Raw genomic sequence first — 434,494 nt, forward strand, 5'->3', positions numbered from 1 at the left:
GCCTACCCTCTTCATGAAAGCTTTCACGGGGAAAGCCGAAGGGTCACTTTGAGAGACGATAAATTCCCTCTTCTGCATCGGATCGGCCAGGGCGCGGCACTAGGTGATAATTTGTTTTGCTAACTAAATTAAAAGTGGAATGTAGATTTATTCGAGACGCTATTAAATTATGACGGCACCGACGGTGGAGCTTTTGTTCTAGCTACTGTGCTTGAACAGACAGACTCTGCTCTCTCCCTCGGGTCCCATTAATTGGACAAAGAATTATACTTTCTTTTGAGGCAATTTGTTGGGCGTTCATTGGATTGATTAAGAAGGGACTGCATTATTTGTTCCTTAGTTCGCTCAAAAATTGTCCATGAAATATTCACGGTTAACTTTTATAGCCGCAAAACCCTTCCTTCACACAATGTATCCCCCTTGAAACTGAACATTCTTTTCAATGTCCTCTTTTTACGATTTCCATTTTCCGCATTAATGCTGCACTAAAGTTTGCTCTCTGTTTTGTCACCGATACGGTTACGGGGTGTGTGTGTGTGCAACAGCTCATCGGATTTGCACTCCTTTGTCCCATCAGCTCGAGACAATGAAGTGCAACAAACTTTCCTGCAGGTGTAGCTTCTGCTCCTGGGATATGTGCCATCGCTAGGAAAACATCCTAACATTTTAGCATCAACTTCATTTGACTTTTTCGAAACAAAGTTGCTGCATTTTGCTCGGTTTTCGCAAAAGTTTTCGTTCCAATTTCGGTTTAACTCTTCGCCTGTTTGCTTTTTTTGGTGTATTTGCACTACATTTATGGACAAGAGACGCTAACAATGGTGCTTTCTACACTGTAATCCAAACCTGCAAACCTCCAATGCCGATCGATCGACTTACACTTACAGCTTAACGGTTGATCTCTAACCTACAGTGATTTTTATATTTACCAGCTCGTCTCTACCTCGACTTACCTCACAAAAAACGGTCCCAAAACCCGTAAAAACCATTCGACGGGTTCTATCGTCACACTAAAATGACCGACCGTTCCCCTGCAGTAGGTTCAATTCACTGATCCCAGCTCCGTGTTTGCCAGTTCGTTATCCTTTTGCGTCGAACTGATTTGGCCTCATTCGTTTTTTTTTCTTTTCTTGGTGCACTGAACCGATTCGAACAACAACAATGTTGATGATGTGGAAAGCTCGTGCAAATACTCGTGTTGGTAGAGCGTAAATGGTGCGCGTAGATGGAGATCGAAATCCATTTTGAGTTCTTTATTACAAATTCTTCTCGGAATGCTCGGACCAACCCAGAGTGCGACGGTGAAGAGGTAAACAAACACAAGAACAAGAAGAAAACACACACAAGCAGCATGAAGCTCGAGGATTATCGGGACAGAAGGTGGATATTTTCAGCTGTCCCCGAATGGAACGGAGAATGGTGCAGAGGAAGTGTGAGGGGGGGGGGAGTAAATAAATATTCAAATAACCTCAGCCACCACCTTGCCATACCATTGTCAGGGTGTGCTTCTTTCTCCGAGACCGAGACCGAGGATTCGGTACCGAAGGTGATTGTGTCAATAATCATTGGCAGGTTCAAGCTGCTGCTGGCTGTTGGCTGTTGGTGTGGCTTAGGAAAATCAGCATACCAATTTGTCACCTGGCCGCATGCCTCCGTGGCCTAATTTAATTTCAACTTTCGCATTCTAAAACGAAACCAATGCGATGCTTGAACGAACGAAGTGTTGCATATTGTGGTGTTTTTTTGTAAAAGAAAATAGTCTTTGTTAGGGGATTTATGTTCAAATTAAAGCTGATATAACCTAAATGATCGAACGCTTTTGCTCGTCGCAAGCTTGACCAAATATAATGATTATTAAAACCATTCCCTTCTCTTTTCCAGCACTTCAGCAGGATGTTTACAGCGCGAATTAACATGTAAATCTAATAAAGCTCCCTATTGCACATCACTGTGCTATGCTTGTCAATAATACACCCGCTTCATGTTCTGCTCGACCATGCTACTGCTACTGAGGAAAGCGTGGGTCCCCTTTTCTCCACTTCAGCTTTGCCAACACTGCCACAAAGCACCAAGTTTGAGAACAACATGTAACACAATAATCCCAATCAGACACGGCCACAGTGTCAACTTTGACTCAAATTGACTTCGAAGCTGTCGAAGAAGTCACAGCAGTCGCCGTACAACGCCGCCATTGTAATAGACCGTCTTGCATTGCAGTGTGACGCTGCCCCCTTCTTCCTCCTTAGTTCAAGGATAATGTCCCGTTCGCCGAAAGCAAACCATTACGCCGAAAAGTTCACCGTCCAGCCGGAGAAGAGTGTAGGAATTTGCTAGACGCAGGGCGATTCTGCGAATCTTGCAACAAAGAGAAAAACGAAGCACGAAAAGGCAAGGGGCGCAAAACCCTCCCCAAATACTTAAATTGTGCTTTGACACGGATGACCTGCCCCCCCCCATAACACGAAGGCACACCCCAAAAGCGAAAACCAAACATCAAAACCCGATCGAAGCCGTGCTTTCTGCACGATTGCACCCCCAAAAGGAAGCTTCAATCATCCCTGACCGACGGATCCCGAAGATCTTTCGGAGTGTAAAAAAACACACACATATAAAAATAAGAAATAAAGTGTCTACAGTGTCTACAGAGCAACTTCAAAGGCAAGATTACAAGATCTGAGATCGTTGCTGGAAGCAGAAGCAAAGGTAGAGGAAACTTTCCTTTATAAACCATTCACGTTTATGATTAAACTAATTTCCCTACCGTTACCCGGTGCGCCGGTTCGAGTGCTCTGCATACAAGATTTTGCCTTGTTTCTTCTCCTTTTTTTGTTTTTTTTTTTTTCTACTGCTCTCCAAACACTTGAGACATCCCTGCTCAGACCTCAAAACCATCCACTGCGGGGAAACAACGAAGCTGTGTAAAGACATTTACTTGTGCGCCAAAGCATAACGCCCGTCTGGATGATCCAGTTTGGTAGTTGTTGCTGTTGCTGCTGTAGTGTTAGAGAGGAAAATTTTACAAAATGCCCCCCTCTTCCCCTCTCCCAGCATTATGGGAGAAGGGGGGAAGAGGAAACTTTTACCTTCCAGCCATCGTTTTTCATCGCTCAATCTCCCATCTTTGCCGAGTTGTGCCACCCGGGAATGGTTCCGGCTGGACCAAAGTTCTAGCCGCTTCTTTCAGCCGCTCGGAAGTTCTGTTCTGTTTTGTTTTTATCTGTTTTTTTTTTTTTTTGTTGCAAAAATTTGAACTTCGGTAATATCGTCGATTAAGAGTGGGCCAACTTGTGTCCATCTCATTTGCATGCTTCGCAGTACGCCGCCGCAACCCGCCGTGCGAAGGTCAGGAAGCGGTAAAGCTCAACATGCCGTGCCGTACCGGCCGAGCTTTTTCACCCAAACGCCACCTTAACACTCGGTTGTGAAGGGGAAAGTGGTTGAGGGAAAGTGTATTGATAGTTTGGTCCTCCCAAGAAAGTCTTGTACGAGGCAGATTAAGCGGCGAGAGGCAAAACCGTTCCCTGTATACCTGCGCACTCGGCACCGCCACCGGCACAGGGCAAACAATTTGCATAGATTTTCCCCGTTTTCCTGCCACTTTGCTGCGCTTGTTGTGTAGAATAGTTAGTTTGGCGTAAAACACTAACCGCTATCGTGCTTTGGCCACGCAGCAAAACTAAACGAAAGCAATTTGTTTCGCCAGAGTGTTGCTTTGGATTAGGTTCATTATGCAAGAAGGGGGAAAAAGATAAACTTTAATAATCTTACGATCGTTTTTAGAACACAGTGAGTTTCACAGAGAATAAATTAAGAAAAAAACAGGTCTATTTTTGTCCTACGTGAATGATGGCTTCATTAGAGGCACCTCCACAGTGCCTAGCCAAGTGCCGGCAAAGGAGTGCTGACTTGACAAACTAATCTTTCCCCCCTCCGGCTGCGTGCTGAGACACCGAAATACTCCGCAACCATTAGGAAGTTGGGTGCAAATTCGGTAACTAAGTACACAGTACCGGAAAAAGACTTTTGACGTAATCATACAGATAAATTCGAATTAATTAAAACTTTTCCCTATGCCCTATCGCCCGGCTGCGTAGTGCGGAATAAGCATCCACTGTGCATAATGAGAGGCGTCCTTCACCCCCCGACCATCACCATTTCCACCGTGTTCCGAGTCATTCAGATGGAAAACTTCTCATTCGCTTCAAATCTCAAGCATTTCAACATACGCACACACACACACACCCATATGTGCGGATGGTTGAACAAACTTCCAAATAAAACGCAATAGATCTTCCCACACCATCCTCATGCGCTGTACGAACCTTGAGGACGATCTCCTGATCTCTCTCTCTCTCTCTCTCTCTCTCTCTCTCTCTCTCTCTCTCTCTCTCTCTCTCTCTCTCTCTCTCTCTCTCTCTCTCTCCCAGCTACTAATCTCGGCTACAAAGCTTACCATCCTCCCATACACAGTCTTCCATTAGCGCAGCGTTTTCTGCCCACGTGGCCCACACCCAGAAGGGGAACGGAGGCGTGCGGAGACAGCGAAAACTTCCTAATAAGCATTTACAAATGTAGAAATAACTAGAAAAGGCAGGTGAAAATTATGTGGCGAATGGATTGAGTGCATAAATCACTGCCTGGCTGCAGAACGGAAGAGGGCCGCACACCACGCGTCGGCAAGCAATACCGCCCCCCCCCCCCCCCGCCCCATCTCGAGGTCCCAAACCTGGCGCATGATGGCGTGGCCAAAGTTTCCTGCTCCTGCACCGGGAAAGCATGGCAAAAGTGGGACAAATGGGAAGTTTTTGCTTCGCTTTTGCGAATGATAAATTGGAGTTTGAGGAGTTATTAGATGGAAGCATACACGTGCACACACGCACTCACGCACGCATGATGATGATAATGATGGTACCATGGTTTGTGTAGCGCTTTATGGAGTGAGGAAATGAATGCGCGACATTCGAGATGCTGCAATAGAAGCCGAAAAGACGTGTTATTTGTCAATTTATTTATATCACATCCCATTGTTGAAGGAAGGGATTGTTTTTTGACATTGCTTTGCAGTTTTGATTTACTAAGAATAGCTGCTTATTGACCTCGTTTTCTAATCAATTGCAAACTGCCATATCCTGTAATGCTCTTATGCTACTCTAAATAGGTTTCATATCTACTGTTACTTATTACTTCCTGGAAATTAATCTCAACAGTCAATTATGCTGACTCGGCGCAAATTTCATCTTCATACAAACACACACACCTATATCCACCAAAGGCGGACTATCCCATTATTTGCACCCTACCTTCGAACGCGCTTCGACTAATAAGCGCAACACACTGCGCATTTATCCATCCCCCGGTTGTGTAGCAACCAAACATCTCGTCCTGTAATTGCGATAATATATCACAATACCCACTGCACATCATAGCAAGCCTCGATCTTACAGTAATAGCACACGGTACAACGGGGTATGTCTGTGTCTGTGTCTGTGTGTGATAAACATGTGTTGTGTTCGCGCGACACAACGGACACATCGGTGTCGGTGGTAAATTGCCGTACACGTGCGACACACAATTTCCACAATTTCCCCCGTTGCAGTTGCAGATTAAGGATGCAAGGAGTTGCATTTCGCAGGAAGCGGAGCGAAATGAGACAAGTGGAATTTCAGCTATGCACGATATAAAGCAACACAATTGCATACAAGAAACTGCACTTTCATCATTTATTTCTGACGGGACGGTTGTTTGGATGGCAAAATGTGGCCGTGTATTTGCGCTCAATGCCTGTGCCAGGAGTATTGATGCTAATTGAATCACATGGCACATGAAAAGGTGTGTGTGTGTGTGCACTAGAGGATACGACACGAAAGTGGAGAGAATGAAGTTGTGCATTGTATGGCATTGTAACGCAGCCGGTTCGAACAACGAGCAAAACTGCAGAGGAAACGGAGCATGAAACAATATTATAATGAGATTCATTTCCCTCGGTAATCGTTCTCAATTCTCACCCGCAGCTTTTGAGCAAGCCGAGCGAGGCATGCAAAGTGGATTAAACATTTACATCACAAAGCTTGCGGAACTAATCCAAAACCGAACGACAGGGCGCATTAGAAGAAGCCGAAACTGAAGAAGAACGGCAAAAGAAGCCGAGCTACAATATCAAATCACACCATTAATCTCATTCATTACCGCCATAAATCTGATTTGCGAGCGCGAAGAACTGTAAGCTCCAGGCGTACTGGAGGCTCCCGGCTCCCTGGTTCGGGCTTACTGGGTGGCTCACCCGCTGACTGACTGACTGATGCCCTTCAGTTAGTAAATGTGAAATTTCAAACGACCATTCCCGCGTACAGCTTCAACCACGCTACATTATTTCACAGCCTAATGAATATCTAATGCCCAGCCGCGTATCACCACAACGTCACGCAAGTTGTCAGGAGCTTTGCGAATGTGTCGGTACCGCCTCCGTGCACCCGGCGATGGCCCAGCGCATCGTGTCCACTGCCCAACATCACTTCCGGTAACTGGTTGGTCACCATCGCGAATTGAAAGCATTTCAAGTGCACACACACACACACTTTGACTTCGATAATACCTCCCGTGTCCCTTCCCCCCTGAAACCCCTATGGCGTGCATTGCGGTCAGTAGTGTGGTTCGTGGTGCGCGCAGGATGCCGCGAGCCCCATGACGAATGGTGCATTATTTATTATTCATCAAACTGGCTGAATGATGCAGATGCAAACCCATTTTACGGGGTCATAGGGAATCGGGGGATAAATCCAAAAGGCGAACATGCCGCTGCATCGTGCGCACATCGTCCGTATCATTTCAGCGTGATCTCATGTCGATTTTACCAAGGCCCCAGCCTGCCTCACTCTCCCACACCCGACGACGACGGCTTCCCTGTTGGCCGACGAGTCCTAATTATAAACTTTCTCTTGCACGCCTTCGGGCAATGGTTGCCCTTGCTCGTTCCCTTCATTACTGTGTGAAATATTCAAATTAGACGGCGATGGCGGCAGTAACATCAGGAACGGATTATCGATTATCGTACGGTTGTGGCAATCCGATTGCATTCGAAACGGCACCGATCAATATTTACTTTTCCATCAGTTTAATCGCACCAACCACGACGGTCAGCTCGACGAGCGGAAGTCATAGCCGTTGCATTGCATACCACTGTATGGAAGGCGGAAATAGAGCCACTTCTATTATGCTACAGTCCCTATATCGAATCTAAATGAACCTGACTTGTTTTTGAATAGTCTGGTGCCATTCTAACGACAAAATCTGCCAATTGTATAGGTTTGTCTACTTTGGCAAGGAGGCAAATGAACGTTTTTGGACCTTTTTTCCACGTGGAGCCGCCTGGTGGTCCATTCAAGAACGCAGTGGTGCGTTCTTCGTCTCTGCGTATGCGTCGTTCCCGGTCTCTATTGGTGTACAGTGCACGCTTGATTGAGATCGGATTATCGAATGACGTTTTGATGTGTGTTTTTTCCAATGTGGATCATGAGTTGATTATTTTATCTCCCGTTTTGTGGAGAATTAAAATATTTTTTTTAAATAAAGAGGTATTTATCATTTAAAACACTTTTCGCTTCTTTTCATCGTACACTGTCTCATCACTGTGCGAATTATTGAGCGTGCACTGTACCTGTGTTGCTAACTCTGCTCTGTGAGACGCTCTATTTTAACAACCTTTTTTCCATCATTCTATAGCATTCATAAACTAACAATAAATTGCAAACCATTTATGCAGCAGTCCAAATTTTGTTGCTTGGGTTTCTAGCACCTGCGCAAATGTCAAAGCAGCAATTTGACAACTCATCCCGACAACAATCACAACAACAACAACAGCAGACCATTTGTTTACATTCCTGCCCTCCCTTCCGTTCACGTGTGGCTCCTATTCTACTTTTTTCGTGATAATCCAAAGCGAGCTAATCTGTTCCAAACTTCCCGCAAGTAAGTAACGTTAGCTGGCCCTTTATCAGCCACCAGACACCAATAAAGCCACATTAAGTAGATAAGAATAACTTGATTAGCCATGAATAGAGAGTGCCGATGGGTACAAAGAGGACGTATTTGTTACGAAGATTTATTAGTGTCTCGTGTGTGTCGTCTTGCTTCGTGTGAATACGGTTGAGGAATATTGAACATGGTTCCTTCACTGTTGCTCTGTTCACTTTTGGGTAAGCAAATGTTCTAGCTAGCTTCTATGCGGGCACTTGTAGGCTGATCATGGGTGAACGATGGATTGGAATTTCGTTTGCTAAACAACTGTTTCTACTTTCAGTGCTATCCACCGCAAGCTCTGTGGCCGATGCCAAAGCCAATCTAACAAAGATAACATGGGCCCATGCAGTGAACGATGCCGAGTTTTTAACTCGCGTTCTGGCAAGTAAGTAACGTTCGGAGGCACCACGAATATTGGAGTAACAATCACGATACATTACAGGTGATGTTCAGTTCATCGAAGCGGACATTTCGCTCGGTTATCTGAAGGATGATGTGAACAAAGAGCGTGAAATTCCCATCATGGCTCACCCACCTGCCACTGAGTCGGACATTTCCCTCGAAACGTTCCTGCAGCGTATTCTACAGTTCAATCGCGAGGCGAGCGACCCCACGAAGGTGAAGGGAGTTAAGCTGGACTTCAAATCTATCGGTGCCTTCGAACGATCGATCGACATTATTCGAGCTAGCTACGATATGACTGCATTCGACACGTGGATTAACGCGGACATTCTACCCGGACCGGTCGATAACACTGCCACCGTCCCGGTTGATCCGACGCGGTTCTTTACCGCAGCTCGACGTCTCGGCAAAGCAACGCTCTCGATCGGTTGGACCACTCGTTGGGGACCCGATTTTAGCGAAGGCTTGTACACCGAGGCGCAAGTAGACGCGATGATTGATGCGATTCGTGCGAATGGAATCGACAAGGTTGGCAACGCCATTACGTTCCCGGTTAGAGGCGGAATCGTGGCAAATAGCGTGAACAACATGATCCGTTTGTTCTGTGCTTTGAAGGACACAAACAACGTGACGTTCACGATCTGGTCCAGCGCGAATGATGCCGTGAATGTAGAGAAGCTACGCGAATTTATCTTCACCACGGGACTGGACCGTACGTATGTTGATGTGCCGGACGATCTGCATAAAAAGCTGCATCTGGACGAAAATGCTTTCAGCAATACATGCAAAAAAACGCTTCAGGCTAGGTGTTTTGACTAGGTCAAATGTATTAACTTTGTTACAATAAATCGGCTCTGTACTGGTCATACCGTACAATTATTTTAAAAATCATTCTTTATTGCCCTTCAGTTTCCTGCCCTTGTACTTCAAGGGTTAACAGCTTCACTGCGCAACTGTCATTCGGCTTGCATCAAACGAAACGTCAAAAGGCCAGCTGTTTTCCGTACCAGTGCTTTGTTTATTTTCAATTTGGAAGAAAATACACCAATCGTTTATCGCTCACATCCGAGGTAATTCCCCAAAACTCCTACTCGTATCTTCTCTGTTTCAGTATCTGGGCGCAGTTTTTCGTCCCACCGTACATCGAACTTTCAGTGACCGTTTCTGTGTGATCGGTTGGATCCAGTACAATCGGACGCGTGATCGTGGGATCCAGTCGAAACTCCAGCTCGACAGGTTTCACATAATTTGCCTTCATCTCACTGGTAAAACCATGGTTCAGTTTCCGCTTATGCACTGGAACCACCAGTCGTGGCTGCAGAGCTTCCGGTTTCTTGGGCGCCCTTTTGCGCTCCTCCCGTTCCGTCCAGTTCCAAAACGTGACCGTATCGTGCTGATGTCTTACATGCGGTACAATATCTTTCATCGTTGTGGTCACGTATGGATCGACTAATCTGGCAAAGCCTTTCTCATTTGTGTAGATAACGGCTTTCGGACGCTCGACCGGTTTGTTGCAAACTTGCCCGAAACGAAACGACTCCGCTGGCTCCGGGATGCAGCGTGTTTCGACGGACGAACCGTATCGCTTCAACGGTACTCGCACTTCCTGGGCCAGTTTGGGCTGGGACGATTTGATGTAGTTCAGACGCTCCGTGCGATGAATGAGCCCCGCCTTCTCGTCGTACTGAAGGGGAAACTTTTCCCTAAACTTTTCAAACGTCTCCGACATTGGCTTCCAATTGTACTGAGACTGTAGCGTCCGGTAGTTGCGCTCAATGTTTGATAGCTGCACCTGTATAACTAAAAAGGGGAAAAATCATCTTTCCTTTAACCAATTTTCACTTATTTTGAAATACTTACTTTTCTTGCTATCGGACGACATGTTGAGAAAGCCTTTCAAGCGTCGACTGTTTAATGGTACCATCGAACGGTTCCCTTCAAGCACTCACCATGGCAACCGGGTTGCTATGCTTGCTGCGGAGGAGAAATCGCACAATGCAAAGCACAGCAACAAATTCTCGGTGGTTTTAACTCATTCGTTTATTTTGCATTTTTAGAGGTTCGCTTTGGCGTCGATCCGCCGGAAAAAGTTCGCCTCTTGGCACGGCCCCTCGAAACCGTTTCGTCCAGATTAATCTTTTTCTTTTTCGGCGTCGGTGTACGCTCATCGTCCGTATCGTAAGCGGCCTCGTCGCCAAACTCCGTACTGTCATCGCTGATGTCCGACTGGAAAAGGTGCTCCTTGTTGCAAAGAATTTTGTTCAGCCCGTATTGGGCTATGTCGTCGCTCAGCATCTGCAGCTTGTTGTTGAAGTGATAGTTTTCGAAGCGAAAATAGTTGACACCGAGCTTAAACGTTCGGCGCCGGTTATCGCCCACGATGAAACCGAACTCGATACCCTGGTCCAGCGCGCTAAAGATTGCTCCGGACCGCGAACAATCGTCCTTAGACTTCCATTTTGCTGTGCCAAGCTCGTCCAGCCGGGTGCAAATATCCTGCAGGGAAACTGCAATGCGATAGGGTGGATGATTTGATGGGTTTCTAACAAACAAAACGTTCGCACACTTACCGGGTCTGCCCACTTCCTGTAGTATGTACATTATTTCCGGTAGCATTATGTTCGGACACAGAAATCGTGCTTTCCTTCCTGCTTTCTGATCCGCCAACAGACAAATGAACCTTGATGAAGGCAGCCCAAAGCCAACTAGATGGTGCAACTTACAGGAAAACGATTTCACTGTTTACTGTTGTTTTCGTTTGCAGAAAATGGGACTTCCTGATTTACCGGGCCAGCCGGAAGACGATAGCGCCTTTACGATGGACGAAAACAATACCGTACACCTGGAACCCTTGAGCGAAGATGAAAGTGACAACGAATCCATGGATGCGAACGGCTATGCCGGCTATCAACCATTGAACATGGACGAACTAAATCACCCAAATCGGAGGCCGTCCCTAATGGAGGATGAAGCGGAGTCGGGTGTCGGGGAGGGAGAATCAGTCGGGTTGGATGTAGCGAATAACAGCATCAATGCAGATTTTCTCAACGTAGACGTCTGGAATGCACCACGGCCCAATGAGTTAAACATCGAGCTGGATTCTTCTAAAGCCGCTGAGGTAAGACACAGCGTTAATATTCGATTGAGTTTGGCTGAATTCGAGAGGGAGTAATTTCGTGAGAAATAATTGGATTTTGGGCTATCAAAATCAATCAATAGTTATGCATATGGTGGATGATTACATGAGCGACATTGAAGGCACGTCCTCCAAAGGTCTGTTACGTGCTCCCCGAAAGAGGACGAAAGTGATTTGAAGCAAAGTTAAATGTATTACACAACCCAGCGTTTCGGTTGACACCGATTTAATTGTAATTAAAACGGCCACCAAACCTACCTCAGGACGTGGTTTATTGATTATCTCAAAACATACATGTGTCAAGAAAGGACGTGCCTCGTGAAGGTTGCAGGTTTCTTACATTGTTGTTTCGCTCCTTTGCTTTCAAATGTGTATTTCAAGACCAATCCCACGAGAAAGGCGGGTGTGTATTATTCATTTTCATTTCCATCAACCCATGGGACACTTGGTCGTCGTCCCGTACGGACCGGACTGTGTTTTAGTTTCCTTTACTTTTCTTTTTTCTCGTCCACTGGCGATGGTTTCGGGACAAGAATTTATTGCATCCCACCCAAAACAAAACATTACCCTTCCGGTTCCGGCACACAAGGCCAAAGTGCTCCCGCAGGAATGGTCATCAAATAGCTCGAACCGCCAACGCCGTCTTTCATTGCACTGTTTTCTGTGTAGCGATGAGCGTGTGTTTTTATACATACCTGATTTGTACTTCTCCACACACACCCCGTCTCTTTGCAGATAGTGAACGTGATGGCCGGCATAAAACTGCCCACCACAGCCGTGCCGGAGTGGGCCCGCGGAGTGCCGGAAGAAGAATGGAAGGAAAATTTACTACAGCGAATTCGCCAACGACAGCAAACGGATGTTGACGATGGATGTAGCACCTCCTTCACGGTGGGAAGCAGTTGCCCGACGATACCCAATAGCAGTAGTAGTAGTAGTAGCGCTGGTGGTGATGGTAGTAGTTCAAGTACTAGGACGTGATTTATACGCCATACATACGATTCATGCCAATAATAGCGTCAGCTTTCATTCCCACGTTCCTCCTCACCCCCCAATTCCATGCCACGGATCTCACACAGCAACGGCATTGATGCTTGATGGTAATGTTTAAAAAAATGGTGAATTGAATTGGCTCAACCACCTTCTTCTATTTCCACGTTGCATCCTCGAATCCTTCTTTGAATACAATAAAGCGCACAGCGGGTTCACATTGGCCCGGCAAGCCGGCAAAGGAGTTGTTGTTCTATTTAACGATTTATTTTATGCGAAACATGAATGCCACAAACTTCCAATTCCAGGAGAGGCGGAACGTACAGTGTAGCATAATGGCACGCGGTTCACTGCGCGCTGGAACTCGGCATATGCGCCCGTGCGATCACCAGGCCAGACCTTTGCCACATTTGTACCGTTTAGTCGGCAGGCATGCCGTGCATTTGCATTTCCGTTGCACTTCCGCCTTGCGCGTGTCCGCTACTGGGAAGGGGGTAAAAGCAAATTCCATTCACACGAATCCCAAAGGAAAAAGGTGAATGTCGTCGTACAGTGCGAGCACGTTTCATAAAGTCTGACCCGACCCGAGTGGCCAAATTTTCCCTAATGCTAACGCTTTATCCGGCATGCATGCAAGGGAAAATGAACTTTTAAAATAACACAAAAATGTTCACACGTAATTTAACATATCCGCGCGCGTGCCCGCCGTTGGAATTCGCCCGCCGCCGTATGCCGGCTCTATATGTGCAAGTCACTCGAAGGGAGGGGGGGGGGAGGACTGGGATTAAGTGCGACCGCGCTGATTGCTATGCTCGATAGAGTGTAATCGTCCGGTACCGGTGTAGTGCCGGACCAGGACCGTACCGTAGGCGCATGCATGCAATGTGTGGCGGCGCTAATTGAATACACGTTGATACACCCGGCAAACATGGCATGCCATGACAATGTGTTTTTGTGATGATGGGAGGCTTTATCAAGAGTATCGTGCGGAAAATGATTGAGAAATAAAACACACGACAACACCAACCATTGGGACACGGGAGAGAGCAGGAGGAAGTGGTGGTTTGTTTTGTGTAGAAGAATGTGCCAAAGCATTTCCTTCACGGCGACGTACGGAAATCCCCGAATGATGGAAGGATTGGGCCAATCAAGGGCCAAGTTTTGCTTCACAGCCCCGGGATTTGATGCATTGTCCGCGTGCACGAAACCCCTGTGAGGACTTCAATTTTTGATTGCTATGGAAAATTGAGATTCCTTTCCAAGCTGGAGCTGGATGGACCGGAGAGACCAGGCTGCGACTCTCCGCTTCAGTATCATCAACATCAACCGAAGCGGTCGTTTATCAGCTGCAGCAGGGGGTTGGAGAAAGAGGTTTAAAGGGAGGGGAGTGCTCGTGTATTAGCAAAAACCAACCGGCCGGAAGATGTTGGAAACCGGCCCTCCCGATTGCAACAACCCTGCAAAGAGAACAAAGCAGCGAGAGAGAGCATAATTCAGAGATTTTCACCCCAAAACAGAGAGATCGAGCGCGGTTCGCGAGAGACAAACCAGCGCCTGCCCACTATGGGCGGATCACTGAAATTGCAACGTCTAATCAAAATATGATCCGAACGACTCAACAACACTATGTTTGAACACGTTAAAAAGAAAGTGTAATAGAACAGTTTTCAAATTTCTATTGAAAAATATCAGATTTCTCTAAATTTTCTCTAAAAAACAAACAATCTTTTCATAATAATTTCATGATTTGCACAATTCGTATAGCTGTAGCATCTGCAACCTTTGAAATCCTGCGTTGCCAATGGCGACCGTGTCCAAATTCCGTATTTGCTACGAAATTTTGGACACTTTCACCCGCTCGATCGGCCCATCGTGCAGCAGCCCAACGGGGTGGATGCAGCGCGATTACAATTCGGCAAGCAAAGGGACCGACGCGACCCCGACGTTCTCGCGACTCCGTCAGTTCACTTCGGATCGTATCGCCGGGTCCGTCTCGCGTGTGCCGCGGTCTGCTCGCGGTCAGTCTCATCTCATCCACGGCAACGTTTCGGTGCTGCTAGGGGATCGTCACGGGAATTTGGTGAAAAGTGAAGGTGTGTGTGTGTGTGTGTGTGTGGCGCGGGCGAGGAAGAGCATTTGATTATGGGTGTTCCTTTCTTTTTGTTTCCTTTTTGCCGACTTCCTATTTGGGGACAGTGTGGAGATCGTGCCACCATCGTCAACCACCAGAAAGAAGAATGATGTTCATTGTGCCAACAAAAAGTGCTCTTGTGTGTGTGTCTTTGTGGGGGGAAAGGGAGAGTTTTGCCTGGCACAGCACATCCCGCGACGTTAAGCCATCCTCATCCCGGGGCCCCCCTTGATAACCGGGCCGGGTGCGAGATCACCCAAGGCACACTGAAACCTCGCGCTGATGTTTGTGTTGATAAGCAAATGCTCCCAGCCACGAGGTCTGTAGGTGGACGAGGTGGAGAGGTAGGAGAGTGTGTCCGGGGGAGGAGAATTTTGCGTACTTCTCGCGATAGTAGCAACTGAACTGCGGTGGGATTCGCGCTGTAATTCGATGTAATTCTAACACAACTCGAGCGCGGTAATTTAATATCGCCGTCCGCCCCTCCTTCCCCCTGATCTTCAATCGACCGGCAAGATGTTGACACCGGATGAAGATGATCCAGTTTGTCAATCTACCCTAACCATCCCCCGGTGCACCCACACACCCTCTTTCGCAGCTCATCTCAAACAAACACCGCAGCATCTTGTCTCTTCTAGCTAACACACTCTCTCTCTTTCACTCTCATTCTCATTAGTTTCGACGGGTTTTGCATTAGAACATCCAAGTCCCATCGTGCTGCTTGCGCTCACTCTCCGTTCACAGTTGGCCGCGACCACTTGCGATTTTTGGTGGGAAAATTCGTTTCCGTCAATCGCCCGAATTTGCCATATTGGCAGGCAGAAAGGTCGGGCCTCCGCTTTTGTTTCGCTCTCCGATTTGTTTTGGCTTTGTTGCAAAGCCCCGGGAGAAGCAAGATGCACCGAGAGAGAGAGCAAGATATGCACCGCGTCTCTCCTCAGGTGGATGATGCGGGTCGGTGTCGTCCGTGTCCGACTTACCACCTATACCCGACTGCCCGCTGCTGCTGCTGCTGCTAGTGGGTAGTGGGCGAACCGATGTGCTCTCCGGATGTTACAGATAGATTGCGTGCCGCAGCCCAAAGCGAACAGTTTTCCCATCACCCTGACAATGGTTTTTTTTACATCATCATCTGTGTGTCTCTGTGTTTTCGTACACTCTGGGGACATCTCTCGTGTGCTTTCCGTTGTGCTTGTGTGTGTCTGCTCGCTCTAGTATGCTGTGACTTTCCAATCATTGTTTCGTTTGTTGTTGATTGCAGAAAACGCAACAGCAGCGACATTGAGCTGAAAATAAGTGAACCAGCAAGCTGTTTCTGAGTGTGTACGTGTGTGTGTGTTTTTTTCAATTTTGAATCATTGTTGGGATATTTGGTGTGTTGTGTTGCAAGTGAAAACATTGATTTAACCCCCCCCCCTTCCCCCCCCCCAAATAATTCCACGAGGAAAACAAACGATCGGAACATTGCGGCAGTGGGTGGGATGTATTAGGGAAATCAACAGTACACGGGAAGTGGTGTAAGGGGGGTGAAGAGTGCATCCGTCCAACGCGCACACACCTTGCAAAAAAAAAAACCAACAACAAAAAATGGAGCAAAACGCACAATACGGTGCGCGACGAAAAGTGAAACGAATGTTAACAAAAGAGCATTCACCAACCATCGGCTCAGAGAGGATTCGCCGGATCCGGATTCGTTCTGGTCGTAACACTCTTCACCCATTCCCTGCTGCTGTTGCTGCTGCACCGCCCCACCCCACGCCAAGAAACACTATTTTGCCCGCCCATTGCGTACCTGTCGCGCGACCTTGCAAACAACACACCACTCACCACAACCCCACCGTGGCATTTACCTTTTTTTGTTCGTGTTGCCCCCTCCGTTTGGTGATTTTGTTTTCCCTGCCTGCGGCTGACATGAATTTGTTGAGTGTGCGAGATTTTGTTGACAAAAGTGCAAGAATGCTGATGCAGCAGCAGCAGCAGCAGCAGTGCTTGTTTGTGTGCGTTTTGAGCTAAAATAATCGCGCGAATTGATCTTGTTTTGCTGGGAGGATCGTGCCTGTGTGTGTGTAAACATTGAGATCGCAGGGTAATAGTAAACATAAACTTTTACATATTTTGCAGTTCACAATAAGCGTATTGAACCGGTGTCGACCCGTCCTTGAAGTGTACACAAATATTATAGAATTAAACTTATAGCAAAGTGTTGACATCAGACCAGGAGGAAACCAGGCCCGAATGAGAGTTTAACCAACCAAAGGGTAGGATGAAGTCATCATTTTGTTTTATACATTTACTACCTTTTTTTACAAACTCATAGCAAACTTCAAAATCCACCATACAAATGAACAGAGCTTTTAAAAAGAGATAAGGGACATAACGACCATGTCTCCAACCGTGGCCAGGGTCCAAAAAAGGGACTCCCTCAGCATGCTCCTTGTGTGCCCAACTGCACGGCTTTCCACATGATTACATATTTATACAGCAATCGTCTACGATTTCGACCGAGAAGAGCAAGAAAAGGCACCGATTGGTTTAAATTACACAAATTTGCATACCCGATGATGTGCCGTCGGATCCGCGCCCGTGTTTTCCTGGATAGGGAAGAAGGGCACTCACTGTCTGTCTGTCCTCCAGCCGGCGATTTGCTCCGCGTCATTGTACATCGTCATTATTATTTGCTATCCATGTTGAAATGATAAAGCACCTAAACTTGGTACCCATGCTTGCTGGAATCTTTTATTCCCGGTGCGGAAGAATTGCTGCGCAAGACGACGGCATGAGCGCCACATTTCGATATGGTGCAATAGCAAACCCAGATGAGCTAGCTGTCCGCGGGGAAAAAAAACCCCCCACAGCTGCGTTGTGGGTTGGGTAGCATATGTTTTGAATTCAGTGCTCTTGTCCACATTGTTTTTTGTGCTTTTCCAAACATGCGACAATCACTCGGGGCACAGAGAGCGAGAACAATCTGCCCTTTTATGATTGTAATTTACACAAGCATTCCGTGCAGACCGAACTGACCACACGGTGGGCAGCACCGGTATTCGTGCTAGTGGACCATTTTGTCAATGCGAGGCGAGCATGAGCCAACAACCACCAACGAGCACAGGACGACGACAGTCCTTGACCACGCCAACCTGCGCAAAGGGTTCCAGTGCCCGCCGGGAGAAAGATTGTGAACTTTTCCTTCGGACCAATGTCACGACCAGCAGTCGTCGTTCAGATCTGGACCATTGGACTTTGAGTGGGGACGACCTGCAGCAACATTGCCAATTTGTATGCCACTGTTTCTGTGTGTGGGAGCATCTTGTATATCGGTAGATACCGTGCAATGGCATAAACACTTTTGCATAACATAATAACACTCTTTGCCAAGGTCATTTGGAATCATTGGAGTGTGATGGGACTGCTTCTTCTTCTTCTTTTTGCACTGACAATTGATTTTAATTGCACAAATCTTCCACCTCATTCCGGCCGGCAAGCCCCCAGCAGAGCAAAGTAAGGCGGTATGATAATAATAGCTGTTGGATGACGATGGTAATGCAAATACGCCCGTAGCCAATGCAGCTAAAGTGGTCCGGCATGATTATGATAATTTCCACGATTCGTGGGCCTATGGTGTGCGCAAAAAAAAAGCAGTATCTATCCGGACGTTTAACGCTCCAACGGCAACTGGCAGTTTACTGCTGTTGCACGTAGTTTTATGGTTTCTCCGAGTTTTCTGCCTGACAACGCCGCGCCATCAACGTCCTCGAGCTCGCGGGAAAGCTATTAGATTTTTATTTGAAAAACAACTCCTTTCAGCTGTCTCTGGAGCTGATGATGCTCTGGCTCTGGCACAACACCATAAGAGGGAAGATGTCGATAACAAAAGCGCTTCTCGCTGCCTTGCGACGATGATGGGACGATGATGACGATGATCGCCTAAGGCGATTAAATCCATCCTTCCTTCCCATTCATGCACCCGGTTTTATCCATCGCTCGCCATACCCTTAGCAAAACAAATCGCTCATCAACGAGTACTACAACCTACCTCCGCTGCCCAACAACACCATCGACATATCCAAACGCCCTTTAGCAAAGCATGGGGAGCAAGAAGACTGTACACAAGGCATCGCGCCGCGTACAGCAGGCAGCATCGCATCGCATCGCATCATTCGTGTAAACAAACACGGCAACGGGATGCTGTTGGATTTTCCATACACAACATCACATTTCTCCCAGCGATATCCCAGCCCATCGATCGAAGTCGGCGTGCCCGCCCAGCTCTTGGATGAAATGTAATACGAAAGGGCGAAACAAGAAGAAGCACAACAGGGCGCCCGCGCGCGCGCTATTTTCATCTAAATCACTTTCGCGTCCTTTCAGCTCTCTCGCGGTGCGCGGGCCCGGGCGCGCGTTCTTGGGTCTTGGGCCCGACTCCCGAGAATTAGTGACATTTTAGTTAAATTTCTGCTCCACTTCCCCTCAAGCGCGCCAAACTAATGCGAACAGCCAGCCAGTCTGTCTCTTATGTGCCAATTCCTCCCACCATCATCATCATCAAGCCGTCGGTACGGAATGAAAACTATTTATAACAACATTAGGAGAGCATCAAGTGTCGCATCAATTCCCGCGGCGCGGTCCCCGTACCACGAAGAACAGTGGCGGCGAAGGGAAATTAACTCAAGCAAGAAAGGAAGGATCCACGCGCCCGGTGCTGGTGGCAAACTTGTAAAGACTTTCTGCAAACTTGTTAAAGCGAATTATAGGGAAACGTTTAACTTGTTTGGAGGAGAGTTTCGTCCAAGCTTGGCAAACGCAAGCGGCTATTGATATCGGGTCCACCGAGCCAACTGTTTACCGATTGTTTAATGGCGTTTATTGCTTTACAGCCCCGTTGGTTTAGATTGTTTGAAAACTTATCATAGATGGCCGTACACTATGCCGCAGACAGGCCGACCAGCCAGCCAGTCTCCTACAGTCTGTTGTGTTGTTGCACACCAAAACCAACGCGGATCGATACTGGACACATTAATTGATCGATAATTTATAGCCCAACCACCCCTCCAAACGCAGACAAACATCCTGAAAACTTTCAATTCCACGCGATACATGCAATAAAATGGACGACTTCTGCTGCTACTGCTACTACTACCGTGCTGCGCCGTGGCAAGGTTGCTTTAGATTGCATCAAACTCCGCAATTGCACTCAAGCGTTGGTCCTCAAACAGGGGACCATGGAAGAGGAGGGGAGACAGGGGCGAAAGAGAAGAGGAGACACATGGCACATAGATAAGGCGGACGCATTTTTTAATTCAATTGTACCAACAACGTCTCAATTGCTGACATTGAGCTGTGCTGTGGGGACAATGTTGGTGTGGTGGAAGTAGCAGTAATCGTTGCCCAGGGAATTCCTGCCAGGCTGTTGTGTACACGGGCCACCGCACGGATTTTGCCGCATTGTGAAGTGTGTGCTTCCACCATCCTAACCAGGAGCGGTCAATGGGGAAAGAAAATGAAACAATTTTCAGACCAGAACAACAACCATACATATCATATCATGCGTACTTGGCTTAAATCAGAACGTCCTCTAGACATTAACAACTTCTTCCCTAACGGTTTGCTGTGTGCTGTGTGTGTTGGGCACAAACCTAAACACACCTTGGTTGGGGGGGGGTTTGTGTGAAGAATAAGAGGAGTAAAAAATCAACGCCAACGGGCGCCGGAATTGGTGCTGTCCGCAACACTTCGCAGCAAAACTGCCGCGCGAGGACTGACCTCGTCCGGAAGCCAAGTCACCAACACCGTCACGCATTATGCTCTGCGGTATTGTTGCCGAAACACTCGTAAATCTTGATTCCGGACTTGTCACACACGTCACCCGGTGTGGTTGTGTGCGACGTCCGGTTCAAAGCCTGGTACTTTGCTTTCCATTTGTGTTGTTGTTGTGCCGTCTTCTTATCTTACTCGGGCGGTCACTTACTCACTTACCTTACCCTTGCAGGCCGACCCCTGCTTGCTTGGGAACTTTGCCGGTCGTCAAATCAACTCCTCGACCCATTGAATGAGGGGGGGGGGGAGAAGGAGCGTCACAACGAGGTATTGATTCTAATTTGAAGGCATGCCCTTTCTCCTCGCCGGCCACGACGAACCTTTTCGCTATCTTGTGCTACAGCTATGCGACAGTGTGTCAGTAAGCCTTGCCTTATCGCGTACTCGCGACCTCTCCGGGGGTATCGTATCGCCTACTTTGCCGAGGCAGTTTTGGGCAAATGAAACATTAAAAAGACAGCAGGCACGCGCGCTCGCCTACTGGATGTGCTAAAAATATATTAAAAACACATCCATCTTGATTGAGACGTCCAGTTCCTGGGCTGCAGGACTTACATAAGCCTCGCAGGGTATGGACATTGCTTTGCTGGTTATGTTTACGACAGCTGTCTACACCCGGGGCCCCGGGAGGACACCGCTGTGCCATCCTGTGGGATTTAAAGTTCCTTGTACATTACGCAAAAAGCTTGTTTCTCCAAATGGATTTTCCATTTTCATCGCAGGTTAGGCGGCTTTTCGTCAATGGCGAAAAAGGACATCGCCCGACACACATACTACACACACACACACACCCGCACACACACCTGGCACCCCGGGAGCGCCTTCTCTTCACCTGGCTCTCGTTGAATATCGATTTCAAATAAAACCAATTTTATACCCACTACAGAGCCAGCAACCCGCCGGAGCATATTGCTGTTGTGAACCCCCTCCCCACATCTCTCGTCGCAAGCCCGTGTTTTCCATTGCGTTTCCGTAAACCTTCCTGGACCGCGCCCTATCCCCCGGGGTTGTTGGGTGTAAAGCATGAAGGTCCGATGAAGTTTTGTTTGTAGCCCACCACAGCCAGCACGGTCGTTCGCTCGTAACCTCTCCACTCAGCACAACGAAAGCAAATGAGCCGCTGCTATGAGTGTTGTTACATGTATTCTATGGCGCGATAGTGGGAAAACTTGCATAGGAACGAAGCGGGAAAAGAGGTGAAGAGAAAGGCTTTCACCCACAGCAGCAATCAAAGTGTGATTGAATCGCAATTGATTTTAATCAAGGTTGTTTAATTAAGCATATTATTTGATGGTTGCAGGAGCGAGCTTTGCCGCAGCGTGTTGGAGGCGGTTGGGTTTTTGGGAGATTTGTAAAAATATTTACGTGTAATTAGAAAAGGTTGGGAAAAGCTGTGTCCTAAAGGGTGCCGAATAAGCTGTTAAATATGTATGAACATATTTAACAGCTTATTCCTGGTAAAGGCACCGCCATTACCCATGGCACACAGCACATACAGAGCACAACTTCAACTTTTCTGCTTCACCAAATAAACAATACCACTGCACACACACACACATACATACATACCTTCCCATCCACCTTCTCGGGACGGAAGAAGAATCAATACGCCCCAGTCTTGAACTTCCTTGCTCGATTCCAACGACCGACAAAACAAACTTTGCGGCCCGTATTGTCTTGAACTCGAACAACCTTGAACCTTGGGATTATGTTATGGACGATTAGCGACACTGGAGCGACACCGAGGCAGTGCGGTTGGGAGTTGGGAGGTTGGGATTGGGTTGCATGTTGGGAAAACTGCCAATCCACTCCTCTATCCATCCTTTCGGAACGTTGCTATTTGTTATTGAAAATCGACCATTTTTCCATTAACTAATCAATCATTTACGGTGTGTAATAGGATAGGGCCATGAAAGTATCACTTTCCAGTGCCATCATAATCGATCAGGATACTCCAAAAGCCCTTATGAGCTCGTTCGTCCGGTGTACGGTGTGATCCTCTTGAAGAACCCTTTATTCGGTGCTTCCCTTTTCGGCACAAGGACCTCAAAGACCCCATAGGGAGATAGAGAGCGAAGAAGAGAGAGAGAGGGATAATGCTCAACAAAGAAACCTGAGGGTCTTTCGGGGGCTTTGGGACCACCATCGACGGTCTAATGGATTCATTTCTGGAAGCGGGACGAATCAATAAAAATGTGAAATTATTTAGCACCCTATTCTCTGAGGCGGCTGACGGGGGCGAGCAGACACACACGCGGGCTGAGAACATGATAATTGACTTAATTCGCGCCCCAACTCACCCCTCTCAGGGTGCTCCATAGTGGGCGCGTGATGGCATGGAAAGATTGAATGTAAAGCTAACTACTTGGGAAACACAGAGTCTTCCGCAAGTTCTTCACAACTATGGCGTGATAAAACGTAGCTTTATACCAACTCCACGTGCGAATGGGAGTTAAACTGTTTTCGCTCCACGGGTCCACCGCTCTACCGCTCTACTCCACTACTCTGACCCATTGATGATCCAAGCCCAGCCGAGCGTCAGCGTCATCCGTCCTCGGGTTCGTTTGATCGATTAAACGCCAAAGCCCACCCAACACGGATATGCGTCCGGGGAGGATATCGGTGTCCTTTCGAGGTTTGATACACTCTACTCCGGTGTAAGGAAATTTCATTAAAAGAAACACGCAAACTTAGTAGGCCTCTTGTCTCTTGTCGTCTGCATTCCAGTTGGAACGGAAAACGGAAACAAAGCAACGCACAGCCCAAAACGTGATCACGGCCCCCATCGGAGGGGTAACTAATCCGCGACGAAGTAGCTTAAATTAACACTTTTTGCTCGCTTTGACTCGCGCCTTCGCCTTCCAGCACAGAGTGCTGGAGCTATTTATATCCTTTGTCAAATATTAAATGCACAAACATGAACCTGCCAATCAAGGAGGCGAGGAGGAGGCTAGCTTTGGATTAGAATGCACACGCTTTGTGTGCCCTTGTTTCCATAGCACTTACGCACACACACACACTATCGTTCCGGGGTTAACAAAGCAATTCACCCTGCGTGGATAGTGTTGTGTTGTCTACCGCGAACGAGTTGGCGGGCGATATTTATAAAGCACATAATTGATTTATAATCTTAGCACTGTGCTAATCTGCACGATCCCATTCCGCCCATGTCCATGTCGATGTCAATCACGTTCCGATGATGTTGGCTGGATCACAAGATCGTCGAGGAATTTTCCATTTACTTTAAAGTTCCCGTTTTTCCCTTTCTTCCTTTTCTTGCAGATAGATTGAGACAAATGGAGCAATAAGCTCTGGGAGTCGGAAAGGCATCATGTTCTGCTGCAACACGCTTCTCGCACCGGTCAGCATAATATCCGTGCTCAGCAGCGATCTTCCAAATTAAAAGATGTATAAGTAAGTATTAATTAGTTTGCCCCATCCTGCTCGCTTGCTGTGTGTGTTTCCATGGAAACGATAAAAACGGCACTCGACCCTCGGGGAGATGAGCAATGATTTGATTCGAATTTTGATTGGCTAACGGCGCTTCACGGGCGACTGCTACGGGACGCTCGTATAATGGGCCTTTGTGCGTCCTGGCTAATTAGTGCTGCTGCTGCTGCTGCTTCTTCTTCCTATCGAAATGATGGACAATTCCGGCCGCTGGATCAAATATTTATCCTGCGCTTAATTACATGGAGTGACCGAACCCACGCAGACACGAATCCTAATAAAACACGCGCCTCCATTTTTTTCCTCTTATTCCATTTTCTTGCAGTGGAACAAGGCATTCTAGCATCAGCTGTACCGACGCCAAAGACTCCAATCTACCAGCGCTACACAACCGCCCTCCAGAATGACCCCCGGTGTTCGCAAGAGGTAAGCTCCCCGGCCAGACATAGCGACGACACCCAAACCTTCCCCCGAAAACCGCCATACCGCCACTTTTGTGCATTGTGTGCTTGTGTCCGTGAACGACATCCATCAATCATTCGGGGGCGCGTGCCACGAGTCATCCACATCTTGACACACCATCACACACCTACCCTCGCATCGAGATTGAGGGGGGGTTGATTATTAATTTCCAAACAAAGCGCCACTAACGGGCAACCGTCCGGTGTGGTGATACGATCGCCACCCGGTGTCCAGAGTCGAATGGTGGCGTTAACTGCGCTCATCAAGGGCCCTTCTCGAGAAAGGGGGGGGGGGTCCTCTGCTCACCATCACACCACCACGCGAGACAAACGCAAAAAGGAAGAGAGCAGCTACTTATCGGATCAAATAATGTCTAACGAGTTACTTCCGCTAGGGTGCTCTGCTCGCCATCACGTACAGTGATGAGGTATTGCTTCCGGAAGCGTGCCGCCAGCGCGATGCTTTTGCACAGAGTGCCAGCACCCTTAATTTCCCAACACCTTGCAGGCCATTAGGCTTACGCGACGCACCTCACGGCACGCCAAGATTGTGTGACTGCATTGCGTAATGTGTGTGTGTGTGTGCGGTCGGTGAGTGCGTTTATCATCGGCCCACTTTACTCAAGCCGCCAGCCACACTAGCCAGTTTGGAAAAAGAAAGGAAGAAAAGTCATCGCGAGTGCAGAACCCGCTGTTGAAGGTGCCATTAGTTTTACATGGGTTTTTCCACTCCTTGCACAGAGTCATCAACTGTACGGAATGGTGAGGTCTGGAAGAAAGCTCCTAAGTAGAAGTAATGGCGTTACCATACATGCCGGTTTGCCGGTGTATTTACAACACCCCGGGTAAGCAAAGCAGCAATGTAAGGAGTACAGAAAACCATGAAAGTGTAAGCCGAGACATGAAGAAAAGACCCCAACCATAATTCTTACGCGGTGACCTCAACTGAGAGAGCTGATCTGCCTGTTTTCAGCTCATATTTATTCCTCACTAGCAGCAGGCATAAAATATCGTAAAACCCGAGCGCCGCCCACGTTAACAGCAACCTCTTCGCCCCACAATACTCCACACAAAAGTTGATTGGCCTGAATCCAGTATGAGCTCCAGCGTCTGGCGGCGGTGGTGACTTTTGTTGTCAGGAGGTCCCCCCAAGGTTTTTACTACTTGCGGTGCTCTTTTTGGAGCTTTGGATTAAAGCATTCTTTCTTTCTTTTTGCTGTCACCTTCCTCAACGTGCCTCGTGCCTTTTTGGGGGCATTTTTGGGGTGAATTTGAGCTCATGCTATGAATATTTACAACGCCCCCTTGCTGCGCGCAATGAGAGAAAGTGGTATAATGCCAACACAACTGCTAGCATTCTTGCTGCATAATTACCCAGCGGCTCCCGGTCCCGTGTTTGCCGAACGATTAGGAATGTAAACGCGTTCGTAAATTTCTGGAACGGAGCAATTCTAGCAGAGGGGATGTAGGGGAATTTTGTTTTCGTTTGAATAAGCTTGTTATCATTTCAGCTGATGGAAGCTGTTCAACTCTACCCAATTGTGAACATCAAATAGGTTCACATTGGTAAAATTCCTCTTCAACCATTCAATTACTGCGCCGTCAAAATCACAAACACACACACACATTAAATATTCCTTTTTCTGCCACCAATTCCAACACCTTCAGTCATCAATCAGTCATCGATAAACACATGGTTCCCTTCCTCTCATTCCACCGTTAGTAAGGATACTAACCCATGTCCATGATCCTGGGCCCAAACAAGAAGAACGATAGGATGTGTATTAATGTCGTTTAAAAATTTACCCTTCATTCGCTCTTTCTCTTTCTCTCTTCCCCATTTCCTAATTGATCCGTCCACCGGATGTGTGCTACCGGCTTGTTGGGGTTGTGCTGCATAAATGGCTGCTTTCCCTCTGCCCCCATCCGCTGGGTAGGTAGCGCTGGGCAGACGCATCGGCCTGTACCGGTTCTGTGGCGATATCGGACGAGGCAACTTCTCGCGTGTCAAGCTCGCCGTTCATCAATTAACCAAAGGTGATTATTTCATTTGTAGTTTTCTTCCCCGCCTCTTCGCGACTTCCCCCGGACGGTCGGGCGCGATGAAGCGCCCCGATATGGGCGTTCTTCCATTCCAATACAGTACCTTCCTTCCATCACACACACACATAATATAACGAGGATCATTAACTCCCGCCATGGAAAGGGAAGATGGGATGGAAGGACGTTTGAAAGCAAAAAAGAGGGGAAAGAATAATGAAAACGTCCCGGGAAGAGCGCCATAATTGAGATATAACATGAAAGGAACGGATTTCCCGAGCGCTCTTTTCACGTGTGGTTTCTTTCTCTTCCCACTTTCTTTAACATGCCGGAACATGTCTCAATTTGCGCGTGCACGGTGACACTGCAGATAAAGTCGCTATCAAGGTAGTGGACACCAGTCGTTTAGATGCTAAGGCGCTGCGCATGTTGTCGCGCGAAGTCAGCACGCTCGAGTGTGTCTATCATCCATTTATTCTAAGGTAAGTCCTTCCTTCCTTCCTTCCTTCCTTCCTTCCTTCCTGCCGCAGTCCTAGTGGAGTAGGGTGGTTTACTGATGTGCATTTCGCTTTTCTGCTCTGCTCCCCCCAAAGACTGTTTGAAGTGATAGAAACATTGGGAAAGATTCATCTCATCAGCGAATGGGTACAAGGCGGCGAACTGTACAATCGCATCACGGAGGTTGGCCCGCTCAAGGAACCACACGCTGCACTGCTTTTCCAACAACTGCTACTGGCTGTGAAGCATCTGGTAGGATTCAGCGAAGGATGCAGAGTCCCGCGTTGCACGGTGATCGTTGAGTCCGAAATTAACGGGTGCTCTTGTCTCTTTACAGCATAGTTTAGGTTTTGTGCATCGTGATATCAAGGCGGAGAATGTGCTGCTCGTGAGCGAAGAGCGCATCAAGCTGGCGGACTTTGGCTTTAGCACGCAGCTGGTAAACGGTCCCTGGCAGCATTTGGACACGTTCTGCGGTTCGCCCCCGTACGCCGCACCGGAGCTGTTCAGTGACGACCACTACATTGGCGGTCCGGTCGATATCTGGGCGCTCGGCATACTGCTCTACTTTATGCTGGAGGGCAGCATGCCCTTCAAGGCACCGACCGTTCCACTGCTGCGGACGGCCGTGCTCAAGGGCGAGTTTGTCATCTCGACCAGCCTGAGTGTACCGTGCTGTCGCGTTATTCGTAAGTATCTTGGGCAAGAGTGTCCTACCGGTAGCTAATAGCCGTGTGCTTTGCATTTCCAGAGCGCATCCTAGTGCATACACCATCCCGAAGGCCTACGATCGAACAGCTGCTCGACTGCCAATGGTTCCGGTACGCGCAGGATCATGCCGGTCGTCTGGGACGATCGTCGAACCAACCCCAAACCACCGTCGGCCAAACTCGTAACCCCAACAATGTTCCTAGACGGAGGCGAAAAAAGTTGTTCTGGTTTTTCCCCTCGCCTCGCGATCGCCTTTCCTCGCCCGACTCCACAACCTCCAGTCGTGATAACAACCTTAGTGCTGCCAACAACAATCAGCATCACCGTCATCATCACCATCACCACCAGCACAACTCCCAACGGCACCAGCCCATGTCCTCGTCCACCAAGTCATCGTCCTCGCGGGACGAGCGGCTGGTGGCCAACCCGCCGGAGATTCCCAACCTGCGCACGATCGCTTGCAGCACCAAGCGGGCCGCCAGCGTGCTGGAGGAAAACTATCTCCATCCGCTCAAGCCGGACCCGGCGGCTGGTGCGCCCGGCGAGGGGGCGGACACCGGCACGCTCGTTACCGAGCACCACCTGCATCATTCCCATTTTATCAAGGATCTATCCAACGATGTGTCAAATAATAATATTGTTAACAGTAACGCTAATGGTACGAATAACTATACGAATCAGCTCACCAACGATGCGACCGGCGGAGCTAACGGGAGCCGTAAGGAGAGCTCGGCTGCTAGCCAGGAGCGGAAGCCGCGTCGCTTTTCCTTCGGCCGCTCGCTCAAGAAGCGCATCGGACCGATGGAGTTAGTGTCGGCGGAAAGCCTCACCGGGCCGGACGGTGGGGTGCGGCCTCCGCGTGCAGTGGATCTGCGCGAAAAGCTACATCGAACGATCGACGAGGAGCACGGCCGGTTCGTGATGTACCCGACGACGGCCGTTTCGTCCGAGGGCAATCGGCATCTGCACCCGCTCGAGACGGAAACGCGCCGGCTTATGAAAGTGCTCGGCATTACCGGCGACATGATAGCGCGTGCGGTGACGAACGGACCGCGCAGTGACATTATCGGCGTGTACCGGATCGTCATGCACCGGTTGCAGCGTGAGCAAACCAACGCTCGGCTAGCGTCGACCAATGGGGGCGCGTACGAGTTTCTCGAGCTGAAATCAATCAACGGCACGACGACGTCCGGCTGCAGCTCGGGACGGAGCGGACCGAACAATGGCGCAGGGCGCAGCACTGCCAACAGTCGGCGACATATCGATCAGAACCGGGGAAGAATCTGTGCCATTCTTTAAACACACAAAGCGCTACGGGGCGAAAGGGGGACCTCATGTCCGGGGTCTAACGTGCACGCGTTACCACACTTTCCTCCATCATGTGATAATCCTCGTGGGATTAATTGGAAGCGGGAAGTTCGAACACTGACCACTGATGTTACTAACCTAATCGCCGTGTCTAATGTGTGTGTGTGCCCTTCCCTGCCGTGGAATGTGGAGGAACACGTGCTCGGTGTGTGTGCCCCTGCAGCGGTGACTACCGCACTAGACCACAAACCGTAGAAGATAGAAGTCATATTTTTAGAAGAAAATAACGTTGTTAACTGTTAGTTCTAGTGTACGTCCTGTGGTAGCTTAACCGGCGGTCAGAAGACCGCCCCTCCGCCCCGCTTCAAAGATTACCCGTCGCAGCCAAACCGCGGTAAACGATCTCGGTGTCTCTCTTTCTCCCACCCCGAGATGTGTATGTGCGGCGGGAGAGTGTAAGGGAAGCAGCTTAAAAGTTTTATAAAAAACCCCCAAACAAACAAAATACCAAATCAAACAACATCTTTGCAAAGACAACAAACCAACCTTACCTATATGCAAACTCGATGTGCCGAGAACCGACCTCAGGTCTCGGTGGAGCATGGCCAATCGCACGGACTGTGCCCTTGTGTAGCTTTAATATATTTATTTGTGTTCCCAAAACCCCGATCTAAACCTTCGCGGCATGTTTTTAGGTAAACACAGAAAAGACATCGTGCTATTGTTCCGAAAAATCTAAACGCAAAATGCGCTGACGGGGCGCGCGTTTTGCGTATTAAGTTACTTGTGTCTGTTGATTTTATTTCTACAAACGGATGATCAAATCATACTAAAGCTGTACCATTATGCAACATTGAACGTGGTAAAATAAGGTCAAACCAGAAACAAATATACATCTATTACAAACATTACAAGCGGCATTTGTCTTTTATTTTTTTGTGATATATTTGTATGAAAACGTGGAATTTAGACGGGCGGCCATGCTGTGGATAAAAAAATCATTCTGCAGAGGTATTAGATTATTGCATACCTTGAAAACCCATATTGTTTAACGCAAATTGTCCATAGAAAGCCGTTTTAGCATCTTCCTACGAAGTTGGTGGAAAATTCGGAAAATTATTTATTAAAAATAACTTTTGGCCAATTCGAGCTGACGTCTTGCCCATTGTACTGTTGTTTTCGCCAGCTTGACGTTATGGCGAGCTGTCAGTACGCTGTCAAAGATCGGAGCTGCTTGTTCGGGCAAAAACTTGTAATTTTCCTAGTTGTAATAAGCAAAGTGTAACATTTTGGTACAATTTTTAGAATTTTACAAGCCTTTAAAGTGTTCTGCATTTGTTAGGAACGATTGGCATCAAATGCGAAAAGGCAGAAACGTCTCGACTGCGAACCATAATCGTCAGTGGTCATCGTCATCGTAGTCGTTGTTGCCTTCGCAATCATTAGTCACGTCAAAATATTTCCTTATTTTCATTTTTTTCCTTTTATCGTGCTTTACTTTCTCTGGGGTCGGGTGCTTTATCGGAACTGCACCAGAAAGTGTAGCGAAATACGCGGCGGACCAGTGTCGGAGAGTGAGAAGCAAAAGCTGAGCTAAAAGAGGGTCCCTGGTCACGCATAATCCCGTCGTACGGAAGAATTCGTGATATCATCGTCATCGAGTGAATCTTGGTGGTGAACGTCTCACATCACACACCAGATACACCCCAGAACCTGTACCAGAAACCGTACCTGTCGCCGAGTTTTCTGTTGCGTGTGCGTGCGTGTGTGTGTGCCTCGATTAGTGTGTGTGTTGAGCTAATCATCGGTCTGCAGGTCGAAAGAGTCTGTGATACGGAAGTGACGCATACAGTATGGTGAGTACCTCGTACGGGCAGGGCGGGGCGCAACTCACCCAAAGTCACCCCGTAGCTGCACCTGACTCCGATATCGCAGCTGCACTTGCATGTTGCCCGCAGCGCAGTATCTGTTTTCCATTTGCCGATCCGTGAACGGCTACGGGGTGCCGAAAAACACTTATCTGATTATGATCTTTGCAGTCGGAACAACAAATGGATTGCGCGCTCGACTTGATGCGGCGTCTTCCACCCCAACAGATCGAGAAGAACCTGATCGATCTGATCGACCTGGCGCCGGACCTGTGCGAGGATCTGCTGACATCCGTCGACCAGCCGCTGAAGATCGCAAAGGACAAGGAAACGGGCAAGGACTATCTGCTGTGCGACTACAACCGTGACGGCGACTCGTACCGTTCGCCCTGGTCCAACACGTACGACCCGCCGCTGGAGGATGGTTCGATGCCGTCCGAGCGGCTACGCAAGCTGGAGGTCGAGGCTAACCATGCCTTCGATCAGTACCGCGAGATGTACTACGAAGGAGGCGTCTCGTCCGCGTACCTGTGGGACCTGGAACACGGCTTCGCTGGCGTCATTCTGATCAAGAAGGCCGGCGAGGGCAACCAGAAGACGAAGGGCTGCTGGGACTCGATCCACGTGGTGGAGGTGCAGGAGAAGAGCTCCGGTCGGACGGCGCATTACAAGCTCACATCGACCGCGATGCTGTGGCTGCAGACCAACAAACAGGGTTCCGGTACGATCAACCTTGGCGGCAGCCTCACCAGACAGGTAAGCGACGTCATTCGGATTAAAAACAACAAGTGAATTGCGCGCGCTCTCTCCCTCTCGTTTAGCTTGTCGCCAAAGCGCAGAAGCTAATTTTAAACCACGGCCTGCGAGTGAACGAACCTTAAGTGTGATAGGCGCCTAACAGCGATGAAATCATTAACACCAATGATCGTCGGTCCATTTGGGTGACCCATTGTGTCGCACGACGAGGGGAGTAGAGCACGAGACGCAAAGACAAAAGGAGGGATGGAGAGAGAGAGTGAATCGTTTCGTCAGTTTCGTCGCTCGCTGCAGCGCAAAGTGCGTACAGTGTTGTGCCACTGATAATACCATTGTCATTACACGCATTCGTAGAGTTTGTTTATTCATGAAAAAGCACGAGTTAGCTTTCACTTTTGATGGTGCCGATGCGTTGTGGTGTGTCGATTATGGTGCTCGAGAGTGAAGCATTTTTCATTTTTCCTTCAACAAACACGACGATGCGGGCACGGCGTCTTCCACTAGCGTTGTGCTGTTGCGTATGCTGCAATGCATTAATCATGATTTACCCTCCCGTTTTGCAGATCGAACAGGATGCGCCGGTGAGCGAAACGAGCCCCCATATTGCAAACATTGGGCGCATCGTCGAAGACATGGAGAACAAAATCCGTAACACGCTAAACGAGATTTACTTCGGCAAGACGAAGGACATCGTCAACGGGCTGCGAAGTATTCAGTCGCTGGCCGACACGAACCAGCAGGCGACGATGAAGAAGGATCTAGCGGCGGCGCTGCTACGACGAACTGGCAAGAGCGAGAACTGAGCAGCCAATGGCCAGCCGGTCGTCCTCTGCCCCCTCCCCTGCCGACTTCCGTTCGACGAACACCACCATCATCGGTATCCGCAGCCACCACCACCACCACCACCAACAGCATCATCATCATCACTAGTAGCGTTGTTGTCGTCATCATCGTTTTCATCGAGATTCAACACTTTCGTCATGCATAGTGTCGTTTTTGTCCGATATTTTCGCCAAACGGTGATATGAGTAGGCAGAAATCACCGTTCTAGGATAGAAAGATATGAGAACACAAAAGTTGCACAATCCAGCATAGTATTCGAGGCAATAGGGAGATCTTTCGTACGCGAGTGACATTCGCGATAAGCCCCGGCAGGTGGCAATAAGGGCAATCGAACAACATATGGCACGGGCTGAGTACGATCCAAAACAGAGAGAAAAAGAGAGGACATAACTAGCATAGAGCCAACGAAAATCACTGCATTTGCTTTGCGAAACAGGATAAGAAAGCTAGCAGGGAGGAAGAGGATGAGCAAACGTTGGGGCAGAAATTCGTACCGAGCGAACCCTTACCGGCGTCGCCGTCTTGCCTGCCCTATTTACCGCAATTAACGTAGGTTAATAAAAGCTTAAATCAAACAAAGGATCGTCTACTACCATCCGGTGGAACGTGTGGTGTCGTACGTAATGGATTTTTCAAAGTTTTGAAATAGGAAACAGTAGGACATACGCCTGGCACCCCGAAACTACTAGGCGGTTATTCCACCTTTCCGTTCATCTCGATGAATGGGGCTCAACACATCTGCAAGCAGAGGAGAATGCTTAGCGATCGGGTAGTGTTCACGTTTTAGCCACACCACGCTGTTCAACCATGCTTATTATTTACGCGTTTTGTCAGTTTTTGTTCGCAAATCACCGTACAAAGGTGCGCGGCGCACGCTCCCCATCTTCGTATTTCATTACTTTGGCGTTCGCGACGGGCAGGGTTTACACAATAATCGATTACATTTCCTATTATCTTTAATCAATATCCGTTCGTCTGAGTGTTCTCTATGGGGAAAAAAGAAGTTAGAAAAAACAATTCACACACACACACACACACACACACACACTACTGAACCGTGAACGTCTTGGCGTCCGTGGAATGAGGACTAGAACACAGGATAAGGGTGTCCGATAGCTGCGAAGTAGGGGGTATGTGGGAAAATAATTTTTATATTTAAACGAAATGTGCAAATGTACGAAATAGAAAGGTTCATGCGACAAAACAAATATATAATTAAATTCAAAACTAACTGAACAACCTGCCTGAAATCGTCGTTTTCCGTGCTCTCCGGTGCTGGTTCAAATCTCCCAAGGGCAAGTGGTTTGTGTTAGTGGTGGGAGTTCGGAATCGCACCTACCTGATTCCGATTCCGTGTTCGTAATCAATTCCAGAGCCGATTCCGGAGTTGAATTAGGTTCCTGAATCATAATTGGCTCCGGAATCGGAATCGACCTCTGTGAGTCGCAATTTCTTCCGGTAACCGAATCAGAATTGGCTCCAGAATTGGAATTAGCTCCGGAATGAAAATCGGTTCTTGAATTTAAATAAGAAGTTACAGAAGAGAAATCACTCCGGGCATCTACATGAGAATGGATCGTTTACAAGTAAATTTTGATTCTTTGCTGTTATCAATACGTAGCATCATTGGATCCAAACGTCTCTTCTTATGGAGATGCCGAAACTGATTCGGATTTCGAAGCCGATTCTAATTATGGAGCCAATTCCGATTCCGGAGCCGATTTTGGAAACCGAATTCGGACCAACTATCCGGAATCGATTCCAGAAAACTTCCGAGCTAGCCGGAACCGATTCCGACGAAAACTTCATTTTTCCCATCACTAGTTTGTATGCAATTTCGTATTTCGCCCTGGTATGTCATTCTGGTAACCGTTGATGAAACTTTTCCTCTGGGAAAAGCCATTTTCCTTCTTGTTGACCACAATTGCAGGGTTTTCTATGTTCGGTCATAACATTATACGAACTACTATTACAGTGTTGTAGCACCGATGTAATTGATAAAACACTAAAATTTCAATTTAAAACGCTTTTCTACACACAAAACACTCCCACCGTAAACAAACGCGAGTTAACAACTGTCATTCGCGTGGACCGTGACTGTGCGCCCAGTGTGCACGGTGCAGTCATTCTGCCCAGCAGGGAAATCTGGGCTTTTTCCGCTGCTTTTCGCGACTGTGTTGTTTTGCTGTGCGTCTGTTGCTCGCCTCGATTGTGTTGCTTTTTTGTGTGTAAAATGGTGTGCTCGTGGTGTGCAGCGAATGCCCACCAATAGTTTCGTTGCAGTTGCTCGCAAACCGATTGCCAGCTAGGCAATTGCATTCTTCGGTGCGTGCCGTGATCCCCGAAGGGGGCCCGAAAGAAAGTACGTACACGGCAATGGTTGCTAGTGTGCGGATTGTGTTCGATCCGCTAGATGTAAGTACGTGCACTTCCGCCCTGCTGGCAAGTTTCCATTTCGCTGGTTGGCCAGCTCCAGAAACGGATCTGTCGGGGGGGGTGAGTGGATGAGCATCCCACGATCGCAATTCTTCCCCACTGTGTTTACCCGTGTTTGGAGGAGGGCGGCGGTCGGGGCCAGGGCGCATCCGAGCAATGTTCAGCTTGTTCACTGAAGCAGAATGACATTTCATCCGTCATCAGTCGGTGTAGCAAGTGGTGGAGCTTCAGATAAAAATTACCATCCGGCCAACACTTTCTCGGCCCATTTCACCTACATAAATCGCGGGTGTCCGCTTACGCCCAATGGCATTTGGTACACTTTCAACCTTTTTGGTGCAAAATGTGACCTCCGTTACGGTGCGATTTTCCATCCCAACCCAGCAAACGGAACTAGTCCAATTGTTGTTGTTTGGTTGCCTGAAGTTTCCATGTCGTATGATATTTTTGTCTACCTGGCTTCGTATCGGATGTCGTGGCCTATGGACCATTTCGGGAATTTAGCAGCCGCTTTAGCCAGAGCAACATTTTCTCGAAGAAATATGTTTATTACAAGTTCTTGTGCTCTATCAGCGTTTTGATCATTGCAAAGGACGGAAGCATACCGAATCCAACATTCCCTACAGATTTCACTACACTTTCCCTAAAGTGGATAGAAATGGTGTGCCGCCCATTCATTGAAACGCTCATTGCTCGATCGTGCATTTAAACGCCTTCCGAGCGATTCGATCCTATCTCGCCCACAACACCTTCCATGCGCAAAGCGCAGTGCAGAAGTGATCAGTTGTGTGCGGAACCGCTTTCTATGCTGTTAATTGAAGAACGATCATTTTCGCACCCCAGCAGGCTGCGAAACTTTCCGCAATCCGTCCGCAGCGCCTCATCTGCTGCCTTCCCAGCCTTTCAGCACAGAGCCCCTATTTTTGGATATTTAAAATTATTTTCTTTTTTTTCTTTTAGGATCATCCATGAAAAGTGACAGTGTTGAAGGTTGAAGAGGCAACAACAAAAAAGTATGACGAACTAATTAGAAGAAAAGAATTGACTACGAAATCGCTTGTGGAACGCTTGTGAAAATGGCCTCTAGCGAAAACAACAGCGACGATGGAGGTAGGTTGTGATGGTAGCTCACTGTTTGCATGAAATCTGCTCTGAAAAAACACCGGCTTCCATTTCTTCAGGACACAATGTCTTTTCAGGGTTCTCGAGCTCGAACGGTAGCGCCCCGGAGTACGAACATCTGATGCAGTTCGAGTATCTCAAGACCAAGTACCGCGATGTGGTGTCCCAGCTGAAGACGGTTTCGAACGAAAAGCAACGGCTGGAGCACGATTTCCAGCTGCTCAAGAAGGAGCTGGAAGGCAAGGGCGACTTCTTCAACAGCACCTACCACGAGTACAGCGGGCTGAAGCAGAAGTACGACACGCTGCGCCACCGGTATGAGGAAATGACGAAAGACCCATCGCACTACATCAAAGTGTGCGAGGAGCTCAAAAAGGAGCGCAACAAGTACAAGGAGCTGCTGAAGGCGACGGAACTCGAGCTCGAGACGGTGCTGTCGGAGCGGGGCAGTGTGCTGAAGGAGAACCAGAAGCTGTACGACAAGAACGAAGCACTCGAGCGGGAGGTGCAGGGTAAGGTGAAGGAGTGCGGAGCGTTGAAGGAAAAGATTGAGCTGCTAAAGACGCGCCAAGAGTACCAGCAGCTGTCGAACGAGAGCAGCTGGAGCAAGGAGCTGTCGGACAGCAAGGATAAGTTCAGTATTGTGTCGGAAAATTTGGAATCGGCCAACCAGGAGATTGAGCGGCTGAAGAAAGCGCTCGACAAAGCGAAGGCGGAGATAGCGAAAGCCGTCCACGACACCGAGGTCGCCAAACAGCGCCGGGACTGGGCGATATCGGAGAGGGAAAAGATTGTCCAGGAGCGGGACAGTGTGCGGAACTTGTGCGACGAAATACGCAAAGAGCGCGACACGGCCACGTCGAAGCTGCTGGCAGCGATACGGGACAAGGACGATGCGCACAAGAAGATCGAGCTGCTAACCGATCAGTTGGAGCAGGTGACACGCGACAGTATTAACAACAATGCCACTGCGGGAGGCCAAAACGCGTCCAATTTGCCGGGGGGCGGTGGACCCCAGTCGCAACCGAACGGTCCCGGGACTGGTACGCCAACCACGCCGAACGCCTCGTTGGTGTCGATGAACAACAGCAACAGTCATCGGAATTCGCACTACAGCAGCTTCAGCTCGATCTACAACCTGGAATCGCTGCAGCAGTACGACGTGGAGATGGTGGAAATCGACACCTCGCCCCTGCTGAGCAATTCCTCCGACTGGGGGCTCACGATCAGCGGCGATCTCGATCACAGCTACGGCAGCGATCACAGCAACACGAAGAATCTCTGCGGCCCGTACGTGGCTGCCGTGGAGCACGACTCAATCTTTGCCGGCAAGCTCAAGCCGAACGATATCATCTGCCAGATAAACAACCACGACTGCAGCACGTTCTCGCGGCGCATGATCTATCGCACGATCCGCAACAGTGTGCCGCAGTGCATCATTACGGTGAAGCGACCGACGAAGCGCTTGCTGCCGGTGCAGATCCCATTCACCAGCACGAACCGCAACCACGGTCTTTGCCTCGAGCTCGGGCTGTACATCGCGAAGCTGGAGCCGAACTCGATCGCGGCCAAGGACGGCCGGCTGGCGGTCGGGGATCGGATTTTGTCCATCAACAACAAACCGATGGAAAGCATCAAGAACATCAACGATGTGCACGCGTACATTAACGATATGCGCAACAGCAGCCTCAATCTGATCGTCATCAAGGAGATGCCCGAAAGCCATCCGAGCTACGCCAGCTTCTACCAGCCCCGGTTGAAGCACATCCGCAACACTACCAGCTGCACGCAGACGGACAACTCGCTCTCGACGTTCGGCAGCCAGCACACCACGAACACGAGCAGCGTGAACACGAGTGCCAACGCAATGACCATGATGAACCATCGGTTGAGCCTGGAGTTTGACAATAACAATCACTTCCTGCCGTCGGTGATGCCTTCCTCGGCGTACCAGCCTTCATCGAGCACGCCCAACTCGGTCGCGGCTAGTACCCCCTCGTCGACCAAATCGGCCTCCAAGCTGACGGAGTTTATTCAGAAGATTAAGGACAAGATGGCGATAAGCAATCACAGCAAGGAGGCGGGCGGTCCGGGCGGTAGTCAGGAGCACGATGCGATCGCGGCCCTCGATTCCGTGCTGGACAGCGATGAGCAGTCGCGGGATGGGAAACGCTCGAAGCGTCGCAGCAAGAACGACCCGCACCACCAGTCGGAGGTGCCGCGTGGGACGTGGCCCAGGGTTAACATGGCAATGCACATTAACGAGACGCATCCCGGAACGATAGTGCAGAAGAAGAAGATCAGACCCCAGCTAACCATCCCGCGAGGAGGTGGTGATCTGGACAATAACAACTACTTCGCCGCTGTGCTGAATGAAGCCCATACGATTCCGACCACTTTCCAACCGAACACGGTGCCTGGTGGATCGCTGTCTCCCGGAGGGATTACCAGCGGTGGTGTTGGTGGTGGTGGTGGTGGAGGAGCAAATGCGTCAGGACCGGGCGGAAATGGTGGTATCGTTGGATCCGGCCCATCTTCCGGACAGGGAACGCTGCCGAGCTCAAGCAAACGCAACTCGAACCCCGTTATGCCGATGGATTTAAACCGTCTGCTTGCCGCAAAGTATGGAGAAGCGACTGCCGGGATGGCTGGTGGCCCTATCACTGGAGGGGTGCCGACAGGGGTGCCTACGATGGGCAAATCCAACACTATTGTGCCGTTTCCGCGATCTTCGACGTACGATGATCGGCACCATGACGGTGGCGGGTTGAATCTAAACAAGCATCGCTTCAGTCTGAACTTTCCACCGACGAGCAAGCAACAAATGCAGCAGCAGCAGCAGCAGCAACTGATGCTTGCGCCACACCAGCAGCAAAACTCGCTCGATTTCATTCCAATTCCAACCTCTTCGTCGCAGAAGAGCAATCACTCGATCGATTCGGCCAGTGCACCCCACTCACTGTCCAAAAGCCCACCGACTTACTATTCCGGAACGGGGGCGGCCTCGCTCGGTATTCCTACGTCGAAAACGACGGAATTCTTCATGACGTCCAAGATCACCAAATCGTTGTCGAAGTACTCGAGCGACAACGAGAGTATCGATACGGAAACGCTTTCCCTCGGCGGTGGAATGGGCGGTATGCATGGGACGGGGACGCCCATGAGTGGCATGTCGGCGAACATGGGCGCAACGGGTGGCGGTGGTGGCAACCAGGGCATCGCAGGCACGATGGTTGGTCCGGGAAATACCAACACACTTCCACTGACCCACATGCGTAAACATTTGATGGGCAACAGCGGTTCGGGAGGTGGAGGAGGTTCGTCCTCCAACCGGAGCGGCAGCACAGTACACCCAGCAGCGACGGCTGGTTACGGAGCAACCATATTTCCCGGTTCCTATCCCCATCCGTTCATGCGCAATCACCACCAACCGGGCAGTGGCCAGGGCGGTGGCGGTGGAGCTAGTGCCAGCATTGCAAACGATGCCTTGCTGAGCTATCCGGCGACTGCCAGCGGTGGAGGAGGTGGCGGAGGCACTGGGCCAGCAGCAATGGGACATCATTCGCACGGTGCTTCCATGGACTATTCTGCGTATCGGTACAGTCAGATTCAATCGTCGAAGGAAGACGTTCCTATATCCGGTTATACGGGCGGCTATGAGGGCGGTACGTTTCCTCGGAACAAAAGCCACCTAACGAGCAATAGCAACCATCATCACCATCATCACCATCACCACCATCAGGGAGGCTTTCGCATTCCCTCGAACCAGAGTGTAACGAGCCGGGGCAGTGGCATCAAGATCAGCAACGGTTCGATCGATTGCAGCAGCTCCGAACGTGCCTCGCCAATACCAACGTTCGAGGTGCAGGTGCTGAAACCAGGGCACGCTCCACCCGGGGGCGGCGGGCCCGGCTCCAACAAACGCAGCTCCCTGCAGGACTATGGCCACTCGAAGCCGAACGTAGGCGAGCTGCGGCTGGTGCAGATCGACAAGAGTGAAATGTCGCTCGGAATCAAAATTTTCTGCCGACGCAATGGAGGGGGCGTGTTCGTGTCGAATGTGGGAGAAAACAGCCTAGCCAGCAAGGTCGGTTTGCACATAGGCGATCAGCTGCTGGAGGTGTGCGGGATAAACCTACGCAAAGCGACGTACGAACTGGCCGCGCATGTGTTGCGCCAGTGCGGCAACTCCATTACCATGCTCGTGCTCTACAATCCGGTGGTGTACAGCAACCTCACTACCAGCGAGGACAATCTTGCTCGTTCGGGGTCGCCCACACCGCAGAACTCGCCGCGCTCGATGGGTCGCTCGCTCATATCGGCCGTAAACACCACGGCCGTTAACGCTATGACCGGCACAATGACCGCCCCTAAAACGTCGTCCCTGGTGAAGGCACAAGAGTTCAGCGACAGTCTGGAGCACCAAACGCAGCTGCACGATGACGAGGAGGACGGTTCCGTGGCTGTCGGTAGCTCCGGCGTCGGCGGCGGTCAAAGCAACATGTACAAAGAGCAGCCGCGCGAGATCTACATTGAGACGCGTAAAACGTCCAACCTGGGCATAACGTTGGTCGGTGGTAATGCTTACGGCATCTTTGTGCATGGTGTACAGAAGGATTCGATCGCGGATCAGGCCGGACTGCTGGTGGGCGATCAGATACTGGAGTTTAACGGTACAGATATGCGTCGCTCGACGGCGGAGCACGCAGCGCTCGAGATTGCAAAGCCCGCCGACCATGTGAAGGTGCTCGTGTTGTACAACATTCAAAGTATGTTCCCCAATGCCGGAGGCCCCTTTGCACTCCGTTGTAAGAACTGCTCATCATCGCTTGATACTTTTTCGTGTTTTTCTCCGTTTGCAGAGTTCAATCAAATCAAAGATAAACCTGGAGATGCACTGTACATCCGCGTCGGGTTCGATCGTAACTGCGATCAGGGTGACTCGGAGCTATCGTTTACGAAGGACGAGGTGCTGTTCGTCGACAACACCATGTTCGGTGGAATTCCCGGTAAATGGCGTGCTTGGAAGCTGGACGAATATGGCCACAAGAGGCAATGCGGCATCATTCCCAACAAGCTAAAGTGAGTGACCGATTGATGTAGAGTTGGGTTCGAAGTCCTTTTCTAATGCTTACCTTTTCCAACCCGTTTTGCAGAGTGGAGGAAGAGCTACGATTGCTCGGAGATCCGGGTGACGTTGATACAACGGCGCGCCGAGGATCAACTTCGGCCCGGAGATCGTTCTTCAAGCGCATCAAACCGCAAAGAAGCTCATCGCGCGATTCTAAAGAATTGGCCAGCTTTAGCAACACGCACCTGAGCCTGTACCTTGATTCGGGATCACTGAGCGACGATGGGTTGAGCAGCTACCAACGCGTTGAACGGCTGGAATGTGGGTATCCAGAGATTGTGTTCCCAAAACACGGCGCGAAATGTATTGATATGTTTTTTCTTTGCTCTTCCACCAGACACCTATCGGCCAGTGATCATTTTGGGACCGCTGTACGAGTTTGTCATCGATAAGCTGTGCGTAGATTTCCCGGAGGACTTTGCCGTCCTGCAGGAGAGTCAGAAGAAATGTACCAAGGACGAGATGGAGCTTGCAATACAGAACAATACAATCGCTGACTATAAGATGCGTAGCAATGGCATATTCGAGTACACCAGCATGCAAGCCGTGCGTGACAATAAGGTAGAATCGATGCGGTAGCGGCGTCTAAAAATGATGGATCATTGTCAATCGCATCTTATTAACGATTTGTTACGTGGTTTCTTTTCTGCAGCAATGTCATTGCATATTGAACGTGGGCATGGCGGCAGTAGAACGATTGCAGCGCGCACAAATCTACCCGATCGTGTTGCTGTTGCGCTTCAAATCGGCCAAGCAAATCAAGGAGATCAAAGACTCGCGCTACTCGACTGACAAAATCTCGGCAAAGGCAGCCAAGGAAATGTATGAGCATACGCTGAAGCTGGAGTCGGAATATCGACAGTTTATCTCCGGTAAGTGCGAAATGCGGTTTCCAGTGAGTGTAGGTAACTAACCCAGCGTAACTAACCGCGACTACTTTCCCCAGGAGTGATTTCGGGCGTCAATATTACACACATGTGTACACAGATTAAAGCGGCTGTGGATTGCGAACAGAAGAAGATCTTGTGGGTTTCGATCCCATCGCCGTTGTGACCATCCATGAACTATCTTCGTCCCGATGAAGATGAACGATTGGCCTAATCGATACGCAAGCTGCGTATCAACCAACGAACAAACAAGTTGTTAAGGTAAAGTATTCAAAAACACCACTAAACCCCCTCTTTCGAGTTTTAGACCCCAAGACGAAGGAAAAAAAAGAAGTTATCATACAACTACTGCAGAAACAGAACAGTTAGCATAAGTACTGTGCAATATACATTATGAATGGAATGTCTTGGACAGGAATGAGTACAGTGCAAGTAGTTGTGTAGGTACATCCACTTTCGAAAGCGATAGCCGTACCGTAGATATTTAATGCAAACACTTCATCACAAGTTTTAGGCAGTTGTGGCGTGATGTAAGCGATTGTGTCCGCGATTACATTTTGTTAGACAAAGGCTTGCTAATCATGTTGAATGATACTTAAACGACACGGGGTGATAGGATATAGCAGCTCTCATTACATTGCATCCCTATTTCGGCATTTTTATCAATGAAAAACAAAAACAATCTTATACAGAATCTCACAGATTTCCATGCAAATTAATACAGCAGACACGTCTGTATGTTAATAACGAACGGACGGGTGCATTTATGTAGATCAACAAATGTCCTCCGGGTAGTAGAAGACTCGGCGCACTAGACGAATTCATATATTCTCTACCGAATTCGATAGCACACAATCGAACAAACAGCTTCTTCCGCTCGCTCAATCACACCCACCTGTCGTTGTCGCTATGATCGTGCTTTACGGAATGTTGTTTTCACGTTTACAGTCAGTAAATTTGAGTTGTTCTTTTACGCATTGAACGTTAAAACCTATGAAAGTATAAATAAGTCTTCCAAACTATCTATTGTTAGTATAGAGCAATTTAAAATGCATTACAATTGTTACGTTCCGGGAAAGTGAACGCATTTATTGATACGAGCCGAGGAGGAGGAGGGATTGAACATTTAAATATCGCTGTACCCTGAAACCAAGCGCTTAATGAAGTTACATTTAACTAACCCCTTTGCCAGGGGGGAGTGATGCTGTTATGATTGATAAATCGTTCTATTATACGAAGAGTACCGATTGAATTGGAACTGTTTGATCGATCGTTTATACTCGTCCGTTATGTCTTCCAGTCATCAAAATTATTGATAGGAATATTTGTTACAAGACAAAGAAAGTACGACAGTGTACCATCTGTAAGAACAGAAAAGCATAACTTCTATATACACCGGTTCTTCGTACTGTTTTAGTTCACTCACAAGTAACACGTTGTTTAGCGATCTCCTTGTTTTATTATCTTTGTGTTTTATTTTTTGCTCTGTGCTAAACGTATTCAAAATGCACAATATTTTACTACCTCAACCATTCAATCACAAACGAATGCGATTGTTTGTTTGCCAAGCAGCAGCAGCAGCAGCAAGCGAGCATCTGATTGTTTTCATTTCATTGTTTTTTGCGTGTTGTGTGCTATTTACAAATGTGGTGTTGGCAGCAACAGCAGCAGCTAGTATTTACATCATTTTGTTGTTTATCCATTCATTCAGTTTCGTGCATCACAAATGTTCAATCGAAGTATAATTTATGTTACTTGTTTGTTTTGTTTGACTGTAAACCCGGCGCCAGTCACAGCGCAAAGAAGGAAGGTAATCAAAATCAGTACGACAGTTAGATTAGAACGGTCGAAGATGCAAAGGGAAATGATGTGAGCGATACAAGCAATATAGGGAGAAAGTAACACCATTAGCTCTACTGCAAATGATAGGAACAAACAAAGAGTCGGTTCGTTTATCTTCTGTAGAGTGCGTAATGTAATCAAACGCGGAACAGAATCAATCAATGACCTAGTATCTTTTGAAATTTGGTAGAGTATACAAATCCTGATATACAACTATACATATATCTTTATACGATTAACAATTGTTTATTAAACATATTATTATAAATATTATTATTAATATTATTATTGCTATTATTATTACTATTATTATTATATTAAATTCATAAAACTTTTGAAACAAAACAATGACGCATTCAATCATTACATTTATTATACGTTTTAATACGTTTCCTTCCCGTCGCGTATGAGTTACAGTACGATGTAACAAAAACAAAACAGTCCGAACGTAGCCCTACCAGCTCCTCCTCCACCTCCTTTGAACCGCACGATACAACAGTAAAAAAAAAGTTTCACATTTTCATCACTAGCCTTTGGACGCAACATGGTGGTGTGGGAAGTGTGCAACGCGCGTGTACGCGCCCTTGCCATTCCCCACACTTGCAACTTACTCAACGTCATGTTCCTTCGGTCGGTACCACTCGTCGGCCGCATGCTCGTAGATGGCATTCTGCAGTTCATCCTCCACCAGCTCGATCGACTCCTTGGTCAACGACCGAGGGCTGCGCGAGGTGACGCGGAAATCGAACGGCATATCGTAACACTTGCAGATGCAGCAGGACGGAAACCGGAACCAGTCGGAAAAGATGCCACGGCACTCGTTGTGCGGGTCGTAGGCGAGCAGCCGGTGCAATCGGTACTGCTGCTCGCAGCGACAGCCCTCGCGGCAGTACATCTGCTTCAGCTCGTGCGTGCACTTCTCCCAGTGCACGTACTGCTCGAAGGGATACAGGTTCAGCAGTGCGAGCACCTCCCCCCGGGTATTGTTGGCCCAGAACGGTGCGACTACCTCCTCCTTCACTGGGCAAGCGTTACTAGAAAGCAGAAACAAAATGAAATCCATCAATTAAAAGCTAGACATGACGCAAATCGCTAGTTGGTTGCTACAAGATCACTTACACTCCGCGCCCATTAACGACGGGCGGTTCTTTCTGCGCCGCATCTTGGAACAGTTGCCCCTCGGGGTTGGACGTCTTCTTTACCGACGTCGAACTGCCCGTCGCCGTTCCCGAGTGTGGTTTAATGCTCTCAAATCGTATCTTTTGCTGCTGCTGCTGCTGTACATTGCTGGTCGTCTGAATCGGCTGATGTTGTATCAACGATTCCGCCACAGTTTTACTGCTGCTGCTCAGTGAATCGTGGTCGTCAGCAGCAATATCGTCGGATACTGCCTCTTCAGTATCTTGCCGATCATTGGGATAGCTACCGATCGTGGACTCGATCTCGCCGGCCTTAGCGCCACTCTCTGTAACAGAGTCCAGAGGTTCTTTCCGATCATCTACCTTCTCGAGTGTACTGGACGAGGTGAGCTTCAGAGTGGAGGATATCTTTACAACCGTCTCTTCCACGTCTTTGTCGCCAGATGCGAAGGACGCCTGTAACGATTCATTCGTTTCCAGCTTAGCTAGCGATGACAGTGCGTCCATATCAATAGCTTCCGTATCCGCAGCTTGAATGGAGTTCTTGTTGGTTGGAACAACACTGGACCCACCTACTGGTGAGATCTTGTCGGCGGTAGACGGCGTACTGGTAGTAGTTGCATGCTGCTGCTCCACTTTGCTCTCGACTGATGGGTTTGCTTCCTGCAGCTCCAATGTGGTCTGCGTGGAGGACGGCACTGTTTGCCCTACCGATGCTGGACTACCATTTATCGGCGGAGGTGACTCAACGGTCGTACTCGTGCTGGTACTGCTCGCAGTCGTCGTTGAAGGGCTTTTACCCGTGGTAGAGATATCACTCGACTCTACGGTTGGAGTCGTCGTGGTAGCGCTGGTTGTGGTGGTGCTACTGCTGTCAGTTGACGTGGTACTAATACTACTACTTCTGGGCGTCGTTGTGGATGTCGTCGTTACCGTCGTCTTCGTCTGGGTCGGTCGGAAGTGAGGCTCATTCAGGGGGATCTCATTGCTCTTATCCCGCGGATAGTGTCCCGGCCCTCCATCGTAGTGGGGCGAGGAGGGCCGCAAATACTTCATCCGCTTGCCATCCCGTCCGCCGGCCGACCCAACATGGCCGGAGGGCCTCGTGTATCGCTCCGTCGCACGATCGATATCGTCAATGTCGATCTCGTTGTTTTCAAACTCCTCTTTCAGCACCGATATGTGCCGCACGTCGCCGTACATCCGGCGCATCAGGCCCTGGTTTTCGTGCACAAACCGACGCACGGCATGCCAGGGATATGCGGAACCGGGCAGATTGCAGTACGCCTGCACGCTCAGATCGCAGGGAATGGTTTTGAGGAGCTGCGAACGTCCCCGGCGGGAGGCTCTCGTTGGGTCGCAGGATGACGCCGAATCGTATCCATAGCTCTCGGCTGTCGATACGATCGGAACTAGCAGAAGCAACAGCAGCATGGTTGAAATAATGCACCAGCCCAGCAAACCACGCGTCGTTTGCCACTGGAAAGAGAAAATGGGAGAAATGAACTGTAGTGAACTAGTTCGATGGGTGGAGAATTGAATTTTCATGTTTGTTTTAACCATACATCTTTAAAGCCGATCGAAAGGGCCTCTCATTTGAAGTTTCCCTCCCTTACTTTATAATGTCTTGTTATCGGGGATTGGGGAAGGCTTTGTTATGGTCACTTTCACCTCGCCCATGCCCACACCGTGTCGCGATCACGTGATCATCCAACACAGTTTTGGTGACGGCGCGTGACATACGCGAACCGCCTTTGAACACACGCCATGGACCTGTTGCACACTCGCAGTGTCTAATGAAAGCAAACAAAAAACTGGGACCCTGCTCTGTCCCAGTTGTCGTTGGGGTACTTTTACTTTTCTGACCATTTCTGCGAAGCCCCATATCACACCATGACAAGGTGTTAATGCCAGCGATACGGTGTGGGGATGATATGGCGATGTTTAAGCTAACAGGGGAGAAAAGTGAAAGGTTAAACTGAGTCATCTGCTCTGTTTGGGACGATTCCATTTCGTGTGCCTGCAAAGAGACAGTGTTATTGATCCTGCGCCAACAACGACACGGATATGTGTTAATCTATCTTTTGCATAACTTGTGTGAGTGTGTGTGTGTGTGTGGGGCAATGTAAACATATCCTAACAGGGAACGACCCAACATTTGCGCATCATTTATGTAATGCTGGCAATCAACACTCCTCCTGTGACTACTGTGTGACTCAATTCCATAAAGAAAATGAACAAATATCATAAACTATAAGCGTCCCGAGCCCGTCTAGCAATGCTCCACTTTCCCACAATTATGTAAACAAACCCGCCCGGCGCGCTCTTTCCATTATTCTACATTATACATTCTAAGCAACAACAGAACGGTTCATGCGCACTCTGCTCTATATACGCGCCAGATGGCTTGTTGCACGAGACACTGCCGCGGGATTAAGGTCAGGCTTTGCATTGTTTCCCGGCAAAAGACAGTGCCGGAAGGCTGGGGATGCACCACCTTGCCTTCCAGCGCCATTGCTATGCAAGTCACGTGGGGGACGTGAGGTGTGTAACCCACATCTCTGCGCCCAGTGGCAGGCAGGCCCAGTCGCTCCTTACCGTTCGCTTCTCACCCGGTAGCAACATCACAACGCGCTGTAAGGAAGTTGTCGTCCAGTGGTTAATATATTTTCCAAAACACGTACTCCGTGTGATCCAAATGCATGAGTTCCCAGTGACACCGGCCGTACCGTACAATCACAAACACTCCACAAACAAGTGTGTGGCAACGATGTGTTTCTTTTAATTGATTGAAGTGCCGGTGTTTCGCCCGATGCTTCGCTAGACATGCATGAAACGAACGGGATTTTGGATGTGCGCAAAAACTTTCACGATTTCCGATACGACTTCCCAGTGGGTGAGCCTCTCAGGGAGGGGAGGGGGCGGGATTTTGGGTTCGTGCTCGGAATGGTGGCTTTACACTTTCACGATATTCACGATCTTCGGAAGCGCTCTCCGAATTCCCTATGTGACCTTGTGTGCAAATGCGCTTTCACATCCTCGCCCCCCATCGGGGTGACCAGAGCTCATTGAGATCTGCTTCATGTGTCTATGTGTGAATGTGTGTGTGTGTGTGTGTGTGAGAGTATGTTGCGGTCAACCTCATCATAATTATCATCCGCGGATCGCGACCCCAAGCGCAGGATGGATGAGAACGACATACCGTTGTGCGCGCATCCGGAGGATGGTTGTACCGCCAAAGAAAGCGAAAGTCGATTTTCATGTATGTATGCACCTCCCCGGCCCGGGCCAGCCGTCTAATCGACCACCATCGGGACCAACGAGAGTAAAAGTAGAAATCGAATCTGATGGCAACGGAATGGAAAATCAAAAACGACATCGAACAACTGGGTGTGTGTGTGTGCTGTGGCTGTGGATTCGATGCGAAGCGAGCAGGTGCGGAAGGTCAATAAAACCTGAATAAAATCAACCACACCCCCCCCCCCCTCCAACCAGCTTTTGAACCTTTCTCAATGACATGTCTCGGCCGCCCTTTGGCTTGCTTCTGTCCCTCATTTCCTTCATTATGCGGCCAATGGCCTCTGGAGAACTGAAGGGAAAAGCCGCGGTGGGGTTGTATTTCATTTAATTCCCTTTTTTATTGGTCGTTCAGATTTTCGGACAACATAACTGTTGTCGGTCGGTAGTTATTTCAACGGTTAAACCGGTTTGTATACCCATACACGGCCCTTCCCCGTACCGGAACAACCGGTGCACAAGGAACCGAAAGGAGAGACACAAAAGGGATACAGTTAAACAAAATAAAGCGACCGCAACGACAACGACGCAGACACTCAAAATCACTTTCTCTCCTGGTCGGGATTAAAATGGTTTGGTATGAGGAAGAAGAAGAAGCAGAAGAGTGATATCGCCCAAAACACTGGACTGCACTATACGGCGATAGGAATGGCAAGCGGTGCATCCGCAAAGCGATTGGCGACGATCATTTCTCTCCTGATCGAGCTCGGGCGCTCGGAAAGAGTTCAACGCGTGGGATTGAAACTAGGCCACGAACCTTTTACTGCTTCTGTCCTATGCAGAAGGGGCGTCGGGCGCGAACTTCTTCTCTCGTTGCACTCGCCAATAAATGCTGATCATGTTTGCATGTTTTGAGCGAACGGGCTGGATGTACAGGTGTAACCGATCGCGGCTTATCTTGCCACTGGGCACGAAGTAGTACAATCGGATTATCGTACACAAGTGCAGATTGCATAAGTAAGTAAGTCGTTGTAGCTAATCTATAAGAAGCTCCCTTTTCCCTGCATACTTACACTAGGTACACGATCGCTATGAAACGCCATCATCCGTTGAGTGATGAGTCGGGATTTAAGTGTCACCTTAGTAATACAAATGTTTTGCAACTGCCCGACTGCACTGCACTACACGTACACTACGGCTAACTTCACGTTTCCGTATGTTATGATCAGTCCGGACCGATCGCACGGCTGCATCCGATCCCGTTCGAGTTTCCAGTTTCCAACACACACCAACCGACTGACCAACAAAACCGGCCAGAATTGTCCCGATGTGTGTCTGTGGTACTTGTTTCTACCTCCGCCGCACCACGGCCGATAATCTGCCTCGAATGCTTCGGCGCACCAAGCTCCCCGGTTATTTTCCGTTGCTTGTTTGTCGAACCCCTTAAGATGGGCACGCCGCAACCTGTCCAACTGTGTGCACTTGCTCTACCACACAGGGGCTGGGCTTATACAGACGGACGCTTTTCTCGGCTCGGCTTTTCGTCACCATAAATGGCCACAATTAGTGTAATTATTCATTAACACTCCGCGCGCCCACTTTATAGGGAAGAAAATTCGCAACAGCGCCGCACAGCGCGACAACACACAACACTCGATCTTGGGCTGCTTCACTCATCCGGCCGGTTCAGTTTCCACCGGTAGCAGTAGCACGACGGCACGTTGCCACCCATGCTGGCAATCATGGTCCCGCGGGATGGTCCCTGTTTGGTGCTCGCTCACTTCGGACACGCACTCGATCGAACTTATTTAATCATCGCGCGAAGCAAAAGGTTTAAAACAAATATAAAGCGGCAGACCGAACAGCACACACACACAAACACCGGGCACTTGCTCAACTTTCTCCTTTTCCTTTCTTTTGCTTTCTACACCGGGTGTGCGATTTTGTGCGACCCGCGACGGTTGCGGTGGTTTCTAGCGTTTTAAACAAAATTTTATTCTATTTTTGTATTTTTTTATCGTGGCACTTTTGGCACTAGAAACACTGTTGTCGTACGACGACTGTTGGGAGACAATCGGTTAATTAATGTAGTTGCACACTTCATTTGTCACATGCTGTTCGCTTGCAGGGTTTCGCTTGAAAATGATCCACTAAACAACGCCCAAACCAAACGGTCACGCACGGTCAAGATGACGATGACACACACCTGCTTAACGGATGGAGTACTGCTCCGGAACTGCAACGAGTGCGACGAGAAAGCCTTTCGCCTGGCGGCTCAAACCGTTGCCTGAATAGGACTGGTCTAGCGTAGGTTCGCACCGTCCGGGAAACCGTCGTCGGTCGTCGGTAAACCGAATCCGCCACACACGTTCCTCTCACGAACACAGCAGCAGCAGCAGCAGCAGCGGCAGCAGCCCAATCTCCGGACACATGGCCAAGGTGCATTGCCACCACCCCTAGCGCGCACGCACGGAACGAGAGAGAAAGCAGAGCAAACATACACACATACTGCTGCGCCGTGCGGGTTTAAACCAGCGCGACTCGCGAACACGGGAACCGGAACACACTGTCAAGACCGCCCTCAACCTGACAGCTGTGTGCGGGGTGTTCGCGCGTGTGTGTGTGTGAGGACATGATCGCCGATCGGTAGAGAAGCTTTCCTTTTAGTAGGTCAGTAGTATTTCGAGTCACATGCGCGCTCTCTCAGCTGCACCGAGAGGATGAAGACGAGGGTGAAAATAGGGGTGGTGGTGGATGGGGTTAGAGAGAAGAAGGGTATGTTGGGGAGAGCTTTTTTCTCATGTTTGCAAAAAGCAAAAACTCGCGCAAAGAGCGCCCGGGTGCAGAGAAAGTATTGGCGCGGGTGTTTGTTGAAAAAGGGCACAATGATCGATTCCAATTATCACACGCTTAAATGCGTGTGAATGTACCATCTTCCTAGAGCCCTTTCCCATCCTCAAATACTCCTTTGTTCGCACTGAATGAGATGTTTTGTTTTCCAAAACACTCCGCCAATAGTTTCGAGGAAAAAATCCCACGCGTTTTTTGTTTTATTAAAAACTTCCAATTAAATAATTGTTATAAATTTGTTAGGAAGTTTACGCAAAATGACATGCTGTTGCAAAGTCTAACGGTTTGTGCTTTTCCTTTGCTTTTCAAATAGCCGCAAAGCTTTACGCTTAAAGCTACATAGCTTGCGATAACTTTCGCTAGAGGGCGCCAGCAGCGAAAGCTTTGCAAACAGTTCCTTGAATTCGTGAGCATTTTGAATTGCTTTTTTGGTTTGTAAATTTGCATTACAACTGTTTCGGTCCCTATGTTAGCTAAGCTCATACTGGCATAAGAAACCAAACGGTAATTTTATTTGTAAACGCTCATGTTTGTTGAGTTTACAACGTTTCATCAAGCTAGAGCCACAAAAGACACGAAAAAGGTCATCTTTACGCTGGACTGGATGTTTTGCCCATCTGTACCCGTTGCAAACTGTACCTTGCTTTATTGAAGCAGTAACTTGATACTACCTGCATGAAAAAGGAACGAGTCTTCGCAGGAATTTGTGCCATTTCCTCATGTCCTTGTAGCTTCGTCTGGTTTCGCTTCGGTTTTGGCTAGAGGTACACACCTACAGTAAGGGAATTGAGCATCCACCCGTGAGGTGGTGTTCATGTTGATAACACCGCTGACCATAATCCAGCGCCAAACATGCACTGTATCAATTATTGCCCAGCTTTATCGGTTTCAAACAACAACAGCAGCCCCCGCGTAGGTTTCCCATACAATCTCTGCTAGACTGCGCGATGCTTCGTTGCTTGCCGATGTGTGCAGATTGGTGTTGCCGATCTGCTAGATTACGAAAGCATAATAACAACATTTTCATATACAGCACCGCCGGACAATGCCGTCCCTCTGTAGCGTCGACTTTGGGCAGCTTAAAATGATGCATTTCATAAAAAAGCAATGCTCACACAACATTACAGCGGCAGCAGGCGTTCGTTAATGTGCGACCAATTCATTTACATCCCACGGCAGTGCCTTTGCTCAGCGCGTCATGCGTTCCACGAATGATTCCTAGCCATGCATTTCGAGACAATGCCGCCTGCCGCACGCTTTCCATTGATTAGCACAACGTCATCCGTTCCGTTTTGAAGAGGGGGGGAATTTTTGAATTTACGCACACCCCGATCGAATACTGTCCACCGTGCCGGCGGGATGTCTTTGCACGATTTCCACCCGCGAGCATTTGTGTGCGCCCAACCACGCGCAACGCTCGCGCCCTGCAGCGCAACGCTCACGAACGACACACGTGCACCCGCCGCAAGTACTGAGCCAGCCGCTGTAGACGCATAAATCAAATCCGGCGTCCACCGCGTGCTTCGGCCGAAGCTTTGGTAGCTTTGCTTCTCATGACGGCAAGGCAAATTTCGCCTACATCCTACTCATGCATCCCTCCGGCGGGTAAAAAGAAATTGATGACTTCCCCCGCAGCCCCCCGGCAGGGGTGTCGTTCGATGGGGAACTGTGCCAATTAGCTCGCACGGAGCCTTTTGCACCGGCCGGTGGCTTCCCGGGCAGCTAAAAGGGCGTCAGGAAAAATCGTCCCCACGCCCAGGGAAAGCCCCAAGCGCGCGGAGCGGCCGTACTGTCATTGCTTGTCATTCGCAGCATCACAGTCGAATTTTAACGGTCAGTGCGTAAGCATCGGCGTGTTCTGAGTGTGTCTCTCTCTCCACGAGCAGCAAAAAAAGCACAAACATACACGCACACACACGTACACAGACACACACACACACACACACACATCTTGCCACAGTACAGTACACAGCCCAGCGCAGCAACCGCAGCGGGCAACGAGAGAGAAAGAGAGAGAGAGGAAACGAGAAGACCGCAGCAGGAAAGGGCAGAGCGGGACAGCAACAGCGAGGAACGCACATCATTCCGCGTGCAGGCAACGGACTCCTTGACAGCGGCAGTCAGTTTGCAAGCGCCAGTGAACCCGATCAGACCAGACCCAGTCGAGACCAGGCCCAGTCAGTCGTCGTCGTTGTCGTCGTCAGTAACGCTCTCCCGGTCCCGGAACAAGTTACAAGCTTTGCCAGAGAAGAGCCCCCAGAGCATTCCGTCTCTGTGTGTGTGTGATTGTGTGTTTGTGTGTCCCCCAAAAGGAGAAGAAGCCAACGCACGACGCCCCAGCGACTACTACTACTACGACCACAGCGCAGCATCCATCTACTAGCTCCCGCCTCGCGCAAACAGGAAAAAAAACAACCAAAAGCAAGCAAAAATGAGTTCCGCAGACAAAAACAGTGAAGTTGAGGTGGAGAATGTTGCCGCCGCCGAGGAGAAGGCAGAGACCAAGGAGGTGAAAGGAGTCAAGCGGCCCGCCGACGTGAGTACTACTACTACTACTACCCCACCCCCATCCAGGTTCCATCCGTTGGAGCCTCTTCCAACACCTTCCTCGCCCCCCCCCCCTTACCCCTCTCCTTCCCTTCACTTCACCGCCCGTTGCTGCTGATACTGTTCCACTTCCATAAATCGAATCGCGCGCGACCACGCCACCGCCTGCCCGCCTGTTCCACTTCATCCTTCATCATGTCCTCGTGTGATTTTAGTGCGAATTCAACCGAAGCACAGTAATTCACCACCACCACCTACCTCCCTCACCCACCACCATCGTCCACCGCACGTCACCTTGTGTCCGTTCACCGGTGTGTGGTCCGGTCGCTTGGAAATACCTTCAACGCCATGTGCATGTGCCGCGCGTTACGTGTGTACGAGTGCGTGTGTGTGTGTGACTGTATGTATGTATGTGCGACTGTACGTGTGCACGCGCGCGCACACACTACGATGCGATGTGGTATTTGTGAATTGATGTGATCATGGGGGGCAATGCTTTTGATGTGGCGGTGGCGTGCGGTGACTGCCGAGTAGCGTTCCTTGGCTGCGTACAGTGTGTGTACATCACTACCACTACATCACCCTCCCCTTCCGCTCCACACACCCATTTGTACCAGGCACACACGCGATGGTCAGCCATTGATAAAGCAGAGTTCAATGCAAGCTGCTTGTTGGATGGGAGACGACTTGTAAATTGTAAACTTCGATCGATCGGTTAGTGTGCGCGTCGCACGCTCCTCCGCGCGTTCCTTTTGGTTTGGCATTTTTGGAATGAGTTTTCACAACAAACTCTCTCCCTTTCTCACTCGCAAGCTATGATGAAAAGGAGCGCTCATCGCCTACCTGGGTTTTGCCAAACGAAAATAGTTGTAATTTCCCACTCGAAGGCCATTTTGGAATAGTGCGAAAACAATTGTATTGTAGGAAGGAAAATGCAACAGCAACTATAATACAAACGCGCGCGGGTAATGCTCTCTTCATTGCGAATGTGTGTACCGGCCGGCATTTTAATGCACACACACACACACACACATCCACGCACGCATGCACACTGCCGCACGCTCTCTCCACTCGCAAGCGCGCGCGTGTAGCAACGGCACACACAACACACGCATACAGCTAAGCAGGCGTGCTCAAGCGAACCACCACGTACACACACACACACACACACACACACGCATACGGAGAGCACACAAAAATCCAATTTGAAAAGCGGGCCCAATGTGTAGTCTCCTCGTCCAAAACTGCTATGGCGCCTTTTACAACTCACTCACCTTAGGCGGGCAGCGGTGGCGGCGGCGTGTTGCGTACCGCATGGATTTGAAATATGAATGGAAATGGGCTATAATTGTCGCTTTGTTTTCGTTCGATTCTATTGCGAACCGATCTGACCGCTTAAAGTTGATAGTTTAGAGGGTGGGAAGGAGAAGGAGAGGGGTTTTTGCTTGTGCATGATCATGATGATGATGAGAATCGTGTCGAAGGTGGTAACACAGGCCATTCTTTTCGCTGATACGAATAAGCGCATCCATTAATAATTAAATGTCATCCTGTGTTGCGCGTGGGGTCGGTAGAAGGAGGAGAGGCGACGTGTGTGGAGGCAACATACTTGCAGTTTTGTGCGAAGAGTGGTGGTGGTCGGTGTGGCCACTACTATTAAAACGTGGTGCTCTAGTAGCGCGGCGGCGGCGCACCACTCAAGCCACGGAGAGAGAAATATAGTGAATTTGAAATAATCTATTTTTGACACGATGAACCAGAAGTAGTCTCGCGTCCAACGGGGGTTTCCCTCTTGCCTGTCTGCCGGATGACGCTTTTCTTCTACCCTCAGAACATAATTTAGCGTCGAATTAGAGGAAAGTCAGGAGAGGTGGAATGTGTATTAATTGTCGTTCATGCCTTGCGGGAACAATACTTCACATGCTTTTCCAACGTGTACTAGGGACTACTTTTGATTAACCTAGATTCGTTGAATATAATTGTCCGAATGGTGGATACAACACCCCTCCCTCCCCACAGCAGGTTACAGGTGCACACGGCGTTGAAAATGACCTTGCAAAAGATGGATGTCGGCAAGGTGTGCTCTCCCGTGTGTTCTTTTCCATCGGTGTAGGCTGTGTAGAACGCGCGCAAACATGGCTGCTGCTTGTTCATCGATACGCCGGCATTTCTTGATGCCGAGAGAGTGTATCTTTTTCTTCCGCCCGGCTGATGGTCGTACACGCACACATTTCGCTCCCTATCTCTCGCTCTCTTTTGCTAGCGGTTTTCATTGAGTGGAAGAAACGGGAAATGATGGAATATATAGTGTTTCTATTTTCACGTGCCAATTTTAATCGAAGAAATGGCGATGGGTACGAATTGCATTTTTGTGAAATGATTTTTTTTTATAAAATTGTTTAAGTACGTTGTGTTTTCCATTCCATCTACATCTCTTCCTGTTTCTGTGCCCTCAACGTCAAGCGGGATTTTTGCTCGGTGTCTCTCTCCAAGATGACGCCGTCATCGAACAGCGCGTTATGTGCTCTTGCTTGATCGAAAAAAGCCGCTTCCATGAAAGCCACACGGGAACCCCAGAGAAAGAGAGAGAGAGAGGAGCAGATGACGACGACCGGGCGATGATGGTGATGATGGTTACGCTAAGCGAGCCCGGCAACGGCGTCGCCTACTGAGAGCGAAAATATGCCCTACACTGTATGTACGTGCTGCGCGCTTGCTCTGCGCCCCTTGTATGCGTTACACACAGTACGTACTCTACGGCCGGTTGTACGATAGCGTTCAATGGGCTTCACCAACACACCGTTGCGAGCGGACGCCCGCCGGTAAGCACACACAGGCACAAACGGCGTGGAAGGAGAGGAGGGATTTCGCCAGCAGCGCACAGCTTATCTCACCTATATGTACAGCGTTGCGTTCAAGCATCCAACGGTTGGCATAAAAATGCCGCTTGGTTATGGTTCCCCCAGCACAGAGAAAAACATTTACATATGCTCTTTTCTAACAATTTCAAAGAGAAAAAAAACGCGTCGAACGATTGGCATCACCTTTTGGGAGAATAATCAATGGCGGAATAATGTATTTTATTTTGTACGTTAGCTTATAATGAAATTTGTATGGCGCGCGCGTCGTACCCTCGTAGCCTGTTTTTCATTGACCGGGTAGCCGTTAATTAGTGTTGGTGTGTTCGATCGACGCAACACCACTACACACGCGCCTCTGTGCCGCCTTTGACCATTTGGCGTTAGTGTGTGTTAGTGGGAAAGGTAAACAAACTTTTTCTCGCGCGGAAACGCGTCCTACACACAGGCACACCCGCGCACACCAATGAGTGTGTGGTTATAGAGAGATAGCAGCCGCCGAGTAGAAGAAGAACGACCGGTTTGTCCAGAAGGGCGGACATACGAAAAAAAAAAACACATTGGAATGGCTGTCTAAAGGGGAAGTACGTGCTATTGTGTCACTAGTGGGGCCAGTGCGCGTCCATACGCACCCATTTATACCGCTGTGCTAAACGTGTGCGCGGCTGTACGAGTGTGTGCGAGAGAGGGAAATTAGGGGAAGAAAATATGACGGGTTCTCCTTGTAGAATGGGGTCTTCCGTTTTTCATATTCTCACCCCCAGGTTCCTTACTCGCTCCACGTTGGGGGTCCCCCTCCTGTTGGCGTACTAAAATTCTGAACAAGAGGTTGTCCTGTGAAATATTACACAATCCATGGCGATGCTCATTACATCTGTTCGTAAACTTTTATTTAAATTGATAAATATTCTAATTTGAACAGTTCGAAGATGAGTTATTGCCGGAATTCTGGGTTTCTTCATCGTCACTGTCACTGAAAGCATTTTTATCAGACAATGTACCATTTCTTCACCACCCGAGCTCCAAATGGCCATAGTTTGGGCAAAGGCAGGGAGTGTCTAGTGGATGTAGGGGAGGGAAATGTGAGCGAGTTTGCGCGTGGGTGCGCCGCCGCTGCCCTATATGTGGGTAAGGATGATAATAGCAGGAAAGATTTGTTTTCCCCAACAACACTCCCAATGTCCCCAGCTCCACCGCGCCCAGTAGTAGTGTGCCCTCTAGAAGTCCTTCCTTGCCCTTGGGATAACCGCTAGAGAAGGAAGAACATCGATACGAATTTTAGTGCTCGGGGGGAGGAAGTGTAGGTGGAGCAGGAAGGGGGGAGGATACGATTTGTATTCTGATATGTGGGGTATGTGGGGGCGGTATCCCATTTTGATTTTAGCATACGATAAGAATGTTGCCTAATTAAAGCACAACTGAAGATTGTTACCAATAACTGACGTTTTTTCTTTCTGTTCTCCACCCCGCTTTTTACAGGAAAAAACCGCCGAAACGAAAAAAGTAAAGAAGGACGAAAACGGTGCCGGCGAGGAAGAGGAAGAAGTGGAAGACGAGGGAGAGGAGCTGGAGGGTGAGGATGAGGAGTACGACCTTCCATACGGCGATGAGGAAGACATCGAAGCAGAAGGTAAGTTAGCGAGCTCCAAAAATCAATCGCTATAAAATTGCTCTCAAGCACTCAGCCGCTTCGGTGGGAGTAGTGGAGGGGATTATTTTATGATAAAGAAGAAGAGGTGCAGTAGTGATGGTAAAAAGGAATCACATTCGAAGCGAACCGGAGGACTCGAAGATTCGGAACAATTGTGCAGGATTAAAATATTCTTTGAGCGCGCTCGAGTAGCCCACATCATTCTCTCCCTCTCTCTTTTGAGCTGAAACCTCATATGAGAACGAGAAACGAGATGAGAGAAAGAGAAACGATCCTTCCCTGATCTGTGTGCGTACGATTACTTCTTGCCCACGTTGCCTTTCCGATGGAAACTGCTCGACGTTTCGCGCCAAATGTGTACGGTAGAGGGGAAAAAATGTGTCGTCCTAGCAAGCGGCGTGACGCTCTGATTTCCTCGATACAAACCTCACACACACAGACAGGAGACTCGCAGAGGGGTTGCGTTGGAAACTGTGCGTGTGTGTGTGTGTGAGTAAGTAACGGGGAATGAATACCGAGCGGCACTGTACTTTGTCTAGTTGGAGCACATTTTTTGCTTTTCTACTTTCCTTTCGCTTTTAGCATCATCTCCTGCACACCATCTAGAATAGTCTATGTATAAAAATGTAGAAAAATCTTACCGCGCCCCCCTGATGTTTATTGCATACCCGTGTCTAATACCTTTTTGGTGGTGTTTTTGCACCATTTCTTTCTTTCTTTTTCGTTCGGTCTCTCTACACAGATGAGGAAGAGGAGGAGGGCGATGATGTCGAGGGAGAGGAGGAGGACGAGGACGCGTAATGAATGAAAGTGCATATGTGAGAGTGAGACTAACAAAAAACAAAAAAACAAAATAACTCTAGTAATAGGTGATTTATTATTTTGAATTTGCGTTAGTGGAGCTGCAAGGTAGAAGAAGAAGAAGAAGAAGTATATGCATCGATGAAAACGATTGTAAAGTTTGTTTGTGTATATATTTTATAAAAAATGAAGAAGAAGAAAACCAACTAAAAACGCGAACTCACACACATATACAGTACCCACACACATACTACAAGGACGACACACACTATGGACAGATATATTGGATAGAGAGTAAAAGGGAGGAAAGGAGGAGGCCCGTAGCTACTGAAAAGGCAGGCGGCGCAAACAGAGACCTACAAAGAGATAGCGAGCGATAGAGAGAGAGAGCGTTAGAAATAACACAATAATACTACTATCGGTGGGGTGGTAGGCGAAAAACACCTCCCGCGCAGATCCCAACACCCACCCACCACCACCGAACTTTCCATCCTTCGTGTAGTAGTCAAGCACACTCGCGCGAAGCACAGTGGTAAGTGGAGGAGAGATAGAGAAAACGCATTACAAATCAACCACTACTCACTCACAAATCAATAGAGAGAAGTCAGATCGAAAATATCTCGTCGTTGCAAAATGTGCATGATGAAGTTATGCGTACGCGCCGCCATTCACTCAGAAGACGACGACACGCCGCCTCTGGTTGTGTCCTCCTTCCGGACCCGCTCGCTCACGCCGTCCCAGCGCCACACGGGAAAAAGGATCCGTATTCGAGCTGCTGAAATTTCGCAACGAGCATCCGCTGCCGCCGCCGCCGCCGCTACAATCGCCTAAGAGAGAAAGAGAGTTTGCTTCCTTCAAGCGGCAAACACACGCGCGCACACCTGCAGCATGAAAGGGCTCCGGCAATGGCGGCAGGCGGTGGTGTGTAGTACAGCCGACAGTAGCAGCAGCATAACCAACGAGGATATAAGTAGCCGACGACGAGAGCGAGAGAGAGAGAGAGAGAGAGAGAGAGAGAGAGAGCGCGCGCGTGCATTCAACATGTGCGAGACAGAGAGGTCAGATCATCTTAAGATTTTCACGGTTCGTAGCAATTTTGTGTCGTCTAAGCGCAATCCAAGCAAGCCGCCGCCGCCGCCGCCGCCAACCTATTACACCTACTACAAAGCGCGCGCAGGTCACATGCACCCAACCGAGAAGGTCACTTCGGCTCATCCTCCACCACCAGCACGGTATGAGAGGAGAGGGGAGGCGGTGCATGCACCGACTCCACTACTGTGCGTGTGTGTATGTGTGTGTGTTCTAGCAAAACATACATGCATAGATAGACACGCGGTGTGTGTGTGTCTGTGTCTCGTTAAGATACGCGAGGGCGGAAAGAGGGGGTGTACAACATTAGTCATTAATGAAATGGGTTAAAAAGTACATTTAACGTTGCATAAGACAGCCGCCGACAACCACCACCACCACAATCCATCACCCCCACGATTGTTGGCGTGGGGGTGTGAAGGGAAGTGGCGCGCGTAGTAAGGAAGAAGCTGCTGTGTGTAGTGGGTCACGAAGAGAGGAAGAGGAGCAACATAGAACCAGCATAACAACAGCATTATTACTATGATGAGACACATGCACACAAACACACACACACATAACAAGACTAGGCAAACAAACAAACAGCCAAACAAGAGTTATAAGAAAAAGGTGCATGCAAGACGCGCGATGGTGGTGGTATGTAAGACTTGTGATGGATCTCATCTCAATTAAGATTCGTGTAATCGGACAATTCGCAGGGAAGTAGAGAGAGAAGGAGAGAAAGGTGTGTAAGTGTAGCGGCGGGAGCCTTCGGTACCGTGCAATCGCCGCTCACACGCCCACCACCACCTACTCTACCACACCATCCACAGAACTCCATTTCTCACAAGTGTCTACCCTTGCACACACACACGCATCCTAGGGACGTATATTACGACAAGAAGCATAAGGTACCGCGACTAATAAAATGACTAAAGGGGGGAGACAGAGTTAATGATAATAAAACAAAACAAACCAAGGATCTAACCTCTGATCCCTGACCGCGTGGACTACTCATTCACTTTAGCAGCAGAACGACCGACCAGTAAGGGGAAGGACAAACGCGGACCGGTAGACTCAGACGGGGGACGGACGGACGGACTAACGAGGACGAGTGGACAATCAGACGAACGGAGCTCTAAACGGTAGAAGGAAAAGGAAAACCGACGTTATAATTGCAAATAGAGAAAGTAAATAGAAGGAAAGGTAGTAGTTCTTTTTGCATGCGGCAACACCATGCAAACACACACAATAAACCGGAAACAGAATGTAGATCGCATTGAGCAACAGTTATTAACCGGAAAGGAAGAGAGATAGAGGGTGAGAGGGAGGGAGGGAGCAAGACAGGAGAACTCTAGTAATAGCCAGGAGAAATGAGTCACAAACCGTGTTTCAACGGAAACTCATACACCTACACAACCACACATACACACACACACACCCATAAACAAGCGCGTTCTTAACGCGGTGGGAATATGATGAAGTTCTTTTTGGTTATTTTAGGTTTTTTTTTAACATTTGTTTTCCTTTTACAAATGATAATAGTAGAAGAAGAAAGTAACAAAGAAGAAGTGTATCCCCTTCATTTCCAAAAAGCAAACACAAGAAAGTAATATTTCCTCTAAGTGTGGTTGAAAGTGGGTTGAAAGGAGAGTGGTGTGGTGGTGATGATGCGGTGCAGCAGCATGTTGAACGTACGCGAATAGTTTTAGCGCGGTGACCAGCAGCATCCGCCTACTGCTTTTCTGTTTCCCAAGCCCTGCTACGCTACACCATCACCACACACACACACACATACACATACCACCCGAACGCCTGATTGTGACCACAAAAGCAACTACAGCAAACAAAAAAGAAAGGATTATACCCCTCCAGCAAAAAACGCAAAAACAAAACAAAAAACAAAACTAAACAACTATCTTTTAATTAAATGTTTTCGGACAGAAAATACTATGATTATGGTAAATAACGTTTAAGGTCGTTTCGTGGCGAAATTCGTCATGGGAGATGCGAAAAATAAAGAAAAACAAAAAACACTGACACACATATGATGGTACCAGATAAATATATATGGATTGTGGGTCTCACTGGGATGAAAAGCGTTGCAGCAGGAATCAACTTTTTTGGAAAAAGCTGGGAAGCTGAGGGAAGAGAGAGTGAGAGAGGGGCAACAACTTTCCTTCTCAAACCTGTGGACGCCCAGATGAGACGAAAGAGACAGATGGTAGCTGTGTGTGTGTGTGTGTTTGTATGTTTTCCTTCCTCGAAGTGTGTGTGTCTGACGACGGGGACTTTTAATTTGCAGTAGGCCATGCTACTTTGCATGCCATCGTTGTTGGAGAGGAAAGGAAATGGAAATATTGATTACGAATTAGCCTTAAAAGTATTATCAGGGAGTGAATGAAGGGGGCAGAAGTCCGGTGAATGGTTCTCTCCCCTGTCTCTTTGGGAGGGAATGTTCGGGACGCGCGCTGCGTTAATCAATCCCGTTTCCATAGCAACACACTTTTCCATTTTCTACATACCAGACACAAAGCTACACACTCGCGCACACCACCACCACCACCACCAGCAGGATGAGAGCTCACGGAGGAGAGAGACCACTTGTAAGAGGCACAGAGTACAATAAAGAGAATTTCAGTGAAGTGTGTACCTTAAAGTTAGCACTACTCTCTAAACCCAATAACTAAACTACGATATAAGGCATTGGCAGTCGCTCGGTGGAGTTGTCTGGACAAAAGCATTAAAAGGCAGCCGAAACCGTATTAGTGATGGGGAAAGTTGGCGAAAATCCGGAGCCGACTCTGGGAGTGTAGGTCCGCCCAGCATTATCTGGAGTCGTTCGGAATCGTCTGGTGCCGTCTGGAGTCGTGTCCGGGGTCGGCCTTCGTTTCATTGGCCTGTATGCAAAGTGAAAAACAAAAAAACATCACGAAATGAAATGCCTGATCACGAGCACCTTGCTCCGGACGGCTCCAGACTCTGGATCTTGGACGACTTTGAGTCCAACGCGACTCTGGACAACTACGAACGACTCCGGCCAACTCTGAATGCGGACGGAACTAGTGGTTCCCATTTTGTTCGAGTCGTGGGTGCCCTCCAGAGAGCACATCACTAATCCGTATCCTTTATCCGCATGTAACAGGGTTGCTAATCATCTTAAGTTCCCTAGACACCTCAACATTATTTGCTGAAATCCCAAGTCAACTGTCAATTGTGTGTTTCATTTACTCAATGCCAACTGTTTCATCTCCCATTTGTATCGCGAGTAGCCGAGTAGATTTGTGTTGAGTAGACGAACCCTGTAAACCATTGGGGGGAATCAGCGTCGATCTAATGGCACAGTCGCAACAGACATTATGCCATGCTGTCTATGGAAAACACGCCAAGGTGTGAGTTCAAATCTCGATTCCCACAGTTTGCAGGGTAGAAGGATCAGATTCTCCGTTTTATTATTACAAACATGTTCTGTCTATAACTGGTTCAAATGGTCCCAGCCACACACAAACCGTATATTTCGAGCGTGCAAAATCTAGGAAACCACGAAAGAGGAGGTAATAGAATAAAAAGATTAAAAGTCTGCCTCTCCCTATGTGCATGCGTGTGCGGTGTTGTGTGTGCGATATTATTGTAGAAAATGTTGCAAAATATATTGTAAACCATCTCTAGAACACCCTGTTGTTGCCTGTTTATGAAACAAAAATCATAATTTCGTGCGTTTGGCTCTACACGACTCTGTTGGGGGGAAGGGTACCATCAGATAATGTGGGCCACTGTCTATTATTTATACATGCATGTGTATGTGTGGGAGGGGGAGGGTTGTTAGGATGGGGCTAATTAAGGAAAGCGACGAAGAGTTATCGTTATCGATTCGGAAAAAGAAAAGAAGCAAAACCACAATTTGTGTTACCATAGCAACAGCAACACACGAGCCATGATGGACAAGCATTGCTTACTGCTCTGCTGCAGCTTGTTTGGTTGCGTTGAAGGACGAAGGGGGGTGGGTAGTAGAGAGCAGTACCTCGGCCGGGAAAGGAAGGAAGAACAAATCGGATGCGCACACAGACACACATACGCGTTCCCTAAACAACAGGCACGGGGAGATGTGCATGTTTTGAGGTCCTAGAGTTGCATGTTCGGGCTGGTTGGGAATATCTTTTTTATGTGTGTCGTCATACTCCCCCCGGTGCAGGATGCGATGCGTGTGCGTGTGTACTTCCGATGCAGCACTGCAGCTGTTTGTAAAGCCGTTACCAAAAAAAAAAAAAGGTTGGAAAGGTTCAAAGCGCAGCGCGCGTGGCTTGCAGCTGGCGCAAAAGATGGAAGCGGCGCGACGCTACGAACACCCCGTAAGCAGCGCCGCCAACTAAGACCGGCTGAATAAGGTTGATCGGAATGATTTTTCCCGGCCCCTTAGTAAAGTAACGACACACAAGCCCCAGGGTCTGATGCGTGATTCGTATGCGTTATCTCCACGCTCTGGGTCAGTATCAATTTTTACATTCGGTCAGCATAAATGCACCGTAACGCAGTGACGAAACCATCATCAGAGTATCATTTTCACAAGGGGTTTTGGGTAGAGAGCGCTACATACCGAGCAAAAAGCCGGCTACCGCTACTACACAACACATCGAGCAATCTTTTTTCCCTCTGCCCAAGTGTGTGGAACGCTCTCTGTGCCATCGTCATCGTCATCGTACAACCGTTACCGCATATGCTGATTCGTCATCAGCATCATCAGCATCATCATCATCATCGACCCGGGGCGGAATTCTCACGAAGAGAGAGTGTTTCGGTCTGGTTGGAGGGAGAGAAAGCATATTTTTCATATCGAGCCTAAAACACGCACACAAGCAACCGTACGGGCACAGACAGGCCGCAAAAAGAGTGGGAAGGAAATGTGTGAGTGTATGTGTGTGTGTGTGTGTGAGAGAGAGAGAAAGAGAGTGAGCGAACGCTCCCTTGCGATGTGGTACAGAGGGTTGCTTGTTTTACCAAGTCCCAACACATGCGCAGATGGCCATGGAACAGCATGGAAATACATAGCAGCGCGTTTGTGTGACTGTACATAGGCGCAGCGCTACACAACCGTGCGCACTGAAAAGAATGAATTCTCACCAGCAACGGAAGGGAAAAGCGGGTGCAAAAAAAAACACAGCCCGTACCTCTCGGTAAGTGCAATATAAGTCGATCCAAGGGTGAAGGGAAGGGGGACTTATTTTTCCCCGGGTGTACACAGGCCGGGTTTTATCCCGCAACATTTGGCCTGACGACATGAGCCTAGGTGCCCTTGCGTTAAATACGTTCCCCGGTTTGCACGCTCTCTCCCCTGTGTTGATGCTTTCTTCTTTCTTCCCACTGGATGGCCCATCCTTCCCACCGGCCAAACCACCAGGAGGGGTGGGGGGGTGGGGATCGCTCACACACAGGAAGCCTAAATCGATCGACATTAGCAGAAGCGAAGCCAAGCCAAGCCAAGCCTGCTTTACCCTCAAACACACACACACGCGCAAGAAGAAAAATTCCAAGCCACGCCGTCGTGCCTCTGCCATGTGTTGCCGGTCGCGCACATTCTGGGCAGAGAAGAAAAGTAGGCAATGCCGTGTTGAGGCAAAGGTGTTAATAAAATTGTCATCACCCTGCCCGCGGTTTTCGTCTGGGATTTTCCTGCTAGAGGAGATGGATTTTATTATGAATTTGGCGCGTTCATTTGCTAGTCTTGCAATTTTAACTGCAATAATTCAAAATAAACGCAACACATTTCACAGGCAGCAACTCCCTCGAAGCATATCTCGCTCCCCACCGTGCCCGTTCGGCGTGGAGTGTGACAGGTGCAGTTTCAAAAGATAGTCTTTCCCTCTAGCTTACGGCGCATGCTTCGGAAAGTTTCAATTGAGGAAAAAAAAATACATGCTATCGAGATTGAAGCAACATAGTTTTGAAATTCCAAATTCCTGCGCGCCTGTTGCGAGTTGAAAGTATGCTGGTTGAGAAAAAGTGAAATAGAAAGCGCAAGGGGGGTGGGGGGCACCTTTTCTTTAAAACCGCCGGTCGGCATTGGCTCCGGAAGTTGACGAAATGTGCCAAAAGAGTCCAGTTTCCTGTGTCAGCCACACCAACACACACACACACACACAAGCGCCTGTACACATCGTTACGATGACCGAGTACCTTGGCGTGGCATACGAACGTAACCTTTCTTTCTTTCTTTCTTTTTTTTTTGCCAATCGCCCGGCTCGAACGAAGTAGGCTCTTTTACCTTCTTGACGCAAACCCTACAGGCGCGTCGTGCGACCCCTCCTCGCCACAAGCATAAAAGAATGTATATGCGATGCGATGAAGGGGCGAGCGTGTAGCGTGAAGCGGTGCTACATCTCTCCAGCCGGTACTATGTACATATTTCCGTAGGTTCGCTTGTACGCGTCCACACTTCCGCGCACATTTTCGTATTTTCGATTATCAACCTGCGCACACTCGAGCGAATGTGTTATGTAACGGCGGAGATTTTGTGAACGATGCCACCACCCTGCCAACGAGGTGTGTCCGCTATGAAATTTGTGGAATTTAAATTCCATGCCCGTTCGTATGAAAATTCGTTGAAAGCGCTTATTTACAGCGCCCCTAGCGGCAAACGGGGAAAGCTCGGAGCTTCGAAGCTTACTGGGAACGATGGAAGCTTTCATTGATAACGGTTGCGAATCTGTCACAACCGCCTTAAGCACCCCCGGCCACGAGTGTTCTTAGGTGTGTCGGTGTGTTGTTTTCACATTTTATAACCTTAAATTTCTCGTTAACAGAATCCTATTGGATATAACAACGTTTTCATTCGCGATAAATTGAATGTTAAATGTACGATCACTAGCATCATACTCTGTAGTCGATAATTTGGAAAAAATCGATTAAAAATCCTGCTCTGTTACCCATCCTCATCAATCGAATAAAGACCACGTGTACCGACCACCTTAAGAAGTATTTCGCAAATGAAAACAATGTCAACAACAAGGTCATTCATCCGTCTGCTCTTCACGCACAGCCGAGCGGTGGCGATTCCGGTTAAGAAGGGTTTTATTTTAAGTCCTCGATCCACACCGTGCGGTGGCGGTTGTAGCAGCATTTCGTGCGTTCGTGTGTGTACGTGTGTGTAGTGTGTAGTGTGCAAAGTTCGTTCACCACAAACATGCTGCTGTCCAGGAAAATCGTACCGCGAACGTTAGCGGGCATCGCCAGCCGCGCTTACTCCGCCGACGGTAATAGGTGTGTAGAAAAGTTCGACCCGCTTCGCCCGATGAGTTGATCGATTCCGACTGTTCCCGTTTCCCGTTTCCATAGAAACTACGACATTGTGGTAGTTGGCGGTGGTATCGTCGGTACGGCCTCGGCACGCGAGATTTTGCTACGCCACCCGGCACTGCGGATTGCGATCGTGGAGAAGGAGCCCAAGCTGGCCTTCCACCAGAGTGGCCACAACAGTGGGGTCATCCACGCGGGCATCTACTACAAGCCGGGCTCGCTCAAGGCGAAACTGTGCGTCGAGGGACTGCACTTAAGCTACAAGTATTTGGACGAGAAGAGCATTCCCTACAAGAAGGTTGGCAAGCTGATCGTGGCCACCAATGCGGTGGAAGTGGAACGATTAAACGTAAGTAAAAGTGCACGGAGAATGGTGGGGTTCGATGCTTTTGGGGATTGCCTCCCGTATAGCAACAACGTTAAAACCGTGTTATCGTAGCAAGCCGTTCTGTGGCTATCTGATGCGATGCGTATGTGTACGTAGAAGCCATTGCTTTGTACGAGGGGTGGGAGTTAATGCACCAACACTTTTGGTGTGTGTGTGTGTGTCATTGGCATAAAGTAGGACAACACAGCGCAATCGGGGATGCAACCCATTAACAGGTTGTTAACGAGCGACGCACTTAACTAGTTTTTATTGACCTTTAACGATCCCTCCCGCAGGACTTGTATCAACGATCGCTGGCCAACAACGTGCCGGATGTGCAGGTAGTGGATCAGGCCAAAATCAAAGAGATCGAACCGTACTGCCAGGGGCTGAAAGCGATCTGGTCGCCCCATACGGGCATCGTCGACTGGGGCCTGGTGACGCAGTACTACGGGCGCGATTTCAAGGCCGCCGGGGGCGATGTGTACATCAACTTTAAGGTGGCCAAGTTCAGCGAAGCACCGGACAACCTCGACTACCCGATCGTGGTGCGCAGCGAGAAGGGCGATGAGATACGGGCCCGCCACATACTGACCTGCGGCGGACTGCAGTCGGACAAGATCGCGGAGATGACGGGCTGCTCGGCGGTGCCGAAAATTGTCCCCTTCCGGGGCGAGTACCTGCTGCTCAACCCGGACAAGTGCCACATGGTGCGGGGCAACATTTACCCCGTGCCCGACCCGCGGTTCCCCTTCCTAGGCGTACACTTTACGCCCCGCATGGACGGCAGCGTGTGGTTGGGCCCGAACGCGGTGCTGGCGTTCCGCCGCGAGGGCTACAAGTGGTCCGACATCAACGTGCCGGAGCTGATCGATGCGCTGCGCTTCCCGGGATTCATCAAGATGGCTTCCAAGTTTGTCGGTGCGGGCATGATGGAGATTGCCCGGTCCGCGCTGATTCCGCTGCAAGTGCGCGAGCTGCAAAAGTTCATCCCCGACATCCACGAGTACGATGTGGCGCGTGGCCCGGCCGGCGTCCGGGCGCAGGCACTCGACAACGACGGCAACCTGGTGGACGATTTTGTGTTCGATCACGGGACGGGCGAGTCGGTGCTGTCGAAAAATATTCTGCACTGCCGCAATGCTCCCTCGCCCGGGGCTACGAGTTCGCTGTCGATCGCTAAAATGATTGCGGACAAGATCGAGCATGAGTTCCATATCGGAAAGTGAGTGAAGCACGCGCTTGAACGACGGTTGTTACTATTATGCGGGACCCTATTGCGGGGTGGAATCATATTCCACCGCAAACCCGCGCTTCGTTGCAATTTATTTTTACGAAACTTGTTAGAGTGTACATTATTTTCTCTTGTTTAACGGTTATCGACACGCTGGTTCGTTGCATTTTACCTCGTCCCTTACAAAAGTAAGCAACAGCAAACAGACGAAAAAAGTTAAAGCGAATAAAAAAAAAACAAACGGAATAAGAACAAACCGGAAGCGTCGTAAACGTTATGGAGCGGAGCTATATATACATACACAAGCGTATTGCTGCTATCTTATCTTCTAAGATCCAAGTATGCGCGTCTAGGCGTCGTCGTGGCAGCCAGCGTCCTTTGGCGAGATCACACCATCTCCACAAACCCACCCCCCTCTCCTCTCTCAGACGGCGCTGAAGTGAATGCCGGTGCGCCAGTGGAAGTACACGTGTGCGTTGATAAAGTCCCAGTAGGCCGTCATGTGGAAGCCGATGTTGGAGTACACGAACACGTACTCGCTGAGCGCAAACAGCGAGTAGATGCCCGGCTCGCAGTGGTTGTTGTGGCGCACGAAGAAGTACACCGCGAACATAATCGAGGCCACGTTCACCAGCAGCAGGCGGCGCTTGTAGCGCAGCGATTTACGCTCCGCCAGCGTCAGCAGCTCCTCGGTGCGCGTGAGCCGATTGATCAGCACCACAAGATACATGTAGATGATGGAACATATCACAAAGGCACTGAAACAAATTTTGTGAATTTCTGGGACCGAGGGAGAAAAGGTTGCGTTACTCTAGGGTCACACCAACACACTAAATTTGATCGATTGATTGGGGTCAATTGGGAGGGGTCAGGCTGTGGCTTACCGTAGTTATTGCTGGATGTCCATAAACTCAACCCAACAAGCGAGCTTAGCTCCACGATGTTCAGTATGCACGCTAGGTAGGCCCATTCTTTGCGGTGCTTGCGGGACAGCAGCGTCAGGTGATGGTTTTTGTACAGAAAGGCAATCGCGTACCGGAACGGGGCATGGAACAGGACCGAAAACTGCCACACGAATCGCTGCGGCTGGTAGTTGCCGATGGCGGCCGACAGCGAGGGCAGAAAATTGTACACCAGACAGTGTGTCGCGTTCGCCTGCTCGAAGTTGTACAGCAGCGACCAGATGACGCAAAACAGAAACCCTGCCACCGGGAGCATCACCGTCGCCACGGCCAGCCGGCCAAAGCGGACGCGGAATTTGCTTCTCCGCAGACTGCCTACACCACCACCACCGCCACCAGCCGCATATCCGCCCGGGCCAGTATCGCTCGTCGCGCCATCCACGAGTCGTTCGTACTGGGGCAACATTTCTACTGGCCCAAATACTAAAGCACGGATCTTTTCGAGTGGCTCGTGGGCCAACTGTTTACACAAAACATTGCATTTCTTGTTTGCCGCAAATGGGGAATTCAACCGTAGCACAAAATTGCCTATATCACAGACTCATGCGGCGTGTCAGACTGGTTGCGTCGATGTAAACAAACATAGGTTGGTGGAACAAGAAAAAAGTGAGGGGGTGGTGAAGTGGTGGGGCTGGATGCTGTCAAAATAGGGGTGTGCTAAATGACAGTCGAATTCCGACACCGTGACAGATTGTGCGACATTCAAATTTGACTGCATTTTGTCCGTTACAACTATGAAAGCGAAAACGCATCAGTCGGGAATCTTTCGGAAAGTAAATCTTCTCAGTTGTGGGAGTCCATTTTTGATTTAAATTTCCTTTAATCACGCACGCAATACATCAACATTAGCGATTGAGAATCTTTGCATCAGCAAAATAGGTTAATTTTTCCTTGCTGGGGTTTTGTTTTGTTTTTTTTTTTGTTTGTTTCCATTACACCAATTTTCAAAAAAAAATCTATCGTCGTTGGCGGCTTTTTAGGCAGACAGAGTAGGCGACACTACACGGAAAGGGGAAGAAGTAGAAGAAGAAGAAGGTTGCAAGGAGACTTGCCCACGATTATCCAAGGAGGAATAGAAGCGAATTTAGCTGGACTTCTTCTGAGCTCGATATTCTTTGATCCACTGCTGGATGCGTTCCTTCAGTTCGGTGGCTGCAAAAGAGAGATGCAAAACGGTGGTTAGATAAGTGATACCGATGCTCCGTTGTATGCCGCCCCCCCAGAAAGCATACTGACCCGGTTTAAGCATATCTTCCGTAAGGGGCTGACGGTTGAACGGATCGGTGCTGCTGTTCAACAGATGCCGCGTGATGATCGCCCGGTCCATGATGGTGCCGGACGGCAGGATGACCGGATCCGTCATCAGTGTGTCCATCAGCGGGTCCTTGAAATCGTCCGGTGCCTCCGCAAACTCGTCCGCGTTCTCCTGATTCTTCACGTAGATCTCCGCCGCCTTGTGGATCAGCTTGCGGAACTCGTCCACATCGCGGTGCGAGCGGATGCCGATCCGCTCCACACGATTCGCCGCATCCTCGAAGAACTGCTTCTCGAACGAACGCTCGTCGGCGGCCAGTGCGTTGGCAAACTCATCACAGCTCAGATGCAGATAGATATCGACCAGCTGGCCCAGCAGGCGCCTCGGCTCCCAGCCGTACTTGTGCGGGTGGCGGACGCGCAGATCGTTACACTTCGGGCCGCACAGCTGGTGCATGTTGTAGTTGAGCATCGAGCTCAGCCGATCGATCAGCTCGGGGCGCAGGAACGGCTCCTTGATGTCGATCGTCATGTAGTGGAACATGTCGACGGTTTCGCGCGCCAGCGTCAGGTACGACCGGCACTGGCGCTCGTCCTGCACCAGCTGCCGCTGGCGGCTCTGCTGCGCCTCCTGCGTTAGCGCATTCCAGCCCGAATCGTCCATCATCAGCACCTGCGTCTCGTGGATGCGCTTCAGATACTCCAAACACTCGTCCAGCAGGTAGGTGGTGTCGTTGAGGAAAAAGTTTACAAACTTTACAAACTGCTTGCCACTCTTTGATTCGTTTACAAACGCCTGTCGATGCAGTGCGCTTTCCCAGAGACCCTTAAACAGATGACTTATATGATATCTGAAAAAAGGGAGAATAAAAACATTAAGACACACGCCGGACGGACCGTTTTTTGACCCGGAACACCATTTACCTTATCGTAAATTTGTCATAAAACTCAGTACTTTGTCCCGTCGTTTCGATATCAGTATAAAACTTCATAAGTGCACTTACTAACGCAGTCTGAGCAAGTTCGTGATTGATAATCTGTTACGAAAAAGGAAGGAAAGAAACGGAAATAGTTACTATCTCCGTGTGGCCGTATGCGACCCGTCTTTCACCCGACTTACCTGCAGATATAGCCGTTGCGAGGTGGTCTGGATGGTTGGAGACGTTACGAACAGGACCTCGATCAGTTTGGCAGTGATGTAGGGATTCTTGATCAGATGCGGTGCACATACCAGCGTCAGGATCCAGGTGATGATGGAATTATCCACATAATCGATCACACTGGAGCTGTGTCTGTGTGTAGCGAAAGGGAAAAAGAAAAAAAAAACGTTTAAAAGGGAATGAAATACCCCTGCCCCAGTGCTCCCCGCATACGTACTGCATACAGAAGAGTATAAAATCAGCAATATCCTCGATGTACCATTCGGGCAGGGCGCAAAAGTTTTCGCTCGCCACCAGCGTCGACGGGTGCTGCTGGTTCGTGAACGGTCCATCGATCGGCCGATTCTCGATCTGGTACAGCATGTACTCGCACACGGTCGAGTAGAACTGCATGCAAGCGCTCAGCACATTCGGGTCGATGATGGCAATGTCGCAGCTCAGCTTCGCCTTCGACAGCTTGTTCATCTGGCTGACGCACCGGTCGCGTATCTGCTTGTTGCGGCGAGCGAGCGGCGTGTTTTCCCACTGCGTCTTGGTCGCGTTCAGCTCGTCCACCATGCGCTGCAGCTCCTTCGTCGCCCGGAGCAGCTTGTTGTAGCGCTGGATCGCCGGGATAATGCCGAGATGGTGCGCGTGCAGCGTCAGGAACCAGCAGTGCGTGACAAACTTGTGCTGCTCCCAGTCCTTCACGTCCTTCAGCGTGCCCAGCCAGTCCGCGTACTCTTGCGAGGAGAACTTTAGCTTCGTCTCGTCCTCGATCTCGACCAAGCTTTCCGGATGGTGCGGATAGAGCGGATCGATGCGCGACAGATTGATCTTGACCGACAGCAGCTGCAGCACGGACATGAAGTTGAGCATGAACCCGTCCTTCGCCAGAAAGCGATCGTCGGCATTGTACTGGATGCGCTTGGCGTTCGATTTGAGAATGGCCGCGATGTAGTTCAGCATCTCGTACCGGCTGTACTGATTGGACAGCAGCACCAGAAAGATAGAATGCAGCACTTTGCGCGTGTTGCTCAGGATCGCGTGAAACGAGCTGGCGAGCGTACGATCGCACACGTTGTCGGAGAAGTGGTGGCTGGCAAACTTGGGATTCTCGTCCAGCATCACGGACAGCGACAGGAACGGGGCCAGATACGACACCTTCGATATCTCGCGCGCAAAGTACTTGTCCGGCGTGAAGGCCGTCAGGAAGATCCGGTGCTCCACGATCAGCAAACAGATCGGGTGCGTATTGTCCACGCGCGTTTCGATCAGCTCCTTCAGCCGGTTCAGCGGGTCCGCCACGATGTTTTCGTTGCAGATTGCATTCTGCATGTCGATGAACAGATCGTCCAGCACCGCATTGAAGATGACGCGGAAATCCTCCTCGCCGTCCGATTTGCGGCTTTCCGCCATCAGGTTGGACATAAAGTCGGCTGACACTTTGTTCTCGTACATCAGCGTCAGCAGGGGCGACTTTTCCAACGCGGTACTACCGGCTGTTGTTTTGCTGGTGCTGCTGCTGGTGCTGCCGCTATTAATTGCACCGCCACTGCTGCCACTGCTCTCCACACTGCCACCGTCCGGCTGGCAGAAGCTCTGGAAGGTATTCTTCAGCACGAGTATTGCGTACTTGAGCGTCTGCTGACGTATCACCGACACCACGCTGGGCAGCGTCTCGGCCAGATACATCTTTTTGCTTTTCTTCACCTTCGTGTAGCTGTACAGCTCTTCGTTCGAGCGCAGGTAGCAGCCGATAAGGTACTCCAGCGCGGCCACACGATTGTTGGCGAACGCTTTCATCGACGGCTTCGACGAGCAGTAGCCCGGTGCGTCCTCCTCCGGCTGCATCTCGATGTCGATGTCCATCGGGGTGGCGGTACTGCCTGCAGCCATGCCACTGCTGCCGCTGCGACCACTGCGCCCAATCACCACCTCGTCCAGCATGATCGGTTTCACCTTTTTGCTCGGAATCGTACTCCAGCTATCCGACAGACGGCCCGCATCGCTGTCCTCGCCGTGTGCCTCAATCAGCTTGCCATAGTAGATGCCTTTAATGACCTCCACAATTACCTCCGCGCAGAACTCGTCGTAGCGCTGACGGTCCAGCATTTCGAGCGCATTTTCCAACACATTGGCCTCGATCGTGAAGCGGGAATTGGAGTAACGCGCCTTGCTGTTGATCTTCATGATTCGCAGCATAATCTGCAGCAGTTCGTCCTGCGCCGACACGCGGCTGTCCTGTTCGCAGTGCGTCTTCGGGTCAAGCGTGTTGCCCTCCGTGCTGTTGGGATGATGATCCGCTCCATCCGGTTTCGTGGCGCAGTGGTCGGAAGAGGACCGTTTCTTCACTGCCCACGTGTTGACTGGTGCTGTCGTCGAGGGGGCCACCACCCCCGACGGGATTGGCTTTTTTCGCAGTGCCGCACTCGCTGTTGACGCCGGCACGGACGCTACTAGCACGGAGCGTGCTTTTTGCTGCTGCTGCTGCTGCTGTTGAGATTGTTCCGCCACCTCGAGGCCCAGCATGAGTGAGGCTTCAATTTTATCAGGCAGAATCAGATCCGTCGTGGGATCGGCGGTGTTACTCCCGGCGAGACTACTGCTACTCCCGACAGTGTCGCTGTTGCTGCTCTCCATCGGCACCGTGTCCGCTTTGGCCGGACCGATCGGCGCTACTGTCGTTGGCATTTGTTGAGAATCTGCTACTTTTTCTAGTTCCACAGAGGTAGTAGTAGTGGTGCTGCTGCTGCCACTATTGCTACTAGTGGCTTGCGATGTGGAATTGCCGTCCTCAGCTGACGGAGCATTACTGTTGGCCACATTTTTAGTAGTTTTTGCTCCCAACTTTCTTAATCTTCGTGCCCGAATCTGCAGGAGAAAAAAAGAAAAAGAAAAAATATTAAAATTGGGCTACTTTCAGGCCATTCGAGATAGCTTCCTTCAGTCCTCAATCGCACGCCTTTTGCATGGACCATGATAATAGCCATTGAATTGCTTTTTCCGTTTCTTCTCGAAGTAAACATCTCTGTTACAACGACGAAAAACAGTCTGTAAACAATTTCATTTGGGTTTGCCACTTCAATACACCTCAGCGTTTGCGTCGTTTGCCTCTGTACGCATCGGATATAAGCGCGACACAGATGCGTGAATAATCTTTCGTCGCAATAAGAATTACCCGTAAGAAACACAACAAGCACCCTCTTTCGGTTTCGCTACGTCACATGAGCATCACCATCACATGCACATGCGTTCGCGAGGAAAAGCAAGAACGGGCCAATTTTCCCGGACTCTTTTTCCAACCCGATCTTTGTTCCGGGTGCGCTACGTAGCCTTGGTAGCCGTGAGGCCACCGCATCCACTAACCGCCTACTGCTTTGTTCAATCGGTCCGGCATGGAAGAAAATGCTTTTTTTGTGCTTAATTCAACTACCATTTCACGATTCGTAATGAGCAGGCGGTAAAGTTGGCACAAATGGATCACGGGGTGTAAGAGATCGGTGTAACTAGCGACCGCCGCCGCGTTTCTCCTCCCCTTCCTTCTCCTCCTCTTGCTCCTCCTGCTGATCGCTGCTTGTGGCTTGTGTTTTCTTTTGTATTTTTGGATCATTTTGTCTCAACATCGCCACCAAGCGTACATCAGTGTGCGGCGGTAGCAACGAGGCAGCGAGTCAGCAGTTGTACTGACGGCGGCGGTGGTGGTAGTGGTAGCATAAAAGTAAATCATCATCATCACCATCATCAAAGATCGATGGTAATGTGATCCGATTCTTTGTTTCATGCTGGGGGGAGGTTTTCCAATGCGCTGTCCACAAAATAGTAGCCACCAATGATTGAACTAAAGCGTGCGTGAAAAGAAGGACTGTGAACTTGTGTCAAGCAATATCTTCAAGAAAATGTGGCTATTTTCTGTGTGTTTTTTTTTCTTTCTCCCTCTCTTCGTATCATCTTAGTAGCGCAAGGACAATGGATGACCCCGTACCCCGCAGGGGACCCAGCCCTGTAGGATGGAGAGAGAGATCGACGGAGAAGCCTTCAATGACACTCGTCGCAGACTGGGGCGGATGATTGGGGCAAAGGTGTGCACACCACCAATGATTTACCTCTTCCGGCGTTAGCTCCATTGCGTTACTGGCAGTGTGCTGGTCGGCAGCTTTTCACAACACTTCCGCTGTCTGCTCCACTGTCTTTGCGATTTCACTGCCACTTCTTGCACCAATTGTGGGAATATTCGCGTTTCTCCCCTAGCGCAGCAAACTGAGGTTCCACCTTTGTCGTTCTGCGTGGGATCACACACACTTACACGCACACACACACACACACCCGCGAACCTTCTGCTGCTGAGGTTGGAAAGTTTGTTATTTTCTTTCTACCTTCACAACACAGAAAACCACCCTCTGCTCTTTGTCGTCTGGTGGAGGAAGGTCGTCGCTTCCTTCCGCTGTCTCTTATTTCGTCAACGATTTCGATCGATTTGATGACACACGCACAAACACACTTACACGCGCGCACACACACGTGAATGATGAGACACGGAGCGCACGGGGTGGTGTGACGCGTCAACAATGCATCGAGGTAAGGTGCAATTGACCGTCCCTCACAGAACTTCAATAATTTTAGCACGCAGAGGCTCTCGGGTTCATCGCTGCTCAAGCAAAGCCCAAAGTTGCACTTGCTTTGCACAATCGAGGCGAATGGAGACGATCGTTTGTGTACGGGGAACGGCACGTGTCTACGGCACTGGCAGTGCTGATTCGCTTCGAGGATGATTTGGACTGAGAAATGATATTCACGACCAATGAGTTACGGACATCACCCCGAGGCGAGTCGTAGTCGGTGTTGCGTTGGTATCTTCCTTCCACGGAGTGGGTTTACATTGGACAGAGCAAGAGTGATACGTCAAAGTGTCTATCATCATTCTCAGGGTGTCCTTACACGTGCAGAGTTTGCGCAGGCAAAAAATGTCATGCCATGGGTAGCAATTTCGCTGAGAAATATTGCGTAGCTTTGTGTGAAATCACACGAGTAATGCCAATTCACACTTTATTTCAATTTTAAAGTGGTCTATAACGGAAATATAATTTCAAACCGTTGAAATGTTGGCTCATTCTGTGAACTGCTTTGTCATGACGGTGACAGCGCTGGTGGTGTAATTCAAGTGCGGTGTAATTTCGGTCCGCTGTTGTCAAAAGCAGTTTGACATTTCAGCATACGTCAAAAACCAACGCAAGAAAAGAACACACGAGTTCTCACGCACGAAAACCGCACGAGAAATCGGCAGAAAATCGTGAAGCCGTGCGAAGGAGTTGTCCCGTGTTCCTCGGCGCGTTCGACCTCGTACCCAACCCATCCCCTCAAAAGACAGCGGCAACAGTCATCACTACCGTGCAGCAATGGGTAACGTGTTGGCTTCCTCGAAACCGATCGCTGGCCCCGGTGGTCTGCCTCCACCGATGCCCACAGAAGCGCTCCCCGCTGTTGGAGCCGATGGGGCCGGCTCACCGGATAAGCCATCCGGCGAAGCTAAACCACTGGAAAACCCGGGCACCATGGAAGAGCTACACAGGAAATGCAAAGGTACGTCCGGCCGTTCCTCTCGGAGCAGCCCATCGCCCACCCGGAGGGCTTAACAGCAAGAACCATGCTGTGTGCATTGCATAACCACCACCGAATATTGACAGTTGCGTTTACATGGTTTATGTTGTTTTTTTTTCCTTTCTCTTATGTTCATGTATGCGCCTGCTCCGCCATGGCCATGTTTTTGCTGGCCGTGGGCAATGAAATCCAGATGTGATGCCAGTAAACTTTGAAGGAGCGAAACTGATGATCAACAAGGGCTTGAGCAACCATTTTCAGGTATCGCACACGATTAATCTGAATTCCTCGAATACTAGCGGCTACCGGTTCGGCGCGATGTACGTCGGCACGAAGCAGCTGTCCCCGACCGAAGCATTCCCCGTCGTACTGGGTGACATTGATCCGTCGGGAAATCTGAATGCAAACATCATTCACCAGGTGACACCGAAGGTTCGGTGTAAATTCGCATCACAGGTACGCATCACCCCAACCCTTCGAACCCGCGGCGAATGTCTGTTGAAAACGAACGCTTTGCTCTGTTTTTAGATCCAAAGCAGTAAGGTAACGGCGGCACAGCTTACGACAGATTACAAGGGCCCGAACTACACAACCTCGCTCACCATCGGCAACCCGAACATTATCAACAATTCCGGCGTCGTGGTGGCACATTACCTGCAGGCGGTCACGAACAAATTGGCCATGGGCGGAGAGTTTGCGTACCAGTACGGACCGGCGGTACCTGGTGGACAGATTGCTCTCATGTCGGCTGCTGCCAGGTAAAAGAGTGTGTTGCCCAGGAGCGATGCATGGTTGTTCTAATGGCACCAATCTCTCATCGTTTGCAGATACGCCACCGATTTGTACACGTGGTCCGGCACGGTAGGGGCGGCCGGTGTGCACCTTTGCTACTATCAGCGGGCCAGCGAGCAGCTGCAGATTGGCGCCGAGGTGGAAACTAGCTTCCGGATGCAGGAATCCGTCGCTACCATCGGCTATCAAGTGGACCTGCCCAAGTCGGATCTGGTGTTCCGCGGCATGCTGGACAGCAACTGGACGGTGGGAGCCGTGCTGGAGAAGAAGCTACAGCCGCTACCTTTCACCTTTGCGCTCAGCGGCATGTTGAATCACACTAAAAATCAGTTCCGGCTCGGGTGTGGGTTGATCGTCGGTTAAGCACCGTCGGTTCAGGATTCAGTAAACGCCGATAGAAGAGTCATATATAAAGGCGATCAAAAAGCAAGCATTTCCTTTAACAAAAATTCCGACACATTCTTTGAACTGGACTGGAAAAGCCGACACCCTGTGCTCTGCAACAAGAGGAATAGCCGAAAACAACACTGTGCGCATCAAATAGAGAGAAGAACTAGGAAGAGAAATATAAAGGAACAGAACTATATAAAAGCTGCTACACCATGAAACATCTACAATAGAGCAACAAGGGTGGACGAACAACCGTCGTGGTACACACCGAGCGCTGTACAGGAAGGTTCACACAGAGTTTAGACAGTCCCCTGGCTTTTCCCCAGATGTCCAGTTGTTTGGTCCCAGAATTTAAACGATTAGTGGCGAAAGTGCCCGTGTCCCGTTTCACATCCCACATTGCAAGCGTTGGTAGTATTGCGTCTTCTTTGACTGCCCGTGCGCCATAGTGTGTCATCAAGAAATAAAACGTTTCGCGCAGGCGAGCCACCAAACTCCCCAGGAACACAAACTGAATGCTACAAAGCTGTCCTCTCTAAAACTTTTTTCATTCTGCCGTTTTGTTCATTTTGCATTTCGCGCCCTACTGTAGCCGATTAAGACAGAAGATAGTGGGGGGAGGAGGAGGAGAAGGAGGAGTGCTTTTACAGATACTTTACAGTCATTGATTTTTATTAAAATCTGTTAAAACCTTTACCAATTATTGTTTGTAGCTTCTTCTTGTTTGCACTTTATTTCCTTGCTTGATGATGAGGCTTTGCATAACTCGTGAGTTTCGCGGTCACCCCGTGTTCTCCCTTCCATTCCGCGTTTTCAACACGTCGCGGCCTCTTTTGTTTGTTTGCAAAGCATAGCGCGCCGATTTGTTTGTTTACTTGCCATTCGTCACTTGAGCATGCTGGTGGTGCGGGCCGTATCTTATCGAGTGGCACGTGTTTGTTTAACCGTTGTTGAAAACATGCTTGTATGTTCTCCTTACCTGTATCGTGCGCGCTCCGTTTAGTCTTTACACATTTGCGAGGTCATCACCGCGAGTGGCTCGAGTTCTTTCGCTGACATCAGATCGAACTCGGTCACGAAGTAGTAGAAATGTTTGTAGCAGGTGTTAACGTGCGCTTCCTACGGCAGGAAAGATACGTGGGGCATATACGGGTGGGTAGAACGATATTTATAAGCATTACATCATGTGGCATTGCACCCTCCACACTACCTAGGCAGCGTACTTACCGCGCCAATACTGAAAATCCTATCGAAATGATGAATGTATACGTGCACAAACACCCGGAACAGGCGGGTCAGGATCTTTTTGCACAAGCTCGGAAACGTCTTCGGAAATGGCACGTCGGTCGAGACGGGAAAGAGCGTCTCGTTGTTGATCTGGTTCTCTACCCAATCCATCAGCAGCTCGATGTAGCGCGGGGCGGGCAGCTGAATCGGCTTCTTGTACGTTTCTCCGTCCGCCCACAGGTATTCGTATTTGGCGCCGCCGCTCATCGTCGGGCAGGTGGTTTCGTTGCAGTACTCCGAGATGGTGCCGTAGATGAGGTTGATTCGGTTGAAAAAGTCCACCACATGCACCGCTAGCCAGTCGTTCATGTTCTCGCCGGCCGGAAGTTTGACCACCTCCTTCAGGTTAATCCCGGACTGAAGGCTGGCGTTGGCCTGCTTGTGCAGCGAGTAGCGTATCGTGCCCTGGGTGAAGCGTTTCTTCGGTCGAAACGTTTTCTCCCGCTGGAAGAATTCCAAAAATCCGTTCAGCGCCATTCTCGACGGTCGTAGTTTCGCCACAATTGAGCTGTTCCGTCCACTTGCTCGCGAGATGTATTCGCCGTCGCTTCACGATCAATAGTATTTGCGTTCGTTGCACCTGGGGCCTGTCGCACTGCGTCGTGGTTGCATGTGTCCGTTTAAACGGCGAAGACAATTCCTTTTTTGGGTTCCATTCTGTCTGTCTGTACCTCTTTACGGCTGCACACAGCTTCTCCAACTCCTGTCCCTTGTGCCTTGAGCGGGCCAACCAGCACTCAACCAACCAGACTGTGTCCTCTGGGTCAAGCGCGATAATCCATCGTTTTGCACGCAAACACACTCGGGGAAGCCTTACCAAAACCGCGCTATTCTAAAGTTGGAGTTTAATCGGATCTTCTCAACACACAGTTTCTATTGCACAGTGCGGCACGCCAAAGTGGTCGCAGGAAATTGGCGAGCCCCCAAACACCGACCGACTACTTGCTTGCTCGCGTTTGCGACGATGTTTGTGCTTCGCCCGAATGCGAGCCCTTCTGTCAAGCGCGGTGAGCTGTCAGCGGGGGCCATTTTGACAGGCCGTCGTCGGAAAATTTTGCACGTCGGTGCTGTAGCGGAGGAAATTTTTTTGGGTAAATTGGACTGCAGGCCGCCGTTTCCGGGCCGTAAGTATGGATCAGCGCAGAGATTAGCCGCACCCGCCGCGGTTCCCGATGGAGGACGCAGGTTCCAGGCAGTTCCGGTCGTTAAAATTAACCTTTTTCGGTAGCAATTTGGCAGTGTTGGGTTGCGTGACTGCGGCCGACGAGCGAAGGTGGCGCTGACAAATTGATCTGCGCCTGTGTGTGTGTGAGTGTGTGTGCCCGCCGTGTGAATGCGTACGAGTGTGACGGCGGTGCGATAGTGTGCGTGTGTTGAGTAGCTTGTTTTGTTATGATGCGGATAAAAACATAAACATTGGCCCCACCTTAGCATAAGCTTCAGAAGTAGGATCCGGAAAGGTGGATCAGTGCTCGGAAGATTTGGCTACTGCGTCGCAAGGAACAGCAAAGCAAAAGATAAGAATATTTAAACAAGGTACAAGTACGCGGGGCATCGTTTGTCGAACGTAATCGCGTTCCGGGAAAGGTTGCAATCATGTCGATGGTAAAAGTGCTGCAGTTCGTGAACGGGCTCAAGTCCCGCAACAAGGATGTGCAGAACAAGGCCATCAAGGACCTGTCGCTGTACGTCAAGACGGAGCTGCGCGAAACTCCGGACGACATGTTTTTCGAAGACTTTAACCACCACATCTTCGAGATGCTCACCAGTACAGACAATAACGAGAAAAAGGGCGGAATACTGGCCATCGGTAAGTGTTGCTAAATGATACTCAAAACTGTACACGGCTATTGCTAATCCCCATGCTTGTCTGCTGCGCTTGTAGATTGTCTCATCAACGGCGATGTCGTGAACACGACCAACAAGATTTCCCGCTACTCGAACAATCTGCGAAATTTGTTGCCGATGAGCGACGTTTGTGTGATGCAGCTGGCCGCCAACGTGTTGGTCAAGCTGGCGCTGCTGCCCGGCTCGAACGGTGCCAGCTCGTTCGAGTTCGACATCAAACGTGCCTTCGAGTGGCTGTCGGAGGACCGGGTCGAGAACAAGCGGCACGCTGCCGTGCTGGTACTGCGCGAGCTGGCCGTCGCAATGCCCACGTTTTTCTACCAGCAGGTCGGAAGCTTCTTCGATCACATATTTGTCGCGATCAAGGACCCGAAGGCGGCCATCCGGGAGGGTGCCGGGCAGGCGCTGCGGGCCGTACTGATCGTGACGTCGCAGCGCGAAGGCACCAAGCAAAACAATAACACCCAGTGGCACATGAACTGCTACGATCAGGCATTCGAGTGCTTGCGAGATACGGTGGGGCGCGAGAAGAATTTAAATCGCGACGATCGCGTCCACGGTGCGCTGATCGTGTTCAACGAAATACTGCGCTGTTCGCACGCAGCGTGGGAGAAGAAGTACATGCAGCTGGACAGTTTGCCGGTGGACCAGAAACGATCGTTGCGTTCGCAGCGGGAAGAGGAAGGGCGGGGATTCTTCCCACGCATCCGTGTGCCTTTTATGGAGAAGTTTGGAAACCATTCGGGACAAAGTTCGGTCAGCTACAGCTCGCGCTACTACGACGTCGTAACGGATATGAAGTTCTTCCGCCAGAACAGCAGCGTGCAGGAGTCGGCACTGTACCGAGCGCTGGTGAAGGAGAAGTACGACACCATCTGCCAGGCGGTGCTGGATCAGCGCAGCTCCAAGTCACCGTACGTTAGCCAGACGCTGTTGGCGATCTTTCCGCGACTGGCAGCCTTCAATAGGGAGGAGTTTGTGCGGCTGCATCTGCGCACGGTCGCCAACTACCTGCTGACGCTGCTACGAAGCAAAGAGAAGGAACGCAATGCCGCCTTTGTTTCGCTCGGCTATATTGCGGTCGCGGTGGAAAAGGAAATTGAACCGTACACCAAACGCATCATGGAGCTGATCGGAAGTGCACTGCCGCTGAAGGATACGCCCAGCAAGCGGAAAGCACCGGTGGATCCTTCCGTGTTCATGTGCGTCATGCTGCTGGGGCATGCGCTGAAAGGTGGCATAACTCACGAGATCAAGGAGATAATAGCACCGATGCTATCGACCGGCCTTAGCCCGGCACTGATCGTTTGCTTGCGGGAGCTCTGCGAAACGGTGCCCCAGGCGCAACAGGAGATAACGGCGGGGCTGCTGAAGATACTGTCGTACGTGCTGATGAACCGACCTTTGCCACAATTTATTGTGCCAAAGTCACACTCGGTCGTATCGCCGGCGTTCTTGAGCAGTCTGGAGCAGCAGCCACAGTCGCAACCGCCGCAGCAGCAGGTCCACGATACAGCCACGATTGTGCTGGCGCTACAAACGCTTGGCAAGTTTAGCTTCGAAGGATGCAGCTTGCTCCAGTTTGTGCAGCGCTGTGCCGATCACTTTCTCAACAGCGAGCAGCAGGAGATTCGCATAGAAGCAGTTCATACCTGTACGTTTTTGCTAAAGCTAGCGCTCCAGGCGGCGGAAAGTAACGGGAACGATGTGTCGGAAACGCTTACGCAAACGCTCAGCTCGGTGCTGGAGAAAATCCTCGTCGTTGGCATCACGGACGTTGATCCGGCGGTGCGCTTGCGAGTGCTGAAATCGCTGGACGAAAGCTTCGATACGCAGCTAGCGCAGCCGTGGTTTCTCAGCTCGCTGCTAGTGACGATCCACGACGAGGTGTTTGAGATACGCGAGCTGGCGATCATCATCATTGGCCGGCTGTCGACGATCAATCCGGCCTATGTAATGCCAAGCTTGCGCAAAACGATGGTTCAGTTGCTGACCGAGCTGGAGCATTCGGGCGTCAGCCGCAACAAGGAGCAAAGTGCGAGAATGCTGGATCATCTGATCGTCAGCACGCCCCGGCTGGTGGCGTCGTACATGCGCCCGATACTGACCATTCTCGTGCCAAAGCTGAAGGAACCGGATCAGAACCCGAGTGTGGTGCTGAACGTGCTCCGTGCGATCGGCGATCTGGCGGAGGTGATTGGCGGCCACCATGTGCTGCAGAAGTGGTCCGACGAGCTGCTACAGCTGCTGCTGGACATGCTCAGTGACGCTGGCAGCACGGAAAAGCGAGCTGTGGCACTGTGGACCTTTGGGCAGCTGGTCAGCGCGACCGGGCAGGTAGTGGTACCGTACAATAAGTACCCGAATCTGATCGATATACTGATAAACTTTCTGAAAACGGAGCAGCAACTGTACGTCCGTCGGGAAACGATCCGAGTGCTGGGTTTGTTGGGAGCGCTCGACCCGTACAAACACAAGATGAATCGCGGGCTGATCGACAGCCAGACGAGTGCAAACATTCTTATTTCTGTCGACACGAAAACCGACGAACATACGGACCTGTCCACGTCGGAAATGCTGATCAACATGAGCACCCAGCTGGACGAGTACTATCCGGCGGTGGTCATATCGACGTTGATGAAAATTTTGCGCGATCCTACCCTGTCCAATCATCATCTCAGCGTGGTGCAGGCCATCACGTTCACCTTCACCAGCCTGGGCATCAAAGGGGTCCCGTACCTCTCGCAGGTGTTGCCCTGTCTGCTGCGGAACATCGTCACAGCCGAGATGAGCCTTAAGGAGTACCTGTTTCAGCAGCTGTCCACGCTGATATCGATCGTGAAGCAGCACATTATCGGGTTCATGGACGACATTTTCGAGCTGATCAAGACGTTCTGGACGACCGGTGGGGGAGGTGTTCCGGGCGGCGGTGGGTCGTCGAGCTCGACCGCATCGGCCGCCTCGCTGCAACCGACCATCATCAATCTGGTGGAGAAGATTGCGATTGCGCTCGGTTGCGAGTTCAAAGTATATCTACCTCAGCTGATGCCGCAAATATTGCGCGTGCTGCTGCACGACACGTCGAAGGACCGGGCGGTGACGGTGAAGCTACTCGGCGCGATGCGCAACTTCGGCAACAATTTAGACGACTATCTGCACCTGATTATACCGGCGATCGTGAAGCTGTTCGAGCCGCTCGACATACCGCTGAACGTTTCCATTACCGCACTGCAAACGATCAACTATCTCGCCGAGGTGCTAGATTTCACTGATTTTTCTTCGCGCATCGTACACCCGCTGGTGCGCGTGCTCGATTTTTATCCCGAGCTGCGTCCCGTAGCACTCACGACGCTCTGCTCGATCATGATCCAGCTCGGTCGGAAGTACCTCGTGTTTGTGCCGCTTGTGAATCGGGTGATGATCAAGCACAAGATCCCGTCGGTGGAGTACACGAAGCTGCTGACGAAGCTGCAGAACAACAGCACACTGGCGATGGATGACGAGTTTCGCTTACGACAGGCGCGGAATCGGAATCGCGAAATCTCCCTCCCGAGCGACAGCACGATCAAGAAGTTCCCCGTGTCGATGTCCGATCTGGAGGCAATGTTTAAGGCGAATCGACGCGTCTCCAAGGACGATTGGTTGGAGTGGTTGCGCCGGTTGAGCATCATTCTGCTGAAGGAGTCCAAAAATCCTGCCCTTCGATCGTGCGCCACACTGGCCCAAAACTACCCACAGCTACTGAAAGACCTGTTCAACGCTGCGTTCGTATCGTGCTGGTCGGATTTGTCGGAAAAGCTGAAGCAGGATCTTGCTCACAGCCTCACGCAGGCCCTGACGGTGCAGGATCTGCCCGAAATTACCCAAACGGTGTTGAATTTGGCGGAATTTATGGAGCACTGCGAAAGCTACCCGCTGAAGATCGACTCGAAGATACTGGGCGAACGAGCCATGGAGTGCCGTGCTTACGCGAAAGCGCTGCACTACAAAGAGGACGAATTTCACCGGACAGACGATCCGCCCCAGTCGCTGTTCGAGTCACTGATCCTGATCAACAACAAGCTGCAGCAGAAGGAAGCGGCTGAAGGGCTGCTGGAGTATGCGGGCCGCCATCGGTCCAGCGCCGAGGAGATGAAGGTGCAAGTGCGCTGGTACGAAAAGCTGCACAGCTGGGAACAGGCACGGTCACTGTACTCGGAAAAGCTGAAGAGCAATCCGAACGATTTGGAGTCACGGCTCGGTGAGATGCGCTGCCTGGAAGCGTTGGGCGAGTGGTCGGCATTGAATGCTGTCACCACGCAGAACTGGGATGCGCTCGGCTCGGAGGGACAGAGCAAGGCGGGTCGGCTGGCAGCAGCCGCCGCCTGGGGTCTGCAGGACTGGGATGGGATGCATCGGTTCGTGCGCTGCATTCCGGAGGACACGCAGGACGGAGCATTCTACCGCGCCGTGCTGGCCGTACATAATGAGCAATACGCGTTGGCGCAAAGTTTGATCGATTCGACGCGTGATCTGCTCGACACGGAGCTGACAGCGATGGCGGGCGAGTCGTACGAGCGTGCGTACGGTGCGATGGTATGCGTGCAGATGCTTGCCGAGCTGGAGGAAGTGATCCAGTACAAGCTGATCCCGGAACGGCGCGAGACGATCAAATCGATGTGGTGGGACCGCCTGCTCGGTGGCCAGCGGCTGGTCGAGGACTGGCAGCGCGTCATACAGGTGCACTCGCTGGTGCTGTCGCCCAAGGAGGACATTCGTACGTGGCTGAAGTTTGCGTCGCTCTGTCGCAAGAATGGATCCTTGAAGTTGTCCGAGAAGACACTCACCATGCTGCTCGAGTACGATCCGATGGAGAATCTGAGCGAACCGCTTCCAATTGACAAACCGCACGTCACCTTCGCCTACACGAAGCACCTGCATATGGCGGGGTACACGAAAGAGGCTTACGACCACCTGAACCGGTTTGTCGCGTCGTTCAGTCCGCAGGCGTTTACCGCCAGCAGTGGTGCGGGCGGGCAGGATGACTTGAAGGATGAAAATAGACGCCTGTTGGCGCGATGCTTCCTGAAGCTGGGCATGTGGCAGAGTAGTTCCACCGGCGGAAACCTGGTAAAGGACCACCTCATCCATGGCATCCTGGTGTGCTACAGCCGGGCAACGAAGCACGATCCAAACTGGTACAAAGCGTGGCACAACTGGGCGTATATGAACTTTGAAGTGGTGCAGGCGAAGAAGCAGCAGGAAGAATACACCAAAAATCCTGGCAGCGCGGCGGAGCGAAACTTGATAAAGCATTACGCCGTGCCGGCCGTCCGGGGCTTCTTCCAGTCGATCAACCTCTCGCAGGGCAATTCGCTGCAGGACACGCTGCGCCTGCTAACGCTCTGGTTCGATCATGCCCAGTACGAGGAGGTGTACGAAGCGCTCGTCGAAGGAATGCGTGTGATCGACAAAAACACGTGGCTGCAGGTGATCCCGCAGCTGATCGCACGCATCGATACGCCGCGCAATCTTGTCGGCCAGCTGATCAACTATCTGCTGACGGAGATCGGTAAAACTCACCCGCAAGCGCTCGTGTATCCGCTTACGGTGGCGTCGAAGTCGGCGCCGGGCACGCGTAAGCAGGCGGCGCACAAAATCCTCAACAACATGTGCGAACATTCGAACACGCTGGTCAATCAGGTACTGCTGATCAGTGAGGAGCTGATTCGGGTGGCCATCCTTTGGCACGAGCAGTGGCACGAGGGCTTGGAGGAAGCGTCCCGGCTGTACTTTGGCGAGCAGAATGTGGAAGGCATGTTTGCGACGCTGGAACCGTTGCACGCCATGCTGCAGCGGGGACCGCAAACGTTGAAGGAATCATCCTTCAACCAGGCGTACGGACGTGACTTGACCGAGGCACAGGAATGGTGCAAACATTATAAGGTAAATTTGTTCGATCTCTTTCGTCATTCGTGTCTTTTACAATGTTTGGCATGTTTCTTCTTTGCAGAACTCTAAAAATACGCGAGATTTGAATCAAGCATGGGACCTGTACTACCACGTGTTCCGGCGCATTTCGCGCCAGCTCGTACAGCTCACTTCCCTGGAGCTGCAGTATGTCAGTCCGAAGCTGCTGGCATGTCGCAACCTTGAGCTGGCAGTCCCAGGCAGCTACACGCCCGGTCAACAGCTGATCTGCATCGCCAGCATCGAGACGAACCTTACGATCATCAGCTCGAAGCAGCGTCCTAGGAAGCTGTGCATCCGCGGGTCGAATGGTAAAAACTACATGTTCCTGCTGAAAGGCCACGAAGATTTGCGCCAAGATGAGCGAGTGATGCAGCTGTTCGGGCTGGTCAACACACTGCTGCTGAATGATCGTGACACGTTCCGGCGCAATCTAACCATTCAACGGTATGCGGTGATCCCGCTGAGCACCAACTCGGGTCTGATCGGTTGGGTGCCCCACTGTGACACGCTGCACAAGCTGATCCGGGACTATCGCGATTCGAAGAAAACGATGCTAAACATCGAGCATAGGATCATGCTGCGAATGGCACCGGACTACGACCATCTCACGGTGATGCAGAAGGTGGAGGTGTTTGAGCATGCGCTTGACCAAACGAAAGGAGACGATCTGGCGAAGCTGCTCTGGCTGAAAAGCCCTTCGTCGGAGCAGTGGTTTGATCGGCGCACGAACTACATCCGCTCCCTTGCGGTCATGTCGATGGTGGGCTACATCTTGGGTCTCGGTGATCGCCATCCTTCCAATCTGATGCTGGATAGGTTGAGTGGAAAAATTCTTCACATCGATTTCGGCGATTGTTTCGAGGTAGGAAGAATTGGGTCGGGGATCATTTTTAGAGTGCTGAACATACCGATTCCTTCCTCTTTCGCAGGTGGCAATGACGCGAGAAAAGTTCCCGGAGAAAATACCCTTCCGCTTGACGCGCATGCTGATCAACGCGATGGAGGTGACCGGCATCGAAGGAACGTATCGCCGCACGTGCGAGAGCGTAATGAACGTGCTGCGCCGTAACAAGGACAGTCTTATGGCGGTACTGGAAGCGTTCGTGTACGATCCGCTGCTCAACTGGCGCCTGCTAGATTCGGACCGATTGCGTCGTTCAAAGAACGCCGGTGACATGGACAGCGTGTCGGGCAGCATGCACGAAGACTCTCTGCTGAGCTACAATGCCAGACGCGATGCTCGGTTGAATGAGCTGAATGCAACGACGGGACCGGCCGCCGGAGGTCAACCGTCGGCTACCGTGAATGTTCCTTCCGGTGGGACGACGGCCGCCATTCCCGTACCGAGCGCTTCCGGTGCTGCTGTACCGCCAGGAGGTGATGCGCCCGATGGTAACTACCCGGCGATGCAGAATCCCGTCGACGTAACCAATAAGAAGGCACGTGCAATTGTCGATCGAGTGAAGGACAAGCTGACCGGTAAAGATTTCGGCAAAGCAGAACCAGTGGCCGTCAACAGACAGATCGACCTGCTGATCCAGCAGGCAACTAGTAACGAAAATCTGTGCCAGTGCTATATCGGCTGGTGTCCGTTTTGGTAAAGGAGTTTTGGTTGGTGTGTGGGCTTGAACATGTTGTTGCCTGCTTGCAATGCTTTTCTACACGTGTGCGCGCCTACGCTGCTGCACCATCGTCATAAATATGTCGTTCCTGTATTGTCCTTTGAATTGTAAATATTGGTGTCCCATGGGATTATGTTTAATGTGTATGCCCCGTATATAATGATTAATTAACCTTCTGTTTAAGCGTTCGCGTCATACGCTTCTGGTTTCAGTGATGTCGACACTACTACTTACTTTTGCTTACCCTTTCTTATCGGATTAATTATGTACAATGATGCAAAAACATGGATGAAAAACAGCAAATAAAAACTAAATCCGGTGATCGTTAAAGTCGTCACACAACACAGGCGCATCACTCGTGAAAAAGAAAAGAAAATGTATTTCGGGATACCATAATTAGGATGCATTTATACAACCGGGTGCGGTTTTAACGACGCTCTTGTCGACGTTCGCGGTGGTCACGTTCACGACGATCATACTCTCGATCATGATCCTTATACTGCTCACGATTTCGGTTCGGAACGCGTTCGCGGTCGCGGTCGCGGTCGCGCTCGCGTTCTCTCTCGCGCTCTCTGTCTTGACCACGATCACGCTCACGGTCACGGTCACGTTCACGGTCAAGGCCACGATCACGGCCACGTTGGTCTCGTTCTTGATCACGGTCCCGCTCACGACGATTATACACATCCTGTTCGGGGGGTTCTTCACGGTGTTGCCGAGCGTGTTTCGCTCGACTACGATCATAATCTGTATCCTCATCTCGACGCCGCTGGGGACGATCTTCATGCTCGTTAGGATATCTTCCGGCGGTGTATTTTTCATGTCGTCTTGAACCCTTTTCTTTTCGATTATCTTCCTCCTCTTCCTCTTCCTCCTGCGCTCTCTTTCTATGCTTTTCTTTCTTATCTGCGCGATCATCCCGTTTGTGTTTTGTCTTTTTGTCGGATTGCTTCTGCTTTTCCGACTTCTTTTTCTTGGACAAACTCTCCTTTTCCTTGTTCTTCCTTCTTTTCCGTTTGCTTGCTTCCTTTTCCGATTCTGAGCTGCTGCTATCCGAGTCAGAATCACTGGACGAAGAAGAGGACGAGTCCGACGATGTGCTATCGGAATCGGAATCCGAGCTGCTGGAATCCGAATCACTCGAGCCGCTTGACGCGACCGGTGCCGGCAGCGGCTGAACGACGGGTTTCGGGGCGTGCTTCAAAAACTCGCGCAACTCATCCGTCAGCCCACCGAGCCCGATCGAGGTGAAGTAATTGATCGCAAAGCGCGTATTTTTCGGATTGTCTCTTGGAAACAGGCCCGAAAATGGTTCCTGCAGCGTTGGATCTTTCAGCCGAGCGTTCAGCTTGAACAGGCCCATGTACTCGGCGAGCTCTTGGAACAGAATCTTGATGAATATGCGGCTCGAGCTGGTGGTGTCCTCTTCGTTCAGACGAATGCACTGCAGCACATCCCAGCCGATGGAGTCGGTAAACAGCAGGTGTGCGAAGAATTTACTCACATTGCGCAGCCTGTTCGTATCCAATCGATGCGTCGTGGTGTACGTGTCGTGAAAGATCTGCTCGAACGGGGCGATGTAGATCTTGTTTATCATGCAGAATCTTTGCGCCAGCAGACCGTAAAACTTTTCGTACGTCCGTTGCTCGGCACAGCAGTCGAGGAACATGTGGCACAGCTCCTGTTCCTGTCCTGGCTTCAGCTCCATCTTCATCAGCTTGTGTGCGCACTCCTCGTAATCGAGACTGGAGTGAATCGTCAGGTAGATGGTTCGTCGCAAAGCGATCAGATTGGTTTCCGTGTTGTCGATGATGGTATCCTGCTTCTGTTTGGCATTATCCCCGTCGTCCGAGTCACTGTCGGCTTCGTCGTCGTCGGAATCATCGCTATCGCCGCTCGACGAGTCGCCACTCTTATCGCCATCCTCGTCGTCCTCTGCGTCACTGCCAAGAATTTCCCTGCTGATTTCTTTATACTTCGTTTCGTTGACCTCATACTCCGGATCCACCTTGAACACGTCTGCAAAGAAAAAATAAATAATAAGACAATGCAGCAGTAAGAAGAACAGATTGCTTACTCAGTATGTCCTGCGTGTCGGTTGCTTCGTCCAGCATGATCAGATGAGTGAACTGATCGTCTTCCTCCACCAGTTCCAGCGCATCGATGACAGCGACGTGGTCTTTGAACCCATCCTTACGAATTTGAAACACCACTTCGATCATGTACTGCACGCGTTTGTCCAGTTTGCCCTCGTGCAGGATGTTTTTGAGCATTTCGAAAATCGCATTGATGCCTTTCCCCGACACTTCCGTCAGCTTTTGGCCAACCTCCTTCAGGAACGCGATCGCAACCTCCACCGAATCGTCGGTAGGATTTTCCACCAGCAGCGTTAAAATCTCGAGCGCCAGAATCTCGTGAGCCACGCGCTGGTTGACCAGGTGCGCCACAAAGCGCGATGCCGACAGACAGATGGACTTGTCGTTGCGCCGGAAGCCACGCTTGAACTGGATGACCAGTCGATGCAGCAGCAGCTCGCCGATGTTTGGAAACTTGGAGTTTATGATGGCTACCAGTGCAGCGTACACGTGCGTGAAGGTCGGCGAAGCAGCTTGCGCTTGGACGATCGAGCGACACAGCAACCCGCGGCCACGGATTATGTTTTCGCGCAGCAGCTCGCGCGTGATCACGCCAATGTTGTCCACGTTCACCTTGTTGATGAAGCCGTGGATGGACTTTTTCAACGCTTCCCACGAGATGCGCTGATAGGCTGCCGATGATTTGTCCGTGATTTCTGCCTGCATCATACGCAGCTTCGCCGGTGGAATGTACGCTCCTCCCGTTTTGGAGGTGAGCAAATCAACCGTTTTGCGGATGGCAGGTTTCTCATTCCGCAGCAGCGATTCATCGCCCTCCTCCTTGCGTTCGGGTTTGTTGCGATTTTCATTGTCTCTGCCAGCATCCTCCCGCCGCCTGTGTGCGTCGTTGTCTCTGCGGCTACTGCGGTGGCGATCACGCGAACGAGATCTTGACCGGGAGCGGGAATAGGATCGGCCACGTGAATCGGAACGAGACCGTCCACGTCGTCGGTTTCCTCTACGGCGCCGGGATCGACTGCGGGACCGAGACCTGGAACGGGATCGGGACCGTGACGGCGTTCGCCGTCGGGAACGGCTGCGGTGATGCCGCTCATGCCTTCTGCTGCGGGAGTCTTGCTTTCTGTCCACATCCGAGTACGAGCGGGAACGTGACCGAGAGCAGGACCGATCAGAGGGCAGTTCGCCTTCCTCTATCGGGTCTTTCCGCCGGGTGACGACCGATTTCAAGCGATTTGCTGGCGGGCTAGCGCTTCTTGACGCACGCACTTCGTCCGCTTTGGTTGGCGGTGCTTCATCATCCTTTTCCTTCGCCGGTTCGTCCGCTGGTTTCGTCGCGGGGTTTTCTTCAATATCGGGCATTGCAAGATGAATCACTTTTAACACTCGTACAGCTTAAAATCGGTGATAAATACAGAACTTTTCACTTTTTCACAGTAAAATCACGCGTAAACAAACCGATTGCCGTCCTTTTCCTCGCGCTTCTTCTTCTTCCAGTCACGAGTGCTGTCAAATATCTCTGACAGTTGGAAAATGTCATGGTTTCACTCTATTTCAGCGCGAAATTAACAGCAAATAAGATGAATAAATTGATTTAAGTGTGTTTTTTAAGTCGAGTAATATTTTACCGAATTGTGTATTACGCTAAATAAACCAAAATGTAATTTGTCTTATTTGCAAAAAAAAAAAAATGGAAAGCAAGGGATATTTGTTATCGCTACTGGCAACACTGCACGGCACGACAGAACGCAGTTAATTTGTAAACAATCTTCGGTGCATACAGGCAAAACGTGCTCCACCGTACATTGCGATGGCTGAGGAAAAGTTTGTTTTACCATCACCCAGGTTTCAGGACGAGGTGAAAAAGGGTCTGGACAGCTTCAGCCGGCATTTGAATCCACATTTCTCCACGCCCAATGGAATGTTGCTACCGAGTAACAAACAACCGCCTCCGATGTTCGGACCACGTGGTTCCACCGTTCCGCCACAGTTTCTGAACAATCCGCGAAAACGGCCTGCGTCCGGTCCGCACAGGTATCCCGGTCCGGGTACCTATCGCCAGAACCAACCAGGGGGAACCAACCAGAACCAACGAAACAATCAGGGGGCAGGGTTCAAAAACAAAGCTGGAGGGCCAAACCATCGATCGCCTCGACCGCCGAACAATGGGCTGGAGAAGGACGTGAAACCCGAACTGTTAGTTTTAGATTGGAGGTTGTGGTGTGAAGGGTGCGACGTGAACTGCCGATCAGAGGAAGAGTTTGAGCAACACAAGGCCAGCCATGCACCGTGCACCGTGCCCGGGTGTACGTTTGTCGGCCATCCGATGATCATGAAGCGACACGGTCGACAAGTGCACAGCGATGGCGGTTGTACGAAGGACACCATCGGACCGTCAGCGGAGGAGATAGAGCAGTGGAAGGAGGAGCGTCGGAAACGGTATCCCACGAAGCAGAACGTGATCTTACGCCAGCAGGCACAGGAAGCCCGGTTTAATCGGGGTGAACGTATCGAGGAAAAGAAGGACCGTTTTCCCAAGCGACATGCGCCGGTGGTTGACGACTCTCGCATGAATGGTCCAAACACGACACCGAACGGACGGAATGCGAATCGTTCAAAGCGCAAAAGACGCGCAAAGAAACCTGCCTTCGTTGCACCGGTAGAAGAAAAAACATTAGACAGAATACCATTCAAGGGCACTTCGTCGTTGAAGGATTATAAAGATCCACCCAAAAACGCACTGTCAATGCTGGGAGACTATGGCACAGATACAGAATCTTCCTGCGACGAAGAAGAGCAAGCAAGTCCGGTAGTTGCGCAAAATAAGTCGCCAGAAAAATCGTCCATCGAGGAACCCACTCAGAAGCCGGAATGTAAACTCAGTGAGGGGGAAATTGAAGACGATGGTGATGATGCACCCAGCACAAGTTCGACCCCAGCCGCGCAACCAGTGCTTGCTTCTAATGAATTACAAAGCAAAGGTGCAGTAATGCAGTCGACTACCACAACTTCAAAAAGTGTCGACTGCGCCGTTCCGGGTGGGAGCTCTTCAACCGTTGTGAAGCATCCGCCCAAACAGCAGAACAAACCGACAAGACAAAACAACTTCAAAGACAAACGAGCTAGGAACCCGAACAGAGGATTGCTAGACTATTCGAAGCTCCGACGGTCCAATCAGAATACCATGTTGGAGAAGCTGCTCGATGCCGACATACGCCACGAGCGGAATGTGCTGCTGCAGTGCGTGAGGCACGTGCTGGTGAACAAATTTTTCGGCATTGGACAGCCGAAAGAAGCAAAGGAACCCGTTGCAATTGTGACAGAAGAAGCAAATGTACCAGTTGTAGAAGTCATCGAAAAAACGACTGCTCCAGCTGTAGCATTGAACGAAGAAGCAAATCCTCCAGTTGTAACAATGACGGAAGAAGTGAATGTGCCAGTTGCTGCAGTAACTGACGAAGCAAATGCTCCAGTTGTAGGATTGAACGAAGAAACAAATCCTCCAGCTGTAGCAGTCACCCAAACCGCGAATGCTCCAGGTGTAGCAGTGACCGTAGAACCAATTGATCCAGTTGTAACAATGACCGAAGAAGCAAATCCTTCAGTTGTAAAAGTGACTGAAGAAACGACTGCTCCAGTTGCACCAATGACCGAAGCAGCGAATGCTCCTGTTTGCACAGCGACCGAAGAAACGACTGCTCCTGTTTGCACAGTGACCGAAGAAGCAAAGGAATGAAATAAAAGTGTTTTTAATGCACACGATTTATTCAGAAAATGTCTTACTCTCTAGCATCTATAGCATAACTCCAGCCGTGCTCGATGACGCGTTCTGTCCGACACGATTACTTTGCATCCGGTTCGCCTGAATGTAGCGCATTTTGCACTCCTCCAGATCCTTGATGCGCGATTTGACGTGCTGAATGCGGTGCCACGCCATCTGCAGCACTTTGGCGGAGGCGTACCCGGAACCTTCGTGCGGCTGCCCGGTGGACACTTGCGTGAGATAGTTGATCTGTTCCGACAGCTTCGTCTCGACGTTGTTGAGCGACTTCAGGAACTGGTTCACGTTTGTTTCCGTCGCCTTTTGGCTTGTTTTTTCCTTGCTCAGCTCCATCAGTGCCGCTCCTGTAATGGAGAGCGCGGTGGGGTGGTGTCAACAACCTTTAGCTAAAAATGCTGGCATCCTTGGCGCTGTATTGCCTTTGGCGCTACTTACCAGCACTTTGCAAGCACATGATCAGCTCTTTTTCGATAAGATCCAGCGCCTGTATTTTGTCGATCGCGGTCATCGTGAATTTCACACAAGAACCTTTCTGCGAGCAAGAATGTAAACAATCTGTGTCGGCAGCGGCGTCGTTGCCAGATCTGTCAACAATGTCTCCGAATGCTTGCCGGTGATGGCAGCACTGGCACCATCTGACAGGCAGCTGAGCAGAAATTAATCACAAAGCAAAGCAAAGCAAAGCAAAGCAAAAGAATTTCTGTCGCTCGTCGTTTGCGGTACGGCGCGCTGCTGTACTTTTGTTGGTTCGTGTCGGACCCCGTGTAAAATGTCGTCCTTTACGGGAAGATGAAAAACTGTGCCTAGCCGACGCGAGAAGTGCTTTCTTTCGGTTTTCGTTTTCGTTTGTCCATTTTGCCCGTCCCGAATACACCAGCGAGAGCAGTGAAGGTTATCGGCGACCAGCTTCCCGGGTGGGCGTTTTTTCCCTGCTCTCCGTTTGTCCCGTTTTTGGATGTACTCGGGGATGAAGATAGAATTGTTGGGCCTGTGATACGCGTGAGTGCAAAGTTCTGTCCAAGTGTCCACCCCTTGCCCCCGTGCAAAAGTTTGTTTGTGCCGTGCGACATTTGTAGGGCGGAAGGAAAAAAGAGATCCGACTCTGCGCTTCGGAACCAGATCGGAACCAAACCCATCCATCGCCGGATCGTCGTTTTCGGCCCAAGAACGCAACGGAATTAACGGGTTAAGAAAGAAAGCAGCAGCAGACACGCCGACGAAGCAGGCACTGCGGGCTGGCATGGTCGGATGTCGGTACGTGTGAGGTGCAGCAAAACGGGGAAAGTAAATATTTTTGGGTGCCAGTGATCTTGTCCTTTTGGTTTGGCGGAAGCGACGGCGGCAGAAGGTGACGAAAGCGGCAGCGGCGGCGGCTGCGGCGGTGGCGACGGTGGCGGTGCTAAGGCCTGTGGCAAAGCGTGTATCGACCGAAGGAGATTTTTTCACTTTTCCTCTTCCCATGTAAGTGATGCTAATTATAAATCCTGGGTATGGGAATATTTTATGCTCTTGCTTTGCTATATTTGAGAAGGGTCCACCTAAATGTCTAAGGCCAAGCGAATGTGTCCCCTGCTGGTTGGAAAAACGGTTCGATTGGACTGTTTGGATTGTTGATGCTGATCAATCAGTGTTGGAGCGTTATTTGATAAGGCGACACAACCGGTGACTGGCCAAGCAAGCAAGCTCAAAAAAAGGCCACAGATAATAATAAGTACAAACAAGATTCCATTGATCGGTGAACCGACACAAAGCACCCATGCGAAGCGAAAATGACGACGACCAAGATGCTGGCACGATGCTCATTCTAGGTGAAGATCAGAGCAAGCAGTGATCGCACCACCATCAAAACGGTTGTTGTTTCTTGGTTGTCGTCGCCGGATGGCATTGGACATTTGCTGTGTCGCCATGAAATTTATTTTTCTATTTATAGTAACGATCGAGAGCCGAATGAATCTTTCGAGCATCACTACCACCATCACCACCACCAGCAGCAGCAGCAGCAGTAGTGGCGGTGCGATATATCTTTGCTCGATCTGTAGCAGGGGCGAATGGGGGAACATTCATAATCGGGCCTGCGTGCGTTGAGTGGAAATAGTAAAATCCCTCGCCGAGTCTCGATGTCTACGGCATGCACAGCGCGAGCGTCCCCGCACGAAATGGGGGAAATGCACGTGAATCCACAGCCCGACCCGAACCTGAGTGCTGGTTTATTGCCCTTTCGAGGGATCATACGGGGGCAATAATAATCCGGCGCTGTTATGTTGTAAAATCATCAATCCCACCGTCAATCTGTTTCAAACGGGCATGAGCGATATAAACACTTTCCTGCTTCAAATTTGGATGGGGTTTTCAAAAATAAGGACACGTTCCTCGACCCCCTCCCTTCGCATCTCACGAATGCGGATCGTAATTCATCTGTAAAAGTGTTTAGTTTGTTAAGACAGAATGCAAATGCTTGTTCTCTAAATTTAACCAAGGGTGGCCAGTATTTAATTTGTTCTACAATCCTCGCGCATTTCGGTTTGCTGCGGGACACCAGTAAAACGAAAACACCTGTTGTAAACGACATGTCACATTCCGCACACAAGCGACGTGCGGCCACACGCAGATCGGAAAGGAGGAAAAAACGGCAAAGCTTTAACTTTGTCTAAATACGCCGATCTGTTTCAGCCAAAGAAACACATTCTTGTCCAACCCGGCTGCTTTGGAGCGTTGCTGGAACCAGAGCTATCCATCAACAAGGACGCACCAAAGTGTCTGAAATAGGATACGCGTCAAAGTCTGTTTGCTGTTTTAACAAACGGCGGCAAACGCAACTACCCCACGTGTGTGTTAGCAAATGCGCGCGAACAATCACTGTACATCGCCATGTCCTATCGCAGTAGCCCGGGGGTTTGCGGGTGAATTGTTTATGGGTCTAATTTTCAAAACCCGTTTCCATTGGCTGTTGGACTGTTGCCAGGGCCAACCCCTCATGGTGATCGGAGTGAGTTATTTCGCTCTTTAGATGTGATTTTCGCGCAATTCTCAGTCGGTAATGCAATCGATTTGGGGTCATTTAGAGTCGTCTTAACGTTCAACGTAACGTGTAGGGGTGCAAATTACAAATGTACGCTAGATGAGGCCTTTACAAACTGTGTTCACATCAGCGTTGGTGTATTCATATGACTTGGTATGCATGCATAGAAGTATTGTTGCAAATGTGTCGACAAATCCGAAGATTTGCATAATGTGTAGCTGAGTGGCGTCACGTTGGCTTTAGTTGTGGATGTTTTGGCGTACCCAACGTGCCAGCATCCTGCCATTATGGAAGCGACGGGTGCTGTCACTTGTGTGTCAGCCAGGGCGTGCGGCGACCAAAGGGAACTATTTTCTCGAATATGTTTTGCCAAATAAATTTCCTCGAAAATAACGCATCTCTTCGTCGTGCCGTGTACCCGGTGGGAGGACCTTTGGTGAGGTGTGGCCGAGTGGTTCATCGCGAAAAACGGTTTTTGGCAGTTCTCGTTATGTCCTATCACTGGCGAGCAGTGAGACGAATCGGTTGTGCTGTGCTTAGGACGGCGTTAGAACCAGTATTGTGTTGAGATTTTCAAGGGAAAGAATAACCTTTTCCGTGGTCCTGTGTGGACATTATTTTCTTCCAATCGTGCAACGTCTCCAAACGAACCAAACCGATTCCGATTAGAGTTCGAGGCGGTGCCCCCACAAATCTTGTTTCGTCATGGCATTTTGGTGATTCATTGGACGCAACATATGCGTAGCTCTACAGCCGAGAGCGTAAGTAAACGATGTTCGAAATGGCAATAGAGCTGGTAGGAGGAAAAAGGGTAAATATATGGAATATCAATTTTATTCCTTTTATTTTAGACAACCCACCAGGGAAGAGAATGTATTCGTCGGTCGACGGTTCGCCTCATAGCAGCCCAGCCAGTGCATAATATCTCTCCTGGGAGAAGTCATGTGATCGTGCGCCAAGTGACGAAGAATAATTATAGAAATTCTGCAAGCTGCAAGCAACTTTGATAGCGCGCAGGGACCCGGCGGCCAAATGAGTAATGCAATTTGGCATTCCGTGCAGGCTAAGACGATTAATCCAGTCCAGTGACTTTTGGTCACGCGATTGATACAAAAAAAAAGAAGTTATTTCTTGTAATCCATACCTTATTCAATCGAAGCATTACGAGACACTTATCATGACGATGCATCAAAATTACGTTGTGTTGATATGGTACATCATAATGGTGGTGATACTGATATACCTGTTTGTGTTCTCCCAATAACAGCGGCCACATTATCATAACAAGATCGAAACATACCTAAGCATACACACTTACACACACACACATACACACATTCATGAACTCGCATAATCATATGAATCATTTCCATTTTATTTATACCAACACGTTTTGGAACTACGCTACAAAATGTATGTGTTTAATGTAGAACTATGTGCGAAACTAATTCGAAACGGCCTTCGAACCACCTGGTATAAGCAGCAGCGATTGACGAAAGCTAGGGATAATGAGCCTGGTTAATAGTTACGATTTGTTATCAATAAACTGAACAGGATAAACGATAGTGAAAATAACTAACTGCAGCGTCTATTTTTTGTATTTTGAATCTTTCTGAAAATCAATCAACCTGAAAATCTCTTGGAAAATTAAAACATTTCAATTTTGTTCCTTGTTTGATTGGTTCGCTTAGCGTCCGTTTGTGTCTAAATCCAATTGGATCAAAGTATTTGAAACCATTCGTGTTTTATGTGCGTCAAATTGCAACGATTCTTAACGGCAGTGTCGAATGTTCATCCACTAAAACACGTGCGTGCGTCATACTGTCTGTTGGTGCGAAACGGAAAACGGGGTAGATGCTTGCGCTTGTCATCGTTTTGGGTGAACATTTTTCAAATATTGAGGCGTAAGACATACAAGGGACTATTTATAAGTTTGTGGAATTCGATCTGTCTTTCTACATATGCATGATTTATCTGTAACGGAACGGGTTGGTATACTTGCACATATGGCCGAAATATGAGGCACGTTTTTTGCTTCGCGTTATGGCAATACCCCAGAATTGGTAGCTGAGAACATGTTCAGAACAGGCGTTTTCATGTAATGCGTTTGATTTTATTTGCAGAACAAACCGCCTTTTTCGCCATGGACTCTTCGATAATTACTGTACAGGCACAGTATTCGTTCAAGGGTTCCAACAACGATGAGCTGTGTTTCAAAAAGGGCGATATCATAACGCTTACCCAGCGTGAAGAGGGTGGTTGGTGGGAGGGAACGTTGGGCGACAAGACAGGCTGGTTTCCTAGCAATTACGTGAAGGAATATGTCGGTAAGTTCAATGTAAAATGTTTCAAAATATGTGACATGTTTGTTAACCTAAAGTATTTTTTTTATAATTTCTCAGGACCGTTGCCCTTATCCGAAACAATACGACCGCCCGAGGAAATACAGGCCTTTCGATCGGTGGTGTTTCGTGATTTGTTAGAAAGCGAGAAAGCACATGTTGCTGAGTTGCGCGGACTATCCGAAAACTTCCTGGAACCGCTGGAAGGCAGCCAAATGTACGTAGAGCTTAGCATGATGTGAATGTCTCCTGGTATTGCGCACTGTTAACGTTTTCCATCCTTATTGCAGACTTTCTTCTAACGAATATACGCAATTAATGTGCAACTTTCTCGAAGTGGTGGAAATGCACGAAGAGTTCTTACAGTCTCTGGAGGATTGCAATGATCGTGTTGGCAAGGTGTTTCTATCGAATGCTCCAACGATGAAGAAAATACACCAATTCTACTGTGCAGCGCATCCCCGTGCCATAGTGATAGTGGATAAGTTTCGGTAATGAAATCAATAACTCCCTAGCCGTTGTTGAATGTTGTTAATTAATTGTTGAAATGTTCTATTCCCACAGTGATGAGCTGAATGTGTTCATGGAAAAACAGGGTGCAGCTAAGCCGGGTCTGCTTGTGCTTACTACCGGTCTTTCGAAGCCGTTTCGGCGTCTTGATAAGTATGCCGCCATACTGCAGGAACTCGAACGCCACATGGAAAGCGGACATCCGGACAGAGGCGATACTCAACGCAGTATCGCCGTGTACAAGGATATTGCTTCCTCTTGCTCGGCTACTCGACGGCAGAAGGAACTAGAGCTGCAGATACTAACCGGACCAGTGCGCGGATGGCAGGGTGCTGAGCTGAGCACGCTCGGTGACATCATCCACATGGGCAGTGTGGCTGTTGGGCCAGAGCATAAGGACCGCTACCTGGTGCTATTTCCCCAGACGTTGCTGATATTGAGCGTCAGCCAGCGAATGAGCGCTTTCAAGTACGAAGGAAAGCTTCCCTTGACGGGCATCACGGTGAACCGTTTGGAAGATACGGATCAGCTAAAAAATGCGTTTGAAATCAGTGGCACACTGATCGATCGCATCGTAGCAGTGTGTCAAGGACCGAATGAGGCCAATCGCTGGGTGGAATTGCTGAGTCCCAAGTCCGGAACAGCTGAGCAGGGCAACACAGGAGCCGTGGACATGAAGCGCAACGTTAGCAGCTCGGCCGTTAATATTCCACAACCTCCACCGCATGTAAGTATGCTGATGTGTGTGTGAGCGTGTGTGTGTTAATGGTCGGGTATGAATGTTGGGGATAGGGTGTTCTGGTAGGCAATGTTTAAAGACAGTTTTTACTAGACAATATTCGTGAATGTATGAGTGGAGCACGAATCTTCAAGTGTAATGTGGGTTGTATTATTTAAATTTTATTTTCTCTTTTTTCTCTCTTGTTCAATTATTCTTAAAAACAATTAACTAAATCCCATATTATGTCCGGTGGCGTGTGGCATCTTCTTTGGTGTGTATGATTGAATTTTCTTTGTGAAAATCCCGGTTTGCAACATGTACATTATTACGCATTACATGCGCAAATAGTGCAGCAAACAATTAGCACTCGATTCTCGTGGCTACAGTACTCGTGTATCCGTGTGTGCATATGACGACAATGGTGGTCGGGGGTGCGGAATGTACGGTGCTGACTTTGAAGCAACGCTTCCGCCACCGAATTACCCACCTACGGCACCTTATGCCGAGTTGACCAGTTATTTTCGTCGCCTTTTCCGAGCGGGCGAACTGTCCCGATATGTCGTGCAAGCTTTACTATATCCCCAAGTAACTCAAAAATATGACAGACGCTTGGTAGTGATGAGACGGCGGCGACATAAAACTACTGTGCGGATGCAACGACGCGACAAGGAAGCGGCAGCACGGGCAGTGCCCTCAGAACATAGCAAACATGATGCAAACTCGACCGAGCAGCAGACCAGTAAGGAAGGTGGCGCAGAAAGCAGTGTAAGAAAAGAGTGTCGTTCACGCGAGAGAAGCTACAACTCCAGCGACTCTGAGTCGTCATCGTGCGCTTCATCCTCTTGCTCGAGAAGTCGATCAAACCTTGAACGCCAGAATGCAGTGGATTATGTGGAGGAAGACGACGATGCATACGAAACGATAACATTTTTTGCTGGTAAAAGTAAGCCCAATCCCGAAAGCAGTTGTGAAGGCAGCACAGTGTATGAAAGTTACGATGATCCACATTCTACCGAGGGTGGTTCTTTTACGTATAAAATTGGTGCCCGAAAAACTTCCTCGTGTTCCACAGACGAAGCGGACAGTGCATCAGAAGATGGTGACTACGATAACGATGATAATCGTAGCTCAGAAATGATTGGTTCGGCAGCGATTCCGTTTCTACGCCTTAACGATCGTGAATCGCTCAACAGTGGCGGGGCGCATGGCAGTGCTCGATCAAACGCTGGACGGTCGTCGGGAATCCATACGTCTACGGCACGTCTGCTGCTAGGCGAATTGAAACTGCAGTGCTCGGAACAGTCGCAAGTGTCCAGCTTCGAGCATAGGGATCCCCACGGACGAATGGCTTGCGAAAATCTGCTTAATCTGGACGAGTCCATGCAGATAAAACACTCCCTGCAGCAAAAAACGATCACCGAGGAGCGCCACAGCATGCCGACGTACTTCGTGGGCAACCGTTTCAACAACTCGTCGGTAACAGAAATATACATTCCTTCGTGGAAAGAAGACTGCCAGGTCGCGGATGCACAGGGAACTACGGCAGGGACCTCAAACGGGGCGGGCAACACCGATCGCAACAGTGTACATTCCAGTTCGCTAGACATACCCGCCATCGTGCCCGCGCCCGATCCGGTGACGGCGGAGTTGCTGTACAACTTTCCAACGAGCACAGCATCCGGACACGACGGTGCCGATGATCGTCAGATTCTCGACAACATTGTGCTTGGATGTTTATCTCGCGAGCAGTCACCATTCCGTAAGCATTCAATAAATTCCGATAAAAAACTTGTGCTAAATCCGAATCATCATAGAAAAGACAAGGACGATTCGCAGGATGCGAGCAGAACGCCGGAGACGAGGCTAGATAAAAAAGCAACGGAACCCTCAACCTCAACTGCCAGGCGATGTCTCAGCTATCAGTACGTGCAACTGTCCAGTAATCCATTATCGCCTGCCGCAGCGAAGAACCTTGATTCGAACAACAATTTGTCGGGTGAGGATCGTGGAAGGTACGACAAGAGTGCCACTCGTGGACAGGACGATGGATACCGTGCGACTGGCCCAGGGGGCTCGGATCACAAATGCCGGTTCTGTAGTTTCTATTCCCGGGGCCACAGTCCCCATTCGAGCGATTCAGGTATGGCCGGTAGTTGTACAATCTCGTCGCCAGATGGACCCGCTAAATTTTCCGGTGATTTTCTTCTTTGTGATTATCCAGAACAGCGTACACTTCTGGACGAGAACGTCCCCAGTGCGCACAGCAACATTGCTCACGGGATGCTGCACGATCGTGAGCCTCCGGAAGATGTTGTCGATGGCGTTCCTTCACGTTCGTTTTCGTTGAGACAATCTCGCTCAAGTCACAATTTGGGTCGATTTGCGCTCGTTGGTGAGAGTGAGTTCGATTTCACCGATAGTGGACAGTACGATCACCATAATGATCAGCATGCTCATGATACTTCTCAGCCTCGTGGTGAGACGCGGCAAGACTTGGAGAAGAACAGTGCCACTGTCGCGGGAGGCGATGGGGCATCGGTAGAAGTGGAACAGTCTGCGGCTGCGCTGTCCGAACCAAGAAGGCTTTCGGCGCTACATGATCATTCGGGACATGATCGGGTAGTGCGTAGCAGAAGTGAAGATCGAGTGTTCTCGTTATTCTCCTCGATGGACAGAGAAGGCGATGCTGCCGCCGAACCACGGCTCTATTCTGGCCGAAGTCGCATTGTAGTGAATCTGTACGATCGCTCTTCCGCTGCCATGCAGCGTGGATTGATGCAATCGGCGGTTCCGCCCTCCGGCGGCGAGTCAGCGCAGGACCGGATCACCTACAAAACTGGGCTTTATGCACACTGGTGGAAGAAGGAAAAGTTACCGATATTTGTCGCCACGAGCAACGAGTCGCTGAAGTTGCCACCGGCCTCGGGGCCACTATCACGGCCCATGGCGCCACGATCTCCATGCATTGGTGATAGTAGCAATAGTAGCAGTACTAATAGTAGCAAACCCACGACCAGTCAGGCGAGCGTCTTTCCTTCTGGTGGTGATGGTCTATCGCATCGTCCGAACATTTCCTCTAATGGTGCAGCCGCTCGGGGTTCAGGCAAGCGTGTTTTTCTGTTTTGTTTGAGTTAGCTTTATGTTTTCGATTTCCTTTATTGTTGTTATTGATTTTTTTTACTATAATTTTCTCCCAGTTTTCTTTACCTTATCATCTTGTGTTGCTTTTATTATTCTCGATGAGTATTGTTATTAATTTTCGATGTTCCTATGTTGTGTGATATTTTAGGTGTTCTTGCGACTGCACCCGAAAACTAATTGTGATTAGTACAGTCGAATAAACGTGCTCTACAAGTGTCCTTCCGTAACCCGTGGCCCAATCATCAGAATGCAACTTTGCTTTGTGTTTGTGTGTGTGTGTGTTTGTGTGTGTGTGTGTTTGATTACAATCATTGCTGTTGTACATAAAGTAAAGCCAAGTCGCACCCTGCCTGAGCCCTGTGAGCGAGCATTCCTATCAGTAAAGTCATGTTTCCACAGGAATAGCGAAGTTTTGCCGAATGCATTAATAATGCGCACTTCGCTTTCGCTTTTCGGGCGCTGTTTCACCCAACCGTACACCCATTGCTTGTTAATAAACCATCTCTGTGCATCACTGGCGCTCTGTTCATTAGCGTAGTAAGTTTCCCGGCGTGTCACCTTATCATTTCCATGTGCTGTGGGCAATTCGGTGTGTATGATGAATGGATTTGTGGTTGGTTGCTTAGAGCAAAGCTGGAAACAATAAGATCGGTATTAGCCTGTTAATGAGTGTCTGCCTGTTTTATCTCACAGATGTCACCGCCGTCAGCAACCGGAAACAGCCATCCATCGCGCAGCGGCACGTCCAGCATCGTGCAGCACATGTCGCAACACAAACGCAGCCAGTCGTTCAATCACCATCTGAGCTACAATCAAGTACAGCAGCAGCAGCAGCAGCAGCAACAGCAGCTCCAACAACAGCAACTAAAGCAACATCAACAGAATCCAAATCTGTCAGCTTCCCCGAACTCCCTGAACCTAAATCGTCTCGAGGCAAACCAAGCGGCTCTAAATCAAAAAGGTTTTTCGGAAAAAGGTATGCGGAATAATGCTACTCTGCTACTGCTTTCCCTTCGTCAATCGCTTCATCTTACATGTTGTCTCTGTTTTTCTCCCCTGTTCTAGCTAATTGGAACATCACTAACCTAAGACCGGCACCTCCATTGCGTCCAGCGTTTCTAAGCTCGGTTGCCGTCAGCGGCACGGGCAGTGCTGGAGGTGGAACAGGCGGTGGGCGAAGTGCAACGGCAAGCATTACCGGAAGCATTGGAGGAGCGGCGGCCAGCTGTGTCGGCGGTGGCAGCAGTGGAGGAGGTAGCACCATTTTAAACACCTCCGATAGCGTGCATCACAGTTTGAGTTTCAGCTCGAGCTCGAAGGTGTCACCGACCTACGAGGAGGATGCACTAGTTCTGCGCGTCATCGAAGCGTACTGTGCCGCCTACCAGAGCACTTCGCGCCACACTATGCATTCAGGTAAGCGTGTGTAGTGTTTTTGACTTATGTAGCTTGTTATTTTATTCTGTTCCTATAATATTTGTGTTTTATTTTCGTTTGTTTCCGTCACAACGTGTTTATTATTAATTTATAATTTATTATTAATCGCACTTGTTGTTGTGTTGTGGGATTGGGGGCATCTTCAAAGGTTATCGTATAACAGTTGCTAATGAAGTTTTATCATTTAATTGAACTGTTTTGAGATTATAAAACGTTAGGATAGGTTCTGCTCGCACAACAATAATGGGATCATGGGTTAATGATTAACGCAACGTCTCAATTCAAACAAGAAACGATTCGATTCTTGTTTGGCACAGAAGGGTATTAATTTTGGTTGCTTATTTATCATTGCACGCATTTCTGATTATATGTTGCGTTATAAAATGGGGTGGTGCTAAGCGGTAAGATGGAAAGGAGCGTTTTTGTTGGATACATCAATAGTGTGTATTTAATTTGCACCAGATTAATTTAATTGTTTTATAATTTCATCATCTCACTGTACAGTGCTGGTTGAGCATGTTTTATTTCTCGTTATACTTTGCATAATTTGTGTTGTGTTTAATTGTCTGTCAAAGCTTGGCAAGAAATGTGATAATGATTTTCATCGCTGTATTTTTCTTACAAAATCTAATGCGAGAATGCAAAACGAACAAACACTTACAGAAGGCTAAACTGTTTCATTGTATTATGTCTTCTCTCTTTTCCCTTTTGTCCATTTGCTTCCTAACTCCACCGTCCTATCGTAACGTAACGACGTGCGGTAAATATTTGGCCATCGTTTGTGTTTTGTGCCATTTAATTGATGCAAAATATCCGCAACGCAAACCAACCAATAAATATGCGCCTTTGTAACCGTACATAGCGCTGCTTCCCTGGACACCGTGTTTGCCAATCCGCGGTGGAAAGTTGAAAACCAGCAAACACTTTTCCTCGTCCAATCCGCAGCTACCCTTCACTTGCTCCTCGCTGTCGTCCTACCTCCCGAGCGGTGGCGGTATCAAGAACAGCCGGACACACACCTCCACAAACAGCATTAACTCGTCGCACATTTGGCGGGAAGCTAGTCCGAACAGTTTCAATCTGTACGCGGCCTCGATTGCGACACTCAGCATGCCGAGCGGTGTGCAGCAGCCCCAGTCCCAGCAGCACCTGCAGCAACAGCAGCCGAAACAACAGCAACACCATCAACGAGCTCGATATTCGATCGGTGGCTACGGCAGTACCGAGTGGCGATCGCACTCGGAAGAATCGGGCCGCAATGCAAACGGTGGGCCGCGTTCTATTAACACGTTAAAGACAGGACCGCAGGCAGCCACAGGATACCATAATCCGATCGCTCGATCCGGCTCAAACTATGATAATATTTTCATGAACACAAACACCAACACACCACTGTTATCGCGCGTTTCTAAGCAGCAGACCGTGTGGATGAATGCGAATCAGCTGCCAGGCGGTGGAAGTTTAAACCTCGCCACGTATCAACACCAACACCACCACCACCAATCACCACCACAGCACCATCATCGGCATCGGCACCGGACGACGAGCCGCGAGCTAGATGCGGTCATTCCCGACCGGGACACAAGTCCGCCACCGCCGGCACCGGAAGGTGGCGGTTACATCGGTGGGGAGTATCTGCCCTTAGGGCACCCGTCCACCGGTACCAGTGGGTCGCTGTACGATCGTCGCTTGAATCGGTCGTTCGAGACGGCGCAGGGTTTGAAGCGAAACTCAAAAATATCGCAACTCCGCCGTTCGACCCCGCAGCTGAACGGCGACGATGGAGGAGAGCACGAGGACGCGGAGGCGCGAGGTTCGCTGCTGCAGGAAGACAACCTGCGCGACGATATGTCCCGCAACTCGGTGTCATGCTGCAACAAGCTGTGGATGTTCTACTGGCAGCACCATCGATAGGGTCGACAGGTTTCGTAGGCTCGTGCTGTGCTGCCACACTAGCGGTAGTAGCTTTTTGTTTGTGCCATTTCAACGCGTTGCCCAATGCAACCGGACTCTATAGAGATATACCGTACCGTAGGCTGTTGTCCTAACGCATAGCGAAGGATGTTCCTTAACTGGGTTCACAAACTAGTTCACTGTTTAAACGTGTAAACGACCAACAACACTATCCGTCGGTAATGCTACCCTCACCGTCTCAAGGACCTTCGATCGATGCGATATGCAAAGCAAACGCCATACTTTATACACCAATTACTAACCGAATGTTGTACACAGGGTAACCATATTCACACAATGTAGTGGTGTGACGCGTATAATCGATCTAGGATCGTTTGTTTGTTGATCAGTTGTATTGCCGTCGTAGCTTGATGCTAGCTGGATGTGTTTCTCTTCATATATCTACTGTGGGCTTGCTTTATTAATCTGCCGGCTTGGAAAGAAGGCACCAATTTGGAAATGATATACTCGCATATACCACCCCACCCGCACACGATCAAACATCGAAATTGGCCTACCGTGTATTTTGCAGTCTGCTAGTTTTTGGTTGTTTATTATCGCTTGAAGCGAACGAATGTCGTGTCGGCCCGGTATTTGGCCATTTAGTACATGGTGCACTTAGTGGTACTCTGAGCGGTCAAACTGCATATACATATATACTCCGTGTTGCTTGTTGTGGATATACAATGTAGTGTAGTAGGAAGGAAGGGATCTACGTGGACGAGAAATGATGGGATGATAATAAATAAAAAAAAACATACACACTATTCTACACAATTCGGCTAGCAAGAAGTATCTGATCGTTAGACGTCTACCAGAGTGATCTTTCACTTTTCACTATTTATCCAGCCGCGTAGCACCTCTCGAAGAGTGGCCAAAAACCATTATGTGATATTAGACGAAGTAGTAAAGAATCGTGTTTCTGTGTAACCTCTTCCTGTGCGTCCTGTTCGGAACTGTGTCTTTGTAGTAGTGCCGTAGCTGCTTTATGCTTTATGTGCTGAGAAATGTAGTTAGAATCGAAAGAATCACTATTTTCTTATTTTCCTTGCGTGGTAAATATGTTGCCTGAATAAGCAACGCTCACATAATCGCCAAGATGATGTGTTTATGCAATTCATCGCCAAACGCTTGTTTGGGATCTGTTTTTCCCCCTTACCAAAAGAGTAATAAAAGTTTTCGGCTGTTTAAAAAAGAGGTAGATAAATAAAAACAATCCCCCTTGCTGAGGGTGACAGCAGCAGCAGCAGCAGCAGCGATGAAAGCGAGTGTCAAGCACGGGGAGAGATATCGACCTAGAAAACCGAGAGACCCGTGCCTCGAAAGAAATGCAGAAATGCATGAAGGAAAACGCGTTCACAGAAGATTAAGTTGGGGCTTGGGTTTCGGTTTTTATGGCGGAGCAGACGAAAATAAATTACTTTTTTTGTACCTCGCGACGCCAGCAAAACAAATGAGCATCATCTCGGAGGGGATGGTGTGGTGTGTGTGAGTGTGTAAAAGTCGTATTGTTTTTACTTGCCGGCGGCTGCTTCCGCGATCTTAGTCAAACCGTCGCCGCCACGCTTGAGCGAGCCGTCGTCATTTGTGTTGTCCAAAAACGGTAACGAAACGGCTCGATGGCGGAAGTGTTTGTGGTTCAAAATGCAGATTGATCCCTTTTTTCATTGCAATCCTATGCAGATGCTTGAGTTCATTTGTGTTGCATTTAAACCGTGACGCTTCGTTACGTCAGATACTCACACACGCACATCAAACCGATCGATTTATTGATGCGATCTACGTTGCGATCTCGAAGGGAAAGTGTTAGATTTTTATTCCGATTATTGATTTTATGTAATGTATTAAACGAAGGGACTGCCTACGGCGCTATGATGGATCGCTAATTTTTGTGTGTTGCTCAGCATCGAGCATAATTAGTGTGGTTTATGGTCTGAACGAAGTAGCGTCTTGTTTTATCTGCCAAGATTGGTCATGAAAAGGGTAATTTTGTTTCGAGGCCGAAAAGAACGTGGTTTCCCATGGTAAGCGCGGTTCATCTTTCACTCTTTCTCCTTACAACACTCAACCTACACCTCCCCTCCCCGGAAGACTCCACCGAACAGTAAAACAATGGCAGTGGGGCAAAGCTAACTGCTGCTGCTATTGCTCTACGGACACTTCTGTCGTCGCAACCGTAATAAGGGCTGATCTAAATCTAAAAGTGTGAATAATTACGCCGCCGCCACCTTCAAAAGAAGTGCATCCATCGTGCGCTTTTGAACAAATTAAACATAAAACCCCTACCGCAGGCGGGAGGACCTCTTCTTACGGAGGGAGGGCTGACCCGATTTTGTCCTCCTTTGGCCGGTGCGGTGCGGCGTATTTCGGTTTCGGACAGTAATGGGGTCAGTTTGGTGGAGATTTTGGGCTGCTGGCGTTTTTGATTATGTTGTGCTTCTTGTCCCGTTACGCTGATGTTTTGTAGTTTGTTATAGTTTCTACCGTGCGGTGGATATTTATGCCTTCTTTTTCTGTAATATGAGTGCCGCTCGTGGTGTGGTGGAAGGTGAACATTGATTTGTGGTTTGTTTTATCGTTTCATATTTGTTCCTTCTTTTTTTCTTCCTTTCTTTCTCTTTTTATTTATCTTTAATCCGGTTCGATCATGCATTGGTTTTCTCCGCCGCTCGGTTTGCCCTTCTTCTTCCTCCCTCCCCGTGGGACCCTCCCGCTTCGGTCGCTCTATCAGGTGTAGAGTACGACGAAATGACCCCCACCTTACGACAGCTATTCATCAGCGTGCGCCAGCTGCAGCAAGACATGGCGCAGGTTAAGCTGCAGATCGCCGAGGAGCGTAGCCAGCGGGGTCACCTGCAGCAAGTGCTCATGGGTCATCTGGAAACGTACGGGGCGGCCAACACGACCTGCTGATGGAACCAAAAAAACAGAAAACAATCAACCAACTTTAACCGTTTGAGCATGTCACCCTTTAGTGCACTAACACTTTATTAACGATATTCCAGTGGACGGCACCACACCACGGGAAGACGGGAATTGTGCGAGTATTTTCAACGAAAACAAGAGACAGATACGTTTAGTGGAGTGTGGCCGGATCGGCTTATATTATTAACACATCTATTTACAATTAGTTTAATTATTGTGTCGGATGCGATTATGGGCAATTCCGCTCCGTCGTCTGTCGTCAACTAATCTGATTGAAAGTGAGAATGCTTTCATGATAACAAAATAACAAAGAAACCCGAAATGAAACAGAAGAAACGAAAACAAAAAGAAAGGTGTGTGTATCGTGCGTATCGTGGAATGTTGGCATCCGAAAGGATTTTTCGTTTTTTTCGAACTGCTGCTGCCGCCAAAGCTCCCAAAGAAAAATTGGGTCCACAAACAGCACCGCAAAGCCGTGTGGCCGTGAAAGTGATAACACATCCGAACAATTGCCTGTCGAGAGGCCCAGTATTTGAATCTGACCAGTTCCCACAAACCAATCGCCCGAACAGTCAGCAGTTGGTTGCTTCTGTGCCTTGCGATCGCGTTTCGTTGATAGAGTTTTTCCGACCGACTCTTTCCAAGGTGGTGAAGGTGGTCGCGGGGAAACGATCAATTTCGGCAATTCGGAGCGGTCCCCGGGAGGTACCGTGGTACGATGGCGGGCTTCGATGGCGAGGTGGTAAAAGTGAATGAGAGGGTTTGTCGAAAGTGAAAATCGATCAAACCGCCGCCGCTGCCCGAAACGCTGGGATCGTGTTGGCGTAGCACCGCGTTGGGCATACATAATGCCTAAATTACGCTGAAAATTGACCGTGGCAGTGGTGGTGGGGAGTTGACCATGTGAGAACAATTTTCCGCCGCACCACCGCCACTTTTGCAAATGACCTGCAAATGGCTCGCCTCTGTGGCTTGGGAGATTCGATTTCCAATATTTTGTGTCCTTCAGCGATGGGGAAAGAAAAGATACATATTTTGTGTCGTAAAAATAACGATGTATGCGTACGGTGGAGCAAGTGAAAATACTCACGATCAGTACAAAACCAATAAAAGGCATGATCGTGTGGATAATTATGACATCACTTCATGAAGTGGGTCAGAAGTGTGTTTATTCTCTGTCTAAAACGACAAGGACGGGACAGCATTTTTATTGCTTTTGAAAGAAGATGCAATATTAATTGAAATATTCGCGCTTTACCATAAGCAAAAGGAGAGGAAATATGTTTCCGGATATTGTCCGGAGTGGTGTTGTGTTGTTTTCTCCTTTTTTTGTATCGCGCGAGATAAATGAAAACAAATACTAAATATACTCGTGTGCACCGGAGCAATCTAGCGTGAAAAATGTCTAATAGTATGGCGTCTGTTAAACGGGCGCTGGTGTGTAGTGGAAAACGCTTACTCCCTTGGGGTGTTTACTTTCCTTACTATCATCCGTCCTGGGTTTGCATTGAACACTATCGTCGAGTGGGGCGGGTGGGTGTTCGAATCACTGCTAAGGGAAAGCTTCCAAGCTCCAAGCATTGGCGAGGGTGGTTGCCGCAGATAGGGCTGCAGAAAATTGCAATATGATGGATTAATTAAATTTTACGTTCTATTTAATGTTACGCTTGTGCCTTTGATGCTTCTCCGGTGTGGTGTGGGGGAGCTCTGCCATCGGATTGGTGGTGAATGCAATATTTATTGGTATCGCAAAAGGAGGAAAAAATGAAAGTTTCACCTTCACTTGGTGCTGTTTTTTTAGGCAACACATTTTTGTAAATATCCCTCAAAAGTTGACAAAACGATGTATAATGTAGCTCTCTGTGTGATAAATAATACACCTTTCTTTGCTTGTCGCTGGAAAGTATTCATACAACATTTATTAAAACATTTTCTCCCGCGGATTTATACAAGCGATGACTCGTGAGTGATTTTGTTTTGAAGAAAATTGCTCGCATTGTAAATACCTTGACCCATCGTTTGCGCTTCTTTATTGTATCTTTCTCTCCGTACCGCCAACAGTTGACTGGGTGCACTTAGGGCACAAAGAATATCTTACAGCAATCACGCTGTAATCGATCCGCCCGATCGCCCGAGCTGAAGTTGATACGATGAAGGCGGGCAGAGGGCACCAGGGTTAATATCATATCAATCAAAGCATACAGACACTGGACAGAGCAACAAGAATAACATTGACCACCGCAGCAGGGAATGGACGCCCATCAGCTTAGAAGCGTATCTTCTATGATGGTTGGAGGATCAATTCCGCGCTCCTCCCGCCGTTGCTGATCCGCCACGAGTGAGTGAGCCCGATTGCGTAAAAGGAAACAGAAAACCCATTCTGCCATTAAGCACGGGGTGGAAAGATGCCTTTGTGATTGGCTGTGATTTGAGAGCGATTGTTTGTCAATAAGGTGGTCATATTTAATGGAGGAAGTGCGTAATGCTTTTTCAATTAGTAACTGTTTCAATTAATATAACTTACTGCAGTAGAGCCAAGAGCGCCGTGCACTTTTGGGGCAGAAAAACTTTCAATAACGCCAAATGGAAGTGTTTAACATGAAAGCAGAGATGAAAACAAACTTTGAAAAACATGCAGCAAAAGGTACAAACGATGCAAACGTATGAGATATGAGAGAAAACTGAACGGAAAGCGGAGAGAAGCGAATGAAAGAACAAAAAAGATTTGAGCAAGAGCGGGAGAAAATGGCCCCGCACTGGCGACTGGGAAAAGTGAGAAAACGGAGAAAAACGCGCACGCAACTCTCGACGGTAGTGAACATGATGGGTGCGCTCGCGCGCGCGCGCGCGCACTCACGCCCGTGGTCTACACGCGAGGTCTGCGCAGCTGCGCGAGTTAGTTGCAATATGAGCGTTCGTTCGAACGGTTCCCGTACAGTTCGCTTCGATCGCTGAAAACTGCTGCCGGACTACACAGCCCCAACGGCTCTCGTGCTGCTTCTCGTCGTCGTCGTCCTCCTAGGTCGTCTCGTGTTCGGTCGCGTTTGTTCACCGGGCAAGTCAAAGTCACGCGCTACACAGGCCAGGCGACAGCGACCAGGAGAGAACGCCAACCACCAACACAGCGCATCAGCAGCATCGGGCGAACGAACGACGGGAGCAATTTGTTTGCTGACAGCCTTCCTGGCCAGTGTTCTTGGTTGGAGTGGCGCGGTGTATCAGTTGTGCCACCCCGAAGATCCCGATACACCCCCGGGGCCGATTGGAGCAGCAGAAGAGGTGCTTCTTGATCCATGGAAATCGTCTCCCTTTCGCTGGGTTGGTTTTCTTTCTTTACGGTCAATTCTGCACCGCGAGGCAGTGCTTGAACGTTAGAGGTACGCGAAGACGCGAAGCGCAGCGGGCGAAGAAGTGGAACAGTTCGATTACTGATTACCGGTCGCTTGTTCTGTTTCCCATCTTTGGGGTTCGTTGCGTATACCACCGTTGAAGTCGTTTGTGTTCTGTTCGTTCGGACGCCCGCGTGGAAGCAGTTCGTTTGGGAGCGCAAAACGGAAGCCAGCGTGCGGTGGCTTCAGTGTATGTGTCGTGTGATTATGTGTGAAGCGCTAGAATAGAAAAGTCCTCCCCCCCCCCTCTTGTGTGTGTGTTGATTCGTTCTTTTGTTTTGTGGCATCGAGATCGCAAAGAAAAGGTATGAGAATCGGTGTGTCCAGTCGATGCGGATCATAATCGAGTCCATTGAACTAGATCGAGTGCAGTGTGTGTGTGTGTGTTTGTGTGTGGTTTGTTGACTCGTTGCGTGTTTGTGAAGTTGCGGCCGGTATATCTGCACTTGACCCGTTAGACAAGAATCTCGTCACGTTGCGACCACATGGCGATGGGCAGCATCAGTACAGCATCAACGGCAGCGATCTAAACAGGACCAGCTAGACAAGAAAGTGTGTGTGTCCCGCTGGGGGAGTTAAAGTGCAATCACTTCTCAAAACACGACGCCCCCTCTACCGCCAGTCGTCCATTGACACAGATCGCTCGGGAGTACAGAGAAGTATTTTGTTAGTCAAGTTGTGAGTGTGTGTGTTGAGCCCCAAAATGTTGTTCTACGCGGAGTGGCAGAGCATCGACAGGAAGCAGCGGAGCTCGCATCGACGCAGCAGCACCACGGCGAGTTCGGGGGCAGTCAGCCTACTGCTGGCCGCTCTGGCATTGCTAGCAACTCGGGCAACAGTTTCCGGTCAAGAGGACTCTCAAGGTTTCGGTAAGTACCTAACCTCAATTTAGCTCTTCAGCAGATCAGTACGGTTTCTCTTTATATTATGGGTGCTCCATTGTGTCAGAGGGGGAAACCCTTGAAAATGTTGGAGTTCATATGAAGCATTATTTTTTCGATTAGCGCCCAAAAACCTTGTTGTGTGGAATGAATCTACGGTGCATCATTAGCTACCTTGCCGTATTATGATCGAGGGCAAACACGAAAGGGGTGTGGGGGTATGGAGAATGGAAATGCAAAGCTTTTAATTTTGGGGCTCGAGGTAAAAGCCAAACTATCCATATGAGGCAAGTAATTCGCTGCCCGATACGCTATAATCATGTCCGAACCAAATAAAAAAGGGATCTAATGATTGTGATTTCCCATTAAGCTCATCTTTCGGATGATGATTAAGGGAAGATCGGGCAAATGTAATGGGAAATGGTTATTACGTATCAAACAGATTCATTTTCCAATTTTCCCAGCCAAAAAGGGATCTTAAATAACGGATTGTGACAGAGGTTTGGGGCGTTTGAGGAGAATGTTTCGCTTAACTTTTAAATAAATTTCGAACCTATCTCTCACTTTAATCGCCCGCACGGAGGATCGCGGTGTCATTTACGGAACGATTCTTTCTGGCCGTTGCGAATGACCTCAAAAGCGGAGCATGCCGCTTCCTAGCCAACTCATTACATAAAATTCTGACCATTGCCATTGTGTGTCTCGTTGTCGCTCAGTGTCACAATTAGCGGACAACAATGCGCTAATGCACACGTAGCCCGGGGGCAGGGGGGAGAGTAGAGAATCGTTCTTCTTTCCTTCCGGTCCGGTCGGTTTTTTGGGGGTGCGTGGTGCGTGGAATTAATCGGATCGGGCGGACCTCTTTCGGTGGGGGGTTTGTTGTTGGTGCCATTATTCTCGGACGACCTTTGCCTCTTCCCTTTGTGTTTCCGCTTTTTTCCCAGCTGCGTCCGGGTGAAATGTTCTCAGCCTTTTGTGCTGGCCTTCCCGGCCTGGGGCTGATGGGTTGGAATGCATCGTCATTAGTCTTTCACAATGGCGATGGCCGTTTGCTTCGGGGGAAAATTCTACTCGCTTGAAGCATCGCCAGCAACCTCCGTTAGATGGCGGACACGGAAAACGGAACTGTGTGCCTTTTCCACCCGCACCACCCGTGCCACACCATGGTGTGCATGAATTACGCCCGCTGGGATTGGTTTTAAGCAAGCGGCAATTATGATAGGAAAAATTAATTCAAATTAGATATTCTCTCTATAGCTTTAAGAGCGACAGAGTGTGTGAGCGAGTGGGAATAGGAATAGGGAGTGGGTGCATTGAGGGTTGCTTTTCCACTTGATTCACGCAAAATTCTTACCGAAGCGTGTCGGTGCGTATGTGTAACATCAAAAAGTGTAAATGCTAATCGGAAGAAAGTCCACCAAGATGTACCAAAGCACCGAGGAAAAGTCTTCCGGAATGAAATGCAAATCGATGATTTGGGGTATGGAAATTTACCATCTTCAGCGCTCCGACCGATCGTCCCAAGACGGGTGTTGTTCATTCGACTGTGCATCTGCCTACAGAGAGAGAGGGGGAGAAAGGGTGAGGGAGGAAAATGAATCAATCAAAACTTCACACCTGACTGCATTAAAATCTCCTCCCATGAGGTGGAATGGTAATGCTCTGTGCGTAGAAAAGCAGGACGGAAAGGGGTTGGGGATGGCGAAAAGATTTCATTTGCTTAAAAAATCGACGCTCTATCCGGCTTTTGCTGTTTTACATTTTGTAGGCATTTTTTCCTCGCCCTATCTCGGTGTTGCATCGACGCACCGCAAAAGCTCTAAATTCATTGCTCACGTAATGTGCGCTGCCAAAAAAAAAAAAGAACCGACCTCGTTGTGAACGGGCTGTGGATGATCCACCAATGAATCCCCAAAACAAGCCGTGAAGCCCACACACTCCCCATTTAATCTGGAATGCGGTACGCTGGCGCGTATTACGTGTCCATTCCCTTCCGTTCTCGGTTCACAGTTAGTTAGATCGGCGCGCATCTCGGGTGGCGTTCGCGCTCTGGTGCTGTGGTAGGAAGAAATAATTTGTCGTAATTATACACACCTTCTCACATCAACACCCCCCCCGCCCCCGCCTCGGTCGCTAACGGATTGCACTAGTTGTGGGATGCTTTTGGGCCCATGCCCAGGTTTGGTTTTGTTTCCCAAATTCAATTTTCATCAGTGCTCCAGCGCGCTCCGGTGTTTGAAGCCGAGTGTAAAAGAAAAGAAAACCTCCAAATTGGGAGGCTGGCGAACGACGGGCAAAGAAGCACATTGTTGCAGCAACAAAAGGGCGGCAGGTTTGGTGGCGTGTTTTAATACCAACGGGACTAAAGGGGAACTGTTTCACACGCCGTTTAATTACCGAAAACCCGAGCACAGATAAACAATCACGATCAAGCGGAGAACAGAACACTGTAGCTGTGGGGTTGTGTGGCTCTCGATCTTCTTCTAACGGTTCGCCGATCAAGCGACCCGAGCGCACGGATGGTGCTCAGAACGATTCTTGCCATTCTACGAAACGTTTCCGAAGGGTTGTTGTTCATTTAAATGAACACTTTATGCTGATTTTTTATGCCCACTCAAGACACCACCCGTGATCGATCGATCGGTAGCTATTCCAGCTCAATCAAAAGCTCCCTTTGGCTCCATCTCTCTCTCTCTCACATCACAGCTGGTCAAAAAGGCAATTCGCGCGTGCGTCTGATTTTGTAATTTTCTTTTCGCTATACCCGCTCCCTGCCAACAGGGAATGATCGTTTCCTACTCTGTTCCAACTGTGTATTTTCCAGCCTCCGATTGCTGCTGATGATTGCACATGCTCCTCTCGCGTGCGCGTTGTGGAAATACGCAATCGGGAAGAGCAACGGCGGCGGCTAGATTTGGGTTAGTAATTACGCAAAATAGGTCTTGTTTGGTAGGGAATAATAGAAGCGTACACGTACAGCAACAGAAGCTTGTACGTGTTTGCGTTTGCGTTTGTGTGTACCCTTTTACCCTGCCGGGCCGGTCTAATGAAAACTCGTGCAGATTCCGCCCGCCAGCCCGCCGTCCCCAAAAAACTGAGGCAAAAGGGTGCAATTGGGAAAGGGGCATTGTAGTAGAGCATTGTGCTGTGTTCATTAGCTTCCCGGCGCTGTAAAGAGAGTGAAAGAGAGATAGGAGAGTAGGGCTGGTACGGTAGCGTGCTGCTGGGATGATGATTTGTGCTTGCCAAATTTGCCGTAAATTGCAAGTGCCGTAACCAAACAACGTGTGGCGGTGGCAAAGATGTCTTGTTTTTCTCCTACCGCCGCTTGCGTTGCTTTAAAGTGGTCATTCCGGTTCGGTGTTCGGGGCGGCAAGGGTTGGGATGGGTTACGCAAATTAGCTTTCGTTACGTTGCGGAGTCTCATTCTGACAGTTCCCTTTTTGCACAAATTCCCCGTTGTGTCGTGACCTGCGGGACGGTGTCGCGCCGCACCGTGCACGTTATTATTACTTCCGAGAGCTTTGCGGTACTGTTGCGCGAACGGCTGCGCAAGCGAGAGAACGTTTCATCCGACGCTCGGCCGCCATGCTGGTGATGGTGGTTGATGATGCATTTACATGCCGTTTGCGGTTGCGTAACCGCAATTATGCGCAAGTTGCTCTCTACCGTGCGCAGCACACACATGTCCCGTACGCACCGGGCTAATGATGGTGTGATTGTGCATGGCAGGTACATGTTTGCTTATGGGCACATGGTTCTGATTCAGTCAACGAACTCGAGGGGTTGGTGATGGTGGTGGCTCGGCACGCAGAACACAAAAGCCACCCCACCCGTTAGTAGCTGTGTAGTTGTGGTTTGAGACGGGTGGAGGACAGAACAATAATGATTACCATCGCACAGCGCAGCAACACAAAGCTTTGCACTTGGCACTCTTGGTACTTCTGGTGGCTTCTGCTGAAGGGCCTTTCGCCTGAAATCTGTGCCTAATTGCCCGATGAACATTTACATTTGGAAAAAGAGCATCGTTATGCATTTGAAATCAAACCGTGCGTGCCGATGTGGCGTTTCTCGCGAGAGAAATGGTTCCTTTGCCCTAAAGCTGCCAGTGGCAAAAGAACGGTTATGGTTGAGATAGAATGGGGGCGGCCTCGCCTCGTCTAACTCATAAACATCATGCCCGTTGTGGGGGAGTGGTGACCGTCATCTGCAGAAACTTGTTCCATTGCCTGCAGAGTGAAGGGGAAGGCTCACAGATTAGCAACGGAACCGAGACCGAGAAGCGGTCACCATCTCTGGACCTTTTGGCTGATGGCAATTTAACACGGACGCTCCCAATCGCTGCTCCCACCCGGCACAGTTTGGTGCCCTTTTTTGCATGCTGTCTGTACTGTGTCTGTGTGTGTGTGGTTGTGTGTGGGACAGGTAGTTTGAAAAGCCCAACTCGCGTGGTGTTATCTTGCCGCGAAAGCATGCGCGTGTTTTATCTTTTTAAGTACTTCGTTCTTTGCCACCAAACTACGGACACACACACCCTTCAACCGGAGTGGGATGGATGACTCCTGGCATGCAACGGTATTCGAGTTACCCCCACACACACACACACATACACACACCGTATGGCATTCGACACGCATGAGGCAAATTGAATTCTTCGCCCTTTCCATCGCCCGCGAGAAAGGGCGGAAGAAAAGCAGCACACACAAGATCACGATCGTGTAACCACACTTGAGAAGGCTGGCTTCACCACGGTGGTTCCCTTTTTGTCGTGCGATCTCGCCGGGCATCTACGACGGGGCGGAAAATGGGAAATCTTTGGTGGTGGTGCTGTTGGTGGCGCTGGTTGTGATTCGAACTATTTGTGGCACACAATGGGATGTTAAGGAAGCAGAGGGAGGGAGTTGTGCGAGGAAGGGGAAAGTATGTTACAATAGCGCCATTGCGCAACGCACCAATGTTTCCAACCCCGTCCCGGCTGGAACAAACTCAATTATCCGCAATTAGCCGGTGCACGACGTCACCTGATGTGCAGTGGTGCGTCTTTCGTGCGTTTCTTTCCGCATTGGAGAAGAGGCCCCAGGGCCAAGTCTTGTTTGGTGTGTTGGGCGGACAAGTGGACGAAGGCGACAAACTGCACAAACACTCTCATGCGGGGGTAAGTGTGACAGATTACAGTTATTAGTCCACCGGCCGTCACTCGGTGGGTGTTGTCTCTAATTGCAAACCTGTGTGTGGATTGTCCGGCCCCTCCACATTCGCAGTCCGTCTGTTTGGTTTCATGATGGATGGCAGCTGCATTTGCTGAAACCGATGCAACAGGGCCGTGTGTGTTTGCCCTGTTTACTTTACCCGTAATGATGTTTGATTTATCTGGTACTTCTTGGGAAGCTGTCGTCTTAGTTCGTTGTAGCAAACACGATCCAGGTCAGGGAAGTCTTGCGCTCGTCGTCGTGTTTATTGAACTGACGAATTGGTTCTCATCTGGACAAATGGCAAACTAAATTTGCACCGAAACTCCCCAAACGCGACACACACACACACACTAATGGTCGTTGAGCTTAGTGAAAATGACAACCCCTTTCGCTGTGGTTTTAAGGTGACCCACAAAGAAAGCAATCAGTAGTACACAAAGCAGTACTCTCTCGCGGTAATCGTAATGGCGTGAAAGGTGTGTGTGTGTGTGCGACACAATGAGCTCATCATGTGACGGTTCTGTACCGCCACCATTCGAGGGGGTTTGTTTTCAACCCCAAAGTGTAAGAAAGCAAGGATAAACACTGTGGAGAAAGGCGTGACGGTAAAAGCATTCCCTTCTGCAGCACGAATTGTAGTACAATTTTTCGGTTAATCAACGTCCTTCATGGCCACCGTGTACCACCTATCCCTCCTCTGTGCGGGACACGACTGGACACGCCTGTGGAAGACCTCGTGACCAATTCGGCGATTCACTTCCTCCGACGCGATACAAAGCGGGCGGAGGAATCATCTAATCGTTCACCTTCCCGCAGCAGACAGGAGTCGTTAAGCGTAAACGTCGTACAGATATCGATCTTTAATGTCGCAGCCTGGTTTCTTTTTTCGACTACACGGTTCTACTACCGATCATTGCCCCCCTGGTACGTTAAATGGTGCAATTTTCGTTGCTCGGTACCTTTTTGCTTGGGGGCCGAAGTACTTGCCGCCCATGAGTCGTTTCCTTTTCATGCCCGATCGCACATCGGCACCCTCTCCGCCTCGGTTCTTTATTGATGGGCTCGATCGACCGTCCGATGAGAATGGTATTTTGCTGTTATAATTAAAACCAATACCAAAAACCACCCCTCGAGGGGGGCCCAGGCAATACCAACTCTAAAATTTGGACGGGAGTGTGTGGTGTAGTACCGGTTCTCTGAAGACGGTGATCGTGAGTTCGGGCAAACACTTCTTTCCCTACCAGACCGGACCGGTATTCGCTTCCTTCGCACACACTGTTTTTGGCACGTTTTGATCGAAAATCTCCACTAATGGGGCCTCATTTTCTCATCTTTTGAAATCGTTTACCTGCTCCCGAGTCCGCTGCTCCCGAAGCCGCAGTCAGCCAGTGATGGGAAATGGGAGTCCACATGTGAGTGACGAACCTGTCCCAATCGATGCGAGTTGGGTGGGAAGCTGGTGGAGCCAAAGATGATTGGTTCGAGATGGGTTTCTGTGTGGTTGTTTGCTGACGAAGACCTATTTCCTGGCGGTGGCCGCGTTTAAGCCTTTAAAAGCGACGCGCGATTTATGTTCTCCACTCCCAGGCTGCCGTTTTGTGCGAAAGACACCACCACCACGCCGTCGAAACGTTTATCTAGCGACCCGCATTCTGTGCGCTTCTGTGCGGACCATTGGAAGATATGCAAATGCGTGGTGACCACACACAAGAGAGAGGTAGTTAAACACCGCAGAGATAGAGAGAGGCTGTAAGATATGGAAATTGTGTTGGTTATTGGTTTCGGGCAATTATTTCGGGGCAGTTCAACAACTTGTGGCATATATTTTCGCGTGTTTGGGTCAACGAACGTGCGAAGAACTTGGGGAGAGTTGTGTGGTGTGAAATGGTGAGAGAACCGCCCAGTGGAAATGAAACGATATGGCCTCCGCCTTCCAGTAATTGATGCCAGGCGTTTGCTGCTTGCGCCATGTGCCGGAAGTTGCTGTATCTTGCGTGTACTTTTCTTGTGTCTGTTTCGTCCGATCCGCTTCTAAACGAGCAAAAGATCACATCGGATCGGATCAATCCCAACGTCCAGGGTAGCGTACGTGATCGTTTGCTGTTCTTCATTTCCGCAGAACGATTGGCGATCTTGGCGGACGGCGGTGATGAAGTGCTCATGATGGCGCACCGGCGATCACGTTTAACCGATCATAAAACGAGCAAGACGAGCCACTGCCGCCGCCGCCGCCGCGTCCCGGGAAAACCTGCGCTACCCGCGGGGACTCATTACCGGCGTCGGTTGCCCGCGCAGCAGCTATTCTGTGCTAGGTTTCGCTTTTCATCGTGTAATTTGAAGCGATACGATCACTTCACCGATCTCCATGGTCGGTAAATCCTCGGTGAGCACATAAAGCAGAACAACAGCCGCGGCAGCAGCCCCCAACAGCTGGAGTGGAGTAGGTGCTGAAGCATGCTCTCGAAAGCACTCGACCACAGCAGATGGCAATGGCACTGACTGACGGACTGACTGAATGCCGAGGGGATGGAGGGGGTGCTGGAAAAACACGGCTGAATCGGGTGTGAAAATCTTGCCAACAAACACACACAGACAGACAGAGACATGTCAAACAAAGCGCACACAACTCTTTGGGAAATGCATAAACCCTCGTGCAATTCAATGAACTCTCTTCTATTCCTCTGTTTCCCCGCTGCGTTCTTTTTTCTTATTATACTGGCAAAGGTGGGTGGTTTTTGGCGCAAGCAGAACAACCTCCACAAACACCTCCCCTCACCAAATGCTACGGATCATGCACGGTCAGTCGCGATGCTCACGCGCGCCACACGCCGCTCTGCTGCGGTGAAGCAATAAACTTTGGCGAGCATAATTGTGTTACGCCACAGCCGCCATCATCCACCACATATGGCCGTGAGCGGGAGGATTGCGTTCTTTGATTGAAGGTTTGGTGTTCTCCTCAATCGTTGGCATGTTGATGTTTTTCCAGTTTTCCCGCGAGCCCAACCAACCGAGCTCGACGGGGCCGACATCCGAAGAACATTTGTTACGTTTGAAGGAGAAGCGCGATCAGCAAGCAGAAGGTTAAGAACACGCTGCACACGGCGGAGGTGTTCTAGCCATCGACCGGAACTGAAAAAACTCAACATCGTGTTTCGATGTGAGGCCGTTTCAAATTTGCTCCTTCTCCGCTCCTCGGTCCGTGTGAAGCTTGGGTAAGGTTTCGGATTAATGCTTCAACCTCAACGGCTCATGCTGTCTGACTATTTTCTCCCATCGTTTGAGAAAGCACTGAGGGCCACTGAGTGAGAACATTCGAGCGATCGTTCAAGGTGTATGCGGTTGAGTAATGGCTTGATACGGCCTGAATATCTCATGTTCCGAATCTGACAGCTGGAAAGACAGTTTGACAGAGGGCTAGATTTGTAACCGACACTCCCAGTCGTGCACTGTGTGAATTTGTGTCCCAAAAAGAAAGAATAGATCTGCTCCAACCGGGTTTGAAAGCGAGATTGTTGTCGGGAATTAGAACTGATCAGTGCGACATAATTTTAAAAATGGTAGAAAGTATATCGGATCCCCCCTTTCCCCCAAACGTCCCATCCCAACGTTACGGAGTTAGCGTGCGCTGTCCGAAAACCAGCAGAGCGAGTCCCACTGTCGTGTGTGGCGGTCATGATTTACAGGAAACCTCGTTTCTACAGAACCGGAAAAATAGAGATATCATCCGGGCGAGCGGTTGTCCGAGCGAGCGGTTTCAAAGCTGCAGCCAGCAGCAGCAGCAGCAAAGGAGTGTCCGGGGAGTGTGTCATCCTGATCGTATCACTCGCGAGTAACCGTTTCGTAAAATACCACGAACGTATGCCAGGTCCCAGGGTTCCTCCCTTCCACACGCGCACGGGCATTGCCTGATTCGATTACGGGCACGGGAATACGCATCCATTACCATCCATTATGCTGTCCGGTGACGTTTGGCGCGGCTGGCTGTGCACGGCAGATATCGGGGTGATCGCATGCATGATGATGGGGGGGGGGGAAGCATGCGTTTGTTTTTCCGCCCATAAAGATCGCAAAGTCTCAAAGGGAAGGAGGAGGGGAATTGGCTTTCTTACTCCCCATTCCGCTTAAAAGAATGAAGTTTAATTAAAATTCAACAGAGAAACAGCCAGCAGGCGAAAAAAGACGAGATCGAGGATTATAGTCCTGGAAAGTCTGGAACTGGTTGTCTGCCAACTGGAAAGCAGCTCCACACACAAACACACACGTACACTTCCAGTACTGCACTCTGTGGTCTGTAGATCTACGATCGTATTGGCCCATTGGCGCGCGATGCACACATGCAAAGTCTGTTGTGACTTGTGACAAACGCGTCGTTCTTCCAATCGGAAAACCGATCGGCTCTAATCGTATTGGCGCGGTTGGCCATTACTTGCGCTCTCGCGGGTCTGTCACGAGCTGGATGTGACATGCAAACTCGGCGAAAAGGGCCGAGAGCGGCCGACGCGGTCCGTCCAAAAAGCTCCAGCAAACGCGCCTTCGTGTGGTTGGTAAAACATGGGTTGGCATAAAATAATAATTTACACGCCATCGCATATCGGATTGCTGCAGCGTCGTCGCCGTGTAAGGTTGGTTGGTCCACCATTTCCATCAAACCAGTTTTTGCTTCGGTGCTCCACTCGAGCGCGGGAGAAAGAGAGTGAAAAGGGTCTCGTCGTCGCTGTGTGTGATTGACCTGCTTGAAGCAATGGTTTATCCTTCGGGTGGGGAGGTGCACGAGGCTCTGTGGCCCTGACCGTGGCTAAGGCAAAGGCGTGTACGACACGGCCACGGCCATACATAATACATCAATTAATTATAGCAGTCGCAGCAAGGCAACAACAGTCCACCACACGCCGCGCCTTTCGCTTCGTTTTCACGCACGTGTTGCAGGGGCCAGCAGGGTGCGCTCGACTGGACATTGTAGAAGGGGCATAGGGAAAGTGTGTGTGTGTGATGGGATACTGGGAAATTGGAACAGTGGTCGTTAAAATTGAGATCAGTTCAGGCGGGGAGTCTCCAGAACTGGGGCCAAGGTGGTAAAAGTGTATTCTGTGCGACAGAGTGGCCTCCGCTCTAGACTTAACCGAGAAAGAGCGAGCTTGATGACAACTCTTGGGTGGAAAGTGGAAACAAACAAAAAAGTATGAATAAATGAGAGCTGTGCATTAGCGGCATTATAGCCCCCCAAAAACAAAACAAAAAAACAAGCCAACGCCGTGTTTGTTGGTTTTGGAGCCATCATCCATCCTACGCGCACAGTAAATGAGGTTGACGCGTCGTTTACCCAGATCTGTTGAGAATGATCTTTCCACAGCGATGATGATCGCGTCACAGACTGTTGGATGGATGGATGGTAATCTCTGCATGTAATTGTATTATCGCGAGCACTCTGCACTCCCTCGTAGGTAGTCATCGTCTGCTGATTCTGTGCGCGAGAGATCTCCATCCGTTCGTCGCTTATCATATCGCAGAGCTCAGAGATCGCACAGTAAACGACGCGAAACGGCACGCCAGGCACACGGTGCACGAGGAGGCGGGTGGGAGTAATTGTGCATGCTAAAACTATGCTCTGCAACGGGTGGAAAGGGCAGAACAGAACATCCTCCTGTTGGGCTCGCGCAACGTTAATGACCCTACCTACCACCCTGGAGGTCTGCTGCAAGCACACGGGAGATGCACACTTACAGTTTGTTGCCCATCGGTTCAAACGTAATGCAGTGCAGAGGGGTGTCCGCTTTGTTAGACGAATTGGGTCGGATGCTACCACCTTCCCGCAGGAATACCTCGCGGTGGTTGGGTTGAAGACAAAGTGATGACGATAGAAAGCGAATCAGGTAACAACAAGCACGCTGTTTAGGGTCCGGGTCCGGGTTCCCCGGAGTGTTCTGGTGTATCAAAATGGTCGTTATTATCGTCATTAGAGTCACGGTAGCCTGGCGGCGACGATCGGACCCAGTTCGTTGACGTAAGCCACTGTTGGACGCGCGTAAGGCGCGCGCGTTGACGTGTCGGAGGCTGAACTCGTTGCATTATGTATAAACCTTGCGTGGCTTCCGCTTTTCGGGGTTTATAATTAAATCACACAGCCCGGTACCGCACACGTCTTTGGTGGCCTTCTTCAGCTCGTTTGCGCGCTGGAAGCGGGTTTCGCCTTCCAATCTCCGGCCTCCATGTCCAATCTCCATTGACAGCCGAATTTTATAAATTTGGCAGTTTTACACGCTTGCCCTGCTCGGGGGGGTTGATTTACGAGAGCTTTTTGCCGAGTCCAGCGCCAGGTCAAAGCCTTGTCTTGGTTGCTTACTCACGGGGTTATAATAAACTAGCTACACGTAACAAACGCTGGTCCAAGATCCATTCATGGCGTTGTTATGTGCTTTATTTACGGCTTTGTTTTTTGCTACTGTTGGTACATCTTTTCTTTTTTATGCACTTCTCCTCCCTTGTTGATGTTGCTTCATCGACGAGAAAGTCGTTAAAACAGACATCATTTAGCATACAGCCTACGACGGCTGAGTGCAATGATCCATCCGTACGTACGATCGCCCAAAAGACTCCACCAACCACGGCGCATGGCGATGGTTCAATAAATCTACGCAACACACTCACAAACAATCGTTCCACTCTCACAAACTCCAACCAACAACTGGTTCTCCAAACTGCTGCTGCTGCTGCTGCTGGTGTGAAGTTAGTCCACAAGTTAGACAAACGGTAGCATTCTCTCGAAGGGCGGCCGCCGCGATCGGGCATAATTAGCATTCGATTGTTACAGCGCCAGAAGGGACCTCCCACGAACGTGCTGGGGCGACTAAAATATACATCCAGCAGAACAATGCATCGAAAAGAAAGGCGGAGAGAAGCGCTAAACAATGCAGCAGGCGTCGGGAAAGTGCATAAAGTAGATGCCACCGAACGGAGGTAGAGATGCAACCATTGCAATTGCAGATACCACGTTTCCAGATGCAATATCTCTAGGATGGCGCATTCAGTTGCTAAGAATGATGGACAGCACGACAGGCCCTCCCGCTCCGCACTCGCCCCCCCCCCCAAGAATGCATTCCGAAATGGACCAATTTCGGTGTGCCCTTAGGGGATCCTTTCCCAGAGCGAGCGACTGGATTGCATTGAAATCTCTCCCACAATGGGAATATAAATAATGTACTACGACGACACGATCCACGACCACTTCCAGTGGGCTTTTGCGACGGCACAATACCGAATTCGTGGTGTGGGCGCTTTGATCTTTTTGGAGCGAATTGTTCCCCGTGGACATGGGTACCCAATTCCCTCTGCGACGACGAGCCTTCAGGCGGGAAGCATCTTCGTGTGTGACGTGGGGGAGGGGGGGGGGGGACGTTCAAAACGTCGATTTTCAAACGACGAGGCTGGGAAAATGTTCACTCTGCTTCACCCTCTGCTCGGCTGCTTGTTGCTCTAGACACGTTGATTAATGGTTTCGTCACTAGAGCACGGAGGGAAGGCAAGGGGAAAGGCCACCCCAAGACGGTGCTGGTCGACGGGTAGTCTAATGAGATGCACTCTCAACCTCAATTTCCACGTCGGAGCTGTGTACTGCCTACGGTTTGGGTGCTAATGCCCGTCCCGAGCCGGGTGAACCTTTAACCTGTGGCCACCGAGGAGCTTTGCTGCATCTTCTGGAAACGCGCTGGAGCAACTCACACGAACGCAACTACCATTGCATTGGACGGGAAGGAAATGAATAGCATCTTTTTGGTGTTGCCGGTGTTGCTCCTGCTACGCTTCTCTAAGACAGAGAAGCGAGATGAGATGTTCGAGGGAGTCGGTCCACGCTCTTGCCCAGTTTTGCTTGCCACCGCCGTTCGCAAATGCACACGCGCACACACCGCACAGCTGCAGATATAGGTTAATGTTACTAATTGAGTCGTTCCTGCCCTGGCATATGTACCGACCGGTAGCTATAGTAGTGGTGGTGGCCCACCACGTGCGGCGGGCGGCCAACTAACCCCGCCGTGGGTCGAGCCTGCAACGTGCCCTGAATAATCTTCCAAGCTGAGCTGATCTGGTTGGCTGGATAGGCCTGGCTGGCTGGTACCGGTCGGAAGCCAGTTCTCTCGTCCACGGAAACGGGTCAACCGGAGTCCAACCGGAGCCGCGTTTTGGCTCGTCAGAAAGGAAATGTCAAAGTGCTCGAACGATCACCGACACGTTTGAACCGTTCATAATGAGGTAAATAGGTTCGCGCTGGTTTTTTTTGCGCCTGGTCTGGCAGGATTTGCACGTCTACCTCATCGGGCGTCATCCTTTAGGGGTTGGTGGGAACAGTTTCCAATAATTCCTGCCCTCTTTAAACCGCTCGACAATGAATCAGTGCTCTATATGCTGTGAAGTTTGAGAAAAAAAACACGATTCGCGCAAATCATCATCACGATCGACCATCCTCTTGCGGCGCCTAGATTCGGTGAAAGTGTTCCAAGGGCAGGGGCCGTCTTATCAAAAGATCAGCCTGTACTTTACCTCTTCAGCCGCCTAAATTTCCACCCAACCAACGATTGTGTCGGACGGGGCGGGCACATCTTGTTTGCAAACGACGGGGTAGGCGGGGTGGGCGCAATCATCTTTTTGTATCTCGGTGGGCCTCCTCGCGCCTCCTATTGGCAGCGGCGCCTCTGTTTGTTCTTTTTCGGTAAGGTTTCTCCTGCGAGCGTCTTCCCCGAAGTAGGAGAAGTAGGTCGCAGTAGGCCTGTGTTGTTTTTCCTCGCTTGCCTTTATCGAGTAGCCATTTTTGTTTCGGATCAGCTCGCGAAATCGAGTCGCCTATCGCATCCTTCCTCCCAGCCCTAAATCCGAACAGGCCCAATCAATCTCGTTGTGGGAAAAGGTGATCTCGCGGTGAAGACAGGCCGTCGTCGCCATCGTTTTGCAGTAAAAAAAGGTGGTTATGAATCGCGTGGCGGCTCTTTTGTTGGTTGCGACGAAAAGGTTGCGTTTAACCTCTTTCTAATGAATCACTTCCGCGGAGGACGCCCGATAATGGTCACCCCGAAAAAGGCCGCTGACATCGATCTCCGGGCTAACTGGGGAGATGAGTTTGGGTTCTCTCCGCTAATAAGCGGAAACGATATCGGTTACAGAAGATGGATGGCGGTGGCCGCTAAACTAAGACCGCGCATCGTGGCGACACGAGCGCTGCTGACCAGGTGAGTTTTAGGTGACTGACACACTAAAAGCAGAATTGATGATGATGATGATGATGATGATGATGAAAAAAATGGCAATCAACACCTCCCACCACCCGGAGGAAAGAGGAACATGCGTGTGTGAGTGTGTGGATATTACTACTAATGGGAAATTGGCACTTTGTGGCCGGTAAAGCACGTGGGAATCTATGGAAAAGGGCGTACCCCCGGGGGGTCCAGTAGATCGATCCAACGAAAGTGAGGAAATTTGATGGTTAATTGAAGTGCGTCTATTTGTGTGAGTAGATGGAGGCTTTCTTTTGGGAGCATTGGAACAGCTCGCCACGCCACCGTCTACCGGCCTACTGCCCTCCGTGAGCGCTACTTCTAAGCAGTGAAACCTGCGCAGGAGATGCTATGTCTGTCGGTTTGCCTCGGAATTCGGAAGCTAAAGTATGTTTCACGGTCTCTGGGGATTTCGGTTGTATTACACACACACACACACACACACACTTCTCGGGCCGCGACTCGTCCGCCAAGAGACGCATGTGGTGTGGTGGATGTTTTCTCCAAACCTCCCCAAACACCGTTTCAGACCTTTTTCGTTGTTAACTAATAAGGGCGAAATGTTACATTGTTGTGTGTACGCGTGCTATCGTAATGCATGATCGTGTGATCTTTTCTGGAGCTCACGGGCAATCGGGTTGCCTGTGCTTTTAAGGGCACAAAGTGGAATATAATGCGCCTTCGTCTCGCGAACACGAACACGGAACATTATCCACCTGTCGACGTCCTCCCACGACGGGATGATGCCACCAGTCACGGGATTCTATTGTTGTGGTTTGCTTCTGCGATCAAGCTCTAACGGGTGTACGCTGTGCCCAAGGTCATTATGCCATTGAAGCCGCCATTAGGGTCTGCTGAGAAGTATGTAAAGCCCGGACCAAAAGTGTGTCAGTATGCTAAGCAGACGCACTAAGGCTGCTGGGGCGGGAGTTCCCCAGGGATTGAAACAACGGCTGCATGAGTGATGAGCAGCAGCGTGTGTTTGTTCTTTGTTAGATCATAAAGAAGATGAATGTGTTTTCCCTCGCGCTTTTCAGTGAGTGGCAGTGAGCCCTGTAATTAGATGGGCACATAGAATCACAAACGATCTGGATCATTTGCCTGGGCCACTCACACACACACACCAAACACACGAGCGACAATGGCTTTGTGAAAAGGCCACACTGCAATTGACCTCAACCTCAATGCTTGATGTTATTCCCTGATCGATCGATAACGAACCTCCTGTGTATCGGCTGTGGGGGTTGGATGGCTGTTCGTAGATCTTAATTTTCTCCCAGCTGTACCGGTGAGGCCAAAACCGGTTGTCGATTTATCGTCAGCGAATAAGTTGGGTCAATCCGCTGCAACAACAGCAACATACACTGTATGACCCTGTCTGTATATGCATCGCCATAGAAGATATCTCCCGATGGATATCTCTTGAAGATGGAGTAGAGAAGATCTTTGGAGCCTGATTTGATCCGATCGTTAGATTTGATCGGTAATTTGCAGTCGATCCTGTGTCCTGTGTTTCTTCGTCGATCGTCTCGTTTGCATATTCGTTTTGTTGCTTTACGGTTCCCCTTGGGACAACTATTCCGTCCGAGTTTGTGTCCAGAGTAAGACATGCTGTTGTTCCTCTTGTAAATCTCGTGTTTTGCGCGCTTCGATCGATCGCCTACAGTTCGAGCGTGGGGAGCGGGTCGTAATCATAATGCTTTATTGGTTGGGTCGTGGAAATTGAACGGGATGGTGGGCTGTTTTGTTTGTTTGGGGTGTGTTCCCCTACACTTCCCTAACACACGCACTTAGTTTGAGTGCCATAAACCCAGTTTTTGCCGTTGTCATAAAGTTCACAAATGGGTCAGTGCCGGATTTGAGGCCCGAGGCACGTGTGTGTTCGTGTGTAATAAATGGAACGCAAAATGTGTGTGTGTGTGTGTCCGTCCAAAATCATTCTCTTGTTGATGCTTTATTGTCCGCCAGATTTCACACCTGTCCACCAAAACCAAATGGTGCCGTAACTAATGCCCCCTTCCTTCGTTGTGTTTCTTCCAGAGATTCGATCACTGTCCGGCGAACCGGACTACAAATCGGTGAACCTTACCTGGGAGGTGGAAAGCGTACACGGCACGGATGACGCAGCGGACGGACGTCGGCCGGCAGGGTATAAGGGACGCTCGGCAAAGCTGACCTCCTCCCCAACGGGCGTGGCGCGTGCTCCCCGATCGTTCAATGTGTTCTACTGCGAGCTGCAAAACTGGGGACCGCATCGCTGCAGGTCGAAGATCGTGAAGGATGAGTCGGGTGATAGTGGGTAAGTGGGAAGGAATAGTATACTTGCAGGAGAGAGGATGCTGACCACGACGTTGTTCGATGTGTGTTACTTTTAGGAATAGCAAGCAGTACTCACTGTTGGTGAAAAACCTCCGCATGGCGACGAAGTACTCGTTCCACGTGAAACCGCAGACGAAAAAGAGCGACCAGCGTGCCAGTGGACGGGCGGACGAGGGCGGGCAGGAGCCGGAGGAGCAAAACGCTTCCTCCACCGCTGCCGGACACAATCAAGGCCAAACGATCATCATACCAACGAAGGGCTGTAAGTGTTGTATTTCGCATACGTTTCTCGCTTCAGCGATCATTTCGCTAATCGCTCCGTTCCGCGTCCTTTTGCTTTCAGTCTCTGCCCACGCGACACAGTGTTTGCCGCACGCGTCCGAAATTGAGGTGGAAACGGGCCCATACTTTGGTGGCCGCATCGCCGCGGAGAATGGCAACTGTGGCATACAGGGGGACGCATCCAGCCCGCAGGAATCGTACACGATGCGCATCGACCATGAGCAGTGCGGCAGCAAGGTGAGCACGAGGGATCTGACCGTCGAGACGTACATCACGGTGCAGGAGAATCTGGGCATACTGACGCACAGTACGCGTCGGTTCGTCGTTGTGTGCACCTTCCAGCCGGACACACTGACGGTCCGTGCCCGGCTGGCCCTCCCGGGGAAGGGTGGTGCGGCGCCGGTGCCATCCTCCGAATGGTGGCCCGCCCAGGGACGCAATGCCCGTGTGCGCCAGTTCAACATGGTGGACAAAAGTGGGCTGGTGCTGAAGGGAGCCGGAACAACGGGGTCGGAGGATGAGCGGAACGACGTGGCCGAGCAGCTGGAGGAGGACTCGGGTGTTCCGGCAGAGGTGCGAGAGTTGCCCGCGGTTGAAGCCGACAGTCAGAAGAAAGCAGGCAGCGACGAGGAACAGCTGCTGCACGACGTCAAGTCGTCACCGTCGAACTCGCGCGGTACGAAAAGCGCTGGAAACTATGCCCGTTTGCTGAACGAGCAGCAACAGGACGAAGGAACGGGGCTGGTCGACGAGCTGGACGAGTATGGACAGGAGCTGGCAGAGAATGAAACGGCCGGTGAGGAGGCAGCCGACGAGGAACGTGTGGTTGGTGTCGCTGGATCCCGAACGGTCCCTAGCTCCCAGCGGCGATCGTCGGGAGGCAGTTCCGACTCCTCCGGCGGACCGTTCGATGCAACCGGGCTGCTCATATCCGCCTGCCTTGCTGTGATACTGATCGGAGCGCTCGTGTATCTGCTCCAGCGAGAGTTCAAGAAGCAGCGCATGATCCACCAGCATCAGCAGATGGAACGGACAGCGTCCGAGCGTCGGGGAGCGGCAGTGGGAGGCGTCACGATGCAGTAGTAGCGGGGAGGCATCACGATCTTTGACTGAGCTGTAGCAAAAGCAGCGCTCTCTTCCTCTCTTCCTTCTCACACTCTACATTCCTTACGGTTGTGGTTGTCATCTCAACCTTCCCCACTTGCCAACTATGATTTGAGCATAATTATTTATAGTTCGATGTGTCTGTATCAGTGACTGGAATTTAGCGATGTAAGCAATAACAAAAGAAAAACGATACAATTTTAACGAAAACCCAACGACGAATCGAAACGCGGGAAAAACACACACACACACAGACACATACACTCACAAATGAATCGAGCAATCGAAAAGGAAAATGCACGTGCACACAAACACACACAGAGAATGAATGCAGCAGCATGAAGAAGAGAAGCCCTAGCAAATAAGGATCGTTTAGTATTAAGAGCAATCAAACACAGAGACACGTAAACAAAACGTCCCCAAATGCATCCAATTTCCAGCTGTTTTTTTTTGCCATCCAACCTACTCTGCCCTACATGTGCGCTATCTTATGCTTACTCGTTTCCTTTGAAACGCGCGCTGCGTGCGTCTTAAAGGGGGATGCGAACGAGCAATCGACACTGCATCGCCCCTTAGGCTCGACAGACAGCTTACAAACGTTTCAGCGTACGAAAATGACTGAGCATAGAATTAAGCTAACCCAGCTAACCCTTCCCCCCCCCCCCCCTTAGAATGTTTCCCAATCGTTTCCGCAAACGAAGAAAAGGCAGCGGCCAACTGCTGCTGGAGAGGATTTACTTTAATTATTTTGCTTCTTCACCCACATCTAGCGCGTAAGTGTATCCGGTACGGAATGGAAAGGAAAAGTAACAGAAACAACAAGCAACAACTGTGTCTTTAATAAAGATTTTAACTTACAACGAGCGAAAGGTGGAACGTTTTTTTTTTGGTGATGGAGAAAGAAATGAGGAGAGACTTGAGAGCAACAGCATTGCGCAGACGAGATTGCCTTTCCTTTGCGCGAAACGTGAAAGTGACGAGAAACTTGCACGTGTAGCATAATAGCACGGTTCGGGGGTGTCAAACCCACTTTGTTGTAGCTCTTTATTTTTGTACTCTTAAAAAATCTTATTGGAACAAAAGTAACAGATCAAGCAGAGTAAAACTAAATATCTTTCTTTAATCATAATTATCTTAACGAAAAAAACGATACCAATAGTTCCCACTTTGATTGAGTTTGACAGCCCTGCACATACAGCAACTGTCCCTCACTCCCTTCGAACTCTTATCGTATGAAATGAGCACTCTCATCGTGAATCGTTATCAGTGTGAATTTACCGAAACGTGAAGTTAAGCTAAACCTGTTTGAAATGCTGCCTTGGCTGATGCTACATGCACCATTTGTTTGGTCACCTTTCGCCCCGCACTATTCGTTTATGTCATTCTGATTAGACGTCGTTTATCACGATATGCTGCGCATTCATTCACTGTGCCACTGTGCACTGTGCGGTCAAACGTCATTCGCTCTTTCTCGGCCGTAAAGTAGAGTACATTGAGCCGATAAATTGCTCCCGCAGTGTAGTAAGTGGCGATTATTGAAACCGGCAACATGTTCTGCACGTTAGCTGCCTGTCTCGGGGTTTACGTGGCGGCCGTATGGTTGTACGAAAACTTCCGCACTCCTGTGCTGCTGGTGCTACAGACCCTCAAGCAGCTGGTGTTCCGACAGAAGCTCTCCCAACGATATGGCCAATGGGCCGGTGAGTGTCGACCGCTTGCCTATGCGTTGGTTTTAAAACAGTGACTCAATCTTCGACTCAATTTCAGTCATCACCGGTGCATCGGACGGCATTGGCAAGGGATACGCACACTACCTCGCGGCGAAAGGTATGGCGATCGTGCTGGTAGCGCGCAATGCAGCCAAGCTAAACAAGGTAGCCGACGAAATAAAGGCCAAGCACGGTGTGGAGACCAAGGTTCTGGTGGCAGATTTCTCCAAAGGCGCTGAGATCTATCCCCAGCTCGAGAAAGCACTCGTTCCGCTGGATGTTGGCATTTTGGGTAAGTGTCGGCTGCACGCCTCCTTTCCCTCCCCTCCGCACTGTAACACTCTAATTGGGGTTTGGTTTTGCACAGTCAATAATGTTGGCGTCTCGCACGACACACCGATGTACGTTGACGAGGTGCCCCAGCAGACGCTTTGGGACTTGATCCACGTGAATGTGGGCGCTGCGACGCTGCTCTGCAACATCCTTGCGCCCTCCATGAAACGGCGGCAGCGGGGTCTCATCATAAACGTGTCCTCGGTTGCCTCGGTCGGCCCTTCGCCCTGTATGGCCACGTACGCCGCCTCGAAAGCGTACATGACCAGCTTCTCGATTGCGCTGCGCGACGAGCTGCGACCGTTCGGGGTAGAGGTGCAAACCGTCCGTCCCTCGTTCGTGCACACCAACATGACCGACTTCTTGGTCACGGGCAAGGAGAAATGGAGCAAAAATATGATGGTCCGGGTGGACAACTTTATGGCGTACGCTGGCTGCACGATCGGCAAGGTCGACATGACCAGCGGTCACTGGTCACACGGGCTGCAGCTGGCCGCCCTCAGCTTGGTGCCGGAGGTTGTGCGCGTCTACATCTTTGGGCTGATCAACAAGAAGCTGCGCGAACAATTTCATGTAAAAAATAAGAATAAAAAGCGTTAGAAATGGTTTGTAAATACAAAGCAATCATCAACACCAAATGATTGTGCTTACCTCATTTGCATCGCGTGTACAGGGTGCTCCAACCATCCATCGCGATGTCCTTCACTAGACTGAACTGTGTGGAGGCGGCACTGCATTTCCTGCATCCCGGCCAGGTCAAACGCACTGTGAGTGCATCTCAGCGACTGCACCACAAACACCCGCCGCCCGGCCCGGTAGTAGTGTAATTATATTTAATTCCCACGCGTGTCGCCGCGGTGTGCTCGATGTGCTATGCTATCAGCGTGCACCGGCGGCGTGATGTGAAACACGATACTCGCGCGCAGGTAGTTAGAATGATCTCTATCTAATAATAGTCGTTAGGTATCGATTCCACGCGTTAGGGAAGCCTCCGAATCTGGTAATGTTTAGTTATTCGTCAGCACTCTCCAGGAGCACAAGCGTCCGGGGGCGTCTGCTTTGCAAAATGTGGCCATTTGTTTGTGCAATTTTGGCGCTCATAGGAGCGTACTGCTCGATCTGCTGGTTGTACGAAAATCTCCGCACACCCGTTTCGCTGGTTCTGCACGGCATCGCGCAGCTCCTTTTGCCCCAGAAACCGTTTTCTGAAAAATATGGAGAATGGGCAGGTAAGTTGATGCGTAACCAATGGCGATGTCATTCATACAAGCGTGCTGTGCTGTCTACCTTGCAGTGATCACCGGAGCCTCGGATGGCATCGGAAAGGGTTACGCTGAATATCTGGCCGGTAGGCGCATGAACATTGTGCTGGTTGCCCGCAACGAGAATAAGCTGAACCGGGTGGCCGAAGAAATCCAGCGCAAGTACTCCGTGCGCACGAAGGTGGTAGTGGCGGACTTTGCCAACGGTGAGGCCGTTTACGAGCATCTGGCCCGCGACTTGCTTCCACTGGACGTGGGCATACTGGTGAACAACGTGGGCCTTTCCTATGACCGGGGCATGTGTATGGAGGAGTTGCCGAAGAAGCTGGTATGGGATCTACTCACCGTCAATGTGGCCTCGGTGACCATGCTCTGCCATCTGTTGGTGCCGGCGATGAAGCAACGTGGCCGCGGGTTGATCATCAACATTTCATCCCTTTCGGCTGCCGCTCCCGCCCCCTACCTGTCCGTGTATGCGGCCGCCAAGGTGTACGTGCGGAACTTTTCCATGGCACTGCGCGAAGAGCTGCGACCGCATCGGGTCGAGGTGCAGACCGTGCTGCCCGGCTTTGTACGTACGAACATGACCGCGTTCGTGGCCAGCGAGTACGACGGGAAGGCCGCCTCGAAGCAGCTCGTGCGGGTGGACGATTACGTGCGGTACGCAGGATTCACGATTGGGAAGACGGATCGCACGTGCGGTTACTGGTGGCACGGGCTGCAGTATGCCGGGCTGAAGCTTGTGCCGGAATTTGTGCGCGTGTTTGTGCTGCAGACGATTTACAGCCATTTGAGAGGTGCCAAAAAGAACGTTTAAACGCAGAGGACGGTTGGTGGAGCAGCCTACTACGATCCTACGGTAGGGTTTCAATTGAAAGAAACTTTTTGCTTCTATTTCGACACCATTACGGCAATAAAAACTCCATTACAAAAGCACAAACACAAAAAAAAAAACGTTTTCTTTCCGTGTCTGAAGATAGTTTAAACCAGCACAACCTCAGCTCTGCCGCTCCAATACATCACCGACTTGTTACCGTTACAATGAAGCATCAGACAGATAGTTTCCTACGGTTGCTGTGCTTAGCAGCGTTCTGGTCGAGCATCTAACGACCGACGCACACAAACACACTGCGCCGAGAACCTGAGATAACGTCGTGCGCCGGCCCTGTATGTGTGAAAAGCCCTAATCCCTTCGGAAACCGGATTTCTATAGCAGCGCGGCACGGCACGACTTCCACCGTGTGCGTCATTATTAACGAAGCTAACGATTCGTGTAGATCTACGAAACCGAAAACCGTTTATCGTGCGTTCCACCAGCCCATCCATCCATTACGTCAGCATTGCACAGCACATTGCTGGCCGCGATTCCCCGACAGATTGCCATCGCCCCATCAGTTGTGCTTTGAATGTAGAATAGGTAGGCCGCACTCACGGCCGCACACACACACACGTACGCTAGGCGATATGTTTATGCAGCTGGTCACCGTAGTCGGAGTGTACGCCACACTCTGCTGGCTGTACGAGAATCTCCGGACACCGGTGCTGCTTCTGGTGCAAGGCTTCCAACAGCTGTTCCTGGGTGGACAAACATCGTTGCCACAAAAGTACGGCCCCTGGGCTGGTGAGTAGACGAATCCCCCCCACCGAATGTGTTTTGTAGATGTTTGCAATTAACAGGCCGCTCTCGGTGTTCCTCCTGTTCTTCCACAGTAATTACGGGCGGTTCGGATGGAATAGGCAAAGGCTACGCACACTACCTAGCCAGCCAAGGCATGAAGGTGTTGCTTATCGCTCGCAACGAAGCAAAGTTGAAGCGCGTGGCCGACGAAATTATGGCCAAGCATCAGGGCGCGGAGGTCAAAGTGTTGGTAGCAGATTTCTCCAAAGGCGAACAAATCTATGAACGGCTTGAGCATGAGCTGGCCGCGTTCGATATCGGTATCTTAGGTAAGGGCGGTGGTTTTGCGTGCGCGGCGGTCGCAATCTCACGCTCACGGGGCAATTTTTTTGTTTGCTTTCGCCGCAGTGAACAATGTGGGCGTTATCAACGAAAAGCCCATCCAGGTGGACCGGATGGAGAAGCGTATGCTGTGGGATCTAATCAACATCAACTGCGGGGCGGCCACCAACCTGTGCAACATTGCAGTTCCAGCGATGAAAAGGCGGCACCGTGGGCTTATCATAAACATTTCCTCCCTGGCGTCGGTCGCCCCCACGCCTTATCTGGCCATTTATGCAGCGACCAAGGCTTACATGACAAGCTTTTCCCTGGCCCTGCGGCAAGAGGTGGCTCCGTACGGCATCGAATGCCAAACCGTTGCCCCGGGATACGTGCACACGAGCATGACCGAGTACCTAAATCCAACCGACGGTCAGAAAAACGCATTCTCAATACGGCTCGTCAAGGTGGCCGATATGATACGGTATGCCGGGTACTGTATAGGGAAAGTGGACCAAACCACCGGCCACTGGTCACATGGTATACAGGTGAGTGTCACGGCGTTACAAAAACATGAATCCATCCATTCTAACCAGTCACCTTCTTTCTAGACCGCCACACTCAACATGTTGCCCGCTTCGCTAAAACTTCGCGTATTCACCAGACTCTACACACAGCTGCTGCACGAATACTCCAACACGGACAAAAAAACTACGTGATCTTTTAATGGACACTAAAACGGAGCCACCAACACCAATCCTACACCAACCGAAACCCATGCAAACGAACCAAACTTAAGTATTGAGGCATTTGAACGCTTACCTTATCGCAGCTTCTTCGCGGGCTTTCGGAGCTTTAAAGTGACTCCGATTCGTTTTAATCCATGTGTCGTTAGTTCGCATGCGAATTTTCCATTTATTTAAAAATATATAACACGAATTATATCCAACGGTTGCATCGATTTGTAGTCACTGGGGGGCGGTTTACAACAGAAGCAGCTCATTCCAGCACCTCTTCGCCTTCTTTGATTTCCTTCAGGTTCAACACTTCCAGCGCGCCGGCACCCTTCGTTTCGGTGCGTATGATTTCGTCCATCTCCCGAAAGTGTCCCGGATCGATCAGGCACGTCAGCATCAGCCGCTCGCCTTCCCACTCCTCGCCCTCGGTCACGGTGGAGCTGAGCTTGGCTATTCGCTCCTTCAACCGCTTGGCCTCCTTTGCCGGCAGCGCCAGCTTCAGCCGCATCTTGGCGCGCTCGAGCGGAATCGTGTCCCTGAGCAACCGTATCACATCCAGCGCCTGCTGTTTGGCGTTACGGTGCGGCTTGATGGAGTAGTGGATGTCTTTCATCGATTTCTCTATGATCGACACCGGGTAGGGTCGCTTCGTTTCCGGATTCACGCACTTGTCGGCTACGGTTGTGGCAATCTCCTTGAACATGGAATCGAGCTGATCCTGGCGCTCCTTTTCCGACACCTGCAGCTCCCCTTTGGCCAGAATCTCCTTGCAAATCTCGGTCACATCGTCCTTGCCGAACGCTTTCTGAAGCTCCTCCTTTTTCGCCACCTCTCCCTTCGATACGTTGTTAAACACGGCGATCGTTTGCAGCACCTCGTCCAGATCCTTCTCGGCGCCGGATCGCCACGAGAGCACTTTGTTTTTGTAGCACGCAATCTCGAACCGCTTGCCGCCCTTCTTCATGCGAACCACGGCCACATTCGTGAGCCGGATCTGGTTCGTGGGGGTGAATATTTTCGGCATACTTGCTGTGTTTGCTGTTCTCCGCAGTACCTGCGGCTGGGTTTCTTTCCGAACTGTATCGCACAGCAAACAGCAAAACGCAGCACGTTTGTTTACGTCCCATTGACAGCTGTCAGACTGCACTTTCGATGTGGCTGCGTACTTTTCGCCGCACGCGTGCATATTTGAATTTGAATTTTATGCACCCTGTTGCACATTTTCGTACGGTTCGTTTGCAGTTTCCAACGACCCAGGCACTTGCTTGTGAATGTTGATCATGTGATTTCGTAGACCGGAATGTTGCTTGAAGGATTGACCACACAGATCACATGCAAACCGGTACACTTCCTCGTGAATGTACGCATGCGCTTTCAGGTTACTTTTCCGGATAAATTCTCTCCCGCAGTGCTCACAGCTGTAGATGGGTTTCACCTTCCCCAACGCCTGGTGGGCGGAATGTTCCTTGCTTTGGTGTATCTGGAGATCAACCTTTTTGTAAAACACTGCCCCGCATACTCCGCAAGCCAACTCCCTGCCAGCATCGTGCACCTTCATGTGTCGTAACAGTGGCGCTTTTGTGGCAAACTCTCGATCACAAACCTCACACATGAATTGTTTAACGCCACTGTGCAGACGTTTGTGCACCCGCAGACTGTTGGCGAACCGGAAATATTTCGCACAAATATCGCATCGGAACGGCAGGTCTTTCTGGTGCAGCAGTTTGTGCGACCTCAATGCACCGCGAAACCGAAAGGCGGAAGAGCACTGGTCGCATTTGTACGGTTTGGGATCCTCGTGTTGCAGCATGTGTACCTTCAAATCTTGTCCGTATTTGAACGCTTTGCCGCAAAGCTCACACGATACGCGCTCGTTTTGATGATCGGTTTTGATGTGCTTCTCAAGGAAGCACCGAAAAACGAACGTTTTGGGACACTGGTCGCATTGGAAGCGAGCAGCATGATGGTGTTTGGCACGATGTATGGCAAGGGTTGATGCGGATGCGTACCAGTTTCCGCACAGTTCGCAGATTAACGCCTGTGGGAGAGTGAAGAATGAACATTTTATATGAATTGAATTCCACAGCAATAATTAATCGAAGTAAGTACTAACCTTTGAGCCTTTGTTTTCCTCTCCAGAAGTAGTCGTACATTGACTATTGTTTAAAATTTCCAACGGTTCAGTAAGGTTGTTAGAAGAGTTCTAAAAAATTTAAAATTTTAAAACAATTTTTAAATTATTTTACAGGCCAACACTTACCATGAGTAGCATCTCTTCTTCGTGTATCGTCATATCATCGGTTCTATTTTCCGATGGTTGTATCTGGGGATCAAAAGATCCATCCTCGCATTGTATGCTCTTAATCACAGTCTCATGTGTGCCGGTTTCCGGCTTGTTTGGAAGTTGATCGATCACTGTAGATTGCGTTCCATTATTCTCGTTCGGAAGACATTCCGGTTCATGCGATTCCGCAAGTTTCTTTCTACGCTTTGGCTTTGGAATTCCCTTCCGATTCCACCCATTCTGTGGTTCAGCCACTTTCAACCGCTCCAGTCCCATCTCCTGCCAGTGAGCACGCCGCTGGTGGTTTGTTAGGTAGTGTTGCTTGTTAAAGCTATGGCAGCATAGCTCACACTGGAACGGTCGGCCTCGCAGCTTTTCGTGGGAAGCAAGTTTGGCACGTTGCTCAAACGCTCGATCGCAGTGATCGCATCTGAATGGAAGGTTCTCTTTGACATGCGCGTGCTTGCGGTGCTTCAGCATAGAATGCACGTTGTCAAATCCCACGCCACACTCGGGACACATCCGCTTCTGGTGGTTGCGTAGATGCAGCCTCAAGCTCTTCAGATGCTTGTAAGTTACACCGCAAAGATTGCACACATTTTGCCGCTCGTCGGTGTGCACCTGCTTCAGATGCTGTTTCACAACCGAACCGGTGGCAAAGACTTTGGAGCATACGGGACATTTGGCACCCTCGTTCGTGTGCCGGAAGACGTGACAGTTGAGTGCCGTTTGGCCACGGAATGTTTTCGGACAGTGCGGACACTTGTACGGCTTTTCGCCCGTGTGCAGCCGCATGTGGCACGTTAGGGTGCTTTTGTGCAGAAAACGGCGATGGCACACCTCGCATTCATGCTGCTTGATGCCGTAGTGAATCTTTTCGTGCTGTCGCAACATCGTGGGGTATTTGAACGTCTTATCGCAAAAACTACAGATAATGGGAGCTTTGCTTTCGCTCTGGAGCAGGGCAGATTAGAAAGGGAGCGGATTAGTGAAGGATCGACCAGAGTGGAAGAAATACAAACCTCGGCTGGGTGTTCCGTCGCTGTTGGTTGAATTCCTTCCCCATTTTCTTCGGTGGGTTGCATTTTTCATATAATTCTGCACAGAAGGAATGGTTGTTTTGCTTTGTTAGGAACTTCCCCCCTTTGGTTGTTTACAATCGCGTCCGTTGACATCGCAGCAAACATCGCTGCTGTCAATAAAACATCGCCTTCCGGGGTCTGTCAAAATCCTTCGTCATTTGCGGGCGCTAAACAGAATTTCGATTTCGTAAACAAACTCCGCACGAACGCCTCGAAGCCAAAGATAGAAAAGCGTCCAGAAACGGCCTCCCAGCAGCCAGAGGACACAGCGTACTGCAATGGAAAAGGAAAACAAAAGCTCAGCCACGGATAATGGGCGAAAACCGGCTGGAAACAACTTGCAATCGCTACCCACCCGCCAGTATTTGGACCAAACGGTGAATCCCATCCTGCTGCAGGGCCTGAAAGTGTTGGCCAAAGAAAGACCCCAGGATCCGGTGCAGTATTTGGCCAACTTTTTGCTGCAAAACAAGAACCGCGTTGAGGAAAGCAACGGAGCCAGTACGGAAGATACGCAATAAATAGCATGCGATAAGTAATGGAGGAATGGCTTCGGTGTTCTGTGAGTGGAAATTCCGAAGGGAACGAAGCGAAAGAAATAGGGGGAAAGAGAAGCTCGATTAAACTGGATGACATTCGACGAATCGAGCAACAACGACTGGGTGGGTTGGGGTGGGGGGAGGGGACTGTCAGATGGGCAATTCTGTCAGACTGTAGTTGGGAAAACTTGGTGCAAAGTTGTGTTCTTCTGTTGGTGGTTGTTGGAAATTTTTCTCCTCCTATCAAAAGAGCCGTGCAAATCCGCTGGTTGTTCTGCACGCGATGGCCGAACTACTGATTGACCCCAACATCCGGGGATGGGTGTTTTTGCCCATCGTTGTGATCACGTTTCTGGTAGGAATCATCCGGCACTACTTCTCCATCCTGATATCGTCGCAGAAAAAGGCGGAACTTACCCAGATCCAGGACAGCCAGGCAATGATCCGTGCGCGGTTACTGCGCGAAAACGGCAAGTACCTGTCGCAGCAGTCGTTCGCGATGCGCAGACACTACTTCAACAACGAGGATACGGGCTACTTCAAGACCCAGAAGCGAGCGCCACCCAGCCCGAACTCGACGGCAATGCTGTCGGATCTGGTGAAGGGGAACTTCATCAACGTACTGCCCATGATTGTGATCGGCGGATGGATCAATTGGATGTTTTCGGGCTTCGTAACCACGAAGGTGCCGTTCCCGCTGACCCTTCGCTTCAAGCCGATGTTGCAGCGAGGCATCGAACTCGCCTCCCTTGATGCTGCCTGGGTGTCGTCCGCCTCGTGGTACTTCCTGAACGTGTTCGGCCTGCGGAGTATCTACACACTCGTGCTGGGTGAAAATAATGGTAAGTGGGCAATTGGACCATTTGGATGAACAATTCTAACATTCCTTCGTTTTTTCTTTAACTTGTAGCGGCCGATCAAACACAATCGATGCAGGATCAGATGTCGGGCGCTGCTGTAGCCATGCCACAAGACCCGAAAGCAGCCTTCAAGGCGGAATGGGAGGCACTGCAGATCACGGAGTATCAAAATGTTCTAGCCAACGTGGAAAGCGAGCTACTGGCCAGCAGTGGTTTGGCCGGCGACCAAACAGGCGCACCTTCATTGCTTCAGTCCAGTCGAGGCGAGGACAGTTCCGCCCTTCGGAATTAGTGTGAAGGTCTGTAGCAAATACATTTACCGACTATTTGTTTTAGAGCGCGTGGCAAGTCAAAGACAGTGGAAAGGCGGGTGTGGGGAGGGGGGCGATTTTAGAAGAGTTCCCTTTTGTTTCACTCTTAGACCAAGGTTTTCCTTATAGAACAGCTGGAATAAGGCTCTAGTGCAGACAGTTTAACAAAATGGCATTGAGTCATTCGTAAGGAGTTGGTAGTTAAATGAATTATTTAAGTCAACTGTAAAGCGAACGGCTTTGCCAAGTACTAACTACTTCGTTAATACGATGCAAAGCGATACGAGGAAATAAAAAGAAAGAACACAAACCATGCGTAAATTACCGCAATCTTTTTCCGTTAATGTTACCTATGAAATCAAACCAAGAGCATCGTTTCGGATATTCGGACAGCGATTTCCCGTAGCAAGCAACGTTTGTGTAAATGTTTATTACATGTTCTGTGTTCCTTATCTAGGCGCATCGTCCGTACATGTGTGTGAGTGGTTAGGATGTATATTTGCTGTTGGACATACCTCTAACTCTCCTAATCTAACTAAATTGGCTGTCTTTCCTAGGATCTTTCCATTGACCAGTCGTAGCACAAACATCCAAAACATCGGAAGATGGTGCGTTAATGTGTTTAGTGTTAGGATTGCAACTTGTCGGACTCTCAGCATGGAAGCATTTACGATACGAGCGACGAACGGCACACGCACGCAGAGACACAGACACACAATATGTTTCTACACAACCTTTTCTCATGCGGAGACGGCATCACACATGTAGGAGCTTAAAGCATATGATGTGGCGCCCTTTTTCGCTAACACGGTTTAGTTGCTAACTGCAACTAATGATGATGCACGATGATCTTTATTCGTCAAATAGGGTCGGCTTGGCTGGCTACCGTGTTTCAGAAGAAACTATAGAATAATCCACTGAGATAATAGAAGTTGAAACGAAAAGGAATGCAACACATCCGAAGACAGTGCACGAGTACGAGTTCGTAAAAGTGTCCGTTTGCTACAAGATCGTTCCTTCCATTATGGAAACATAATGGCACAATTTGGCAACTGTGCCTGTGTCGTTAATGCTTGCCACACACACACACACTGGGATGAATCGGATGTGGCAAACTTGGTGCAATTAAATTCCGTTTTCCTTTTAGTTACACTGTCTCACAAAATCACAACTACCACGGCCTCAAACATAGAGACGACACGACGTTCGGTTCAGGAAGTTAAGTTCACGTTGAGTTTGGCGGTTTTATGGTGTGATCGTCTAATAATGGTCGTTCCTACTGGGCAAACACATAGTTTCGGCACTAGTTAGCTAGCGTGATATACCTTACAGAAGGAAAATTATTCTAGGAAACAACACACACACACACACACGTATGATTAATTCGTAAGATTCTGTCTACGTTTAGTTAAGATTGCGAAAAAGGAATAGCTATGCTCAGCTGCACAGGCTTTAACAGTCGAATACGCGAACGAATAGTTATAGTACAACAGCTTGTTTTAAGATATGATGTGATATGAGGATGAGAGTATGTGACGTTGTGTTTGTTGAATTGAGTAATATAAGATCCACACGGTTAGCGCCCAATCCGGTGTCAACGATGGTCAACCTAACCGGCTGCCTGTCACGTGTTTCGCAAGATTCGAACCAAACACAAACCTCTAAACCAACGCTAAAGCAGTATATTGGTGCGATATTAAAGCAATGCGGCGCTCTACATAAAAACGTGCCAGAGCAAGAACAACTGCCGCCCATCAATGCTGTCCTTCAACAGCCTGGCACAGCGATCCTCCCTACTAATTTAGTGTTATGTGTTGAATAGTTTGTTTTCGCTCAAAATGGTAGCTACTTTTGTCTAAGTGTTATCCACTATCACTTGAAAGCATGGGCGACAACGTTGTCTACACAATTCTTTCCTACTTCTGCTATCGTTCTGGCGTCCGCTGTATCACTGTCTTTTAAGATCTTTACTCTACTTCGCTCTCCGCTACTCGCAACCTCGAAGCAACAATCAACCAAATTTCGCTTGTATAATCAACACTTTTTACATCCTTGAAGTGTAATACTTTCATAGTTTCTTTGTTGATTGAGCAATTGTTCTATTTGCAAAATACAAGCGTCAGATAGTATTGCGTGTGCTGTGGGTGATACGACAGAGTTTGCATGGGATAGAGAGTGTTTTGCGCTGTTCATAGACGCCGTGTGCTTGTGTGAAGTACGTAATTCAAAGTCAACTAAAAAGCTTCAACCGCTTGCCACTTTTGAATGAGAAGAGTTAGTGTTACAAAACAACCAATATGACGACATTGATATTGTTCAGCTTTTTGTTGTTGTTGTTGTTTGTAGGATGATCTTGAGTTTGTTGTGGCTTCTGAAGGTCTTATAATTGGCAGTGTAACATTAAAAATTGTCGGATCGTTTGCATTTTTTTTGCCGTTGTGGTTGTTATTGTTGTTGTTTGCTTTGAAGGTTTAAAACTCGAGTGAGATAATCTTATAGTAAAAAAAAAGTTTTCCTTAACAACCTTTGTGAACTAAATGCTAGATTTAAACTTAAACCAAATACAAAAACGAATTACGGTTATAATTTCTATGTTTAAACTTACATCATAATTTGTATTCTGTTCCTACTGCTTCTGATTCATTCTTCGTCTATGATCATTATTATTGTTTGTTTTTTTTTATCGTTATGGTTGTCTCAATTGTCCATGTTTTTATCATATTTATCGACCGAGCATGGGATTCCTCTTCCGCCGCTTCTTCCAAACGGGGTTTCTCTGCGATTACATCTATGTTGCTTGTTTTAAAGTATTCTTTGGAGAAAAATTAAATCTTTCTCTTCGTCCATGCTATTATCCTACCATATTTCTTTTTTTGTTTTGTTTTGTTTTCCTTTCGCCCACCCTCTCTACTAAACTGTTTTGGCTGCGCGCATGAAGCTGTACCGTTTTATTTTTTGCTCTATCTCCTATTGTTTGTTCCTAAGCTGGGTTGGCGTGTTGTAAAACGAAAGACTTTTTCCGTGCACTTTTTGTCTCACACCACCGGCTGGTCTGGTGTAATGCATGGCGCATTTTCCCAAACGGTGAATTCGGTTGCGGTGTGCCAAATTATAGGGTTTTGGGGGAGAAAGGCTAGGATGGCGGAGGGGGGGGGGGGACGGGGGTTGTTTTTTTCCATTCTCTGACTTACACAATGCTAATGAGCAAGTAATGCTCCCAATCATGCAACTTGGGCTAAAAGCGCCCACGGCTAATAAAGCTTAGATCAATCGGACCAACAGCCCCCGTCCGTCCCGCCGTTGGTTTAGTTTTGTCGGAATCACAGGATCGTCTGCCAGTTGGGAGTCCTTGTTGTTGTGCCTCGGTAGCAGCTGTAGCAGCAGCGGCAGCAGCAGCAGTACGGGTAGGGTGGTGGTGGTGGTGTCGTTAAATGATAATACATTAAATTAATTAATTAAACGCTACATTTAAACTGAAATGACCAGTCCAGCTCAGAGTGTTTTGGCCCTATCCAAAAGATCGCTAATGAATTTCTGTAACGAAATGTTTGAAGGTAAAAAAACAAGAGTGAGTTAATGAAAAAGTGTGTACGATGCTCTCTAAAGTGTAATTTCAAATAATAATTGCACAACGAAGCAGAAAACCATAAAGACCGGTTAATTCTGAACCGAAGAGTAGAGCGCGCCTAACAAGCGCCATCTAAATTGGAAACTAACCCCATCCAGCATTGCATGGGCTGAGGATCGTTTAACTAAAATGGAAACCGAACGAAAGAAGCACGAAAAACAACTTACCGATATGTCTTGCGGTGGTCGTTTGCATGCGGAAAGCAGGCTCTGCAAGATAGAAAGGCAGAAACGGATATGTAAATTAATTATAAGGTGAAATCACGCCGGTGTAACGCTGGGGCGGCGTGTGTCTGGCCTGGGCCGCCCGCTTTCGGTTATGGAATGGAAGGTAGATTGTGCAATTAATTAGTTCACTGAATTAGTGAATCTGTTACGATACGATCAGCGACTCGAACCCCTCCCATCAGCCGGCCTTCACACAAGCCCATACTGGTCTGGCAAAATTTATTGGAGCTCATTTTTTTCTTTGGCCGATACCGCTATCTCACCCCCGCGGGCGTGGAGTGCAAACGAACGAACGCAATACAGTCATCAAGCGGTTATTCTAGATGCATTTCCGATCCGTTCATTGTAGGAGCCAACCAATAGGACAGGAAATGGGGAGCCGTTTCATTCATTTTTCACACACCTTCCCCGTGTCTCATAGGAAGGACAAATATGTGTAAATTGTATTCCAAATTAGACAGTCACTGTGGGCCGCCGCTGATCTGTGGCACTTCCTGAAGCTGCCTTCCTACAGCCAGTGCCTTTTTTTGTGCAGGTCCCCTTTAATGCGATATGTCGTGGGTTGGAGGTGTCTCAGCGGTTTACTACCGCATCTACACCCATTGGCAGCAATAGTAAAGCAAGAAGAAGTATAAACCGCCAGCCCAGCCCGCCCGACACGGGACTATCGAATCCGATTTTGCGATTGTGCGCGCTGGCGACGGTTGGAATGTTGCTTATTTATTTCACGCCAGTTGCCAGATTTTATGTGGTTTTCCTCGGTCTTTACTGCCGATGATCAACGCTGCCGCGCCAGCGGCTGCCCGTGTCATGAACATTTTTAACCGGTAGCACAAAATCCGATTGTTACGATATGGGATTTAAAAATATAATCTTCGTTGGGCCTGAGACCAGCGACGATCGTTCGATTGTTGCTTTTCCAATCAAACGAAGAATTATTTTTGGACCACCATTCCACATTCCCGGACCCGGCCGTCGTGCGTGTGTCGACCCAGCACCGTTTTATGCCGCCGCACGCCATTATACTTACGAACAAATGCGATCTTCTTATGTCATCGGTGTCCATGTCTAGAATCTCGTCGATGTCCACGTCAATAGCTTCTGTCTGCGCTCGGGCAACATGGGCAAAACAGGGCCGCAATGAAGAAGAAGAAAAAAGGGATCGAACAAAAAAAAAAAACACGTTAAACGTATTAATTAACCGTGGTTCCCTGTAGACTGCCGGCTGGCTGGATCGTAATGGATCGTCACTACTTACGGGTGGGTCGAACAGTTTCTGCAGCTCGTCGTACAGCCACATCTCCACCGCTAGCCGCTTCCGGATCAGGCTCATCTGGTGCGAACCGTACTTGGCTGTGAGGAACTTCTCGCGGCGCTCCTTGACCTCGCCCTTCTCGGTGAAGTTGACGCGCAGACCGGTGCGGCCGGGGGATCGCTCGCAATCGTTCATGGTTTCAACGCCGCACTGCATGATCTTCTCGCGCTGCTCTGCTGATCTTCGCTTTACGCTTTACGGACGTCTCTCCTGGGGCTTTAAGCTGGACACACACACGCACCACGCCTTCTGCTATCTTCCGTGCTTCGCTCGTCTCTAATCACCCAAGGTGATGAGGTCGCGTCCGCCACGAAATTGACGAACTTTGAAAGGCTTTCTTTTCCTCTCCTGTCCTCTCACACACAGGTTCAGACAATCTGCAAGAGTCGGAACGGACGGGAAAGAAAACGTGGGATTTAATAAATTAATAACACTAAGCGTTAAATTGATAGCTCAGCGCGTGATGCGCATCGTTGTCACGATCTTTAGTCCGGTCCTTCCTCTGTCGTCTTCTACACACACACACACGCGCACGTCTCGGCTAATGTAATTAAGCCTTATTTATCATGTTCCTACTTAAGTCGGCATCGTTTTGGCGGCAGATTTTTCAAACGATTTCACCGAAATTGACCACCAACGGCCAGTCGGCATGAGTATTTCGACTGCCGCTGCCGAGCGGCGGAATCTCCATCTGTGGGTTGTTGTTTTTTTTTCGTGCATCAATATTAGAATACCACGAACGTAATGGAGAGTTGGCAATTGACTGATCGAAACGACTCGTGAAGGTGTGAAACAACGGATCACTGTTCCGCCTTTTCAGATTATATCCGTCACCAGAGTCTAGAGAGTGCCGTTTGCGCCCAATTTGGGGAACATTTCAGGGATTTTAACATTCCAGGTGAACCAGGCACACAGACACCAATGCTGAGCGATAACACCGGTTGTCCATTACGGTCAGCGTGTGATGCGGGTATGCTCTCGCGCACCGTATGAATCAGCCAGTGCAGTTGAACAAACAAGGGGACAGATATGCTATTAATAGGACAAACAAGAGTTTCCATTACGCATTGATTGATACACTTCCCTTATCAATTTCGGCTTGTTAGGCTGTTTTGGCTACGTTGGTACTTTGCCGAGCGTTAAGAAAAGTCTGGTTTTCATCGTTATCGAAGCACGCGTCGCTCATGATCATGATGATACAGGGGTTTTCTGGAAGATGCCTATTTATTTATTTGTCGCTTCGCCAGGAAGTGCGTCGTTGGAATGTGCAATGACATGGCAACATTTTTGGATGGGGAAGCTTCCTGAATCATTCAAGAAATTTAACGAAACAATCGAATGGCCTTACGATGTCAAAAACAAGGCGATTAGAGAGCAAGAACTTATCAACGTACTTTTCTGAATTCAAGATCCAAATATTAGTATCATAATTACGAACCATTTGCAAGCAAAAGCCGTTATTCCAATGCTCTTCAGTTATAGCTCTAAAGAATAAAAAAAGATCCAGAGCATCAATCCAGACAGAAACAATTGGATAACAAGTGCATTGTAATTCAATTTAAAACAGTTCCCTTTGGCTTTGTCCATGACCTACGGAATTCGTGCCAGCAATTCATCTCTTTGCTCACTCTGTATGCGTTGCAATTTGGTTGGCAATAGGACGACCAAAACGACCTGATTTTGGACGGACTAAAAATCCCCCAACTACAATTCAGCAACAATAGCAAAAAACGGGCATTTATGCATTGAACTTGCTAATTAAAATAAAATTATATGCCTTTGTGCCTTGGTGACCCACGGCAACAAATTTAGAACGTAGTTGTACACAATGCACGGTGGACTACACCACCTGTAGGTCAATGAAAATCAATGGTTGGGTGAGAATGCACACGCATCCAAGCACCGGTTTTCTACTACTGCTGCAACTCATCATCATCACCATCACCATCGTGTACCGAACCATACCGGGAAGCAATATTTTATGTCTGTCCCTAATGCACCGTGTCTTGTGTCCCTTCCGCGTGCCGGAAGTATGCTTTGAAGCCCATTTCGCTCTCGTTTTGCACAATCAACATGTAATCACGTATGTGTTGGAACTGGTGCTGTTACCGGCCTGAGTGCATGAATCCATCATCACAACAATGAGCCCTATGTCAAAGCCACCTTCCACCGTCACCCGACCACTTCCTAGGACCCCGTCATTATGACGCGACATTTGGACGAGACCTAGCCCGTTGGAAAGAAACCGGGCTAATAGTTTCTGTGTCGCATTGAAGGTGTGCTGCTTTATTTTGCAATCATTACCTTCATCTCTTCCTTGTGCCCCATGCTCCGGAAAAGCTTGATTGTTTGCTGTCTCCTTACTGTAAGACATTCTCTATCGGGAGTCGTCTGTGTCGGACTAACTGACTGGCTGACTGATGGGACGATAGCGGCGGATGTCATCGTTCCATCTTTTGCTGCTTGCCGTTTTGCCTGCCTCGCAGATGGCACACATTGTCGCTCTTGGGACTTGTATATATGTGTCATCCCCTTATTGCAGGTCTCCATGGGCATGGGAGTTTTTCTATTCACCATAATAATAATCGATATTTTATTATAATCAAACCGCCGTGACACACACACACCTCGCTCCTGTACTGTTGCTGGCATGCAAATAGCGCCTGGTTTAGAATCAGGTTCGCAATTCATCATAGCAAAGTCTTGGGTTGGGTGCTCTACTTTTCCCCTTCAGTGCATCTCCATTTAGCTTCTTTGTATCGTTTCTTCATGTTGTTCAAAAACAGGGATTTCTATTCTTCTGTTCTCTACACAACCCTCCACACACAAACACCTGTACTCGACGATCAGGTAATAGATTGGATGGGGACCGAAACAAAGCACAGGCAGCTATAGCGGAAGCTTGACACTGATGTTTTCTTGTACATTGCTCTATTTTCATTAGTAAAGCGTCCTCCCCACTCGGAACCCTACTGTCGCAGTTATGACCAGTAACAGAAGAGTGCGTCCCCCCACAGACTGTCGGTGGAGTGAACTGTGCTTGGTAATTTCACTGCCTCCATTGTATGCAAAAGCGGCGACTTCTTTGATATGATGATGAACTCACGTGCACGGCACACATTCGCATTGTCCTGCTGGTACAAAGTAATATAACTGTACTCGCCATCTGCCGCTTTAATGCCCATGAAGTGCATTTATTTTCTAACAACAGTAACAGCGGATGTAATAAACACAGCTCCGACAGTTCCCATTCCACAGAGTGTCATCTTACCGGTTGTCGTACCTACTGCAACGTATTACAGCGTAGCTGGAAAAATGTGGAAAAAAAACTAAACGTGTATCCTTTACATCCAACGTCCAACGCAAATGCGCATTCGTTAATCGTGCCCAGATTGACGTAAACGGCGGCTGAAGGGCAAGCAAAGTGAATGTGCAACCCATTTGGCAGTTTCTTCGCTTCTAAACATTTGTTTTCCATCAACGTCAGCAACAACGTGACACGGCCCCTCCAGAGCGCAGGACAGCGATGCCCCCAATGACATCAGATTAATTATTTTGATTCACTCACATCGCCGATCTATAGTGAGCACCAATTTACAGCGTTGAATCGAAACCAGACCCCAAGATGACTTTGTACGCTGGTGTCACAGAAAAACACTCCCTCCGAATGGCTCCACCTTTCGCTGTACTAGATGTAAGTATAGCTGCATGCATTCATAACCATAAAGATACATAAGCACAACATTTGCCAGCATTAACTGTCAGTGTTTTTGCGTATGCTCATCGCTCGCTCCATTCCATCCCACCCTGCCGGGGGTCTATTCCCGCATAATTCGATCAGCATAACCAGCTCCGTTGGCTGCAACACCGGGCTTCAGTGTACTGTGCTGCACAACCAAGGGGGCATTCGTGCGTAACGACCGTCGAGTTAATTGAATGTGAAATGAGTACCCATTTGCCGGCAAACCAACCATGATGGACACTGAGCTGCACTACAGAAGGGCTCCACTACTGCAGCGGAAAGGGTCTTTTTTCCTTCTTGAAAGGCCTGAGACTGTGCAGAGAATAAACTGCATTGCGTTGCTTGGTTCTGTTTGGGGGGTTTTGAAATTCATATTCCAATATGCGCCAGTGTAAACAGATAAAGTGTCATGAATGCACGAGAGGTTCGCCAACTTGCGAGGTTTCAGCCCAGAAGGTTGGTTATTAACATAATACCTTCTCCACGCACTCGGGCTAGGTGCGGCCACACCACCACCGTCAGTCGCAAACAAATTTCTGATCCAATTAAGATTTTGAGCTTCACCTGAAACATAATGCGACGTTCTAACGACACGAGATGTAAACAAGATGCCTCAGCTTGGTTGATGGTGCTGCCATAATTCAATATTCTGGTGCATGCATTCTTATTTGCAGCGCCGCTAGCTAGGCGGGTATAGGACGTGTCGAAGAATCGCTTCTAGGCAATGGACATTCATTTGTCAGCATTTTTGGTGCTCCTTATCTCCTCTTTCCCGCGTTGGACTCGCGTGCAGGCAGTAAAAGTTGTGAGAATGTAATTAAAAAAACATCATTGATATGGTGGTTTGTGCAACTGACACTCGGCTGGAAAGCTATTATGTTCTTGTCCGTGGGGATATATCACGCTCAAATTTGAGCTGCCAGTCCCAGCGATTGGCCAATGCCATTGAAACTCCCTACAGGAAGTTTTGCTGAAAACGATTTTCGAGCGTTCGCGTGTTGGCAACGTTAATTGAAACGAATTATTGCAGACGTTTCGTAAAGTTTTGCACCCCAAACCACCACCACCTGCGTCTGTGATTTGATAAATCGCTCTTCAAATTGCAGACTGAGGCTACACACACACACAAACAGGCAGACATCATTATAATGTTATACCTTTCGATTAAATTTTGTTTTGTAAAGCTAAGCCAAACAAACGGGGCAAAAAAACAATCGACACACACACTCAGCCAGGAAAAAAGACCCTTTCCCAGCCGGGAAAGCAAATAAAAATTCTACAACCAGCGGGAATAAAAATCTGAAAGTAGTGCAGCTACTACTAGCACGCAACATCCCCCCCCCCCCCCCCTCTAGAGATATAGGGTGTGTAATGTGGAATCTACATATGGAAGAAAGCGAAACGGTGGAGCAATAACTCGAGGGTTGTCATGCCAAAGGGTTGTGCATACTTAACAGAACTGCTGCAGACACATTCACTGCCTATAAAACCTTCAGCGAAAGCACCCCGGAACCTGCTCTACCGGAAGCGCTTTATGCTGGCGTTCTAGGAAGGGCCATTGTGTGGCCAAATGCGTGGCGGAGTATGCGGTATAGCGTGTGTACCAAAGAGCAGGCGCTTCCAACGCAGACCATTTTTTTTTGAAATCAAGTATAATTAGACGAGATTTAATGCTGCCTCTCTTCACGTTTGGTTCCGGTTCGTGGTCGCTTGACAATGTTTAATTGGATCATAATGCAAATCGTAAAAAAGTGTCATGAACACAGCAAAGTAGACCAAGATATGGGAGAACTTTATCCCCGACCCCGTACTATGTGTGCTCAGTGTGCAGAACACATTTTTGATTACAAAATTGACGCAGGTTTGTGTGTGTGTTCCAGAGATGCGTCGATAATGAATAATAAATTACTTGGTAGGCTTCATGAAAACAGGATAAACAGCCGCTGATTTGTAAGGACAAAGGCTCAAGAAGAAGAAAAAAGTCCATTATGCGGGAAGTACCGTTGCTGGGCGGGAAGAATCCAATCGCATTATGTTCTGCTGCTGGACCGAACTCGTTCAACAGCTGACGCAGGTTTGCGTGCCCCACGACGTGCCAGTATGCTGTGTTAGCGGTGTTAGCAAAACTGGACAGAGAATGATGTCACCTACAAACGACTCGACACTCGCGTGACGACCTGAAACGTGAAACCCTGGCCCCTGGGATGGGGCCACATCGAAGGAGCCTTCCCGTCTGCCGTGCGTGCTCTCTCTCTCTCTCTCGCTCTGTATCTCACGTTCTTTTTGGGCTCCGCGCATTACTTTTTATCCCGCCACCGATCAATGGGCTCTTGCGATCGTGCCGATGAAACCGGTTATTGCCCGTCGCATCAGATCTTTGTGCTGGCGATCACCGATTGGTGAACTCCTCCAGGGCAACGCCGAGGCCCTCAACGAGATTCGCGAGCTGCTGAGCCCCCTGGTTGACGGTGGTTGGACGCGACTTGCGTCCTAATTGTGGCAACAAGAGGGAAAAAAGCACCGCAATGTCCGGTTACGTCATTCGTCGTGCATTCCTTCGTGCTGTCTATGTGCATGTAGCACCAATAACACGCGTTGTACTTGAACTACATTTCGCCAAAGGAGAAGAGGGCCCACACTACAAGACACTAACATCTTCAGCCAACGCCGATTAACCGGAGCAGCGGGTAAGCAGGCTCTTCACCAACATCCCAAAATTTCGTACTCTTAGCAACACAGATCGTTGTAATAGCACAATTGCGTGTGGCAAAGTTTATTGCATCATCTGGAGCTGTGTAAGCGGTAAAAGAGGTATGAAATAAATCGTAACATGCTACCTTACTTTCAAACGACGTGGTCTTGATTCCTGCAGCGGGGTTTTCTGTTCACTGTTCATGCTAACCATGTCAGTTCCTTGTCGCAGTTTCTCCCCCCTTTTTTTTTTGGCTTCGCGTACGACTCCCGCAAACCAGTAACGTGTAAATATTTAACGTGTCAGCGGTCAGTGGTAATTAATGTTACAAAAGCTCGCTCGATTTTGGCGCACTTATCGTTCGAGCGGGTGTCACGAGAATGTCTGCGACGTTTCACTCAGCAGCGTACACTTTGCTAAAAGTCGGACAAAGTTCCCTTCGTGCCAGTCGTGTGGATTTACTTTCCCAATAAGCATGAAATCGTCGTTGAGTTCATGGTAACGAGCAGATACAATATTGACATTTTTGCTGGAGGTGAACCTTGAACGATTCCCCAAAATTTTGCGTCGTACAATTACACTATATTTAAATGCTGCCAGCTAATTCAGTAGCGCAGCAATACGAGAAGATGATAAATGGTTATATCCACTAGCCATTGTCTTCTAATCGGGCTGCTCTCATCTATTACTTCCACTTTTGGCGCTATGACTGATGGGATGCCGCAAGCGAAACAATACATCCGGATGTAATGGTTGATGTATTATGTAGGAAAAAATCACTCCGATTTGTAGCAGCTTAGGCTCGTGGGCGTCATATATGATGAGCTATAAATAATTCGTATAAATCTCCAATGCCCTTTCGCACGATTGTACCCTCACTCTTTGCTAGTAGTTATCCTTCCTTACACAGTGTCATAGATATAAATAACCTCACAGTAGCTCGTAGTGCCACAAAGATCATGGACGTTGCTTTATTCCACACCCAACGTGGGGTCAGCCATGGAAAAGAGCATTGGTCATATCTTACGACAAAACGATTGACCCTTGATTTTGGACTTGTTGTGTGGCTACCCAGTGGAATCCAATATCAATATCGGTTAAATATGCAAATTAAACACACATTATTGTGACAAGCGGTTATCACTTTCGCAGTCACACTCGGGACGGTTAATCTCCAGAGAGCAGGATCTCCCCATCGCATAAGCGAACAAAGACGATTTACAGCATGAAAACCCGTACGAAACGTAAATATCCCACCGCGCTATGGCTGAAGCTGCTTTAAACAAAACATAAACAATCATAACGGTTTCTTGCGCCCTTACCAGTGCCAGTTGCCGCAGTTCGCTTTTCTTTCACTTTTCGAAGCCCACCCATTGCAGAGGGCGCGATTCGGTGCGATTGTAAACAAACTCTCAGGCCAAAGCAAATGAAACGTGTTCGCATTCGTTTCTCACCAAAACAAACAAAGTCTGCAAGTCAACGACTTGCACGGGCAATCTTTGTTTTTCCTCCGCCCTCCAGTTCAAAGGTGTTCCCGCGGAGCCACGGTGCATACGAGTGCACTGTACACCCATTGTAACTGCACCGGTTTCCCATCCTACATGACCTCCACGGGATGACCTTTTTAGCAAGTGCGTTGCAATATTGCTTTCACGTCTTACACATTCGCAATAGCAAGCACAATAATCTCAGTCATTCATCACTTTTGCTTATGTTTACAGTGCAGATAAGGTGATCTTTTAGAGGAAAACAAAAGCACAATCCCACAGCAATTGCTGCACTGTTGTAATGAGTGAGATTGGGATGTGGCGTGGAATGACCTCAAGATCTTGAACAAGTTTGCTCCTTCGGTGCATCACGGTGAGAACCATTCCCTGAGCTGGTTTAAGGGTGATTTCTTGGTTAAAGCAATGCGCTATAATTACGATGCGCTACTAACTATAATGACAGTACGGCAAGCTTATTGAGCATTGAAGGGATCAAAGAAAACAGATTCATCTTCAAGTGAAACTTTACCGAGCACTCAACTTCTAAGGAAACAACTTTAAAATCCCATTATCGTGAGAGCGTTTTAGCGTTAATTGGCTACAATCATCTAATGGCAGCTTATCAGCCCAACTTGGCTTATCTAAATTCTTCCTTATCGATTTATTAAAGAATCACTCGTAAAAGGGCAGCTTGGCAGCTTTAGTGGCAGAGGGCCAAAGCGAGATACAAACAATCGTAAAGTCTTGTTCGGGTCCCGCTGTTGGCACCATTTATGGTATGCCGCATGACCCAGTTCTGAGTAGCAACTGAATATCTGCAAATTTAGCTCACAAAAATATTTATTTTGTTTATCACACAGGACAGAGTTTTTGGGACATGCTTTTATAAGCTTTCGCGTGCACACATCTGCAGCATTCGATATACTTGGGTCAACTGACCAATATCCTGCCGAACAGGTGAACCACGATTTATGGTACTTCCGTCCACGTATGCCCCTTCTCCCACGTAAACGGCGTTGATAAGATAGATGAGCGAATTAATAATCGAGCAATACCCCTCACACGCTGTTGCTGACGTTATCAGAAGCATGCGAAAGTAATACTGCCTATAACCACGCTTGTGACGTACGCGAATGCTCTGCAAACGATGATATTCTTCTCCACTTGTCCTCCCTTCGACGTTTATGCTTTCCCAAGCTAACCGCAATCTTATCTTAACATCCCCCAAATATGCGATCTTATCGTTGGCGGAACTAAGGGCATTACATTGATTCGAATAGCCTTAGCCATGCTTTAATCAACAATAGAAACAGTTATGTAGTTGCTTACCGTCTAATGTTCTATATGTTCTATAATCTTCACGGAACTTCGACAATGCGTACCTGCTGAGAGAGAAAAGAAAACATTTTTATTAGATAAACGTTTCATGTAGTATATATTAGCTTTGATAGATGATTATTACAAAACTGTGTACATTATGTGCATTTTGGAACGCTTCTTGCACAATCACTCTTAAAACGAGTTACATTCGATTCGATTCAATCTGACCACGATTAACTTCCTATTTTTTCCACCAAACTGAGAAGATGATGAAGGTACGTACTGTCAAAACCTTGAACATTAATCAAACGTAAACAAAAGAAAAACAATTATCAACGCAACCTGTGCCTGACGAATCGGGTTAAATGAAAATGACTCCAACAAGATCCGCCCAGTGAGGAAGCAGAGGAAGGATTCTGATTTACTTTTTTTCTCCCGTCATTCAATATCGGCAAAACAAGGGCAAATCCGTATGAAATCCAACGTTAACGATTGAAAAAAAGGGAAGTTTTAGTTCAAATGTTTCAATTTCGATTCCATCTTTTTGTATTTTTCCATCACCATAAAAGGTATTTTATTTGGGCTAATGGACTGCGTAAACCAAAACTGCCGCAGGAATTTGAAGGGTTTCCATAAAAACAAATTTTTACTACAATGCTCGAGTGCTCATTCTCCACCGTAAGACACACACCGCACGCGCAGTGCCCTTTCCTCCTCGACTTCCTCCAGCCGGGCAAGTAACGCACCGAAGAAAGCAGCAGCAGCAGTCTTCTCCATCGTGAGCTTCATCATGCAGGCATAATGATTTCTTACCAAAATTGTCGAGATGCCTTATACGGGTGGCACAGAAAGAAGCCCAACCCTCTGGCTGTCGTCACACCACACACTGCCGTGCCATCGAACGAGTCATTTGCAACAAAGGCAGCTTATCGAAACTTATGCCGTCCTTAATTATGGCTTCGTAAGGGTAATTTACTTAAAAAATCATCATCCAACACGCGGCACACCATCACATCGGAACGGTATTGGGCAGGAGAAAGAAGCGCCCAAGGGCAGCATGTGTGCGCGTGGTGTGTGGTGTGTGGGGACCGGAGATGGTAGCAAAGTGCGAGAAGTCGCCACGCATCGTGATTTTGAGATCGATTCGACAAGATTACGTTACAGCATGGCCACGGGAGCTTGTCGTGCGGCCGCCCATCCTTTGTACTCATCCGGCGACAACATCGAAAGCACTCAGGGACGGTTTAAATGGTCAGATGCGTCGCCAGTCGGTGGAAAAGCATTTCGCTTTCCGCGTACACTTGACGCAACCTCTATCTCTCTGCCTGTTCGTTCCATCTCAGTGCCACTTCCGTCAACCACGGAAAACGATCGAGTGATTGTCGATTAGCTCTCGCAAGGGGCCGCCCTTGCTATTGCACAATATGGTCTTAAAACACTCCGCGAGAAGAAGCTTCGATGCTGCATCTTGATACATGCAACCTCACTGAGCGTATGCAAATATTTTGAAAATACCGATTGAACCTTCACTGCGACCATCAAATGCACCTCAATTGCAATCCATCGTTTTTAACGTTGTTGATGACCATTCCAAACCTACACAACCATACTGTGGCAGTGTCCAATACTTACGAATGCAACACACACACACACACACACACAGTGCAACCACCGAGCAGATGCGCAAGAAATAATGAAGGAATTTGAAATTCGGTTCTAAAAATACAACGACCAACACTTCAGCTTCAGAGCAGTAGAGCTGAGCTGTTGGTCATTTTCAACCACTGCATAGTATGCGAATGGTTCTGAGTGACGGTTTCAGTATGCTGGCAGATTTTTCATGAAAACCGATAACATCTGTGAGAATTTGTGGTACGGCAGTTCTGTACTTGTATCGGTTTATCGCGATCGGAAAGAACACCAGCCGGATGATGCCAGTTTTCACCAGCTTTAATGACGAAAAGTGGAAAGGTACGTGATGTTTCCATGAGTCACGTTTTATTTTGGCTGCAGCGGAACGAGAACCAACAACTTTCGGCCACACTCTTGCCATTTGTGCGAGCGAGCTGTCCGAGAAGACACCAAACCGCACATTGCCAGGAATTGCTCACATCTGTCTCTGGCAGCGGAAGTGGCAGCTGGTCAGTGTTGAAAAATTGCTGCGAAATTATTAGATACATTACAGTAACGATTTCAACATTTTAGTGTGATTGCAACGAAATTGAATGTCAAGCTCATTAACAATGCAATGCGCCTTTGAATGTTCTTCAGCTCTATGTTGTGCACGTGCACGCAAGGAACAATCACAAAAACATACAGACAGTTTCATTAAATGTTGTTATACTTTAATGAAATGTCACAAATAGCCCTTTCTTTGTGCGATTTGCATTCCTAGTTCCTAGTCCGCGTTAGGTGATTCTGGGATGCAGTCAGAAAGTGTTGATTCACCATCATGTCTCATTCACATATACTACTAATAGTGACTGTTATCACACTTTCTTACACTTGGCCTGTCTGTGGAAATCTAACAAACTCATTTGCATTGCTATCTCCTCCACATTCCGATATAACCTTCATTGTGAAAGCATTTGTGGAACTCCAAAAGCAGTGGTGTCCACCATGGCGCTACAAAAAGTTTTTCATCCTCAACTACGCCAATGATGCTCTCTCGGAAGACATTTTAATGGCCATTTTGAAGCTAAATGAACCACCAAAAATCATATCCAACCAGCGTAACGGTTTGACCTACTGGACATACGAGACTCGCCGTTGTGCTGTTCTGATGGCTCGAGGACATGAAAGGTTAAACGTATGTTACTACTTCCACTAAACTAATACCATCTCTGCCAACAAATGTCCGGATTTCTTCCACAGCCTTACACGGCACGTCATTACGGCAGCCGTTACTTCATATTTCACCCCAAGCTGAAGGAAAACATTTTTATGAACGAACTGGACAGTGGAAAACTATTCATTCTCGACCGAGCGTACCACATTTTGTACAACCGATCCAGCGTAGAGATTCATCACAAGAATTTCTTCACGAATCAATCCATACAGCTCGATCCGTCCGACATACGTGTCCCGAACGACCTGAAGAACCTGTACGGACGAAAGCTTCGCTTGGTGTTGCCAGCTGGCAATCTTGAGATAGCCACCTTCGACGCATATCTCGGAGAAACCATAGCGCGGCAACGGAATGGAACGTTTGAGGCTACAACGAGCACGGATGGCCCTGCCGACTACGGTGTATTGAACATGGGCGTATCGTTCCTCGGCACGGACAAGATTCTGGCCCTTGGCAGTACATTCATCAGTGTTCTAGTTCCACACAGCAAACCGAAACCGATCATCTGGGTACTAGTAGATCCGTTCGATTACAATAGTTGGATCGCACTGTTCTCCTTGATCTCTGTACTGGCTGTGGTACTGTCATTGTTTGGAGATGTTCTTAACAAGAGTAGCGTGGTGGATAACGCTCTAGAGATGATCATGTGCCTGCTAGGCGGACCGTCCAGAACGTATGGCGGTTGGTTCGAGCAACAGATCATTACCAACTACTGTTTACTGTCCATTGTGATCGTATCCTGCTACCAGTCATTGATCATCTCGTACCTTTCCTATACGCGCTTCTTCCCGGAGATCAACTCAGCGGATGAAATACGCAACAATTGCATTTTTCCACCCAGCACCAAATTTTCCAACCATTTGAATCTGCCACTAAGCAAGCCGGGTGACTCGCTGGACAACATGTGCTATCTGTTCAACAGTCGCGATAATACGCACATCACTACGCTGTTGATAGAAAATATGCGCAACATCGACAAAGCGGCTCACGCTGCATTCAAACATAATTTGCGAGTGGCCAACACGGTGTTTTTGAAGTATCATTTGTTGTATTACTTCTTCGACAAATCTCTCATACGTGAGCTGTTCCCGTTCTATATACACGCATTCTTCGAGTCGGGCTTGTTTGATCAGTACTACAAAAACAAAAGCAGCTTCGCACTGCTCTACAGGCAGGACGTTTTAGCGGTACGTGCATTCAATGTTGTGGATCTGTCTATTATTTGGTATCTGTATATGGGTGGAGTGATCGTTAGCTTTGTTTGGTTTTTGCTTGAGATTACTTTACACTATTCCCAGCCCTTTGCTAGAGTTCTGACAGAGCGTTTGCGGAAGTGCTTGTGCAACAAACAGATCTTAAAAATAATATTCGTTCGGAAATAAAATACACCCCCCAGCACCATTGCCGACATCGTGTCCATTGTTCATGTTCAATTGTACGTGAGACGGAGAGAGAGCATTGTTGAAGATATAAACAAATGCTTATGTAAACATAAGCAAACAATACAGGAACCAGTCTGGGGTTTAATGAAGAAACGGACGGAGTTCTATCGGTTGAAAGTGCCGCCGATTCATTTCAAATGAGGCCATCGCTCCGCAGATGCATTTGATCATAAACGCCAATTCCAGTACCCTTAGGTCCACCACGTTCAATGTTTAATTCGAAATTTCAGCCTATTAGTGAATAATTATTCAGATTCATAAAACCGAAATGATTGCTATTATTGGATTTACTTCTGAGCAAGACTCGTCAAAGAAATGGTGCAAGCAGCAACTCCTAACAATTTCCTACATTTGGACCCGAACGAAATCAATTACAGCATGCAAGAAAGCATAACAATTTCACCAATTCGCGCGACGCTTTTCCCATTCGATCGACTTTCGTCGTTGTCCACTGGTGCGCGATTGATTTTGTTCTTCGTCTTTTCTACTTGCTGGCTTCTCTCTACCCCCCCCCCCCCGTCCTCCCCTCTCAATCGAAAAGTTTGATTGCTTTCGATTGCAATTTTCCCCTTGTATTTCGTTCCCAAATGCTCCCAAGCCGCCACGCGGGCAAGAAAATCCGGCACGCGGAAAGTGTTCGATTGCCTTTAATTATTTGCCCCGTCATTTGCACCATTTTCCAAAGGGAATGGTCCGCGACTTGACGCACCGCCCGAAAGCAAACTGGCCCGCCACTAAATCGGCCCCATTCGGTGCGCTTTTACCCGGTCCTTCTCGGCTCGGCTCCGGCCAATGGGCGCAACAGTGGTAGATTGTCACAAACGGCCAATCTCAGGAGGACACAGTGCTGTAAAGTTTTATGCTGGTCGTTCGTCGGTGCTGCTACGGTCGCCCAGATAAAGCAAAAGTCGAACCGAAAACAAACAAAGCAAACGAAATCGTGCACCCCACAGAACCAACCCAGCAATACAGTGGACGGAGCCGTGGAGTCAAAAGTCGCGTCGAATGACCCAGTTTCTGGGACGGCGTGTCGTACACAAGATACGAAACTTCGTTCCTCTAGCACTACTGTTGTTTGGTGATGATAAACTCTAGTGAACTTCAGGACAAACGTGTCTCACAACATGTTGTAGTCTAGAGAAGAAGTATTCATTTTGCTCAATTTTATGCAAATGGTTCATTATGTATTAAGGAGTCTAGGACAAAGCAGAGATGCCAAAGAAAGGACTTCATGGCGTTGCAGACCTTTGGCCATCAAAGACTCGGCTCAGCAAAAAGTACGGGCGTCAAATCATAATAAATCATGCATCCACCAGAAAAAAAGCCACAGCAGGCCAAACACCAAAATAGATTGTCCGAGGACAGCGCGAGGGAAGAGAGAAACAGCTGAAATGACAGGAGAGCTTTTTAGCGTACGGCTGTCCTTGGGATGGCATCATTTGACAGCAAAGCCAAGACGAAAAAAGCCTCCCATCGAGAGAAGGGCGCGCAAAGAAAACCAAAAATACTGCCCAAACATTCAGGTCAGGCAGCTGCAAAAACCCAACCCTTAATCAACCTGAATTCGCATCTCGAGCGGACGTCGAGTATCTCCTTTCCATTCCGCCGAAACGAGGGCGTCTCGAAAGATTAATGTTGACTTTCCGCGACTGCATGTGCCGAAATCGAGCTATTAGATTACTGCTTAGCCTAGCCTTCGCTTTAGCGTGTCTCGGCATTTGAGGAGCTGCATTTTGCAGAAACGTTGTCACCATTTCGTTCTTGTCTGTTGAAAATTGCCCTTCTTTCCTTTCTACCTAGGTCAGAGGAAAGCTGTTTAGCCACGATCAACGCCACGCTAGGAGCGGAAACGACACTGTGCTCAGCCTACTTATTTCCTGCCAGCAAGTTTCCACCACTTTGCGGGATGAGCCCGCTGGTTCCTGTTTTCGTACGATGAAAGGACGGGAGGGGGGGGGGGGAAGCACAGAGAACCGGAATTCTCGACAGCTCGATTTGCCGTGTAGCATCACCGGTGGGGCTCGACAGTGCAAGGGCAACGAAAACTGGTAAGAAAAAGCTACGAAATCTCGATTCTGGGCGCTACGTATAACGCTTGGGGAGGGTGGCCAGAAGGCCCCAATCAAACAACAGCCCAACAGCGGGTGGATGGTGCAAAGAAACAACTCCGTGTCCGCGGGGGGGAGTGTGTGCGGTGCTGCAGACAGAGATGCAAGACGAAAAGCATCGAGCCACGAAGATCTTTTCACCATGCGCTTGGCGTGTTTCGCGATCGCACCCCCCATTCAAGCACACACACACACAAACATGGGGAGAAACCCTCTACACACACACACACACACACCGACACACATGAAGTTCGAAAATCTCTTGTTCCTCCACTGTTTTCCGCTCGTCACCATCGCAACGCTCTTACATGGGGGTAACACAACACAACAAAACACACTACACAATAACACGATCCCGTCCCCCGGGCCATCCAACTAGCCGACCGCGCCAGCCCCGGCTACCTTTCCCCTTGTCCTGCTTTGCCCTGTAGCCATCTGATGCGGCCCACCGAATGGACAAGCTTCGCTGCTTTCTCCTCCGCTGTGAGTGTTTGTGTGTGTGTGTGTGGAACGGCCAGTTTGGGCGTATATTATCGTATAGCGCTGACCGATGGGTTCTTTGATCACCGAAGAGCACAGCACCAATAACCACAACAACGCGCAACTTCAACCAAACGGCGGCCAGCGAACAATCGGAAAGGGGAGGGAGTGGGGACAGTTGGTGGTGGGTCACCGTGGTCCTTTTGTCGTCTTGTTCGCGCACCAGTGTGACAGCTGATTTTCTTCTCCAAAGCAAAGGCCCTTAGGGTTTTTGGGACGTAAACGGCACACCTTGCGTCACATTCTCTGGCGACAGCTGTGGGGTGAGGGGGACCCTGCAGGAGCTACGAATTTGGAAGGCTCACGGGCACACACACACGCACACACGCACATGCACAAATGGGGACGATAGAGTGAGAGAGAGAGAGAGAGAGAGAGAGAGAGAGAGAGAGAGAGAGAGCGAGATAGAGAGCAGCAGGCGTCGGCCCTTAAGCATATTCACACAGCGAAATTCTTGTGTGCCTTTTGCACTTCCATCTTTGAGGCACCACTACCACCAGCACCACCATCACCACTGGAAGGAAAGTTAGCGCTTTCGCCCCCCCCCTCCCCCTGCCCCCCACGCATCACACTAGCTCTCCGTCTTGAAGTGTACATATTATTTCTCGCTTAGTTTCAAGCTCGCATGGGGTGTTGATGCTGCCGACGGATGTTGTTACCGTGGTCTGCACGGGGCTCCAGCTCGCCCAGCGGTACAATGTAAGAAGGCCGAGTGTTTTACTTCTTCTTCTTCGTCTCTTCTTTTTTATGCGTACATATCTCTTCCGCGGTGCGTTGGGAGGGCGCTTTTTTATCAAGATACATCCCCCTCGGGGGGGAGCTGGCCAAGAAAGGGAGGGATGAAGAAAGGGTTGTACACAAGGCAAACATGGGAAGAGCGCACCGATAATAGTTGTGTTCACACACGCACGTCTGGAGCATAATCATCATTGTTGCATACAAACACAAACACACACAAGATCACACAATATCTTTAATAGACCGTCTGCGATCTCTGGGGTCGGAAGGGTCAGACCGCACCGTACTGGTTTAACATTGCTGCACCACACAGTTAAAAGCTCTCACTCACACTGACACGGACACACTCGCAGACGAGAAAGGACACGGTCAAGGGAGGAAGGCACGCAGGAGGCGACGGGACGGGACGCACTTTTCACTGCAGGATATCTCATGCGTGTGTGTGTGTGTGTGTGCTCTTGGGGAAGATTGGATTCTGCTCACCTTTCGCACACACCTAACACCACACCTCACACAGCACTCAGCTCGGGGCTCGGGACCCGGGTGTGATAGCGGGATATAGTGGACACGCACGCAGACGATGGTACAGCAGCCGTTCGCTTCTCTCGCTACTGCACACTGAACAGAACTTCACTGAACCGAACCAACCAACCAACGACCAACAACAAAAACACACCACCGACCGGATAAAGAAAGAGGTGAAGAGAACACACTTACACACACTTACACACACGCACGCACAGAGGGTGCGAAAAAAAAAACTAATAGAACCGGACCTGGATAGAGGCTTGTAGCCACGAATAACGATGCCGAGAGATCCGATGGACGTGAGATGGCGTCGGGTGCGCTACTAAATCTCGCGAACAGCGGAAAACAAATGAACGAACCGGGAGCTGCCGAGATCCAACCAAGTCACCCCCAGAAAACCAGTCGTGTGGAGAGAAATCGCGCACGCGAGTGAGAGAGAGAGAGATCTATTAAAAGCTCTCTCCCACCCACTCGGAAAACAAAAGAGAGAATAGCTATAGAGAAAAAGAGAGAGAGGGAGAGAAAGAGTACGAGCGAGAGAGATGACGTTCTCTGGGGGTGCGTTTCGAGGGGTGCGTTGCTAATGTGATAGAAAGGGAGGAGGGAGAAGGTGATATAGGGGGGACTCAAGCGGAGCAAGGAAAGCAGCTTCGGCCTAGTGTGGGGAGTAAATTAGAGAGCATTTCCATTCTCTCCCATATTTGCACAATGGCTGAGAGACATTGCGCCCGCCTGCATCCCTCCAATTTTGGGGATGAAGAAATGGGGAGAAGTGCAAAGGTGCTATAAACATAAAGGTAAGCACATCCACAGTGTATGCCGGGTGGTCCAGAACCCACGATGAATAAAGGGGGAAAACCCCGAAGCTAGAAGGATTATTTGTGTGTCAAAAATAAGCATTTTTTCTGAGAGGGAAAACGTGCAATGCCGGAAACACCGCCAACAAATGCTGCTGCAACCGCTTATCCCATCGCTTTTGTTTCCTTTCTCGCCCACCGTCGTCGTCGTCGTCGATGACACAACCGCTGGATGGATGCACCGATAACGAGAGCCAGCCAGTCGCCGCAACCAACCGCACAAGGCCTGCTCCACACACCGTCCCGTCATAGTGAAGCAATCCAAAATTACACAAACACCGAAGCGAACGCCAAGAAGCTAGAATGAAGAAAACGCGGCGGCTGCACACAAACCTTCGGCCACATGCAACCGAAACGCTCGAATGTGCGTGCATGGCCCGTTGTTATGTGGCCGCTGGAATTGTGTGGTGTGTGCGATGCTTGCCGGAAAATGTCCCAGGGGTTGCCACCGAACCAACCTCGGCAGCACCACCGCGTGAAGATATGCAACAGCAGCAGCAGCACCATACGACTCCAACTCGATATCGAACCGCGCCTGCTGCTAGCTACGGCGCTTGCAACAGCGGGCTCGTTTCACATCAGTGCGTTCGCGCAAGTGAGAAAGCTCCAAACTCTGGCCAAGGCCGTGGTTGCTTTGTCTACCTTGTCGATAACATTCTTTATAAGCGCATCAGACGCCGTAAAGTGAATGCACTTCAGACTATATGCCACAACGGTTCTGAATGCGTCAACGACCCAGAGCGAAGGTGGGATCGGATCAATCAACAAGGTGGCCTTTGCACAGAACTTGCAATTCGCTGTCAACGGTACATCAGCAACGGCACGTGCCATGTTGCAGGGAGCAATGCACCAAGAGCCAATGGACAAAGCTGTACCAAAAAACAACATTTCTGACGAACTTTTGATAACTTTCCGACCACGAGACCGCTGGCCACTGTTCCATCGCTGTGGCAACATTTGATAAGAATGCTGGAGTAGAACGAATTGGAACGTTCCCGAAACACTGATTGCAGTCGGGGGCAGTTGCATTGCTCTCTCTCTTCCTCTGGCAGGCGCATTCTATCATTGTATTGTGGATTTTTTTTACCTCACCTTTGCTGCCCAACTTCAACCGAGAGTGCGAATAAGATACTTGAGTAATGTGAAAAAACACATACACACGAACACTCGACACCACAAAGAACCTGCTCAACAAGCACATTCTGCCGAATCCCACAGCAGCTTTGGGATTGGAATTTCATGCGCACAGAGAGCGTGAAGTTGAAGGTGCCAACACACAAAACAACCCTTTTAGATGGGATCGCCATCGTGTGCGTAGAGAGGCGCCGCACTGGGGTGTCATGGTTCCGTGAGCGCTTGGAATGGCGGCCCTAGCAGCGGTTCGTCGTCGTCGTGGTCGTAGTCGTCGTCTGCCGGCAAAAAAAAGGCTTATGTGTGTGGCATTCTGCAGTCGTAACACCTAACTTTTCGTGCCGCCGTATCGTCACCATTTCACCAGGCGCTTCACGGGGGGAAAAAAGGGCGAAGGAGGCTGGCCAGTGGATGCCATTCTTTGGCTATCGTAGCATTTCGTAGCCCGGTTGTGGTTGATGTTGGTTGGGGGCATTTCCTTCCATTTCTGGGATGATCTTTCTGGGCAACCTTCCCGGGGAACGGAACGATGCAAAGAGGCGCGCATTTGGAGCACTTTATCTAACAGCTGTATTTATTCAACAGTTCACATGAACCTACGGGCTAGGCGAGCAATAAACACGACATTGTTCGTCATCATGAAGCGATAATACGAATCATGCATCCATCCATCTTCCATCCTAGCGAGAAAGACACACCGAGCTTACACACGAAATGGCTTGGCATTACCATTTTACGATTGCAAAATTTACCACACAATTTCACCGTCACAAAGGCCCGGGCGGGGCAATTAATCTCAATGTATCACGATGACCGATGACTCATAAACAGTGCCAAGCCGGGTCGTGGGTTTTGCACAGCCACCAACCAACCAACCAAACAGGGAAGACACAGCAGCAGTTGCTTCTCAGCGGTGAAGCGAGATCGAGACGACCTGCAGAAGAGGCGTCGTGCATCGTTTCCTCGCGCGCTATGCTCGGTCATTCCCAGTCCACCCTCCACCTTCCTCGTTCCCAAAGACCCTGCTGCTCCATCTCTCGTTAATTACATCTTTATGCAAGTGGAGCAACAAACAACTCGCGACTACCGCTAAGCGGGTAGTAGTAAAACTGAAAAAGCGCCTCTACTGCTGCGGAAGAACTAGTTAAAGATTGTGTTTTCCCACACCGCACGCCGGTTCTAGCGGCTCCGGCGAAAGGAAACAGCGGATCAGCAGGGTCTCAGCAGGGTCGGTCCAGAGACGGATGCGGCGGAATGGGGCCGACACAGGCCCAGGTGGTTTGTTGGGCTTTAAATGATTCGGAACTGAGGAGCGCGCAGCGAGCAACCAGCAATCACGGAGTGCACAGAGCCGTGGCGGATCGCGATCACGATGACGATGGGAGTTTGATGGAGCCCTTCGCGGAGGGAACGGAATCAATTCTTCCTCCCTTCATTTCACCTTCCTTTCAGAGATCCGAGGTGTGCAAGACATTAACAGCTTTGCTCTCTTTCCCATATTCCGCCCAACGTGTAACAGCACCGTCGTGTCGTGTAATAAAAGGAGAGAGATACCAGTAAAGAGGAGGGAGAAAAATACGGAATCGTTTATTAACCCTAACTTGATCTTCCGGGAGGCCAAACACGGGTACGATGTGCGGGATCCCGCAGTGATGAGTTCTTTAACACACGCACCACAACAGGGCAAGCCTGTACGCACAAACCCGACGAGGGCAACACAGCCCTCCCGACACAACCATTAGCGAACGGCGCGGTGCAGATCGGTGCCCTGCCATTCCCGAGCCCTGTGCTGCCCGCGTGCTGTTGCTGATATGATAATAACTTCAATTATACCATTAAGCAGCCCGCTGCTCCAAAGCGTTAGAGAGGAAATGGAGGCCGTGATTGGTGTGGTACCGTGCCTATCAACGATCAACACAGTCCACTGATAGTGGACTGCTGGAGGGGAAGAACAGGTCTTTGTTTGTTTAACGATTTTCTCGCCCAGCGGGGAAATGGGATCTTGTTATCTTGTTTTTCACCTCGATTTGCGATGGCTAATGAAAATCGGGTGCGGAAAAATTGTCGCCCCATTTGTGGTGGACGCGTGACCGAACTCAAACCGACCGGCTGCAGAAACATTGGTCATTGGTCAGAATGCCAGTCGAAACGAAAATGAATACAACCTCCAATTGCGTCACCAAACGGTGGTACAAGCGTCAAGAAATCAGCGTCACGAGCTCTGTCATCTGTTTGGCCCGATTCCCGCGGATCATTATTGCGATCTAAGGACCGATCGGGTGCATGATTGATGGCTTAGCCGGCTAATGAGGCTCGCGGCTCTGTTTTTTTTGTGTCTATTTTCAGAGCCTTTCACACGGCACACCAACACACATACACATATCCAGAGCGCGTCTCAGTTTGTTGTGTGAATTACGCTGGAGGCTGGTTCCCGTCTCGGGATAGTCCCAGTCGCCAGTCGGTCATTCATTTTTGACGGCGTGGGCCCAATTCTCCTGCGTGATCCCGCTGGACTCCAGCAACTTGTCATCCCGCCCAGGGAGGACAGCAGCAACGCTTTGAACGTAACCACCAAAGTCGTGTACCACGGGTGCCAGGTCCGTCGCGCAATCGTACCACGCGCTGGTCGGAAAGAGTGAAGCCATCGATAACCTTTCCAATTCGTTGCCTTCCACCGAGGGCTTCCACGCCACGACCGAATGACGAAAGGCGTACACACACCACCGTGCGGCTCGTGATGGAAAATCGGCGAAGCGTGCACGCGACGGGCGCGCTCTTGTGATGCAATTTCCACCCCTCTCGAGAGGCTTCATCGGTCCAAAGGAGCCATCATCGCAATATAGAAAACAAGCAAACCCAAACACACAACACAGATCTACCAGCCACGATTTTCATAAACCGATCGAAACCTTGAAGTCGCGCGTCTTCAGTAGGCCACGTGGGGGATTGGATTGCTTGCGGCTACGTCGTCGTAGCAACCGTTTTGCCAAGAAAGCGCACCGTCGGTTTGCGATCACTGCGATTGGGAGGCAGCAGTTAATGGTTCTTTGCCATTTGGTGTATCAATTGTTGCTTCCCTGGCGCACTCGACCTTCTTTGGCATTTCGAGCCGCAACAAAGCTCGAATTGCATCATGGCAAAACACAAAAAAAGGATGAGCCAATACACGAACTGGCTGGCTGCGTTTGGTGGCTTACACCAGCAAGAAAGCAATCATTAGCAACCAAAAAGAAAACTAGCTCAATGTCGTGCTAGCTCAAAGTGGAGAAGAAGTGCTTTGTGGTGGAACATTTGCTTTGCATTGCTCTTTTTTTCCTTTTCTCTGTTTTTTTTTTTTTTGTAGCTTTGGACCACTTCCGTCACTTGGTCATTTGGGGAGTGAGAAATGATGCAAAATATTCTTGCCATAAATAACAAACTCGACATTCACCAGAGCTTAGGCCACTCAGGAGAACCTCGCTGCTTTAACCTCACAAAAAGTGCCCCGATGGTTCTTTCTTCCGCCACTCGGAATGACTAATAAGTGGAGACACTCGGGGTGAAAATTCGTAAATGGAACACAGATTGGCATTGCGCAACACACCCGAGGGAGCTTGGGAAAAGAAATAAAACCCCCGCCACACAGCGCTGTCACGACCGAAAGTCGGACGAATCCTTCCAGGAAGAAGCAAGCAAGAATCTAATAAGCGAGTCAGCAGCTGAAAAATTGGCAAAACCACCATCGGAAGAAAAAGGGCGGGCCACACACAACTGGCCAAACACAGCAGCGCCACCGGCAGCACTGTTGAGGCAGCAAATGTTGAAAATCACATCACGTCGTTCCGGAGCACGCGAGAGGCAGCATTCTGGAGGACGATTTATTTGTCACTCGGTGTGCCTGGCGGTGGCGCCAGAATCCCAACACTCGATTCTCGAGCAAATGTGTGACGACAAACCTCATTCACTCGTCTACTTTTTCTTCTGCTCCAACGCAAGATAAATATTTGTCCACCTTCCCCCGTCTGTCGGTCATCGCAGCAGCAGCAACAGCAGCAGATACAATGCAGACAAGTTTTATCCGGGTCTCCGGGTGTCGTTGGCAGGGCATTCTCCACTCCGCCAACCCTGGTGCAAGCAGGTTTGTGGCGTTTGTGTGTGTATGTTTTTCGTCCGCCTTATCCATATTTACAGCTCCGACAAGTTCTGCTCCACCACCATAGGAGATACCGACGAAAGGATGGAACCACTTTACGCGCGGTTCGCCGGTCGACTCGGAGAGACGTCTTTACCGTACAGCCACCAGCATATTGAACGGATGATGTCCGCGCCTGCTCTGCCTGCTCTCCCTGGTCGTGTCCACAGCTTCCTGAAGTAGATTATAAATTCTAATTTGCATCGTAAATTGATCGGCACCGGCGCGAACATTAGATGCAATTTGCATAGGGTGCAACGGCCCTTAAATTGATCTTATTACGGGTGAACACGCTCACCACCAACGTCACCATCACAGCCCAGTAAAAGTGGGCGAGCGAGCGAAATGACACAAGTGAAAATAACGATGCATTTTTTTTTACAAAACCATCGGCAACAGTTGCAAACATGCGTGCATTTGTTGCAGTTTAAATAAAAACATATAAAATTCCTTTCAAACAGTATTTCTCTTGCACCTTCGTAATGCGATCTTTTAAGCGATGTGTATTTGCCGCCTTCATTCGCCTCATCCGCCTACACGCTATGACCACCAATCACCTCCCCATCCCTGCAGGCTGAAAATACGCGTGCGGTAAGGCGATTAGCACGGAAATACCCGGATCCATCCAAACCGCCACATAACCGCACCGCCCCAACGACGGTCGCATCTTTTCCAAACGTCGCATACGCAAGCAAACAATCGGCTTTCGGCTTGCCCGTTTATCGCACCCCCGGCCGCGACCTTTCCTTGCGTAATACTCTCTTCGGTTGGGTGCGGTGTGCGATTGGGAGGATTCCCTCTGCGTCTGTGCCATGTGCCACCCACCCAGCGAAAGGATTTGGAAGATGGGTCCGTGGTCCGGCTTTTGCTTAACATTCCACACCTTCTTAAGCACTGCTCGCTCCGTCAGTCCGTGTCAGCACGATCAGAGCCTACTTATGGAGGCCTTGTGTCAGCGGCAGCAGCGACAGCAGCGGCGTCGGCACATAACAGACAACTCATTTCGAGGATTCAAACCGATCAAACCGACAAATCATCGGGCGCCTCCATTATCCCTATCCCGTCTCCTGTGCAGTGCTGTGCCCTTCCCTTCCACCGCGCTGAGTCGCTACTCTTTCTGTGGCACAACTGCAGCAGCATCGGAAGACTAAAACGCCATGTGTTTCTGCCATTTCTGCAACATTAAATTATTGATTTTTGTGTGTGATTGTTGGGTTCGAATCGTTCCTATCCATTGTGACACATCATGGTCACATTAGTGTCCGCTGTCAGCAACAGCAATGTGAGACATGGTGCTGTCCTTCAACAATTAACCATAATTCAAATTAGGCACATTGAAATCTACACCGGGTGGTATAAATTACGCAAGTTTAGTAATATGTTTCGTTTAAGTTGAAACTTATGGACCATGCTTCCCATACCTTTCTTCGCTTGCCCAAGGCCCAAGGCTACACTAAACATCGCTGTGACCAATTAACCACCAACACTTCCACCCCAATATGTCGATCTGATTAATAGACCACCGCGCCCCGTGTATCAATGAAAAAGACATAAAGCTGCCGTTTAAATTGTATCTCCGAAAAAAGGTGTCCGCAACAGCCACAGCCTTTCAAACGCCACGGTGCCGCGTGTTCGTGTTATGGCAAATTAAAATGTAACGCACCTTAACTAACGTGCCCACCACCGAACGCAAATGTCATGTCGAAGAAGCAGTAGCAGTTGATGGCCATCCGATTGGACGTAGGAATGGAACTCTGCCGTTCGAGAAAAACGAAAGCTCCGCGTACGTTAAGCAAAAACACACAGAACGGTAAAGCATCGGAACGGCCTCGCTGAAAATGTTTCGACGTTACCACACACAAATGCCACAAATGGATTTCAAAGTTCACCATCAGCGAACGAGCAAGCAACAGTAGACAGGCAGTATCTTTCATTCGTTTCCTCCTTTGGTGTGGCTGTTTGAAGCAACATTATTTATGCTTCGTCGAGGCAGATGGTACACCCTCCTCCCCTTTGGTTGGTTATGCTTCGAAGAATTTCCCTCCCAGCGGGGGGAGGGGGGGGGGTGTAGGTCGGGGCAGTTTTGTTTTGCTTAATTCTCAGTCGGTACACAATTTTCCGTTCCGACACCGTACCGGGTGTACCGGGTAATGCTTTGCAAGCTGCCTTCGTCGGCTAGAAAAGTTCCAGCAGGGCTTACAATCCTCCATTCTAATTACCATACGTGAGGCAAGGACTGAGGGGTATCCTCGTTCCTATTCTTAGCTAGAGAACCGGGCATTGGAGCTAGCAGAGCCGTTGCGTGCCGAAACAAAGCCTCCTTCGATAACGTCCGGTTTGTGATAGACCTTTCACCACAACACTTGCACGCTTGCCTGGTGCGACTGTTTGCCAAGAGCAGAGACTGCTACCAACACTTCCCGAGGGAAATAAAAGAAGTTACAAACAGTTTTGCATTGATATTCGACAATTCGGGGCTGTTTTACACCTTTTGTTACTGCCGGTGTGGAACGTTGCCAGCTTCAAAAACCTCCCCAGACACTTTCAATTTGTCCGAATGTTTTAATCATCAAACTTGTGCTGCAAATTGCGTTCCATTTGAATGCAACTACCGGTGCGAGTTTCACACGGACACGGACACACAGGACAAGGGAAAATATTTGATCACTGAATCATCGTTACCATCGACGATCCAGCAGCAACGTTGTCACGCCAAGACTGGAACAGGAATGCCTTTGTTCGATTGCGAATGGAGAAACTTACAGCCAAAGTGGGTAAAGATACCGAAGGGGCCGATTCTGAAGAGCATGATAAGGCGCATTTGTGCATTCATAAGGCCGAAATGGTTCTGTAAATGAGGTTTAAATAGTCTGGAACAACTAAAAAACTCGTGCTGAGATATTCAACATACAGCAAATGCTTGTCATGATGCTTATTCACTGCACAATCTGGGGAAGCCCCCCAAAGAATATGTATCTGGTTGTAGATTACGGTTATCAGCCAGAAAACTGTTGGGTCTCAGTGATGACCATAACCTAGCAACCACTGGAGCAAAATCCAAGTTATAGCTGACACTCACACTCAACTGTTTTGTTCGCAACCCTTGCTTTTACTTCCAACACAGTATCATAGATTACACTCGTTCTTGTATGCTTCCTTTCTAACTCTTTTTTCCCCGTTTATTCCAGCAATCAAGCAGAACATGCTGACTACAGCGCCCAACTGGTGCCCTCTCCTAGGGAGCGTTTGCATATTTATTTATTTTCCAACTTATCGTACACCCGCGCGCGGGGTATGTCTGCCATCGTCCACCAGACCCGACACAGACCAATCTGTTAGCTCATGCTGATTCATCGCCCCGACAAGCGCCCCAACGCGGAGAAACGGACGGACGGACCCCTTGATTGCAACTTCTGCAGTGATCGCGGGTGCACCACCACTATGCTGTAGCGTCGTGTAGCGCAACCAAGGCAAAAGAATATTTACAATCAAGTCTTCTCCCACCACCGGCCACCAGTAGCCACCGTTCTATGGTGCTGTTTTGCCTACAAATTGATACCGCGTGTTCCCCGGACGGACACTTGTGTCTGTCGTACAGCCCTCAAGTGGATAGGCGTTAGCAAATCGTGCGAATATGTGTGTCTCTTCCCTGCGCTCTTCCTGATACGTATGGAGCACATGCAGCTTGAGAACCGCTTTTTTCTAGCCCTTGAAATTGGATGCACGTCTAAAAGGGACTCCATATAGGAGGGACGGAACTCCAAGGGAGGTTGCATGTCTCATTAAAAAATACGCCATATCATTCACCAAATGGAAATGGAACGAAAATGTAAATTCAACTCGAGACCCAGCGTCGGGGCGATTTGTTTTAAGGTTCTTATTTCGTTTCTCGCTTTGTTTATGGAGGACATATTTTTTATCTGTTGCAATGCAACTTCAGTTCAGACCTCTTCAGACGAGTAGTGAGAACACTCCATTTTGAGGCAATATGTGTGAATATTTAATACAGCAAATATAATTATAATTCTCTTAACCCGGCGCTCCGTACAGCCACCTTTTCCAGGTTAATTGCAAATCTCATTGGAATATCACACATCTAGAATTGAATTTGTGCGTGCTGCGTGCTGCCGATCGATCGAAGAAGCAGGGCTCCGTTAACGAAACGAACTTGGTGCAAAATTCCAGAACATTCCTTGACGTAAATCGACAACTCCGGAACTTTTGGAAAACTCGATTAAGCTATCACCGTTCCAAAAGGGCACCCACTCTGGTAGATTGAATGGCACCGGCATCCAGCATACAGCACCTGACGCACGACGTAAACGACACGCCACGCAGGTGGGGGGTTGTGTTCGGCATCCCACGTCACAGAACCATCGTTCCACGTCGAGTGAGCAAATTCCACGACAAAACACAACATTGGTTAAATTTAAGCGTTGTTAAATTGCTAGGTTATCAAACCATATATAATCAAACAATGATTCCGATTCCGATGTTTGCCTGAAAGGGGTTTCGGTAAAAAACACCCCAAACGAATCCAATTAAACAAGCGCAGCTTTGCCAAACACCACGACGACCATCATCGTCCCCGCCGCGGTGGTGATGGTGGTGCCTTAAAATGTTCTAATTAATTAAACCAAAGCGTGTGGCCCACAATCTGCCACACTCTGCATGATGGTTTTGCGTAATGAACTGTGAAATGTTTCGCAAGATTGATCGATAAAATGGGACAAAATGGAGCAAATAAGCGAGACCCGTTCCAGCGCCTAATTGTATAAATTAGGCTTCCGGTGACATTGCCAATATGATGAGGCCGGAAGTGTCACCATGTACGGAGGCATTCGCACTGACACGATCGGTAGTAAAGTGGTCGTTATGAAGTACATGAGCTTATTGGTAGTTGTATTACTAGAAACGGTCGCATCACTAACTTGTTTAATATTATATAGGAAGGATGCTCTCTAATGGTCTGGAGTTTGGCTCCAATGAGTAATCATATTTCAAAGTGTGTTCAACAATTATTGGAACTGCTTAGATTAAATTAAAATAGCAATATCTACAATATTTGCAAACAAAGAGAGAGAGAGAGAGAGAGAGAGAGAGAGAGAGCGAAGAACTCGCATATGAATGATGACAAATTCACACTCTCCGCATACTATGTTCGACTCAATGGCTGTAAACAATTCTTCGATGCAACGAGATTTCCTCCCCGTCGCTATCGTCCTCTTGTTCTTCCTCAACCTCACCCTTGCTCTGTTGCATAAAGCTTACCCAGATACCAATCTCTTCTCCATTTTCTCTCTCCCGTTCTCTCGCTTTGTTCTCGATAGCCTTGCAGACCACTTGACGCCACGCGGATGTAAACATGACGCAAAATGTCTACAGTACCGCACACTACTGCAGCAAGCAAGTGGAGTTTCTATATTTTCTCTTTGAGCTTCTATAATAATCTATCCGATCCGAACACGTCAAAACGCCCCCTGGGAGAAGAGATGCTACTCGTTTCGTCGCAAACTGTTGCAAAGGGAAGGTGTGATTTTATCGCCATTTTGTACCTGCGCCGTTTAGCACGTGCTTCTTTTGTGCAAGACGTACAAGTGGAAAAGCTGTTTCTCCATCCACCCATTAAACAAAGCTCTTTTATACATTATTGGATAGCAGACATCGCAAGTGAACAGGTTTCTTTGTAACTTGTTCTATTACTGTTGCAGCTTTTACCAGTTCAAAGATCTATTGTGAGAATCGCTTTGTTCCCCAGAAAGTGACTAAATCTTACCTCTTTAACTGCAACTTTTTTTTTCGTCTTATCTGCTTAAAGTGGTTATGATTTTCCGCTTTTTGTTTATCTTTTAAACACCTGCACTTTCGTCAAATGGCTCCTTTCATACGCACGCTCACACAAAACACACTTCTTTATCAGCAGTACCAGCTGCAGAGATTCTTCACAGTGCTGTTGGTTTTTTTTTATCACACTATTACCAAATCCTTGCACCAGAACACTGCCTCACACTGCCAGGAAAGTGATGCACAGAGAGAGTATAGCAAAGGAAGAAAGAGCTGCACTGTCCCCAAACAAGCACTAACGCGTAGCTCTTACCGACGCGGCGACCGACTGGAAACTGAATCGAACGAATCAAACAAATGGAGGCGTGTGTGACCACCGAAGCTGCTCCGTTCTCTCTACAACGTGCCGCTCAAGAATCATCTAGCAATCACAGATCGTGCAACTGTCGCTCGCGGCAACACCCGGATGACAGCCGCCTAGCAATGGAGAGAAGAACACTACCCCAGGCTCTCCGCATGCTGTTTACTACAATACTCTCCCCTCTATCTCTCTCGCTCTGTATACTATTACCTTTTGTTTTGTCTGCCGTCCTGAATCGTCGGCGCGCATTTTTTCCCCTCTTCAACGGACGAGTTGTTGTTACGTCAAAAATGGCGCATGCGTGTCCTGCCAGCGTGCGAAAGCTTTGCCAAGTTACGAACATGGAGCTTTTCCACGAAAATGGGAAATGTGTTTTCCAACCTACTACTTGACGAATGTTTTGTATTTTCCAACCAGTCACCACGTGAAGGGTGACGGGGACTGGTATGGGGATGGGGGAGGCCTGATTGTGTGCGTAAAGCCCCCCCCCCCAACGATAGCTATTGATTTTTCCTCCAAAGCACAGTGCAGGACTGTCACTTGCAGATAATACTCCTGGGGTGGAAAGCCTTTCCTTCTGCGTTGCTCTAATTCGTCATTTCCATTCTGATTGGTGTTCTGTTTCGATTCGCAACGGTATCCTGCAGTGAAATTCAGTGAAAGAGCGTGTTACTACTGTTACAGTGGTTTGAAAACGATCGCCACATTCGTTCCTTATGCTAGAGGTCCTCCACAACACCAGGTATAAACATTGTATAATAGTAGCAGGAAGGGGAAAAAGAATACCATACGTAAAGCGATGGTCATAAGATTCGCTGTCTCTCTTCAGGAAAGGAGTCGCGAACAACGCACGGCGGCGTATATTATCTCACTAATATACATATAGCAAAGGAACTACGATGGAGCTGTTAACCCGGAGGCAATTTAACTTAATTACTAGCGCCGGAAATAGTGCCACCCTGTCCGCAGCAACCCCTTTACTACTGCTCTTACTGCTAGCCACCGTTGTTCCGTACCATGGCACGATTGCACTACCCGAGGGAACGTTCCCGGTTGCGAAGCGTATGAATATCGAAACATGTTTAGGTAAGTGAGCGTGGGGATCTCCTCCCAAAGCCAAACTTCATGGCCTGCTAACTGCTAACATCCATCCATCTTGCCAGCAGTTCGGTTCGATGTGCATCTCAACACCATCATACGCACGGAAGAGTCACGATCGATGGGTGCCCGCTTCCTGGACGATGCGGATCTTAATTCGCGCGAACAGTGCCTGCGACTCTGCTGCGAAACAGAAAACTGCGATGTGTTCGTGTTCGAGGAGAAGGTAAGTCGTGTGCCAAAGGGCAGGCTTTCAGGTCACGACGAGGGGAATTCCCTGCGAATGGGGCGTACATCGTAAAACGTCGGTAAACATCCGTTATCCGTGGCACAATGGGTAGTAACATGAGTCTCCAAAAAAAGGCGGGGAAGTACCTTGACCAGTGATTGTTCGGTTGAGAGGTGAGAAAACGACGTTCCAGGTTAAAGCGCCCCAACTTTAGGGCGACGATTCTAAACAAGTTTTATTATGTGTAAATATGAAACATCCTCTTTCTTTCGCCTCTCAAACGTATTATGCTGAAGCTCGGGTTTTGTCCAAAAAACCATCGCCCCAACTCGTTACCGTTACGCTTCTAAATGTACCTTTGTTCTAAAATCCCTTCCCATGCATTTCTGTTCGGTTCACACCTGCCGGCTCGCAGAGTCCAGGAACGTGTTTCCTCTTCCAGTGTGGTCCACCGGAGAACTTTCGCTGTAAGTTTACGCGCCACTCGAACTACACCAGCGCGGTTCTGTCCATCCCACCGCCCCCTATGGAGCAACCACCGCCACCACCACCGCTGGCGGCGCAGATACAATCGTTAGCTGGTCAGCCGGCCACCACCAGCAGTAACGGTGCGACCAAGCCGCTCTCCCAGCACGAGCTAGAGCTGGTCAGCTTGAAGGACGGTGGTGGCACCAACGGCAAACAGATTGGATCAAATCTAGCGTCCGCTTCCTCGACAACGCCCCTGCCACCGTTGGGTGTTCGACTCGGCGAATTACCAACCACCCCTAGCGCCAGCACACCGAAACAGACGGCGGTGGCGACGCAACAGTGTGGCCATTTCGAGTTTCCGTGTCACTCGGGCGAATGCATTGCCGTGTACAACGTGTGCGATGGCATCCCACAGTGCGAGGACGGCAGTGACGAAGGTGCCGAATGTCCGCAAAAGAACGATCGCGCACCGCTCGTTTCGTCGCCGGGCGTGCTGCAGCAGGGCAGAGAGCAGGGCGCCGGCCTAGGAAATGCCAACGGTGGTGGTTCGGTCAATCAGCCCATCATGATGATTCCCTCGGTGCGTGGTGGTGCAGGCGGGAACAATCCGCTAGGGATGCCCTCACAGGGAATGATCGGGCAGGGAATGTATCAACCGTTGGATTTTCAGCAACCGCCGAATCGCTTCAGCTTGTCGTTGGAGCAGCAACAACAGCAGCAACAACAACAACAGCTTACCAAATCGATTATGCACCGCAACCGGGAAGATCCGATGACAGCGCCCAAACCCTGGCCCCGTCCAGCTATCAACGAACCCAACTACGTTGGTATGTCCTTTACACCTTTTGGCTTTCTTTGTGATCGATTGACCATATTTCCAATCTCTGCACCTTTTAGATACCTCTGATAGTCACATCTTCAATCACAAGGGTGGTCTGCAGCTTTCGCCGATTAACGGCCTGGGCCCAGCATCGCAGCAATATCAGGAATCATTACCAGAGCCCAACTACATGCCATCGTCCTCCGTTATACGGGGTGGCGGTGGTGGCAAATCGTATCTGACCCTGCCAGGGAGCAACGGCTATCCGCAGCAACCGTTGCAACAATTTCCACCGGAACAGCCCCAACAACTCCCGCCATCATCTTACAAATCCATCCTTCCTTCGCAGTGGATGGGAAGCAACAGCGTGCGATCCAATTGGCCAATGCAACCGGGAGATGGTTTGCCTAGCGGCGGTGGAAGCGATGGAGCTCTTGTTCCTCAAGAACAGTACATACAGCCACCAGTCCAACAGCACCGTCCTGTGATGCAAGAGCTGCAGTCAACTTCCAATGGGGCGGACGCAGCGTCCTCGATTACAATGCAACAACAGTCGGTGATCAATCAACCCGCCGCTCATCCTTCCGGTGCACAGTGGGGACTGGGATCGCAGACAGCAGGGAGTGGAGCAACTCCCACACCGAACGCTGTTGTTCCTGGTGCACCTGCTGCACCTGGAGCTGCTGGAGAGGAATCGAACAATCGCGCCGGGTCTGATACTCCAGCGGCAAACAACAATCCTGCGACAGGGCACGAATCGTTGCCTTCGTCTGGTGCCACCGCTCCAGACAGCGCTAAACATAAACCCCCGGTAAGCAATCCTTCTGGCGGTGGGGCAGAATATGAGGAAGATGCTTACGAAGACACTTACCCGGAGTCGACGAATGCGGCCGGCGGTGAAGAGCAATCGCAGCCGCCCACCCAAACGGAGCCACCGAAGAAAAAGCTTCGAAAGCATCACAAACACGGCAAGCAGGGTGGTGGTGCTGCCTCGGACTCGGAGCTGGACACTGCAAATGAACAGCAGACGGAACAACAGCAGAAAAAGAAGAAGAAAACTAAAACCATCAAAAAAGATAAGGCAGCGGATCATGCGGCGGGCAGCGGGCATCACGCTGGCACCGATCCGATCGTGCACGAGCATCTGAAGGCGCTGCACAAGGATCTGGAGATCGAGTTTGCGGACCACGACGGGTATGCGGACCGTCCCGGTGGTGCCATGCTCTCACTTACCCTCGGCGTGCTGCTAACGGCGGCCATGGGCATTCTGCTCAGCTGCCGGATGCGTGTCGCCCGTCGAAGAATTCGCCGTCCGGGGAAATCGTCCTACGCGCACGATGCCGACTTTCTCGTGAACGGCATGTATCTGTAGTGGTGTCGCGTGTGTAGCTGCTGAACACAGGGACGCTTTGGGGGCAGGAGGGTCAGTTTACGATTTGGCTGGGCCATACACTAAATGAACCCACGTTTGTTGTTCCGTTGTTTCATCCCTTTTCCGTTGCCGTTTGCTGGATGATGTTGTGGTTTCTTGCTTTCTTTCCAGCCAAGAACGATTCTTGAAAAGTGCGGTTTAAAATCAAGTATTACGTTTATTCCCTAGAGCTGTAATTAGTGAAAAAATATTACCATTAACACAGGAATGAAACATATACAGTGTGTGTGAAATAAAATAAACCCACAACAAAACAATCGAATGTGTGTTTGTGTGTTGTTGCCGATATTCAATTCTTTCGTATGGGTATAAAACATTGTAATAAACAATTTCACTAAACGTTAGTTTTAATATCTTCATATCATCTTGTTTTCTTCTTCGAATGAAGAACATTTTACTTTTAGTTTAACATTTGACCTTTTCTCTTGCCCGATTGCTATCTCTTCTCGATATAAATTTGAACGTTAATAAAAACAATGGTTCCTTGGTTCCCCGCTAACCGAAGACGAAACATGATAAACCGCTTTCTGTGCTGTAAGAAGTGAATGTTCCCAATGCTGCTTAGGCTAAGCACTTACATAGATGTGTTTCCTTCCGTCTCGACGTCTTTCTGGCTCAATAATAAATAGTTCAGAGGATTTGCAGTTTTAACCATCTGTAGTAGCACAATGTCTGTCTTTTACAAGTTAACTTAATTCAGTATGCAATATATCGTGGTAATCGATCCTACGCACTACAGACACGTATATTTTACCGTGCAAATATGCCTTCAATTGTGCCACATTCCTTCTTCTAGTACTGCCCCCCTCCCTCCTCGTTTTAGAATTACAGAATTTATAGTTTTAGCACTGCTGGATAGCTTTTGCTAACATACATAATTCAATGTGTGTCCTGAGCGTCTGTGGCGGTATTCATTCGTATGCTCGATAGGACACAATGTGATGTGCAATACCGCATCCGTTTTTCGTTTTTATCCTTACCACTCCCCTACACTAAAATCAGCCTATTATTCCTTTACTCGTGTTATCCACTGTCTTTTCGTTAGAAACATTGCTAGTTTGGTAGTTTGTTCGTAATCTAACATGAAATTGATATTACATCCCGTAAGCTCATATGCTAACAATAGTTCACCTGGTTTGTAGTGTTTAGTCTTAAGCGATCGTGATCGTGTTCTGAGTAGAAAATGAAAATCGGTATCGATGCCTTATTGCGGTGAATGTTTACAGTAGGTGCAAAAGCAAAATTTACAATGCAAAATATAAGGCAACATTTCTCCTCGCTCACATAGACACACACACACAGAGTCGCAAACGAATCAGGAGTGTTGGAACGAAACATCTAGCATTATACAATTCCTGATGAACAATAGAATATTCGTGCCACAAACACAAAGTCTCGTTCGCTGTGTGTGTTTCCTGCTGGTTTTGCTTTCCACTACAAATCACAGATCTTTAGTAACAATTACGTCTTGTTGCACAATATCTTTCCATACCCGATAGTGTACGGAGTTAGTATTATTAGTTGTAGCTGCAGTAACGCCGTTTCCTGTTTTCCAGATAGAATGGGCTCAAGTTTCGACTGTTGAGCAGTAGTAGTACTCTTACAATAAAATTGCAGCCCAGCAATTATCTTAACACGTGTTCAATAAATAGAAATCACTCGAATTTAAATATCATAAAGCGTACAAACGTGAGGGACAAAAATGGAACCTATGTACGTTCTTATAAGCTCTTATCCTTACACAACAGTTAAAACAGAGAACTTCTCTAAGCGGTACAATTAACCAGTTCGCAAATGGCATACACATGATCTTCATACTTTCCTCTATACACCCTCACACACATGCATACATGTACGGTAAACGTTTAAAATTGAAACACTAACCAATACCACAAGTCTTCTGTCTTTGCTGCACGCTGCACTACAAACTAAACGGCGAGAAAACAGTATTCACATAGAAGGCGTTAGAGGAAATATTGGGGGACACATTTCAGAGAAGAGTGTGTGTGTGTAAAAGAACTAGCTTCGATCGTATTTATAGAAACAACCGTATAAACATGATGAGGCTACCGATACGCATTAAACCTTCCCATTACATTAGGCCGTGTACATGAGGATCTCTTCAGGCTCAGTAAACAAAACATTGAAAGAAATGGCAATATTTCAGACCGACAAACGTAACGACCGAATGACAAGGGAACACCACAAAACACTCCCATCATTCCTTCCTTACTGCTCCTGCTGCTGATTGCCGGACGCAGTCAGGACGCAGCAGCGGCGCTACGGCAGCCCAGGCATGATGCCGCTCAAACCGTGGTGGCTCCCGGAAGATGAGTTGGATTGGTTGTACTGTTGCATCCAGTTGGCACGATTGCACTGATGCTCCAGCCGCTGCACCTGCAACATAAGCTGCGAGTTCTCCGCGTACATGTCTTTGACTAGTATGTCGTTGTTGGCTAGCCGTGCCGCCTGATCCGATATCACAACGCACTGTGCCTCCAGCCGGTTGCGCAGATCATTAATTTCACTGCGCTGCTGTTGCCAAATTTCTAGAACAGTAAACCATACATAAAGCACATGCCTCAGCGTTCGTCGTACGGGGCAGAATCATGATCAAAGACGGACAAAGATACTTACGATGCAAGATGGATTCGGTATACTGCTGCTGTTGCTTCACCATCAGCTGTAGATGGCGATTCTTTTGCTCTAGGTTCTGTATTTTTTGCATCTGGTTAGGATGTGAAGCCGTCTTGGCGTAGGATCTGGCCAATACCGACTTGGCTTCTTTCAGCTGCTGCAGCTCCATCATTAGACAATCACGCTCATGCGTAAGGTCTTTAATTTCATCCTGCAGCTGTAGCTGCATCAATCGCAGATGTTTCGTTTGCACCCCGCTCGTACTTCCCTCGGAATTGGCAATCGAATGTTGGCTACAAGTGAAGAGTATGAATGATTTGAATAAAAAAATCGACATCTGTCGAGGCAAAAAAAAACAAACACCCTTTGCTGCATAGTGTACTTACATGCTGTGCGTCGAAGCGAGACTGTGAGTGCTGCGCGCTGATTTAACTGAACATGCGTCCGACGCATCAACCTGATCCAACACGGCCACAGTAGTACAATGTTGACTTTCGTCTTCTTTCGCACCGGAGGAGCTTTCCCCATCGAAGCTGCCAACAACGGTGGTTGGTTTCTGAATCGGTGAAATAATGCGATCGAAGCTTGACGGCACAGCAGCTACATCGTCGACCTCGGTAGACGAACCCATAAACTCGCTTCTTTTGTTTTCAGTCACCCCCTCAGCGTTCAACGGCGTCGCCACCGCAATCGAACACTTTTCTTCAACCAGAATCGATTCAGAAATTGCATTCGACACGGTAGGAGGACGCCAGTTCGGGTTTTGATAATCCCGCACTGGCCGCTGGATTGTACTTTGATTCCACAAGTAGCTGATCGGGGAACTGGCTGGACGATCCTCTACATCCGGTGTTTCTACACGCGGTGATGGGGAACTAATGAACGGGGAGATGTAAAAGTTAATTAAGGCTCGTATTATCTTCCTCCCCACCACACTGTATGTACTTACAGTAGCATCTCCGAAGGATATTTGTGCATCTGTTCCATTTCCTGTATCCTGCGGCGCAACTTCTCCACCTCAGACGTCCTCTCTTCCAGTGCCAGCTGCGCCTGCTCGAAGTCCGCTTCCAGCTCGAGATACTGCTGCTCCAACCCATCCTTTTCGTCGATAGGCGACAAACGACCATCCTTTTCCATCTTGGAATTACCGGCAAACTGTTCCTCGTATTCGGCCACCTTCTTGAGCAGCTCCGTGAACTTTTCATCGCTCATACGTTGCTCCTCTTCGTACAGCAGCCGCTCGTCGTTCACCTTCGTCTGCCAGTAATCCTCACAGTCTTCGTACTCCTTGCGCATTTGCTCCAAACTCGATTCGAGCTCTTCGCACCGTGCCTTCAGCTTTTTGCATTCCTCCTCCTTCGTCGGCGTGGAGTTCTCGGCCGGTGTTGGTACTGCTACCTCGCTGGACGTAACTGCGACATTGGCCGACACTTCTGCGGCCGGCACCTGTTCCGGAAGTGCGATTTCTTTTTTCGCTTCCTTTAGCTGCACCTCGAGCTCTTCAATTCTCGCACGCAGCGTTTTGATTTCATCGTCACGGCTCAATGATGATTCGTTCATGCTTGAAATTCCGGACGATGCACCGGTCAGCTCCGCACAACCAGCTACCTCAGCGCCCCGCAGACTCTGCCCCAGCTCCGAATGCAGTGCCATCCAATCGCCCGATGAGGAGTCCGATTCGATGTCATTCTCGTTGCTGCATCGGCGGAATTTGCCCAACCGATGGCTTTCGTCCGCCAATCGCGTTTTGCTCGGTGAATCTCCCCGTCGCTTGATAGCTGCTGAGCTAGCCGGGCCATCTGCACTTCCCGTTGCACTTAAGTCCTCCGCCGCCGTTGTGCAGCGTTTCAGCTTGAACTTGCTCAGCTCAACGTTGAGCGTCTCTATCTCGGCACTCAGCTCGTCGTTCTTATCGCGCAGACCCGTATTTTCGCTCTGCAGCAACGATATCCGATCGATCAAATCTAGCACCTCTTCGCTGTCCTTGCGCACAAAGCCACACTCGTCGTCGTCTGCATAATCGTTGCGGTTGTTTTCCTCCAGCTCCGCTATGTCCCGATTGAGTTTGATGTTTTTCTCCAGCAGGTCGGTAATCTCCTTCGTCAGATTCTCCTGATCTTGGCGCAGCTCGTCGTTTTCCTCCGCCAGGCGAGAGATTTCCGTTTTCAGCTTTCCCTCCTCGCCCTCCAGCGTTTGGATGCGCTTTTCCAGCATTGCATTCGCGTGTGACAATTGCTCCCGCTCGAAGGCTAGCTGCGACGAGAGCTCTTTAACCGTTTCGTGGTGGCGCTGCTCCAGATGCCGTATCTTCGTGCGGGTCGAGTTTTCCAGCGAGTTGTGTCGCTCATCCACTTCCTGCGCGAGCAGCACTGCCCGGTGGTTAACTTCCTTGTTGTCCGCGTACAGCTTCTTGTTCTCCTCCACCAACTGATGGAACGCCTGGCGCAGTGCGGTCACCTCTGCCTTGTGCAGTGCCAGCGACGCCTACAGTACAGAAAGTTAAATAAAAATAAAGGAGAAATCGTTATCAATCGATGACGACGGTAAAAGCGATTACGAACAATGATCATCATTGCGTGTCTCTCTTTACAAGCGCTCATAAAATCCCGCACACATTCGTTGCGCCCCATCATCGCCTATGCTCGTAATCGCACTTTACTTCCAATCTTAAGCGAGTGTTTCTTCTTCATACTTTACTCGAAAATCGAACTCAAACCAAGCCAGCCGGCTGATTTCGTTTAAAAGATAAATTGCATCCCATGGACCCATGAACCTTTTCTTATCTTTCCCTAACTACAATTATCATGAATCATACCAAATAAAAAAAAGTTTACAATATTAAGAGAAGTTTCTATTCATTATCAACTAAAGTCATGACTTCTGGAATAACGTTCATTTTGTTGATACCTACTGCTTGTCCCCTTAGGTGCAACAAATACGGTTAATGTTCCTCCTACAATAAACTTCCTCATTTGCGATAAGAAGCAGCTAACTGTAAGCAGCATTTATTACCTTTCGGCATAACACAAGACCATGCCATGTCCATTCATGTTTCTTGCTGTGAACCATTTTGCTTCAAACAGTCGTTCAACTAAGGCTAACTGGGTGATGAATATTCATAACTTCCAACACACACCGGATGCCAACAACGGCAACTGCTAACACTCCCCACGGGTTATGACCAATTAGCAGCAGAGACGAAGATGTGTGGGTCAGACAGATGCAATGGTGCGAATGTTTGACATCGTTCACCTACGCGCCGGTTCGTCATCCGGTTTGCACAAGAGCACCAACAACCAAACATCAAACAATGTGGTATGACAAACTCTGTCTGTTTACACGCCCCAAAACCCCACCCGGGTATGTTAGTGTGTGTTGTTGAGTAATGAATTTGTACGGTATAAACATATGACCTTCTGTCACTTGAATTTGCTGCTTGGGAATTGTATTGAGGTGACGAATGAAGGAAACAAGGAATAAAGAAGGAGTCTAGCGCAAGCGTTCAATCAGTACAGACGTTCCTCTCTCTACCAGTTGAGAAATTCAATAACTAAAACATTATGGTCCTTCGTAGAACCGGATAGAATTGGCTATCGAGATAACGACAATTCGTTGCACACGGGTGCATTAGTGGCAGTGTATTGTGCGTTTGCTGTTTCGATACTCGTAGAGAGATTGAGGAAGTGTGCATAACGGCAGTGTATTGTTCGCGCGAGTGTCACAGTGTGAGTTGGACACTAGGACATTCAGTGTGCGTGTAAAATAGCTGTGCGCGTTCGGACAGGCTCATACTTGGGCATACGCATGCGTTAGATCGTGCACTTCACAAGTGGCTTAATTGTGAAGTCCAGATACGCACCATTTGGTGCATCGAGCGTTCAAAGTGTAGAACGTTTTCGGTGAGAAGTGTTGTGTAGCTTCAGTGCGGGAGTGCAAGTGTCCCCACAAACCGAGTACCTGACTTCCAATTCGTGGAACGTCGTTGGTGGTATCGTTTGTTCCAGTGTAGGTGCGCAAGTTACCTACACACGCACATCGAGCGTTTTCAATCTGTGGAAACGTGGTCGGTGCGATACATTATTGTGTGTCGTCGAACCGCTGCCGTTCGAATTCACAAGAAATTACCAGTGCAGGTTTGCAAGTTCCTGTACAAAGCATATCGAACGTTTTCAATACGTGGAAACGTGGTCGGTGCCAGTTATTGTTTCTGACGGTCAAGCCTCAGTCTTTTGGACGCTTGTTGAACAATACATTGTTCAAGTGTTAGTGAACATTGAATTCAAAATTGTATGTTTCAAGTGTAGGTGAGCAAGTTCCCTATACACGTACATCGAACGTTTTCAATCTGTGGAAACGCGGTCGGTACGGTATCTTTTTGCTTGTGATCGATCATCAGTCGTTCGAATACGCAAGAAGTGTTTTCAGTGCAAGGAGGCAAGTTCCCTGCTTAAGGCATATCGAACGTTTTAATTCGTGGAAAACGTGGTCGGTTCTAACAAACGTATTGTGAACAATACGGTTCGCGCGCGTTATTCAAACGGAGTGAGCGTGTGCGCGAGTGAACAATTCTCTCTTTTCGGGTTAAGATAAAGGTTCGCGCGCGTTATTCAAACGGAGTGAGCGTGTGCGCGAGTGAACAATTCTCTATTCTCGGGTAAAGCAAAGTTCCGCGTGTGTTAATCCGGGTGTGTGCGTGAGTGTGCGAACAATAAAACCGCGTGGTTTGAACTAATTCTACGGGTAGAGTACGGGACAAATTGAACTATTTTACGAACATTCAGTGTTGTGAAAAGTGTTTTTTGTTACAAGTGAAAATGCCTGGTTCACCAGTTCCAACGACGTCGGCGGCGTTTAAGGAACAAGACGCATCGCATCGTGTATCACATGTGCAAGCTGCATCAGACAGCGATCATGTCCAAGCCAATCCAATACTGAGGGCAGCCGTGGCAAGAGAAGCTTCGGAGAGTGAGTTTGCAGGTTTTGAATCAGTAAATTCAAGTCCTACTTTTCCAACAGCAGCAATGCTGGCGGAGAAAAGAAAGCGAATGCGTCAGCATTTCGACCAAAGGCTGGACCGCATTGATCAAGCACTACAGCATGCAACAAGAGCGGATGCCGCTTTTCTGAAAGGATGTGCGTCACGCTTGTCGATGCTATCCACGGAATATGAAACATGGCACACCAACAATTTGGTTTCTTCTTCCAATGCACAGTTCGAACAAGAAGAAGAAGAGTACGCCTCTTTCGAGAACCGCCATTTTGAGCTTTCATTGGCAATTGAAAGAAACTTGTCATCAAGTGTAGTTTCCACACCAACACGCGATACCATGCCACACACAAAACTTCCCGAAATGCGCTTGCCAACTTTTGATGGAAAGATGGAAGATTGGTTACCGTTTCGAGATGCCTTTCTCAGTCTTATTGATCGCAATAAGAATTTAGCCGACGTAGACAAGCTACGATACTTAAAAGGCTCTCTTCAAAAGGATGCTCTTAACGTAGTAGGAGACATCGAAATCACCGACGCAAATTATTCTGTTGCCTGGGAAGTATTGAAATCGCGATTCGAAAACAAAAAGCTAGTGGTGAAACGATATCTTGATGGATTATTTGCGATACCACACATGAAAAAGGAATCATACGAATCACTGATTTCTTTAATTGACAGTTTTGAGCGTGGTGTTAAAATGACGACTAGAATGGGAGTGGCCACGGAAGGATGGAGCGTGCTCTTAGCTCACATGGTCTGCTCTAAATTAGACCTGGCCACACTTAAACAATGGGAAATACATCATAGCTCAACCAATGTTCCCACGTATGACGAGATCATGAAATTCCTTCGCAGCCAAGCAACTGTTTTGCAAGCCATGGCTCCAGACAGGAATCGAACAAGTGAAGCAACAACAGCTGGAGGCAGAATGAAAACCCGCAACGAAGTGTACAGCGTGGTTAAGCCGGCCACAAAGGTTTGTTCATTCTGCAAAAGGGCTTCACATGCTGCGTACCTGTGCGAAGTGTTTCGAAATGCATCTGTGGAAAAGCGACACGAGCTAGTGAGGAACGGACAGTTGTGTTTTAACTGTTTGTCGGCGGGTCATCAGCGAAAGGATTGTTCGTCCGGATCTTGCCGTGTATGTCAGCGAAATCATCATACGATGCTTCACAAACCGAATTCTCCAATTGATCAGTCGTCATTAGCATCAGCGTCATCACTGCCGTCTACATCAAATGCAGAAGCAGCTACACCGGCTTCTATTGTTCAACATTGTGCGCGCAACAATTTCGAAAAAATAATCCTGTTACCAACAGCAATGGTACAAGTAGTGAATGTTGACGGAACACGTATCTGGGCTCGAGCTTTACTGGATGGAGGTTCACAGATCAACATTGTTACGGAACGATTGGTACAGAAGAGGAACGAGCATCATCTGCTGGGTGGAATAGGGAAGGCACAGCATTCGTCTCATCATTCTGTGAGCCTTGCTATCCACTCTCACTGCTCTACCTTCAAGGCAAGCTGGAAGTTCCATGTGCTGCGAGAAGTGACGTGGGACCAGCCAGCACATGCAGTCAATCCGGAAAGATTGAACCTACCGAAGGGAGTGACGTTGGCGGATCCTCATTTCTATGAGCCAGGGCCAATTGATCTACTTATTGGGCGAGAAGGTTACAACGATCTACTTTTGGGTAACATTCTTCGGTTGAATAGCCCAAAACTACTACTGCAAAACACGGAGCTGGGTTGGATTGTCTCAGGTCAGGTAAGCCAAGGTCTAACACACTCTTCCTTAGTGCTCAACGTCATGACGCTGAATGACCAACTAAGCCGGTTTTGGGAACTGGAAGGCTGCTACTCCCCTGCGATGTTATCCGTCGAGGAAGCTGAGTGTGAGGCAGCATTTGTACAAACAACTTCACGAGACCACGAAGGCCGTTTCGTGGTAGCCTTACCAACGCGTACTGAAAGGCTTAATCAACTAGGTGACTCTTATGAAGCTGCATCACGGCGGCTACAATCGCTCTGTAGGCGATTAAATATCGACTCGAAATTGAAGCAGGAATATTCTAAATTCCTACAGGAGTATCTCGATCTAGGACACATGGAAGAAATTCCATCTGACCGCCATGACATTGGAAAGACATATTACATGCCGCATCATTGTGTAGTAGGACCCGACAGCCTCACGACTAAGCTAAGAGTCGTATTTGATGCATCCAGTTCTACTGATACAGGGGTATCCCTCAACGATGCACTGATGGTGGGACCTTCAGTGCAAGATGATCTTTTGTCGTTGTTACTCCGATTTAGAGTACCCAGATTTGCGATTTTGGCTGACATTGAAAAAATGTATCGCCAAATTTGGGTGAAGGAGTCCGATCGTCCACTTCAACGCATCCTGTGGAAAGAATCTGCTGATGATAGAATTCGCATCTATCAGCTGAAAACCGTTACGTACGGCACAGCCTGCGCACCTTACTTGGCCACCCGTTGTCTGCAAGCGTTGGCTAAGGAAGGAGAAACAAGATATCCCAGGGCATCCAAGGTCCTCGAGCAAGATTTTTACATGGATGACATGATCACCGGTGTGGAATCTGTTGAAGATGGCCGGATTATTTGCAGCGAAATAAATCAGCTTCTACAATCGGCAGGATTTCACCTGCGCAAATGGGCTTCAAACTCGTCTGAGTTACTGGAGCAAATACCAGCTGAACTACAAATCGAGGGAGATGTTTTGAACATCGATCGCAGCACATCCATCAAGGCTTTGGGTTTAAGATGGATGCCATCATCGGACCAGCTAGGGTTTAGTGTGCCTGGTTGGAAGGAATCAGAAATCATCACCAAACGCATTGCGTTATCAGACTCAGCTAAGTTGTTCGATCCTCTTGGACTGTTAGGACCAGTCATTGTAGTAGCAAAGTGTTTCATGCAGGAGCTCTGGAAGAACGAAAATACCTGGGATGAACCTTTGGAGTCTGAACGGCAACAATTCTGGTTGCGCTTCAGAGAACAACTCGCTGATCTGACTAGCTTGACAATTCCACGACGAGCAATTGGTGGAACAGTGCGAATTGAAGCTCACGGATTTAGTGATGCTTCCCTACGGGCTTATGGCGCCTGTATCTACATACGAGCAGAATCGTCCGATGGCCAAGTCTCAGTACGGTTGTTATGTGCTAAGTCAAAGGTGGCACCGATACCTAATACCAAACGGAAGAAAAACGTGTCCCTTCCACGGCTCGAGTTGTCGGGAGCGTTGTTACTATCACACTTATGGCAGAAGGTGAAGCAAGGGGTGAAATTGGAGCTTAAAATCAACTTCTGGGTTGATTCAACGATAGTTCTTCATTGGCTTTCAAGCAGTCCTTCCCGTTGGAAACAGTTCGTTGCGAACCGAGTTGCGGAAATCCAGCACCAAACCTACAAGATGCCTTGGAGTTATGTGGCCAGCGAGCACAATCCAGCTGACATTATTTCCAGGGGAATGATGCCTTTGCAGCTCATGGATTCCCAACTTTGGTGGCAAGGGCCCTCATGGTTGCATCTTCCAAGTCAAGCTTGGCCTACGAACAAACCCAATACTGAAATTTCCTCGGAAGATTTGGAAGAGCGATCGATTGTAGCCACATCTCAACAGGTACCGCCAAATTTTCTATTCGATCTTTCTTCATCTTACGAAAAATTGGTGCGACTTACGGCATATCTGCTGCGATTCATGTACAATTGTCAACCGACACACCGCGGAAATCTACGAAAGGGGTTTCTAAAAATAGATGAATTAGTGTCAGCGTCTCTAACGCTCGTTCGTCTGGCCCAACAAGAATCCTTTGCTGAGGAGCTTCGGGATGTTCGTCAAACTGGAGCGGTCAAGCCGAACTCAAAACTGAAAACGCTAACACCTATTCTGAAAGAGGGTATCCTACGTGTGGGTGGTCGTTTGCGAAACGCGCCTGTTTCGTATGAACGCAAACATCCGATAATTTTAGCGTTTTCTCACCCATTGACCCTACTGATTGCGCGTTCTTATCATCGACAATATCTGCATGCGGGACAACAAGAGCTCATATCTAGCCTGCGTGAGAGATTCTGGCCCCTTCGCGTACGCAACCTGGCACGAAAGGTCGTATATGAGTGTGTAAGTTGTTTCCGATCCAAACCAACAACGGCAGAGCAAATCATGGGAGATTTGCCCAGCGAACGCGTAAACCCAGTTCTCCCATTCTACAACACTGGTGTGGATCTGTGTGGTCCATTATTCTATAGACAAACCAACAAGAAGGCTGCTCCAATCAAATGCTATGTTGCTGTTTTCGTCTGTCTTGTGATCAAGGCAGTACATGTGGAGCTTATTGCCGATTTGTCTACTCCAGCCTTCATTTCTACATTGAAGCGTTTCATAGCTCGTCGCGGTAAACCATCCGTAATCCAGTGCGACAACGCCAAAAATTTCCGGGGAGCTGATCGAGCGCTCAAGGAGATGTATGAGCTGTTCCAGAAACAACAACATCAGGATGCTGTTACAACTTACTGCGGAACGGAAGGGATCACCTTCAACTTCATCCCTCCGCGGTCACCCCATTTCGGTGGGATCTGGGAGGCCGCAGTGAAAGTCGCTTAAACGGCATCTCAAGGCGACGATAGGATCCAGTATCTTGCGGCGAGACGACCTGGAAACTATCTTAGTTCAAGTGGAGGCTTGTTTGAACTCGCGACCGTTAACTGCACTTTCCAACGATCCAGAGGACCTGGAAATTCTGACACCGGGTCATTTTTTGATTCAACGGGCGCTTACATCGGTCCCTGAGCCATCTTATGCTGAGATTCCAGGCAACCGCCTGGACCGCTATCAACAATTGCAGGAGTATGTTCGGCGGATTTGGAAGCGATGGAATCGAGACTACTTGTCTGGTTTGCATCCGCGTACCCGGTGGACTTCAAGGCGAGACAACGTTCGGGAGGGCACTATGGTCCTGCTGAAGGAGGACAACCTTCCCCCTCTCAAATGGCGCTTCGGCCGAGTGCTGAAGATTTATCCTGGTGATGACGGCTTGGTTCGAGTGGTTGATGTGAAAACGAAGGATGGAATTTACAGAAGAGCCATCACCAAGATCTGCATACTGCCCGGACAGAAGGAAGAAAGAGAGGTTTCGTAATAAGGGTTGAAAGCTACCTTTCAACGGGGGGCGGCTATGTTGAGTAATGAATTTGTACGGTATAAACATATGACCTTCTGTCACTTGAATTTGCTGCTTGGGAATTGTATTGAGGGGACGAATGAAGGAAACAAGGAATAAAGAAGGAGTCTAGCGCAAGCGTTCAATCAGTACAGACGTTCCTCTCTCTACCAGTTGAGAAATTCACTAACTAAAACATGTGTTTTTCCCCATTTTCAAATATCGTTGCAGTGTGTGTATACTTACTCGTACGATGAGTGCAGCATCGTCGAACGGATTGCTGCTAATGTTACTGATCGTGCTGCTGTTCATGTGACCGCTCACAAGCCGCTGGTGTTCCTCCTCGAGCGCCTGCACCAAATCGGCCACCTGTATTACGTCTCGATCGAATCCAAGATCGTGCAGCAAATTGGCCGGCGCATCAATGCCCGCCGATTCCCACATGTCGATGATGATGGAAGCAGCCAGCGATCCGATTTCCGACGTCCAATCTGAAACGCAACAAAAAAAAAAAGATTGGAAATGACATTTCCTGGATCGACTGGAACAAAGCCGGAAGAGCCGGAACACAGGCATTACAACCTACCTGGCGGCATTGCAAGCGTGAAAGCACTTTCTTCCGGCGAAACGACGGACGGGGTGACCGTGGGACTGCCGCCGGTACCGCAATCACCTAGCTGCAGTTCCTTGGTTTCACTCATCGGCAGCAGATCGGTGTTGCTTTCGAGCAGGGCAATAAATTCCTCAAACCCGATACCCTCGATCGGTTGCAGCGACAGCTTGTTAAACACTTCCTGGGCGGCCAACCGGGCGGGCACTTTCTGCAGCCCTACCCGCTCGCACACCTCCTCCAGCTGGGCCTGGTTCAGCAGATCGCCATGCCGGCGGTCGGAGTCGAGCAGCAGCGAGTCCCAGATTTCGCGCAGATTCTCGGACAGATTCATGAAGTAGATCTTTTGATCGATCCGATCGTCGTCCATGTGCAGCTGCTCGCGTATCGTGACCGTGGTAGTGTTGCGTTTGCTTTCCACCACCGTTGGACGCTGCCGGTGCGTCGGCAGGGAGGCACACCGTTTTAACCGATTCACACCCGTCCCACCAGCCATTACCGGTCGGCGTCGTTTCGAGCCGTGTATGTCGCTCTGCGATGCCGACCGTTGCACCTTGGACGAGGCAACAGTCCCCGTGCCGGTGATGAAGCTTTGGCGCGTCCTGCCAGGAACATGATGCACGGAAATCGGCTCCTCTTCCTCGGCGGCGGCTGCTGCTGCTGCTGCTGTCTTCCTTGCCGCCGATTTCACGGTGACCGATTCATTATCCGAGTTGGACGAAAGCGAAGACGAGTCGAGCCCGTTCACGTCCTCCCGTGGCCTTGACCGGCGACCGTACTTCTTCGTGCCGACGACAAACTTCGGCGATACTTCCCGATCCGACGTTTCATCCACCTCGGCCACACGATTCGGCGTAAGATTGACGATGGGCTGACTCATGAATTCGTTATCATCCACCGGAACGCCATCAACGCTCGTCTTCTGCTTGTCGTGCGGTAGTGTCTTCGCATGACCGATTACCGTCGAAAGGCTAACGTTCTTCTTCACCTTCTCATCCACCACCTCCTCCTCCTCCTCCTCGTGGGGTAGCTTGTGGCCCGAAGTTTCTGTCTTGCCGTGGAAGGGTTTCGGAGCTGAACTACTGCGATGTTGCGTCGGCGATCGGTGCTTATGTGTGCTGCCACTATTGCTACTGCTACCGCCGTTCGAAAACTTGCCTCCAGCACTGTGGAATGACGGCGAACCGGATGTAGACGAATTGCTCGATGTACTACTAATAGTGCTGCTGTTGCTGCCCGCGTTTCCACCTATGTGGTTGGCTTTGCCAGAGGTCGTAAGGCAAACTGGCGAGGCATAGGAAGCCATTTGTTGATCCAGTACTTCCTGCTTTTGCTGCTGCTGCTGCGACTGCTGATCTGGATGATCGGAGTCTGCGAACGGGAGACAAAAACAAAAAACCAAACATATTGAATGAAAACAGTTCACACACAAAAAACACAACGTGATCAGTGTATTACATAGTATGATAATCATGGTTACAGCTCGACTAGAAAATTCTCTCCTCTCAAACCAGCACAACTGCTGCCACAAACAACTGCTGATGACGAAATCCAACACGAATCGTGGCGGTGTGGTTGGTGTGTTTTCTTGTTAACAAAAACCCACGTTTACAACCCTACCACCACCCCACAATAACACCTGCACGCGCGCGCATATCTTAATTTTTCGCCCCTCTAGCACTCGCACACGCACGGGCCTCGTCTCTCCTTTCCCTCTCTTTCTCACTCTATCGAAACATCCCCGGAAGGTCGAATGGATTACGCGCGGTGGCGGTTCGCGTTCACGCATCAGCCTAAACCTCCGGCGCGGCGGATTCGACTCCTCATCGCGTGTGCGCCACTGCTGCTGTTGCTTATGGCAACTCTCACTCTTCACGCCGTACTGGCCCCGCCTGCTGTGATGGTGCGGATATCAACAACAGCAAACCTGCCACACACTACTGCTGAAGGAGTATCCCTCCTTCAACACTGCAACGAACCACAAACATCCACCACCGTCATGTGCACTACTACTGCCTGACTGACTGACTGACTGACGGTCGGTCGGACGGACGGACGGACTGGTCTTGCTGGTTGTCTGTCTAGTACACACCAACACTGGCTCTCTTCGGTTCATGCGATTCGGCTCGGGCTTCGGTTCGGCTCGCTGTGGCGGCGCCCCGTCTTCTCTTTTGCCACGGGGTTTTGCCATGGTGTGTGGTGCATTCGGATCCCCACGGACTGAGCCTTTTGGTGCGTCACATTCAACGTGATGCCACTAATAATAAACATCAGCGATATCTCACCCTCCTGTTGTAGAGGGCGCACACTATGGCTGCAGTAGTATCGACAAACTTATAGTGTGTTTGTGTGGGTGTATGTGTAGTAGCTGCAGTCGGCCGAAGAAAACACAACAAAACCAACCCGTGTACAAAACAAACGAATCGATCGTAAAAAATCAACTCACTACAATCATATTTTGTTGCGGTGCGATGGTCAGGGTAGGCTATGGGTTGAGCGGGGCAACAATATTGCACGCTGTTAGACAGTAGTGGCGCGCAATAGAGCTCACACAAACACACATGCACACAGACGGACGAGGTGTTGATTGGGTTAATGAAAGAGTTGTTTCCCCTTATTTTTTTATGCGAGCGTTCAAACACTGCCTTACTTTTTTAATAACAGACTAAATTTATTGACCATTCAGTGGTAACGCTGTAATTAATTCAACGTTGCTCATTGGTGTGCCAGTTCGAACCCGCCTAGAATGTTGCCTTTTCTCAGGGGAGACGAAAACAAAACACCGAATTTGGCAATAGAAGCACGGTACCATACGATCAATTGCGTTTAATTGTAGTTCCAACCACAAATTGTTTCCAGCTCAACAAATTTGAGTGTTGAGGTTGAAAAAACGGATCCGATTTATTGTACTGTTAGGTTTGTAAGAATGAAAAAAAGACTTTCCATTATTATAACAAAGGAATTGCTAGGAATAGGAACAAAGCGTTAGAGTTTGGAAACAAAAAAAGCTTTTTTGAATTCACGTCTTTAGATGAAGATACACCATCATTTAAAAAAGAGCTCCCTTTCATTACATGAATGTTATATCATCTGCTAAATGCTTACCTTTTCCCAAAACTCGGACCTGCTCTTACTCCACCCACTATCACCTGTTACTCAATGTTACAATCAAGACCCTAAGGCGGACGGATTTACACCATTTACTCAAACAATTAATTTCCACACGAAACAAACGCCCAGCCCAGCCCAAACGCTAAACCAGGGAGAAGAGGAGGATGGCGCGCAAAAGGCGGAACATTATTTTACATTTTTAATTCACATTATTGTACACTCGCCATTCCCATCAACGCCGTTTTGTGTGCGCACGAAGAAACCCCAGCAAGGTACTATGTACACACATAATGCACTTATGGGAAAATCGCTTGTCCCACCTTTAAAGCCGCGTTTCGTTGTCGTTGACCCACCTGTACCTGTCCCCGATGTGAGTGTGTTTTGCTCCTTCTTCGGAGTATTGTAAAAATAAAACTCACCCTGAAGGTCGTAGGAAAGTTTGTCTTGTGTGTGATGCAGCAGTGTGATCCCTCCGAATAATAATAACACAATATAATACCGCAACAACAAAAAAACCTTCTAGTGCCGAACACTCCCGCCACGAGACAAACATGCGCACCCTCCCCGCGAGTGTCTTTGACGGAGGTCACAGGACACGCTCAGTTCATAGACATTCCACCGCCGCCGCCGCTACTGCTGCTGCTGCTGGTGGAGCGAGTTTCAATTTTTCACAGTTATCACCATCGATCAAACAGTCAGAAGCGACAGAGTGGCAGATTTTTGGTCGGGGAGGGACAGAGAGCTAAGAACAGCTGTGGAAGAGTGGAAGCAACTAAATCCCTTAGCCCAAAATACGCACGGCACGGCTACCACCGGGTGAGCAGAATGTGAGAAAATTGCGTTCAGTTTCGCTCGAAAAGAAGACGAGAGATGACTTCTTTAAGTGTAGCAGCAAACTGTCAACCAAATTTATTATCTTAACCTTACACGTCCACTTAACGTTACCCACTGCTCTCCTTTCACCGAAAACATTGGAAAGCAACGGCTTTGTGCGCCAAGGTGTGTGTGTGTGTGTTTTCGTTCGTGCAGCGTAAAGCATTTATAGCGTTCACATGTCTTTACGCTATACTGTTGTTTGGCTGTTCCCACCATTCATCCGCACACTCACTCTCGTTGTTTTTGCTTATTGATTATTACGCTACTTGTTGCGCATATAAATTGGATCAGGTTCAGCACATGCATACGCTGTTGATCTGCACTGATCACCACCACCCACGCCACGCCACAAACGCCAAATGGGATAAGCAAGAAGAACCACCTCACGGATTAATTGGCCGGAGCTTATTCTGCCACACAAGGTGAGGAATTTGTGAAATGCTGTGTTCCTTTTGCAGCATAGACCACCGTTACACAACATTACCGTTGACAACTTTCTAGCAACTTTCATCCCTCCTAATGACCTTCCATTTACAACTTTTTATTCTTCTCTACTTCTGCCTCTCTTACCAGGCCCCCAACGTCCGGAACAGCAAAGAGCATTCAAGTCAGATTGTTGAAATCGCTTTTCTTGTACTATTTTTCCACCTTTTATATTTTCGAACTGCAACAACAGCGGAACAATCAACACATGGCACACAAACCAAACGGGCCTCCCCCACCCCCAGTAATGGTAGGAAAGTGGATTGTAGACTTATTTGTACAATGCGCCATGCATGACATCAGAGTAGGCGACACTCCGTTGCTGCTGCGTGATTTCGTTGTGTTAGTGCATTTGTCACCCGACGTTAGTGTAATCATTAACACATAAAAGGTGCAAATGCAAGGATTGTACTGTCATGTGACTCAATCTTTTTTGGAAGAGGACAAGAAATCGCTCGATCGAATAGAGATGCATTGCAAACATGGTCGTTATGTGTTTCTTACCACATTCTTTTTTTTACGGTTTAAAACCGTAGAAGCCCCATTCAGCTGGCTATCAATCATCAATCAATCATTGGTGTAACGGGTCATTTTTTTTTTGTCATCAGCAAAGGCATTTTCGTTTCCCACCTTACAAAGCAGCAAAATATGAGGGAAATGTAGCACAACCACATCGAATACCCCAACGTAATGATCAGAGTCTTGGTGTAACAAAGCGGCAAAACGAACGATGTTGGATAGGAGAGTAAATGTGTTCACGTGTTTTAGGATAATAAACAGTAAGATGGTCCACAGTGAAAGTTCAACATTATTATGAACCATTATTGGAAAACCCTTTATCGTCTACCAATACTACCCTAAAAACAATGTGAATATCCTTGAGCTCGGTTAACGTTTCTTCCACCACAATGAATTCAATGCAGGGTGGAAGATGACAGAATTGGAATGACGCTGAATGTGTGTTGACCTAATGCTCAACTTCAACCCACCACCGAATCGAAACCGCTCGAGGGCAGGGTGCTACAAAAGGTGCAATCGATCGATAGTCGTCGGAGGTTCAGCGCGAAGAAAAACTAGGCGGCGTAACGCCAAGCGATAACGATTCGTCGTCTTCCGCCCTCTTCTACACACGCAGCCCTTCAACATCACCGAATAATCTTTCACCCGGTGGTCGGTTGGTTTCAGTTCCGTGTGCGCGCTGCCTTTTTAGTTAAATTAGTTCCCTTTTCCCTCGCTTTTGGAACAACGGGTGTGAACACCGACCCCACCCCACCCCACCCGCACCGTTCAACGAAATTCCCCAAAGTCAGCCCCCGATTCCCCGAAGCCATAAGTCGTAGCCCAGCCGAGCCGAAGCCACAGCAAGAGTTGGCGGGCACACCTGCGACACTGACGATGGGGCGGAAGTGGTCGAACGGCTGCACGGCCGTAGTAAAAACGTGATAAGAATCTACTATTCGAACCACGCGCACAACAACATTGCCAAAGGCTACTACGATGATCATTACAGTGTTTCCCACACCTGCATTCTAGTTGGGCGGCGGGAGAAGGTGGCTAGCAGTGTTCTAGCAGGCACAGAAATTGGGTGCCCATGAATCGGAAAGCCACGACCACGAGCATATTTGTTAGTAGTGATGTTCTCTCTGGAGCGCACTCACGACTACGATCCTACTCCGACTTTTGTTAGTTCGATTCCGACTCCACCAAAATGGGAACCCCTAGTTCCGCCCGGAATCGGAGTCGTATGGAGTCGGCTGGAGGCGTTCCGAGTTGACCGGAGTCGTTCGGAGTCGGAGTCGTCCGGAGTCGTCCGGAGTCGTTCAGAGTCGTCCGGAGTCAGCCGGAATCATCCGGAGTCGTTCGGATTCGGAGTCTTCTAGAGTCGATCGGAGTCAACTGGAGCCGTCTAGTGAAATGTGCTTGTGATCAAGCATATAATTTCGCCTCGTTTTTTGTCTTTCACTTTGTGCGTGCACTTTGTATACAGGCCATTGTTTCAACTCTGGTCGATTCCGGATGGCTCCAGACGATTTTCGGAAACTCCGTATAATGCTGGGAGGACCTTCCTTCATTCGGAACCGACCGAAATTATCCGAGTCGGGTCGGATTCGACTCCGGATTTTTGCCAACTTTACCCATCACTATTTGTTAGCTTGATATGTGTGTGTTTTTGTTACATTCCATTTTAACACTCCCAAGAACAGTGTAATTTGCGGCGTGGGGCGTAGTGTGGGACATTTGCAGTGATTGTTTTGTGCAGATTAAGCCAATTTCCCATACTGCACCGTTGTTTCCATGTTCAGAGTATGACATCAGCATGATGAATTGCGCATCGGACGACATACGCCACTTTTATCTTATCTCGAGTGCATTATCGGCTTTCGGCAAGACAAATCAATGGACGCTGGCAAGACAAAAGCTACCGAGGTACAGCACTAAAGATACAGGCTTTAAATCAAGCAACCTTTGCTATGCAAAACCTTCCAAAGATTAGCGCTCTCTCCCTCTCTTTCTCTCTTTTCGGAAGAAGAAAAGTTACATCTTCCGGAGAGGAGGGAAAGCCATCCCGGGCTTTACCAAACCATCTAAAGCTATCTCCGAAAAGGTCAACGATCTTTCCCTTTTAATAGAGCTCCCACATCGCCATTTCAGGAAGCAATAGGCACCGGAGAGGTGGCAGTGAAGCCGGACCGGGGTTAGGGAGCTTAAGCGATATAATTATGGCCGCTTGGTAATTAGATCTCTTCCCTCCCCACGATTCGTGTTTTTGTTTTCCTGCTCCCGCGCGGACAGCCTACTACAATGCAACGCGATTCCCGCCAGCGAAGCGACGCTTCGCGAATTCAGGGTAAGCCCGAGGTTACAACCTACGAGAGATGGTAATTTGATAGAAAATCCCGGTTTGGAATGGCGCGTTGCCTCACCTGATTCTTCGTACGTTTCCCTCGACCGCGTGGACGGTGACGTAGCAGCAGCGTCCAGGTCGCCGGTGCCGGCGGGCTGGGTGCTCGATCCATCGTTCCCGCCAAGGATGTGCAGTAGGCCTTCGCGGAATTCCCGGAAGCTGACGTGCGTCTTCGACCCGGTCATCAAACATTTGACCAGCAGATGGCCCCGCTCCTTCAGCTCCAGCGTGTGGCACAGCTTGACCAGCGCGTCTCGATCGAGCGCACCATTGCCTGGGCTGCTGTGCGCCTGGAACATGTGATACAGCTTCTGTTCGTATGGATCGGAGGAGAGCGCCATGTTGCTCTTCTTTACGGCCGACGAGCACCAACACCACCAGCACCACCACCAGTTGATGAGAAATCAGACTAGCAGCAAACAACCGATACACTATTTCGCATTCACACACAACAGTGGACAGCGGACACAGACAAACGCACACATACACACACACTCACACACACGTATACACTCGCGCGTGACAACACTATACCCCGTGCAACTGTGCTGCACACCACTGCCCTTAATGCGTACGGGGGGAAATGAAACAAGGGCCACTTTCCAACACTAGACACGAACGCAAACTAGCTTAACTTTCTCACACCGAACAACACACTTTGGATGTTGCCTTTTTTGCGTCTTCTGCGTCCCCCTCTCGAGCGATCAGAGATGGCGGCGCCTGAAGCGCTACTTTCGATGCACGTCGACAGTAATCCGAGCAGCAGCAGTAGCAGCCTCTGAGCAATATGAATGATTTGCCTGCCTTATCCGATGACACCACAAGCCAGGGCGGCGACGACGACGGCGGCGATGGTCGACATTCTTCACGATACACTCTACAGACTAACAATATAAAACCAGCACACAGCACACTACACACTCACAAAAGTGGTCACTTGTCCTTCAACCCTTTCCGCTTCACAAATGACCACCACCACACAGGAACGTTAAGTAGGACAGGAACGCGGTTGTTCTGACACACAACCCTGCAGAGCACAGCACACAAGACGCTTCACAGCACCGTCGGTCGCCGAACCGTCCAGAAATGATCCGCCGTAAGGGGTTTCAGCAGTAGCACAAGCAGCAGCGGCAGCTTGGTTCCCGAATTCATTAGCTGAGCACCGTCACCACTACCACGGAACCGCATCGCACCTTCTGGGAGGGGGAGAAGGGAGAAAATCAATTGAATTTTTCTTCCTCGCTTCCCTGCGCGTGTTTGTGTATGGTTGCGCGCTCACACAGCCCTTTTGCGTTTGTTTGTGACCCGTACGTTTCACTGTGTATCCTCCCGTCCGCTTATCGCGTGCTGCACTCACTCACTGCTCGCAATCGTACTTACTGAAACACATACCCACTAACCCCCATGTATCGTGACGTGCATATCATCAAACACTTCAGAACCCCGAAAAATCACTCAATTATGTAAAAAAAACCTGTACGCCGTAACGAAACATTCACGGTTTAGATGCACAGGGGAAGATTCTTCGTTTTGGGACAGGTGCACAAAACAGCCAACTGGGGGAACATCTGTGTAGGGCACGGCGTTGCGAATCGATGGGGAAGTACGATTGTATTGAACCTTCTGTTGTCTTTGGCCCTTGCTGTGGATATCGTCTTTCACTTCACTTCTCCCAATCGGTCGTGTGATTTTTCGTTGCACACACACCCTCTCTCTCGCTCTCACCAACACACTGTCGGCCAGCTCTCGCACACAAGCACGCGCCACTTTGACAGTCCTTCGAACAGAGACGTCAAAATGTACGCTTACGTCGTGTTTATCGGGTGGCTGTTAACATGATTTTAAAATTTTACATACATTTTCATGAACAAGAGGTTTATTGAAATTAAATAGAAATATTTATTGGCTTTTCAGTTTTCTTAATCGCTATCACTTGACCCAGAGCCATAATTGCACAGCAACAGTTGCGGACGCGTTTCGGTCCCAGCTTTTGATGTTGTCGTAGCTTCCACCTGTTTTTCAGGCGCAGTCTCTACTAGCTTTGGCCTTTTTTCCTGCTCCGTTTGCTCAGATGAGCTGTCTGGCTTTCCAATACTTGAAGCGGGTCGTTTAACTATGCCTAGGGATTTGCATTCTAGCTTGGCATTAGACTGCTTGGAACCTATCGACTGTTTGCCGGAACACGTCGAGGGCAATACGGGTCGGTTAAGGATTGCGTTTCGCCGTTCTTTATCCTTCTCGTGTACGGTTTTCGACGAATGCAGTCGCATCAGTTGTGCCATACGACGGTCGTTATCGCTTTCGGGAAGCAAGGCCACGGCAAGGCTGGATCTGGCAAGCAACGCATTGTCCTTCTCCTCCTGCAGTTTCAATTCTTTCTTGCGGGTCTACAGTGATAAATTAAAGCATTATTACAACCATTACGAATGGCGATTTTAGCTTCATTCCTGCTTACCCGAAACTGTGCTCTCAGCCGACTGTTGGCCTCGAAATCGTCCCGCCAAACGGAATCGTTGCGTTGAAATAATCGCCCCAGCACGGGCTTTGCCTCCTCGGCCGCCTTTGTGTCTTTGGCACCGTGTTCCAGCTTGTACATAGCATCGTCAAACAGCTTTCGCTGCACTTCCTTCGTTTCCGGTACAATTTGCTCGTTCTGTGTCGGATCCCAGCGGTTCTCCTGCCGCCTGGCCCCGGACACAATCTCATAGTCGAGATTCTGTGGATCGGTTTTGATCTCGAAGTGATTGTCACACAGGTGGCATTTCATCCGGAACTGGTACACGGGCGTGGAGTAGTACATGCCCACCTTCTTCTTTTCCGCGTTGTACCGCACGCCCATGCCGATGTGGTTCTTGCATCCATCGCACCAGATGTTGTACGGCATCTCGAACCGTATGATCAGGATGCCGAGATGAATTTTGCGGGCCCGCTCCCGCAACGCGTGCGTACCCTGCCATTTGTTTAGTCCACCGGCCTTCGGATCGTAATCCGGTGGATAGTACAGGTTTTGCCCTTTACGTTCACCCATTGCGCCAGCGAAGTTGTGCGAAGGCGAAGCGAACGAGAGTCAATACGTGTAATACCTCGCGCGTTATCTGCTTGTTTCCTTTTGTTTCTTCCAGATTCTGTACAAAACCTTTCCTTTGCGAACTGATTAAAGCAACTTAGCGCGCTGTAATTTATCTAAATTTCGAGATTTTCGCCTTCCGTTTTGCTTCCATGGCTGTACGGAGATGTTTGTTATTGTTGTGCACTCTTTTGTCAACACAAGCTTCTGACATTTCGCTTGGGCAAGTAAACTCATGTAAGCGATAATTTTTCAAGCAAACTGTAAGCGTAATGCTCTTGACAGGTGCGATTTTGCTACGAAGCGTTACATTAATCAACCGACAGTACAAATTAATTTAATTGAGCCAAATATCAATAGGATAACATGGAATTTACAACACGATATACATTACCTATTTTGCACTGGTGCAATTGCTCTCGAGAAAATGGACATTCCCCTCAATATTTTCATCCACCACCAGGGGAACGTGTCGTATTCTGCTCATTGGGAATGCGCCGGCGTACCGCAGCTGCCTCGTGTTATGACAGCTAAGTATCCCTCTCCCGCTCTCCGCATCATCATCCACAACCAAATCAGTTGGATTTTCTTGGCTGGGATTTTCTATTTCATTTTCGGAATTCCCTATACAAACGGACACTTCACGTGGATAAATCCTCTGCTTCAGCTTTGTTCCAAGAATAGTGCATTTGCGACATGATTATCTACACCAACACCGGAAACCCTTTCGGGTTGAAGCTGCTGATTTGCGCAAATTTGGCGAAAACCAACGTGGAGGTTAAGCATGTTACGCTAAATGGTAGGTGGCAGCAGCTTCCTCCGAGCTCGTGGTTTCGTTCGACAATGGTTAACGGCTCTTTCTTTTGCAATTTCTTACTCTACCCTCTCTAGATCCCGCCCTCGGTGATATGAAGCATCTTCCCGTACTTCAGCTGAACAGTGGCGTGCAGCTGTTTTCCACCGATGTGGCCGCCAAGTATCTCCTGCCGGGTGACGATGCGTCCAAAGTGGTGCAGAGAGACGAGTGGCTCGAATGGTCCTCGAAACGGCTTGCGCCCGCACTGACCCACAACATGGCCGTTGGTTCGCGGGCCGATCCCAACACGAAGCCCATCCTGAACACTCTGGTAAAGATGTTGGACGATTGTCTGAGCAATAGTACGTTCTTGACGGGCGATAAAATCAGCAGCGCCGATGTGGCCGTATGGAGCTTGCTTGCCCCCGACGGCACACTGAAGGGCGCGGTCAACATTGACAATGTGCTTCGCTGGTACCGTCAGATTACGGCCCTTCCCGAGGTACAGTCGGCCCTGGCCGCCCTTCCGCTGAAGGAGCTCAGCTTCGCATCGCTGCAGCATAGCAATCGGTTCGGTGGATTGCATCACATTGTCCTCAACCCGGAGATTGCCGATTTCGAGGGAGAACTGCTGGCGGACACGTCCGCCAACATTGCCGAAACGGTGCAGCGGGAAGAGATTGAGGCGGCCCGAGCAGCGTTCGGCGAGACGGACGATCGGGCCGTGCGCGATGAGCCGCGAATCGTGCTGCCAAAGCCGGGCCAGAAGAACAATCTCATCACGTCCGCCCTACCGTACGTGAACAATGTGCCGCATCTGGGCAACATCGTGGGCTGCGTACTGTCGGCTGACATTTTCGCCCGCTACTCGCGTCTGTGCGGGTACAACACGCTGTACATCGGCGGTACGGACGAGTACGGCACGGCCACGGAAACGAAGGCGCTGGCCGAGAATATGACTCCCCGCCAGATCTGTGACAAGTATTTCGATATTCACAATTCCATCTATCGGTGGTTCGGCATCGGGTTCGACTACTTTGGCCGCACGACCACGGCCGAGCAGACGCGCATCGTGCAGGAAATCTTCAAGGAGCTGTACGCGAGCGGATACATCGAAACGCGCTCGGTCGAGCAGCTGCTCTGCCAGAAGTGTGATCGCTATCTGGCGGATCGGTTCGTGGAAGGCACCTGCCCGCATCCGGGCTGCGGATATGAGGACGCACGCGGCGACCAGTGCGACGGGTGCGGCAAGCTGGTGAATGCGGTGGAGCTGCTACGACCACGGTGCAAGATGTGCAACACGTCGCCGGTAATGCGCGAATCGAGCCAATTCTTCCTCGATCTGCCCAAGATTGAGCCGACGCTGCGGGAGTGGGTGGACCGATCGGAGGGCGGCTGGACGCACAATGCGCGGGTGATAACGCGAGCCTGGCTGAAGGAGGGCCTCAAATCGCGCTGCATTACGCGTGACCTCAAGTGGGGCATTCCGGTGCCGCTCGAGGGGTACGAGAAGAAGGTGTTTTACGTGTGGTTCGATGCCCCGATCGGCTACATCTCCATCACGAGCCGGTACTGCAAGGAGTGGAAACAGTGGTGGCAGCCGGACACCGCCAACACGGGCGTGAAGGTCGACCTGTACCAGTTCATGGCCAAGGACAACGTGCCGTTCCACTCGGTCATGTTCCCGGCCTCGCTGCTGGCCGTCGACAAGGGCTACACGCTCGTGTCGCACGTCATGGCCACCGAGTACCTGAACTACGAGGACGGCAAGTTTAGCAAGAGCCGCGGCATTGGCGTGTTTGGCAACGATGCGCAGGACACGGGCATTCCGGCCGACGTGTGGCGCTTCTATCTCGGGGCAGCGCGGCCCGAGGGCCAGGATTCGTCGTTCAGCTGGAGCGATCTGCAGGCGCGCAACAACAGTGAGCTGCTGAAGAACCTGGGCAACTTCTTCAACCGAGCGCTCGTGTTTTGCGAAAAGTTCTTCGACTCTACCATCCCGCCGATGACGCTGCTCGAGGAGGACTACACGCTGCTGGCGCTCATCAACCGCGAGCTGAAGGGGTACGTGAACCAGATGGAGAAGGCACGTATGCGCGACGGCATCCGGCATCTGTTGCAGATTTCACGCTACGGCAACCAGCTCATGCAGTCGGAAGAACCGTGGGTGAAGGTGAAGGGAACGGACGATCAAAAGGCCCGCGCTGGCACCGTGATTGGGTTGTGCTGCAATTTCGCATGTGAGTAGAGCGCGCGCGTAGTGCCGACAAGGTACAGCATGATGAGCAATGTTTTGATATTTTCGATCCCATTGATCGTTTCAGGTTTATTGGCAACGCTTATCTTCCCGTTCATGCCAACGACGGCGAGAAACATGTACAGCCAGCTGAATGTCCGCGGCGGATTCATCAATTCCGAGTACGTTTGGAGTGTGGCTGTGTGTGTCTAAACCTAACTAACTAACGAGTTCACTATCTCTCTCTCTGACTTTGCAGCAAACCGTTAATTCGAACGCTGCTGCCAACGGGTCATCGCATTGGCAAACCGGCTGTTCTGTTTACCAAAATCGAGGACGCCCGCATCGAGGAACTGAAGCAAAAGTACGGCGGAGTGCAGCAAGACAAGGATAAGAGTCCAGCCCCGGTGAAGGCGCCGCAGGGCTTTACCTCGCTGAAGGACGCCCAGAAGGCGGTGGACGAGCAGGCGGCCAAAGTGCGCAAAATCAAATCGAGCGGCGCAGATCGGACCGTTTGGCAACCGGAAGTAAACATTTTGCTGGAGCTCAAGAAGCAGCTGCAAACGCTCAGTCAACCTCGTACCTCCGAAAGTGCCGCTACGGCCGCTACGGGCGAGAAACCTGCCAAACAGGCACCGAAACAGGCACCGAAACAGGCGACGGGTGGTGCTGCCGTCTCTACGCCACCGGCAACCAACACAACGGCGGCCGATCCGTCGGATGTGAAAGCGCTAGAAGAGGAGATTGCGCAGCAAGGCAACAAGGTGCGCAAGCTGAAAGAAGCCAACTCGGACAAGTCGGTCTGGCAGCCGGAGGTTTCGCTGCTGCTCTCGCTCAAGCAAAAGCTGGCCAGTCTAACTGGCATTCCCGTGGCAGCACCTGCCGGCGGTGGAAAGAAGAAGGGCAACAAGAAGTAAAGTGGCGTCAAGAAGGGTTCGCCGTTCGCCGAGCGCCACGTGCCCGAGGCATCCAGTTTAAAGCTGGCATTCTGATGAAAAGTCATACTACAGAACAGTTTGAATCATCGATCATTACACACCTTTTGGCAATAAACGTTATTTAATAGCAACTTAAAAGGGAAGCGTGAATGTTGTTCGAAAGAATGCAATTTCCATTTGAAGTGGAATAGATTGTACCACTGCCACCATTGGTCGGCCACCGGGTCGGTCCGCCAATAGAACCGCCTATAAATAGACGCTCCAACAAAGCGGCAAACATGCGTAGAACCGTTGAGGAAGCTTTTTTCCGTAGCCTACTGTGTTGGGCGAGCTGTAGCTGTCAAAACCCTTATCAATTACGCTACTGTCAAAAACGTGTTGGTAAACGTGTCTCATTCCATGATACAAAAGAAACAGTATTGTAAATTCATAGTTCACGATGAGTGTGTTGCTGCCAAGTGTATGCGTATCCCGAAACTAGCGCATTGTCTCCCGCCCCACCCGGTCGACCTTTCGCTAAACTGGACCACAAACAAGAGAGACGGTTGTGCAATCCAGGGGGCGACGAAAATTGGGAGTGAAACGCGATTCGACCGAAAACTTGTTTACATCCACAGCCACCCCCTACCAGCGCGCGCGCTGCAAAGGGCTCGTCTTACGCCTGCTGTCTGCTGGCGGGAGTGAAACGGAGTGCGCCGGTCATGTTGAGATAGCAACAAACGACGAGGCTCGTCATCATTGCTTCCGTGTTGCCCTGCTTTGTGCCGTGCCGTGCGTGCACCCACACCGCTCGAGCGCCGTGTGTTCACGCGAACCACCCAACCCAAACTGGTTGGCTCGAAAAGAGAGACAGAAAACGAGGCGAAACGGACACGCCTCGGCATCGGCAGGCTTCGCGGCGGTGGTTTCACTGGTAGTGTGGCATTCATTGTGCAACGGAACGGTCGCAACAGACTTAAGTGTGTGCGCGCGCGCCTCCAGAGGAAAAAAGTAAAAGGGAAACATTCAACCCAGCGCAGAGTACGCGATGAGTGAAAGGTATGCCACGATTGCAGAGCAGCTGGGCAAATGGCAGCAGGGCCATTTGCTGACGTTCTGGGACGAGCTGGCGGAACCGCAGCGGGCCGCCCTGCTCGATTCGCTGGCCGACAGCGTCGACTGTGCCGCGCTCGATGAAGCCTTCCGCCGTGCCATGGCAACCGCCACGTCGACGAAGGAGGACTTGAACGAGCTGCTGAAACCGCTGGCGAGAGAAAGGTACCTCTCCGTTGCCGAGGCTACCGAGGTGGAGCTGGAAGACCTGCGGCAGGCGGGGCTGGAGCAGATCCGCCAAGGGCGGGTCGGTGTAATACTGCTGGCCGGTGGGCAGGGCACACGGCTCGGTTCCACCGCCCCGAAGGGCACGTACAATGTGAACCTGCCGTCCGGCAAGTCGCTGTTTCAGCTGCAGGCCGAGCGGATTCGGAAGCTGCAGCAGTTGGCGGGTGGCGAGGGCCGCATCCGCTGGTACATCATGACCAGCGAGCACACGCACACGGAAACGCTCGACTACTTCAGGCAGCACCAGTACTTTGGCCTGCCGCCCGACCAGGTTCGCATGTTCCGGCAGCGCAGCGTACCGTGCGTCGACTTCGAGGGTCGCATTCTGCTGGACGAAAAGTGGAAGGTGGCCACCGCCCCGGACGGCAACGGGGGCATCTATCGGGCGCTCAAGGACGAAGGCATCCTGGACGAGCTGGAGCGGGAGGGCGTCCTGTACCTGCACGCCCACAGCGTGGACAACATTCTCATCAAGGTGGCCGATCCGGTTTTCGTCGGCTACTGCGTGCGCAAGGGGGCCGACTGCGGGGTGAAGGTGATCGAGAAGGTGCAGCCGGACGAGGCGGTCGGCGTGGTGTGCGAAGTGAAAGGCAAGTATCAAGTGGTCGAGTACAGCGAGCTGTCGAGCGAAACGGCCAACCGCCGCAATCCGACCGACGGCAAGCTCACATTCAACGCGGGCAACATTTGCAACCACTTCTTCACCAGCGCGTTTCTGCGGCGAATCGCCGAAACGACAATGCCACTGCACGTGGCCAAAAAGAAGATCCCGTACGTGGACGTGGCGACTGGCGCGCGGCTCAAGCCGACCGCGCCGAACGGCATCAAGATGGAAAAGTTCATCTTTGACGTGTTTCCGCTGGCGGAACGGTTCGTGGCGCTCGAGGGCCGGCGCGAGGAAGAGTTCAGTGCCCTCAAGAACGCCGACACGGCCGGCATCGACTGTCCGTCCAGCGTGCGGGGCGATATCTACCGACTGCACCGGAAGTGGCTTATCAAGGCGGGCGCTACCGAGGTGCTTGATGCTGCCGATGCATCGTTCGATTGCGAAATTTCTCCGCTCTTATCGTACGCGGGCGAAGGTCTGGAGACGGCGGCCGCCGGTCAAAGCTTTCGCTGCCCGGTCCATCTGACCGGTGCCGATGAGCGAGAACAGCACTAGACAAGAGACGAGCTAAAAATAATGCCCCGATGCAATTGGCTCACAACAGATTAGAAGACGAGAGACACGATCGACAATGATGCTGCTGCGCCCCCCGCGCTTGGCCTGCTGCGATGGCGATAATCAATCGAAGTTGTTCCCGCCCCGCCGCTCGCGTGCAATATAACCGAAGGAGCAGACATTATCAATCGCCTTTCCATCTCGAATTATCTCTTTGCTTTGCGGGGGGTCATTAAACGTGTTTTGTTCGGGGCACAGTCGGAAGATGCAGTCGAACAGAGCAGCGTGTAATTGCGTTTCTTGGCATCATCATAGCAGCGCTACACTTTTGCTCAAACGTCCCGAGGCTTGTTGTTTTGGAGGAGCTTTGCCTCCAAGTGGTAGGAGTTTAGGCTGATCTGTAAAAAAAAACACATTATGAATCTTTTTGGTAGTACCAATTCGTCAAAAGTCCCCTCTTTCGAACGTCGTTTGAAGCGTCCAATTTACAACGTATCTCAGTTAACTCGATTATTTTCAATGTTCGCGGCACCATTGCGTGTTTGTGTGTGTCGAGGAGTTATTATTTGCCTAGCAAAGTAAGCGTCGTACGGAAGATAATGAAGACGGGTGGGGTGGAGCTCGGTTCTTGACTACCCATCGCCGTAGCGAGAACAGGGTGACCCGGCCACCAAAACATTCCGTATGGCTGTTTAAAAACCAACCTTTCCGGGGATGAAAAAGACACACATTCTACACATGGCCCTTCCCTTTCCCTGGTTAGAAATGGAATATGTGGATGAAGTGTCTATGTGTGTGTGTGTGACCAATGATCCCCCGTGTCTGAAGAGCATCACGCGTTTAACGTTAATCATCACAAGTAATTGTTTACCCGCTGTTTGTGTAGTAGGCTTATCTTTTACCATTTCTACGCCGCAATGTGTAATCCCTACTTGTTATCTTATTTAGTTATCAATGCTGTAGCTGCGTGCGCGGATATGTGTTTTAGCCGCCGCTTTCCTTAGCGCGAAGGATGATCGAATGAGATTTCATTTAAAATTTTAGTCCACATTCTATTGTAGCGCAACGCTACATACTTAAGCAACGTGTTATATTTTCGTTTAAGTTGTGTATTAGGTCAATTGTATGATTTTAAAAAGCAATATAATATATACGAATAAACCATTCTTTCAAGCAAATCGTAAGCATCCTTTTCTCATGATAGGGTTTTACAGGAGTTCTCATAGTTGTGGGACACTGCCTTGACTCTTATAGGAAACGAACTTCATAACTGTTGTTATGAGAAGGCTCCTTGGAAATTGCTGATAGATTTGTCAAACAAGGGTGTTATAGCATCCAATTCCCATTGCAATAAGTTCGTTTTACTTCAGAAAGAATCAAAAAAGTGTGCCACAGCTATGAGAACTCCTGCAAAACCCTTTATGTTGTGATATTAATTAAATGAACTCACCACCCATTTGGGAAACTTGGGGCAATGTTTTTCGCGGTTCATCGATTTTCACACATCAACCGTTGGTAATTTTCTGAATATTTCGAATGTTTTCGGCGCAAAAAGTTCAATCTATTCCTTTCATTTGTTAAATTTTCAATGCTGTTGTTTTGATTTTTCCAGCATCACGACTTACATTTATTTTCATGTTGTTCATTTGCACCTTGGTTGTCCAAGCCAGTGACATGTTTTTTTTCTAGCTAGACTGGCGGCTTCTTTTTGACCACCTTTTTGTTACCTTTTAACACTCACATTTTGCAGAACAGTGCTGCGTTGTTGAATCCACATTTGGTCGGTTGATTGCATGTTAAATGGTTGATGTAATGGACGGAAAGATTGCTCTTTTTATGAATCCTCGGTAACACACCTTCCGAGATCCACACTATCCTCCCGATCTCGCGCACTATTGTATCATCAATTTGACTTTCTCACACAAAGTAAAACGTTCTTATTTACACACACTCTCTTCTAGTAGCTCCATCTCGCATGCACCTCTTCTTAGCTAACTTATTTTTGTACGCAGTAAAAATATAAAAAAATAAAAGTTCTCTTCCCTCAACTCAACTCATCAACTTATCCTACTGATCAATCGCGCTCTCTTGTGAGCTGATGGGAGCTTATGTGCTATTTTGAAAACGTTTTTTCCTTAAATTGCCCTTTTAAAGGTATGCCCAACAGTACCTCTACGCGTACTGCCATACATTTCACGGATATTATTCAGCAAAGTACAACAATTGAATAACATTGAAAGAAAATCGAAGTTAAATAAAACATTATCATTGTGTAGTGATTCTCTTCGTACAATGATATTCTTTCCTTAATCTTAGTCTCGAATGAATAGGCACATGTCATACTTATTAGACGCGCACGAGTGTTTCTGGCTCATGCTTGAAAGTAAAAGTAATTATAGTACATTATGGTATTTTAGCAGAACACGGCTAAAAATGTGCTTCTTCGCTTGACATACCTTACACCTTTATACAGAATGAATATTTCATTCCATAAGGTATAGCGTCTGCCCACAGCACGGTGCATTCGTTTCGGTTTTCGCTATTTACCTACTCCATCATCATCTCTATTTGATCTACCTTATACCTATTGTAAGGCGCGTACGGAGTACGGCTCAATCCATTGTCTTGAACGATAACGGAGGTTGTGTTCTTCATGAGGTCCTGCCGCTTACCGAGCAACCAATCGACGCACATTGCCCGTTGGGAAGCGGTTACATGCTGATCCAGCCACGTATCCACCACCTTCTTAAACCTTTGGTTCATCCGTGTAGTAACGCGACAGTGGCTCTATAAATGGAATGGACGAAAAACAATGAACCCAATTATTGACTCATCTCCACACCCATTTGCGTGTAACTTTCTCTCTCACGGCATCAACTCCGCCTGTTCGCCCTCCTGCCGCCGGCCCCCACCTACCTTTCTTGAGCGTGTCAGTGCTCCAGGCCGATACATCGTGAAGTTCTTCTTCTGCACCTGGTTCGTCTTGAAGGTACGGCTCACTTTCATCTGCTCGCTATCATCGATGTAGAGCAGATTGCGATCCGCACCATTCATACACGGCAGCCGTTCGGGTGGTGGTGGTGGAGCCTTCTTCACGCCACTACCACCGAACCAGAGCGGATTGTCTAGCTGTTTGTTGGTGCTGCAAATGCTGTTATTGTTATTGATGTTGTTTAGATTGTTATTGTTGCCACTGCTAGCAGCTTTTCCGCCATTTCCACAGCTATCCCTCGTTGCCGAAGCAGCAGCAGCAGCAGCAGCAGGAGAAGATGAAGGATTCGTTTCTCCTTTCCCAGTAGTCGCACCACTTCCCTCTTCCTGGGAGGACTTGACTTTTCCGGTAGCACCGGTAGCTTCACTGGTTGAATCGTTTAGGGCACGTTGTTTTTCACCCTCCGTGCCGCCAACATTCGAATGTGAAAGCTGCTGCTTCGACCCATTACTCGTCGAGGAAGAGGAGAAGGAGGAGGAGGAGGAAGAATTTGCATCAGAAGCTTTCGCGTTTTTGCTACTGTTGGGGGAATTTTCTTCTCCAGCATCGCCCGCCTGCAGCTCCTTCAGCGTTGCCGGATTTCCCTCGATGTTGACCGAAATTTTCCCCACTGTGTGCCTTCGGCTGTGCCTTGCATTGCGGGACAGAAATACGGGCATACGCGTAGAGCCCACTAATTGCTGCGGTTTCTGAGTGGTCGAGAAGAGAGTGCAAATAACGCAACGAAACAAAAAAGCGTCACGGAAGTAGCGAAATGAAAATAGAAAAAGGAAAGAACAAAGAAAACGAGACACATACATTAATTGGTTTGCTGTCTATGATGGATCTTGCTTTCCTAGCAGCAAAATGATCATTTCGAGTGGTGGTCCCGCCGTTCGGGAAGGAGGGGCAATTTATCGATAACAATCGACGACACACGAACGGTCGAAAAGGAAGCGAGATACACTATCTGCACTAACAGGGTAAAAAGCGTCATAGATCAAACAGGATAACAGGTAGAAACACAAAAGAGGGGACAGAAGTTACATCAACAAATCAAGCGAAACGAAAGGAGCGCGACGAGACAAGGTAGGTGTACACACATTTTCCCCGAAAGATCACATTAAAAAGATCGCGTTAGTGTGATACAAATCAGAAAAATGCACCGACCCGACGATACATGCATGCATTAATAAAATACCGACACAACCAAATTACTATGCAAACACAAAAAGTAGTACACCAGTTTCATACCCAACCACCATTGTGCGTCATAGGAAGGAGACGATGATACTGGCTTGAACAAGCGCGCACAACACAACGCCTTGCAAAGTACGATTAGATGAAGTTAAAAACCATCTTCCCAAACAACACCCGGATTAGGAATGGATTACGTCTTGAAGAGTAGTAGTAGTGGATGAAGCATGAAGACAAATGGCAATTCGTTTGTAGTTTCTATAGCTCAATAGCATGTTCTTCTTTGCTGTACCAGGTCAAACGCATCAAACTCAACGAAATAATCAATACGAACAAAATGTCCCCTGTACTGACAAAAACTATGCTCTTCTTCAATGTTTTATTACTATCAAGACTGTTCTATTGTTCCACAGTAAAATTATAGTACACTATCGCATTTAGAACCCCTTTTGAATGTAGTAGTGTATATCACCACTGTGCAAGATAATGTAATTAAAATATTATTTTAAAACTCTAATTCAAACGCAACAAAGCTTCTACAATTTAATTCATGTAAACGAAAACAACACACATCGAATAAGGTAAAGAAAACTGCATCTCACTACCAACAACAATTACGCGCCTTGGAGAGTATAAATATAGTAGGTCAATAAAATAGTACGTAGGTTTGTGGCAAAAAGCTAGCTAAACTAGACATACAAGATTAAGAAACGTTAATTTAGTATAACTAAAATGATAAAAGAAATAACGGAATGCGCAACTTCTACTTCTTTTGGAAAGATTCGCCCATTAAGAGAATAAGAAAAGGCAAATAAATTTAAAAGTATATAAGTAGCAAACAAAATAGTAGTGCAAGCAGCAGTAATGAAAATAGAATAATGTAGAGAAAAAGAATGTAACGATTTCGAAGACAAATCTACTGGAAATGAAGAAAAAAAAAACACTAAAACGATTGTATTTTGATATTTTTTGTTTCAACATACCTATTTCGATAACAAACAAACGTGGTTCCCCCATTTATCAAGTCGCATTATCCCTCTGTTCTCCTCTGTTTTGCCTTTCTTATACTTGTATTATCGCTTAGTGCGAGCAACACCTTTCATGTAATCAAAGCATCACGCTGTGACCAGTCCACACTTCCATACGAAATGTTTAATCCATAATAAATGATAACATAAGCAAACTAATTGAAAACTAATATCATCAAATCAAACAAGCAGAATTATCTTTTCGTGAGCAATAACAAAAATAAAGAGAAAAATAATATATTTAGTGCACCACCAACACACTTACGATGAAGAAAACTTACTAAAACACAACAAATAATTGTGGCAACTCAAAACTACATTGGTTTCGGGTGTTTTTTTAATGTTTTGGTTTGAAGAAATACATGCAAAGGAAGACGCATGTGCAAGAAATAAACGAAATATTTTAGTATTTGCAGGTTTTGTTTTCTTATTGTTCATCTTTTGTGTTGAAACATTCAATCAGACAAGACAACGCACTGTTTTGCCCGCGTACGCACAGCAGCAGTTGACGATTCTGAGCGATTGGATTTGCATTATTTCCTCTAATTTTACTGATTCCTCCTTTTTACACTGCGTCGCCTTTACACCTCTCTGCTGTGAGCCGACATTAAAATTGCGGAAGAAATGTACGTTTTCGTGTGAGTCGTTTTGAGACGAATTATTACTCAAACATGATTTCGGAATTACTACTACATCAATTATCACCCATCATCATCTCTCTTACTACTCCTCCTTCTGTATAAAAACGGCATCCGCTTCGGTGCAAATAAGATACAATAATAATCTCTTCTTTCAATCTAATATTGCGAGTCAAGAAAGTGTACGTACGTACATATTTATGTAAAATACTGCTAATAACCACCACGCACACGCATTTCGCTTCCCCCGCGCAAGGTGTTTATATCTCGATCTCCAATATACTCTCATCATCTCAGCTAGAGGAAAGTTGAGAGAGTAAAACAAACTGGCGATATTTACACAAAGGACACATGAAGTTTTATGCCATTTCTCTCAGTCTCCTGTCAATATAGATAAAAATAATGCCTGCTTCACATATTTTTCGGAGATTGTGTCTTACGATTGTTATCATTCTACTTATTCACAAAGTTCTCGCCGCCTATACATCATCATTCATCATCGCTAATAGCGTTTTTTACTTTCTTTTTACACACACAATTAATTTACACACTGCGGCGCTGGGAGCAACACCCCGTGAGCTTTAATTACACACGGCTTTTCCATAAAATTATGCATGCGCATCCATACTAGCGCTGACCATTTCTAGTAGTTACACAATATTTGTTTTCTTGCAGTAGCAATTTCTCCTCCTCTCCATCTCGCCCCTAGACCGTGTTCTTCGGAGGAACATAACGTTTCTAATATGGCAAATTAACTAAATAATCGCACCACATTTCTCTCTGTACACTTATTTCTGGTTTTACTTGACCTTTTCTATTTTGAGACTTCCCCGTCCAACTTTATCACCTACTATTTACTGACTGTTACATTTCCCTCGTTAGGCAACGAAGTCTACCACCTCCACGGATTGATCCAATCACTACCACTGCTCCACAACCTCTGATGTGTTTGAATTAACATATTACTCCTCCCTCCACGTCACAACATCACAGTCCTCTGCGGCATTGCTGGATATGAGAACAAGAGCCTTCCTGCTTTTATCACCTGCTGCCCGAAGAAACCGAACTTCGAACGCAACAGAAAGAAGCGAACGATTGACACAGATCGTTCAACAATTCCAGGGAGTTTAGAATTACTGCTGTTTAGTTATTAAAATGACTCGAATAGGTCTCGTTTGTCTGAATGTATTTGATGGTGCTTCTGCCGAACAGACAGACAGGAAGAGAGGAAGGAACTCTTTTGGCAATAGATAGAGATTTCGAACTTTTTAAAACAACCACAGCACAATGCTTTCTGATCCAAAAATAAATAAAACTTTACCACGAGGAATGATAGTTTAAATGGAAAACAGGGTAAAAGAAACGGAAATCACATCGATCCCGAGCACTGCTCGATCTTTTCGAGGATCAGTATTATTTTAACAAACGTCCACACTAGTGAAATTGCTTTAAATTTCCTGTTCTGCTCACCTACGCCTATCTTTTGGAGTTGATTTAATCAAGTTGAATGTGTTAGGTTGCGAAAGGTTGCGAATAGAGCAGCGCAATCTGGACTCGAAACGATTGAAACTGTTGCATCAATCAATTGACACGCAAATTTAACCGACTAGCCCCAGTTCAAACCCTCACAATAGTCAGTTTCCTGCTGCACATCTATTTTACATTCCTTACTCCCACATGAATGTAAAGATCTGGACTGATGCGGTATGCTCACTAGTAGTAGTAGGGATAGCACGAGTAGTGGGGAGTAGGGTACAAGATGCTGAGGGTGGTGTCACGTTCGTCTCCTGTGTTAAGTTCGTTTTGATTCGCAACTATTAACGCAACTCATTGTGTGTGTGTGTGTGTAGTAAGCTTTGCTCAATTGTTTACATTAAACGTTTTGTTTGACCTGGCACAGAAAAAAAAGATTGTTAAAAGAGAAGAAGAGGTACGAAGAAAAAAAGCTTAAATTAGTCAAACGTATTTGGAAGAGAGCGAGAGAGAGAGCACTTTCGATTGTTGGTGTACGATGGAAGTAGTGAATGAATGGTAGGTAATTCGAAGTTGCGCTTTTAGTTGATGGCAAATTGGTGGATCGCGCTTTAACATCGGCTGCAAAGGTCGACAACTCTTCTGTCGATTGTTACTAACAGTACAACATATATTACACGAATGAACACAACAGAAGAACCAAGGAAAATAACTCAATTACTATGAACCCTCGCAGTGCTAGTTGTAGTAGTAGTAGTAGTTGGTGTTTGTAACAAATGATTCCCGCCCTATTCGCCTCTGGCTTACCATGACGAAAACTAAAACATTAAACCCAAATGTAAAGGAAAAAAAAAACAGAATCAACAACGATAACAAAAACACAGTAAAAGTAAAGCGTGTATCCAACCGGCACGTGCAGGGGGAGTTGTTATTGCAGCAATATTTACACAACAAGCGCAACTGGCGTCTTTCTGACTATAACGAAATAGTGCGTCGTTCCCACCAATCCGCCATCCAATGTCCAGGAAATGGGCTAGCCTTCACACACCACTTAAATTAGTTTTTAAAAGTGCAACAAACAAATTTTCCAGCTGTCACGCACACACATACGCACACACACACGCACAATCGGGATAGGAAAACAGACGTCCTAACCACACACAGGCCTCTCTTCAATCGATTTGCGCTCACACACATGTTTTTTTTTCTGAAGCTGTGTGTTGAGGTTTTACAATCGTTAGTTTTTGCTACTACTACTACCACTACTACTTACCAGCTCGACGTCGGGAGTTTCCGTTTTCACCTCAGCATTTCCAGTGTTTCCACCAGTGGCACTGTTGCTGCTGCTGCTACTGTTTGTTGTTCCGGCGGGTGTGCTGTTGTTGTGATTATTGTTTCCACCACTACTACTGCCGCTACTCGAGTTCACCGATGCACCAGTTTCCACCACACCACTTCCACCACCACTACTACCAACACCACCCGCACCACCGGCGACACTACTTCCACTAGCTGCGGCGTTTGCAGCAGCAACACTTCCACCACCACTACCTACGCCACCACCACCTCCACCACTGCCACCACCACCACCACCACCGCCTCCACCACTATCACTTCCGGTACCAGTGGCGGCTGGGTTTGAGAGACGATTGACGTAGGAGCCGTAGGCTTGCGTGCTGGCGAAGTTGTTAGCCGTGTCGTCCGACTCAGTGTCCAGCAGCTCGATCGTTACCCGGCAATCGATTTTGTACTGTTAGGAAAAGAACATAGATGCAAAATTAAAATCGGAAATTTCGGCGCCTGGCATCAGCCGCACGAGTCCCTCTCCACCGACACTTACAATGTAGATTTTGAAACAGTTTTCATCTTGCAGTGCAGCTTCCGCCTTGCGCTGATATGCCAGCTCGGCCGCGATCCGCCGGTTAGCTGTCCGGCACAGGCCACCGGCACCACCCCTTCTTTGCTCGGCCTGGAACAATTCTACACACTCCAGTGCTCCCCGTTCCGTGACGCAGTGTTGTAACTGTCGTACCGCGTTTTGTACAACCTAGTAATTGAAACAATACATTTAGCTGCCGTCGTAAACTGTGTGTTCGTGAGCATCATCTAAGCTCTACTTACCCGATCGAGTGTAAATGCAATATAGGCGTGAATGCCAAACATCTCCCGCAGCGTGTCTTCGTAGCTGCTCGATTCCATATTGCCATCGAGCAGGTTTTTCAACATGTCCAGGAAAATGTTGTAGTACTCCTCGATACGGATTTCACTCTTCGGCTTTAACCGTAACGCGGTAGCGGTACTGTTGTTCCGGGTGCTCTCGTATGCACGCTCCTCTGCCGCGATTATCTGAGCGCGCTCGTAGATCGAACGCAAACGCTCGCACAGTATCGCGTGCAACCGCAGGAACAGGTACCAACTGTTGTTAGTGAAAAATAGCGTATATGCTTCTTCCTGTGAATGAAACGAGAAAAAAACACACATACAAACTAGTACGTTGGTACGCGCAACAAAAGCAATGCTCCTCGCCTCTACGTACGATATGTTTGCTGATGGCGTGCGGTGGTAACGGAGGGCTCATCGGCTGCTGCCCAGTGGTTCCAGAGCTCGCGGAAGCCGGATCCTGCATCATAGATGCATCGCTTTCCTCTTTAATTTCTATCTTTATTGTCGTCGACTTATCCGTGGAGCTGTCGTCGTTTCCGCTTGCGGTATTGCTGCTTCCATTGCCGTCTTCCTTCGTTCGGGAGGCTTCGGCGCCCGATGAAGACACCGTCGCGGATGAGGAAGTAGCCGATTGCAGATCAGCGGAAGTTGAAGACATTGAGACTGTTTTCGTGCCACCGTTGCCACCTTCCCCATCCTTGCCGGTTACTTCCGATACACTCGTGCTGGTCGCTGACGTATCGGTGGAGGTAGCCGCGCCCGAAGCATTACTGGATGGATTGCAATTGCTAGTTGAATTGCTACCAGAAAAGCTCGGGACATTGCTGGACGATTTTTTACCGCTGCTAGACGATTTGCCTGCGCTGCTAACCTCCTCATCTTGTTCCATCTCCGTATCTTTATCATCTAAAAGGTAAGAGAGCAAGACACAGAGCAACAATTATAGAATGTGGTGAAATGGAGAAGAGCTGAGATTGGCCAAAAAATGAAAGAATAAAAACGCACTCTTACCCTCTTCTCGCTCGTCTTCACTGAGCTGCTGACGAGGAGCGAAAAATAGATCCGGCACAAACTGCCGCAGGATGTGCTTTATCCGTGCCTTCTCCTGCTTTTGGATGCCCGTCTGCCGTTTCACGTGGTGTATCAGCAGGTTTGCAGCATCTTCCAGTATTGTCTTGTCTTTGTATGGTATGGTCATATGAGGCCCACTGGCCTGCGGGACGGCCGCTGCATCGTCGTTCTGCTCATGGCGCTACGTAGAGAGGTAATTGGTAAGTGTATAACAAAATTAGCTTCCGTTCAAATTGTTCACAGAAAGTTCATTTAATGCACTATATGTCACCCGCCGTTTCTACAAATACACACGAACACAAACTTAAAGACACACACGCGCGCAAAAGACTAATTATTACCGAACGAAATTCAACTGTTACTCTACTTTTCTAAGTGTGTGTACTTTTCAACGTCATAAACGACAAAGATGACATGAATCAAACCATTATATTAAACTGGGGACGATCGTGTTTACCTTCATGTAACTCACCTCATCAAAAAGTGTCTCAATTTCATTGAACAAACTTTTCGATCGGAGGGCTTTAATGTCGGTCTGCTTGAAGTTGATACCCTGGTGGTCCAAGGATTTCAGGTAGTACTTTTCGTTTTGCTCTCGCCATTGCTTGTTGAAACTCTGCGGAAGGAAAGGACCATGAAACAAATGTAAATATTCAACCATAGTAATTCCGGTGTTTCATCTGCAAAATCTTGCTTTTAGTGTCTCTTCTTACCTTCTGTGCTTCTCGCCATTCTTCCTCCTTGGCTTTCATGCGTCGCAACACGACCGGTACGGCCACCGATGGGTTCTTCTTCAGCCCCTGTATGATGTCGGCGGCTTTATCGCCATAGATGCGCCTCAGAGCGCGCTGGTGTATCGTGGTTGACGTTCCGCCCAGACAGTCGTCCAATCGGAACCGGCTCACTTCATCCTGCGACATGCGCGTCAGCTTCTTCTGCACGCCTTCCAGCACTCGAATGGTGGCACTGTTCGTCTCGATGACCACATCCAGCTCGAAGCGCTCATCCTCACACCGGTAAATGAACTCCTCGTACTGCGTCTTGCGCGACGTCACGAACGTGGAGTCTTCGGCCCAGGTCGGGAAGGACACCCACGTGTCGTTTAGCACGTCCCGGCAGAGGTTCGTTCGGCCGGAGCACTTCACACCTTCGTGAGATTTGGGCAGCGCGCAGTAGCTCGCACCGAGCCGCTTGCACGTCGACAAATCGACATCCGCGGCCAGCTCGCTCTGCGTGCGATCGCGATCCTGGCGGGCGGCGGCCGCAGCCGCTGCCGTGAGCGGTATGCAATCGTTCGCCGCCCCACCACCGACCCCGGTGGACGGGCCGAGGAAGTCCTGGAACCACTTTAGCAGATCGGGAAACCGGTTCAGGAACGGCGAAACCAGCGTCTGTAGCTCCATCTTGGACACGATCTCCTGATTGTAGAGCGTCAGGCAGCGTAGGAAGTCTTCGTACACGTCCGGACTGCGCAGCGCTTTGCGGACCTTGTCGAAGAACGCATAATCGTTCAGCGTACCGTACTTGGACGCTTCTGCCAGCGACACGTCCCTGCAGATGGGCTTGTGCCGCTTGATCGGCGGCGGGCCGCTGCCGTCGCCACGATCGCGCGACGAGCTCATGTTGTTACTGTGGCCAGCCGGGCCGCCCGGACCCACCAGCCCGATCTGGCCCGATGCGTAGGAAGGCGATCGTTTGATCGCGTTTATACCGCCGCCGCTACCACCTCCTCCAACATTCGCCGACACCAGATTTGCCATCACGCTCGGCACTACGTTGGGGCCCGCTCCGGGTGGAAGTACGCTTCCGCCTACCATGGCACCAGTGGCATTCATCGTGGCGATCGATGCACCATGAATGTACTTCGCATTCATTCCACCTCCGCCGACACCTCCCACCCCACCACTGCCGGGTCCACTGCCGACGCCGCCCATGTGATTGCGATCCTTTTCCAACATGACCGCGGCGGTACCGACAATGTTGCCGCCGGCAGTCCGAATGGCACCACTGCTCACAGAGATGGTGCTGCCCGGCGGCATACCTCCACCGACTCCCGACCCATGGATGCTGATGCCATCGGTGCCCATCGTCGAAAAGTCGCGCTCTTGCTGCAGACGACCCATGTTGGCCGGCTGCATACTGTTGTACACCTTCAAGTTGGCTATTCCTGCACCACTTCCCACGCCTGCCAAGTTGGAATTGCCCAGCTTTTTGCCACCGCCGCCACCGCCGTGCACCGCTGGCCCGGAAGCACCGCTCCCTAGACCAACAATACCCGCCGTGCCGGCTGGCACTCCCAACTGCTGCTGCTGAGGCTGCTGCTGTTGTTGCTGCTGCTGTTGCTGTTGCTGCTGCTGCTGTTGCTGCTGCTGTTGATGCTGGTGGTCGTGCATCGAGGCGTTCACCACCAAATTATGCGAATTGTTCTTGCCCGAGGCCAGGTGGTGCTGCTGCATGGCCGCCTGGTTGTGGTGGCTGGTCGCGTCGGGCAGGAATTGCCCAAACTCTCGCAGCAGATCCTCCTGATTGTCGAACAGCTGCGCCACCTGCGTGTACACCTCCGCCTCGGTCAGCTGCTTCGCGCTCGTCATGCAACCGCTCTGGGCTCCCTCCTTGTACGTTTTCTGCTCCTTCTGGTAGGTGTGCAGAATCTCGAGGAAGCGTTTGTACTTTTCTGGCTGCGTGTGGAATCGGTTTTTGATTTTGTTCACGTACGTAATGGCATGATTGAACTCGACTGGCTGGTTAGCGGTGGCCGTGGGCGTCGGCACCACCGTCGTCGTGACGGTCGCCGTCTGCGCCTCCGGCGGCGGCTGCACCTGCTGCATCGTCGTCTGCTGGTGGTGCTGCACCTGTGTCGGTGCGGTCACCATGCCCGCCGGCACCATCCCTGTCCCGGCAGCTCCCGTTCCCTGCTGCTGCTGTTGCGAGATAATCTGCTGCGTTAATATCCGATGTATGTTGGACGGCGTTGCCTGGCCCGTCACAACCGTTGCGCCGGCTGTTCCTCCGCCGGTCGTAGCGTCTACCGCCGACACCACTGTAGTGGACGACGCCGTAGAGGCGGTAACGCCCGTCGGCAGGCTGGCATTGCTGGCGACCGAACCGGTGGATATCGTCCGTTCGCGGTGATGGTCACTGCGCGAGGAGAAATTCTGCGCCACTTGCGGCCCGGATGCTCCCCCGGTCGTTGTCGTGGTGGCCGTTAACGTTTGCGCGTTCTGTGCCGTCGCCGGGCTAGCGTTACCTCCCGCCGTGCCACCCGTCGGTTGCTGCAACGGTGTGCCGCCGTGAATGGGAACGCTAGCGCCTGGCGCTGCGGTGGCCGCATGCCCACCGCCGTAGGCCATGAGATTTACGGCTCCGGTCGTGCCGGAAGCGTTCCCGACTGAGCTCGCGGTTACAACGGTCGTTCCGCCCGCCCCACTTCCGGGCCCACCGGTCGCTATCTGACCGCCGCCCTGAAAGATCGTGTTGTACTTGTGCGGTGAGGGTTGCGGCGCTACGGACGCACCGGACGATGCCGTCGGCGGCACCGACACGGACACCTGGAACAGGTAGCAGCCTTGGTCGTTCGCCTGCACCTCGATCTTGTATCCCGGCGGCAGGAACGTGTTGAATCCAACGATCAGCTCCGGATGGCCCCGGAACAGGTTGGACACTCGCTGGATGACGCCGGGCGTGTCGATACTTTGCGATTTGAACTCTTTCATGATGTCGAGGAAATCATTGTACACCTGGGGCTGATTGCCAAAGCGGAACTTCACCTGGTCGAGATAGCTGAGCGCGTCCTCCACCTTCAACCGCTGCAGCTGGGCCTGCCCCTGGGGCGGAGGAGGCGGCGGGCCCTGTGCCGCACCACCGCCTCCTCCTGGCAGGACGCCCGGCGACATGCTGGTCGTTATAACCTGCTGTCCTCCTCCTCCTCCTGCGGTTACACCGCCGCTGCTTACTACGGAACTGTTACTGTTTGCCGTTCCCGCGTTCGTCGCGACGGCCGTGGCATTAACCACGGTGCTTTTGTGGGTTGGGCCGCGCACTTGACTCGACGCGTTCACCACGTGGATTTGCTGCTGCTGTGGATTCGTTGTTTGCTGTGTTTTTACCAAATTGCTTCCAAGCGTGGTGTTATAAGCTGTAAATAGAAACCGACCCAAATGTTAGTTCGATCAGATGCAACACTAGGCGGCGCTGCAACCTATTTCTACTAGACACTTACTGGTTGTGTACTGGACACTGGTGGCCTGCTGTGGTGCGACCAGCTGGGTCCCTTGCTGTTGCTGCTGCTGCTGGGTGCTAAGATTAGTCACGGAATTGACTGAATCGGGCGGCGTGGCCGTCTTTATGACATTCGGCGGAATCTGGTACTGTATGGTCGTGCCAGTGCTGCTGGCAACATTGTGCGGTTGCGTTGTCGTGATAATGCGCTGCTGTCCCGTCGGAGGCTGAACCCGCGGTTGCCCGAATTGTATCTCTTCCGTTCTCCCGCGCTTCATCGTGGGTTCATTTTCTGTTCGTTTAACTCTTCTTCTCTGCTTCTCTACTACAAATATGGGGCTCCTTCCTCTACTAGCTTTACACTGTGCGCTACAACTTACGCTAAACCCCAGAAGCACTACACTAAATGCCTTTTATGCAGCCCCCCGCAGAGTAGGCTGGGTTCACTCGCGCAATGTACTACTACTGCAGATAGATGAGGGTTCTTTTTTGTTTTTCATTTCTTCCTTCACAAACATGCATCACCGCCTTTCCGCACAAACACACACACACACACACAACCGATTTGTTTGCCACACTCACTCAAATGCTCTACGCCACCGCTTCAATGTTCTTGTTTCTATTACACCTTTGTCAATCCGTATATTGTTCAAAGAATTCTGCAGTCCTCTCCGACACTTTGGCCGCTTTATACTCATTTGCACAAGATAAATTTACCATAAAAAATGGTTTGCACGCCGATAAAGGGTCACCACCCAACGCCAATGAACGCTGCAATTGGAAAAAGGAAATGAAAAAGAAGATATATTAGCAATACTGCAGCTTTAACGACAACTGAAGTTCTTTTATCAAAAGGGTAAATAATATACACAACATTGTGAATTTTTGTCTTTGTAAGGACGCTACCCTATTTTCGAGTAACAACATATCTGGCAGAAAAATAATGTTTCTTTGTTTCTTTCCCATTCTCTCGGCGAAACTCGAGGCTCGATGATGATGGTGATATCGGGGAGATACTGCTACTCTCTTTCTCTATTTGTTTCGATTTCGCTCTATTTCTCTTGATCAACAAAGGAGAACCAAAACGTTGCCACACTTCTCGTTTTATCACGGCACATTAGAAGAAGAGAAGTTCCCCCTATCATTATTAGCTTCAACAACACGAAACAAGAGCGCTTTCGGCACACGAAACAAGAGTGAAACATCTGTTTGAACGGAAAATATTTGGATCGATTAGCTAACACGCTCTGCCTCTGTTCTGCCTTCAATCTTCCGCCCGGAGCTTTTCTCTTTCTCACACGCAACACAACATTTTGCATCGGAGAAGACTCCCGGGACGAAGATGGACCGGACCTGCGCACTGTAATCACCGTCACATTCGGCGAGTACGTTTCGGCGGAGCTATGGTGTTATCCTTTTTCGCTTCCGGGCGTCCTAAGGAGAGTAAAACATTGCTTGTGGAGGTCATTTTATGACAATGACAGTGGCAAATCGTAGTTGCACAATTACTCATAATGCGAGTAATAGCCTCCCGAACGTTTCAGTGACCTTTGTAGGCAAGTGATGAAAAACTGGTTCAGTATCATTATGTGTTTTCTTTCCCTAAACAAGACGGATACTCGGCAATTATGCGTTTACACATGAAAACCGCGCTGAAAAGAGCTTCGCGCAAATTGGAACCTCTCTCCCGGCTTGGCTTTCCCGAAAACCCAGCAGCAGCAACTAAAATGACCTCTCGTGCTCTCTCTTTCTTGCTGCTGTCTAACAAACACTAACCCATTGAACCGGTATTTCCTGCGTTAGTGTGTGCAGCCACACACATCCTGCACCAACCAGTGCATTTCCGTCGAACGGCCGCCCGCGATTTGATGCGCGTTTATTGGGCGGACACAACATCCGCCACCACCACCGCCTCCCCGCTCTAGTGGGAACCTGTGCCTTTCCAACTGGATTGGGGATGGTGAATGTGTCGCGCATATCGTGCTGTGAGAGTGTGTCTCGCTGGTTGGCGGTGCATTACTAACATTTAACCTCGGAGAGAAAGAGACACTCATGTGTGCATGTGAATGTGCATTTTAGCGGTGCACAGCGCGCGTCATCCTGTTGTGCTCTTGGCCGAGGGGCAGATTTTCGTCCGTGCGCCGATACACTATTCGTATTGAACTATAGAGCGCGCCTTGCTTTTGCTTCCCTCCGGGTTACGATGAGATACACACACACAACAAATATTACACAACCGTTCAATTCTCTTTTTAACACAAAGGCTTCGCTTTCAGGCGGAGCAGATGATGGGGTTTCAAAAGCGAGTTTTAATGAAGCTTGCAATTTTTATAAGTAACATAACTTACATCCTTTACTGCATGAATTTGTACTCCCTGTTAAAACACAATGTAACAAGTATCAAGCGGTATATAAAATGGCAACTATGATTTGGCGTAACTTGCCCCGCAAATATGCTCGCCGGAACGCACTTCCAAGGGCTTGATTGTGCACTTCCAGACACTGCACAATGCCACAGCATCCTCAGCACCGTTGCCGCAATTCGACACAGAGACAGTATTATCACACTCCTTTCCAGTAGCAGCAACGACGGAGGAGGCTGTGCGTACGAGAGCATTCGTTACAGGTATTTGTGTTTGTAACATGGCACAGAGGAGAATGGAGATTATTACACGAGAACCGCCGTTCTGTGAACAACATACCATGCGAGAAGAGCATCCGCGAGAGTTGGCGGAGTCGCAATGAAGCGGTGCTTTCTTCAACATGCAAACTTTCCTCATCGCTAACGGAGAAAATTGGCAGCTTTATGCCACACATAGAACACGGAACATTGGAGCATCTTGCAGTTATGAAATGCTGTTCTTTTGCGTTTGAGATGTACAAACGAAAGCATTTGGGGGAGCCTTTTCACTCGACCAGATGAAAAGCAGAGTGGCTGGCTACACAACAAAGCACATCTTACTATACAAGTTTTACCCACAACGCATCATCATCTCGCTCATCAGGCATTCCGAGTTTTCACCGTTTTTTTCTTCTCTCGTTGGTCTCTCGCGTTCACCAACACTTGCTCTTCTCTCACGGCACCAAGTTTGAAGCGCGTTAGCTCACGCACATTCGTAACAATGTTGCTTTGACTGGTCACTGCGGGAAAAAAGGCGCGGATTGCCCCGATGTGTAGTAGTCTCGCACAGACAAACCAAAACCTACTTTGTGTTCCCGTTTGGCTCTTTACACTCGTATAAACGTTGTCTAAGCATCACAATTTCATCGCCATTTGTAATCATCTACACAAAAGCGACACCTTGCGTGGCACACCGCTGGATGCTTTTTCTGTTGCCTTATAGTAGGCAACTTTTTCTTCCACTTTCCACTTCTGACCCACATAGCAAAACTAGATTCACGATCATGTTTAACACCCTTGTTGCAACCCCCCTCCCCCTCCCCCCCCCCCCTGGCCCTCTGCTCGCTCTCTGCTGGCTCCAACAAAATCCTCCTGCGTGTGAAGTGTTGCTATGGTAACGCGGGAGGGCGGCAGGGTGGTTTGATAGAAAATATTCCATGCACCTCCAGACAGACCACACAACCAGGGCACACACTTACTCCACAATTACGTATTCGTGAGAGATGTGTATTTTTCACTTTTGTCAGCCGATTGCAGTACACGCGCGCGTTCTACGCATTTTAACTTGAAAACGCTCAGCTTGGAATGATACGCCAGCGTACGCCACCAGAGTCAGCGAGACAACCAAGTCAAACCATCATAGCTTCCTCCACCATCCTCTCCTTCCGCCCTACGCAAGCTCCTCTTCTACACACACACACGCATAGTGACTCACACACAGCCACCTAGAATATTCACCTCCAATTGGACCAAATAGCACAACGCCGAGAAGGAGGCCAACACCGTCAGCAACGTCCTCTGGCCTCCAACCAGGCCAAGGCGGTAAACATGGGCCAAGGCGCGCCGAACGAGAGAAAACAAGGGACCGAGCGAGCGATAGACAGAGAAAGAGCCATAAAGGGAGAAAGAGCGCGAGTGACAGACACAGAGCGGGAAAGAAATACTTCCTTCACGCTGTGTGCGTGAGATTCACACACACTTTACAAAGGGTGATTGCGTTTTCACTGCGAGAAACGAACCCTGCTGGGATGGGAAGTGTGCGTGTGTTGGTGTGTTGAACGCACTTCACTGTGTTAGTGGTCTAAGGCAAAGGCGGCCGTTTTTCGTCTCTCCTAGCTTCTGCTGGCTGGCTGCCGCCCCTGCTGCTGCTAGAGCTTGTTGAAACCGCTTTTTGCTTCTCTTTGAGGGTGGCGCAGTGGGGGCTTGGGCCACACGCATGCAGAAACACGACAAAACATGAACAAGCTCGGCTGGAGTCGCAACGATTCAAACCAAAACTAACATTTATCTTTAAAATTTGTCATGAAATTTGATAAACTTTGTCGGCAAATTAGTTACATTCCGGTTTATAAGTCAATTCGAGTTTAGAAATCATTAAAAATATTGCATTTCTTCAAGCTGAAATAACAATGCACTCGTTCACTAGCGATTATTCAGGGTACAAAAAATGCAATTTTGCGTGAATGATAATTTTCATACTATTTGAAGTAGAAACATATTTTTTTACTCTGTACATTCCAATTGCAAAGCGATAGCACACGCAAACACACACATACTTTTCCGCTTCAAACTAATGCACACGCACACACTGTCATATACGCAACACCATACCACCGGTCTGCGCTATTTCATTTTACCTTCCTTAACCCGACCCAACGCCACAAAACGATAAAGAGAATCGCAATACGAAATAAACGACTAACGATCGAGAGAGAGAGAGAGAGAGAGAGAGAGAGAGAGAGAGAGAAAGAGAGATAAAAACCTATCTTTGCTCTCGTTCAGTGCACACGGGTTTCTGTGTGGTGGTGTGAAAAAATCAGTCCACGCTCCCGCGCGCGATATTTCCCGCTCTCACCACTACACACGAAGCACACGCAACGCACATATTCAAACTTGCGCGCTTGTGCTAATGTGCCAGGAGGTACAGTACGCGTCACGAGAATGAGAAAACGCAGTTCGCTGCTGCTCTGCGCGACAATCCAAAGAATCCAATAGGAAAATAATATTACCGTACCGGAACCAAACCGAAACCGTCCACGGAAGACAAGGGGCGAGTGGCACGGGGCGGCGCGCGTCACTGGTTGCCGTGAACAAGCGCGGTCGGAGAAGTACGGAGGAGGGGGGAGAAGTCGATTCGAGTCGCAAAAATTGAATATATGGAGTGTGTGTAAAAGGCTAAATAACCTCCCTATATTAAAATTCATCCATGGTGTGGCGGAGGTGGCAACAACGGCAACATCATCACTGTGTGTCCTTGTGTGCTGTGTAATATCGTTTTCACGCACAAACCACACTCTCGTTTGTATGGAGCCCGCCGCCATACACCCCACCCCCAGGATAACCTCTTTTTATCACACAGTTTTCGTGATGCAGCACACCCCACCAATAGCATAACCGCAACATATTATGATTGTGGCCACCAGAGAGGACGTGTTATTAAATGGCAGCAATATTATTGCGTTTATCATGACCGAAGGGAATCACAAGCACAGCTCAACACACCACCAAATGATGCACACGTACTGCACACACACCCACATACACACAAGCACTGGCTGGTTGTCAAAAGTGGCAAAGAAGAAATGCTTAGAAAAGCTATTTCAACCCAAGAACAGCGGCTTCGAAAAAATTGAATAGCTCACCTGTAGGAAAAACACACTGCATCAACCATAGCAAACGAACTAATAATTCAAGATGCCACCAGGCACATCACACTGCTTTCCTTCTTTTCCTGTGTGGATAATGTTTTGCCTTAAACTTTCAGCTCATGTGGGAAATCACACATCTTCCTCTAAACACTAATCACATTCCTCAAAGGAACATTTTTCGTCCACTACTTTCAAACACATCCCGTGACACGGAGCGGGCACAAAATGGGACTTTTCTTCTTCGCTTACGCGACGCGTCTCAATCGCACGAACAGCCGGATGAAAAGCTGCCTCTGCTGCTGCTGCTGCTGCTGCCTTTCCTACTACTACTGCCAACCACTCTGCCCTTTTTTTCTTTTCATGACGACGACGACGATTAAGGCGACGACTGCGGAAAAGATGACAACGAAGGCCAGCAGAGCGGGAGCGGAGGAATCGCTCTGTGTTTGAAGGTAGCAAACACACACACACACACACACACACTATTGAAGACTGTTCAGCACGCGCCTGTCACGCACACACTCAACCCGAAGCTACCGTACTGAACTGTCAGTAACGGCGTTACTCTGACATTACGGCTACGATGTTTGAGTTGCCCAACCTCAAGGGACGGGTGGATTGGTGCAAATTTCAACAGCTAAATTCAATCGTGATAAACCACGAAAACCGTACTGTGCTTCTAATCGCATTTGATTCTCGAGGATTACTGTCGTTCTTTTTCTTCTTCTTTTTATTCCTGCCCCTAACCTCATTCGCGATGTCTACTCTCGCACGGTTGTAAACCCGCCCGCCGGCGTTTAAAAATATATCCGAGTTTGTCAATTTCGACCGACACACATCTATGCAATGCAGTGTCATTCTTTTTCTTTACTTTTCTGCTTCGCTGTGTGTGACTCAACAAACGCTCCCGAGTTACTTTTCCCCATAGATTTTCCCCACTGACCACAAAGTGCAGGAACAGCAATCGGCGAAAAAGGTAATCCCACTGTAAAGGAAGATTCGATCCGGAGGCGAAGAATTAAAAACGAAAAACCTGACATACTGAATCAAGGTGCTATTTTGTAATGGTGTGGTTTTTTTATCAGCAGAAACTACAATGTGGCGTGCCACACACTACACCGTCGTCAGACACAAAATAATCAAGTATCTAATCACACACACACGCCGTCAGAGTGCTGCTGAACGACACCCATTTGCCACGGTGGCGGCGGTCAGGACAGCACAGCACTCGATGTGTGGCGTGTGTGCTGCTGCTGCTGCTGCTGATGTGCGAAAGCAAACATGTGGACAATTCACGTTCACGTCCGCTCAATCCGTGCGCAACACAACCAAATAGCATATGCCACCACCTCGAGAACTGCTGCCGCACACGATGATCAAGCTCCGTTCGGCCTACTAGATGCACAGGCAGGGCACTTTTTGTTTACCTAGAGTGTGCACATTCCGGACTGTTCTAATCTTGATCACTCGGATGCGTTTAGCACACAGCAAGGGATTCTTCCACACACAGCGCCAAAGAATCTAATTTACATAACAAACGGGCTGGCGGGAGAGGTGGAGGAGGGATCCGAGAGGAAGCCGCCAAGTCCGTCTGTTAAAACACAAAAAGCCAAATACGGCGATACCCTTTCATACTCTGGCATGATCATTTTCTCTCATAATAGCTGAGGCGAAAGGTTCTGTTTTGAAAGTGCACACACACACACATACTCTCACACCGACCGAGCTATAATACACACACACACAACCGAAGTACACAATCATTACACTATCTATCACATTGGGAAAGAAAATTGTTGATCAAAAAGAGAGTAAGCTGCAGCTAATTCCAACAGTATTCAACAAACACCCAGCGGATCAGGGCATTCTATTCAGGGTAGAGGACGGGAACGGGGGACGAGATGCGGCAAAATGATACACCTCTCACACTCTTCTTCCCCCCCCCCCCCCCCCTTTTCCTACGACTGGCTACACTTCCTATCCAGCTTCACTTACGAATCCTCACCCGCCGCCTCATTATGACTATTATTATCTTTCTATCTATTACGCATGCAGCCGCCGATTGGACGAGCGCGGCCGACACACCAAATAAAAGTTGCTACCTTGCGCGCCGCAAAACCGGGAAAAAACAAAATGGCGCGTGAAAGTTATTTTTCTTGTTCTTTTATTTTGCTTGCATCAGATGGTAACGGCTCGTGTACGTATATGGCGGTGTGCTTTCGTAGTGTGCGTGTGTTTCAACCCTAGCGCTAGCGAGGTGTGTGTGTGTGAGCGAGTGCTGCTCGCTGCTCACACTCCGTACCACACACTTCCGCTCGCTGCCCACCTTCCACAGCTAACCTTTTCCGTCCTTTTGCCCACGAACGCAGCGCAAATGTGGGTACAGCCACGACGAACGAAAAACACTCCTCCTGACAACCGCATCTAAATGGAGCGGGCAAGTGAATGAGAATCTGGCCCCCAAAACATGCATTCCGCTCGTAAAGGCAGGACAATTTCCGCAGATTTGGAAAAGACGCCACCGCCAGTGAGGTATCGTCGTTTTTTTGGTCTTCCACAAGGGCAGCACGCTTTCATAAGAGGCTGTGAGAACAAGACTACAATGTGGAAACCTACCTTGAAGGTGAATGATGATGGCATGTATCATTTGCTTGCTGGTGGTGCTGTGGTGTATCTGCTACATTACGAGCTGTGGCTGTGATCGGGTTTGATGTGAACCAAATGCGGACATTTCGCACATGCTGCTCCCGCTGCTGCTGCTGCTGCTGCTTCTAGTGGCCCATTCAGCGCTGTGGTGCCTGTAGAGTTTCACGGCCGCCAAGAAGGCAATTTTGGCCCTTAAAACCAAACTACCAAACCACCGACCGCATCGACCGACCGAAAGCAGAGTACAGCATCGGCGGAACAGAGATTTCTCACGCGCGTAATTATCGCAAAACGCGACGGACACACAGACACAGCACACCACCGAACGCCAAATGCACATGCACACGAATCGTCTCGGACGCCGTCCACCTAGAATAATCACGCAAAACCACGCTTCTGGCTGTTGGCAATAGCGAACAACGAACACCTTTCACTGAATGCTTCGATTTTCACTTGAAATTCATATGCAAAATTCACTTTTCCGTCGTCACTCGCCTTCGAGGAGGAAGCTGCCAGCCGATAGGAAGATCAATTTGTTCTCGCAGCGCAAACATCAAAATGAACCTGGACGAGGTTGGCCAACTGACCGCGAGTGTACTGTCAAACCGCCTTCAACCGTTTGACAGTACGGTGCACGCAACTGTCAAAATGATTTCATAACAGTGATTGGTTGGGTGGCACAGTTTGCCGAAAAAGTAATAAACTTAGCATGTTCCAGTAGAAGGGAAACAGTGTGGATGATCTGAATAGCCGCATCGATTTACAGAGATGACCGAAAGCAGGGTACTTACGGAAGACGTGGACATTGATCCACCATCGGAACGGGTAAGCGGAAGAAAATACACTGCCACATTCGGATGTTCCTCCACTAATCGCACGTGCGGTCTTCTCCCCACAGTCTGTGGTCATTTTTGGACGAGATGTTAGCACGATCCCGTGCTTTCGGAACAGCTACCTGTACGGAATCAGCATCGGTATAGGGGTTGGATTTTTGGCATTTCTAAAAACCTCACGCCCCCAACTGTCCACGCACATCGGGTTCGGTACGTTCATGGCAACGACGCTCGGCTATTGGTTCCCGTGTCGCTACACCTGGTCCAAGCAAAAGTTCGACGCTGCTCAGCTACAACAGGCACTGCAGCAGCAGGCGCTTTACGAGGGCACCGAAAAGGAACGCGAGCTAGCGATGAAGACGGAACAAGCCTGAAAAGGGCCTGGCACCGTTGCGCGTAGTAGTTGCAGGGCGTTGTGTACATTATTATCTTAAGAACGATAAAGAAACGCGTGTTCGCCGTACGTGCAATTCGTTACGTTTTATTCTAATCCCAACGCCCGTCTCATCGCTTGCGCTTCGTCGGATTCGTTCAGTGGCGAATGGCCGTTCGGTTCCATCGAGACGCTTGCCGTTCCGGAGCTTATCGTTCGCAGCACTGTTGAATAATCGCCCAGCTCGGCCAGAGGCGCAATCACCGTCACGACCTTATTGGCTGAACCACGCGGCGCCACATCTTCTATGCGCGCTCTACGTCGGCTCAAATCGGCCAGTATCGGTGGCAGATATTCGCTGGGCGTTACAATCTCGAGAAACATGTCCGGTTCCAGCAGCCGACAGCGCGCATTCGCCAGGATGTTGCCGATGCATTGGGCAGAGGCAGCCATAATGAAGGGATCGGCCGTTCCCTTCCCTATCGTCAGCGCGTGTAGCTTGATCGTACAGTTGGCCAGCTGGCCGCCCAGCTTGGGACCGCGCTGTAGAGCGGCGAGCGCTCCCTTGCGGAAAAACGTCATCTGCCTCGGTCGAACGAGTTTGAGTGTTTCCTGCGCTTCGGCCGAATTGTCCAGTACGATGCGCTCCTCGTTGCTCTCGCTGGCAGTGCTGGGATGGATGGTCATATCCATGTACACCGATTGTCTACTGCCGGCTATTTCCTTTTCTGCCCTCCACTCTCCACGGCACGGCTCGTCCAGTGTTTCCTTGTAGGCTATTTGAAGCGGACCGAGGTCGGCATCGATGCGATACTCGGTCAAAATGCGCGATTTCACTATTTCCAAATGCAGCTGGCCCATGCCACCCAGCACCGTTTGCCCGGTCACTTCATCGTACCGCACCCGCAGGCTCGGATCCTCGCGCTGGATCTCACGCAGCGCGTTGTCCAGCGCTGACTGTTGCCCCGAGGAGGGTGGTTCGATCGAGCAAAAGTAGACAGCGTCTGGGATTGTCGTTTGCAGGCCTAGCTTCGACGCTAACAGCAGCTCATCGTCTGTGCTTTCGTCGGTGGCATCGCTAGCCGTGGATAGCCGCTTTAAAGCCTTCTTCAAAGCAGCCGCATTCGCCACCACGAGGTCACCCGTAACGGTCGATTTTGGACCGGCACAGAGACCGATGTTTCCCGCACCGAAGGACTCGATCTCACGGTACTCATCCGCCAGCGGCTCATAGATGCGCTGTATCGTCTCCGATCCTCCTGTGGCAGTGATAAACTTGGAACCCTTCTTTACCGTTCCCCGGAAAGCGCGGATCATCGTGATAGGGCCACGCTGTTTGTCGTGCGTCACTTTAAACACCTTGCCCACGAAATCATTCCTGAAAAATGAAACGAATTCATAAAGTCGCCTTCTCTCCGCACTTGGCTATTCATTACTCACCCGAAACAGTCATAGATCTGGTTTCGTTCGCTTGGTGCAGGTAGGAAATTCAACACACTGTCCATTAGCAGCTGCACTCCAACATTTTTGTACGAGGATCCCAACAGCACGGGCACGATTTGCTGCTTCAGTGTACAATTACGAAGCGCATCCAGGACTAGATTCAGTTTAACGTTTTCCAAACTATTCGCTTCAATGATGGCCTGCGCCAGATTGTCGTCCATGCCGGACAGCAAGTCGATCAGCTCGTACAGTTTCTCCTGCACTTGATCGTGCAGCTGTTCGTCACCGATGGGGATGGCTTTGTAGGATCTGCCTTTGCCCTTGCTATCCCAGATGATTTGGCTGGCCGACAGCACATCAATTACGCCTAGAGGGGAGCAATTGATCGCCGTTATTGTGACTATTTCTAGCACTAAATCAAGATCATTCACCAGTCATTAGCTTACCTACCAGTTTCCCCGCCTCTTTGATGGGCATCTGCAGCGGCACCGGTACGGTGGACAGCTTCTTCTCCAAATCCTCCAGGCACGCATCGAAGTCGGCACTTTCTTTGTCCATTTTATTTACAAACACCAACCGAGGCAAGCGATGCCGATCGGCCTGCCCCCACACGGTGACGGTTTGCGCTTCCACACCGGCTGACCCGTCCAGGATGATGACCGTACCGTCCACGGCACCAAGCGATTGCTCGACCTCCATCGTAAAATCGATGTGGCCCGGTGTGTCGAGCAGGTTGATGCGATACTCCTTCCAGTTGAAGCTCACTGCTGCGCTGCATATCGTGATGCCTCGTTCGCGCTCCTGCTGCAAAAAGTCCGTCACCGTATTGCCAAGCTTGACCTCGCCCAGCATGTCGGTGCGGCCGGAATAGTACAGCATGCGCTCCGTCGTCGTCGTCTTCCCTGCATCGATGTGGGCCAATATTCCGATGTTTCGGATACGCTTCTCGCTGATGGTTCCATCGCAGTTGTGCACTTGCCGGCAGGACGCGACCGTGGCCGGCAATCGTGGCCTGAGCCGTGCTGCAAACGCTGCTTTGCGCAACCGATTGCACAACATTTCGGTTTTTTTGCGGTAGAGCGCGCGCGAACAGACGGTTCGATGGGTTGGTGTTTATTTACATCGTGTTTCCCCCCACCCTTTGTTTGCCGCTGCCCTGACAGAGGGGAATTTGACAGTTGCCTATCGACCGACGTTGATGACGTTTGACATTTCTTTATTTTCGTGTTTGCTTGCGTTTCACATCCATTCCGCAGCGCAACAGTGTAGCACAAACCATGGCCGATATCGAAAACACGGCCAAGCTGCGGAGATAAACATGATTGAATAAACGCGAACAGACAAAAACGGCCAGACAAATGAGCCCACAGAAGTGATTTAAATAGTGTGTGAATGTGTACGTGAGTGTGTGTGTCTTGCAGTGCGATAAACGATTCTTCTGGCAGGTTGCAGAAATCGACCAGAATGTTGCAGTTTCTAAAGAAGACAGGTTTGTGTTGTTTTTGTCGTTGTTTGTTGAAGCAAAAATGCGACATTCCTCCCATTTGTGTACTATTTTTTCTCTACTATTGAAAGTGCTCCAGTACGCTGGAACGCTTGCTACCCAGTTTGTGGACGAAACAGGGAGAGAGGCGGGTGAACATTTTTTGTTGTTGTTGCCCGCAGAAGCGCAATGCTTTCGTCGAACGATCAAACTTTCTCTCCGTCCGATTGAAAAGGGCGCAAGGCGGTGGGGCGAGAAAGGGGCGGTTAGGGCGGATTGTTGCTATTTGTGTATGTTCCATCTCGATTGAATTTCCCCCAGTGCATCGGGGAGGGGAGGATGGCCCAAGGTGGTTGCCAATGACCTGGGGCGTATATGGCAGATCTCGGGGTGTAATGGCTTTTTGCGCTTTTCATGATTGCCAATCACTTTTCCTCCAGGTCGAAGAAAATCCATCACAACCGGTAGTGACTCTTCTTCGCTAGCAACACTAAACAATGATGGATCGGCGACGGCGGCGGCGGCGGCATCATCATCGTTCAGAACGTCGGATGATGTCATCAACGGTGCAAAACCACCTGAAAGCGATGAGGAAGCGTTAAGGCTGGCAGAACGATACTGCTTCGAGCGAAAGGGTAAGGAGGCTCGCGGCGTGCGTGAGTGAATAATTAATCAGTTGATCTCACCCCTTGGAACAACAACTCGTTGCAGATGCTGACACGGTGCGCGTTTCGAAGCTTTCGCGCCGTATGGTTGATATTCTGGCGGAACAAAGCTGCATCTGCTACTTTGTGCAGTTTCTGGAATCGAAGAATGCTCTTTCGCTGATTAAGTTTTGGCTCGAAGTGGAAAGCTTCAAAGCGGCAGCATCCGGCGAAGGCGTGCGTGGAGTGTCCAGACCGTCCGGTGGCTCCGGCCACGGTCATGGTAGACTGCACCGGAGCGTGTCCTCCGACGGGTACGACAGTCTGTCGTATTTCAGCGTAGACTGTGATTCGCTATCGACGAACTCGTTCTCTGAAAATGCCTTCGAAGACTCCCAGTCAGCGGACGATATACGGGAACTCGATTCGCGGACGTCTCAAAGCTGTACACCCGTACCTCCGCCGACCCCGCTCGAGGTGCTGGAGGAGGTCGACATTAAAGATGACGGTACCGTCACCGATGAAGATGGTGCCTCCGTACCGGAAGAGGGTCATCATGAAACCAAGGATGGTAAGAACCCGGAAGGCAAACATTTGGAAGTCTGTGATATAACGATCATGCGACAGTCGCTAACCGACGACGAGAAGACACAAATCTGCGAAGCGGGCAAGGGCACAACATTGGAGTCGACGGTTGCACCTGCCAAGAGCAACCACGCGCTGACACCGTCGGCGGCGGCGGCGGCGGCGGCACAGCGACCCTTCAACTCGCTGATAAACTCGGACGCCGTACGAATATACCGAAAGTATTTGGTGTCCGCTTCGCCCCACTTTATCGAAATGCCGGCCACCATACTGTCCACCATCTCGCTGGCGCTTTGCAGTACCGGCACCTGCAGCGAGGTCATTTTCAACGAAGCCCAACACTTCCTGCTGGACATGTTGGAGCAAAGCTACCTGAACCCGTTTCTGGAGAGCTCCTTCTACTGCAAGTACACGCTGGAGGTGCTGACGAGCGAGAATCTGACGCTGCGCGACATTCTAGGCAGCGAAATGGCCCTGTTCTACTTTATGGAGCATCTGGAGCAGCAGGGCAAGCGGCACTATCTGGAGTTTTACGTCGGAGCGGTCAACTTTAAGCGCTCCTTCGAGAGCCAGCTCCAGGCGCAGAAGGATGCGGTCGTGCTGTATGAGAAATACTTTTCCCTGCAAGCCACCAGTTCGCTGGGCTTGAGCGACAAGATACGCTTCCTGCTCGAGGAGCACATCTGCTCGTCGGATCTGACCAGTGTGGCCGAATGCTTTGAGCTTCCGGTGCGAATAATTGAGCACTTTCTGGAGCAGCGCTACTTTGCCGGATTCATCAAGTCGCCGCTTTACTGTCGATTCCTGAGCGAGCTGCTCGGGAAGGTGAAGACAAACACGAACAATGACATCATCGGTGGAATACTACCCGGTGGCCGTGGGACGGAGCAACGAAACGGTGGTGGCAGCGCTGCCGGTAAGCGTGGCCATCGCAAAACGCTCTCGGACGTCACGAGTGATAGTAGCGCAGGAGTGGGCCGTCGCGGAAACACGGTCGGGTTTATTTCCTCCCAAAACACGCTGCTGGCCATGTCGGACACAAACTACCAGCGCAACCGCAAGCACTTGGTAGCGGTGGCACTGGCGGCCGCCGCCAGCAATGGTCCGGCCGGTGCCGCCGGCATGGCCGGCAGTACCGGGAGCGGTGATATCATGCAGATCGACTCCCGCCAGCTGTACAATCCGGATCTGCTGTGGCGACGCACCTCGCCCGTGTCGGGCCTTACGTTCGGACGGATCGACGCACTGGGACGGTACGAGCGGGATTTTGACATCGTCGAGCCACCGTCCAGCGATGACCGGTGGAATCGTAACCGGATCAAGAAAGCGGTTCGCAAACTCGTCAACCTACCGGAGGACAAGGCACAGGAAGAGCTCGCCTGGCAGGTGGCCGAGATGATTGTGAAAGACATTACTAACGTTACCATGAACAGTAAGACGTGATTGAAAACTGATTCTCTCTCTCTCTATGAGATTGGCGATCTGCGGCGGTTGGCGCATTTTGCATCAAAATCCAAATGATATTGGATGGTGTGTTTTTTTCTACACAACTCCTATGCCACCGCCTCATCCCATCCCATAGCGGACAGCGGGGGGATTGCTAAGCAAAAGTATTATAAAACCCCCCTTTCTCCCTCGAACCCTGGGCGCGCAACGCGTTCTGTGCTTTACAGAATATTATTTATTAGTAAAAGCGGCAAATTGGGCGAATCTCTATAAACACATCTCTCTCTCTCTCTCTCCCCCTTTCTCTATCTCTCTTTGTCTTTCCCTCCATTGTAACAGTATGGTGCTTATGAGAATTCGAGCAAGGAATGCTACAGTTCCGACAACAACAAAAAAGAACCGTAGCGCATATATCGTATAACCTATTATTTAGCTACTTACAGTAGATATCCTCCAACGGAGGGAACAAAATTGTATTATAACAATATACGCCCCCAATGTACCCGTATCGCCAGGTGGAAACCACTTGCGCGGGAACATATTTATCTACGTAATATCTCACACTCTTGAATAATTTTGCAATATATGGAGAAAACAATCCCCATTTTTTATCTGTTACGTAGCTGCACTAGGTTATCGTATTGTTTTTTTTTTTATTAGAAATTTAAGTTCTTCTCGAATAAATTTGTTGGGAGCTTCTTCCTTCTTTTTATCATATCATTGAGGGCGTCGGGTGATGGGGTAAAACCGAACAGGAGAAGAGCGTACAGAAGCAAGAGTATCTTAGTTAATAGAAGTAGAGACGTGCCAATACACATTTTGAGACAGCTTCGGGTTGAAGACGTTGGAAACGCGAAGGGTCTCGGACATCGTACACACCGAATCGATTGTCTTTTTTTTTGTAGGAATCCTGTCATGTTACGCTACCATGCTATCGAAGAGTAGTTGAAATTATTTCTCCTTATGATCGCGGACACCTTTTGAATGTTGAACTTGCTATTTTTTATTATTTTTTTTTAGTTGATAAGGTGCATTAACAGCATTCACTTTTAAATAGATATCTCATGGGAGTCATGGGCCATGGGCCACGGAGTAAAACAACACGTACACACAAACACGCTACCGTAGCTGATGTTGGCTACATACACCTAGAGAGAAGAACCGCAACCGACGCAACAGCATCGTACAATGTCCAATTATGTTAGACATATTTAAGAAATGAAATATATTTTCTTATAATAATAGAACAATGTTGCCAGCATTGGGGAGAGGAGTGTGTTGTTTTCTTTCCGACACAGCAAAGCAATTACATTCGAACGGACGGCGTACACAAAAATTGTCCAAGGTTTATTCAGTACCAAGAGTTGTACTACACACATCGAGACATTCAATAAGAGAGAGAGAAAAAAGGTAAATCGAACTATGTATATAGTCTAGTGGCTATACGTGATGGAAAATGCCCGACAATGTATGTTGGTGGCAGCAGTCGTCTTCCCTTACTTAGTACCTATTTTGACACAAAACTGTGATGCTATTAATACTGTGACATTTGAACGGAACCGCTACACTATTTAGGATAATGTTAGTTATACTGCACGGTTGACAAGCTGGAGCATTCGTAATCGTAATCGGTAGTATAAAATCTTAAAATTGATCATTCAAAAGTAGTGTGTAGCATATAAATGCGGAGAGCCCCTTGTTTGGGGGAGCAGTTTACACTTACTTTCGACGGGCGCAAGCCCAGCCCAGTCTTCCAACGGGATCGCACTTAATCCTGGGCCGCCTTTCGAGCGAACTGTGTGAGGGACGAAATTTCGCTCGGGTTCGAATCGGACGGCAGATTGCTGAACTCTATTTCCTCGCTCATAATGTTTTCTGAATAAAGAACAGAAACGGTACACATTAGTGTGAAGGGGAAATGATGCTACAAGATTGCAGGGGTGGTATATTTACCAGTGGTTTCGTTGGTGGGCCACTTCTTATGGCTGGGAGCGTACAGCACGATCAGCGCAAAGATGTAAATGTTCCACATGCCGTACACGCCGGTAAAGAAGGCGGAAGTAAACTCCAGATCGATGTTATCGTCCCACTTCCAGCGGCCTTCCGATACCTGCCCAATGATGAAGCCAATCACGGTCATTGCCGCACACAGCAGCGTGGCCAGCATTAGAAACTGGAAGCGATAGATGATGCCTTCGTAGTGTAGCCGTCTGGCGGACGACATCGACGGCAGCGAGGTGCGCTTAATGTTGATGTTGCAAAACACTTTCCAGATCATGTAGCACAGGAAGAAAAAGTACAATCCCGCTGATATGCCGGCCAGGATGATGAATCCAAGCTGAAAGGAAGGAGACATTCGTGCTTGAAAACGCCAACCACCACCGCGAGTGTGGTTAAATGTGGGCTAAACTTACCGCAACGTTTGCTCCCACTTTCGACACCCAGATCGAATAGAAGGGATTGCGCAGCTGCACGCCCCTTTCGCACATATCGAACAAGAACAGGGATACACATCCAACGGCAACCGCACTCAGATGCTTCCAGTACGTTTTAAGGCTTGATTTTTCGCCCGTCTCTTGAATCTGCGATGAGAGTGGGATGATTTTAGACGCATTGAATCGAATTAAGGTTTAATAAAACTACTCACCAGCATATGTTCGCCAGCAAAAATGAGCCAAAAGGATAGGAGCGTTGCGTAGAACACGCCCTGGCGTATATCGCTCAGCAGTAGCATGAACGGCATGTCGAAGAACAGCGTGAAATATTCAAACGGCATGTTCAGAAACGTCAGCGCACAGCCCAGTGCAAGCAGCATCTCTTCCAGCAGTGCCGGTTTGCGCTGCAGCAGATGGACCCGCTGCCAGAACCACGCCATGATCAGCACAATGAAGGGCAGGAACACCGTCTTGAGCGATACCCAAACCTTGGTGAAGCCGCCGTTCTGGTAGATCACCGAAAGGTGCAAATCTTTGATGTGGCCAATGTCCAGATTCATCCGCCGCTCGCTATCGACCGGCAGGCGCACGTTGAGCAGATAGTAATCGTGGTGCAGCGAACCGAGCTCGAACAGCGGTATGGTGTTGCAGTTGTACAGGTAGTCGTCCGTCACGTTGTTGGCCGAACAGTCGAGGTCGCGTTCCTCCAGCGAGGATGCCAGATACTTCCAATCCTGATCGGCGTCGCCCTTGTTCCGGTACGCCAGCCGCGCGTCGATCGTCATCTTGGTGTGCGGTTTGTGCAGCACGTTCGCGTCGAACGCAATGTCCGTCTGCAGCACGCCGATCAAATTCTGCTGCCAGCGGGAGTAGTCGAGCTGGCGGCCCTCCCGTGGCAGCGGCATCTGGAAGACGAACACGATCTGGTTGGCCATCTTCATGTCGTCACTTTCGATGTCGAAATGGTCCAAGCTTTGGCAGCGATCGTCACCCCGCGAGTACAACCATATCGAGGTGTCGTTGTGTGATCCGGGCACATCTTTACAGATTGTGGCCAGAATCGTCTGCACACTTGCCGGTACCGGTGCTGGAAATGGGGCAAATATATTAGGAAATCAAATAAAAAACACCCACACGCACTCCCCCCATTCACGTACAAGGCCCGCCGAAGCACGCACACTGGCATGGAGCGCAGACGCGCGTTAAATAAACAAAGAAAACCGAATCGAACGGCCGCGATTTAACCAGCCAGATGCCGGTGGGGTAAAATGGCTGTATGGCGGCGGTGGTGTTGATTCTTCAAAACCAGACGCCCTGCATGGCTTTGCTGTAGTTTATGAGTTTGGCCACTTTACCACTTCCCTTTTCCTATCAAAATCTTCCAGAGAAGAATGTGCCGCTATAAAGAAGCTGCTGTTTCAAATCATTTCTCTATAAAGCGTAAATTACTATATTCTATCGAATGGAGCATTTTACGGCCCTTTGTACACATTTCCGTTCGCCAGGTTCGCGAACCCGCAAAAAACACACACATGTGGGTGGGGGAATTTTCGAAGCAGGCGACGCCGTTTCCCCCCACGAATGCTGTTTACTCACCGATGAGACCACCCAGCAGGAAACAGAGGAACTGCAAGAACAGCAGAGATGCCACCAAAATGCTTAGCTTTTTGCCACTAAGATTCTCCAGTATTGTCCCCGACATTTTGACGGGGTTTTATCGTCTTTTTCACCTCGCTGCACTGCACACACACTGCACGCGTTTTTTCTTCGCACTTTTGAGTTCAATCTTCGTTTACAAGCAAAGCACCAAAGGAAGCAGGTACCTGCTGCGCTTGCCGACCAGCAATACACGAAAATTGGGTATGCACCGGCTTAGGCTGCGGTCTAGCATAGGTGTTTAGCAAGCGGTGTGGTTTGCCATCTTTCAATATTGAGATGAGATGTGAAGGTCACATGTTACCGAAAATTGGGACGTACAAGTTCACTGCTGGATGCGTTATACCGAAGATTAGATCGACAAGCTATTAATATTGCTTTTTCTTTTACTTTACAGTTAAAAGGACACATTTTCCAGTGTGATACAGTACACCATCCTTATTGCAAGAGCGCAGCCTTACCTTAATCGCTGGCGTTACGTGCGTTACTCTTTGAGTAACGGTTCACAATTATCGACGGATAGTGGTAGCTCAACGGCATAAATTTGGAATTTCAAACAAACAAAAAATATTGTTGTATGCTTATATTATGCATCCTTTGCAATATGATAAAAACATTTAAAATAATAACTAACAAAATATAAAACCAACGGCAACGATGAGGGTCATATGAGGTTCATAACATTGTTCGAATCATTGAATATTTTCCATTCCCTTTATACATGGTGGGATGATGTCACAAAATGTATCGCAATCATAGAAATACATTAAAACAGACCAATCAATGCACCAACATCGCAAAAAGAATATTTTATCATACAATTTTTTCCAGAATACCCGTCACACGATGGCCGGAGCGTCGCCCACCGTGCCCGAAGTGGATGACGTGACAAGAGGAGGAAGTGTCAGGTTTTGGAGCAGCAGCAACTTTACCAGAAAAAAGTTCCAAAAATCCAAAATCTGTGCTGGCCCGGCTTGCCGAAATCCATAGCAATCTCGAAACCCGATAGCAGCTGACACGGCGAGCCCGAAATCAAGCCTCACGCTGCCCTGCCCAGTAAGTGTTTTGCTGGGCCCCAAATGCCACTGAAATCCCTTGCGCACACAGTGGTGGTGGCACGGCGATAAAACACGACCAGCAGCTTGTTATATCGTGTGAATTGGAAAACAGATCGTTCATGCGACCAAATTGCGGTCGTGCAAAAAGGTGAAACATAACAGTGAGAGGCGTTTGCAAGATGCACAACGCTTGTGTCCGTTGTGCGCATTTCGAATAACAGTTCGCGTGGACGTGGATCGCCGCATCGGACGGATCGGAGGCACAGACAGGGAGGCAGGCCGTGTGCTGCTGCGTGTAGGAGTGTACCTCCGCTGGTGTGTAGAATGACGATGTGCAGATGCAACTCTTCGTAACAGCGAGCAAAGAAAACAGTACATTAAATCACACACTTTGCCGGTTATAATTAGATTGTGTACGGCGTACGGGACGCACTCAGGGGGAACGCCAAACGCGGGCAAGGGATCGTGGGTAAGGATACGTGTTTCAAGTGCCGTTAGGTGAATAATTGCCCGCAGAGATAAACAAAGCGATACCCGACCGACCATGGCAGCCAATAATCGAACGGCCGCTCCGCACATCAAAGGTACGCAAGTGGGAAATCCGTACCAATTCATAGCGTCTAACACATACGGTTTGCGTCTGTTTCGTTGTAGCACCGTTGATGAAGTTTAAAACGTACCTTTCCGCACTACGACCGTGGTCCCTGTCCGCCAGCTTGATCCCGACGTTGCTCGGAACTGCGCTGGCCTGCGAGAGCGGTTACGAACACCTAAGCTTCTTCACCTTCCTGTGCACCGTGCTGACGGTGGTGACGGTACACTGTGCTGGAAATGTGGTCAACACGTACTACGACTTTGTGAAAGGCATCGATGATCGCAAGGCGGACGATCGAACGTTGGTTGATCACATCCTTAGCCAGGATGAGGTATGTAGCAGCACCGTTTGAACCTGCAGCAAAACAGCCTTGGATAACACATCGTTTTCCCGCTATCTTTTTACGCGCCAGGTTGTTACATTGGGTGTGTTGCTGTATGGTGCCGGATGTCTCGGGTTCGTATGCCTGGTGTACCTGTCTCCCGCCAGGCTGGAGCATCTCGCGCTGGTATTTTTCGGCGGTCTGTCCTCCAGCTTCCTGTACACCGGGGGCTTCGGCCTTAAGTACATTGCCCTCGGTGACGTGCTCGTGCTGGTCATCTTTGGCCCAATCTCGGTGCTGTTCTCGTACATGGCACAAACGGGGCGATATGAATGGGCCACCATTTTCTACGCCATTCCGCTCGCGCTCAACACGGAAGCAATTCTGCACAGCAACAATACGCGCGACGCCGAGTCGGACAAGCGGGTCGGCATCGTGACGTTGGCCATCCTGATCGGCCGAACCGGCTCGTACATACTGTACGGTGTGCTGCTGTTTACGCCGTACGTAATCTTCGTGGTGCTCGGCATGAAGTACTCCGCGCTTTTCCTGTTGCCGATGGTTACGTTCAAGCAGGCGTTTGCGCTCGAGAGACAGTTCCGCAACGAGAGCACGATGCAGATGGTGCCGCGCCAGACGGCGAAGCTGAACCTGTTCTTCGGCATCTTGTACGTGGTGGCCTGCTTCGGCGCTCCCCAGCTACCGTTTATAACGCGAAAGTGAACCAAAAGAGGCGTCTACTAGCCGTTCGGAATGCAAATGTGCAATGGCTCGACTTACACGACAACCTAGGTTAGAGAAACACTGCGTACCCGTAGCGCCGGCTACGGCCAAAACTGCCTCCCCCTCCCCAACCCCCAAGAAGGATCTTTGTTAGTTGCTATTTATTTGTTAAGCCTTCTTCGTTAGGTCGTAGAACCAGATTGTGTTTGTGTACCAGGTGCCTGCGTGTACATGTGCTGTTGCGTAGACGAAGTACCAAGTATTTACGTTGACAAAGATACCAAGTAAGTACGAGGTGCGACGATTGCACACTCGTTCGCATGTGCGCCAGCCCGCAAAGGCTGAATTCGGTATGGCTTGCAAGAGTTTCGTAACCGAAAACAGGCCGATGCCAGGCCTTTATGTACCAGGAATGATTTAAATTAATTTATGAATGTAAAAAAATGAAATTTTATTACAGATCGACATTGCTCCACATTGTACGCGACCGCATCCGTACACCTCTATTTACCGAATGGACGCCCCCTGGTGGGATTTCGATTACGTTTTAGTACGATCAAGCGACAAAAGCATCCCGAGGATGCAGTATCTTTTATCAATCATAACTTTTCATCTTATTACTCCCGTCTCTCCCGATGCTGCTGTATAGCAGTGCAACATATCAGCAAATTGGCAGTGGTTTTCTCGAATTGAGGTGGTAAAACAATCGAAATCGAACGGCTGTCACGAATGGCTCGAATCGAACACCTCTATCAGCCCTATGTGAAAAGACCAAAGTCACAACAATCTTAAGAAGGTGATTCCACACAACAAAGAAGAAGGTTACTCAACAATGAAGAGCAAAAGGAGTTAGTAGAAAAAGCTGTAATTATTGTCGTGTAAGTAGTTGAGGACTTTTTTGTTGCTGTTGTTGTTGTCTGTTTCGCCCTTCATCGCACGCTAATGAGCTGTGGCACGCTATTCCGAGGCTTATCCCCGTGGGTAACATATGTCGGTCGGCCTACAGACACATGCTCAGGTGAAGAAACATGCTTCATTGAAATGATGTTTTAAAAGCTAATCGTATCTGTCTTTTTTTTCTTTGTCATCCTTCAAAGCCAACAATAATTAAGTGAGAGACAATAATTAGCTAATCGATAGAGAACAAATCATAAACAAAAACCTAGAAAAGCAACATAACACAAAAAGCATGATTAATTCAACATCGATCCTAAATACGCTAGGAACAATTAGTATGATAAGCAATGTAGAGAGGGAGGGAGAGTGAGAGAACGAACAAGGGAAAGGAAGGTCTTGCGTTAGTCGGCGAATGCTGGACGCGCGAATAACGTGCGTTTTTTGTAGTTTCTTCAGCTGCATCTGATCAGAGCCGTACCAGAGCGAAGGCACCATTTGGCCGATGGTAATTAAGTTTAATACGATCAAACACATGTACTCCCGCCGCGTTGCAAAGCTGGCAAAGGTAGGGTTTAGTTTATTATCCGTGATGTTATCGCATTATGGTTCTGGTTGATTTATGGAGGAGATTCTACTCTACAGTTGATAATTATTATTATTAGTGTACTTGCGCATCTTTTCGCGTACGCATCTTCTCGCGCGCTTTTCAATGCCTTCAATGGCTTAAAGATGGCAAGCGTTTTAGGCTTAATTTGTTTCCCGTGTTGTTGGCCGTACGCGCATTACGCGGTTCTCCTAGATTGCGTTTGAGCTACTAGAAAATCAGTGTTTGACCCTGTTAGATAATAAGTGCCATTTTTTTGGGCATAATGACGAAGATATATTCAGCAATGTATCAACAGCTAGCAATTGACCGGTTGTGCTGTGCGTACGGTCGCAACACGGGGAAACCACCGGGGGCAATCTGTGTGTTTAGTTGCGTGTAATTGCGAGGAATGATTGAGTATGAATGGCAATGGAGCGTTAATCAGGGAAATAGAAACCAGCTGCTGCAGCAAGTACTGTTTCGCTTGTTGTGTTGGCAACTGTGTGTGTGTTCGCAACTGCCCGTGCGCAACTCAGCGTTTATAGTTTTACGAATTAGGCGTATAAGAAATGGCGGCATTATGCTTACTCGTTTAGTCGTTCGATAAATGTGCCAAGATGCACTTAGCAGTTAGAGAATGTCTTACTTATTCTATGGTTGCGCTGTATGATCTTAGTAAAGCTATATGGTTTTCGTCTTTCCTATCCCTGTCCGCGCCAAGTTCGCGATGTATGATGCTACCGTATATATATATATATCCGAATTTCGTTATTACTTACAAAACGTTGCGATCGCTAGAACTGTTGTACAGTGCGTTGCTTTCCGTTCATATTATGCTCATATACGCTAGTAGTAAGTAGTGTAGCGGTAGTTGCTAGTGTAGCGCAGGGGGGGAAATGAATGCGCACTGTACTGCGCATCGCTCAGGCGTGAAGGTCTTCCATGCAACGCGTCGCCCTGGTAATCAGGTAGTAACACGTGCAGAAGAATTTGAATGTTATCGTTTTGCGTTTAGCAATGACAGCAGGGATGGATCTGTGTATGTAGGCAACTATTTATTATTTAAACGCCTCGGTTTTTGCCCACAATAGCAATTTGTAACACAGAACGGAACCAGCAGGAACTAAGACTAAGACGAAATAAACCATTTGATGCGGTAAAGTCGAAAGAAGCATGTTGTGTACGAAGCAAATTTCTGTGTTGAAACCACCGCCGAACAGTACAAGGGGTCCCACCCGAACAGGTTGCAACCGAACGAACAGGTTAGTTCGCCAAGCCAGAAGACAGAAGGCAAGTTGTTTACATCTTTTCTCATTTGACAGCTGTTTACATTCGCCACCGCGCTGTGATTACACGCTCGTGTGCATTTTCTGTGCAAGCATTCTAAACACCCAACAATATCCATCGAAAGTGCTGAAAATCTACAGCAAAGAACGCGTGGGAAACGTAAGCATTTTGATTTAGTTATCTTTTATTATCACTACAATCTCACATCTTCAGCTCAGTGATGAGGGGAAACATCGGTTTTGTGTTTTGGAATTGTGGTGTCGTTTGTGTCGGTCGGTCGCTTTGCCGATTGGAGGAATTTGGTATTTGAGTTAGAGAGATCGTAATGTTTATGGTACATGTGAGCGAAACGATGAAGACCTCCAATAAGGGATGAGGTAATATATTAAACTACACAAAAGTGTCTTACGAGCGGGGCTAGTCGGAATGAATTAAACTACACGACAAAAAGATGCATCACAGCGAAAGCGTCGCCTACACTGCACACTCGTCGATATTAGCTCCATCGTAATCGGTGTAGTCGAGCTCGTCGAGCTGATTTCCAAGCAGAATATGCTGAATGCACCCTTTGAAAGCGGAAGCAAAGTTTCCTCCCGTGCGATTGTACACGTCTTCGTCCGGGAATCCTCCTAGAAAAAAAAGGGCAACAGTATGGAATGATCAAAACAGAGCGGAAAGATAGTAATTATACTCTTTTGTAGCAATTTGAACGAACCTAGGTATGTTATTCCGTCGGTGAAAATGTGCTTCTCGATTGCCTGAGGATTTTGCAGATTTGGTGCGAGTTTGCCGGCGAGCAGTTCCGCCCCGTCCACAAATATGTGCAGCCGGTGTGCTTTTGTCTCCAGCAGCACATTATGCCAATCACCGTCGGCCACAAAGGCTTTCCAGAACGCGGCTGAATCCGCTCCGGCGGAGGGTTCGTGTAGCACCTCTTCCAGCATATTGCTAACGACGACCAGCAAGCCGTCCCGAATGCCGATACCAAGGAACCGGCCCGTTTCGTCTGTTGTCCACACCAGCACACCATCCTCTAGCGTGGAAATGTTGAAGGAAAGCTGCAACTCCAACGGCAATTTCCCCAGCACGCTTACACTGTCGTCGTTGCGTTTGTCCTTCATTTTGATCTTTTGCGATGGGATCAGGATATAGCTACGATCGTTAAACCCAAGCGACGAGTACTTGGTCGTCGCAATCTCGCAATAGTGCCCCGTCCAGCCTACCCCACAGCTGCACCGACCATTTTTCAAGCACTGTCCACTGTTGCGGCACTGCACTATGTCGCAGGACTCCTGTATCTCGCAGTTGACACCCTTGGAGTGCTCGGGACAGCGGCAGCGCGGTTGCGAATGTTCGTCCAGATAGCAGAGACCCCCGCCGGCACATATATCTCCACCGCACGGCGTTCCATCGCAATCGTTGATGTTGCGCGAAGCCACTATCGAGCTTTCGTTGAGCGTGATGCGTGTCCCGTTTAGGTTTACGTTCCGGATGCAACCTCGGAACGATACCGGATAGCCGGAAATTGCGTCATACGGCAGCGCGGAGAGGTCCGGCAAGCCGCCCAGGTAAAGGTCTTGCGTGAGGCTCACGTACTCCTCCCGGACCGATCCGATAATGGAGGTGCTCTTGCCCTCCACCCACAGCGTAAGCCGTTTGCCATATTTGGCCACACGGATAAAGTGCCACTCGCCGGTAGCCAGCACGTGGTTGCTCCGCACCACGGCCGTTTGCGTTCTGGTCGCGGAGACGCGGTACTCCACCACGCCTCCCTGCAGGCTGATGCTAATGAAGCCCTGCTCCTGTGCGTTGGAGTCGAACGTGCGCACGAAGAGAATGAGCCCCTTTTCCGAGAGCGGACGCACCTGCAGCTCGATGGCCAGTTGTCTGATGCGCAGCTGGCGGTAGCTTTCGGAGCGTGGCATTACCGCATGGCCGGTGTACTGCTCGGTGTCGTTCGATTCGGGCAGCACCTTCAGCACATCATTGATCTTGTCCAGCTCGCGAATCGACTTGAGCAAAATGGAGTGATTGTGGGGAATGATGTGCGAATGCTGTACAATCTTCTCGTACCGCACCTCGTTCTGGCGGTACGAGGCGGTCCAGTCGATGGTATCGCTGGCGGGCCATCGTAGCGCTAGATATGACCGACGACCCGAGAACGAAACGTCGCTCAGGTGCTTCAGGTTCGACTCGCATCGTTTGCCCACCCTTCCGAAGGGACAATCGCACTCGTAACCCGACACGAGCGGGAAACATATCGAACCCGCTGCACACTTGCTTACGCTTTCATCGCACGGATTGACCTTCTGCGAGCACAGGATCCCATTCCAGTCCTCCTGGCAGATGCACGTGAACGTCGACCCATGCTGCAGACAGGCGCCATTGTTTTGGCACGCGTGCCGATGGCACTCTTTCGTACCGCACTGGCCCACGCTTCGGCCACGCATGCCTCCGATATGTTGCAGCGGTATGTGCACTGGACCAGCCACCAGCCTGATATCAAACAGGCAGCCCTGGAAGCCTGAGTGGAGCGGCAAATCGTGCGGTAGGCTGGAAAAGTTGACACCCTCGTGGCCACCGATGTACAGCTGGGGTGATACATTTAGCTTTCGGCTGCTTCCCGGCGAGTTGCCGGAAATGTTCACCTTACCGTCGATCGACAGCCAAGCGGTGCGTCCATTTCTGCCTGTATGAATCGTAGTTGGTCGGGTCGGCTGCACCTGGATCGGTTGCTGGGTAAATATCCTTCTCGGACCGCTGCCCAAATTCCACGTCACGAGAATGAAACCTAAAACGGTAACGCAAACACCACCCTTATGTACTGTTCTGACTAGTTTCGCTCTATCCCCGGTATTACCTTGTATGAAGCTAACAGAGAAATGATCACTCTGATCGTGGTGATCATACGGTTGCCCGATAAATGCAAGTAGCGAAATCTGTGCCGTCGTAGTAGGAATGATTTTAAAGCTAAACTCAAACCGATCCTCCAGCGGGAAAGCGATTGGGTACGCAACGTACGAGGAAATGCCCTTGATGCTGCCGAAGAACGATGGCTGCAGGATGTCTAAATCATGCTCACAAAAATGGCCATGCTTGCCGTACGGGCACAGGCATAGGTAACCACTCTCGGGAAACGTTACGCACGTGCCACCGAACCTGCACGGGTTGTTATCACACACGGAACGTTCGCAAGTTTTCCCCATGTAGCCGAAGGTGCACTTGCAGCTCCAGGAACTGCTAGCACTAGTAGTAGTAGTGCTGGGTGCGTAACGCCCCGTTAAACCGTACCCGTCGGCCTCCACACATACCGCTCCGTTGCGGCAAGGGCTGGAGAGACAGGCCAGCGAGGTGCATTCGTAAATCTTGTACGCATCTTCAGCGTTACTGTAAAAGAAGAAGGCGGATGATAGATTATGTTGCAGCAAACTGCATCAGAACAGAACATCCTCACTCAAAGATGGCCACTGGAGCGTCATTAATTTCCAGCTCGTAAACACATCCGGTAAACCCGTGGTAACGTGAAATGTTGTGACTGAGGGTGTACATCGTTTTGATGGGACGGCCGCCCAGATGAAGCCAGCTCTGCTTGATGGAAGCTAATGCTGCCATTCTACCGGGACCACCTTCCTGTCCCGTCTGCTCTCTCGCGCTGTTGTAGACATTCCCCAGCCAGGTCGGTTGTTCGCCGCTCATCGCCAACGTTTCGTTCACATGCAGCGAGGCGTTGCAATGACTGTAGCGTTCATTGAAGTTTAATCTAAAATGAAACCAAGAATTGAAACAACGATTACTGCAGTGCGTCTCAGGATCGATAGGAGCCTAAGGATACTTACTGCACTTTAACGTTCAGCTCATAGCCATTGTTGACTGTGCCTTCGATTTCGCTCAGCAGCATCGTTTGCAACCCGCAGGAGAACTGAAACTGTAGCAAACCCTTGTGCAGAAACAGTGCCACATAGTGGTTGCCTTCGTCGCCTTCGGCCGTTGCCAAAAGGATCAATCCTTCGCGCGACGTTAGCTTGGCCTTAAACCGTACCGCCATGGACGCTAGCTGTGCCAGCTGTGTTTCCACCGATGGACTGACACTTGACAGACTGGTAGGGTCGATCGAACCATTACGCCGGTAAATGATATGCCGTAGGAAGGATTCCTTGGAGAATGCTGCGTTTTGTATGCTCACGGGAACGTCGCAGAATGGTCCTGCGTAACGGAAATCGCAATGACAGCGAATACCGTTCGGAGTCATTGCACAAGTACCGCCATTAGCACATACGGTATCGTCACACTCCTGGATCACGTCCGGCGAGCGTGTCGTTGCGGGTGGAGCGATAGTACCCGAGGCGGCAGTGGTTCCACCTTCGCCAGAAGGAATCAATGTGGTACCGGATGAAGTTTGATGTGTGCTAACTCCTCCGCTGGTCGTGATCGTAGGTGTGCCCGTTACTTGATCCTCACCTTGGAATGGTGGAACCGATCGATTTGTCGGAGATTCGGTGAAGAACGAGCTCAGATCGGGTGTGAGTGTGGAAACCCGGGGAACATCTGATGTGGTAAAAAGAGTGTCCGTAAAAGGCGTCGTTGCCTGTTCGAAAGGTGTAGAATCATCATCGGCGGTTGGAGGTTTAGAGGAGGGTTTTGACGTGGTGTAGTCTACGCTTGCCGAAACGTCTAGCGTGCTATCTTGGTTATCAGGCACGGCAGAAGACTTTTCCTCTACAGTAACCGCTGTTCCAGCCGTCTCGGTTATTGTAATGCTCGGAGTAATCGTAGCATCTGTTTCTGGCGTAGATTTGGTTGATACTGGTTGGCCATGGTCTGATGATGGTATCACAGAGCTATCGGTAACACTTTCACTGATGGGAGAGGTGCCATACGCATCACTTCCTGAGGGACCCGGATAGCCAGCAGGTACTTGAGCAGTTGTTATCGCTGGGAAGCTCCCATCCGAAACTGGTGGCGTTCTGTTGTACGTCACATCGGTAGAAGGTTCCGTATAGTCGCCAGAAAGGGAAGTTGCGATTGTTTGTGAAAATTGTGGAAAACTCGTACTGCTTTCCGAGGACACGTCGTCAGTTGTTCTCCACACGTTGTCCGTAGAAAATGGAAAAGATTCCAGGGTAGTCGCGAAGAACGATGTGTCGGTCGTTTCCTCGCTCTGGAGGGTGGTACTGCTGAACGGTGCCGTGTAATTGCAGTCCATCTCAATCTGACCGTCCGCTTCGTAGATGAGACACTCGCAATTTTCTCCGGTAAAGTTTGGCGCACAGGTGCAGAAATACTCATCCACGCCGTCGATGCACGTGGCACCATTGACACAGCGGGGCTCCGGGCCGCCTAGCTGACATTCGTCGTACTGCAGCTCGCAGCGCTCTCCGTGAAAGTCCGGCACACAGTAGCAGGTCGGAGCATCTTCCTCTATCAAACACAACGCTTGGTTAGCGCACGGTGAGCTGGCGCAAACCATGATCTCTTCCTCACAGTTTGTACCACCGAAGCCCATCGGACAAGCGCACACGTACGAGGCAAACTTGTCGATGCAGATTGCACCATTCAGGCAGGGCGATGAGGCACACTCATTGATCTCGGCATCACACAGCCGGCCTTCGTAGCCCTCGGTGCAACGGCAGGAGAACTCCAGTCCAGGGCCCTCGATGCAGGCGGCCCCGTTATGGCACCGATCGCCCGTCTCACACACCGCTATGTCCAGCTCACAGAACTCTCCCTCGTAACCCAGCGCACAAGTACAGTAGAAGGCGTTGTCCTTATCGTTACAGAGGCCACCATTTTGGCAGGGATTGGACTGACATTCGTTGAAATTCTCCTCACAGTTTAATCCTATCAACAAAACAAGCGTGTTAGTCCGGGTAGTAGTAGACATACATTAGAAAAACAGAGCAACGATGGAGTAACGAGTTTACCTAGGAAACCATCAGGACAGGTGCAGTTGTAGGAAGCGACACCATCGATACAGGTGCCCCCATTGAGGCATGGGTCCGACCAACATTCATCCCAGTTCGTCTGGCAATGCACACCGGTGTATCCATCGATGCAATAGCAAGAGTATGTGCTGCGGAGACAAACGACAAACAAACGAAATCAAGCAAGAAACAGGGAGCTGCTGCTGGAATGCCTTTGTAGCACACAAGTGCACGCTGGTAAATACCATCAAGCAGGCGGGATCTACATCATAGGTAAACATATCTCTAGGATACGGGACCAAATTCGCTTTTGCCACTCTAGAGAGGGAAGTGGATAAACAAACGAATGGTAAAAGTAGGGGAAACCATGCTCTTCTCCTATTCCACAATTCCACAAGGAGATACGATTAGGATCTTGCGCATATTTTTTTTTGTTTTACGTTCAGCTCGAAGGGGGGCTAGACAGAGGTTTGGGTCCTGCGGTTAGCCAAGGTATGGTAGCATAGCGTTAAGATGTAAATTACACCATTAGCTTTTACGAACTATCAATATCGATTATACAGCGAACTGCAACAGCAAACTGTTTCAGACAAACTAACGCGCTCACAGGGTGTGTGCGCGTGCGGGAGGGATGGCGATACGCGATGTGTGTAATGCTTCGTACTTAATTCCTACATCAAGTATCCAATTTATTAACGGGGCATGTGTTACTCCACGCATGAATAATGGCAGTGCGGGAGGGGGCAGCAACAGCACCACTTTCGTAGGCTCAATTTTCCATTAATTCGAGCTACGTCTGATCGATTTTTAATGAGCAACGACGGGTGGGAACACTGTTTCCGAACCAATAACCTTCTTCGAACTTTGACTCCAATCTACCAGTCCCTGGCTGGTGGTAATTCAATGTTGCAGGATACAGCCACATACTCACACAGGACCGGGGGTTTGGGGCGTTTGGGACGATGATTACCTATTTAGATCGTCGATGCACACACCATACACGCATGGGTTGCTGAGACAGGCAAAGCCTGCTTCGGACAGGTGCACCAACGAACCGGATATCAAGCAGAGCACTACAATCGACAACCACCGAAAGCACTGTGTCCTTTCTGTTAATTTAGTCGGTTGACTTTGCATCCTATTTGTTGTCTGTTGGACAAAACTGCTTTCACCGCACTTATCCATTGGTGGTCTACTGCACTACAGGATGCGGATGCGAACTTATTTCCAAACTTTGCACGCTTGCCCAACACAGGATCTGCACCGGGAGGTTATTGTATCCTTTTTCGTTTGCACTGCCCGGATCACTACAGCACCTTAACTTAACTGTTTACTTCATTTTAGTTGTTGCTAGTCAAAACTTGAAACTAAATATCTGGATGGCACTGTCTCAATTTCAAGCCAAGCATCAAGAAAGGACTGAAACTGTTCCACATTCGAGAACCACGTTGTAGCACGATCCACGAAATACTATTTACGGACCATAAACAGCGAAGGCGTTCTTCGTTGCTTCCTCTACGCTGACGATGCGTGTATGAAGTGCGCCGAGGAAGGAGGAAAACTACATTTTTCCGTACGACTTTTCGTTGTGCGTCCGGCATGGCCTCGTCTCCGGCCACTCCCTTCCTCCTGCCAAAGCATGTTGTGTTTCTACAGCGTGACTAACACTGTATCCTGGACGGTCAAAACATACCACACGTATCCACCACCGTTCGGTTGCCAAGGGTAACCGGAAATAACAACCAATTTCAGCTGATCCAACAGGAGCTATTTAGACAACCCGACAGGGGAAAGTTTTCAGCTCCCTCATGCCGCCGGGTGCTTGCGGAACTCGGTTGTATTCCTCACAGTACTTGAGCGATGTGGAGCACATGGTTTTTCGAAGCGCTCTACGAAAGCCGATTGTGTCGAGCTTTATTGTGTTGAAGCATGCAATTATATCCTTGTTGCATGGTGACCGCATTTTGCCGGTATGCAAAACAGAAAAAAAAGGATGTTCTGCTACGTTCGGTCGGTATTGTCAGTGTGGCTGAACCGTTGGAACCGTGCAGAGCGCGGGCGGGAAATAGTTAGCAATTCGACCAGGCTGGTAAGTCATTCATCAAACGGGTAAGCCTTCTTGTGCAAAGGGTGAGAATTAACTTTACACAGTTGGGTTTGGGAGTGTCTCGGAGGAATGTTTGCGTGGTAACAAGCGTGTTAATTCATTACTGTAAGCTGTGTGGTTTGTGTGCAATTCTTGCTATTCTATCGTCTGTTACTTCTAGGAAGATGTTTGATTGCCGAGACTTAATGTGCGTACGACACTGCAATAGAACCATTTTTTCATACGACGTCTTAGTCCAATGTCCCATTTGCTGCAAAACTTTGGGCGAAAGTCTAGACGAAACACCATTCACGTAGGTATTAAAAACACACAAGTAAATCCAAAACTAAAACCAACATTGAATGTGTTGCTTCTTGCAGGTTGCCGTGTCCATTTGTCCGGGCATATCAACATCCCTGTTCGATTGTCCTTCGACCGTCTGTGGGAGATTTTTTGAGGTACGATGATGCCCTTTAACACGGTTTTGTTGTATTCGAAGTCTGCAATAACCGTATCTCTCTCTTCTTGCAGCTCATTTCAAAATCAAAATAATCTACACATTGGAGTAACATCGTCCAATGGAACGATCTATGAGTTCGACGTTAAAGGTTTAGTTAAAACACCATTCAATAATAGGACCGTGGCCTTGAAAGACGAAAGCTGGGACCAATGTCTTGTAATTGCTCATGTACCCGAATCGTGGTACGACCGATGGGACGAGGTGTTGGAACAGATTTCAACTGATCAGTCGTGGAGCGAAGAGATGTACGAGAAAGACTCCCACAACTGCTACACATTTGTATTAGGCTTTCTGAAAGCACTGGAGTACGGAGAATTTTCGGCGCTTTGTCATGACAAGTATGGGGCGGAATGTTTGCATATGGTTTCTAGTAGATTAAACCGTGCCTTTTTCAGATTATTGTTCAGTGAGAAGATCGTGGCTTCCAAGACACAAAATGCTGCTAAGTACATCACCATCCATCGCAAGCTTCAAGGGTGCAATTATTTCACCGAAGAACAGGAATGAGAAACTATGGACTGATAGTAGTAACAAGAAACTGACTGTGATCCGTAAGCCGTATTTCTATGTGAAGCTATCCGAAGCTTCATATTATATTTTGTAATAAAAGTGATTTGACTGTAACAGCTCAATATGAAACAACTGAAGATTTGATTTCTTCTACGTCCTAGTCCTACCATACCAACGGTCAATTCAAACCGTTGTGCTTCTTTGGCTCCAAACATCTATAACTTTGCTGTTTATGAATAGATTTGTACAATAGTTAAGATTTGTGTTAAAAAATGATCACTCTTTCTTTGGATGCAAATTTTAACAAAATAAGATTTATCTTATGTCAACCGCTATGCATATCACGTCGATTGTGTGAGCTTTGTGCGTAATCAAAAGTGCTCGAGTCGAAGAATCTTTAGGCACCGCTACACCTAACGCGAGATTCGATGGACATTCTGTTTAAATCGTATATATTTCACGAAGATACTGGTTTTAAGATAAAAAAGTGTTCAAAAACTTAATCTAGCGTGATTTGCTTTTTGTGGAAGTACGGTATTTTGTTTCATCTAGCTATTTTTTAAATTCACACAAGACACGCCTCCCGTGTATGTGAGCCTTAAGCGTCGAGCAGCTGCTCGAACAGCTCTCGCTAGGCGTGTGCATGTGTGTGAGTGCGTGAGAGAAATTCAGTCGTCATAATTTTCATCGCAAGATCAAATTTTTTCATTACCAATTTTCGCTACAGTTTACTACCGTGACGAAGGAAAAAGGTGCGTGTAGTAGGGCTGGAGCTGTATCTTTTCACCGTGGCTTAATTGGCCGAAGTGCATCCATGTGGGGTTGAGTAGCTGGTGGTGCGGATTTCCCCTTGGAATTGGTGTTTTGCATAGTGTACGCGGGGAGAAGGAGGGTGGTGCGAGTTAAATGGATTGTTTGTCGTAGATTGCGCTGTACGTGTGCTTACGTGTCCGTGCGTCTTCTGGAAATGTGTTACTCATCCCCGGACGGACGTAGATAATTGGCGTATGCCGTCGCATTTGGTCTCGACGCATCAACCTCGGAACGATTTTGTGAGCAGTAGGAAACGGGGAAAGGGTTAGCGGATGGTGCGTAAATCCACTGCTGCAACACCAGCGGAAGGAGCATCAAGTATATCGGCAGTATGTGTGTGTGTGTATGTGTGTGTGGGTCTTCTGTGTTCAAGCCCACAGACTGATCGATGATCGCTTCCTGCGCTGTGAAGTAGGCTGTGGGGCAGCAGGGGAAGAAGGGCAACAGTGCGACTGGAGAGACAAGTGGGACAAATATCTGCACAGGAACAAAGCAAGCATCCGCCAGGGCCAGTGTAAAGAAATGGGCTCGTCTTTGTAGTAGGGGTGCGGCAGTTTCTATCTCGCCTGGGTTGTTGAAAAAATCCTGGCCTGGCATAAACAGCATCGGAAGGCGAGCGAGCGAGAGCGCTAGAGTAGAGTTGTACGAGCGCGCAGGCAATGGAAGAATTCCGCGAGAGATAGAGAAAGAGAGTGTGCGAGCAAGAGAGTGCCAGTGGAGGGAGTGAAAAAGAGAAACAGCTATCGTATTTGCATGTGCATGAGAGCAGGAGAACAAAAGGGGCTAACGGGGGTTTTTTTTCCCTGACAGAACGGAAACATCCAGGTCCATCCGCGCCATCGACACGCGTCCCTCGCCCTTATCGTCCACATCTTCCTGCACCCACCCGTTTTGGGGCTGTTGTAGGGCCTCGCAATTAGGTTGGACAAAGAAACTGTGCGGAGCACAGGAACAGGTGATGAGTGTGTGGCAGGTTATAAAACAGCAACAGAGTAAACCATGGTCATGGTGACAAAATCTGGCCACAATGGAGAGAATAAACCTTCCAAGATTGTCCAAGAGAGCGTGAGAGTAAAAGCGTTAGAGAGACCAAGAGAGAGAGTGAGAGAGATCTGTCATTAGAGGTGCAGGTCCGAATAGAATGGCTGTTGGAAACAAGTGCGTACTAACACCATTCCAGCAGTAGTACACACGAGCGTCATGTATAAGCCCAGCTTACTTGATTACGGTGCGATCGATACTGTAGTGCACAGAGCAGCGAGCGGGCAGGCCCGTCGTCGATAGCCCCCGTCACTAACTGTGGTTCCACTTCAAGCAAAACCAGGCGGATAAAGAGGAGTGTACTTTTTTTCTCGTCCCGGCAATCGTGTTCAATGCACATTAGAGCATTTTGAAGGTAGTAGTAGTAGTAGCATCGCGTCAACTTTTGTAGTCACAAAATTGATAAGAAGACTGTAAGGGCTTGATGGCTGAAGAAGGAGACAGGGGAACGAATTGCGTGATATTGACAGTGATGTTGTTTGGGAGCTGACAGCTGCAACGCAATACAAGGAGCGCTTACCTGAAGGCAGGCCAGTCTCACCGCGAATGTTCCAGCTGCAAAGGGCAAAATTAGCTGTGGTAGGGGGCAGCGTGTACTCGGGTATCTTTGCAGTTCCTCTTTGTCTTATCTAGTGACCAAGCTTTGGCACTATCAGCAGTGGCAGTTGCCAGTGTGAGAGTGTGTCGTTGACCGAATGTACTATTGGTAAAGCAGAAGAATAGCGATGCATGTCGAAATACTGCCAGTTGGCCGTGAATGTGCGTGAGGTTGACAAGGCTGTGAAGGTGGTGGACCACCGAGTGAAACACAACACAATACGGGTTCGGTCTCTCCAAGCAGAATCAGACAAAAGAAGAACACCGCAGCAACGGGGGGAAGATGGGGAAGCATGAATGAATGAATGAATGCAAGACGGTTGATGACGGTGATGTCGCGGTTCTTTATTAAATTATCGATGGGCTGTGGAAAATTCAGTGCTGAGTGCTAGCCGTAGACGAGCGCAACACAACGGCACGAACCGCGGAGAGAGCTCACGCGCGCCTGCACACCACGACTGTTGGGTGCGTGTACATGCTGGTGCAGTGTCATACCACAAGCACAGCCAGCGAGTCGGTAGCTCGACGGATCTCAGTGCTGCCTCCGTTTGCAGTGTGTGTGTTTGTAAGCGTTAGATAGCGACGCGAAAACAGTGTTGTGGTGGTTAACCGTGGCGACCGACCACCACCATCTGGAGTATCGCCGTAGCCTTCCGTAGCCTTGAAATAGTACGTACGTGCCGTTGTGCTGCAAAACCTCCACATCGTTCACCCTCCTCGTCGGCATGATCCCTCGGTTGTGTTGTTTTGCGAATTTGCTTGCGGTGGTGAGATGAAAATGCAACACCAGAATCGAAATTCGAAAACCCTCTTTTAGGGTTTACGGTGCAATGCGAGTACTAGTGGTGGCCGTTTTCTCCCTACACAACCTCCAAACACAAGTGATCTACTACAACTCAACGAACGAGAGGGCCGTCTTTCCGACAGTGATATCTACCCGCATGTCAAAGGCGATAATTGCTCTTAATTGTGTTGTGCTGTGTGAGATGTGATATCGTCTCTCGACTGCCGTGGTAGAGGTGTGCGTTCGCCTCTGGCCACCTCTGTGTGTGCTGCTCTGCCGACCGCCGTCAACCGTCGTCATGTGATGAAGATGGCGGTGGTGCTTCACACACTCTTTGCCCGGAACGCAATGCATTGGTCACCTGGAAAGTGTTTGAGCAGCAGTACGTGCTACTAGCTAGCAGCCTACTTTAAACGACCCAGAACGACGCCCCCTTTCGCTCCTAGCAACAGAAGAGCGGCGGCAGGCACCCGAGAGAGCACATTTCACCGAGCACCGAGGCAAACGAGGGAAAGAGAAAAAGAGCGACCGAGCGGCAAACCCCCATTAACTTGTCGGATTCGACAAAAGTTGTTGAGTGGGCGTTCTGCAGCTTCCGGCAGATTGGTGTGCTTTGATTGCTTTCTAAACAAAACTGCCTCGGCTGGAACATACAGTAGATTAACCCATTTTCGTGACTTGCGTCCTGCTCGAAGAAGAGTGTTGAAATGATTGCGCTGACGAAACACAATATTTTCCCAATGACACGAACTTTTTGCGCTCTCCCTTCCGTTTTCGTGCTGCTCCTTGGCAGTCGCGCGGCGTATGGGGGTGGCGCGCGTAAGCGGGTTGTAAACGTAAATATTGACTGTAAACATTGAGCTTTCTCTGTGTGTTTGTGTGTGCGCATCAGAGTGTGTGTGTGTGTTTCCGTGTGAGCCGCCGTTTGTGTATGTGAACTCTGGACTGTTCTTTGTTTCCGACGCCTTCATCGCGCCCCAAGTGCGGAAGGGGGATGTGGGGGGTTTGTAATGCGTTTTGCGCCAGAAACGCTTTGCACGGCTGAAGAAGATCCTTCGTCCGGTGCATTAACGCGTATGCTTGGAAGGTTCACACAGAGGCATTTGGTTGGACGGTTTATGCCAATCGTAGTGTGCTGCGAACCGCGACGGAATCGGTCGAGAGTTGATGAGAGGAAGACCACAGTTATACAACAGCCACGTTTATCAGCGGGCGTTATATCAGTCTTGAAACTTCGGCCAAGGGTCGACCAAGCTAAGCCTGCCTCTTGTGGCCGTGGCCGCCGTGCATGTGTGTCCGAGTGAAGTGAGCCCAAGTTTGTGCTTAAATTTTTAATAGTATTAAATAGCATCTTCGGCGAGGGTCTTGTGATGGTTGTGTGGAAGGAAATAAGTTAGAGCTCAGTTCCGCACAGACAACAGAAAGCAAGCCATGATGACGCTTAAACTGTGTCTTTCTCTTTCTTGTTTTCCTCCCCTTTCTTCCACAAAAAAAACGTAATCTGCAATGTTTTCTTCCTTCAAGAACGCGTTGTAAAGAATACGTGACGCGTACAAGTTACATATGCGACTGCAATTTAAAGCATATGGAACTAGAAGGAACACACCACAGTAGTAAAAAAGGAAGGAAGTAAATCCGAATGGCTCACCGTTCGTTGATTGAGTGAGTCACTAATTTTCGTGCGCCCATTATGACTCATGATGGACCAATCGTTACATTCCTCCACTCTTCTTGCCGGCTCGTGCGCCTTTGTTTGTGTGTGTGTGTGTGTGTCGGAAGTTGTGTGCGTGTTGTTTGCGGAATGATGAAACTGCGTAAAACGCATTGTTTGTGTCATCTATCTAGTAGGCAGAAGCATTGTTGCGAGTTGAAATGTTATTTCCACCTACATTTGGGGCATCGATTTTCGGGGACTTACAGTGGTTGGCAAATTGTCAGACAAAAATGAGCGATGAGTACTAATTTGGTTCCGTTTTGTTTGTTTTCTGTTCCTTTCCAGCAGAAGAGCGTGCACTGTAGGATAAAGCTATCCTACAACAAGAAACAACCACACTACTAGGTGAGATCGTTGAACGAGCAGAGAGTGCATAGGTGCAATAAGGTAGAACGGTTGCCGAAACCTACCAGAACCACCGTCAGCCGTGTAATCGTCCCCGTGAGCACCCGTCAGATCCTATCGATGGCGTCGAGTCCGCGAGCAGGTGGTGCCGCCCAGCGCCCGAACGGTGCGACACAGAACAAAATCTGTCAGTTTAAGCTCGTCCTGCTGGGCGAATCGGCGGTCGGCAAATCGTCGCTGGTGTTACGCTTCGTCAAGGGCCAGTTCCACGAGTACCAGGAAAGTACGATCGGTGCCGCTTTCCTCACACAAACCCTCTGCATCGACGATACGACAGTGAAGTTTGAAATCTGGGACACTGCTGGACAGGAAAGGTACTGTAATCCATCGCCCCGTCCTCTTGCGCCAAAATCGTCCAATGACTTAATTGTTCGTTGCGTTTTGCCGTGCAATTTTTGCAGGTACCACAGTTTGGCGCCCATGTACTACCGAGGTGCACAGGCCGCGATCGTGGTGTACGATATTCAAAACAGTGATAGCTTTGCGAGGGCCAAAACGTGGGTCAAGGAGCTTCAAAGACAGGTAAGAAGGGAGCGATAACCTATTCGTCCCCCCGGGGGCTATCAGGACCAGCCCGTCCGTCCGTCCGTCACTCACCAACGTCCATCTTCTCTTCCCTGCTTCTCTTCCGCTGTTAGGCATCGCCAAACATTGTGATTGCATTAGCCGGTAACAAGGCCGATCTGGCAAACAGTCGCGTCGTGGACTACGAGGAGGCCAAGCAATACGCTGACGACAATGGGCTACTATTTATGGAGACATCCGCCAAAACGGCCGTCAATGTGAATGATATATTCCTTGCAATAGGTGAGTACAAGCCACTGTGTAGCGTCGATGTCGATCTTCGGGTTTAAAAAACAGCAAGTTATTAGCAGCGCGGACAGAGGAGGAACAACACTAGCATGTTAGGCTGGCTTGGTGTGCAAGGAAGCGTAAAAATAGTCCCATTGAGAAAGAGAGAGGGTAGTTCTGCACGCAAAAGGGTTGATCGATTATTCTAGGTCTAGGTTACTGCTAAGGTTTCGCTTAATTTGTTTGCCACAATTGGCGTCATAGAATTTGATCGCCTTTGCTTGCTGTTTGTTGCTGCTGCTCGAGAGTGGTTGGCCAATATCAGTCAAAGATTGGTTTAATCCTATTAGAGTTGTGTGTGCGTGTGTATGTGTTAGCTACGGGGCGACGGTTTTATACACTGATTTGACATTCTTCCTCTCTGTCTCTGTTTCTTATCAGCTAAAAAGTTACCCAAGAACGAGGGTGCTGGACCGCAGCAAAACATTAGACCAACGCAAAACGAAACCAATAGGCAGAACAGCGGCTGCTGTGCTGTGAGCAAGTGATGTTATTCAGCAGGTTGGTATTTTCGACTTTATTGCTTTTTAGACATTTTTCTCAACCTCTTTTCTACCGTTTTCTACAGCAACTGGACTGTTGAATGCGTGTGAAAACTGCTGCATGAAAAATTGTATAATGGTAATTATCGTTACGTTGAAGCAGCCGGCGGCGGCGGTGGTAGTAAAGTTAATGCCGGCGGCTGGCGTTGGTATGATAAAGATGATGAGTAAATTGATAGGAGGTAAGACCGATTCCAAACTAGTTATGGCATACCAGAAAAACACAGTAAAGCATTATATTTAAAGGAAAAACACACTCAAGAAAATAAACAGACAAAAAAAAAACAAACAAAAACAAAACAATTGTAGAAACAAAAGCGAGATCGAGGGAAGAAAGGCAGAATAGGAGGTAAAAAGTAAACAACAACAACAACAAAAATCATCCGTATTTTTGGGGGCAGAAACGAACAAAACTCACATAAAAAGAAAAAAAGAGAGGCATAGTAGGCAAGGACGAAGCGAAACAAAAAAAAAAAATGCAATTGTTGCAGAATTATGGATGCAGTGTCGACGAACGGACGGACGGACGGACGGATGGGTCCAGAGTGTGCTGAGATCAATCGTACTACGTGCGTGCTGCTGCCGCTGCTGATGCTGCTACTGTAGGTGAATTGATTGAGCGGAGCAAAAGGAAGCAGAAAACGGGAACGCTCAGCTAGCTGCTGCACACCCCCCGTCGGTGGTTTAGTTTAATTGGGATGTAGAAAGCAGATATTTTATTTGAGTCTACGCGGTGAAATGATAATATAATAGTAATATTAATATTCACACTATACTACTAGCAAACGAGCCGCGCGCCAGCATGCATATACCAACACCACCACCACCACCACCACCACGACTACCACCACCATCAAGTATCAAGGTGCGGAATACCCGCACTGCCGAAATACCACTACTACTACTACTACTCTTTAGACAAGATAAACCATCAGACAGATAACAGCCACAGGGTCACACAAAGAATATTATGTGCAATTTGGAAGGAATACTAATTTGGACGTAAATCCGTAATTGAATTGACAGAACGCAATAATACAGGAAGCGAAGCGTGGAAACATCACACGATCATCTGGAGAATTACACTTGGTTAAACCACAAACGAAAATAGTACCCGTTTTCTGCCTACCCTTTGGTTTCTCCTCCCCCTCTCTGTTGCTGTATTGAACATCGCGTGAAACTTTGACCCCTTAGGAGCTTCCCACCCCCCGAGGCCGCTTCCACTGTGTGTCGTTTGCGAAAAAGCTAAGCTTATAACTGTTGCATTTGATGATCCGTTTGCTTTATGTGGCCAAAGGGAAGTTGCCTTCTATTTTCTTTCACAACATTCTATTCGTAATTTGCGAAATTTCTCCGTGGAAAGCGATCATGAGGTACGGAGGAGACGCGCGCTAATTTAACGGTTGGATGGTGGGGGGGGGGGGGGCATACATACAGAAAACCACACACAGCAAATATAAAGCGTACCATACAAAATTGATGCGTCATCATGGCGAGAGATGGAGGCGAAATAGTAGGTTTAATTAGTTCAACAACTTGATCGATCAGTCAATCCCAGATTACGGAGTAGCAGGACAAAACTACACACACTACTGTATACACGCCACAGATTACAAAAGTTGCGCTAGAGTTGTACCACGAAGGTGTGCAGATTGATTGGAAATTTTGGAAAACACTTCCAAAAGCTTGTTTGTTGTGTGTGTGTGTGTGTGTGCGCTAAGCGGCATATGTTTGGAAGAATGTAATCTTTAAGAGGCGCAATTGTCGTTAGATCAGAAACCCTTATCACAACAAAAAAGCAGACAAAACACGGTGGTGACAAAAGACAGGGAAATAGGGAGGGAAAAAGAGACGAAACGAAAACGACTTCAAAGTTCCGTGCTATTCGTGTGTGTTGTTTAACTGTGAGACACCTTTTTGTAAAAGTTCTCCGATGAGCGTTGAGATCGAGAGAGCGAGAGAGAGGGAGAGCATGAAGAGCAGGAATTCTTTCTTTCGCTTCCTTCCGTTCGGCCTTCCTTTGGTTGGCTTTGTGAAGCTGGCGCAATTATGATGTTTGACTGTGTAAAAACGCGGTCGAATTCAAACGTGTTTGGTTGGTGGTGATGATGATAGTGTGCTTGATTTGTAAAAGATTCCCAAATAAAAAAGGACCTCTTCTTCCTTTACACACACACACACACCCGGTTTAAAAAACGTAATTCGTACTAGCGAATAGTTAACAGCGCGTTTATTATTGGCAATAGAGTGTACACGACGGCTCCTCCGGTGCTAGTAGTATCTATAGAGCGAGAGCGAGGGAGAGTGAGAGAGGCATGAATGAAGAAAAACACTCATACACATTTAACGTAAAGAAAGATATAGAACTCCAATATTTCCCTTCATTACAGGGTTTTACAGGAGTTCTCATAGTTGTGGGATACTGTCTTGACTCTTTTCTTATAGGAAACGAACTTCATATGATGGACTCTATGTCACCCTTATTGGAGAAGCTCATTAGAAATTCCTATTAGATTTGTCCAATAAGCGTGCTATGGAGATTAATTCCCATTGCAATAAGTTCGTTTCACGTAAGAAGGAGTCAATAAAGTGTCCCACAGCGATGAGATCTCCTGGAAAACCCTGCATGGATACCACTAAAAGCAACCCAAAACGTTTCAAACGTCTTTCCCAAGAAAGCAGCGAGCAGTGTGGAAGCGCAAGCTGCACAGTAACTAACACATAAACACCTCCACCAAACACGAACCAACCAACCAACCAAACAGCGCCACCCCAAAAAAAAAACCCATCACTATTCTACTCTACACAACAACATACACACACACACACACACCCAAAAACTAAAAATCAAACGCGCCCGAAGAAGCGGAGAAGCTGCAGAAAAGTGCTATAAAAGTTCGCTGGAAACGCAGGTGGATGGGAGGGGAAGGGAGGGGGGATATATTCCGCTCCCACCCTTTTTCGAAGTTCGAAGTCAATAAAAAGGAAACATGATACACATTCTGTACAGTTAACCGTGTTTCGGACTATTATTTTTGTGCAGCTGACACGACAAGTTCAAAACGGCCCGGGCGGGGGGTTTAATTAACAACGCTCTGCTATTGTTAGCGGGTTTACTGTTTATTCCTTATAATATGTTGAGAATGCGGGGGGAGGACATCCACATATACTGGGTGGTGGTGGTGATGGTGGTGGGGGGGGGGGAGTTCTTACACACACAAACGCTGCACATCTCGCGCTTCTCGTCTAAGAAAAATCGTCCACTGCAAGCAGAGCGTCCCAATCGATGTTGTTATTGTACACTTCCTGCTGCAGCCAGAGTTCGTAGTTTTGCTTAAACTCTTCGCTCAGCTCGATCTCTTCCGGTTTGCGGGCCAATCCGCCGTAGCAGGCGTTGCCCCGTTCCGAACCACCGCCGATCCCACCAGCGCCACCCGGCCCACCAGCTCCCCCTCCATTGACGCAGCCGAGTGCCGCACCGCCCCCGTTCAACCCGTCGCCACCGACGCCACCACCGCCAAGCCCGGCGCCAACGCCCAACCCACCGCCTCCCCCACCAATACCACCGATCCCTTCGATCGGATCGTCATAGTCCAGCCCCTCGATGCCGGCCAGTATGCCATTGTTCACCTGCAGGTAGCGCCGGTTGTTAAACCGATCCACCCCACTCTTCAAGGCGCACTCGTCCGCCTGGAAGTCCCAGGGGCGCGCGTCCAGATCGTTCCCGAACGCCCAGTCGTCGTTCAGCCGGTGGCGCACCTTCGCGTAGATCGCGCTGATCGTCTTCATGTTCGACTTGCGCCACTGGCGGCCCAGGTACTTGGTTTGCATCTTGAGCAGCTTCAGCACGTACAGCTGCATCAGCGCGTGGCGCACCTTGAGCGTGCGCTTCAGGATCGGCGCCGACTTGAACACGACCAGCATCATGATGCGCGAGTGCTTCCACTTGGTCAGCTTGTTCAGTATGCGCAGCAGATTGATGCAGGAGAACACGTTGCGCCAGGAGTAGGTGGCCGCGTCGCCGACCAGCATCGACTCGGACGTCAGCTCCGGCTGCTCGCCGATCACGCACGAGGGGAAGTCGATGATCGGGATGCCGTTGTTCGCGCCGACGTAGCTCATGATGTCCTGGTTGAAGAACTTCAGCACCAGCGGGATACAGTTGGCAAACACCAGATGCTGCGAGATGAACTCGAACTGGTAGATGTGATTGATCTTGAAGTGCTTCAGGTAGAGCAGCAGTATGGCGGACACGGCCTTCACGGTGATTTCCTTGTGGCGGCTCACGTCGATTCCCAGCTTCGATGATTGCAGTACCGTCATGCTAGCCGAGGGGAGAAAGGGGGGTAATACGAAACAGGTAAGCGATTCAATTGCAAACTTCCGCCAACTTACGGCATATCTTCCGGAAGTACGTCGGCCATAATGTTGATGCTTTCGGTTTTGGCTTTCGAGGTCGGTGCGGCCGCTAGCAAAATCTTCAGCAGCGAAATCATGTACTGGGACAGATTGGGCAGCAGCGCTTGGTACAGGATTTCTGTCGGCGTGAGCGGTATTTCGCCCTCCGACGTGGACAGCGGATTGCGGTTAATTTCCTCCTCACGCCGAATCTGCACATCTGCCAAGCTCACGTACATGTGCTGTGGAACACAAGAGCGCAAGAGAGCGATTACTTTGTGAACGTAAAGCCCAACCCAATCCCAACACTCTACCTACGTACCTTTGTCAACGTTCTGAACCCTTCCTGGATGGGCTGCGGCAGCCCGGCAATTGTGTCGTGGTCGTCCTTCAGCGTGTAGCCGATGAACTTGCTGCGCGAATTGTTCAGAAAGATGTCAATATCCTTACGGCGGATCTTCGGTGCCCATGGCAACCGGTTCGTAATTTCCTGCGGTGGCTCTTCCACCGGTTCGGCCGGTGGCGGCGAACATTCGCCCTCCTTCGTTTCGCCGTTCTCTGCCGCCCCGTCGGCAGCGGCCGGGTTCGCACCGTCCTCACCGGCGGCCGGGTTGCCCGCCCCATTGATTGGATCCTCGTACTGGCGGAAATAGTCGGACAGGTCTTCCTCGTTTTCGGGCGCCGCCGTTTCCATCTCAAGCCCTAGCTGCTCCTGCTCGTCCAGTGAGCTTTGTTTGATCAAGCTCTGGTGGTGGTGGTGGTGGCCGTACACATCGGAAAGCAATAATGGGGGGGTGGAAAAGACGGATTAGATTCGATGGGCAGCGCGCAGAGCAGCGTAGCGTTTGTGAACGCAATTAAACACATGGGGCTAAGGTGATGATGATGATGATGGTGGTGGTGATGGCTCTAGTGACAATGAGCTGGTTTCTTTTAGCACTAAATACTCGTGTAAATCGCAACGATGTGGATGGTGGTTATGAGATTGCGCATGTGTTTTATGTGTACGTTGGTTTGTGTGTGTGTGTGTGTGTGTGTGAGTGTGGTGGTGTGTGATTGGAAAAGCATAGAACACGCTGTCCTGGTCGTGGGAGCCGGGGTAGGGATGAACGTGAACGTGTTTCAAACAAAGTGCAGGAGGATGAATCGTAGAAGGCTGCGTTAGGTTAGGCCACAACGACACAAGGGAGCTTTATTGGTAAGACACCTGTTTGTTAACGGGCATCGGCGTAACATTACACAGGACATCATTCTAATGACTAGGAACTGCTCATTTAGGGATTTTCAAAAAATGTAAAAAAAAATAAATTCGTTTTATGAGAAAAAAAAAAACTACGGAACATTCGATCACATGAATTTTAAGATGAAAAGCATGTATTGTAGACATAAGTGAGAGAGAGAGAAAAAAAAAACGAGCGAAGTAACAACAGAACGCGACGAAAATATGAACGAACAACAACACAACGACTACGACTAATCAGCGGTGCACTAAAATGGCACGATCGAATATCGAAACAAAGCGTTCCAGCGTGTGAAAAAAGCTAGAAAGCTAAACGGAAATGCATTTTATTTACATGTGTTACATGTGTGTGTCTATGTATTGTTCAGCAAGATCAAATACGGTCCCTGCAAGCTCTAAGGTGGTTTCTACCATGGACACTAGAAGTAACCGCTACCGAGGATGATAGATAGTTGGCAAACGTGGCAGGAATATCAGGTGGCTAAAGGCATGATCATGATCACCACATAGGCGGCACACCACAAGGTGTAGCGAGCGAGCCTGCATGTGCAAAAGCGCATTGCTTGCCTTCGACTTTGACTAAGCGAGATCGTGTCACGGAGAGGGGGTATGAACGCGATTGCCAAGACAAGCACGCGGAGGAGCCCAGAGCACGCCCAACATATTAGCCGCACAATATTCCTCGAAAGTAACATTTCTCTACGCAACATCGGCTACACAACACAACAACACAACAATACGCAAACGAACGAACAAACGTACAACAACAACAACAACAACAACAACAGCAACAACGTAAGATTAAAACAAAACAACAAAAAACATAAACGACACATGACGGCGATACGATCTCGTCGAACGGTTGGTGGGTGGTGTTGTGGTGGCAGGGTTATTCTATCGATCGATAAGAAACAGAAAAAGGATGTTGTGTGTATGTGTGTGTTTCTATGTTTGATGTTATTATGTGTTCGCAATACGGTTGGTTGGTGCAGGCTAGGAATGTTGTTTGCTTTCGATTTGGTCAATTGGCGGGTCGCATTTTCGAATTATAGTGATTATCATTATTATTGTTATTATTATTATTAATATTATTATACGATATGTGGTGGCGAAGTGGTAGCATTTGCTCTCCTGAGTTCTTGGAAAGAGAAAGACACAACGTAAGAACAAATAAGAAAGAAAACACAAAAATAAAGTACTGAAACGCAAAATTGTGTGCATTGTGGTCAATTAGAATCGTTGCAGAAGGGGTAAGAGAGATTTTCTTTTTTTTTTTACCGAAGGGAGGGCGAACGGGGAAGAGGCAGGCAACAGCAGACCCGTGCCGAAGCGCGAAAAACGATCCCCTACCGTAACCGTTTTCCGTTTTCTTTTTTGTATTATTTGTATAGTGCTGCAGAGAAAAAACAAGAACATCCAATGCAGGGACACGGAGGTACGGAGTTTACACTGTACGAACCAACCCCAAACAAAGGGTGCGTGAGTCCGTTGCCTGGCTTTGTGGCGGGAAGGTTTTGGGGGTACGTTCAAAGAAACGAATACACGTCAACACTAGGCAACATAACCAAGAATGGAGCGAAATGTATCAGTCGTTGATGAGGCGCGTTGAGGCTATATTCCTATATTTGCGTGCTGATCGTATTGTGATCGTACTGAGAAATGTTTGCTTTGAGTGTTTCGAGAGATCTTCCGAAGCTTGTATATCTTGCGAAAAAAAAAGTTCAAAACAAATCAGTTTTTAATTCATCGCTGCTGCTGAAGAGAAGACATAATTGGCGGCCAAACGTATGTTTTTTAAGGCAATATAATATAGCAAGAGAGAAATATTTAGAATATATAAGAGAGAGCGAGAAAAAGAGAGGAAAAGTTGTAGACAATCGAGATTTGAAACTTATTTTAGAAGTGGAAAATGAGCCAGTGTGGTGGGCAAGAGAGAACGAACACAAAAAGTAAAATACAAAATCAAATTACCAAAAGTACGTAAAACAAAATGTTGGCAAAAGATTTGAGGAAAAAAAACTTGCAGCAAGTTGAGAAGAAAGGTTCAGCAGAGTTTATAGAACAGTCAGAGGGTGAAATTATTTTGCAATTAAAAGAGAGAGAGAGAGACAGCAAAAAGAGAGAGAGAGTTTATGTTTGGACGATGAAAAGTTTGAAAAAGTTTGCCAAACGACAGCGCGTGAGACAGATAGAAGAAGAAAAAAGAGAGTGAGAAAGGATCGAAACATATTTCGGGAGCAGAAAGTATTAGTAAAGTAAGGTTACTAAAGTGGTGGTAGGTATAAAAAAGGAGATCAAAGAAAAAGAGAGAGAGAGAGAGAGAGAGAGAGAGAGAGAGAGAGAGAGAGAGTACGTAAACGAAAAAATAAAATAAAATCTTCCGGGTGGGTTTTAAAGAGGAAGGAAGAAAAAGAAATCAAGATGAGACTCAAGAAAGCTTCACTACCTCTTGCGTTTGACTAGGGTTCGTACATACTCTTCGGGATGGTCTGCTACGCTTGGCGTTCTGATTGTCATCGTTCGACGGTGCCGTAATAGGTGGCGAACTAGCGCGCATCACCTTTGATATTTCTAGCGTGTCCTCGCGATTCTGGGAAAGGCCAGCCGCACTACGATATTTATCTGCAGGGAAATAGAGAGAGAGAGGCCCAAAAGGAAAGGAGTTAGCATCGAACTAGTAGACTGCTCGCAAGTGTCTCTTTACCTTTCAGATACTTGAGCGTATCCATGCCTCCCAAGGACACGAGAGATATTTTCCACAGTAAGAGTAATACCTTTTTCATTGGAAAATGTGGAGCCATGCCGGAGCAGAAGTGTGTGACCATCCCGAGCAGTTTTACTGACAGCAGCTCATCGCCGATGGGATAAGCTGCAAGAAAAGAAGGAAGTGGGGAAGAACGATGGTCATTCGATGATATGTTCACAGTGTACGGTTTACCGCCGTTGAGTACGTACTTATTTCGGTAACAAAGTTCGACACCAGCTGAGAGTATTCTTGATTTTTGCTTTCCTTTTCCGCCCGCATCACCTCGGTGATGATGTACAGCACGGACAGAATGACGCGCAGATCGATCGAATCGGCCAGCGACACCGCTATCTTGCGCATTGCTATGTTGGCAGTGGAAGAATTGCTGCCAAAAAAGAAAGCCCCATACGTGTGTGTTACATTGCATTCATCGCTTCCGGCTGCCACCGGCGATACTCACTCAATCTCCAAGTTCAACAGTTCCACAAATGCTCCAAACACACCGGCCGAGTAGAGCAGCATAACGTTCTTGCGGGCCCACATCTGCTGCTCCTGGTCGGACTGCACCTCCACCCAGCAGCCCTGCGCAAGGTACAGTATGCAGCGGGCGGCCTTCATCCGCTGGCTCTTCTTCGACATGTCCAGCTGATCGAGCAGCTTCAGTATGACGCCGTTCTGCTCGCTCTCCGACAGCTTTTGCCACATCGGGGGCAATTTGTACAGCTCCATCTGATCTTCGAATGCCTGGGCGGTAGGAGAAACGGACGGGTTCGGGTTGTTTACTTGCACTGGCCGCTTGGAACCGCTTGCCAATGATGATACCTACCTTAACATTGTGCTGAAATTCGGCCTGCTCGGTGTAGCTGTACAGTTCGGCAATCTCGTTGGCATGACTGTCCGCGTCTGCGTAAACAAAATCTAGATCGGGAAACTCTAATGCATTGTTCCCCTGTGGAAGAAACATTGAACATGATGTATGTATGTGGCGTGACTACGAAATGATGGAAATGGAGCGGATGAACATGGACGGTGTCTTTGAAATAGAAACCCAAGGGTCAAGTGGCCAATGTATGTATGGACAAAAAATGCCAGGGAGTAATGAAAGGGAGCATTTTCCCTCGGAATGGAATCTATCACATGAAAACACTACCGTGGCAGCGCGGAATCCGGGAAATGAGCATGAAGCGGATGAAAAACAATGTGACAAAAACTAGATGGTTGATCGTAAAGAAAAGAAACGACAGTAAAACGGTTGGAAAACGGACGCTTCCGGACGCAAGTCGGGCGGCGGTTGTCCTTTCTTCCTTCCAGGATTGCCATCCTGCTCTGCCAGCGGTATCGGTTTCGGTGCTGTGACGGTAAGTGATAAAATCGACCAGGGAAGTCGTATTCCGTCGTTGGCACTCGGTTTGATGGCCGACATAGACGACAGTCCATCCCGCGCTGCAGTTCAGGCTGCCGCCAGGTGGCTAACTAAAGTATGTGTGTGTATGTGGTGGGTTGCTTGCATTGCGGGTCACTTACATCAAACTGGGTATGAAACAGTGAGGGGGAGTAGTGGTAGAGAATTATTGTCCAAAACATTGTTACAGCACACGGGAGGCAAAGGGGTACTACTAATAAACAAAGGAGAGCGCGTGTCCACACTGCTTCCAGTGCGTGTGGGTGTAAAGAAAGTAGCTCCACCATTGCATTTGCTTGGAACCAATCTTTGGTATGCCTTCGGCACGGCGCGGGTACGGCGTACGGGTACGGATTTCGTTCGGACCTGCTTTCTTCCACGCACGACGGACGGAAGCGACGCAATCGATCGATCGATTGGTGTGCCTCTGTTGTGTGCCGAAGAGGAGCAAAGGGAGGACGGCGGTGCGCTGGTACACCACTACGGCGATACTTACGTCGGGCATCTCGTTTTCGTTGAAGTTGTAAATCGCCAACATGTCGCCTTCCATCGCGATACGCACGGGCGCGCGCGACCAGCTGGATAGAAATTGCACGCACTCACGTTCCCTTTTTGGGACGCATCTAGGAGGGGTCTGGCCTGGAGACTTTTCTTTCACCAACTTCACCAACCAAACACTTGTACACGGAGAGAAAATTTTTGTTTCTTTTTTTTTCCTCGCAATCGCTCTGGTATGTTGTTATGACAGTTGCTGACAGTTCCGCGAACGTCAAACGATGCTGTCATTTGCACAGTGGGAGGTTTCGAGCAAACGTGTCCATCGAATTTAAATTCCGTTTCGTTTGCATGTTATGCATTTTGCTTCCAAACGTTATTTTGTGCAAATATAAGCCTTGGAAAGGGCTCGATGTATAGTTTTTGTACTAATTTTGATCCTAAATGATTCAAGCAATCGGAAAAAAATCGACCAATCGTTTAAAAAGTGGTGCGACTGCATAACAAAACTGCATTGTTCTATTGCCAAAACATGTGCCCGTACAGGTACCATGCTTTTATGGAAGAAAAATAGTAAATTTCGTCTGGCTGTATTAATAGATTGGCGATGCGTTTCGTCTGTGTGGATACGCTTCTTCATGTTCTTCGCCCGTTGCCGTTACATCGTCGGTCTCACGTGTACGCGGGAGAGGCTTGCGCATGAAAATACCAAACGGGGCCGAGCCGAGCGGCGGTTCGCGTGCCTCTTTTAGCTCACTTTGCATTTGCATCCGAGCCGCGTTGGATGTAGCCGCGACTGGGCGTAGTGGCGCCGTTGTGGTTGTGTTGGCTGTGCGTTGTGGCTTGCCTAGCTTCAGCTTCAGTGCGGTCGGTGCACCACTGAGCACCAATTGGGGCCGCTCTCCTTTCAACCCCCGTGCACCGGTGCAGTAGAGCAGTGTGACGACGCGGCCTGTAATGGCAAAGGGTGGCCGCTGTTGCTGTTGGATGTCGTTGCTGCTGCTGCTGTTGTTGTCGTCGTCGTCGTCGTCGTCGGCCAGTCTTCCCACTAAAAGGATTATCAGCGGCGATAGCGAATGTCGCCGCGGCTCGTGCAGTTGTTGTAGTGGCGTAAACAACGAAACTGCTTCACCCTGATTCGCGCAGGGCGCATCTTCGACCTGGTTGCGGTGCGGTGCCGTGGAGGAAGTGACTGTGTGCGATTGCAGGAAGGCTAAAGGCAGGTTGATACCGAAAATAGTTTCCAGTACCCTTGAACCGAAAACATTGTTGCAAACTGTTACCTCCCAAAAAAAACAAAGGAGGCGCTCCTTTTGCGCGGGACACGAAACGAAACGATTCCTAACCCAGCACACCATCCATGATTCATCAAACACACGTTTCTGGTGGAGGCGCATGGTGTGGTGCGTACGTGTGTGTGTGTGTGTGTGTGTGTGTGTGACATAAGCGAGCAGCGTTAAGATTGGCTTAAATTGTTACGTCTCGCGGATTTAATGCCACAAAAGGCGTAGCTAATGCTATTCATGCTACTTCAACTAGCCTAGATTGCTAAATTGAGCATAAAGTGTCAGTTCAGGAGAGTGAACCTATTCGCGTACAGTTCAAGCTAAAAGAGCAGATGTAAATTATGGGATGAGATGGGCATCGGCGTAGCATGGCCTACTATTTTGGTTTGGTGACAATGTATTTTAATTCCCGAAAAACCCATCCGTGCCAGAGAGCGCCCCTTTTGCATCGTAATTGAAAATGTTGCCCCCTTCCGCCCATTCCCAGGTTTGAAAAACGGCGCCCAACAGAACGACGTTCTCGCATTGATGAGAAGTAATCGATGGTGTATTGGTTGCACACGCGACACACCGCCGCGTTTTCATTGCAAACGCTTTTCCCCCGTACTCATAGCAATGCAATATGCACTCAGTGCGGGGGGGAGGGAGGGAGGCATTGACTGCGCGTGCCAAAGCGGGAGGGGAAGGCGGAGGAGGTTATTAGCGCCCTTTCGCCTTTTGCCTGGCATTACATACACACGTTCACTGTTGGTGTACGTGGTATGCTGCGGTGGGCCGCTCAGGACGACTGAGCGACTATTCGCCGTTCACAATTATAAAAAGAAGAGCTAAAACGCAAAAAGAAAATCGATACCGAATCGAACAGACTTACACACTCTGGCCGCCCCTTTTTCCCGAGCACGGATGCAGGAATGCACCGCCGCCGACCCATTACTACTCGGCCATGGGCCTTTGTTTGAACGAAACGAAACCCCCGGCGGGGGGAGGGATGATGGCGGGTGGTTGTGGTGGTGATGAAGGTGTACTCGATGCAAAAGGGTACAATTTACATAAGCGCAATGATGAATGGAATAAATGAATCGTTCCTCTATCTTGATTGCTGACCTTGCGCTGCTGCACCGCCTTCCGAGGCGTTTTCTAATAAGACGAACTCAACGTCAGGCCATCCGTCAAGCATCGGTAGTTGTGCTGTAGTGCTGACGGGCGCGTCAATTGAGAGCGGGAGTGAAATGACTAGTCACATTGATTAATTCAATTCGTTAAGGACTTTACCAGGGGAGCCAGATGCAAATGCGTGCTGCGCGGCGACCAAGTGAACAGTCGCACATGGCCGATGCAAGATAGCGCATCAGCTTCCCCGAATCGATGATAATGATCGGGTGCCCATTGCTGCTGGCGAACCGGTGAAGCGTTGCCTAACATTGTGTTACTTTTTTTTTCTTCTGCGTGTTGGTTCGGTTTAGGGATCACCGAAAAGCGCCTGCTTCGGATGTGTTCAGTGTACGAGATGGCACAAAGTCAGCAGAGCTTTTTGAAACAGGAAGCGGGCCAGTTGAGCAGAGAGGATACGCTGCTGAAGATGGCGGACCACCGTTCGAGCTGGAGTCGCGTGCTGGCAGACAACAAACTGATCCTGATTACGCTGAGCGGTGTCCTACTCGGAGTTATTATAGGTGAGTGCCGAAACTATGCATATTTTACAATTCCTCCCCAAAAAAACCCATTTTTTATTGCGTCAGTTATGTGCTAGCATTTAGAAGTTTAGAGTGATCGCCAAACATGGTGCAACCCGGCTAGCCTGGCCTGGTAGCTCAAGCCTTTTTCTCCATTAGCCGTTGCTTCTGTTGCTCGGGGCAGGCCAGCTGATAGAGGAACTGGATCAGTGTTCGGGTAGGACGTCCAGTCATTCGGTCGTTCGCGAGGTACGGAATGCCTGCACCTCGCTTCAGCATACCAACGCCGGTAATGTCCATGTGCACCCAGTCCACGCAGGGAACGAATTCCTTGAGGAAGGCCGCTCCCAGGCAGGCGCTTCCCTTGCCACGACCCGCATTGCTGATGTCTACGTTACTGTATTCTGAAATCGAATGATTAATAGAGGCGCAAATCAACACCATTTTTAAATGTAAACTCTCTTACCAGTAACTTTGTGGGAGTAGTACTGCCAGAGCGGCATACGCCAGCAGCGATCACCACTGATCGCACCGGCTTTCTGCAGCTGGGACCACAAAAAGTCCGAGTTGGAGAACACACCGCTAGCAGCACCACCGAGCGCATGCACAATGCCGTCCGAGAGCGTGGCCACGTCGACGACAATTTTCGGCTTGAAGGTGGTCTGCCCGTACACGAATGCGTCCGCTAGCATCAGCCGGCCGGCATTGTTGGTGTCGTGCACCGCCACCGTCTTCCCGTTCATTGCCGTAATCACATCGCCCGGCTTGAAGGCCATTCCCGAGGGCATGTTCTCGCACAGCGGGATCAGCCCAACCAGATTAACGGGCAGGGACAGGGCGGCGGCTGCCCGAATCGTCGCAACCACCGTCGCTGCGCCGGCCATACTCGCCCGATATTTGGCCATATCTTCCGGGTTCTTCAGGCACAATCCGCCACTGTTGAACGTCATGCCCTTGCCGGCGAGCATGATGGGGCGGCCCGCCTTGTCATCGCCACAGTAGCTGATCTCGAGGAAGATCGGCGGCTCGCACGAGCTCCGGGCGACGGACAGGAAGCAGGACATGCTTTTCGCCTCCGCCCAGTCCTTGTTGCGCACCTCAATGTTCACGCCGCACGGACAGAGCGCATCGACGGCGGCCTGCGCAAAGGACGTCGGCGTGATCTGGTTGCCCGGCCCGTCGGCCAGACTGCGGGCGAGATTCTGCGCATCGGCCTTGAACAGACCGCGGGTCCACGCGTCCACCTCGGCCGAATCGTACAGGTCCAGCTTCGGGATGGGTTTGCGGTCCTTCTTCGTTTTGTTCGCCTGGTAGCGCCACGTCGCCAGACCGCTGCCCTCCGCCGCCTGCTCCGGGTAGTCCATCGGGTCGACGTAGATCTGTGTGCAGCCCTCGTTCGCGAGCGTTTTCGCTCCCACGCCGGCCGCGACGCGCACATTCTCCAAGCCCTCGTCAATCATCTCCAGCTCATTGTAGCCGGCCCCCTCGATGCCCAAGCCGACGATGGCGATGGAACCAATCTCCGGATCAAGGTTATTGAAAACCTTCACACTGCCCAGTTTACCCTTCAAATTGCACCTAGTTGCAGTAAAAGAAAGAAAGATCCAACATGAAGCTTTCCCAGCACCGGATCGTAGCAGGCATGGTGCTCTCATTCCCCAACTTACTCTTTGATTAGGTTCAGGAGTTGCCCATCGGTTTTGGCATCGAAATGGATGGCGGTCGGCGAGAGGCGCGGTTCTTCCGTGTCGATTTCCTGCTCGTAAAGCCCAAGCACCAGCCCTTTCTGTGTGGGAGGGGGAGAGAAAAATTCTTGGATTAATACCCTGACGATGGTGACACGACGATGACTTTTTTTCCTTACATCAGCTCGGTTTTCGCCAATTTGAGTCGAATATTGGCAGGCTCTGGGGATGAGACCGCGACCGGCAGTTCCCAAACACCTTCTAGCGAAGATGGACAGCATCCTGGAGAGTTGTTGGCTTACGGCTGAGAGAACTGGCGACACTGGGAGAGGCCTTTCGAGATCCTTCACAGAGCGCCTACAAAACGTGACTGAACAGTAGGAAAAGGCGGAGTTGACTAGGCGGGCTAGCTGGTTACTTTGATGTTTCTGTGCTTGAGTTGGCTCTTCCTTTACCACCAAACCGTTGCATGACATCCTTCGATTTCTTTGAATGACAATTGATTCCTGATTTCCCGCTCTCCACAGGCTTTACGTTTCGTCCGCTAGGTTTGTCCAGTGACTCGCTCATGCTGATCGCCTACCCCGGAGAGCTATTTATGCGCGTGCTGAAACTGATGATTCTTCCCCTCGTGATAGCGAGCCTCATCAGCGGCTCGTCCAGCCTGAACGCGAAGCTGAATGGCAAGATAGCGCTCCGTACGTTTGTGTACTTTCTGACCACGTCGCTGCTAAATGCAATCCTCGGCACTACACTGGCGCTTATCATACATCCGGGAAATCCGACCGCCGAAAGTGCGGCGCACACGGAGCTACTTCGAGACACGGCGCCTCTCAACAAAGCCAAAACGGTGAGCCTCATGGACAGTGTGCTGGATCTGGGAAGGTAAGCGTAGCATACATGCATCCCAAGCATTTTAAGACATTCCGGTGGGAGGGTTTTCTTTCTGCTTGACAGGAACATCTTCCCGGATAACATCTTCCAGGCCGCTCTACAGCAAGCACACACCGTGTACGTTCCAAAGGAAATGCCCGGCATGGTGGGCAACGATACGGAACTGTCCCACACCTCCGCCCCGGTAATGGCCTCCTCCTCCTCCGCCTCCGCCTCCTCGGTGAATCTGATGGAATGGTCAACGGAGCAGAACGTGGAGTGGATCCGAATCGTCGAGTACCGTTCCGGCACCAACTCGCTCGGGATCGTGTTCTTCTGCCTGGTGTTTGGCACGCTGCTCGGCACGATTGGGCGCAAGGGGTACGTGGTGGTGCAGTTCTTTTCCGCCATCTTCGACGTGATCATGAAGATGGTGACGGGCGTGATGTGGCTGACGCCGATCGGCATCAGCAGCGTGATTGCGGGCAAAATCCTGAGCGTCGACGATGTGGGCTTCGTGATGACGCAGCTCGCCTGGTTCATCTTCACCATCGCGCTCGGCGTGTTTTTCTACCAGTGGATCATCCTGCAGGCGATCTACTTTGTGTTTCTGCGGAAAAACCCGTTCCGCTTCTACCTGGGGCTGGTGCAGCCCATCCTGACCGGCTTTGCGACGGCTTCGACCGCCGCCGCCCTTCCGCTGACCTTTCGCTGCATGAACGAGCGGCTTAAGATTGATTCGCGCATCACGCGCTTCGTGCTGCCGATCGGCTGCAACATCAACATGGACGGCACGGCACTGTTCATCGCGGTGGCGTCCATTTTTATCGCGCAGATGAGCAACATGAGCCTGAACGTGGGCCAGGTGGTGACCGTGGTGCTGACGTCAACGGCCGCCTCGATGAGCTCGGCCAGCATCCCGTCGGCTGCGCTCGTGCTGCTGCTGATCGCGCTGTCCGCCATCGATGCACCGATCAACAACGCGACGCTACTGTTTGCCATCGATTGGTTTGTGTAGGTGTCGGCCGGGTCTAAGGACTGCAGACAGCTCTGTCTTAAACTGTATTCGTGTGTTCTTCTCTTGCTATACCCATTCCGTACAGAGATCGCATCCGGACGACGAACAACCTGCTGGGCGATTGCTACGCTGCTGCCGTGGTGGAGCATCTGTCCCGCAACGAGCTGAAGATCTCCGACATTGATGCGTACTACAAGGACGACGACATTACGTCCGACGACCAGTGCGAGCAGGACGTGAACGGCAAGCGGAAGCTGTCCTTCCCCAACTCTGTGATCTTAAATGTAGAAGTGTCGACACCGGTTTCCAACACTTGAACACCCCCCCCCCCCAGAACAATACTGTTTTTAGAACGTAACTTTTATCCCACCCCACACATAGAGGACCACATAGGATTCCATACAGAGTAGAAAGAGAGCTGAGAGAGAGAGAGAGAGAGAGTGAGTTAGAAAGAGAGAGAGATAGAGAGTATTGTTTTAAGAAAATAAAGTCCAAAGCCAAAGCTTTCCCACCCTGACGGCCCTTTCGGATGTGGCGTTTCGTGTTGAAAGGCAGAGAAAGAACACGTTGGGCTTATTTTTTCGCATAAAACATATCTTTATTTCACCTAAAATACACCTACCGGACAAATACTCGCATTATAAACATCTTCGCCTCTATTACATACATACACAGACACACCCTCCCTTACGTTCTCTTCGTTCCATTCTCTAACATATGGCAGTTGCGCAGTTGCTTGTTTGTGGCCTTGTGTGGGTGGGGGGGGGGGGGGGGGGAGATGGTTTATTAAACGGGACGTTTTTTGTTAAAAATGCTATCGCGCTGATTTCATAAAAAAAAACAGTATTAAAAAAAACAATCGCATGCCCGCATAGTTCGCATTGTTGCTTCTTCTTCTGCTGAGTAAAATTTGGTGTCCTTAAACGTTACACATTAGGTAGACGCGGTTATGTTATTGTTCCTGTACACACACAAAAACGAACCACACACATGTTCATGGTTGGCAGTTAGGTTTTTTTTTTTTAAATGAAACGCGCCTCGAACCCCGAGACACCGTTTGGTTAAATGCAAACTGTACTGTACAAATACACACACAAATACATTCAGGCTTCCTTTGCTGGATGTTTGCTAATGCTAATCCGCACACGCGCGTGCACTAAAACCCCTTTGCTAGCCGCTTTTACTAGTTCGCTTTTTAAAAATAATTAAAAATTGCCAATTACTTAAAATGGGATACAGCCCTAAAGCTTGCAGTCTTGTGTGATTCGCGAGAGTCGAGAGTGACTACTCCACTGTCCACGAATCGAGATGTAAACCTATGTAATAATGTCTTCCCCCTTTTCTGTCTCGGCCGGTTCTGTCTTACTCGCTCGACACACATTTACAATCTGGCAAACGAACGGAGTTGCGTTGCCGAGTTTTACTTTCACTGAGAGTATTTACAGTACTGTTGTATGTTAGCCGTACCTATCTACCTATCTATCTACTACACCTGTACAGTACGCCTAGCGATTGTAGCGGTGTGATTCAATTCTCACACACACACACACGGAAGGAGGGGAAGATGGACGGATGGACATCGCTGCCAGACTTACTACACACAGGCACACACACGCGCTCTTATCTACTATTTACAGTCGCGGATAGTCACATCTTGGAAGGAGGAGGAGGAGGAGGAGGGGATCTTGTGCTGGAGGAATCGCACCGGATTTGGATCGAAATAATAATTTTACTACAACAATGGAGCTCTCGAACGCCGAATCGCTTCTCGCTCGATATGTACACGACCTTTGTTTTTGGGACAATACCTTACACCTACACAGCCATGCGAAGTGGGACGGACGGGGCGGCTCTCGGAGGGACTATCCCCCCCCCCCTTCTCAGTACGGTTTCCGCTGACCGGCCGGACCGCGTTGCTGGGGTGGACGGGGCAGCGAAACCATATGGTGGGAGGTGGGCATTCCCGTCGACACGACGTGCGGCGAGATGGAGGGTGATCGTGTCGCCAGCGGCGACAGCGAAGGGGAAAAGCTCGGCGACATGGCTGACGAGGTGCTGAAGCCGGCGGCCGAATCGTGACTAATGGGCGACCGGGGCAGCAGGTACTGGTTGGGGGCGCCCCCATGATGGCTGCCCGGGTTGTTGCGCCCGGCAAAGACGGGCACGTTGATCGAGCGGGGCGCCACGTTCGTCAGCAGCGGCGGCGGCAGCGTCTTGACCGTGTGGTGCAGCGAGTTTTTGCTCTTCGCACTCGACGCCCCGCTGTTGCCGCTCTGCACCGACAGCGTGTCGTCCTTGAGGCGCGCAATCTCCGAAAACACGTGCGCCAGCGGCTGGTACTGGGGGCCCCAGTCGAGCAGGTAGTCCCAGTTGTAGCTGCCGGTCAGCTCCTCCTCGCTGTGCACGATCGAGCTGAGCGAACCGTTCATCGAGATGCCCTGCTGGTTGCCGACGACCGGCACGTCGCCGTACCCGCCCATCATCACGTGGTCGACGGTGGCGCCGATGCTGCCCGCGTTCGTGACCGTCTCGTCGACGCTGCTCGCCCGGTCGCTGTTGTTGGTGACGTCGTTCAGCTTGGCGTAGATCAGGTTGGTCAGGTCCGATTCCCGATGGTGCTCGTCGTCGTGGAACATGTGCAGCGTGTCGATCGGCAGCGTGTGCAGCATCGCGTCCTTCGAGCTGCCCAGCCCCATGCTCTCCGAGCAGCGGCGCGACGAGTTGGACGCATTGCCCGTCGTGCCGTTGTCGACGATGCCGAGCCGCGCCAGGTACTCCTGCGTGTTCTGCACCGACACGTCCGACAGGCGCCCGTCGAGCTGCAGGCCGTCGCGCTGCAGCGGTCCACCCTCGTTGATCATGCGGATCTCCTCGTCCTCGCCGTCGTCCTCGGCGGAGCCGCGCCCACTCGAGCCGGACTGCTCCGAGCCGGACAGCTCCGAGGTGGTGGCGGCGCCCGAGTTGGAGCTCGCCCCGTACGGCGGGATCTCGTCGTACTTGGGCGGTGCGAACTGGCCCGCACCCGTCGCTCCGCTGGACGACCCGCGGATGGGGATCGTATCGAAGGCGCTCGGGTCGACGTAGTTGTTCGAGTGGCCAACCGACTCCGAACTTAGCCCCGTCTTGTTCACGTGCTTCTGCTGCCGGTTGCGCATGTGCAGGAAGAGAAACACGGACGCTACGCCGACGATGATCAGCAGCAGCGAGATCACTAGCCCGACCGCCCAGTTGGCGAATCCACCACCGGCCGACACGGACTGAGAGTTTTCATAGCCTCCACTTCCTCCGCTGCCACTGCCGAGCTCGTTACCCTTGAGATGTGCCAACGCGTCGATCGCGATCTCAACCACGGTCATGTTTGTGAGCGAACCCTGTCGACCGGAGCCGGCCGTCACCACCAGGCTAATGTCACGCCCAGCCTCCAGCATGGATGCCACGTTATCGAGCCGCTTCTTGATCAGAATGGCCCCCGTCGTACGGTTCATCTTGAAGTATGGATGCTGCGTCGTGAGCTGGTACACAATGCGTCCGTCCGGTCCACGATCCCGGTCCGTTGCCGTGACGTGCCCAACCACGTATCCCACCGGCAGCTGACCGGATTCGGGCGTCTTGATGACGAACCGGTACGTACGCTCCGTAAACTGTGGACTAAACTCGTCCCGGCTTTCAATTACGATCTTCACTCGCACGGTTTTCGACTTGCCGCCCGTATCGGTCGCTCGCAGTGCAAAGGCGTACCGGTTTTTCTCCTCGTAGTCGAACACGGCGTTCGAGTTGACGACTCCACTCGTGGGGTCCACCTTGAACAGCTTCCAGCTGTCATCCAGCCCGGAATAGGCACCGGAGAGCACACTGTCGATCGTGTAGTTCACGGTACCGAACGGCCCCCGGTCCATATCGGTCGCCCGGGCCGTGAAGATGCTGATGCCGATGGGTTCGTTCTCGCCCACGAACTCCAGATACTCGGGCACCGGGAACTGTGGCTCGTTGTCGTTCTCATCGGACAGTGCGATCGTGAACGGATGTACCGAGCAGCGCGGGGCCGAGTGGCTATCGCATGCACGCACCACCAGACTGTACTGCGTCGGGCCGTGATCGTAATCCAGGTACTTGTTGGTGTACAGCAGCCCCGACACCAGGTCGATCGAAAACATGCCACTGTCGTTGCCCGAAATGATCTGGTAGATCACCTCCGAGCTGGGCGAACCGGACAGATCGGCATCGAGGGCGGACAGCTTCGCGATGGAGTGCTTGATTGGTGCCAGCTCCCCGATCGTCGCCTCGTAGCTGCCCGGCTGGAACTCGGGCGCATTGTCGTTTGCGTCCTCCACCGTCACGATGACGCGGATGATCGTGCTGAGGCTCGCGTCGGGCCGGCTGATGTGCCTCGTGCCCGGTTCAACCGTCACCAGCTTCAGTTCGTAGTAGTCCACACGCTCGCGATCAAGCCGATCCACCAGCACGATCGCTCCCTCCGGATACGTCACATCGAACACCGAGCCCTCGTTACCGTCGATTATTTCGAACGCAATCGCCGTCTCTGCGCCGGACTGCTGCTGAAGGATCGACTTCGGGATCAGGTTGACGACCGTTGTGCCGGGCAGCGCTTCCTCGTTCATCGACACGCGGTACTGGCTCTGGATGTACTGGGGGTTGGCCTTGCCCTTCGATTTCATCTCCAACCGGACAGTGGTGGTCGACGATAATGCTGGCTGACCCGAGTCAGTCGCCCGTACGGTAAGATACAGCGTGCCACCGGCGCCACTCGTCGACAGCTGGCTAACGTTGGCAAACAGTTGGCCCGTGGACTCGTCGATGGTGAAGCCGCTGGCCATCACCATACCCTTGGGCGGAACGATCGAGTAGCGCACGATTGCGTTCGGTTCGCTGTCCGCGTCAGTTGCATTGACCGAGAGGATCATCACGTTTGTGTTGCTACCGTCAGTCGAATCTGTAGTGGAACGGAAGGAGAAGAAGTATTAGCATTTCTGGCTAGTTTCAACCAGTCAGCAGTCTTGCAAGAAGTCGGATACGTACCGGACAGCATGGCGTGGTAGGTGATTTGCTGGAACACGGGGGCATTGTCGTTCACGTCCACCACACGCACCGTGAGCGTCGTGCGAGCGACATGTGCCGAGTCGGAGGCCAGCAATCGCAGCAGAAACTCGTGCCGATCCTCGTAGTCGAGGGGACGAATCAGTATGATCTTCCCACTGTACCGATCGATGGAGAAGTAGCTGGTCGCGTCGTCATCGCTCAGCTCGGCGAAGCTGTACGTCAGCGGCGGATTGGTATCCACATCGTTGGCCGTGATGGTGGTGAGCACGGTGCCGACGCTGGTCGCTATAAATAAAACAGACAGGCCGCGTCGTTTAATTCCGGCACTTATGGGGGAAAAAAGGCCGCCCGAGCAGCGTGCATCATCCACTTACCTTCGCTAACACTGATGACGGTGTTCGGTGGAAAGGTCGGCTGGTTGTCGTTGACATCGACCACGTTCACGTTGATGGTGGCGGTTCCCGTCATCTGCGGCACGCCTTCATCGGTGGCGATCACCTTCAGCTTGTACTTGTCGCGGATCTCCCGGTCGAGCACGATGTTCGTCTTGACGATGCCGCTAAATGCCGGCTCAATGATGAACGCGTTGTCATGGTTGCCGTCGACGATGTGGTACAGGATGCGTGCGTTCGCTCCCTGATCCGAATCGAACGCGCCGACCTTGATCACGAACGTGCCCTTGCTGTTGCCCTCCCAGACGGAGGCCGCGTACTGCTGCTGCGTGAAGCGCGGCGCATTGTCGTTCTCGTCCCGCAGCTCCACCGTGATGGAGGTGTAGCCGTACAGCAGGGGAGTGCCGTCCGTGCGGGCGACGGCCACCAGCTCGATGCCTTCGCTCTTCAGCCGGCTGAAGCGCTCGTAGTCCAGGTTGTGCGAGTTGCGGATCCGGACGTCACCCGTGACGGCATCGATCGAGAACGTCCCATCCTCGTTGCCCGAGCCGAAGCTGTAGATGATCTTCTGCCGACGGCCGTCACTGCGCACGGCGCTCAGCTGCAGCACCGGCTGTCCGACCGGCGTGTTCTCGGACAGCGTTACCCGGTAGGAGCTGTTCTGGAATCGCAGCACGGGCAGTTCCTGCTGCACTTCTCCAACGCGCAGCTCGATCAGCCCGGTCGCAATCTGGGGCGGGTTGCCCTTGTCGCGCGCCGTCACCTCGATGTGCAGCAGCCGGCCGTTCTCGCTCGCCAGGCTTTGGGTCGCGCTGAGCGCGCCGGTCGTCGGGTTGATCCGGAACTTGCCATTGCTGGCGTTTTCGTTCAAGCTGTACACGATCTCCCCGTTGCTGCCCTGGTCGCTATCGGTAGCCGAGATGTGCAGCAGTGTTTGGCCCGGTTGCACCAGCGCACCGATTTGCTCCCGGAACGGGTACTTGTCAAACACGGGTTTGTTGTCGTTCACGTCCGCTATGATCACCTGCACGGGCACGTTTTGCGAGCGCGCATTGTACCGGCCGCCATCCATCGCCACCACCATGAAGTTGTACACGTTTTGCCGTTCGCGATCGAAAAGCCTACGGTGTGAAAACGTTTGGGATTAATTTGTGGACCTTTTTTTTTTGGGCAAACAACGGACCGCAGACACTTACCCAGCTGTAGTGATGACGCCCGTTTTGCTGTCGATGTCGAACAACCACTCGGTCACGTTGGCCAGCGAGTAGACGATGCGAGCGTTAATGCCCACGTCCGCATCGATGGCCTTCACCGTGAGCACCGTCGTACCGATCTGCGCGTCCTCGTCGATCGTCGCGATGTACTTCTGCAGCTCGAACTTGGGATCGTTGTCGTTTTCATCCTCCACGCGGATGGTGATGTTGCAATGCCCCTGGTGGGATACGGGCGAGCCACGATCTTGTGCGGTGATTTGCAGCACGTACCTCGCATGCACTTCCCGATCGAGTGGCCGAGCCGTCAACGCACCGGTGTGTAGGTCGATGCTGAACTTGTTGCCCATGTTTCCACCTGCGAGCAATGCGAAAAAAACAACAAGAAACCATGTCATATTGCACACAAGATGGAAGGTAAAGCTGCCCCACTTACCCGAAATACTGTATGTTATTTCACCGTTCAGCCCGTCGTCCGCATCGGTCGCAACGACAGTGTGAATCACCGAGAGTTCGCTGTTCTCCGGCACCGCTAGAGGATAGCAGGAGCCCTGCACAAACTCGGGCGCATGGTCATTGACGTCGGTGACGCGCACAACGAGCGTGGCTACATCGAACTGGGCCATATCCTGGCTGGACGCTGCGGAAGAGGACGGTTTCTTGAACCGTCCGCCTTCCGTCACGTAGATCGGAATCGTGTACAGGTCCTTGGATTCCCGATCGAAGGTCCCCCGCGTCGTGACGATGCCCCGTACCGAATCCACCGCAAAGTGGTCCTCACCGACACCCTTCGGTATTTCGTACGTAAGATTGAGCCCAGCCCCGGAGCCACCGTCCGAGTGGGATCTGGCCGACACGCGCACCACAAAGCTGCCGCTCGGCACGTTTTCCGTAATGTTCACGTGATACACCGGTTCGACGAAGCGGGGCGGATTGTTGGTCATATTCTGGATGACCACCTGCAGCGTCATCTTGGCTTCGCGCGGCCGTGGCGACCCGTGATCGCTGGCCGATATCACTAGCTGGTACTTCCCGCTGACGGAGTTACGCTTACCGCTGTCCATGATGAAGTTGCTGCTGAACGGTTTGGCCAACCGAATCACACCGGTGCTGGAGTCGATCGTGAACCGCTCGTCTTCGTTGCCCCCGACGAAGGTGTACGCGATGTGCCCATTCTCCCCGCTGTCCGGATCGATGGCCACCACGTGCGACACGACCTGGTCGATTTCCAGCGAGTCGCTAATGTACACCACACCGTCGGCTGCCTGCGGGATCACAAACTTGGGCGAGTTGTCGTTCACGTCCGTCACCATGATGCGTGCCGTGGCGGAAGTCGTTAGCCGCTCGGTAACGTTCGACGATTGGTCGGTGGCCTGCACGATCAGCAGGAACTCTTGCGTGTCTTCGTGGTCGAGCGGCGCGAGCAGCGTCAGCGATCCGGTCAGCGAATCGATCGCGAAGTATTCCTTCTGCGCGAGATGGGCCGGCTTCGAGAGGTTGTACTTAATTTCCGCATTCGTGCCGGTGTCGTTGTCCTGCACGGTAAAGTTGTACACGATCGCGCCGACCGGTGTGTCCTCCGAGACGTACACGTTGATCGGATCGCTGGGCCACTTCGGTGGGTTGTCGTTCACGTCCGCTATCTCGATCTTCACTGTGACGGCGGAACTCTGCGGATTGTTGCTGGCGCTCGTGTCCAACGCGCGAATCTCCATGCGATATTCGCTCTGCTGTTCGCGGTCCAGCTGTCTAGCGACTACCAGCTTGCCCGAGTTGCGATCGATATCAAACGCTCCCTCGGTGATATCGTTCGTCAGTGGGGTGAGGGTGTAGGTGATGTGCAGATCGCTACTGCTCGAGATGAAGTTTTCCGCATCCGATTGCTCATTGCCACTGATTGACCCGATGATGTGTCCAACGCCGACATCTTCTCGTAGCTGTAGCGGATAGGAAATGAAAGGTTAGCAACACTTCAACCGCAGCAAATCAATCCCAACTTACCCTAAACACTAGACTGGAACTGGTAAACGTAGGCCGATTATCGTTCAGATCCAGCACCTCTATCCTCAGCAAACGGACGGTCTGCTTCGGAGGTTTTCCATTGTCTGTGGCGGCCACTGCCAACCGATAGATTGTCTTCTCCTCGTGGTCCAGCGATGTTTTTGTGCGAATAACTCCACTCATCGGATCGATCGAGAACATACCGTACCCGTCGGAATCACGACCCTTGAGGATGGAGTAGCTGATGGAAGCGTTCTGACCGTGGTCTCGATCGATCGCTCGCACCTTTACCACCTCCGTCCCGATCGGTTGTTCCTCGCGCACGCTCACGACATCCTCTTGCGGGTCGACAATGTCAGGTGCATTATCATTGACGTCCAGAATCTGTACCTTGACCGATACTCGCGAGCTCCGGTAGGGCGTGCCTTGATCGCGTGCTTCAACCACCAGATCGTAGGAAGCTTTCGTTTCGCGGTCCAGCGAATCACGCGTAGTTATCTCACCTAGAATGCAATACACAGCAGTTAGAGGTATGTAAGAGACCATAACCCATCCAAGACCTTACCTGAGACTGGGTTAATCTGGAAGCTCGTATTGCTCGGTATGAGACTGTACCGCACGACCGCATTGATGCCCGCATCGGAGTCCGAAGCCGAAACGGTACCAATCATTGCACCGCGGCGCATGTTCTCCTCGATTTCAAACTCGTACAGGCTCTTGGCAAAGATGGGACTGTTGTCGTTGGCGTCCAGTATCGTGACGATCACGTGTGCCGTGGCCGTCAGTGTCGGCACACCGTTATCGCTCACTATCACAGTGATGTTGTAGCGCTCCTTCACCTCCCGGTCGAGCTTGGTGCGCAGATAGATCCAGCCGCTGTTCGGAAAGATGCCGAATATCTCCGCCACCGGCTCGTCGGGCGACGCTGGTTGCGTTGACTTCCCGGTACGCTGATGATCTTCGCCGAGGATTTTGTACGTTAGTCGGGCGTTGTTGCCCGTGTCAGCGTCTGTCGCGCTGACTTGTAGGATCTGTAACATAGGAAGCAGCGGCAATGTAAGTCATCGTAAGTCATCAAACAGAACACCCAGGCTGTTCGCACTCACCTGTGAATTGCTCGGAGTTGACTCGATGACCGAGATGGCGTACTCGTTCTTCTCGAAAATGGGAGCATTATCGTTCACATCCTGCACCTCTACCAGAATGGTCAGATTGGTGGACAGCGACGGCGTACCAGAGTCGGAAGCCGTGACAACCAGCGTGTGGCGCTGCATCGACTCGTAGTCTAGCGGTCGCGCCAAGGTCAAATGTCCGCTGCGGCTGTCCATGCTGAACAGGCTGGACCGGGCACCGCTCAGCGTGTTGCCCTGGCCCGCCAGCATGTACGTTATGACGCCGCTCATGCCCGAGTCTTTGTCCTGCGCGTTAGCCTCGTACAGCGGCGAGCCGATCTCCACATTTTCCGGCACGGAAATGCGCACCGTGTTCGACTCAAACTCTGGTGGATTGTCGTTCACGTCCTCGATGTCGATGTTGACCTGGGTGTGACCGTAGGCCGGTGGGTCGCCACTCGTCGCTTGAATGTTGAGCAGCACCTGCGGCTTTGTTTCGTGATCCAGCGCATTGGCAACGCGAATGTTTCCCGACACCGGATCGATCGCGAAGAACCCATCCGGATCTCCGGAATAGATGAAGTATCGTAACGATCCACGGTTACCTACAGACATTGTAATGGGTAACACCACACATTCTTCTATTAATGATCTGACTTCCAAACAACAAAGTGCCATTATTTAAGATTTCCAGCACACTTACCTGAGTTGCTGCTCGTTGCCGATACCGTTCCGACGACCGTGTTTCGCTTCACATCCTCCTTCACGTAGTAAGTATAGCGAGGCTTGTCAAAGATTGGCGGCCGCTGCGTGGCATCGATCACGCTAATGAACACCTCCGCGTCGTGCGTCGAGCGAAGACCACCGCCGTCGCTGGCGGAGATGTTCAGCCGGTGGTAGGGCTGCGTCCGGCTGGACAGCATGTTTGGGCGCGTCACAAAGATTTCACCCGTCAGTCGGTCCATGCGGAAGATGCCGGCCTCGTTGCCGGCCACAATACGGTAGCTGATCGTGCCGAAGCTGCCCGAGTCGGAATCGGTCGCCACGACCACCACGACCGGCGTGGAGAGCAGCGAGTTGGTCGGCATCGACTCGCGCAGTGACACGTTGTACTCGCGCGGGTAAAAAGTTGGCCGATTGTCGTTCACATCCGTCAGCTGGATCTTCACCATGGCGGTCGTACTGAGGCCTCCTGTGGCGAGATGGATAGAGAGAGAGAGAGCGTCGGACGCGAAACAAAAGAGCGGGGGAAAAAATGACGATGTTAGTACAGGGCACGCAGGAAAGCTAGCAGCAGGTTGTCCTGCTGAACTGCGGCGAAACGGTCCCGCCGAGCTGTCACATACCTCGGTCGGTCGCAATGATGGGAAACTCGTAGGAATTGCGCGTCTCGTAGTCCAGCTCGCTGGCGATGCACACCTCGCCCGTGCTCGGGCGGATCTCGAACTCCGCGTTCTTCTTGTAGCCCTCGCCGAGGGTGTAGTTCACCATTGCGTTAACGCCGCAGTCCGGATCGGTAGCCGATACCTGTAATTACCAAACGCGGCATCGCAGACGGCATCGAAGTGCGTCCGAAAGGAAGAGAAAAGCGGGAAGAGCGAAACGATAGGTTAGAATGCCGACGGTTGAAACAAACCCAAATCCCAATGCCCATTGCCCTTCTACCATGCCCTCGGTAATGGACCGAGCGTGTGTGTGTGTGTGTGTGGGTTCAAGCATCATTAATTCTAAGCGCGGGGCCAGTGTACACGTGTTTCCATTGATTATCGCAAACGTGGCGCAATTGGCGCAACCGACGTCCATGCCTTTAGACGAAGGATCGATCATGCTTCCCGTACCAACCAGCTGCGGCATGTTGCCTTTGATCTTCGACCAGTTCCTCTTCGGCCATTACCGGCCCCGTACCATCGCCAACCCCCCACCTCCCACCCGCACCGGGGGTTTCGGGAGCAGCCTAATGTGGAATTAAATTAATAATAATTATTCCATGGAACCGTCCGTGAAATCGGTCCCGCGTGCGTCCGATGTGCGCATCTAGTGCGCTAGATGAGCGCAAGTTGCAACTTTCCAGCCATGCGCTGCCTCCGATCCCTTGGGCGCCGCCGGGTGCGCAGCGTGAGCGCTGGTGGAACTGAAATGGATTTCACTTCACTCGAGCGATCGATCGCCGATGCTCGATGGCCGGTCGGGTTTGAAGTGATTTCGTTTTATTTCACCCACGATTCCACGACTCACTCCGGCCTTTAGCGGTGGCACAAAATCGAACGCACAAGCCGCAGGGGAGGAGGGCACATTAGCGAACGAAGCGAGGTAAATGGTAAATGAACAATTTTCGACTATTTATACGGTAATGAGTGGCTGATCTTTGAACTAATGGGAAACGTATCGTCTTCCTTGGGCAGAGTACGTGGCCGGACTCCGGACTGGGGCTTCTTGTTGTGACAGTGGTGGTGGTCCGTGTGTTGTGTGGCCCCCATTCACCGTGGCCGGTGGTTAAGATCTAACCGTTACGATTATGGTGGCGAATGTGGGTTTGAAACCGCCACAGTAGTCAATAAAATTAATCCTTCGCAAATGTCCTTAACGAGCCGTTTGGAGAAAGGCGAAAGTAAAAGCCCCAATGCAGGCTGAGCTCTTACAAAAGTTGCAAAAAAAAACCCACAACCCGGTGAATAAATGTGGAACCATATTTTGCGATGAGAGCGAACACACCACGAGGCACCACCACCACGGGTGAAAAAGAGTAATGCCCAATTGGTGTTTCTGCAACTGGACCCCCTTCCCGTCTCAGTCTCAGCATGGAAATCGGGCACGGTTTGGGGAACTTTGTGTGTGAGAAACAGGGGCCAGCGCCTGTTTGCACCAGCGCACCGCGGAGATGAAGATGGAGAGTCACATAAAATACCCATATTCGTAATTCGTGTTTTCTTGTCTTATCCCCGGCTGTTATCTTTTATGACTGCGCTGCACTCCAAGTCCAAGCCCTGGGACGCTGGGATTTCCGTACGGGGCCAGCGCTTCAAACTTCAAACCAAGCGTTGATGTCCTTCCTGGCGTCTTGATTTAACGCGCTCCCGCGGTCGCGGCAAGCGACGTCATATGCGATGACGGGGCGCGAAACGGACGGAAAGTAGCAGCAGCAGCAGCCAATTTTAAGACGACTCTGTCTGCCTGTGACTCGCACTGCTGCTCACATATTTTCATTATTATCTCGAAAATATATTTTTTCCTCTTCGGCGCACGGCGTCCCAGTGGCCAGAGGAAGCGAATCGACTAACAACAACTGCCAAAAAAAAAAAAAAAAGAACGGCCAAACTACGAATGAGATGATGAAACGAGAAGAAAATCATCTTCTCCCTCCCCAAAAAAAAAGGTGCTTGCTAAAAGAAAAGGCACGGCCACGGGATGCAGAAGCAAATGCACACCCAAAAAACACTCAACCACACACACACACACACGTACGCACTCGCCGACTCACCCCAATATGGCTCAGCCGGCGGAGAAGAGAAATGAGCCTTCATCCTTTATTTTTAATGATTTTCTGAAAGATGCGTTCGGTGCGATGCGCGTCGCGCTACCGCGTATTATCCGATCCGGGCGATCGGGTTTTCTGGACCGGATAGTGATCGGACGCGCGGACGCGACAGTGAATCATATGTGGACGCGGGCAAAGGCATCCTTTCTCCCCCTCCCCCACCCGCGGTTGGTGTGGTGCAGCAGAGCCATGTTTTGCTTTTGGACGTGTGATTTTTCTCGTGTGTGAGCGCTCTCCAAAGCACAACTAGCGCTGTCCAGCCGTGTGACAACGGCACGTTTTGGAGCACTGTGTTTGGGGGTGCTGCCGCATTTTTCAACCCGAACGTGAACCGAGACACAGTGTGCGCCCCCGGAGCAATCCGGCATGGGGTGTTTTGTGTATCGCGTTTCGCAGCGAACAAAACACTGCTATCGGATGGTTTTAATCAAATCAGGTGCATGGGTTTTATCATTTAAATTCGAAGTGAAGATTAATACGATGGGATCATAAATCAATTTGCGAGCAAAGTGGCGAGAATTGGACGTGGTTGGAGAGCCACTCCACGTACTGGGTTGAAATGGGTGTGTGTGTGTGTGTGCCGCTTCTGCTGGAGGGCTAACACGATCTTTTGCGATCTCGACACGTTATCTGCAGCGCGCGATCCTTTTCTCGTGCCAGGGTGACGACAGGGGGGGTGGTGGACCCGCGCCCGGGTGACGAAACGACAAGACCTCGCAGCCACGTTTAGCAGGGTGGCAAGCAGTTCGAGTGTGATTGTGTGAAAGCAGTCCCGCAGCGATGCGTTTTTGCATCCGTGCTAACGATTTCGACGACGATCGGGGCTAGGCATTTCGCATCTTGTGACCTACGTTCGCGAGAGGACACGTTCAGCCAAAAGGGGTTTAGGGGGAATTGGGTGGTTCATATTTCTCACTCTTTGTTCTCCGCGATGGCGGGCGCGAGGCACGACTTTTGCGCGTTAGTAGTTTGTCTCCGGCTCGGACCTCCGGGGAAGCTTCCGCGAAGGAGGGCCGCCCCACGGTTAAGGGCTTTAATTGAATTTTTATGTAGCGAACCGGCGAAAACTATGTAATCGATGCGCGCGAGCGCGTAAGTTGAATGTATTGCTCGTTCGAATTTGCACCGCGTCGAAGGGTGCACGGGCGGGTCGGTGTGCTGTGGAATGCAAATAAGACGGCAGGATCAATGGCAGACTCCCTTCGCTCGATGAGCGTTCAGAGGCCGCGGACCAGAGTTTGAGATGCAAATAGTTTATCAGTTATTTTTATTTTACAATTTTCTGTTTAATGATTCTTCAATTTACCAAAACCGGGGATCGGGATTGTTTCACTCACACACACAGCGACCCAATTTCGAGCTGGGATGCGAACTATACCGTTTCATTTCCACCGGGTCCCGTTCGGTACGATATATTTGTTTTCCTCCCACGCCCAGCAGCGTTAACTAGTGCTTTAATCCACCCACTGCGTGATCGGTTCTACGCCTTTTTCCAATAGCTTTAGATAAGTTCGCTTCTCATCGGTCCCGCAGCATGAGCCCCCACACACAGGCTAACATGTGTCGGTACTGTTACTGGCTGCTGCTGCTACCTTCTGGTGCTTCTGCACACCGATGACACTTTTGCGGTGTAACAATTTCATTCCCTTCAATGCTACACCCTCCGGAATTGCCAGTCGAGTGCTCGGGGGCAATTTTCCTGACGGTTTCCGTGGGCCCATTGCAGCCGCAGCTATTTAAATGGTTGTACAGCAGCAGCAGCAGCAGCATGAATGAACAAAAAAAAACAAGAAGGTGGGCCCCGAGCAGTCGACCCGAGGCCTGCATCGAGTTAGGTCCCGGACGGGCGATCGAACCGACGACGCGCCGGTTTGTTATCATTCGACAATCTTTTTCAGTATTCATTTGCAATCCAAATAAATTTATGTATATATTCGCGTTCACGTATTATGTAGATACTGACGCGCTTCTGCCGCGAACGGCGAAGGGAAAACGTAGTGGAGTGCAAAAAAAACACACACACACACACACACAAAGTGGCAGTAGAAGAAATAAGGCAATTCAATAGACAGATCGAAGCACGGGAGGGCACAAATAAAAAAGAAGAAGAAGAAAAGTCAAGCGCAAGAAATAGAAAGAAGGGGGAAAGACATAACGAAAGGATAATCAAGAACGTCCGCCACCGGCCGGCCCTGTTGCTACGTTTGGTGGTTGTGCTGCTGCAGCCGTTGCTATAGGCAGCCGCGGAATTCTCTCTTTCCCTTTCTATCTCTTTCTCTCTGTCTCTCTCTCGCTGTCAGTCGCTTCCCCGGGTCTTCGGATCGAAAAGAGAATATTTTACGAAAGTCACAAATAAACACGATCCCCCTCGGGTTGCACGCTGGAAGCGCTGCTGAAGCTTGGAGCTGAGGAGCGAGATCGCTTTCGGCATGGGAGTGCCCCATTCTGGAACAGTGAAATCCACGCGCTCCACGACGGGTGCCGATGGAGAGATGCTGCGGAAGCTCGCTTTTCCCTCGCTAGACCGACAGCGGAGACGACAGCTCGAGTTGACATTTTCGACGCTCGGGCCGAGATGGAGATACACCCAGCCCAAGCAGCGAGGGAGGGAGGGATGTTGGCCACATGAACACATCTCGTCTACTATTCGGGTCGGTTCGAATTGGCTTTTCCACGGGGCCCAGCGAAGCCGAAGGGTCGCCAGTAATACGCCTCTCAACGGCCAACGATCGAAGCCTTATCTAATTGTAATTAAAACGGTTATCTAAATCTTGTGGTAAATCAATTAATCTCGAAACCTGCACCGACTACACTTGTGTGCTCGGCCGAGAGGGCCGATCGGGGGCTATTTTGGTGCTTGGAACGGGGCTGGGTTGGCCTAAGCCAACTTCCTGCTCACACACACGCACACACATGTGCAATTTCACCGGGAAAACAGGTCGACTAACACACACAAACACACCCAAAGACTGATCGTGGGGTTGAGTTGGGAGGAATGTTTTAGTTTCACACAACCGATCGCTTCGGATCAGGTATTTCATGCGGAAAATCGGCCTACTAGGAAGTGAACTGAAACCGATCGCCAGACGGTACATGTGTGTGTGTGTGTACACGAATGACCACAGATTCAAAGGTCGCAACCTTTGTCTCACTTTTGTAATGTGCTTATGCGCCTCGCTATTGACCAGACGCTACAAAGACGCTCCAGCCCGTTACTTCCGCGCAGAGAGGAGGCATGTGGATGCTTTAAGGGCATTCGTACCACCCTCTACTGCAGAATGGGGCTAGATCATCCGGGTGCCACTAGGGGGAAAAAACGAATTTACGTATCCACGGCAAGCAGCTGCGAATCGAATCCAAAGAATGTCGATAGCAGCAGCAGAAGGGCAAAAGTCGGGCAACGCAAAACGCAGAAACGCATAAATGTTATAATTAATGGAAAAAATATCGTAATGAACTCTCCACGCGTATTCTAATTAAATCAATATATGCCACAGGAACGCTCGCCTGGGTCCCTCGCACGCTCGTCAGCTTCGACGCAAATTTTGCGCAACCGCGGGACACCGCGTGGTTGACGGACGACCGTTGGGCCGAGATTGGCAGCGGGAGAAGGCCGTTGTTGGCGTTGTTTTTGGTCCCTCACTTTGGTTCGCTCACTTCCCATACAATCCAAGGGGGTCTCTCTATCAGCAGTGGCCTTCAGCATACCCGCCGACTCCCCCCGATCCTCTCCCAACTGATTCCCAGCTTGCGCCTTCTCCCTCGATTAGTTCATTCGCTCATTAAATCGTTGGAGGCTGTGCGAGCAGTTATCTGGACAGTAAATTTACGTTTTATTTCCTTCCCTTCCTTCACCGGGTGACTCAACCCCAAAACCCGTCGCCTCGAACCAGTTTTTCCCTCTCTCTGTTTCTGTCTCTCTCTCCCTCTCTCTTGCTTGTTGGACAGGGAAGTTCATTCTTTGCTAGAAGAAAGATTGTGCGAGAAAGGGAGCTTCTTTTTAATTTCACGTCCCAATTCTGGTTCTAACCCCCGTTCTGGCACTGCAATGTGTCGTCTGACTTTCCCTTGCCGGTTCTATGCTTTCCCCTCTGTCTCCTTCCCCTTGGCAATATTATTTCGAAGCCCGGTGGGACAGAGCGGCTGCTCATTTTCCCGCCCGTTCGATGACGCATCGATCATTTGCATCCTTTTCCATTTTTGCCAGTCCAGTGGTGGAAGCCTCCTTCGCCCCCCCTTTTGTCTAAGCTTTTTAACGACCTACGACGGGGTTCGGGATTTTTTAGCGAAAGGTGTTCACTGATTTAAATGAGAATTTTGACATGTCGATGCGACTCCTCGCTCGGTTGACCCCTGCCGGGAAGGGCAAATTTATAAGCGCACGAACGTTCGCTGCGCCCGTGCGTCCAGGAGGATTATGCCACCAACCCCTCTCTTCGTTCTGTGCGAGAAGAAGGCAAAATGGGCGAAAACTGTTTCGCACAGAAAGCGAACCGTTTTGTGCAAAATCCCGATCACGGAACTGCGGGTTCAAGACGGGTGTGTGCGCGCGCGCCCGCTCGCGTTCGTGTGTGTGTGTGCTCTCAGCGTGCGAGAAATTCCAAAGCGATCGCGATTCGTGACGGAGAGGAATGCGGCAAACGGTACGGAACGGCCCAACCGCCGCTGTATATGCCCTCGGCCGGCTCCGGGGCGGGGGTTTTGTGCGCCATATTCGAGGCAATCTTTAATTGGGGGGACAGTTGCTGACGTCGCTCAATTAGGGGAAGCTGATGAGCGATCGTAAAACCTCTTCCCCGATATCGCGAGATGGATGGAAGTGAATGTATGTGTGTGTGTGTGTGTTTGTGGTTGGAAGAAGGTTTTTGGTGCTTTCTTTGTTTCAATCGATCCGTTCGACTGCGTTGGACACGTGGATGCGTATTTATGCGATTTTTTCGAACCATTTGAATTGGACTGTCTTTGTGCGTTGAGTTCTTGCGACCAATTGAGTCGGACCCCGTGGCAATAAGCTCCTCTGGCCCTTATTCCTGCATACCAGGGAACCACCGGGGACGGTAGTCGGACCTCCCCACCTTTGACATAATTATAGTTCCAGCGAGCGTAGAAAGGATTCCGCCTGGCATGGGAGCTACAACGGCGCGACTAATGGTGGAATCTACTTGCACTTGCATATACACATGACCCATCATTTCACGATTATTGGGAAGGTCGAGCGTGAAAATGGATTTTTATCCGGGCGAGGTCGCGCTGCCAAGAAGGAGAGGAGAGCCTGTGGTATTTAGAGCAGGCGATCGTTAAAGCAAAAAAAAAGAAAGAAAACGGGACCGTGGACAGCGCCACCGCGTCCGAGGGAAGTCATCTGGGGGAGGTCGGGCGACGGGGAGGTTCATTTCACCGAAACCCGAGCACGCCAGCCAGAAGAATGATTAATGGGTTGGCATTGTGAGCTAATTATATTTTAATAACATCACTATCGCCATTATTCCCGTGTGATACATTAAAAGGCTTCTTCGTCTAGGAGTCGGGGGGAGGCTGCACCGGGCAACACAACGAACCAACCAACCAACCAACCAAAGCCGGGCGGTTTTTGATGGGACGCCAACAAACAGTCCTGGTGGTGCGATGGGCCTACGAGCCTTCCTAGATGGGTCAGCCAGAGCTTCGGTGGATGTTCCATCATTCGTGCGCTCATAAAACCGCGCCGCAGTGACTTTCGTGTGCCGTTCCGGCAGCAGGTCGGTCTGCGGCGTGTGTGCTCCTTTCCCTGCATGGGGACGAGCGCGCGCGCGGTACGTTCTCTCCCAGGCGAAAGAATGGAGCAGACACGAAGAAATCGTTTTGTTGATTGACCTAAAACGCGCCTAATGCCGTTCCTTTCCTGCTCCTGCCTCTTTCTTTCACTCTTTCTTCGCTAACGCATGCGGCCGGTGATCTAGTCTGGGCGCATTGTGAGCGTGAGGCTGCTTTTGATGAAGTTTTTATGCGTACAGCCCCTGTGAGCCGGGCCTGAGTGTTTGTACGGTCTGCCAAAAATCTGGCCATCATCATTGTTGGGGCGGATGGGCATACACACCACCACACCACACCAAGAAGAAAAGGGGATAGAAAAAGAGGCAAAGCAAAATCGGGAGTGAACGGCGCTGGCTGGAAATTCCGAGCATTGTTCCGAGCATCGAGCCACTACGAAAGACTTGGGTGCTAGCACAAGCGACGAAACGAATCGTTTCGTAGCGAAAAGATCGTTCCCGGCTGGCCGGACTGTGCGCGGCCATTCAGACTGCATCGGTTTGAGGGTGCTCATAAAATTCACTACTTAACGCACACATGATCTCCTTCCCAGCTTCCCCCCCCAACCCGCCCCACGCGGACTGTTGTGTCTTGCCGCGCGAAGCAAAACAAACAATGTCCGAGAAAGAAGTACGGCGTTTTTTGTTGTTGTTGTCTCCTTCCTTTACCTCCACACGTTGTTGCTTTATTTTTTCGCCCGGTTTTATTTTCTAGTCTGGCCTATGTTCGGGTCTGGTCTCCTTCCCTTCCTAGGAGAGAATCTATCCACCCTTCCAAAAACGGCGCATTTACAATCTTAGCCCGGCGGCGGCGGTGGTTCGCGCAAGTGTGAAGGGTTTTATGTTTATTGCATACGTGCCCCGTGGGTTCGGTTCTTTGATGATCCAGTGAAATGAAACACGGCTTGCGCCCCTTATTCACACGAAAAAACGCGCTGGAAGAAGCGGAGCAGAGGAGCCAAACAACGGGCCGAGCCGAGCGGGCTTGCGGGTGGATTAAAACCCCTTGGCCCAACTGTTAAGACAATCTCCTGCGGAAGGTGATCCGATGCGATGGGAACACGATCTCGCGCAGATCAAAGCTGCGCCAAAATCCGCTTCAATATCACGCCGGCCAACGGTAGATGATAAGGAAGAAGGAACGAATGCTCCCGACGTCTCTTTCTCTCTCTCTCTCTCTCCCCCCGAATTGTGTGTGGATTGCGCGTTAGGCAAATGAATGTGAGCTGTAGATGCACATTATTATCGTGCAAATGAAAAGTAATTCGAAAACCAGCACTAACGCAGAAAAGCTAGCGGTAGTCGCACGGGAGAGTTTGAACTTTCGGTGGTTTTTGTGCCTGCTGCCGCCTCTCCCCGAAACCATTTCCACCGTCTGGAGCCGTGCGTGGTGGAGCATGAACAACGCGGCAGAGAACCTACTTTTGGAGCCATTGCTTCACGAGCCAGCGGATGCATATACATATAAATTCTTCCATTTTGGCGGCACCGTAACACGAGTGGCCTTCTGGTAGGTTAGACGCACACCGTTGGGGCCTTATTTTACTGTTTCTTTTGTTTTGTTTTTGGCAGCGCACTTGGCTTACGCTTGCAACAAAAGGTGAATGGATCGTGTGTGTGTGTGTTTTTGTTGTCGGTGGGGGTTGAGGTTTTAATTTAGATGAATTGGAGCGGCTTTGTTTGATGAATGTGTAATGGGGAAGTAATAATAGAAGTAGAATGCGGCGTGCACGCTAACGTACTAAGACACTTTGCCCGGGGCAGAAGAACAGAACATTTGCAAGCAGCAGCAGCAGCTTTGGGTTGAATTTTCCACATAACCTGGCTGCAGAAATGTTTCACTTTAATTAAGTCTATTTTCCAGTGCGAAGAAATTGCAAAACAGCATCTGGCAAAGCACTCCGCCCGGGCCCGGGTCTCATTGCATTAGCGAATTAGGGAGCAGCGTGAAGCGCGACCACAGGAACAGGAAGTGGTGGAACAGGATGGTCGTTCTCTCCCCACCTCCTCTTCGGCCACTAATCTCCGATCTGGTCACAAAACCGGGGCATACTAGTGGGCAATACATTTCGTCCGATCGGGGCGTTAATTTCCGATCCGGAGACGGAGAAATGCCGAGTACCGCCCGGATTTGCGAGCGGCGAACGAACCACACACTTGCGAGCAGCACGGAACAAGCACACATACACACACACATATGAGGAAAGGAAGAGAGATGTTTGGAGAACTGCACGATTCCGGACCCCATTCCCCTGCCCCCATTCACTACCAGAAACGTGCGGAAGAATGTCTTTCCTTTCCTATCTGCTTCGCCACAGTACCGGGCGCAGGGGGCCATGCGAAAGTGTGTACGATATATGAACTCTCTTCAGATTAATTGATCGCCATTTCCACCTCGCAATCAAACGAACAACGCCACATTAATTTCGCTTCCCCCCTCCCTATTTTTTGTTGCATTGGGAAAGGGTAAGAAAAATCGATACCTTTTGCGCGGGGGATCAGAAAAGATACCCCCGGATGAATGAGGTGCGCGGCGAGTGGAGCAAAGTCCCTGGCCGGATTGTGCGAGATGCGCGAAAAAAGTCCTGCTTTAAAAAAAAGTGCACCCATCCCTTCGTTCGGGTCGAGGGAAAGATGGGTAAGGGTATGGCTGTGGATGCAGCAGGAGTAAAAAGGCTGAGGGAGGGATGGAACTGCGCCAAATCGGGGACACAAAAGGAAGTGCAAAAAACATGGCAGATTTTTTCACCAACGGGGACGGCCGACCCGTCGCAGCCAACCCGCCACCAAATGTGTGGAATGTGGCGGCCGGGGGAGGGAAAGGGGAGGCTTGTGGGTTCCGGTGGGGTGACAAGATTTATTTCTACCGAAGCCTTATCTACTCATTTCATTTCATAAATTAAATTTTGGGAAACTGAGCCCATCCCCGTGCGCGCAAGAGAGGAACGTGAACGACGCGCGCGCACTCACACACTTCTTTCGCGCTCGGTTCCTTGTCCGGTGCGTACGAGTGCTGCAGTAGTTGGGCGGGCTGGCGGGCATTCTGCCGTTGTTGCTGCTTTCATTCACCAGCAACAGTCGGGGCACAAAAAAAAAGGACTCGTAAAATAAGGGAGGGCCCGGGCGTTTGGCGAATGTCGTAAATCGTAGCTCAATTTTGTAGCGTTCGATAAGATTGTTCGATGTTTGTATGCAGCCCCCGACGCAAGACTGCATTGCGGTAACATGGGGACTGCAAGCGTGTGTGTGTGTGTGTGTGTGTGTGTGTGGCTGAAGGCTGTCCGTGAAGACGGGAAAGGATCCGTGGCGCGATCCGTCAGAGGTCAGTGCATGTGATCGCCACGCCACGGCTCGGCAGACGCTCCCTTAATCCAATTAACGGTTAAGTACGTCCTGGCTGGCCGCGCGTTCGCCAGCGTGACAGCTCGCACGAAAGGGCCACCTTCGCCCTTGTCGTGCTGGCCCGGCACAAGCGCACGGTGTGAGAGGAGTGGCTCGCAAAACGGTATCTATGTCTGGTATCATCAAGCGTGGTGGTTTAACCTTCATCGGTCGCGGAGTTGCGGAGTTTTTCCGTTCGCTTTATCTGCATGCCGGGTGTGGGAGGGGAGTGTGTGGAACGCGGGTGAGTGGGTTTATGCAAAAATCTGATCCACGAAAGTCCTTTAAATGCAGGTCGCACGAAGCAGCGAACCCATCACGCTCGGGCTCGGCGAGTTTGGGGGGAACGCGAGAGAGCACACCGAAAACATCAACAATCAGATACGCGGGCACACACACACACACTGGAGGGCGAACAGATGGCACAACTCGCTAAAACGGACCCTCGAGGGGTGTTTTGGGGGAGGTGAACGACGCAGAGCGTGAGCGGGCGGGGTAAGCACATTTACATTAATTTATATGTATATATGAAATAAATAATGTCACTGCCGAAATGTTCGCCCCAAAACTGTTTGCGGGATTTTGCGCGAAATCGATCGCTCGATCGCACACACACACACGCGGACGGACGGACGGTTGTAGTGTAGGTGACCCCGCGGGCAACGAATAAATCGGCAAATGGAAACAGGTAGACGCAGGACTTTTCGGTAGCGACCATCAAAGAAGAACGGCAACGGGGCGGGCCAAACGGGCGAGCGGAAAAAACAAAACGCGCGAAAAGCGCTCGAATTAAACGAGATCGATCGCCCCGTGTGCCGTAAAAGGAAAACGGTGGCCCAGACGCCCGGGATATATGTCGTGCGCGGATGTGATGTGATGGATGGATGAATGAATCTCTTATCCCGGGCGCAAACGTGAAAGGCCAACGCCAACGCGTGATCGTGGCAGCAGCAACAACAAAAAAAGCGTGTCCCACCCCGAAAACGTCACACGAGAAAGCCCCCCTGCATGCACTATAAACATGGAAAATCCCTAATTTGAAACCAAAAGGACATTTAAGAAAGGGGCTCTGAGCGGTTGAGTCAGCAGCAAAAAGCATCAACGGGGTGGGGTTTAACGAATCCTGTCGGTTCCTTTTTCGGGATCCCGATTTGGATCGCGGGGCCAAACGCTGCTCCGGGTTGAGCGTTTTTATGCTTCCTTCTACTGGCCAGATCCTTCCACCGCTGCCAAGGCACGCGCATTCCGCGCTCGTTTTGCCGCACACACTCTCTCTCTCTCTCTCTCTCTGTGTTTGACCTTAAATTTTGCATTTTGTGCTGCAGGAGAAGAACCTTTCAGCAAGAGTAAACTGTTTTTGAGCTTGCAGCACAACGGGGAAAAAATATAAAACGGTCCAACGGATTGAGCAGCGCTCGCGACACGCCGCGGAAAGTCGCGCGATCGAACCCGCGCGATAAACGTTTGCATACGCGAGAGAGCGCTGGCGCGCGCGCGTAGTGTAGTAATCACGGTGGGAAAGCAAGTGGACAGGGTGAGAGGGGGCAAAACCGTTGGCGACAAACATGGACGAGAATGTCCCCCCCCCACCCCCCATCCCGGTTCCGATGATCCTCCAATTTTGGTGATCTTAACCGGCCACCAGCGCTCCCCCAAACGGTTGAGCGACACATGCAAGATTATTGAGAATGTTAACGTAAGCTTTCGATTTCCTCCACCCAGGCTCTCCCCGTTCGATCACCGTGTGTCTCATCGTAGAAGCGCGGGGGAAGGGAGGGGGGGGGGTTTGTTTGATCCGGTGTCCCGCGAGACCGCGAGTTTTGGTTAGGGCCGCCGGTTTTATTTTGCTCCCTCCGCCTTAGCATCTCCGACCCGTGTTCGGCACCTCACCACTATTCATGGTCATTACATATTTCGGTCCAAGCCGTGGTTTTGTGTTTGACTCTGTGTGTGTGTGTGTTTGCTGTTTCATTTCTTGCTTTCATTTGGAGCCGTCGTCAACGCCGTTCGTCGCCAATGGTTGCTCGTTTGATTGTTTCTGCGGTTTTCTCTCTCTCTTTCTCTCACTCTTGTCGTTTGCTTCTCATATTCATTATTATTATTATTATTATCCTTTCAGTGTGGATGTAGTTTTTGTTGTTGTTGCTGTTGGTTTGTCCTGCCGTTTCTGTTGCTTTCCGTTCCCTATCTGCGGGAGGAGGGGGTGGCTCTGAGCATTCGGTGCGGTTTTATACTTCCATCTTCCACAAGTGATGACAGTTTAAGGAATGTTTTGTCTCTCCCGCATACACGCATTCAGTAGAGGGCCTTTTTTCGTTGTTGTTGTCATGTTTGTTTCAACATTCTTTCGAATTCGATTTCATCATTTTATCTACCAAGTCGGAGAGAGAGAGAGAGAGAGCAGCGAAACCAACAGCGCAACAGCCATTCGACTAGTTTGCAGAAACGATTGCACATACGACACCGGCGGCAGTTCGATGCACTCGCAGCGATGCACCCACACACACACATGCAGCTATGCACCAAAGTGTGACGCATAGCGCAGCCTCCGACGTGGACAGGTCGGAATGTGGCTTATCCATCCGTTTTTCGGTAGTCAAACAGTGTTCGAACCCGCGCGTTGTGCAAACGCAAAGCAAACGATCACTTTGAAATTTGCCCCCAACACCCCCCTTTCCTTTGATGCAACAAAATTGAGCGTTTTTAAGAAACTGTAACACAATGCAGCAGCTCCAACCAGCGCGAGCTTGGCCCGTTTTTACAACATTGTGGAAAGAAATGAAAATTTATGAAGGCTTACTCATTTCGGCGAGGGGCTTAAAGGTTGCCCTTGCTGCTTCTGGCTTTCTCGGTTCGTACCAACGTTTTTCCCCAACGAACGCGCGCTGGTGATCGGTGATTTATAGGAAGCGCTCGCTCTCTATCCGGTGGCCCATCCCGTGGGGCTTTGCGTGTTTTGTACGATTTGTAGGATTTTTTTGCTGCTGCTGCTGCTGCCCCACGCCCGTTTGGTTTGCTGTTCGAGCGGGGGGGAAATGATTTATCTTCGCCGGAATCAATGTATATATCCGACTGCTCACACAAAAAGGAAGCGAATGCACTTTTACGCTTTCTTTTCTGTTCTTTTATCGTGTGTGTGTGTGTATGAGAGTGTGTTTTTTGCTGCTGCTGTTGTTGGTTGTTGGTGGTCAGAGAAGAGCTTCAAAATTTGAAGAAGGCTATCATCCTTTCCGACGAAGTAATGCATCTTTTGCTTATCGGTGCGTTCTGGGGGGGGGGGGGGGGGGGGGGGGGGGTAGAGGAATTGGGAGATTGGGCAGTGTGTGTGTGTGTGTGTGTGTGTGTGTGTATGAGTGCATTATTTTTTTGCACCGAGTTCGTTCGATGGTGAACCTTTAGTTATTAACATCGCAAGACGAGCGCATCGGGAGTCGTGAAAGTGGTCACGTAATGGCACTTGGACTGCCGAATGATTGGAAAGCACACGCAGCGGGAAGGGTTAACGGGGTGGTTAAAGGGGGGAAAGGCAACAAAAAGATTGCCAAAATAATTGCCAACTATGAGCTTATATTGCCTTTTTGCCCCTGCGCCACCGAAGCAGTCCAGGAAGCGCAAAAAAGGACCTCCGTTACCGCACCGATGATCATCCTGCGGTGTGCGCCCGGTGTTTGCTGCTGGTTGCTCGGGATGGTCGGGGATAATAAAAACTTTACCGCATCGCGCAATACAATCGCTGCCGTCGACGAGCGCAGCGGAGCCCGTCAAATTCATCATTACCGACCAGCGCGGAACACAGACGGATCGGTTACCCGGTGGGCCCGGGCACGGTAGGGACGCACGGGGCGGGGTCCGGGCTGCACTTGTGGCTTTCCAGAAAAACGCGAGCGAAAATGCACTCTAATCTTCATCCCGGCAAACCTTCAATCAGCGAAAAGCTCGCTGCAAAACGGAACACACTGCATCAAGGGGATCGATTCCACACTCTCGTGCAGCAGTGTGCGGGTTGCAAGCGATGGAAAAACTTCCCTTGCGGTTGATTGGGTACGAAAGGGGTAAAAACAACAGCAGCAACCGGCGGAGGGAGAGAAGAGCAAAAAAAAAAACTTGAATGAAAATCATCCGCAAATGAGATAGCATCGCAATCATAATGCACTTTGGCTGCCGGTCGCTTCGTACGCAATCCCAACAACCATCGTGACCGGATCCGATGGGCGGGAGCAGCAAGAACACAGCAAGTCCCCAAGAGGAAGGGAACGAAGGAAAACGAACATTCCTTCCTGCACACCATCATCTGGCACGATCTTCTTCGATCGGGGATTTGTTCTTCTTGCCGTGCCCGCCGTGCCGCCCTGGTGCTGGTGGTGGAAAAGAATGCCCTGCGGACAGGTCATTCGACACCAGCCGATCATGGCCTGAAGGGTGCCCGGGATCATTTCTCGCCCCTTGGCGGTTAGGAAGAGAGGTAGGAGGCAGCGCGGAGGGAAATTGCTTCCCCCCGTCCCTCGTCCGCGTTGGTTGGGTAAATTTGCTTCGACTGCAGATTCGAATTTCTTGATTGCTTCGTTGCATGCATCGGGACCCGAAGAAGGAAACTGATGTTGCACACCGATGTTTTGCCCGGGCCCGGTGTCCTTTTCCCTTTCCGCATATATGTTTAGAGCTGTTTTTCTTTCTGTGTGTGTGTGTGTGTGTGTGTGCTGGTGCAAGGATCATGATGATGATAGGTAAAGGCGCCGCAATTGGGAGGAGAAGAAAAGTATACAGATGAGACGAGTACAAACATCCGTACCGTTTGCCTCTTTTCGGGCCGATCTCGGATCGATTCCCGGGCTGTACGGGGTCGGTTTGCTGAATGGGGATGAATGCGGATCGGTTCGATTTTCATCGGCTGCACGGAGGAAAACCACGATCATACGCCAAGTGCCAGCGCCAAGAGTTGGCGACAGGCGGGCAAACACATCGCCGAGGCCGGGCGTCGGCGACGGAGGCCGGACAGCGAATGAGAGATTCATCATGATCCATCAAAAGATATGGACGAACGATGATGAACTTTCCACTTCTCGCTTCCTCTTTCAATAGGCCGGTCCCGTCCTACCCTCCCTTCCCACTGCCTCTGAGGTTCGGTTCGTTTAGAGGTTTCTGAACTTGTTAGCTTTGGCCGAGCGCCGCGACGGCTGGATGTGATTATTATTTTCTTATTATGGCTCGGATGCGTTTTATGTTTATAATTTTGTGCACCATTTGGCAACTGGCTTCCTGGCAGCGAAACCCTCTGCCCTACGCGTACGGTTCCTTTGCGCCCTTCCCTTCATTAACAGTCCAGAGTGCAGTTTTGCACCGGTAGTAGGGTAATAAGATGGGTTTTTTTGGGTAAGAAAGGTATCGAATACTTAGATGTACAAGAAAGCCTGTTACTGTTTGTCCCATCCAAAAGCTGCACAAATTATACCTGTAAATAGAGAGAAGAAGAAGAAAAAGACATGTGTTAATCATAGTAAGAATAAAGTCAAATGCAGAAAAATCACAACAGTTGTAAATGGCTTTCCTATTTTTCTATTTAGTTTTGATTTCCAGCACACATTATACGATTTCGATCCCCTGAAAAGGAGGAAAATTGGAAGAAGCCAATAGTAGCAGTAATTATACACCTCGCAAGAGGGGGAAAATTCACAGGCACCAGCAAATGCGTCGTTAGCCGTATCTAATTACGTAGGGAGGGGGCGAATTGCTGGACTTGATGCCGGCCGTTGAAGACACGAAAGCGTTTTCAGCAGCAAGCGCTCCATGCCCGGCCCTCCCAGATGGGCAGAGGAACAAATGGTTTTTGGCCCGATCAAGATCAAGAACGCGATCAGCGGTGACGAGAGGCTTCCATCACAGCACAGCGAGCTCGATTGGTCAGATATCCAGATGGCTGCGGCGGCGACGACGAACCCACCGTGCTGCTGTTGATCAACCACGCACAGGTTTCGCTGTGATACGAGCACAGCGCAAAAAGCAACGCCAAAGCAGTGTGTGTGTGTGTCTGTGTACCTGTGTTGGTGTCCCTCTCTCCCCCCCCCCCACCATCCGATTCCAAAAAGGGTGGGGCTGGGCTACTACCAAAGGCACGCATATCGAAGCGTGTGTGGAAGGCGCAGGGTAAGAAATAGATAATTATTTGATAATAAAACCCGAGCACCGGCCATTGCGAGATTGCGTGAGTGAGTTCCCGGTTTTTTTTTTCTTTCTCTCTGGCACTGGGGGACCGACCAGCCGGCCCGAGTGTGAGTGCGTTTCTGGTTTCTGTGTTCTCCGTGGGCCAGGCCGAACTCGCCTCTCGCCAATCGCATCTTTCCCTCGCTTTCTACTGCTATTTATCCCACGACCGCCGCACCCGGGGAGGAATGATCGCGAACGCGATCACTGTAATCACTTTGCGATCGTTGGTTGGGCCGCACCAGTACCAGCAAAGAAAGGGGAAAGACCATGCAACATGATTCGTCGTCTTCGGGCGGAAATGGGTGGCGATCAAGTGAGTGCTGGTGGTACGGATAGAATGGACGGCGCTGGACACACGGACGAACGACGGGGGGAGGAGGAGGAGCGTGGCGAAGGAATGTATTTAATAATCATCGACAAAATTTTAAAAATAATTACAAAACACACCGCACGGTGCGGTTTGCAGACGGTTGGGGTAAAGGGGGTTAGTTGACGGTGGGACGATGGTAAAGAAAATGGCGGCACCGTTATTCCGTAGCAGCGGCACACACAGCTGATACAGTTATGGGCCATTTGGTAGATTATTGTGTTAGAAAAGGATTTGCAGAACTTTTAGCAAGAGTTTGCACGTTCAACGCGACTTCACAAACAAGCAGTGCCACTTTATACTGATGTTATCACAATACAACAGCCCATTGGATTGTTATCAGAAAAGCCTACCTAGTCTAGCTTTAAATATGATTCATCTAAATAGAAACAGCTGAATCATTCATACATCTACATCTACACAGAGGAGTGTATGCTTTAATCTTAAATTAAAATTAACAAAAATGCTTTAAATGATCCACCAATTCATCTCAGCTTGGCTGTAAAGTTTGTAGATACACAACTCGCAAAACTCTAGTTGGTTTTGTTCGCTTGCCGTAGAACGACGCAAAAATCATTTTAATTTTTCAATCGGCCAACTAATCACCTCCATTGAATCAACGCAGCGGCGGTTCTAGCAGTTGGCGCGGTATCGTTGCATTAATAACCATAATCCTCAGCCCTGTGTCCTCAGCCTCACTCTTGCCTAGTCCGACCAGCGAATGCTGTTTGTTCTTGGTGCGTGTTCTCCACCGTACGTTTGGAGGATCCTCTGTTAGCGATTTTAAAACCGCAATGCTAGCAGATCGAACTCCGCCGAACGTACAAGCGAAGACGATCGATGCCGATAGTGCAATAAATATAGGCAACATTACGTGATGATTTCTCAAGCCCTCCGCCACTTTCCGCCTCCAAAGCCAACTCAGCCTCATAGATGCTCCCTCGGTCCGGTTGCTAAGGATGCGCGCGCTCTTTCCTGTTTTGGGCTACGATGGCTTTTAATTTGCACAGGATTGCGTTGCCGTTGAGAAGACTCATAAAAGCACTCGCGCAGGCAGGAGGATGCGAATGGAATGGAAGTAGGGGATGATTTCATTAAAGCCCCATCCGAGAGCAAGCAACATGACGGTTCCACAGGCTTTGACCGCACGGACGCACGCACGCTAGATACGCATTCCACTGTGTCAGATCGCCCGCTGCCCGAGAGCAGCGATCGGAGTGTGAGTGGAATGGAACGGCAGAACGGCATCGGATCTTGAGCAATATCGACATCAAAGATGCGACCAGGCATTCGCTTTATGAATCGGAATGGTGTGCAAATGTCATGTTCGATCAGAACCAATCGCTGATTGAAGCAGTGACAGCAACGGTAGTATAATGATTGCATTTCCTGCCCGCTCTATGCGCACTCAGACAATGTTAAAGCCTGTGTGCGGTGTGGTCAGCCGGGGCACAGGAGGCATGCGAGAGATGGGTGGCCTCACACCGATACATTCCACCGAGGATTAGACCGTACACAACTATCGGAGAAGTGGTAGATTACGCTGATTGCAACGTCATCTGATAAAGAAGCGAATGGTTGGTTGGTGCTTCGAGAACAGAATCGAGACCATGTACTATTAAATTATGTTCGACTGATTCGTGTCGGGGAAAGGATAATTGATTTTATTGCAAAACACAGTGTCTCGTAATGAACATTGTACACAGCTGCGAACGGAATCGGTTATTATTAGTCTTGCGCTGATTGATAAAAGCCGGTTGATTTTATCGCACGATGCAGGCACTTTACGCAATCGCCTTTTTGCAGACCGGATTTCGGGCTGTTTTTCCGGCACATCACTCTTCGGGCTGCTCCTCGATGGGCTCCTGGATAGGTTCGTCGCAAGCGCCACGGCGCAAAACTCGCAGTTCGATCGACCGTGCCGCCATTTCCTCCGCCTGGCAGTCCAGCATGCAGCGGTTAGCGTACGTGCTCAGATCCGTACCACAGACGGGGTCGTATATGCGGGGACAGGCGCAAGCACCATCCTTCGAGCGTCTGGCGTAGACACTTTCACCGCCCAGCAGAACTATCGCGGCCAGCAGCACCACCACCAAACTCCAGGAACGCATCTTAATTAGCTCGTTTAGCCACGGACAGTTGAATCAATAGAAAGTAACACGTTTACGGAGTCAGGGGAAAACACACAAGTACAACTATTTCGTCAGCTGTAGCAGAAATCGCACAAAGCAATGATTCAGTCCAGTGCGCATCGACTGCTGATAAATAAAAAACTGCTAACTGATACGGTTCTTATCGCAAAAACAAAGCTCTTAGGTTGATGTGTTGCCTTTTCGTTGGAAGTTATCATCGTAGTGGTACGATGCTTCACGCACACCAGCACACAGCATAACAAAGATGATAAAGATAGGTGCATATTCGGGGAAAAAGGCGTCCGTACGTCGAACCTATTTCATGTCGTCTAATTATAATGCACATTAGGAGATTGTACCTATGAGTCATCGTGAACTAACACATATGCCGATTTTTTGTGAGTAATACTGAAATCTAAAGGAATCGTTCACTCATAAGAGCATTAGACAGTGGTAGGATTTTGATGGTAAATAATAGCTCACAAGCTGTCAAAGTACTTGTCACTTGTCGATCATGAAGAAGATACTTGAGACGTTTGGATTAATGGGACGTTATCAGCCATAATCATCGGATGCAAACCTTTGCAACACATACTAAAAAACATTCGCCTGACCAACACACGTATAATGCACTTGAGTAGTATAGAGAAACAATCAGACGAATTGAATTTATTCAATCGTTTTAACATCGGGTTTGAGGGTTCTGCATTGCACTTGTCCATCGACACTTGGTGCAGCCCAATCAAGCGGCCTTCGGGCGTGTTTTTGGTACATTCGAGATCACAATTGTTACCATAAATGTGGTTGTCACTTCCACAGACTGGTAATAAATATAATGGGTAGATGCATGACGAATCCCGTTGAAAATCCCAGTCTAATTGTGCTGTAGTGGTCTGCAGAACAAGAACCACGAGCAGCACCGACAGATGGACGCGCATCATTCAACGTGTCGTGTTAAGTCAACAAGGCAACAACATCTCTGATCCAAATTCATCAAAAAGCGTATTGGACGGCAATGTATTCGATAATTGCACATAACTCAACAAAGATGGATCCATTGATAGGTAAAATTCATCAAAAATGCTCGAAGATATCCACGTGAATGTCCGAAGAAATAGATCATCGATTAAGAGCCTTCGTCCAGAAATCAGGGCCACATGCGGCTATAGCTGGTAGACCTATTTAATTTATCCCAATTGTAGTACACACTACAAGATTGCACCGTTGAGTTATCTTGACTTCACACCAAGATATGAGGATTTTATGAAAGTAATATAGAATGTACTTGTCATGGATTAATCCTAAAAAAAGGTGAAAAGGTGAGGCTTGGATTAATGAGACCTTATCAGCTATAATAATCAGATACGCACATTTGCCACGCAGCCTCAACACATATCTAATAAACTTGATATTTTCTAAGAAACAAACAAAGGAACTTTATTTACAAAATCACTTTTACATCGGGTTGTATTACGGCATACTTAGTGCCACGTGGGGTTACATCGAGGGCTCTTCATTGCACTCGCCATCCTTCACTTTGTACAACCCAATCGATTGTTTTGCGTCACAGTTTAAGTGACAATCGTTGCTGTACGTCTTGTTGTTACTCCCACAGACTGGTGAAAAATTCATATTACATGGACACAAACCGATCACCGAATTCAAGTCGGCTTGGGCCGGAGTGGTCTGGAGAACAAAAACCGCGAGCAGCACCGATACGGCAAGCAAATGGACGCGCATCTTCATGGGTTCGATACAACTAGAGTAGAGTAGAAATTCACTGACGCTTTCAGAAACGTGTTGGGTTATATCAACAGGAGAACACTATGAACAGAAGCTAAACAACGTCGCAGTTCTATATGTATGCGCACAGAGCGTATAATAAGGCTGAGACGTTATCAGCAAGCAATTTTGTTTAGTAAACATGGTATTCGTTGTAGTTGTAACAACATTTCCGATGCCAATTTAACAAATAGCGTATTAAACCTGTTCTGCAATCTAGTCAATAATCGATTTGCTTCGATCTATCGCTCGAGCCCACAGACATACAACGCATCAAAGATGGATGCATATTCGTAAACCAATTTAATTTATCCCAATGGTAGTGCACACTGCAAGATTGCTCCGTTGAGTTATATTGAGTTCACACCAACAAATTCAGAATTTGTGATAGTAATAAAGAATTCTAATACTATCGTTTAATCATGTATAATTCACTTGATACGTGTAGATATATAATACGGTTGACATGTATGAAGAAACAATCAAAGGAAATATATTTATGAAATCGGTTTTACATCGGGTTGTATTACAGATATCTTGGTACTTCGCGTGGTTGCATAGAAGGTTCACTATTGCAAGCGCCATCTTTCACTTTGTGCAACCCAATCGAATGGTTTGCGTTACAGTTTAAGTGACATTCATTGTCGTACGATTTGTTGTCACTCCCACAAACTGGAGTTATTATCAAAAAGCAGGGGCAATTCTCGATGTCCAAAATCATGCCGGCTTGGGCCGGAGTGTACTGCAGAACAAGAACCACGAGCAGGACCGATACGGCAAGGAAATAGACGCGCATCTTCATGGGTTCAAAAAAGCTGTAGTGCAGAATGTTACTGACGCTTTCAGAAACGTGTTGGATTGAATCAGCAGAAGAACACTATGAACAGAAGCTAAACAACGTCGCAGTTTTATATGTATGTGGGCAGGGCGTATAATAAAGCTGAGACGAAGCGCAAGATGTTATCAGCAAGTAATTTTGTTTTGTAAACAAGGCATTCATTCTAGTCCTAACAACATTTCCGAAGCCAATTTAATACATTGCGTATTAAACTTGTTCTGCAATCTGGTCAAAATTTGATTTCATTCGATCCATCCCTGGAGCGCACGGACACACAACGCAAGAAAGATGGACTCATAGATAGTTGCATATTCGTTGACCAATTTAATTTATTTAATTTATTTAAAGGTCGAATTTATGAGAGTAACACACAAGTCCAATGCTATTGTTTACTCAAAAGAGCATAAAAAGGTGATATCGTGTCGTATTGTATCGACGACAAACAGAAACTCACAAACTGTCAATATACTTATCACTAGTAGATCTCGCAGAACGTGATCTTGGATTGGATTGGCTTGTATTAATAAAACCATATCAGCGATAATAATCGGAAGCAATTCTTTGTAACACATTCGCCACACCAACACACCTATAAAACACTTGATTTGTATGAAGAAATAATCAAAGAAACTGCATTTATTAGATCGATTTTACATCGGGTGGTATGAAAGCACTCTTAATGCCACGTGAGGCTTCATTTAGAACTCTCCATTGCAATTGCCATCCTTCACTTTGTGCAGCCCGATCGAACGGCCGGTGGGTGTTTCACTGGCACACTTTAACACGCATTCGTTGGAGTACGACTGGTTGTTGCTAGCACAGACTGGACGGTAGATGAGCTGGCAGGCGCATGTCGCCATTTCCGAGTTGATGTCCGCCTGGGCCGGAGTGGTCTGCAGTGCCAGAACCACGAGCAGCACCGATACGGCAAGCAGATGGACGCGCATCTTCATGGGTGCGAGAATGTCGATGTCCGTAGAGAAGAACTTCACTGACGTGTCCGGTTGCAGCAACAGGAGAACAGTATGAACTGAGGCTAAGCGACGTCGCAGTTTGGTTGGAAGGTGCGCGGGCCGTGTAGAACCGCTGAACTCAATCCGTTATCAGACACGCAGTGAGCTGACGTCGTGTTGATTTTCGATAAGATATCTCGATGGGTTTTTTTAAGTCATGCCCCTTTAGTGTACCTTGCTTTTATTTATTAATAACAAGCCACCACACGGCCTACGGCGAGGGAATGCTCCACCAATAGGTAAACAACGGCAAGTTTTCCATAGAGCAAACAAGACATTCGTTCCAGCAATATCATCATTTCCGATGTTAATTTAGCAAATAGCGTATTAAACTTGGTATGCAATCTAGCCGATGATGGATTTCCCCCGATCCATTAAAAGGTGCCTAATTGTCGGCGAGGTTTTCTGGCCAGCTCGTCTGCAATAATCTCTACGCCGTTCGTTGCCCATTGCTGCCATTGCAGCAGCGCCAACACAACCCACAGCCTTAGACAGCATTCCAGCAAGTGCAAACATATTATGATCGTCCTCTTTGGGCTGCTCCTTCTTCTTTGGCCTGCACTTGCATGATTTATCGAGCAGCTTATTTTATGACAACGTCGATTACGGGAATGGCAGTCTATCTCCGGCTAATCTATCCAACGCCTCCTGGCACGGTGCGCCAGAGTCGCCGGAGCAGATCGTTCGGCCCATTGATGAACGGGATCGCATCAAATTGGACGCATTCTGCGATATCTTCATCAAAACCCGGCACACACACACACACACACACATACATCGTCGCTGGCATCGGCCATCATCCGCCAATGATGGCGACTGTCAAGCCGGGCCACCATATTGTTTTAACAACACCCACTCCCTTCCCCCGGGGGTCCGCGACGGTCCTCTGGCCGTGGTTGTGCGCTTCCCCGTGCGTTCTGGGTAATTTTCTTTGTTGCAGCAGGCCAGTTTTTGTGCCTGTGCCATTATTGCTCGTACTCTCTCCTCTTTTTGTTCGAGATTGCAATGGCTCCGTCACACTCGGTGCAGCAATTCTCCTTGTCCGGCAGTGCAATGAGATCGGTTGGTTGCGATCGCTCCCGCCTTTTCCCACTGCGCGGTGGGGAGGTTATAATTTCGCCGGTTGCCCCCGCTGCTGCTGCTGCTGCTGCTGCTGCAGCGAGACGCGGCGAAATATTTAATATTTCATCCCGTGCAATTAATACTCATTGGATATGATTGGCTCTTTGCGCTAGAGCCCTTTCCATTCAGCGGCGAGCGAGTGAGAGAGTGCGAGCGAGCGGTTGGCGGACGCGCGGATCTATGGGAGCCTGCGGCAGACAATGAGAAAATGGAAGGAAGGAAAACTGCGACCAAACGGCTTGCATTATCCAGATGGTGACGATCGTTCGTCGTCCCCCCCCCTGCGGCCCGAAGTGCCGCCGAACGGAGGAAAAGGAAACAATAGTGGCAAGATTGTGTGAATTTTTGGCTTTCTCGCTCAAAACAAGATGGCGAATCGAATCGCGTTTCCTTCTTTTTGTTATGGAAATGATGGCGCTTCCATCTTTGATATGATCTGTGTTTTACATACCATTCCACTGGGAAGAGCGTGCTACAGAGCAGTCGTTTTTTTTTCAATGTACCGTATCTAATGTTTGGTTGAACGAGATTCAGACTGTTCGTTTTTTAGCCCTTGCATGGGCTAGTTGGCTAGTACAGTGTGTTATGAATGCCTTGAGAAAATAAGAGTTGCATTAAGAATCCAATGAAGTGCTCGGCACACACACACACACACGTCTTCACACATCACACGTTCAGGTGGAACCCCTCTGTGGCACAAGTAGTTCAGAGGTCATCCTGTGTCGTGCACCTTGCGTAGTTTCTCCCTCCCCCGGTTACGGTTCAGTTCGCGTCATTCGCACCTTTTGACACGAAGAGAGCCTCCGCCATGCTTCAGCTACGTTTATCAGCATTGGCATCGGCTGATGCAGCGCCATGTTGGTGAGAGGGATGGCACAAACGCAGATCATTCGTACTGCTACTACCACTTCGTCAGGGTTCGTTGCAAACGTCCAGAAAACCGACACACACAAGCAGACATATTCCGTGCAAGAAAGAGCACACCGAAATGTAACGACAAAAAAAGGCTCTCAAAAACATTATGCTGCCGCTGCTGCTGCTGTAAACAGCACAGAAGCGAAAGAGAAAAAGCTACCAAAGAGGCTCGTGTGTGAGAGCGTGCGCGAGCGAGCGATGGGGAGGACGGAATTATCAAGAAGCATTGCACGTTTTTTCAGGGCCTCCTCCTTCGAATGAGGAAAAATGAGGAAAAAAGCCATCAACGCGAAACCGCTGCCGCCATTGCAATCAGATGCGATCATCGCCGGTTGCGCCAATTGAAGTGCGAGTGCAGCACAAAGTGCAGTTGGAGAATGTAATATCCGAGAGCCGGAGCAGTACTTACAAGCTTCTCCCGCTGCAACCGGGGGAGGTTTTCCTCTCCCGACCGGGGGCTTTAATGAAGGGGCTTTGCGCCAATGCCACTGTACTGCTTCCCGAAAAAAAAACAACAAAATGCACACACACACACACACACCGCACAGTGTGCAGCGGGCAAGGATCGGGGATCGAAAGCGAAGAAAATTAACGCAGCAGCAGCAGCGGCGGCAGCAGCAATCGTGCACAGGTGGTGCTGCGCAGAGAGCGCGCGCTCGGGCGCAAGGGCGAACGAAAAAACGGGACAAAATAAAAGTGCAAAATAATTCTTCATCATTATAAACTTTTAATATTATACTTTATTGGATGGCTAATCGATAAAAACAAAAAGGAAATGGTGCGGAGCAAGAAGGATAATGGATGAATAAGGCCAGTGCCTGGGCCCGCCTGAGCTCAAGATATGATTATGAGTCCGCGACGCAAGATGGGCGAAATGGAAGTGATCGTGACGCACTTATATGCGCGCAAAACCGCGGGACCGCGATGCAGCGCTCGAGCAGGCGCGAGCGGTCGAAGGGAAGAAATATTAATTTTATGATAACATGTAGCGCACTTATCCCCTCCAAATAAGCCTCGGCTGCCCTGGTCTGACTGGCCGGAGAACGACGAGGGGCAATAGGGCGGTTGGGGCGGAGCGTTTCCTAGAAGATTATGAGTAGCTTCCCGCGTGACGAGCTCTGGATCGAAGTGCAATTTTGCGCGGATAGCACTTGAACAGACACACACACACACACGGTTGCTCGATCGATTACAGATCGTAAGAAGGAAACAACATGTGTGTGTGAGAGAGTAGAACAAAAAAAGTGCGTTAAAAAAATCTCGATCGCTTCAGTTGTCGATTAGCTTCTCTACTTCCCACTGCCGTCCGCATCGGAGGACCTGGCACTCATCGAAGGTAAACATTACAAGTAAACCCAGCATAATATGCTCATTGTCATTAACTGGGGTCTAGGGTGCAGGAAACATACAAGAGGACGAACCGTTCCTTGAGGTAGGCGCTGCGCAGTAGCACCGATGGGGGGCCACTGCAAACAAACCCCTTTATGCCTTGAGGGAAAGATCAACACCTCGCAGAAGCCATCGTAGGATTGCAGCACTCCCTTTGCCAGCTCCCCTCCGGGGCAAAAGGCATGCGGGAAATGAACGCTCATTTCGCAACGAACCCACTATCGGCTCCTAGGTATCGCGCCTCGCTCCGGCTGATAATGTTCCGGGCATGATTAAGCCCGAAAACCGCCCACCGAAAGCGTTTTTAACCTTCTTGGCTTCCTTCGTAAGATCACGATCACGACACCTGGGACCTCGAGGCGTTCGGGTGGGTTTCCAAGGGGATGGTGCTGGGCATGGGAGGGCAAGGAGAAAATTAAAAAGGAGCACTTTCCGGCATCGGCCGATCGTGTACCAGGGGGCAGGGCCGGGGTCGATACGGAATGAGTTTCCCGTTAAAGTATAAAAGATCGATGCAATCTGCAGGAAATCACCGACAGGCTTTACGATTGCCTTTTTTCTCTCCTGCAAGCGCGAGCAACCAACCTAACGTCCCGATATGACGAGTGTGTTCCACACAGGACCGTGCACATACAAACACACACACGAGTGTTGTTCTGCTATGTTTCATCTGTTTTCAATTATTATTTAACGCGCATTGATGGTTTGGAAATCGATTTTCTTGCCGGCAGGATCGGCAGGGTTGAGCAAGATAAGCAGGGGACCGAGCCAGTGCAGCGCACGAGCGCACTATGTGTGGCCAATGCGTACCTCACGATCCTGTTCTAGGCAATATATTGCAAAATGATCTCATTTGGCGTCTACGAGTCGCGAGGGTTAGGAAGCTGAACGCGCAGGAAAATTAAATTTCCCCACATAATGTCTGTCACGGAGGCACATTTGTACGATTTGGGCTTTGGAATACGCTACAAACTTGTGGAAAAAATATTTACTAAATGATGATTTCCTCGGGAGAGCGACAGAGTGTCAATCACCCCCCGTTCTTATGCTACCGAAGCGAACGATGAGCTAGAAGAAAAGCGGCGGAAAATAATGAGAACATGCTTTGCGCCCACAATACCGTACAACGCTCTCAGAATCTAACTGATTTTTCGTTTCCCACCACCAAACGCTGCCTCATTCCACCTGTTGGACGGCTCGGCACACACAATGTACGCCAAACCCCGGAATTCGAGTTCGTGGCCCGAAAATGGTTCGAGGTTTCGAGCGTCCGGCGCTCGAAATAATCATGGGAGCCACCACCGCTGGGGCATGATCGAACTTGACAAGCAATGAAAATTGTTAATGAAATGATCCTCCCATCGCACCGGCGTACGAAAGCGTACGAAAAGCTAAAAAGGGTGAAGCGCGGCAGCGGAAAACACATTCCGTTGGATTATTTTCGCCATAATGACACGCTTTCTGGCGCAACACAACCCCGTGGTCGTCGTCGTCGTTGGCGTCGCCAGCCACCGGGTTCACCGGTAGTTCGCGGCTTTTGTCAGAACGGCCGCGCTCGGCAGACGCCATGCCGGGGGTAAAATTATAGAAAGATTTTTTAACACTTAAGTGAGAATTGTGAAATTACGGGCCCATCGAACCGGTATCCGGTGGTACGGGCGCGGGTTGGACGGGTGGGATTGAGATGTAGGCGCTAGCGTCGACCACCCCAACCCCGCACCACGGTGCGTAGTTTCTCGTGTCGCTGGTAATGGTGTTTGAGATACAGAGACTGATGGATTTTGGAGCCTGTGTTGGGCGAGTTTTTTGTTTCGTTTCATTTTTTGTACTATTTCCCTCCCTTCTGGAAGGCGCCCTTAACGCCTTTCCCTCGTGTATTGGGATCGATAATCGCTAGTTTTGGGGTAGAAGAAGGAGAGCCATCACGGGAATCACTCGCGAGCGAGGTCCAACCGGTATCCATTAACAGATCGCGATCGCACCGGCAAGATTGCGGCTACCTCAATCTCGCGCTTTTGTCGATATTAATTAACCGAAAGAAGGAAACAATTTTCTTAATACCCGCCAAAAATTGCGCACCATTGTTGGGTGAGATTCGAGGCAGGGCGGCACCGACCGGTGGTTAGTACGGAATGGCATACACACACACCCAGCGAGTCGCAAGTGTTGTGTTGTTTTTATTTTTTTCGGCGTTTGCTGCGTCGTGGGATTCTCACGACGGTGAGAATTAAGGTTCCGTCCGTCGCGTCTTAAGGTTTGAGATGATCTCAGACGCTTCGGGAAGTTTAGCCGTGCAAGGGGACGACCGGAAGGTGATGCTGGGATGCAAAGGGAATACTCCACGCCAGGTTGGTACAGCGCCGCTTCGTATTTATTAATGCAATTTTTCGAATAAATGCCAATGATTTATGGTCCCATCGTTTCCCACCACGATTGCACGGGCGAGAGGTAAGGTAAGCGACGGCTGGTGATGGTGGCAGAGCTTGATTATTTGAGTAAGTGCTTGTTAAACGTTTGACAACGCAGTCCAAACGTGGAAGAAAGACGTAAGCATACGACGGATGAGCAAATGACAACTTTACGACCGTCTTCGGCCGGCTGGACCATTACCGGTCGCCAAAGGAAGCACTCGGGGTTTACGCTCTTACTTCCCCTCCTTGTCTTCCTATCGGGTGGTTTGAGCAGAGGGATGGAATTTAAGCAACTACAAAAAAAGCCTCCCCAGTAAGATACCCTTTCAATGCCGATCGATGACATTTATTCGTTGAAGCATTCGTTTCCAAATCCGTTTCCCTCAATCTCACCGTGTACACAACGTGCCCGAGTAACTTGGTACACACGGTGCGGTGAAGACACGTCGGAAAGGGGTCGTAATAAGCCCGCTTTCGACATAAAATTAGTTTAATTAGCTGGGCACGCGGAGCCCATCTTCGGTTGAAAGCGGAGACAACAACGGACCGAATTCACCGCACGATCCGCGGCTTGGCGTCCTTCCTAATCCGGGACGGGCAACAATTTAAGTAAATCCACATTAAATTTGCGAGCTCCAATGTGCTCTGCCGACGCTTCTGGACGGGAATTCTGAAATGGGGACGCGCCACATGCTGTTAAGTACACGCGATTGCCATGCTTTTGTTTCGTGTTTTATTCCCGGGTTTTATTGCAGTCGGCTTGTTTTGTTTATATTAAAATTTAATTAATTAACATTTTTGTGTCTTGTAGCGCAAGGGGTAGTGATCGCCGTGTCCCGTGTCTCAAGCTCTAAATCGGTAGCAATCTCTGTCTCATTCCCGGCCCCGTTTGCGGACGGACAATTGCCTGGCCCGATCGTTCGCATTGCGCTGCCTACGGAGCGCTTCCCGTTTTTCGCTTCGAATAAAGCGGCCAGCATCATCGGACGATCGGAATCTTGACATTGTGTCGCGGGTCGTTCACTTGATTTGATATGAACTCGTCAACGCCATTTTGGTCTCTCTCGGTACATGCTTTACGGGCATCCGAGATGATGAGGCTTTTTTTGCGAATCCACCCCGAAAGGCTCATCCTCCCCGATTGTGACGGCTGTATGACCTGGATAAGCTGTGTACCTCAAACCATTACTAAAAACAGCCGTTTCCAAAAAAAAATACACGGTACAAACTCAAAGAGAGTCCCAAAAGGTGCCACACCAAGGTAAAATGCCATCTAGAGAACGAGACAGAAAATAATGCGCAACAAAAACGCCCGCAGTCGTAAGCTCCAGTCGCGCATAGGCCAGAACAAAACAGAGACCACAATAAAATAGAGCGAGAAAGGGAGAGCGAACAATCGCAACAGAAGACTCGAATGTGCTTCGAACAACCCTTCAGGCAGGGCTACCGTCCTGTCCACTGTGCCCGGCAGCAATGTGCCGGGTCGGGCGCGGTTTATCTTTGCCATCGGCAGCTCGAGCGCGAGATTGTTGTGATGTGAGATCGCGATCACATCCCTATATGCCCCCGGGTCCCGATCCCCCTTCACGTTCTACCCCTACACGCCATGGCAATGGCAATTCGAAATCAGTCAAGCCGAAATGTTGAATGGGGTCTGCTGCTCCCCTGCTCCCGTTCTGGACCGTTTCCCAAAACGCCATGCCTTCATAATACCTTACTGCCGCCCTTCGCCGTCGCCGTGTGTTTGTGTGTGCCGGGGCTAGGGCATTGTGGTGAGGCCGGTGCTTCCGTGCTGCCGAAGCTCCCATCGGGTTGATGCACTAAAAAAGGACATAAAACTCACCCGCCGCCACCGCCATCGCCGCGGGCCGTCTTGATGCGAGAAGGTTAAATTCGCGAACGGAAGTCGGTCGGTTTATTTGATTTTTCGGCTCAAAGCGAAAGCAGGCACCGAATTCGAGGCTCCTCTTCAACTTTTCCGCCGTTGCTGCCACCACCGCCGTGCCGAACAAGCGAGTTGACGAGCAGAGCGTTCGCCGGTCGTTTGGATTGATTTCCCGAGCAGACTCATCGGGTGAACTTTTCACCAGCTACTGGGCATCGAAGCAACTGGGCTTTCTCTTGATCGAAGCGTCCAGTAGCGTCTCACAGCAGGATGCAATAAAATCCCTTCCAGCCCAATCCCGCGGGCAGTGAGCGATTGCGGTTTAGGCATGATTGTTGATGATTCCCCGCACTAGACCAGAGAGAGGGCTTGCGGTTCGCTGCACTGTCGCTGGCGCGTAAGTGCATTAAGAGATGATTTTTATCGTTAAATGATTCATTTCGGCTGTGTGAAAGGGGCGCCACCGGTCCCGGGCGCATCGTGATGCGATTGAACGGGCGCATTGCGCTAATGAGTGTGCTGTCGTCCGAAACCATTTTCAAAGCTCGGCTCGGCTTTACCACAAACGCGACAGAACATCAATCAGCACACTCGGTTCCCAGGGCCGGAGCGTCTTGATCGTCCCTCGCTCTTGGCCGCACAGGGCAACGTTTGAACCACGGTTTTAATTGAAGTATAAACATGCGCGTTTCTAATTAACACAGCGTGCACCATCCATCCCGTGCGGCCATCCATCACAACCTTGGAGACCTTGGTGGTTCTCCCTTCCCGCTTTTATTGAGCACTGGCTCTAGGGAGCGCTGGTTTGTGAAATGGAGAAGAAAACAATTTCCCGTCCCCACACACACACAAACAAAGACACACGGTTAATGTGTCCAAAAATTCAGTAGCTAGAAGAAAGTGTGCGCTTGGTGAAAGGTGGCTCACTGCTCTGGGTGGTGCCGCCATAACGTAGGCAATTTATAGAGTGTCAAATGACACCCCACCGAGCTGCAAACTCCTCCTCCTCCGGCCTTCTTCGATTGGGCGCCCCAAAGATGGCCAATAGGTTTCTATCAACCTGTCCCGTTCTAATGTTCCAACAGTGACAAACCCGGCCAGGCTCAATTGAAAACTGCCACCAAACATTTTCGTTTTTCTCTCGGGAACTTCCCGCTTGGAGATCGATGTGGGAAAAAAGACAACTGTACAATGTTTTGGGGTTTCGACATCGTGGTGCCATTTTGTGCCCTCGGGTCCGGTGGGAGAAAGTGGGCGCGGACGAAAGAATGGCTTTGATGACTCTGCCGGAATGAGAAATGGGCCAGCGGAAGTGATTGCTGGTTGAGGCTGTTGAAAGGTCTGCGAGGCACTGCCCTGTCATCGGGCTGTTTCATTTGGGAAGAAGGCGCTACAGATGGCTAAGTGAGTCAGCGTCCCCTTCCGTCTTAGGTGATATGGTGGAAAAGAAGAGCATATAAAATACATTGATCAAAGTGAATGCATTATGAGGACATGTTGTGGTCGTCAAACGAATCATTCAACGAAAGCTCAACCTTTTCTACTTCGACTTCTGTAGCTATGGCCCAACCATTAGGAACCGTCTCCGTGTGCTCAAGACCATGTGTAGCATAGTTCTGTTGTCTCGTCTACATCTTGCAGCACGACGGCGCCCAATACCTTTTAAGGTTACAACTTTGTTACACCAGTTCCAATGGCTGCGCACGGGACTTTCTCTTTCTGGACTCGACCGTACCGATAATTGCACGGCGACAGGCGCAACAGGTTCCCTTGCCACGGGATGGTTCTGCCGGCCGATTCTCCTCGCTGAGCATTAGAAAGCGAATCCAAAAATCCTTGTTCGACGCATTATCGTCGATCGGATAATTAACGTGTAAAGGTGTAAAGGCGTCCAGCGCGAGCACGAAGGATGGAAACGGACGCACCAGAACCAGAAGTGCAGGCTGCGACGGCAGGGCAGGCTGGGGTGTGCGATTATGTTTCCCGTGTGGCGCACAGCGAGGTATATGATAATATGGTACAAGCATGAGCATGCACAGCCGGGGTGCTTCGGTGCTTGGCCAGAGTGCACTTTTTGAAAATGGAAAGCACTTTCGCCTACCAAAAATGGAGGGGATGAGGGTGCTGGAATTTCTAAATGATGGCCAGGCGACTCCAGTGGCCAGTGAAGAACTTTTCCTTGCCTCCCTCCCAATCATTGTGATTTGACTATTTCGGCGACAGTGTGCCTGTGGAGGAGGCAGTCGCATGGCACGATCCGCACACCAGTTATTGTGCAAAATATGGCCATCGCTTGCCCCGAAGAGAGCGAAAACCGCGTGTGTGTCGTAATCATATTAACATAAGGTTGAATAAATCAGGAAAACTAAAACCACTGGACCGGTTTCCGGCTGGTGCGAGGCACGCGCACGGGGAGACGCTACAAATCGCCAAGGGACGAGCGAAACAAGCGAATACTTCTCTTCACCCATTCCCATTTGCTGCCTGGCAGGAGCGATGGGCCACCCGAACATATGGTTGTATGGTGGTTGGCACTTTCGCAGCCACGGTGGATACAATCGGTGCTCGCAATCGTGTAGGCAAACTGCCAGCTGGCAACAACCGCAAAGGGATGGTGGTGGCGATCGACCACTGGATGCCGGCAGAGATGATCTTCAGCGGTACTGCCAGGCTCGCTGGGACGCCGGGGAGGAATCGAAGCGACGATGACAAAGTCAACTTTCTAGTTGCCCGTCCGGCCGACCAGCGCTGCGGCGGCCACTTGTTGTCCGACTCGCTGGTTGGCCCCCGGAGGGCTGTCGCAGATTGTCAGCTAGTAGGCCCCTGGTGTGCTTGGCAGGGACCCGATGCTACCCCGCTCGGTCCGGGCGGCTTGTCGGCGATAGAAAGTGTTCATTATTTATACTTCTGCCATTTTTCCAGGCCCGCTGGTCGCGTGAGGCTCGTGTTTCGGTAGCCGGAAAGCACGCGGGACAGCATGTGAATGGCGCGAAAGGTGTTGAGGCGGTTTTGGCGGTTTGGCTAGGATATTGCGGGTCGTTTAAATTCACACGTAATGCTCTGCAACCGGGGTGTTCCTAATGCGGGGGGGAATAAAATGGATTTCACTTTTGCGCTCGACAAACCCCGAAGTGTGAACGAAGAAGAGCGTGCACCGAAGTGCAGCTGGTAAGCGCATATGCAAATGAGGCATTTGATGCTCCGGCTCCGATGGTGCTGTGTTTAATTTAGATAAGTATGTTCACCGAGCACCGTCCCCGGAGGATCGAAGGGTCTGATTCGAAAAGGAATGCAGGTGATGGTTTATTTTAATTATGCACACTGCCCGAATCGGCACACGGCACTTGTACAGGGTATGTCCGCATATGCTGACAAATGCATCGGGCGATGGTAATCGGAAATCACTGCCGCTAAACTTACGCAATTTGATGTACTGGGATAGAAAACGGTCTTCGGATTCTGACTTTATTTCCCTTACCTAGAGAGAAAAAAAAGGAAGAGAAGAAAGCACACACATACACATTAGAAACGGGTTAACATGCACACCGAAAAAAGGGGGTAGGAATGATATAATTGTCGATACAGTTACTTATTCTCACGCACGCACGCTGCGGTGGCATCCTCAAAAGGAAATCATGCTTGGGAAAGCATCTTTTTCGAAGGAATGTGATCGCACGGACTGTCGTGACTCGAAAAATTCATATAATCATGCCAGCTTCCGTGTAAGGGGCTATACGGTTAGTTTGGAATTCATAACTCATAAGGAATGTTTACACCTATCGAAGCCACTCCATGCCCTGTGACATAGTTCCTAGAAAGGTTCCCCGTAGAAGGTGACGATCGATGCCGATGGGGAGCGTCATGGTGATTTCGAGTAGCTTGTTATTTTTCAAAGGCTACTTGAAGCAAATCATCCATCCAGTGTGGCTTTGCTGCCTTCAAACGCGGGCGCAGATCGTTCGGGAGAAGTTTTCGGGTTGGAAAATTCATTTCTCACGCCACAAAGCGATTCAAACCGCTCGAACTCCATTGAATCTTGCCTCCCGCTTCTCCCTCCCATGTATGCCTTCATTCGCGTTCGTGCTCTTGCCCAAAATAATTCGTTTTAGTTTCCCGTTCCAGAGTGGTCGGCAGCACCAACTGGCCAACTGGTCTTATGACGGTCGGCACGCGGAAAAAATGTCTCTCGTGAAACCGATCTCGTCCGAAAATTTGCTTCGACACTTCCGCACATCGACCTACTTTAAGTGGGTTGGCAGAGGGAGCGAAGCGGCACGAGGTGAAGGTGTGCAATTTTCGTTCCAAATCGTCTAAAAAACCCATTCTACACCGCGGCACCGCCGACTAAGCCGTGTTTTTGCGTGCAATTTCAATTTTTTCCATCCCGTAAGGTGATCTTGGCGTCTTTTCGGCACGATCGTGCTTCTCGCGTCTACCATGGCCCGGCATGGCCCGACATGGGTGGGGGCTGGCGATGCGATGATTTATTACCTCCTGTTCGCTACCACCTTCATCCATCCCTTCTTCGCCTCTCTTCCACCCTTTTATCACCCCTGTCCACTGGTACACACTGTGGATTGGAAATTACCTTTCCGTCCTGGGGTCAGTAATTTACAGTTATTACCTACACGTTTGACGTGGCCCGGGCCAAAACGCTCGAGCAAATTAAACAGAAATTATCCCTTTTCCCGCGTTCGGTCCTTGCCCCACCCGCATTCAACCTGGCCAGCTCCAGGCCCCGAAGGGCAATCGATAGTGGATAAATTTGATAGGCAACACCGACGCAAAACCAAACAAAACACAGGCACACACCGGGAATAGAGCACCGGCAGTCGACATTGAGCCGCAACCTCCCATAAAGCATACGGTGCGATCAAGATCGCTCTCGTTGCTGCTCTGGCGATCCTAATCTTGCCCGTTCGACGAGAGTTTCGGTGTGTGTGTGTGAGTGTCTTTCGGTTCGTCGTTGATCTCAATTTGTGGCAGGGGTTGCAGCAAGGGCGGTTTGGTAGACGATTGGGCAATGTTGCGAATGTTGGTGTAGTTAAAACAATTCGGCCCATCAAACCGACCATTGACGTCAGCGACCAAAGCTATAAAATTGGATAAAGGGCTTAACGGTGGGAATGTGAGTAAAATCGTTTCCCAGTTATAAGTCTCCCTTTCTTATACGTACTGTTTGACAGTTTATAAACTGCAACTAAACAGAAATTCTTCGCGAGATAGGAGTCATGTAACAAAAATGTAGCAAATTTGAACTTTTACAACAAATTTCTCTTGGGATTCAATGTTTAACCGACACGAAAGTGTACAAAAATGAATCGTGCTTAGCCAAAGAACTATTACGGGAATCATTGGTGACCCCGGCCGAATGACTGGAGCGTGAGTCGACCATCTTTGGGACTCGGTTGCTTAGGTTTTATTTCTCCATTTCATTCCACCATGGCTGCCTTGCTCTGCGCCGAAAACGCTTTGGCCAGGTGATTACAACAGCACACACAAGTATAGATTGGTCGGTGGCCTAACAAAAGGCCAACCCCGGAATAATGCGAGCTAAACGTGAAAAGCTCCGCCGGGTTGGCATGGAACTCGAGCCCGGACACATTGTCCGAAAGGATGACGGCAATGAGTTGCTGGCGAGCCGTGCATGTACGCCAGACTCCGTGGAATGGGGATTGTTAAAGAAAGAAGAGACAGAAAGAGAATGAAAGAAGCAAAAATCAGAAAATACGATCCGAACGCGGAACGCGAGCTCATCGCCGGGCGGAGAGAAACGTGATCCGGTAGGAAGAAAAAAGGCAGACGAAAGACTTAGACGCTTTTCAAAGCGACGAACTTGAACTTCATGCAAACTAGCCAAGCTATTTGATCCGTCAAAGCGCGTGCACAATTGTTTCAACACTTTGATTACCATGGCTTTCATGTATGATGGGTCTGCATGAGAAAATGTAGCGCTGGCTACATCGTGTTGTGCGGTTATTGAAACTTTCTTGCCAAAAAACCAATTACCGTCTTAATAAATGATAGCCGTAATCGTGGATTGACAATTCGACTAAAATGTTGGACCCAAAAAAAAAAAAGGTCCGTCGATTCTGTCTGCCTTGTTCATCACTGGGACTTCAGGCTTTATTATAATAAAAGAAACACACACACAGGCCGTCTCGCAGAAACGGGAGCCAGGCTCCAACCTGTAATCAGAGCGCAAAGAGCAATAGATAGCATAAACACGCGAATGCTCATGCTGCACACGGACACGGAGTTCCCGATCAGATAATGGTTTGAAATGAGAGTGAGGATGTGTATTAAAATTACATGTTTTTTCACCCTACGTTCATCACCACTCATGCTTCCGTTTGCGTCTCGCGTGGTTATTTCTTCGCAAAGTCGATCCGAACCAACTGGAGTACGCGTATGCCTAAAGGGGACGTCGCCATCGGTGTCGGCAAATGATCGCCCCCAGAAGAGACAGAGTAAGAGAGAGAGAGAGCTATGGATCGAGCGAGATAGCTATGGGAGAAAGGGAGAGAACACAGCAAAGAGACAGTCCCGAGCGGTAAGAAAGCGCAATGGAGAAATATCATTTCGTGCGAAGAAACATTTCAGGGATGCCAGAACACGCGCACCGAAGGACCGGCGGGATTGGGAAGCGCATTGCGTAGCCGGTGCCAAGCCCGGGGCAAAACTACCGTGCAAGCCCGCAGGGAAAAATTCGCGGTATAACGAAGCGCAGAGAAGCGAGAAGGAGCGAAAATGGCACACCCGTACCGGCCGGCCGGATCGTCATCACGCGCTGCCGGATTCGTTCCCGGCTGCTCCTTGATGAGCCCGGCTGGCCCAAAACCCATCAAAAAAGGCCCTCATTGATGGGGTCGAGGTGGGCAGATGGGGAGAAAAAAAATGGAAAAAACCTTGCAACACACACGCATGCATGATATCCTCGTGGGGCGAGCTGTCAGAAAAATCGTAGGGATACGCAATGAGCCAGTACACGCAGTAGGCTGCACACTCTGTTTATACTGGGATCGATATCTTGCATCTCCCTTCCCTCTCGGCACTGGGATAAACGGCAGCAGCAGCAGCAGCAGCAAAACCATGGCGTATCAAAGCAGAATTTGATGATTACTTGACGATTGTCAAATTATACACATGCGGAAATCATACGCAAGATTTCGATCGCTATCGCCATCGCTTTTCTTCGCCCTTTACGTTCGTCGATCGCTACTTGCTACTGCCGGTTGGGTCTCGCTATTTCACCCCCTTCCTCTCCCCACTTCGATCCACATCCACATAGGGTGCCAGCCGGACCGTCCGCGGGGCAACTTCTTTCCCACTTCTCACCTTTGTGATCGTGTTCGATCGTATCGGATTGAGATCGGATGGACAACCGCTGGGTTTTCTCCTCGGGTGAATTATAAACAGAGCTTTAATGAGTCATTTCGATTTCGATAGCAGAAGCCGATATGCTGCTGCTTTATTGTAATTATTTTTATTGGTTACTTTACTCTCGGTGTTTGCGCGATGCACGGTATCTCTCTTTCACGCGCGCGCGCTCGCTCCCTCGCCCGTTCGACTGTGTGCTGTGCGTTGTGTTTTCGTTGCTTGCAGCTATTTTAATTTTTCTCCCTCGGTCTCTCTTCTCAATCCGCAAAGGGGGGACACAAAACACGTTGCGCGACTGCGCACAGGAAAGACGGACAGCCATCGCATTACGCAATCGATTACACCGACATAATCTCATCGCTCCCGGGCACCACCACCACCACCACCACTACCATATTCCGTGTTTGCGAAGTTTGTTCGGGACGATTAAAATTATCACGTACTTAAAAGGACGAACGGCTTTAATCCGCGCCGGGGGCCACTTTCCCAGCCCTGCCCAAAGGGCAGCATTGTTAGCCGACAGGAATGTGCGGCATTCGAAGGGTAAAATGTACTGGAAGCAATGCCAAAAATGCTTCCCCCAAATGAGCAACGTCTTTGTTTTTACGTTTTTTTGTGGGTTTTTGTCACACACCAATCTCCCGTACCCGTTGGCAATGATCGACTTTTGCATGGGACGCGTTTTTGAAAGAGCGAGGTTGATTTAATGGGTTGTCCTTGCCGTTTTATTAGCTTCGCTCATTGGATTGGAAGCGGTGGATTAAATTTCTTTCGTGCCCGCGATGTTAGGTCCGCGTAATTATACTGCCACCGCGGCGGAGAATGGGTCTAAAATGCTTACTATTTCGCTACAAGGCTTTAAATTCTTCAAAACCCCTTTCGAAGGCAAGCAAGCGGGAGTGATGTGCAAGTGAGGAAAGAGGCCGCTTCTTTTCAGCAGGACTATAATGCTCCCTGTGGGAGCAAGAGAAGACACAGTAATACTCCGCCTCCGAGCGTTTGAGGCGAGCGTGAATGTTTGCAATGTTCTAGTGTACCGATTTCCGATTTGAATGCAACTACCGTTCGCAAATTGTTTGGGATTTCGACATTTCTGCGACGAATTCAGCAGTACAAAAATGTCCCGCAAAATGGTCATCCGACACGACAGGAAAATAAGCGTTTCTTTCCCACCCATCACCACACCCCGTTGGGCAGGGGGGTTGGTGGTTGAAATGGGATCTCGGACGCACACCAAAAAAAAAAGGGAGAACCGCGCAGCCCGCCGGGGCCCGAGCACGATCGATGCAGTAAAAGTAAAACAAATACACATACGACAAAACAAAAACAAAACAAAAACTTACACCCAAGGAGGTGATCGAAAGCAGGACGACGACGGGGCCCAAAATTCCCCAAAACCCGCTGCAAGAGATCAGCGTGGCAAAAGACGGTGTGGTGCGCGAATGCTTCAGGATAAACGCTCAACGAGCGCGCGCGGATCGTGGCGGTTTGCGGACGAGTGCCGGCCCCGTGATGGGACAGATCGGCATCGAAATCGTTCAGTCCAGTTGACATCTCGCGAATGTAGCATAATAAGCAAAATTATCAAAAGGAAATGTACGTACAGCGTGGCCGAAGCGCACGGCCCCAAAACGTCCCGCAAGGCGGGGAAGGCGAAAAGGGAACCGAACACGCAGCAAACGGAGGAGATGCAGGGCTATGCAGTGTCGTGTATGCAGCTCGCTGCAGGCGAGGGAAAAAATGTGGCATCCAAATTCGCGAGAAACCGAGAACTGCGGACGGCGAAGAATCGAACCGGAAACAAACGGAGTCCTCCTCCTTTTCTTCGGCCGATCAACCCAACGCAGTACGGCGAATACACGAGGTAAGCACCAAACCGAGCACGGGGCGAAATAAAAGCACAACAAAAAACCACGAAATAAATTTATATATATATATATATAGGAACACAGCGCGCCGAGGCAGAATGTAAACTTTTGAAATCTATCTTCAACGTCAATCGTAAATCGAGCGCACCGGACGAGTCAGTCAAAGGCGGGAGAACCAGCGAGGCGGGAGGCAATAAAAAGCAGCCATTGCACACTGCCGCAGTAACGACCGTATTGGAAAACTGAGGCAAAACATTATAAATACTAAATAAATAAATGACGATTCGGCACAAACCAACCGGTCGACTACAAAGGGGTCCAGCCAATACAACATCCTCGGGCTTTTGAATATAGGTTTTGGAGGGGAGTTGGCGAAAGCCACGAACCGATGATTGTCAGTTGCGCGGGATTTGAAGAAGATTGGAGAAGCCTGAGTGCGTTGAAATAAGCGATAAGAAACGACGTAGCACAAGGTTTGAATATGGCAGAGTTAATGTTCTTACATTCTGACTGTTCTATCTCATTTTGTTGATGTAATAGCGAAACATACGCAAAGCATTAGTCATGGCTGATTTAAAGACGCTTTAAAATGGCGACACTACAAGCTTCAAGCTAAATGTGCAACAGGCCTATACACAGTGTGGCTTTGTATGTTATTCTGTTGCAAACTCGTTAGCGACAGCCACTGGCAATGTCACTGCAAATCCGTTGGTGGCAACGTACTATGTAAATGTCGGTTTAATCACGTCCACATCATGCATCAAAGGATGTTCGCGACAGGCGTATGCGGGCTGCCGAAAAACTTCCCTAAGTGTCTCCATGCAGCTTCGATGGTATGATTATATTTTGTTTCATCGTCCTCATCATCATCATCATCTTCGTCCCGTGGCTACATAAAGCGGCTTCTGAGCCGGGGAAATTCATCATTGTGTGGTTTTGGAACCGGGAGATTGCAGCCTGTTGATACGTATGGAAATTTCGGCCATCCTGACGAAATGCAATTTCAATTGAAGAAGCTGCAGGTAAGCCCAAATCCGCGTGCGCATGCAAATGCTGCCCTGTGTCCGTTCGAATGCTCCTCTATTACCCCGGCACGGTTTGATGCTGCCTTTGCTTCTGCTTCTAGCAAAAACAAAAGCAAAACAAATCAAAGTAGAACAGAGCACTGCGAGGGCCACAGAAATGGGGAGCAAAATGGCAAATCAACAGATATGCAGACGAGACAAACGGTTTGCGCGTAATTCGTTCCGATTTCGAGGCCGAAGTCGCGCTTGGACTGACAAAAAACAAACGAAAGGACCCTTTTCGGTTGGATCCTTCCTTTTAGCCTTTTTGGAGTCAGATCGGTCCGATTGTTTGCCAATTGATTGGCCCAAAGGGGTAATGAGGGAGCCGGGAAGGCGGGAAAAAGTAAAGTCTTGGAAGAACGATTCAAACACCCGGTTGAATTCTTCTGGTGCAGGAAAATACCAATCAATTTCGAAAAACCGTGAACAGCAGCGAAGTGCGGGTTCGCTACTTACGTCTGCTTTGGGCTCGATTTCCGTTGACAGGCCCAAATATGCTACGAAGCGAGCGAGAAAAAAAGGAGAGAACGTGCGATCTGCAGACAGTGGCGACGGATGGATGAAACCTTCGCCGCATACGATCTTCCCATGGATGTATTCAAATTTTAGGCCCAGCCCCCTTGTGATAGGTTTCGCTGCCAAAAGTAAATAAATTATCGTCACCGTCACCGCGGCCAAGTGCAGCAGCGGCTGAAGACTCGAGCGTCGTCATATCACCGCGCCGCCGACTTCCCAAACCCCCCCCGGGAAGGTGGTTTCGCGAAGGTCCTTTGGTGAAAAATACGCCCGATACGCGACCCGAAGCGGCCGCGGAACACGGGGAACACTGACGCTGCGGTCTTTTGAATGGAGTTCTTGAATCGTACCGCCCCGCAAGCGTTTTCGGGATTGCATTGTCCGCCAGCTTGACGAGCGTGTGATTTGATCGGTTTGCGGAGCGAGCAACCCGGACCCGGTCTCAGGGGGCCCATTATCTACCACGTCTAATCTCTCCCCTGGCAGGCTCTGTACACGGAGGCGGCCGAAAACACTGGAACCATTGAGCGAGGAGGGGGAGAAGAACAAGACAACAAACACAAAAAATCTGGTGGCTGTTCTTTTGTCAGTCCCGACAAATCCCATTCTTCTGCGCTCGTCCCGGGCCCGTCGTGTGTGTGCGCGCGCGCGCATTTTCGTGAATTCATTTTCGAATTGCAATTTACGTTTAATTGGACTCCTGGGCTCACGGATGCTGCGGTTTGCTTTCTCTCTCACTCTCTCTCGCTCTATCTCTTTCTCTCTCTTACGCGATGCTCGCAACCAGCCAACTGCTCTTTGTTCCAGGAAACTCGATCGCAGGCTAACGAACGAAGGCTCTTGCCAGCGAATCGGAGGATCCGTGTGATTTCGTTCCTGCCAAAACCTTTTGCTTTTCTTTTTCGAAGGCAAATTTTCCCTGGGAAATTGCGAGCTTTCTGGTAAACGGTCGATGGTAAAAATACGATAATGAACAACACGGAGCCGGCTCGAGGACAACCAGGACGTGCCTGCCTTTCAGTGCCGCCTGCTGTCGGTATCGCTGTGTTGCCGCTTTGCATGTCAAAGTCACTCAACAGACGAGTCATATAAAAGCGTCGAGCTCCGTCGGTTAGTTGGTATGCAGATGCCAAAAATAAGAGCGAACGCTAACAATGTGTCCCTTTTGCGGGAATCCTTTCGAAATGTCACTGGAATCATTTAGTGTGCCTGCCACGAAAACGCTTCCACAGACTGCAACCATTATGCAGGCCTTCGGGCTTTCACAATGCGAACAAGATTTACAAGAATAGCTGATCTCATGTTCACAACAAAGTTTGGTGGAATAATTCACGCTCATGTCGGGGCCGCGTCGAGCGTGGCCTCAAAGGCAGTGCCAATTGATATGCATCCGTACTCGAGATCAATGCAATTCAATAGGAGTTTATCGAACCCTCCCTGCTCCCCAGCCCTGCCATCGCTCGGACACGTATCGATTTCCTTGTTTGACCATCGACTATCCGACGTAAATCCACAACAGAGGTCAGCCGCGAGTGATTAACAGCGAGAGTCCCAGAGTCTGCCGAAGGTCTTCCCCTATACACGCCCGACAGGGGCTTCGTGTTGGGTGACCACAAATTGTCGGCCCGATCGATCGATCGATCGATCGACCGTCAACAGGCATCAAATCCCGAAGATGATGGATAAATGATTATACATTTATCTCTCGGCTACATTAACTGATGCTGGGCGCGCTCGTTCCAGGCGGGCTTAGAGGCTTGCGCTTCCCGATCATTCCATGCACCGGGGGGCTCGGGTCGGCTCTAGGAACGGTCGGTCGATGCAACGCGCTGCATCCCCGCTGACAATTTCAATGTCATCTTCAAAACCGGACCGGAACCGGTGCCGGAGTATAGCTCCGCGCTGTTCACCTTACACCACCTCGGTTCCTCGGCGGAGAGGTGCCCCTTCCGTGATCGAACGATCGTCGGCATGTCAACTATTTTATCAACAGCGTCCACAGCCCAACAGATTGACACCGTTGTCGCCTTCATCGATCACCGAGGGGCAAGAGATCGTGCTTGAATTCGCGCGGTCATTCGAGCACAGACAGCGGTCCCGGGGCTGTTGTGTCACTTAAAATATCACATTTGTAGGTCCGATATCGACCCGATACACCCAGCCACGGCTAAAGTTTCGATGCATCGACTGAGGTCGTCTGAGTCATGGAAGTTTTTTTCCTCTTCCTCTCTCTCTGTGTCTCTCTTGTTGCGCTATTTTGAGATCTGAACAGAATCTACATCCTCGTTTTTGCTCTACTATCTCGAGCCTCAAAAGGCAGTTCTCTATTCTCTGCTTTTACCGCTTCGATCCGATCACTTTCCTGACCTGGCTCGGCGGACTGTGGTACTGTGGAGGTCTGGATGTTCATGGATACGGCCTCAGAGCGCCTATCACTCGATTGTAATCAGGTCCACGCTTGGACGGTTAGGCGAGCAAACTGGGCGAACAACCTCTTGCACCACCACCACTGCTGGGATCAATCGTGCATGCCCCGCCCGACCCCCAAGAGCAGCCGGGCAGCGTGCGGTGTAAGCGAGGACCCGAGGGTTACGCTCAATTAAAATCCCACCCAGCCCAATGGTCGTCGTCGTCGTCATCATCTTAGGTTGTCGTCAGCATCATCGTCCACGTCTGCCCGCTCTGCCTCATGCCGACTCGAGTCGCGCTGTTGTGTGCGCAAGCTTGTTCTCCTCCTTGCCTTCTTCTTTTTTTTGTTTGCCCACTGCCCCCCTGCCGGGCAGCGACGGAGCGCGACGGAGCGCCCGAGTGCGACAGTGCGAAAGAGCGAAGATCAAAATCGGATCGCCTTAAGACTGCTCCGGCCGCTCCGGTTCGCCCATGGGAACGACAACAATGTCGTTGAAATGTACCGATACCAAAATATGTCATCGAGAGCTGTCATTCAGACGCAAATCGGGAAACGGCACAACATGGGCCACGTTGCGTGGAATAATAAATGAAATCGCTATCGCTGCGGTGCGTCTCCGTGCGTTTCGACTGTGCGCTCCAGATCACTTCATAATTCGTCCTGCTCTACGATCATCGGCCGTCCGCCGTCTTGCCATATTGGGCGCGCGATAGGCTCGGGTGCGACTTGACGGTAAACTTGTTTCGTCGTTTTATTCCCGTCCACGATCAAAGATATCAATACTGTTTTACGATACTTCAAGTATAATTGAATCATAATCAGTAAATATGCTACGCGGAGATTAAAACGGAAATTGAAAAGTTTGCTGTACACTCTTCACACAACGCCTGCCAAGCGGAAGAAATAATCCAAGCATTGTAAAAGCAAATGGGACGACTATTTAACCCATTCTGCTCTTGCCAGATCTAGAGTTGGGTTCATTTCCGGCACAGAACTGTTGGAATTGATCTGTGCCGAGGTTAACCGTCAGACGCGGTAAGCATCACCCACCAGGGAGCGAGTCGTAGTCATCAGGTACATTCCAGCCACTCAAACGAGGGCAAAGGGCTGGGATAGATGAGGCGAAGTTGTGCCTCGTACAAAACAAGACATGGAATATGTCTTCGTTCTGAGCCGTACAACGCCGCCCTACGAGGATGCATCTTGGAGGCCTAGTTAGAAGCAAGTTTCCCTCCCTCGCCGGTCCGGGCAGTAGAGTAGAGAGAGAGTGAGAGAGGGGGGGGGGGAATTACATCGCGCAATGTGCCGCCGCTATGTGAAGTGAACGCACCACAAACGCAGCAGCAGCTACAAGGTACAGGCACCGTCCGTTCTGCTGGGTTTGCTGGAGATTCGGAGTTCGGAATAGGGCACGCGGAGGGCACGGAACACGAACATCCAAACACGACACGAATGCGGACGATGGTGATCGATGGCCTGGATCCGTTGAACCGGGGGCGTCTACACATTCGCCCATATCGTAACCTCGAACGATGATGTCTTTCGTTCGTCTCGTTTGCAAGCGACAAACCGTCCGCGCTATTAGGGCGGCCCCACGTGGGCTACAAAGTAGTGTGCCGAGCAGGGAGCAGAATGTTCCCCCCCTCGACGAGAGGGCTCGTTAACAAGGCCAACAAATAGAATTGTAAGCTGTGTAGGTGTTACGTGTTTTTTTTTCATTCCCTTCATTGCTGGAACTGCGCGACGATGTCTATTGCAAAGTTGCATTGTCATTAGAAACGAGTGCACCGCTCACTTGATCGTTCCCATGCATTTTCGTCTCTATCTCGCTCTGTCTCTCTTTCCAGGTCGCACAACCAAAAAAAAAAGAGCATCAACTGGCGTTCTTGTTGCTCTTCTGCTCTTCTTGTCGCACATTCTAGGGACTAAATTGCTGTGAGGTCCTCCTGGGCTGCGTTCCGTTTTCACGCCTGCACCGAGACGTGGTCAGCGGATCAGTATGTGTGTGTGTGTGTGTGCTTTGGCTGGTGATTGGTGGCCAATTTTCACCTTTCAAATCGAGGCAACGAATAAGGTATGATAATCGCAACCGGCCACACCGCTGAGCGAACCAAACAAAAGCGAAAAACGGTGGGCCGAACTGGACGACGAATAGCAGGAGCTCCACTACCGCCGCGTGTTCCTTTCTCTCGAATGGCAGTAGCCTCCCGGAAATATAAAAGTGTCCTGCACGTACGGCTCCATCACCAACGTGGGCCCCCGCAGCTCCCCGCATTCGCCCGTTCTCCGCTCTGGAAATCTTTCGTCACCGCGATCCAGTTTGCCGGTTGACGAAAAGGAAAAGTCAAGCATCATTAGCCCGAACAGTTTTACTGCCAATCATCGGGAGCCCCGAAGCGTATGTATTTTCCATATATATATATATATTTTTTTTTTTGCTCTGTTTGTTTGTGTGTTTCATTTGGTTCCTGCGTTTGCTGCATTGCACACACAAATAACAAAAAAGCAAAAAAAAACCTGCGCTCAGCATTTCCAGCTTTCCGTCCTCCCGAGCGGTGCTCTGCTCTTGATACCCGCCCGAATCCTATGGGACAACCTTTTCGAGGTTTGTCGAAAACAAACGAACGATCCGCTACGTCCACTCCACCCGGCCACTGCACCACGCCCCACCGAAAGCCCATCCCGACAGGACGAAAAGTGGCATCAATCGCCAACGAGACGGGCCACGAGACGGGCGATGAAACGACGAAATAAACGAGAAATCAGAATCAAAAGAGCGCAAGAACAAAACAAACGCAAAAACTGGCACAGGCACAGAACGAGAACACACAGGACTAAATAAATCGGTCCTCCGATCTGCCGAAACGGACTACCTGATCCCGTGGGCTCTCTCTCTCTTCCGTGCCGTGGTTCCACGTTCCGTTCCCTTCGGCGTGGGGCGTCCGGAGCGTCATTTCGTCATTTCACTCCCTCGGCCGGACGCCCCCTGGTCGTGAGCGCTTCCCAACAACCGCCGGCGGAGTTTTTGGTGACATTTGGCGCGCTCGCTAGCAGCAGGAAGAGCAAGAACAAGTTAGCCGCTGGCCGGTGGTGGTGATGGTGGTCGGCGGTCGCAAGGTGTGACCGAAGCAGCGAGGGTATGCGACCGCGTGATGGCATGTGCAGGAGCAAAAATTTCACATCGCATCCCGTCGCCGCCGCCGTCTGAAGGCTCTCCCACCGGTGGATTCTTCGTATGTGGCAGATTAACTGTCACTGGGTGTTTCCCGAGCTTGACGTTTGTGCTCGTGGTAATTGGGCTTTTGGTCCACTGCTGGGCCGTTTCGACGGGCGAAACAAGAACAAGTGCTTCGTTTGCAACTCGTACATCACGGAAATGTCGAATGGTCATTTTTTGAAGAAAACTATGTCATCCACAACAGACACAAAGCCAAAGAGCCTAAAACGCGGTTCCGTTTGTCTATTTTACGTTCCCCCGTTTTTATGAGCGTCTCACCCCGTAGTAAAAGCGATAGAGAGAGAGTGAGTGAGCTGAACTGTGCCGAGCTATCAGTAGTAGCCTTCAGCGCTTAGCAGCCACAGCCGCCACTGACGGGTCTAGCACCCCGACGGCAAAGAAAGGTTTCATCCCCGCTGGAGCATTGCGTTGCCCTTTTCGCTTTCCGAGCGGTCGGGTCGGGTCTTTTGCTGCAGCGTGTGTGTGTGTGTGTGTGTGTGTGTATCAACACAAAACGGAACGAAGCGGTGGCAAGGGAATAAAACGAAAAAATGTGAACAACAATTCAAAAGCCCGCAGAAGAATGAAGGCAAAAAACACGCATCTCGTTGAAGGCGGGCAAGGTGCTCGCAGGACGATCTGTTTCGCTCTTTCTCTGTGCGTGTGTGTGTGTGGGGAGCAATAGAATGGGGCGGCATGGTATGTACAGGAGGGTGTGAAGGGTCCGCAGCCCAGTGTGAGCAAACGCGAACACGAGCGCGCAAACGGGACGGAGCGAGCTCAAAGTTTGTTTGCGAAAGAAAAGGAAAACAAACAGCAGCCAACACAGCTCGGACCTCGGAGGGTGTTGGGGGGAAAGGGGTCGAGCGAAACCGCTGAAAGAAATAACGTACTACACGTTTGCTTGGGGTTTTGTTATAAAAGGTAATTTTTCCTGTATCGAAAGAGGGACGAGAGAGAGAGAGGGGCAGAAGGGTTCCGGAATCCTCCGGTATGTGAGGTGGCACATCGCAGCACATCGCGGGATAGATGGCCTCTTCGTGCCTGCGTGCCGCGCGTCCGTCCCGGCCGCCGCAATGCCACATGCCAACGCGAGCGCGATCGCGATAGACAGACAGAGTCAGCGCTACACACGGCGAACCATTAAAAAGCACCACCAATACACACGCACACACTCGCACAGGGGCAGGTAGACATACACAAACACCCACCGAGGAGAGAAAGAGAGAGAGAGAGAGAGCCCATTCGAGGGCTGGTTTGGGACGCGGTGGCTGTGAGGTCAATCCTTTCCTCGCTTGATGGTGGTTGTAATCGACCGCTCACAGCATGGCAAAGGGTTTGGCAGCGATCGAGCGTGGTGGAAAGGTGTGAAGCAAAGGGAAAGGAAAGATGAGTACGGACAGAGAGAGGGCAGGGGAAACGGGAGGAAAGGGACGATGCCAATCTCGCCGGTGGCCACGAGAGTAGAATTTTTCCTGGTGCCGAACCGTGTAAGCCAAGTGTGAAGGGAATGTTTCCGAGAGCGAACTGCGCGAACGAATAACTGCGCTTTTGGTGGGATGGAAAGAAACGAGTTTCTCTCTTGCCTTCGCGATCGCTTGGCTGGCCAGAAGACCCTCTCGCCCGGGGCCCGCCTTTCCGTCCCCTTTTGCGCTACGACCACAACAAGCTGCTCGAGTTCGAGTGTTGCGGTTGCGATGGTGGTGGTTGTGAGCATGATCGGTAGCTTCGATGTGTACGTGTGCAGCCCCATCTAAGGGGTTACGTTAAAGGGGTTGTTTGGGGAGGAAAAAGAAACCGAAAGAAAACCCCTCACACACACAAACACTTCCTTTACAAACACATCGAAACGAGGTCCGAGGAGATCGCTTTCTCTCCCGCTTTTCAGCTGCTCTCGTTCGCTCGTTCGCAGCATTAGCCGCCTTTACGTGGGGTCCCCGTTGCCCCGTCCCTCATCGCAAGCTCAATCACACACTGTCTGCAAGCTCAGGCTTCGATCGCGATACGAGAGCGCGAGAGAGGGAGCGAACCAAACGATCCCGCGCGGGTCCTACTTTGGTCTTTTCTTGGAGCGTTACTCTTCAAACTGCGTCGGGAGGAGGGCAAAAAGTGCGATCTAGCGGTTGCTAGAAGATCGGAATTTCTATGTTCCCAGTGGGCTGGTCGGGAGATTGGCAGAGGTAAAAAACCTCTGATACAGCTCCCCGAATCAATCGATTACCAGCGCTTTTCATGGAAAACTTTGCTCCTAAACGCACTGGCTTTTGGAGCAAATTTAAATTCCAACAACACTCTTTGCCCCGCCGCGGCGCTTGCCGCAGAAGATTGAGATGATCATGTTAATTTTATCGCACGATTGTGCGCAATGAGCCATCAAATTTGCACGATAAGAACCAATTCATCACCATCGATCGATCGATCGGTCGATCGACGCACCGAACGAAACGGAGGTCGAAATGTTGCCCTGCAGCAAAGCGACAGCGTCCAGGGCTTTGCGTTTGATGGACGATGGACGGAATGGGGGGGGGGGGGGGGGGGGGGGGAGAGAAAAAGGACGCAAAGACGAAGACGGTTACTACGCCGTTCGGTTGGGGCCCGGGAGGGAAATACGGAGCAGACGTGTAATCGAGCAGAAACCTACAGCCTACGGGGGCAGCATGGGCAGCAACGGGCTCGATACAACAACCAGTAGCTCCGGTCCTGCCGTCGGGCACCATCAGCCAGCCAGTTATTATCATCCTGTTGCTGGCATGTGTGTGTTTGTGTACGCATGCTTGGGAGTGCGCAATCAAAGCAAACACACCGAGAGCTACACACGCGGGAAGCGAAATGAGAACTTTCCGACGCTGAAATTGCTTTGCATGTCATACAGCTAGTGAGGAATGGTCTGTCGACTGTGGCGTGGTTCTGGCTGCACTTACCTTGAGTATACAGCGTCCCTTGGATTCGTTTTCGGCCACGGACACGTTGTAGAAGCTCTGGTCGAAGATCGGCTCGTTGTCGTTAACGTCATGGATGGTGACGAGCACGGTGCCGGTGGAGGAGAGCGGCGGCCGCCCGTTGTCCTGGGCCATCACGATCAGCTGCGGCACCGGGTCGGTTTCGCAGTCGATGTGGGCCCGGGTCGTGATCAGCCCCGAGTGGCTGTCGATCTGGAACCAGTGCGAGTGCGTGTCCGGCGTGTCGAGCAGCGAGTAGACAATGGCCGAATTGTTGCCCTCGTCGCGATCGACAGCCGTCACCTGGATGACGGAAGTGCCCGGGTCGGCCACCTCCATCACGTTGGCGTGGTACACGTCCTTCTCGAACTCGGGCGCATTGTCGTTGATGTCGGTGACGGTGAGGAAGATGTCCTTGGCGGCGTGCAGCGGCGGGTTGCCGGTGTCGGTCGCGATGACGCTGAGCGTGTAGTTGGGCTTGATTTCGCGATCGAGCGGCAGCGACACGATCACCAGGTAGATGATGTTGTCGCGCGTCGTCAGCCCGAAGTGGCCCTCGCCGCCGGACAGCGTCACGTTGACGTTCGCGTACTCGGTGCGCGAGTCGGGATCGTTGACGGAGATGCGGGCGACGAACTCGCCCGGCTGCGCCGACTCCGATATCTTCGGCGTGGCGTCATCGCTCAGAAAGATGACGTTGATGATGGGCTGGTTGTCGTTCACGTCCGTCACGCGTATCGACACGAACGCGGTCGTCTCGAGCGGCTGCATGCCCCGATCCTTGGCCACCACGACCAGCTCGTGCAGCTCGCGCGTCTCGAAGTCGAGCGGCTTGTTCACCGAGATCAGCCCGGTCGCCGGATCGATGCGGAACATCTGCTCCTTGTCGCTCTGCCGCCGGTTGATCGCGTACTCCACCTGGCCGTTCTCGCCCGCGTCCTGGTCGGTGGCGTACACCTGCAGCACCGTCGTGCCGAGCGTCGCGTTCTCCGGCACCGTCGCGAAGTACCGGCTCTGGTTGAAGATCGGCTGATTGTCGTTCACGTCCTGGATGGTGATGTTGACCGTCATCTGGCCGCGCAGCGGCGGGCTGCCACCGTCCAGCGCCTCCACCACCAGGCTGTAGGCCGGCGTCGTTTCCCGGTCGAGGAAGCCGTTGATCTGCAGGTCCAGGTACAGCACGCCGTCCCGCTCCCGGTGCGACGACAGCCGGAACGCGTTGTTCACGTTGCCGGACACGATGCTGTACCGCTGCGTGTTGTAGCGGCCCAGGTCCGCGTCCCGGGCCGGATTGAGCGTGCGCTTCACGTCGCGCGGCGTGTTCTCCGGGAACTCGATGCTCATGATCGGCGTCGGGAAGGTGGGCGCATTGTCGTTCTCGTCCAGCACGCGCACCACCACGCGCACGTTCTCGCCGCTCAGCGGTATGGCGACCAGCGAGTAGGACGAGCGGTTTTCCCGATCCAGCGCCACCTTGGTGCGGATTTCGCCCGTCGTATGGTCGATGGCGAGATCGGTATCGACCGCGCTGCCCGGCACCGGCACGATCAGGTACGGCGGCCCACTATCGCCGTTCTCGTCGTGCACAAACTCGCCAATAAATCCGATCTGATGCCCGATCGGTACGCCCTCCGACACCTCCAGCTCGCGCACATGCTCGGCCGCGGCCAGCCGTATGAAGCCGCCCGGCCCGCCTCCTCCACCACTGTCCCCGCTGAAGGCACATATCATCAGTAATAGCCACAGCAGGGACATCTTTCTGTGCCGATTACTGCAGCTACTGTAGCCGTGCCTACTTTTGCACTCTGCCATCGCTGGGCTGTATGTGAATGTGTGTTTGTGTTTTTTTGTGTTTTAAGTGTGCGTGTGTACACTGCACTGCTGTGGTTTGTTTCGTTTGGGTGCGGTGGGTTACCGCAACTCCGCAGCCCTACTGTTCCTGCGGAGTCCTGCTGCAGGTGCAGCTCCTTCTGCACCCGTCACCTGTCGGTAGTCTTGGGAGGTGTGAGAGTTCACGGGGACAATCATCACCGCAGTTCGTGCTGCACACGGTCACTACAGTACACTGCACTTCCACCACCGCGACAGTCCATTTTTCGGGTGGGCCACTCCGGTCCGAATCTGTGGAAAAAAGAAAAATGACGAAAAATTAGACGAGAGTCGTAGGGCAAACGAACGCAAGACACAGGGCAAGTCACGCAAGGTCGGCGATGAAATTGTTCGACACAAATATTGCAATCAATCAGCAGTGCTCATAGTGAAGGAAGAAAGCGCAAGAACAAGCTGGACGGAGACTCCTCATAGATCACACCGTGCGTTGTAAATTAATATACTATCCCCATCAAATAAGGCTCCCCACCCTCCTTCCACGAGACTTGAAAAAATTGAAGCAGCAAATTTGCTCCACGCTTAGTTCCCATCGGTCTACCACCGCAATCTGGCCACTGCTGCGATGAATAAATTTCGTCTCATTATAGCGAAACGGGGGAACATTGTAAAGCTGCGCGATTGCTCTCGGTCCGATCACGATTACGTCCCATAACAAGATACGCGGCGCGCGCACCCAGTCCACGAGCAGTCCAGGAGCACGAGAGGGTCGAGAGAGGGTCAAACTGGACAGCGCAAATGGCAGGAGCGCGGGGGTTAGCTCACTCAGCCATCACCCGAACCCGGACCGTAAAACACAGCCGCAATGTTTTGTTAGCTGCTCGTGATAGAGCAGAATGGGGCAGACGATAGGGAACGATAAAAATGGGAAAGCAATAACAGGGAAGCGATGAAGCAGAACGCCGCAAGAAGAATGGGTCCATCTTCTGGGTTCGCGAAATGCCAAATGCGAGAACCGTGGGGAGTTCTCGGCTCGCGCTTCGGACACACACCGCCCGTCCACGCCACACGGCGCGCAGAGCGACGCGCAAAGATATGGGCAGCTATTCGAAATCATTTTGCACCACATTACTAACTCTATTCCCCCTGCGGGGGCCGCTAATCGTGAGATCGTTTCCACGGCGTCGACCCGAGCAAAGACCTACTACTGCTGGCACCACCAGCACCGTCTCCGTTGCCAGTGTTCCGTTCTTGGCCTGGGCAGGAACTTCTTTCCCTCGTCGTGAGATGACTTTCGCTTCATTTGCATCGTGTTTGGTCGAACTCGGCAGGGGCGTACAATTAGCGCTCTGGATTCACCCAGCGTCCGTCGTCGAGGGTCGTCAATACAGCAGCGGAAACTGATAGACTACCCCATCCTGGAAGGGTGGCCCCCATTCTCTAGACTCTTGTCGTTGGCGTGGAGAAAATGGGGAATTATTCCACTAAACAAACGTTTGCGTATGCTGAACAAATGTATCGAAGCGACGAAACATGCATTTTAAAAGTTTCAGGAAACGTAGTCAGTCACGAGTCAAGGAGGGAGATGGGTACCGCCAGTTAGTTAGCGGACTGACGCTACTACTTCCAACCTTTCGAGGCGCACACTATGTTCTACACGATTGTTAAATATATTTAACAAAAAAAACAAAAAAAAATGGACGAGTGACAGACTTGCTTGGCCTGTTCCGATCCGCCGCCGGTGTCATTGAATGCAAGAGATATTTCTATTCTATTTAGTATGCCCATTCTCTGTGGTAGCTATAACATTTACATACTTGAAGCGTTGCTTCACGCCGGTGCACTTGAACCAAGCCGCGTCTTGCCACGGACAGGCGGCGGATCTGTGTGTTCTTTGTCACGGGGCGCATATGCTTGTCAAACGACTCCTAGGCGCACTCCACACACACACACACACACACGCTTGACGTGTAATTCTATATTCAGCGTGTAATGTCCGGGCCCGGGCTATGTTTACGCTGTGTGTGCGCTTCGTTTGTTGAAGGCGAAGAAGCCGAACATCTACCTCTTTCTCCCTCCTCGACATTGTCATTCGAGACAATTCTTAGGAGCATCATCATCATCATTATCATCATCATAACGATCGTCTATCCTCTTAGCCTATCCTCAATATTAGCACACATTAGCCACCGTGGCAGCTTCGTTCGGACGGTGGGAGTGTTGCTCCCTTGCCTTCACTCACTCGCTCGCTCTGTGGTGTCCTCTCTGGCCACAGTTTGATCCTTGTTAATCATCCCTGCACGTAGCTGCGATGGCCATTGCTGTACATGGACCCCAAAAGCACACTTGAGCAGCGGGCACTGCGCATGTGCAAAACGGCGGCTTGCGCGCAGCCTGTCAAGCCATAAATGCTACCGACGATGACGATGGTGGCAGAACGATCGAACTGAGAGCTCGGGCTTGGGCAAACCACAACAAACGCCACAACCTTTCTTCCCAAGCCGGGATAGAAAGCCGCAGCTGGGGGGTGAGGGGGAGGGACCTTGCTCGAGTGTGTGCGTCGCTCGTGCTCTCGCGGGGGAATGGAATGCTAAGCAGGAGTATAATTTAAATTTATTCATATTTTAAGGGGTGTTTATGGTTTCTGTTTGTTCGAAATCTTGCGACGCGCGAGCGGCTTAGCGGGCCGCCGAGTCTTTTCGAACGGTATCGACCGACCTACCTCGGGCCCGTGTACGCTTTTGTGCGGCTGTGTGTTGTGACTCCCTATCCCAAACCGCAGCCCGCGGTTCTTGACTCCCTTCCCCCACGCGCTCTTGCTCCGATCGGACGATTCGCGCGCTCGTAAAACGCACCGGCAGCAGAAGCTGTATATGATATGTGAGTGTTTCTCTGTGTGTGTGCTTGTGTATGTGTGCCTGGGTGAGGGACGCATTTTTCAACTTGCCGTATTTTCGTCTTATCTGTGCGCGGGCTCTCGTGACAGCGCGACACAGCGCGGCCCACAATGGGGCTGAGATGGTGGCTAAAATGGCTGCCCCGAGCACGGGAACAGCCGTCGGCGCTGCTGGCTCCCGATTTGGGCCCCGCCTTTCGACCGAGCGAGCGCGAGGAGATGGCAGAAAAGATGGAAACGGCACAAGACGGACATGGAACGGACCAGCGGCGGGTGGCTTTGGAGAGCAGGCTCGCGCGCTCGAAGCTGCTTTGTGTGCTGGTGCTGGCTGCTGCTGTTGATGCGGCCGCGGACGGCGAGGCGGATGACTAATAACGATCATAATTATAATCGAAATGGATGACCGGAGCTCATTTCTCTTCGCCAGGTTCTGTTGGCAGGCAGGCAGGCAGGCTCGGGGACCGTGCCGAGAACTCGGCGCATACTAATGCGATTCCATGCCAGCGCCCGAGAGAGAGAGAGAGAGAGCTCGTGCGCACCGTGCTGGCCGGTTATTTTCCAGTTTCCTCTGCCCCTGTGTGTGTGTGCTGGTTGGTATGTGGTCGTGTAAAGGACGGGAGAAGCTGGAGCATCAAGGGGGTTTCCCCAGTTTTGCTTACCCGAACGCGCACGATCATGTGCTCCTCGATGGTGCAAACTTTCCTCACATGCTTCAAGCTGTTTTCATTCACATTCTATGCGTCTCGTATGCAGCTTTGTCATACAGAAAACGAGTGTCAAGTGGGGCGGGCGGGAGAGAAATAACATAATCATCAGTGCCAGTGCACGTATGTGTAATCTTGCAGCACTTTCACAGTCTGCTCTCTATGCGCTCCGGGATGAACCATTCGAACAAACCCATTTCTCTTCCCTGTTTCGTGGTTTTGGTCACGCAGGAAAAAAACAACACAGTTCCGAACTACACAGGAACTACTAAGTCATCAAGATGCGATTTCCTGTCTTTTCGACCGTTTTGATTAAACCCATCCGAGTCGCGTCCACGACCCATTTTCCACCGTTATTTGTCGTCGATGGATTGATGGAACGGAACTGGCTACTGCTGCTGCTGCTGCTTCCCGTACCGTACGGCTTGATGAGATTTTCGAAGCCACAAACCTGTGCGGTCTCTGGCTGCCCCTCTTCCACGCGTTCCATCAACTCGACAGGCAGTGGCAGCAGCCTCCCCCCGAAGCCAAAAACTTGATTACGGATGGCACCGGTAATTTCGTTGCCCGCTTGCCCGCAGTCGCGATGTTTATTATTTTGAGATTGATATTTTGCCCTCTAGCGGTCATTATCGTTCGGGCGGTGTGACAAACCGTCATCACTCATCTGCCGTGCACACTTCGTCGGCACCACCCGCACCCCACACGGGGGTTTATCTGATCTGGCTCTCTGCATCATGCTTTATCTTACTTGCGGTGCATGACGTTCGAACTTGCCCTCGCTTGCCCGCGCTTCCAATTGGCCTCGGGACGTTGTGCGCCGCTCTGGTCGGCAAGGCTCGGGTCCGAGTGTTTGTATTTTGCTGCTGCGCTTCGTTAATTGCTAAATTGACAGTTATTTCCCGTGCCGTGCCACCCTTACCCTTCATGCCGGAAGGTGTAGTTTTGGTCGTCCTCGTTTTGCGATTATGATGACGGTTCGTTCCCTCCTTCGCGGCACTGGCCGAGCTCACGGGGATGAAATGATTACCGAAAAACAATGCAAAAAAACACACACACAAGACACCAAGAGCGGCAGGCAAAATGGGAACGCGCGGTTCAACGCTTCAACGCAAGAACGGCCGTTCCAGGGAGCAGGAGGATGCTGCACAAACAGTGCGGTGATGATCGTCTCAAGATCGAGCTCTTAAAGTGATGAACCAAGTGTGCATGGATGACATGGACGCGGCGAGTTTGTTTTTGTTTCCCCGTCCCGCTGTGTTGATGCTAAAGGTGACCCCAAAGGTGGAGAATCTCGGTTGGCAGAAGTGGATTTGGTGACGTAATGCAAATGCGTTCTCGATCGATTGATTTCATCGTTCTGATGCTGGTATGAGGCTGGGAAATCAATATCTTTTTCCTACTTGCAATGATTTCTACAGTAAGAAAACACACATTCTCATGCTGAAGGAGCGCATGTGTGCACTAATGGCGTCGTGGCTTAAATTAAGGTACAATGAGAATTTCATTCCCCCCATTCCTGTAACGTCCAGAGGATCGATCAACAATAAAACTTTCAAGCATTGTGATTTTATGAAAAAAGGAATTTTACACTCTCCTGTCCTCCATTGTCCCACGAGAAGGTAGGATAAATTGTTACGAATTGCTTTTCCTTTGAAGGGGTTAGTCTTTAAGCACAGCGATACTTGCTAGCGACATCATGGCGGGACATCGTCCTTTTGAACGATGAAATTGTAGACATCCGGATCAAATGCCCCATTTGGCAGAACACTGAAAGGTGCATCTTTCGGCGCACAAAAAAATAAATTACTACACCCTTCATTTGTGAAAGCAAGCGATCAACTTCTGGCCCGGGATGGTTTTTCTCACTTCGAAACATTTGGCCAATTTATCACTGCCCCGGCGTGCCCGGGGTGTACGGATGGCTGGCGGGCCATTGGATGCAACCCCACGAAGTTTAAATAAATCCCATCAGTGACCGGGTCGGTTCCAGGTCGCCCCGCCCGTACCCCTCTCTCTTTCTCTTTCGGTGGTAAATTAAAGATTTTCATCGGCTTTATAACACCGAAGAAAACGGGTGCGAAATAAAACGTGCAATAAAAGCAGTGTTTTTTCAGGTGAAAAAAGGCAGGAAACACACACACACTCAGTGCTAACAGTATGAAAAAAGTCCCCTTGGCCCTTACCAGGTAGAGTGGTGGTATCGGAAAATTGCACTGATGATGATGATGAGCGAAAAGAGTTGAACTAACCGAAGTGAATGAGAGACAATAAGAGAAAATAACACCGCGTCCCATCCAGCCAGGTGGGTGCACATGATTGCAAGTGTATGAATGCAATTTGCCAAAAAAAAAAAAAACATAAAACCCTTCCACACCAAGGGAAGTGATGAAGACTGTCTCCTCATTCGGACCACTGCGATAAACTTGCGCACTTCTACTTTTTTCTTTTGGGTTTGCTGCGGATAACATCCCGTGGTCGTCCTTTTTGCAGGGCGCATTAATGCACACACAATGAAATAGTCACGGTTGCCAATTACGTCCCGAAAGCCCATTTCCCATGAGAGATTGGTAATAAGAATGAAAATTGTTGCATCTGCGCTTGGATGGATGGCACCGGACGAATGCGCTGCTACTGATGCGGTTCCATCTTTTTCGGGTTCATCGTCACCACCACCGTTGAAGTCTTTCGTACAATCGAATCTGAACAGCAACCGTAGCACTTGTGACCGGTCGGCTGCGGTCGATGATCGTTCGGACGACCAAATGGCGAGGAGGATGACGAGTCTAAGAAGAATGTGTTCGATCGTGGTGTTTGCTTTCGATTATTTCCGAGACTCATGCGAGAAAATTGCTTACACTGGGACAGCGCGGCTCGATTACCGGTCAACGCAACAAAGCATTTTTCCTCTCTCCGGTGCGGACGGGGGGCCGCTGCTTCTCTGCCGCTCTTGCGGATGGTGGATACATTTTCCAACGCAAAAAAAACACAAACCCATTCACTCCTTCGTGGATGATTATAGCGCTTTATAGCGAAGCGCTTAGCCGCCATGCATCGAGCCTCAGAAATGGTTCTTGGATCGTGTAGATCGCGGAAGAGCGGGGTGTAAAAAAAAGAATGATTGAAACGAAGCTTTCAACAAAAAGATGATTAAATTCCTGTAAAAGACTACGATTGCTGTAGCATGAGACAAGCAAAACATCACCGACCAATCAGGTGCGCAAGAAGTTGCACAGAATGCGAAAGGAAAACATTGTCCCGTATGCGTTTTCTAGGAAGCTGCTTTCCAACAAAAAAACAACAATCATAGTCGGAACGGAATTTTGCATAAAGTAAAACAGTTAAGCTAATAGTTTCTTATTGTGCAGTTTGGTCGATTGAAATAGTATCGAAAAAACCTCAAACCCGCTTCAGAACGGTTACTATTAGTTCACCATCGCAAACCAAGCGCACAACGCACGGAAGTAAATGATGAAGTAAGAAACACTCACTCACTCACTCACAACCCGAAAAACTCAAATCAACGACCGAATGGGGGAACCAAAAAAACAGGGGCCCAAAAGGCAGGCAAAGGCAGGCGGACGGGGCGCTTTCGGACCTAACGTTTCATTATGCGAAAGCAAGAAGATGAGCGGGGTGAGGGCGCGGCCGCCTGGCAGTGGCGGTGGAAAAGTAATTTTGATTGAAAATCTGCTGACTAATCAACTCTATATTAAAAACATATAATTTATACTTATTTTATTTCGTAATTACCTACGCCTGTTGCGCGTCGTTACGGCCACGGGGCAGAGTCCGTCTAATACTGCGGCTGAAGCGTATGAAGCGCTCCCGAAGGCCCCCGAAGAAAAGGAGTTCAATCGCTCGAATAAAGCAACTAGTACGCACGATTCAAAAGAAACGACGCGGTTAACATCCATTTCTCCTCGTATCACACCATTCCCGCTCGCTGGGCGAATCTTGGTGGGGACGGTGAGGATAGTGCGCATATCTGGAGCAGCAGCACGGCGTACGCCCTAGCCGTTGGAGCTACAATCAGGAATAGTTTAATTCCTAGCCTATGCCTATGCCTACTTTTGGGGAAGGCCGCCCCAGAGTTCGCTGGCAAGGTCCGGCGGCGGTGTTAACTGTCTAGCTGCAATGATAGGGTTTGTTGGATGCGGCGATCAGGCTTCCATTTTCGAAAATGAATTTCGAAGAGCGGACGACCCGACACCGTCTGTAGACAACAATGGAATACGCCCAGGCTCCCCCTCGGAGAAAAGGGGAACGGGACACACGGAGCCGATTTACGATCGTTCTTTGAAGCGTCTCGCGCTGTATCACAAAAGAAGCTATTTAATTTCAATGAACCGTTTTCCCGATTCTGTCCATTCGGTGATGGTCGGTGGTTCTTTTTTTTTTTTTTTTGGGGAGGAATCTGAATTGCAGTCCTCGTTGAAAGGGCGGTCCTGCACGTTCTACTGACCGCATCGCTCGTAACCCTATCCCTCGTGATCGTGACCGTTACTGTGCAATGCGGGGCACGGGCACGGGGGAGTTGTTGAGTGTTAACAATGGTGCTGCAGCAGCGGCCCGCGAAGAAAGGAAGAAACAACGCGTTCCTACCGATCCTCGAATAGTAAAGCACTCGACGTAACGGTGTCATTAGACGCGGAGTCCAAGAATTTCACTTCCAGCGTTCAGGTCCATTAGCGCCAGCCACAAAGGCCATCATTACCCGTCGCCAGGGCTTTTCGCGCGTTTGGTCTTTCGGTGCCGGTTCCACCCCGAGTGGATCGGAGGATCGTGTGAGCGCACTGCCGTCGTGACCGTTGTCGAGCACCAGCACACACCGCGGCAGATACTGGCATGTATACACATGGAGTACACACATTCGTTTCCGTGTGGAAAGTATCATTTTAACACTTTCTCGAACATGTTTCCACCCGCAACCCGCTGGACCCTTCGCCCTCTCTCTCTCTCTTTCTTGCTCTCTTCTTCCCTCAATGATCAATCGTCAATCATTCGCGAATGCGTATCGCCGAATGATACACATTAGAGATAGTTTTATTTCCCGAGTGCTCCTGCGCGCTCCCTCGTCCTCCATTCCTGCGCTTTCCGGCAAAAGGTGGAAGGCCACTGGCCAACAATTACATTCCTTTTCTATCCCCATCTCGATCGCTCACATGTGTGTGTGAGTGCCTGTGTGCTTTGAATAGCCCGGATGAGGTCACAGTGAAAGAGCATGGAGAACAGCCGCTTGCTAAACGGGCGCTTGATGGACGGGCAAATTGCGCGAGGCAAAAGAGAGTTATTTAGCCCTAGCCGACCTCAGTCCAGACCGTGCCAACCCCGTCTCCACCCCTGGGGTATGATGCTGGTTGGGCCAGCCGCTCAAAAATGGTTGAAATTAATTTTAATGAACAAAACGGCTTCTGCTTTCGAAATTTGAATCTCCATCAGCTCCGTTTGCCCGTCCCGCGTCGTGGTCAGAGCTAGCCCGTCGGCACACAACCGATCGAACCCATCGGATCGGTAAGAGGCAGCGCGGGATTGAAATCGAAAATCGAGAATTAAAACATTTAACATTTCGTTTAAAAGCGAACTCAAGGGGTATGAATTGCTGAACGCTCCATGACGCTCGGCCGCGTTGGATATCGTTCATTAGGGCTCCATTCACTTTCCTTTGGGAGGATTCCATACACCAGGGAGAGGGGAGGAGGAGGACGAGGAGAGTGGGCACCAAACCTCCCTTTCAACGATTTCTATGTGTGTTGCGCTCATGTGTAGGGGCGATTTCGTTTGGGTAGCGATTCACACAGGGCAACGCCGATCGAAGTATCGGAGGGAAAATCGCAATCGTGTCGGCGTTGCCTTGTGATCGTGGCACATGAATGAGCGCTTGTTGTTTTTTTCGCTCCCTTTTATGTGTAACACGATCGATCGTAAGTAGGTTTCAAGTGCTCAAAAACTTTGGCGTGTGTCGATATGTAGAGCGATATATGTTTGCAATCAGCGCGCAGCAAAACATTAGCCGGGCGATTGTCGGTGAGCTTTGCCAAAAAATCAATTGAGGCCAAACCGAAGCAGCGAAGAAGCGTCCGAGAAAGCGTCTCTAAAACCTTTTTTGTTTTGCCTTTAATAGGTTGGCGCAGTTTTGCAAATGTTATACCAAAAAAAAAATCCCCCAGCCTTCGCAAGACGAAGAAGTATAAATAAAATAAAGAAATAATGTCTTTTAGCACACGCAAAGGAGATCAGATCCAATCGAGGTGGAAAAAGGTTGCCAAGATAAAGCGATCAACATCGCAGAAATGAGATGCCCGCGCGATTAGATCCCATCCCAACATCATTAACAGCCCGGAGGATCGACCAAATGATCCCCTCGAGGCGTTTGGAGGGTTGCAATGTTTTCCTCCCGCTCTTTCACCGCCAGCGAGCACCACGTCCAGGCAGGCCAGCTGCCCGCTAAACATTCACGTGTGCACATATGACAAATAAGCGGTAATTAAATCAAAGCAAACGCAAAGGGCCATGCTATGCGTACCGGCCGTAGTCGTCACTCCCGGAAGGAACCTCCTGATGGAACGCCTTCGATAGGCGGAATGGCCGGTGTGCGCGATTATGTCTCCATGATGGAGGAGCATAGCACAAAAACAGCGACGATAGAGCAACAGAGAGAGAGAGAGAGAGAGAGAGAGAGAGAGAGAGAGAGAGCGAAAGAGATAAAAAATGCCATCCCATACCATTGGAGGGAGGGCAGTAGTCGGGAAAACATCATTAGCTGCTGCGGGAAGAATTCAAACGCTCCCGCCTCCCTCCCAATCCTTGCGATCTCTCTACCCTAGCACTATGCCTTCTCTATTAAAGACATTGATGGACGCTCCAATCTCTTCATCTCGCAGCATTTTTCGAGCGTCCTTCTCTGGCATGGCACAACATAATTCTTCTATTTCGTTTCTTTTCCCGTTTTTTAAGTTGTTGCTGTTGTTGTTGTTGTCTCTCAACCTTTTCCTCTTGGAAACTTGGACGGTTAGACGCTGGTGTAGCTTTTACCGCGCGCTGACTTAACGCTTTTGTTGAGTTTGAGTGCATACACCGGAGGAGAATGGAAGAGGGAAATAAAGCTAAAAAAACACACACACATAGAGCGAGAGCAGTGTAGACTTAAGGAAGGTTCAGCTTTTTGTTTCGTTTTGCTAGTTGTTTTCCTCCCTAGGCAAGTGTTTGCCGGTTTGGACGCTGTTGCTTGGTGAGACGAAACAAAAAAACAGCTTCTGCCGGCTGCTCTGCTCTGCTCGAAAGTATTTGTATTTCACACCGAACTATGCGTAACACCCTCTCCGCTGGTGCTGCTGCCTGCTGCCTGTACTCTCATCATCATCATTACTATTATTACTGTTATTGGTATTATAATAAATGTTCTATTTCGCTTCATTTTTAAGTCAAAATGACTCGAAACAAAGAACGCGAAAAACAGCCCTCCCTTTCCGACACAGGCCTCTGAGGAGCACGGAGCACGCCACTTTTCGCCTTTGCTTTACCGAAAAACCGCCCCGGCCGAACTTGCTGGTATGCTGCGGAATGGAGGGCAGTACAGTGCCGCGTGATGCTGATTTCGCTCCGTTGGAAACATTTTCGAAACGAAACAAAACACAGCCTCAAACGGCACACACACACACAGAGACTCAGACTCAGACAAAACATGTGACTGTGGGATGCTTTTTGGGAGAAGAATCACTTCGCCCGAAGGAAACTTGAAGGGGCAGAGCATAGGAGAGATAAGCAAGATCGAAAAAGGGGCACACCAAGCGGATGGAGCGGAGAGCAAAGGGCTGGAGGAAGGGACTAATTTTGGGGAGCTTTAGCCTCTTTCTAAAACAACACAGAGGTGAGACATAGGAAACAAGGATGATGATGAAGCAGCAGCAGCAGCAGCATGATCAGACCCAACACCAACAACCTAGGGCTTCCCGAGTTGAGCTGAATGTGTCTGTGTCTGTGTGCTGTAGCTCCAAAGTGTGCTGCCCGAGACTCAAAAAGGGAGCCACACGGGGTCCGAGGTACGAGGTGCGGCAGCGAAAGAAAGAGAAACAATTAAAATTTTATTAAGAGATTTTATTAACGGAGAACCAGAATCCCCAAACCCCACCGGACGCCCACCGGACCGGCCCATTGGCCCCGAAAATAAAAAAAGGGGGAAAAAAGGCAAACACGGCTTGGCCATCACGGCCGGGCCCAACGGCTCAGGTGGTGTGGAATGAGTATCAATAAAACAAAATAACGCACCATACGACGGGCTGAAAGAATGTGCCTTTCATTGCTGTGTGTGTGTGTGTGCGTTTCCCTGGATACTCCGAAACCGGGTGCTTTGGTATGGGTGCCGATTCGTTTCGGGACGATCGGAAGAAGATTGATGAAGCCCGCGCCGCACCGCCGCAAGACGAAGACGATGGCGACGACGACGGTGAGGCTGCGCATATTGAAAGCGAGTGCTTTAGAGTGCGTTGCTAACCTTTTCTTCATTTCTCCATTCAAAGCTAGCCCTTAACCGACGCCGTAGCAACGCACACGCGTCTACGGATACGTTTCCCATTGCCCCCGGTTGGATGAATTTCTAATGGGGCGGACACATCGTGCCTCGATCGCAGTTCATTACGCAGGATTCAGCCGTACCGAGGCTGCCCTTTGTTTTGCGACATTGCGGGAGAAAAATGATTTGAGGCACCGTGGACTTTTGTTTTGTGGAGCCGTTGCTGATGATAAAAGATTGGCGCTGTTCTAGAGGTCCGAGGAGGCCACAACAGCTCCATTCGCTTCGCGCCACACAGACCGAGTACGGGAAGAAAGGTCGGTAGTTAAGTAGTAGGCGACCGTAACTACGCGACTATGGAGCAGCAGCAGCAGCAGCAAAACGCCCTAATGACGCCCTGGGAAGCGAGCACGCAACAACAACACCCAAATGGCAGCCGCTCAAATGGTCGGCGGCAAACCAAGCCACTTCGCAGCAGCAGCAGTCACGCTCCCACGAATAAATCTTTCCCCGGGCGTCCAAACACCCCCCCCCCCCCCTCCACCCTACTGGAATGCGCTGCTGCCAGGCTAGCCAGGTACTGCAGGTGAAAGGTGTAAATGTCAGATGCATGAAGACCGTTCGACTGTCCCTTCGTTTTGGCGTGACGACGTCAGCCTCGCTTTTATGCTAGGCACTGGTGATAGGTTTAAGTGCCGTTTTGGCCAACAATTGTGTTGCAAACTGCCGTGTGTGTGTTTTTTTCGTTGTTGTTGTCTGATTATGGTGCTGGAACACTATCACCAGCAACCGGTAGCCCCGACCGGAGTTGGTTTGCCCTCGAACGCACAAGCAAACCCCCCCGGGGAAGGCGGGAGATCCTTCAATTAGGCAGGAAATGTGTGTGAGTGTATCTTCAAGTGTGCTGTCTCGGGACGGCTACTTATGCACGGGTATACACGGTGGCATTATCGTCACCTTTCTTTGCCCCTAGGCGCGCGACCCGAGGGGTGGTTGATTTTTTGCTGATGATGTTGGGGGATTGAGAAAATGGGCGGCTTTAAATGTTATGAACGCTTCCGTTTAGCACCTGCCTCTGCACATCCCCAAAAGCAACAGTTTTATTATTTGTAACTCAAACAGAAATAAAACAAAATTGCCCAGTTGCCGGCCGAAATCCGGCTGCCGTAGTCAGTAAAACAAGCTCCCCAAACGAGCGTGAAAGACACGACGCCTGTACGCATGTACTTTCGCAAGTGTGCACAGTGGAAGGAAGTGAAGGATGTTGTCTAACAAGCGCACTTGCCCGAAAACGTTCGAGGTTGATGGACAGAGATGCTACTGGAAGAAAATAAAAATGTATTTCTTTTGAAAACAGACATTCTGCGCGAATTTACGCGAACAACATACTTTATTGGTGAGTCAGTTTTTTTCTTGCTTTTTTTATGCTCAAATTTGGCTCTTCAAGTTTGAGGCAACGTAAACAAACAGACATGGGACCGAAAGCTGGCATAGAAAAATAGCTTTCATCCTTTCTGTCCTCTACTCTACAACAGCGTGTCTGGACACGTAATTTGCCATTTATTCATCGTGTAACACCCCAAACCCCCCCGTGTTTGAAATAGAAAACGCAGAAACCTATCTTAAATCAAGCCCAAACAAAGATAGACAGAAATGTGCCCAAAACGGGGACACTCTCCTTCCCTTCTCTCTCTTTTAGGACGGCCTTAGCAGACCGACGACATCTTGAAAGCTGCGAATATTGTGAACTCAGCTTCCCGTAATTAAGGTGAAAAATTGCCCTCATGTTCGGCCAACCGAACCCGAGGTGCGACACAGTGTTTGCGGAATCGATTTAAGAAGGGAGAGCAAAAAACCAACCAACAGCATCAAAAATACTTCTTCCGGGAGGCCACACGGACTGCGGGCTGTCCGGGGCCACAAACAGATGACCGTTGACAGATAGCAGGGTTGTCACCGGTTTACGAAGCTCGCACGACACACGATCGCCATTTCGGGCCGGGCGGGCGGGCGTCCACACTTTGTCCAGAAGGATAAATAAATCTCATCTCGCGATAAACATCTTTCACCCCAATTCTAGCCTACGAATGCGTCTAGTTTAGAGTGATAGAGATATGTAACGTTGCTGGTTTGGTTGAGAACTCGTTGGCAAGCCGAGCGGGGATAAATAACGGAAAAATGAACTTTCGACGCGTTTATCAAACGGTCTTCCCTTCTCTACCATTGGGAACCGTTGACAAGCGTACATCTTCCACGCGAAGCCCCCAAAGAAATCGAGACAATAGATCAACCTGCATGTGCACGCATCTGTCCAAGCGCGCTAATGGATGGAGCACCAAACGGGGATCAATGTCGAAACGTTTAGCGCGCCCGCTCTATCAGCCGGCCACCAGTCGTCCAAAATCCGCCCGTTCGTCTATTCGGGCACCCCGGACGGATCTCGGTCCGAAATCGGCGAGACCCCGACATTCCCACGGCGACATTCCTGGACCGGATTTCCCACATTGGCCGTCGCCGGTCCCGCCGGGGCCCATCGCGTAATTGGATCTTCAAAAAGTCGACAAGAAATAAATCACTTCCTGCAGCCGAGCCACCAGCCAACCGGCAGCGCAAACGTACGCAAACGATCTTCATCATCCTCACGCAGGCCCCATCGCTTGGTCGTCGTTTGTCGTCGCTGGTACGGCGCGTTACGCTTTCTCCTCCCCAGTGCGCCCATCGCTCTCTAATCCGGTTCTGGAAGCGCAACGCACGGCCACCTCACTGGATCCGAGGCGCTGGTACGTTGGTCGCGCAAGCCCACGCTCGCCGTCAATCGGTAGCCGGAAATGAAACCGATCGTACCGGAATTCGGAAGACGCAAACCACCACACACGCGCGCAAATGGGGGAGAGCGGGAAGGAGCATCGACATGGCATCGACAGAGCGATCGTAAAACAACACTGTGCATCTTGGGCGCTGTTGCTGTTTTCTCAAACGACGCCTTCTCCGGAGCAATCTTTCATTAATTGACACCGGCACGATCGAGGGACGGCACGGAGCGCTCACCGGAGCGGCTGCCCGATAATCTATACCCAGCGCTGAAATGTCACCATTGGCACTGGATTGATCGGCAACGAGCGTAAGGGTGAGAAGGAGGAGAGGGACGTGGAAGCGACAACGGCACCACCAAACAAACGTCAAACAAGCGCGAGGCAAACGACCGAAGGGATCTGTCATGTTGCATTCCGCTTATCTCATCTGCCTGGCGGCGTGCGCGCGCCTCGCGCTCTCTTTCTCTCCTATCGCACTGGGGGCGGGAGAAGGAGGGGTTGTGATTCAAGAAATGAAGTGAAAATGGAAATTGAGAGCCGAAAGAAACGAAATCGGTAATATTCCTCCTCCCCACATCTCCCTCCCCATTGCTGCGTGCGTTGGTACTAGTAGCGCTGGGCCCAGCAGTAGTAGTAGTAGTAACGAGCGGATGAACGGATCGGGCGCGATCGACGTTGCGTTGGACGAACGCCGCATTGTGTGTGTGTGTGTGTGTGTGTGTGTTTTTTTGTAGCACGAGGGACACGCTGATGCTGCTGCACGGGGCCATAGGCCATATGGCAGTGCGACGCAGCAGCGGCAGCGATAAATAAACATATATAATCCCAGACAGTAAATAACAAATGTGACTGTAATATTTTATACCTTTGGCATGAGGCTGGGCCCGGGCCCGGGATCCGCCCGCAGCAGCAGCCGCACCAGCGCGAACGAGCGAGCGAGCGAGCGGTCCACGAGATCTTCGCCCGCGTGCATCTTCCACGCACGGATCCAGCAAACGCCCGAGCGCGCGCGCGATGGCGAAAAGTATACGCGGACGGCAGTAGTAGGCCGGTGTGTGTGTTCGTGTACCGATCGCCGTTCGCGTTCTTGCTGCCTCGATACCACACGCCTGCTGCTGCAGCATGCCTTTGCGCAAAGCGCTTTGCAGAACATTTCCTTCGTGGTTTTCTTTGCATTTGCGTTCGCGTTAGGAGAAAGGGGAGGCTCGTGTTGCCAGCAAGCAGTACAACCGCGACCGCGACGATGGGGCTTTGATCGAGACGAACAAAACCGTTGGAGGGGGGGGGGGGCGTAGCTTTTGCCTTCGCTCCGTTTCATCCCGTCCGTCCCGTCTGCGCAGCGCAGGGCGAAACTGCAGAAGAATGAAGCGTGCACTAAAACCGCTAAATTCTAGCATCTTTTCGCGCCTCCCCGACCCGAAAGCGATCTGTGCGCGATCACGTGCTTAGAGTGTTCTAAGAAGAAAAGGCTCATTCACCGCCGCATCCCCGGTGAGCGAGCGAGTTCTGAGCCCGCTTTATCTTTTGGCAATTTGTCTACAGATCGGACAAATTCCTATCGGCTTATAGCAGGTACGGCTGCTGAAAGGGGGGGGAGGGTGTCCCGAAAAACAATCACTGACAGTATGCCCTTTCACGATGTCGCTCTGTTGTGTTGGCTTATCGTTCTACTTATAATATTTCGTTATTGTTATTCATCAGAAACAAAGGCAGCAGCGAGCAGAGACGCTGCCGCCGCCACTGCCGAAAAGAAAAAAAAAGAACAAAACAGAGCTTGTTCGCTCGAAGCACGGTAACGACCGGCCCCAGGAGGAATCTCCTCCACGAACCATGGACGGTGGCGCGGTGGTATTTTATCTAAGCATTAAGAATTTACAAACAATTAAAACCTTTAACGATGCTAATCGCAAACGGCAAACGGCTCATGTTACTCAAGCGCTAATGACGATTGCGTTCTTGTGCCGGCTTTTTTGTTGTTGTTTTTATCCCATCGATAATGTATTCCTCGCCCTGGTCGAGCTTATGCCCCCGCTCGGGTCCTGTGTGGTTGCGTCACTTTCGCAATTGTCGCCCATCAACCTTCCCTTATCCCGGTGCGCAATCAAACGCTAACGATTTTTGCCGGGTGATGAAAAAGGATGATGAACGATCGCCGAACGTTGATGGTGATTGGTTCGGGGGCGCGTTCGGGAATGCCAAGCGTGACGAATGGTCACCCGTTTTCCAGCCGCGAGCGGTGTTTGCGGTGTGCCTCCCTCGCAACACGGCCACCCGAACCGCGCACAGCAACATAAACAACCTATTTTACGATGCAAAAAAACCGGAATACATTTTAGCGAAACGATGGGAGAACGGTTAGCTAAAAGGCCCATATAAAGCCCGTCCCTTGCTTCCTAATGAGTTTGATTTGCTTAGCATTCGCGGGCTGTGTTGGGGGTGTTGGGGCTGCATCCTAATCGAGCCATCTCGAGCCTGAAAGATGAGCCACCGCCTCGTGACGGAAAGAGAGAGAGAGAGAGAGAGAGAGAGAGAGAGAAAGATGGCGCACACTTTCCGCAGTGACCTTTCACAGTTGGCAGCCCTCCGAGAGACCGAGCGAGCGGAGAGATATGAGCGATGGTTCCATCGATTGATAGTGAGTTGGTGAGCGCACACTGGCGCACACTGGGCATGCTCGATGCTCGACTCGAGTCTTTCAACGCTCGTATAAAATAAGAAACACATGCTCCGTTGGGTCCGCGTGGCCGTGCTTCTTGCGCGCACAATGGGTCGTAAAATCGAAAATTAATTTACTTTTTTTTCTCTCCCAATTCTCGGGAGCGACGGCAGCAACAGGGCACCAGAAAGCAAAACCCAGAAAAATCCCTAAGCCCCGGTGGTTCCTATTGTTGTTGTGAGGCTGTTCACGTCCAGCGTACCGTCGACCCGGCGAACAAAGAAGGAAAGAAGGCTGTCGGACCGTCGTTAATAAATCGTAAAAAAAAGCAACATCTCGTTGAACCTGCACATCATGTAACAAATTCTTCATCATCGTACACGTCTGCCCACCGCCTTTTGGTCGACCTGGTTCTTGGCTACGCCAGCAGACGACGACGAAGACGTCGGCGCTGAAAAGCGGTCTAGGCGACCTGGGTGTAATGTACACTACACACCTTCACTCTCTCTCTCTCTCTCTCTCGCTCTGTCCCGGGATGGTTGAACCGAAAGCGTACACAAAATAACACAACAACCCCTTGCTTTCTCGTCATAGACCTTTGCGCATTCCATACACACATTTCCATACACTGAGCGTCGGACAACGGTTGCAGCAGGACGCATTTACGCAGAAAATCGTAAAAAAGCTCGATCGCTCGATTAACTAAGCAGTAGCCGCACTGCCAGCGTGCTGCCTTCTAAAGGGCTAGGGTAGAGATCGATCCACCACATGACCACAGTGTGTCGTTTCGATCAACAGCCCATCCATTTCGATTGCGTCAACCATGATTCATGGTTCAGGGACGTTTGGGCCGATTCTCGAGCATCATAAAAACAATTGTAAAATGAGGCACGAACAAACAAAAAAGGGACCCAACCAAACGCACACTCCCGCCGCATGTTGATTGCCCGTACTGGGGAGTAGGATTCTCACGCACCCACGAACCAGGTGTACGTTTCAGTGCAACCGGAAAGGATGCACATAATTGTTGAAAACTACACCACGCATAACGGACGACACCGGGGTGTGGGAGTGTGTGCCTTTACCTGCGCGGTCGGTGGAATGCCACGGTATCCACGGTTTAGGAAGGGTCGATGCGATAAAATCAATCTGTCAAACGGCTACAATTATTTGTGAAACCTTTCCGAACCACTCGTGGCACTTCTTTGCTTCTCTTTTCTTTGGTACGTGACGGAATAATTATGCTCAAACGAAATGACAAGATACGGGGTGCGTTGGAATGATTCACATTTAAGAAAAACGTTTCGTTTTTTATGACTGACAGTGTGGAAGGTGCTGCACATCACCATTACAAGCGGACTGCAACTTTGCAACAATGTTCAAGCTCAAGCGCTGCAATCAAGAAGGTGTCCTTTCCGGAGGTTTGAGTGATGAGGTGCAATCATAATCTTCACTCCTTCGTATCAAATTATTTCCCCGGCACGATCATTACTGCTGGCACATTCACTTCACTGCATCAAATGAACACACAAATTTACTACAATAAAAACGAAACTACCAAACCCTCTCTCGGCTCAGCTTCACAACCGCTCGGGCGATATAAATGACTGCCCCAGCGCCATTGTCCTTGTTCCTTTCCTTTTTTTTTTGTTTTGCTTCTCGGAAATCGATTATTTCGGAGGAAGCGCAACCCTAGCGCGTATCTTTTGCCCAGTTTCCGCTGCGGTGGTGGTGGTAAGCGACGAACCTCCCCCAGACACAACCAGACACACCGAAAGGATCTTCATTATCTTTACCATCGTGAAGTGTTGATCGTTTCGGCTGGAGGACCGGAAGGCTAACAAAGCACAACCGGCAGACGAACCACTGCTCGGGATCGCTTCATAGAAACCGAGCACATTTGGACACAACCCCGAGGGCAGCCAACGGCCGTCGCCGAAACGAAACAGCCCGGATTCGCCGCTGCTCTCCGGCATGGTTTCATTCGGCGTCCACCGAGGCAATCTAGAACTGAACCATGTAATTATAGAACAATCAAAAAGCTTGTAACATTCGGTCCGTGACGTAAATTGGATGGCAAGGATGGCATCCGAAAGCCTGCGCGAGTGATTACCCGGGGAAGGTTAGTTGGTGTTAGTGAAGGCGGCGTTGAGGTTGGTTCTCTTTGTATCGCTCGAAATCAACCTGAACTGAGGCTTCGTAACGAACGTAGCAAACAAAAAACCTTTTGCAAAAAAGGAAATCAATCTTACGCTAGTTGTCTAGGCAAACTGATTTTGATATGCTCTTTAGAGAGCAGAAAGAGAGAGAGGCTTATTCCAGTAAACATTCACTTTAAGCCAGTTATTTATCTTTCACAAAAAAACACATTACCGATTTGTGTCACATTCCTTTGCATGCATGCCCCTTCATGCGGCGGCCCTATGATGTAACATTTTCTGCAGGCGCATGCACATGCACGGTGTGAGCATAACGTTTGCAGCCCAACCAGCCAACCGCCAAACAAGCAGCGCCGTGCGCACTGTGAAGGCTTCACTGCACACACAGCTATGATTCATTCACCCGAGCCAGGCCAGGCTCGCGGTTTTTCAGCCTCGCAGGGACCGACGGCAAACGTGGTAACGAGCAATTAGAACGGCATACAGACACCAGTGCGCCGGTCGGACGAATCGCAGAATATCATTTAGCGCTCAATTTTATCTCTAAATGGTTCACCCCACTCGCCAAGAGCATCTCTCTCTATCGCTCTCTCTCTCTATTTGTTGGTGAAACCCCATTCTCTTGGCGGTGCGGGCCCTTTTTTGGCCGTTCATTAAACCATGTTAGGCCATCGCTGAAGCTGGCGGCCAGCTGAATGGACAAAACACTTGACTAATTAGTGAACGATCGAATGATTTCTCGTAGCGCGCGGGGCGACAGCCAAACCCGTCCGTTGGATTTGCAATCCGCCATCAATCGCGGGACAGACGCAACGCGCACAGACAGAGAGAACGGGAAGGGGAAACGATGGATGGTGCTGAAGGTGCGCTGCCAATCCACACATGGGTGACGCTTGTCAGGGCAATGTGCAAACGCTTCAACCCGCTCGAAAGCTTCCCTCGCTCTAGGCACAGCGGCTGTGGGAGGGGACAAGCGCAAGTGCAGCCGAAGCGGCGAAGGGCGATCTCGCCGACGACGCTGCATCGAAGGGATGGAAAGTGGCCAGCGGGACGAAAAGGCAGAGAACCGAAAGGACCATAAAATTTACGATTACTCAAGAGAAATCCACACAAGTGTGCTGCTGCTGCGCGCTTCCTACCTTACCGCCGTGCTCGAGCTGCAGCCGCTTTGCTCTAAACAAATAGAGCCCGAGCCCAGTAAAAGGCAATGTTGACGTTGTCAGCATCAGCTGCAGCGGCACAGGTGAGCTGCAGCGGGCGCAAGTGCCTCGCAGTGATCCGGGCGGAAATGTACCCCACGAATTGCGCGATCTTGCACGTCGATTAGGACTTGGTCTGTCGGCTTGGCGGTGGCCGTATCGAAAAAGATAGACGCGGATGCACTGTGTACTGTGCGGTTGGGTGGTGGGGGTATATGTGTATAAAAAAAACATCATGAAACAGGTTCGTCGGCGCATCAACATCAAGCCCTTTCGATCCTGATGAGGTACCATCGCGTTTGTGTATACATATATGTGGAGCGCGACTGTTTCTTTCCCAGGGCGATTTTTGATGGTCGGAAGCTGCGGATTAATGTTACTTTGTTGCACAGCCAATCGAGTGAATGCAGCCTCATCTCTCCGACCCTTTACGTTGCCACGAACGGCCGGTGGACACATTCGGTGGCGCGTGATGTTGCGCAAAAAAAAAGCCCCTGCAACCCCCGGGCGATGAGTTCAGCGGGTTCGTCGCTTGCTGTTTGAGCGATTTCGTACCAAATCTTTCTCGTACCGGTCATCAACGTGTCGAACAATTCGCATGATCGCAGCATGCCTCGGAACAGGCATGTGTGTGTATATGTTGTCTTGAGTTTCGCGCTTGGGGAAAGGTTATATAATTACCTTGCACCACCGTTCACCGCTCTGCTGGAATCTTTTCTTTCTGTGTTTTCAAATTTCTTCCACAAAAACCGCACTGCTGGATGCCACGGTAAATATTGGCGTTGCACAATTTCTTCCTCCAATGCGATCGGCCACCGGGTCGATGCTGCAACACTAGCACTGCACGTGAACGATCGCTTTTCGATAGGCTTAGTTAACAGCTACCCATTATCACTGCATGGATTCTTCTAGCCTCATTTTCACTCACACGCAACATTCACAACATTTGGCTTCGCTCTTTCGCACTAATCGCGCACTGGTGCGAATTAACACTTCTTCAGCTCTTCGTCAGGGCAGGGGCTTGGCTTCTAAGCCAAGAAACCAACGGCCATTTCCATCGGACACTGATCACCTTTAAGCCACCGTTTCAAATCGTACCTCGACTTTCCGTGCGTCGGAACGATCTTCGATCTCCGCAGCAGCGGGCAAATCGGGTGGGCAAATCTCGAGAGCACTTCACCACCAACCACCAACACGCACACTTTGCAGGATATGCTGCTGATGCTATTGATTTGGCACCTATTTTCACTCGCCCAAGATGAGATGAGCCTTAGAGCGTGGGGCTCGCGCGGGCGGTTTCTTCCATCGGGTTCACACTCCTTCTCTGTTTCACTAATTCACTGCTGAACAAACTACAGGAACTACACTTGCAAAACACTTCGAACACTCACACAGCAAATTTGCATTACACGAAACACCGGCGGTCGGCCGCCACACATCCTTCAGGCAGCGTCAACCTGAAAAGCAGCAAGTGGAACGCTCAAGCAGCCACACTTTTTTCCTCTTTTTTTGCTTATTTTTCACCATCCCCCCCCCCCTCCTTCCCCCTTCCCTCCTGCCTGATATTAAGCTAGCCGGGACTACCCATTTGGCACACAAACCACGCACAAACACTACTCTCGCGCTTGCTCTTTCTCGCCCGCCAGCTCTAGCAATCTTGCTCCCTCTTTCTCTCTCTCTCGCTCCTTCCTACTATTACGCTGGTGTTGGCTACTGCTACCGCACGCACGTATCACCAGACCCTCGGCTCGGAGCGTGGTCTGGCCAATTTATTATTCTTCCTTGCCCTTCCGTTCTTCCTTTCGGTGACAATCGGCCGCAAATAACTTGCGCCACGACGGCGACACACAGGACACAAGGGTTGCGGAAGAGAGGGGAGCAAGGAAACTGGACCTGCGGGGTGGTGGTGGTGGTGGGCCTGACACAAGGGACTGTGAGATGCGAGCGCGCAAGACGGCAACGGAACAGCGAAACAAGCGGCAACAGGCGGCGGAGCAGCAACTAAATGCAAAAAAAAACAACAAAACCGGTGCTCGAAGGAAGGCGCAGCAAGAGCGGCAAAGAATACTAAAAATAAATTTAATCTCACTCCTCACTTTAATCAAACGTAAGCAAAATCAGAATGTATCCGAAAAATTTTGTGATTAAAATTCCTATTTGCAGCTACAAAAATTTCCTTTTAAAAAATTCTTTCTCGTACTCCACGCGGCCGCCCGACGAGCTCGGATGCTTCTTGCCGCTGTTGCTGCTGCTGCCATTTCTGCCATGTCTGACTGCTCTTCCCGTGCTGCACTCGAGTTTGCCTCGAGCACCGCGAGCGCTCCTGCTGCTGCCTGCACACACCCGGGACAGTGCGCGAGATCTGTTTTTTTTTTGCTGTGTGTGTCTTCTGTTGCTTATTTTCCTTAATTTCAACCTCAACCTGCAGCGCGTGCACCTTGCCTTGCTGGCCAACGCAGCAGCGGCAACAGCAACAGCATCGGGTTTCGAGTGTGACTCCGTTGGTATGTTTGCCGCCGCTGCCCATTGCGCCTTCGCCTTCGCACCCAGCCCAGCAGAAAATGCACAGCGAAAAGCGCAATTTGTGTGTTTTGTACGTTCGCCTTCGTTGCTTTGGATTCGTTTTCATAGCATGCTTTGTTTCGCCGCGGCTGGTCATCCGGATGATGCTGAACTACCACCATTCACAAACGGAACCATTTTCGAACACGGGGTTTCAAAATCACAAAACAGCAACAACAACAACACCACAACAGTGATCAACTCTCACAAAACAAACAAACCATTTCTTCGCGCAGCCTCACTCACTCAAATTGAGGTTATCCTTGTTATTATCACGAGCCCAGCGGCCATGGCAAGATAGTATCACTACTCGATATTCACCTTTCCTTCCCTTGCACAACCGCACCACCACCGAACGTGGTACTAGATCAAGCACGATCTATTTACACAGCGCCTTCTGCCGGAGTGGCGTGGTACAGCCCGTTTTCTAGTTCATTGGCTCCCGTTACCCCGTTGCTAGCAGGCTTTCCAGGCACCGGATATCACAACAGCGCGGGCGCGCGCGCACTCGTACTCGGGTTCGTCGGCTGCTGCAGCGTTGAAGTCTCTCGTTTTTGACCACGCTCTACAGCCGCGACACGTCGTGCGCGCTCGCCTCGATCGCTGCGAAGCTGTTGCTCACCTCTGTTTCGTTCGATTCGAATCGAATTGCATCGATTTCGTGGCACTGTTTCACTACCACCGTACTTGTGGTAAATCTTTTTTTCCGTTAACCGTGTTAAAACGAGCTACTTCACTTATTGCGTCTAACAATCAACGTTCGATATGAGGATGATGATCACGGGTCAGTCTCAAGCTGAACGCAAAAATGCACACAACGTAGGTCCGCGCGCACAGCGTCGTTCGGTATTTCAACACCTTCGTATTCGGACCACTACTGAACCTGAGGCTGGAGAAAATATTTTCTCGCAGCAGAAGACAATCGTTCCATTCCCTCTCGCTCCAGTCCCCCGGGGTTCCTGCTCCGCTCCAGCACGCAACCTGGCATCAATACACACACAAACACACACAAGCTATTCTACCACCGAGAGCAAGATCTCTCGCGCTCACTCCCACAGGAGTGCGGCGCTATGCTGCTCGAGAGCGAACTAGACGGAAGACGCGGACGCGGTTCCACGCGTGTGGTTGTGTTGGTGTAGTCGTTGGACCTGCTACAGTGAACCGGGAATGTCTTGAGATCTGTGGGCCGTACTTCAATTCATTTCGTGCCCTCCACTGTGCACGGTTGTGTGTGTGTGTGTGTGTGTGGGTCTATGTGTGAGTGCATTGAGAGAGCTTCATTCCTTGGGCATCACCGCAAACGAAGCCAAGGGGTTTGGGAAGGAAGCGACTTGAAAAGCCAGCATACAACCGTTCCGCTCGACCCTGCCGCACCGTTGTATATCAGTCGAGGTCCGTAAGGTGTATGAGCTCTCTGCATGGATGGGAGGATCGAACAGAACCAGAAGATGGAAACCGATCCACCTAAGAGGCGTAGGTATTTGGCTAGCCTATGCAGATGTTTGATGTATTGTAGTGATAGTTCTATCTCCCGATCATGAGGTTTGTATTGAACTTTACTGCAAATTGAACAAATTTAAATAAGTGATAAATTCACTTGAAGATTACAATATTGATCTCCTCATGTTGGGACGGAAAGTTCACTTTAAAGCATCTCGATCGTCCCGAACATTAGCAAAGTTAGACCTCCTTCTTTCATTTGTCGATCAACCCTCAACCCCCAGAGTTCTCTGTTACTCTCTATCGCACTCTTTCTCTCACGTTTATCTTTCTATCCCTCTCTCTTTCTCTCTCTCTCTATATTACTCGAATCTCTTGTTGTAAGATCCATTCGATGGGAGGAAAACAAAAGAAGTCGAAAAAGTAGTCATTAGCTGGATATGCTGTTAAAATGTTCATTCTATAGGTATGCGTCCGATCGCGACCCTTCGCCTGTGTGAGTGTGTGCGTGTGTGTATTTTACACAGCTACACACAAAGAGAGCGTACGAGATGCAATCGCTGGGGTTGGGGTAGCTGCGCTGCCGGTGGTGGGGCGGCTATAGCTGGCTGTGTGTTAGTATTGGGGGCTGGAAAAATAAATGTTTCATGACCAGTTTTTCGTTCGGGTTCGGGCAGCAGCAGCAGCACCACCAGCAAACAGCACACGGTATGCCGTATGTATGCCACAGCGCGATCCTGAGCAACGATCGTGCTGTCGACACTTTTTGCTTTCGGTTTGGTGGCTTGGAATGCGCACGCAGACAGACCCCGACTATAAACAGACACACAGAGCCGCACAGCGGGCTGCTGGGCGAGGGACATGGGCGCGGACACGGGCGCACTGCTGGGGGAGGAAAGGTAATGCGCTACACCTGAATGTCCTGTCCACCGCGCATTACGCTGTAAACGAGAATCTTCGGGCAAATCGTTTAAATTGAACAATTTCGGAACCATTCCACATAGACACCTTCTTTTTTTTGTGTTAAATTTCGGGTCTTTTTTGTCTGTGGTCCTATGCGTTAGGGGTGCAAGGCGAAACAGGAAAGGGCGAACTTCTAGAAGGAGAGGAAGATAAAGAGAGAGAGAGAGAAAAGGGGAAAGAGAGACGAAGATCGAGATAAAAAATACTATCCAACCTGTCCACATGAGACACGCACACGCTCAAACACGATCCCTGTGTGTACGCGATCATAGCCAACTCCAAAACATCGATCTTGCCCCATCTAAACAAGTTTTGTTCGTTTTTCATCTCCTACCCTTCCATCTTTCTTCACACACACACACATGCGCACACGCTGTTTCCCTTGCGCGACTTCGGCATCCCGCATTGCGATGGACAACATTTACCTGAGATTGTGTGGTTAGGTTTCCCAGAAACAGGTTTCCCCTTTGGCACAGGTAAATGATGATTTAAAAAACAAAACTACCGTCGAACCCTTGGCTCGACACCAACACCACCACACACAAACACACACGCGCGCGCGCGCCACACGGCATCAGATACGCATTAGATGCGCATACTCTCTCGCCGCTGCCTCTCACCGCCGCTGTCCCGCTCACGCTCTTGCACCGCGCTAAACTGTGAGCGGGGCCGTTTTCGAGGCAGCAGCTTTTCGAATTTGGGTTCTGGGCCGGGTTCTGGTTCTGGTTTCCTGGAGCCTACACACCAGCGGTGCACTCGGGAGACGCACGCTGTATGAAATACATTATAATAAATGAATACATGTATCATTATTACAAAACTGTTTCGGCACCGACGCCCACCCTGCATTCCATTGCTTGTCGTTTTCGCTGTTTTCGCGCTACCCTGGCCCCGTTCCCCCCTTCCGTTCTGCGCCAAGGGACGAACGACGCACTGTCCACTTGCTCATAATCTACTTGATGGAGCACACTACTTCGATTGACATCTTAGCGGGCCATCCTTTGCAGCAGTGCTGACGAATGAGGAGTCCGCAGAACTGCGGGATGGGCATGACGAACGTCTGCTCCCTCCCGACATTCCAACAATCTTGCGGTTATCGTCGACGCGTCGTTTAAAAGCCAATATACATACACATTCAGCAGTCAATAAGTAATCGCTTTTATTAGCTCGGCATGATGATAATCGCGACTCGGCAAATTGAATTTTGCGAGTCCCCGCGCGCCGCCGCCGCTGTATCCGGAGATCCGATTACGGGACGAGCGCGCTCGATCGGTAGCCTCCAGCGGCCAGCCAAAGTCGATTGGTTCTCGCGCCTGCTCGTCCTCCCCCCTCCCCCTCCTCGCCCTCTTGTCTTGGTGCGAAAATCAGAGACGGGAGATAGAAAGAAATAAAAGCGTGCAACAAGAGAGAAAAAAAAGCGCCGTGCCTTCCCGAGCGTTGGACTGTGTGGTCTCATCACGCTTGGTTTACTACATCCTTGCTAGAGAAAGTGTAAAGTGTATGATCGTACCTGGATTGCTTAAAGGCATGCCGGAACTTATTGCATTGGCAAAGACATTATTCAATACTCGATCGTGCGATGTCGGTACAGCCACGCACTCGGGATACGGTAGCCCGCCTGCAAGCCCGACCCGGCCAAAGCTGCACGCGTTGAAAGCGCTGCATTTTTTGTGGCCTTTTTTGTGCTACCACTTTTGCGCATCACAGCAGCGGGTCCAACGTTGATGACATTGATGCTGCTGCTGCTGGTGCTGATGATGATGATGGTGATGGGAGACGATCTTGGGGACACTCCGATCTGCAAACGGATGGCTGTTCAATAAGTGAATACGTCCCGATTTCACCTACGGGTTCGCCAAAGACACACACACACACACATCAACCCCACGGTGGTGGTTCCCTTTTGCTTTGGCTCTTTTCAATGCAAGATCGTCATCATCATCATCGTCGCTGTCGTTGTCGGGTGGTTGGCGGCTGCTGCATTGCGAATTGCGAGCCTCGCCGATCATAATGCTGCGCGCACCGTAATAATGCCAATGCTGGGACTGGAATCGGACTTATTTCCGCACGGACCGGAGTGGAGCGGAGTCGGGGGTCGTTGCAAAAAAAAGATGCGAGAATGAGCAGCAGAAGCAGGATGATGAGGAGTAAGAAAGAAAGACGAGGCAAACAGCAACAAAAAAAGGCTGAACACTCAAGCTCGAACTTATCATCGCAACAATCTTGCATATGTGGCGAAGTGTGAGAGTTGCCCCATGGGTACATAATTCCGTCCCGCGCACACGGCGTCGCGTTCCCCCGCCCCATCCTGCTCCACCGATTCCCACGAGGCTTCCCTTTTCCGTTCGCATCGCCGGACGGTGGGTCGTAATCGCGATCGCGTTCGGTTGGCAGGACGGAATTTATAACCTTTCTTCGTGTCGCGCACACGAAAGTGTCTTTCGGAGCAGCAGCTTAAGACAGGCACAGTACACGCCGACTTAAGCACAATAATAACGCACCAACTGGTTCTTGGCAAATAATCGATTCATTAGTTTATTCAATTGATTTTATACTCTAAAAATGCTGACCGTCGTCGATCAGCATATTTTTCTTAGTCTATTCTTCTTAGCCTATTTTCCATTTAATCGTTAAACCAGCGCGCATCGCTGGCGCGTTGCATAACGTAGCTAGTCAGCATTTATTGACCTAGCAACGCTTTGTTTTTTAAGCCTAAATTGTCGTCAGCGACATCCCTCCCCCCGTAAGTCCTCGTAGGGGAGTTACAATTCTAGGTTTAAAGTGGGTGGCCTGCATGGAGGAGGACCAATATTTTGTTTTAGATATTTCTTGATTAACATCGCGGAAACCAAGATGACCGTAATAGAAACACTTAGTATGGTTATTGAGAAAAGTACATAGTTACTAGTTACCGATTCTACTTCGTTAGACTTATCTTCTTTTGATATGCTTAAATTTAACATGGGTTTAAAATATGCTCTGACTTGCTCAGATTTTATTAGCATCGTCGGTTGTATTTCGAACTTGCTCGTCAAAATGCTACAGTCTAGTGACAAGGTTATGATTCCGATTGAGCAGCTTGGGGTAGTGAGTGTTTTGTTACATTTTAGTAATATCTTATCAGGGTTGGTAGAGAAGAACAGAATACTGTTTGGATTTGTAAGTTGTATAAATTCAGTGACTTCTGGCCCTATTTCCTTTGAACTACATCTGGTACCACTTTCTGTGTGTAGTAATGCTGATGCTATGCAGTCTGGTTCTCGTTGTATTATTTTCTCAGAAGATATGTAGTGCGATTCGTTCAGTTTAAAAATTTCCTTCGGGTATAAGTAACTAGTTTCGTTGATGGCTATTATTTTTTCATGTATGTCTAAAATCGTATGATTGGCAAAGTTTGGAATGGCTATGACTTTAAACATCTCGTAATTTTCTATCGATACAATTATGTTTTTGATAGAAAAGACTATTTCACCCTCTTCTATTCTCCTATTGGTTATTTCCGAGTATTCTAAAACGTTATAATGACTTGCCATCTTTCTTCGTATAGTTTGTTTTAACATCTCTTCGTCCTCTAAATATAATTTGGTTGAATCTATTTCGTGATACTTATTTATCATGTCTTGTACTAGAGCGGTTGTAAGCATGATCGTTTCTTGTATATACTTTGTTAGAACTTCATTTTTGTTATGCTTAAATTCCTTGCTGAGAACATCTATACCATCATAGAGTTTGTCTATTCGGTGACGTAAATTTTCTGTTAACTCATTGTGTTTTTTATTTGTTTGGGTCAAACGTTCGGACACATGTGTAATTTTTGTATCCTCTGCTGCTCTGAAGGCTGCTAATTGCTCGTCTATGTCGTCTCCCCCGAACATGAAATCTTTTAGTATACCAAATATTCCCCGGGAGCGTTTTGTCCTTTTGTGACTTATTCCTTGGATTAGTTGAATTGCATGGTTGCATTCGTGCTGAAGTGTAACTTTTAGATCCGAGAGTTCAGAGTCCGTACTATTAACGGAGTTCAATACTATGGTTAAGTGTTTTTTCAACGTTTGTAACGTATCCGTATCATTTTCCGGACGTGTCCCCGTATGGAATGTCGTTTCCCATGCTCCTTTTTTTAATAGGAGTGTCCCAATATGATCAAAATATATTCCTGGTTCAGGGATAGGTACGATCGATAAGCATTCGACTCTAAACAGTGCGGCTATGTATATTGTTATTTTAAGGATGAGCTCCATGATACGGGCCTAATTTTGAGCTTTTTCCTTTTTGGTATTTGACTTGCTAGTTCTTCTGCTTTAGCTTTTATAACGTTAAGATTTGTTTCTTTCCTTTTTCCCCAATTTGAAAATGTTTGATCTCGTTTTACCTCGAGTACTGCTAGTTTTACAGTTGGCCTGTTAACTAAATTATTACCTACTTTGATTCGTGCTGAACGAGTCTGTCCGTCTACGCCAGTTACCAGCTCGCAGATTCGGCCTTTAAACCATTTTCCTTTCCTTTGTTCATCGGGAAACGTGACAATATCGCCTATTTGTAATGGTTTGGCCGGTTGAGTCCACTTCTCTCGTTTAGAAAGCTTTGGGAGATACTCAGCTATCCACCGTCGCCAATATTGTTGTGTGATTGCCTGGGCCCTTTTCCAATCGGACCGTACCAATTCTGTTTTGGTGATATCTGAGATATTCGGCTCTGCCTCGCCGGAACAACCTAGCAAGAAATGAGCTGGAGTTAGGGGCTCGTCATCTTCTCGTTCTAGTGTTAAGTGAGTCAATGGTCGATTATTTGTTAGGAACTCTATCTCAGTTAGTATTGATCTGAGAACGTGTTCTTTATAACTCTCAGCCATGGGAAGCAGACTCTTGATTTCTCCAACCATTCGCTCCCACGCACCTCCAAAATGAGGGGCGCCTGGTGGGTTAAAGATCCATTCTATGCCTTCTGAGGCACATCGATATCTTATTTGTTTCATCTCATTGTCGGCTCCGACAAAGTTGGTCCCATTATCGCTGTATAGGAAAGATACCTTTCCTCTTCTGTATTGCAAATTTTTTAAGCAAACAATAAAGGTGCTTGCCGTTAGATCAATGGCTATTTCTATATGGATTGCTCTTGTGGTTAAACACGTAAATATAACACCCCACCTTTTTTCTGACCGTCTGCCTATCGTAACGAATAGGGGGCCGAAGTAATCTACTCCACAATGCGTAAATGGTTTTTTTTTTAACACTGCTGTTCTACATGTTGGCAGTGGTGCCATTATTGGTGGGATTGGTTTAGCTCGTGCGTTTTTGCAGTATTGACATTTGTTTATTACGTGCTTAAGACTGCTTCTGAGATCTATCACCCAGAATTTTTGACGAACTGCAACCATCACTGATTCGCTCTTCTGGTGGTAGTACCTCTCATGATAATGTTGTAGGATAAGGTTTGTAATGTGATGCCCTTTTGGTAGGACAATAGGGCTACGTGCGTTAAATTGAAGAAATTTAACGTGTTCAAGTCTTCCTCTAGAACGCATGATCCCATCTTGGTCCAACATAGGGCACAGGCACCTAACTTTACTGCTGCCATTAATCGGGTTCTTCAATGAGAGTTGTATCATCTCCGTTTGAAAGCTTTCCCATTGAGCCTTTTTTATTAAGTGGCGCTCAGCTAAGTCAAGGGTAGCTTTATCGATTGCTGTCGAAAATGACAGGGATTTAGCCTTACTTTTTAACCAATCCAAGTACTTTAGTGCGTACGCTACCGATCGTTTTAGACGGTGCCAGTTGGAACACCATTCGACGGAAATGGCGTCATAATCTATTCTTTCCACTGTTCTCGAAGTGTTTACCCTTTTCCGGTCTTCAAATGTGTCCGGAATGTCTGGTGTTAGTGTTTTTATTTCTAAATTTTTGAGAAAGTCGGGACCATTTAACCATATTGACTTTTTCTTACAAGTTTTTGTAGCTTCGTCAGCAGGGTTTTCTGCAGATGCTACCCAGTTCCACTGCTTCGGAGAGTTGAACTCCAAAATTTCTCCGATTCTCAGGGCTACGAACTGATTATATGTTCTAGGCTCTGAGTTAAGCCAAGCTAGAACTGTTTTTGAATCGGTCCAAAAGAATTCTGTTTGAACCTTTAACCGCAATTCCCTCTTGATTGATTCGTTTAGGCGAGTGCCTAGCACTGCCCCTTGCAATTCAAGCCTAGGGATCGACAGTGGTTTGGTAGGAGCGACTCTTGATTTTGCGGCCACGATACTTATGTCGATGCCTAAGTCGTGGACTGTCCTAAGATACGTAACCGCGGCAAAGGCTTTTTCCGACGCGTCTACGAAAGTATGGAGCTCCCTGATCTTTACGTTATTTCCAATCGAAAAACATCTAGGTATAGATATGTTGATCGAGTTTTCGATTCGGCTTATCCAGTTTTCCCATTTTTCCTTTATGGACTGTGTGATTTCGTCATCCCAGTCTAGTTTAGTTTTCCAAAGATCTTGCATCAAAATTTTACCTTCAACAGTAATGTTGGCAAGATGACCTAGAGGATCGTAGATTTTCATTATATATGAGAACATCTGACGTTTCGTTAATTTTTTAATATCTGCCCTTTTAAACTTGTAGGCAAAGACGTCAGACTCTTTGTCCCAAATCAATCCCAACACTTTATCGAAGTTTTGATTTTTCTCCTCTATGCCAAGTACACTTTTCTCAGATAACCTGTTGGTTGGAATGCTTTTCTCTACTTCTTTTGAGTTGGAAAAGAAGTTTCTCATAAAGAATTTAGCATCATCATGTATTTTACACACCTCCGAGATAGTATTCACGGCTGTATCAATATCTGGATAACTATCTAGGTAGTCATCTACGTAGTGATTTTCAATAATCGCTTTTACTGCCTGGGGATAAATATTTTTGTAACGCAGTGCGTTCTCGTTCTTCACAAACTGAGCACAAGTTGGTGAACAAGTTGCCCCAAATGTCATCACTTGCATAACGTAAACTTGAGGAACGTCAGAAGGCGATTCTCGAAATAGAAATCTTTGAGCGTCTTGATCTTCCCGTCTCACCTTTACCTGGTGATACATTTCCTTGATATCTCCTGAACAGCCTATTTTGTGTTCCCTGAAGCGGACTAGCACTCCGAACAGGGACGCAGTAAGATCTGGGCCGGAAAGAAGTTGAGAATTAAGGGATATATTTTGATTTTTTGCAGCCGCGTCGAATACTAAACGTGGTTTGGGAATGGGTTTATTATGGTTTATCACGGAAAAGTGGGGAATATAGTTTATTTTCCCGTTCAATTGCAGCAGTTCCATTGGTGTCGCCTTACGTGCATATCCCTTTTCAATGTATGCGTTTATTTCTTTATGATACCATGATTTTAAGTTTGGATCCCTTTCCATTGCCTTCTCTTGACTTTTTAAGCGCGTAAGCGCTTGTCCGTAACTATCTGGCAATTTAGGATTGTCGGTTTTCCATACTAAACCAATTTCGTATCCGTCGCCAGTATTTTTAAGCGTTTCTTTCATAATCTTTAACGCTCTTTTGTCTTCTTCAGAGGCACGGGTTGGAGTAGGTTTAACTCCAAATTCCTCTGTAGAAAAGAAACCACGCAAGATTTGCATCATGTTCTTGTTTTCTTCTTCGTACGTCTCTGTCATCACAAATGAGTTCTCTGTGACATTTGGCGTATTCGTTCCCCCAAAAATGACCCAACCAAGCCTCGTTTCATGGGCAATTGGTTCGTTTGGTCTACCTTCTCGATATTTTGCACCATGGCAAAGATACGAATGTGGAAGGCCTAGTAGCACGGTAGGCCTCGCATCTGCATAGCTAGAGATACTAATGCCTTTCAAATGTTTAAATTTTCTTTGCAAAAACGGAGCATCTATGCTTTGAACGGGAAGGTTAAGTTCCCTTACACTTCTGAGACCTTTAACTTGGAATTTTCTTTTGTTAGCTCCCTCTACTGTTATGGGAACTATCCTACTTTCTGTCTCTTTTTGAATGCTTCCGTCCGTCCAGGAGAGAGTTAGCGGTCTTTTTGGTCCGTGAACGTTTAGTTCTTTTCGGACACTTTCCAAAATGAGGCTAGTTGAAGAGCCAGGATCCATGAATGCATAAGTTTCGAATTTTCTTTCATTGTGGTGCAAAGTGATGGGCACGATCTGGTAGAACAGATTATTCTTTTCCTGATGGCAATTTATTTTGTTTGTAGGTTGCCCTTCTACCAGATTTCTTTTATGAAACATACTATGATGCCTTTTGCCGCAACCGTATACATTACATTGTGGTGGTAGGCGACAGTTTTGGGCGTTATGGTTGCTGTACTTGCAGCAATTGGTGCAAATTCTATGCCGAATGAAAAGAGATAATTTTTCATCGGGCGTCTTACCGTTCAATTGTCGGCAACGAGTGGTTTCATGAAGAAATCCACAAATTAGACATATCGTTTCCTTTTCTGGCCCTTTATGACGATGCTGCATGTTTTGACGGTTCGACCTTTCTTGTTTGGCTACTCCTTCGTTCGCGGCCAGTATAATGGCCAGTTCTTCAGAGGGTTTCAGCCATTCTGCTAGGTCTTCTAGCGTAAGATTCTTATTATCTTGTTTCCTACTTATTGTGTGTTTCAACCATTCGTTCCGAAGTTCGGTTGAAAACCTTGATGTCAAATCGTTTAGCAGCCTCTGATCATTCAAAAACCTTCTTGTTTCAACAACACCATGTTATCAATGAGATTGCGCAAAGCGTTGGAAAATTCTAAAAATGCTGAGGGATTATCTGTCGTTATGTGCTTTACTGCTAGTAATTCTAACAGTAAAGACTTGTAAATGCTTTCAGCATTTCCAAACATTTTGTCGAGCCTGTTTAATACAAGCGGAACGTTTTCTGGGTTAAGCATTAACCCGCTAACCGCACGAAGTGCTTCGCCTTTCAGATGCCTTTGCAGCCTATTCATGTTTTCTAAATTTGAAAACTTACAGGCTCGGGAAGTTTCTTCGTAGGCTTGTTTAAATTGAGGCCAGCATTTATAGCTTCCATCGAAATCTGGAAGCTTTGAAAGTGTTACTTTCGAGTCCTTAGAACGCAACGATTGAACCATTTTGTCTAAACTCTGAGTTAACAGTTTTACGTCTAAACTTGTCATTGGTTTTTCATTGACCTCTTCTGATTTTTTGTTTTGTATCTCTTCTTGTAGCCGTTTTAGCTCTTCTTCTATTCTTACTTTTTCTTTTTCTTTTTCTTCTTCATTTGTCATTTTTTCTTTCAGCAGTTTTTGCGTTTGCATTAGTGCTGACCTATATTCCTGCCGTTCAACTTCCCTATCTTTACACTTTTTGCATAAAAAATCTTTAACAGGTGATTTTATATCTAAGCATGACAAATGAAACCACCTGTCGCAATCAATACAAGTTATCAGTTTCCCTATCTCATCTGGGTTCGTGCATAATTTGCAGTGCCCATTCGGATTCTTTTTAAAATCATATTCCATCTTGAACTCACCCTGGTTCAGATCCGCTTCAGCAGAGTCAACTCCTATTCGGCTGGTCAGGGACGGCTGGATCGGGAGTGATGTCTTCACTGCTGCTTGTTGGTCTTCTCAGGATCAAATACGACGTCTTCTGTATTACGTGCCGGTTGCCCTCAAACCGAGAACGATGGTTGACTCAACCGGAACGATGTTTTCTTAGCGGTGGGTCGGCGGTCATACACACGACGGTCATACACACGATGGATACACTCGTCACAATTAATTTCATCAATTTGCTCTTCCTACGTTGCACTGCGTCGGATGCCTTATGCAATATTTAGCTCGCGGCACACGTGTTTCGTTATGCAGACTTTTATAATCACGTTTCGTCGGAGTTAACGTCCGATACTTGCGACGCACGCGTTTTACGATAACTGTTTTTTTTTTTTCAACTGGCGCTAAACTGACGGTGTCATGTTGTGTTGCGAGAACGGATGCACCTTTCGAAGCTCGCGGCGTACACGTATTGGTCACCTTTTCACTAGTTCAGCATTTGCCTCATACGTTGGCAGTATCGAGTTCACTTTCGATTGCGTCACTTCACTAGCGGTAATGACCGCGTTCTATTCACTGTTGTGTCGTTGCACTTACAGTTATTTTGCACTCACTCACCGCCGAGGCGCTTCTCGGGTTTTGCTTCGTCGGCAACTGGTGCGTGGCCCTTCTTCCTGGGCTGGCTGTCGTATATCGGCTACGCCGGATCGTCGTCCGTCGCCGTTGTTTTACTATCACAACCCTGCTTGGGTTGCTGTGGGGTCTATTCACGCCTCTACGGGCTTGTTACTACTTCGGGTTTTTATTTCCCGATTTATTTGACTACTTGCCGAACCGTTGGTTGATGCGTCCTCTCTGGAGCCACCATTTGTCGCGCACACGAAAGTGTCTTTCGGAGCAGCAGCTTAAGACAGGCACAGTACACGCCGACTTAAGCACAATAATAACGCACCAACTGGTTCTTGGCAAATAATCGATTCATTAGTTTATTCAATTGATTTTATACTCTAAAAATGCTGACCGTCGTCGATCAGCATATTTTTCTTAGTCTATTCTTCTTAGCCTATTTTCCATTTAATCGTTAAACCAGCGCGCATCGCTGGCGCGTTGCATAACGTAGCTAGTCAGCATTTATTGACCTAGCAACGCTTTGTTTTTTAAGCCTAAATTGTCGTCAGCGACACTTCGGCTAATCTCGCTCTCTTCTGGCATGGCGTACTCCGAGGCCGAGCTGCGAGCTGGCAGTTGACATGATTCAGCATACAAGCAGCTCGCGCGATGCCGTGGCAGGATTATTTACCCAGGCGCGCCCAGCCACATGCCCGTCTAGTGGCCGGGGCCGGATTCGTCCTTGGGGTGTTGGCGGCACTGGCAGCGTCCCAGAGAAATCTTACCAACCTTTGCAAAACATTCTTCCTCCCCAGCAACATTCCAACGACATGGTCAAGCGTAATTTTTAACACATTTCGATCGACCGATTGTAGGTGAGGTACGATTTTGTGTACCGGAGTACCTCGAATGCCCAGCACAAAAGGCCACAGCGTTGGTGACGGGTCTCGCTGGGGTGTGGTCTGCGGGAGGACTTATAATTATTGCGGCCTATGCTCACCGTTCGTCATACTACACTGATCGCGCTAATGGGCCCTTCAAGCGCGGTGCTAAGCCGACCGGTCACCGCGTTGCCCAGGGGTCGAGGAGAGCCCAATTTCAGGGAACATGATCTTCACTTTTCTCCGCTGCATGAGCGCTACACACACGGCAGCTACACACAACGCTGATTAGTGAGCAAACAAATGGCTAAAAACCACGAAAAAACGTTCTCGGCACATCCTGCTGCGGCGGCGGCGGCGGCGGCTGGCGTCGGCTCGGGCCGGAATTAGTAGCTGCAGGTTTGTTGGAGGAAGTTACGGACGGGACGCGGGACCAATGCTGGAAAGCATTGGGAGAGGGAGAGAAAGAGAGAGAGGGCGGATCAAACAACTTCTGCCGCTACTGACCGCACCGGATTCGACCTCCCGGCTCCGGGGCTACAGGTATGTGCGGCTGATGGAGGTATGAGCGGAACCGTTTGATCCTTGCGCTAGCGTACCGCTCAGGATCTTCAAGGAGATGCACATTTCGTGTTCTGGTCCAACACATTTACCAACCCGTCTCTTCGGGACCAGGGCCCCGGCAGTGTTCGGGAGCTGTACACGTGCAGACACACATACAGAGGGCCAAGTGCGTCTAGGCAAACACAGGGGGCCGATCAAACAAAACGATGTTTGAAGAAATGTAGGGAAATTCGTGTCGTCCATCACTCGCCCGTTCGTGCATGAACGAATGCATTTGGGTAGGCTCTAAAGGCTGCTGTGGAGGACGCGGCACGGCACATAGGCTTGTTTGTTTTGCGCGCTTGAGCGAGCAAAGATTTTGGATGATCTGTGGCTATCGATGCGATCGCCTGGGGCTTGGCAGTGTTGTGGCGCGGTTGAACAGGTTACTCAGACGAATCGTTCTATCGCTGCTGTATCTCACATTTCTGTGTCATTAGTGTCATCACCAAAGCTACCCCATTTCCCATCGTTTTCGAACAGATCGCTGCACTTGCCAGATAGTTTAAGCGATCCGACGGACTGGTTGAATCCGTGTCTGTAGCTGCTAGCGAGACCTTCTGCAGTTACAGGCAATGCTATCTGTTGAACTTTTTTGTCTCACGATTCTTCTCGAGTGCGCACTGCAGCAACAACAACAACAAAACAAAGACAAGATCAGGAAAGTATAACTCTGGTCTAGTCCCACCCCAGTGGCACTTCCCAGTGTCGATCGAGCCCTCCGATTAGATCCAGAAGATCGCCGTACTGTTTCGAGGGCGATGGAAATCGTCTTGTCGTTGGTGTGCCTTGTGTGCTTCATGCTCTTCCTTCAGCGGCCTGCCTAGAACGCGACGACCACGGCGCGCAGAATCTTGCCCCCCCCCCCTCGTATCCAAACAATGGGACAAAAAACGGGGGGAAGGACGATCTAGGCAGTCATTACGATGGCCTCGGTCAGTCGCTTCTCATTATGCGCCGTTGTGTGCACGATGTCGCCTCCCCCCTCCCCGTTCCCCCCACTCCGTTTTGGTGCATTCAAATGGGATGTCTGGAGGTTTTTGTTTCCTGCCGCCGGTGGACCCCCGCCAAAGAGGATCGGTCCGGCAGCACCGATCGACCGCCAAACAATCAACAACCCGGCAGTGAGCAACATCGCGCCACCGAACGACTATATTATTTGGTGGATAAATAGAGAAATATAGCGAGCAGGCCCGTGACCCATATGGCGGTGGTGGTTCAAGGACCCAGAAGGGGAGCGGTGGTCCACAACCTCCCCCAGTCCAGTGCCGTTGTTTTCCAGCTCATCATCATCGTGCTCGGCTTAATCAAACACGAATGAAGACGAAGCGATTCTGCCGCACCGTGCCAGAAAAGGGAAGAGGGGGCGTCGCGCTCGTTCCCTGGGCGGCGACCTGCACCGAAAGGCTTCACTGCGCTGCCACCGGCGAAGCATGCAGCAGCGAATGCGTCCCGGGCATCGCGCGTGCTTCGCCCGCTTTGCGCAACGGGCGAATCGAATGCCGGAATCGAAACGGACTGACCCCTTTCGGTCAGGGCCAGGCGCAGGGATGTCACCACGATTTCGATATTTTCCGAACCCTGGTGTAATTAGTGGACTGTTTATTCATTCATCCGCCCCGTCGGCTCCCTCATCATCGGACCCGCTCCACCCCGGGCAGCGTGCTGGCCGGGCAACATGGTGGTTAATTTAAATTTTCGTCCACCCCGTGCGGGAGGAGACGTGTGGAAGGGGGGGGGCACCGGGCGGCACTGAACTGCTGAACACTGCTCGACGACCCGTAAGGCCACAGCAATGCGCGAATTCAAGGCGCGCGCGAGCGCTCAAGTCGTGTCCATTTCCATTTGCTTGAATGCTTGGCTTTTCTAGGAGGAGGGGAGGGAAGGGCGGGCGGTGTGTGAGGAGATGCTCGCTAGGTCCGTTGGTCCATTTGCGAGCGATATGGCGATTTCCCAAGCCCCACGGCGTGCGAGCAGTCCACGGCGCTGCGTTCCGAAATGTAAACGAATCCTCTCTCTCTCTCTCTCCCAATGCTCCCAAGGAGTTGGGGAAGGTCGTGCGGATCGTTCCCGACAAGGGAGCAAAGGGAATGGGAAACACCGGGTGAGCTGTGTGGGCTGTGGGTGGGTAATGATCGGCCAGAAAATTTCCACCCATTGGAATAGTTTAATCGGAAGGTCGGGAAAATAGCCAATGTCTGTGTGAACGCAATAAAAAAAACGAAACGAAACGAAACGAATCAACCCACGACCGGCGATGATGCTGGCTGCTGGCTGAGCAATGTGGTGTACAATCGTGAAGCGAGCTGCTGGGACCTCGGGATGATCTTTCCAATGGGCAACGCGCAAGAGGCCCTGTGATGGCGACTGACAAGCCAAGCAAGGTCAGATCGACAGATCGGCGTGGAAAGGCGCGGAATCGGCACGAGAGTGCACATCGAGACGTTTCATCGCCGTGGCCATAGAGAGTGGCGCGTTTAGGGCACAAAATGAGAAATTGCGCTTGTTACCCACATTGACACCTTCAGCGTTGTCTGCGCAACGGTTCCGCCCGTGTGGGTGTGGAAAACATGCAGCAAGCAGCATTTGCATTTGAACTTTTGAACAATTGCTGTCGCCCAAAACGGGGCGCAACGGCAGCCCCACTGCTCTCGGACCATGGTTGCTTGTAGGCGGGATTGCTATTTTAATTACCAGCATTTCTGGGACCAGTGGTGGTGTGTGCCTAGACGGAAATGGACGCGACGGCTAGGGCATGCCGGGCCACGATGAACATGAGCGTTGGACCCAGCGCTTCAATAACTATAAAACACGGCAGAGCTTCCCCATCCCAGAGCTGCAGTTTGCAGATTGAAGCGTCTCGAGCTCTGCGTGTCTTCTTCCACTTCTGCCACTCAACCAGACAATCTTAAAGCACTGTGCAACCGCCTAAAGAAGAAGAGAGCACAGAAAGATTCGTTTGTAGTAGTCGGCAGGCAAGAAACGAACCCGAAAGAGTTTGACATTTTTTGAATATCTCTAAGTACCGGCCGAGGTTCGAGTTTGGAATTGTTCTGACCATGTATGTATATCAGCAATTCGACAATGGAAATGGCCGAGCGCAGAGAGACATCTAGACATCCAAAAGAGTGCATCAGAAGCCGGACGCCCTTGTGGCATGCAACGAGCGTCGTGACTAAGAGACCGATCGCGACGCGTCCGGACCGGGTGCATACGCCCAATGCGTCGGAGATTTATTAGTTCAGCGCTAACCATCGCTCCCCCACGGTTCAAAGCATTCAGATGCGTTCAATCACAATTAGCATATCACGATGCGCTTCCGTGCGGAACGCGCGCTGCACGCAACGATCGACCAACAAAGGCACACAAGAAGCAACAACCACAACAAAAAAAAAACCCCAACATTTGGTGTGCGGCAGGTGTTCTTTGTGCAAGGGTGTGCCGCGCCTCGGGTTGTGGGCAGGAAATTTGGCTGCTAACGATAATGCGATGAGCCGGATAAAAAGAGCCATAACATCGCACGAGCGTAATTGATGGCGGTACCGAGCGGTACCAAACGAACGCCCGCCAGCAGCCAACGAGCGCGAGTAAGCCATCGATCCGTCAAGCCGAAAAAGCTTGGCTGCTTGGTTGCGGATCTCGGGGACCTGATCTGCCCGCCCCGGGCCACCAGCTAATCGGAACCATTGATAGTTATTACCCGGGCGTGTACTGCCGGGCGGTGGGATACGCGATAAGCAAAAACGATCCACACACTCCGCGATCGGTAGCTGCTGCTGCTCTTATCGCCACGAGCCGTCACTAAAACGTAATTTTCGGTACATTTCAGACACTCGCGCGTACTTTACTCGGGGAGGGAAAGCGGTCACGGCAAGACAAACACATTGGTCACGGTCGGTGGAGCTCGATGGTTTCCCGAAAGCGGCGTCCTTCCGTGCGTTGTTGTTGTGTCCTTACATCCGTTTTTTTGGGGGAAGCGAATGAGGGAGGGGAGCCAGACACGGGCAGGCTCAGTATGTGTGTGCTTGGAGCACTCGATTGGATCGATTGATTGATCGCTCCAGACCCGCAAGCGACCGGGACGTATACGGCCGGCCGCTCGGTGCACGATGTTTATGTGTCGATAATGGGCAGCTATGGACCACAGGACAGCTAATGGGCACCGGGAGGAGAGGGGGGGGAGGGTAAACGAGACAGGGGAATGGATATAAAAGGACGCCGGGAGAGGCGAAAACGGCGAAAGCCCAAGAGAGCGAAGAGTGAAGGATTTTCGGTCCTGGCCCAAACCCAGCCAGGGCCACCGAAGCGCGGACAAAAGCGTAATCGAAGACGCACACACCCGAACCAAACCAAACAAAAAAGGGCGACCAAAAACGGAAGCAATAAGCGGTAGCCGGTCACCATTATAAAACACCAGATAAGCGAATCAGAACTGCAAAGCGTGCACACAAACATGCATGCAAACGAGTGGTGGAAGCAGGAGGAAGAGAAGAATCGCACCGGCAGAAGGGAGAGATGACTCGCGATTTGGATGCAATCCAAGCGGCCCATGCATGCCATGAGAGGGCCGCCGGACATCGATTTTCGCATTTTCCATTTTCGGACCCCTCTTCAAACGACTTCAACGACGGGCAGCAGCAGCTATAGACCGACCGAGAGCAGCGGGTGTCCAAAAGCCGGTGGGGGAAATTAATTCGGCTGCGCATTTCGGTCCACCCCCGGCGATGTGTTGTGTCGTCTGCCTTGCTGGCAAACACCCGGGATGTGCGAAAGGCGCTGCTGTGTACGGGCTGAGCTCAAAAGTCGATTAAAAGCAAGCCCTGACGAAGCCGCGACGGTTTACCATTTGGAAATTTTGCGGATTTTGTTTCCTTTGAAGGCTTTCCTTAGGGTTCATGTCGACTTATGCGCCTGGGGTACAGACGCCTGCAGATGATACTCACAGCGAGGACACGTAACCCGAGTTTGGCATCATACAGCTGCTAATGATGCATGTAACGTTGTGCACCAAACACTGAAACCTTTTTACAGATAGGTCTTTTTTGTATAAGGAGGAAGAGTATCTTCGAATGGTCCAAAAGACACTCTCTAAACTTACCAACTCACGATTGCAAGAAACCATCTTGAGTTAATTCAAACCCATTCCAACCAAGAGAAGGACCTCGGACTAACCTCACCTCTCTCTCTCATACGTGTATGTGTGTGTGCCGTTTGCCGTTGTGTGAAGTCGCATGAGGCCACACACAAGCCCCGAGCTCGAGGGCAAGCCGCAGCAGTTGACGGCTGTTTGGACGTACGGTGGGTTTTAGTGAATGTTTTAACACCTCGGCCCGTCAGATAAGCGAGCCCGATGAAATCGATCAACGGAGGACGATCGAGGATCTCCCTCCCTTCCCGCGTAACACCCAGCAGCGCCAGACCAGCGTCGCCATTTCGCCTTGAGCTGCCACAACGCGAGCGTTACAGCGCGCAACGAGCCAAACGATTTGCATAACGCATGCGCATGCGGCTACTGTGCTTCTTGTGCTGTTGCCATTGTGTCCCTTGCCGTCGCAAGACGGACCATTTGGCGTTTTCGGCTATTCTAATTGCTACTCTCGCTCAAGCTTTTTCGTCTTAGATAAGATAGTACAAAAAACGGGATTTGTTATAGTGATGAGAAAAATGAAGTTTTCGTCGGAATCAATAATAGTGAGCTCCAAAGTTTTCTGGAATCGATTCCGGATGGTAGATTCGAAATCAGTTTCCGGAATTGATTCCGGAATAGGCTCCGTAATTGAATCAGAATAGGTTACGGAGACGGAATCAGGTCTGGAATCGAACTCAGCCCCCGAATAGGAATCGGCTTCGAAATCGGAGTCGGTTTGGGCATCTCCATAAGGCGTTTGGGTCCTATGATACTACGTATTCGTATCCGCTAAGAATTCAAACTTATTTCTGAAATGATCCATTCTCATGGAGATCCCCAGACTAATTTCGCTTCTGAAACTTCTTATCTTAATTCAAGAACTGGTTCTAATTCCGGAGCTAATTCCAATTCGGAAGTCAATTCTGATTCCTTTTCCGGAGCAAATTGCGATTCCCAGGTCGATTCTGATTCCGAAGCCGATTCTGATCTCAGAATCTATTACGGATTCGAAGTCGACTCCGGAATTGCTTCCGAACACGAAATCGGAATCAGGTAGGTCGGATTCTGAGCTCCCACCACAAGTTTGTTCTTTCGATCTGTGATAGTGCATGCGATATTGCACCACTGGGAGGCTGGTAGGCTGGTATCACACTCCAGTCAGTGGAGAGTCGTAAGCGGCCCTTAAAACGAGGTCAACACTAATGCCAACCTCGCCCAGCGAAGCAGCAGCGGTTCATAATCAGCGGGTAATTTGGTGCTCTTAAAAACCAATCAAGCCACCAGCGAGTCTCCTGTAGGCATTCCAGCATTCAGGCTAATCTAGCAGAAGTAGCAACAGGCTCCAATCGTCATCAATTTGCTCACCATCGTCCAACTTTCGACGGGATCGTAATGAGATCACGAGAGACCCAGAATCTACATTCCCCGAGTTGGCCTCTGCCTAAGGGTTAATATCTGAGGAAGAGAGAGAGAGAAAGAGGAGAGAGAGAAAGGGAGATAGAGAGAGGCGGTGGTCAGTTAGTAAGACAAAGTCCTACCTCAAAACAATGGAAAAAGTTAAGCCACACGGAAACATAACATTCTGTCCCTTGGCTGCAACATGCTGCAAGAACAAAGAACACATGGTTTCCCAAGCGAATGCTTTTTTTACAAAAAAATAACACACACACCCATAAACACAAATAATCCACAACGCTTCCGACGAAGGACTTCCTACCGCAAAATATAATCATCAAAAAGCTCCAAATTGCAGATGCGTGCCACGCCCGGCCATCCTCTCTCGCATCTCTCGGCGCTAAATTGTTGCCCTTGTTGCCGCGAGGACACCCTCCCGACGGCGAGTCAGGTGAAATGATATAAAAAGAGGGAACGAGGGGGGGGGGGAATTGGCCAATTGAGAACTCCCACGAACGGGCTCAAGGTGATGGTAATTAAATAAATCAACCTGCGCGCTAAGCCCGCACGAAATGTCATCAAGCCTTTTGATGCCACTATTAAAACGGGCCGCCAAAAAACGGCACGATTGCACGTGTAATTTCCCGTACTACCACCACACCCAGGCCCCTTCACCTCCACCTCCGATGCAGCATCGTTCTAGCGTCGCTAGCTATCATTATCATTTTCGGCCGAGCAGGAATGTAGCCGGGCCGAGGGTTTGGCCGGTCGCTCATTAGGAGCGAACGGACCGTGATTTGAGCTTGCCGTGCGCCGTCGTTTCGTTTCGTTTGCCAAATTATGGTTTTGTGTGAAACTCAATCAAGATTATCATTTCGCCCGGAGTGGTGGTGCCTGCTTTGGCTCTTCCTGTCCCCCCGGTTTCGCAGCTCATTTCCGGCGGGGGGGGGGAGCTGCCCAGACAACCAAGAAATAAATAAACATGCGACCGAATGGTAGCCAGGTTTTGACACATTCCCTCCCCCCCCCCACTCCATTGCTGGGTGCGGTTCGCGCGGTTTTATAGCAGGAAGAGCCCGCTGGAGGGGCATTACAGAATGTTGTATGTTAAAAACACAACCACACAAAGACACCAAATGGAGAGCGTTAGGAGTTTGTCAGGGGGGTTTAAACGCGAACCGCTGTTCTTCGGTGCGAACGATCACGTGCAATAAATACTTCTTACCGGCAAAAACAACGCACACAAACACACACCCATCAATTGGCGGGTTTTTTAGAGGGCATTTGGACGGTAATTACCATCCGATCAAACATCATACTTTGGATGATGGAATACTCGTTGAAATCCAGCCTCGACACCGTTCTTCCACTCAATTGCAGTTCGATATTTGATTTTAAACAATCTCCTCCAGTCACACACACACACACACACACAGGCGCATTTTGATTGCTTCGCTCGGTTGGTCGTCCCTCGGCTGGCGTGGTCCCCGTGTTGGCGTGTCGTTGCGTGCTGAACCGAATTTCCCTCCGGAGATGAAAATCATCGTTCGAGAAAAACGCAACGAAAGACAGCAAACCCCATTTGACTCTGCCATAGCTCGCTGCCTGTCTGTGGCTGTGTGTGTGTCTCTGTGTGTGTGTGTGTGTGTGTGTGTGTGTGTGTGTGTGTGTAAACTGGTTCCCGATGACTTCTAGCCACCGTCGTTACGCCCGGCGGCTAGGAATTGATTTTTGATTTGGAATCTCCCGCCAAACGGGAATCGTTGTCGCGGGAAAGCGCGGAATGTGGAGCCCAACATCTCACTCACGGGCGAAATTCTTTCCCTCCCCCCCTTGTTTCCCCCTCCCTACCCCCCTCAGCTCAGCTTCCTATTCAAAAGTGGGGCTTGAAGCTGCTGCCGATCGGTGGAATTTAGTGTGACAAGCAGGAGGAAATGGACAACGCCCCAAACTGATCCCCGATCGCCCGGTCGCGCGCATAAATGTAGCTCCAATTTTCCCGCTTCCCATCCTCGACCGCACTCATCTGCTTTTGACCCCATCGGCCCCCATCATACCCCATCCTCTCCTCGGTCCACCTTCTCCGCCCCCCCCCCCCCCCTCCATGCCACAGAGACGGAGACGGCGCACGGCACGGCGAGGCGATGATTAATATCCCGTCGAAACGCCTCGGATGACTGGACGGGATAACGAAAGCGTGTGAATAGCGCCATAAAACTGTCCGATTGCGGTCGTGAGTTCCTGCTGGAATCGGTCCCCCCCCCCCCTGTCTGTTTGGAGGAGGGGTTTTTGTGGGGGGGGGATTTCGAATCCAATCGAGCTGATGGCAAATTGCGACACTGGCTTTGGTCCGTTTGTGACGCATTTTCAACTAGGATCTGCTTTTCAGCAATTCCCGTTTTTTTTGGAGATGCGCGTGTACCGTCTTCAGGTGAGGCTGGAAAGCAGGATTTCACATGAGGCTACCGGCCAAACGCCAAATGTCGATCGCGTTGTTGTGCTTCAGCAGCGACATAAACCGCAGACGCGCCACGAACCGCACCAAAGAATGAAAAATCTCCCAATCGAACAGACTTATGGACCTCGGCGAAAGACACACACACACAACCCAGAGGCCGGCGTGAGTGCGTGATTGGGGCGATGCCGGTGGAAACGGGGTGTGCTGAAAGAAAGGGCGAATCTAGCCCGAACGAAACGAGATCCCAAGCACTCGAAGCGATCTAGAAGGCAACTGCCTGCAGCCGCGACTGCCCAAGACGACCACGAGAACGCGGGAGGAAGGCAAAATGGCAGCATTATGGTTGAGTATTATCTTTTATTGCTGCCGCTCGCGGGCGCGCGCGCTCGCGCACTCTCTCGCGCACACACACACAACCCGATCGATGAGATTCATCGCATGCGCACCCGACGGATGGGAGACTGATCGACGGCCTAGAAGACGGCGATTCGTCGCCTGCGCGCTGCGCCGCTGAGCGCTGGGCGATTCTACCGCTACCGTGGAGGCCGCGGCGGCAGCCGCCTGCCCAATAAAGCGTGCCCCGCAAACGCATTTCACACTTGTGTTCTAAAAACCTTGCCTTTCCATCCCCCCAAACCCTCCTTTTGGTTTCGGTTTCGTCTCCCCATCCCCCGAACCGGCAGAGGATGGAAATTGTGTAGGTTCATCGATCCTATCCTAGAGACACTGCGCCGATCGATTTGAGGCTGAATCTGCGCCGGATCGCATCGCGAGCGAACGCGACACAGAGAGAAAGAGAGAGAGAGAGAGAGAGCCCATTACACAAACGTGAGAAGACAGCAGAAGGGATGGTCCCGTGCCGGCAAAGAACCGCGGCCGCGCATCCCAAACTTTCAAAGCTACAATTCATTGCCGTCCATCCGTCCATCCATCCATCCATCCATCCATCCATCTATACGCTACGTCTTTTCAGCGCGACCTAGCGCTTTAATTCTCTCCCGGGCCCCGGCTGTCTCGTCTTCGGGAAGGTGTTTTCCCGACCATGACGGTGTCTGCTGGCTGGCACTGCGCTACAGCCCGCCATCTCGTCAGTGCTGTGGCCAGTTTTCTGCGCTCTGCAGCGCGGGACAGCTCCGAACTAATCTCGAATGCAAACCACCCAGACCCGACCCGCGCTTGCCTAGATCATTTATACGATGGGAAGGAAAATCACGACTCACTCTGGATCCCAGGCAGGGAGGGGGGGGGTGTGAGAGCAATGCCGAAGCTGGGCAGAACTCGACGCGCCCGAGCGAGGTTTGCGGGCCTGTGCGATGACTGACTGATACCATTTCTTAATCATTTTCTACTCGTTCCGTTCGCCTCCTCGTGCTATCACGACCCGCCGGGGTGTTCGGGTGGAGGCAGAGGTGGCGGGGCCGGGCCGAACGGACAGCATCTTGACATGGAGCAAAAAGGAATGTTTGCACTTAATGATAAACGAATGGGAAGGGACGGGATTGGGCCGGGCTGGGTTGGGGCGTTACTTAGGCTGCAGGCACACTTTTCGGACACACTCTGTATGTGTGTGTGTGTTGCAATGAAGGCTAGTAATTTGACTACCCGTCTCATGAGTGATTGGGACAAAAGAATCTTTAAAAATTGTCAGCAAGCTCCGTGTAATGTCCAACAAATCGATCCGCGATTGCTGGATGCACCGCGAAAAGAGACCAACCCCCCCCCCCCCCCCCCCCCCGGGATGGATAACGCAATGGCTAGGCTGGAGTGGCGGACGGTGGTGGACCGATACGAAAACATAATGAAGAACGAAAGCGTCGAGCATAATACAATGTGGGAGCAAGCAAGCAGGCAGGCAAAAAAAAGCAAATAAATAGTTCCAAAGAAAGACAAACCGTCGTTCGGAAACTCACTCCGGCCCGGGCAGGGGGTGTGGAACAGAAGGGGCGAATGAGGAAGAAGGGGGGGGGGGGGTTGGATCGGAAAGGAGGAAGGAACAAGAATCCCAACCAACCCAACCGAACAGATTATGCGCAAAAACGTGAGGGCGATGCGGAGGAGAACACACCGCTGCACTGCACTGCACTGCCAATGCACACCACAATGTCGATCAAACTGCAATCCGCGCGCTGTGTAATGCTAACTCTCCGATCGCATTGTGTGCCCCGACACCGAGAAGGAGGAGGAGGAGGATGAGGGGACCTGTGTGTGTGTGTACCAACCCGGACCACGACCGCCGCATGGCCTTCGCGAAACGACGCGAAAGGCGCAGGAGAGAAGAACAACCAATCGACAAGCGCAAACCGAGCGAACCTCCCGCGTCCCCGTCCCGTCCACCTCCCCGGATCCAGGCAAACTCCAACGATGGCGACGACGACGACGACGACGATGGAGGACTCTTCAGCGCTTCCTCCTCCCCTTCCCGTGCTCGCGGTTCGCCCGGGCAGCAAGCAGCTCAATATTTTGTGGGCAAGAAGATGAAAAAGTAATTCTGTATGTTATTGAATTCGACATATTAATGTGATAACAAAAATTTATACCATTCGGAACATAACGAGAAATGTCGGCTGAATGCTGCGAGAGAGCCTGCGTCGCCTGTGGACGGCTGCACCGGGCTGGGAAAGGGGTTCCCGGCGGGGTGTGCGCGACGCGCAGCGAAGTGGACGAACCAACCGGACAACAGGCGGGCACAAGATCGAGCGACCGGGAAGCTAAAAATGCACCACCAGCGAGCGCGGCACACACCGACTCACACATTTGTACCGATCTCCGCGCGCAGCCGCCGCTCTCCTTTCCCTTCTCTCCGTTTCACCAAACCGGACGGAACCAAGGGGACGAAAGGATAGCGATGGAAAACACTGTGTATAATAATAAGGAAATTAATAACAGCAGCAATATCAACAGCGGTGCGGTGCGAGCGGAACAAGAACAACCACCCTGTGCTGCCGCCACCCTGCCACACAGTCCCTTACCCTTACGGAGGAGCGCAGCGAGCAGCGCATATGCAGGTGGAGGAAGATCGGAACATACCGCTCCCAGTCGTCTCCCAGCATCGCTCAGTTGTCTTCCCCCTTTCCCGATCAATTGCTGTTAGATTTTTGGGATCGCTCGGCGTTTGCTTCTTCTTCTTCTTCTCGGTTTGCGACGTTGCATCCGGTTTTGGTGGGCCGTAGATATGCGCACCTCGGTACAAGCAGATTCATCGAAAGCGACACACGCACAATATGCACTTGGCACTGCACACTTAGCATGGGGAGTGGAATGTGACTGACGTGCGTCATTCTTGGGAAAGAGAAACAAAGATCAAAGTAGTCGAAGGGATATTGGATCGATTACATCCCATCCACCAGTCCCCGTTTGGTTCCTTCCGAATAGCTAGTGATGGCTAGACATTGAAGAAGGTCCTTTCTGTGCTTTAGATATTTGTTTTAGGCGACGATGTCGATCAGATCAACAAACTCCTCATACGGACGGCTGCAAGCAACAACAACAGAAACAAAAAACGCGAAATACAATTTAACACTTCAAACCGTCGCCTTTAACCACTCCAAATATTCCATACTGATTCATCACTTCTCCACCAACCTCACCGCCTGCGTGGTTTTTTTTCCTCTCTCTCCAGATTCTTCGCCGCCCAACGCCCCAATTGCCAATCCGCGCCCGTGTGCAATTGACCCGCTTCAATTCGGGGGGAAGGAATCGAAAATTGACGCCAAAAGGGTGTGCGAAGTCGCACGGACAAGGGACCGAAACCGGAAAGAATGTTTGACGAAAAGGAGAACGGGGGATCCGGGGACCGCGGCTCGACTGTCTACTATGGCAAACACACACACACACACACACACATACACGCTCTGGTTAAACTGGAACTCGCGCGCGCACTCCATCCCGTGGACAGGCCGGGCGGGTAGAGATTAAACGAAAACGTGGAATGTGGGGCTTGTAAAAACGCACCGAAGCCGTGTATCGCTGGACGGATGCGAGGGAGATATACGAGTACGCAATGTTCGTGTGTATGTGCGTCTGTCTCTCGGCTGCCTTCACTTGTTCGCCGCAGTGCCACATGTGCCTTGAAGGCGTCGCGTTACGTAGCAACGAACTGAGATTAAGCCGGGCCAATCCTTCTCGCGCCGGTCCCGCTCATTCGCACATCGCACGAAGAACGAGGGACAAGGGAGGGCAGAAGAGGGACAGAGAGTGTACGGGCGCGCGCGGGCGCCAACTCGAGCAACGCAGGAGTCAAATTTAATTTTCAATCAACCATCACATACACACCACCAAGCGCTTGCCCGCGGCCAGAAACAATCAATTTACATCCACAAGTCCCCAGCGACGGTCGCGGCGGGTGACGATCAACAACAACAACAACAACAGCGGCGGGTGGAAGCAGCCGGGAGAGACTGCCGATTGGCCGGGCCATTTCGCTCGTGTAAACTCACCCATCTATCAGCAATCCATCTTGCCAGCGTTGCTGTGTGTGCTCGGGGTCGAAAAAGTGAAACCATTTTCGGCGGGCGGGCATTATCAGCGGGCAATCGCGGGACGCGCGTAACGCAGCCGTCAATTCGAAGGTGTCGAAAACGGACCAGCCCAAATATGAGGCGCGCTTAATCTCCATATAAATAAGGAAGGACAGCACAGAGGGGACGGCGCGATACAAGCGAACGCGTCGGCTTAACCGGTGGCAAGTGATCTGATTTTAATGATCCTCCAGATCCGGATCACTACCACCACCATCACCGCCACCGCCGCCGTTCGCGTTTCCCCGCGCCGTCCCACGGGCGTACATCAGCGTGCGAGATCTCTTTTGCGGCGTTCGGTTCGGTTACGTAACGTCTCTTCGACGAATTTGCAGGACAATGGGTTGTAAGAGGGGGTACTACACCTCGACACCCGAACAAAAAACGGGCGCTTTAATCGGTCTTAATTTATTCATAAATCTAATTAATGAACACTTTCATTTTTCTGCCGTCGATGCTCGAGCCGATGCCGGGCCGACACTTCCATGAACGCGAGAAACTCCTCGTCCAGCTCGTCTCGCTCTTCCTCCTCTCCGGTGGTTCGTTGACGCCGCGGCCGTTGATGTCGCTCGCCGCATCCTTCTGTTGCTGCAAAGAGAATGGGGAAAAAGGATTGGTTGCATATGCAGACGGAACCCATTCGTCTTGAGAGACATAAAATTTATTTTATTTCTACCCTTCCCCTCTCTTCTGTTCGCCCATCACGCGTTCAACAGACACGCAAAACACGCAAGTGTGCGGGTGGCCAATGGAAAGGTGCTACAATGACTCGCGCATTACGCAATCCAATTCCAAGCCCCAATTCATCCCATTACGCTTCCGTTTACATTCCCCCGAATAGACTCCTTTCACCAGCTGCTCCCCAAAGGCTTACCGTCCGTACTTTCATCCTCGGTGTCACCGAACGGATCGTCCTCATCTTGATAATCCTGCTCGGAATCGCTACTGTCGGCTGCCTCCCTGGCAGAGCTGCCGCCGGCGGCAGTGGAGCGTGCGGCCAGCACGGAACGCTTCAGGCGATCGTTTTCCGCTCTCAGCTGCTGGGCACATTGCTTCCAGTAGTTGGTTTGATGCTTGGTGTGCCATTTTACCACCCGATGGTACGCTCGGATCCACATGTTCTGGGCATGCTTAAGACGTATATCGGAGCACGGATTCGTCGCAGGCAGGCGTCGCATCATACCAGCGGCTGGATGTCTTGAGTCGTAGTGATGCTGTGCTGTACTGTGATGGTGCACCGTTCCTTCCTTCGCTTGCCAGAAGCGCTTAATGGTACGGGCATTTTTCTTGCGCTTGCACTTTCGCTTGTTGCGGGAACGAATCGTTTTATCTCGCGACTTCCCGACGGGTACATTTTTGTACTCTACATCCAGCACACGCTTCATGTTGGTTACTCAAGTTGCGTTACTTGCGCAGGTAGGAAGGTTTGTCGATAATGTAATTTAACATCATTAGTTCATACAGTTCAACGTTGCTTATTTTAAACAAAAGAAAGTACTTTCACTAAACACACATTTGCTTATTCAAAGCTTCGTCTGATTGTGAGATTGTAAAACACTTATTTGTGTGTTTCGTTTCTGCATCTGCAGCAAAATATAAACATTAAATAATAGATTGTTTACATCGCTGACAGCCTGACGGTGCCTAGTGGTTGGAATTTCAATATGGCGCTAGCTGAGCGATGGCATGAAATATTTCACTGGTTTGATTGGTTTGGTTTTCAATTGAATAATGTAACGCACTGATTGATGTTATTGATGATAAACTTTTTCGATTACAGATCATCAAATCAGTCTCATTGTGATGAAATAAATCGAAAAAGCACATTATCACTTTCTCCATCATATCAATGTTAACTGTCACAATCGCATGTCATTGTCCTCTGCATGAGCCAACCTCTTCCGATGCTATTCGGGGTGATGTTGTGACAACTGGAAGAGAACAAAAAAAAACAAGAAAAACATTTCTATTGTTTTCTTATTGTTGCGTATGAGAACGAGTCAGCGTTTTGCATTCATTTCATCAGACAACGGCGTACGTCCTCAAAATAAATGTTAAAACGAACGAAATAAACAGAACCGTGTGCGACATTGTGCATCGAGCTCGTGCTGCGATTGTGGTGACTACAATTTCTAATGCAGTTTCAAATCAGTCCACGTAATCCTCCGACTGGGGAGTTAATGCGTAGTGAGTGTGACTAAAAGATATCTCTTGGGAAGGAAAAGAGAACAAAAACGAGCCACCAAAGGTGTCGTCATCAGGTCTGGCAGACAACGAACCACAGTCTCCCCCCACTCCTGCGTTTTCAAAGGACAACGACGACATGGACAACGAGAGTGGCATAGAGGTAAGCGTAACCGTTCGTGTGCGAGAGGGAAGGGGGAGGGGTCTATCCATTCGGGGGTCATCGTATGGGTGTCCTTGGAAAGTGACGGCAATTTTCACTTTTTGGTGCTAATGATTCCAAAATGTTGGTTCTTTCTTGGTGCAACCTACGGTGCGACACTACTCATCGGTGAGCAGGAAAAATTCATCCAAAACGGTGTGTTGCTGAAGAAAGCCAACGCTACCTACATCTCGGTGCTGAATGCGGAAGGCATCCTAACGTTTGGCCAGTGCATCAAGACGAATCTGCACGTGTTCGAGTGGAAGCCGGAAACGTGCGATATCACCGATTCCGAAAGTCTCGAAAGTGGCTGGTCGCTGGTCGATCCAATCTCTCGCCAGCCGTCTCCACAGCAACCAGCGCAACCTGCTTCGATAGCATGCCCGACGTCGACCGTCTCTGGAACGGGCAGTTCGCCGAGCAGTCGAGCCACCAGTGAGGAGCCCGCGACCGGTGCGCCGACAAAAGCCAAACTGTCCATTCGCGTGTTTCTGCGCGATCTGAAGGGTCTCGAAACGCACAAGGACGAGCTGCGGTTCTACAACCACGACCACACCGTGCACAGTGTGTATCTGTTCCGGCAAACGTCGACCAGTGTGCTACTGCAGCTGCTGGAACGGTTTCGCTGCGTGCGCAAGAGCACACATCGCAAGAACTTTTACCGATGCATTGACGACCCGGACCAGGACAAGCTGCAGAAGTCGTTCTCCGAGCTCAACATTGCCGACATACGGGCTCGGCCACGGCCACGGCCGTACATGGATATGCTGTCGAAGCTTGCCAACGTGCAGCAAATCCTTCCCATACATCGACCGGCCTCTCAGAGCACGCTGCCGGGTGAGCTGCGGCTCAGTAACTTGAACGCCCGTGTCCAGGATGCAGCTGCGGATCGCCACTCAACGGACGAAAGTCACGGTGGTGTTCCCGTTACCGATAATGGCGAAACGAATGGAACGGAAACTAGAAAGCTTGCTCCACGGCCACCAGTACACCGAGGACTTCCCTTGGATGCCGGCACGTGGGAGGACGTCAAGTGCCCTAATGGATCCATTTCGGATCCGGAGCGTGTGAAAGAGATCATTTTCCGAGGGGTACGCATGGCGTTAACTATCCAAGAACAGTTCCATTAATCAAACATTTCCTCCCATTCAGGGTATCAAGCAAGATATACGAGCGGAAGTGTGGAAGTATCTGCTCGGGTTGGACGTCTGGGAGCACACCACCCAGCAGCGGGACGAGCGAAGGGCACACAAAACGCAGGAATACTTTCAAATGAAGTTCCAGTGGCTTACGATGACGCCAACGCAGGAGCACAACTTTACCGGCTACCGGGAGCGCAAGTGCCAGATCGAGAAGGACGTGAAGCGCACCGATCGGACGTACGAGTTCTTCGCCGGTGACGATAACCCCAACCTAGCCAAGCTGCAGGACATCCTGATGACGTACGTCATGTACAACTTCGACCTGGGGTACGTGCAGGGAATGAGCGATCTGCTCGCCCCGATCCTCAGCCTGGTGCAGAACGAGGCGGAAAGCTTCTGGTGCTTCGTGGGCTTCATGCACAAAGTCTTTGCCAACTTCGATATCGATCAGAAGGGCATGAAGCTGCAGCTCGAACATTTGCGCGTGCTGCTGTCGTTCGTGAACGAGCGGCTGTTCAACTATATGCGCGAAAACCAGTCGGAAAACATGTACTTCTGCTTCCGCTGGCTGCTGGTGTGGTTTAAGCGCGAATTTTCCAACTCGGACATAATGCACCTGTGGGAGGTGCTGTGGACCGGGCTGCCCTGTCCCAACTTCCATCTGTTCGTGTGCGTTGCCATCCTGGACCAGGAGATGGACGTGTTTATCGATGGGCAGTTTAGCTTCACCGAGATACTGAAGCACGTGAACGAACTGTCCGGCAACTTGAATCTGGCGGCCGTGCTCGAGCAAGCCGAAAGCATCTATCTGCAGGTGAAGCAAACGCTGGACGCCGCGTCCAAAGAGTCGCACCACGAGCTGCGCAAAATCATTGGCGAACAGTTGTCCTCGAGCGAGGGAGGCACGACGGGCAACACCGATGAGGACGAGGAGGACGAGGAGGACAGCTGCATGTCGATCGTGAACGAGCGTTCGCCGGAGGAGAAGGAAATACTGCAACGAAAACTGGACGAGGCCTGTGACCTATCTTTAAGCTACATGTTTTTCTAAAGGGTTTTTTGGAATGCGGGAGAGACAGTGTAACGATGTGACACCACACACACAGATAAGCACCACACATTTGTAGCCATTTGGGAGAGAGAATGTACAGTAAATTTGTTTATTGACGTTTTGTTACTTTCTTAAATGCAATCGCGCTTCTTTACGACTTTGCCGCCCGTTTGTTGGCCTTTGCAATCTTGCCTTTCAGTGATTTCACATCCAGCTGCGTGTCGGCCGAGTTGGCCTTGGTCGCCCTTCGGTTCGTTTCCTCCGGAGCGACAAAGTCCCGCTCGCGACGTTCCTTCTGCACGGTAGCGTCACGCTTCTCCTTGTCCACCTGTTCCTGCCGCTTTTTGGAGCGCTTCTGCTCGTCGGTGAGGAAGTACTCGCCCGATGCGAGCTGTTTGTCGATCTTGCTATCCTGCAGCGGTGGCGGGAACGGTGTGTATTCCTTCTTCTTTTTAACCACCTTCGGTTTGTTGCGTTTGGTGGTGTTCTTCGACTGGAAGCGGGGCAGAAAACGTTCCCAGTTTTCCTCGCGCAGATTTTCGTCCTTCATCAGCTCGCGCTTGATCATGAGGGCTTTGATGTTGTAAATCGGGTGGATGTTTTTCATCGTCTCTTCCACCACCTTCCGCACGCACTGGAGGCCCTTGTACGGTCCAATCGCCGAGACGGTGGCACCCTGCACCAGCACGTAGCAGTTCGTAAGCAGCTCCAACGACTTTAGCGTACACCCGTTCGGACCAATCAGTCGGCTGCGGCGTTTGACAAACTTTTCCTTGTTCGCGACCAGGTTCTTCACCTTGATGATGTCGCAGCCAATCTCATCGTCCAGCACCTTGACCGCCTGTTCGAAGGGCACCGACCGGGAGAGCAGTTTGATGAGATCGCGCGCCTTCAGGATGATGTAGGGGTCCCACGTTTTGCGCGTGGTTCGCACGGTCATGTTGCCCAAGATGAGGTCCAGGTCCGCTTTGATGTGGTGTGTACCGAGTGCCTTCACGACCAGGGGCCAACATTCTTTGATGTACTTTTCGCGATACTTTGGAAACAGGCAGGAGAACGAGCTCTCCTCCAGCAGCCCGTTGGGGTTGTCTTCTGGCTTGAATTCGGGAATTTTCATCAACCACGCATTTTCCACCGGCCCATCGAAATGCTCAATACCTGCGGTCTGATCGCCGGCATCGGATTCCGAGTCGCTCATGGTAATTTATCACTTTTATTCACAAAATAGTACGGAAAGTGTGAGCAGCACAACAAAACGTGCGTGTTATTTTTTTTTTTAATGATATTGTGACACTTTGAGTTTGACAGTTCGCCCTTGGTTCGTTCGTTTTTTCGCCGCACCGTTTTCGTAAAGTTTCGAGCAGCACGAACGCGCTCGAGCACTTTTGACAGATGCAGAAATAGAAAAAAAAGAAAAGCATACGGAGCGGAATTGTTTGCTGGTTTGTTTGTGGCTTTCCTTGAAATAAGTGCAAAATCTCTGCAAATCTTCGTCATCATGCTGATCAAAGTGAAGGTAATGCGGTTTGTTAGATGCCCGGGGGAACGTTAAACATGCTCAAACCATTGATTTTCCTCATTCTGGCGCCTTGTTCGCGACCTTGCATCACCCGGAAACTGTTGGGGCCGCCGTTCGCGCAGACCCTGACCGGCAAAGAAATTGAAATCGACATTGAACCCACGGACAAAGTGGACCGGATCAAGGAGCGAGTAGAAGAGAAGGAAGGCATCCCCCCGCAGCAGCAGCGGTTGATCTTTTCCGGCAAACAGATGTAAGTTTTCACCGAATGCCCGCAGCCCAAACGAACGCTGCGTACCATTTGTACGATGATCTCATCCGGGGTGTTTGTATTCTTTTGTAGGAACGATGACAAAACCGCCCAAGACTACAAAGTCCAAGGAGGGTCCGTGTTGCATCTGGTCCTTGCTTTGCGTGGAGGGTTACTGCTGTGAACTGGCGAAGATGGACTAGATTGGCGTTCCGCGGACAGTTGCGCGGGTCCGAGTACTGTGGTGTGTCTCTATCGTCTCATTGTTTTGCTTAATGCTATTGATTTGGAAATGTGTCACTGAATAAAACCACGACATAATCAATCAAAGAGCGGGAATTTTCATTGTTGGGCGGCGGATAAACATGTAGTTTTGATGATTTTGCAAAACATCATTCGAGACAAAACCCTCGAAATAGCCTCACTGCGTCTCACTCTAAGCGTATGCTTGTCTCGCTCTCAAGCGAAGGATTTGACAGATGGCAGAAGGCATGAATCCAAACAAACATGTTGATTATTATTGTTTCAGAATCTCTGGCCGCTGGTGGAAAGTTGTTCCTCCGCTTGTTAGAATAACGAGTACGATTGGAGTTTACTGCCTAAGGCACGTGGAGTAATTGTTATTGGAATGGAGATTAAAGCGCTTCGCGACGTGATAACAACCACGGCAAATTTGAAGCCCAAGGGTAAGCATCCGGTAACCACGCTATGGCCATGTGGTTGATCATTCTTTCCTTTCCTCGTAGATATCACGCTTACTAAACTTGAAGAATGTTTACAATCAATACAATCCTGCCCATTTCCTACGGAAGAGCCAAGCACCGATATACTGTGGAAAGTTGCTGTGCAGTACTGCGCCGTACTGACGGAATTTGCAGTCCAAGGGCTGGTGGAGAAGCAAAACCCAACGGCCGAAAGCGACGAAGTGATAAACTTACACGATCAGGCACAATACCTTACCACGATCGATCTTGTGCGCCAATTCACGCTCCATCTGTACCTTCCCCGTGAACTGCGTGGCGTATCCAAATGTGAAGCCCAGCTGATGGTGAAGCTAGAAGAGCAGGAACGTGTGCGAAGGCTCACCTACTGCACGGCCCAATTTCGACGGGTGTTTGAAACGAAACTGTTAGCTCTTCATCCACGACTAGCAGACACTGTGATCGATTTCTTAGCAGCCAGCTACAGTCTCGCAAAAACCACTTTAATGCAAAACAATAGCCTCCCGGCCTTTCCCAGGGAACACATGTTTAGAAGTTTGCTGGTGATCAAAGGCTCCCCAGGATTGCCCCTGGAACTGGCAAAAGCACTACACAACGATTTGCTACACCTCACGGGTGAACCGGGTGGCTTTCCTGTTCTCTGTAGGATCCTACTTTCCGGCGATCAAACAAGCGAAAGTGCCCCATCATGGCGTAAAGGTGAAGTAATTGCAAAGATTGTATCCAGTAAAGGGCACACGAAAAAGTTCTACCGGCAGGTACTATCTGACTGCTTCGAATTCTACCATTGGGCCGTGCAGCAAGACACCCAAGAGGCGATAACGTATGCGACCATCTGCATCGAATGTCTCAAGCGATTTATGCAACTGCCAGCTCCATATCGTGAACTGTATGCACGCATCGACGAGTACTTCTTCCGAAGTTTTCGAGAGCTTGCCTATCCCCAGGAATTGGTGGCTGGATGCGTGGTGCAGGAGCGATTAGGATTGTTGAGCAATTTGGTCGAATGCAACATGGCTTTTACGGGATCTACAGTTAGTTCCTTGCCATCGTCTTTGCTAGTGCCTTATCTGCCGATCTGCCTAAAGCTGCTGACGATGCTTCCACCCGCCTGCGAAGAGCACACGTATCTGCATAATTTAATCGTATTCTGTTTGAGCAATCGCACGAAACAAGAACTGACAACGATTTTGAATTCGCTGTTGCTCAATCGCACAGAAGGAGACGTTGGAAAGTATCAGCTGCATCCAAGAGTGATATACAAATGCTCTGAAAACGACACCAACTACAGTTTGCAGATTGGACCCGCTACCAGGGATCAAGAATCCGAGACAGAAAATCTTCTTCCAGTATTGGTTGACGTGCTGAAGGCCTCCAATCGAAATCTGTTGCTGTATGATGTCTTCCTTACACTGCTTAACGAACTATTGACAGGCACGTGGACAGGCAGCTCGCATGAACCCGAAACTCTGTTGGATGGCGTGGAACGTGACACTCTGCTCTGCAATCGCTTCCACCAAAAGTACACGCTCATTCAATCGCTGATGGATCTCATTAGCCACAAACACTTCCACAGCCAATTGTACGACAATCCGAAGGAGGTTTTGACCATACTAACCGCATCGCTAACGAAAGCCATCGATACTACGGAGTGTAGTGCCCGAAATTCCGACATCTTGGAGGTTGTTCTATCGATTTTCCAGGAATTTTTGCAACGCATCCGCAATCGTTACGATGTGGCCGACATTTTGAAGCTTCTTCTGCGGTATCGCAATTCGGCGAGCTGTAGCGATGCACTAAAGGTACAAATCGATCTACTTTGCCACGGACCATCGACATCCGAACACGATGATCTCTCAGAATCGCCCTGCCTGAATGCGCTAAGTCTCTGTTCGGACCAGCAACCGTACTGCAAGGTGTATGGAACGACCCTATTGCTGAAGCTATTGAAAGAACGCGATCCCGAAACGATCGCCCAGCGACATAAAATCTTAATACTTGCACTGGTCAACTTACGCGACGAGGAAAGCTACGCGTTCCTGAACTCCGTGCGATTGCTTGTGGCACTTTGCGACGTACTGGAGGCGGAAGTCGTCGACGAGCTAGTGAAGGAGTATCTTAATGAGAGTAATGAAATTGATTATCGTCTTAAGATAGGCGAAGCGACGGTTAAGACAGTCGAAACGTTGGGTCCGTTTGCGGTCCGTTATCGCGATACGTTGCTGAATTGCTTCCTAACCGGCACGCGCAACGCTGTGGATGAGTTCCGCACATCGAGCCTGTCGAACGTTGGAAGTGTATGTCGGATTCTTTCCTACCAGGTGCATCACTTTTTCTATGAGGTATGAGCATTGTGTTGTCTTGTGTTTGTGTAGCCGTTAATACAGTGTTCAATTCCTATCTCTTATCGCGCAGCTCTTTACCGGTATTAAATCAATAGTGGAAACGGATAACTATCTCCCGGCGAAAAGGGCAGCAATTTTGGTGCTGTCACAGCTGCTCGAAGGAATCGAAGGGCTGATGGACTTTCAGGAATATCTACTGTTAATCTACCGTTTTTTGAAACATGTCATCGCAACGGACAAAGATGACGTTACCAAGCTGCAGGCGGCCGTTGCGCTGGATCATTTGAAGGCAAAGACGAAAGACTTTCTGCAGATCAATCCGGACGAGCTGGAGAGGCGTATGTTTGGGAGAGTGATCTAATTTCTTGAATATATGGTACGAGCGCACGGTATGAAGAATCGTTTTTTATATACCTTTGTGTCCGAAGAGCATTATCCTACGTCATCCTTCCCCTATAGTTAACATGCGCTGTTTGACCTTCTATTTTTCAATCCCCTTTCCGCGGCTTTTGAAGCGAAGAACAGGAAGGGGGTTTCCCAGTTCAAGTCTGACCCTTCTTTTCCTTTTCTGGTGGCTGGTGGCAAAACCGGAATGGTATTAAAGCAATCCTTCAAGATATCTAGCCCTTTCTAGAATAGAGATAGCGGTCCTTTTTTACGCGCAGAGTTTGTTTGTGCATTCTTGTTGACAGACCAGGAATCCTTTTGATCTGTGTGCAGTCCGAAGTTGCTGGTCAATCGGTCAATATGGCCAGTGATGGTCAATAGGGTGAGTAGAAATCGTATGCAATGTCTTAAGTAAGGTGAAACAGGACGCAAACAATCAGTTCGATCAATGAAACAGTACCTTCGTTCTATGGGAAAACAGCAGGAGTAGTCTTCACATTTTGTCAGCCACCCTTCGCCTTCTACTAATGAAGTGGAAAATCGAATCATGTGTGAACCTACAGACGATAGCACACTAAACTGCACGCACTGTAAAACGAGTCAATTTGGGGAGGTGGTGCAAGTCTCTGTAAAAAAAGTAATAAAAAAAAGTTTAGGCAGAATGCGCTTTCTACGAGAACTAGCATCTGTTAGCAAAATTATTATATGAGAACAATACATCCTCCTTTAATTAACGATAATGTAGAATTATAATATACTGAAGTAACTCTTTTTTCTTGCCTGTCCCCAGTTGCGTCGCGTGACTCTGGGGTTAAATCATTGCAGATGATCCGTTTCCCGCGAGAGAGAGAGAGAGAGAGAGATAGTGAGTGAGTGAATGCCTTGCCCTAGGGAACACTTAGGCGTAATTTATAACGGGCAGTGTGCGTTATTTTTCACAATTACTGTGACTTGTTACTCATGGAACATTCCGCCCGTAACCGGAGACAAATTAACCAAACTTGCACACATACATTAGATTGGACTGAACAGTACCGGCCAGGAGAAGAGCATTGCTTTGGACAGACGATGCTCTGAAATACCGGCTAAAGTGGTTCAACATTAACTGAAATAGACATGGTCAAGCAGGTTGTTTCGCGGTTTAAAGAACGGTTCTCACAGAACACTCCGCATTCATTTACATCCTTGCCAAACCCGTTGCCATTTTTCACACAGATGCTGTCCACCATCACCACCACCACCACTAGACGTTTTGAGCAGAAAGGGAAAATCGTACGGGAAAGTGTCCCGTACTACACACGACGGACATCCCGGACTCCCAGTACAATGCCGACAAAAAGAAACATACAAGAGCGTGTTCTATGCAAAGGTGTGGAAAAGCACGTCCTTTCGTCCCCGGCCGGAAGGTTGTGCTGTGCATATGTGGGTGTTTTTTTTTTGTTTGTGTTTCTCGCTTTTTTGGCAACATGTTGTTGTGGTCGTGCTCTTGGCTTTGCTTTTGTTTTGGGGAAGAGTTTTTTTTTTATTCGGCCCGTTGTTCCGCTGCTCATCTGACCACTGACCACAAAAAACCACAACATGGAAGCAACAACCATGCGATGCGAGCTATCTGCCTGCTAGTGCAAAACCGTCCATCTCCCCCATCGGTCGGTGGGAAAGATTCGCTCCAGAAGGTCCGGCAAATGGCCGGCAGCAGAAAAAAGGACACGCGCGAAAGTGAGAAAAAATTACCCTCCCAAGGGCGGTTTATCCTTCCGTCGTAGTGGCGTAGAAGCGCGAGGAACCAGTGTTCACAGCACAGGAAACAAGATACCTCTTCGTTTTTTCGCCACACACAGAGGAACGGAGCACAAAACCCAACCAACACGAAGAGTTTGATGGCGTCGACACACACACGTTTGCGGATTTTTCGATCCTTCTTCTTCATTCTCTCTCTGGTCAGCCGTGTGGTGGTGGCAGGGTAAAGCATCGGATTTATGGTTTTATTTGATTTTAAATAGAAGCAAATGAAGATAAATGCGACTCCGCAGACCACACTGACCGCAAGCAAGCAGGTTCGCTAGTGGACCGGCGGAAAAAAGCAGGACGACTTCGAGTGAAAACGGAGTTCGAGTTGCTACTATTAGAGACAGTGGAAAATGGGGATGAATATTGGGTGTAAAATAAGCATATCATCATCATGTAGTAGCAATTTAATTGTTAATGTGCATGAAAAGCATATCCACTTTGTCTCAGTCTCGGGAAAAGAATTTTAAATATTTAAACCCAAAAACCGTTAACGAAACGTGGCTCAGATTGTGGCGCACAAGATAAGCTCATTCATTATTCTCGCCTCGTTTCCGATTCTCCAACTCGATGGTAAAATCCGATAAGAAATAGTAAAAATGTACGCCAAACGACCTGTCTTTTGGTCGCGACTTTACGCAACACAAACACTCAGTTTCTTATCACACCAACAAACTACACCAGGCGTACACTTCGCGCCACTCCGGAAGAGGATACGCAGCAGCAGCATCAGCAGCAGCGATGGAGCAAAGAAAGCAGCAATCTAGTTGCCCGTCGCGAACACAAAAATGGCGTGCCGGTGGTGGTGGTGGCGGTGGTGTGCACCACTTTTGAGGCAAAGTTTTGTAAGTTTCCTTGCGAACTTTTTACCCCCCTTACATCCTCTTTCTGCAGTTTTCTTGCCTTTCTTTTGTGCACGAAGCCTCGCCGAGGCTCATTTGCGCTACACCTTCTGCTCTTATCCATTTTAATAGGCAACACTCGTTAGCGTCTCGTTGGCATCGTTCCTGCAAATGAGACCCCTAGCCCCCCCTCAGATTCCCCCCTCCCTTCCATCCCTCTCCGCCCATCACAAAAACACTGGGCCAACGCTTGAGTTACGATAAAAGTCGTAAAAACTGTAAGTTTAATGAGAAAATTATATATATTTTTCTCGTAAAAGGTTGGAAAAGTTTCCCGTGCCAAGTTGAGGCTGATGACGCAGAGCAAAAGCGAGAAAGTGTGAGAGAGAAAGGGAGAGAAAGAGCACTTGGAGGCCACCCGAGGCCGCCCAGCCATGTTGGTGCTGGTTTCGTGAATTTTGTATAGTCTCATTTCCATTAACCTCGGGCAAAAGTTTACCATGAATCTCGCTGCTGACGCGGAGGACGCAAGAATAAGCAGAGACGCCAAGTAGAAGCTTCCGTTGGCGTTGTGTTCCTTGAGATGGAAAAAGTTATCACAAGCAGTTTGGAATTCTATTTAAACAAAAAAAAGGCAGTATAAAGCAGACAGACCACACCGTACCATATGTACAAAATCATAATTCCAATAGTCTTTACAATAAAAAAGCCGGCTTCCGGGTACCCATACCCGTAAGAAAATGGGAGAAAATGGGAAGAACAACATTTGGTAGGCTAAAAACGATGTGCGGAGATAATTGAATTGGAAAAAGCGAACATCGCAAACATCGTGGTAGAAGCGTAAAAATGTTAAAGCACAAAAGGGCCACACAAAATCATTCGGCTGAGGAAGTCATTTTAACCCTTCAAGTAGTGTGTGTGTGAAGGGAAATATTAAAAGACTGTTAAAATCTCAACCATCTATTATGTAAATATAAATTTGCAAACGACACGTAAGAGTGTATTCAATTGTATTATTTACTTTTGGGAGATTTTTAACAACTCGGCAAGTGTGCATTTGTACACCCAAGGGTTAAGCGGTTGCGAGGCGCGCTGGATGGACGGAAAAACGGAAGAAATGACTGCATGGCTGGCGTCGTAATGGTGTGCATGCGAAGGAAAATTTTATAATTATATAAAAATATGAATAAGAGAAGCATTCCTAGCGCTTACATCTGCTGAGGGGAGAAAAGTCTGTAAAAGTGGAATTCGTTTTTTCTGTAAAACCCAAACCCCCTCCGGAAGAAAGGTAAGTACACACTACTGCAGCACAGCTTCAACCTTCGCTTCGATTGTAGTCCGGGTGTAGGTGTTGTTCTGTGAGTGGAGTTGGGGAGTGGTTCATGCTGATGCTGGGTTCAAAATTCTTCAGCACAGAGCTAGAAAATGGAATGACGAGCAAGGGAAGCATTTTTCTATCCACCAATGAGGAAATAACAGGAGATGCTGAAAAAGAGAGTAAGGTGGAATAGGGTTGGTGGATACTTGAATGGGGTGGTAAGAAATTTGAGTACGATTACTCACTCGGCAAAGCAAAGCAAAGCAAAGGAGGGATACAACGAGGTGAAGAACTATGACTTTTTAATGAGCAGATCCTTTTCCCCGGTTTGATCCCATTGCGTCAGATTACACACACACACAGACACACACTGCTTACCTTTTCACAAAAACTTTCTTCACAGGGAAGACATATTTTATATCATTTAAGGTCTTTGGAGTGTAAAACGATAAGGAATGGGTGGTATTCTAAGGGGAAGTTTATGTATGCTAAAGGTGAACTGTAAGATTTGGTTGTGCGAATGCTTATATATGCTCCGTATCTGCTTGGTGTTACAAAAGATGACTGATGCATCATGACTTACATTAAGCAGGCTTAACGAAATGGTGTTAGTGGGTGGGGAGCTGGACCCCACTCGCTCTTTCCAATGGTTTTCTCTTCCTAGAAAAAGCATCTACGCCATCCATTTAGCTGAGGACGAAAAAGGATGAGGAAGTAATTTGTTATCCTACAAGAAGTGAAATATCATTTCTTAGCTCGTCGTTCATGCTAAGTAATCTCCTTTGAACCGCAGCCCGTTTTCCGGCACCCACCAGTGCGCCACCTTCCTTTCTGATCGTCCCCCTCCTTGGTCTGTTGCTGTGTTAGCACAAGCTCCAGCATCATCTTCAGCAGCATCATCATCATCACCATGCCAAGGAGCATTAGCATTCTGAAACCGTTTCTCAAGCTCCCTTCCCCCCTCTTTTCCTCGTCATCATTGTGCGGATCCATTTTTACACAACCCACTACACAAAAAAAAACAACATATTTAAACCCGCTCTGCTCGTATGTGCCGTTTCGTGTTAGCTTTCTTAAGATGTTACAGAAGCTAAAAATCGATAAACAATCTTCCCAGTGTTAAGTATTTTCTTACGCAGCGGCAGGCGGAAGCAGCTGCGGAACAGCGAGTCCAGTCTGGCCCCGGCCTGGCCTGGGCTCCCGGGATCTTGCCGAGAATCGTTAATTTATGACTTAAGATTAAGATGAATGATTTTGCGGCGATAAATGGCGCTCAGACAAATGAGCAGATGAAACGTGTTTTGCCTTGTTTGGCCGGTTTTTTGGATGGATTTTAGGTGATTTGGCGAGAAAAGACGGAGAGCGAGAGAGAGAGTGGAAGAAAGGGGGGGGGGATGTTTACTTGACGGAATATTTTAAAATATTAATATTAAAACTCTGTTTGAGTGTAAAAGGGGTAAGGAGAGTATGCGAATCGCTTGTCTGCTTTTATGTGTAAGATTATGCGAAGAGGTTTGCTTCTTGAATATTAATTACCACGGAAGTGCTTTGATTTTGTGAACATTCTTAAGTAACATTTTAGAATATAAAACAATGCTTAAAACGATACCTAAAATAGTTTGAAACATAAATAAAATAACCCATATCATATTACATAGAAATGAATCAAGAAGGTTGTACATAAAGAAGAGAAAGGAAATCCAAGCAGTTGATTGGTACATCGCAACACTTTTCCATTCGTTGGACGGTAAAAAAACTAATCGTGAAAAAAATGCTTTCGCGCCTAATGGAAAGCTACACACTCACACACACACACGTGTGCGGAAAGGTACGCAAGCGAGATGGAGCGCATTGCGCGTAAGTAAGCGAAAGAAGGCGCGAAAGAGCTACACGCAAACGGTAGCAGCAAAGCGGATGTAGTAGTACTGCAGGAAAACAAAAAGAAAACTACAGAAAAACGATAAAAATTTCTCTATAAAACTCCCGTCCCGTAGCGCGTGCTTTTCCCCGTCGCCGGGAACAGGGACGACAAAGCGAAAAGGTGACGCCATCGTCTTCGTAACAGCGCCACTGACGAAGCGCCACACTATTTAAATTGCGCTATCACCGTGTTCTGACGAGGGTCGACCGGTACCGGGTACCGGTTGGTTGCTGGCGGGAGGTAGAGGGTTGATAATCGTGCCCGGATATCTACTTTTTTCCAACCCCTCCCGTCGGCCCATTTCCCGATTATTTCTCATTTGCCATTTCGCTCCCACGCCCTCTTTTCTCACGTTGAGCCGTCGTGCTCACCCCACTCAACTCGCAGCACCATCTCACCCACCCGCGGTGTTACTTGTTCCACTTGGAATCGCGCATACTTTCTTCTCATTTGCTGGCAGGACTCTTCTCGGCCATGTTGGCTGCCGACCACCCCCTGCAGGGGGATTGGCTCAAGCTTCAGGCGCGCGCGTTCTCCTGTGTGTGGTCGTGTTTGCCATACTGCGTGTGTGTTTCTTTTTTTTGCGTGTTTCCTTTTCCGCTCGCTATTATCTTTGCTCTCGGTGCACCACCACCTTCCCACCCCAACCCCACGTTCTAGCAACGATCCGGGGAAGAAAAAGTTTCGTTCGAGGAAAATTGCTCTATTTCGCTATGCGCAACGAGAGAAAACTCGTGCGATCGTTAAACGAGCCAGCGATAACGAGGTATCGTACTCTCGCAGACGGGTTTAGAGAATTCTTTCGCTTTTTTTCCTGTCCCTTGTCCCTTTTTTCCTGTGTCTGTGTGTATGTGTGTGTGTGGGGTAGTGAGTAACGCAAAAAAACGCAGAAAAATAACGCTAGCAACATTCATTTCCTCGGGAAAAACTGCTCACCAATATGGCCGCCGTTCGGTTGTGGAAAGAAATTGTTGTTACATGAAAAAAGCAATCATCCTGTCTTCCACGCTGTATGTGTGGGTTTACTGTGAGGTTTCCCAGCGAAGAAGCTGTCTATCCGCAAGCCTTACAGCATAAAGGAGCAGCTCGGTGAGCGAAACTTGTCGTTCTACCACTTCTATCTTGGCATCAAAACCGGGGCCCCCGCCTGGTACGAGCAGATCCCCAGAGCCGGGGAAGATCCCAGTCAATTGTTATCTTATCCTTTCAAAATCATCAACCTCAATTAATTTAAAATGTCTTGCGAAGACGTAGAAACGACGCTGCATATTTAAATGGGAATTCCTCTCCCGCCCTTCGCCCTCCATCGCTGCTTTGCCGTCGTCTTTCTTCTTCTTCTTTTTCTTGTCTCTCTTCTTCTTCTTCTTGCTCGAATGATTTCATTTTAAAAGCGCAAACGCCCGAAAGATATGCTAATTATTACAAAAACGTCACACCGCGCTCGCTCTTTTGCGCGACCACCCACCCACCCCCGCGAGTGGGTGGGATTCTTTGTAAAATAAAACTCCCTCTTCTGCTGAAAGGAAAGCCTATTGCCATGAGGGTGGGGAAGGGAGGGGAGGGGAGGGGTGGGGATGGGTCTTTCGCAAACACCCCCTTCACAGGATAGGTTTCCGAAAACGAGCACAGCACAGCACCGGTGGTGGTGGTGCGACGAACGAGACAAGGAAAGCTGCTGCCAGGCGCATTTTCTTTCTAGCATTTTCTTCACGGAAAAACGGGAAAACTTTGTGCGCGAAAAGCACCAATAGGCACCACAATCCTGCTTCGCACACACACACAAAGAGCCAAGGAATGGTGAAAACATGCCCGCCAGCATCTTGCCACCCATTTGGAAGGCTCATTTACATAATTTGATATTACACAAAATTCCCTCGCGCTCGCTCGCTACTAGCTGGCAAGAAAGCAAATTTCCCTCGCTTATGAGAAAAAGATGCCCATTTCCGCTGCTGGGGAAACTTTTTACCATCATTCTCCTTACCTCCCCTTTCCCTACACATCCTTTCCCTGCCTGGTTGAATGTAAAAGCGGTCTTATCAGCCGCTTGTTGGGAAAACGGGCGGCGAAGAAAAGCTATCTATTACCTGCTTTCTTTTCGGCGGTTTAATTCGTTTAAGGAAATGAGCGATTGGTACAAATATGTGTCAAGGAATTCTAGCGGCACATTTGAAACAACATTTGATCGACTTTTGGGGCTTTGAGGTGGTTGGTTATGAACATTTTTGGCACCTGACTAGGTTGAACAAGCAATCAAAATTATCAACGTGAAAGTAAAAGTTAGTTGGGTTTTAGAAGAAAAGTGATCAAAAAGAATAAACAAATAGGACTTTTTTTAAATAAAATAGCTTAGTATATCATACAATAGTAAAATAAAGCTTGAAAGATTTCAAACAGTAGGTGAAAATTGAAGAGAAAAGGCACATACTCAACGGCATCCTACCTTATACCACATGCAAATGCATTTTATCTTTCGCACAAAAGTTGTGCCCCCCGAACATCAACGCCATTATTATCATCGCCATTTTTGTATTTTTTGTAGCAGCTCCTTTTTTGTAGTTTAATTTGGCCTGCACTTTGCAAACACTCCGCAAGCGAAAAGCGTAGCGTCGTGCGCACAAGCGCGCAAGCACACACACTCAGGCGGGACGGGCACAACTTTTTCCAACGCTATTAATTCCCCCGTCGCCCTGCGCGGCGCTCTTTGGAAAGCGCCTTTTGATTCAATTTTGTGGCGAGCGAACGTACAAAAACTTTGCCTTCGTCCGCCCACTCCACTTGCTCCCCCCCCCCCACAGAAAAACGCTCTTAACCCGCTCTCTAGTGCCGGTTTGAGAAAATCCCCCAGAGGAATGTACGGAATTGAAGTGTCGGGTCGGGGGGGCAAGATAAGGAGAAGGGGAGAAGAAGACGGGGGTTTTGGAGAGGGCAGCAGCCGCTTGGGTGGAAAAGTTCCACCCTACCCACACCTTGCTGCCGAGGCACTAAATCGCTTCTTTTCCGTGTGGAGCGGAGCAGGCACAAAAAAGATCCATAATGCCCGTCCGTCGTGGCGAGAGAGAGAGAGAGAGAGAGAGAGAGAGAAAGAGAGGGAGAGAGGGGAAGGGAATGCTAAGCGGAGGTGTATGCCTGAGTAGTAAGGGTTCTCGGACCCAAAAGCAACTCTAGCAGCATCCCATACTGGGTGTTCCGTTTGCAGAAGAAGTCGGTCGTTTTTTATGGCCCACTGACGGAGGGCTCGAGACGGCGTCTTTGGAGCAAGAGGCTGGTGGTCCACTGGCCGTAAGAGGGAACTATATCCTGCCGTCAGCATCTCTGAGAATTTGTTCGCCCGGAAAATGTAATGAAACCGTCGACTCATGAGCGTCTGCGAGTGGTTGGTACCAAAAAAAAGAAAGAGGGAAAACAGAAAAAAGAGGTTACACCGAAAGGGTTAGCGGAAGCAGGGACGGGCAGGGGGACAATGATGAAAAAAGAAAAAGGGGTTTCCTTCATCGCCTACTCTTCCTCCGGTCGCTAGTCTTTTCTAGCACCAAAAAAGGTCCAACGGTTCCGTTTCCGTCTCTCACGCTCTCTGTCTCGTTCTCTTTGTTGCGGGATGAGCGCTTTCTCGAAACGGGCCAAAAGAATAAGGTTTTCGAGGGTGGAGGTTAGCAACCCAGAACACACGCCCCATCCCACCCCTCTCCCCCCATACCTAAAAGTCGAGCGGTTCTTTTTCCGCAGAGATCTTTTCTTGTCTTGCAATCTTCCGGGCACCAAAAAAGGATCGTGAATGAGGAGGCAGCCTGACGCAACACCTCCCCCATCATCAGTCCCTGGGAACCGCATTCAATCATTCTTTATCCACATGGTGGGTGATGTGTTTGCTTCTCCACAAGGCAAGGATCCGTTCTATTCTTGCGCTGCTCTACACTAAACCCTCACTATCCCACTAAACCCCCACCCAAACGGAGCATACGGGAACAAACAACACATCAGCCATAAGGATTCGTATTATGCTGAGCTCATGCCAGCGTCCCACACTACACGCCACACGCCGAAAGCGAGGGATTCGTCGTCGCAAGCAAACTCCACACACACACACACACACACACACACACACACACACATATACACACACACACACACGTACGAGTGCGCAAAGTTAGTGGCAATAAAACGACGGAAAAAATGACAGAAAAGCAGTCAACTGGGGCCGGGTCCTTTTAGGCACTTGGGGTGGAAAAATCTTTCATCACACACACACACACACTCTAGAAAATACGGCAAATTTCCGACACACTCACCCCATTCACTGTGGATCCTTCTTTACAACCGAGCTCGAGCTGGTTTCGTTCACGTTCCTCCATGTTTTTTTTGGCTGTGTTTAGCTTTCCTTCCGTTAAGTCACTCCTCAAAGCCTTCTACTCTCGACGTCAGCCCGACCTAAGACGTCAAGTTGAAGGATAAAACAGTTGCCAAGGGCAACTTGCGACTATGCAAAGCCGGCGTGCAACCGGGGGCATGAGCGTTCATTTCAGAGTGGTTGAAGGATAGATGTGTGATGGTTTTATTGCCGAGCTGAAAAGAAGATGAACGCGTTTTCTGTGTAGATGACAAAGTGCTGCTCGCGTCACTTTTCCTTGCCTACTCCATTTTAGCGCAGAAAAACGCGTGATTGTGATGTGTTTGATCGCACGTTGCGACTACTAAGGCGCCTCCATTTCGTGCGCTTGACACAAAAAGCTCACGCGCAAATGAAATCTCAACGCAAAAAGAAACTTTTTTTTCCTATTGCAAAGCTTGAACAATTTACTCGCAGAAAACTCAGCGCAAACAAGTCATGCCCCGTGGCTCTGTGCATAAAATACGTACCCCCCTGTTTGCTGGTTTGCAACTTTGCACTGTATTAGCAAGCTATTGTAAAGCGCATATAACGATCGCGCAAACACACACCGCACCGAAAAAGGAAAAGAAAAACTCTCTTCCAACTAGTTTATACCCTTTTTTATGTATCTAGAAGCAAAAAAAAAACTGCTCCTGCGATGGCGATGAGTCTCGCTACCTTTTTTTTGGGTTGCGCTCCTTTTTATATCCGTTCGGGCATAACTTCGTTATCATTGCAAAAGGCCACACCAGCTTAAGCTCATTCTCCGGTTCACCTTTTGCGTTCACCATCTTCTTCACACTGTCTACGCTGGCGGTCTAATTTATGCTTCGGTGCTGCCGACGTCCCACACCAACCCAACCCAACCCCAACACACATTCTTCACCCTGTCTATGTCTCATTTTGACCCCCAGCTTCGTGTGCTGTGTCGGGAAGCAATCAACGAATCAGCGTTGCAGGAAAAGTTTACTTTTTAAACAAAAAAAAAACACACAGAATAAAATAGAAAAGTGAACTCGAACTCAACTCGCCCGAAAATGTGGCACCGAGAGCTTTCCCTTTGACAGGAGGGAGGGAGAGAAGCACACACACACACACACACCCAGACTCACACACACAAAATACAGCTTTTCACGAATCGTAACGGTGAAGGAGGGATTTTTTTGTTGCTGCCTCCGCTTTTCGAGCTGTTCTCGAGTTGGAAATTCAGTTTGGCCAGCGCCGTGTCGTTCTGCGCTGGTAGTTGGTAGCGCTTTAGGTACGCTTTTTTGTTTGTTCTACTCGTTTCTACTCGTTATTTATCTTTCACATTATGTGCAAGAAGCACTCTAATTTATCCAGAGAGTGCTAGTAGTAGTAGTGGTGGTAGTGATGAATCGATAAGGAAAGAGCGCACTAACACACGTTCGTTGATGATGGAAGGGAAAAAAAAGGAAAAGCTCCGAAACGGTACAGATTGACCCTTGGAAAAGAGCTTCTGGGCGCAAAAAATGAAAGTCTTACAACAATGTCTTACCGAGAAGCGTGTGTTAAAGATGGCGTATCTTCTTGGAAGAGAATATTAGAAAAGTAATATCCCATGCGACTCACAAACACGTGACTCAATGTAAAGAAAATCCTGCCATTTCCCGCCCTCTTATTAAGCCTCGAGGTGCGCACAGGAAACGAATAAAACTTCCTTTCAAACTTTTCTTCAGCCGTGACAGTTTGAAAGATTACTCCCGCTCCCTCCCTCCAAACAGAACGGGAAAAGATCGCTTGAGTGGGATGATAACAAACAAGCAAACATCCTGCGGCAAATAACGGTACATCTTATTGAAATTCCGTCCCGCTTCGCTCCCGGATCGCTCCCCATTCCCACACCACGGCAAGGCACGGAGCAACAACGCGGGCGGAACCCGCGGTTCGAGCAGGTTCTTGAATAAAACACGCTTTTTATGAAACCACCCAAAAAGGAACTCCACTTCCATTTCCGCACTTCCGCACTTCCCACCACAGTGAGTTCGGCAGTGATGGAATGGTGTCGGATTTCCCCGCGAGAAGCATCCGTTTTGCGGAAATTTATTTTCCTTTCGCGCACAGGTACACACGGAGCACTGGCGCGCCCCGTTCCGCATTACAAGCAGCTAGGATTGCGCGGAATATTGATTTGGTTTCCGCTAGCGATGGAAGAAGAAAAATTAAAATCTCACTCCTTTGTGCCGCGTAGCTAAAACAGCCGCCGCTGTTTGCATAAAGTTAATCAAAAATTCGGCAGCTGTTGGTATAAAATGCCGCTCGAGCTCGAGAGAACCATTGGCGCAAAAGCACGCTGGCGCGTTTCGAAGAAAGCAGCCTAATCAAATCCACCGCCTACCAAGACTCATGCTGGCAGCATGTGTGCAATATCCAATATTTCTGTCCAACTTTTCTGACTTGGCGAATGATGAAACCGGCTGTAAAAACGACTTCGCACAGCGGATGTGATGTGAAAGAATCGGCACACGCGCGCCACCACCTTGACTAATGTAAATCATGCGCTGTAAAAGGGGAAGAAAAAGTAACCGGGATAAGCTGCCGATTGCTGCCTTCCATTCCGGTTTTGCCATTTCGATCGCGCAAACCCTTCAACGCCATGCGCTTGCCGGTTCTCTCCTCCACTCCGTTCGTTCGTTCGGGCCGTTCGTTTTCTGTAAACAGATTTAAAACTTCCCGAAACTCATTAGAATTTTAATGCAAAGTGACGGCAGCGGAATGGCGACGGATGCTGGTCTCTTCTAGGAGCGCGGCCCTTCTAAACTACACGCCACGCGACGTTAGTAGAGGCTGAGTAGAGTTTTTCTTCTCACCAGAAGTTAATATTCGATTGTGCATGCGAGACTGTGATGAGAGTGCAGGAAAGGAAGCAATTGGGTCCCAGAAGGTTGAAGGGTGCAAGGTGTCTTTGTGGGACCTGCCGACGAAAAGCGGTTGATTGAAAATATTTAAACTCATTCAAACGGAAGGCGGAAGGTGCCGGTAAAATGTTGCCAAAGCAAAAGCTACTCTGTTGTTGAGGTTGAAATCATTTTTGAAACGTTCTAAAACAAAAACTGTTTAGACGATGGTAGCAGCTTTGACGCTGCACCTGCGTATATGCCAGGCAGACAACAATGTAGACAATGCATAACTCATGCTAAGCACACATACACACATACACAAACATACACAACTGCACACATAAAGATTAATGATTATCACATCGGAACCTAAGCCACCCTCCTGCCTCCTGGTGATGCAGAGGATGCATATTAAAATTGGCCCTAAGCGCTTCTGCATGCACTCTAATTACATCTGCTCTGTCTCTCCCTGTCTCTCTCTTTCCCTGTCGTCTCTCTCGCTCCAACACCCATTGCTGACATTTACCGGGGAATTCCGAAAGTCAGGAAGCCTAATTAGCTACCGTTACCGTAACCGGATCACTATCACCATCACGCGCGATGATAAAGATAATGGCGGATCGGGATATTCGGAAATATCATTTCATAACATTTTACTGCCAATTTTACCAACAATCAACAAGAGAGAATTTTGTAGAATTTAGAGCAGTTTTGGGCAAGGTCCTTATTTGAAGGAGTTGTTTTTTCTTCTTCTCTGCCTAACTCGCTCATGCTCACGCGCTTGGTATTTTAGTTTCCGCGTGTAGTTTCCGCCGCTTGTCAGCAGCCGCCGCCTTGCTAATAATTTAATTTTCCACTGAGAGTACGCAAATTTCATTTAGGCAAATTAATTTCTTACCAACACCGCAGCTCGCACCGCGCATGTAAAACCACCGGTTGGTTTATAGATCCCGATTTGCCCGAACTCAATGGGGGGGGATGGGAGGACGACTACATACGACGACGTCAGTCAGTCAGTCAGCCAGTCAGGTGAACCGGGTGGTTCCGTATCATCATCGGGGTAATAGGCAGCACTGACTGACTGCAAGCACATTGACGGATGTGCGGTGAAGGATAAGAGCTGCTCGGGCTGCCTGTGCTGCTAATGGCCTCAAGGTTCCGCCGGTAAAAGCCACCGCCCACCCGTTTGCTGCTAACCGGCTTGGGAAGGGCATCATTGTGTCTAATTCTCACGGGAGACCATCACCCAGCAAATCAGGTGAGATGATAATGCGTGTGTGGGGATGGGGGTGCGTAACGATTTTTGGGGAAACTTGGTTTATGGGTTAACTGCGTTGTCAAATTGCTTGCGAAATCGATTCCATCAAACCGATCGATACAGCCACAGTGGAACAGCGTTTTAACCAGTTTTCACAATTCCAAAAACTACAGCCTGTAGAAGCCGCTCTTGCCACCGTTGGGCCACAGCCCGGCAAATACAGCACGGAGGCGAACGGGACTTACCTACGACCGGTCATCAGCCCTACCAAACCTAAGAGGTCAGTGCGGATTTGACCCACCGACAGATGGACATTAGACATCAGTCGCAATATCCTTCCGTGAAGGTAAAAAAAAAACAACAACAACAGCACACCATTATGAATCGTCCCCTCTAGGGATGGAAACCTGTATTTCTTGTTTTCTTTAACAGTTTCCACCGCACCGAAAATGCACTGAATTAACGAAAAATGCTGCCCAAAACCGTTGAGAGGTTGAAAAGGCTTTCGGAGAGTGAACAAAAAAACCTAACTAACCTTGTCCCATCCATTTGGTGCATGCAAATGTACTTCTATAGCGCTCGACACACATGGTTTGGCCCGAGGTAGAGGAAGAAACCGGACAACGGTCAGTTGTTCCCCCGAATGCTACCGTCCCGCCGGTCGATGAAATAAGTCCCCTAATCAAATAAAATCATAAGACGGCAGCGACGAGACCTGTGGCGTAATGCGTAAGGACGTGTCGGGAAAGCGGTACCAGATGGTACCGACGGGACGACAGACGACAAACCCTTTGCTTATCCCTTTGCTGCTGTCGTTTGTTGCGACATTTAATTTCTCAAGACACTAGACAAAAAAAACGAACCATAGTATAGCTTTCAGTTTCACTTATTAAGTTTTACTATCCATTGAACGGTCGTTTCTAGGAAAAGCGCAACCGTAAAACACACTCGGTTGCGCGATTTGTAAGAAACATTACAGTGAAACGGGCTTAGCAAACGCGTTTACGCAGCAGCAGCAGCAGCAGCAGTTTCAATTTCGCCACCATATTCATAGAGCTTTTGGGTACAGTAAACTGAGAAAACGCTGTAAATATTCTATCAAAAAACCGTCTGCTTTTAATGAGCGCTATTATGCTACACCATAAATACCTCGCGGCACACACACACGCATACACTTTTCCATTAATCACGCATAAAATGCCTACAGGGAGTACGAAAAGTGGAAGCTTTTGCGCGTACACACTACTGCGTGTTTCAGCAGAACAGTGCCTCTTCAACTCTTACTTTTACGCGAACGAACGGTTTAGCTTAGTAGGCGGTAAAATTGAAGGTTATGGACGTTCGCTAGCAATGGGTTTGGAGGAGCAGGGGCTAGGACCAACCAAAATTTACTAAGAATGTGAAAAAGTGCACCAACACTCGAGCCGCCCGGTTGTGATTCAAGTAAATTTACCATCGAGTTAAGAATATATTAGCTCGATTTGTGCAAAGAAGCCCCGCATCCAACACCTTTGACCCTTGTGTATGATAAAGAACGTGTGCTGCCTCTAAGGAAAGGGGATGTTTTAAGGAAATCTTTCCTTCCCCATTACATCCAACATGGCAGTAGGCCATGTGAAAGAACAAAACACCAATCTCTCTTTTCGCGCCAACATATCCCACACCCCCTCTCGTGGGATGATTAACGGTAAGGAACGGAGCACAGAGCAAAGGCGATGCCATCATGAAATATTTCACTGCCTTGCTGTGTGTCTGTGTGTGAGTGGGTGATTTTGTACGCAGCCGGTGGAAAGGGCACAATATACAATGGCACACACCGGCGGTGTGTGTGATTCGCCATCTTTGTCGGATTCGAGCGGGTGGTAAAAATGGAAGAAAACCCCACCCCAACAGTTTCCCGGCCCACAACAAACCCTCCCCTCGGGGGTGAGCGTTTCTGCGCTTATGATGTCTGCGTTCATTGTGTTGCGTACACACGCATCGTATCGCAGTAACGCATCAGGGGGAGCGACTGTGTGCTTCTGCCGGGACACTTCTACGTCGACGGGGCAAGACACACACACACACCCTTCCTGAAAGGATAAGGTCGGAGCGGTAAATGCTTTCTGAATCGAGTTTTAAACCCCTTTTACCTCTCGCCCACCCACTCGCCGCAGGGTTGCGCTACACCGTTGCCCCGTTACAGACACGGCTCAGATTCAGTGAGGTTTGAATAACATGTTTATTGATCATTAAAATTTTGACGTCGTTTCACCACCACTCCACTCCACTCCATCCCACGCCAAGCCAATGCCACGTGTTTGGATGCCACTCACCCTAAAGTGCGATGATAACTCTACAGTCCATCGAAGACAAAAATCTGTGCGCCTTGCGCCTCCTCATTTACCATTTTTCATCCAATTTATTCAAAAATATGTACCAAAAATCATGTGCTGTGGGGGAAGAACTCATACCAGCGGAGTACCAACGATAACGAGGCTGAAAGACTGGGAGGCTGACTATCTTTTGTCCGCTCTCGGGTTCGGGCGGGCAGTGGTGTATGGCCATCCATCCCGTCGTAAATTCTTCCGACGGGGCCTGTTAATTTCTACTTTGCCGATACTAGCCATCATGTTGGTAAAAAGAAATAAAATGTGAATGGTACCGGGGAACGCCAAGGTAAGAGGGTTCCAGTTTTGAAAAGACATTCCTTATCTGCTTCACATTCCTCGGAAATGAAGCATATTGGCCGTTGGGTTTTCATTGGTTTAGGTGTGTTTGCAGACAATGAGCAAATTTTGTACACATTCAAGCAGGACCCAAATTACAAAACTTTAAACGCCTGAAAAGCGGTGTTGTAGAGAGGCATCAGAGTGCGGCGCATAACGAGCGAGGACATTAGTTACATAAAAATAAATCAATAAACTTGCTAGTGATATGAGAAAAAAGAAAAAAATAAACCGGAAGCAGAGAGGGCAGGTTAAAAAGTGCATCATATTCCATTTTTGTTTGTAGTCCATTCAAGGGCACGCTTTAAAGCTAACCCTGTTGTTTGACTAAAACGAGGCTTTAAAGCACATTAAACACTGAAATCGCAACACTGTGTACAACCGGCGGATGACATGGGATTAAATCACAAAAACACAACCACACAAAAAAGAAGTCAAACGATCATAATAATGTAATTAATGCCCCTTACCTCATCAAAAAGGGTGTACGTACACCAAAGCGCGGTCATCTCCCCAATATTTTGGGACGGTCCGGACGGCTTGGTGGGGGGATCGGGACCGGTCGATGCCCTTGCCCTAATTTCGCCCAAATCACACACACACACACACACACATCACTCCACTCGTGTTCGCGATTCCCTTTTTGGAAAGGGCGAGAAAATTGCCGAAATCACGCGCCAAAATTTTCAACCCCGAAAAGCGTATGTCTCCCTTCTTCTTCCGGTCCGGTGGCGATTGCCCATTTTCCCTACCGCACGGACACACCACACCATCGGACACCGCCGTACGGCAGCTGCACCTTGTCCTACCGCAATCGTACCGGTCGAAGGTTGGTGCTGTCCACATCCCACAGCGGGAGAGAGGATCCTCCCCCCCCCCCCCCTCTCGATGTTAACAAACCACCCCGCGTGTGCCTGTCATCCGTGTGTAAGGATAAGCGTTGCGGCTGGTGCAGACGACCTTCCCGAATGCCCGACCCCGCTGAGGGAACGGTGTTATCGATCCCAAAACTCTCGCGATGCGTCGTTGTCACGCACCGGCAAGCTCCGTACGGATGGTAGTGCTAGCACACAATACACACACACACACACACACACACATACACACACGGCTCATGATATGCATGATACGGCCAATGGTACACACTTGCCAAAGGTACGGCGGAGACCCAGGCCTCGTCAGCTGATGCGTTCGAAGGACGATGTGCGAGTGAAAGTCTCCACCAGTGCTCCAATAAAGCGGCTCCGAAGCCTGTATCTGCCGAAGGCACACAACACTGGTCAAAGACCGGACCACCGGAGCCAACTTTCCAAGAATCGATTGAGGTGAGAACCCTTTTCGCTCCGGTTTCCGTATTGCCGACCAACCCCCCAATTTGCGGGTAGTAGAGTCTAATCTTTTCAGGGCAAACGCTCAAATCTACACACCGGCCCCGGCCGGCAGCGTACTGGCTCTGTGTGGGTGGTGTACCCGCTCGAAAAGTAGGTTACTTTTCCGATAGACCATTGACCGGCACCAGACCACTCGGTCGGCTGGCCGGTAGATTGAACTCTACCGTCTCGCCGTCCCCGGCGGACCGGAAGTGGCACCATCTCTGCTGCCTCTGCCTCTGGTGCCGATCGAATCCCTGGGCTTTCGAACGAGCAAAGTATGAGTGTGTACCGACCGGCACAAAAGGGAGCAGTAGCAGCAGCATGTGTCGTCGGTTTTTCCAAATATCCCTCGAAGCGCACTCTCTCCCCCGCCCCACCGGGCTCCCACCGAGCGCTGTCGGCAGCCGCAACTTTCACTTGTGCAAAAGCTTCAGACGGCCCTGACGCCCCCCCAGACGACCAAAACGGGGTCGTCCGGGTCCGGGTCCGGGTGTGGAAGATATATCCCGCCCGAATGGAGGCATGTTTTACAATCGTACACTGCTCGTTGTGTGTGGTGCGCTATCGTTTATGATATTTGCCGCAACACATCCTTGAACTTGAGCCATCGGAGCTTCGGTGCGAGCAACGATGAAGGTTTTAGGACGGTGTCTAGGACGAGCCCGGGCGGCTCATCGCCACCTACGGCATCGCCCAGCTTCAAGGGTGCACCACATACCGGAACAGTACCGCACACACACACACACGGAGTGGGTCCATCAGCACCATCATCATCGTCAGTGTCGTGGAATTGTGGTGCTGGAGATAAAATTCGATGCACCAACGAACATGTTTTTGGGCTCGCCGACGTGCGTTTGTGGGGTCCCGCTTCGACGGAGGGCTCGTGGCTTCGACGTAGCTGGATAGTTTTTGGAAGCTTCCGACCGACTGAAGTGCAACAGTTGTGTGGCCCAGTTCTGAATTTGGGCCACACACACACACAAGTGCGTTGGGTATCGTTTTCGAAATGCGTTAATGATATGATCAACAAGGTTTGCATCATCGCTACCATCATCAGCCTTACTGTTACTCGATGGTGTATCTGTGGCTTGAACTAACCGATGATGTAGACGTTCTCGAACCTCGGTAGAATGGCTGATCATTGGGTAAGGGAGACAGAGTGAGCAAGTGAATGATGAATTTTAAAGCTATGTTACAACAACTCCACGATACCATGAGGAAGCTTCATTCATGCCTATGCTCTCCCATGCTCGAAGGTAAATTAATGAAATGCATTGATCCTGTGGTGAGCCAGACGACCTGTAGCCGCATTTTAAGTGGTTGGATTTGTTATCGGACAAATCCGCCCGTCAGCCATCAATGAGAGCCCGGACCCGGGACTCCCTCCGGTAAACCGAACCCCAGCTGATGATACAAATCTCTGCGTTAATGCCTAATTTGCATACTCCCCGGGAAAGGTCACCCGGGTTTACTTTCAACGCAGGCAGGGATTCGCGCGCGCGCTCCTATGTTGTGGTATAGATCGCTTATTGTACACAGGTGTTTGTAGTGCCGTAAGTGTCCGCCGTCTGCAAGAACATGGCAATACCATGGGATGCCCTAATTCGCGTATATCGTGCTGTGTGTTTCGGCGGGATCGCTGCTGGAAGAATGCGTCAACAAGTGAACGATAACTGCGAAGGGAAACCGTCATCACACACGTATCTGTCATGTATCGTCATCGAACGTCGTGCCGGTCCCTCGCCGGTTACGTGACGTCGGCTGGTTGTCGGATTAGAAGCAGCAGCAGCAGCAGCAGCAGCAGCAAAACAGCATTATTTATGCATCCGATGCATCGTACACTATTTGCTCCACTTTTGGGCCCCGGAAACCCCAACAGTCAAGACTCCGCATGATCGCTACGAGGAGACGCCACACGTTAAGTGTCGCTTCGGAACGCATTTGGAAACGATTAGCAGTCATCCCTCTGCCGGTTGAGTCTTGGAATCGAAGATAAATTATTATTGGGCCATCGAACCCCGATTGATGGGTTGGTTTGTATCAATGAACGATGACCTCCGGTTGGCAGTGAACCAGTTCGTTCACTTTCACTGTGTCCTCCTCGTTGGTGTGTACCGGAACACGGAAACAAGGCATTCGATTCTTTGCCGGAAGGAGCTTATCAGTAACTGATATGTCTGTAGTGTGTAGAATAGCTTGCTCTTTCTACGTTAGAACTGACAACAGCTTTGTAGCTCACAATTTATACAAAATGAAACACATTTAAACATTTGAATTGTATATTCAACAGTAACAAAACAACCGAAAGCATATTGTTGTCGCAACCAAATAGTTCCCTTTGATCCCTTCTTCCCTTTTTTGGAAAGAATTTTATGTTTGTGCATGATTTATCTACAAGAAAAGAGCACATTTATTACTGCCATTGCTTAGTGCCGCATTAGTATAATATTAATTTCTACAAGTAATTTGCCCTGAACCCTCTCTTTCACGTCTTCAGGTCTTCTTGTCCTTCCCCTACAGAAAGAGAGCTATTGAAATAACATTCTTTTTCTGGCCCCATATCCGGTAGCTACTCGAAACGTTAATGTGTACGTGTCTACCTATTTCCATGACAGGGAAAGAAAAGTCCGTGAGAATGAAAAAAAAAACTTACACCAATGAATATAGGAGCTAGCGCAAGGGCAAAAAAATGAGACCCAAAGCAAAACTAGAAAAAAAAACACACACACACACATACAGACACACTCACATCCTTTTTCGAGATCCTATTTCCCCCTGCTCCTTTGATGGTGGAAAACGTAAAAATAAGCCACGCCTTCATAAAACATTAAAGTGCTAACAATTTTTTTTTTCGTCTCAATTTATTAACTCGGCCTCAGCTGTCCCGCTCGAGCACGCGGCCACACGCGTAAGCATTAGCCGTCCCGTTCGGGCACCGCTTTTTTATGCTCATTTTTATAGCGCTCCTTTTGTTTTTACCACCTCGCAAAGGAACGAGGAACCCGACCCGAGAGCAGCGGCACTCCTTGTGCGCAGTTTCCCGACATCCCGCTCGCTAGTTCGCTGCTTCGCTTCAAGAATCCGGTGAGGTGAGGCGATAGCAGATTTCTTTTCCCGGAAGCGGAAAACGCACAAACACCACCAGACCCGTGTTGTCGGTGTCGGAATCGGCGAAGACGCTACACGGTTGAACCGACGGTTGCGCGTCCTGCCCACACCACCACCACACACCACACAGCTGGTACATACATAAAGCATCCCTTCCCTCTTTCATCGCTCTACACCCCACAACCCAGCGTCACCCTACGGTGGGAGATGAAGTACATATTTCCACACTTTTTCCGCACGCTTCCGCTGTTGGCTGGTGGTGGTTGAGAACATTTGCACCAAGAACTGAGAAAAAGGCGGCACCATCTTGAGGCGAGAAAAGCGAGGAAAAAACTCTCTGCCAAACGGCGAAAAAATATTTACCCGAGATCCTATCAGTGTATCCGTGTGAGTGTGTGTGTGTGAGCGGGAGGAATTGAGTAGAGGAGCGCTAGTATTTCCTTTTCTCCTACACACCCTACCGAAATAAAGGTGCTATGTCTTAAGATTATTTCTCAGGAAATATACAACTTCTTAAAAAAAAAAAAGCAATCAAAAGGATTGTTTTTCTGGAAAGAAAGCTCTTCTGCTGCACTCAAAAACGGTTCAAAGGAACCTTCATTCCATGGTGGTCCCTTAATGTTGTTTTTCAAAGATGCTCTGCTGTTTTCTTCACAGCCTCCTAAGCAATCTACGTCCAGTAACCGTCTCTCAGCAGAGTCCAGCGCTACCCATCTCTCTACACTAACATTAGCACAGCGATGCGATACCCTCCCAGTTGGAGAGCCACGAGCTCGCTCAAGAGCGTCGATTGTGGCCAGCAAGGACTTCAAAGACGGCAGTCAAAAAGGTACAAACCTGACAGTGGAATGGAAAAAAAACATAAAACGCGCTTCAATCTCGTCGATTCCGAGCGAGATAGGACGAATCGGCGAACTAATGGCGAAAAAACTATACACCCCAACAAAGAAACCAAGACGTGCGCCCTCCTCTTCCCTCTCCGCTGTGCCCTGCGTTACATACCCGTGCGAAGCAAACGAGGACGATGAACCAGCAACTGAGCGCGATTGCTATATTCGTCCTTTTCGTCCTTTTGATGCGATGTCTTTATCTTCATCTTCCATCCTTTTACAGGAAGCTCACCTCGCCGCGTCTTGGAGTTGGCGCGGTCGCACGGACTTTTTTTGCGCACTGCGAGAGCGCGCTTCTTTCATTGCCGGGAGCGCACACACACACACACATACACACCAAAGGCGTTCGTCGCTTGGATTGCTTGGATTCGTTTTCTTTTTGTGTTGCGGGAAATGGCACAACCTGCAAAAAGTGTTGGAATCACACAGCGACAGCGCAGCAGGACGCAAAGTGTGTGCGTCTGCGAGCCCCATGTACACAGGAAGCGTTCCTTCATCTCATCGTTATTTTTTTTTCTTTCTTCTCTTTCCCTTCTCACTCACATCCATCTCACGATCGCTAAGAGCGGGAGAAAGTGAGCCCTCACCGAAGAAACGAAATCTCTTGCGAATTGGTGCTGGTTTCTCACCAAACGTCGACGCCGTCCTTTACCAAGTCACCGTCGTCCTTGCGCGCTGGCGTGTTGGTGTGTTGGTGAATGTTTTCTTCCTGAGTTTCAATCTCTTTCGTTGCTTGCTCTCTCTCTCTCTCTCGCTTCATTTCTCTCGCGGTCACGCCTTCTCGCTCTCGCGCTCTCTGCACCTATGCAACTCTCACTTTCTATCGCTACTTCTTTATCTTTCACCCCATCATTGGCGGCGGTGGCTTTCTCGTCCGCTCACTGGTGCCGGGTGGCGCGACAGAGATGGCACCAACCGGGGAAAGAAAATGGAACA

The 434,494-nt window shown here is 49.7% G+C and overlaps 52 protein-coding genes and 3 long non-coding RNA genes across 101 annotated transcripts; 30 read left to right on the forward strand and 25 right to left on the reverse strand.

Moving 5' to 3' along the window:
* Window positions 1-7,843: 7,843 nt before the first annotated feature.
* LOC121596042 (protein FAM151B) lies at window positions 7,844-9,309 on the forward strand. 2 transcript variants are annotated; one of them, XM_041920620.1, is made up of 3 exons: window positions 7,844-7,965; window positions 8,297-8,401; window positions 8,459-9,309. In XM_041920620.1, coding segments are annotated over exons 1-3 (885 nt in total). In that variant the 5' UTR covers window positions 7,844-7,964; the 3' UTR covers window positions 9,238-9,309. The 2 variants fall into 2 exon arrangements, with proteins under 2 accessions (XP_041776554.1, XP_041776553.1); XM_041920619.1 differs by lacking the exon at window positions 7,844-7,965 and adding an exon at window positions 7,986-8,192.
* A 90-nt stretch (window positions 9,310-9,399) lies between these two features.
* Window positions 9,400-13,465, forward strand: LOC121596044 (male-enhanced antigen 1). Its single transcript, XM_041920622.1, has 3 exons — window positions 9,400-9,488; window positions 11,183-11,536; window positions 12,290-13,465. Exons 2-3 carry the CDS (start codon window positions 11,186-11,188, stop codon window positions 12,533-12,535), a joined length of 597 nt encoding a protein of 198 aa, XP_041776556.1. The 5' UTR covers window positions 9,400-9,488; window positions 11,183-11,185; the 3' UTR covers window positions 12,536-13,465.
* LOC121596043 lies at window positions 9,416-10,385 on the reverse strand. The gene is made up of 2 exons (XM_041920621.1): window positions 10,279-10,385; window positions 9,416-10,218 (listed from the first exon to the last, which is right to left on the reverse strand). Exons 1-2 carry the CDS (start codon window positions 10,340-10,342, stop codon window positions 9,506-9,508), a joined length of 777 nt encoding a protein of 258 aa, XP_041776555.1. The 5' UTR covers window positions 10,343-10,385; the 3' UTR covers window positions 9,416-9,505.
* On the reverse strand, window positions 10,434-11,124 carry LOC121596045. Its single transcript, XM_041920625.1, has 2 exons — window positions 10,989-11,124; window positions 10,434-10,925 (listed from the first exon to the last, which is right to left on the reverse strand). Exons 1-2 carry the CDS (start codon window positions 11,032-11,034, stop codon window positions 10,459-10,461), a joined length of 513 nt encoding a protein of 170 aa, XP_041776559.1. The 5' UTR covers window positions 11,035-11,124; the 3' UTR covers window positions 10,434-10,458.
* Window positions 13,466-14,485: 1,020 nt separating the features above from the next.
* LOC121596040 (probable serine/threonine-protein kinase MARK-A) lies at window positions 14,486-29,820 on the forward strand. 9 transcript variants are annotated; one of them, XM_041920612.1, is made up of 10 exons: window positions 14,486-14,637; window positions 15,937-15,998; window positions 16,797-16,933; window positions 23,772-23,903; window positions 24,265-24,365; window positions 26,338-26,437; window positions 26,811-26,922; window positions 27,034-27,190; window positions 27,276-27,627; window positions 27,690-29,820. In XM_041920612.1, coding segments are annotated over exons 4-10 (2,082 nt in total). In that variant the 5' UTR covers window positions 14,486-14,637; window positions 15,937-15,998; window positions 16,797-16,933; window positions 23,772-23,902; the 3' UTR covers window positions 28,949-29,820. The 9 variants fall into 9 exon arrangements, with proteins under 9 accessions (XP_041776546.1, XP_041776544.1, XP_041776548.1 ...); XM_041920610.1 differs by lacking the exon at window positions 15,937-15,998; XM_041920614.1 differs by lacking the exon at window positions 15,937-15,998 and having other exon boundaries at window positions 23,776-23,903.
* A 318-nt stretch (window positions 29,821-30,138) lies between these two features.
* On the forward strand, window positions 30,139-33,070 carry LOC121596834 (F-actin-capping protein subunit beta). 4 transcript variants are annotated; one of them, XM_041922123.1, is made up of 4 exons: window positions 30,139-30,209; window positions 30,494-30,813; window positions 30,997-31,581; window positions 32,145-33,070. In XM_041922123.1, the coding sequence occupies exons 2-4, from the start codon at window positions 30,811-30,813 to the stop codon at window positions 32,382-32,384; spliced, it is 828 nt and encodes a 275-aa protein (XP_041778057.1). In that variant the 5' UTR covers window positions 30,139-30,209; window positions 30,494-30,810; the 3' UTR covers window positions 32,385-33,070. The 4 variants fall into 4 exon arrangements, with proteins under 4 accessions (XP_041778057.1, XP_041778059.1, XP_041778058.1 ...); XM_041922125.1 differs by having other exon boundaries at window positions 30,150-30,209; window positions 30,498-30,813; XM_041922124.1 differs by having other exon boundaries at window positions 30,163-30,249.
* A 1,450-nt stretch (window positions 33,071-34,520) lies between these two features.
* Window positions 34,521-51,344, forward strand: LOC121596909 (disks large homolog 5). Of its 4 annotated transcripts, XR_006005338.1 has the most exons (9): window positions 34,521-34,839; window positions 35,821-35,970; window positions 36,042-40,751; window positions 40,845-41,064; window positions 41,139-41,374; window positions 41,451-41,674; window positions 41,766-41,985; window positions 42,060-42,261; window positions 50,347-51,344. XR_006005338.1 is itself a non-coding variant. In XM_041922299.1 (8 exons), exons 2-8 carry the CDS (start codon window positions 35,937-35,939, stop codon window positions 42,164-42,166), a joined length of 5,751 nt encoding a protein of 1,916 aa, XP_041778233.1. In that variant the 5' UTR covers window positions 34,521-34,839; window positions 35,821-35,936; the 3' UTR covers window positions 42,167-42,715. The 4 variants fall into 4 exon arrangements, 3 of the variants coding, with proteins under 3 accessions (XP_041778233.1, XP_041778235.1, XP_041778234.1); XM_041922299.1 differs by lacking the exon at window positions 50,347-51,344 and having other exon boundaries at window positions 42,060-42,715; XM_041922301.1 differs by lacking the exon at window positions 50,347-51,344 and having other exon boundaries at window positions 36,060-40,751; window positions 42,060-42,715.
* On the reverse strand, window positions 44,134-50,351 carry LOC121596910 (protein spaetzle 4). Its single transcript, XM_041922302.1, has 3 exons — window positions 49,292-50,351; window positions 44,962-46,460; window positions 44,134-44,876 (listed from the first exon to the last, which is right to left on the reverse strand). Exons 1-3 carry the CDS (start codon window positions 49,322-49,324, stop codon window positions 44,450-44,452), a joined length of 1,959 nt encoding a protein of 652 aa, XP_041778236.1. The 5' UTR covers window positions 49,325-50,351; the 3' UTR covers window positions 44,134-44,449.
* A 1,533-nt stretch (window positions 51,345-52,877) lies between the features above and the next one.
* LOC121596914 (bacchus-like) lies at window positions 52,878-62,033 on the forward strand. Its single transcript, XM_041922305.1, has 3 exons — window positions 52,878-53,604; window positions 57,953-58,103; window positions 58,867-62,033. Exons 1-3 carry the CDS (start codon window positions 53,500-53,502, stop codon window positions 58,923-58,925), a joined length of 315 nt encoding a protein of 104 aa, XP_041778239.1. The 5' UTR covers window positions 52,878-53,499; the 3' UTR covers window positions 58,926-62,033.
* A 4,947-nt stretch (window positions 62,034-66,980) lies between these two features.
* LOC121596911 (L-2-hydroxyglutarate dehydrogenase, mitochondrial) lies at window positions 66,981-68,969 on the forward strand. Its single transcript, XM_041922303.1, has 3 exons — window positions 66,981-67,247; window positions 67,323-67,632; window positions 67,947-68,969. The coding sequence occupies exons 1-3, from the start codon at window positions 67,171-67,173 to the stop codon at window positions 68,877-68,879; spliced, it is 1,320 nt and encodes a 439-aa protein (XP_041778237.1). The 5' UTR covers window positions 66,981-67,170; the 3' UTR covers window positions 68,880-68,969.
* LOC121596913 (post-GPI attachment to proteins factor 2-like) lies at window positions 68,907-70,430 on the reverse strand. The gene is made up of 2 exons (XM_041922304.1): window positions 69,769-70,430; window positions 68,907-69,664 (listed from the first exon to the last, which is right to left on the reverse strand). Exons 1-2 carry the CDS (start codon window positions 70,250-70,252, stop codon window positions 69,309-69,311), a joined length of 840 nt encoding a protein of 279 aa, XP_041778238.1. The 5' UTR covers window positions 70,253-70,430; the 3' UTR covers window positions 68,907-69,308.
* Window positions 70,431-70,646: 216 nt separating this feature from the next.
* LOC121596871 (ubiquitin conjugation factor E4 B) lies at window positions 70,647-77,132 on the reverse strand. Of its 2 annotated transcripts, none has more exons than XM_041922210.1 (6): window positions 76,346-77,132; window positions 72,478-75,113; window positions 72,221-72,392; window positions 72,025-72,137; window positions 71,083-71,951; window positions 70,647-70,998 (listed from the first exon to the last, which is right to left on the reverse strand). In XM_041922210.1, exons 1-6 carry the CDS (start codon window positions 76,364-76,366, stop codon window positions 70,931-70,933), a joined length of 3,879 nt encoding a protein of 1,292 aa, XP_041778144.1. In that variant the 5' UTR covers window positions 76,367-77,132; the 3' UTR covers window positions 70,647-70,930. The 2 variants fall into 2 exon arrangements, with proteins under 2 accessions (XP_041778144.1, XP_041778143.1); XM_041922209.1 differs by lacking the exon at window positions 76,346-77,132 and adding an exon at window positions 75,333-75,380.
* Window positions 77,133-77,442: 310 nt separating this feature from the next.
* LOC121596873 (mitochondrial import receptor subunit TOM40 homolog 1) lies at window positions 77,443-79,530 on the forward strand. Its single transcript, XM_041922212.1, has 4 exons — window positions 77,443-77,819; window positions 78,031-78,293; window positions 78,366-78,595; window positions 78,665-79,530. The coding sequence occupies exons 1-4, from the start codon at window positions 77,636-77,638 to the stop codon at window positions 78,990-78,992; spliced, it is 1,005 nt and encodes a 334-aa protein (XP_041778146.1). The 5' UTR covers window positions 77,443-77,635; the 3' UTR covers window positions 78,993-79,530.
* Window positions 79,531-79,673: 143 nt separating this feature from the next.
* On the reverse strand, window positions 79,674-81,280 carry LOC121596874 (MOB kinase activator-like 3). The gene is made up of 2 exons (XM_041922213.1): window positions 80,247-81,280; window positions 79,674-80,138 (listed from the first exon to the last, which is right to left on the reverse strand). The coding sequence occupies exons 1-2, from the start codon at window positions 80,781-80,783 to the stop codon at window positions 80,019-80,021; spliced, it is 657 nt and encodes a 218-aa protein (XP_041778147.1). The 5' UTR covers window positions 80,784-81,280; the 3' UTR covers window positions 79,674-80,018.
* Window positions 81,281-81,342: 62 nt separating this feature from the next.
* On the forward strand, window positions 81,343-90,070 carry LOC121596870 (serine/threonine-protein kinase Tor). Its single transcript, XM_041922208.1, has 5 exons — window positions 81,343-81,430; window positions 81,535-82,116; window positions 82,192-88,079; window positions 88,147-88,968; window positions 89,036-90,070. Exons 2-5 carry the CDS (start codon window positions 81,903-81,905, stop codon window positions 89,705-89,707), a joined length of 7,596 nt encoding a protein of 2,531 aa, XP_041778142.1. The 5' UTR covers window positions 81,343-81,430; window positions 81,535-81,902; the 3' UTR covers window positions 89,708-90,070.
* A 17-nt stretch (window positions 90,071-90,087) lies between these two features.
* LOC121596872 (pre-mRNA-splicing factor CWC22 homolog) lies at window positions 90,088-93,322 on the reverse strand. The gene is made up of 2 exons (XM_041922211.1): window positions 91,806-93,322; window positions 90,088-91,747 (listed from the first exon to the last, which is right to left on the reverse strand). Exons 1-2 carry the CDS (start codon window positions 93,181-93,183, stop codon window positions 90,156-90,158), a joined length of 2,970 nt encoding a protein of 989 aa, XP_041778145.1. The 5' UTR covers window positions 93,184-93,322; the 3' UTR covers window positions 90,088-90,155.
* Window positions 93,323-93,559: 237 nt separating this feature from the next.
* LOC121597492 (nuclear fragile X mental retardation-interacting protein 1) lies at window positions 93,560-95,595 on the forward strand. Its single transcript, XM_041923295.1, has one exon. The coding sequence runs from the start codon at window positions 93,632-93,634 to the stop codon at window positions 95,555-95,557; it is 1,926 nt and encodes a 641-aa protein (XP_041779229.1). The 5' UTR covers window positions 93,560-93,631; the 3' UTR covers window positions 95,558-95,595.
* LOC121597498 (mediator of RNA polymerase II transcription subunit 11) lies at window positions 95,566-96,200 on the reverse strand. Its single transcript, XM_041923303.1, has 2 exons — window positions 96,038-96,200; window positions 95,566-95,946 (listed from the first exon to the last, which is right to left on the reverse strand). Exons 1-2 carry the CDS (start codon window positions 96,108-96,110, stop codon window positions 95,615-95,617), a joined length of 405 nt encoding a protein of 134 aa, XP_041779237.1. The 5' UTR covers window positions 96,111-96,200; the 3' UTR covers window positions 95,566-95,614.
* LOC121597488 (rho guanine nucleotide exchange factor 7) lies at window positions 96,189-111,450 on the forward strand. Of its 6 annotated transcripts, none has more exons than XM_041923287.1 (9): window positions 96,189-97,063; window positions 100,745-100,948; window positions 101,024-101,180; window positions 101,254-101,454; window positions 101,528-102,200; window positions 102,543-104,334; window positions 104,416-105,297; window positions 106,029-106,311; window positions 106,401-106,495. In XM_041923287.1, the coding sequence occupies exons 2-9, from the start codon at window positions 100,765-100,767 to the stop codon at window positions 106,402-106,404; spliced, it is 4,176 nt and encodes a 1,391-aa protein (XP_041779221.1). In that variant the 5' UTR covers window positions 96,189-97,063; window positions 100,745-100,764; the 3' UTR covers window positions 106,405-106,495. The 6 variants fall into 6 exon arrangements, with proteins under 6 accessions (XP_041779221.1, XP_041779220.1, XP_041779219.1 ...); XM_041923286.1 differs by having other exon boundaries at window positions 102,543-103,953; window positions 104,014-105,297; XM_041923285.1 differs by having other exon boundaries at window positions 102,543-105,297.
* Window positions 111,451-113,898: 2,448 nt separating this feature from the next.
* On the forward strand, window positions 113,899-134,958 carry LOC121597493. Its single transcript, XM_041923296.1, has 4 exons — window positions 113,899-115,908; window positions 132,413-132,671; window positions 132,748-132,953; window positions 133,035-134,958. The coding sequence occupies exons 1-4, from the start codon at window positions 115,743-115,745 to the stop codon at window positions 134,054-134,056; spliced, it is 1,653 nt and encodes a 550-aa protein (XP_041779230.1). The 5' UTR covers window positions 113,899-115,742; the 3' UTR covers window positions 134,057-134,958.
* A 129-nt stretch (window positions 134,959-135,087) lies between these two features.
* On the reverse strand, window positions 135,088-137,813 carry LOC121597502. 2 transcript variants are annotated; one of them, XR_006005418.1, is made up of 4 exons: window positions 137,727-137,813; window positions 137,407-137,666; window positions 136,771-137,324; window positions 135,088-136,674 (listed from the first exon to the last, which is right to left on the reverse strand). It is a non-coding gene; the product is annotated as an uncharacterized LOC121597502 (long non-coding RNA). The 2 variants fall into 2 exon arrangements; XR_006005419.1 differs by having other exon boundaries at window positions 137,407-137,661; window positions 137,727-137,806.
* LOC121597494 (inactive hydroxysteroid dehydrogenase-like protein 1) lies at window positions 137,123-138,198 on the forward strand. Its single transcript, XM_041923298.1, has 2 exons — window positions 137,123-137,348; window positions 137,414-138,198. Exons 1-2 carry the CDS (start codon window positions 137,123-137,125, stop codon window positions 138,196-138,198), a joined length of 1,011 nt encoding a protein of 336 aa, XP_041779232.1.
* Window positions 138,199-138,762: 564 nt separating this feature from the next.
* On the forward strand, window positions 138,763-140,269 carry LOC121597495 (inactive hydroxysteroid dehydrogenase-like protein 1). The gene is made up of 4 exons (XM_041923299.1): window positions 138,763-139,002; window positions 139,092-139,328; window positions 139,408-139,868; window positions 139,932-140,269. The coding sequence occupies exons 1-4, from the start codon at window positions 138,846-138,848 to the stop codon at window positions 140,037-140,039; spliced, it is 963 nt and encodes a 320-aa protein (XP_041779233.1). The 5' UTR covers window positions 138,763-138,845; the 3' UTR covers window positions 140,040-140,269.
* On the reverse strand, window positions 140,212-141,169 carry LOC121597496 (ribosome maturation protein SBDS). Its single transcript, XM_041923300.1, has one exon. The coding sequence runs from the start codon at window positions 141,079-141,081 to the stop codon at window positions 140,320-140,322; it is 762 nt and encodes a 253-aa protein (XP_041779234.1). The 5' UTR covers window positions 141,082-141,169; the 3' UTR covers window positions 140,212-140,319.
* An 89-nt stretch (window positions 141,170-141,258) lies between these two features.
* On the reverse strand, window positions 141,259-143,455 carry LOC121597491 (zinc finger protein 431-like). The gene is made up of 4 exons (XM_041923294.1): window positions 143,364-143,455; window positions 142,318-143,295; window positions 142,171-142,260; window positions 141,259-142,095 (listed from the first exon to the last, which is right to left on the reverse strand). Exons 1-4 carry the CDS (start codon window positions 143,424-143,426, stop codon window positions 141,259-141,261), a joined length of 1,968 nt encoding a protein of 655 aa, XP_041779228.1. The 5' UTR covers window positions 143,427-143,455.
* Window positions 143,456-143,540: 85 nt separating this feature from the next.
* Window positions 143,541-143,966, forward strand: LOC121597500 (protein dpy-30 homolog). The gene has a single exon (XM_041923312.1). It carries the CDS (start codon window positions 143,702-143,704, stop codon window positions 143,942-143,944), a length of 243 nt encoding a protein of 80 aa, XP_041779246.1. The 5' UTR covers window positions 143,541-143,701; the 3' UTR covers window positions 143,945-143,966.
* A 150-nt stretch (window positions 143,967-144,116) lies between these two features.
* On the forward strand, window positions 144,117-145,462 carry LOC121597497 (ER membrane protein complex subunit 3). Its single transcript, XM_041923301.1, has 2 exons — window positions 144,117-144,804; window positions 144,873-145,462. Exons 1-2 carry the CDS (start codon window positions 144,246-144,248, stop codon window positions 145,112-145,114), a joined length of 801 nt encoding a protein of 266 aa, XP_041779235.1. The 5' UTR covers window positions 144,117-144,245; the 3' UTR covers window positions 145,115-145,462.
* Window positions 145,463-148,009: 2,547 nt separating this feature from the next.
* On the reverse strand, window positions 148,010-180,053 carry LOC121597499 (protein phosphatase 1 regulatory subunit 14B). Of its 7 annotated transcripts, none has more exons than XM_041923310.1 (6): window positions 179,684-180,053; window positions 159,554-159,609; window positions 150,247-150,680; window positions 150,019-150,093; window positions 148,929-148,970; window positions 148,010-148,667 (listed from the first exon to the last, which is right to left on the reverse strand). In XM_041923310.1, the coding sequence occupies exons 3-6, from the start codon at window positions 150,457-150,459 to the stop codon at window positions 148,626-148,628; spliced, it is 372 nt and encodes a 123-aa protein (XP_041779244.1). In that variant the 5' UTR covers window positions 150,460-150,680; window positions 159,554-159,609; window positions 179,684-180,053; the 3' UTR covers window positions 148,010-148,625. The 7 variants fall into 7 exon arrangements, with proteins under 7 accessions (XP_041779244.1, XP_041779240.1, XP_041779239.1 ...); XM_041923306.1 differs by lacking the exon at window positions 179,684-180,053 and adding an exon at window positions 167,938-168,105; XM_041923305.1 differs by lacking the exon at window positions 179,684-180,053 and adding an exon at window positions 167,704-168,105 and having other exon boundaries at window positions 159,554-159,606.
* A 503-nt stretch (window positions 180,054-180,556) lies between these two features.
* Window positions 180,557-184,359, forward strand: LOC121597489. The gene is made up of 5 exons (XM_041923291.1): window positions 180,557-180,794; window positions 180,882-181,138; window positions 181,219-181,376; window positions 181,795-182,677; window positions 182,748-184,359. Exons 2-5 carry the CDS (start codon window positions 180,952-180,954, stop codon window positions 184,040-184,042), a joined length of 2,523 nt encoding a protein of 840 aa, XP_041779225.1. The 5' UTR covers window positions 180,557-180,794; window positions 180,882-180,951; the 3' UTR covers window positions 184,043-184,359.
* A 1,994-nt stretch (window positions 184,360-186,353) lies between these two features.
* LOC121597487 (putative leucine-rich repeat-containing protein DDB_G0290503) lies at window positions 186,354-206,593 on the reverse strand. 3 transcript variants are annotated; one of them, XM_041923281.1, is made up of 7 exons: window positions 204,920-206,593; window positions 197,502-198,896; window positions 197,162-197,406; window positions 187,689-189,223; window positions 187,126-187,614; window positions 186,740-187,032; window positions 186,354-186,651 (listed from the first exon to the last, which is right to left on the reverse strand). In XM_041923281.1, the coding sequence occupies exons 1-7, from the start codon at window positions 205,239-205,241 to the stop codon at window positions 186,383-186,385; spliced, it is 4,548 nt and encodes a 1,515-aa protein (XP_041779215.1). In that variant the 5' UTR covers window positions 205,242-206,593; the 3' UTR covers window positions 186,354-186,382. The 3 variants fall into 3 exon arrangements, with proteins under 3 accessions (XP_041779215.1, XP_041779217.1, XP_041779216.1); XM_041923283.1 differs by lacking the exon at window positions 204,920-206,593 and adding an exon at window positions 201,056-201,159; XM_041923282.1 differs by lacking the exon at window positions 204,920-206,593 and adding an exon at window positions 198,984-199,685.
* LOC121597490 lies at window positions 190,185-197,061 on the forward strand. The gene is made up of 2 exons (XM_041923292.1): window positions 190,185-193,720; window positions 193,819-197,061. Exon 2 carries the CDS (start codon window positions 193,840-193,842, stop codon window positions 196,357-196,359), a length of 2,520 nt encoding a protein of 839 aa, XP_041779226.1. The 5' UTR covers window positions 190,185-193,720; window positions 193,819-193,839; the 3' UTR covers window positions 196,360-197,061.
* LOC121597501 lies at window positions 201,290-202,891 on the forward strand. The gene is made up of 3 exons (XR_006005417.1): window positions 201,290-201,635; window positions 201,804-201,934; window positions 202,086-202,891. It is a non-coding gene; the product is annotated as an uncharacterized LOC121597501 (long non-coding RNA).
* Window positions 206,594-206,779: 186 nt separating the features above from the next.
* On the reverse strand, window positions 206,780-208,165 carry LOC121596213 (coiled-coil domain-containing protein 130 homolog). Its single transcript, XM_041920964.1, has 2 exons — window positions 207,356-208,165; window positions 206,780-207,287 (listed from the first exon to the last, which is right to left on the reverse strand). The coding sequence occupies exons 1-2, from the start codon at window positions 207,926-207,928 to the stop codon at window positions 206,820-206,822; spliced, it is 1,041 nt and encodes a 346-aa protein (XP_041776898.1). The 5' UTR covers window positions 207,929-208,165; the 3' UTR covers window positions 206,780-206,819.
* Window positions 208,166-208,492: 327 nt separating this feature from the next.
* LOC121596573 (methionine--tRNA ligase, cytoplasmic) lies at window positions 208,493-212,088 on the forward strand. The gene is made up of 4 exons (XM_041921635.1): window positions 208,493-208,766; window positions 208,859-211,003; window positions 211,088-211,181; window positions 211,259-212,088. Exons 1-4 carry the CDS (start codon window positions 208,664-208,666, stop codon window positions 211,914-211,916), a joined length of 3,000 nt encoding a protein of 999 aa, XP_041777569.1. The 5' UTR covers window positions 208,493-208,663; the 3' UTR covers window positions 211,917-212,088.
* Window positions 212,089-212,274: 186 nt separating this feature from the next.
* LOC121596579 (UDP-N-acetylhexosamine pyrophosphorylase-like protein 1) lies at window positions 212,275-214,864 on the forward strand. The gene has a single exon (XM_041921642.1). The coding sequence runs from the start codon at window positions 212,965-212,967 to the stop codon at window positions 214,417-214,419; it is 1,455 nt and encodes a 484-aa protein (XP_041777576.1). The 5' UTR covers window positions 212,275-212,964; the 3' UTR covers window positions 214,420-214,864.
* A 1,135-nt stretch (window positions 214,865-215,999) lies between these two features.
* Window positions 216,000-238,157, reverse strand: LOC121596570 (paired amphipathic helix protein Sin3a). Of its 8 annotated transcripts, none has more exons than XM_041921630.1 (11): window positions 237,564-238,157; window positions 229,180-229,949; window positions 225,674-229,095; window positions 225,433-225,576; window positions 224,895-225,141; window positions 224,263-224,795; window positions 223,848-224,177; window positions 223,567-223,773; window positions 223,000-223,476; window positions 217,336-218,100; window positions 216,000-217,206 (listed from the first exon to the last, which is right to left on the reverse strand). In XM_041921630.1, the coding sequence occupies exons 2-11, from the start codon at window positions 229,454-229,456 to the stop codon at window positions 216,967-216,969; spliced, it is 6,642 nt and encodes a 2,213-aa protein (XP_041777564.1). In that variant the 5' UTR covers window positions 229,457-229,949; window positions 237,564-238,157; the 3' UTR covers window positions 216,000-216,966. The 8 variants fall into 8 exon arrangements, with proteins under 8 accessions (XP_041777564.1, XP_041777558.1, XP_041777563.1 ...); XM_041921624.1 differs by having other exon boundaries at window positions 225,418-225,576; XM_041921629.1 differs by having other exon boundaries at window positions 224,901-225,141; window positions 225,418-225,576; window positions 237,564-238,156.
* Window positions 238,158-238,205: 48 nt separating this feature from the next.
* LOC121596584 (cytochrome c oxidase assembly protein COX20, mitochondrial) lies at window positions 238,206-238,889 on the forward strand. Its single transcript, XM_041921647.1, has 2 exons — window positions 238,206-238,418; window positions 238,492-238,889. The coding sequence occupies exons 1-2, from the start codon at window positions 238,362-238,364 to the stop codon at window positions 238,798-238,800; spliced, it is 366 nt and encodes a 121-aa protein (XP_041777581.1). The 5' UTR covers window positions 238,206-238,361; the 3' UTR covers window positions 238,801-238,889.
* On the reverse strand, window positions 238,881-241,397 carry LOC121596575 (ribosome-releasing factor 2, mitochondrial). Its single transcript, XM_041921639.1, has 3 exons — window positions 240,689-241,397; window positions 240,240-240,609; window positions 238,881-240,177 (listed from the first exon to the last, which is right to left on the reverse strand). The coding sequence occupies exons 1-3, from the start codon at window positions 241,299-241,301 to the stop codon at window positions 238,908-238,910; spliced, it is 2,253 nt and encodes a 750-aa protein (XP_041777573.1). The 5' UTR covers window positions 241,302-241,397; the 3' UTR covers window positions 238,881-238,907.
* An 87-nt stretch (window positions 241,398-241,484) lies between these two features.
* Window positions 241,485-245,657, forward strand: LOC121596576 (A-kinase anchor protein 10, mitochondrial). The gene is made up of 3 exons (XM_041921640.1): window positions 241,485-241,731; window positions 242,166-242,360; window positions 242,437-245,657. The coding sequence occupies exons 1-3, from the start codon at window positions 241,707-241,709 to the stop codon at window positions 244,395-244,397; spliced, it is 2,181 nt and encodes a 726-aa protein (XP_041777574.1). The 5' UTR covers window positions 241,485-241,706; the 3' UTR covers window positions 244,398-245,657.
* Window positions 245,658-245,726: 69 nt separating this feature from the next.
* LOC121596577 (protein wntless) lies at window positions 245,727-248,699 on the reverse strand. Its single transcript, XM_041921641.1, has 5 exons — window positions 248,432-248,699; window positions 247,048-247,922; window positions 246,815-246,982; window positions 246,354-246,738; window positions 245,727-246,275 (listed from the first exon to the last, which is right to left on the reverse strand). The coding sequence occupies exons 1-5, from the start codon at window positions 248,535-248,537 to the stop codon at window positions 246,169-246,171; spliced, it is 1,641 nt and encodes a 546-aa protein (XP_041777575.1). The 5' UTR covers window positions 248,538-248,699; the 3' UTR covers window positions 245,727-246,168.
* Window positions 248,700-249,370: 671 nt separating this feature from the next.
* Window positions 249,371-253,372, forward strand: LOC121596580 (ubiA prenyltransferase domain-containing protein 1 homolog). Of its 2 annotated transcripts, XR_006005292.1 has the most exons (4): window positions 249,371-250,133; window positions 250,204-250,475; window positions 250,557-251,473; window positions 251,650-253,372. XR_006005292.1 is itself a non-coding variant. In XM_041921643.1 (3 exons), exons 1-3 carry the CDS (start codon window positions 250,094-250,096, stop codon window positions 251,187-251,189), a joined length of 945 nt encoding a protein of 314 aa, XP_041777577.1. In that variant the 5' UTR covers window positions 249,371-250,093; the 3' UTR covers window positions 251,190-253,372. The 2 variants fall into 2 exon arrangements, 1 of the variants encoding a protein (XP_041777577.1); XM_041921643.1 differs by having other exon boundaries at window positions 250,557-253,372.
* Window positions 253,373-254,127: 755 nt separating this feature from the next.
* Window positions 254,128-261,065, reverse strand: LOC121596572 (protein eyes shut). 2 transcript variants are annotated; one of them, XM_041921634.1, is made up of 7 exons: window positions 260,851-261,065; window positions 259,881-260,029; window positions 257,796-259,797; window positions 257,414-257,719; window positions 256,820-257,346; window positions 254,675-256,750; window positions 254,128-254,588 (listed from the first exon to the last, which is right to left on the reverse strand). In XM_041921634.1, the coding sequence occupies exons 1-7, from the start codon at window positions 261,063-261,065 to the stop codon at window positions 254,434-254,436; spliced, it is 5,430 nt and encodes a 1,809-aa protein (XP_041777568.1). In that variant the 3' UTR covers window positions 254,128-254,433. The 2 variants fall into 2 exon arrangements, with proteins under 2 accessions (XP_041777568.1, XP_041777566.1); XM_041921632.1 differs by having other exon boundaries at window positions 254,675-257,346.
* A 486-nt stretch (window positions 261,066-261,551) lies between these two features.
* LOC121596583 (MKRN2 opposite strand protein) lies at window positions 261,552-263,118 on the forward strand. The gene is made up of 5 exons (XM_041921646.1): window positions 261,552-261,969; window positions 262,148-262,279; window positions 262,347-262,424; window positions 262,498-262,824; window positions 262,882-263,118. The coding sequence occupies exons 2-5, from the start codon at window positions 262,152-262,154 to the stop codon at window positions 262,991-262,993; spliced, it is 645 nt and encodes a 214-aa protein (XP_041777580.1). The 5' UTR covers window positions 261,552-261,969; window positions 262,148-262,151; the 3' UTR covers window positions 262,994-263,118.
* A 5,292-nt stretch (window positions 263,119-268,410) lies between these two features.
* On the forward strand, window positions 268,411-271,170 carry LOC121596581 (ras-related protein Rab-5B). The gene is made up of 5 exons (XM_041921645.1): window positions 268,411-268,664; window positions 268,752-268,872; window positions 268,989-269,157; window positions 269,584-269,703; window positions 269,771-271,170. The coding sequence occupies exons 1-4, from the start codon at window positions 268,411-268,413 to the stop codon at window positions 269,688-269,690; spliced, it is 651 nt and encodes a 216-aa protein (XP_041777579.1). The 3' UTR covers window positions 269,691-269,703; window positions 269,771-271,170.
* A 1,663-nt stretch (window positions 271,171-272,833) lies between these two features.
* Window positions 272,834-280,260, reverse strand: LOC121596574 (striatin-interacting protein 1 homolog). 3 transcript variants are annotated; one of them, XM_041921636.1, is made up of 10 exons: window positions 280,027-280,260; window positions 279,653-279,658; window positions 278,955-279,077; window positions 278,589-278,872; window positions 278,338-278,513; window positions 278,087-278,251; window positions 277,829-278,004; window positions 274,465-274,887; window positions 274,140-274,384; window positions 272,834-274,068 (listed from the first exon to the last, which is right to left on the reverse strand). In XM_041921636.1, exons 1-10 carry the CDS (start codon window positions 280,078-280,080, stop codon window positions 272,991-272,993), a joined length of 2,730 nt encoding a protein of 909 aa, XP_041777570.1. In that variant the 5' UTR covers window positions 280,081-280,260; the 3' UTR covers window positions 272,834-272,990. The 3 variants fall into 3 exon arrangements, with proteins under 3 accessions (XP_041777570.1, XP_041777572.1, XP_041777571.1); XM_041921638.1 differs by having other exon boundaries at window positions 272,835-274,068; window positions 277,859-278,004; XM_041921637.1 differs by lacking the exon at window positions 279,653-279,658 and having other exon boundaries at window positions 272,835-274,068.
* Window positions 280,261-280,794: 534 nt separating this feature from the next.
* LOC121597681 (excitatory amino acid transporter) lies at window positions 280,795-287,022 on the forward strand. Its single transcript, XM_041923649.1, has 5 exons — window positions 280,795-281,244; window positions 282,775-282,984; window positions 285,197-285,554; window positions 285,627-286,556; window positions 286,646-287,022. The coding sequence occupies exons 2-5, from the start codon at window positions 282,801-282,803 to the stop codon at window positions 286,875-286,877; spliced, it is 1,704 nt and encodes a 567-aa protein (XP_041779583.1). The 5' UTR covers window positions 280,795-281,244; window positions 282,775-282,800; the 3' UTR covers window positions 286,878-287,022.
* LOC121597680 (cytosol aminopeptidase-like) lies at window positions 283,007-285,087 on the reverse strand. Its single transcript, XM_041923648.1, has 4 exons — window positions 284,849-285,087; window positions 284,652-284,770; window positions 283,451-284,562; window positions 283,007-283,388 (listed from the first exon to the last, which is right to left on the reverse strand). The coding sequence occupies exons 1-4, from the start codon at window positions 284,948-284,950 to the stop codon at window positions 283,123-283,125; spliced, it is 1,599 nt and encodes a 532-aa protein (XP_041779582.1). The 5' UTR covers window positions 284,951-285,087; the 3' UTR covers window positions 283,007-283,122.
* A 325-nt stretch (window positions 287,023-287,347) lies between the features above and the next one.
* Window positions 287,348-374,691, reverse strand: LOC121597682 (protein dachsous). 4 transcript variants are annotated; one of them, XM_041923650.1, is made up of 13 exons: window positions 374,442-374,691; window positions 371,939-372,714; window positions 348,474-350,612; window positions 297,681-297,861; window positions 297,038-297,526; window positions 296,329-296,939; window positions 295,788-296,253; window positions 295,223-295,725; window positions 293,658-295,158; window positions 293,207-293,579; window positions 291,993-293,131; window positions 291,598-291,903; window positions 287,348-291,511 (listed from the first exon to the last, which is right to left on the reverse strand). In XM_041923650.1, exons 3-13 carry the CDS (start codon window positions 350,301-350,303, stop codon window positions 288,441-288,443), a joined length of 10,470 nt encoding a protein of 3,489 aa, XP_041779584.1. In that variant the 5' UTR covers window positions 350,304-350,612; window positions 371,939-372,714; window positions 374,442-374,691; the 3' UTR covers window positions 287,348-288,440. The 4 variants fall into 4 exon arrangements, with proteins under 4 accessions (XP_041779584.1, XP_041779585.1, XP_041779588.1 ...); XM_041923651.1 differs by lacking the exon at window positions 374,442-374,691 and adding an exon at window positions 374,141-374,435; XM_041923654.1 differs by lacking the exon at window positions 374,442-374,691 and adding an exon at window positions 373,151-374,027.
* Window positions 320,968-321,430, reverse strand: LOC121597683 (turripeptide Pal9.2-like). Its single transcript, XM_041923655.1, has one exon. The coding sequence runs from the start codon at window positions 321,310-321,312 to the stop codon at window positions 321,058-321,060; it is 255 nt and encodes an 84-aa protein (XP_041779589.1). The 5' UTR covers window positions 321,313-321,430; the 3' UTR covers window positions 320,968-321,057.
* Window positions 374,692-401,669: 26,978 nt separating the features above from the next.
* On the reverse strand, window positions 401,670-402,978 carry LOC121596030. 2 transcript variants are annotated; one of them, XM_041920599.1, is made up of 2 exons: window positions 402,204-402,978; window positions 401,670-401,911 (listed from the first exon to the last, which is right to left on the reverse strand). In XM_041920599.1, exons 1-2 carry the CDS (start codon window positions 402,712-402,714, stop codon window positions 401,754-401,756), a joined length of 669 nt encoding a protein of 222 aa, XP_041776533.1. In that variant the 5' UTR covers window positions 402,715-402,978; the 3' UTR covers window positions 401,670-401,753. The 2 variants fall into 2 exon arrangements, with proteins under 2 accessions (XP_041776533.1, XP_041776531.1); XM_041920597.1 differs by having other exon boundaries at window positions 401,670-401,917; window positions 402,204-402,968.
* Window positions 402,979-403,232: 254 nt separating this feature from the next.
* Window positions 403,233-406,061, forward strand: LOC121596028 (TBC1 domain family member 17). The gene is made up of 3 exons (XM_041920595.1): window positions 403,233-403,676; window positions 403,853-404,806; window positions 404,868-406,061. The coding sequence occupies exons 1-3, from the start codon at window positions 403,653-403,655 to the stop codon at window positions 405,906-405,908; spliced, it is 2,019 nt and encodes a 672-aa protein (XP_041776529.1). The 5' UTR covers window positions 403,233-403,652; the 3' UTR covers window positions 405,909-406,061.
* Window positions 405,986-407,218, reverse strand: LOC121596029 (KRR1 small subunit processome component homolog). Its single transcript, XM_041920596.1, has one exon. It carries the CDS (start codon window positions 407,104-407,106, stop codon window positions 406,060-406,062), a length of 1,047 nt encoding a protein of 348 aa, XP_041776530.1. The 5' UTR covers window positions 407,107-407,218; the 3' UTR covers window positions 405,986-406,059.
* Window positions 407,219-407,291: 73 nt separating this feature from the next.
* LOC121596031 (NEDD8) lies at window positions 407,292-407,986 on the forward strand. Its single transcript, XM_041920600.1, has 3 exons — window positions 407,292-407,424; window positions 407,550-407,680; window positions 407,771-407,986. Exons 1-3 carry the CDS (start codon window positions 407,407-407,409, stop codon window positions 407,859-407,861), a joined length of 240 nt encoding a protein of 79 aa, XP_041776534.1. The 5' UTR covers window positions 407,292-407,406; the 3' UTR covers window positions 407,862-407,986.
* A 102-nt stretch (window positions 407,987-408,088) lies between these two features.
* LOC121596026 (transport and Golgi organization protein 6) lies at window positions 408,089-411,134 on the forward strand. Its single transcript, XM_041920594.1, has 3 exons — window positions 408,089-408,363; window positions 408,424-410,741; window positions 410,815-411,134. The coding sequence occupies exons 1-3, from the start codon at window positions 408,306-408,308 to the stop codon at window positions 411,103-411,105; spliced, it is 2,667 nt and encodes an 888-aa protein (XP_041776528.1). The 5' UTR covers window positions 408,089-408,305; the 3' UTR covers window positions 411,106-411,134.
* Window positions 411,135-414,766: 3,632 nt separating this feature from the next.
* LOC121596032 lies at window positions 414,767-421,530 on the reverse strand. Of its 2 annotated transcripts, XR_006005236.1 has the most exons (4): window positions 421,284-421,530; window positions 415,660-415,766; window positions 414,971-415,243; window positions 414,767-414,887 (listed from the first exon to the last, which is right to left on the reverse strand). It is a non-coding gene; the product is annotated as an uncharacterized LOC121596032 (long non-coding RNA). The 2 variants fall into 2 exon arrangements; XR_006005235.1 differs by lacking the exon at window positions 414,767-414,887 and having other exon boundaries at window positions 414,897-415,243.
* Window positions 421,531-434,494: the final 12,964 nt, after the last annotated feature.

The sequence above is a fragment of the Anopheles merus genome, chromosome 3R (genome assembly GCF_017562075.2).
Source record: "Anopheles merus strain MAF chromosome 3R, AmerM5.1, whole genome shotgun sequence".
Taxonomy (NCBI): domain Eukaryota; kingdom Metazoa; phylum Arthropoda; class Insecta; order Diptera; family Culicidae; genus Anopheles; species Anopheles merus.

Coding starts and splice junctions, on each gene's coding strand:
- LOC121597493 (XM_041923296.1), top strand. CDS start 115,743: ATGTTGTTCTACGCGGAGTGGCAGAGCATCGACAGGAAGCAGCGGAGC. Junction 132,672..132,747: donor GATGAGTCGGGTGATAGTGG/GTAAGTGGGAAG, acceptor TGTTACTTTTAG/GAATAGCAAGCAGTACTCAC. Junction 132,954..133,034: donor CATCATACCAACGAAGGGCT/GTAAGTGTTGTA, acceptor TTTTGCTTTCAG/TCTCTGCCCACGCGACACAG.
- LOC121597487 (XM_041923281.1), bottom strand. CDS start 205,241: ATGGCGCTCTCCTCCGATCCATACGAACAGAAGCTGTATCACATGTTC. Junction 198,897..204,919: donor GGAAACGTACGAAGAATCAG/GTGAGGCAACGC, acceptor TCCCGTTCGCAG/ACTCCGATCATCCAGATCAG. Junction 189,224..197,161: donor ATGCTGCACTCATCGTACGA/GTAAGTATACAC, acceptor TCTGTACTGTAG/GCGTCGCTGGCACTGCACAA.
- LOC121596040 (XM_041920612.1), top strand. Junction 26,438..26,810: donor CGTTCATCAATTAACCAAAG/GTGATTATTTCA, acceptor GTGACACTGCAG/ATAAAGTCGCTATCAAGGTA. Junction 26,923..27,033: donor TATCATCCATTTATTCTAAG/GTAAGTCCTTCC, acceptor CTCCCCCCAAAG/ACTGTTTGAAGTGATAGAAA.
- LOC121596044 (XM_041920622.1), top strand. CDS start 11,186: ATGGGACTTCCTGATTTACCGGGCCAGCCGGAAGACGATAGCGCCTTT. Junction 11,537..12,289: donor ATTCTTCTAAAGCCGCTGAG/GTAAGACACAGC, acceptor GTCTCTTTGCAG/ATAGTGAACGTGATGGCCGG.
- LOC121596584 (XM_041921647.1), top strand. CDS start 238,362: ATGACCGAAAGCAGGGTACTTACGGAAGACGTGGACATTGATCCACCA. Junction 238,419..238,491: donor TTGATCCACCATCGGAACGG/GTAAGCGGAAGA, acceptor TTCTCCCCACAG/TCTGTGGTCATTTTTGGACG.
- LOC121596031 (XM_041920600.1), top strand. Junction 407,681..407,770: donor ATCTTTTCCGGCAAACAGAT/GTAAGTTTTCAC, acceptor ATTCTTTTGTAG/GAACGATGACAAAACCGCCC.
- LOC121596573 (XM_041921635.1), top strand. CDS start 208,664: ATGATTATCTACACCAACACCGGAAACCCTTTCGGGTTGAAGCTGCTG. Junction 211,004..211,087: donor GTTGTGCTGCAATTTCGCAT/GTGAGTAGAGCG, acceptor TGATCGTTTCAG/GTTTATTGGCAACGCTTATC. Junction 211,182..211,258: donor GGCGGATTCATCAATTCCGA/GTACGTTTGGAG, acceptor CTGACTTTGCAG/CAAACCGTTAATTCGAACGC.
- LOC121597682 (XM_041923650.1), bottom strand. CDS start 350,303: ATGGCAGAGTGCAAAAGTAGGCACGGCTACAGTAGCTGCAGTAATCGG. Junction 297,527..297,680: donor CATCATTGCGACCGACCGAG/GTATGTGACAGC, acceptor ATCTCGCCACAG/GAGGCCTCAGTACGACCGCC. Junction 296,254..296,328: donor CAACTCCGAGCAATTCACAG/GTGAGTGCGAAC, acceptor CCTATGTTACAG/ATCCTACAAGTCAGCGCGAC.
- LOC121597498 (XM_041923303.1), bottom strand. CDS start 96,110: ATGACCGCGATCGACAAAATACAGGCGCTGGATCTTATCGAAAAAGAG. Junction 95,947..96,037: donor CATGTGCTTGCAAAGTGCTG/GTAAGTAGCGCC, acceptor TCTCCATTACAG/GAGCGGCACTGATGGAGCTG.
- LOC121597680 (XM_041923648.1), bottom strand. CDS start 284,950: ATGCTGTCCATCTTCGCTAGAAGGTGTTTGGGAACTGCCGGTCGCGGT. Junction 284,771..284,848: donor TTGGCGAAAACCGAGCTGAT/GTAAGGAAAAAA, acceptor CCTCCCACACAG/AAAGGGCTGGTGCTTGGGCT. Junction 283,389..283,450: donor CTACTCCCACAAAGTTACTG/GTAAGAGAGTTT, acceptor ATTCGATTTCAG/AATACAGTAACGTAGACATC.
- LOC121596576 (XM_041921640.1), top strand. CDS start 241,707: ATGTTGCAGTTTCTAAAGAAGACAG. Junction 241,732..242,165: donor GCAGTTTCTAAAGAAGACAG/GTTTGTGTTGTT, acceptor CTTTTCCTCCAG/GTCGAAGAAAATCCATCACA. Junction 242,361..242,436: donor ATACTGCTTCGAGCGAAAGG/GTAAGGAGGCTC, acceptor AACTCGTTGCAG/ATGCTGACACGGTGCGCGTT.
- LOC121596213 (XM_041920964.1), bottom strand. CDS start 207,928: ATGGGTGAACGTAAAGGGCAAAACCTGTACTATCCACCGGATTACGAT. Junction 207,288..207,355: donor GGCTGAGAGCACAGTTTCGG/GTAAGCAGGAAT, acceptor TTATCACTGTAG/ACCCGCAAGAAAGAATTGAA.
- LOC121597489 (XM_041923291.1), top strand. CDS start 180,952: ATGGAGCTGTTAACCCGGAGGCAATTTAACTTAATTACTAGCGCCGGA. Junction 181,139..181,218: donor GAATATCGAAACATGTTTAG/GTAAGTGAGCGT, acceptor TCTTGCCAGCAG/TTCGGTTCGATGTGCATCTC. Junction 182,678..182,747: donor CAACGAACCCAACTACGTTG/GTATGTCCTTTA, acceptor TGCACCTTTTAG/ATACCTCTGATAGTCACATC.
- LOC121596870 (XM_041922208.1), top strand. CDS start 81,903: ATGTCGATGGTAAAAGTGCTGCAGTTCGTGAACGGGCTCAAGTCCCGC. Junction 82,117..82,191: donor GGGCGGAATACTGGCCATCG/GTAAGTGTTGCT, acceptor CTGCGCTTGTAG/ATTGTCTCATCAACGGCGAT. Junction 88,080..88,146: donor AATGGTGCAAACATTATAAG/GTAAATTTGTTC, acceptor TCTTCTTTGCAG/AACTCTAAAAATACGCGAGA.
- LOC121596914 (XM_041922305.1), top strand. CDS start 53,500: ATGAGTTCCGCAGACAAAAACAGTGAAGTTGAGGTGGAGAATGTTGCC. Junction 53,605..57,952: donor GAGTCAAGCGGCCCGCCGAC/GTGAGTACTACT, acceptor CGCTTTTTACAG/GAAAAAACCGCCGAAACGAA. Junction 58,104..58,866: donor GGAAGACATCGAAGCAGAAG/GTAAGTTAGCGA, acceptor CTCTCTACACAG/ATGAGGAAGAGGAGGAGGGC.
- LOC121597683 (XM_041923655.1), bottom strand. CDS start 321,312: ATGAAGATGCGCGTCCATCTGCTTGCCGTATCGGTGCTGCTCGTGGTT.
- LOC121596577 (XM_041921641.1), bottom strand. CDS start 248,537: ATGTCGGGGACAATACTGGAGAATCTTAGTGGCAAAAAGCTAAGCATT. Junction 247,923..248,431: donor CCTGCTGGGTGGTCTCATCG/GTGAGTAAACAG, acceptor CCCCATTTCCAG/CACCGGTACCGGCAAGTGTG. Junction 246,276..246,353: donor GCCCACCAACGAAACCACTG/GTAAATATACCA, acceptor TTCTTTATTCAG/AAAACATTATGAGCGAGGAA.
- LOC121596874 (XM_041922213.1), bottom strand. CDS start 80,783: ATGGCGCTGAACGGATTTTTGGAATTCTTCCAGCGGGAGAAAACGTTT. Junction 80,139..80,246: donor GGATTTTCAGTATTGGCGCG/GTAAGTACGCTG, acceptor TTCCTGCCGTAG/GAAGCGCACGTTAACACCTG.
- LOC121596570 (XM_041921624.1), bottom strand. CDS start 229,456: ATGAAGCGCGGGAGAACGGAAGAGATACAATTCGGGCAACCGCGGGTT. Junction 229,096..229,179: donor CAGTGTCCAGTACACAACCA/GTAAGTGTCTAG, acceptor TTCTATTTACAG/CTTATAACACCACGCTTGGA. Junction 223,774..223,847: donor TTGCATTTACACTCGATCGG/GTAAGTAGAGCT, acceptor TTCAATTACTAG/GTTGTACAAAACGCGGTACG.
- LOC121596873 (XM_041922212.1), top strand. CDS start 77,636: ATGGGTAACGTGTTGGCTTCCTCGAAACCGATCGCTGGCCCCGGTGGT. Junction 77,820..78,030: donor GCTACACAGGAAATGCAAAG/GTACGTCCGGCC, acceptor AATGAAATCCAG/ATGTGATGCCAGTAAACTTT. Junction 78,294..78,365: donor GGTGTAAATTCGCATCACAG/GTACGCATCACC, acceptor CTCTGTTTTTAG/ATCCAAAGCAGTAAGGTAAC.
- LOC121596913 (XM_041922304.1), bottom strand. CDS start 70,252: ATGTTGCCCCAGTACGAACGACTCGTGGATGGCGCGACGAGCGATACT. Junction 69,665..69,768: donor GACATCCAGCAATAACTACG/GTAAGCCACAGC, acceptor CCTCGGTCCCAG/AAATTCACAAAATTTGTTTC.
- LOC121597497 (XM_041923301.1), top strand. CDS start 144,246: ATGGCCGAACTACTGATTGACCCCAACATCCGGGGATGGGTGTTTTTG. Junction 144,805..144,872: donor CGTGCTGGGTGAAAATAATG/GTAAGTGGGCAA, acceptor TTTAACTTGTAG/CGGCCGATCAAACACAATCG.
- LOC121596045 (XM_041920625.1), bottom strand. CDS start 11,034: ATGCTACCGGAAATAATGTACATACTACAGGAAGTGGGCAGACCCG. Junction 10,926..10,988: donor ACAGGAAGTGGGCAGACCCG/GTAAGTGTGCGA, acceptor ATCGCATTGCAG/TTTCCCTGCAGGATATTTGC.
- LOC121596871 (XM_041922209.1), bottom strand. CDS start 75,365: ATGCGTACAGAGGCAAACGACGCAAACGCTGAG. Junction 75,114..75,332: donor CAAACGACGCAAACGCTGAG/GTGTATTGAAGT, acceptor TTTCTCCTGCAG/ATTCGGGCACGAAGATTAAG. Junction 72,393..72,477: donor TTTATACTCTTCTGTATGCA/GTACGTATGCGG, acceptor CGCTACACACAG/ACACAGCTCCAGTGTGATCG.
- LOC121596580 (XM_041921643.1), top strand. CDS start 250,094: ATGGCAGCCAATAATCGAACGGCCGCTCCGCACATCAAAG. Junction 250,134..250,203: donor GGCCGCTCCGCACATCAAAG/GTACGCAAGTGG, acceptor GTTTCGTTGTAG/CACCGTTGATGAAGTTTAAA. Junction 250,476..250,556: donor ACATCCTTAGCCAGGATGAG/GTATGTAGCAGC, acceptor TTTACGCGCCAG/GTTGTTACATTGGGTGTGTT.
- LOC121597488 (XM_041923285.1), top strand. CDS start 100,765: ATGGACTCTTCGATAATTACTGTACAGGCACAGTATTCGTTCAAGGGT. Junction 102,201..102,542: donor TTCCACAACCTCCACCGCAT/GTAAGTATGCTG, acceptor ATGCGCAAATAG/TGCAGCAAACAATTAGCACT. Junction 105,298..106,028: donor TGCAGCCGCTCGGGGTTCAG/GCAAGCGTGTTT, acceptor TTTATCTCACAG/ATGTCACCGCCGTCAGCAAC.
- LOC121597496 (XM_041923300.1), bottom strand. CDS start 141,081: ATGCCGAAAATATTCACCCCCACGAACCAGATCCGGCTCACGAATGTG.
- LOC121597499 (XM_041923310.1), bottom strand. CDS start 150,459: ATGCAGTGCGGCGTTGAAACCATGAACGATTGCGAGCGATCCCCCGGC. Junction 150,094..150,246: donor AGAAACTGTTCGACCCACCC/GTAAGTAGTGAC, acceptor GCCCGAGCGCAG/ACAGAAGCTATTGACGTGGA. Junction 148,668..148,928: donor GACCACCGCAAGACATATCG/GTAAGTTGTTTT, acceptor ATTTCGTTACAG/AAATTCATTAGCGATCTTTT.
- LOC121597490 (XM_041923292.1), top strand. CDS start 193,840: ATGGAAGAAATTCCATCTGACCGCCATGACATTGGAAAGACATATTAC.
- LOC121597492 (XM_041923295.1), top strand. CDS start 93,632: ATGGCTGAGGAAAAGTTTGTTTTACCATCACCCAGGTTTCAGGACGAG.
- LOC121596583 (XM_041921646.1), top strand. CDS start 262,152: ATGTTTGATTGCCGAGACTTAATGTGCGTACGACACTGCAATAGAACC. Junction 262,280..262,346: donor CTAGACGAAACACCATTCAC/GTAGGTATTAAA, acceptor TGCTTCTTGCAG/GTTGCCGTGTCCATTTGTCC. Junction 262,825..262,881: donor TCGGCGCTTTGTCATGACAA/GTATGGGGCGGA, acceptor TGCCTTTTTCAG/ATTATTGTTCAGTGAGAAGA.
- LOC121596911 (XM_041922303.1), top strand. CDS start 67,171: ATGCTGCTGTCCAGGAAAATCGTACCGCGAACGTTAGCGGGCATCGCC. Junction 67,248..67,322: donor TACTCCGCCGACGGTAATAG/GTGTGTAGAAAA, acceptor CCGTTTCCATAG/AAACTACGACATTGTGGTAG. Junction 67,633..67,946: donor TGGAAGTGGAACGATTAAAC/GTAAGTAAAAGT, acceptor TCCCTCCCGCAG/GACTTGTATCAACGATCGCT.
- LOC121597494 (XM_041923298.1), top strand. CDS start 137,123: ATGTTTAGTTATTCGTCAGCACTCTCCAGGAGCACAAGCGTCCGGGGG. Junction 137,349..137,413: donor AAAATATGGAGAATGGGCAG/GTAAGTTGATGC, acceptor TCTACCTTGCAG/TGATCACCGGAGCCTCGGAT.
- LOC121596026 (XM_041920594.1), top strand. CDS start 408,306: ATGGAGATTAAAGCGCTTCGCGACGTGATAACAACCACGGCAAATTTG. Junction 408,364..408,423: donor GGCAAATTTGAAGCCCAAGG/GTAAGCATCCGG, acceptor CTTTCCTCGTAG/ATATCACGCTTACTAAACTT. Junction 410,742..410,814: donor TGCATCACTTTTTCTATGAG/GTATGAGCATTG, acceptor CTTATCGCGCAG/CTCTTTACCGGTATTAAATC.
- LOC121596028 (XM_041920595.1), top strand. CDS start 403,653: ATGGACAACGAGAGTGGCATAGAG. Junction 403,677..403,852: donor ACAACGAGAGTGGCATAGAG/GTAAGCGTAACC, acceptor ATCGGTGAGCAG/GAAAAATTCATCCAAAACGG. Junction 404,807..404,867: donor AAGAGATCATTTTCCGAGGG/GTACGCATGGCG, acceptor CCTCCCATTCAG/GGTATCAAGCAAGATATACG.
- LOC121596909 (XM_041922299.1), top strand. CDS start 35,937: ATGGCCTCTAGCGAAAACAACAGCGACGATGGAG. Junction 41,375..41,450: donor ACGCGTTGAACGGCTGGAAT/GTGGGTATCCAG, acceptor CTCTTCCACCAG/ACACCTATCGGCCAGTGATC. Junction 41,675..41,765: donor AAGCCGTGCGTGACAATAAG/GTAGAATCGATG, acceptor TCTTTTCTGCAG/CAATGTCATTGCATATTGAA.
- LOC121596581 (XM_041921645.1), top strand. CDS start 268,411: ATGGCGTCGAGTCCGCGAGCAGGTGGTGCCGCCCAGCGCCCGAACGGT. Junction 268,873..268,988: donor TCAAGGAGCTTCAAAGACAG/GTAAGAAGGGAG, acceptor TTCCGCTGTTAG/GCATCGCCAAACATTGTGAT. Junction 269,158..269,583: donor TGATATATTCCTTGCAATAG/GTGAGTACAAGC, acceptor GTTTCTTATCAG/CTAAAAAGTTACCCAAGAAC.
- LOC121597500 (XM_041923312.1), top strand. CDS start 143,702: ATGGAAAAGGAAAACAAAAGCTCAGCCACGGATAATGGGCGAAAACCG.
- LOC121596575 (XM_041921639.1), bottom strand. CDS start 241,301: ATGTTGTGCAATCGGTTGCGCAAAGCAGCGTTTGCAGCACGGCTCAGG. Junction 240,610..240,688: donor AGAGGCGGGGAAACTGGTAG/GTAAGCTAATGA, acceptor GCTCCCCTCTAG/GCGTAATTGATGTGCTGTCG. Junction 240,178..240,239: donor CAGATCTATGACTGTTTCGG/GTGAGTAATGAA, acceptor TTCATTTTTCAG/GAATGATTTCGTGGGCAAGG.
- LOC121596579 (XM_041921642.1), top strand. CDS start 212,965: ATGAGTGAAAGGTATGCCACGATTGCAGAGCAGCTGGGCAAATGGCAG.
- LOC121597681 (XM_041923649.1), top strand. CDS start 282,801: ATGTGTTCAGTGTACGAGATGGCACAAAGTCAGCAGAGCTTTTTGAAA. Junction 282,985..285,196: donor CCTACTCGGAGTTATTATAG/GTGAGTGCCGAA, acceptor CGCTCTCCACAG/GCTTTACGTTTCGTCCGCTA. Junction 286,557..286,645: donor TTTGCCATCGATTGGTTTGT/GTAGGTGTCGGC, acceptor CATTCCGTACAG/AGATCGCATCCGGACGACGA.
- LOC121596043 (XM_041920621.1), bottom strand. CDS start 10,342: ATGGTACCATTAAACAGTCGACGCTTGAAAGGCTTTCTCAACATGTCG. Junction 10,219..10,278: donor GTCGTCCGATAGCAAGAAAA/GTAAGTATTTCA, acceptor TCCCCTTTTTAG/TTATACAGGTGCAGCTATCA.
- LOC121597495 (XM_041923299.1), top strand. CDS start 138,846: ATGTTTATGCAGCTGGTCACCGTAGTCGGAGTGTACGCCACACTCTGC. Junction 139,003..139,091: donor AAAGTACGGCCCCTGGGCTG/GTGAGTAGACGA, acceptor GTTCTTCCACAG/TAATTACGGGCGGTTCGGAT. Junction 139,329..139,407: donor GTTCGATATCGGTATCTTAG/GTAAGGGCGGTG, acceptor CTTTCGCCGCAG/TGAACAATGTGGGCGTTATC.
- LOC121596029 (XM_041920596.1), bottom strand. CDS start 407,106: ATGAGCGACTCGGAATCCGATGCCGGCGATCAGACCGCAGGTATTGAG.
- LOC121596872 (XM_041922211.1), bottom strand. CDS start 93,183: ATGCCCGATATTGAAGAAAACCCCGCGACGAAACCAGCGGACGAACCG. Junction 91,748..91,805: donor CGACACGCAGGACATACTGA/GTAAGCAATCTG, acceptor TTTTCTTTGCAG/ACGTGTTCAAGGTGGATCCG.
- LOC121596042 (XM_041920619.1), top strand. CDS start 8,159: ATGGTTCCTTCACTGTTGCTCTGTTCACTTTTGG. Junction 8,193..8,296: donor GTTGCTCTGTTCACTTTTGG/GTAAGCAAATGT, acceptor TTCTACTTTCAG/TGCTATCCACCGCAAGCTCT. Junction 8,402..8,458: donor TTTAACTCGCGTTCTGGCAA/GTAAGTAACGTT, acceptor GATACATTACAG/GTGATGTTCAGTTCATCGAA.
- LOC121596834 (XM_041922123.1), top strand. Junction 31,582..32,144: donor GCGGCAGCCTCACCAGACAG/GTAAGCGACGTC, acceptor CCCGTTTTGCAG/ATCGAACAGGATGCGCCGGT.
- LOC121596910 (XM_041922302.1), bottom strand. CDS start 49,324: ATGATGGCGTTTCATAGCGATCGTGTACCTAGT. Junction 46,461..49,291: donor ATAGCGATCGTGTACCTAGT/GTAAGTATGCAG, acceptor TTCTCTTTCCAG/TGGCAAACGACGCGTGGTTT. Junction 44,877..44,961: donor GTCGTTAATGGGCGCGGAGT/GTAAGTGATCTT, acceptor TCTGCTTTCTAG/TAACGCTTGCCCAGTGAAGG.
- LOC121597491 (XM_041923294.1), bottom strand. CDS start 143,426: ATGCAACCCACCGAAGAAAATGGGGAAGGAATTCAACCAACAGCGACG. Junction 143,296..143,363: donor CGACGGAACACCCAGCCGAG/GTTTGTATTTCT, acceptor GCCCTGCTCCAG/AGCGAAAGCAAAGCTCCCAT. Junction 142,096..142,170: donor AGGAAAACAAAGGCTCAAAG/GTTAGTACTTAC, acceptor ACTCTCCCACAG/GCGTTAATCTGCGAACTGTG.
- LOC121596574 (XM_041921636.1), bottom strand. CDS start 280,080: ATGGAAGGCGACATGTTGGCGATTTACAACTTCAACGAAAACGAGATG. Junction 278,005..278,086: donor TACGCTCAAGTATCTGAAAG/GTAAAGAGACAC, acceptor ATTTCCCTGCAG/ATAAATATCGTAGTGCGGCT. Junction 274,069..274,139: donor GTACTTCCGGAAGATATGCC/GTAAGTTGGCGG, acceptor CCCCTCGGCTAG/CATGACGGTACTGCAATCAT.
- LOC121596572 (XM_041921632.1), bottom strand. CDS start 261,065: ATGGATAAGTGCGGTGAAAGCAGTTTTGTCCAACAGACAACAAATAGG. Junction 259,798..259,880: donor CTGTCCTGATGGTTTCCTAG/GTAAACTCGTTA, acceptor TTTTGTTGATAG/GATTAAACTGTGAGGAGAAT. Junction 254,589..254,674: donor CGACGGAATAACATACCTAG/GTTCGTTCAAAT, acceptor TTTTTTTTCTAG/GAGGATTCCCGGACGAAGAC.
- LOC121596030 (XM_041920597.1), bottom strand. CDS start 402,714: ATGAAGCGTGTGCTGGATGTAGAGTACAAAAATGTACCCGTCGGGAAG. Junction 401,918..402,203: donor CGAGGATGAAAGTACGGACG/GTAAGCCTTTGG, acceptor TTCTCTTTGCAG/CAACAGAAGGATGCGGCGAG.